The sequence below is a fragment of the Lissotriton vulgaris genome, chromosome 5 (assembly GCF_964263255.1).
Source record: "Lissotriton vulgaris chromosome 5, aLisVul1.2, whole genome shotgun sequence".
NCBI classification, from domain to species: Eukaryota; Metazoa; Chordata; class Amphibia; order Caudata; family Salamandridae; genus Lissotriton; species Lissotriton vulgaris.
In genome coordinates, this window is record NC_141693.1 from 127,370,764 (window position 1) to 127,947,479 (window position 576,716).

Genomic DNA, 576,716 nt, shown 5'->3' on the forward strand with positions numbered 1-576,716 from the left:
AGGCGGGGAGTGAGTTCCATGTTTTGGCAGCCAGGTATGAAAAGGATCTGCCTCCCATGGTGGTCTTGTTGATGCGAGGTACAGTGGCGAAGGCTTGGCTGGAAGAGCGGAGTTGGCGGGAGGGGGTGTAGAAGGACAGTCGAGACTTGAGGCAATCTGGTCCGATGTCGTAGAGTGATTTGTGTGCGTGGGTAAGCAGTCGAAAAGTGATCCTCTTATTGACGGGTAACCAGTGGAGGTCTTTAAGGTGACCAGAGATGTGTTCGTTGCGTGGGATGTCTAATATGAGCCTGGCTGAGGCGTTTTGGATTCGTTGTAGTTTCTTCTGGAGTTTAGCGGTGGTACCTGCGTAGAGGGTGTTTCCGTAGTCCAGTCGGCTCGTGACTAGAGCGTGGGTGACTGTTTTCCTTGTTTCGGTGGGGATCCAGCGAAATGTTTTTTGAGCATGCGAAGAATGTTAAAGCAGGAAGAGGATACGGCGCTGACTTGTCTGTTCATTGAGAGTGAAGAGTCCAGGATGACGCCAAGGTTCCGTGCGTGGTCTGTCGGGATGGGTGCTTTTCCGAGGGCTTCCGGCCACCAGGAGTCGTCCCATGCAGAGGGGGATGTACCTAAGATGAGCACTTCTGTTTTGTCTGAGTTCAGTTTCAGACGGCTTTGTTTCATCCATTCGGCGACTTCTTTCATTCCTTCATGTAAGTTAGTTTTGGCGGTGCTGGGGTCCTTGGTGAGAGAAAGGATTAGTTGAGTGTCATCCGCGTAAGAGATGATGTTGAGGTTGTGTTGGCGGGCGATGGCCGCGAGGGGGCTCATGTATACGTTGAAGAGGGTGGGACTGAGTGAGGATCCTTGAGGTACGCCGCAGATGATTTCAGAGGCCTCCGACTTGAATGGTGGGAGGCGGACTCTCTGGGTTCTTCCGGTGAGGAACGAGGTGATCCATTCCAGTGCTTTTCTTTGGATTCCGATGTTTCTGAGGCGTTGTAAAAGGGTGCTGTGGCAGACTGTGTCGAAGGCTGCAGAGAGGTCGAGGAGGATGAGGGCGACTGTGTCTCCATTGTCCAGTAGAGTTCGAATGTCATCAGTTGCTGCGATGAGGGCGGTCTCAGTGCTGTGTTTGGCTCGGAAGCCAGATTGTGAGGGGTCGAGTGATTTGTTGGCTTCGAGGAAGGTGGCGAGCTGGTTGTTGACGGCTTTCTCGATGACTTTGGCCGGGAATGGGAGAAGCGAGATGGGGCGGTAGTTTTTGAGTTCGGTGGGGTCTGCTGTTGGTTTTTTCAGGAGGGCGGTGAGTTCAGCGTGTTTCCAGTCTTCTGGGAAGGTAGCGGAGTTGAAGGAGTAGTTGATGAAGTCTCGGAGGTGCGGAGCTATGACGGAGTCTGCTTTGTTGAAGATGTGGTGAGGGCATGGGTCTGTGGGGGATCCAGAGTGGATGGAATTCATCAGGCGGATGGTATCCTCCGTGGAGATTGGGTTCCAGGCGTTAAGGGTGTTTACGGGGGGAAGATGGTCAGCAGATGGTAGGGTGGGTTGGCTTCCGGGTTGGTTGTCAAAGCTGTTGTGGATGTCAGCAATCTTGTTGTGGAAAAAAGAGGCTAGGGAGTCGCAGAGGGTTTGAGAGGGGGTGATGTCATTCGAGTTGGCCGAGGGGTTGGAAAATTCCTTTTATTTATTTATTTATTATTTATTTATGCATTTTTATATAGCGCGGACTTTACCCGAAGGCGTCAGAGCGCTTCACATTAGGAACAGAAATGAAACATAATGAGAAACATTACAAAAGAGCAGATTACAAAAGCATACGTTACTTACATAAGGTAATAGTGACAATTGTGAGCAAACAAAATAAATGAGGTAGTAAAAATTGTGAGCCACCAAAATTACATGAGGTAGTAAAGGTAAAAGTGACAATTGTGAGCAAACAAAATACTTGAGGTAGTAGTAAAAATTGTGAGCAACCAAAAATACATGAGGTAGTAAAGGTAATAGTGATAATTGTGAGCAAACAAAATACTTGAGGTAGTAGTAAAAATTGTGAGCAACCAAAAATACATGAGGTAGTAAAGGTAATAGTGATAATTGTGAGCAAACAAAATACTTGAGGTAGTAAAAATTGTGAGCAACCAAAAATACATGAGGTAGTTAAAAGTGCACAAGAGGAAAGTGACAGGTGTGTAGTTATAAGAGAAAACAGAGTATAATTTGAGGTATAATACTGCAATAAATGCTAGGCACACGAACAAGCGTTACGTAGGCAAGGTGGCACTTGTGCAAGTATTCAAAGGTAAAAACATGTGAGAGGTAGCAGCCGTGTGTTACAAGGGCAAAGTGGTGTGTGCATGTTACAAAAGGGCACCGAACACAAGAACATGGAGAATACTGCGAAAAGGCAGACACTCCAACCACAGGACAAACACGGGGAAGACACTTCCATGGTCATGGAAAGTAGAAAATATCAGTAGTGGGAAGTCTTCCTCCAAATAGCAAGAGGACGTGAATTACTTTTGGAGGTGTCTCTGGAGGAGGAGAGCTTTGAGGTCCCTTTTGAAGGCCTGGGAGGAGGCGGTGGTCCGGAGCTGAGGCGGAAACGAGTTCCAGATTCTCACTGCATTGCCTGAAAAGGATTGGGCCATTGTTCTTTCCTTCTTGAAAGTGGGAGGTTCAAGCAGTAGATTGTCCGCATTGCGTGAAGGTCTAGAGCCTTGACGATGTTGAAAAGTTCCTTGCTGTTGTGGGCATTGTTGTCAAGTCGATCCTTGAATGCTGTTTTCTTGGCTTTTCGGATCAGTTGGTGGTGTGTACGGGTGGCGCTTTTGAAGGCGTCCTTGTTGCTGGTGGATGGGTCTTTTTTCCAGGCCTTTTCAAGGGAGCGGCACAGTTTCTTGGACTTCTTGAGATCATCGTTGAACCATGAGGCCTTCTTGTTGCCGAGTTTGTGTTGACGTTTTTTCAATGGTGCTAAGGTGTCGGCGGTGTTGGATAGCCAAAGGGTGAGGTTGGAGGCGGCTTCGTTGGCGTTAGAAGAGAGGGCTGGGGAGGTTCGAAGGAGCGATGTGGAGATCTGGTCCGTGGTGATTTTGTTCCAGTTTCTTTGTAGAGTTGGTTGGAGGTGGATGATGGGTTTCGGCTTGTTGTAGGTGAAGTGAACGCAGCTGTGGTCAGTCCAGAGGAGATCCGTAGTGTGGCTGAAGGAGATGTGGTTGCTGGAGGTGAAGATGGGGTCGAGTGTGTGATCTGCGATGTGGGTAGGGGAAGTGACCAGTTGTTTTAGTCCGAGGTTGGCGAGGTTGTCTAAGAGGGTGGCGGTGTTGCGGTCGTTGATCTTTTCAAGGTGGAAGTTGAGGTCTCCCAGAAGGATGTAGTCTTTGGAGGGGAGCGCGTGTGGGGTGATGAAGTCCGTGATGTCTTCACTGAATTTTGCACGGGGTCCTGGTGGTCTGTAGAGGAGGTTGCCTCTAAGAGTTGTCTTGGGGTCGATGTGGATCTGGAAGTGAAGGTGTTCGGAGTTAGCGAGGTTGGCGTCGAAGACCTCAGTAAGAGATTTAGAGTATTATCTCAGCTGTCATTGAATAATTAAAGGCTATAGCCCACTTCTCAGCTAGCTGACTATTACAGGTTGGTAATTGCTGTTTCAAAAGTGTGTAAAGATTCTTACCTGTAGTGGCTTTTGGATTGCTTAGTATTTCTATTGTCTCAATTTTTTACAACAGTACCCTGCTTTTCGTAAGTAGTCTCTCATTTGTAAATATTTAAAAAGCCACCTTTATGAAGTTGAAATTCCTGCTTGAGATCATCATATGTGCCTATATATTGGCACCTATAGAGGATGCCTAATAGAGCTAATAGAGGAACCCCTCTCTCAGCCATTTCTCTGCCATGTCATCATAAAAGACCTAAACTGGGGTGGCATGGAGAGCAAAAGAATTATGGATTTATCCCAGATCTCTTGACTGGGGGTGAATGTTTTGATTTGTTCTGCATTCTGTCCATCAATTGTGTGTCTTTTGATTTCTCATCATAAAAGACCAGCAGCAAACCTGTGTGCACGTCAATTGGTGTGTATTGATTAAATGATGGAATACTTAGATTCTGAACCTACTGTAATCAAACATTTTTGGCATCCATAAGTACCTTAAACTAGACTTGCATGAAATAAATGGGATCAGAATGGGGAGTAGCTGACCACTTCTATTAATTTCTAGGCATGTTTAATATGCATTTGTAAGTGTTGTGATGTTGAAATATAGAATGAGTTTGAAATTCTCTTGCCAATAGCCGCCGAATGGTAAAATCGAATGTCACCCTCTTCATGAGAATTTTTGAGAAATTTAGCAGCACGAAGTATATTTTTGTACCCTCCTATGAAAAACTTGATATGGTTGCGACCTACTGTTTAAAGAAGGGTGACAGAATGTATATTGGAATAGACGAAATAATATATAAATATTTGGACATGATTGTCATTTTAATAATGTTCCATCTGCCAATTAGGAATATGGGGAGCTGGTGCGATCTTTCTATTAAAGCTTTAGTATTCTTTAAGTTCCATTTCTTCATTTAAGTAGAAAATCTCATGAATGTTGAGACCTGGCTCTTTGACTGATCCATTGCCGTCCCACTCCCACAGCGCCTTGAGACCCTTACAGCTGAATAGCGGGCTATATAAACCCCTAATTGATTGATTGAATGTTCATTGAAATGTGCACTTGCAAGTATTTTACAACTTTGGATGAGGTTAGCTCAGACCTGTAATTCATTAAAACCTCTGTTTTAGTGCTCTTAACTTATTAGTGGACAGTCTAAAGTATTCTCTGTCCATCTTTTCTATAGTGAGGATGGCTGTTTTCTACATTGCTTGAAAAAACTACAGCATCTTCCACATAAGTGGCTATCTTTCATTGATTATCATTAGGATTAACTGGGATTATATGAGGGTCCTCCCTTAATCTCCTTAGATAGGGACCTAACTACAAAGTTAACAGCAATGAGGAGAGTGGGTATCCCTTTCGTGTGCGTCTCTAATTTATTATGCTTGGGGATTCCCTCACCAGCACTACTATTTTAGCTTTATAATTTTGGTATTATTTTTATACAAATGTTATGAACCTTGGTTCAAAATTAATTTGGAGGGATATAACTCATAGATAGACCAAATCCACACCTGCATCGAGGGAGATCATACTTTCCCACTCCCCGGTGCACTAGTGTTATCGAACATGGTTATAGCTATGTTAATACGTTTGGTAATGTTTCTCCCAGGTATGAAACTATATTGCTCATCTGAGATCAGTTTTGGTATCACAGCAGATAATCATCTAGCTAATATTTTGTGATCTTTCTTGAACATCAGCTTTGAGTAAGATGTTCCACACTCCTCAGCAAACTGATCTTTTTTTTTTATCAAGACAGAGATTAGCTTGTACTCCCGGGTAACTAAAATCGAGCTACCATTATATATATTGATTACTACGCCGGGTCTAGCCAGCGCTATAAAAAACCCTTCAAAGAAATAAAATAAATAAAATAAAACTGTATCTTCAGCCGCCACTTTCCCATTTGTCAAATTTTGTATTGGGTGCTTCACCTCATCCTCAGTAAATGGTATCTCCAAATGATATGATTCCATGGTTTAGATTCCATGGTTTTGAGTGTCTATGTGTTTCAATACTATTTTCTGATGTTAATACTTGTTCCTGTGTATATAGTTTCTGACAAACTAGCTTAAAAAGCTCTGAGAATTTAGGCCTGATTACGGCTTTGGCGATGCAGGAGTTGGCCGCCATGCTGCTGCTCCACATCACCAAAGCTCACCACCGCCTGCCCGCCAGATTACAAGTATTTTTGTAGTCTAGCAGGCGGTCCTTTGGTGCTCCCATGGCGGTGGTTTTCAAAAAGGCACTGCCTTGGGAACATCAATGGCCGTCCCTGCGTGGCATGGACTGTTAACTCCATCCCTGTAGGGGCCCTTTTGTTTTCCTCGCTGCCTAACTTGTCACAGTGGGCTCACCGCCATGAAAAGTGAGGCAGTGAGGAAACTCTTAATATACTTGGTGGTAATGCAGCAGCAGCAACTAGCATATTGTGGCCTCAGGACCGCCACCCCTGGGGATCACAGATTCCCGGCAGTTACAGAGGTCCCCTCATGGTCTGACCACCGCACTCTTAATGCAGTGAATGGACCACTTGTGTGGTACTCCAAGACTGTCACCGCACCTCCACCATGAATTTGATAGTCAAGAACTCGTAATCAGACCCTGAGGGGCCAATTACAATCTCGTTCGGAAGGGCTCCGAATCGGATTTGGGCTTGCCAAATCCGATTCGGAGGCCTTGATTCCAAACAAATTGGTCACAGTTCCAAATGACCAATTACAATGTCCGGAAACCAGAAGGGATGTCGGAATCGGTTCCGAAAGGCATTCAAACAGGTTGCGCTTTTTGGAGCCAAATCGTACAGTGCTATGGACTTGTTTTTCCGAGGGAGCGAGTATGATCACTGATTTGTACAGCCGTTCCAAATCGGTTTTTCTGGAACAAATTGGCTGCCAGAATCAGTCTTTGGGGGCCCATAGCATGCACTCTTCACCTGAGGCCCTCCGAATCCTGCCTAATGGGGTACCCATGGGTCCCCCCTTTCTAGCCATGCACAGTGTGGCAGGCACCATGGGGTGCTCGCCACAGGGTGCACGATTTTTCACAGTCAGCCCTTTCTTCAATGGAAGCCTGTGTTCTCATTCGGAACACAGACTCCCATAGAAGTCATCCAGATACATCCAAATCACTTGGTCGGACTCCCCCGAGTCAAGTCGTTCGGAAAGTATTCCTGAACTGATTTGGTCATAATACTTGCTGAACGAGATCGTAATCAGCCCATAAGTCTGCTTCATAGCTATTGTCCAATTATCATACTTAATCTGCTTTATACCAGCTTTGTTTTGTTCTTATTCAGTCCTATACGCAGGTAAACAGACCACTTACTCGCTGTATTTGTTTTTTCTCTTGAAGAAGTTCAAGAGTATGCTTCTGCAATTATGTGCTTAAACCTTGACAACTTTAACATGCCTACCCCACAGCTAGATAATATTCTGCTCTATTATGTGACGCTGCCAGTCCTCCTTTTTCCCCTATTGTGTAGCCAGTGATAGCCCCCTTAACTGCTGCTTCAACAGTATCCCAAACAACTAGTAAAGAATTTCTAAATTATTGTGTAAACATTTAGATTTTTTGTTGCATGTATTTTTCAAATTCTTCATCCTGTAGCAGCCTCCTAGAAAAGCTCCATCTGTACTGTTTAGTTAGTGGATTAGCTGCTATTGACATTATTAATAGGCTATGATATGATCCAATGCTCGGCATCTTCCGTATACTATATACCCTTAATGGCTCACTTGAAGCTAAAACATAATCTAATCTGGAGTATTGGCCATGAGGATGAGAATAATATGCTCACCCACTGTCCAATGTATTAGCATCTATACATAATTCCACCATACATCTGAAATCTCCAAAATCCTAATTAAATTCTTAAATGCTAACTGGCATTTTGCACCCTTTCTGTTTTTGCAGGCAGGCGCAGCTCAAATCAGGGAAAAGAGGCAAAGCGTTCAGGGGTGGGAGGATAGAAAGAGAGAAGAGAAAGATAAATGTAAAAAATTAAAAAACTTACCTGCTGCCCTCCACCATCGCGTTGCGCTCATCTGTTCCTCTCGCCTTACAAAATCAAAGGCTCCCAGCCTGCCCTGCGGCTAATCCTAAAGCTACTCTCTTGCATGAGAGTAGCTTCAGGATTGGCCTGAGCACCCTCGATTTGCGCTCCTGGACAGACACAGATGCAAGTTTTTGCCTACTCTCTCCAACCCAGCAATGCAGCTGGGTTTCAATGTGCGTGATGATTTGGCCCACATGAGACAGCTAGCCAAACCATCATGCCTAGTGAAGTGAGGGTACCTACCACTCACCTCAGTGCCCCTAGTCACTGTGGCCCTACCCCCAAGACTTGGCACAAGGAAAATAAAATGATTTAAAAAAACAGGTTTTAAACTTGTTTACAAAAAAAAAATCATGTTTTGGAGGGTGCTGGCGGGGGAGAGGCTCCTATGCCTTAACAGAGTAGCCGCCCCTCCTTGCATGCTTGGTTACACCTCTAAAAAGGTCCAATTGGACATTAAGATCTCCATCTACCATATATGGGACAGCCCAGCTGTGTGAAGTTCTTATGTATCAAGAATGAAAGTACACAGTGTTTTGTTGAAGGAAAGTAGGGCTTATGTTAGAGATGAAGGTCCCTGCATGGCATGTCAAACTGTGCCACCCTGCGCCTGTTAACAATTTTGCCCATTCCACTGAATTTCCCCAGAGCTATTGACTCGCCATTTAGGAAGGCCTTTAAAAATTGTTTATTTAAGCAGGAGAATTAACCTTCTATGAGTGATCAATACAGGGTTGTTTGCTCAAATTTGGTTTGAGCTTTTTTTCGGGACCAATGTACCCCTGTTGAGAAGAATATCCGTGAATAACAAAATAAAATGTAAACATCATTACTGTATTATACTGGAGTGTTGTGCCCTAGGGATGAAAGTCTCTCCATGGCAAGGAAAGTGATGCTGTCTTTTTGGCTTTTTTTCTAGCCTGCCCAGTGAATTTAACACTCTCCTAAAAGAGATGATCCCTGCTTTGCAGATGTTTCCCAGCTTAATGATATATTCTGGCAGAGGTTGCATTCAAAGGGACATATTTATTAAAGAGGTGTTTTGCCCTTTCGCCATGAAATGTGGCACAAAAGCAACACAACTCTTAATTTGATTCATCCAGCCATTCAATGCCACCTAGATAAATCTAGAGCATCGCAACACAGCACAGATTGCACCATTGCCTTACTCTGCCCCAGGAAGTGTGGGTGTTCCCGCGTACCACTCATGATTTTTGGTGCATTCCCAGTGACACCTATACTGGTAGACCTGGGAGTGCATCAAAATGCTACGCATCTCCAGGGGATGTGTAACGAGGAGAAATATCTTTATTTCTCCTCACTGTTACCTCTTTTGATGAGTGCTGCAGGATGCAGAACACATAAAAAGAAGAAAATGCCTCAGGGGTCTTCTCTGAGCATGTTCAACGCTAAGCGTAACCATGAGCTCACTGTTGCTCCTTACACTACACATCCCAAACGTTAGGAGAAGTCCTTACATCCTTACCTGTTCGTTAGTGTGAGATGAACCCCACACTTAGGGGTCGATTATGACGGCGGACGGACCTGCGTCCATCTGCCACCCCGAGGTGGAGGGACCGTCCGCAAGGGCAGCAGCGTTCCCTCCATTGCAATTAGGATGTGACTGCCAGGGTGTCGGTCACATCCCGTATATTTAACATTGCGGCGGGTGCTGCTTGAAGCAGCACCCGCCGCAAAGTTAAAAGTGCATGCTGTGCATTTGCATGCACAAAGCGGCAGGCACAAAGCGGTGCCTGCCTCATTGTGCATGCAACTGCAGGGGCGTACCATAGGTACCCCCCATGTGCACCCCCATCCCCTAACACCCTGGGGGCCCGCAAGGGGCCCCAGATGCAAAGGTCCACATGCTTTTCCACGGCGGAAAAGCCACCGCAGAAAAGCATGTTTCCGCACCCATTGTAATGTGGCTGGCGGTGTCTTCCAGACACCGCCACCACATTGCGGTCCACACCCCGCGGATCAGCGGCGGACGGACCTGCTGTCCGCCGCGGATCCCACCACCATCATAATCTGGCGGTGGGTGTTTTCTTTGCCGCGGCGGTGAATCCGCATCCTCTGGGCCGGCGGTGGCTTCCAACGGCCCGGAAGATGCGGATTCACCGCCATGGTAATCGACCCCTTAATTGGGTGAGAGATTTGGGAAGAAATGGTGATTCTTGATTTTTAAAGACATTTATTGCATTTTAGCAATTTGTTTGTAATTTCTTCTCAAATCAACAGAATTTTCTGTCCTTGTACCCAAGGTCATTAAGAAACCATGGTAAATAGGAGACATGAGAGTCAGTCTAATATATTGAAGTATTATGTCTGACAGACCTGCCCCATTGAACAGGACGTTTAAACACTGGTGGTATAAAAGACTCGCGGCAATGGTTTTCAGAAATAGTGGATGCCTGTACTTTTCTTCAGTGGTTTACACTAGCCACAGTTATTTTGAGCTGTCATAATCAGTGAACACAGTAATTATGGAGGGTTCATATCTACGACTCGAAAGTGTACATTATTTATTTATATTTAGGTTTCAGCTCCACACAGATGTGGCTGTGTGTAGGCAGACCTATTGTTTCCTACGAATAATGTACTTAGTGTGGGTTTGGGTCACGAGTGGATGGCTTTGGTGTCTCTCAATTGTCTGTTCTTCATTCGTCAGCTTTCCTCCCTATTCTTGCGTTTGTCTGTACAGGAACACTTTGGTCTCACAATGTTCCGATTGGATTTGGATTCCGTCACTTCATAGATTAGGAGACATTTTTTATTGTTTATTGAGTGCATGTGTCTTTAACCTCTCCCTCTGCTTTTTGTACTGCACCTGCTGCTTTCATTCCAATCCTACTTCCCGATGCTTCAAGCCCACTTCTTTCTTTCTTTCTTTCTTTCTTTCTTTCTTTCTTTCTTTCTTTCTTTCTTTCTTTCTTTCTTTCTTTCTTTCTTTCTTTCTTTCTTTCTTTTTTCTTCTCCCTCTTTGCGCTCCTTTCATTCTCCCTTCCCCGCTTGCTGATGCTTCCCTCCTCTCTCCCCATCCCGCTGTTCATCATATTTTTTATTTATATTTATTCTTTAAGGACCTAGGGGCATATTATCAACAACTAGCGATATTTATCACTAAATGAGCTTAGCGATATTTTTTTTACCCCCGCGCATCGCAGGATTTTATCACAGAGATAACGTTATTTAGCAACGTTTATCTCAAATGCGATAAAATATCCCGCGATAGCAACTCAATGCGTGAATATAGCTGGAAATCCAGAGAAATTCAGGCATTAACGCCAATAGGGTCTTAACCTGAATATCCAACTCCCATTGGATATACAGGGAAAGAAGTGGTCTGAGCAGGCGTTAGATTTTGGCAATATTCTCGCTTAGCAAAAAAATGTTTATTGCTGTGCCTACGTTGATAGGCGATCGCAATGCTAGCGACTGCTTTCATTCGCTAACAGGTGGGTTACGCCCACTTTACATGTCATTAGCGATAAATATCGCTGACATGCAAAGCGGGCCCCAAACCGCTCGCTATTGCCTACAAACTGTCGCTAACTGCTGTTAGCGACAGCTTGCAAATAGGGCGATGAAATTATCCCCTACTTAGCGGGAAAAAGTCCTGCTAAAGCGGTGAAAAGGCCCTTGATAATAAATTAGTAACTAAGGAGTACTGCTGGGTCGCATGCCCTCTCTATTTGCTAGAGGGGTGTTCTTTTCTTCTTTCATACTTTTAATATATTTACCTTTCTAACATGGTTGTTCTGCAGTAACAGTAAATAAAATGGTTGCTGTGCATTACTCTACTTGTGACTCATTGACACATATTCATGAATTTCACTTGCTACATGGACTGGGTTCCAGTTAATGAAAGCCCATTGCAACCTTAGCACCATACAAGTGAATGCATCTTGACGCATGCTAAAGGCAAAAACACCAAGCCTTTTTTTAATGTTGAGGGCTCCTGGTGGAGCCCCAGGACCCTTGTGGCCCCTGCCAGCTCTCAAGCCAGTACCCATCCTGGGTGGTGTTGGGACCCGGCTAAATTCCTTTGTTCCTGCCCAAACTGAATCAGCTTTTTTTTCTGCTTCCACGCGGCCACAGCAAAGGTGTGTTCCCTGCTGGTGAGTGTGTGGGCAGGAAATACCAAACTCTCCTGGGTTGGGAAGATGAGTGTTCTGGGGATGATGTCCCTGGGACACTGGTTTAATTGGGCCCAGGGGGACGGGTTCCGAGGGCCGGTTTGCAGCTCAGGGAAGGGACCCCAAAGCTTCACCCCCCAAAAAAAACACTGACCATGGTGGATGGGCTTATTAAGAGTCTCCTATTATTAAGGGAGAGAGACCTGTTTGCCTCCCTCCCCCAAAAACCAAAGTTGGCCCTCAGTGATTTGTCCTCGAGCCTTTGGGGGACAACAAAGCCCCTTCCATAAATATGATTCAGCCTTGGGGGATAGAGTCCTCTGGGGCTATTAAAGTCTTAGAGAAGGGTGCTGCATACCTCCATCCCATAAATTAACCTAAAAGCCTCAGGGAAATGGAGATCCCGGGACCTCCTGAAGGTTCGGGGAGAGGGGCCGCATGTCAGCCTCTGCCATAAAAATATCAACCGCCTTCCGTTGTCTGGCCTATCCCTGTTGCCTATTTACAATTTTTTACTGGGAATCCTTCATGAATTTGCAGTACAATTTTTTTAATTACATTTGTGGCCATAGGAGGGTCTCTCTGGGGCTTCACCACCACGCTTAGGGGGAAGCAGATGATCTTATGTTTTCATGACTGAGTCCCGAAGTCCTAAAAAGGCTCCTGCCACAACTTTGCTGATTTTATCTTCTGATCTGTTGATTCCTAGGATCCTCCATGGTGTTAAATATGCTTACATTTTTTTTTAAATTTTACAGATTTACACAAAAAGAAATCACTTTCAGGACCATAATCTATCTTTCTACCAAATTTGGTGTAAATCTGTTAAGCAGTTTTTTATAAAAAACACTTCTGATAAAAATCTATGGAAAATGCATGGAGATTTTGCTTTTTAAGCTCCTTTTGTTCTTGGCTCCTAATTGATGGCTCACCCTGAAAATTTCCATGCATAAACTAGACAAAAATTAGCACTTTTTTTAGTTTAATGAAGGTTCGTCAAACTGAGTCAAAGTTACAAGCAAAACAAAAAAAGCATTTCTTATGGAAATTCTGAGCTAACTGATTTTTTATAAAACGAGAGGGGTAGCATGGCCCCCCTACCCGGGCTTTTGAAGGCCCTTCGGACCACATCCCCACAGCCCAAAAACAACAAAAAAGGGGAGGCAGGTAATGCAGACCCCTCCCTGAGCCTTTGTAGACCTCAGGGACCCCCATCTCCTGGGGACAGTTCTATTACTATGTCTCAGGGTGCTGACCCCTGGGACTGAGTTGTTTCCCTGCCTGCACAGATGCAGGCAGGGAAAACATGTTTGCTCCTGCCTGGCATGAGCATTTTTAAATCTCCCATCAGATGGGATCAAATATGCCTTCCCTGCCTGCAGGACTGTGGGCAGGAAACACAAGTCTGCCCCCACCGGACAGGAGATTTAAACATGATCCCGTAGGGTAGGAGCAGACTTTTGTTTCCCTGCCCACACTCGTGCGGGCAGGGAAATAGACATTACTCAAACCCAGAGGGAGCATGCAAAGAAAGCTAATCCCTCTGGGTGGAAGCAATGCCGTCCCCAACCCTTTGCGGGGACCTCTGGGGTCCCCTGTAGCCCAAATTTGAGGTTTGTGAGTGCCCTTGGTGGGCACTGGGGCACTCACATGTGGCCCTGGGGCCCAAGAAGGGTCAGTGAGGGTCTTTCCTTTTAAATTTGGTCCTGGGTATTGGGTCCCTGGGGCCTAATAAGACTCAGGGAGGGGTGTCACTTACCCCTCTCCACTTAGAATTCGGTCCCGGGGCCAACTAAGGCTTGGGGAGGGTACCACTTGTCCCCTCCCATAAGATACTTTATTTACCCTGGGGGATGGCGTCCCTGAGGCCATTAATGGCTTGGGGAGGGGTCCTGTGTGTGTGCTCCCTCCTCTTTTAAAAAACAAAGGGTCCAGGCATCCCGGTGGTCAATATTGGCTTAGGCAGGGGGCTACGCAACCCCCTCTCTGGGGAAGGTTTGTCCGCTTGTGGGGTTTGGATAGAGGGTTTCGGCTGTGTGCAGTGTGGGGTTTCTTGACTGCGAGGGGTTGGTTGCATGGTCTGACAGATGACCATGCCGCGCAACTGAGCCCACCACCTTTGGCCGTGCATGAGGGGGTTGTGTTTATCACATCTGGTAATAATATATTACTTTACATTAGATATGATTTTGTTTTATTTATAAAAACTCAGAAATTCACTGAAAAAGCCAAAGGTTAAAGTGATGTTAATGTAACATTGTGAAGTAAATAATTCACAAACTTTCACCCGTTCATATAAACAAACAAGCTTAAGAAAGAAGTGTAACTCCTACTGCACACAATAGGGTATACTGTTCCCATAATGGATTCTCTGTAATATATCAAGAATCTAGAACATCTTTTGTCACTAAAAGTGTCTGCTCTTAGAAGCAAGTGCCCTCAACCACCCGAAGGTGACATACTTCGTCATCTGGCCTGTGCCTAGTTGGGCTGGCGCTGCAATGCCCAACAGGACCCTTAAGTGCCCCTCAAGGGTGCACTTTGACTTGGACTGTGTTAACTCTGGTCCCATTGTATCCCTTCTCTACGCCGATGATGTGGTGCTTATGGCCCGTAGTCAAATCGGGTTACAGAGGGTCCTTTCTACTTATTTCTCTTTTATGGATAGGCTCGGTTTAACACTAAACACCAAGAAAATTTTTATTATGTTTTGTGGTTTAACTAAGAATGTTCAAAGGAAATTTTACGCAGGGGGAGCAAAGTGGGAAACACTAATTCCTTTAATTATCTTGGCGTTCTTTTTGAGAGGACGGGGTCTTGGGCACCAGGGGTCAAGGCAAGGAACCTTTTATACATGAAGTCTATAGCAGCTCTTTTTAACTTCTCTAAAAAGCTGGGAAAAAGGCCTTTGGCAATTATGCTTAGAATATACCATGCAAAATGCGTACGTATAGCCACTTACGGGGCAGGAATTTGGGGCTTTCAAGATTGTACCCCAATCCAGCGTACCAAAAATGCCTTTTTGAGGTCACTATTGAGCGTCCCAAATAGCGCATCTGTATTTAATTGTCATTCTGAGCTGGGAGTCACATACATCTGTGACATAATCAAGGCTCAGCCAGTTCTTCTATGGCACAGAATTTGGACCACGGAAAACGTTACGCCACCTTAAATAGGGAAATAATGAGGGATGCCATAAAACTAGATAATATCCGTAAAATCCCATGGCTAAAATATGTGGAAGGTTTCATGTATGATATCAGCCACCCTGATTATTTTTCTACTCCAGATTCCCTACAGGCTATTGCACGCAACGATTTTAAAGGGATCATCATGGCACACTTAGATGAAAATAGATTAGCCCTTGCCTTGAACAAACCAACTGTGATTAATCATCAGCAGATCATAATTACATGCAGTATCCAACCTTATCTGTAACATGTATTGAGTGGATATGAAAGATATTTGCTGACTAGATTCAGATTTGGAACACTTAATCACCTGGTCTCATATCCAAACATTAATGATTGGTCCAGACATTTATGCCACTGTCCGTGCGATAATGCCTCGCAACAAAGCCCGATTCATGTATTATTCTGTAAATATTATCACACAGAGCGACAAAGATCGTTAAAGCCATTATTAAAAAGGGGAGGATGGAGATAATGTCGGCCTGCCATCATCTATTTGCAGATGTTGGATAGTTTTTATTGAATCAGTTCTATGGCAGGGTTTCCAAAGAATGTGATGAAAAATAGGAAAGTAAATAACCATTAAATTTTGCGGGCTGGGTGTTTGTTAGCTTGATCCACATGATGAGAAGTAATGTTTGAAACTGTTCTTATTGTGATAAGTAGACCGATGTATATAGATGTATTTTAGATGAACCGTTTTTATATGTATGATTTTACTACCTAAAATCGAATAAAGCTTGTTTGATTGATTGATTGATTGACTTGGACTGTTGGTGAATCCCAGTCCTTGGGTAGGAACATTGGATGTGAATGTGGTTTAAAACTAACTACAGATGCTTTGTTTTCTACTTAATGGGATAAGGAATCTATGTCAAAGTTAAAACAGTGTGAGAAACTAAACAACACAATGGTCTTGTTTCTTCTCTAAATTATCTTATTTTGGTATAGGAGAAATGTGAGATAAAATTTCATAGAGTTCTTAGTCAACATGTTTCATGTCTTTGCTTCCATAAGTATCAATGAGCCTTTCATCAGGACTTAACCTTTGCTTAGAGGGAATGGGATTCTAATCTTTTTGCTGGAAAAAATTGAAGACAGATGATTATGACCATGAATGCCAGAGACTACTGGCAAAAACCAGATACTATGAGTAATTGGACACAGACCATACTAGCAGCCTCCTCGGATGAATCAAGATAATGGTTAACTCAGCAGAGAACCAAGGTTGGATCTCGAAGAGGGAAGCCTCCTTATTGGTGAATGAGGCACCCATTGCGCCATACTTCTACGTGTTACCAAAGATTCATAAGGAAACACGTCCACCTCCAGGAAGACCAATTGTCTCTCGAATTGGGTCAGTGTTGGAACCATTTAGCGAGTTCTGTGGCACTTAATGATGGTCCTTAAAAAGCTACTCTGACATGAGTATTGTGACCGGCACCCCGTACACCCAAGCTGTTAACTGTTACCCCATTTACTGATGAGACACATCTTCTCCTTTGCATTTCTATACTATTTCATGTGGGCTGCCAGACATACGTGAAGAGGGTGCTGCAAAATATTCACTATCTTTCATCTTCAATACTATCTTAAGATCCTGCCAGACACAATAATCTTTCTGCCTTTTTTTTTTTTTTTTAAAGCTTCTTTTTTGAATTCTAAAGGAATTGCGCTAAAAATAAAAGTGAATTTTGGCAAAATTGTCATTTTTACTATGTTAGATCTTCCTAGGAATGTAAGCGGGAGACTGCTCCAGACCTTCAGGAGTTTATTAACTTCTGTTTCTACTCTCTGTAGATTAGTTTGTGGAATCTTGTCAATATTAAGCATGGGCGAATTTTGCGAATCTCGCATTCGCGAATTTTGCGGATTTGCGAACTCGCAATCCGCAAAATCCGCGAATTCCCGCGAATTTGCGGATTTTTTTTTTTTGTGTTCGCCCGTGTTTCTGCCAGTTCGCGAGGGTTTTTACAATTTCGCAATTTGCGAACTTACCTGTTGGGTCGCAAGTTTTGCGAACTTGTTGTTTTTACGTGTCCAGCCTGTTTGGGACACTCTTCTTCATCACTGCCACTCTCTGTCACCACTGCCACTCTCTGACTACTCATGCCACCCTCTGGCCCACCCATGCCACCCTCTGTTTCATCACCACACCCTCTGGTTGTCCAGTGTACATTATTTTCGGCAAAGCAAAGCACACCTTCCCTGCCTCAAGTGACCTGAATTAATTTGGGGCTGATTAATGTGTCACAGAATATTTTTTTAGCTGGCACTGCTTCCTTAGTGCGCCCTGATTAGTGATCTTTTGCACTTGCTAAGTGCTTTCATTGTTGCAAAATTAGTTACAACACCTGCCCTGCCCCAACTGACAATAATGAATTAGGGGCTGATTAATGGATTTTAACTTCCAGCCTGGCTCCTGCTTGTCTCCCTTAGCTGTAATTCAGGACCTTTGTGGCATATGTGTAACTATTCTGAGGTTCAGAGCAGGGTCACATAATAGTTGCAACTGGCAACTGAACTCTGGAGGGGCCCCTCAGGAAGCACTACAGGAAATGGCTACTAATGATGAGCCTGAACTTTTGAACCTGGTAAGTAGTTTCAGTTTTGCTAAGATCGTATTTCTGCAATTTAGCACTTATTCGCGGGGCGCGAAGTTGTACTGGGAAGCCGCGAACTCACGCGAACAGTGCGAGCAGTGCGAGCAAAATCCGCTGCTCGCGGATTTGCGGATTTTGCGGGAGATTCGCGAATCTCGCGGATTGCGAATTTCCCGAAAATCCGCAAAATCCGCGAGCGAAACGGATTTTCCGCCCATGCTTAGTCAATATCCTTTACTAAGTCTATTCCTAGATATCTCATTTTCTCCTTGCAAAATGGGGAAGCAAATGCCTAATTCCAGCTCATAATTTCTGTTTTGGTCTGGTTCATCTGATAACCAGATATTTTACCGAAACTTAGCAAGGTCTCTGCTGCTATTTTTAACGCCTCCTTCACATCTGATGTAAAAATCATAAGGTCGTCGGCATAAAGGGCTATTTTTTTGCCATCCTTGATAGTAAAAAAGGCTGTAATGAGGGAAGATTCCTTAGACGTTCTGCCACAGGTTCAATATAAAAATTAAAAAGGAGGGGGGAGAGGGGGCACCCTTGACGAGTTCCTCTACCTATGTGAATATCGCTAGTTAATTTACCATTGATTAGGATTTTGGCCCTGGGGGAGTTGTACATGTTTTCTACCATTTTAACTATATTGTCTCCCAGATTAAACTGTTTTAGCACTTCACTAAGGTACTTCCAGCAGACTCTATCAAATGCTTTAGCCGCATCTATTGCAATTATTGATAAAGCACTTTTCTCTGTAATGGCAATGTCTATTGCCCCAATCAATTCTTGCGTGAGGTCCTGAAGGTGCCTTCCTGCCATGAAGCTCTTTTGGTTGGTATTTATTAGAGTTCCTGCGATTTTCCCTATTCTTTTGGCCATGATTTGAGTAAATATTTTATAATCACAGTTTAGTATGGAAATTGGGCGATAAGACTCACATTTTTTTGGGTTCTTGCCAGGTTTTAAAAGGAGTGTGATAGTTGCGTCGTTCCACGTTTCTGGGATTTTTTTGTTGTTTATAAAAATCTCATTAAAGAGTTCGGTCAGATGGGGGATTAAAACATCTTTCAAATGTAGATAAAACTCATAAGGTAATGCATCAGGGCCTGCCGCCTTGCCTCTTTTTAATTCTTTCATTGCTGCTTCTACCTCCCTTATTGTGATTGGCCTGTCTAGTCTCTCTTTATCCTCCGCTTGAAGAGTGGGGACATTTTGGGCAACCACAAACCTGTTAATCTCTTCAATGTCTGGGTTACAGTCCTCTAAGTATAAGTCGGAGAAGAAGGCCATAAATTCCTGTTTAATAACAGTATCTTCTAGGCCATTTTGCGAGGGATCTCTTGGATCTATGCAGTTGATCTTGTTTATTACCAAGTCCGTTTTGGTTTTCCAGGCCAACAGCTTCCCGCGACCTTCACCATATTCATAATGGGCAAGTTTACTGAAGTCCAATCTTTCTCTAATTTTACCCTCTAGTAGTTCTGTTAGACTTTCCTTTTTTTCCTGTCTTTCCTTACATAGCTTTTGAGTTCGTAAGTAAGACGGTGCCAGGGACAACTGCCGATCTATAGACTTAATATTTTCCTCTAGTTTTTTAATGTCTTTTTTCATTTCTCTAGCTTAATTAAGCCTCCCACACAATTTGAGGTACCGCGCTACCCTTATTCTCTTGGAAATATATTTCTGTGACTTGCTTGAGTAGATTTACTATGGCTGAATTTAGAAGAATGGACCGATCAAATGTCCATCTTGGTGGATCTGAGTCGTTATTTATTTTTGAGTTAATTTCCACAGCCGAATGATCAGACAAATGTGCGGGAAGGTGCTTTACAATCAGGGTGCTGTCTAGAAGACCCTGATCTATTAAAAAATAGTCTATTCTGGAATGGATACCCAACTTTTTGTTAGAAAAGGTGAACTTATCCTGTTTGATCCCCTTTATGTTCCATACATCCATAAGATTGAGGTCTCTCTTGTATACCCCCAACCACTCCCTCATTTTTGGTAAGCTGTTCTGGTTACCCCTGGGGGAGCGGTCTGTTCTTGGATCCAAGATGATATTAAAGTCCCCTCCCAAAATCAAAGGAGATGTAGTGGAGATCAAGTGGGAGTACAAAGATTGAAGTGGGGTTGGGTCATCTAAGTTGGGCCCATAATATCCGGCCACGGTAAAAGTATTCTTTAGGATGCTTATATTGGCTATTGCCCACCTTCCCTTAGGGTCAACTTCAGCAGAAATAATTCTTACATTCAAAGATTTTTTAAACAAGATTGCGACCCCTTTAATAACACACTCCTGATCTGTGAAGATGTAACAATCAACCCATTTAAGGGTACTAATTATTTCTTCCCACTCTTTTTTTTAACTAAGTGTGTTTCTTGTAATATTATAATTTCACTGTCCTGACACTTTAGATATTCGAAAATGTTATGGCGTCTACTCTTGGTTCTTAGACCATTAACATTCTATGTTATTATTTTTAAAGATCTTTGGTTTTTATCCATTATTGGTTATGACAATATTGACAAAGCTGGGCGAATTAAAGTTCCAGTTTAACTTTAGACACTGTTTCTCCTTTACTAAAAGCGTGATGAGGACTTTTTTTCATTTTTCCCCATTTTGCTCCCCACCCCCTTGTGCTCCCCGTCCTTCTCCCCTCGTGTACATTCATAAAGAAACTGTAGAATTATCAAAAAGATGAGAAGTTGAAAGGAAAAGGCACGGGGAAACACATTCCCTCCCTGGGAAAGCCTCCCTTTTCTTTGGGCTATACTTTAGCCCATTTTGAGCCCGTGCCAAAAAAGATAAGGAAACAAGGAAAAAATGCAGATGAGTGAGTTTACTCCTACCGCCCCCTATTAACAGTCATTTTCTATCCCCTTCTTTTTCTTATGTCTATAGAGTCTTTCATTTTTATGAGTGAGATTGCACTTGAATGTCATCGCGCATCTGTTCCAGCAAAGAATCTACTTCCAGCGGGTCTCTTATATTGAACATTTTGTTCCTCCACATAATTCTTAATACAGCAGGACATTTCATTTGGACTGTAGCCCCTAGTGATCTTAGCTCCGGCATTCTCTGGCCCAGCTCCCATTATCTATCCTGTGTTACCTTGGCAATATCCGAACGGATTTTGAAGGACCAGCCGGCTCCGGTGTACTCTCCATTTTTGTGTCCCTCACTTAGAATTTTTTCTTTAGTAGTGTATGACTTAAAGTTTACTAGGGTCTTCCTTGGGTTTTTCCTTTCGTTAGTTTTCCTAAAGGGATCCCTATGTACTCGCTGGATATCGTCTTCTAAGTTTAAGTCCTTACTCCAAGGGAAGCTTTAAAAAAAATTCAGGGGAAAATATCCACGTCTATCTGGTCAGCAAAAAGACCGAGGATAGCCTGGCATAAGCTAAGAAGGAAAAAAGAGCAGGGAGGTATAGCTAGCCCAGACATAGTAGAATACTGTCGGGCATTTCAATTTAAATATGTAAGGACATTGTTGGGCCACTTTGAAACTTACCCACAGCAATTCCAAAGCATAACAAACAATACAAGTCATTTCCTTTATAAATTTGGTCACCCAAAATTTTTGAAAAAAAAAATAAAACTGAAGACTTTAAAATCAGCATCTAAATTATGGTATGGTTTTAGGTGTACCCTGGGCATCCCCCTATATAGTGAGATGGCCCCAATCTGGGACTCGCCAACTACACCAGACTGTCTTAAGGACAGTCTTGCTGGTCCACTCAAACAGGCAGGCATAGTAGAATGGGGCCAACTTCTTTTTTTTTTTTTTTTTTTTTTTTTTTTTCGCTCACTTTTTTTTATTTTATTGAAAGTTCACAACTGCCAGATGTACATTAAGATCATAAATATACATATGTAGATCAGCATAAAATATAGACATATATAAGTACATTTGATAATATCATAAATACAATATTAGCAACATTATCCAAAATCAGAATAGACAGGTACAAATAGCCGGGTTAAAACCAGATATGCAGAAAAGCAAATGACCGAGACATCTCTTAATATTATCAAGTCTAAAGGGTCGCACATCTTGCCTTCCTCCAACTAGCCACTGGTGCCCATACACGTAAGCCCATTTCTCTGGCTTTGATTCCTTTAAGGGCATAGAGTTCCGATTCAATATTGTGAATCCCTAGCAGCCGGCACATCCACATTTGGAAAGTTGGAGGCTCCACATCCTTCCAAGCAGCAGCAATTAATATCCTAAGAACAGCTGTCGAGATAAAAACCAACGCCTCTGTCTCTATACTCAAACCTAGTTTTACATCACAGCCAAATATTAACAGTGTAGGGGATAGGTCAATTTTAACAGCTAGCAGCCCCTCTAAAAACCTTTCAATTTCATTTTTGATTGGACCCAAGTTTGAACAATTACAAAACATATGCAATACGTCTGCTGGCCCCTTGCCACACCTAGGACAATTATGATCCATTCTCTTACCCCATTTGAACAGTTTAGCTGGTGTGTAGTATAGGTTGAAAAGAGTCTTGAAGTGCTGTGCTCTTAAATTTGATGATCTAAGAAACCTTTTGTCCATTACCAGTACTGTGTCAAGATCGATTTCCGGATCCTGCAGTTTGTAAGCCCAGCTCTCCTCAACCTTGATCAAATCGTCAGAAAGACTCTCCATAAGTAACCTGTACAGATCTTTGATTCTATGTCCTCCACCTTTCAGATAATCCAATAAAGCACATTCATTAGATATATTCAAACCCGGTCTTTTTGCCTTGATGGTATTAACCAGCTGCATATACTTAAATACTTGGACCCCTTGGAGTGAAAACCGTGTCCTAAGCAATTCTAAAGGTCTGCAGACATCTTTAATCATTACTTGGCCTAATGAATTAATCCCTTGTCTTTCCCAATGCTTCCATGAGCCATCATCGCATAAATGCGGAAATAGATCTGACTTCCATAATAGGGTGTGCTGATTATACTTTGGGATGTCCTGATCTTTGCAGATTGATGACCATATCCCCCAGATATCTCCAATAGTCTTGTAACCAGAGGCTTTAAAGAAACGTTTGTCATGTTTCCTTGACAATATCCCATATACTTCCCCCCCCAGTGCCAGGTGGTAAATAGTGGGAATAGTTCCCTGGCTGTATCTAGCATCATCTGGAAAGAGAAGCACAGACATCCCTGCAAGGCAACAGGCCCAATTGTAATACCTAAGATTGGGCATTCCTAGCCCCCCCTTTTCTTGAGGAAGAGACATGAGCTTACTGGATCTCCTAACCTTACCATATTGCCATACAAAATTCATGAATATCGACTCCATTTCCTTTATCAATAAATCTTCAATTTTGAAAGGGATAGACCTAAATTTATACAAAATTTTTGGAAAAAAAGACATTTTAATAACATTTGCTCTTCCTATAACTGATAGATGAAGTTTGTCTATTCTCCTTAAATCCTGTTTAATTTTGATAAGTAATGGCTCAAAATTATCTTTGATAATATCCTTTGGCTGAGCATTAATTATAATTCCTAGATAGACCACTGAGTCCAGATATCTATTATCCGTTTTGTTTATATTACCGGTACATAATACCTGCGTCTTAGCTGCATTAAGACGGTATCCAGATAGTCTCCCAAATTCAGAGGTAATTTTAACAATTTCATTCAGGGCACTGTCAGGATCCGTGGTTAAAACAGCAATGTCATCCGCATAGGCGAGTACTTTAGTCTGAAATCCTTTGATAACCACTGGCTTAATTTTACTATCCATTAGCAGATTTATTAGAGGATCTATATACAAAGCAAAAAGAATGGGTGAGCAAGGGCACCCTTGTCGCGTTCCCCTTGAGATGTAAATCCTACCTGACTGCTCACCCATAAGATGTATCCTAGCCGTTGGATTGACATACATAGCACCAATTGCCTGTAGGAATTTAGGGCCAAAACCTCTATCTTTCATTACCCGCCACAAGAACCTCCACCTGACACGGTCGAAAGCTTTTTCTGCATCTAGAAGAGTCATAGCAGCCCTCCCTCCTTCGGCATCTTGTATGTCAAATATTGTAATGACCCTCCTTATATGATCGGTCGTATCTCTACCTGGAATAAAACCGTGCTGCCAGGGAGAAACCAGGGTCCCAATGATCTTGGCCAGCCGGGTCGCCATGATTTTGGCATATAGTTTATTGTCACTGTTTATCAATGATATAGGTCTGTATGACCCAGGGCTCTCTTTCGGTTTCCCCTTCTTATGGAAGACCACAATATTTGTTTCGGTCCAAGATTCCGGGATAACCCCGGTATTGATAACCCCGTTAAATAAATCCAATAATAAGGGCGTTATTTCTTCCCTTAAACATTTGTATACTTCCAAAGGAATGGCATCAGGTCCTGCCGCCTTGCCTGATGCTAGATCCTGTAGTGCCTCGGATAATTCATCCATAGTAATGCTACCTTCCAATTTTTCTCTTTGATTAGCAGTGAGTTTAGTACCCATTTCTGGCCAATTAATACCTGGATCATCATTTTCTAACTCTTCCTTATAAAGCACTTGGTAAAATCTCTTAAAAACATCAAGGATTTCGTCTGACTTTTTATAAGTTTGGTCTCCTTCCTTTATTTCGGTTATGATGTTCTTTGAAGCAACCTGCCTTATCCGCAGAGCCAAAGCCTTTCCGGCACTTTCACCCGTTTCGTACATTCCAGATCTATATGAATGATATCCGGCTGCAGCTTTTTTTGCCAATTGTAGCTGGAGTTCAGCCTTGATACTACTCAGTCGCTCTAAGCTTAAATTACCCTGGCACCCCTGACTTACATCTTTCCTATGCTGTTCCTCTGCATCTGCCAATTTACCCAATAACCGTTCCCTCTCTATCTTGCCTTTCTTCCACTTACGCCCAACATAGCTAATTGTCTCACCTCTCAGACCAGCTTTGAAACTATCCCAAACAATATTGCGGGGAGCACTATATCTATTTGCATCGAAAAATGACTGACACCAAGTTTTCAAATGCGAGATATAATTTGTATCCATTAAAAGCCTCCTATCGAAAGTCCAAGGTCTGCATTTTTTCCCTTGTTGACTGACAGCAATTGTTAGCACAAGGGGATTATGATCCGAGATTATCTTGGGCAGCCTTACTATTTCCACATGTGGAAGATAGTTAGCTGTTATCAAAAAATAGTCCAGTTTGGTATATTTGTTAAAAGGGTGTGAAAAATATGTAAACCCTGGATTATCTTGCTTTAAGCTTCCCCACACATCTATCAAGCCATGGGATTTAATAACAGAGGATAGCGCCTTATATACCCGTGGCTTCCGACCTGTATATACACACCTATATGTAAGATCTGCTGAAATATTTAGATCCCCACAGATTATTACCGGGGCTGACCAGTTTATTAACTCTTGCTCTAAATAATCCATTACTGCTGGGTCATCGAGATTAGACCCGTATATTGTACAGATCGTGAGACCAATGTTCATTTCACATATAGCCCAGCGTCCAGATATATCTGACTTACACCTTTTAACCCCCCCCAATCCTGTCTTTCCAATGATTGCTACCCCTTTTATCATAGATGTTTGTGAAGAACATGATAAAATATCGTATCCCCTGAATTTCAGCCAGTGTTTATTTTTCCATGGCAAGTGAGTTTCTTGAAGGCAGAGAATATCGGCCCCTATTATCTTGATATACTCCTCCAACCTCCTTCTTTTTTTCCAGTTGTTGAGGCCACCTATGTTAAGGCTTACTATATTAAGCTTAGACATAACCCTGCAGGAATCGTATCCATTGGTCTATCCGATCAAATATTCCCCTGAAAACTTTACATGAATAGAATACCCTTAGCATTGGTAAGCTAACATTTACGACAATATACATCTTAGCTATGAGAACCTATGATGGCGGCCGTGACTCACGGCTGAGCTGCAGCGTGTAGCAGTGATGGCTCTGCCGGGTCGAACCCTAGGAAACACCCCGACAATTTAAGCACACCATGCCGCTCCGCTTTGGGCTGAGAGAGGGGCTTTCTTTTCCCTTATGTGGCGGCTACTTTTAGAAACCGATGCCGTCCTTTTTTTCTTACCGGAAAACGTTGCCTTGTGAGCTGCTGAGAGCCGCCGCAGCACTTCTCTTCAGGATCGGGCTTGCCGACAGAGCCTGCAGAGCTCACGGACTCAGGGGGCGGGTCCACATTGACCAGGTGAGCGGCTCCAGCCACAGCAGCAGCGGTGGGGGCGGGAAGTGCAACGCAGAGCCCGCGAGGTACAGAGGTAAACATCGGAGGTACCAGCAGGCGCGTACGAGACAAGCGGTGCGGCAGCCTTCAACGTGTAGGATCACAAGCCTGAATACAAGCCTGAGTACGGGAGGTAAGCCGGTATCTAGCAGGCGAAACCCCGAAAACAGACCAACTTTAAAGGAATCGAGGGATACAGAGACTATTGGCCGCCCAGTAGTTGCCGCTGCAGAGGGGGCTATAGAATCTGAAACAAGTTTAAACCGAGAAGGAAAAAGTAAAACCGGGATATTTTTTAGGGCTACAGTGAGTCAACCGGCATCAGTGTTGCGCACTCCTAAAGGAATGAGGCCCCCAGCTGTTAGGACAAGACAAGCTGCTGCCTCAGCTGCCGCTACAGCATCAGTGAGTGTAGTGGAGCTTATGAATCGTAAGGAAAAAGAGAAAGACAAGAAAAAACTGAAAAATAAAAACACGGAGATGGCGTCTGTGGCCAGGTTAACACCACTATCACCATCCACTGGGACCATCGGGTTGGAGCAAGAATCAGGACAAGATGCAGCTGTTAGGTCCATAGTGGTCTCCGATGCTGATAACAGGGCTCCTGGAGGTGAAAGTTCTGGGACAGGTGAGGTTGTAGGCGAAGAGCTCGTCAATGACTCTATCACAGTTACAGTCACTGAGATGGCAACAGCACCCTCAGTTGAGGAAACGGACTGCTTAATCAAGCCTGTGCTTAATCAGGAAATTCCCTCTCAAACAGCCGACATCATAGTGAGGGTGTGTCAGGCGGACCCGGACCCGGACCTAGGTCAGCATCACTCTCAGGGCACAGGGGATACAGCTGGCGTACTAGTAGAGAATGCAGCCGTTAGTCCCATGGAGGGCCCTACTCTAGGCCAAACCTCAGGCCAAGACCAAGATCAGAGAGCTGAATCTGTCATCCGGAATGGCCAAACGGATAGGGGGAAAGAGAAAGAAAAAGAGAAAACCCCCAGCGAGTGTTTCTTTTCAGTGACTGAGGAGGCCGACTGGTCGGCTGATGATGAGGAAGAGGAGCTCAATAGCTCGGACATCGATGGTAGCAATCTAGAATCAGAAAGTGACCCAGAAGGGGATCCACCACAGACAGTCAAAGCATTGCAATCTCAGAAAGGTCAAGGTGATTTAACATGGGACCACTCCCCTACGATTCTGCTACAGGGTAATCTAAACCAGGCGGCAGATCCCTTGCAGGGCCAGGTGCCCTTATCAGCATCACAGGACACTACACAACCCTCAATGAACTCAATGATGTTAATGATGGAATCGATCCATCAGGGTATCACAGCACATCGCGAGGAGACTAGATCCGACAGCCTCAAGGCCCAGGCTACCATGAGGAAAATGAAAGGGGTGGTCAGGAAGCTTTCAAAAGCTTGCGAGAACATGGGAGATAGGGTTTTAAATCTGGAAGAGAGAATCGTCTCGACCGAAGCGGAGGTGGCAACCGCAACTAGAAAAGTGGAATCCCTAGATACACAGGCACAGGATGTCCAGTGGAAGCTGGAAGATTTGGAAAACAGACTAAGAAGAAACAACCTTAGAGTCTTAGGGATTCCGGAAGGTTGTGAAGGACAGGATGCCAAGGCATTTATTGTTAAAATATTCGAGAAAGCATTCCCAGATGTCGCAGGGTGGAACTGGACTACAGAAATCCAGCGAGCACATCGTATACCATTCAGGATGAGGCAGAATGCTAGAGCTGATGATAAGCCCAGAGCAATCCTGATATATATAGGAAATTTCTTGCTGCGCCAATCTATTGCAGAAAAAGCCAGACCAGATTCTAAGAGGGCTTTTGAGGGTGGTTCTTTCTTCGTGAGGCCGGATTTTTGCCATACTACGGTGGAACGGCGATGGAGATTAAGACAGTTAATCAAGCCATTTCAGGAAAAAAAAATACAGGTGTACCTCATCAATCCAGCTCAACTTAAAGTTATTCATCAGGGAAAGACTCTTTATTTTCCTTCAGAAATCAAAGCTCGGGACTTTTTAAACTCAGTATAGAGTGAGCTTGTGTTTAATTAAGCACTCCTAAATCAGACTAGCTTTAGGATGGCATAATAGCGGTAAGGTGTGCGGCTAAGGGCTAAGCATAAACTTCAAAGGTTCGAGTTTGAGTTTGAGACTGTGTGATGTCATGTTATGTCATTATATGTCTTCAGGAGCTAAAACAGTTTAAAGCTGTTTTAAAAAAAAAAAAAAAAAAAAAAAAAAAAAAAAAATAGGCAAAATAGGCAAATATGGTTTAAGGAAAAAAAAAAAAAGGGGGGAATCAGTTGGATTCTACTTTAGGGGTTTTGTAAAATCTTAGGGCAATGGTGTCTCCTAATTATATGTATTCTTTTTTTATTTTTGAATTCAGAGTCCACTGCACTGCACGCTGCATCCATCACACGCACAGACTCAGTCTGCGCGCTCCTTTTGGGAGGGGGTCAGGGTTAGGGGTGGGTTCAGGGGGGGCTGTGACTCGGGGTGGGAGGGTGGGACACGGGGGGGAGAAAGCAAAAAGAATGGGGCCAACTTCTTTTTCAAAATAAACTCCTCGAATGGGAAATTCTGTCGCAACGGACAAATTACACTCTCTCTAAATTTAAGTACTATCAGATGTTGAGATGGTCGAACTCTTTAAAGGAAACTAGAAAAGGAAACCTCGAACTGGAAGTCAAATTCCTGGAGGCAAATCAATTCAAGAAAGAAATATCCCACTGGTACTGGGCCTTATTGATAGCAGGAGAAGACGACTTTCGGATTCCGGAGAGCATCTGGGGTAAAGATCTGCCGACGCTGGATCTAAACAGTACATGGCAAGTATTAATGAGCAAATGCTGGTCTATTGTATCTTCTGCTGCTCTCAAAAGAAATAATTTATTCACCACACACAGAGCTTATTGGACCCCGAAGAGGCTTTCTAAACTGAGTGGAGATGCACTGAGAAGCTGTCCGAAATGTGGTATGAATAAAGCTGATGACCTGCACATGTTCTGGCAGTGCCCCAGCCTCGAAGGTTTCTGGAAAGACGTTGGTATGATATTAGAACGGGCCCTAGGAAAGCAACTAATTGTGAGTATGGATTTGGTTGTTTTTGGGGTCTCTTGTAGGCCGGTCATGAATGCTCTATCGAAAGCCGAGGAAAATGTTGTCTTTATTTTAATCCTGTTGGCTAGGAGGGAGCTTTGTATCAAATGGGTTAGCCCGGTAGCCCCCTCTCGAAATGAATGGCTAGCGTCAGTCTTAAGGGTGTACAAGTTAGACAGAAGAAAGAGTGGGAGTCCGAAAAAGTTTAAATTTTGGGATATATGGGAAGACTTTAATAAGGGGTGACTAGGGGTATGGGTTGAAGTGGGTTCGTGAGACTTTGTGTTTTTCCACACTAACATATGTCCAATGATTACGCTACCGCAACAAAATGGAACGGATGGTACTTCGAAGTAGCCATCATGGCTAGCTTATCTCAGATCCGGCGAACGAAGACCTCTTTTCTTAAATGTATGGAAGTAAGTGGTGCATTTTTTCCAAAACACCAGAAACACATGGCCTGGGTATCCGAAAAGACACATTCTGGGCGGAGTAAGGAGAAGCGACTCCGAGATTCTCCTACTTTTAAATCAGTTGCGTAATGAGGACAAAAAAAAAAAATAATAATAATCTTTCTGCCACATCCCCACTACCTATGACCTCAGCACCAAAAGTTGTTTATGCTGCCAGCATAGGAAACGTGCTGTTGAAGTATAATTGCCCACTGTAGGGCTTGAGTATTGACATACAATGAGAAATTGCATTTGAATTTGAAACAACCAATATAAGTATGATTAGGATGAAATAATAATGATTAACAAATTGTATGATGGCTCATCAAATAGTAAAATGCGGTTAGTACTCAGTGAATTGACAAATGGAATTCAATATATATTTGAATCATGTAAAAATTACGCAATTTTAGTTGAAATTTTATGTTTTTTGGTTACACTACATTAACCAGAATGCTCAGTTGCCCCCATCAGGACGTGATGTCATTCTTTGGTAAATGTGATTTAAGACACGAAAACAATGTGGTTCCTGTCAGACTTGTGAGCAAGGTATCTGTAGAGACCGAAACGCGTAGAGTTTGGTTACTGGCATGCTGTAATGAAATAGAGAAACTGAACTACATTATTCATGTGGAAACGCTGCTTTAAATCTGTGAGTGCGCGAGGAAGCCCTGCGGGGATAGGAATGTAAACAAATGCATATATATATTCACTGAAAAAAACCATAGTGATGTCATGTGAGATGTCATCAGTGATGTCATCAGTGATGTCACTGACCATGTCATGAATGATGTAATATGTGACATCATCAGCAGTGGATTGCAGGTGCGCGATATATAGTTAGTGCAACTAACTATATATGGAATTTCAATGGTTTTGTGTGAGTAAAATAAGGTTTTGTAAATGCGAATTCCTAACTATATATGGTCTATAACCTATGGTTTTTTCAGTGAATTTTCAAGGTTTTGTAAATGCTAATTCCTAACTATATATGGTCTATAACCTATGGTTTTTTCAGTGAATTTTCAAGGTTTTGTAAATGCTAATTCCTAACTATATATGGTCTATAACCTATGGTTTTTTCAGTGAATATATATATATACATACATATATAAACATATATCATCTGTATATCTATATAAATACAAACATAAATGCATGCATACATATACTTATATGCATACAGATGCATGTTATTTACATGAAAGTTGAAAAAACACTAATAAAAGCAAAGCTAAAAAGCCACCTCATTACAAACAGAATGGCTTTATCTTAAACGAGGGCGAGATCTATTGCATTTTCAATGCTTGTTTACTTTGGTTCCATCAAGAAGGCATTCAGATGTGTCACACATTTGCCATAAATTCTGAATGTTAGCACTCTAGTTGCACATTAGATCACTGTAGTAAAGCTACTGCTCACCAGGGACGTCTGCTGCTGGTATTCAAAGTGCATGTTTCAGTCTGCATGTCAGAATTTTTTTAATGAAATAGAAGAGGATTTGAGAAGTCACTCAAAATGATCCCTAATTTTTCTTTCTGAAGCACTAATCATACTTTCTATGGCAAAATTAACCCCCTCATGTTGTTCCTTTTTAAATTGAGTGTTTTCAGACTTACCACTTCATTCCAATCAAGATGGCTTCTGGTGTGCCATACTTTTGTCATAAGTAAGACTGTTAGCGCTCTAGTTGTTCTTTAGAACACTCTGGGACATTCTGTCATTGGGCTATACTTGGGGTACATCTGGGTGATATTTGGGCTACATTTAGGCTCTTTTGTCTCTGGTGGCCATCTTGGGAGACTGTATGTCAGAATTTTTTAATAAAATTGAAGAGGGTTTGAGAAGTCACTCAAAATGTGCCCTAATTTTTCTTTCTGCAGCACTAATCATAATTCATATGGCAAAATATACCCCCTCATTTTGTTCCTTTTTAAATTAAATGTTTTAAGAGTTTCCACTTTATTCCAATCAAGATGGCTTCAGGTGTGCCATACCTTTGTAATAAGTAGGACTGTTAGCGCTCTAGTTGTTCTTTAGAACACTCTGGGACATTCTGTCATTGGGCTATACTTGGGCTACATCTGGGTGATATTTGGGCTACATTTGGGCTCTTTTGTCTCTGGTGGCCATTTTGGGAGACTGCATGTCAGAATTTTTTAATGAAATAGAAGAGGATTTGAAAAGTCACTCAAAATGTGCCCTAATTTTTCTTTCTGCAGCACTAATAATACCTTCTATTGCATAATATACCCCCTCATTTTGTTCCTTTTTAAATTAAATGTTTTAAGAGTTACCACTTTATTCCCATCATGATGGCTCCAGGTGTGCTATACCTTTGTAATAAGTAGGACTGTTAGCGCTCTAGTTGTTCTTTAGAACACTCTGGGACATTCTGTCATTGGGCTATACTTGGGCTACATCTGGGTGATATTTGGGCTACATTTGGGCTCTTTTGTCTCTGGTGGCCATTTTGGGAGACTGCATGTCAGAATGTTTTAATGAAATAGAAAAGGATTTGAGAAGTCACTCAAAATGTGCCCTAATTTTTCATTCTGCAGCACTAATCATACTTTCTATGGCAAAATATACCCCCTCATGTTGTTTCTTTTTAAATTAAATGTTTTAGGAGTTACCACTTTATTCCAATCAAGATGGCTTCAGGTGTGCCATAACACTCTAGGAGGCTGCAGTAGAACACAAAGGAATCAACTGACAGTCTCTGTCCTTGTTGGATGTACATGTTTTACTGAGAATGTCAGACTTCATTTTCACATGACTGAGAAAGATAATGTGAATTTACAGAAAATATGCTTTCAGTTTAGCTTATAGATCCCCTTCCAAACCACTGTGGGAAAATCATGAGATATTAGTTTTCTTTCAAACAATATTCATGATATCACAGCAGAAGGTTTTTTCACATGGTAAAATCACCTTAGAACCCACCACAATTCCGAAAACGAGTATGGTACCATCAACAAATGATTTATAATGTAACTAAAGTCCTAAAACCCTCTATTAACTACAATGCTTTTTAATGAGGTGCTATCATGTATATTGGTCCCAAGATGGCTGCCAACACTTCTTGGATGAAGTGCTGACAGCCAATCAGATCAGATGTGTGGTTAGGCTCCGCCCAGATATATATCTTTTTTTGAACCTAAATTACTCAAAATCCACTGGAGCACATATATTGAGACCTAGCAAAGGCACATCGGGCTAACAGTCCCTAAAATTTTGCCAAGTTTCGTGCAAATCCATTCAGCCGTTCGAGCTAAAAGTGAGGCCAACCGCCCTATGGAAATTAACATGGGAAAAATGCGTTTTGGGACCCCCCTTTTTTCTTTCCCCCCCTTGATTAAACCCCCCCAAATTGTCAGGGGCTGCTCAGAAACAAAATGTTCCATTTTCCTGAAAATTTCAGCCAATTCCGTCCACAAACGCCAAAGTTATTAGACATAGAATTTTCAAAAATCCCATAGAGAAAAAATCCTAACTATATATACCTACTGGCGACCGCCAGTAGGTAATATATATCTGCATACAAGGTGATCCTTCAGCCCTCTGGACGCGCTCAGCAGTGTGTGCTCTGCCAAGGGGTCGGATCCTGACCCAAGCAATTTTAGAAAACAAAGGAGGCGGCACAATCAGGATATCTTTTTTAAGCCTTGTTTATTTTAAGACTTTCACCCCGCCAACGCGTTTCAGCCTAACACGGCCTTGCTCACCGTGAGCAAGGCCGTGTTAGGCTGAAACGCGTTGGTGGGGTGAAAGTCTTAAAATAAACAAGGCTTAAAAAAGATATACTGATTGTGCCGCCTCCTTTGTTTTCTAAAATATATATATATATATATATATATATATATATATATATATATATATAGAGAGAGAGAGAGAGAGAGAGAGAGAGAATGATTTAGTACCCAATCTAGAAAAATATACGGACCAATGTAAGGTAAAGGAGAGATAAAAGTCTCTGTTGTGACTCCAACACAGATTTAAAACAAACTATCCTGGTCTCAATATTTAATTACATACTGGCAGTCACAGTCAAGGGTGAGTTATCAATTCTTTTCTTCCTCAATCTGTTGGCCACATTTGACACATCAACCCTTTAAGTTCTTCGTAATAACCTGGTTGGGGCATATGTCTCTGTTCAGACCATTTCTGAGAAGCAGGATCCCCATTAATCAAACTGTGGCACTTGTGATCATCTGTAGTGAAGGTGCAAAATGGATTCTCACAAGGGATCACCACTATTGTTTCTGCTTTTCAATGTCTTCATTAAAACTCTCCGGAGTAAAGGCCTGCATTGGCCTTCATGTGCAGTTGATTTGCAAATATGTTTACCAGTCAAAGTCCATAAGGTGATTTTCTCAATTTAAAGCAAGATTGGAAAAGTAGGTATATTGGCTAAGCTACGGTATCCTAAGGTAAGTTTAAAAAAAAAACTGGGGTGTTACTAGTATGAGCAAATCATAAAACATAGGCTCAGGAAGATCTTCTACAGCCAGCACAATTGTTTGTATCTAAGATCACTTTTGTTAATCAAGAGCCTTGCATGTAATCTGGGATGATAAGCTGAATTTTAATGGACATATTGGTCCAATGGTTCAATCAGCTGTTTTCGGCAATAGATAGCTTAAACAAACTATTGCTTAAAGATCTTAATATGTCGGTAATATGTCGATTTAATCTCTTTGATGGGTGCTTTGCAGTATGTAAGTTCCCTCCTTTATACAGTATCTCCAAATGCAGACCATATGATTCTGAACATTAAGAATTCAGTTAGCGTTTCAGCAGAGCTAAAATACCTATGTTAGCTACCAGTTGACCTATGGGTGAAATCAATGGATCAGAAGAAGGGAAGTCAAGAGGAATCTCAATACCATGTCTGATGGGTAGTAGCGACAAAGGGCTGGAAATACATGATGATCCTTACTCCCTGCCAGTGTGAGCCTAGAATATTGAATAAGGAATATTGTTGTACCTTAATATCATAGACAAAATATCGAGGGCACAGATATATCAACAGGTAAGCTATACCTAACTCCACGTACCTTCACCTAGGCAATACACATATTCAGGGTACTTATAAGCAAAGTTAAGAAAAGTAAATCCATACTTCCATATATACACATAACTTTTCATATTTTGGTCCTCAATAGTTTGGCTACAATATGAAAGTATCATGATATTCTCTATTTGGTATTCTAGGCTACAACCCTCTCGGTTAAATTCATAGGGTCTAATGTAGAGTTTGGTTGTAGTGGAAAATGTGCTGATTTGTCGAAAAGTGCTAAAGCCTGCGTTGAATGATTTTACAAGGAAAAGAACCACCTGTAAATGTACCTTTCCCTTTTGATCTGTATGCCACAAATCAATGCACATGGTTACTCACGTAGACTAATTTACCAATTTCTTTCTTATTGGCACATGATATAGACTAGACAGCAAGTAGCCTTGTATACTATTTCTGTCTGTGATTATCTCAGTTTTCATTGCACTTTAAGAATCTCTCTCTCTCTATGGAGGTACTCGCACCAAAGAAGTTTGCCTTATATAAATGTTACCAGATATACAATATCTCCCTACATTTATTCCCCCCTACACTGCCGCCATTCCACCACCAAGGGGATTAGTGGTAATTCCACTTAACTACAGGAGCCGCACATTCATTGTTGGAGGATGGAGAGGCAGTAGCAGACATTGGTTCTAATTATGAGTTCGGAGGTCCCACAGCGAAGGTGGGTTGTACCAACCACTGTGGGACCGACAAACTTGTAATCAGTCCAAACCCATGGGGAGACCGCCCGCCAGTTCAGGAGTTTTTACTTGGTCTGGTGGGCGGTCTGAAAGCAGATGTCTGTCAGGCTCATACAAGAGCCTAACAGGCAGACTGCCGCTCTCTGTGCACCGCCTGCACTTCCCTGCACGGTGTGGCATACATGCCAATCTGTACAGGAACTGGGGGTGCATAGTTACAGGGGGACACAACAAGTGTCTCCCTGCATTCACCCCTAGACCGAGAGGCACAACCTTTGATGCCTTACTGTCACAATTTTCATGGTGGTGTCACCACCATGAAAAGGGAGGCATAGAGGCAACTTGTAACATGCTCGGCGGTGCGGTGGCGGCACCACCAGCTCTGTTTCTGACCACTGGGAGACTGCCACAGGATCCTGGATCACCGTTGGCTGCAGTAGTCCTGTGGTGGTCTGACCACCTCAGTTGTAATACTGTGGCCAGTCCCACAGGGCGGCGGTGGTCAGACCACCTCTGCGACCATGGCAGTTGTCATAAAATCAGCCCCATTGTCATGTTGGTTCAAGCATCACCATGCTCCTGTCTCTTCAGAACTCATATACCATTTCCAGTTCTTATATAGCAGGTGCCACAGTACTTGTGTGCTCAAGATGAGCTGAGCTCGTCACGGCCACACCCGTTTCCTTAGAACGCTCAGCACAGCAGGGGAATTATCCCCGCGTGTGAGCGTTCGAACGACCATGACAAGCTGAGCTCGTCATGAGCACCCGAGCACTGTGGCTCATGTCATCAGCATGGGAGGGGTTAAAAGAGCCACTGATGGCGATCTTCCCGTTCTGCCCCATCCTTGGTACAGGAAGCTATGAGGCAGAACCAGGACTTTAAGTGGGCCGGGTTTCACCGGGTCTGAGCACCGGCAGTTATTTTAAGGAAGCCTCGAAACGGGTCTCTATCGGGCTCTGTTTTGTGCCCTGGCACAGGCGGTCTGTTTTTTTCGAGCGTTATAGGGGAAGGGAAATCCTTTAAAGAAAGTCATTTTCTCTCTGGATTTCTCTTCTCTTTTCGGAACTCAGGAGCAGCAACATTGCCATGGTGTCACCCGGACTTTAACCGCATTGATGCTGCAGCGATTTTTGCGCTGTGCGGCTTTTTTTTAAAAGCCGCGTTACATGACGAGCTCAGCTCGTCATCAGCACACGCCACCCGTGGGTGATGACGAGCAGAGCTCGTCATCAGCATCGAAAGGGTTAAGTGGAAGCTTTTTCAATATTATATACAATCCAAGGTTGCTGCTTATTTATCTTATGCAACTAACAACCATTGACAAAGCCAATAGTCCTGACTTGTTGTAGGTATGATGTGACTTGTATCATATATCTGGATGCAATGACAGAAACAGCAAAATGCCTGTCGGGCAGCACACTATGCTAAGCACAAATTTTTAACTTACGTGTTTTAAGCCACGCCCTTAATTACATTGGCCACGCCTCTTGAGAGACCCCCCAGTTTTTTCATCCTACTTAAAGCCCTGGGCAGAACCTTCGTTGTTCTATTTCATTGCAATATCCATAACTTCTCCATCCATGGTGCCCTTTCGGTGTTTTAGGAAGAGTGATGCTCTGCTCCACGAGCATTCTAAACACGTTTTTAAAGTGTCGAATAAATCAGATTCTTTCACAGCCTGCCCCTGAGTTATTATTAATACACGTGCGTGTTCAGAGGCAAACAATGTCACCCGAAGACCTATGTTTCTCTTGTATTCGCAGTTTATGGCGCCCAGGGGCAGGAATATTGGACGACACTCAACACTTCAAAATGAGAAATATGCCTGCACTGCTGGGAGAGCTGTTTATCAGCCAAACGCTTTTGAGAAACACAATACCAGCGCTAATGTTGCCCAAAGCCACGCTCACATGTTTACACCACACGGCACCCTGGGAATGTGTTATCATCAAATGAATGCACATTATGTCGCCCACATATGCCGGTTCACAAATTCTTTTCTTTGTGACAGATGCTGTCTCCTGTAGGCCATTGAGCGTAGACCAAGCAGTAAGTACCTTATATATTATTTCCCACTGTGATTATCTCAGTGTTCAATTCACTTTAATTAGCTCCCTTTCCCCCCGCCGCGCAGCTTCTGGCACCGGCATTTATCACAGCTCTGAATGTGTCTAATCAGGCTGGGCTGCACCACCTTCTGCAGAACACAATCACACAACATCGCTCAGAGAAGAGTGTGTGTGCCGAGAATGGAGAATGGATGAATGCATCACGACAGAATGAACCACTGGCAGAGATAAATGGGGAAACTCTGCAGAGATAAATGAATGATTACATGTAATAGAATAGTGAATGACTGAACGGGTGCATGGATGCCTAAACTTACACATGAATGAAGAAATTAATTTTATAATAGAAGGATTGAATAAATAGATGAATACATTAATAGTTTAAATGAAAGAATTGATACTTAAACGTGTGATTGGGTAACTAGGTGCTTTACTAATTTACAAATTAACGTTCGCATTAATGAAAGAATGGATGACAGAATGAATATTTGGATGAAAGAATGCTTAATGCACGAAAAGAATAAAAGGATGAATGTTTGCATGAGCATATATGTGAAAGCACACAGTTAATCAAAAGCATTGATGTGTGGACGACCAGTGTATGGGTAGACAAATGTCTGTATGCATCGACGATCGGATAGATGGATCACCTCTATTTTCATCTTGAATCGAGAAGTTGCGCATCTAAGATGTACAATATTATGGGCAGATCTACGAGGAAGTGCCGCAGTGTGGCACTGTAAGCCCTTTGGCTGCGCCACACTTCGGCACTTCCAAAGCAAAGGGTGCCAGCACAGGCACCCTTGCACCATGGTGCAAGGATGCCTGCGTCGTGGGGAGATTGTTTTTGTGCAGGAAGGGGCACCTTCCTGCACAAAAACAATCCCTACAGGCATTTTCTTACTCCAATGCGTGCTGTAGAATGCAGCACCCTAGAGGTAGCGTAGCAAGGCGCAAAGAGGAAAAATGTTTGCATTTCTCCTCGTTGCGCCTTGCTACGCCACCTCTAGGTTGGGGTAGCATTCACCGCATCTCCAGATTTATGATTCCTCGTAAATCTGGAGACATGTCTTGTTCCATAGATGATGTGTGGGAACACCCATAGCAACACCCATGGAATGCCCCTTCAACAAAAAGTGCTGCTTGTAAAGGGGCCGTAATTACAAGGAGAGGAAAAGCCATGCAGGGTGGCTTTCCTCTCCTTGTAAATATGGAGGAGCCCCCTGCGCCACCAGTACATCACAGAAAGTGACGTACTGGTGGCGCAGGGGGCTTGTAAAATTTGCAACTTGGTGTTTTAGTTAAGGTCAAATCGTGGCTATTATCCCTAGTAAATGACTGAAGAGATGGTTTTAGAGTTGTGCAAAGTGGGCAAATGCCCAGAGCATCTATCTTCTAAGTGGCCCCACTCACAGGGTGAACCTTTTCTCTACTTGTGATCTTTGTCTATTCCATTTCTCTTTCTAAACCACTCCCCCTCTCTCTATCTAACTTTGAATCTGTGTATATCTACCAAGTGACATCTTAATGATTCTCGTGTAGTGGGTAATAGAGTGCAAAGTTGCTCTGAACAGAGGTACCCAAATATGACTTGGTAAGGGCCCTCAAAATCTTTAGGATTACATTAAATGGCTGCCTCTAAAACTGCTCTGCAGTGTCTTTATCTGAAAGAAGTGACCTGCCTGCCACGTACAAGTTCTTCTAAGGGGGTGTCGGACATTGAATCGAGGCGCACAAGGATTGTAATATTGGCGACTGAAGCGTTTTGACAATTCACCATATTAAAGGGTCTGTTACACAACACATCTCCCTTATTACAAAAATTGGGGTTGCTTGACAGAAGGGGCTTCTAAAGGTTGACATTGTTGCATGCAGTCTCAAGGTTTTTTCTCAACTCCTCACATGGTGTTATTGAATTTGGCTAGATACCTGTTATTCATGCCAGGTCTTTCTCACACCCTTCAAGCAAAGACCCACAAAGCAGCTTCATCAGTAAATTGAAGTTCCAAAAAGTGGATTAGCATCTTTCAGATGGAGAAAACAGACCTCAAAGGAAGTAATCCCAAATAAATTCTTAAATAATGAAAGTCCCAGGGCACAGGTTGGGGGTACACACAAGTAGACGGCGATCGTCCACTATTATCACAGGGTGGATGCAGTCCTGACTGCTAAGAAATTGAGCCCCATTGAAATAATTTCCTGACCCGGGACAGAATCAGCAGCACCTGCACATAATCTGTTTTACTTCCGAACAGCAAGTGCTATCTTAAATTCCAGCTGAGCCCGAAACAAAGAGGTTAAAGGCCTTCTTCGGTTGAAGCATCCTGGCTGGGGTGCTATCTCACACCTAGATGCAAATGCAATGGAGGGGAAGCAAAGGCACACAGCTGGTTATTACATCACTATAGCCTTATAGCCCGCAGTAGTGGGCTATACCGGCTATTAAAGGCCTGCTGAATCGTTAAAGGCCCGAGCCGAAGGCGAGGGACTTTAACGAGACAGCGAGGCTTTAATAGCCGGTATAGCCCTGCTACTAAGGGCTATAAGGTTATTAGAACATTCTGCCACTAGAGGGCAGAATGCTCTAACAAATTAAACAAAGGGTTCTCGAAGCTCGAGGAGATATAAATCCCCTCGAGCTTCGAGAAGCCTTTGTAGAACATTGGAATGCTGCTCTACGGGCCTTTACCGGAATGTAGAAGAAGGGAGCACTCTATTGTCTGCAATGGAGCTCCCAACATTCCAATGTTCTAAAAGTCCTTAAAAGAGGGATGTTTTTGACTTTTCTTCCGTTCTTGTATATAAGAGTTGTGCATGAACTGTAAGAATGTCAGGCGTGTTGGTCTGTCCCAGTATTTACACAAACCGCAATTTAAATACCACTATCTTGTTTTATTTCTTTAATAGAGCTACTCATCCCAATGCAGTGTGTCAGAGTGCTTACCATCTCACACACACACATTATACATCGGCAATAAATCATATAGGTGTGTAAATCAATGTCAGGATGCGTTATATGAGACAGCGAGGGTTAAAAGGTGCAAGAGTCATATGTATTTCATAGCTCACCTTGCTATATTAGAAGGATTACAATTTATAAACTGCAAGTAACAAAGGGATCTCTGGGTTAACAGCAGTAACCCACTTACCAAGCAACATAAAATAAAAATCTGTAATCGGCATATTAGATCATGTGCTTTGCAGGAGACACATTAACCCTCTATACTACTTTGATTCAAAACTGGGACTAGACAAAACACAGATTTCTCCAGCAAATGCACTCACCTCCAGTTATCTTACCATTATTCTTCTTTCCTGAGATTTACTGGCCACAGAAGGATCTCTGTAGCAGGTCCCTTAATCCCATATAATATTTTAAAAATGCTGTTTTTGCAACCAATTAAGCAAAACAGAGTTACTGCAATGTTTCTCTTTCTGCCAATTTCTTTGTGAAAGAGTTAAAAAAAAATACATTCACGTTTAGTTCCAGATTTTGGGTTGCGTTTGTGTCAGATTTTGGCACAGCCCCAACTCAAATCTCATTTGTTAAATCTCGTAATGTGCTGGAATGTACTCATGATAAACCTGCTAAACATATTTCACTTTCTGTGATGTCACTTCCTGTAAGGTCCTGGATTGCTATGCCACTTTCTGTGATTCGTCTCTATGATGTAAAGTATTGCGGGGAATGAGATTTTGATACCCTTTTTGATCACTTAGATACTAATCTCATTCATCAATTTGGATCGGTTGTTTTCTGTCATTGAGTAAAAGACAAACCCCGCATAGGTTAGATAAACCCCATGAACTGACGCAACTCTGAAGAACCACTTACGACTAATGAAGTTTTAAAAGTTTTTATATAAAATCAGGATTAGGTGCATATACAATCCTCTCAGGATAAATCTCAATAAGTATACAAAAGAATACAATCAAAGTCAATTCCAAATCTGTTCCAATTCTGTTCCAAATCTCCAGATTAAAGCATAGATACAATGTGGTCCTGTTGCGTCATCTACAAAAAGAATAGACAAGTTAATTCTATCCCTACTCTGTACTATGTGACATCCCTACTTCGCAAGTTCCTTACCTAAAAAGGTGTCAGCAGTTTGACTTCCAAAGAAGTTCAAACTCTCTTAACCCCTAATGGTAATTTCTATCGAGAAGCAGTACCCTCTCTGCCTACCCATCCGCTCTCTAAGGGTCCTCGGCCTACTGCTCTCTTGCGCTCTGCTCTTCACTGTTCTCGCTATCTTCTCCCCGGGGTACTGTCCCTAAAATACACAATCACAGTATGGGTGGAACGCCCCTTCGACGCCCACCACGTACTTTCTTAATGATGTCATTCTTCGCTCATTCCATAGCTTCATCTCTTCTCGTCGTTCGTTAAGTTGACCCTTCTCCTTAGGCGCCAACTTCGTCTTCTTGCTGGTGACTTCATTTGACATTACATTTGACACTTTCGGAGCAAAGTCTATCACCTCAACAGACCTTTAGTTCTTTACGGCTGTATTCGTAACCTTAGTTAGTCCTGTGAACAGTCGTTTCTAAAACAAAGCTCAAATTCCAAGCGTCTCTTATCACGTTTAGGCAATAAACTTCGTCTGGCATTGTCACCTTAAATCTAGCAAGACCTTTGACTCTTGTCTCGCACATTCAACTCAAGGCTATTCACGACTCCTGTGAGCCCACTAAATTACATACAGCGGACTACACTCCTGCGAACTCTCGGTCAGTTAGGTTAAAATCACACATGACCTAAACCTTTTCTAACATTCCTACAAAAAGCTTTCTACACAGTATAACCTTTAACACACATTTATATATAATCGTATTTAGCAAATCGTTTGCTTATAAGTGAATACATTCTACATAGAATATAAATTACATAGAATATAACTTTATACTTTCATTCGTTACACCGTTAAGTATGCTCTCTACACATTTCTCCATGTTACATTTCTCGCCGTTTCTCCATTTAAAGTTACACACGTACATGAATTCTACCTTGCACGTTCTTCAGTTCATAAGCATTTCTACACATTTCTACATTAGCCCACTATGTATACGGGCCTTCTAAATCTAATGCATTCAAGAGTAAAGACAGTTACATTTCCTATTATACTGGTTATATCGGATAACTCTATGCTACAAGTGTTAACTTCACGTTACAGTATACATTTCATTCCTACGTTTATACGATATGCTTGTGAATATGGTTTGGATATACGTTTTATTCAAATTGCGCTCTCTCAGTTCCCCCCTTTGATGACTTCTAGGAGTCATCACTAAATGCAATTTGAATAACACCCTACACAGAACTAGTTACAATATTCCCTCTTTTTATCGTTTCGAGAGCTCTTAAACTTTTGTACTGTTGATCTTGTAAAGCAGCTAATCTCCTCTCTTGCTCTCGCATGGATCTTTGTAACAGGTTCGACCTATACCATTTGTACAATTTCACTAACCCTAACAATGTGATTATGCAAATCAATACTATCAATACAGGTTTTAATATATACCACACAATGCCTTTACCAAGGTTGGCAAACCAACTTCCAACCTTTCCTACTCCATGACCTACTTTTTCCCAAACATTTGTTTTTGATAAATCTTTGATTTCTTTATGTATCTGTGTAATGTTTTGTATGACTTTCTCAAGTGGTTTTGAATTGTCAGGAATGTAAGTACAACATTCTTGGACCTTCAAAGCCTTGCAAACTCCGCCCTCTTTTGCTAGCAGTACATCTAAAGCAAGTCGGTTCTGAAGAACCATTGCTCTAATCGACTGCATCTCTCCTTCTACTAACATTAATGACCTTGCAGTACTTGCAGATAATCTATCTACAACTGTAGCTAGTCTCCTGATCTTAACATCGTTAAGTATCAAACCTAACATAGGAAACATCGCTCCAAATATGTCTCCAACTACTTCTGCATCTCCTACTTCCCTTTTCGTTCTTGTCGAAGCCTTTCCTTCTATTATCGCTAGATCCTTTGCATGATATATTTTGGGGAAGACAATTGCCAAGTAACACGAACCATACCAATTGTCAGGCAGTTTTACATAGGCATTTCTTCCACATACAAAATATACATTAGGAATCGCTTGCATCCCTTTCATAAAATCTTTCGTATAGTACTCTAGTCTAAAAGCATGTTCGCAATTTACTTCACCTACAAATACACTCTCATAATACGTCTTGCTTCGAGTTAAACATAACTTTCCTTTCTGCGTTCTATCCAAAGCTATTGGACCATTGCTACCTTTCTTCTTGTGTGCTTTTTCTTCTTCCGTCCAATCTGTTTTCCATTGTCCTGACATTTTCAGAATCTTCTGCCTTCTGTATCGGTCATCTACTTGTCCTATGAACTTTTTCTCAACTTCTGACACTTTGCAGGTCAGATTATTTCTGCGTGCGTATGATGTATCTAATGTATCCCAAGGAAGAAAGAACTTTGTCAATCTGTCTTCCTTTTTGTAATAGTCCCACTTATTCATTTCCTTATAATTCGGGACTTCAGGCAGTACCGAATCATAATTTGAAAAGTAGTACTCAAATCCTTCTCTACCATAAAATATACTGAGCAGTAAACTACATGTTATCCCATAAGTCAGTGGGAGATGATGATATCTGATGCCTTCATCTACGGAAGCCGGCAATTGCATACAAACGTAGCATTCTTTGGCCTCCATGGCATCGATATACTCATACAATAGCTTGGCATATGCATTTGACCTAAAATTTCCCTGTGACTCGTCTACGTGTAACCTACGAGCTTCATTTGCCAGTAACGCCTTTTCACGGATGGCATTGCTCTCCTCCTCCTTCCCAACAAGAGCGGGTTTCAAAGTCGTTACAGGCTTTACATCTGTTGTCTCTCTTTCACTTACATGTCCTACCATGTATGATGTGGTAACTACTGTAATAATAAGAAAAATTACTACTGCTATTAGTGTACCTATTATGCATTTGGCTTTTCGGTTTGGGTTGCCATTCTCCATGTTATCAAACAGCGTAGCTCCTTCTTTTGCGAAGAAAAGTTTCTTTTCAAGTCTTTGGTTTGCTTTATTTGCCTTCTCAGTCTGTAAAGTGCTCTTTATCAACAAAAAGTCTCTTTTCACAACAATGTCTTTTTCTCTTTAACAACAGACAACCCTAACCCTTCTCCGTCCTCTAAATGTAATCCCTAATTTTATTCTTCTTTCCACTCGGCGCTAGGTTATCTTCTTCTTTATAGCTTGAACAAAAAGTCTTTACGCATCTACAATTATTCTCGTACCTGCAGCTTTAACAACAAGTTTCAATAGTTCAAAACGAACAACTTTTTCTTCTTCTTCTGGAATTTGATGACCAAAAGTCGGAAACTGTAATCGATTTAGCACTAGATCTTTGATCCGACTTAGGTATGGGGGTATGGGAAGTGTGAAAGTCAGTAACCCCTCAGTCTCGAGTCCAGGCGTCAACATCCATATCTCCACTGCCACAAATGGATCGAGATCGATTACCTTCACTTCTTTCACTCTCCCAGATTTCTGTCCCCAAGACATCTGCTAGATAAGTCCACTCTGGGGTGGTGTACCTTCTGCAGGGCACACGTACCCTTCTCGATCTTCTCAGACTCTCAGAGCCTGAATCTGTAGTTTCTTCTTCCTGCTCCGACTCTTCGGAGATCGGGACAAGGGTTCTTTCTTGATCTGCTTTTAAGCTTGGCCTTCTCCTTCTCTCCGGCCAACTGGCTTCGTCACTCCTTGTCCTCCTGCTCCTTGTTCTTGGGCTTGTCTCTTGATCGCTCACAGCTTGTTCATTCTCTGATTCGAATTCCCATGTACTTTCTTCTTCTGAGACGACTTCGGTCTCACTGGTGTCCTGACCATCGTCGGCCTGGTCCGACACCGTCTCAGCCTCTTCGGTCACCTCTACAGCTTGGCTTTCCCCCTCTGTGGCTTCTCCGCTTTCCGCTGGATTCTCATCCGAGAGAGGAGCTGTATCTTCCAGAGGTGTTGGCACTCTTCGGGTGTGTGAGGCGTGTATCCAGTTGGGAAAACCTCCACACTTTACTGCAGTGTTCGTAACTAGTATGACTTGAAACGGTCCTCTCCAACGCACGTCTAGACAGTTCTTCCTAACGTGCTTCTTCACCAGGACCCAGTCCCCCGGACACAGGTCATGGCACAAGTCTTGTGCTGATGGAACCTCTGCAGCCTGGACCTGGAGGGACACAGAATTAATGGCATCAGATAGTCCCTTGCAGTAGTCCAAGATCAAATTGTCTGTGATGTTCAATAACGCTGCAGTCGGAACCGATGGCAATCTCATAGCTCTTCCCATTAGCACCTCGTGTGGAGACAGACCTGTTTTCCTATCTGGTGTGCTACGTATGCTCATAAGAACCAATGGAAGTGCATCAGGCCAATTCAGGGATGTCGATGAACAAACTTTGGCGAGTCTGGACTTGATTGTACTGTTGATTTGTTCTACAATCCCTGAAGCTTCTGGTCGATAGCTGCAGTGTAACTTCTGATCAATACTCAAAGCTGAACATAGCATCTTCACTATTTCGCTATTGAAATGAGTTCCTCTGTCCGATTCCAAAGAGGATGGCACCCCGAACCTCGGTATCAACTCCCTAAGCAACAATTTTGCTACTGTAAGTGTATCGCACCTACGTGTCGGGTAAGCTTCAACCCATCTAGAAAATATACAGACAATCACTAAAACGTATCTGAGTCTATTGCATTGAGGCATTTCAATAAAATCCAACTGCATTCTATTGAAAGGCCCCCCAGACCTCCCAATGTGACTCAGTGTGACTGGTGTTCTCTTTCCTACGTTTAGTTGCTGACAGATCGCACAACGCTGACATACTGCTTCTGCCGCTACTCTAAATTTCGGATTAAACCATGTTTGTCTGAATACTCTCACCATGGCATCTCTACCTATGTGTGCTGATCCATGCAATTTCCTTGCCATTGGACTAACAAGTTCATTTGGTAAAACTGCTCTCCCATCTGCAGAGATCCAAAAGTTCATTTCACTTTTTGTACATCCAGCTGTTTCCCAGCTCTTTTTCTCATCATCTGGTGCATTTTCCTGAACACATTTTAGCTCATCCCACGTATCTACAGTGTCCAACAACATTGTCAATTCAGTTCTTTCCTGTATTCCCCCCACTTCTACATTGGTGTGAGAATAACCTTGTTCTGCGCAGTAACGCGCTACCTCATCAGCATAACGGTTGCCTTGCGACACAAAGTCTACATTCTTCGTGTGCGCTGCACATTTGACAACTGCTATGGCTGACGGACCTTGCAATGCCTCTAACAATAATCTCACGAATTCTCCATTCCTAATTGGAGAACCCGAGGAGGTCATGTATCCTCTCTGAGACCATAACTGCCCATAGTCGTGAACTACCCCGAAACCATACTGGCTATCGGTGTATATGGTGACTCGAATTTTGTTACCTGCTAAACAGGCACGGGTCAAAGCAATAATTTCAGCTACCTGAGCGGAATGTACTCCTTCCAGGCAAGCGGCTTCCACAACTCTGGTAATAGTACAAACTGCATAAGCTGCTCTCAGCTGACCGATATCGTCCCTTACGCATGAACCATCAACAAAGAATATTTCATCGGGGTCAGTCAATGGCTCATCTACGATATCTGGTCTCGGTTTGGTGCATAGTTCAGTCACATCTAGGCAGTCATGATCTGTACAAATTTCATCATCAATCTCATTTGGAAGTGGCATCAACGTTGCAGGATTCAAGACGGAGCATCTTTTTAGGGTCACATTCTCGGCAGCCAAAATGACTTGCTCGTAGCGTGTGAGCCTACTATTCGTCAGATGCTGAGTCTTAGTCCTGGTCATTAACAATTCTACAGAATGCGGTACGTACACCACTAACTGATGTCCCATTACCACACTTTCACATCGTTCAATGCTGACACCCGTTGCAGCTACGGATTTGAGACATCCGGGCAACGCTGCGGCTACTGGATCTAATGTAGCCGAAAAATAAGCAACTGGCCTACGCGCATCGCCGTGTATCTGGGCCAAAACTGCTAAAGCGCATCCCTCTCTTTCGCAGCAGTAAAGCAAAAATGGTTTTGTGTAATCAGGCATTCCTAAAGCCGGGGCACGACATAAGTCCTCCCTCAGCTGCAAAAACGCCATCAGACACTCTTTGTCCCATGGTACCGGATCACTTACTCCTTTGTGCGTCAGTTGTAGTAAAGGTTTTGCCTTCAGTGAAAAGTTGGCTATCCACTGCCGACAATAACCGACCATGCCTAAAAACATCCTGACTTCTCTTTGTGTTGTAGGCGCGTTCATTTTCATGATCGCCTCTATTCTGTCTGGAGACACCTTCCGTTTACCCTTTTCAATCCTGTGGCCCAAGTATTGCACTTCGGTGAGACAATACTGCAATTTACTTGGAGACACCTTGTGTCCGTTCTCGGCCAAGTGATTTAACAAGGTGATGGTGTCTACCTTGCAAGCTTCCTCAGTTTCTGACGCAACTAGGAGGTCGTCTATGTACTGGACTAGAACCGAGTTCTTGGGCAGTACTAGATTTTCAAGATTCTTCTTCAGCAGCTGGTTAAAAATCAATGGGCTTTCTGTATACCCCTGAGGGATACGACACCATGTTAAAACGCGATTTTCCAGCTTAAAAGCGAAATGATACTGGCTCTCCTCATCTAAAGGAATCGAAAAGAAGGCCTGGCATAAATCTATCACGGTGAACCATTCAGCTTGGAACGGTATCTGAAACAATATCACTGATGGATTCGGTACCACTGGACAACATGAAACAACGATATTATTAATCTTTCGAAGGTCTTGCACTATTCTGTATTTTCCACTAGGCTTCTGCAAACCCATAATCGGGGAGTTACATGGACTTCCCACGATCTCCTTCAGTATTCCCTGTTTAATCATGGACTCGATCACAGGCTTTATTCCTGCAATCGTCTCCGGAGTCAACTTATATTGTGGTATTCTCGGATACTCGGCATTGGGTCTTACCATGATCTTCACTGGCTCAACCCCTTTGATCAATCCTATTTCTTCTCCAGTAAAATCCCACACCTCAGCTGACACTTTCTCCCTCAAATCCTGTGGAAGCTCCTCCACTGTCAAGGTAGGATATAGTTCCACGCATTCCTGCGAGTTTACAACCTTAAAATCAGCATCCTCATCGTTGGTCTGCACTTCTACTCCTTCAGGTGTGCAATGTATTGTGCAATTCAGTTTACACAACAAATCTCTTCCTAACAAACTGTTATGGCCGGATTTTCTGAGTAGGTGGGATCAGCCCCTATGGGCCCCTCCAACCCAGCCAGAACGTACTCACCTTCCCTCCTCAGGACCAACTATCCAGGCACCTGGTACCTACCTGAGGATGGGGAACTCGCAATATACAAGCTCATATTATTAAAAACACCACTAAATCTATAGGGATACTAAGAATACTCACTGATTACTAGGGATATCCATACCCTACACCACACTTATTCACATCAGTTGGTCTCGCGGCCACCCCGACCCAGACCGTTCTACCCTAGGGCAGATATGACACACAATCCGGTGCGTCTACACACGGGCCTGCAGAACCCAATGCTCTCTTCTCCAAATTGTTTGCAATCCTGCAAAACTACACACTAGTTCGACCTCCTAGTGTTCTCATTTACTCAAGCCACAATCCAGTGGGTATACACACTGATCTTCTACTCAGTGCTCTCATTAACGCCGCATATCAACGACGACCACATTCCTATGAACACCTATACATATATATAGTGGGAAGTCTCTTCACTAAGGGTCTGCTACTACAATATTAGGAGTTAGCCAATTAATCTCATATATCTCCTACTCTTGACATCATAGGTCCACTCACTCCCTATTTATGTGATCACCACTTACCTGATTGGGATTACTCATCCATTCACGTACCTAGTAACTACCTAGGAGATACATTTACCTTCAGTGAACAAGAATAGGAGATACACACCAGTTTGTTATAAACTGGGGGGTTATTTTATTACAACAATATAAACATTTACACAGAACTGACAAAGACTATAGGTAGAACACACCGCTGAAAGAGAAGGATTAAACATAACAGGAACACTCCGCTGAAAGGGAAAAGATTAGACATAAAGTGTAAGTGTAACTAATTCAGACTACCTCACCTATTAGAAGGAAGATTTCTCTCTCTGCCTCTGGTGGGATTAGGGCTCTCTCTGTCTCTCCCTCCTTCACCACATCACCACGCCTCTGGTTCAGTTGCTCCAGCTGACAGCCTTCTTTGATGCTCTCTGCACTGCTTTCTCTCTCCTCATCTTCAGCAATCGTCTGCCTTCTTTCTCCATTTAAGAACTGCACTCTATTCTGCAGCTCCATCAGACATTCTCTCTCTCTCTGCAAGCTGTTCTGAGCTCCAAGCTGTTCTGAGCTCCCAGCTGTTCTGTGCTCCAAGCTGTTCTGAGCACCACGCTGAACTGCACACCATGCTGAGCTGCACTCCAAACTGAACTGACCACTCCTCCTCTCCTGTAGCTCGCTAATATGGAAGCTTGTCCTTTCATGGAAAGTTACGGCCAGTAACCTGCCGCCCACCAAATTCTTGTACCTCCCCGTACCAAGGACACGTTCCCAGCTGGCCAGCCTGAAGTTGTGTCTTCGGAGTGGAGAAAAATACATTCCTTCGATAGGGGCCAGCCCGAGCCGGTTCTCTCCAAGCGAACAACAGCCTTAACTATAAACTTTGCCTTTGCCCTGAAAAGCCTCTCAGCTTCATCAAGATGGAGTCCCTCTAGCTCTAGGCCTGTAGGCCTGAAAGGGGTGAAATGCTCCTCAGCTCTGTCAGAATACCTACATAAACCATACCAATGTGTCTAATATGTCAAAGCCAATAGGCAATAGACAGGTTAAAGTCAAGAATAAAGGCATATTAAGCAGCTATCCTCTTCTAGGTCTGGAAAAAAGGGCTTAAAAGGGCCAACACAGGCTAAGAATACCTATACTAGATGCGAGCAAGATTAATGATCTATATCACTGCTAAATAAAGCCAAAAACTCTGCCATAACATTCCACCCTTATATCCTTATCTTGCGAGCATCAGTAAACAACAACAACCATCTAAACAAACATCAACATAATCTATCCAACATAGGCTAAGAATACCTATCCTAGATGTGAGCAAGATTAATGATCTATATCACTGCTAAATAGCGCCCAAAAACTCTGCCATCCACCCTTAGATCCTTATCTTGCGAACATCTTATAAACAATAACATCCAGATAAACAAACATCAACACAATCTATCAACAAATCAAAACCTAAAAAACTCCCTAAAAACAATGACAACTTAAGGAAATTCCACCTGAAACTCAATTGTAGGGAATAGAAACCTAACAGCCAACTGAAAACAAATCAAAGCACCCTTGACTTGAATGCTGAAACATATCTGAGATTGGATCTGATAACAACAGAAACTAACCAAAGCATCCTCAAACTAAATGTGCCTCAACTTCTAATGATAACTGGTGATCTAGTGATGTAGGGACTTATGTGTTGAATGAAAACAGCAAGGGGCCTAAATGGGGCCTACTTCGGACAACTTAAGCCTAAATGAGGCCTACCTACTATTGTCAACTTAAGAACTAAATGTGTTTCAACTCCTAATGAGAAAACAAGAAAGGGCCTAAATGAGCCTTACCTACTATAGGTAACTTAAGCTAATGATGACTCATGAAACTATTGGTGTAGGGGCTTGTTTGTGGGATGAAAATAACAATGGGCCTAAATGAGGCCTACCTACTGACATTTGTCAATTTAAAGTGAAATCTGAGAAGTACTGTTTCAAGGTCTGGGCAAACATTAATACATAATCATACTAAAAGACACACCACCCAGAACAATCCAAAGTTTAAGGTAACCACCCTTTGATCAATCAAGGTGAAAATGTAAGAACAGTAAAAAAAAAACAACCCCATTTCTACAAGATAGCTGGTGTAACATCAAGCTTAGAACAACAAAACAACCATTTTAAATCACACGGTGGAACACATGTGTGCACCACCATTCAAAAAAAAAGTCCTTCATTGGCAAAAACTGTTTTGAAGAAAACAGAAAAACTATAATAGGTGACATGTTTTTTGCTTTAAAAGTGGGGCCTGCTTGTCCAAGGGATTATGCAACGAAATACATGTATAATTCTGTCCCAAATAAAACATGTTTGTGGTTTTTTTTTTTTTTTAAAGTGGGGCCTGCTCGTAGTGATGTCAACAAAAAATGCAGGCCAAGGAATTATGTAACTCAGTCCAAATTCTTCAGTGTAGGCCACCACCCTGCATCTTCGGTATCCGGACACTTCCTCCGATGCGGCCATCCATCACCCTTCCGGTCTGGTCTGGTCTGGTCTGGTCTGGTTCCATCATCCAAAAATAATAAACTAAAATAAAAACATGAAAGTAAAAAACTAAAACAAGAAAGGAAGTGGGAGGGGAAATCGACCCACACACAACCACAACCACAGCCCAGCAATCCTAGGAACAAGAAAACAAGTATCATTAATCTTGCAAAATAAAATTTTCCATTTAAAAAGCACCCCGGGTGCCTTTCATTATTGAAAAGAAAATATCCTAATTAATTAAAAACATTCAAAATTTAACTTTTAATAACATTTTGCAGGGCCTAACATACCCTAATCCTCTCTAAGCCAGCCCCTCCCTTCAGAGCAGGAGCCAGGCTACAGTATGAAGAAATTTGGATTACCGCCAAATGATGAGCTCACAGCATCAGCAGGGCACTGCAAGCCTCCCATTTCCCTGGTCAGAGAAGCCCGCCCAGGCCCACTACGACAAACTAACTCCAAGGGAAGAGCCAGGTCACCCCGCCCTTAAATAAACAAGCCGTTCGCGGAAGAAAATTGGATTGTAGCCAATCATAACGAACAGGGACGTGATCGGAACCTGCAGAATGAAGGGAAAAAAAACTCGTCTGCACAAACCAGCTGGTCTGCCAAGGTCGACAAACAAATTCCTTTGCCTGTTCTCAGGCCTGATTGTGCTAACCAACGAAAGCTAGCATTTTAAAAAAAAAACAATTCTGTTACAGTGTACTGCTAATTAAAAGCTCCAGTTTCTAAAAAGACTTTTGTCTAACTAATTCAGCTAAAGGCAAGACATTTAAAATATGGGCACTTATTTAGAAAGGGGCAACTCAGTTTAGCACACAAAATTATACATTCTGCATTAGGAAAAAAAAACGAATTAACATGGCTGTTGAAAGAGAAATAATTTTAAAACAACATAAAATGCAGATACATTTCAACATTGTATTTAATTTAACCAGGGGCATTATATCATTTTACATTACAGTGTAATTTAACATGCAAGCCATTCAAGCCAGCCTAATAAAAGGGCCACATTCATAAACTAAGAAACAGCCAATTATTTTCTAACTGAGTTGGTTAATTTATTAAAAAAGGTTTTGCTGACACATTTATAAAAGAATACATTTTAATTTACATTTGGGAAAATAATAATGTTACATTTTAAAATTTTTTTTTTTCAAAGGCACATGGTTGCCTTCCACTAATTAAAAGCACATGTTACCATGCACTGTCGGGCAAGATTGATTATTCTCAACCTGTAATCATTGCAACCAGCACATTCCTATCTAGATGGAAACCCCTCAAAGAAATAATTAATGAAAACAGCCCGTAGCATGCATTCTAACGGGCCGTCTTTTTAACATTTCACTCATTTTAAAAGAACACAGCTCTCTCCGTAATTCGACTGGTTGATTTATAACCACATCAGTTCCAAGGCAAACCCACACAAAAATCCGTAGACGCATTTCAAAAAGAATGTGAAATGAACAGAACCCTTCGCAAAACACAAGATGGTACCTTTCCGTCAAGAAACTGACAAAGCACATAGGCAGACCAAGGAACCAAAACAAAAAAAAAAAGTCAAAATCAAACCATCAAATAATCCACTGACTTTTATAGTCAGGTCAGATAACCATGCATGTTGACAGCATGTTAAAAATAAAGACTGCCATCTCAACTCAAGATATTAACCCTTTGGCAGCTCAAGCAGAATCATTCCCCAACGTCTGCAGATACATGGGAAAGTCATGAGCACATTTCTTCACGTTTACAAATAACACGTACACATATTTTCAAAACGTTATCCCCAAGCACCCGAGAGAGATCCAGCTCTCTCCTGCCAAACGTAATGATAACATGCCCTGTCCAAGCCATGACCACATGGCGCTATTCACAAGCCATATTTACAAGACAAGCTTTTCACAAAAAACATTTCCAAGGCGCAATGCACAAGGAACACAGCAGATCAACATGAGAACATGCACCTCACAAGCCACAATAATATGGCGCTATTCACAAGCCATATTTACAAGACAAGCTTTTCACAAACAATGTATCCAAGGCGCAATGCACAAGGAACACAAGAGATCAACATGAGAACATGCACCTCACAAGCCACATTAATATGGCGCTATTCACAAGTCATATTTACAAGGAGCTATATTCAAAGAACTTCACAAATCATATTACAATGAACACATTTCACATTGCACAGCATAAGCAAATGCAGCAAGCAATTGAATGGGCAGTTTAAAAGCATTTTTTACACACATTTATACAATTGGACCATCACAAAGATGTAACTGGCTTCCTCATGTAATGCCATCCTTCAACTCTGACATTTTAAACACCAAGATGAAAACCATTCCTTCCACCCTGAATAAACCAAATGCCATGATGTAATGCAATCTCCTCACGCTGCAACTGTTCAAGCCCATAGGTCTAACAGGCTACATAAACTGCAACATTACGCCAGATGGAACCAGCGTTCAGGGCACTCCCTCAGAACACATGGGAAACTCTCTAAGCACATGGCAAGGTCACACAGGTTTCGTAAACTGTTCGTAGACGCCAGATGTTATGGCCGGATTTTCTGAGTAGGTGGGATCAGCCCCTAGGGGCCCCTCCAACCCAGCCAGAACGTACTCACCTTCCCTCCTCAGGACCAACTATCCAGGCACCTGGTACCTACCTGAGGATGGGGAACTCGCAATATACAAGCTCATATTATTAAAAACACCACTAAATCTATAGGGATACTAAGAATACTCACTGATTACTAGGGATATCCATACCCTACACCACACTTATTCACATCAGTTGGTCTCGCGGCCACCCCGACCCAGACCGTTTTACCCTAGGGCAGATATGACACACAATCCGGTGCGTCTACACACTGGCCTGCAGAACCCAATGCTCTCTTCTCCAAATTGTTTGCAATCCTGCAAAACTACACACTAGTTCGACCTCCTAGTGTTCTCATTTACTCAAGCCACAATCCAGTGGGTATACACACTGATCTTCTACTCAGTGCTCTCATTAACGCCGCATATCAACGACGACCACATTCCTATGAACACCTATACATATATATAGTGGGAAGTCTCTTCACTAAGGGTCTGCTACTACAATATTAGGAGTTAGCCAATTAATCTCATATATCTCCTACTCTTGACATCATAGGTCCACTCACTCCCTATTTATGTGATCACCACTTACCTGATTGGGATTACTCATCCATTCACGTACCTAGTAACTACCTAGGAGATACATTTACCTTCAGTGAACAAGAATAGGAGATACACACCAGTTTGTTATAAACTGGGGGGTTATTTTATTACAACAATATAAACATTTACACAGAACTGACAAAGACTATAGGTAGAACACACCGCTGAAAGAGAAGGATTAAACATAACAGGAACACTCCGCTGAAAGGGAAAAGATTAGACATAAAGTGTAAGTGTAACTAATTCAGACTACCTCACCTATTAGAAGGAATATTTCTCTCTCTGCCTCTGGTGGGATTCGGGCTCTCTCTGTCTCTCCCTCCTTCATCACATCACCACGCCTCTGGTTCAGTTGCTCCAGCTGACAGCCTTCTTTGATGCTCTCTGCACTGCTTTCTCTCTCCTCATCTTCAGCAATCGTCTGCCTTCTTTCTCCATTTAAGAACTGCACTCTATTCTGCAGCTCCAGCAGACATTCTCTCTCTCTCTGCAAGCTGTTCTGAGCTCCAAGCTGTTCTGAGCTCCCAGCTGTTCTGTGCTCCAAGCTGTTCTGAGCACCACGCTGAACTGCACACCATGCTGAGCTGCACTCCAAACTGAACTGACCACTCCTCCTCTCCTGTAGCTCGCTAATATGGAAGCTTGTCCTTTCATGGAAAGTTACGGCCAGTAACCTGCCGCCCACCAAATTCTTGTACCTCCCCGTACCAAGGACACATTCCCAGCTGGCCAGCCTGAAGTTGTGTCTTCGGAGTGGAGAAAAATACATTCCTTCGATAGGGGCCAGCCCGAGCCGGTTCTCTCCAAGCGAACAACAGCCTTAACTATAAACTTTGCCTTTGCCCTGAAAAGCCTCTCAGCTTCATCAAGATGGAGTCCCTCTAGCTCTAGGCCTGTAGGCCTGAAAGGGGTGAAATGCTCCTCAGCTCTGTCAGAATACCTACATAAACCATACCAATGTGTCTAATATGTCAAAGCCAATAGGCAATAGACAGGTTAAAGTCAAGAATAAAGGCATATTAAGCAGCTATCCTCTTCTAGGTCTGGAAAAAAGGGCTTAAAAGGGCCAACACAGGCTAAGAATACCTATACTAGATGCGAGCAAGATTAATGATCTATATCACTGCTAAATAAAGCCAAAAACTCTGCCATAACACAAACACACAGGGCTAGAATCACAGATTACAAACTGATGTTCATCACTGTAATTCCCTATCTTCACTGACACTGGTTCTGTCAGAGGATTCGTCATCCTCCTGTTTGCGACTCCTACCACCTGTATCGTCTCTCCCGACATTGGCAAACCTGGGACTACCGCTGATCTCAAAGTGGATCGAGTGGCCCCCGTGTCTACCAAAAAGGTCGTAGGACATCCAGCTACCTCAGCCTCTACGTATGGTCCTCTCTGATCTACCTCCAGGGCTGCTCCTAGAGTACAGTCTTCCTCTCTATTCACTCGTTGCCCTGTAAGAGGATCAACGTAGTAGCATTCTTCTCCTCCTACGAACAATGGCATTTGTCTATAGGTTTTTCCTCCATTTGTAATGCGAGGCGGTTGAGGGAATGGTGCTCGAGGAGTCTGATTCCCCCCTTTGATAAACTTTCCCTTCGGGACTGTTGTTCCCTTTACCATGCTGGGTTGAACCTCATCCTCCTCCTGTTCTAACTCCCCCGTCTCGACATTATAGGGACACTCGCGTCTCCAATGTCCCACCTCGTTACACTGATGGCATCTCGTTGTCCTTTTCAGTGTCGCGATATCCATTCTCGGTCTCGGTCTTTCTTCCTCATCTCTGCTCTGATTATTCTGTTTCTTTACTGGTGTTCCTGTTCCCTGTTGCCGCTGTCCACCCTTTCCAGCTGACTGCATCTGCACCAACATCAGCTTTTCTTTAAGTTTCTTTGCTTTTGAGTCTATTTCGTCGCTACAGTACCTCGCATACCTCAAGATCTCATCTAAAGGTTTATTCTGCCAACAAATCAAATGCTGTTGAATCATTAGGCTTATGTCTGGTCTCAATCCTAGAACAAACTTTGACACAAACTGTCCTATGTCTTTAGGATCCATGACATCCAACCCGCTATACTGCTTGAATGCTTTCAGCAATCTCTCGTAGAACTCGTGAACTGTCTCTTTAGGTTCCTGAGTTGTTCGATCTATCTTAACCCAGTCTATGTCTTGCACTGGCACTTTCTCTTTTAACCATGCTATTACTCTCTCGTACTTTTCCATGACTCTATCTGATGGACCATTCGTCCTGGCATCTCTCGGAGGCTCACAAGCGGGCCATTCGACACTAAGCTTGCATGCCGTCCACAAATCTCCGGGTACTACGATATCGAACAAGGTGTTCAAATCGATCCACAGCACCTTAGAGATCTTCACGAATCTCTCTACCTGCTTGTACCACTCTACGGGGTTCTCTCTAAGCTTGGGGAAAGAATTAGTGAATGCCGCTAAATCCCCCCTACTCCAGGGCACATGGACGTAGTTTCCGTTCGCGATTTCTCGCAAAGGGAAAGCTTCCATTCGCATTAGGTCTCCATCCTGGGACTTCACGAGTGTACTCCTTCTGACAGATCCCCTCTTGGACCATTTTTCCTCCCATCTATCTAGATCTCTCCATATCCTGATACACATGATCAGTTCCCTTATGTGTACTCTTAGCCCAATCATTCTACGCTCATCTAGATCTCGATCTGTGCAATTCAGCCTATGGTTGGCCTGTAAGGCTTTAGTCCGTGACATGTCTATCATATACTTGTCTGCTAGTTCAGATAATTTTTCATGAGCTGCCCTTGCTTTCCGAGTAACATCCTTAGATAAAAACAGTATTTCATCTGGTTCGTACAGCTCTAACCTTTCTATTGCCACTGTGCCGTCAATTATCTCATCCAAGTCTGATTTTAAGCTCATTACGTCAATCCGTCTCGCTTTAATTTCAGCTCTCAGTACGTCAGTCCTAGGTTGTTCTCTTACCTCCCTCTCACCTCCACTATGCGCCTTACGCCTAAGCACAGGTGAGTTATGAGGAGTTTTTCTTCCATCTCTTTGTTCCCACCTCTCTAGATCCCAAGCCTTTCCATCTTCCCTTGGGGTGTGGTGGAACATTGCTCCATTCCCCATCACTACATTCCGTCTCTTCGGCTCGGTTTCCTCCGATACGATATAGGATCCTCCGTGCTGTTCTAAACCATTGTAACTCGCTTGCTGTCTGGTGTCGCTCAACAACCGATAAGGTCCTTCATGGCCCTCCATGCTCCAGCGATCTCGTTCGTGATCACCGGATGCATGGCGAGACGTTTCACGACTCCCTATATTCTCATGACTTCGTTCGTGGTCACCGGATGCATGTCGAGACGTTTCACGACTCTCCATGTTCCCGTGATTCCAATGTCGCGCATTTTCATCTGGGGCATGGTGAGTGCATCTGAAACTATTTCGGTACTCCTGCGTCCTTCGTTCTCCCTCACTAAAGGTGACGCGAGGCACTTCCCCACACCCTGCACTTCTGTAGTCGCACATTTGCCTATTGCCACTGGCAGTATGGCAAGTATCTCCTCTGCTTCCTTGACTCCCTCCCTCCCACTCAGGGCTGCTTTCGCCAGCTCCGCAGTGAGAGAGGATCCTGTTATCCTGATCTCTCCATTCTGCTCCTGTTTCTAATTTCTTATTCTGAGTCTCTTCGGCAGCATCCCATTCTCTCAAATATTCCCTTAATTCTTTATAGGATTTCGGTTTCGGTCCCCTCAAATCCATCTGTCCTCTTTGGCCCCCCTGTTCTATCCAGGGACCCGTTGCGGAATCTAGTGGGGTACTCCGACTCATTGGTCCTAGCAACTGCCTCTGGGAATTGATCGTATTATTTCTTCCCTCTATCTCTGCCCTTTCTCTGTCCCATCGTGCCTGTTCCTCCTGCTGGACCCCTTCTGGGTTGTATATTGACACTATAGGCCCTATGGTAACAGGTACTTGTAGAGCATCTGGCATTTGATACGACCTTGCATGCTGTGTTTCTGGCACCTTCTGGACCACGAATCTTCCCACTACTCTCTGTTCGGAACTAGATTGAGGTACTTCCTCACCCTTCTTGGTATCCCACTCTGATACTGGGAGCGATTTATATTCCCCCCATCTAGCTCCGTCCCCTTGCTGTAATGCGGGACTTTCGTCTTCTCTGTTGTACGGAGGTGGTCTATCTGTTAATAGTCTCTCTATTAGATCCTCATCTGGCTCGCTATCCTCATCTTCTTCTAGAGGTTTCTTTTCTCCCGTAGCTTCTAACATTGTGAACAGTTTGTCTGCTTCTATCTTTTGCACCCTCCACTTTTTAGCTTCATCGTCCCATTTAGCATCCTGCACTGCTTTTACCGATCGTCTCACTCTTTCCTGGCGTCTCTTTAAGCTCTTTTCGTGTGCTGCTCTAAACCATGCACTAAGGGCTTCAAACTGTGTTGGCCTCGGTAGAGGTCTTGTTGCTAGCATTACCGCTTTCAGTTGGTTCAATACTTCCAGCTTAAACGTTCCGTATCTCGGAAACGTCAGTTCCTTATTCCCTTCTGTTAGCTTATTCCACTCAGAGATCCATAGTATCGAGTGTAAGCCTACATTCACTGCCATGTGATAAGCTGGTGTGCCTTCTGGTGGAGCTTCTTCTCCAGCATATAAGTTTCTTCTATCTCTCTTAAAGATCGCCCTTAAACTCTTAAAACACTTCATTTTCGATAATCTACAATTTTCCTCTATTCTCTTCCTTATTTACGTCCCGATGACAAACCAACCAATCCCTACGCGGCTTTCGCTGAACAGCCTATCCCAGTGCGACTCTACGCTGACCGACCAATCTCAGCGCGGCTCTATGCTGACGTATGACAAACTAACCAATCTCAGCGCGGCTCTATGCTGACGTCACTCGTTCCCTCTGCAGCAGTTCTCCTTCTTTCCCAAGTCGTCTCACGATCTTACATGCGTTTTCATTCATATGCTGAAAAATGACTACTTCCGTCCAAGCGATCACTTTTCTCTGACTGTACGGCCACAGTCTAACTGTAATTGTCACCTCAACTGACGAAACGTCTTTCCTCTCACGGTCAGACGATCGCCTTAACTGATAGGTTACTTACACACAGTAAACGTACGACCAGCGTGCGTTACTCATACACTCACTCTTACGCTCCCACTATCATCGGTCCGTCGGGCGATCAATGGTACCTCATGACCCCCTTTCAATGGTAGACAAATTACTCTGGGTGTTCGATACACCCGAACTACTCAAGCTCTCCTTGAACTTAAGATTTTATCCGGTTGCGCGCGCTCACAACCTTCCCTCAATCACACTACAGCCATTCAACTCCGCTTGACATTACAACACAAGTACAACATAAAATACCGCAATCTTACAACGCATGACCCTTATACTCACTCTCGACCGATTCTGCTGCTTTTCTCTCGACGCACCGTCAGCACCGTCTTCGGCAGGGATTCTTCTTCTGGTCATCAATGACTAGGGACCTTGGGGTAATCTAGACCTGACCTAGGTTGTCTTCCTCAAGAAGAAAACCATCTTTCTCTGCTACCAACTGCGGGGAATGAGATTTTGATACCCTTTTTGATCACTTAGATACTAATCTCATTCATCAATTTGGATCGGTTGTTTTCTGTCATTGAGTAAAAGACAAACCCCGCATAGGTTAGATAAACCCCATGAACTGACGCAACTCTGAAGAACCACTTACGACTAATGAAGTTTTAAAAGTTTTTATATAAAATCAGGATTAGGTGCATATACAATCCTCTCAGGATAAATCTCAATAAGTATACAAAAGAATACAATCAAAGTCAATTCCAAATCTGTTCCAATTCTGTTCCAAATCTCCAGATTAAAGCATAGATACAATGTGGTCCTGTTGCGTCATCTACAAAAAGAATAGACAAGTTAATTCTATCCCTACTCTGTACTATGTGACATCCCTACTTCGCAAGTTCCTTACCTAAAAAGGTGTCAGCAGTTTGACTTCCAAAGAAGTTCAAACTCTCTTAACCCCTAATGGTAATTTCTATCGAGAAGCAGTACCCTCTCTGCCTACCCATCCGCTCTCTAAGGGTCCTCGGCCTACTGCTCTCTCGCGCTCTGCTCTTCACTGTTCTCGCTATCTTCTCCCCGGGGTACTGTCCCTAAAATACACAATCACAGTATGGGTGGAACGCCCCTTCGACGCCCACCACGTACTTTCCTAATGATGTCATTCTTCGCTCATTCCATAGCTTCATCTCTTCTCGTCGTTCGTTAAGTTGACCCTTCTCCTTAGGCGCCAACTTCGTCTTCTTGCTGGTGACTTCATTTGACATTACATTTGACACTTTCGGAGCAAAGTCTATCACCTCAACAGACCTTTAGTTCTTTACGGCTGTATTCGTAACCTTAGTTAGTCCTGTGAACAGTTGTTTCTAAAACAAAGCTCAAATTCCAAGCGTCTCTTATCACGTTTAGGCAATAAACTTCGTCTGGCATTGTCACCTTAAATCTAGCAAGACCTTTGACTCTTGTCTCGCACATTCAACTCAAGGCTATTCACGACTCCTGTGAGCCCACTAAATTACATACAGCGGACTACACTCCTGCGAACTCTCGGTCAGTTAGGTTAAAATCACATATGACCTAAACCTTTTCTAACATTCCTACAAAAAGCTTTCTACACAGTATAACCTTTAACACACATTTATATATAATCGTATTTAGCAAATCGTTTGCTTATAAGTGAATACATTCTACATAGAATATAAATTACATAGAATATAACTTTATACTTTCATTCGTTACACCGTTAAGTATGCTCTCTACACATTTCTCCATGTTACATTTCTCGCCGTTTCTCCATTTAAAGTTACACACGTACATGAATTCTACCTTGCACGTTCTTCAGTTCATAAGCATTTCTACACATTTCTACATTAGCCCACTACGTATACGGGCCTTCTAAATCTAATGCATTCAAGAGTAAAGACAGTTATATTTCCTATTATACTGGTTATATCGGATAACTCTATGCTACAAGTGTTAACTTCACGTTACAGTATACATTTCATTCCTACGTTTATACGATATGCTTGTGAATATGGTTTGGATATACGTTTTATTCAAATTGCTCTCTCTCAGTATTGTGATGTCACAGGCCATAATGTCACACACCATGATGTTACTTGCATACAGCCTGACTTGGTTAGTCCCCCCTCTTCTTTCCTAAAACTTGTGCCCTGTAAAATCCACTCAATATTATTTATATTATATCCATGGTTGGCCAACATTCACCCTTCTGTCCTCCTGAGTTACCTATTTTCCTGCATATTACTTCACAAAATTTTCCACGATCCATTCCAGCACTGGTTCAAATCAACGAGGCGATCTTGTAATCCCCCACCATGTGAGAACCGTAGATTAGACAAATTAGAATACAAAGATTACATACAATGAATCACAGTGCATCTAGAATAATAACACATCAATGTGAAATCAGTAGACAAAGTTGGGCCTCATTTATGAAGCTTGCCACATAAATGAAACCAGCTGATTTATTTTTGAACTATTGTTGCCAATTTCAGCCACCCCCTGTTGTTTTCTTGTATGCCTCCTATGCTGTACAACTTTTAAACTTGCTGGCTCATTCCCGTAAAATAATATATAGCAACGTGTACGAACACCATTGTACATGAATGCATTGAATATTCACTCTCTCTGCTTCTTAGTTCTTTCCCACACAGAATAGTAGTGCTGAGGTAGTTAATATGGTGAACGTTGGGGTAAATTTACTAACCTTTTGGGTGGACGTGTATATGGCGCAATGTGATGCAAAATACATAGCCTCTTTCCTATGGGAAGCCGTTCACGTCAAAATGACAGATCCCCATATACGACACGTCCTGAAATGCATATCGTGATGCAAAATGATTATGACACACACCAGAATGAATATAATATATGTCAAGCTAAATATGAAACCTGGCAGAGTGAATATACTTCTTAGTGATTAATATGGATAACTCACACTCTGAATTGAATAAGAGACATATTGAAATATATATCAATGATACTTTTATGAATATGACCCTCACTATAAACAATATAGCAATCAGTGAAACAAAAACAATATGCATCAAAAAGAGTGGGACATTCCTACAAATGACTAACATATGCCAAGAGGAATATGACATACAATAAAATGAAAATGACAGATTGAAATGAATATAAGTTACTGAAATGAATATACTATATTCTGAAAAGAATATAAGGCATATTGAAATTATAATATACACTGAAATGAATGTAACACATGTTGCAATGAATATAAATTAAGTTGAAATGGATATTACCTACATTGCAATGAAAATGAGATATACAGAAATGAATAGGAGATGATTTCAAATGAATATGGCTTGTGTTGAAATGAATATAAGCCCCATTGAACTGAATTTAACATGCCTTAAAATGAGTTTGATCAAAGCTGAAATTCTCATGACCTTTGTCAAAATTAATATGACATGCATTGAAATTATTATGCTACATATTCAAATGAATATGATATATGTTAAAATGGATAAGTTGCATCTTAACATTTATATGACAAGTGGTAATATCAATATGACATCTATTGAAATAAATATAACATTGATTGAAAAAAAACTAACACATGTTAAAATTAATATGAAACAAGTTGAAATGAATATGAGGTCTATTGAAATGATTTGCCATGTTTTAAAAATGAATACGAGTAAAATCAAAATGAATACAGCTTGCTTTGAAAGTGATTTGATACACATGGACATGATTATGATACGTGTTGAAATGGATATAATTCATGTTAAAATTAATATAAGATGTGTTATTTTGAATGAGACATCCATTGAAAGCAATATGATAAATGCTAAGATGAATAGGACATGCATTGAAATGACTATGAGCCCCATTGAAATTGATTCAAAATGTCTTAAAATGAATATGACCAACAGCGAAAATAAAATTATACTTGTCAAAATGAATATGTTATGCTTTGAAATGAATAAGAGATACATCAAAATGGATATTTCATGTATTGGAATGAATATGACCTACATTGAAATGGATCTGAGACATGTTAAAATGATTATGACACCTTTTAGGGTGAATATGACATACATTGAAGTGAATATGACATTCATTGAAAGGAATATGACACATGCTAAGATGAATATGAACCACTTTGAAATGAATATGGCACCTGTTAAAATGAATATATCCACATCAAAAGGAATATGACATTTATTAAAATGAATATGGGATTTTTTAAATGAATATGAAACTATTTGAGATAAATGTAACATGCTTTGAAAATAATAACCACATATCGAAATGAACACAAGCCATGTTTAAATGAATATGACCCCTGTCCAAATGTATATGGCTTACAATGAACTTATGTTGATTTGCTTTAAAATTAATATTACATATTGAAATGAATATTACATAGTCTGAAATGATATGATGAGGACTACATTGAATCAACTACAATTAATAACATACATTTAACAGAATATAAAACAAGGAACCAGTCTTTATCATGCATCCATTACATGCATCTATTTGCAATGCAGGTAAGTAACAACAAGCGTCGTTTGGCGTCGTCGCAGGAAGGCTGAAATAGCCTTGAGGCCCACAGCAGCCATCATGTTGTTGAATGTTAGTAAGCGGCTTGCCTGAGCCGCGAAGTGAGCCCCAAGGCTGTTCCACCCTTCCTGTGAGGACTCCAAACGACGCCGCCACTAAGGGACAGGAGCATGTTGTTGGAGGAACAATCTGTGCTGCGGGGACCCGAGTCCTGCACCACGAGCCACTTGGTTGTAATTTTCTGCTACGGGGGCTAAGCGCTGCACCTCACTGAAGGAAAACTTAGCACCACAAGTCCCAGAAAGCCATGGGGTAGCCATGCCCACTGGGGCGGGCTCTCATCATAAAAATGGTGTCACAAACTGCTGTGCTTTTACCTCCCAAGTTTGGTTCATCTGAAGAAGTGCTCTGCATGAAACGAGTCAGGCTGGACTTCTCCCCTGTGTTGCAGTGCTCCCCCTCGCTGTGTTTTCTCCAATAAAGATGGTTGGCAATTGACTCACCTGTCGTTGGGCTTCCTTCACAGCAGGCATCATGTTGTGGGATATATGTATATATGGTTCAGATATGGTTTAATAAATCATGGTGCATCCATGTTTTTCAAGTGCCACGCTTCTATTTTAGAAACAGACATTACTGTGGACATAACATAAATGATAATATGTGTAACACTCTTAAGCGACACCCCGCATCAGAAAATAAAAAATAAAAAATAAAATAAAAAGCCAATAAACAGCGATGCAATAAAGTTTGTTGAAATGTGAAAAAACATATAAAAACGACTATTCCCATGATGCACTATGAGAGGCATTAATGTGTATGTATATAAAGGGAAGGAGAGAAAGGACCAATGTACCATACTACCCTGATCAGGAACTATGGTTAAAAACGTGTAGGAGAAAGACACGTTTGTGAAATAAAACTATCTTGAATTAACAAGAGGAGTGCCGTGAAATTACTCTTGTGAGACATGAAACAAAACGCGTCATGCAAAACGCCTAAATAAAAGGAACAGTACACTCACCTGGAGTCTCGAGTGTGTTCAATCCCTCTGCATGCTGGGGGGAAGAGGTGGCAATGTTTGGGGATGCAGCCACGAGCGTCCCAAAGAACACCAAACCCTTTAGGGTCCGGCGCAACTGGTGGTAACCTTTGGTCAAACTACATGTTCTGTGGTAGCGCCTGGACATGCCGCACACCTGGGATCAGCTCGCCACCATTGGTGGACCACGAATCCATGAAGGACTATGCTGCCTACTAAGGCGCCTAGCGCGAGCCCTCATCAGGAAGAAAAGCGGCGGGGTGAGAGACTGAGGAGAAGTGTAATACGGCCACTGTGTGAGAGCTTGGTGTGTATTTGGGAGAAGGGAGCAGACACCGCCCACTGGGGTTAGTACTGACGCTGGGTGTCTGCTCTGCGTGACTCCAGTCCTGGGTTTGCGCTTCACCCCATGCTCACGCACCTGGGATGCCCAACCAATCGGAGCGAGGCATCCTGTTGTTAAGCGGGCGGCGCAAGCACTTGCATTTTCCTGGGCGGCATCTGAGGAAGTTTTTAACCAAACGAAACGCATCATGCAAAACGCCTAAATAAAAGGAACTGTACACTCACCTGGAGTCTCAAGTGTGTTCAATCCCTCTGCATGCTGGGGGGAAGAGGTGGCAATATATATATATATATATATATATATATATATATATATATATATATATATATATATATGAAGCAGAAAACTCTGGGTAGTTCTCACGTTTAGGTGTAAAGCAGCTCCTGTATAGAGCACTCTCAACACCAGCAACGCTCACCTCTAATTTCTGTTTTTCTATCAAAGTCTTTAAGTGTAGGATTAGCACAGTGCCATTTACGCCATGATAGAAAGGGACAAAGGCGTTTGCCATTTCTACAGCAATGCTTTTAAACATAGGACTAGCACAGTATTATCCAAGCCGAGCTGTAAAATGACAAAAGCCTTTTACCACTCCAGGCGCAGTATTACAGCTCTGAATAGGTAAAATACCAACCGAGCCAACCTGAAATTAACAAAAGCAACCCCTGACATGTGTTTCGCTGTCATTACAGCTCTTCAGAGAGGTTTAGCTTTGTCCAGACACAAAGTAGCACCCTGTTTAAGTCAAAACAATACCCTTTCAGGCTTAGAGTGACACATAAATTGTGCAATAAAGAAGCAGAGAACTCTGAGTAGTTCTCAAGTTTAGGTGGAAAGTAGCTCCTGTATAGAGGCCCCTCAACACCAACGACACGCTAAATTTGCTCACCTCAAATGTCTGCTTTTCTATCAAAGACTTTTATAGAAAAGCAGACATCTGACACTTTAAATAAAACATCCGGGGTAAGAACACATGTAACAGGGGCAGTCCTCATTGGAGGAAAGGAGGTACTAAGGAGGGACTTAGAAACAAATTAACCAACGAACAAAAAACAATTAAAAAAGACACTCAAAGAAGCCATTAAGTACATAGGCAGAAAATGGACAGGGCGTCAAGCCCATATTCTGAATAAAGCATGTCTCATAGAGACAGCGCAAGCGTTAAGCGAGACCTAGAAATGTTAAAAGGAATACAGCACTCAATAATTCACCACAGAACCTATTTGCACAGTGTGGGGATGAAATGTTAGGGAAGAGTGGTGAAAGATAAATCAGGAATGATAGAGATCAGAAATGAAGGGGAGATGGATGGGGAGAAGGACTGAGACTAAGGCATGAAGAGTAAGTAGTGTGAGATGAGGAATACTGCATGAGGTATGAGGAGCAAGAGATGAGTAGTGAAAAATGGGAAGTGAGGGATGAGTGATTAGGAGTGAAGGCTGAGAAATGAAGACTGAAGAGTAAGAATACAAATCCAAGGATGAGGAATGAGGAGTAAGGGATGAGAGTTAAAGAGTGAGAAATTGTGAGTGAGAGATAAAGACAGAGGTGTGAAAGGGTATTGAGGGAAAAGGGGGAATGAGTGATGAGTAAAGGATGAAGAGTAAGAGAGAAGTGTAGGGAAAGCAGTGAGAGAAGAGAGCTTAGGAATGAGGTGCAAAGGTTGAGAGGTAAGAGGTGTCGGATGATGACTGAGGGTTGAGGCCCGAGCAGTGAAAAAAGTGAAGAGTGTGGGACAAGAAATCTAGCACAAGAAGAAAGGAGTAAGGCATAAGCGTTGAGGTATTAGGAAGAAAAGAAGAGAAGTGAAGGTCTCATAATGAAGAAAGAGAAGTGAAAAAAGAGAAATGAGGGGTTAGGGACAGGAATCAAGAAATGAAGAGCAATACGTTCAGACTGAGAATTGAGCAATGGAGGGATGAAAAATCTGAAGTAAGGCATAGACAATAAAGAGGTGAAAATGAAAATAATGTGCAGTGAGAGATGAGGAATGAGAGATGAAGAGTGAGGTATGAGGTGTGAAAGTAGAAGAGTGTTGAATGAGGTGAGGTACTAGAACTAATAAATAAGAATTGAATGGTGACAAGTGGAGAATGGGGTTTAAGGAGAGAGGTTTGATGAAAGAGGGGTGATCACTGAGTCATGGGGTCAAAGGAAATTGGATATATGGATGAGTGATAAGGAATGAGGAATGAGGAATAAGAGCAGAGGCATGTGGCGTGAGGTATTAGATTGCCTTAAAATAGACATGGTGGTGAATATTTTAGGACATCATTTGTCAATTGCACTTATCACGCAAAGCGTAAAGAAAAGGTAAAATCCAAGAGATCTAGAATGAGCGATTAGGGGTAAAAGGTGAGGAAGAATGAAGGGAGCAGGAGGGAAGAAGGATAAGGTTCCCGAGCTTCTGGAGCCTTGGATTGTTGTTGAGGACCCTCTGGACCCACAAAAGGATCTTCTTGGAAGAAGATTCAGAAGTTTGAGATCATTTGGAGCATTTTTGTCAAAAACCTCCATAACTTGACCGACCTGTCGTCGAGAGCCAAGCAGGCGACGTCAAACCGTGACTCGCCCTCGTCATCGTAGTGTGCCCTATCACCTTGAATAGTTCTCCTGCCCTTCCCTAATGGAGAGCATAATCAGGGACACCCGTTCCTGTCAGGGGCTAGTTACTCCATCACATCCATGGCACCAAAACAATTCGAGGTGGAAACTGTAAAACTAACAGGCCTTATCACATGCTCAATGGGAGTCTTTACAGGGCCAATGCGAAGACATGACCTTTTTTTGTGCAAAATTATCACATTCCCTAATACAAGATGGTTTATAAAAATACCCCAGCTGGAATACCTGAATCATAGACTCTCTTCTGAGTCAGGGAAGCAGGCCAAATAACCTCTGCACTACCTTGTGTGGATCTGAAGTTTACAATTATATAATCACTACAATGATCCTTGTATCCTGACCCCAACCGTGCCACTCTCCATGTGAGCAAAATCTCAGTAGCCATGTAATAGGGGAACTTCCCCTGTTGGGCCAGCCAATTTAAACATGTGTTAGTCCTGACCCTCCTTCTGATTCATTGATTCACATTCAACTCAGGAACTCCTACCAAAACAAGTACATATGGGCAAGATACTGTGGTGAAATCAGTCACTGTTTGCCTCTGCATGCATACTGGGGTATTTAGCATAGGTGGCTGTATCCTCGCAGCTCCAATGTTTTTTTTTTGTGTGCAGATTTATATAGCGCAAACTCGACCCAAAGGTATTGTACCGCTTTACATGAGCACCAGCTACATACACAGGACACTTTTATGTTTTTGGTAGGCACGGTGCGATTAATTGCTTTGCCCAGAACCACAGGATGTGGAGTTGACCCCGAGGCTCCAACCTTGGTCTCTCAGCTCCAAGGTTGGCAGTCTAGCCATGGATCAGAGACCATGTGGGAGAGGTAGCCAAAGTACACCGCCCAAAGCAGCTGCAGCCTTCAAACCCCTTTAGTTTGTCCTCAGGCAGGATAGGCCATCACCTGCACCACCGGAATTTGGAAACATCCGACCATTGTGTTTTACAGATTGTAAAAAGGGATCACTCCAGCCCCTTTATTACAACACCTACACCCATGTCAACCACTTACAACCAGCTGACATAGGACCACCACTCCTTGTTCCATCTGGAAGTGTTGACTCTCTTTGCCAAGGCAGCAATCAAGAGGGTGCCAGCATCAGAAGTAGGTCATGGTTTCTATATCACTACTTTCTGGTGCCTAAAAAGGACAGAGGCCTCCGTACTTGCCTAGACCTGCACCTTCCAATTTATTTCTGATAAAGGAGAAATTAAAATTGTTCATGCTTCCTCAAGTCCTGTGTGTCCTGCACCTGGGAGTCTGGATGGTAGCATATGACTTGCGTGACACATTTCTATCTTGGCGTGAAAGGCACTGTGCTAATTCTACGCTTAAAGACTTTGATAGAAAAACAGACATTTGAGGTGAGTGTTGCTGGTGTTGAGGGTTCCCTATACAGTAGCTGCTTTACACCTAAACGTGAGAACTACCCAGAGTTATCTGCTTCATATATATATATATTCACTGAAAAAAACATAGGTTTCACACCAGTTATAGTTAGGAATTAGCATTTAAAAAACCTATTAAATTCACTAAAAAAACCATAGGTTTCACACCAGTTATAGTTAGCTGGAAATTTTACTGACATAAAACCATTGAAATTCCACGTTATAGTTAGTTGGGCTCACTATAACTTGCGCGCCTGCAATGCACTGCTGATGATGTCACATATTACATCACTCATGACATGGTCAGTGACATCACTCATGACATCACTGATGACACCATCCTTGTGACAAAGTGACAGACCTCCTTTCACTGTAAAGTAACCCTTGAAACATATATTCAAAAATAGAAACTAACATTTTCAAAAAAGTGGAGATACCCATACCAGTTACAACAACCAATTCAGTAATACCACCATCTATATACACATCCACTCATTCACCAAAAGTTCTATATAGTCACTCATACATATATTCACTCATCATATGTAGTGAAACACCTATACATCCTGTTACACACCGACAGTCATCCAAAAGTTACTCACACACATATTCACACATGCAAATAAACTATTGAACATCCATTAATTTGCATATACAGCTATACACACACTACCACTTTACTTCTAAGGAAACTTACACATACTCACTCTCTTAAACAATCACATATAGAAACACATACTTATTTAAACAGGAACTCTTACAATCTCTCACTCTCACATATACTCACTTATATACATCAATACTCACATATACTAGATTAAAACATATGTCGTTACTGATAAAGACAATAGTGAGACAGTCATTCACTCACTAACACACACATATACACACTCATCCACCCATACAGTCCTGCACATATGCTGTCTTCAAAACACATACAAACAGTGAGTCAGTCACCAACCCATGCAGCCACTTATACACAAAGTGAAACACTGATACATACATTTCAATATTTAAAAGTTACTCGCTAATATATGTATTCACTAAAATACACTTAATAAGGCAGTTAACCAAACATTTATTTATAAAAAACATAATAAACATAAACATCCATTTAGACACATATTTTGCCATTTATTCTTCCATCAACCTTTACAAATACATATATAAAACATATTTATTTTTCAGAAAGACACACATTCACTGGATGGTGTCATCAGTGATGTCATGAGTGATGTCACTGACCATGTCATGAGTGATGTAATATGTGACGTCATCAGCAGTGCATTGCAGGCGCGCAAGTTATAGTGAGTCCAACTAACTATAACGTGAAATTTCAATGGTTTTATGTCAGTAAAATTTCCAGCTAACTATAACTGGTGTGAAACCTATGTTTTTTCAGTGAATTTATTAGGTTTTTTAAATGCTAATTCCTAACTATAACTGGTGTGAAACCTATGGTTTTTTCAGTGAATTTCAAAGGTTTTTTAAATGCTAATTCCTAACTATAACTGGTGTGAAACCTATGGTTTTTTCAGTGAATTTCTTAGGTTTTTTAAATGCTAATTCCTAACTATAACTGGTATGAAACCTATGTTTTTTTCAGTGAATTTCAAAGGTTTTTTTAATGCTAATTCCTAACTATATATAGGGCCTCAAACCTTTATTGTATACTTTTTTTTTTGCCCTGGAGCGCTCCCGGGGCGCGTACCAGGGAGCGCCGCGGTCAGCGCAATTTTCCTTCGCGCTCCGGGGCGCGTACCGGGGAGCGTCCCGTTAGCGCTATTGCCACAAACAAAAACATCGTCGTGACGTATCGCGTAGCCGTGTCCGCGTGATACGTACGGCATAAGCGCGCCCGGAAGCACCCACACGCATACGATCGCGCAATGTAATTATCTGACGCGCTTACGCGCGCGCCCCGGGGCTCGCCCGTGGGCGCGTAGCGTAAGCGCGTCGGGTCTTGTGACCTGAAAATAACACTTTTCATTGGTGCAGAACAGTTTTGGTTTCCAAATGACGAAGGCCTGAGTCATGTGACCTGGAAATAACACTTTTCATTGGTTCAGCTCAGTTTTTGTTTTCCAAATGATGAAAGACCCCACCTTTTTTCCTTATTCTGACTTTGTCCTTCGACTGAGGAAGACCTGTTTGGATATTTTTGTGTTATATTTTGTACTTTAAAATGGCTACAATAGCAGCAGCAATTGGAGCACCTGCACCACCACCACCACCACAACCACCAAGAGGACCACCACAAGATTACATTGGTGGTCAACAAGAGGAGGAGGAGGAGGAGGAGGGGAGGAGAAGGTGGCAGCAAGAAGACAATACCCCATACCAGCCACAACCAAACATTGTATGGGAATTTTTTTCTATCCCAGAGGGCAAGAAAAAAGTCAATGCGGCCCAGGTGACTTGCCTAATCTGTGGCATGGAACTTTCAAGGGGGAACCCTAACAAAAAATACTCTTTTGGAAACAACACCATGATTCGCCACATGCAGCGCAGGCATCCGATCAACTATTCTGCTGCAGAGATGAGGGAACTGGCCAGTAACCCTCCCTAATCTTTAAGCATCACCTCCAAAAGAAAGCAACCCACTCCATCGGGACCAGAGGCAAGTGAGACGATCCCTTGCATTCAACCACGGTTTGGGGATTTCCGAATAACATGTATTTATTGTGGTAAGACCATCTCCTATGGTGAACTGAGCATAAAGCTCATCGTCCTTGCTGGGGACAACCACAAATGCCCCCAAAAACCCTAATTTTTCCTTTTTTTGTTTTTGCTCCAGTTGAGCCATTTTCAATTCCCTGTTTTTTGTTTCTCCCCATAAAAATAACAAAAAAATTAAAAATTAGTTCATAAAAGCCAAAAAAAGTACAAAATGTTCAAAAACCACAAAAAAATATAAAACAATAAAAAGAAGAAAAAACTGTTCTTTTAGAACTACCTCCAATTTATAAATGAAGGCTAAATTTTTTAAAAACTCTGTCATTCTTTTTTCCCAATGGTACGCTCCCCGGTCCGCTTCCCGGTGCGCGTACCGGGCGCTCCCCCCGCGAAAATAAAAAAAAAAAAATCTTTTGCACCGCTTGCCCCTTTTATAGCCCCTACATCAAACCTAGGGGATCAGGGGGGTCTACCCTGCCCCCTTATGGTCATTAACCCCTTTGTTTTTGCCACCTCATGTGTCTCGATCCTACCGAGACACAAGATGGCGGCTGCTCCGGACTGTTTAGAATGTTGACAGACACCCGAGAGCCAATCAGCTTTCCGGGCGCGAACTCACGTAGCGCGCTCGGTACGCTCCCCGGTACGTGTACCGGGGTGCGCTTATAGATATATATATTTTTTTAACCTAAATTACTCAAAATCCACTAGAGCACATATCTTGAGACATAGCAAAGGCACATCGGGCTACCAGTCCCTACAATTTTGCCAAATTTGGTGGAAATCCATTCAGCCGTTCGAGCTAAAAGTGAGCCCAACCGCCCTATGGAAATGAACATGGGGAAAACACGTTTTGGGACCCCCCTTTTATCTCGGCCCCGCTTGTCGAATCCCCCCCAAACTTTCAGGGAAGGACCGGAGCGCCGCGAGGCAAATTTGAGGAACTTTTCAGGCAAATTCCTCAACCGGCGCCAAAGTTATTCCCAATAAAATGTTGCGGATTTCCTATGGAAAACAATCCTAACTATAACTACCAAAAGTACCCTCCGCCTCAATACCCACTCGGACGACCACTCGACCAACATGGAGCACCTTCACTTCCAGGTCCAGACCAACCCGAACACCACCCTCTGCAGCACCCTCATCTACAGACCCCCCGGGCCCGTCCACGCTTTGGCGACTCCATCATCGACTTCATCGCACCACACGCTCTGGCCTCCACAGAATACATCCTCCTCTGCAACTTCAACTTTCACCTGGACAACCTCAATGACAAGAACACATCGTCCCTGCTGGAGTACCTCCCCACCATCGGAATCAAACAATGGGTCTCTTCCCCCAACCCACACAGCAGGACACACGCTCAAACCCATCTTCTCTGCCAGCGGCATCATCACCTTAAGCCACACCTCTGAGGTCCTTTGGATCGACCACCCCTGCGTCCAAACCCACCATACACCACTGCGGCCAACGCTAACCTTGCAGAAGGTGGAACAAAGTAACTGAAGAACACCTCACCACCTCCCCCAGCAAAAGCCCACCTCCGACATCTGCAGACACTAATACCTCAGCATGCAACCACCATTGATGGATCTCTAACTGCGCCAACACACTGCCCCCCCCCCAAACAAAAAAACAGGCAAACGACATTCCAAAAAAGGCAGCTGGTTTTCTCCTGTCCTTCATGAGTCCAGACGCATCTGTAGATGGCTCGAGAAGAGATGGAGGAGCGGAAAGACCCCAGAGGACCACTGAGCCTTCAAAAACCACTGTCATCGCACACCACTACCTCATTAGAACAAATAATGCGTCCCTACAAGAAAGGATCAACACCAACGTATTCAATAGCAAAGAACTTTTCGCCAAACCCAGCACAGAGACAGGAGACAACCCACCCTCCCAAGACCTCTACAGCAACCGCAGCACCTTCTTCCACTACTAGATTAAGGAGATATATGACAGCTTCAATACCCAATACCCTCTCTTCCCCCGCACCACCACACCCAATGACACTGGACCCCAGCAGACCCTGCTCAGTTGGACTTCCCTCATTGCTGACAACACCCTCAAGACCATGAAGAGCATTCTTTCTGGAGCCCCCTCAGGCCCCTGCCCGAACCACATTTTCAACAGAGCCGCCACCTCCATTGCTCCAAACTCTGCTGCACCATCAACTGCTCCATCAACTCCGCCACCTTCCTGAAAGACTGGAAACACGCAGAGATCAACTCCTTGCTGAGGAAACCCTCTGCCAACCCGAAGGACCTCAAAAACTTCAGACCCATCTCTCTGCTCCGTTTCCCAGCTAATGTCATCGAGAAGACAATCAAAATCCATCTTTTGCGTTCATTGAAGCGAACCACATCCTGGACCTCTCCCAGTACTGCTTCTGAAGCAACCACAGCACGAGCCTGCCCTACTTGCAGCCACAGATGGCATCTGCACCCTCCTCGACCAAGGTGAAACTGCAGCCCTCATCCTCCTGGACCTCTCTGCTTCCTTCAACACCATCTCTGACCGCACCCTATGCACAAGACTCCACAAAGCTGACATCCGCGACAAAGCCCTGGAATGGATCCGCTCCTTCGTCACTGGCCAAACACAGACAATCAGACTACTACAGTTGCACTCTGAACCCACAGAGATCACAGAGCTCCTCCCTGAGCCCCACTCTCCCTGAGCCCCACTCAACACATTCAACATCTTCGCCTATACCAATGACACCCAGCTGATCCTCTTCCTCACCAACAAACCCACTCTGCCAAGGACTACTCCTGGTGGCCCACAGACCTTGGATCCCCCATACCTACAGCCCTTGAATCCCCCCACGCCCACAAACCATGGATCCCCCCACACCCACAGACCACGCATGAAACCTCTGCATCATTCTGGACTCCAGATCAACGTAGTCTCATCATCCTGCTTCCACATGCTACATTTTCTCCGAAAGATCTTCAAGCGGATCCCCACCGTGACCAGAAAGATGGTCACTCACACACTCATCAGCAACAAACTCAACTACGGCAACACACTCTACGCCGGTATCAATCAGAAACTCCTCTGCAGAACATTCAGAATGCCTCCGCCACACTCACCCTCAATATACCCCGCCACGGCCACATCACTGGGCACCTGAGACCTCCACTGGCTCCCAGTCAACAAAAGAATCTGCTTCAAGCTCCTCCTACAAAGCCCTACACGACATGGGACCTGCGTACCTCAACCACCGCCTCGCATTACACTCACCCACCAGACTCCTCCGCTCTGCCCAACTGGCCCTGGCCACGTTTCCGCAAGACCACGGCCGGAGGACGATCCTTCTACTACCTTGCAGCAAAGACTTGGAACACACTGCATTTCCACCTCAGGTAATCATCATCACTGCCTCAATTCAGAAAGGACCTCAAGACTTGGGTCTTTGACTGAACCACAGTGCCTTCTAAGGATCAGCAGTCCCCCTACCAGCGCCTTGAGACCCTTATGGGTGAGTAGTCACGCTGTACAAGTCACATGATTGATTGAATGACTCATGTGTCAAGGGTTGCTTTTATTCAATTCAAAGCTGTGATACAGTGCCTGGAATGGTATAACACTTTGGTTATTTTATTTCTTGGCATGGATGGCACTAGCTAATCCTGTGTTTAAAGACTTTGCTGTAAAAATGAAAAAAGACTTAGGGCCTGATTACAAATTTGGCAGTCCAATGGACTGCCAAACCCATGTGGCAGTGCGGCTACCGGCAGTCCTCCTGCCATATTATGAGTTTGATGGTCGGACCACCGTAGGACCGCTGTTACTACAGGGTTACAAAATCGCTGTCAGTTTTGCAGCGTCTGAGGCCGCAATATGCTGGTGGTGCTGCTGCGGCACCGCCAAGCATATTACGAGTTTCCCGACCGCTACAGTTTTCATGGCGGTAAGCCCACCATCAAAAGTGTGGTGGTGAGCAAACTAAGGGGGCCCTATGTGACCCTCTGTTGCCTCTGGGCCAAGAGACACATGCAGGGGGGCACATGGTTTGCACCCCTGTCTGTATGCACATCATGTTCCAGCACGGCATGGACTTCACAGTCCATGCCATGCTGGAAAATGCTGTGGCGGCTGCATGCTGCCTCCTTTCTAAGGCTCACATATGACTCTTTGATAGGCACTGCCATGGGCCGGCAGGACTGCCTGACATGTATTTTAATCAGAATATGGCGGGCAGCTAGACTACGAGTTTGGTGGTCTTGGAGTATGGTGCTGGTGTGGCAGCCCACTCGAAGACTCCCAATCTTGTAAGAGGCCCTTAGTTACTTTACAGCTTGGAGTGGATGGAACTGTACAAATCCTATACTTATAAATGGACATTTGAGGTGAGCAGATTTGTGGGTGTTGTAGAGTGCTCCATAGAAAGGAACTGCACTCCATGTAAACTTGGGAACTACCCAGAGTTCCCTACTTACTCTTTTATATAATTTAGACATCCTGAAACGATAAAGATATATACATATGTGTGCACGCCCATGTATATGGATTTATATGTGTGTGTGTGTTTCTTTTTATTTTGTACATGAGAACCTTTTTTTTTTAGTCCTTCCTTCCCTTTACGTCATCTACCCCCTTCCTAAACCCTGAAAGCACCATTACCTCCCTTTATCTCTACCCACCTCGAAATCCAAAAATAATTCTTACCTCCCTTTACCTCCAACCACCTTTAAACCCTAAAATCATCCTTTCCTCCTTTTATCTCTACGCACACATAAAAAATTATGTTATTTACAAAAATACTCACCTATGTGATAAGTACGGTGTGACAAATGTAGAAATACTTACCTGCATTGCAAATAGATGCATGTAATGGATGCATAATAAAGACTTGTTCCTTGTTTTATATTCTGTTAAATCTCTGTTATTAATTGTAGTTAATTCAATGTAGTCCTCATTATATCATTTCAGGCTATGTAAAATTCATTTCAATATGTAATATTAATTTTAAAGCAAATCAACATAAGTTAATTGCAAGCCATATTCATTGGGACAGGTGTCATATTCATTTAAATATGGCTTGTGTTCATTTCAATATGTGGTTATTAATTTCAAAGCATGTTACCTTTATCTTAAATAGTTTCATATTCATTTAAAAAATGCCATATTCATTTTAATAAATGTCATATTCCTTTTGATGTGGACATATTCATTTTAACAGGTGCCATATTCATTTCAAAGTGGTTCATATTCATCTTAACATATGTCATATTCCTTTCAATGAATGTCATATTCATTTCAATGGATGTCAGATTCACCTCAACACTTGTCATAATCATTTTAACATGGCCCACATCCATTTCAACATAGGTCATATTCATTTCAATACATGGAATATCCATTTTGATGTATATCATATTCATTTCAAAGCATAACAAATTGATTTTGACAAGTTTAATTTTATTTTCACTGTTGGTCATATTCATTTTAAGACATTTTAAATCAATTTCAATGGGGCTAATAGTCATTTCAATGCATGTCCTATTCATCTTAGCATATATCATATTGCTTTCAATGGATGTCTCATTCAAAATGACAAATCGTATATTCATTTTAACATACATTATATCCATTTCAACACGTATCATAATCATGTCAATGTGTATCAAATTACTTTCAAAGCAAGCTGTATTCATTTTGATTTTACTCGTATTCATTTTAAAACATGGCAAATTCAGTTCAATAGACCTCATATTCATTTCAACTTATTTCATATTCATTTTAACATGTATCATATTCATTTGAATATGTAGCATATTAATTTCAATGCATGCCATATTAATTTTGACAAAAGCCATGAGAATTTCAGCTTTGTTCATACTCATTTTAAGGCATGTTCAATTCACTCCAATGGGGCTTATATTCATTTCAACACAAGCCATGTTCATTTGAAGAACATCTCCTTTTCATTTCAGTATATCTCATTCATTTCAATCTAGGTAATATTCATTTCAACTTCATTTATATTTATTACACTAGGTGTTACATTCATTTCAGTGTATGTTATTACAATTTCAATATGCATTATATACTTTTCAGAATATAATATATTCATTTCAGTAACTTACATTCATTTAAATCTGTCATTTTCATTTTATTATATGTCATATTCCTCTTGGCATATGTTAGTCATTTCAAGGAATGTCCCATTGTTTTTGATGCATATTGCATTTGTTTCACTGATTGCTATATTCTTTATAGCGAGGGCCATATTGATTAAAGTATCATTGATGTATATTTCAATATATCTCTTATTCATTTCAGAGTGTGTGTTATCCATATTAATCACTAAGAAGTACATTCACTCTGCCAGGTTTCATATTTGTTTTGGTTCAAGTCAGATTCCCTCTGCCAGGTGTCATATTTACCTTCACATATATTATATTAATTCTGGTGTGTGTCATAATCATTTTGCATCACGATATGCATTTCAGGAGGTGTCGTATATGGGGATCTGTAATTTTGACGTGAACGGCTTCCCATACTTTCCTATATATCATAAAGACATTAGACCTGCCAACGTGGAAACATTTTGGGAGGGGTTTTGAACTGTCACATCTTGAACTGACTTGGAGTAACACTGGAGAGGGAGGATTCTAGAAGGGACGGGTACCCTAAATGTTTGTAAAGCCCGCTTCAAGGGGTGTCATGGGGAGGGTGTAAAATCAAATGTGCAGAGGCTCCCTGCATGAGCTGGAAGCTCCCTCCATGAATGTGGTTCAAACTCATTGGTGTTCACCACGTGATAGCGGGTCTTCACTGTGTGTCCGTGTGAAGAGAGCCGATAAAATGTGACATACAATGGCACATGTGAGTTAACAGTCTGTGCATGCTAGCACAGTGCAAAGTTGTATTCCACTGCACAAGCACCCACACAATTGTTAGTAAATCTACCCTGTTGTATTTTGTATAGCGTGATTTTCTTTTGAGCGTTGACTTTTTCTTTTTGAAAAAATCAACCATACATTCGTAAGATTTACCATACAAATGCTACCATTATTTCTTGGCATACAAAGACTGCACCTATGCTCACCCTCTTTCTCTTTGTCTCATTTGCTCTCCGTCTTTGAAATATTCTTTCTCCGTCTCTCTCCCACTTTCTCACTCACACATTTCTCCCTCTCTTTTCTCCCCTCCCTCGGTGGTCACTGAACATTCAAACAAGTAAGGCATAAACAATTACTTTAAATTGTTTAATGCAAGGAAGAGGATCAAAGAAACCTTCTCTCTCTTTTTTTAAAAATCTTTTTTTATTAGAAATCAGGTGTATTCAAAAAAGACTAAAACATTAAGAACAGATATAGCACTAAAGCACAAACAATTTATCATAAGAGAGAAAGCACGATTATCTCAATTCATCATAAATACCAATAGATACATCACTACAACAGGTAAGCAGCAAGATAATTAATATTTCAGAGCCTACATTCTAGCCGCCCTCCACCTTTTTAGAGGGGCCCAAATATTTTGATCCAATTCCCTCATCTTCCTACCCCGTCGGGAATATAGAGAAGCTTCCATATTATGTATACCAAGCAATCTTGATAGCCACATCTGTAATGTAGGCGCCATCGAATCCTTCCAACGTGCAGCTAAAAGAATTTTAAAAACTGATATGCCAATAAATATGAATGGTTTTCCTCCTTTTTTAAACTAAGTTTAAAATCAATCCCAAATATAATCAGGGCAGGGGATAGTGTGAATCTAATCCCAAGCAGCTCCTCCCAAAATTTTACAATCTCTGAGCCCAGGTCATTCAAAGCATTACATTCGGCAAACATATGAACTAGATTTGCTGGCCCGCAAGAGCATCTAGGGCACTTATCATCCTGTCTCTTCTCCCACTCAAATAACTTAGCAGGGATAAAGTAAAGCTTATATAATGTTTTGTAGTGCTGTGCCCAGAGATTTGAGGATCAAAATAGGTTGTTTGCCATCTGCAATGCTCTATCAAGATCCACATCCGGATCCCCCAGAGTATGAGCCCAGGAGGTTTCTATCTTTTCCATATCTTCTTGGGGTGTATAAGAGAGAGTGCCATAGACCCTGCCAATCCTAGTCCACCCCCCAAAAAGATAGTCAAAAATGTTAACTCTGCCTCCTGGAATAATCTGGGGTCTAATAAACATTAGGGTTTGAAAAATTTGCATATATTTAAATCCGTGCTTTGCCTCTAATCCATATTTCTGTTGGAGCTCGACAAACCCCAATGGTGCCGCATCTATTCATAGATCCCCAATCCTACTAATACCTGTTCATCCCAGTCTAACCAACCTCCGTCAGAGCTCAGCTGCGGGAAAAGTCTTGAGTTCCAGAGGGGCGTATACCAGTTAATTTTTTAAATGCCTAATGCCTTTTTCACCACTTTCCAACCCCCCCAGGCACTATCCAAAACCTTGTATCTTTTTTTATTATAATACCGTCGGTCTGTATTGCGACGGAGGTGGCCGACTGCTTCTTTCCCCAATAGTAATTCATAAATAGACGGGGGATAGGTGCTCACAGGATGGCTATTGGATGAGCTAGGGGTATTGCCCAACAGTATCGCCATTTGGCTAAATAAAGATGCTACAAAGTAGAACTTGATATTAGGGGCCCCTAAGCCTCCTCTATCTTGAGGCAAAGCCAGAAATTTCAGAGATCTTCTTATCTTGCCGTACTCCCAGATAAAGTTGCTAAATGCCACTTCAATAGATTTCAACACCCTCTCCCCAGTATGAGTGGGATTGAGCGAAACAGGTACAGCAGTTTCGGTAGCATGGCCATTTTTAACACATTAATTCTCCCTATTAGGGATAAATGGATAACATCAATCCTCTTTAACTCCAATACAATTGATTCAACCAGTGGTTCATAATTTTCTTTAATTATGTGTAGAAAAAGGTAGGGCCGATGTTGACCAAGAACCTTTTTAAGTATTGCCCGGCGCTAACCGCCTCTCATACCACTCGAATCTATCAAACAAAGAGGCAGGCGCTGGAGACTGGAAGGCAGGAAACAGAAGTTTTATTCCGACGGAGCAGAACACGTCAACTCAGACAACAGGGTATCTTCTCAAGGTGCTCTAACCGCATCTCTGAGGCCTGGCCTCGTATACACAGGTTTATGGCTTTATTGCATGAAACACATCTTTGTCAACACTTTGATGTACGGAAAGACATCCTCGGAATCCCCACTTCAAGCCCGTTCCCACACATACTTACAGTAGAAGTCCCCACCCCGGTCACAACAGGTGATGGTTGTCACGCAGCTGGGCATTCCGCCGATTCCCGGAATGCATGTGGTTGATCGGATCTCATGAGGTGGGGGCTTTGATCAGATGTGGATCCTTTGATGGGGGAAGCTTCCTACTGTATGGGGGCGATAAACAGCATCCGCAGGGCCAGGTGGCGGCCTGGGAACGAGCAGGGCAATCGGGCACAGAGAAAAGGGGGTTTATCAAAGGATACAGGATCATGAAAGGAATGGAGGGAGGTGTTGAGCTGGGAACAGGATGGGGTTCCGAGGCAGGGTTGCGCTGAAGAGGGGTTTATAGCCCAAGCATGTGAGAGCGGGGGCTGTCAGCATGCGGGGGGGATGCTTGCGAGGTTAGGAGAGAGAGAGAGAGACGCGCTGGCTATCAGCAGTGGGCAGAGAGGCCATGGCATTCAAAATGGCTGCCACTTACGCGCACAAATGAGCCTAAAAAGGGACAAGATGGCGCCGATAATGTTGATGTCGCAAACTAGATTTTAACAGTCCTCCCTTTTCAACATATCTAGCCAGCTTGTTTAATCAATATCTATCTTCATCAAGTTCTTAACCTCGACATCGAAGTCCAGAGTCTTAGGGCAGATACAATTTACACATAGTGAACACAAAGGCGGCAGGCATTGAATTCCTAGGCAGAACCCACATATTACAACAACGGGTATCAGTATGATCGTAAATAACCTCCACCCCCAGTTCTTCACAGTACTCCAGAACCAACCACCAAGCGACCATTCTTCTTGTTCCTGGTGAACCTCTGAGGAAAGTCTGTGGAGGTGTTCAATGGCTTTGTACACTGAGGGTGAATTGTCCAGTATATAGGTGCAGCAGCTGGACCCAATGATACGGCATGCCCCTCCACGATCCGCTAGAACCACATCTAGAACAAGGCGGTTCTGGAGAGCCACCAGGGGGACCGCTTGAAGCTCGGCTGTATTGTTCGCGAGGATACCAGCTGTAATGTTCATTGTCGTTTCAACTGCCTGGGTCAAATGTCGGATGGCACGGCTGTTCGCCATCGGACCCCAGAGTGGAACAAGTCCCTTCATTGCATCGAGGAACTGTGCTCCGGTGGAGTCGGCTTGCTCAATGTCCTTTGCTCGTTTTTGTCTGTGATGATTCGCTGGAGCTACATAGGTCGGAGGAAGGATGAAGGCAATGTAACAGGTGCCCCCACAGCCTTTGAGGAGCCAGGTGTAAGCCTTTGTACCACAAACAAAGTACATATTCGGAGAAGTGACAAAAGAGGGTGGATCAGTGGAGTCCAAAGTTCTGGTGATGCGGCAAGCGCTGCGGCCGACCAGCTGTGTCCCAAGCCCTTCGAAACACATAAGGCCTGTGACGTTGATGACGGATAGGGCCACAGTCAGAGTGGCAGCTGTTCGTTTCCGGAGGTAGGAGAAGGTGGGTCTGGTTGGATTGTTGAACACCTGCATTTCAATCCGTTCTTTGGCAGGGATGTCCATGTGGATAGAGTCGTTGGATATCAGGGGGCAAAAGTCTGCAGCAGTTTTCTTCGTTTTGTTCTGCCAGACCTCATGAAAGAAATGTGCCATAGCTCTGCTGAAGGTGGCATTATCCCTATAGCTTTCTTGCAAGAGGATCAGCCAAGCAAGGCAGTAGCCGTGAACTGAGAAGGGTGAAGGGATGAAGGGTATAGAATGTCCAGTGGTGTGGGGTAGCAACCCACAGATCCAGCAGTTGGTGGCATTGGTGGCATGATTGTGCTGGTGCAGCAGTTGTACGAAGGAGTTGTTCCAAAACTCCTTACGCCTTTCTCGGAGTTGGGGTGAAAGAGAAATCAGATAATGTTCTTTCATTGTGGTAGGCTGTGCAGTGGTCAGGAATGTCTCATGAGCTGGTGAGCTCTCTTCCACAATCCAGAGGGTGGTCATGAGGAGGAGGCAAAAGAGAAGGGCGATGAAAAGTGCAATAGTCTTTGAATTGTGGATTTTGTCAGCCTTTGGGTTTCTGTAGCGAATCTTCGGATGTCCGGTTGCTTCCCTCATCTTCGTGCCGGGGGCTTCCATCATCTTCTTGTCGGGCGCTTCCATCATCTTCAAGGGGGCTCGGTAGCGGGCAGAACCACAAACTTCGTCTGGCTTCTCTCCTGACAGCCTTAGTAGTGGTAGGCCACCGCTCTGAGAATTATGACTTAGTCAGTGGTCTGCTTAGCCGAAGCTCCCTCCTTTCGTCGCAGGTTATACCCTTCTCTGGATGGCACAGTGGGATCCGGAAATTTTGCCGATTCGAGTGTCTCTGTATCAGGATAACAGTTCAAGGATGGTCGGTCTTTGTTCAGGAGCTCTTCTTGGGTGGCCACGTCTTCGGTTATCGTCAGAGTCGAGGATATCTTCTTACAGTGGTGTGCATGCACCCAATTGCGCTTCCCCTCCACTCAAAGAGATGTTCGGGTGGTGATCAAGACTTGCCAGGGGCCCGTCCACCGGGGTTCCAGACTCTTTGCACGCTGGAAGTTTCGAATCAACACGTAGTCCCCGGGTTGTATGTCGTGTCCGGGACCCCTGGAAGTATCAGGAATGGCATGCAGCACCTGTTGGTGGATAACAGACAGTGTCTTAGTCAACTTGTACAAGTAATCAGACATTAGGACGTCCGGGACGTCATGAATGGAAGTCGGTTTCGGTGCAGACCAGATGCTCATGGGCCGGCCAAAAACGACCTCGTAAGGTGTCAAGTGGTGTTTGGTGGGGGTGGAACGCATTGATAGCAATGCCAGTGGGAGAGCGTCTGGCCATTTCAGTCCTGTGGTAGCCACTATCTTAGCTAGCTTGAGCTTCAATGTGGCGTTATGTCTTTCAACTAGTCCAGCAGATTGGGGGTGGAAGACTGCGTGGAACTTCTGTTTTACACCCAACCCCTTCAAGATGAGTTGGATAACTTCGGCTACGAAGTGGGGGTCATTGTTGCTCCACATAATTCGACAAAGGCCATAACATGGGAAGAATTCTTTCAGTAGTACTTTTGCAGTGGCAATGGCAGTGTTGTCACGGGTTGGATAGGCTTCCACCCATTTGCTAAATGCGCACACGACAACAAGTACATACTTCAGACCTTGGCATCTTCCTAGCTGGATGTAGTCCATCTGCAGGACTTCAAACGGATGATTGGGAACCCCAAACCCTCCCCGGGGTACTACAGTTCCTTTCCCGGGGTTGTGTTGCAGGCATATCAGACATTGTTGGACCAGTCGTTTGGCGGAGTCTGCGATCTTGTCATTGTGCCAAACTTTGGAGACAAGCTCGGTCATAGGGGCAGATCCTATGTGTGCAGGGGAGTGTGCCATAGTCAGTATGGGGATCAGGTATGAATCGGGTAGCAACCATTTGTTCGTGTCTTTTGTCCGCCAGCAGCCTTCATCCTCTTTCAGTCCCACCCGTGCCCATTCAGTCAATTCGTGTTGTGAGCTGGCCATTTGAATGTCCCTAATAGTTTCCCTAGCGTCTGTCCATTTCTTTGTTTGTGACCTGGTCACATACATGATTGTCATTGTCCTATTCTCAGCTGTGGTTCGGGCAGTGATGTCGGCCAGTGCATTCCCCTGTCCAATGATGTCTGTCACCTTTTTGTGTGCTTGGCATTTTATTACTGCAAGTTGTTTGGGAAGAAGGACTGCTTCTGTTAGGGTGGAGACTAGATCTCCGTGTAAGATGGGGGTGCCATGTGAGGTCAAGAATCCCCTCTCCTTCCATAGGAGCCCAAAATGATGAACCACCCCGAAGGCGTACTGGCTGTCGGTGTAAATGTTTGCTGTGGTCCCTCCTGCCAGGATGCAGGCTCGTGTGAGGGCAATCAGTTCTGCTGCCTGTGCAGATCGTTGTGTGATGCGAGCTGTATCGACTACAGTTCGGGCTGTGGTAACCAGATAAGCAGCTGAGGTGGTGCCTTCGGGGATTTTGATGCAAGAACCGTCCACCCACAGCTCTCCGTCAGGGCCAGGGAAAGCTGTATCTCTGAGGTTGACCCTACTCCTAGTCTGTTCGTCCGTGAGGGTCACACAGTACGGCTATAACATAACATAACATAAGAGGGGACACATTGGGATCGTTCTCTGGTAGGGGTAACAAAGTCGCCGGGTTCAGTGTGGTGCATATTTTCAGGGTGATGTGGGGTGCAAGCAGAGTCAATTCGTACCCAGTCAGTCGTGCACTAGTCAGGTGTTGCGTCTTAGTCTGGTTCAGGAGGGTGTCAACCGCATGGGGCACTAACACCGTGAGGGAGTTCGAGAGCACGATCCCCTCACTTTGTCGGATAGAGATAGCAGTGGCAGCTACGGCTCAAAGACAGGCAGGCAAAGCTCTGGCTACAGGGTCAAGAGTGGCAGAGAAGTAAGCGCATGGACGTTGCTTTGGGCCAATGGACTGGGTCAAGACAGACAGAGCGCATCCCTCCCTTTCGTGAGTGTAGAGGGAGAAGGGCTTCGTGTAATTGGGGGTTCCTAGGACAGGGGCCAAGCAGAGGGCATCTCTTAGTTCTATGAAGGAGGATTGGCATTCAGGGGTCCAAGGGAGTGGGAAGGGGACATCTTTAGTCAGCAGAGAAAGCAATGGTTTCACAATGAGGCTGAAATTGGGCAACCACTGTTGGCAGAAGGAAGTGAGGCCTAGCAGGGAGCGGACTTGTTTCTGGATCTTAGGGACAGGGGTCTCTAGAATGGTCTGGATTCGGTCGGGAGTAAGTTTCCTTCCGTCTTTGGACAAGAGGTGGCCTAGGTAAGTGACCTGGGGTTGGCAGAATTGCAACTTCTTTTTGGAGACCTTGTGGCCATTTTACGCAAGGAAGTGCAGGAGTTGGATGGTGGCTGTGACTGCAAGTGGTGTGGTGTCGGCCGCCAAAAGGATGTCATCAACGTATTGTATCAACACCACTCCATCTGGTAACTGGACTGGGTCCAGTTGTCTTTTGAGGGCCTGACTGTAGATGCTGGGACTTTCAGTGTAGCCTTGGGGTGCTCGACAGAATCTATACGAGCGGGCTTTTAGGGTGAAGCCAAAGAGGTATCGGCTGTCTGGGTGAATGGGGATAGAGAAGAAGGCGTTCTTTAGATCAATGACAGTGAAGGTGGTGGCGGTGGAAGGAATCAGAGTCAGAATAGTGGTGATGTCAGAGACCACAGGGTACTGAGGTACAACTACCTTGTTGACCTCTCGTAGGTTGATGATGAAGCGGTACACCTTCTCATCTCCCTCTCCTTGCTTCTATATGATAGGCAGGATGGGGCTGTTGCAAACATTGCTAACTACTTCCTCTACCACTCCTGCATCTATCAGGGACTGAATAATCTTTACCAATGTCTTCTCGCCCTCGGGCGATATCCGATATTGTGGAAGTTTTGGGAGTATTGCGTCCTGTCGGACAGTTATGTGCTCTGGGTCAATCATCATGCGTCCTACATCCGAGTCAGTCTTGGCCCACAGATATGGAGGCAGAGTGTCAAGTAGGGACGAGTCAGCGTCAGAAATGGAAAACATGCGTCGGGAAGGACAAAATCTGAGCAGAGCCGGGTTGTCATACAGAAAGACCCGAACTCCATCTTGCGAACACCTAATAGTAGCTCGGAAATGTTTCAGCAAGTCAAGTCCCATAATGGCATCAGGGGTATTGGAGGAAAGCAAAAACGTCGTGTCAGTGATGTTATTTTCTGAGTCAAAGGAGATCGGTGTGGACAAGGGGTTAGTGGAGGGCGTCCCATCGAAACCTATCGATGTTACAAGTGAGCCAGACAAGGGTGCCCTTGGAATCAGTCGTTTAGATAACGCACTACGTGTCGTGCCAGTGTCTACCTGAAATGGAGACTTCGTACCCAGGACCTTAGCGGTGACATAAGGACCTTGCTGGTCAACATAGAGCTCGACTGGATCCCTCCCTTGCCCTTGGCAGTCCTATGCGAAGTCGTGGGCGTTGTCGCAGTCAGACTGTTGAGACTGGTTCTATCGGGGACGGTCAAATGTGTTTGGTCTGCCTGATCTGTCGTTATTTGTGTCATTTGTGGACCCTCGTCCCTGTCCTCTACTTCTTGGTCCACCGCTACATCTCTGGGGTCCCTATTCTTATTCATCTCCAACAGAACCGGACACTGAGATTTCCAATGGCCGAATCCCTTGCAAAATGCACACTGGTCCTCACCAATATCCTTACGTCCAACATGGGGTGTGGGTGTACGGTCTTTAGGGGGTGGGTTTCTAGGAGCATTTGACTGGTAATTCCCCTTGTACTGCTCTCGTCCTATAGTCACCCCCTGCAACTGCACAATCATCACCCTCTCCTTCAAGTCCTTTTTCTTTTTCTCAGTCGCCCTATCATTTTCGTTTTTCTGATGCTCATAATACTGGGCCATCTGGAGGATAGACGCGGGTTTGGAGGCTGCCCACCTACTCTCGCTAGCCTGCAGTTTCTGAGAGACCTCCTGCGACAGACCTTTGACGTAATTCTGGACAAACAGATGGTGTCCGGTTGCAGTGGTCATGTCCTGGCCGCTGTAATCTGAGAACACCGTTTCAAACCGGGAGAAGTATTCTGATACGTCTTCTTGGGGTTTCTGGCGACAGGCCATTACTATCGACCAGTCCACCTTCTTTTCTGGGATCAGGGTTTTCAGTTTCTGCACAATTTTGTCTGGGAGTTCTAAAATGGATTTCAAAGGTTTCTGTCCAGGCTCTCGTTGTCTATCTATGCCATCGAGTTGTGATCAGGTATGTCCGAACAGCTCAAGGTGGTCGACTTTCCGGATTTGCTTCCACACATCAGCTGGCAGACATAACCTGAAAAACAAGTCGATGTCAGCTAGGGTCATAACCGTCGAACCTAAGGCTGTACCTAGTTCAGTATAGAAGGCAGTGGGGTTTTCCGTAAATCGGGCAGAGATTTTCAGAACGTCAGAATATCTTGCCGATCCCATGGCTGGTAGACCCAGTTGTACACTACCCTCCCTCTTGCATCTTGGTGGTTAACGTCATCATGTGTTCCCTGACCTCGTGGGGGAACCCAGTAGGGAGCAGCCTCTCTTATTGGCATCATGGCGCCAGCTTGCTCTATTCGTGGTTCGGTCGCTACAGGAGTCGTAGGTTTAGCTTCCAACCCTTGTTCAGTGAGGTGGCGGAAAACCTCAAGCGTACGTGCAAGGAGGTCCATCACGTCATACTCGCCCTCATCCCCGATATCGACCTTTCTATATAGAGTCGTTAGGCTCTCCGGACCTTTGTCTTGGTATCGGTCCTCATACACATTTAGGGCATGGTAACATAATCGTACAACAAAGTGCCGTCTGTGGCTCCCAGCATATGAGTTGAACATATCCATGATGTGCTCCTCACTCTCCTTCTGTTCTACTAGTGTTTTTACTACCTTGTCGATCCCTGCTCGCTCATCCTTGCTCAACCTGTTCATTCTCGTGGAATCTGTCTTTCGGGCCTCAGGGTCATCTAACATTGTTGCTTGTGCTGTATCGAGTACAAGGGGTTCAGCCGGCTCGGAGGCCATGGGGACCGAGGCCCTGGTACTACTCTCGCCTGTGTTTGGGGGTGGCGGGTGCTGTGCTAAAGGTTGGGAAGGGGCATATGGAGGGGGCATGTAGATGATTGGAGGGCCTAATAAAAGATCATCCTTGGCTCGCTGTTTCGAGGGTAATTCAGGGTAGAGCATAGAGGGTGTTCTAACAGGACACTGACTCGATGTTTCAGACTCTTGCTTCCGTTTGGCTTCCTCTCTCTCCTTTATCTCTTCTTCCAACTTTCTGGCAGCTAGGTGAGCTGCTTTTCGTAGCTCTTTCTCTAATATAATTTTGTTTCTCTTTTTACGTTGTTCTGTTTCTTTGCGCCACATGCCGAGACTATCAAGCATAGTGGGCGTTGTCTTATTGTTACAAAGGGCTGTTTCCAGCACGTTTATTTTATCTTCATCGAAGGATCCTATCATTGGCCACTGACTTTCCTGATCCTTTCTCGTATATTTATGCCATAGTTTGCTGTAGGCTATGGCGATTAATCCATGCTTCATGAACATGTCCTTATTAGGGGTGCCTTCCAGTGCAGCTGGATGGTTCATCTCTAATAAGCGGTCCGGGCTGAACCAACTACCAATCAGTGGGGAGAAGATAGGCATGACAGATTACAACGGGGGACAAAGGTCCGCACTACCTATCCTTTCACTACTTGCAAAGACTAGACAGAATATTTCTATTCTACGTTATTTGCAAACAGAGAATATCTCAAAGAACCAATTTCGAACAGTCAATGTTCGGACAATCAAACAATCAGTGGGGAGAAAGAATAGGCACGACAGGTTACAACGGGGGACAAAAGTCCGCGTTACCTACCCCTCACTATCTGCAAAGGAAGAGAGAATATTTCTATTCTTCCTCGTTTGTAGACAGAGAGAATCTCAAAAGAACAATCCTCGAACAAACAATGTTCGGGCAAACAATCAATCAGTGGGGGAGAGAAATAGGCACGACGGGTTACAACGGGGGACAAAAGTCAGCGTTACCTACCCTTCACTATCTGCAAAGGAAGAGAGAATCTTCTTATTCTTCCTCGTTTGCAAACAGAGAATATCTCCAAAAAGAACCAACAAGCGAAGAGTAATACTAGTATTTTCCAAACAATCAAACAATCATTTCGCAATTTATCGTGTTACACGACCTTACTCGGACCGCATGGACAGTTTCTTGTCTTCTGAATCCAGCGCCCGATCGTCCTCTATTCTCCGTGACTGTCGCGGCACTCCTGATGGTTCCCAGTCAGGACCGTAGATCACTCGAGAGAGGTCTGTTCGGAACCAGTGAAGTTCGGATGATCGGCTGTCAGACGAGGGTCTATCGGACAGGAGCTCTCCCGATCGTTGAAGTCGTTCACTCTTTCGTCAGGACCTCTCCCACTGGATCCACATGTCACTGATGGGCCCCACGTTTGGGACGCCTATTGTAGAAAAAGGTAGGGCCGATGTTGAACAAGAAACTTTTTAAGTATTGCCCGGCGCTAACCGCCTCTCATACCACTCGAATCTATCAAACAAAGAGGCAGGCGCTGGAGACTGGAAGGCAGGAAACAGAAGTTTTATTCCGACGGAGCAGAGCACGTCAACTCAGACAACAGGGTATCTTCTCGAGGTGCTCTAACTGCATCTCTGAGGCCTGGCCTCTTATACACAGGTTTATGGCTTTATTGCATGAAACACATCTTTGTCAACACTTTGATGTACGGAAAGACATCCTCGGAATCTCCGCTTCAAGCCCGTTCCCACACATATTTACAATAGAAGTCCCCACCCCAAAACTGAGGTTTGTGGAAGTCTAGCCCAGACTCTTCTTGATACAGTTTCATGGTGATCCGGCCCCCGAGGCAGCAAGAGCATCAAAGAGCGTGATAGCACGTCTTACATGGTCCGTTGTTCCGCGACCCGGGATAAACCCATTCTGCCAAGTGGAGACCAGACCGCAAATGACCATCCCGAGCCTATTAGCCAGGACCTTTGCATAGATTTTTGTGTGTGCATTTATGAGGGATATTGGGCGGTACGACTCAGGGGCATCTTTTGGTTTACCCTTTTTATGAAAGACTATAATATTTGTCTCCTTCCAAGAATTTGGAATTATTCCTGACCAAATTACCCCACTAAAGAGATCAAGTAATATTGGGGCCAGAATTTCAGAAAGACATTTATATACTTCAGTTGTAATATTATCGAGCCCAACGGCCTTCCCAGCTGGTGAATTCTGAAGAGCCGATATTATTTCGTTCAGTTCTAAATCCCTATCCAAAACAGTCCTCTCCTGCGAGGTCAGAGTTTAACAGAGATCTTCAAACTGAGGTTTGTGGAAGTCTAGCCCAGACTCTTCTTGATACAGTTTCTGGTAAAACTCCTTGAAGACCCTTCTGATATCCCCTGGATCTGTAAACTCTTGATTATTCACCTTGATTTTGTCTACCTGATTATTACTGATCCCTTGCCTGATCTTCAAAGCAAGCAACTTTCCAGCCTGTTCCCCTGTCTCATACATTCTTCCCCTGTATATCTGAAAATTATCCGCAGTTTTCTGAGCCTCTGCCTTATAGATTTCAGCCTTGAGGTCTATAATCCTACATGAACTCTCATTTGAATCTTTCCCCTCAATAATATCCTTCAGGTGTTGTTCCTCTCCCTGTACCAGCTGAGTGAGAAGAGTATCATGTGCCTCTCAAGCTCTATTCCTAAGAGTAGCAGAAAAGCTAATTGTCTCCCCTCTTAGAGCCCCATTGAACGCATCCCAGACTGTGTTATGAGGGGGGTTATATCTATTCGTATCAAAATACCACTGTGCCCAGTTTTTAAGATGACTAACAAATTCTGAATCAAGTAATAATTTCCTTTCGAATGTCCACCTATAAATAGGGCTAGTAACATTATCTATCTCGTATTCTAAAATTAAGGGGCTGTGATCAGATAAAACTTTTGGCAGCTTGTGAATCCGAACTTTGCCTGTTTCAGATCGGGAAATAAAAACATAGTCTAGTTTGGTATACTTTTTATAGGGGCAGGAGAAACAAGTATAACCTGGATTCGCTGGTTTCTTATAGCCCCAAACATCCAGCAGATTGTGTGTGTTAGCTCAGGCTGATATAGCTCTAAACACTTTAGGTTTTCATCCAGCATAGCTAACCTTGTTGGTAAAGTATGCTGAGATATTAAGGTCCCCACCGACAATTAATGGGCATGGCCAAGATAGGAGTTCTACCTCCAGCTTATCAAATATGTCAGGTTCATCCTGGTTGGATCCATAAACTCTACAAAGAGTGACCCCAATCTTTAGTTCGACTATTGCCCATCTTCCCCAGGGATCGGATATTGCACGGGCAAAGCTTCCCAAATTATTTTTAACCAATATAGCCACACCCCGGACCATAGATGTTTGTGTAGAGCAGCCAGCTAGTTCAATCAATCAATCAATCAGTGACACTTGTAAAGCGCGCTACATACCCGTAGGGTCTCAAGGCGCTTGGGGGGGGGGGTGCCGCTACTGCTCGAACAGCCAGGTCTTCAGCTTCTTCCTGAAGGAGAGGTGGTCTTGGGTCAGGCGCAGGTCGGGCGGGAGGGAGTTCCAGGTCTTGGCGGCCAGGTAGGAGAAGGACCTTCCTCCTGTAGTCGCTCTTCGGATGCGGGGGACGGCGGCGAGGGCGTGGTTGGCTGATCGGAGGTGGCGTTTGGGAGCGTAGAAGTTGACTCGGCTGTTGAGGTAGCTCGGGCCTTGGTCGTGTAGGGCTTTGTGTGCGTGGGTGAGGAGGCGGAAGGTGATTCTCTTGTTGATGGGGAGCCAGTGGAGGTCTCTCAGATGTCCGGAGATGTGGCTGGATCGTGGGATGTCGAGGATGAGTCTGGCTGAGGCGTTTTGGATCCGCTGGAGCCTCTTCTGGAGCTTGGCGGTGGTCCCGGCGTAGAGGGCGTTGCCGTAGTCCAGTCGGCTGGTGACGAGGGCCTGGGTGACGGTCTTCCTGGTCTCTGTGGGGATCCACCAGAAGATCTTCCGTAGCATGCGTAGGATGTTGAAGCACGCCGAGGAGACGCTGTTGACTTGCCTGGTCATGGAGAGGGAGGAGTCCAGGATGAAGCCCAGGTTTCGTGCATGGTCTGTCGGTTTGGGTGCGGTGCCCAGGGCGGGAGGCCACCAGGAGTCGTCCCAGGCGGAGGGTGAGGAGCCCAGGATGAGGACCTCCGTCTTGTCCGAGTTCAGTTTCAGGCGGCTGGTCGTCATCCACTCGGCAACCTCTCTCATCCCTTCGTGTAGGTTGGCTCTGGCGGCGGCGGGGTCGTTGGTCAGGGAGAGGATCAGCTGGGTGTCGTCGGCGTAGGAGATGATGCTGAGGTGGTGTTTGCGTACGATGGCCGCGAGGGGGCTCATGTAGACGTTGAAGAGGGTGGGGCTCAGGGATGAACCTTGGGGGACGCCGCAGATGACTTCGGAGGCCTCTGACTTGTGCGGTGGTAGGCGGACTCGCTGTGTTCTTCCGTCGAGGAAGGAGCTGATCCATTCCAGCGCCTTGTCCTGGATTCCGATGTTGCTGAGGCGCTGTATTAGGGTGCGGTGGCAGACCGTGTCGAATGCCGCGGAGAGGTCTAGGAGGATGAGGGCCGCTGTTTCTCCGTTGTCCATCAGGGCTCGGATGTCCTCGGTGGCGGCGATGAGGGCGGTCTCGGTGCTGTGTTTGGCTCGGAAGCCGGACTGTGAGGGGTCGAGGGATCCATTCGTCTCGAGGAAGGCGGCCATCTGCTTGTTGACGGTCTTCTCGATGACTTTGGCTGGAAACGGGAGAAGCGAGATGGGGCGGTAGTTCTTGACCCTCAAACCCTTAATACTTAATAAGTGTTTCTTAACCCAGGGGAGATGCGTTTCCTGAACACAAACAATATCCAAATGATTCATTCCCACAAAATGCCCAAGTTTCTGCCTCTTTAACCCATCATTCAAGCCCCTATATTTAAAGAGCAAATCCTAAGCTTCCTCATCATTACTTAGTTTAGTTGTTAAATCAGCGTGCTTTAAAACAATACCAAAAACTGCAGAACACCTGAATCTAAAGCATTTTTCTTTTTTCTCCCCCCACCCACCCAACCCTCACCATAAAGTGCCCAAAACCCCCTTCCACCCCACTACCCCAATGTGACCCCCCTCCTGACAGCAGCCAACCCCTCCCTGAGAGCGCTCAGACCTAAGTCTGTGCATGTGATGTGTGCGTACCTAGAAAGCAGCTAGTCCTATAAGTAGCCTTAACTTCTCAACATTGTGGCCTAAAACAGGGAAAAGGGTATTTCACCAGGCGATCCTATTTCATAGAGACGAGGCTCGCCAAGACAGCAGGAAAGCACAGGCTGGAATGCGGAAAATGCAAGGAGTAATAAGAAAGCTATCAAAAGCATTCTCCAACATGGGAGATAGGGTGACAAACCTGGAGGAAAGGGTGAAGGGGGCCGAAGGCGACGTGTCTAAAGCTGTGACAATGGTGGATGCACATGATGCACCAATCAGGGACATGCAATGGAAGCTGGAAGAGACTGAAAATAGACAGAGAAGAAATAATCTAAGAATTCTGGGGGTACAAGAAGGTTTGGAGGGGTCCGACACTAGGAATTTCGTGATTAGTCTTTTCTCAAAAGTCTTTCCAGAACTTTCAGAGTGGAATTGGACATCTGAAATTCAAAGAGCACACCGCATTCTCTTCAAGAAGCGAACACCAGCAAAAAAAGGCGAGAAACCTCGAGCCATTCTGGTCTTTATTGGGAACTATCTTTTGAGACAGTAAATATCTGGCAAGGCTAGACCAGACGCTATGAGATCAAGCGGAGAAATCTCCTTCTTTGCCACGTAACGGTGGAAAGACGCTGGCGATTAAGACAGATTCTGAAACCGTTCCACGACAAAAAGATGCAAGCTTACCTAGTTAATCCTGCACAATTGAAAATCATGAATCATTAATCAAGGGTCCACTAGATACTTCTCGTCACAGATTAAGGCAAAGGAATATCTGGACTCGCTGGGAAAGTAGTGTCAGGGTATTGAGTGGATATAGGCTCGAGGGGGGGTGGTCTGGGGGTGGAGTGGGGGAGCCACATTTAAAGGGCGGGATTAGGTGAGAGGTGGAAATAAGGGGAGGGGAAATGACAACCTATACTGGGTAGCAATTGATTGTCCACTACTTTCTCTCGAAATTCACTTTTCCCTGTTTTAGGAAACCTTCTCTCTCAAGGAAGTTTTGGATGGTTCACTCCTTAGGAAACGCAAAAAAAAATATTTTGTGTAGAAATTAAGAAAAAAAACACGAAAAAATTATAGATAATTATTAGTGATGCAGCAGAAGCGTTGTACATTTTTTATAATCATGTATAATAAACTTTAATCTTACTTAATAGGATCTTTTATAACCAGTAGTTCGGGCCCATAAGAACTCAATATTCACTTACAATACCAGGTCCTCTGATGAACCTTTTTGTAGAGTTGATAGGGACCCTGTAATGAAAAAACTGATGAAATTCCCTTCGTGAGGACCCTAAATGGAGGAAATGCCTAACTAACAAACAGTGTCATAATGTCACAATTTTGTTGATAACTCATCAATAATGACACACTCTGAATACTTATCAAGTCACTTTTATCTAATATTTTAGAAAATGAATGGTCTATACACGAATACAATAGAAAACATCATACATTTCTTCATTAGTTGAATTTCAATGTTACTGGTAAAATCACAAATATGAGAAACAATGTGTAATCATAATACATCAAATCAATAACAAATGAGATGTAAGAGAGAAAGAGACAAAAGATACAATTAATTGCAATATAATATCCAATTCAGATTTCATACAAACGTAGATCAATGAAAACGAATGCACAGCGTGCAAAAGTCAGAGAAAATAGCCAACCCTTCGGCTGAATGTGTATAGCTAGAGCAACATCACCAGCCGATGAAGTGCAAAATAATCACGACAGCTTCAGTCAGGTATTGCAAAATCAATAGCCAGCCAGATTAGCACAGAGAAAAATAGCTGCAAGGCTCTTCTCTCACAGAAACAGCTACTACCAAAATCTTTTTTGCAGAAACAGTTATACCCCAAATATCAAATGTCCAGCCCCTCAATGTTACATTTCACAGGTATTTCACGATTCTATTGGTTTTCAAATTGAGGTGATCATCATCCCTTCCACTTCATCTAGGTCCTCTTGAACAGTCCGTTGTTAATTTTAAAAGATGGCATCCTTTCTCGGACGCAGGAAAAGAATCTTGCAACTTTATCCATGTCCTTGTGCACACTCCACATCAGCTTGCAACATTTGTATGAAGGTACCCATTTGCGAATCTGAATTTGTGATTTTTACCGAATCGCAAACTCAGAATCGCAAATCGGTATGTATGAAATAATTTGCAATGAAATAGCAATTCGGCAAAAATCGCTATTTAATTGCGATATTCCCAATAGCGATTCCTTAACCATAAGAAATCGCAATTTACGGTTACAAAATCGCAATTTTGCGATTCGTTAATGGAAAAATTTGCAATTTTGCGAATTTCTCAAATCTGCTAATCGGAAACTTAGGTGCAGCTTGATGACATCACAACCAGGAAGTGTGACTACCCATGCTGCACCTGAGTTTCTGATTCAGTCAGAGAGAGGAGTGTTGGAGAGTGCTCTCAGCAATTTTGAACATAATGGCAGAACGTGGGGACATGGCCAGCCAGGAAACACAGCAGCAACAGCAGGCTGTAGTGCAGAGGAAGAGAAAGCAGAAATTCTCAGAGGCAGAGTTGGAGGTATTAATACAGGAAATGGTGCTCAGCCATGAGCTACTATTTGGTAAAAAATCATTGAAGGTGCCGGAGACTCGCAAGAGGCACATTTGGGCTGAAATCCAGCAGAAATGAAATGCAGTGGGGGTGACACACAAGAGTGTCGATGAACTCAGAAAGCGATGGTATGATCTGCACCAGCGCTCGAAGGAGAAGTTGGCTACCAGGCTGGAGCAGTCCAGGACAACCGGTGGAGGAACCTCAACAGTCTCTGACTCTACACCTCTGGAGAAACTGGTGGAGGGGACCCTGCAACCAGAAAGTGTAATGGGCATGGCTGGTTTTGACAGCTCTGAGCACCAAGTACCAGGACCAGGTAAGAAGCATGCCATCCCACCCCTGACACCCCCCAAACACTCCCCAGCAGCGACCTAGGGGCAGGAGTAAATTTGTAGTCCAGAAGAGCAGGCACACAGGCAGACACAGCAATGCATTATGGGAGATGTAGTAACATGAACGGTGAAGTGGTGCCTTGTCACCCAGCCAGTCCCCAATTGCATGGGCACATCCGGAAAGGAAAGTACATGACACATGTAACCCCAAACAGTTACATTTATTAATTGCCAAGTGCAAGTGAGAACAGTTAATAAATGTGTGCATTTACGTTCACAGCACCATCTGGAACCCAGCCTACAGGCAGTGGGACACTGGCCGAAAGTCCAAACTTAGGAGACGCAGGGCATGAGCAGAACACAGATGGGGAGGACAGTCCCGTCATCCCTCCGAAGCAACGCAGAAGTCATGTAGTCAGACCACCACCCCCATTGGAGGGAGAGGCAGAGGACAGCGATGACAATGTGCACCCTGAGCCACAGCCAACGCAACAAGTCCGTAAGTCCGTGCAAGTGATGACCAACTCCCACAAGGCACAACCAGGTGCAGGCCTCGCACACCCAGCACTGATGCAGATCCGGGGAGGGAACAGTCTTTGCCGGCCTGGAGATGCATATGTTGCAGGTGCAGCACCTGCAAGCAAAAAATATAAAATCATTGCAGAGAGAAGTGAGCTAAGGCTTCAGGGGCATGACGGCTGAACAGATGGGTACCCTGCAGGCACTCTGTGATGAACTAAGAGCAGACCGTGCTGCAAGGCACCGGGAAATGCAGCGCATGGACCTCTAAACACGGGCCATGAACCGCCTGGCCTCTGCCACCAATGTCCTCTCCAGGCGCAGCATACAGATGCAGCGCGAGGTGGCACACAGTAGCTAGGACGTAGCTAGGGCACTGGTGCAGGTTACAGCTGCTTTAGATGAGCTGCGTGCTGTGGGTACTACTGGGCCAGGAGTCCTAACACCCACTGAAGAGGACGCACTGTCAGGGCGGAGCAGCACCACCCCCCACCCATCATGGAGATGCGCCGTAGTGGCCGATACAGTCGGCCTACCATGGCTAAGGAGGAGGACACTGTGCAAGCACCAACAGGGGTTTCATCTCGCCAGTGCCGCAGGTGAGGTGCAAAGTTTGTGACCACTGGAAGGGGGCAGGTAGCTACTTGACTTGTACACTACCTCATGTTTACAGACTTGCACTGTGACGTTACCATGTGCAGGAATTGGGTGGCATTCAGGCTGTGTGAAAAAATTGATCCTGCAGTTAAGGAATTAAACACAGTCCACACATGGGATCTGTCATTGTGTGATTTTTTCTTATCTAGAAATTGTTGCGCGTAATCTCTTCTCGCCTCTGGCGCTCAGCTGCTGCACCAGCTCCACCAGCTGGCATACGTCCTGGGCCAGTCCCCTCCATGTCATAAATCAGATTCAGAGAGCTCCACCGGTGTGCCTTTCCTGGTGGCGATGTTGTGCAGCATGACACATGCTACAACTATCTTGCAGCTGGTCTGGGGGCTGTATTGCAGTGCCCCTCTGCTTTTGTGGAGGCATCTGAATCTGCTCTTCAGAATCCAAAATGTGCGTTCAATGGTGCCTTGGTGGCTATGTGTGCTCTGTTTTATCTGCGCTCCGCTGCGTTGGCAGGATTAAGGTAGGGCATCAGTATGAAGTCCTGGACCGCATACGCACTGTCACCTGTGAGGTGGAATGGATATTGTTACACACAGTTCTGCACATGCTAGTGTTACAAAATGTGGTCTCTGTTCAATTGCATTTACCTAGTAAATATCCCTCGCCATACTCTCCCCTTGTGAGTTTACGGTGTATCCCACTGTGGCGGAAGATGAAAGCATTGTGCATGCTACCTGGATATTTTGCAACAATGTCTGTGATTATGTGTTTGGCATCACACACCACCTGTATGTTGAAGGAATGGTAGCTTTTGCGATTCCTGTACACGTACTCGGTCTGGGAGGGAGGGGAGATTGCCACATGTGTCCCATCTATACATCCTATGACGTGGGGGAAATGGGCAATCTGATAGAAGTACTCCTTGGTCTGGGCTAGTGCCTGTTGGGTGCTTGGGAAGTGAATGTGGTGGGGCAGCCTCTGTACCATGGCATCAAGGAATGCATGGAAAAAGTGCGAAAGTGCACTTTGTGACACCTCTCCTGCTGAGGCTTTAACCCCCTGGAAAGTGCCTGATGCCAAGAGGTGCAGGGAGCACAGGACCTGGATGTGGGTGGGGATGGATTTTGTCCTGCGTGTGTGGTGTTCAAGGAAGGGTTTGAGTTCCTCAATTAAATCAAGGATACTCTCCTCATCCAGTCTGTAGTGTGAGTAGATGGCCTCCTCTGTGCGCTGGAAGATGGAAATGTGCGCACGGAATATCCTCTCCTGGCGTCTCCTCCTCTGTGCAACAGCTCTGAGTCACATCCTCCTGGATATCACGTATAGCCCAGCCATTGTTGAGAGAAGTCTGTTACATATTGGGACTCATTAAATAGTTTGCACCTGGTTACCACCTGCTCCCACTTGGTGGTAATTGCGATTCTCTAAATAGAGATTTTCGTGAATTCGTAATTAGCAAATTTTTCATACATACCATTGCGATTTCTTACTTTGCGATTTCCCGTTTGCGAATTTTGCTAACTGAGAAATTGCTAAATTAGGAATCGCAGGGAAATTAGCAGATTTTTGGCTCTCGCAATGTAAGGAATCGCAATTTTTGTGAATTCTCATTTTGCGAGGCTCTTTGGCTTCATACATTGGAAATAGCGAATTTTCATTCGCAAACGCTGTTTTTTGCGAATTACAGCGTTTGCGAATGAAAATTGGCTTTATCCATATGGTCCAAAATCATTCATAGGCGGATAAATATTTAGCACAGAGAGGACATTCTTAAAGATTACTTTGTGCACATCTAAACCAATGAAACAGCATTTCAAAACTAGTGAAGGATAAAATAAATGTATTTTGTGGCATACATCTTAAGAAAGAAGACAAATCACTCCAGCAGAGTTTTGAGGCTTTCATAAGAAAACCATAAACTGCAAATCAACAGTTTTCCTAAGAAAAAAACACACTTTATTATAAAGAAAGCATAAAGAAAATACAGAAGGAATTCATCATGGCAAAGGATTAATTATTCCGATTTGAATCATAAGCATAATCAAACTAAGCTCATTAATAATTATTATATCTCTCTCATAAGCATTTCACTTAAAAGTTTTTCACAAACATTCTTTTTATTACTATTTCATAATTCTATGTAAAAGCTTTATGATGTATCATTTTATTTCAAGTCTCTCTTTGTAATGCTTTTAGTCCATATTCTTGAGGTCTTGAGCTCAAAGATGTCCACGGACTCGATAATTCTCGCCTCGGTGCCTACTCGAATCATGGGTTCACACTCTTCAACTCTGGGCAATAGCTTGCTTAATCTCCACTACGGCCCCACCGTGATGGGATGCCTGGTCTTCACCTTGGGGATGCCCAGTAGGGGTTATCTCGCAGGGAAAGCCAGGACGGGTTCCCAAAGCAAGCGCTAAGAGACCTGTCGGTGATTTGGCGCTATATAAATCGAAATTAACATAACATAACATATAAAAAGAATACTTTAAATTATTCATGTTTTCTGCATGTCAAATGCTACATTTATTACTAAACGTGTTGTGCTTTGTCTTGGACTTTTTCATCTAAACTTAGAAAAAGAATCACCCATGTTAGTCGTTTTTCACACCATTAGTCATTTGTTTTCGTTAATAACAAGAATATAGGCAGATTTGATCAAGTGGGACTTATTTAGTAAAAATCATCCTTCTTCAATGCCCCATTTGATGGCGACTCAAGCCATCACACTATCTATAAAATCTGATTAAGATCTAATTTGTTTCAGAATGAGTTTGTTTTCATCTGTTTCAGCTTAACACCCTCTACATCTCTCATTACTTCATAATAAGCTCCTTTCCTGTATTCCAACTCTATTTCTTCTCTTTTCCTCTCTGTCTCTGTTGATTTGCACTTACAGCATTTACAGCATTTATGTATCAAGATTATAATTAGTATGCTAGCAGCAATAGCAATTATTGGTGTTAGTATTCTCCCAAACATGCTATCACTTAGTGTTAAAAACCAATTACGAACGGAGGAAAAGCTCTCACCAAGAGGCATATTATCAAGGGATTTATCTCTGCTTCTTTTTGCTTTAAAAGCCAAGAAAGCGGAGATACAATTCAGCAACAGGGTGCTAACACGCAAATTCACATGTTAGCACCCTTTTGCTCTACGCTTCCCCTTGCATCTCTAATGAGATGCAATGGGGGCGTTCCAGAGAAAAATAATAGGAGAAATGTTGTTAGGCGATATTTCTCCTATTAACAAGGATATCGCTAACCCTGTTAGTGATAAAAAAAGCAGCACTAACCGCGGATAGCGCTGCTTTTTTTAACTTGATATTTTCCTGACTTAGCCATGATATCCTATGGAAGGGGGATATCATGGCTAAGTTTGTGAGCCGCTATCATCAAGCTAACGCCAAACTTCGAGAGATTATCGTTGGTTTTCCAGCGATAATCTCTCATTTGGCAGTGAGCGCGAGGATTTTTATCACTTCTGAGATAATCGTTGCTAATAGCACGCTATCTCAGTGAGGAAAATCCACGCTACCTGGCTATAATTATCCTAGCGCTAAGTGCGCTTAGCGATAATTATCGCTGGGGCTTGATAATATGGCCCCAAGTTTTTCCCATGCACCATCAACCTTCAGTTCAGATACATCATTACGCAAATGTGTAATGTTACTGATATATATCTCCAAATCTTTACTTTTGTCAGGGATATAAGTACAACATTGTTGAATTCTCAGCATACTTCAGACTCTGCCCTCTTTTGCCAATAATACATCCAAAGCAAGTCCATTTTGCTAAACCATGGATCTCATTGTAATCTTTTCAGTGTCTATCATCAAGAACTCACCAGCAGTATCCGGTGATAAACTATCAACTTCTGTAGACAATTATCTAATATGTGAGTTCAAAATTACTCCCACTGAATGACTCAATGCACCCAAAAAATCTCCCACTATTTCTGCAACACTAATTGCTCTCTTACTCTGTGTTAATTTCTTTTAATTGGTTCCATGATTTTCATTCACATGATAAACCTTTGGAAAAACTATACCCAGATAACAACACCGATGTTATATCAGTCTATAATAAGCATTTCTACCACACACATAACAAACTACCAGATAAGTACCACATTTTAGTCCCCAACCCCCTGTATTTAGGAAGGTATGTTCACATTCACTAGTACCAATGAAATCATTTTTATATTCAGTCTTTTGTATTTGTAAGCAACATTTCTGGTTATTACCCGCCCTGTGAGCCCAAGTAAGTTTTATTCGTTAATTTATTTTTAGAATTTTCTATAGCGCGAACCAGACCCAAGATAGGGTATCAGAGCGGTTTACATAAAGAGCAGGGTGTACACATTTAACCCGTTCGCTGCTTCTGTCGTCTAATGGCCATCGCGAGCACTACCCTGGTAGCACTGCGAGGGTCTATTGGACGACGCGGCCCTGCCCACCCTTTAAAACCGCCGCACCACAGCACAATTTTGGCCGCAGTAAAGGGTTTAATGGAGAACATTGCATACAAACAACATAATATAAAACTAACAGAGAATAACAGCATTGAGAATTGTTCTGAACAAGACAGTAAATTCAAGTTCATGCAGGTCTTATCTTCACGGTCTCAGTGACCCTAGAGTAGAGGTAATTTGGAGGTTGTAGAGCTGGTGTCTTGATTGTGCAGATTTAAGGAAGGAATTTGCTCATCAAGAACAATGTTGCTTCCTTTTTAAATAGAGGAGATTTTTCTGATGTATGGTGGAAGCGAGTTCCATATTCTTGGCGCTTCTCCGGACAATGCTCTGTTGGAAGTTTTAGTGTTCTTGAATAGTGAGAGTTTCAGAAGTAGATTGTCTGCGCTCCTTGAATGTCTGTTTCCTACAGATAAGGTACATTTTTGGGCTAGGTACTGGGGGGTGTTGTGGTGTAGCGCCTTGTGAGTGATGAAAGCCATTTTTAGGTGGATTCGAGCTTCGTGGGGTAGCCAGTTTGGTGCTTTCAGGTGTGGCGATATGTGGTCATATTTCCTAGATCCTGTTAAGAGTCTTGCTGCTGCATTGAGACAGGCTTTTAGAGGGGCAGTTGAGATTTTGGGAAGCTCTGAGAGGGTGGTACATCCCTAGTCCAGCCTCGAGATAACTAAGGACTGAACTGCAGCTTTGAGGTCCGAGTTCTCGAGGAATGGTTTAATTTTTCTGAGATAGCTGAGGTGGAAGTGTGCATTTTTACCCAACAGGTTGATGTGAGTTTTCATGTTAAGGTTCTTATCCAGAATGATTCCAAGTGATATGGAGGAGTCCACCAAAATTGGCGTGCAGTTTAGAGCAGTGATCATTTCGATCCACTCTTTGTCTCAGTCAAGTTATTAGAGGAGGAGATTAAAAGAAGCTCTGTTTTTCAAGAGTTTAGCTTGAGGAAGTTGGTCGATAGCCATTGGACAGTCTTTTTGCGAGCTAGATTCATTGTTCTTATCTCTTCGATAGAGGAGATCTTGATGTACAGATGGATGTCATCCGCGTACATGTGGAAGGAGATGTTTGCTTGCTGTAGTAGATCGGTAAGTGGTTCGACGTATAGGTTGAATAGCATGGGAGACAGGGTGGAACCTTGTGGAACTCCTAGTAGGTTAGGCGAGGAAACGGAGAGATTTTTGTTGATTATGTACGACTGCGTTCTGTTTTCCAGGATGGATTTGAAGTATTGAAGGACTTTACCAGATAAACCCATCCTGTTTTCTAGTCTTCTGAGTAGTTTGTCGTGATTGACCGTATCGAAGGCTGAGGAGAGGTCGAATAAGACTATTAGGCAGGTTTTGATGCGGTCAAGGGCTTGAAGGGCGTCACCTACTATGTGCGGGCAAGCAAAACTGCGCCCCCTGCTACTTTGGTCCCGGGTATGGAATGTCCCAGAATTGTGTAGTTACGCTGACGCCCTGAAAGATCTGTTGTCTCTCCCAGGTTGTAATAAGATACCCTGGTTTAGGGAGGTAAAACGATTGCTCTATGAGCTGGGATTGGGAGATGCTTGGGCCAACAAAACAGCACCACCCAAGCTGCTTCTAAAGAATGCCTACTGGCTATGGGTAAAAAATAACAGAATGCGTAACTCCAATCTTTGCAAATCTGTTGCCCAATTTTTACTAGTTAAAGATCTCAGGGAACCTTATTTGGACCTAATCCACAGCTCTGGAGACAGATCACTCTACTTCAAATTTAGGGTGGGTGTTCTCCCCTTAGGATTGTTTACTTCCTCCTGGAATCCTCCCTTTCAAACGGTCCCATTTTGTCCATTTTGCGACTCAAGGGTTGAATCTGACGCCCACCTTCTGTTTGAGTGCAGTGTTTATGCAGCTCCTAGATTGAAATGGTTAAAGCCCTTGTGCAGAAGTCTGGGAACAAGATCACATCTAGAAGCCCTACGTATATTGCGCTCTGATGCCCGCCCATTCTTTGCATGCTGCATGGCAAAATTTCTTGGCTGGGCATGGCGTATACGATCTGCAAGAAAGCTATTGATTCAATAATGTCCTATTCTCTTTGACCTGTTTTTAGCCACTAGTGCAAATATATGTAAGGATAGCTTAAATGTGTATTTTATGTATTAATGTCTATTATGATTCTCTACGGTATTTTATATTATGCACCTTTGTAATGATTTTACTTTTTGTACTGCTTTTATGATATGTACCGTATCGAAATAAAGCTATACTACTACTACTACTATGTGCAGGATGGCTGTTTCTGTGCTATGCCCAGGCCTGAAACCCGAATGATGGATGTTCAGTAGATTGAAGTTTGAGTTGAAGTATATTCCTCTTTTGTTCTGCAGCTTTTATTTTAAATTCTTGTTGCCTATCTTTCTACTGTATTTCTAAATTCTATTTCTACACAATGTAAACTACAGGTTAGATTATTTTGATGCGCATATACAGTATCTATTGTTCTAGTGGTATGGAAGAAATCTTCCATATAATCTGCATTCCTCACACTACTCACTATATTCATCTCCTTCTTAATAGGAATTTCTGAAAATACTAAATCTTAGTTGGAATACAAGTACTGAAACTGTTCCTTACTATAGAATAAACTAGTTAGTACACTTCATGAAATACAATATGTTAAAGGAAGGTGGTGATAAGTCACTCCTTAAGATCCGACAACACAGACAAGGGTAGTTGCATGCATACATAGCAATCTCTTGCATCCATAGTGTCTACATATTTATGCAATAATAATATTTTAAAAACATTTAACGAAAAATCCCTAATGGACTTATCTTGAAGTAAGTGAGTCCCTGTTAGTTTTTCAATATTAGTCTCTGGATCTTCTTCATGATCTTCCTTTTCGTACATTTTTGTATTAACATGATTATTAGTAATATTAAGTTTAGTAGGATATAAAATAAGGCACTATTAAATTAGTATTAACCAAACGAACAACATTAAAAGGACACATATAAAGCAAGCATTAAGACATCTTTTCCTAGTCAAACCCTGATTTTGATTACCAGTGTAATTTCTAGCCATTTTGTAAGTGAATCTATACAAATTTAAAACTAACCAAAAACTTGTCAAAACTTTTCAAGCCTCAGGTCACAATCCGATTTATTCTCAAATATGTGTATCCCACACTTTTTGAGCCTCAAGTCACAATTTGATTTATTCTCAATTCTCCTCTCTCTCTTTCTGCACCCATTTTCTTTAGGACAGTTTGTTTATGGTTAGTCATATGATCAGTTGCTTCTGGAACATGATTCTGTAAGAAATGGGGTTACCAATTCTACAGGGGGGTAGCATGGAGCAGAGCGGGCAGGCCAAACCTCGGAGGACATGCAGTACCCACAGACGACACACCAGGCACACCACAAAAGAGACAGGACACCGCCTCTGGTTGGAAAAAGAAGTCGTTTAGTATATCTCCAACCTGCAAGGCAAAAATGCAAAACAGTGGTAATCACAACAGGGCGCCAACTGGCGCCAGAGCCAAGTATATCAGGGGGGATTATTTACAAGGGGACAATGGGAAAACTGGTTGAGTCCATGAGTCCGTGGCTGAAATGACAAGAATGTGATTAAATTGACATTAAACCTTGGGTCAATATGGCGGGGCCAACTCAGGCTCTAATCTTTAGTGGTAGGCTGTAATTGCAAACTACAACATTACCCCTAAATACACCTCATGCCTTTTAACTTCAACACGACCCCTGTAAGGGAAAAACTTCATGGCATCACAGCACATGATCACAGACAGGAGCACCTGTAATAAAACAGCAAGGCTTGCTCATTAACATGGGATGTAACCAGGGGCCTGAAATGATACGTCAGGCCAGCATAGGGGCAGGACACTTGTAGTAGAAGGGAACATCAAGGTTTACTCCACCCTCAACCTGCGGGCATAAAACATCAGGTAAGTAGGCACCTTGCATTCAACAACATCTTAGGTATACACCCTAGGAATTAAAGGAAACCTGGGAACCCCAGGCAGGACACCACTAATCATGGGCAGGGATAATCAGCCCTCCCCTATAACCCGGTCACTGTGCAGGAATCAACATTTCATTAGGGAATCATACCCATTCCATCAAAGGGAAAAAGGTTCCTTAGTCAGCAACAACATTTCATTTGGCCAGAATAACCAGGGCATCAGGCAGGAATGACTTCATCACTGGGTAGGAATAAGCCTCTCATTAGGGCAAGAATAACCAGTGCCTACGGTAGGATGCACCTTTCGTTAAGTAAACACAATCACCAGGCTTCAGGCAACATTTATTTTCGCAAGGATAAACATCCCATTGGGTAAAGCAACCAGTTCATTAGGCCGCCATAAACAAGAATAACCTTCCCCCTAGTAAGGGGTTAACTCTTCCATGCCTCAGTCATGGGGCCTACCGGGGTCCGGGCCCACTTCGGGGGACTTCCAGTCACTCTGGACCCAGTGGCAGGCTCTCCCCAGGCTAATCTGGGCAAACGGGCCCCACTACAGTCCTCCCGGTATCCAAAAAGAGAGGTGGGGGCGGGCACCGACCCTGTGCCCAGTTGCCCTCTGACCCTCCACACAGTCTGACAAAGGCCCCACTCACCGGCTGCACTTGGTTCTCCCTGCGGGGCTCAGCAGGTGCTGCAGGCGTCTTCCGGGCTCTGGCTTCCCTATGAAGCGGCTCTCCTCGGGTGATGCTCCTTGCAGGGACATAGACCGGTGGGGGAGTCTTGTTGCCAGCTTCCTGCTTGACCCGGGACTCCCCGGCAGCCGTCACCTTTCCTGCGGGGCTCTCCTCCTCCCGAGGGACCCACCTTCACCGGAGCTCTTCAGCCTTCACCCGGGCCCCCTCCTGGGACCCGGGGCTCCTCAGGTCCGGATGGCGGCGCTTCTCCTGTGGCGGCGGGGCTGGCACCGACAGTGTGCCCCGGCCCGCCTCTTCCGCCAGCCCCTGTCCTCGGGAGCAGACCGGCAGGGTGGGCTCCCGCTCTAGTCTTCTAAGGTCTACCGGGGCTCCCTCTTCCACACGGGACCCCCCCAAAATGCTCAACGCTGCAACGGATTTCTCCCGGCCTCCAGCGGGGGCGCGGCCTCTGACGTGGTGCTCCCGTCACGTGACGAGGGTGACGGCAGCCTCAGGGCCTAACGTGGCCCTCTCTTCACTTCAGCGGCCTTCTCCTGGGACCGGGGGCCGCCGCGCCGATGACCACAACAATGGGGGTCCCTCCAAGGCGGCGCCGGGCCACGGCGGTGATTTTCGGCGGCAGTAAGGGGTAGGCTCCCTTTTATTCAATTATTTATTTTGCGGGGTGACACCCGCCCAGTTCACGGGGCAAAAGAGCGCCAAACACGGGGTAGGCTCCTGTGGCGCTATCCCCTTCAGCAAAAGGCGCTATTCACAGCTCACCGCTCCTCCCCCTGCCCACACAGCTCTCAGCTCCTTTCTCTGGCCATGCAGCGGGGGCAGGAATTTAGCACTTCTCCAGCGCTTCCAAATTATAGCGCTTCACAGGCTGTACAGATCAGATCAGCGCTCAACTTCACACCACGTGGGGCACACTCTTCACCTCCTGGGCGCTTCTTTCGCGCAGCTCTGGTGTGGTTGAAGGTCCCCACGGCGTCAGGGACCTATGGGGGGCCCCTCCTTCATCAGGGGCCCTGGGGACATCAGTTGGGACATCAGTTGGGAGACCTCAACTTTCACCTTGAAAAGATCGACGACCGCAACACCACCACCCTCCTGGACAACCTCGCCAACCTCGGACTTAAACAATTGGTCACTTCCCCCACCCACATCGCAGGTCACACACTCGACCCCATCTTCACCTCCAGCAATCATGTCTCCTTCAGCCACACTACGGATCTCCTCTGGACTGACCACAGCTGCGTTCACTTCACCTACAACAAGCCAAAACCCACCAACCACCTCCAACCAACTCTGCAAAGAAACTGGAACAAAATCACCACCGACCAGATCTCCTCATCGCTCCTTCTAAACACCCCAGCCCACTCCTCGGACCCAAACCTAGCCGCCGCCAACTTCACCATATGGTTATCCGACACCGCCGACACCTTAGCACCACTGAAAAAACGTCAAAGCAAACCTGGCAACAAGAAGGCATCATGGTTCAACGATGATCTTAAGAAGTCCAAGAAACTCTGCCGCACCCTTGAAAAAGCTTGGAAAAAAGATCCAACCACCAGCACCAAGGACGCCTTCAAAAACGCCACCCGCACTCACCACCAACTAATCCGAAAGGCCAAGAAAACAGCATTCAAGGATCGACTTGACAACAACGCCCACAACAGCAAGGAACTTTTCAACATCGTCAAGGAGTTTTCCAATCCCTCGGCCAACTCCAACGACATCACCCCCTCTCAAGCCCTCTGCGACTCCCTAGCCTCATTCTTCCACAACAAGATTGCAGACATCCACAACAGCTTCGACAACCAACCCGGAGTCCAACCCACCCAACCACATGCTGAACACTCTCCCCCCTTGAACACCCTTAACGACTGGAACCCAATCTCCACTGAGGACACCATCCGCCTGATGAACTCCATCCACTCAGGATCCCCCACAGACCCATGCCCTCACCACATCTTCAACAAAGCAGACTCCGTCATAGCACCGCACCTCCGAGACGTCATCAACTGCTCCTTCAACTCCGCCACCTTCCCGGAAAGCTGGAAACACGCTGAACTCACCGCCCTTCTGAAAAAACCCACAGCGGACCCCACCAAACTCAAAAATTACCGCCCCATTTCGCTCCTTCCATTCCCGGCCAAAGTAATCGAGAAAGCTGTCAACAACCAGCTCGCCGCTTTCCTCGAAGCCAACAAATCCCTCGACTCCTCACAATCTGGCTTCCGAGCAAAACACAGCACTGAGACCGCCCTCATCGCAGCAACAGACGACATTCGAACCCTACTGGACAATGGAGACACAGTCACCCTCATCCTCCTCGACCTCTCTGCAGCATTCGACACAGTCTGCCACAGCACCCTTTTACAACGCCTCAGCAACATCGGAATACAAGGAAAAGCACTGGAATGGATCACCTCGTTCCTCACCGGAAGAACCCAGAGAGTCCGCCTTCCACCATTCAAGTCCGAGGCCACCGAAGTCATCTGTGGCGTACCACAAGGATCCTCACTCAGCCCCACCCTCTTCAACGTATACATGAGCCCCCTCGCGGCCATCGCCCGCCAACACAACCTCAACATCATCTCTTACGCGGATGACACTCAACTAATCCTTTCTCTCACCAAGGACCCCAGCACCGCCAAAACTAACCTACACGAAGGAATGAAAGAAGTTGCTGTATGGATGAAACACAGCCGTCTGAAACTGAACTCAGATAAAACAGAAGTCCTCATCCTAGGTACATCCCCCTCTGCATGGGACGACTCCTGGTGGCCGGAAGCCCTTGGAAAAGCACCCATCCCGACAGACCACGCACGGAACCTAGGCGTTATCCTGGATTCTTCACTTTCAATGAACAGACAAGTCAGCGCCGTATCCTCATCCTGCTTCAACATTCTTCGCATGCTCAAAAAAACATTTCGCTGGATCCCCACCGAAACCAGGAAAACAGTCACCCATGCTCTGGTCACGAGCCGTCTGGACTACGGAAACACCCTCTACGCAGGTACTACCGCTAAACTCCAGAAGAAACTCCAACGAATCCAAAACGCCTCAGCCAGATTCATATTAGACATCCCACGCAACGAACACATCTCTGGTCACCTGAAAGACCTCCACTGGCTACCCGTCAACAAGAGAATCACTTTCCGACTGCTAACCCACGCACACAAATCACTCTACGACATCGGACCAGAATGCCTCAACTCACGACTGTCCTTCTACACCCCCTCCCGCCAACTACGTTCTTCCAGCCAAGCCCTCGCCACTGTACCTCGCATCAACAAGACCACCATGGGAGGCAGATCCTTCTCATACCTGGCTGCTAAAACATGGAACTCACTCCCCACTTACCTTTGCCTTACCCAGAACCACCTAGCATTCAGAAAGCAACTTAAAACGTGGATATTTGACAAGTAATCCTCCTCCCCTTCCTTAGCGCCTTGAGACCCTCTGGGTATGTAGTGCGCTATATAAATTCTCTGACTTGACTTGACTTGACAGGGGGGTTGGAGGGGTGCCAGGCCCAGCACACAGGCCCAAGTGGCGGTGACACCTTGCGGCAGGTCCCCTCATGTCCCTGTCCCAGCTCTGTCTCTCTGCATGGTGGCACATCCCCCTTACTTATACCCTCCTCCCAGGCAGTGCCAGAACCTTCTAAAATGTTGGGGAAAACTGGTTTACACTGGCTCACGGAGAGGGGTATAGCACCCTGGGTGCCAGGCTTCCCTCCAAAAGCAGGGGTGGCTGGGTACCTAACGTCGAGACTGCTAACCCACCACAGTCAGATGGCACACACATAGCCTGAGTGTCCATTTTAAAAACACAGCATTTCACCACGGTACATTTCACAATGGGGGAAAGTGACAAGTGCTCACACCATTGTAGGACATTACATATTAACAAGGCGTCTCACACCACACATGGCCTATACAGGGTTATTACCATGGGGGAGACATTTCAAATTAGGGGGGCAAAAAGCAAAAATATTTTGGGGGAAAAGGGCCAAGTCCAACAGATTCGATGAATTATTTTCTCCAAAAGTTTGTTGCAGCAGCCAAATATGTCCACTCAAGTGCTGTATACTTTTTGTTTGGTATTTTTGCTGTTTTTGTTATGCGTACTGTATTTTATTCTCCTTCCGTATCACTTTGTTTGGATTGGCTAGCGATTTCAATTATTGTTCTTTGAACACTTTCTCATTTAAGGTGAATTTCACTTTCTTGAACTCCTTTTGACCATTTATCACCCTTTCTTGTTCTTTTCCCAGAAACATTGTCTATTTCATCTGATTCATGACTTCTCTTAACTAATTCCCTTTTTTTTCTTGTTATCTTTCAGGGACCAACTCTCTTCCAGCTTCAGCAATGACAGTGTTACAAGACCCAGTAGCTTGTGCCCACTTTACTTGATTCTCAGTCTGTTTAGAGTTCTTTCTTTCTCCTTGTTCACCTTCAACCGACTCTGTGCTTTCAAGTTGTCATGAGACTCGACGTGTATTACTTACATTGATACAAATGGGCAAGCCTCCACATTTAACTGCTGTTTTTGTCACAAGAATCACTTGATATGGCTGTAGTGATTGAGGTACCCTTGTGGACTGCCACCCTGTGATGCCCTTTGACTACCATTATTTTAATTGATTTTGGTGCGTTATTTTACCCTAGCCTGAATGTACAACGTCCTGCATATGCCTTGCTTCTCTTAAAAGATTCTGTCTTGTAATCCTGCAGTCTTTCAGTGGGATGTGTTATGGATTAGAACTGCCTTGCCAAGAACAGAATGTGAGAGAGAGAGAGAGAGAGAGAGAGAGGTGTGGAATGTACTTTTTGGTCTCAGTGTGCAGTCAAAGTCAAGTCAAAGGATCTTTATTCGGATAGGTAAAAAACATCCATAAAAGTACAAAATCATCACAACAAGCCTCATAATAAGCAGTTAAAACAGTCTAAAACAATTTAAAAATACACAATCGGTCTGTGTGATGGTTGCCTAACAGTTTATATTAGGAGGGAGCCATCTAATTATATCAATAAAAGTACATTACTTTATAATCTAGGCTGGCACTCAATAAATGTAAACATTGTATAGACTAATTGGCTGTGTGCCAAACATTAAAAAACGTTATGCAAAGTGTCAACAATGTACAGTGGGGACTACTGTAAAGTGCAAGTGTGCAATAAATAAATATTCAGTCTCTTGTAAAAACCGCAATAATATGTAAGTGATTCAATTTATCAGGGCATATTCATAGTTGCTCAGGAACGTATTGCTGATTGGAGGAAGCAGCTTACTCTGAAAATTACTTCATCACAGCTCAACATTAATAATTCCTTGAATGCTAGATTAAAATCCACCACGGCATGCTCTTTAAAGTAGGGAATTAAATAAAATGTTGTGTATCTAGCATAAAAACCACTGAAAAACAAAAAGTGTAACAAAGTTTGTTTACACCCTAGGTTACAGGGACATTGCAAAGTCTCCAGATTTTTATTGAAGCCTAGTGGAAATGATAAGGAATATTTAATGCTTCCAACCCTGAGACAAAAAAGCAAACGTCTATTCCACCTCCCCAAATTGTTTCTAAGGTATCCCTGCGGCATGTTGTTAAGCCTGCAACCCTGTGCCAGGAGGGGGATATATCTTGTAATGGCAGGTTTGTGTAGCTCAGATGTTTCTCTCTCTTTCTGATAGAAATTGTACAATGCCCCTCTTACTAGCTTATGTTTTGCTTGTTCAGTGGCTCGGTGGGAGGAGAATAGGTGCACCTTACCCACACTTGCTAAGCTTCATTTTACTGCCCCCAACCAAGGTATGTGATTTGCCCTGTCACACGTTAGGCAGTCCATAATTATTTCTTGGGTCGAAGAAGCATCAGGGTTCCGCCATCTTTTTCACCAAAATAGTGCTGGTGACCTTATGAAGTCCTCCACATAGGAAAAATTCAGCTCCCTATGACAAACATAGGTGGTTGCTGAGATAGACGCCCCCAGAACCTTTCTACAGAATCTGTTCTCCTCGATCTGTATACTAGCGCTGTTAGTGTACCCCCACACCTCTGCACCATAGGTTGATGTAGGTAGGCATTGGGTTCTGTAGATTTGTAGTAACGGGATTACTATCTCAGCACGTTTGGGTTGTCGAAGGCTGATTATAGAATTTATTGCCTTACCCAGTTTGTTCCTCCCATGGGCCACATGGGGCTGCCAGGAACATGTGTTAGAGAACATCAGGCCTAGGTAGGGAAAAGTGCTAGTGCTTTTTAGTGCATTGCTCCCAGACATAATATGCTGGATGCTATATTTTGTGGGCCCACATGACATTATGTACGATTTATTAAAGTTAGTACATAGGCCAAGATCCGCCATGTAGGAGACAAAGCCCGTTATTAAAGTGCTCAGTGCTTTGGGAGTGCGGCCCATAAGGACTGCATCGTCCGCGTATAACTTTACTACTACTAAATTGAGAAAAATCCTAATTTTAAGACTTCCGGTATTCACAGAAGGAATTTAGGAGTCTTAAAGTTAGGAGTCCTAACTTCTGTGAATACCGAAATGAGTAAGTTCATTCTGTGAATACCAAAAGTAGTGAGTGCATTCTGTGAATGCCAAAAGTAGTAAGTTCATTCTGTGAATACCAAAAGTATTAAGTGCAATCTGTGAATACCAAAACAGTAGTAAGTTTAGGATTGAAATCGCATGAACTATGGGACCCCCTGTATGTTTAAGTTAATGACCAGGGAAAAGAGAGGACAACATCAAGGTAAACATACTAAGATTCCCCTGTGGTCAATTCGTACTTTCTTATGTGGCAAAGCTCATCAGATTATTCAGTTAACCTTCTTAGTAACATAGGTTCAACAAAATAAGTACTTCCATTTTACATATTTCATTTCTTTTTTTTTTCTGTAGTATGTCAAAAATATTTTTTTCTTTTTTAGATCATTTCTTGTGTATACATCAAGTTCATAGATATTAATTCTAATTCAATAAATTTAAAATGCAATGAGAAATACCATGATCTTTACAGTGTATTAAAAAATCCAATTATTTTTACAATACAGAACAATAGAACCCTGTCTGTCACACACCAACCATCAAACACACTTACTCATTCATACATCTTCACATTTATTCCAATCCCAACAAAAGCTATTTCTAAGGTTGAGGTAACACAGATGTTGTTTGTGTATTTTCCACGCCAGCTGGCGTGGGAAATACACAAAAAACAGGGCTGCCGGCGCCGGTCTGCCCCCAGACCGCAGTCCCACCAGTTCTTCATGGCGTCACAGCGAGGGTCCACATCAACGCACTTCTGTGCGGCAGGAAAATGGCGCGTCCCAAAGGCGGCGGTGTCAGGATTTCACCCCGATTCACGGCTCCCAGCTGTGCACCGCATCTTCAGCGGTACATCCGGATCCCGCCACCTCTCCTACAGGCTTGGAGTCGAGTTTGAGCTCAAGTAAGTGATATTGGCAGGATTACTGTAGGATAAATGCAGCCCAGGGCCGGAGCTCGTCGATCAGACGACCGCCATGTTCAGCGCGTAGCCACGCCCTCCGGCAAGGAGGCATTTCGATGAAATCTACCTGCATGCGTGTAAATGGACCTGCTGCTTTTCCAATTCGTCCCAACTGGACAACTGTTTTCCTCCCTGCATTTTGTTGCTGACAAGTTACACACCATTGACAGAGACATTCTGCAATACCTCTAAACTTGGGATTAAACCAACTTTGTTTAAACAGTCTAATCATAGCATTTATACCCATACGTGTAGGACCATGACAGACTTGTGCCATCTACGACAATAGACTATCTGGTAATATTGGTCTTTCGTCAGTGTAAATCCACACTTCATCATCTGTCCTGCATGTACATCCTGCTTTGATCCAAATTTCGCTTTCTTCATCACTAGCTACATCTTGTAGTTGACTCATTTCATCCCATGTTTCAACAGATGAATACATTAGTATACATTCTGCTTGATCGAATCATTCTTTCATTTGTTCCCCATTGATTGTAATTGAATTTTGAGCACAATAACGTGCAATTTCATCAGCATATATATTGTCAACAGTAATATAATCACATCCAGATTTATGTGCTGAACATTTCACCACCCCAATTTGTGCCAGCAATTGTAGTGCCCTTAGTAAATTTTTTACATACTCTCTATTTCGTATTGGTGAACCCGAAGAGGTTAAAAATCCAAGTTGGGACCACAACTGCCCACAGTCATGCACAACTCTGAAACATAATTGACTATATGTAAATATGGTTATTCTAATGTGCTTTCCAAGACAGCATGCCCTTGTTAGCTTGATCAATTCCGCCACCTGTGCTGAACTCACTGCTTTCAACCATGATGCTTCAATGACACTTGACACTGTACAAATCACATATGCAGCTCTCAAGGTACCTTCTTGATCTCTCATGATCCACCCGCAAACAGTACAAGATCTGATTCAGGCAAAGGAGTGTCTTGTATGTCAGGTCTCGGTTTTGTACGCAGCTCAGTAACAGCCAAACAATCATGATCTGCCTCATCCACCACCACTTCACAACTCAGATTTGGCAACCAGGTAAATGAATTCAAATTTGTACATCTTGTCACTCTTACATTTTCAGCTCCCAAAATCACTCTTTCATATTTTGTAATCCGACTGCTTGTAAGATACTGTGTGCGAGTTTGTGTTAACAAAATCTCAACTGAATGTGGCACATACACTACAATTGTTTCACTATGCTCCAAATCCATGCAAGTAGCAGGAACTGCAACCAGGTAAAGCTGCATCCAAAGGATCCAATGTGGCAGAGAAATATGCCACTGGACGGTGTGCTGTTCCATGCATTTGCGTTAGAACTGAAAGTGCACATCCAACACGTTCATTGTAAAATAATGCAAAATCCGTATTGAAATCTGGCATTCCCAGTGCGGGTGCTCAACAAGTATTAGTGGAAAATTCGTTGCGCTTGCGGGATTTGTGAATTTTTGTTTATTTCCCGATCCGTGAATCGCGCGAAATTGCCCAAAAATCCACAATTCGCGAGTTGGCGGATATTATTTTCTTGTTTGCACTTCAAAAATACAATCTTGCGTGCGCGGCATTGACTTACCATGGTTCTGCGTTCGCTGATAAGTTTTCCTCCCTGTTTGCATGAGCTGCGAGATTTTGGTAGCTGGCCGAGCAACGCCGCGATCGAGAACACGTCCTTGCGACCCGAAATAGGAAATTGCAAATGCGAACACGTCATTACGACCCAAAACAGGAAATTGCGAACGCAAACACGTCATTGCGACCCGAAACAGGAAAAAGGCATCGCGAGCAGGCTGGTTAAGTGGAAACAACATGTTCGCAACCGTTGCGACCGCATGCGCAAGTTATCGTTCCCGAACTGGTAAAAAAATCTCGCGAACTAGCAAAAAAAAAAAATCGCAAGCTCGCGGAATTTGGTAGATTTTTGTGAATCGCGATTACGAATTCGCGCGACTTTGCGTAGAGGGCATTCGCAAATTCCGCCCATGCTTAGTGTTCAACACAAACTGTTTCGCAGCTCAACAAATGCTTTCATGCATTTGTCATCAAGATGTATTGGAAGTGACACATCAGACTTTGTAATGGCTTGGCTATCAGGGAAAAACTGGAAAGGGGAGACCACTCGGTCACCCCGAACGTATGGATGGGTGCCCCGATCCCCCGGGAAACCATTGTGGGCGGGGGGCGTGTCCTGGCCGGTATGCCCAAAGCGGCGTGGCCGGAGCACGCCCCTACCGCCCAAAAAGGGTTGGCCTAAACACCCGCCCGGAAGTCCCTGTACCGATGGGCGTGCTGGGGGCGCGACCCCACACTCCTGCTGCTGGATAAAAGGCGCGGGAATCCAAGGAAGCGTCCTCTTATTCCTGCGCTCTGAAGGCTGCACCACTCGTGAGCCCTCAAGGGAACAAGCTGCAATTTTTTGAACTTGTAATCTTTGTTTTTCTGTTTCAGTCATCAAGGCGTAGCTGGAGTTCGAGTCACTTCCGAAGGACAGGCCGAGCTAACGTTTGAACGCGGACATGCCTGGCAAGAAGTCTGGAAAGAGCTCCGAGATGGAACGAATGCTGCGTACATTGGTGAACCAGGTTGCGGCGATGGACCGAAAGTTCGGTAAATTAGACCAGCTGGATCGCGGCTTGGCGGCCCTCAGAAAACAGGTGGAGGCTCAAGCTGCCCCCTCAGGGCGACCTACGAGAGTCATAGGGCCGGCTTTGCCAAACGTTACCCCAGGGGATAAGGGGAAAAAGAGGAGGGTGAAAGCGGGTCCCAGCGAGGCCCCAGTCCCGGTGGAGATACCACCAATCCCAGTAGCGCCAGCGGCCAGCCCGGTACCCATACCGGACGGGGGGCTGCCTATACCTGTGGTCATCACACCGCTGGAGAACGATCAGATGCCTCCGGAATTAGCGCTTCAGTTACCAGCTGTGCTACCATGGTTGAAAAAAAGAGCGGGGGATCCACGGCTGCTGGAGACCCGGCCGAAGAAGCTAGACTAGTGCCTTCTATTTCCCCACAGGTGGCGAAGGTGGTCCCGGCAGACAACCAAGATAAAGTGATGGACACGGCTGGAAGTGCGGCGGAAGCCGGTAAGAGATCGTTACCGATGATGGGGGAGGGGGCGGTACCCTCAAGGCGGGAAAGCTTGGCGCAACATGTTCCCATGGTTACTAAAGAGATGGTGTGGGCCAACAAGTATGTTAATATGTTTTCACTGTTGACTGATCATCGAGAGCTAGAATATGCAAAGACCCAGAAGGATTTATGGCACCCCAGTGTATGTCGGGCAAAGATGGCTGAATTCAGGGTCGAGGAGTCAATGATGAACTGGATCAGGGCCTTTTCTATCTTTGTGGCTATTATCGCTGAACGTACACCAGAACTGTTGAGTGACTTGGCTTGTTATCAGAGCAGGATCACAAACTTCCATGAGAAGTATGGAGGTCAGGAGTGGAAAGGGTATGATGTGGCTTTTTGAAAAGCAAAAGAGTTGAACGAGGCTTTGACCTGGGATTGTCTGGATACGGTGTCATGGCATGCGCAGCTCTTGCCAGGATCAGCAGGTGGTTCGGGGGCGAGCACGAATGGCTCCAGGGCATTTCCACAGAGGCAGTCACAGCCCTTTCGTCCGATCTACGGGGGGGGGAGTCTCAGCCTAGATCGGGCGGGAACGGAAGTAAGTGAGGGGTGTGTTGGGGTTTCAATAAGGGAACATGTAACAGGCCGCAGGGAACGTGTAGGTTCCGGCACGCGTGCTCTGGCTGTGGTAACACCTCACACCCTGAAACTAGCTGCCGATCCAGGGCCAATGGCACAGGAGGCAAAGGGGGTACCAAGCAGGATTGATACCGTGCCCCGGAAGCACTCATCTTCGCCCGTAGATATCTTTGCTTTGACCCCTTGGCTGAACAGATACCCTGATCATGCGTCCACCGGGATTCTGCGAGATGGCTTCTCATATGGCTTCAGGATCCCGGCGGGCAATTTTCGTGGGACCACTTCTTGTAAGAACCAATTGTCCGTTCAGCACAACCCGACAGTGGCCGCCAAAAAGATCGCCAAGGAGGTTAGCTTGGGGCGAGTGGCAGGACCTTTTGGTGACCCACCATGGGTGATTTTGTCTGCTCCCCATTAGGGGTAGTGCCAAAAAGGGACCCGGGGGAGTACAGGCTCATTCACAATTTGTCGGCGCCAAAGGGGCTTCTGTCAATGAGGCGATTGATCCTGAGGTTTGCAGTGTAAAGTATGCATCTTTCGATGACGCAGTGGTGCTGTTGAATCGCCTGGGTCCCGGCGCATTGTTAGCAAAATCAGACATGAATCTGCATTCAGGTTGCTTCCGGTACATCCTCAAGATCAGCGCTTGTTGGGTTTTACGTTTCAGGGGAAATACTAAATAGATATGTGCATGCCAATGGGTTGTTCAATCTTGTGTGCCTATTTTGAAATGTTTAGCTCATTTCTGGAATGGGTGTTCACAAAGGCCACAGGGCACCAACATGTGATTCATTATCTTGATGATTTCCTCTTTCTCGGCCCATCGGGCACTCGGGGCTGTGCACGGGCATTGCAGGACTTCTGCGTGCTCATGCGGGGTTTCGGGGTTCCATTAGCGCCAGGTAAGACAGTGGGGCCAACTACCTCCCTGGAGTTTCTGGGCATTTTATTATTTATTTATTTATTTTATAGCACTTGTAAGGCGCACAGCTACCCACAAAGGGTTTCCCAGCGCCGGACTCGCAAGAACACAATACCACTGGAGAGAGAGCAGTCAAAGCATTTATTTATTGAATAGCCAAGTTTTTACACTTTTCCTGAAATTCATATAGCTTTCCTCCTTGCGTATATGAATAGGCAGTGAGTTCCACAGCGTTGGGCCCAGGTAGGAAAAAGATCTCCCGCCTATTCTGGCCCGTTTGAACCTTGGTACCACAAAGTTTGCAGCTGTGCCTGAACGAAGACTGCGATTTGGGAGGTAGGGTTTAGCAAGAGCCTGTAGATATTTAGGGGCAGTGCCAGCTTTGATTTTAAATAAATAACTCAGGGCCTTAAAACGAATCCGATTTTCAACCCTAAGCCAATGCAGCTCCCTAAGATGTTTAGTGATCCTTGCGGATCTAGGGATTTTGCAGAGCAGTCTGGCCGCAGCGTTCTGCACTAATTGCAGACGCTTTATCACTGCCTTGTTTGAGCCCAGATATAAGATGTTACCGTAATCAGGCAGAGATGTCACTAAGGCATTGACCACGGACTTCTGGGTAGTGGGCGGCAACATCCATACTATTTTTCTTAACCATTTAAGAATGGTAAGGCATATACCTGCCACTTTGTTTGCTTGTTGAGTCATAGATAGACTGTCATCAATGATGACTCCAAGGTTTCTAACCTGAGAGGCTGAAGGTGGAAGTTTGCCTAATGACGATGGCCAATGTGAGTCGTTCCAGAGGTCTTTACTATTTCCTAGCAGAAGGACCTCTGTCTTATCTCCATTTAATTTGAGTTGGTTGGCTGACATCCAACTAAATATTTCTTGGAGGCCCACTTTTAATGCAGAGGGGACAAACAAGTCGGATTTGGAGAGTGAAAACAGGACTTGCGAGTCATCTGCATAGGTCATTAAACTAAGACCAAAGTGTTCTACAAGATTGGCCAGTGGTCGTAGATACAAGTTGAAAAACAGAGGGCTCAGAATTGATCCCTGTGGCACCCCATGAGGAGAGTGGAATACTTCAGAGCATGCCTCCGAAGAGGAGATCTGCAATGTGCGGAGGGATAAGTAGGATCTAATCCATTCAAGAGCTTTGCCCCCGACACCATTCTCCCCCAGCCTGTCAAGCAGTATGGAGTGAGAGATGGTGTAGAAAGCCGCACTCAGATCTAGCAAGACCAGTGCTACTGTTTGGCCGTCATCCATAAGCTCTCTGATCTTTTCTGTGACCCCGAGCAGAGCCGTCTCAGTAGAAAAGCCACTCCTGAAACCAGATTGGGACAAATGCAGGAGCTCATTGTTTTCCACATAGGTTGAAAGTGCCTTATGAATATGCCTCTCTAAGATTTTAGAAAAAGCAGGCAGTAATGAGATTGGCCGATAATTGGCCAGTATCATGGAGTCTGCGCCTGGTTTTTTGAGTAGAGGGCTGACCATAGCGTGTTTCCATAGAGCAGGAACTGTGGCCCGCTCTATGGAGACATTCAATATCTCTGCTATGGAAGTCAAAGCAGGGTCCTCTAAATTTTTTATGATACTGATAGGAATAGGGTCACGTGGGGAACCCGATTTAATCGATTTTAATAGTTCCTTCAGTGTGTCCAATTTAATGGGAGGCCAGGCTTCGAGATGACATTTTACTCTAGGGACTAGGGCAGTGGTTCCTTCCTTGTCTGTGGTCCTGCTGTCATTTTTAATATTAGAGACAATATTCTCAATCTTATTCGTGAAGAAAGAAGCCAAGTCCTGGCATTGTTGGGTATTGAGAGGGGTAGGTTCTGCTCTAGAGTTCTCACCAGCTAACTCTTTTACCATCTTAAAGAGAGTCTGGGATTTATTTTCGGCCATGTTAATAGTGTTGGTAACATAGCATGCTTCAGCTTTCATGCATGCTGAATGGTAACAATTTCTGGCTTTTCGGTAGACTTCTTTTTGGTAGAGGTCATAGTTTTTTCGCCACTGCCTCTCTAGAGTTTTGCAGGTAGATTTTTCTTTCTTCAGGGCTTCTGTGAACCAGGGAGCGTGAGGGCGATGTACTTTCCCTTTGCAACGGGCTTAAGGCAGACAGGTGTCAACAGCACCAGTTAACCACGTTTGTGCTGACTCTCCGATGCTATCCATATCTCCATCTAAACATGGATGATCTTCCTTCAAAGCATTATTAAGATCCTCTAAATTAAGGGATTTCCAGTTTCTTCTAAAAGATTCTGAAGGGGTCATATTTGGACCTTTTTTGGGTTTAAGTGAGATAGCGAAACTTTGTAGAAAATGATCTGACCAGAGAACAGGCGTGGTGTTAAGCCATGTAAATTCTTTCAGATTTGATATTATGGGGTCTAACAAGTGTCCAGCTTTGTGAGTTGGACCACTGTTTCGTAACGTCATATCTAACACCATAAGGTCATCTATTAGGTTTTTGCAGGTCTTGTTGTTATCATCATCTAGATGAAGATTCAAATCTCCTAATAAAGTGAAATTTTGGGCTTTCAGCTGGAGAGGTAAGATATAGTCAGCCAAATTTGCTGACCAGGAGGGATTATTTCCTGGCGGTCGATATAACAATAAGCCGGAAAAGGTAAAATTGGGACTGAGGGTAATTTTGAAAGATGATGCTGGGCATAGAACTAGACTCCGTGGAGGGGTGCTTCCGCTTGCCGGCGGAGAAGATCGCCAAATTTAGGGCTTCCCTGTTGCAGTGTCTCCGGACTGAGAAGGTGACATTGCAGCAATTACAACAGACAGTGGGTCAGCTTAATTTTGCATTAAGAGTGATACTGATGGCTCGCCCTTTCTCTCGATCCATTGCCCAGTCCATGGTAGGCCTCAGGGAAGGGCACCACCGCAAGAGACTGTCGGCGGAGGTTCGCCAGGAATGCTCATTTGGCTGGCATTCCTGGCGAACTTCAACGGCCGAGTGGTCTGGAGCAAACCCCCAGCCTCGTCGGCGGAACTCGGCTTATGGACCGACTCGGCGGGCAGCATGGGGTTTGGTGCGATCTTCGGAAACCGCTGGTTGGCACAAAGATGGCCGGCGTGGTGGCAAACAAACGGCCTGACGAGTAACATTGGTTTTCTAGAACTCTTCCCCATCTGGGTGGCTCTGTTGGCATGGCCGGAGGATTTCAGAGGCCGCTCGGTGGTATTTTGGTCCGATAACATGACTGTGGTTGAGTGCATTAGTCAGCAGGCAGCACGCTGCAAATGGATCTTACGATTGTTGAAAGAGATTGTGTTGCGATGCATGAGATTAAACGAACAGTTGAGGGCAAAACATGTGCCGGGTGTACTGAATAATGCAGCTGATGCGCTTTCCCGAAGCACTATGGCAAATCGGTGCCCCGGACTACAAAACCTCGTGGCAGCCAGTTTAGCGCCCAGGACAAGGAAGGCTTATGAAGGGACGTTCCGCTCGTACTGCGCCTTTTTGGGGCCGGCAGGGGAGCATAGATGGGGGCAGGAGGAGTCCTTTGTCCAATTTTTAGTGGCACTTCATAAGGAAGGCCGGTCGGCGGCAACCGCAAGTCGGTATAAGGCCGCCATATCATTTATGGCACAGCTCCATAGGATGAGGGACCCGACTGACTCCTTTCTAGTCAGGAAGGATCTGCGCGGCTGGCGGTGCTTAGAGGGTTGCAGAAAGGATAACAGGCACCCGATAGGTTTTGATAAGTTGACCACCTTGCTGGCTAAACTAGAAGAGACATGCTCCTCGCCTAGCGAGGTAATACTATTCCGAGCAGCGTTCACATTGGCGTTCTATGGGGCCCTGCGGGTGAGCGAACTAGTGGCGGCAAATAAGAAAGATACGGAAGGAGGTCTGCGCAGGGATCACATCCAAGTAAGGGGGAATTCTCTGCTGATCTCGATAGCCAGGTCAAAAACGGACCAGGAGGCCCAGGGGAATAGTGTTGTGTTGCAGCGCGCTCCAGGTAGTCCCGGTTGTCCAGTGAGGCATGTTGAGGCCTACCTAAAACAAAGTGTGAGGTGGCATCCCCGCGGGCCCCCCAGGAGGGCTGCTCTACCCCGCACCTACCTCGGTCTTTTCCACCACCGGGACTACAAACGCGCACACCTTACCATATGGTGAAGACAGGAATCGGCAATCCAGCCATAACCCACGAGGCTCCGCCCTTCTCTCTTCCCCAGGGACCAACCAGAACCACGAGCCCGGAGGAAGCATATTCCTCCGACCCCGGAAGTCCCGCCTTAGGGGCAGAGTCAGCACAGGATAAAACCGGGATCCGAGTAGAGCACCCGGTCGGAGTATCGTGGCAGGATATTCGGACTGGAGCTGGAGAAGGAGAGCAGACGTGTGAGGAAGAGGTGTGGACCGAAGAGTGGTGGAGCCCACAGGAGGTGGCTGAAGAGCGGCCGTAACTCACTTGGAGAGTTACGGCGGACCGGGTGAGTGTCTTAAGCCTTCCTTACCCCTACTCATTAGGAGTCCTGGTAAAGCCCTGTAAATAAACCCTTCTCTTTAGCATCACGGCCCCTGCACTGTAGTATACTTGTATAGCACTCGCACTGTTTGAAGTGACCCCCGTGTCCCCATCCCCGCACATCCATTCCCGACACCCTTTCTAAATAAAACCCCCCCTTGTGTTCCTGCCTCCCTGTACCTTCCTTTCCTCACGATCCCTTTTCTCTTCCCCCCCCTTCACTGCCCGGGTGACGGTGTTCGGTATAGCGTCGGATCACCAGGATAAGACTAACGGTCCTTTGTTTCTTTCTCTTACTGCCCTCCGTGGAACTCCCCTGCATCGGAGCTGTCGTTGGAGAATCCTAGACCCAGGACTACACCCAAGACCCGGAGCGGACTGCGAACCTGGAACCCTCCTTGCATTCCCTTTTGTTGTGACATTGATTCTGCCTCCTTGTAAAATAAACCTACAGTATAGCCCACTACATACGGCCTCCTCGCCTGCTTTTCCGGCCCGCAGATCGCCCACCATAACATCTGGTGTCAGAAGTGGGATCTGCTGGAAGCATGGAGGCCGTGGTGAAACAGATGGCGGAATCCCAGGAGCAATTCGGGAAACTTATGGAACAATTTCTAAAGACCGCTGAGACCGACAGGGGACAGCTCCATGACGTCCTTAAGGGTCAGGGGGTCGCCCACGAACAAACCATGGAAAAGCTAACTACCGCCCTGGGACAACCTAGGCCGGTCACCTCTTTCCCGTCAGTCGTCTTGCAGAAGTATGTCCCGGGAGAGGATCCGGACTACTTCTTCACTAACTTTGAAAGGCTAGCCCAAGCGGCCAATTGGCCTGTGGACCGTTGGGGTCAATACCTGGGTCCCCTTTTGACCGGCGACTTACAGGCCGCCTACCAGTAGGCCAACATACAAGGCACCACCCCGTATGCAGATATAAAACGGTGCATATTAGAACGTCTTGGTATTGATGATGACACCTACAGGGTTAAACTGCGACAAGCAAAGGAGAGACCCCAGGAGAATCCAAGGGCCCTCTCCTTTCGGATCAGGGATCTCGCCAACAGATGGCTCCGACCCGAGACATCCACCAAAGACAATATCCTTGAAAAAATATATCTGGAACAATTTCTGAACTCCTTGCACCCGGCCTCCCAGCGATGGGTGAGGCAACACTCCAGGCTCACTCTTGAAACCGCCATAGAGATAGCCTCCGCCTATAGCCGGGCTCAAGAGCTCCAGCGGGGAAAGGAGGAACATTCAAACAGGAATTCAAACACTATGGTCACACGTCCCCCACGCCCACAACCAGCACGAAGACCGGAGCCTTCTCCCCTTCTACCCTCTCCGGTCCTGTTCCGACCCCCCAACCCCGGACCCCAGTGTTACTCATGTGGTGGGTTTGGACACATCGCCCGGATGTGCCCGCAGAAGGAGGAGCCAATGGAGATCGGCCTGGTACGGAACTACCTGTGTCACCCTCCTGGGGCCGCTCCCCCGCCGTTCCACTGTCCTGTTTCTGTAGATGGACAACGACTTATGGCCCTGGCTGACACTGGGTGCCGTCAGAGTGTAATAAGACCCCAAGATCTGGCCCATCCTGTCCAGCACCCTACGGGAGTAGTAGCCATCCAATGCGTCCATGGAGACACCAAGCACTACCCTACTACTCAAGTGCGGATCCAACATCAGAAGGATCCAGGAACCAACCTCACCGTAGGTCTCGTGCCTGCTCTCCCTGAACAAGCCATTCTGGGGAGTGATTATCCGGGATTACCCACACTACTTCAGGAGACCTCTGACTCTCTAGCCCAATGGTGGAAGGACGCTCCTTATCAGGGACAGTCTCCCCCGGAGTCAACACCTAAACCGCATAAACCCAAAAGCCAGAAGAGAAAGGAAAAGAAAGAGTATGTCAGCGCATATCCCGCGTTAACCGAAGAACACCCCTGGCAGACCGATAGAGAGTTCAGGACGGCACAACAGGAGGATCCCCTCCAACAGGAAGCCTGGGGAAGGGCCCTTGACCACGAAGACCCCTTGCAAGTAGGTCCTTACTTTTTCAAGAGAAACGGGTTGCTGTACCGGGGAGGGGGGAAACAACAGAACGCACAGTTGCTAATCCCAGGCCCCTTCCAGGACAAAGTCCTCTTCCTCGCTCATAGCCACCTTCTAGGGGGTCATTTTGGGGATGAGAAAACCAGCCAAGCAGTTCTAGAGAAATTCTATTGGCCGGGGGTATACCAAATGATCAAAACCTACTGTCGGGAGTGCGTGGTCTGTCAGAAAAACAGCCGTTACCGGCCTCCCAGAGTCCCTTTACAACCCCTTCCTCTCATAGACATCCCGTTCAGTAGGATAGGAATGGACATCATAGGCCCCCTCCTGCCTTCCCGCAGCGGGTGTCGCTATGCGTTGGTCATAGTCGACTACGCCACCCGCTTCCCGGAAGCCATACCCCTGCGCCAACCCACTACCCAGGCTATAGCAAAAGCCCTGATCACCCTGTTCTCTCGGGTAGGGTTTCCCAGAGAGATCCTGACTGATCAGGGTACCCCTTTTGTGTGAGCCCTTATGAAACGGGTCTGTGCAGAGCTGGGGATTAAGCAAATCCGTACCTCGGCCTACCATCCGCAAACAGATGGTTTGGTTGAACGGTACAACGCCACCCTCAAACAGACTCTCAAGAAGCTTTTGGGCCTGGAAGCTAAAAGGTGGGAAGATATGCTGCCACTGGCCCTGTTCGCCATACTCTGTAAAACGCAGAGCAGCACAGGCTACTCCCCTTATGAGCTGCTATATGGACGGCCTCCCCGCACCCTGTTAGACATGGCACAGGAGGCCTGGGAAGCAGAGCCGGATCGCACGCGGCCACTCCCGGAATATTTGGATAACCTTAAAACCCACCTAGCCATGATACGGGACATAGTCCGACAGAACCTCGAAAGTGCCCAAACCAGCCAGAAGAAGCAATATGACAAGGGCACTCGTCCCAGGGTATTTGCTGTCAACGATTTGGTCCTTCTCATGATGCCCTCGTCCGACCAGAAACTCCTGGGTCGGTGGCAAGGCCCTTACACAATCCTCCAGCAGGTGACGCCGGTTACCTATGAGGTAGAACTGGACGCCACACGCGGTACCTCCCAGATATTTCACGTGAATCTGCTTAAGAAATGGGAAGGACCCCGTCCGGTGTTAACAGGAACTAGCCAACCCCTGTCCTTTACTTTTGACCCTTGTGTCGACCCTGAACTACCTCCTACTCTAGTCCAGGAACTCCGCAAAGCCCTAGGGCCCCTTCAGAGAGTCTTCTCCTCTTCTCCAGGTCGAACCAGTATTACTGAGCATGCCATCGAAACCGAACCAGGAATGGTTGTCCGTTTGCGACCCTATAGAGTACCCGAGGCCCGTCGGACGGTTATAAGGCAGGAGATAGAAGACATGCAAAAGATGGGAATAATAGACCCTTCAGTTAGCGACTGGAATTCCCCTATCATCCTTGTCCCAAAACCAGACGGGTCCGTCCGCTTCTGCATTGACTTTCGGGAGGTCAACAAAATATCCACATTTGACACCTATCCCTTGCCCCGGGTTGACGAAATGATAGAGAGGATAGGGAAGGCGAAGTATATTTCCACCCTGGATCTCTGTAAAGGGTACTGGCAGATACGTCTCAGGGAACAAGACAAGAAAAAGACAGCCTTCTCCACCCCTGAGGGGTTATACCAGTTCCTAGTCATGCCCTTTGGTCTTCACGGCGCACCCGCCACCTTTCAGCGTGCAATGAACCATGTTCTGAGACCCCATGCACAGTACGCAGGCGCTTATCTAGACGACATTGTCATATTCAGCGATAACTGGCCACAACATGTGAGACATCTATGTAGTGTTGTCTCTTCCCTGGGCTCTTTTGGATTCGCCATTAACCCCGCCAAAACCACTCTGGCGGCGAAGACTGTCAAATACCTGGGGTATCTTCTGGGGGATGGACTAATAAGACCTCAGGAAAGCAAAACCGTGGCTATCAGGTCCCTGTCCTTTCCCCAAACAAAGAAAGACCTTCGAGCTTTTTTAGGGCTTCTCGGATATTATCGACGGTTCGTGCCCAATTTCTCCCAGAGAGCCGCCGCCCTAACGGATCTTCTGAAGAAGACGAACCGCTCTGATGAGTTGTTACGAAACCCCTCTCCCGAAGCCTGGCACGCGTTCACAGATCTAAAAGACGCCTTGACCTCAAGCCCTGTTTTGATACCCCCTGACTACTCCTTGCCCTTTATCCTACAAACAGATGCTTCCGAACATGGGCTGGGGGCGGTGCTGTCCCAGAAAGATTCCTTAGGTAACGAAAGACCCATTCTCTATGTAAGTCGAAAACTGTTTCCGAGGGAAAAACATTACGCTGTGGTGGAAAAAGAAGCCCTGGCCATAAAATGGGCAATTGACAACCTACGATACTACTTGGAGGGCAGAGACTTTGTCCTCTATACTGATCACGACCCCTTGGAGTGGATGGCCCGGAACAAAGGTCAGAACGACCGGGTCCTCCGTTGGTTTCTCTCCCTTCAGCCGTTTCACTTCAAAACACTACACCGAAAAGGGTCAGACCAGGGCAATGCCGATTATCTGTCACGCTACCCTCATACTCCATCCAGTACAAGAAGGACAGCTAGGGGAGGGGTATGTGAGGTGGCGTCCCCGCGGGACACCCAGGAGGGCCGCTCTACCCCGCACCTACCTCGGTCTTTTCCACCACCGGGACTACAAACGTGCACACCATACCATATGGTGAAGACAGGAATCGGCAATCCAGCCATAACCCACGAGGCTCCGCCCTTCTCTCTTCCCCAGGGACCAACCAGAACCACGAGCCCGGAGGAAGCATATCCCTCGGACCCCGGAAGTCCCGCCTTAGGGGCAGAGTCAGCACAGGATTAAACCGGGACCCGAGTAGAGCACCCGCTCGGAGTATCGTGGCAGGAGATTCGGACTGGAGCTGGAGAAGGAGAGCAGACGTGTGACGAAGAGGTGTGGACCGAAGAGTGGTGTAGCCCACAGGAGGTGGCTGAAGAGCGGCCGTAACTCACTTGGAGAGTTACGGCGGACCGGGTGAGTGTCTTAAGCCTTCCTTACCCCTACTCATTAGGAGTCCTGGTAAAGCCCTGTAAATAAATCCTTCTCTTTAGCATCACGGCCCCTGCACTGTAGTATACTTGTATAGCACTCGCACTGTTTGAAGTGACCCCCGTGTCCCCATCCCCGCACATCCATTCCCGACACCCTTTCTAAATAAAACCCCCCCTTGTGTTCCTGCCTCCCTGTACCTTCCTTTCCTCACGATCCCTTTTCTCTCCCCCCCCCCTTCACTGCCCGGGTGATGGTGTTCGGTATAGCGTCGGATCACCAGGATAAGACTAACGGTCCTTTGTTTCTTTCTCTTACTGCCCTCCGTGGAACTCCCCTGCATCGGAGCTGTCGTTGGAGAATCCTAGACCCAGGACTACACCCAAGACCCGGAGCGGACTGCGAACCTGGAACCCTCCTTGCATTCCCTTTTGTTGTGACATTGATTCTGCCTCCTTGTAAAATAAACCTACAGTGTAGCCCACTACATACGGCCTCCTCGCCTGCTTTTCCGGCCCGCAGATCGCCCACCATAACACAAAGGTTGACAACGTGGGGGGGGGGACCCTGCTGCGACATACGGACGGCACCCCATTGACAAGATTTCAGTTTCAGAGGGTGCTGGCAATTACGATTGCAGCAGCGGGCTTGAACCCGAGTGATTTTGGGACTCATTAATTCAGAATAGGGGCCGCTACAGAAGCTACGGCTCTAGGTCTGCAGGCAGACGAGGTGAAACAGTGAGGCCGTTGGTCTTCGAATTGTTTCAAGAGGTACGTGCGACTGCACATGTTGTAAATGACTGATGAAGTGCACTCACACTTGTTGTCTTTTGTTTGGATTACAGTTTCACGAGCCTGTGACGCAGGGCGGAAATTGGGATTGGCCCAGTATCAACTAACCACCGCAACAGGATTATGGAATGGAAATCGAGTGGTCTGGGTCGTGGGCCACTCATACGTGAGGCGTGCCTGGGACATATTCAAGGCAGGTGATGCGATTCACACATCGGAGGAATATGGGTTCAGGGTGTCCTTCCATGGGAAGGGCGGCCTCTGTATTGACCAACTGCAAAGTTTTGTGGAGGAACTATTAGGGCGGCACAGGTCACCGCCATCTGTAGTCATAGTGCACATAGGGGGCAATGACTTGTTAAGACTGGGCACACGCGCTTTAGTTGAGCACATACTTTCTGTAGTTAGCTTGTTAGCAAAAAAGCTCCCGGGATGAACGATTGCCTGGTCTCACATGATTCCCAGGAGGGTATGGCGGGGTGGCTTGTCTACGACGGCGTTGAACCATTCGGTGAAGAGGGTCAATAATAAAATGGAGAAATTGTTTCACTCTGCTCATCTCCAAAGCATTTCTCATGGGTGCATCTGGGGCGATCACTGTTATTCTGATGATGGGGTACACCTGTCCAGGGTGGGTAATGAGTTGCTGATAGGAGACATGTTAGCTTGGCTAGTGGGTTTGAGGAGACATGACCTATAGGAGGTGTGGGGGGGCCAGATAGTCGCTCAACTATCTGGCCTGTGGCGGTAAGGTCATGATCGGTGAGCAGTGATTTCAAGGTCCCTAGGGGGCGCACTGTCATGATTCTTGCCTAGGTCCTTCGTAGAACCATTGTCTAAAAAATCCCACCCCATTCCTGTGCACCTGCACAACCTAAAAGTGTGAAGTGTTTTATTGTACAGTAAAGATACTTGTGATGCTTTTGATGGTAAAAACATGTAGTGGCACTTATTTCATTTCGTTTAGGTGAACACGTAACCCTGCAGTATTTCGAAAGTTTGCTTGGTAACTGGTAGATCTGGCAGCATGAGCATTTGGTAAATTGCTTTCGAAGGCTGCGCGAGTTTAGCTAAAAGCATGTTTCATGAAGGTTGCAGAAAGCGCATTGGCACGTTTGGCTTTACGCGAACGTGCGCACTATTTTCTCTGGGTGCGGTCAGCTATTTAAACCGCACCCAGAGTTCCAGTACTCGCTTTGCCTTCTGGAATCCGTCGAGCAAGGATCGCGCTGGAAGGGTTTTGTTGCAGATTTACCCCAAGGCTTGGATAAGGCGGTGAGACTGTTTCAGCTTGGCAATCCCTGCAATTTGAAACCTGAAAGACCAACAAGCGACAAGAGACAGAAAGATAAGTACATTTTGGAAATCTGATCTGGCGCCCAACGCAAGCAAGGGAGTTTGGAACTAGTAATTCTTTTCAGGTTGAAAGAAAACTTCGGACTTTCTTTTAGAACTCCTAGAAGACATTTTTGACACATGTTATTGGAAAATGTATCCTGATTATTTAAGTGAATTTGTATACATTGCAAGAGGTTATTGTGATGTTATTTGAGGACTTGTTTAGAATTGTCTAGCCTTCACCTTTGAAAAAGGCATAGGTAGTCTTGTATCCTTTTCCTCTTTTGTGTTGACAACAGGTTTGAACACAAGAGAAGTTTGAGAGAACTATTTTCGGTTGAAATGAAAATCATTTCCAAGTAAGTCACGTAGGGAAGGGGTTGAGTAAGAGTTGTTGGAGGAAGGTTATTTATATACTTTTTTCATTGTTTCTCAGCTATTTATAACCAAGTACCTCAAGCCACGGAACCCTTCTCAAGGATTTAGACGACTCTCACCCTCAAGATAAAGAAATACTGGATAAGGATAGAGCAACGCTGAATCGCAGGTAGGAGTCTTGGTAGAATACAGTGCTTAGAAGGTCTCTTAGCTGGTTTTCTTATGAATCACAAGGGGAAGGACCAGTTAATCATTAAAGTCCTTGTTGCTTGTTGTTTCGCAGGTCGACAGCAAGTTAACTTCACGCCTACGTCCAGTACCAGCCCTCCTCCCATATTTCTAGTTTTAATCTAGCTGTTAATTTAGATCAGCAAGTTTATGGTTAGATTTTTGGGAAGTTGGTCCCTTGCGTCTCTGCGAAATCCTCTACGTCCTCTAAGAGAAGATTGCTCAGACAAGGTAAGGGACGAGGTAGCTTGGTCTTGACAGAAGGCAAAGCTCACGAAGATTATTTTGCCCAGACGCAATGTACCAAGTAACCTTGCAGGATTTAGCGGTAGTGCTTCAAGAATTAAAGGAAGAAAATGCATCTTTAAAAAGAGATATGTCCATTTTACAGTCCACATTTCAACAGAAACCGATAGTAAAACCAGCCACTTTCCTGGGTGAAGCCTCAGGGGGAGATCCTCAGACTAGGATTCAGGTAGTGACTCCCACCCCTACTCCTTTAGCTCAGCCAGAACGATTCTATGGGGATTGTAATACATTTTCCATATTCTTACAGCAGTGTCATTTACACTTTTTGGCAAAGAAAACCGCCTTCCCAGATGATTCTTCTAAGGTAGCATTTATGCTGTCTTATTTAGGAGGGGACACTACTTTATGGTCAGTTCCTTTAGTAGAAAATGATGATCCTATTCTATACAACTTTCAAAATTTTGAACGTGCATTAAGGAAGTTATTTGCAAAACATGTTTTTGTACAGTCTGCAGATACTGAGTTACTAAATTTGAAACTGGGTTCTTCAGACCTTCTTCATTATATTTCCCAGTTTAATCGATTGGTTCTTGAAGCTGGCTGGCCTTATAACAAGAGAGTGTCAATCTTCTACAGAGGATTGAGGGATGACTTAAAGGACATGGTGACTCAGATTTTAGAACCCCCAGAAGATATCAATGAGTTCATTGATTTGGTTGTTAAGTTAAACCATCGCCTTAGTGAAAGAAAGGGAGAGAGAGGAAGGGGAGATCACAAACTTTTGTTTTCTAAAGATAAAAACCCAACTTCTCGAGATTCAGGTCCAAAACTAGATCCAGTTGAACCAATGCAGATAGGTTCAATCAGGGGTCCTTTGTCAAAAGAGGAGAAGGATAAGAGGAGGAAGTTGAATCAATGCCTCTACTGTGGCAAGACTGGCCATTTCGTCCGAGACTGTCCCACTAAACCAATAAAGGGAAAGACTAAATCTTCTGAAATTGCCCTGATTCATCAGGAATCGGAAAACTAACAAACTCAATAAAGGAAGAGGTCAGTTTATCGAGTGTAGTTTCTAGTTTGGCCTCAACTGTTCCGCCTATAGGATGCAAACATTTTTGTATAATAGTTGAGTTACGAAGCCTCCTCCAATCATCTTCCTCAAAGAAAGTAGAGGCAATCATAGACTCAGGAGCTACTGTAAACTTTATTGACACACAGTTTTTCTCCTCTTTAGGGTTTAAGTCTATTTTAAAAACTCATTCAGAAATTGTCAGAGCTGTTGACGGAAAGGAATTAACTTCAGGACCCATCAAAAAACAAATTGAAGTTCTAGAAATGGACAGTTCTCCCATACATAGGGAAAAGATTCAATTTGATATAATTGATGCTCCACAGTTCAAATTTATTTTAGGGATTCCCTGGTTGATTAATCACAATCCAAAGATTGACTGGGTTAGGAAAACCATTACCTTTGCTTCAGATCATTGTACTAACCATTGTTTCCTTTTAGACAAAAGTAAAGATGTGATACAAGGATTTGATTTTGATACCGAGTCTACAAGTGTTCTGGCCCTGGAAGGTGTTCCTTCTGTTTACTCAGATCTATTAGATGTGTTTGATAAGAAAAAAGCTAATACTCTCCCTCCTCATAGAGACTTTGATTGCAGGATAGATCTGGTTCCAGGAGCAACCCTACCATGTAGTAGAATTTATGCCCTGACCGAAAAGGAAAATGTACATCTTAGGGAATATTTGGATGAATTTCTTGCAAACGGTTTCATTCGTCATTCCAAGTCACCTGTGTCTTCTTCTCTTTTCTTCATTCCAAAGAAGGGAGGAGAATTACTCACTTGTAAAGACTACAGAGCGTTGAACAATGTTACTATAAAGAATAGATATCCCCTGCCTTTGATACCAACTTTATTAGATCAAGTAAAGAAGGCTACCATTTATACAAAGTTGGATCTTTGTGGAGCATACCATTTGGTAAGAGTTCGAAAAGGCGACAAATGGAAAACTGCTTTTTGCACAAAATTTGGTTTATTTGAGTATCAAGTTATGCCTTTCGGACTCTGTAATGCTCCAGCTGCCTTTCAATTTTTTTTATAAATGAGGTACTTCATGAGTTCATTGATGTTTGTTGTGTAGTCTATATAGAGGACATTTTAATTTTTTCCAACTCTGAAGAAGAACATGTACAGCAAGTTCGTGCCATTCTGAAAAAACTACTTCTAAATTCTCTATTTGTGAAATTAGAAAAGAGCCTGTTTCATGTTCCTAGAGTAGAGTTCTTAGGTTATGTCATCAGCCCCAAGGGAATTGAGATGGACCCAAAAAAGGTAGAGGCGGTAGATTCTTGGCCCAGTCCTACTACAGTAAAACAAGTTCAAAGCTTCTTAGGCTTTGCAAATTTTTATCGCCGATTTATCCAAAACTTTTCTCAGATCATTACACCAATAACCAAACTACTTAGAAAGGGAGCTAAATTTATTTGGTCTGAAAAGGCTGAAAAAGCATTTCAGGACCTAAAGAAAAGATTTGTTTCAGCCCCTATTTTAAGCCATCCGGATCCAAGTCAGCCTTTCATTGTAGAAGCAGATGCTTCACAGTTTGCTTTAGGAGGCATACTTTCTCAAAGGAACTTAAATACTGGGCAAATGCATCCCATCGCCTATTATTCTAGGAAATTGTCCGAAGCTGAATTGAATTATGCAATAGCAGACAAAGAACTTTTGGCCATAAAAGTAGTTTTTGAGGAATGGCGCCACTATTTGCTAGGAGCTCGTCATCCTGTAACAATTTATACTGACCATAGAAATTTGCAAGCTTTAAGATCTGTGAAAGCTCTTTCGGCAAGACAATTAAGATGGTCAATGTTTTTTAATGACTACAATTTTGTAATCACATACCGTCCAGGGAAAGAGAATCTTAAAGCTGATGCTTTATCCAGAATTGGAGAAAGTAAGTTAGATTCGTCTTTAGAAACACATCCAGTGCTTCCAATGTCATGTTTTCAGGCCAGTTTATCTGTCTGTGATGTAGTAACTGAAATAAAGGACGCTCATAGGACAAAGAGTATAGACAAATGGAAAAAAGATCTTCCTTATCTTCAAGAAAGAGAGGATTTAGTTTTTGTACATGATTTGATCTATGTACCTACAGACACCTTGAAGAAAAAGGTTCTTCACTTTCATCATGACACTTCTTTAACTGCTCGTCCAAGTGTAATTAAAACCTACGAGATGATTAAGAGGACCTTTTGGTGGCCATCTATGTTTAAAGATGTACAAGATTTCGTGGAAACGTGTAGTGTATGTATTCAAAACAAATCATCTCATCAGGCTCCATGTGGTTTGTTAACCCCCCTTCCAATTCCGCCCCATCCGTGGCATACTATCTCACTAGACTTCATTGTAGAATTACCAGTTACTCAGAAAGGCTTTACTACCATCTTAACTATTGGAGATCAATTCTCTCGTATGGCCCATTTCGTACCTTTAAAGAAATTACCAACTGCCCTGGAATTAGCACATATTGTAATGACTAATGTAATTTGTTTGCATGGAATTCCTTCGGTAGTAATATCTGACAGGGAGTCTCAATTTATATCTCGTGTTTGGCGAAATTTGGGTTCCCTTTTAAAGATGGAAGTTCGGTTATCATCCAGTTACCATCCTCAAACGGACGGTTTAACTGAACGTACAAATCAAACTATTGAACAGTTTATGCGTTTTTATGTTAAAAAATGTAGATGAAGACTGGTCTGATTTACTTAGTCAATTGGAATTTGCTTACAATAATGTTGATCATTCATCTATTGGTATGTCGCCTTTCTTTTGCAATTTCGGTTTTCATCCCAAGAATTTTCCTAAGAATTTCGATGGAATAAATACTGTACCTGCTATTTCAGACTACATTTCTAAATTATCTACCATCCAAGAACAGGCCAAATTCCATGTAGCTCAAGCAAAAGAAAGTCAGAAAAAATTTGCAGACAAACATAGATCCAAACAACCTGAATACACTCCTGGAGAAAGAGTTTGGTTAAGTACCAAAAATCTAAAGATAAAAGGACATCGTAAATTCAACCCACGCTTTCTAGGTCCTTTCACTATAGAGAAGGTAATCAATCCAGTTAGTGTTAAATTGAAACTTCCCTCAAGATATCAAATTCATCCAGTGTTTCATGAGTCTTTAATAAAACCTTTCCATCCTCAAACTCGTTTTGTGCAACCTCCTTCTCCAACAACTATAGAAGGCCATCCTGAGTATGAAGTTAAAAGCATTTTGGACTCCAAAAGAGTTCGAGGAAAACTTTTCTATCTAGTGGACTGGAAGGGTTATGGTCCTGAAGAAAGGTCATGGGAACCTTTGGAACATCTAAAGCACGCTCCAAAACCAGTGAGAACTTTTCATGTAAAATATCCTAAGAAACCTAAACCTATCTCACCAGTTTTACGGGGGATCTTGAGAAGGGAGTACAGTCACGATTCTTGCCTAGGTCCTCCGTAGAACCATTGTCTAAAAAATCCCACCCCATTCCCGTGCACCTGCACCTGCACGACCTAAAAGTGTGAAGTGTTTTAATGTACAGTAAAGATACTTGTGATGCTTTTGATGGTAAAAACATGTAGTGGCACTTATTTCATTTCGTTTAGGTGAACACGTAACCCTGCAGTATTTCGAAAGTTTGCTTGGTAACTGGTAGATCTGGCAGCATGAGCATTTGGTAAATTGCTTTCGAAGGCTGCGCGAGTTTAGCTAAAAGCATGTTTCATGAAGGTTGCAGAAAGCGCATTGGCACGTTTGGCTTTACGCGAACGTGCGCACTATTTTCTCTGGGTGCGGTCAGCTATTTAAACCGCACCCAGAGTTCCAGAACTCGCTTTGCCTTCTGGAATCCGTCGAGCAAGGATCGCGCTGGAAGGGTTTCGTTGCAGATTTACCCCAAGGCTTGGATAAGGCGGCGAGACTGTTTCAGCTTGGCAATCCCGGCAATTTGAAACCTGAAAGACCAACAAGCGACAAGAGACAGAAAGATAAGTACATTTTGGAAATCTGATCTGGCGCCCAACGCAAGCAAGGGAGTTTGGAACTAGTAATTCTTTTCAGGTTGAAAGAAAACTTCTGACTTCTTTTAGAACTCCTAGAAGACATTTTTGACACATGTTATTGGAAAATGTATCCTGATTATTTAAGTGAATTTGTATACATTGCAAGAGGTTATTGTGATGTTATTTGAGGACTTGTTTAGAATTGTCTAGCCTTCACCTTTGAAAAAGGCATAGGTAGTCTTGTGTCCTTTTCCTCTTTTGTGTTGACAACAGGTTTGAACACAAGAGAAGTTTGAGAGAACTATTTTTGGTTGAAATGAAAATCATTTCCAAGTAAGTCACGTAGGGAAGGGGTTGAGTAAGAGTTGTTGGAGGAAGGTTATTTATATACTTGTTTTCATTGTTTCTCAGCTATTTATAACCAAGTACCTCAAGCCACGGAACCCCTCTCAAGGATTTAGACGACTCTCACCCTCAAGATAAAGAAATACTGGACAAGGATAGAGCAACGCTGAATCGCAGGTAGGAGTCTAGGTAGAATACAGTGCTTAGAAGGTCTCTTAGCTGGTTTTCTTAGGAATCACAAGGGGAAGGACCAGTTAATCATTAAAGTCCTTGTTGCTTGTTGTTTCGCAGGTCGACAGCAAGTTAACTTCACGCCTACATCCAGTACCGGCCCTCCTCCCATATTTCTAGTTTTAATCTAGCTGTTAATTTAGATCAGCAAGTATATGGTTAGATTTTTAGGAAGTTGGTCCCTTGCGTCTCTGCGAAATCCTCTCCGTCCTCCAAGAGGAGATTGCTCAGACAAGGTAAGGGACGACGTAGCTTGGTCTTGACAGCGCCACCCATTATGGATGGGAGCGCCCGGGGGGAGGCGGCCATTGGCCCCTCCCACGGGGGGGGCGGCACCCACTACGGATGGGTCGCCCAGGGGGAGACGGCCATAGGCCCCTCCCAGGGGGAGACGGCTATATGCCCCTCCCCAGAATTTCCCGGGGGCCGGATATCCGCTCCGGCGGAAGAGAGTGCGGGGAAAGGGGGGGAGTCCACGCTGTCCTTCTTATGGATACCTCGCACGGGAACTCGGACGACCTTAAGATGGCGTCGAGTGAAAGGGGGCCCCCACGACAAGGGAAGTTACAGTTGGCTGCGAGGGTAAAGTCCTCTGCGCATGCGCCACTCACACGTGAGGGTGGGAAGTTGGTGATAGGGATCTGACACCGGTTAAGACCTTGCCGTTGGCCCTTAATGTTAGGTTGTACAAATTCGAATGTAATGCATTTGTCATGATGTTAGACTCGGCTAGGAAATCTTTGTATTAGAGATTTGTTAAGGTTAGCCTGAATACCTGTCTTCATCAAAATGTAATTGAAGTTGAATTTGTACATGATACATGAAACGTTTTAATTTAAAGTTTTAAATTTTGTTTCATATTTTAATAAATACGGCCGGGGCGGTCATGAGGCCACCACCCCTTCCAAAAGTTCAAAGCTTTGTCTGTCTCCTCCCATGGGGATTGGTGGTGGAAGGGGTGGCGGGCATCCCGGCCCATATGCTATAGGTAAATCTTGAAAAGCTTTAGTCGTACCATAGAATTGACAAATCAAAAAAGCATTGTGATATAATCTGAAAGCCGGAAATCGAACACCACCTTCCGATTTAGGGTTAATCAATGTAGAGAAAGCTATATGAGCACATTTATTATTCAATAGAAATTTAGTACATCTAGAATTAATTTGTGTAAAATAATAATTATGGATTTTAAAAGGTAACATTGAAAGTGTGAAGAGTACTTGGGGGACAATCATCATTTTAATCGTATCCAATCTACCCCACCGGGATAAAAATAATGGAGAGCAAGAGGTTAACAAATTAGTATATTTGAGTTTTAAAGCATTAACATTATGAGGTAAACCATGTACCTAAATACTTAATTTTTTGATGACACCAAGAAAATTTAGTTGAATCAAACGTATAACAATAGCATATTGAATTTAAAGGTAAGATTTCAGTCTTGGAGAAATGTAATTTGTAATCTGAAACCTTAGAGAAAAGAGTAATCTCTTGTAAAAAGGGAGGGAGTGAGGTAATAGGGTTGGACATATAAATAAAGATATCATCTGCGTATGCAGATAATTTAACGTGATGGGAGTTAAATGTAAACCCAGTAATTTTAGGATTATGTCTAATCCGTTCAAGAAATGGCTGTAAGCATAGGAGAAAAAGTAATGGGGAATACGGACAACCCTGACGTGTGCCTCTTTGAAGTTGAAAATATAGGGAGAAAAGGCGTTAACAATACACATGCATGTGGGGCAGTATAAAGTAGTTTGCTATATGAAATAAACTTTGGACCAAAACCAAACCAATGTAAAGTGTGGAACATGAAATCCCAATTAATTCGGACGAAAGCCTTTTCAGCATCAAGTGATAGGGCAGCTAGGGGAGAAGAGCATTTCCTACCAAGGGTTAGAATATTGGAGAACATTCTAGCATTATTGGAGGCCAGCTGACCTTTGACAAAACCAGCCTGGGCTGGTTTAACAAGAAAGGGATAATCTTCTCCAATCGGGAGGCCAACATTTTTGCAAACATTTTACAATCATAATTGATTAGGGATATGGGGTGAAAATTTTTGCAAAAGGAATAATCTGTGTCTGGTTTAAGAATTACAATAATAAGGGCTTCTAAAAAAGAGGCACATGCTTTAGAATTAGAAAGGAATGAATTGAACAGATCTAATAATTTTGGGGCAAAAATTGAGGGAAAAGCTAAAAATAATTCAATCTGGGCCTGGTGCTTTGGTTTTTACAATTATTTAACGGCATTGGTTATCTCCTGAAGAGATATATCATTTTCAAGCAGTAGAAAGGTATCAGGAAGGGATTTAGGTTTGGAAGTATCTTGGAAAAATGAGTCAAAATCCCCTTTAGAAGGCTTGGTATCCTCTGTGTATAATAGAATGTAGTAGGCCTGAAATGTGTCTACAATGTCAGAGTCAGATAAAAGTAGTTTTTTAGTCATTTCCGAATGGATAGGTCCAATATGTTTACGTTCAGATTTGACTTTAAAATAATTTGCTAAAATTTTCCCTGCTTTTTTTGACCCCCATGACATTTTGATATGATCCTAAGGAGGATATTACACGCATCTACAGTAGCAATTTTATTCAAAGTAGATTTGGCTGTAATTAATTCTTTTAACATGGAGGGAGATTTAGATGAAAAATAACTATGTTCCGGATTTTTAATTTGTTGCACAGTTTTTTTATATTTAGCCTTTCAACAACTTTTTCTTCTTCGAAGAGTCGGCCATATCGAAGGCTCTAAATGATGCTTTAAAAGCATCCCGGTTGTTATGTGTGGAGGTGTCTAAAGGATTGAAAGAAGAAAAAATTCATTGATGAAAGAGGTTGCTTCTTTTATAAATGTTTGATCTGAGAGAAGGTGATTCTTAAAACGCCAACGACCTTTTCTCACAGGTAATGAGAGAAATCAATAGAGGCAGAAACTGGAGCATGAGCGGAAATGAAAATAGACCCAATTTCAGAGGAATGAAGACAGGGGAGTAATGATTTAGATACCAAAATGTAATCAATACGGGACATAGTGTGGTGAACAGGTGCAAAAAAAGTAAATTCGGAGGTGTCTGGGTTATAAGTTTTACATACATCGAACAAAGGATAAGATGAAATGGCAGACTGAAGTGATTTATGGGTCTTATCAGGTTTAAATTTACAACTAGGTTTCCTATCAGAGAAGGGGTCCAGCCAGTTATTAAAATCACCGCCAACAACAATTTTGGGATTAGAGATAGAGGATAATTTCAATTTAATACAGTTCCAAAATTGTGGATCCAGTTTGACAGGACAATAAATGTTAAAAAAGATTACAAGGGATTTATGTATGACAACCAACACCCAACGACCATTGGAATCACATTCTGTTGATATTATTTGGGTGTTAATTGACTTATGAAATAAAATTAAAACACCTCCATGAGGATCAATAGCAGGAGAGGAAACATATTGATTGACCCATTTTCGTTTAAGTTTAAGAGATTTCATATCATTGCAATGAGTTTCCTGTAAAAAAGCAACATGGGTATTAAGTTTAGCGAGATGGGACAATACCTTTTGACATTTAACAGGATGTTCTAGACCACGTGCATTCCACAAAACAAAGTTAAACATGATGATGGATTGGGGGGAATTAAGGAAACAGGAACAATAAGATGCAAGACCAACAAAAAAGGAAAAAGAAAGACAACATTTAAAATGTGATAAATTTTTTTTACAAAAGATAATACATATGCAATCGTTAAGAACCAGGAAAGAGAAGCAACAGGTAGAGAAAATAAAGAAAAAAAAGAAAATTGGAGGGACAGAAAAGTGAAAGAAGTGAACAGATCAAGGAGTAGAAAAAGAAAACCTCCTAGGAAGAAAAAAAAAAATACTCAAATAACATCGAATGTAAGATCTTTTGAAACAACAATAGCAATCCTGTAATTAAAAGATAGTTAAATATTGGTATCCACGCCACGCGAGGAGATGTTGTTAAGAAAGAGTTTAAGTTTATCAGGATCATCGAAAGAACGAGAGTGTCCTTCATGCGTGATTTTGCAAAGGCACGGATGAAGAATGCCATATTGGATGTTTAGATGTCTCATTTGTGGACGGAGAGCGAAAAATTATTTATGTCTGGCATTTGTGGCACAGGAGACATCCTGCGAGATGTAAATATTATGGCTTGACCAAACAAGACGAAGTTTGAGCTTTGCTGCTTTCAGAACCTGAATAAGTTTGGCGAATTCCAGGAAAAGCAATATAATTCCACATGGTTTGTTTGAGTTAGGATGCAGACGCCCTAAAAAATGTGCTCTTTGTAAGTTAAATGTATGTGAAATGGAGAAGCTGACGGAAGTTCTAAAAGTTCTGGAAGGAGCTTCTGAAGAAATTATACCATGTCAGGACCTTCAATATTTTCCGGAAGACCGTACAGGCGCAGGATATTTCTTCGATAACGATTTCTCAAGGTCTTCAATGTGTAATTTTAATTTGTGGATCTCTTGTTGCAACATCAGAATTTTTGTAGTAGCATCTGGAAGATCGCTCACCCGTTGCTCAAGCTCCAGGACCTTTCTCTCCATAACAATCCATCTTTCTTCTATCTGTTTTATCTTTTCGTTGGTGGGTGACATAAAGGGTTGAAGACCACGTACCTCATCTAATATAGAGTCTAGAATTGGATTTTGTGAGGAGAGAATAGGAGAGGGTGGGTCATTTGTATGCCTTTTAGGTTTTGCACCCGAAGAAATTGATTTAGTAATGTGAGAATCGCTTGCCATCTTTGTTTGTTGATAAAAACGATGAGACACAGATAGCATTGGTCGAATGAGTCCCATAAAATTATTGGAGGGAGATTATTGCAGCTGTGTATAGGCAACAAAAAAGGAGGTTTGAAAAAAGAAAAGGTGAGAGATATTATTCAGTAAAAAAATAAATATAATAAACACTTCAGTAAAACACCTCCATAGTAGTCAATTATCACTTGATAACGAAGAAAGTTAATTTGTTGCACCCTCCAAAGACATAGCAAGTATTACAGCTCTTTTAGCATGTAGTGGCATTTCCGAGACTCTTAAGCTTCATATCAGGCAGCCATAATAACGTTCAGTGAGGAAAAGGTGAAATGACACATCTTCAAAGCAAACACGCCATTGAAAGAGCTCAAAAATATCCCATTCTGAGTTAATTGTGGTGGAAAGAAATTTTAAGGTTGTGTTGGCATCAATAAGAGGAGCCCATTTGAGGAGCACATTTGAGAAGAAAAAAACGGGAGATAAACCGTGCGCTCGCACGACAATTCAAAATGGCGGGCGCTCACGTCGCTCTGAAGAAAAAATCACCACCACGGTTCCCGTGCTTAAAAACAATGCTAGGGAAGTCAGGATGGAGCCCCGAGACTTATATTGCCGGGACAGCTCCTTAAGCACAGCAACAGCTATTCAGTGTGGTTTTTACAGATAACGTAACTCCATATCCGAACGGAGCTCACATCATGTCCGCTATGTTCTGTCGGTGTCGAAGCCACGCCCCCTCCACTGTACTGTTTAAACACCTGTAGGAGTCTTTCATTATAGGCATGCGCTGATTCTTTCAATTCTTGAATAGTTCTGTCTATTGTCACCCAATTTGTTTCTTTGGGTGAAATCTTCTCTTTTAAATAGGTAATAACCTGACCATACTTTTTCATAACCTCCTCAGATGGTGCTCCTGTTTTGGGATCTCTTGTATATTCTTCTTTTGGCCAATCTATAGCAATTGTACACTCAACCCACAAATCTGCTGGAACTACAATATCAAACAAGCCATCCAAATCCTTCCACAAGACTTTCAAAACTTTCACAAACCGTTCTACTTGTTTGTACCATTCCACTGGTTTTTCTCTCAACCTTGGGAAATCATTCATAAATGATAATATATCCTGCCTTGGCTATGGGACATGAACATACCCACCTCCTGGTACTTCTCTCATAGGATACACCATCAGATGCTTCTGCTCCTGACTCTCTCACAGGATACAATGGTAAAGCCACTGAAGTCACAGTTGTTTCTTCCTTCTTTGTAGCCCCTCTTCATTTCGAACGATCTGGCTCTCCCCATTGTTTTAGTTTGCTAATTAACTCTTTAATTTGTAAATGTTTTCCTGAAGCATTCAAACTCCCTAAATCTGTATTACCGAAATCTAATCTAAATGTCTTTTGTAGGGATTTAGACTTCTCTATATCAATTCCATGGGTTTGTGCAATTTCAGCAAATTTTTCATGTAGATTCCTAGCTTGCATTGTAATATTTTTACACAAAAATAGTAATTCTTCATCCTGAAATGTACTTACTCTATCTGGGCTAATTGTACCAAGAATCATTTCTTCCAAATCTGCTTTTAATGTACCAACATCTACACCTGAATTATTATGTACGCTACAACCAGGTGCTATTTCTCTTATCCATGCATCTAATTCTTCCAGCGAAGGACCTAATGATTTCTCAGTATTTTCACTTGCTCCACTTCTTGTTCCTGATCTAGGCATTATTTTTCCCTCATTCTGTAATAGTCTTCTTGGATTAATATTTATACCTCGGTTTGGAGTTTCAACAATCCTTTCTGAAATGTTAATAAACTGCTCAGATTCTCCTGACCCTGTACTCACATTTGTTCCAGTATTTTCAATTATTGCTTGATTATTCTCATTATTTTCCTGTATACTGTAGGAATTCCATTCATGCTCATATTCGGTATTGTTAAAGCATGCACGTGAGAAATACCTTGTCCAGCATTGTATATTGGAACTATGGGACCAATAGTTACTGGAACTGAAAAAACATCTGGATTCAGATTCATTTGAGTTATTGTCCATACCAAATCTTCTGTAACTGGATTTTGATTCTGACTCAAATTTACAGAATTTTTCTCTTGAGAGGCTTCTATCTGAATTAATGGAGGATTTGTCCAAGAATGTATGTCTATGCAGTCCTGTTCTTTTTGATAAGGAGAAGGTTTATTCATTAACAATTTGTTAAAGAATGTGTCATCTATGTCATCAATACCTTCAACCAAATCAGTATTTTTACATTTGTGTTCTTCAACATTCTTCCTTTTCTCCTTACATTTTTCTTATTCTTTAATCTCCGCTACCATAACTGGAAACATTCCTGCTCCTACTGCTACGTCTCTTCTCCACATTTTCTTTTGAGATTCCCATTTTGCTTATGAATCTCTGCTCATAGTTTTCTTGATTTTAGTCTGACATTTGTCTCTTTCTCTCTTGTATGCTTCATGTTTCCATTCTTCAAAATATTCATACTGCATAGGTCTAGGATTAGGTCTGAAATCATTATTTGTCTCCTTAGATTCTCTAAATTTCTAATATTAAAGGTACCATTCTCTGGAAATGCTAAAATACGATCGTGTTTAGTGTAATTCATCCAATTTTCTATGCAAGTAACATATGATAACCTCTTTCTAATGACATAAAAGAAGCAGGTGTTCTTTCAGGAGCTACAGGAATTCCATCTCTAATAGGTATAGGTTTGCCTTTACTAAATAAAGTCTTCAACAATTTTAATAACTTCTTGATTCTCTAAACTATTACTAAACTATGAAAGTATAATCTGACAATACTCCTTTTGTGTGATGATTCTCTGCTACCAATTAAAACTAACTACGCTGTCCTGTCCAATCTCAGCATGTCTCGCACCAACCAACCAATACCAGTGTGGCACATTCTGTGCCAATTTCACATGAACTGACCAATACCAACGCAGTACTTTTGTGATGCCATTATAACTCCCCTCCTTTACAAAATCAGCTGCAGCATCTTCTTAAAGTCTTTTTGATCAAAACAGACTACATAAAAAACAGCTTCTCAGCTCCACTAAAAGAAATACATTGATAGAAACATATGCTCAGAGATTTCCTTTTGCTTCTAGCAAAATCTCGACCAGGGCGATTTTACCCTCACTCGAGTGAAAACTCTTGGGACTTCTCCAGATGCTCTTTCTGAAGGCACCCAAATAAATCTCCACTATTTTTACTTCAAGATTTCCTGTGCAATACCGACAACACGGCCATTGCTCATTACTGCATCAACAGCAGACAATGCACTTCACTTAGTGTATGCCACACTAAGACTGCCCTTGGGCTTATCCCGAGATCTTAGGCCAACAACGGTCCTGTTACTTCCATTAAGGTCAAAGATGGCCCACAACATATAACATAAAGGTGCGTAGTCAATAAACGTCTTAACGTCTTGTCACTACAAATTCCGTTTTATTCATTACCCAGTATGATAAGTCTAAACTAAACGTCTGATGCAACTACCAGAAACTGATGCAGTGGAAGCATATAATAAACTCTAATCTTACTTCATAGGATATTTTATAACCAGCAGTTTGGGCCCATAAGAATTCATTAATCACTTACAATACCAGGTCCTCCGCTTAACCGTTTTGTAGAGTTACTAGGGACTCTGTAATAAAAAATTGATGAAATTCCCTTCATGAGGACCCTAAATGGAGGAAATGCCTATCTTACAAAGAATGTCGTAATGTCACATTTTTTTCAATAACTCATCAAAAAGACAAACGCTGAATACTTTTTAGTCACTTTTATATAATATGTCAGATTATGAATGGTCAATACACGAATACAATAGAAAACATCATACACTTTTTCATTAGTTCAATGTTACAGATAAAATCACAAATATGACAAACAATGCTTAATCATAATACATCAAATTAATAATAAATGAGAGGGAAGAGAGAGAGAGAGACAAAATAGAAAATACATTGCAATATAATATGCATTTCAGATTTCATACAAACCTAGATCAATGAAAACTAACACACAGCGTGCAAAAGTCAGAGAAAATAGCCCACCCTTCAGCCGAGTGGGTTAGCTAGAGCAACATCACCAGCCGATGAAGTGCAAAGTAATCAGGACAGCTTCAGCCAGGTATTGCAAAATCAGTATATAGCCAGAGAAGCACAGAGAAAAATATCTGAACAGCGCTCCTCTCATAGAAACAGCTACTACCAAAAACTTTTTAGCAGAAACAATTATACCCCAAAAATCAAAAGTCCAGCCCCTTATTGTTACATTTCAAATTTCAAATTTTCATCCAGTTCATCGAGGTCCTCTTGAATAGTCTGTTGTTAATTTTGAAAGTTATCCTTCCATGGAAGCAGGAAAAGAATTGTGCAACTTTATTCACATCCTAGTGCACAATCCACATCAGCTTGCAACATTTATCAACAAAATCATTCACAGGAGGATAAATATTTTGCAAAGAGAGGAAATTCCTAAAGATTACTATGTGCACATCTAAAAACGAAACAGCATTTTAAAACTAGTGAAGGACAAAATACATTTCTTTTGAGGCCTACATTTTAAGAAAGAAGAAAAATCACTGCATCAGAGTTTTGAGGCCTTCATAAGAAAACCATAAACTGCAAACCGACAGGTTTCCTAAGAAATAACAGACACTTTATTATAAAGAAAGCATAAAGAAAATAATTAAGGAATTCATTATGGCAAAGGATTTATTATTCCGATTAGACTCATAAGCATAATCAAATTAAGCTCATTAATAATTATTATGTGTCTCTCATGTTATAATGAAAGGAAATAAGCATTTCACGTAACATTTCCCATAAACGTTCTGGTTATTATTATTTCATAATTCTACGTAAAAGCTTTAAAATGTATCATTTTATTTCAAGTCTCTCTTTGTAATGCTTTTAGTCCATACAAAAGGAATACTTTATATTATTCATGTTTTCTGCATGTCCAAGGCTACATTTATTACTAAACGTATTGTGCTTTGTCTTGCACTTTTTCATTAAAGTTAGAAAAAGAATCACTCATGTCAGTAGTTTTTTATGCCATTAGTCATTTGTTTTCGTTAATAACATGAATATGAGCTGATTTGAACAAGCAGGCCTTATTTCGTAAAAATCATGCTTCATCATTAGCATGGAGATTTGAAATACTTTGGTTTGATTCACAAACCAAATTTACATGTGAAGATCTACTCCTAGACCTGAGTGTAACTTTTAATTATACAATGAACAAAAAGTAGGAGCAAGAACACACCCCTGTTGGACACCCTTCCTAACAGGGATTGAGGTGCATATTAGCAAGAACCTTATTAAAATTATCTCTGTTTTAGCGTCTGGAAACTGCCGCTAAAACGGCGATAATGGGCTTGCTATTATGCGTTATGGAATTCCAATAGAAGCCCAGGTTGGATGTGCAGGACATCTAACCTGCGCTTCTATAGGAATTCTATAACGCATATTAGCAAGCCTATTATCGCCGTTTTAGCGGCAGTTTCATGCCCCTAAAACAGTGATAATTTTAACAAGGTTCTTGCTAATATGCCCCCGTGTTTGTGAGCTGGCCTTGCTCTCCACATTGGACTCTAGCAAAATTGCTCTCATGGAGGCGAACTATAATTGATAGAAGGTTCGAGGGCATCACCATCTACATCAACACTTGCCACAGCTTCTGCCAGGGTACAAAATCAAATGCAGACTTCAAATCGACAAAGGTCAAATGTAAGTGACCCTTGCCGATTAGCATGGTTTTCCAATAGAGGAGCAGGAAGTCGAAATCCTGATCTACTGTGCTAGTTTTCTTCCTGAACCCTACTTGATATGGGGGTAAGTATTTGTCTTCACAAATCCATCCATGAATTTTTCCAAATACCACCAAACAGAAAACCTTCTGGATGTAGGGCCAGATGTACGACGAGATTTAGCATGTGCAACGGGTTTACACATGCTAAATCTGTTAAGCACATGTACAAACACTATTTTGCGACTTGCAAAAAATTGTGACTCACAAAATAGGGTTAGGAAGGGCGTTCCAAGGGCCTCCCTTCCTATTTGTGACTCGCAACCCTATGTATGAATGTTTTGCAACCGTAATTGTGATTGCAAAACAATCACAATTGGGAAGGGTTCCCAAGGGGACCCCTTCCCCTTTCTAAATGCCCGGAGGAAATATTTTTAGGGGCAGGCAATGGTCCCAGGGTCCACTACCTGCCCTGAAAAAACGAAACAAAAACGTTTTGTTTTTTAAATGCATTCTCTTTTCCTTTAAGGAAAAAGGGCTGCCTTTGAAAAAAAAACTGCTTTACTTAAAAGCTGTCCCAGACATCCAGAGGTCTGCTGAGCCCAGCAGGCCACCATCCCTGGGAAGGGCAGCCATTCCCAATGGGGTCGCAAATTGCGAGCGCCTCAATAATATTCATGAGGCTCCCATTTTGCGACCCCATTGAGAATCGCAATCAGTGTCTCAGACACTATTGTACATTTGAAACTGTGAGCACAATTTGTGTGAGTTTCAATTTCAAATGGTCGTAAATCTGGCCCAAAGTCTTTTAAGCGTATTGGTCTACCATTTAAGACCTTGCTCTTTTCCCAGGCGTATTGCTGAGCTGTCCCATTTCTGTCTCCAACCGGTGTGCTGTGTCTCCTCTATAGCGCCATGAAGCCCCTGGGCGTGCGTGCGCTTTATAAATTTATATTAACATTAACATTATAAATTTATATTAACATTTATTTGCAGGCTTCAGTCTCCTTTTCATAAATAGTTACCACCTCCGCACCTTTCGAGGAGTGGGGAATGGGTGCTCCCTTAGCAGTAGCATTGCTCAGCCAGTGAAATATAACTAGACCATTTCTGTTTAGCATAAATGAAAATGTCACTTGGTATACCATCTGGACCAGGTTTCTCATGGACATTGGCACCTATTGCGACTTCTACATCACTTAGGTCAAACACCAGTCCACTCTCTGTGGATACTTTAAGAGTATACTAGGCATCGTTAGCCAAGTAATGTGTTTCGTCGCTATACAGTGCCTTAAAATAATTGGCCCAGTTTACTTTCCCTCAGTTTTTGTTGCAGTTTATGTACAAAGCTGTTAACAGGTTTGATGCACTTCTAAGCATGATTCTTAGACATAAAAGGTGATGGAGATTGATTCCACAGTCTGTCTGCAATGCTTTTATGTGCAAGTCACACATTTCTGACCTATCATTTGAAACAAGGAGGTGGGAAAAGAGAAATTGTGTCAATCACGGATCTTTTGCCTAATCATCTTACGTCGAGGTTGATCTTCTTCTTTACACACTTGAAGACCAAAGCTTTAAAATCAACCTGCTCCATCATGTCTGGCTCTATTAAAGAGCTGAGCACACTGGCTCCTAAAAACGAAAGTGCCCTGCTTCTCAGCCAATACAAACACTGCTCTCATGCTGTTTATAATAGTAAATAGCATAGGAGCAGTGTGAAGATTGGCTAGGACAGGCGAACACAGTGGTCCGTAAGAGACCGCGTGAAATTGTGTCTCAACTCCCCAGCTCGAAGACAGCAATGACTGAGGAAGCCTGAACTGCACATGATGGGCTGACCACAAGCAAAAGACCAGTCAGTCTGATGTGCAGGTCAGTTACACAGCCCCCGGTGGTCACCAACATAAATCTCGCCTATGAGTATGCCTACCTTCTTCCGGGAGAGACAGCTCTGTGGTGCCATCACCCCATAAAAGACAAACACACCATACAGTAATGGGCTTCAGATAAATAAAGGGTGTATATATGGGATGTAATGGCTCACAGGCAAGGGGGCAATGCCTGTGGAGAAACTGTCTATGGTAGACAGGGACCCAGGATGTGAGATAGGTAATACACAGTAGTGTGTTGCATAAATGGAGATGTCCCACACCTTATCTGTTTGAACAAAGAACTTAAAAAAACATTGAAATTTAGAAAAAGTACCATCAGCCTAAAAGCGAAAGTGTTTACTTCAAATATCATTGCGTAGCTGACTGCCTTTACTTTTCAGTGGTACTACCTACACCTACCCTTCCTGATTTCTGACAGCCATGAGCACAGTTATGTACATCAATCACGCAAAAGGTGATAGGAGAATGTTTTCAATTGGCAATCGCTCAAGATCGCATGCCAACCCATTGTCCCTCCCCCGATGTGCCACTCTGTTCTCACCTTCTGCAAATCAGTACTGACCCTGCTCCTGATGGAAACAGACCATCTAGAACTTCTGAGTAGGACTCGTCCGGAAGGAATCTCAAACAACCCCAGACCGGTTTCAGCCTTTTAGGCCTTGGCAGTGAGGTATAGTTTGGAAAACATGGCACAGCGAGCAATGGACCCATGTTTGGGTATACCCATGGGCACATGGGGAACTATATCAGTCATACAAAAAGTGGTACTAGGAATGCTTGCAAATAGTCTAATCCCTGGCATTCACTAAGGATAGCATTCCAACCCTTTTATTTCACCCACTGTGTCACTCTGGTTCAGAGAGGACCAGGTCTAATAGTTTGGGCTGGACTGTTCCTGCTGGAGCAGGACCAACACTGATTTGCTTATTGCTGTGTCTAACCTGTGGTGCCATGGTGGGCAAAAGAACGATGGGTTGGAATGCTACCCCAAACAATTACCAAGGGTTTAGACATTGCAAGCATTTCTCTTGTCACCTTTTTAGTGTTTGATGTAACACCCTAAGTGGCCATGGGAATGCTCAGATGTGCGTCCTGTGCTCACTGTGCCACTGAACCAAGATACTCCAAACTGAAGAGGCCCAATCAGGGCAAAACCAGGCTTGGGTTGCTTGTGTTCCTGTTCAGAGAGGACCTGGCTTGGCAGTTTGGGGTGGACTGTTCCTATTGAAGAAGGACCAAGACTAAGAAGCATATGGCTGGGTCTAAATTTGAGTGGCATGGTGTTCAAAAGAATGATTGATTGGAATGCTACCCCCAATTGATTGCTAGTTGCTAGAATACATGCAAGTATTTGTTATGGACAAACATGCACATTTATTTTTGCTCATTTTCCTTGCTGAATCTCCTCAATTTTTGCTTTTCCTGCCAGGTGCCAATGAATTTTGCCCTGGACGCTTTGCAGTAAGAAAGGGTTTAAGGATATTGCTATTTACTGTTTGGTTTTATTGATTGTTAAATCGGAGAGGCTGGTGTGTCTTTAAGGTTGGTATGTTCACACTTTTCATCATACAAAAAAAGGAACTTCTACTTAACAACTGAAACCAATGGCCACCATTATACACTAATCACCAGTTTCAAGATGAAACTTCAATGACCTGCAATTCTCTTAACAGCATTTATCACATGCCCATATGTTAACATAACACTAACAGAATCCTGTAAAAATTGCAATACTTAAAAGCAACAATATGGTTGCACACCCATTGCTAGGACACCAAAAGACTGTAGCCTAAGAAGTGTAAAAGTGAAAAAACAATGCAACAGGCTTTTGCCGTCTATGCACCCAGGATCTAAAACAACATTCCTGTGTCTATGAGGATAGCCCCAATGTTGCTCCAATTTAGAAAACAGGTGAATACTCACCCCTTTAAAAAAACACTACATAATGCATTAACCATCCGCTTGTCTTTGACCATATAAAGCGCTCTGCTACCTATGGCTTATTTACCACTATAGAAATAAATTGTACATCATACCAACATACATACATACATGTCAGAAACCTGAGAACTGCTGAACAAGTCTGCAAGTCCCTCTACTGCCAATATTATTTTTAAAAAGTTGTAAAACAAATATGTGTAATGTTAGACCTGGCACCTTGGCGTGGGTCTCTCTTCCATTTTTGCTATTGCCTCGTGTGTTTTTGCCGGTGTTAGATACTTTGGGCGCTCTGCTACTGCTGTCCAGTGCCACAGTGCAAGTGGTCCCTATTGTAAATTAATGTATGGATTAGTGATTCCATGATTGGCTGGTTTGGTTCACCTGTCAGACCCTAGTACAGGGCACCAGGAGTGCCCAGGGCTTGTAAACCAAATGCTGCTGGTGGGCTTGCAGCACTGGTTGTGCCACACACAGAAGCAGCCTGTAAAAGTGTTTCTCAGGTCTGCCATTGCAGAGCCTGTGTGCAGTATGGTACTGCCATGTTGACTGGGCACGTGCACCCACTTGCCAGTCCCTAACTCTTCCCTTTTCTTCATATCAGACACCCCTATGGTAGGCCCAAGGGCAGGGTGCATTGCTAGTATAAGGTAGGACATGCCCTGGTGTGTGTGGCATGTCCTAATAGGGAATTACAGCCATTTTCGTTTTTCACTATTCCAAGGCTACCTGTTCTCCATAGGCCAGAATAGGCAGTTAGATTATTACATTTTATAATCCTAACAGACACAGGGAACATGGTAGAAATTCGAGTTTAGTATGCCTTAGTGAAGTTGATTTTAACATTCTGTGTTTGAAAATACCACTTTTAGAAAGTGGGTATTTTCTTGTCTAACTACCCAAGCCTGCTTCTGCTAGGTTGTGTATTCCTTGTCTGGAGTTTGAGTGACAGGGGCTGGGGGATTCCAAGAGACAGGGTGAGTCAACCCAGTGGTGAATAGAGAGATCTGCATCTAGATGGGAGGGAGGAGTTGCAACTGGGACCTGAATAGGGCTGTGCCTGCGCTCCACAATGCTGGCTCCACCTCCTGTGGTGCGTCTGATGTCTCTGCCCTGCACTGCGAAAGGAGAGAAGGAGTCATGCCAACAGAGTGCTCCAGGGCTGTGCCTTCCCTCCACAATGCCGGCTCCACCTCCTGTGGGGCGTGTGATATTTCTGCCCTGCACTGTGAAAGGTAGGAAGTAGTCATGTCAACAGAGTGCTCCAGGACTGACCAGAACTGGGTGGACTAGGCAAAGGCCCCTCTGCCCTCAGAGGACAAAGGATTTTGGGGTATATGAATTGGGACCCTGATCCCAAGAATTTAGAGCGCTTTTGGACAAACAAGAAGAAACCTTTGCTGAGCAGTGGAACCAGGGAGACTGAGGAGAGACTATCCCTAAGCTGAAGTGCTCCTTGGGGGATTGGCCTGCAGTGGTTGCCTGACTGCCAAAGGAAGGAGAAAGGAACTTTGTGTACTTTATTTCAACTTGTGAAGGATCTCCAAGGGCTTGGAACGGAGCTTGCCTCCTGCTGAAGTCACAGGGACAACAGCCTTCACCCACCAGCTCCCCAAGAGTTCTCCTGAAGTGCCTGCAGCTGTGCGGGAATTTTTGAGCAAGGAGCTGGAAGCGTGACTCAAGATCAAGAAGCGTGTCACCGAACTGCCGCTGCCGCTTCACAACATGAAGCGCCTCGCATCGTCGGAGAAGAAGATCTATGTCACAGCAGACGCCGCCACATTGCCTGGGAAGCGTGTCGCAGGAGAAGAGGATCGACATTGCATCAGACGCTGGTGCATGTCCGAGAAGCATGTCCCAGGGTCTGTCGCGGCTCATCGCTGGAGAAGAGGATCGATGTCGCAGCAGACACCGCTGCATCGCCAGGAAAAGTGTTGTAGGGCCTGTCATGGCTCGCATCGTTGTGGAAGCAACTCGCATCGCCAGGGGAGAGGATTTACGTTACAGCAGATGCCGGCGCATCACTGGGAAGCACATCGCAGGGCCTGTCGCGGCTCACATCGTGTAAAGCATCTCGGATTGCCGGAGAAGAGCGTCGACGTCGCAGCAGATGCCGCTGCATCACCGGGAAGGGTGTTTTATCAAGGAGAAAGCGCCATCTTTATTTCTTTGCACCAGATCTTCAACGCATCACCGCCCTTGCGTGTAAGGGACTACCACATCACCTTTCCTGCAACACTGTCGTTGCCCTGCATGTCGCATCTTAAGGTATATTGTCTCAAAGTCTCGCATTTTAAGATCTAAAGAGAACTAAGCTAATTCTACCATTTTAACTACAGTATTGTGGATTTTTGTTGTTTGTGATCTTGTGATAAGTCTATATAAAGAATACTTATTTTTGATATAAAACCTGTGTGGTGTCCATCTGTAGTGTTGTCACTTGATTACTGTATGTGTTCACAAATGCTTTAAACACAGCGTCTGAGCTAAGCCTGTGTGCTCGTGCCAAGCTACCAAGGGGGTGAGCAGGGGTTATTTTAGGAGTGTACCCCCTTACCCTGACTAGAGGCAAGGACCCCTATTTGTCACAAGTACCTGCCTGTGCCAACTAGAGACTCCCAAATCTAACATGTAATATGAAATAGCACAACATAACGTACCACAGAATAAATATGATGTCCAGGCCTGCGTCTGGCGGGTGGATTCCTTAACCCGAGAAGCCAAGAAGGTGTGACTGGCTCCTTGCGTTTCGGACAGTACTGAAAGACACCTATTTTACAGGTGCCACTATCTCAGCAAGTAGTGCTATGTTGCTGATGATGTTTGTGTTTGTCATTATATAAATTGTGATGATGCGAGTTTTGTGTTATACTGGATTGTATTCACATTATATAGCACTTAAAACCCCAGAGGAGACATTGAAGCACTTTACACTAGGCTGCTGTGGTACCCAAGTTTAGACATTTGTCCAGTGTTATTGATTATATTTGGTTATTGGGCATAGTCTTGTAAACTTGAACAAAGCATTCCATGCATGCACTCCAGTTGTTTTGTGGTACATCAAATTAATAGGAGTGTGGTGTGATCATTAGTTTGGAGGTAGGATTATGTGAGTTCATGTAGATGTTTGGTGAGGTTGATTGATGAGGTATAGGAGATTAGGTATTTTTAAGTTATAGAGATATGACTCACAAAAGGAAAGATTGTGATCTTTGTAATTAGTTGTGCTCAGACAGATGTGGCATAAACTGGATGGAATGAAAGGAAAGGACAATTTGAAAGAAAAAAAGGAAGGTGACAATTGGACATTTTAAGTAAAGTTTAGTTTTTCATGCCGGATTTTAGGAATGTAGAGGACACTTTAGATAGCATGCACTTTGAGGATGGAAGACAGTTGAAAGAAACAACATTATTCGCATTAGCAATATTAGGCATGCTTGATAGATTCTAGAATCAGGTGAACTGTCTGTCCACTTCTATGCTACCACTAGAACACTGCTTCAGCAAGGAGTGCTGATCAGATCAGGGGTTGAAAGTGTAAATTATTTGCTGGATGCAAACACCGAAAGTAGACTCTTACTGCTAATGCATCTGCTCTTACTGTTTGAAATCTGGGGGCAACTGTGGGCACTTTTGGGCACATGAGGACGTAAGTAGGAGTCAATGAACTTAGACAGTGGTTCCGTATTGGTTCCAATTGTGGACACAATGGGTCTATAGGGCGGATCAATTTGGTCTTTGTGAATCTTCGGCATGCCGTAAATGCATGCAGTTTTATGTTGGTGATTGTTAAGGTAGTCGAATTCTTTTTGATTGATCTCTCCCGAAGAGAGTGCTGTAGTTGTTAGATTATGTATCTTTTTGGAAATGGCGTTAATCGGGTTTATTCTTATCTTCGAATAGGTGGCACTATCTGACAGCATGTTTAGCATTTTATGTTCATATTGTACACTGTCCAACAAAACGATACCGCCACCCTTATCGCAGCTCTTGATTATTAATTTGTTATCCTTTTTCAGGTTTTGCAGAGCTTCTGATTCGTCTCTACTAAGATTATATATGGGTTTTGGAATGAATCTAAGGGATCTTTCTAGTTGTTGGAGGACAACCAGTTCAAAGCTAGCAACTTCTGGTCCTAATTGATCCAGAGAAGGGTTAAAAGTGGAAGGTAGTGATAGCTGACTAGTTGTCTGGGTTATCTCATTAGTATCTAGACTAGAGGCTGCAAAAAACTTTTTGAGTCTGATTTTTCGAAAAAAAGAAATAATGTCTTTTTGTAATTCGAATATATTTACTTGTGCATGAGGGACATATGAAAGACCTTTCGAGAGTAATGACTCAGTATGGATGTCTAGATGTTTAGAGGACAGATTAAAAATGGGGATCACACCCCCTGGCCCCAATACTGTCTGTTGCTGTGCTGTCTGTATTCCAGCTGTTCTGTTTGGAAAGGAAGGTTTCACTGCTACTTCTAGTGACTGTAGGTGGTAGATGGGAGAAGGAAGCTTGCATAGAGGAGAATGTCACTGTATTGTTCTCTGTGACAAAGACGGATGCCCTGTGCATGTCTAGGCTCTACTCTAGCTCCTCCTTATGTGAAAATGGTGCATGCACCCCTGCAGGGTGTTAAGGTGTTATGTCAAAGGAGCTAACTAGCTGTCTCCTTTGTTGTATTTTGATTTTGTGGAGCCCTGTTAATTTACAATACTATTGCTGGTGCTCACTTTGTGCTGCCTGCTTTTCCTACTTTTGCCTGTGTGATGGCTGCTCTGTTACATGCTTGCGCCAATGCCAGCATTGTGTTGCAGCACCTGCTCAGGGAAAAAATGGCCGATCTCCGTCTTCAGGGCTGTTCATCTGCTGCCCCTCTCGAACGCTCCACACAAGCGGGAAATTATTTTCAGAAAAGAAACGCAGAGTGGGTCGCCTCTCTGAAAAGGCAGGCTGCTGCTGATGAGGGAAAAGCGAGAGATTTCACAAAGGGCGTTAATGGAAAGTGCCATTGTTCGCAACATCTGGAAGCAGACATCAGCAAGGCTTCGGATGTCGCTCTGCGAGGAGACAAAGCCTGCTTTATGCTAATGAGCTGTTGCTTTGAGTGCAGACAATTTCAGTTATTTGTCTTACGTTCAGTACAGAGTGCTATTCCACGCTAGATTACATCAGTCGCACACCACTATTGTTTTCTTCTCTCCAGCTCCCACTTCTGCCAACTTCCCCTCTCATTTCTTCCTCTCTTCTTGTCTCTTACCTTCTCTCTGCGTCCCCTCTCCCTAATCTCTTCATAGTTTGCCTTCATGTTGAAAAATGCCTTCATGAATAGAGAAAAAAGATGCAAAATGGCCGTCTTCAATAGCGCCTCGTCTGACCTGAAGCACGTGTGTGATCTAATCAAAGTCCTGCAGCAGGTATTCGGGTCTTTAAATCATTCTTGCTTGCTACGCATTAACAATATTGTGCTCATATATCACCCCGAGAAATACCTACATTTATCAGGAAATATCCCCTACTAATTATGAGATAACTAAAGAAGGTTCAATAATGATTCTCCAGGTGATGTACATAATTCAGAAACACCCTGACATCTAGGTTAAGAACATATAAACAAAACCTGTAGTGCATTTTTTAGGTATACAGAAATGACTCAGTTACTTTCCGGTAACCTGAGTCACTTTCCGGTAACCTTCATTATTTCGTGTCATAGCCTTCCTCTTCACAGTGACCCAGAAGCATTATGTGTTTGGGACACTAAATTCACTCATAGACAAAATTCCCCACCCATCATGGCGGCCTGACAGGAAGTACCTGTCATCCTAACCTGCAAGGGGGTGGCAACCACAGACCATATCCTGTGATACCCACAGAGTAGCAACCAGAAGGAGCAGTTTCTATTTTCTTTTTGCCCCAACTCCCAAGGATAGGAAGGAGGGAACATGACTTTGACGAGGAAGACTATGACTCGGAGTAATGAATATTACTGGTAAGTAACCGAGTCATTATCTTCCTCTTCTGTTTTCCTCGTCACAGTCACCCAGGAGTATATACCCAAGCACACGATGAAGCAAAAACAAAACCGACAAACACAAGGATGCTAAAAAAAATGCATTCACAGAGAAGCATAATCAATGAACATCAGCAAGAACAGCAGTCAAAATCCCCAGAAAACACCTCCCTCATCCGCAAATTATCATGGGAGATGAATGTATGAGGGGAGGAACAAGTCATAGCCCCACAGAGATCCTTCAAGGAGGCGCCCTTAAAGAAGCCCAGGAAGAAGCCACACCCTTGGTAAAAGGCAAAAGAAATAGCGGACCGAACTCAGCGCAAAACGGTAGCCACCGTATGGCGATGACCCAGCCGAATAACACCAAAAATGACAAACAGCAAATCCACCTGGTGAAAAGAGGTGATACACTCATGGTAAATAATTTGTTAAATGTAGTGAATGAAGCAGAATATCCTCCGCTGTAGAAGGGTTAGGAAAAAAGGCAGGAAGAACAATAACCTGGGTCAAATGGAAAGGAGAGGACACCTTGGGAAGAAAGGCCGGGTAGGGCAAAGGACCACCTTGTCAGGAAAAAACTGCAAGAAGGGAGGGTGACAAAGCCAGGCTCCAATCTCCCCCAAATTTCTCCTTGAGGTAATAGTCAGCAGAAAACACGCCTTCAGGGTCAGAAAATCCAGAGACACAGAAGTCAGGGGCTCAAACAGGGAGTGTTGCAGGGCATGAAGGATCAGAGGGAGATCCCATGGGGGCACAGGTGAAGCAACTGCCAGCCAAAGAAAGAAACTGCATGGAAGGCCAGAAGCCAAGGACTCAATAGAGAGGAGAGAGGTCCCCTGACAGCCTTAATGGCGGCCCACTGGCTACTACATGTAGAAACCGACAGCCCCATTAAGAAACCATCCTGTAAGAACTCAAGAACAGAGAATCCCTCATAAGAGTCAGGAACAAACCCTCACGAAGAACACCAACCAGAGAAATTCTTTCAGTGCCGTTCATAAACCCCCAGGGTAGTGAGTAGTGACCTTCCTAGAATTTAGAATAGAAAGTGCCACCTCCGAGGAACAACTCAAAGCGATTAGCCTTCGCCTTTCAATTTCCAAACCCCCAACGCTACCTGCTTGAGTGCCTGGTGAGACAGGTGAGGAAAGTGGAATGGAGAAGGGGACAGCAGGAGCCTGCAAGAAGGAGCAATGGCCAAACTGAGCAGGAGGGGATACCAAGGCTGTCACGGCCAAAATAGGACCACCAATAGCACCACCATCCTTTCCTTCTTGATCTTCGCCAACACCCTGCTCAGAAGGGGAAAGGCAAAGAGAAGGCCCCGAGGTCAATGGTCAACCCCCCATGCCTCACTGCAAGAGAGAAGGGTGCAAAATCTTGGCAGAAGAGCATCCTGAGGGGAAGCAAAGAGATCTAACCAAGGTCTCCCAAACCTCTTCGAAATCTCCCAAAAAACCTGAGGAGACAGGGACCGAGAAACGAGGAAGGGAGAAACAAATACAGGTAAATAGGTAGATTGCCAACAGACCCAACAGATTGGCTTCTGCCCGGGCCCTACTAGGATTGGCTAAGAGAGCTAAAAGCGGAGAAGGATCCCCCAAATGATTCTATAGGCTTGTGCCTCCCGATTGTCCGTCTGGATCTGATGCCACTTGTCCTTGAGAAGAGGGGCAAAGTGCGGAAGATCTTTAAACACCACTGACAGTTCCTTCGAATTTGAAGACATCCAGCTCTCTGTGAGAGTCCAAGGACCATGAGTCAACTGGGCTGACATTAGGAAGAAAAGACGAAACCTGAGCCGAAGGTGGTGAGCCGGCATAAGAAACACAATCCCCAACCGTGTATTGAAGAGAGCACCATGGAACTGTAGCTCCTGAAATAGGATGAGGTGGGACTTGCTGAGATTTATAAGGAACCCATGGGCCTCCAGGCAATTTCGCACCAATGCCACATCCTCCTGGGCCTTAAGCAAAGACAACGAAGAAATTACCCAGTCATCCAGGAAGGAAAACAAAAGCACCCCATGCATGCAACAGACCCACCAGGGGATCAAGGACCTTTGGGAACACCCTTGGGACGGAGGCCAAACCAAAGGGGAGGACACAAAATTGGAAATGTTACCCCATAGCAAAGAACCGCAAATACCTCTGAAACAGAGGATGCACAGGGATATGGACATAAGCATCCAAAATGTCCAAGGATGTCAGAAAGGCCCCAGGAGAAATAAGGGGCAGAATCTTCTGCAAACTCGTCATCTTGAAATTCTGGTAAGGCACATAGGTATTCAGGGTCTTGAGATCCAGGACAGGGCGCAACCACCCCACCCCACATGCTTTCTGAAGCAGGCACATCAGTGAGTAACAATCCTGACCCAACTAGTTGTCTGGGAACAGGAATGATGGCTCCCTTCATGAGTAGCTCCTAAACTCCCTGCTTCAGACCCCATTGCTTCAGAGGATACAGAGGAGTAGGGTCGGGATGAAAAGATCTGGAGGCAGATAACAGAAGTCAATAGAATAACCTTCTAACACCAAGTGAAGAGGTTGCTTGCCCAAGCAGAAGAAAATGTTCTAATTCGGCCACCCACTCCCAGATAGTCATGATTTTAGAGTGGGATTGGCAAGGGTGGCTCCTGCAGCTGGTGCAGGGATTTATCTGAGGTGGGGGTGCCATGGCCACAGCCCCTCCGACAAAAGGGATGGGAGTGCTTCTTACCAGCTGAGGGGGATTCTCAAATACCTGCCGATAACCAAACCCCAACCTCTCACAGCAGGCCACTGACTTGTTCAATAGTTCCTAGAGTTTAGGGCCAAACAATGTTGTTCCATCAAAGGGCAAAAAAGAAAGGAGGGCCTTCTGGGAAGCCACCTTCCACAATCTCATCCAGATGTGCTTCCGGGCCGAAACAATGAAACCTGGAATGGCTGCAGCAGCGGACAGAAAGTCAAAAGTAATGTCAGAAAATAAGCGTACTTGCAACTCCATAAGAGAGAGATGCAAATTGACATCATCCCTTTGCTAAAGTTCTTCCGACAAGGCCTGAAAATCATGCAGGAGTGACTGAACCACATACAAGGCATACACACCAACCCTGATGGGAAAGTCAGTGGCGGAGTAAGCCCACTTTGCAGCACTGTCCACCTTTTTATCAACCAGGTCACCAGGCGAGGCATCCTCCAAGATGATGGAACCACCAGAAGCCAGACCTGTCATCAAAGAGTCCACATTCATCTGAGGGGGAAACTCAGCCACAAAATTAAGGAGAGGGTACTGCTTTGCAAGGAACAGAGGAGACCCAACCTTCTTGACATCAGACCATTCCCTGGATAAAAGACGCCTGGTGGCCTTATGGATGGAAGGAACATCAGGCTCCTTCCGGTGGTACTGAGAGAAAAATCCTCCTCCTCATCCAGAGCAACCACAGATAGAAATGCCAAATTGTCCTTCAAGTGGGTCATCACCACCTTCAATTGTGCGCCCTTAAAAAAGAGACTTCACTGTTCCTCATATGAACCATCAGAGTCTGGGTCAGGCTGGAATTAAACCCTTGGAACTTTAGGCCCCAGCTCTCCCCTGCCGCAAAAGCAGAATCTACCGCCTAATTGATCATGGCCTGAAGGACATCAAGATCGATGCTAAAGGCTGATGGGAGGAAGAAAGCTCTGACTTAGAGACAGAATAATTTCTAGGAGTGTTTAGCCTCCATGGCTGCACACAAAAAAATATCTGCTGACATGGAGGAACAACTGCTTTCTCGAATACCGGCGAGAGACACAGTTGCCAAACAACCAGCAACGACCCCATGACGCTGCACATTGTAGACAGAAATCCCATGTCTATAACTTCTGAGCGCAGGAGCGGCGCAAGGAAGACAAATCACACTACCGCCACTCCCAGTCACTCAGCATAGGAGCGGCGGCGTAAAAGAATAGAACACACTGGCACTCCAAATAGCTCAGCACAGAAGCACCATCAAAGGAAAACGGACACCCCGTGTCAATCGTACAGTGCGGAGTTGGCGGTGCATAAACAAAAATACAAAAAACAAGCATTGGCATAGCCAAAAGGACTCACCTTTGGGACCTTATAAGTGTTTAGTTATGCAGCACATTATAAACAGGCTATGCGCCATGGGTGGTACAAAGAGATGCTAGATGCTGGATAGCCTAAAATAAATGAAGCCAGCAAACAGAAAGCAAGCAACTGTGAATTACAAAACTATAAGTAATGGGCTGAATGCATTCCCAAGGAGGTTTTTACAATTAACCTAAGAAGTCCTTGGCAAATCAGACAACCCAGCTTTTCCATCCCACTTAAAGCCCTATGTATATGTTTGTGTGCATGTGTATATACTGTATGTGTGTTGTAAAAAAAATAGACAATTGATAATACAACCCGGGAGGAACAGTATGAAGAGCACAACAACCAATTAAAAAGTACCAGATTAGATTTATTTCTAAATGTACATATTCATATTAAAAACATTTAATGCAAAACCATGAAGACCAAGTAATTATAAAAACAATCAATCATATATAAATAATATATTTATAACACAATTACACAAAAAATAGTAAAACAGTGGCGAACAATATAAGTCATCGACGCGCGTTTCGGCGTTATCACAAGAACGCCTTCATCAGGAGCCACAATCAAATCTGTAAGACATATATAAAATAAATTAAAAACATGAAGGAGTCGTATAAAACTCCCACTATACAAATAACAATACATGTACATGTCGCTGTGCTTACATATCAGAAACTCCCTACAAATGCAGCTAAACAATGTAACCACATAAGATACAAACTAATCATTTTATATTTGAGCAGTGGTATTGGAATTAAATGAAAGAAGTCCTGATGGGGTATTACAAAAATGAGACTCTGGGAGTACAACATTTTTTTATCTATTCCCATCTGAACCTAGGCCAGTGATTTGATGTTACTGGCAACAGAGAATGGACAGTGCATGAGTATAGGGGCTGAAACCATTTATTATTGCCTTACCCAGAAAGAACACAAGATGAGTGTTCACTGTTTGATCCTTGTATGTATTGCAAGACCTATCGTCTGGGTGGAATTACACCTCACCCGACTGTGAGTATGATCTAGAATGGTAAGAACATAGCAGTTATACATACATGACAATTTGCTAAACTTCCGATTCTTGGACCTATAGATCAACTTCACATATGTTAAAATCAATTGTAATCCCAATAGTTTAGAACTTGTTGTGAAGATACTATCACTAGAAATGGGCATCACATGAATATCGGGAAATAAGGGTGTCACTTCTGTTTTTTGTTTGCCTTACCCAGAAAGAACACGAGATGAGTGTTCACTGCACTACACTCTCCCAATTCATGCAGTGGTGGAGTAACTCGTGTGCCTATCTTTATATTGAATGCGCTGATGTGCATTCCCTCAGCAGTAATACTCTAATAAATGAAACTAGCAACGAAACTCTAACTCGCCCTGCTGTGTACGGCTACTTAATATTAAAACATGCAATGTTATAATGTAGATCACAGGATCTTACCGGATATATCAAGGGACGAAAGGTTACGTCAGGGTACACGAAGAAATAAGCCGTCGGTCTTTAGTACTAAAAATAAAGATAAGACCAACCTCTAATTTGAAGGAAGATTGATTTAAATCGCTAATATGATTTAGGATGTAAAGGCAACTTACCAAATATAATTAAAGGTGACAAGTGACATAATCAGAGGGAAGCCGCATTCAGGATATCTGTTGGCGTTCCGCAATATTGTCCTCGGTACTAAAGGTGGGAATGCAAAAACCACCAGCTCCGAACAAATTCATAGGTGAGAAAATAGCGGGTACACTTTCGACGGTGGAGGCAGCTTAGTACCACGCACAAAGATAGCCAGCTTACCGTATATGTTAAAAACTAAACGGTATCACAAACACGAGGGAGCCGCACATGGGATTTCTACTGGCGTCCCGCAAATGTTCTTTCGGTGCTAGAGGTGGAAAACATGATAAACCACCAATTACAAATAATTCCATACGAGATTAAACTCCCGATGCAAAATTGCAAAAAGCAGAGCAGCTTGCTTACCTAGAGGTGATAAAAGACGAACCGTTCCGTCAACCTGTGGGAGCCACGTTCAGAATATTTGATGGCGTCTCACAGCCGTTGGAAAATATGTTTTCTATACTGAAAAAATGGATAAAATACCACCCATTACTAACGATTATATGGTAATTTGATAATTGGATGTAACTGCACAGGAGGAGCGGGGGCGTGGGGGGTAGCGAGGGAAAGAGGAAAAAGGGCAGGGGTAGGGGCCGGGGGGGCCCGTTCGCTTACCGAAAATGATAGCAGTTAAGCCGTATCATCAACCCGCGGGCGCCGCGTTCAGGATATCAGATGGCGTCCCGCAGCCGTTGGAAGTGGTGAGTGACCCGGCCGGTTGGTGTGCCACGCCTTAAATGCCGGAAACTGAATTGCCTTTACCGACGTGTCGGCCCTCAGTGTCACGTCTTAAAGGAAAAGTGACTCGGATTCCAAAGTGGAATAAGGAGAATTAAGTAAAGCATGTGTCCGTTCTGGTACACAGTTCGAAGAACATGTTTTGTACCCGCAAGCATGATTATCTTATTATTTATCAGATGGGTAAAGTATTAAAGCGGTATATATAAAAAATAAAGTTATACGTATGCACCAAAGTTCTGCATTGAATCGCTATAAGAGAACCTTTCTAAATTTAGAAAGTATTCTCATGATGGAAAGTTTCTATATCATAATGCCTAATTAAGGGTTGAATTCCCAGGTATTCTACATGTATATAAGGAGTGGAAGAATGTAGGGGATTTTCTAACTTGTTTAATGTATAAGGATAAAGAAGGGATGTTACAAAGAAGCCCAAAACGGCGGCACAGTTTACAAATACATATTGATATTTAACAGAATTCTTGTCTATTCCTGGACCCATTCGTGCAAGAACCAGGGAACATGAGGAATGCCAATAAACGTAATGGTATTTCTAATCGAAACAGATGGCATTCTCCCAGGGAATTTCGTTGTTTAATCCCCTTTTATGCGTATCCAGAACAAAAATCCAAAAAACTTCACGTTTTTTGCGAATGGCGCATCCTCCTTTGCTGTCTGCAGTTTTGATTTTTTCCAGGACGCGCCAATGTATATCTTCCGGTTTGTGTTGTGAATCAAGAAAGTGTTTCACTAGGGGCGCATTCAGTTTCTGGGTTTTAATGGCTGATCTGTGCTCTGTCAGTCGTGTTTGGACCGATCTGCACGTTTCGCCGACGTAACCCATGCCACATGGGCAGCTGATAAAATAAACCACATTGGTGGTTTTGCAGTTCCACAGGTCAGTTGCTTTGAAGGTGGAGCCATTGTGGGTAAACGTCTCTCCAACTATAATATTCTTACAAGATTTGCAAGAAGAACAAGGAACTGTACCTCGTATTGGCAGGTTCGTCAATAATGATCTCTGAGTCTGATTGCCATTAGGCAGCTTGGAGTTAAATTTAGAATGAACTATTTTGTCTTTCAAATTTCGGTTTCTCCTGTGGGCAAATAAAGGTTTAGCGAGGGCGGACGTGGAGGACGGATTGCAATTCAAAATATGCCAATTAGCATTGACAATCTGCCTTATACGTTCATTCATAGTTGAATGAGTAGTTACACATACGATGCGATCATTAGCCTGTTTCTCCTTGGGAGTTAGTAACGCGTCTCGATCAAAAAATCGAGCACGTTTATATGAGTTCCTTATCAATCTGTGAGGATATCCGCGATCACGAAACTTTTTGCGCATAATTGCTGCTTGTTTGTCGTAATCCGACAGGTTCGAACAATTACTGCGGACCCTCAGAAATTGGGAGAAGGGAATACTTTCTAGTTGACATTTGGGGTGGAAACTACTGAAATGTAGAAGGGTATTTCGAGCTGTTTCCTTCACAAATAAATCAACTGTATGTGTGAGCATACCAGTGTGATATGTGGGTGTTTGTGTCTATATGTGTGCATGTGTACATATGTTACATAAGTGTTTGAGTGCGTGCATGTATTTGTGTCTCTATGTATCTGAATGTAGGGGTATATGCTTTGTACGAGTACGAAGGCTGCTCGTGCATTTGTGCAACCATATCTGCGTGTGCGTGTACAGGTCTACATGGGTGTGTGCATGCGTCAGTGTGTGTATATCTATGTAAGCGTATATGGCCGACTGGGATCTAAGTGGGTATGTTTGTGCATGTGTATATGGCAAGACTGGGGATGTAAGTGGGTATGCTGGGAATGGGGCGAAATGTCGCCCCATACCCAGTACAGTATTGTATCTCCTATTATGACACCTGGGATCCGAAGATCGGTCCATAGCAACATGTTCTCATGGAATGGCGATCTGTCCTTTACAGCTTGTCCTGAGGGCGCTGGGCCAATATCCAATACCTCTAGTCCAACAACATTGGTCTTTAAACCTGAGTATTTAGCAACCCTGGTATTCATGCTTATCAGATGCAAACATGTTATCCTAAATCCAGGTGTGGCTTATGGGGTTTGGACATTTCACTGCTTCACCCAGCAAAAAAAGCAATGGAAATCTCACAGGTTGAATGGTACTGAATAAAACCAAGAGGTGTTGATTACTAGTTATATGATACAACTAGAATGACACAAATAATTTTCCCATAGCAATAATTATGTCAAAAAAAAGTATACAGCTCGAATAGAATATGCAGTACAACCCTAGCTCCAAATAATTCTTTATAAGATAGCTTTTAGTGGAGGCGGCAGGGTATAGTATGGATTTAGCTCCAAAGAACAAACCACTTTACAGAGAAAACTGTGCTGTCCACAAAGAAAATTTAATACGTGGGGACATGTTGAAACAAGACTCCTGGAATCACCTAGGATGATACAAGATCGCATAAAGTAAGGTTCAAGTTATTTTGTCTTACAGTCACACATGTATCTTCAAATAGTTTCGTTCAAAATCACTATATTTTGGTCAAGTCAAGAGGTCTCAATTTGAATCAAACTATCCTGGTTAAAAAGCAAGCAATTTAGCACCCAGGTAAAAATGTCAAATCCTCGATGATACGCCCCGGATTTCTATCACAATAGTGTAGGGTCCAATCATAATACTATAATTTCCTAGCCTGACAGTCCTGACAACCATCATATGGGTACTGGTTCACTCCCAAGACCAGTGTTATGACTATGAGTTGCAAGTCTCATGTATTTCCCTCACCTTATAGTTGCTGGAGTTAACCCAGCCGATGAGCTTGTCAGCTATCTTGTCCAGGCGCTACTTGTCCTGTTCTAGATCCGGTGACTGACGGGGATCGCACACATACTCCAATAGCTCCGGCCCCACCTGCAAACGGCGGCCCACGTCCTTCTGCTGCACCTGCTCCTGGAAGTGATCCATGTCAGGGGACCAGCCGCGGCAAACGTTAAGTGGTAGGTGTGCTGCGGGTCCCTCTTTCTGCTGCTGTGTTGAAGGCGGGGCTACGGCGGGGGCAAGTTCAGGTTCAAGTTCAGGCATTTATATAGCGCACTACTCACCCAGAGGGTTTCAAGGCGCTTGGGGAAGGGGTTCATTATTTGTCGAATAGCCAGGTTTTGAGTTCTTTTCTGAAGGAGATATGGTTTTGAGTAAGGCGGAGGTGAGTGGGGAGTGAGTTCCAGGTCTTGGCAGCAAGGAAGGAGAAGGATCTACCACCCATGGTGGATTTTCGGATGCGCGGGACTGCGGCGAGGGCTTGATTGGACGATCTTAGTTGGCGGGTGGGTTTGTAAAAGGACAGTCGAGTGTTGAGGCATTCGGGTCCTAGATTGTAGAGGGCCTTGTGAGCGTGGGTGAGAAGGCGGAAAGTAATTCTTTTGTTGACGGGAAGACAGTGGAGGTCTTTTAGGTGTCCGGTGATGTGATCTTGGCGAGGGATGTCTAAAGTGAGTCTCGCTGATGCGTTTTGGATGCGTTGGAGTTTTTTCTGTAATTTTGCTGTGATTCCGGTGTATAGTGTGTTACCATAATCCAGTCGACTCGTGACCAGTGCGTGGGTGACAGTCTTTCTTGTCTCGAGGGGGATCCAGCGGAAGATCTTTTTGAGAATGCGAAGTAGGTTGAAGCAGGAGGATGAGACTGCGTTGACTTATCTGGACATCGAGAGAGAGGAGTCTAGGATGAAGCCAAGGTTACGTGCATGGTCTGTGGGTGTGGGTGCTGCGCCCAGAGCGGAAGGCCACCAAGAGTCGTCCCAGGCAGAGGGGGAGGATCCTAGGATGAGCACCTCCGTTTTGTCTGAGTTGAGTTTTAGGTGGCTATGTTTCATCCATGCAGCTACTTCTTTCATGCCTTCGTGAAGATTGGTTTTGGCGGTGTTGGGGTCTTTGGTGAGGGAGAGGATTAACTGGGTGTCGTCGGCGTAAGAGATGATGTTGAGGTTGTGTTGACGCGCGATGGAAGCGAGTGGACTCATGTAAACGTTGAAGAGAGTGGGACTTAGTGAAGATCCTTGTGGTACGCCACAGATGACTTCAGTGGCCTCTGAGTTGAATGGGGGAAGTCGGACTCTTTGAGTTCTCCCAGCGAGGAAAGAGATGATCCAGTCCAAGGCTTTTCCTTGTATGCCGGTGTTGCTGAGGCGTTGTATAAGGGTGCTGTGGCAGACTGTGTCGAAAGCGGCGGAGAGGTCGAGTAGAATGAGGGCCACTGTTTCTCCGTTTTCCAGTAGTGTTCGGATGTCGTCAGTCGCTGCAATGAGGGCGGACACGGGGCCACCGCTCGTCCCAAGCAAACTTGTCTAGAATGCCTGAGGACCCTACGACTGCTCACCACTTACTGCGCATGGGATGGGCAGCGCCACTGCCGCTGCCATGCTAGGATCAGGCATATTAACATAAATTACTAACGTATGGGGAGAGGCCCTCCGCAAGGAGGAGGGCACAGGGGGTGTGCATTAACACTCACAAACACTGCCAGGCACTGGACAGAGTGTGTCAGAGGCAGGGATCGGGGAGAGGAGGGACGGAGGGTTAGGGGGAGGGTCCGGGGGCGTGCACTCACACGCTGCACAGGAAAAAGCGGGCACTTGACAAAGAGTGTTTGAGGCATGGATCGGGGAGAGGAGGGACGGAGGGTCAGGGGGAGGGTCCGGGGGCGTGCCCTCACACGCCATACAGGAAAAAGCATTTCCGTTGCTAGGACACCAAAATGCAAAATGGCGTCGGGCTGTCCACTGTCACCACTGACACGCGCATGCTGTCTGCTATGGAAAAATAGCAAGAGCAGCCATGTTTGTCCATGCAGACGAATGCACCCAAGCCCTTCACAGAATCGATTCCAAAAGGTGCTCGCAATAGTGAGAGCAGCGCATGCAGTGCTTTAACGCTAGGCGAGACCTAAAAAGAAAAACTGGAGACGCTAAAGCAGCCCAACAAAACAAAGCAAACAAAACACACTCACCACCGAATCCAAATGCCTCTAGTGCACGTCTATGGGTGTTACGGCTGATACGCAGAGAAAAAAAACAGGATATGGTCTAGAGTTGGCGCCCCCTTATAGGTCAGGTGACAGGTACTTTCTGTCAGACCGCCATTTTGGGTGGGGAATTTTTTCTATGGGTGACTGTGACGAAGAGGAGGAAGGTGGTATATTTGGTTAAAAATGTCAGCCAGTAGGGTAGAGGAAAAAAGAGAAGAAAATAAGTGGTACCTGAATTACTGATGCCCGCATTACAAGTTATGTGTTAATCCTGGTTCGGGCGCAAGCAGGAGTCCGTGCCCGACTCAACATTCAAAGTGGTTCAGTAATTGCCTTATCCTGCGCCTTTATTTCTGCACAAATTCCAGGAGCTGAAGCCTGGAAAGCTTTGTGCATGTAACAGTTTAGCACCTTGGGAATTGAGGAAACTGTGGGGCATATTACCAAGGGCCTTATCGCCGCTTTAGCGGGAATTTTTCCCGCTAAAGCGGCGATAATTTTATCGCCCTATTACCTAGCTGTCGCTAACACCAGTTAGCGACAGCTGGTAGGAGATAGCGATCATCTTGGGGCCCACATTGCATGTCAGCGATAATTATCGCTAATGACATGCAAAGTGGGCGTGCCAAGATGTTAGCGACTGGAAACAGTCGCTAACATCGCTATCTCTTATTACCTACTTTTGGAAATATTCGTGCTAAGCGCGAATATCTCCAAAAGCTAAAGCCTGCCCAGAGCAGTACTTAGCCATGTTATCCAATGGTAGGAGGATAACATGGCTAAGAGCATTAGCTCTGTAATGCATGAATATCGCTGACTTTTCAGCGATATTCATGCATTTCGGACGATTTTTATGGCTTAGGAGATAAACCTTGATAATAGTAAGGTTTCTAAGCGATAAAAATAGGTGAAGCACGGCGATAAAATTATAGCCGCTAACCAAGCTTAGCGATAATTATCGCTCATTCTTGGTAATATGCCCCAGTGTGTTGCTGTGTTTTCCACAAGGTGCGAAAATCAGGAAAGCGCATGAATACCTCAACCGAAAAATACCACCACAGACCCCTGTATCAGTGTTCACAAAAGGCGGTACCAATACTGCAAACAATGCAAACAATGGGGAAACTGTAGATTGGCCCTTAATAAGAGTCATTCTTACCGTCTGTAGTCTTCCTATGTATGTCACATAACGTGGATATTTAAGGAGTGCAGGTGTTTAATTGGCCAACAGAGGTTTAAATCGATTTTTTCTGTGTAGCAAACACATAAATCCCAAACATGTCTCTTGCACTTCCTGCAGAATGTAATATTCTAGAGACAACTGTACCAACTGCACCAATTGAAAGTTATGCAGACCTAATGCAAATTCCGGCACAAATTAGAAGCGTATAAGGTGCAACGCATTGATAAAGCTTTCACCAATATTGTAGAAATACAAAGGATAAGGGAAAGAACAGAACACGATCAACAAAGCTCCAATATAAGGATTAGCCGGTCAGCCAGGAGTCTCCTGTCTTCTGACGTCCCCCTTTACCAGCATTAGAGATTGAATGACGATTTCTTGCCATCACACATATCCCAGCTTAACTCTTCTCACAACCGTACATGTTTGTGGATGTTCAGATACTCTTCATTGCCAGTTACCACCTTGAACAGTATTAAACATTTACTCCTGTCAAGAGCAGGAGTAAATCTGAATCCATTGTGGGATTGAGGAAAAAAACAACCGCAAAAATGGTGGGGCCGCAGGCAAATCAATATTTAATTACTGTTGTATTTTGTGGTATGGTGTGTTTGAATTTTGGGGTTTCATTATTTGCTATGGTGATGCAATACATTAAAAACGTACGCAAAATCAGAAATATTGAAGTTTCACCTAAATATTTACACTTCAGCACATAATCATTACATAATGAAAAACACCATTTTGACACATAGGGGCAGATTTACAAGGAACTGGCACATATGTATAGATGCGTCAGTTTCCTTGCGTCACCTCCAAATGTCCTTGCGCCACCATGGATGCTCTGTATTTACAACACAGTGCACCATGGCGCAAGGAATTACAGATGAGTCAGAAATTCTGACGCTTCTGTTGCAGTTTGTCAAAATAGTGATGCAACTCCATCAATGCGCCAGAAAACATAGGTAGGTCCCATGTAAAATGAACTGCGTCAATCCTTATGCCTGGTCTGAGCAGGCGTAGGGATTTTGATGCAGTGAAGGCGTAGAGTGACACTGGGAAATCTTGTAAATTTCACTACGCCAGTCCTAAGTGGCTTTTTGCATGGAAACGCCTACCCTTCATACATTATACCTGGCGCAGGTATAATGTGACGCAGGGCTTTACAATGTGAAGCATCTCCCTAGATGCGTCACGCTGTAAATGGGCTGCAACTTTTACACCACTGCTGCATCACAAAAGTGACGCAACAGCGGCGCAAAAGTGACGCATGTGGCTTATAAATCTGCCCCATAGGGCCTCAGGTACTGTATTCTGACGCATGGCAGCGCAGAAGGATGGCTTGCTGCAGGAATGTGCCTTATCTAAAAAAAAAAATGCATTTCTGTTTTTCTTCCTTGCGTCGTGTGCTAGCAGCAGCCATGCGTCATGGTGTAAGGGTGCCTGCTTTGCAGGGATGATTGTTTATGTGTAGTACGGGACATCTTCTGGCACAAAAACAATCATTAAAGTGGTTTGCTCCTACTATGTGTGCTATTCTGCAGCACACATAGAAAGAGCAAAAAACAAGGAGAAATAAAAGTATTTTCCCTCGTTGCGCCACTCCTATGCCTCGTCTGGGGGGCAGAGGATTCTGATGCAATCCCAAGTTTACAACACTTTGTAAATCGGGGAATGTGTCAGGTTCCATGGATGTTGCTTGGGAACACTGACAGCAACACCCATGGAGTGCCCCTTTCATGCTGGCAGAGTTTTGCATGAAAAGGGCCCATATTTAAAAGGCCCAAAAAGTCACACAGGGTGATTTTACGTGGCTTTGAAAATATGGGCAAGCACGCTGCACCGCCAGTGCGTCTTAAAAAGTGATGCGCTGGCGATGCAATGGGCTTGTAAATGAGGCCCGTAGTATATAATATAGGTTGTTATGTGTGAGGAGGAAAACATCAGTGGGAAGACATGCATTGAGTGGGGGGGGGGGTATATAATATATTAAAGGATAGCACTGAAACACTATGAAGAAATATTCTGAGCAGCAGGTTACAAATAACAGACGATGATAAGAGCTACACATTTTAATTTATGAGAAAAGATATTGTGCATTTGTCTGGAATTCAGAGATCTCTGTAAGATGTCAGCCAGGCTCATCCACAAGTCTGCTGTTCATGCCGAAAAAAAAGATTAAAAAAAACGAAGCACCTTGTAACCGCCTGATAGCCATACACATTAGGGTTTGGCCACATGGTGGGTTGCTCACACAAAGGTTGAACTGCTAGGTCTATTGGGGAGGTATAGATTTACTATTGATAACACCACATCTATGTACCTTGAAGACATAGGGCAACATTAGGAGTCTGCCCACCCGCCATGCTCACGGGAAAAGGGTCCGCCCCCCATAAAGGCGGTGATCGTGGGTTCAATTAGGATGCGCCCGCCACAGTGACGGGGGCATCCTGCATTTCTGGCATGGCCAGGAAGGCATGTTGTGCACTTCCATGTACAACATAGCAGGCACCGCGGGGTGCCATGTTTTGCATGGAACTGCAGCGGGGTACATAGGTACACCCCATGTGCACCCCCCACCCCCCAGAGTACCTGGGGGCCTGCAACGGGCCCTCGCAGTCAATTCCTGCATGCCTTCCGTGGCGACAATGCCGCCACGGAAAGGCATCTTTCCACACCCATGTTAATATGGATGGAGGAGTCTAACAGACACCACCCATCATATTAAACCCTTTTCCACCTGGTCAACTCGTTGACCGGGCAAAAAAGCGGCGGAAGGTCTTTCCGTCCACCGCGGTAGTAATCTGGCAGGGGGTAAATGGGTGGCGGGCGGGGTCGGATCACGGTAGTAATATGGCGGGGGGTAAATGGGTGGCGGGCGGGGTCGGATCACGGGCGGATCGCCACTGCAATGCGGGCGGTGGCGATCCGCCCCTGATCCTAATGGGCCCCATAGTTCTCATCAAGGTACATGGATGTGGAGTTAAATATGGAAAATCTATTTGTAGTGTTGTGGGCCCTAGGCCCTGTGTCACTACTAAATTAGTAACACAGACACTTGGAGAATAGTTACTAAACTGGCAACGAGCACGTGCACCCAGGCCCTTTAATTAGCAGGGTCATATCACTTGTGATGCTTTTGGTCGATGGGTGTGGGGTGCATGTGTGTCCACCACCACGAGGGAGTGGCTGACCAACTGAGTGTCTGCCGAGACACTAGAACGTGTCCAGCACAACACTACAATATGCATACTTGCCCTTTTGCATTTTGTCCTTCGATATTTTGTCCTCGATATTAGTGCCCCGTGAAATTCAGCATTCAATATTCATTATCCACACCATCTCTGCAGAGGTTGGCTGCACAGCATATTTTGCACATTGCCAAGCCAGGCCAGGCTTTTTGGACAAACGCAGTGCATTGAGGTTGGCTACATGGAGGCTGGCAACGTGCACTGTGGCCACCTCCCAGTGCACATTGCAAATGTTTGTACCCAAAGTGAATTGGCTACACTGCAGGATCAGCTCATAGCCTGGCCAGCAATTGCAGCATACACCCGAAGGAGATGAATGCCAGAGGTTGTCAACTTGATTGGTTGGGCACATGGCCTGGGTTCATTGCCCAACCACAGGCCAGGCCATTCAGCGAAGCCTGTTGTGCAATCTGAAGGGTCTGTGGCCAACCCCCTACAATCTACCTAAAGTCTGACTGAGCAAATTAAAAGGGCAACAAGTCTCAATGTGTCAAAAAGACTTACTGAATTTAAAAGGCATAGCAATGTGGTGTAAGAGCTCTTTTCAGGTGGCCACTGTTTATAATCTTGCCACATCTGATCCCAATATTTTAAACATGCTACTGCAGGTAAAACCTGATAGCATTAAATAGCAAATAATAATAGAAATACTACACCCAATGGAGCAATAATTTTGTACATTTTTACAAAACTACAAAATATGTACAAAGTTAGGAGTGATGACCCTTATTATGTCAGGCAATATTTTTGTAATCAATGTTCTGATAATAAACCCGCTAAAGACAAGGAAGCATGAATGGACATTAGAATACAGAATGATTAATGTATATACAATGAACTCAACTATTTTGATAAACTCCAGTCCATGAGGCTATAGGATACAGACTCATGGACTGGATAAGATGAGACAGCTATCTCTCCCTCATCCAGGTGATTTTCTAGAAGCTCAGTTACACCCAAGAGGGTGGATTATAGAAGGGTATCCAGCCTTAAAGCCAGACTGAGATGGTTGGAGAAAGTTCTAAGCTTCCACAAATGAGGTCAGCTGGACATTGACATGTTTCTCCAGAATCTTGGAGAAAATAGGTAAGAAGGAGATAGGGTGGAAATTTGACCAATGGACCAGGTCCAAATTAACTTTTTTCAGGAGAGGAAGGAACATAATGAGGCATTTAGAAGATCCATAATCAATAATAACAAGCTAGAACACAATTGACGGAGCATTTGAGGTGGTAAGGGATCCACCAGGGAGTCAGACTTGGTACACTAAAGAATAGATTTGAAAGACGCAATGTCCAAAGTGGACTATGTACTAAGTTTAGATGACCACCAAGCAGTGGTCTGGAAGCCTTGACAAGCGAGAGGTTCTGAGTATCAGTATTTACAGCATCATTGCTCTCTGTGTGCTGTCACTAGCCAATTGGTAGTGGATATTGTCCACTTTTTGAGCTAAAAAAAGGGCAAGCTCTTTGCAACGAGTCTGAGAAAGTAAAGAAGAGGGAAACAAATTACAGGTGTCAGATAGTTCCTTAACCACCTTGGAAAGTGCCTTGGAGCAGTTTTGAGCGCTTACAATTCTATTTGAATAAAAAGCTGCTCGGGCAGATGTACAGAGCCCATGGTATTTTTCTGCTACTATGCAATTGATTTTGGTGTCCTCCATATAGGACTTGCTCCAAAGCCTTTCTAGGACCTTGTGTTGTTTCTGCTCATGTCTAAGCATTTCATTAAACCAAGGAGCTGGTGGCAGAGAGCAGCCTAAACGTTTTACAGTAGCCGGTAGGATTTATCCACAGCCTCCATAAGCCAGCATTGAATCTGATCATGAACCCTGATCAACACTTGTTTTATATCAGGCTTGGTACATGGAGTAGTTTGTTGAAAACAGAAACATTTTTTGATATTTTGCCTTTACACTTGGTCTTTAGCACTCAGCACTTTATAAAATGTATTTCTGTGTTATTTAAAAAAAACTTGAAACTTGTATTTTATATTGACACAATGGATGTTTGTATTTTAATCCTTTTTAAGTGACCAAGGTTAAAAAAATGTTTAATCCATGTTGATGAAATGATTGCCTTTTTAATATGTTGACTTTTACGGCTTTCAGTTGCCGAATAAAGCATGCTTCGACTTGGCTTGACTTCAACAGAAACATTCAACTTGGACCAGTTCCTTCTTTTAGCAGGGCGAGTGGAATGTATGGATGCATAGTCAGATGCAACTCTGACAGTAAAAGGCACAGTTAAATGTTCGAACCAAAGTAGTCGGCAGGGAGGAGCAGTGACCAAGTCCAACAAATCTGAAATAATTGGGTCCAAAAGATTGCTTGCTACATGGGTGGGAGTAAAATTACACAAATTCAGATTGAGGACCCCACAATCCCAGACGAAAGTTGAACTCTGGGTGCATTTGGGGTCATCGAGGTGAAGATTAAAATCACCCTGTAACATGAAGATGCCGATTTTAGAATGTGTGGGCTGCTAAATCTGGAAAGGAGGTACACCAGTTTTGTTGAAAAAGGTACAGGCAGAAGACCTTTTCCGAAGTTGCCCGGTGTTAGCCGCCTCTATACCCACTCAAGTTTACCAAACACAGAGGCAGGCGCTGGAGACTGGAAGGCAGGAAACAGAAGTTTTATTCTCTCCGGAGGAGAAACACATCAGTTCGGACAGCAAGTATCGTCACGAGGTGCTCTAACCGCATCTCTGAGGCCTGGCCTCTTATACACAAGTTTATGATCTTTATTGCATGTAACACATTCTTGCAATGCTTTGAAGTATGAAAGGACATCCTCGGAATCTCCCCTTCAGGCCCGTTCCCACACACATTTACAGTTGAAGTCCCCACCCCGGTCACAACAGGTGATGATTATCGCGCAGCTGGACATTCCGCCGATTCACGGAATGTGTGGGGTTGATCGGATCTCATAGGGTGGGAGCTTTGATCAATTCGAGGGTCCTTTAATGGGGGGGAAGCTTCCTACTGTACCGGGGGGGGCAACAAACAGTATCCGCAGGGCCAGGTGGTGGTCTGGGAACGAGGAAGACAAACGGGCACACAGGAAAAGGGGTTTGTATCAAAGAACCTGGGACCATGAAAGGGATGAAGGGAGGTGTCGCGCTGGGAACAGGATAGGATTCCGAGGCAGAACCGCGCAGATGGGGAGGGTTTATGGCCCATGCATGAGAGAGCGGGGGTGACCAGTGCGTGGGGGGTGCTTGTGAGGGCGAAGAGCCGTGCAGAGGGTGGTTCTGACCAAGGTACCTAAAATGGCGGGTGTGCACGACAAAGAGTGTGGCATCGGGAGAGAAGGCAAGATGGCGCAGATAATGTTTACCAAACCGTATTAATTTTCCACAGTCCTCCCTTTAACATTCCTAAGACATCTTGCTGGCCTATTTCCTATCCATGTCTACTGTGGCAGTCATAAGTAAAGAAGTAGGAACCCAGGTGCAGGAGCTGTGCATAAACATTACATTTAAAATCTTTCATCTTAGGAGGTGGGCCCATCGTTAAGCTCGTTGCAGGAAAGTCATAGTAATGCAATATCGGACAGAAAGGATTCTGCAGTGAGAGCGTTGGGTACATTTCATTAGATGCTTATAGTCATTCGGAATATGAACTGATAGGTTATTACATATGTAAGTTCATTTTGTACTTGGTTGGAGCGTAATCAATACAATGGTGGCTGGGAGAGAAATGAGACGTAGTAAAAACGATAACCAGGGGTGTCATTGTTCGAAGAGGAGGGGTGTTGCTTTTTCCAGTGTCTTATTGTCGTGGACCATTATTAGTGAGTTCTCAGCATTCTTTGTCGTTTTCTGTTGGTACTGTTGAGCACCGGCGGTGGAGCTATGCGTCCAGCTCTATTCCAGGTCCTGCGTTGCAGGGCATGACCTTTTCTTCGTGTTTCCGGTCACAAAGGTCCTTTTTTTCGCCCTGTGTCCTAACTATTCTTTCACGGGTACCTTAGACAGGGCACCCAAGTTTCATTTTAGTTCGCAACAAAAACCCTATTCTATCTGATTGCAGTTTTTCTTTCTCGAGTCGATTGTCAAAGAGTTCAGGTGGAAGAAGAGCGGTCCTTAGGGTAGGTCGGAGGAAGAGGGGATGGAGCAGGGCCAGATCGGGGACAGACCAGGGGGACGAAAAATTTCAGGTAGGTGGGCCCATGATCGGGCTCAGAGGGCGGGGACTTTCGGCATTTTGTTGATCATCGAACAGGGGCATCGGGTCAGCCCTTTCCTTTCATTTGGTCGGAAACAATGCCTCGTCTTGCGACTCCTTACTGTTGCGGTCCCTCCTTGGTCAAAGTCGCAGATGTTCCACAATCAGCAGTCAGGCCGCGTGCTCCCATATCCGGTCTCTCTCTCCTCCGACGGTGGTACCCTTGAATGAGTTTGAAAAGACAATCTTTAGAGAATTGGCAGAGGAAGGTAATCACATAAGTCTATTTCTCTCCCAACTCCAAGACACTGGGGAAACATCCGTTACATTGGGGTTTACAACCAACGTATAAATAATTGATGATAGGTTTGCTGGATTCCCTACAACTTTCCTTCGTATCTTATTTCTTTGGCGTTTGTTGGTATTACATTCATTGTCGTGGTACGAGGTCTGATACCTATTCATTGCATTTGTTTATTACAGTCACATTAGTTCTTCTGGCAGAGACCTACTTTTCTAGTACGAGTCTTACAAAGCTATAACGTTCTTCAGGGCTTTGTATTTTACGAATGCAACGTGCTATCACCATGGTCAGATGGGTATCTTTCTGAGGAATGAACATAGGCTAAACAATTTTCCATTTTAACAATGCATCTTATCTTTCAGCTAAACATTTTACTTTCAACAGGGCTTACTGCAACAATTTCTTCATTTCGATCTAACCTTAACTTCGCAAACATCATTCTAATTTCTGCATAGTTTCTTACAACCTGGCTACTTCAAAAAACGGGGGGCTTGCGATAACTATTCGACTCATCCTTGGGGTGACCAGGGTCTTATGGAAAACAACTAGGAACATAGCAAACTGGGGTGAGGGGCTATCGTCTTGCTTCGAGTCGCAAGGGCGTTATCTAGCAGGAGGCTACAGTTCAGTTGGTAAGCGTTCAGGGACATTTCTCAAATTCTAAACTTTGTAGCTTGTTCATCAACGAATCATTTCTAGGAACAACGGCTGGCCTGGGTCAGCCGTAAGTCGACCCATCTCTTACAACCAGGGGTGAGCCACATTTTTCAAACTCTCGTTCGGGGCGGCTGATACAAAACTGGGGGCGTTCTGGGAAGACGGGGATGCTTCGATCACCTTTACTGTTTGGGTATTGAGACAATTCGGGACGGGGAAGGTCGCGTTACCTGAGGCATTTTACCATAGAAGCCACTGACATGTAGTTCCCTGATTACGGGTCAGATTAGGGAACCTCAGTCGTCTTACCTGTCCTTTCCCTTTTGGCCAATTTAGGTTTCATCAATTTTTAGCAGAAAGGAGAGGTAGTATCATGGTATCAATGTGATTTTATTTTGGACAAATTTGTTCAAATACTTGCGGTATTTGGAGCCAATTGGGTGGTGCACCAGGGATGAGGGTTCGCCAATTAGGTGCCGGTCGTTAGGAAGAGTGGGAGTGTGGAAGAGAGAGAGAGAGAGAGAGAGAGAGAGAGAGAGAGAGAGAGAGAGATAGAGAGAGAGAGAGAGAGAGAGAGATGTGCAACAATAGGCTAAACAGCACACGTGCAACATGGGGAGTGGCCGTGTACCAAGATAGGCTATTCAGCGCATTACACAACATGAGACATTACAGGTCTGTGTTAGAATTTAGAAAGCATGCAGTCTGGGACGGACGAGCATTAGGCCGGGTACAGAGGGACATGCATTGAGTAAAAAGCACCATTGTGTCGCACTTCTCGCACTCTCGGTCCTTTGCCTAGTTAAGTCAATGCTTCAGTCACACAGAAAACATTTTCTCATAGTTTCAGACATACATGACATGTGCTCATTCACGCAACACGGGTTAGGGGTGATCGCGTCTCATCATATCATACAACTATTGGCTCTTTCGTTACAAGAGTAGTTTGTGGGTGTCTTTAGGTGCCACCTTGCAGCGTGAGTCCACTTCATGCATCAGACATAGCGTGGCTTCAGATCTTCACTATACCTCAGTCGGGTTTCCAATGTAACCTGTAGAGGGAGGAAAAGAGGGGAAGGGAGGGGGACAACATTCGAGCATATCACATGTACGGGCACGAAAGTCCTTTACTTACCACCTACTCGTCTTATCCCCTCGGGATATAATCCCTGAGATCTTGGTTTCCGAAGCCAGGGGGCGGGCAGTGTGGTAAGGATGGCAAGCGATAGGTTGTCCATGAGGGAGACGGTCCGAGTGTGGCATTATATGTCGTGTGTAGGGAAACGTTAAAAAAAACCTGAGGCGCTTAGTGCAAGGTATCTGGTTGGTAGATGTATCTGGCTATCGGGATCCTTAAATCATTCCCAATGCTGTGATGTCCTTTAGGCCTATTGGCTCTTCGGCCAACCCTGTTCCCCAGTACCTTTGAGTATCATACCTTTATAACATTTTATCATTTACACCGCTTCACTTTACCCGTTCTCAGAAGTCGAGGTCCTTCTTCATGCGTTTGTTCCTGGGTCAGTCGCACATTTGGGGGCAACGTATCGTGCCTTAGATTTGATCATTAATCCGGGGCTGAGCAACCATCTTCTAATAACCTTAAAAAGAGAACAAAACAGGTCGTACAGAAAAAAACCCTCTCGCTGATCCCACATTTACAAAAGTATGCGATACCTGTTCATAGTTTGAAAAACCTTTATTTACACGATTTGATCAGCATGTAAATATGAGAGAGCAATCGTATTTGGTCGAACACGGCGTTGGTTGAAGCACGTACAGTAGGGGGGCTATTTTGCAGCATTAAAAAACATTTAAAAAGGGTTTGTTTTGTTATTTGCAGGAAGCTAAAAACGTCTTATCAATAGTTGAGGGATCAGGGGGCATTAGTTTCATAATTGGAAGCATAGTTAGACTAGCTGCAATCAAATTTCCTAGATGCATACCATGGGCGTGTGTCATAAGCGACGTTATGGATCAGTTACAATAATATCATAATAAATCGTACATTGAAACCAACATTTTAACGGGATCCTTTTACATGTTCGCCAAGTGAACCCTCCCCCTTTTTCGTCAAGTGTACAAAGGATCATATACATATCTCAGAACATCAAGTCTTATTAGCAAAAGAAACACCACGAGGTGTTCGTTAGTTCCTATTGCCACCGGCGCCATTTTTGGGCGAGGCCGGGTTAGTCCGGAAGTAGCATCAGGGGCAAAATGTTTCCAACAACCGGCAGTTGGACCAGAGTCCTTTTCGGCAGTTCAAAACTTGTGCTAACAGAAGGGGCAGGCAATGTGGACCGTCCATCAAAAAGGGGAGGGAGGTAAAATCTCCCCTACCGGGTCAAGTTGAGGTTCGGCCAGAACTTGTTCGAGTGATCAAGGCAGTTGTTCCCCACCGGAGACCTGTAGGGGTCGAGGGCTCCTGGGACTTTTGTAGAATCTTCAAAGCTGTGGCGATGTTGTCGGAGGCGGGGGCTCGTGCCCAGGTGGGCAAGCGTCCAAGTTACGTTGCTGGTCAAAGTTATTCTAGCGGCCTAGACTCGGCTTCCAGGGGGCCCAGACGCCATTTTGAGGCTCCGCAGCAGTCGCCCTTCGTCGTGTCTGCAAGAGTGGATGAGACTTCTTGGGGCGAAAAATGGAACACCGTGCCGTAGGAGCAGGACCTTCGGCTCGGGGCGCTAGGGTGTAGCTGTGGCGCCTCCACCTGGGGAGGCGAGGGAGGCTCGTTCGCGCCGCCTCCCTCTCCCAGTGCACCCCACGCCGTCCCTTTGCGCGGGTCTACATGATGGCCATCATATGTCTCGTGCTGCGCAAGTAGGGCTGCTGGCCATTGTATGTCCTGTGCTGCGCAAGTATGTCCGTCGCCCGGCTGGAGGATGTCGGCGCCGGGCCGGGGCTGGGAAACCTCCACCTGGGGAGGCGAGGGAGGCTCGTTCGCGCCACCTCCCTCTCCCAGCCCACCCTGCACCAATTTTCAGCGGAGGTATTTGTGATGGCCGGACCAGGAGATACGAGGGAGGGGGTCATCTGCATTCGCCCCCTCCCCACTCGTGGCCCGGGGACGCCGCCCCAGGAAGAAGAGGATGGGGAAGGCCATTTCATGCCGGGTCCGTGGTGCCTCTTGGACATCCCACCGGCGACCTCTTTGATCGACGGCTGTCAGCAGGACCCCGCCCCACACGTGCTACGTGTTTCACCTTCCGGATGGGCGTGACCGGTGACCTGCTGCATTTCGGGAATTTCCGGAGTGGGTGTAATATGTATTGTATTGCTCCTATTAATAAGGTGTTACTTTACTGGAATTAAATCTTAAATTATATAACAGAGACTTGGTTTCCTTGAATCCTTTTACTACGAGAACCTCGCTACAGTGGGGGTAGGTATTTATGCCTGGGTAATGGGGGGGTGGGGTGTCCACAAGAACAGTCTTCCTGAACGGGGGGTTGTCTATGCAGGCCTGTAATTGCTTTTGTTCACAGAGTGGGGGGGCAACAGAGAGTAATCAGTCCCATTGCACTCGAAGTTTGAGTTCGTTAATGGAATGTATACTAATCTGTCCGAAACTACTCTGTGTGTTGTTCCTGTATGTTATCCGAATGGGTGGTTTTTGTGTTCGGGAACAGTAGCGGTAGTACGGGGTTCGTCACCTGGTAACCTAGAGCTTGCCTGGGTTTCCTGTCTTAGCGTTGTTCGACCTATGAGAAGTCAATCATGTCGCTGAAATCTGTCTGGCGAAATCTGTGCCATCGGGCGTAATCAAACGTGATGGTTCTATCTGGCCTGTCCGTGTCAGCCTGATTCATCTTTGTCTCCCGCCTTTTCCTTTTCTGCCGGTCTGTTATTTCTGTCGGCCCTCTGCTCTTACCCGTGTTCAGTAGAGTCGGGCATTGGGCTTTCCAGTGCCCGGAATATTTACAAAAAGCACATTGATTTTGTCCTAAGTCTGTTCGTCCTGCGCGTAATGTCGGGGGATTACGTTCGGGTCGTCGTGTCTTGGGGTTGTCCTGTCGGTACATCCCTTTACACCGTTCCCTTCCTGTGTTTACTCCTTGGAACCGTGTCGCCGCTATCCCTTCCTTTGGCCTATCGGGTGCTTGGAAAGCTGTCTGTCGCGTTTCTTTACCTACTCTGACTTCGTCTCTTTCTTTTCGTTGCATTGCTTCTTTTCGCCACATACCGAGACTGTCGAACATAATAGGCGTTGTCTTACTACTACAAAGGGCTATTTCTAACGTTTCTATTTTATCAAGGTCGAAGGATCCTATCAGTGGCCACTGTTTCTCTTGATTTTCTTTGGTATACTTGTGCCATAGCTTACTATAAGCTATGGTAACTAATCCATACTTTGTGAACATGTCTTTATTAGGGGTGCCTTCCAGCGGAGCTAGATGGTCCACCTCTAATAAACGGTCCGGGTTGAACCAGCTACCAAACAGTGAGGAGAAGATAGACATGACGGATCACAATGGGGACAAAAGTCAGCACTACCTATCTTATCACTGCGTGCAAAGACTAGACAGAATATTTCTATTCTACGTTGTTTGCAGGCAGTGAATACCTCATGAACCAATATCAAACAGTCAATGTTCGGTCAATCAAACAATCAGTGGGGAGAATAAGTAGGCCCGCAAAGGTCTGCGTCACCTACCCTTTCACTATCTGCAAAGAGGGAATCTGTTCTTTCCTGTTTGCAGACAGAGAATCTCCAGAAAACAATCCGCGAACAGTAGTTCGGGTTCAATCAATTAATCAGTGTGGGAGAGGGAAATCTCCCGAAAACAATCCACAAACCGTAGTTCGGGTTCAAACAATCAATCAGTGGGGGAGGAAGATAGGCACGACGGCTGCGTTACCTATCCTTCACTGCTTGCAAAGAGGGAGCCGGTTGTTTCTCCGTTTGCAGACAGCGAATCTCCAAACAAATCAACAAAGAGTAATACTAGTATTTTCCAAACAATCAAACAATCATTTCGCAATTTGTCGTGTTTACACGACCTTACCCGGACCGCATGGTCAGTTTCTTGTCTTCCAAATCCAGCGCCCGATCGTCCTCTTTTCTCCGTATTCCTCGCAGCACTCCTGATGGTTCCCAGTCAGGACCGTAGATCACTCGAGAGAGGTCTGTTCGGAACCAGTGAAGTTCGGATGATCGGCTGCCAGACGAGGGTCTATTGGGCAGGAGCTCTCCCGATCGTTGCAGTCGTTCACTCTGTCGTCAGGACCTCTCCCACTGGATCCACGTGTCGCTGATGGGCCCCACGTTTGGGACGCCAATTGTTGAAAAAGGTACAGGCAGAAGACCTTTTCCGAAGTTGCCCGGCGTTAGCCGCCTCTATACCCACTCAAGTTTACCAAACACAGAGGCAGGCGCTGGAGACTGGAAGGCAGGAAACAGAAGTTGTATTCTCTCCGGAGGAGAAACACATCAGTTCGGACAGCAAGTATCGTCACGAGGTGCTCTAACCGCATCTCTGAGGCCTGGCCTCTTATACACAAGTTTATGATCTTTATTGCATGTAACACATTCTTGCAATGCTTTGAAGTATGAAAGGACATCCTCGGAATCTCCCCTTCAGGCCCGTTCCCACACACATTTACAGTTGAAGTCCCCACCCCGGTCACAACAGGTGATGATTATCGCGCAGCTGGACATTCCGCCGATTCACGGAATGTGTGGGGTTGATCGGATCTCATAGGGTGGGGGCTTTGATCAATTCGAGGGTCCTTTAATGGGGGGGAAGCTTCCTACTGTACGGGGGGGGCAATAAACAGTATCCGCAGGGCCAGGTGGTGGTCTGGGAACGAGGAAGACAAACGGGCACACAGGAAAAGGGGTTTGTATCAAAGGACCTGGGACCATGAAAGGGATGAAGGGAGGTGTCGCGCTGGGAACAGGATAGGATTCCGAGGCAGAGCCGCGCAGATGGGGAGGGTTTATGGCCCATGCATGAGAGAGCGGGGGTGACCAGTGCGTGGGGGGTGCTTGTGAGGGCGAAGAGCCGTGCAGAGGGTGGTTCTGACCAAGGTACCTAAAATGGCGGGTGTGCACGACAAAGAGTGTGGCATCGGGAGAGAAGGCAAGATGGCGCAGATAATGTTTACCAAACCGTATTAATTTTCCACAGTTTCCCCAATAACTAGAGGGATGGTACCTTCAGGGCATCTTACAGCATAAATGTGTGTGTAAGTGAAAGTGCGAAAAGCATCGCTTCACAGGCAGGAAGAGGCAAGTCTTCAATTCTACACAAGAAATCATTTCTAAAGATGATGGCAATCCCTCCAGCTGTCCTGTCTTGGCACTCTCTTCTGACTATTGTCTAATTGGGAGTTAGAGCCGCAATTATATCAGGTGAGGATCCCTCGTGTAGCCAGGTCTCTGTAAGTAACAAAGCATCTGGTTTAAAGTCCCATAAGACTTTAAATAGATCTTGATGATGTTTAGGCAGGGTCTGGTAATTCATGCTAAAGAATTAAAATTCTCTACGTGACTTAAATTCACCCCATGGTATAGGGATAGGAACTGACATTCTAGGTGAAATGCCAGGGCCGCTGGCAGAGGATGAAAGCATAACATTGTATGTTAAGCTTTCATCCTCTGCCAACAGAACAAAGTTAAATAAGAGATATTGCATCCACTGAAAGTTAAAGGGTTCACCCCTGGGACAAGAGTTTGACAGCTAGGAGGATAATCCAGTCTTAATTCTTTAAATTGGTCTGCGGAATAGAGCTGCCTCTCCAGTAAAGTTAGACATGCCCAACAGGCCAGTGGACAGCTCTTTCATTTACGTGAACTGCAGTTGTGGCAGTTCCTGTAAAAGCATTGTAGGTTTGATGGATGGCCATCATGACCGATCCATCCATCAAACTTTCAAAACTTTTTTTATTTTCAAAAAGAAAATCCCAAAGTGGGATTTTTTTTTTGAAAATTATAAAAAACAATGACCCTCCCCCCCACTATGAGAGATTTCATCCATGGCATAGGGATCATTTGGCAGTTTTCTTTGCCTGTTACTGCCAGGTATTACCTGATGATGACAGACAGTAAAAACTGACCTTTGTGTTCACCAACTCTAAATAGGGTAGGCAAACACTTGGCAAAAACTTTGACGCCCCCGACTCTTTTGTTACGTTGGAAGTGGAGATGGAGTAGTCTCCAACTTCTACGTACTGAAGTTCTGTCCAACTTTAAACGAGGTGGAAGGAATTTAGCTTTGGCTGAGAGGGTACTAAGTCCCTGTTGCAACAGAGTGCCCAATCCACTGAAGGCTAAGTAAGGCCCTTAATCTCTCAAATGGAAGTAAAAAAACCTCACTGGGGCAAGGCAGCAGGCTGCAGCCAAGAAGGCCTCTATGAGGCCGGATAGCCACTGAATGTAGTCCAAGGGAAGCTGTTGACAATTGGTGGGAGAGCTCAGAGCAGAAGAAATTCAAAATTCATGGCCAAGGAAGGACCCCTCAGTATCTGAATACTTTTGGTACCTTTGCCGGCTGAAGATTTCCACTTTCGAACTAATGCCTCATATATAACAGCAGAGATTGGACCGCAGCTGTAAACTATAGATTGGTTGCCTCATTGGATATTGAGGCAAAAGTGTACACCAAAATTTTACTAGACCAATTAGAATCTTGGGTGGCAGGGGTGGGAATATTGCAACGGTTTCAAACAGGGTTTAGGGCTGGTGCTTCCACAGTAGACAATATTCAAGCTCCCCCTGTCCTTAGGCATAATGCTATCCTCTCCTGTGTTGCTTTATAGATTATAGTGCTGCTTTTGATAGGGTAGATAGGTAAATTTTATGGAGGAAGCTCGCGGGCTGGGGAATACCATCAAATTTGTTAAGAGCCATCCTTTTACTATACACAGGATATGGGTTCGAGTAAACACTAGTGCAACAACAGTAAATCAGAAAGTAAAAACGACATGTGGGTTAAAACAGGGTTGGTTGCGGGCACACAGGTTGTTTAATTTGTATACGGCAGATCTAGGGAAGGCTCTGGAGAGCTGTTGCTTGGTCCCCCCTATGCTAAGCTCAGTTTGATTACAAATACTCCAATAAATCGATGATATTGTGGTCATGGATCATACCAAGTCAGGGTTGCAAACAGCTTTAAATGCTTTGCGAAGGTATAACAAGAACAACATTTATTGGTTAATCAGTCAAAAAACAAAGTCCTGATATTCAGGAGTTATTGTAGGAAGAAGTTGGCAACCTGGACATTGAGAGGTCAGACCATCACCACTGCAAGGTATTATAAATATCTGGGCATGTGGTTTAATGAATCTGGTTCTGCAGCAGCCCTAGTTAAAGATATTAATAAGAAAGCAAAAGCCATTACTTACGGAATTGGCCAGCTGAATCATATATTAAGTAGCGCTTCCGCTTCACCTATTTTAAGAGTTATAAAGGCTACCTCAGTCCCAGCTTTGCAGTACAGGCATCTTGCTGTTTGGCGATCGCTCATCTTGCTATGCTCGTGTGTTAACTACGTGATATTTTAAAAATTTCCCGTTTTTTCTTTGAGTTCATATTTCTTTTAGCAGTGTTTTACCTTGGTTTTAAATCCCCTGTGCTCATACTTGCATTTTAAATTGGTCCCCTCACCGCTACTTTGGCGGCCCGGTCCCTCGCGCTTTCGATTTTCGGAGCACCATCTTGGGTAGGTGCAGGAAACGCTGGACACTCCCGCGCTCTAGCAGTCAGGAGGACTGGCTAGAGACTGATGCCGGGAAGTGTTTAAAAGGAGGTAGGGCGAAGGATCTTCCTGTTTGGCGAGCGCTCATCTTGCTATGCTCGTGTGTTAACTACGTGATATTTTAAAAATTTCCCGTTTTTTCTTTGAGTTCATATTTCTTTTAGCAGCGTTTTACCTTGGTTTTAAATCCCCTGTGCTCATACTTGCATTTTAAATTGGTCCCCTCACCGCTACTTTGGCGGCCCGGTCCCTCGCGCTTTCGATTTTCGGAGCGCCATCTTGGGTAGGTGCAGGAAACGCTGGACACTCCCGCGCTCTAGCAGTCAGGAGGACTGGCTAGAGACTTATGCCGGGAAGTGTTTAAAAGGAGGTAGGGCGAAGGATCTTCCTGTTTGGCGAGCGCTCATCTTGCTATGCTCGTGTGTTAACTACGTGATATTTTAAAAATTTCCCGTTTTTTCTTTGAGTTCATATTTCTTTTAGCAGCGTTTTACCTTGGTTTTAAATCCCCTTTGCTCATACTTGAATTTTAAATTGGTCCCCTCAACGCTACTTTGGCGGCCCGGTCCCTCGCGCTTTCGATTTTCGGAGCGCCATCTTGGGTAGGTGCAGGAAACGCTGGACACTCCTGCGCTCTAGCAGTCAGGAGGACTGGCTAGAGACTGATGCCGGGAAGTGTTTAAAAGGAGGTAAGGCGAAGGATCTTCCTGTTTGGCGAGCGCTCATCTTGCTATGCTCGTGTGTTAACTACGTGATATTTTAAAAATTTCCCGTTTTTTCTTTGAGTTCATATTGCTTTTAGCAGCAATTTACCTTGGTTTTAAATCCCCTGTGCTCATACTTGCTTTTTAAATTGGTCCCCTCACCGCTACTTTGGCGGCCCGGTCCCTCGCGCTTTCGATTTTCGGAGCGCCATCTTGGGTAGGTGCAGGAAACGCTGGACACTCCCGCGCTCTAGCAGTCAGGAGGACTGGCTAGAGCTCTACTTAAACCGAGTGCGATGACGCGCAGCGTGTGCGCGCAGCGTGATTGCCGCAGCCACGCCGGAGTCACGCCAGAGTCCAGCCCGTCTGCGCCCGTCCGCGCTGAGGCCGGGCTGGACGGCTGGACCTCTGGTCAGAATAAGGTAGGCGCCCATGCATTGAAATATTCTTTACAGGATGTACTGCGGCTCAAACCCATACCTGCCCCATGCTTTCATCGGTACAGACCTGAGGATTTTTCTGCTCGTCTTGGCTGTGCTTGCTTTCAGAGAGCTGCGGATGAGCCTAAACTCTCTCTCCCTCCTGCTCCTCCGGAGCCTTGTCCTTCCTCAGCACTTAAAAGTCAGAGCGAAACCTGTCTTCTCCTCAATGCTCGCTCGCTTATCAAGAATAACATTGTTTTTAAGGAGCTTGTTTTAGACAAGATACCATCCTGGGTTTTTATCACGGAGACCTGGGTGAAAGACTCATCAGGCCCTGATCTTGTCGAAGCGGTCCCTGAGGGTTACTGCCTTACTCGACATGACAGAATAGGCCGTGTTGGCGGTGGCCTGGCTATTTTGTATCAGGACAGATTCCACTGCCATACTATACCTCTCTCTGACCCTAAGGATGTGTTTCAAGTTTTATATTTTTCCCTATCCGACTCTGCCAACCCTGCATTTAATGGGATCTTGGTCTATCGCCCCCCCGGCCCAAGAGCAGGTTTTGGGCTGAAACTAATGCAGATTTTGGAACCCTATTTTGGCCGACAAAATCTCACTATTCTAGGTGACTTTAATTTTCACCTAGAGTTATTGGAGGCTCATGACACTATTTCCTTGGTGGAAATAATGTCAGCCTGTGGACTCACCCAACTGGTGAATGGTCCCACCCATCGAGCGGGGCACACGCTCGATGGAATCTTTTCTAATGATCAAAGGCTGACAGTTACCAACCCTTTCCATCTTTCTTGGTCGGACCATCTGGCCGTTCCCTTCAATGTGACCTATCTGACACGGGACTCTGCTAGAAGGGTCTCGAGCACTATGGAAGTGCGAAGGAACTTTAAAAAGATCAGGGAAGATTCTTTCCTTCCATGGACATCCAGTCTGTCCATCACTCGGGAGATGGACGCTTCCACAGCGGTCTCTATATATGAAAATACCATCTCGGAGGCCCTAGAGGAGCTGGCTCCAGCTAGGTCTTGTTACTCAGCTAGGAAAAGACCTTCAGCTCCCTGGTTCTCAGAACAATTAAGGCTTCGTAGACAGGAAGTAAGGAGGCAGGAACGCCTATGGCACTCTAGCTGGGCCCCTAAGGATAGAGAAGCCCATAAGGTCCTGCTTAAAAACTACAAACTGGAAGTGATTAAGACCACGCAAGATTATTTTACGGCCCTCACTTCCTCACTTTCATCTCCTAGAGAACTTTTTAGGATCGTTGACTCCCTTACCTCCCTCCAGACCCCTGACCCTGTGGTTGCCTCACAGGAACTGTGCAACAAGATAGCTGCCTTCTTTCAGTCTAAGATCGCGGACATCTACACTGCCCTGGAGGTTCAAAGACCCCTGACCGCCGTGCCCTTGGTGCCTGCTCTTTCTGAGCCTGATGATGTTGAACCATCTTGACATCAGGATCTGGAATCCTTTCCTCCTCTCTCCTGTCAGGATCTTGAGATCCTGCTCAACAAAACCAAATCTGGCTCTCCGCTAGATGTCTGTCCGCTAAAGATCCTCAAGCAGTGCAGAGAATCCCTCCTTCCCCCTCTGGTTGACATCATGAACAGGGTGATGAAGGAAGGCATTTTTCCCCAGCAGTGGAAGAATGCTGTAGTAAAACCTCTGCTTAAGAAGCCCTCTCTGGATCCGGGGGTGTTAAAAAACTTTCGCCCCATCTCACTGCTCCCGGCTCCCGCGAAGATGCTAGAAGCCCATCTGAACAAACATCTGGCTGCATTCGTGGAGAGCTCGGGCTGTTTGGATCTTTCCCAGCATGGATTCAGGAGGGAACATAGCACCGAGTCTGCCCTCACCATAGTGCTGGATAATATCCGCACCAGGGTTGATGAGGGACAGACCTCCCTCCTGATCCTTCTAGACCTCACAGCTGCCTTCGACACCCTATCCCCCTCGGTGTTAACATCTCGACTGAGGGAGATTGGGGTTCGCGGGTCAGCCCTGGGACTCCTTTCCTCTTTTCTCAATCATAGAGAGCAAAGGGTCATGCTGGGATCGTTTCTATCTCCATCCTGTCTGTGCAATGTGGGGTCCCTCAAGGGTCAGCGCTTAGTCCTACCCTTTTTAATATCTATGTGACCCCCCTTGCCAGACTTATTAGATCTTTTGGGATGGAGGTAGTTTCCTATGCGGACGACACCCAGATCCTAGTCTCTCTCTCCCAGTCAGTTGCGTCGACTGCCGCCAATTTTAGATCTTGCATGGAGGCAGTCGGCCAGTGGATGATTCACAACTCACTAAAACTGAATGGGGAGAAGACGGAGGTGATGGTATTCGAAGGAAAGGAAAAGATCTGGTCTGCTGAGTGGTGGCCGAACTCGCTGGGCGTTTGTCCCGATCCTACCTCCTCAGCAAAAAATCTGGGGGTCATGATCGACCCCACCCTTAGTATGTGCCAACAGGTCAACAGGACTGTATCGACCTGTTGGGGGATTATCCACATTCTAAGGAAAATCCGGCACTATTTGTCACTCCAGGCAAGAAAGCAACTTGCCGTCGCACTTCTGAGCTCGCGGCTGGACTATTGCAATGCGCTGTATGCAGGACTGAATAAGAGTCAGGTACAGCGCTTGCAGGTGGTCAAGAACGTGGCAGCGAGATTTGTTCTTGACCTACCTAAACGTGCCTCTGCCACCGAAGCCCGGAAGCAGCTCCACTGGCTCCCCATTGGGGACCGTATCCTTTTTAAATCCATGTGTATGGTGTATAAAGCCTTAGCTAAAACTAGCCCTACAGGCATTGGATCGATCCTGTCTCAGTATAACCCTGGCAGGAATCTCCGTTCCACTCATAAGCTTCTTCTTTCTGTACCTCGTGTTAGGAAAACAAGATGGGGAGGCAAGGCCTTTTCTAACCTGGCCCCTAAATGGTGGAATGCCCTCCCTTTGGAAGTAAGGTCCCGCCCCACTCTACAAGCTTTTAGATCTGCTCTAAAGACCCACCTTTTTACACGTGCATACCTTTAGTGGTGCTCTGCTAACTTTCTGATCTGCTTCGATAGGCGCCTTGACACCTTCGGGTTTAGTTTGCGCGATACAAGTTGCTTAAATAAATAAATAAATAAAATTGCCTATCAAGGTGTGTTGGACAAAGCATTAGAGCTATGCCGTATTAGAACATATAAAAATATATTCCATCAATCGTGACACGTCCAACGCTCAAGGCTAAGACTTGAGATGGGGTTAATAATTCAATCACTAGATTATAAGGCTTCCTTGTTAAAATATCATATCAGGTGTATAAGGGCCCCGAGTATTCCTTAAAAAATTACTTCCAATCGATATATGAAAAATTGGGTAATCCTTGGTCCGCCAACTTAAAGAGGCGATTGTGTTACTCAAGATCGAGGAGCCCGCTTTGGGGGTCGGTGCCATCCCTTATCGGACATTGAAAACAGGTCTCAATAAGCAAATGAAGGAGTCCTCCTGGGAACAGGATATACTGTCTGTTGAGAGTCAAGGATGGTCTCAGTCCCTGCCAGAGTCCTATCGCATTAGGAAGCCACAAAACTATTTCTCGGATCTCATTAACACAAATAATCTGGACCAAATCCTATATATAAGAGTGCTTGCATTACCAATTACAGATTTTAACCCGTGTTGAGCTGGTGGCAGGGGTGGTGGTAGGCTATGCAACAATTATCTGGAATCATGGTTTAATTTGTTATGCTGGTGCCCTGCCTTAGATCAACAAAGGAGACTACTGCTAAAACCAATTTTTCTGGCAGAGGGCATTCGCTCTTGCGCACAGGCATCTGACTTTTGTTTCAGCTGCAGTTCTCCTGGTCGGCTGGGGAGATGTGTTAAATTTGTGAATATTTTAAACAAATTATTGTTGAATATTAGGGCAAGAGCAGTGCCTCTGAAATAACATCTGTGTCGCTTTGTAGATGTGTATGTTCGAGCTGAGCTTGGTGACAGTGGGCATTTAGGACGGATGGGGCCTGGTATTGAGGTCAATACTTTCTAGATTGAATTTTGGGAGTCACTGCTTGCAGAAGAACTATAGGTAGCTCTAAGTAAGGCAAGTTTTGGAGGCTACACACATCTCGTCCTTTGGATTGAATTGCCTCATCGGCCCTCAAGTAAAGGCTATGGCATGTTTTTAATTGAGCCCAAGATATTATAATCTAGCCTGGTGTACACCACTGGTTCTGTTTTAGGATTACATTATATGGTACATGTATTTTAGTGTTAATAAGATAGGTTAATCTGACTGATGGAGCTGATGTCGGACTGGGTTAGAACGAGGCAAATATTATTTTAATAAGGGTACTGCATAGGTAATTTAAAGAATGGAATAATGCGAATACAGTATTTATTGAGTCTTAGATGATGAGGTGATTCATATTGCTTTATTTTAAAGATGTTATGCCTATTTGTTATGGTTTTAATTAACTGTACAATAAACATTCTTACTTACTTACTCACTTTCTAACGAAGTCACATTTTTTAAACCTCGGAAAAGGCTGCAAGCTGTAACCAATCAGGGCTGCATCAGGCCGTGTACACTCTCCTCGATGTCCTGCTGAAACAGATTTGCTGCTATGGAAAAGCTCTGAGCAGGAGCAACCAGAATCTTTGACCCAGGCACAACACTTTGTCGGACTGACTTGGCAGGTATTTCTCGGTCCTCTGGATTTCTTTGGAGCCAAACATTTTCTACGTCTCAGGTTTTTCAGAACATTAGAAGGAATAAACTTTGACACAGCCAAGGGTCCTAGAACCTCAGGAATCAAGAATCTGTCCAGCAGAAACCAATAGCAGTGTCCAGGGCAGGGAGAGTGGAAACTGGTCAGCGGGGCTCTTCAGGACAAGGGCTTCTAGCAACTTGGCGTGTCCCAGCAGCCTAACAGGAGTTCAGCCACCTGAACCTTGGAGTACACTCCTTTGTGCTTGTACAGTTGGGAGCAGGTCCCGTCTTTCAGGACTACTTGCAGGTTTCATTAGACAATGAATTCCTTCTTCTGTCTCCCACAGGTCCAATAGTGTTCTAAAAATGGTGCTCCTGAGTGCCACATTTATGTTTGGCACTAGCCTGTGGGGGGTGGTGCCTCTTCGCTCCTCCCAAAACAATAGAACAAAAGTTCTCAGCAGTAACCATACCCACTTTTACAGCAGTTCCTGTGTGCTGTACTGCAAACAATCCCACTGTGCCCCTTTATGCCCAAATCCAAGATAGTGAATCACTCCTTCCCTTGTGCATAGCCAGGCCCGGACTGGTTGTTGCGGGCACCGGGCAATCCCCCGGTGGGCCGCAAGTGTGGGGTCCGGTTTTGGGCCCAGGGGGCCGATTTTTGTTACAGGGCCGTATTTGCAGCATAGCTGCAAAAGCGGCCCTGTAACAAAATCGGCCAAAAACCGGCCCGACAAAGAGCTAGGTTGCACCCCCAGGGGTCCGGCCAAGCCCTTTGCCAGGGCCGGTTTTGGTTCTCAGTCCGGCCCTGTGCATAGCCTCTGTGCCTCTGCCCCCTCTGGCCAGCACAATGAGCAATCCCTCTTCTGTGGTCACTTCAAACCAGTTCTGAGGGCATCTTTTCTCCCACTGAGATCCGTGCCTGCCTGACTGGGGTAACAAGAAGTGTCCTGCCCAGGTTTCAGCTAACATTTGCCTGTGACTGGGTGCAGTGCAGATGGTCATTATGCCAGAAAACAGAACCCTCATCAAGCCAAAAGCCTTTTTCTCAGCTCTAAGAGCAAATTCACACCTAATCAAGGGGGCTATTCATCTACCAGGTTATAGTTGAAGCTCATACAAATTGGCTTCTAAAGGCTTTGTTATTAAAACCGGACTTCACCATGAAATTGGCCTTGTGATAAAAATGCGAACCATGCTACAGTGTAAATTGCTTTTGAGGCATTTTCAATGTACTGAAATCTTTAACATTAAACTTTTAGATGTCTTACTTTTAAATACCATGCATCCTACCCTAAACTTAGGGGGTGACATTAATATTTAAAAGGAGGGTTTAGGCCTGTCATAAAGGGTTATTGTAACAGGTGGAATTAGTCATTTTAAAACTACACAGGCAGGTTACAGTGGTAGGCCTGCACTCTAGTGGGTGACATAATGGGTGCTGCAGTCTACTAATGGCATTTAACATACAATCTCTGGCAATACATTGGGTAAGTTAAATATGGAAATGAGGAGTATAGACAATTTCAGCATGTTTTAGGTGTCTGAGGACATGCATTAAATCCTGGTCGGCAGAGTCTCGGTGTACAGATCCACAAACCAGCAGCATCAGTCTAAAAATGTGGGTGATCTTGCAAAATGAGGCATGTTCTTACATTACCACACTCCAAGTCAAAAAGTGGTTTCAGTGTAAAGTACAGTGCATGGCACTCAATTGTCTAAAGAATCATGGCACTCTTACACTTGAATACGTAGTTCAGACTTCACACATTTAGGCGTGTATTACAATCATACACACACCCTAATCCAAATGCAAATGTTTCAGTGATTAAGCACTGTCAGACCGAACCCTGCAGCTTTGGGAAAGGTGGAATGGCTTTTTCATTTGTAGTAATTCAAACTTACAGACAGGTGTCTCTCTGATCAAACATTACATTAACTTTAACTCCTCCACCTCTTTACACAAATAAACCAACCAGGTTTGGTCCTAACAAAACATCAAATTGTCCCATTTTCCCCATCTTTCTTATTAACTGACTTTTAATTGTTCCGGTCAGCGGTCCTGTACCAAGGCAACTCCATTTAAAGTGCTACTAAATCACTGAACACAGACAACTTCCCCTACACCCAGCTAACAGGGAGAATGTGAGCTTTTTGTGTTCCAGAAAAGTAGGGATTCCCTCTGCAAGCACCTCATAATTGGAACCTTTTTTGGAACAGTTTTGCAGCTATTTCTTCACTAGTCGCTCGAAATGGGTGCTTTCTGTTACTCTTCAAAATCTCAGGCAAAGAGGGATGACCCTAGCCATCTCCCCCATCAAGGGTCTTCTTTAAAAAAATTGCCCTTGTGAAATTAGGAAAATCCCAATTCTGATGCATTTTAGAAAAGCTTCCACTAAATAACTATTCACTGTCTCATTGACTTTGCTTAACCCACTCGTTGAGTTTGTTCATCCAAGCCTGTATATTTGTATAAGTTCCATAGATCTATAATGAAACTGCATTCATTGAGGGCCCCAATGAAAAAAAGAATTGGTAAGTTAATATATTTTGTGCATCTGTATAGTTATAGAATGGAGAACGTTGTTTTAATTACCCTTTCCAGTCAGATTTGGGAAAGGAACATGAGTCCTTGTGTGGGGGCATATCCGTTGTGGATCATTTGCATGGGTTAGCACAAATGAATTTAGACTACAGCCCAACACCAGACGAGAATGAGAACCAACCCCACGAGAGCATGAGACCCAACACCCAGGGGAGCATTAGACCCAACACCCAGGGTAACATGAAACACAACTGGTGGGGACCATCAACACCAATCCCATGGGGGCATGAGAACCAACGCAGGGGAGCTTGACCCCAGCGCCAGGGCATAGTGAGAAAAACCCCAGGGGGGCATGAGTCAAAAGCAGGGGGACCTTGAGACTCAAACCCAGGGGAGCATGAGAACAAATGAACTGAAGGGAACATGAGAACCAACCACAGAGGAACTTGAGACCCAATTGAATGGGAGCTTGAGACCCAACCCAAGGAGATCATAAGACCCAACCACAGGAAAGCATGAGACCCAACCCCAAAGGAGCATGAGAACCAACCCCATAGGAGTATGAGAACCAACACCAGGAGAGTATGAGACCCAACCCCAGGGGAGCATGAGTATGAACCGAAGGGGAGCTTAAGACTCAGCTACTTGGGAACTTGGAACCCAGCTCTATAGAAATCATAAGAAACAATCCCAGAGGAGTATGAGCCCCAATTCTAGGGGTGCATGAGAACCAACCTCAGGAGAGCATGAGTATCAACTCATGGGGAGCTTAAGACCCAGCCACTTGAGAGCTTCAAACTCAACCCTGGGGGAATAATGAGAAACAATCCGAGAGGAACATGAGTCCCAACCCAAGAGGAGCTATGTGCGCGACACCAGGAGAGTATGATAACAAACTCTCGGAAACCTAGAGACCCAACCCCATAGGACCTTGAGACCCAACCCCTTGGATCACAAGAACCAATCTGAAAGGAAAAGAATTCCCAACTCCAGGGAAGCATGGATCCAACCCCAGGGCAGCATGAGAACCAACCCTAGGAAAGCTGTAGACCCAACCTCAGAGGAGCATGAAATGGAAACTGTGTTGAAAAATTGGGCTTATGGTTTCATTTTGAGAACAGTAAAGGTACAAAAACAGATGCTGAAGTCTTCATTCCCCTGCCCCATTTAGGGGCTTATTTATGAGAGCCCTGCATCACTTTTACACTACGTAAAGTGGTACATGCATGACGCAGGGCTCTCATAAAGATTTATGAAGCCACGCAAAGCCACCCTGTGTGGCTTTGAGTGTCCTCATAAATCATGAGTACGGCGATGTAGGCCAAATCGCAAAGTTGCCTTACTTGCCGGACCTGACAATTCTCGCCTCGGTGCCTATTCCAATCATGGAGTCCCACTCTGTAACTCTGGGCAATAGCTTGCTTAATCTCCACAACGGCCCCTCGCAGTGGGATGCCTGGCTTTCACCTTGGGGATGCCCAATAATGGGTTATCTCGCAGGGGAATACCAGGACGGGTTCCCTAAGCAAGCGCTGGGACGCTTTCGGGCAGCCATGCGCTCTACAAATCAAATTTCATTAATTCATTCATTCATTCTGTGCCCGAGAGGCGTTCCGTGGGTGTTGCAGTGGGTTTTTCCATGCGATTTACAATGCGATGTAAACCTGGGCAAGAGTCAAATCTGTACACCTCCCTAGGTGTGGAGAAATATGTTAATGTTTCCTTGTTTTTCCTCTTACAATATGTGCTGCATTCTACAGCACACTTAGAAAGAGGAAAGTGCCTCCATAGGGGCCCATTCCTGCATAATAACAATCCTGCCTGCAACAGAGGTCCTAACACCATGGTGCAAGGGTGCCTACGCTGGCGCTCGGCTGCCGAAACGGCTGCAGCGCAGGCAGAAAGGACAGGAAAGCACCATATTGCTTCATTCCTGCCCTTTCACTGTGGCGTAGGGCAGCACAGCAAGGTGCTGTGCTGGGCTCTCCTATGCTTAAATGCCATACTGAGGCTCTTAGACTATGTGAGAAGATGGAGCCCCCGATGACAGAACTTTCCCTGGGTCTGCCATTTGACGTCATCTTACAATGGGCCCATGCAGGTGGAAATAATATTCTCTCCTACGATTGTCATGTAAGCACGTGTGGTCACACACGAAATATCCTTGAAATGTCCCTCATGTGCTGGAAGAAAACTGATTATGCAATCCCTGCTTTGGGGGTGTGCCGGGGAATCAAATATGTGACAGCATGACGCACCTGTTGTGTTAACCATTTTGTACAGATTTCCCCAGAAACGGCTCGTACCATGTAAGCAGGGGACGTTGCAAAGTCAGAAATGTCCACTGCTGCAGCACAATGTATGCAGGGCGGCCATCACCCTTCAAATAACATAACGTGACATATGTATTTGTAATGCCGTGTGTTCACCCAGGGGTATCTTGGCGCTGAATAACAGATGTTTATTGTTACCCATCTCAATGGTAGTCATTTCATCGACCTCAGAAGGATGAAAGGCTGAGTGGTCTCCCAGAGATTTAAGCCTTACAGTCGACGCATTAGTACACTAGGGGCCCGATGTAGGTAGGGCTTTACCGATCGGTATCGGCCGAAAATACCGATTTTTGGCCCTTACCGATCGGTAAACAGCCATCGAGATGTAGGGAACCAAAAACAGAACGAATCGGATAGAAAACCGATTCGGAATGAGTACCGAATGGGAAAGAATCCGATACGTACATACCGAAAATCGGATATGTAACGAATCGGAAAAACACCGAATCGGTTACAAAGACCGAATCGGTCCATGTACCGAATCGTTAGTGACACCGAATCGGAAAATCACCGAATCGGTCCAAGTACCGAATCGTTAGTGACACCGAATCGGAAAATCACCGATTCGGTCCAAGTACCGAATCGTTAGTGACACCGAATCGGAAAATCACCGATTCGGTCCATGTACCGAATCGGAAAAAATACCGAATCGGACATGAGCCGAATCGGAAAACATGCCGATTCGTATGAATCTCCGATCAGGAAATTCCCCGATTCCGACAGTTGGGGAGATGTAGGGAGGCACAGAAACACCGAAATCGGCTCAAAATCGGTAGAATTCACTCGGTATTTACCATGGATTGCAATCAGGTGGTAACCAACTCCAACCCATATAAACAGTCCCAAAATGCATTGCAACGTGCAGGATGGCAGCTTTCTATGTCATTGCGAGGCGGCTACGGCTACAGCAGGAAGGACAGAGGGAATGGCTAAGAAATGAACAGGTCTACAGACAGAGGATAACCCTGTTCATGCTCACTGAGGCTGAGATCCTACAGAGATACAGGCTGGACTCTGACACCATACTTGAGCTCATCAGGGACCTTAAGCCATACTTGGACCACCACACCCCAAGGGCACACGCCATCCCTGCGCACGTCCAGGTGCTATGCAGCCTACACCTGGTAGCGTCTGGCTGCTATCAAAGTGGAGTAGCAGCAGCAGGAGGGGTGAGCCAGAGCAGCCTGTCAAGGTTCTTCCACATATTCCTTGACGCCATGATAGACAGGATGGACCAATACATCTCATTCCCTGCAACCCACGCAGAACTGCTACAAACCAAAGCTGACTTCTACCAGATGGCACAATTTCCCCAAATCATCGGTTGCATAGATGGCACGCATATTCCGATTTGCCCACCAGCGGACACCGAATACATATACCGCAATCGGAAATCTACACACACCATCAACGTGCAGGTGATCTGCAATGCCAAGTGCACCATCACAGACCTGGTAGCAAAATTTCCAGGAAGTACCCATGACTCCTATATATTCCAACAGAGCGGCATATATGCACGGCTGATGGCTGGCGATTTTGGAGAAGGATACCTCCTAGGTGAGCCACATCATCAGACCCCCATAACACATAGTAGGTAGGTGTAATACATGTATGCATGTGTCTAATGTGACCCCTTTCTCTTCCAGGCGACAGTGCATATGCCCTCCGCTCATTCATACTCACCCCCTACCTCAACCCCTCCACACCCAGCCAAAGGAGGTATAACCGGGCCCACATACGCACCAGGAATGTTGTTGAACGGACCTTTGGCATCTGGAAAAGTAGATTCAGATGCCTGCACAAGAGTGGAGGTGCAAGGCAGTATACCCCCATCACCTGCTGCAAGATCATAGCTGTATGTGCAATGTTACACAACCTTGCGGTCAAGAAGGGCACTGAGGTGGAGTTGTCTGACTACGAGGACTATGACGACGACGAAGCTGTGCCACTGACACAGCCAGCTGGGGTGTGTACGCCAAGTGATGGCAGATACAGACGTGAGGAGATCACTGAGAACTATTTCTGACTGAGTACAGATGCAAAGACAGCTAAATGTTGCTTGGAAAAAACAAATTTTTAATAGTGATGCACCACAGTTACAGCACTGATGTGCATCAAAAAATGGAGATTGTAAACTCAAATAAAGTCCAGGGTTCTGGTTTGCTCATCCCCCCTTGCCAGGCTATTTTTTGGCCCGCTTGCCAGACCCACTGGGGTGTCCCTCGGCCCCCTCCGAATGCCCAGCAGCATCAGCGGATCGCCTGGTGCTCCTCCGTGGCTCTGATGCAGCGCTGGCCGGGCTGCTGCGGCTGCTGCTGTCTCCAGCATCACCCAGGTCCAGGGCAGGATTGGAGGCGGTGTTTGATATTATCATGGCCTCCATGGCCGTGGTGATCCTGGCCATCCCCCTAGTCAGCTCAGCTGTATGCTGACTGAGCACAGATTCTTGATTGGAGCTGCGATGGCACAGTTGTGCGGTCGCCGCTGCAAGGCGGGCCATGGCCCGGTTGAGCACCCGGGCATCCCTCCTGCGCGCAACCTCATGCTCCTCCTGTCTGGCCGATGAGTGGGTGATGGCAGTGGTCAGCCTGCCTAACCCTGCTGCCACCTCCTTGTTGCTGTCCACAACAGCCTGGAAACCCTTCACCAACTCCCCCATCTGCATGTTGTGCTGCAGGAGCTGGCGTTGGCAGGCCATGGTGGATCTGGCCTGTTGGCGCTGGATTTTAACCATCTGTCCCTCCAGGCCCAGGAACACACTGCCCTCCCGTGCTGGTGCAGCAGTGGTGGTGGTGGTGGCACGGCGTCGGGCACTGCTGCTTCCGGCCTGCTGAGTGGGCTGGGGTGCCACTGGTGGGGGTGTGGTGCTGGCCGGTCCCTGAGCCCCTGCTCCCAGGACTGGTTGGACAGGTGGCAAGGCCACGATTGTGGCAGGAGCTGGTGTAGGCGGAATGGTCTGCCTTGTAGGGGAGTTGTCTGGTGAGAATTGCAAGGGGGGTGTGCTGGGCAGTACTGGGGAGTGCACTGCTTGGAAGTCAATGACCAGGACTCCCTCCATTCCTAGCCCTGGGGTGTCTCCTTCCTCATCCTCCTCCTCCTCCTGGCCAGCCTGGCTGGTGCTCGGCCCTGCGACTGCAGTGTTGGACGTTGCTGCTCCCTCTGCTGTCACAGTTGTGCCGCCTGATGGTGCCCCTAGGTACAAAGAAGCATTTGTAAACTGAGTGCCGATGTATTACAGTCAGTACAATTATGGCATTCCACATGTCCTTGCATCTCCTTACACCGTGTCACACTGTTTCCTGTCTTGTGATTCTGCACTGACATATTTGGCTAACTTCTGCTGACTACATGTACCATGATGCTTGTCTCTTGTATGTTGGTGACAGTACAGTGCTGGTGTTTGCCTATGCATTGTGTCTAATGGGGAGGTGTCTGGTAGGGTGTGTCATGATGCGCATGCTTCTTACCTGTAGCTGTGGCTCTGGCAGAGCTGTCCAGGGTCCCGATTCCTACGATGCTCTCCCTCTCGATGGTGCTGGAGACAATCTCCTCCAGCTCGGTGAGGGGTGGCGCCGGGTTGTTGCCTCCTCCAGTGAGTCCAGCCTGCCTTTGAATGTCAGCCAGCTTCCTCTTCGTGAGGCTGCGGAGGTCGTAAAACCTTTTCTTCAGTTCCTCAATGGACCTGGGGGTGACACCAGCAGCATTGACCTTCTGGGCGATGTCGGCCCACATTCTCCTCTTGGTGCTGTCTGGCACGTTGAGGGACAGCTTGCCAAACAGCTGGCGGTGCACCCTCACCACCTCCTCAACCAGCACCTGAAGTTCGGTGGTGGTGAACTTGGGCTTCCTCTTTTGGGAGGACTTCTGGCTTCCTGCCTGATCTGCCATTTTCTCCTGTTCAGTTTGCAACCTCCTTCTCCCACTGCTGCTAACTGTGTGTGTTGGGCTCAGGCAGGCTTTCCAGATATTTCCAGAAACTTCTTAATTAGCTGCACCTGCCAGGGTTGCCACTCCCTGTTTGGGTGGGGGAGGGGGAGCCACCTCATTGGCTGAATCGCCTATTGCCGATTCGGCTTTTACCGATTCGGTAATATCCGAATCGGTAAAATCCGATTCGGTATTATCCGATTCGGTAAAAGCCGAATCGGTTCTTTCAATGCATTCCTATGGGCTTTTTCGCCATGGGTCTATGATTGCCGAATCGGATTTTACCGAATCGGCTTTTACCGAATCGGTATTCGCCGAATCGGGAATATCCGATTCGGTGGTAGCCGATTCGGTGATTTCCGAATCGTTGTTGGCCGATTCGGTACTTTCCGATTCGGACCGAGCAGAATCGGAACGTACCGAATCTCATTACCGATGCCGACCGAATCGGTATTCATTCGGTTTTTTTCCCCTACATCTCGTTTTCCGATTTCAGAATACCGATTCGGCCCGCCTCGGTATTTTGAAATCGGAAAATCGCGTTTACCTACATCGGGCCCTAGGTCATGAGAGCCGGCCAAATGAGACCCTTTGTCTAAACCACGTGCCACGCATTTGGCATTGGCGACCATGCTTTAGCATCATGGTTGATGCACTGTAGGACAGATGTCACAGACAAGCCGGAGTGAAAGATCTGCCCTGCAATAGCCTGTCTGTGCCAGGTTATGCCGCATGCAGATGCGCTGGGATATAAGGGTGAAATCTGTTTTAGTGCCCATTTTCATAAGTGCTTCCATGATATGACCATCCCAAAAACAAACCAAAAAACACATATTTGAAAAACAATCCTTACTGAAGAACAGTGGCAGCTGGATTGCTGGCACCACAATGCTGCTCACATAGAAAGAACCATTTTAGGGTGGTAATTGTGTTCACTTTTTTTGCCTGAATTTAATAACATGAAAACAGTCTGTGTTGCTCCTGCTTTCTGTCAATATTTTGGGCGCCACCTTTAATGAGATCAGCTACTCGTCTTTAGGAGTGCGTGCCGGCCATATTGCAATCACAGGCGTGCGGAGCGCCAACCCCGTCCTCACTCTGGGCACCATGCCACCACTGCAGATGGGGCTGAGCCAATGCTGCCAACGCTGGAGGAAGGATAACAGATTTAACAATCGTAAACCAGAACATTGCAAGCATGGCTGTGCAGAGGATGCTGTGCCGCTGCGTACTGACAGCACGGGGTGGTTCCGACTGCGCCCGAGAGGGAACGGAGAAAAGCGGGAATGAATGGGATTGGGGGGGCGATAGGGAGGGTGCAACTGAGAACAGAACGCATCACATGGCAGGCGTGGTCATGCAGTGATGGTTAAGAGCGGCTTGTGGTTGACATTCTACATGAGTGCTGCCTTTGAGCAAATTTTCTCAATTGTATTTATTATTTTTTATTATATATTTGTGATATGCTACATGTCACTTTCCTGATGATTCACTAGGGGTTCCATCTCGCCTGTATTCTCTAAGTCTTCGTATTTTCAGTTGAAAGTGTGTTCTGGTAACAAAATATTGTCTTTCCAAGTCCCTCTTCTGGTCTAGTTTGTGCACAACTGGAACAGAAGCAGTAAAAGTTTTGCAGCATAGTTCAGTTTGTATGGGCAACAGATAGGGTCCCAAGCAGCTGAGTGTATAGGCAGTGCAGAATCTCAGGGACCACATCCAGCGGCGGCAGGCTCAGGTAAGTGGGGAAAAGCTGACAGAATAGGTATTATTTATTTATTTAATTATACCTTTTTCGTTGTCTGTCGGCTTCAAACCCTGCCACGCCCTGCCCACCCCACCGTGCTTACCTGACCGCCGCTGACCACATCGCCCCAAACCTAATGGAACTTCACTGGCTCCCATTACTAGTCCACACCATCTTCGAAACTAGATGGAATCATTGCTTAATTTGTAAAAAAAAAAATAATGATAAGCGCCAGGACCCTCATCAAGAGCCCATGCAACTTGCACTACCAATTGCCCCTGCCGTCTCTGCCAATGCCAGTAAAAACAAACCTACTAAGCATCACATTCCAACAAGTGTGATACTTCAGACTATTCCAGGCCCCCAAAGCTATAAGAATGGCTTGGGCAGCAGGTATTAGCCATTTTAATGCATATTGAGTCAATAAACAACTGTTGTTGTTCTCATTTGTAAATTAGACAGACAGCACCACCAAGGGACAGACTGTCATAAGCACCGGTGTTGACAATTAAGTGCTGGTGCTGAGCAAAGGAAAGCACTGGCGCAAATTAAGCACTGAGCTGGATAATATAGGAAACCATCACAATTGGCACCTCGGCTAATTTTGCTGACAAGCTTACTACCTCTGGTGGTTCTCTACACACCTGCAGCTGCGACAATATCAGAAGATGAGTGAAGACAGGAAAATACAAGTCTTCTCCATTTATGCACCAAGGTGCTGGAACAACATCCCTGTATATATAAGGACTGGCTAACTCCTGCTGTAATTTAGGAAATATGATGCCTTCAAAGTTATAGTGGGGATATACTCATGTTTACTGATAATTTTTTATGAGTACCTAAGTTGCTTTATAACCGTTGTTGACTCTGATCTCAGTGCAGACCTTAGCTTTGCCATTGTTTTTTGCTTTTCCAGACGTCTGCCATACATGCACATGAATAGCAGCCATGTTTGAGAACTTATTTCTTATAGTACAAGAAAAAAAACATATTGGCTACTGTGCATGTGCTCACATGGTGGTGATGCACAACGGCAATCTTCATTCAAATGTTGTTTTCTTTAAGAAAAAACCTTTCTAAGGTGACTGCCATGCCTCCCCTAGCACAGTAGTCACCTTGGAATGGGTTTCATAAAGTAAAAGCATTTCAAAATGGCTGCTGGGTGTGAATGCTAGCTTGGGAATAGTTTCAAATCATTCAGAGATGAGCGCATCTCTGTGACTCAAGCGTTGTATAGTCTGATTAAACCACTTAAAAGAGTCTTGAGAGCATTTATTACTTGCCAGAAGATTCTGAAAAGTTGTTAAGTCCAGGACAGATTTTAGGTGTAACTTCAGACTAATTCAAGATGGTGACTTCCTGTAAAACTGCTGTAAGAATCCAAGCTCTTTATTGTGATGGCTAGCCCTTTCCTCTTTCAAGTTATATAAGACCATCTCAAGATGAAGCTCCTTGTGGCACAATGCATTTGACGTTCGTTGTTTCATTGACCTAGCTCCAATCTCCTGGCATGTGAGCCATGTGTTGAATGTGGTGCTGTTTTTTGGGCCAGTGATCTTCTGCTTCATACTCCATCAAGCAGGTGTTTATGCCTCTGGTTTTTTTTCTTCCCATTTGTGGCCTCACCATATACACACAATTCCTTACATGTTCTGATTAGTTAGAAAATAATGTGACTACTGAAAATCACCAGCCATATCTTGTATCCTATAAATAAAGGTTTTCTACAAAGAAACAACATCCAGCCCCTGATTCAAGGTCTTCGTGTCATCACTGGAAGGATGCAACTCATCCAGTCAAAGCACATTAGGAACAAAATGCTCCACTGTTCCTTGGCACAAACAAAAGAATAAGAAGGAAAGCCACTGAATCCGTAGCACGCATCTGAGATAGACCAGAAAGCCATTGAATCATGAGCTACGCCCAGAGCCAAAGCCCACTCTACACTCGATAGAATAGGTCTGTAACCGACAGACAGCTAAAACTTTCAGTCTTTCTTGTTTAGGCAAGACTTAATAATAGGCACGCAGAATGAATGAGCAAATATATGGGTTTGCGCCTGTGGTACTCCCTTTATCTGCTCACTGAGTGACCCAGTTGGCGGACAGGACTGGTGCATGCTCAGGCCTAGGTGGCATGCCCACTGACGATGGAGTGCAGGGGCTGGATGGAGGCAGCAACTGCAGCAGATGATTGCATGAATGTAAGTGGTATGTGTGTAGCCCAAACATAGCCAAAAGTCAGCAGAGCACTCTACAAGGTCAAAGACAAACAATGCCAATGAGTGATAGAAGAGTATCTGGGCCCACAATACTTCCACCCGTAGGCAAGGGGGATTACTGAAGTTAAAAGAACTCCACTCCCCAGGAGCTGACCAATACCCTTCCATCAGTACTACAATATTCAGAGAACTCTGGGCGCGCCCAGTTTTTTGGTGCACTTTATATGATTGTCTTCAAGCAGACTGGGATATCGAGTGATTGATAGGTCAAACGTTTGATTCTCGGTAAAGACAAGTTAGTCTATCATTCCAACAAGTTTGCTCCAATTGATTGCTGTCAATATGAGTAATAGTAGAACCAGTGCTTAAGTTGAGCCGGCAGTTTCCGGTGCTCAGCGCCAGCTCTTAATCATCAACACCAGTGCTTTTCATGAGCAACACTTAAGGGCACATTCATTTATGGGAAGATTAAGTGATCTGCCCAGATTCACAAGAAGTTGAGCCGACGCAGAGGCGCAAACTGGTTCCCGAAGTCTGAAGTCAGCTGCTCTGGTCATTACGCCACATCCTCTCCCCACTTTCATGGTTGGTAGTTGGTTCTGTTTTAGGCGGCTCTCACAGGGGAAATTGGCTGGTGCAAGCTGCCTCCTGATGCTGTGGCATAACACAGGCCCCCACAGCCCATCTGTGCGAGGGGGGGTGGGGGGGGCAAGCTCCAGAGGGCCCCCTCAGCACAGTACTCTGGACAGCGAGCTCCCGATTGAGTCCAGAGAGGGCCCCGCCAAGGACCTTGCAGGGGGGCCCCCTCAAGTTTTGTTACACCAGTGTCCTGACGAGAGCCCCGGCACTTAGGGGCAGATTCACAAGGACTGGCGCATCCCTGCGTATCAGCAGGGATGCGCTAGATAAGATGCGTCACGCAAGTTTACCCTTGCGTCACCACAGATGCGCAGCATTTATAATGCGGCACATCGTGGCACAAGAATAAACAGATGCGTGACGCATTTAATGGCGTAAGTGCGGCGCATTGTTGGAATTGTGTCGCAAACGCAATGCAACTCCAGCAATGCTCAGAGGCTGCCCATACCTAACATGTTGCGTCACGCTTTAAGCCTGCTTCAAGCAGGGGCAGTGTTTTGACGCAGCGGTGTCGGAAAAGTGACTCCGTGAAATCTTGTAGATTTCACTTTTCTGAGGCTTTTTCCGACGGAGCACCCACCCTGCATACATTAAACCTGACGCAGGTTTCATGTGGCGCAGGGCTTTACAACATGACGCATCTCCCTAGATGTGTCACGTTGTAAATGAGGTGCAACATGGCGCATGGTTTACGCCACCACTGCGTCACAAAAGTGACGCAACGGCGGGGTAAAAGTGTTGCAAGGGGCTTGTAAATCTGCCCTTTATTGTTTTAGAAATTAATCTCTCAGTAGCAGCTGTTTTTTGCAATGCCTAGAAATGGCACACGAGTGGCATGAATTATTAAGAAAACTAATTATTATCATTATTGTTATTAGTGCTTTTGATTTTCATATTAGTAGTAGTCGTAATAATAATACCAGCAGCGGTAGCCTAACAGCAACAACAGTGTGGATTTTCCGCCAGTGAGCAGCCGATATAATTTCCGTTCATTAATAATATGCCTTTCATTGCTTTCTCATCTGAATAAGCGAGCTCAGCTCCACATGAGACGGGCACGCGTCCGGAGGCAGGGCAGGAAATGCGCCATATGTTCTGCTACCAGCTTCCTGTACACCCGTGCCCATTTAAGTCCCAGCTGAAGCCCTTCAAGCATACCAGCCGCCCGCGCCGCCTCTCTGTTATCGTGGCAGCAGAACAGCGCATGAAAGACACGATGCTTTGCCTTGCATCACCCTTGATTCCTCTCCTCCGGACGCCATGGTTACAACATTCTGAGGGGAAATCGCATTCAAGCTTTCCTGGAAATTGCATTATGAGTTAGGCAAACAGGTACACTGGAGCCGCAGGCCGCATCCCTCGCTTCATCTTGCCCAGGATGCTCTTCTCCCACCTATAGAGATGAAGCGGGGCTCTCAGGAGGCTTTCAGGGATTCACTCGAGGCACTCTCCTGGAAAGAAAAATAAAACCAAGATTAAATTAAGTCACATTCGCTTGATGTAGATACCGTACAGGAATTCTCGCAAACCAATAAAATAAATGAGGATGGTTAGAAAATCTGCTCTGCGTTTATATGAAGTTACAAACAGGAATGATGTTTTTTATATAATTCAAATTTTATGTGAAATTATCCTAATGTATTGTATGTGAAAATGTCTTTTGTAAACTAAATAATTCAAAATATATATATAAAAAAGATAAAACAAGGAGATAAAAAAAGAAACATAAAGAGAAAAGAATATCAAAGATACTCAAAAAATAAATAACATCAAATAGATCTCTATGAGTGGAAAATGAGTTATTATATACATGTCTAAGATACTCAGATATAATTAGTACACATAACCCGGTGTGTTCTTTCCTTTCCCAAAAATAGAAAATCTGCTCTGTCCTGCCTACTACATTTTACTGGCACATGCACAATGCAGCACACATGAAAACAGCAAAAACAAGGAGAATTAAACATTTCTCCTCGATTCTCCAGGGGAAGACCAGATTTACCCTGTTCTTAATTTTGGTGCTGTCCCATATTTGCACCACCCTTGTAATTATAGGGTAGCGTCAACATTAATGGGTGTTGTGATGGAGTTCCCACAGCAACACCCATTGCCCTCCCCTTTCACACTAAGTATAGCGTATTGGTTAGAATATTTTATGGTGCACATTTGACTAGTGGTGTCCATTGAAGATCCAGGAGGGCCAGATTGATGCAAGAGCCTCAGGATATCCATATAAAATACATTTCCATAGAGTGAATCTAGATGGCCCTCATTTCTTTAAACTCCAGAATGGATCCAGCCATCCAGGATCCCCAATAAGATGATTGCTTATTTAAATTCTAAGGAATGTGTATTTCTTGCACAAGGTTCATCTAATTATCTTGAGCGAAAACATCAAAGTGGCATTTGTGCATATTTTAACCCAAAAAAGAAAATATTTGCTTTGGGGCCTATATATTTGCACCATTTTCCAGTGCCGAGGGCGTAAATGCTATTGGTTCATCCTAGCATGTATTGTCCAGATATGATAGACCAACTGTATAATTTGTCCACCTTATGCTTCCAGTTCCTAGTCTTTATTGTCCTCATGTGGGTGTATAGTTCTCTTACATCAGAGATCTTCAAACTTTTTTGCTCTGAGCTCCACCACCCAAAATATTTTGAAGTTGGGCCCCACTCCAGAACTATATGGAAAGTCTTGGGTAAGTATAGGAGAGAAAGAGCTGAGCGCAGGGAGTATGGTTTATGAGATGGTATTTGGGGCATTTTTTCAGTAGCTCATACTCCACACTTAGGGGTCGATTCTGAACTCGGTCGGATGGGCTCTGAATCAAATTCGTATTTGCCTAAACCGATCCGGAGCCCTCGTTTTCTACCGAATCGTTCATAGTTCTGAACGCCCAAGTACGATGCCTGGAAACCCTTAGCGCTGACCAAATCTGTTCCACAAGGCATTTGGAGGGATAGAGCCTGTGAGAAGGTGGCCCGATATGCAGCGTTCGCTATTCTAGCGACCACTATGTATCGTTCCAACGACCCTTATGGTGATTGGTTGTAAGTCAACCTTAGACCAGCTATCCTAGTAGCGTGGATACGAGCAGTCTTCGGGCTAAACTCTAGAGGGCGTGTTAAGCCAGCTGTAATACCATCACATACCCCTTGAACACCAAGTGAAAGGACACCACACAAGTGTTATGAAAATAAACAGTATATTTATTAAGAATCACAACAGCCCTGTACTCTTTATGAGGACAGGGTACTAAGCACAGAACCAAAGCTCTTAGAAAATACTTCAAGTGCACAATTAAAAACAAGTGCCCGAGGGCACGGAAAGTTTAGTGGTCTCGGGCGGACCCGATAAGGCAAGTCGGAAGCGAGGGACTCGGGACCCTAGAGTAAGGAGGCTATGCAGGCACCGAAATGCCAAAGTTACCTAGCCACGAGGGCTGCGGCTGCACAAGTCTTACAGGCGTCGGGGGTCTTCGCTGACGAGCCAGGAGCCAGAAGAAAAGGAGTTGCTGGCCGGCGACCAGTGATGAATAGTTCGTAGAGAACCAAGCCTGGATCAGAGATCGATGATACCTGAAAGCAGAGGGGACCAAGTTCGTACTACTAGCCAGTAGTCAGAGGGTACCAGGAAGGCACCGGATGGCCGTCACCTCGACTAGGTGAGTGGGCGACGCTAGGCTCTGCAGTCTCACGGACCAGGAGGCGTTGTCGGCGACCCAGATGGAGTTGCGAGCTGTCCCACGAAGATTGATGCTGTCGGCGTCGCTGGGCCCAGGATTGGGGCAACAAGCCTTGGCAGATCTCAGGGCCACGTGGTGGGCCTAAGATGGTGTCTGGAGTGGACCAGGAGGGTCCGGGGAGCTCCTCTCGAAAAAGGGAGCAAGGGTCGGTCTGGAGCAACCAGACCAGCGGCGTTGGTTGTCGGATGTCGTCAAAGAAGGACACAAGCCAGCGGCTAGTGACCAGACAACGTGTTGAGCAGCGAGCAGAAGGGCCCCACGCAGATCGTGGAGATGCTGGGAGACTGCACTTCGGTGCTGGAGCTGCTCAGGGTTGGGGCTTCTCGGACCCCAGAGCACTCACCAGAGAATTGCTTTGATGGTCGTGCTGGTTAAGAAAGCGTGCAGGTTTTGATGATGGCCGGTCCCTCGAGGTCTCGTCGCACCCACAGATCTCAGCTGAGCTGACGACGTGGGTAGAGGTCAGAGGTGCCAGGGAAGCCGGTTCTCGTCGAGCTGGGCCGTCGGATCCTAGAGGAAGGACTTGTAGCAAACCGCAGAGTTCTTAGATGGTGCCTGCGGATGCAGGGTGATTACTCCTTAGTCACAAGGGAGAAATCTTGAGAAGAGTCTCGAAGTCCTTTCGTAGAAAGTATTCTTGATTCAAAGATGATCTAATTTGGAAGGGTCCCCGCTCCGGCCTTTATCCTAAAGAAAGGGGCGGGTACATGACTAGGTCCTGCCCCAAGGGTGGGACCAGGAAGGGGGGTAGTTACACCCCTCTCCCCCTGCTGGACTTTCCCCAGGTCAGGGGCTGCGTGCCCCTGGAACTGGTTCTAGCCGGCAGATGCGTAGTGAGCACCGGGGTGCCACTCCGCAGTCACCTTCTTGCAAAGCCCTACCTACCCAGAATACAAAAACCCTGTCTGGGACGGTGCGAACACCGCCCTTGACAGGAAACCCTTTGTCCAAGCTCTCCTCGCTGGAAGGACTCCCAGCAGCAGGAGGTCAGACTTGTGTCTGTGGTGGCAGCGTCCATTTTGTGGAGCTGAGGCTTCAGTTAACTTTAACCGGGGTTCACAGTTACGTACATGTCGTGTCCCTCTAGAAGGGCAGAATGCCAACCTCGTCGCCAGGAATGGTGAGAGGGCAGCACCCCGATTCGTATGACACCTTACTCGACATGTCTTGATAACGCGAGACCGAAGTTACCGATATGGGTCGCGTTATCATGGAACAGCCATTGGGTCTTGGTTCCGCAAGCTGCAACCGGGCTCGGCTTGTGCCGGAGTCCAATTCACACAGTTCCATGCACTCTGCCTTCAGGATTGTCAAGGCCTGCCATAGGAGTGACTGATAGGGACTCGGGTGTCCATTTTAAGGTTAGGCATAGGGATACTATACCTACAGCAACGGGCGAGTACGCCACGTTGCCCCAGCTGTCGCGCAGCCAGTTGTGTCAGATTTAGATGGCCATCCAGGGGTGGCATAATACATGCTTCAGCCCCTGGTAGGCCCTGGGTACACCGATGCCCTGAGTTACAGGGTCTGACAAGGTGGCCCAGTCCCAATTGGAAATGTACCTAAGGTACATGGAATCCATTTTAGAGAGAGAGCAGTAGGCCTGGGGTCCTGATTGGCAGGGCCCCAGGGCAACTAAGTCGGAAAACCAGCAAAACACCAGGCAAAAAGTCGGGGGTAACCATAGTCAGGTATCTACCTTCCTACAGAGCCTTCCCGGAGCTGATTGGTACAGCTCTATGGACTTGGTTTCTGAGCGAGCAAGTACGATGAACGATTCGGACAGCCTTTCTGATTCAGTTTGCCCGGAACAAAAAGGCTACCAGAATCAGTCTATGGGGGTCCGTAGCAGGCCCCCCTTCACCCAGGGCACTCTGAATCGTGCCTGTGGGGGTACCCATGGGTCCCCTCTTCCACACCATTGGTGCCTGCCACACTGTGCACAATTATCCCCAACCGATCCTTTTTTCAACGCAAGCCTGTGTTCGCGTTCTGGACATAGGCTCCCATTGAAGTCAATGGGAGCCCGACCAAGTCATATTCTGATGCATTCAAATGCATCGTACTCGTTCGGTCAGACTCCCCCGATCCGAGTCGTATGGAAAGAATTCCGGACCCGAGTCTTTCGGTATGCTTTCTGAAGGAGATTGGAATCTGGTCCTAAATGTGAGACATATAAAAGAGCAAACACATAAAACACTGAAATAGACAAAAACGCTACGCCCATTAATTGAAGGCCTGATGCTCTTGGGTTCCGAAGTAACTTTGCCTTCTGCACTAAATGATAGCTGCGGCACAGCACAGTAAGCTATCCCTTCTGCCTGTTTCATCTCTTCCCCAAAAAATATGGCCATCACTCCATTCTTGAAATAAATTGTCTGTCACTTTCAGTAAAAATGAGCACCCACGTGTGGCCAACCTCATCCCTAATACTCTCCCCATGTCTTATTGTAAAGTATAAGCGTAGTATCTTCTTGAAAAAGATGGTCAGGGTTAGAACCATGAGAACCTCAGGGTGGAGTCAGAAGTTGTAATGTGCTGAGGGTTCTGCAAAGAGCAGTTGAAGGAGACATCGGCATAGTTGGATGTATAAGGCGTCTGTTACCTACTTACAAATAAAGATATACAGAAGAGCCACAGTGGAGCATCTTTATTACAGTGGCGATGAGTTGGAAGAACTGTGTGTGAGAAGAAAACCTGACACCTCAACACCAAAAGCCTGCATCGGAAGGCTACTGGATCAAGCCAGGACAACGGCTTAACAAATTTCCAAGGACCAATCAATCAAACAATCAATCAAAACACTTGTATAGCGCGCTACTCACCCGGAAGGGTCTCAAGGCGCTTGGGGGAAGGGGGCCGCTACTGCTCGAACAGCCAGGTCTTGAGTTGTCTCCTGAAGGCGAGGTGGTCCTGGGTCAGCCGAAGGTGGATGGGGAGGGAGTTCCATGTCTTGGCCGCCAGGTAGGAGAAGGATCTGCCTCCGGTGGTGGCTCTTCGGATGCGTGGTACGGCGGCGAGGGCGAGGCTGGCGGACCGTAGCTGGCGGGTGGGCGTGTGGAAGGTCAGGCGGTCGTTGAGGTACTTGGGGCCTAGGTTGTGGAGAGACTTGTGTGTGTGGGTGAGGAACCTGAAGGTGATCCTCTTTTTGACGGGGAGCCAGTGCAGGTTCCTCAGGTGGCTGGAGATGTGGCTGCGTCGAGGGATGTTCAGGATGAGTCGGGCTGAGGCGTTCTGGATGCGTTGTAGTCTTTTCTGTAGATTGGCTGTGGTTCCGGCGTAGAGGGTGTTTCCGTAGTCCAGCCGGCTGGTGACGAGGGCCTGGGTGACCGTCTTCCTGGTTTCGATCGGGATCCATCGGAAGATCTTGCGGAGCATGCGGAGGGTGTGAAAGCAAGAAGAGGAGACGGCGTGGACTTGTCTGGTCATCGAGAGGGAGGAGTCCAGGATGAAGCCTGGGTTGTGTGCGTGGTCTGTCGGCTTGGGGGCAGTGCCCAGGGCTGGGGGCCACCAGGAGTCGTCCCAGGCGGAATGTGATGGTCCAAGGATGAGGACTTCCATCTTGTCTGAGTTCAGTTTCAAGTGGCTGTTCTTCATCCACTCGGCGACGTCTTTCATCCCTTCGTGGAGGCTGGTTCTGGCGGTGGTTGTCGGATGTCGTCAAAGAAGGACACAAGCCAGCGGCTAGTGACCAGACAACGTGTTGAGCAATGAGCAGAAGGGCCCCACGCAGATCGTGGAGATGCTGGGAGACTGCACTTCGGTGCTGGAGCTGCTCAGGGTCGGGGCTTCTCGGACCCCAGAGCACTCACCAGAGAATTGCTTTGATGGTCGTGCTGGTTAAGAAAGCGTGCAGGTTTTGATGATGGCCGGTCCCTCGAGGTCTCGTCGCACCCACAGATCTCAGCTGAGCTGACGACGTGGGTAGAGGTCAGAGGTGCCAGGGAAGCCGGTTCTCGTCGAGCTGGGCCGTCGGATCCTAGAGGAAGGACTTGTAGCAAACCGCAGAGTTCTTAGATCGTGCCTGCGGATGCAGGGTGACTACTCCCTAGTCACAAGGGAGAAATCTTGAGAAGAGTCTCGAAGTCCTTTCGTAGAAAGTATTCTTGATTCAAAGATGATCTAATTTGGAAGGGTCCCCGCTCCGGCCTTTATCCTAAAGAAAGGGGCGGGTACATGACTAGGTCCTGCCCTAAGGGTGGGACCAGGAAGGGGGGTAGTTACACCCCTCTCCCCCTGCTGGACTTTCCCCAGGTCAGGGGCTGCGCGCCCCTGGAACTGGTTCTAGCTTGCAGATGCGTAGTGAGCACCGGGGTGCCACTCCGCAGTCACCTTCTTGCAAAGCCCTACCTACCCAGAATACACAAACCCTGTCTGGGACGGTGCGAACACCGCCCTTGACAGGAAACCCTTTGTCCAAGCTCTCCTCGCTGGAAGGACTCCCAGCAGCAGGAGGTCAGAGTTGTGTCTGTGGTGGCAGCGTCCATTTTGTGGAGCTGAGGCTTCAGTTAACTTTAACCGGGGTTCACAGTTACGTACATGTCGTGTCCCTCTAGAAGGGCGGAATGCCAACCTCGTCGCCAGGAATGGTGAGAGGGCAGCACCCCGATTCGTATGACACCTTACTCGACATGTCTTGATAACGCGAGACCGAAGTTACCGATATGGGTCGCGTTATCATGGAACAGCCATTGGGTCTTGGTTCCGCAAGCTGCAACCGAGCTCGGCTCGTGCCGGAGTCCAATTCACACAGTTCCATGCACTCTGCCTTCAGGATTTTCAAGGCCTGCCATAGGAGTGACTGATAGGGACTTGGGTGTCCATTTTAAGGTTAGGCATAGGGATACTATACCTACAGCAACGGGCGAGTACGCCACGTTGCCCCAGCTGTCGCGCAGCCAGTTGTGTCAGATTTAGATGGCCATCCAGGGGTGGCATAATACATGTTTCAGCCCCTGGTAGGCCCTGAGTACACCGATGCCCTGAGTTACAGGGTCTGACAAGGTGGCCGAGTCCCAATTGGAAATGTACCTAAGGTACATGGAATCCATTTTAGAGAGAGAGCAGTAGGCCTGGGGTCCTGATTGGCAGGGCCCCAGGTCAACTAAGTCGTAAAACCAGCAAAACACCAGGCAAAAAGTCGGGGGTAACCATAGTCAGGTATCTACCTTCCTACAGAGCCTTCCCGGAGCTGATTGGTACAGCTCTATGGACTTGGTTTCTGAGCGAGCAAGTACGATGAACGATTCGGACAGCCTTTCTGATTCAGTTTGCCCGGAACAAAAAGGCTACCAGAATCAGTCTATGGGGGTCCGTAGCAGGCCCCCCTTCACCCAGGGCACTCTGAATCATGCCTGTGGGGGTACCCATGGGTCCCCTCTTCCACACCATTGGTGCCTGCCACACTGTGCACAATTATCCCCAACCGATCCTTTTTTCAACGCAAGCCTGTGTTCGCGTTCTGGACATAGGCTCCCATTGAAGTCAATGGGAGCCCGACCAAGTCATATTCTGATGCATTCAAATGCATCGTACTCGTTCGGTCAGACTCCCCCGATCCGAGTCCTATGGAAAGAATTCCGGACCCGAGTCTTTCGGTATGCTTTCTGAAGGAGATTGGAATCTGGTCCTAAATGTGAGACATATAAAAGAGCAAACACATAAAACACTGAAATAGACAAAAACGCTACGCCCATTAATTGAAGGCCTGATGCTCATGGGTTCCGAAGTAACTTTGCCTTCTGCACTAAATGATAGCTGCGGCACAGCACAGTAAGCTATCCCTTCTGCCTGTTTCATCTCTTCCCCAAAACATATGGCCATCACTCCATTCTTGAAATAAATTGTCTGTCACTTTCAGTAAAAATGAGCACCCACGTGTGGCCAACCTCATCCCTAATACTCTCCCCATGTCTTATTGTAAAGTATAAGCGTAGTATCTTCTTGAAAAAGATGGTCAGGGTTAGAACCATGAGAACCTCAGGGTGGAGTCAGAAGTTGTAATGTGCTGAGGGTTCTGCAAAGAGCAGTTGAAGGAGACATCGGCATAGTTGGATGTATAAGGCGTCTGTTACCTACTTACAAATAAAGATATACAGAAGAGCCACAGTGGAGCATCTTTATTACAGTGGCGATGAGTTGGAAGAACTGTGTGTGAGAAGAAAACCTGACACCTCAACACCAAAAGCCTGCATCGGAAGGCTACTGGATCAAGCCAGGACAACGGCTTAACAAATTTCCAAGGACCAATCAATCAATCAATCAATCAAAACACTTGTATAGCGCGCTACTCACCCGGAAGGGTCTCAAGGCGCTTGGGGGAAGGGGGCCGCTACTGCTCGAACAGCCAGGTCTTGAGTTGTCTCCTGAAGGCGAGGTGGTCCTGGGTCAGCCGAAGGTGGATGGGGAGGGAGTTCCATGTCTTGGCCGCCAGGTAGGAGAAGGATCTGCCTCCGGTGGTGGCTCTTCGGATGCGTGGTACGGCGGCGAGGGCGAGGCTGGCGGACCGTAGCTGGCGGGTGGGCGTGTGGAAGGTCAGGCGGTCGTTGAGGTACTTGGGGCCTAGGTTGTGGAGAGACTTGTGTGTGTGGGTGAGGAGCCTGAAGGTGATCCTCTTTTTGACGGGGAGCCAGTGCAGGTTCCTCAGGTGGCTGGAGATGTGGCTGCGTCGAGGGATGTTCAGGATGAGTCGGGCTGAGGCGTTCTGGATGCGTTGTAGTCTTTTCTGTAGCTTGGCTGTGGTTCCGGCGTAGAGGGTGTTTCCGTAGTCCAGCCGGCTAGTGACGAAGGCCTGGGTGACCGTCTTCCTGGTTTCGATCGGGATCCATCGGAAGATCTTGCGGAGCATGCGGAGGGTGTGAAAGCAAGAAGAGGAGACGGCGTTGACTTGTCTGGTCATCGAGAGGGAGGAGTCCAGGATGAAGCCTGGGTTGTGTGCGTGGTCTGTCGGCTTGGGGGCGGTGCCCAGGGCTGGGGGCCACCAGGAGTCGTCCCAGGCGGAGGGTGATGGTCCAAGGATGAGGACTTCCATCTTGTCTGAGTTCAGTTTCAAGTGGCTGTTCTTCATCCACTCGGCGACGTCTTTCATCCCTTCGTGGAGGCTGGTTCTGGCGGTGTTGGGGTCTCTGGTGAGGGAGAGGATCAGCTGGGTGTCGTCGGCGTAGGAGATGATGTTGAGGTTGTGTTGGCGTGCGATGGCTGCGAGAGGTCTCATGTAGACGTTGAAGAGGTTGGGGCTGAGTGATGATCCTTGCGGGACGCCGCAGATGACTTCGGTGGCCTCGGATCGAAACGGGGGGAGGCGGACTCTCTGTGTTCTTCCAGCGAGGAGCGAGATGATCCACTTCAATGCCTTCTCTTGGATGCCGGTGTTGCTGAGGCGTTGGACTAGGGTGCGGTGGCAGACAGTGTCGAACGTGGCGGACAGGTCCAGGAGGATGAGTGCCGCTGTTTCCCCGTTGTCCAGAAGGGCTCAGATGTCGTCGGTGGCTGCGATGAGGGCGGTCTCGGTGCTGTGGTTGGCTCTGAAACCGGACTGCGAGGGGTCGAGGGATCCATTCGTCTCAAGGAAGGCGGCAAGCTGTCTGTTGGCGATCTTCTCGATGACTTTGGCAGGAAACGGGAGGAGTGAGATGGGGCGGAAGGTTTTGAGGTCGGTGGGGTTCGCTGTTGGTTTCTTCAGTAGGGCGCTGAGCTCGGCGTGCTTCCAGCTCTCCGGGAAGGTGGCGGTGTCGAAGGAGGTGTTGATGACGTCTCGGAGTCGGGGTGCGATGGTGAAGTCGGCCTTGTTGAAGACGTGGTGGGGGCACGGGTCAGTCGGAGATCCGGAGTGGACTGTTCATCGTGCGGGCTGTTTCTTGGGTGGTCACTGCGGTCCAGGTGCGGAGGGTCGTGGCGGGGTGCGTTGGTTCGACGGTAGGGTGCGAGGATGGTGTGCCGAAGCTGTTGTGGATGTCGGCAATCTTGCGGTGGAAGAACGAGGCGACCTCATGTTAGACTGGTACTGTTGCTAAGAAGTGGTACATTTTACTGGTTGGAGTAAAATTATCCTCATATGGTTGTGTTTTGAGACTGGCGGGCATGTGACACAGCAAATTAACGTATCTTTTTGGAGTTGGTGAGTGTGAGGTAATCAGGGTTCTGTTGCAGCTCGAGACGCTCTAAAGCAATCTGGTTCCGTGGGACGCTCTCTCACCGACGTCTTAAGAGCTGACAGTGGAGTCTTGGCATGCAGATTATGACAGAGTCTCTTTGTCAATAGCATGTTGCGTGATGTGAACAGCTAGTCTGCTCACAAACATCGGAAGAGTCTCGGCGTATCTGCTGTGACGCGTACATCCCAGGTAATCGCGGCAGCATGTCACCATCTTAGCTTGTTTGCGGTGACACAGTGACTCGTGACACATGTGATTACAGTGGAGTGCCACCATCTTGATTTGGGCTTAACAGCATTATTCAGATAAGCCTCTCTGTGCCAGCATAGCAGCGGTGACACACACCGGAACAACAAATATTTTGCTTGCGTAATCAAGCCTCGGCATGTATGCGTGGAGCGCATCAGTGCACACTGGTATATGGGCACGTAGGTATTATATGCGTGTCAGCAGTGATACGCACACCTCCTATCTTGAGTTTTAGTGGTGCCGGAAATTGGATACACCAACCTATTTGGATGTGTCAGTGGTGACATGCACACCTGTATATGAAGGAGGATGACTGTGGCCATTATTTTTAAAGTCTTAGGAGTCATCAGATGACAAGTGCTTACTTCATTAACTGGTTTTGTGGGGTATTGTTGAATTGGTCAGTCTGTGAATCTTGCAACAAGCCTGAGTGGGTGAGGATGTGTTAAGACGTTTTTCATTGGACTGTCCTCTCCATTTGGCCTTGTGCAAGAAATGATGAGTCAAGTTCTTCTTGGTAGTGGTGGTAAAATAGAATAATGCAAAATATTATACCTCCACCATTTTTCCTAACGTAAACAGGGGAACCAGTGTTAAAATGGTCGAAGCAGAAGAAGGTTTTTCACACTATGCAAAGGTGTGTGGCACTTCATTATGTGCGTAAAGAAAAACCTCTCTTCTGCTGCATTGTTTAGGTTCAGAGGGTCAAGAGTTTTTCGAACATCTACCTGAATTGTTGGAGGAGGAGTCAGAAGGTCTGAATGAATACAAGGTGTCTATAAAAAAAACTGGATAAGCATTACTTACCTAAAGTAAGGTTAGTGTTAGAGAGATACCACTTTGGAAGGAAGTCACAAGAATCTGTGGAGAACTATGGGGCATATTACCAAGCAATAGCGATAATTATCGCTATTGCTTGGTTAGCGTGAAAAATTTACAGCTGAGCTGCGGCGATTTTTACCGCAAATAAACCTTGGTATTACCAAGGTTTATCGCAAATGCGATAAAAATCGCCGCAATGCATGAATATTGCCGAAAAGTCCGCGATATTCATGCATTACCGAGCTAATGCTCTTAGCCATGTTATCCACCTCCCATTGGATAACATGGCTAAGAACTGCTCAGGGCAGGTGTTAGCTTTTGGAGATATTCGCGCTTAGCGCGAATATCTCCAAAAGTTGGTAATAGGAGATAGCGATGTTAGCGACTGTTTTCAGTCGCTAACATCTTGGCAAGCCCACTTTGCATGTCATTAGTGATAAATATCACTGACATGCAAAGTGGGGTCCAAGATGGTCGCTATCTCCTACTAGCTGTCGCTAACTGGTGTTAGCGAGAGCTAGGTAATAGGGAGATAATTTCATCTCCGCTTTCTTGGCTTTTAAAGCCAAAAAAGCGGAGATAAACCCCCTTGATAATATGCCCCTATGTATCTCAGTTGAGAAAACTTGCCTCTACGTGCAAGTTTGGTGGAAATTTGGAAGAAAGAAAAGATGATCCCCAACTGGAGGAAGTTATACTTATTGCAAAACAAATTAGAACATTCATTGGAATTTGTTGATGTCAATAAAAAGTCAAAAGCCAGGGTGGAAATGATCTGGGGATAACAATTAACAAGTTAAAATGGGAGGAGGCCCAAGGTGTGAATGTACAAAGACAGAAGTTTACAGGAAAATGAGGTGCCTAGCCTGGAGTGTGGTTTGTAAAACCTGTGGAATTAGAGGTCATTATGCTAAGAATTGTAGATTAAAAAAAAGAGTAGTAAAGTAAAAACTAGATTTAGATGATGAAAAATATAACAATTGTTACTATGAGTTACAATGCCGACAAATTGTATTGCAGGTTCATGATTCTGGGAGACCGGGACCTGTGGATGACATATTTGTGAATGGCCTTAAACTGCATATGTTTTTTGATTTAGGTGCTAAAATTACGTTGCCACCAAAAACTTTCTTTGACAAAAAGTTGCTGGCAATGTGAAATTGTGTAAGCCAGACATAAGGCCGTTGGCATATGATGGCCAACAAATAAAATTTGCCGGATATTGACCCTTTTGGCCTCCTCCGTTCCACCTCTCAACTCACCTGAAATTACATCTTCTTGGAAACAGAGCACAAAGTTGGCAGGGTGTATGAGGACTAAGGTGCCCATGTGCTTTTAAATTTACAAAAGCTGTTCCTATACTGTTTTCTCGAAACAACCATCCCAGATTTGTTAATGGAGCCTGGAGGTACCTCGGTTTGAGAGTTTAAGGAGGGGTCTAACGTGATTTAAAGTATGGAGTCACTGGAAGCATCAAGATTACAAACATTTTTTTTAGAGGTAATATAAGGATGCTGGGCTTTGGACAGTGTCCTTAAAAAGGATTTATTAAAAAAGGTACTGCACTAGGTGCAGTGTGGTAAGCTATTTCTAATATGTATTCTTTGAAAGCACTTGTTTTATCTTATACAGGGATTGGAATTATGTGTTTCTGTAGCTGCAGCATTTTTTGCATAAATATAGATTTGCTGCAGCTGCCATAAAATCCAAGACATGCAGTATAATCTGCGGTTTTTAATAAAAACAATTTAGCTCAAACAGATCAAAAGTTATGAAAAAGTGGTGACGTGCTTGCACACATTGGATGCCCTTCGCAAAGGGTAACTGGTCATCTTTCAGTTGCTTATTTCTGTAGTTGGTTGTTAAATTGGTACTAATGAGGGGAAATCTTTGGCCAGATAGTACTACCATGTGAAACAATGGCAAGATAATGCAGTAATACTAGCAAAAAATGTGATGCCTTATACCGCATAATTTGCCTTTTCTTATGGCATAATTTAGTAAACATTGCCGCATAATTTGGAGCTTGTCTGCCCCATAATTCCAGTGGCCCTGATCACATATACAGAATCATTTTGTGGCAGCCTATCTTATACAGTGTTTAATGCAATTTCAGAATAATGCCTTCCATATTCACATTGCTTTCTGTTACATGCTGGGACCATACAGCACTATAAATACACAAGTCACTATTATGCATTGCACCAACCAGGATTCAGTTCTGTGACTCTCTGGTCTCACATACAGACATCTTCAGTGATCACAATAACCAATTTTCATAATATGAACAAGTGCATTTCCCATCAATCAGTTTAATGTGCATTACTTTTATACCTTATTTTACACTTTTAGATGTGTGCATTATTATAAATGCAGTTGCTATAAACGTACAATCAAATACTTGTAGAATATTTTTCTTTTCAGCCAAACCATTGACCTCGCAACCACAGGGCTTAGGATCACAGCTGCCTCTTTTATACACTTCAACTGTCATGTAAATGAAGAGGGCCTGAAAAAATGAAAAATAATCAAAGCCAGTCTTCTAGGCCATCTTCATTCACAAGTATTTGCTGAGGTATTTGCACTCCCCTGGGAACACCGCCACCGACTCCCAGGGGGGTGAACATCCCAGTTTGAAGACCTCTGTCTTACATAATATTGGTACATTTTATGAAACATATGTCTTTGAACAGTAGCCAGAGATTGACAAGTCCTCTAATCATCTACAGTGAAAGTAACAGATGCTGCTCTGCAATCCCTTAGATAAATATTATTCCCTCTAACTGTCACCCACAAAATATAAGCTGATATTTTTTAATATGTTTGCTGTGTTCGGCAAACGTTTGCTTGAAAAGTTAGAATTCCTTCTAACTACCTCACCTAAAATCTTATATCATTAATTAAGCATATGTCTGTACAGAATGCCCAGGTCCCTTGACAGGGGGAAACCATTACCATAGGCTCATCACCGGAAGTTCACAGTAGAACAAATGCAGCACACATCCTACTGAGCTGTCACATCTGACCCCATGTGAAATCGCTTCCAAACCTGATAGGTTTTAGACTTCTGGATGGAGTAGCGATGTGATCCTTCCCTCAATCGTGGACCAAGAAGCTTACTGCTTACACTGCACCTCACAAGCAGCTAGACTGTAGCTATAACACTTGTTTGCAAATTTACCACTCGTCACTTACCCACTCCCTGAGGACTCCCTTCAACCTTGAGGGTAGTCAAATTAAGAAGAGTTTCTACCTCCTGGAATGGTGCTCTCTGCAGTGTCACCCCCAAACTTTTTGCCTTCCTCCTCCCCTTTTTGCTGAATATGTTTATGTTGGATTTAGGACTCTGTGCACTTTAACACTACTAAAGTGTTCTTTCGCCTTAAAACATGATAACATTGGTTTAAACACAATTGGCAACATTGAATTGTTTATAAGTCCCTAGTAAAGTGCACTATAGGTGCTCACTGCCTGTAAATACAATTCTACTTGTGGGCTTGCAGCACTGATTGTGCCACCCACTCAGGTAGACCTTAAAACATGTCTCAAGCCTACCAATGCAGTTTTAAACTGCCATGTCGACCTGGCAAGATAACCATCTTGCCAGGCCCAAATCTTCCTTTTTAATACATATGTCACCCTTAGGGTAGGCCCTAGACAGCCAAAGGACAGGGTGCAGTGTATCTAAAAAGGTATACATGTATTTGTAAGTTTTTCATGTCCTGGTCGTGATAAACTCTTAAAGTCATTTTTCGCTACTGCATGGCCTATATCTCTCACAGGTTAACACTTGGATTACCTTATTACATTTTATAACCATAATTCCCAAGTGGGAAAATATAATTGGTCCAAGTTTGGTGTCTCTGAAATCCCATTTAAAATTACAACTCATGGTAAAGTCAGATTTTAAATTGCAGTTCTAAAAATATCACATTAAGAAAGTTGGCATTTTCTTACTTTAGAAAACATGAGGAGATGATGGACGGAGCACTGAAACTTTTCAGACACTCACCCCAAGTCACAGATCTGGGTTAATCCATCATTATTTGCTAGCTCACTTTGCCACCTCACTTTAGACCCAGCTATATGCAAATCATTCTTGACCCTGTGCCTCATGGGAACAGTCCAGCCTGAAAGCCAAGCCAGGTCTTCCCTGAACCGGAAACAAGCATCCTGGGACCAGTTTCGGGGTAACACCCTTCATCGGCCAGGCTAGCTTGAATCCAGTGGCAAAGTGAGCAAGGCACCCACATCTGGGAATACCCTGCCAACTTAGGGTGAACAAAGCAAACACAATGAGATCATGGACACAGGGCTGAAACCTTTCAGACACTTACCCCAAGTCACAGATCTGGTTTGAATCCATCATCATTCTTTAGCTCACTTCGCCACCTCAGTTCAGACCCAGCTATATGCAAATCAGTCTTGACCCTGTGCCTCATGGGAACAGTCCAGCCTGAAAGCCAAGCCAGGTCATCCCTGAACTGGAAACAAGCATTCTGGGACCGGTTTTTGGGTCACACCCTTCATCAGCCAGGCTAGCTTGAATCCATTGGCAAAGTGAGCAAGGGACCCACGTCTGGCATTCCCTGCCAATGTAGAGCAAACAAAGCAAACACAAGGAGATGATGGACAGAGCCCTGAAACTTTTCAGACACTTACCCCCAGTCACAGATCTGAGTTGAATCCATCATCGTTCTTTAGCTCACTTCGCCACCCCAGTTCAGACCCAGATATATGTAAATCAGTTTTGACCCTGTTCCCCATGGGAACAGTCCGTCCCGAACTGCAAAGCCAGGTCTTCCCTGAACCAGAAACAAGCATCCTCAGAACGGTTTCAGGGTTACCCCCCTCATCAGTTAGGCTAACTTGAATCCAGTGGCAAAGTGAGAAAGGGACCCACATTTGGGCACACCCTGCCAACTTAGGACAAACAAAGCAGACACAAGGAGATGATGGATGGAATGCTGTAACATTTCAGACACTTACCCCCAGTCACAAATCTGAGTTGAATCCATCATCCTTCTTCAGCTCACTTCACCAACCCAGTTCAGACCCAGCTAAATGCAAATCAGTCTTGACCCTGTGCCTCATGGGAACAGTCCAGCCAAACTGCCATCAGCCTCACAATAAAGCATATCCAAATTCTCCCTCAGGTTCTCTTCCATTGCCCAGGAACTAGGTGAAGGAAGAAGAGCCACAGTCTGAGAGAAAAGCACATCCAAGGGTATGTTGCACTACCCCCACAAATGCCCTGAAACCGCTGTGCCCCAGGGTCCAGCAATTTGGCATTCCAGAGTCACAGACCATTTAGTCTCATGGATGGTATCCTCTAAATTCTGCACTGTGAGAAAGTGGACAATTGGTTGAAGTGGATGGTAGTCCTCCTGTAGTAATAATGGCACTATTCCTTTTTGAGTACAACTCTTGCTACATGTAGCACAGAGCCACCAGGCTCAATTTAGGAAACATGTAAAGCATTTATTAGAACTAAAACTGTTTATTAGTAGAAAACACAACACAATAAAAACAAAATCACACACCAATTTATAAAAATAGAAAAAACTGTAAAGAACAACAAAAACTTTAATGTAGGGAACAGGCTAAATAATTGTTCTAAGCTTTAGGCTTTTCAAGTGCCAAAAAGCATAAAGCACCAACCGCAGGTATCTGGTTGTGCTAAACCATGTCAAAGTCAATATCTAAGGCCAGTTGTGGTGGGGCACAGGTCGGATACAGGAACCAGGTTCTGTCTGTGGACAGATGACCTTCTGACTTAGGGCCTGGTTACAAGTTTGGCACAGTTGCACCTGCTCTTCGCCAGCACAGATGCACTAATCACGCTCAAGGACCACCTGCCATATTACGAGTTGAACTCGTATACAGTGGATGATCCTTCCCCTTTCCCATGGTGGTGTCTGCAAAAACAGGCAATGCGAACTGCAAAACAGTTCCAGCATGGCATGGACTTCACTGTCTATGCCATGCTGGAACTTTGGGGAAATACAGACAGGGGGGCACATGTTGTGTCCCCCTGAATGTATCCCCATGGTGGGGGGCATGGGGACCCTGTAAAGCTCCCTTTGTTCCTGCACCGACAGCCTTTTCATGGCAGTTCTCCTTCCATGAAATGGCTGGCTGTGCAGGAACTCATAATATGCTCAGCGGGACTGCGCCAGTCTCACTGAGCATGTTACATTGTTGCACACCTCCACCACCGCCAAGGAACAACTGTTCCCTGGCACAGCCGGTTGTCGTCTGCCGCAATTACTTTTCAAGTCGTAATGGGGCGGATGGACCACCGTGAGTCTGGCAGTTGCAAGACCGCAAGACTTGTAATCTGGCCTTAAGTTTTTTTCTAGGAGAAAATACTGATAGACAAGGTTGTTGGTGGTTGTGGTGCCAGCTGGATACAAAGAGGGACTCGTCGACGGAGGCCGGCTATTGTGCAGGACCGCAGTGGGAGCCTTGACTCTGGTAAAAAGTTTGTGGCTTTAAATGACGGCGGGAAAACTCAGTCTGCTCAGCATTTGTCCTGGTGAAGTTCTGTACGTTTGTACTTAGAATTTTTTCTGGAAGTCAGGATCCTTCAATGGGGCAAACCAGCAAGTTGAGACTTACCAGCAGTTTGACGTCAGTGGTTGTGGCTTGCGGCGCTCTGGTGTTATCTTATGAATCTTTTTGTGAAAAGTCAGAAAAAGTTTCTAAGTGTCCAGTCTCGCAGTTTTTTGATGGGGAAAGAGTATACTCTAACACCAGTCAAGGGTCTAAGACCTTTTGGGCACCACTCAGTGGTTAGGGCTCAATCTCCCATATGCCACCAACAGGGCCTATGTCATATCCAGTTAAAACTGGTCAGCTGGGCCTTAACTGAGTTCTGGGATTACTGTAGCTTTTGTGTTACTGGAGCTGAACAGGAGGCTACCCAGCTTGCGCTTGATCTATACTCTTTTGTACTGGATACAAGGGTAGAGTTGATCCAGCTCTTGGAGTTTCTCTCCACAGGTTCAACAGCTGGTGCAGTCCTTCTTTTGTTTACCACAGGTCCAGAGGTGTTCTGAAGAGGGCACTGTAGGTGTCACTTTTACGACCAGTGCCAGCTTGTGGATAGGTGAGACTCCTAGCCACTCCCTAGCCAATGGTACACCTATCTATGTTTGTAGCACTTCCTGCATGTTTTACTGTAAACTATCCTGCAGTTCCCCTCTCTACCTAAAGCTAATATGGCAGTGCACTGAGCATACCTCTGAGGCGGGCCTAGAAAAATAAGATAACTCTCCCTGCAACAGGTTTCCCCCCACTGGCATTAGTGCCTCTCTGGATCCTTGGACAATGACAGGGGCAGGTCTAGGCGTGAGTTACATCTGCCTGTGACAGGGGGTACCCCATTGAAGCTTTTGCATTTGGTGGCCACATCCCCCAGGCCATTCTGTCAGAAGGAGGTCTCACGTCCACGCCGCAAAGCCCCTTTTGTTTCCTTTCCTGTGAGCTATTCCCATCTCCCAGAAGGCTGCCAGGTAACAGTTGGGATTGACCCTGAAAAGGCTACTAGAGGTTTTACAAATATAACAACAGGGGGAAGGAGAGAAATGAGTGGATTTGTTCTCCCTTTTCAGATTTACATAAACAAAGAGAATCCACGTAAAGATTTTGTCAGGGCGGTCCCTACAACGGTGGGGAGCACACAGTGTTTTTTAAATACCCCTCACACACCAAAAGGACCCTTGGTGTCATGCTTCATCATTGGGGTCTTCGCACCCCTCTACGGGATGCGGCGTGCTGCTAACCTGCAAGTACGCGGGAGCACTTTATATTGGCTATGCGTGGTGCATGTGAGGTTTTTTGTGCATAGGTGAGTGGTGGGATCCGAAGTGATAGAGTGGTGTTTAAAAAGTACCTGGCACCTGAGGTTTACAAAAAAACTTTAATAGACCCCCGTGCTGGTGCTGTTAAAAGGGTGATTATGAAGAATTGTGTATTATTCATTTACATTACCTCGTGTGTGCGTCGACATGTTTCGAAGCTGGGCTTCTTCTTCAAGTCGGGGAGCACAGATCCCTACCTTACTCACGTCATTTGGAAAAATACTCATTACTTAGAGAAAAGTGAATTTTTAAACTAAAAAGGCTAATATGTGCCTACCTATTTCCTCAAAGGTTTCTGCATTTGAGAACCTGCAAAAAAGACACAGAATAAAGAAAATAAAGAAAAAGGCGTATTGGTATTTCTAATAAAAATATCCAATGATGCAGGTTCAGTGACCTAAAAAAATGTGAGGGCAGCAGCTGCTAAACATACTTTGTCATCCTACTAGTGATGATGTGCCCTGTAAAAAGAACAAAGACAAGACATGCACAACACTTAACAAAAACCACACGCTCTAGTTGATTAACCTGTAAAGTTATTAGGACAGGAATCTATTCTTGTTAACAATTATGGGGAAGAAAACTATTATGTATACCTGCTGCCAAAATGTTGTTGGCACCATGAGCCTCCAAAACGCTGGGGTTGTAGTGCTAATTAGCACCCTGTAAAAGAAGGTAACATACTTAGTTCCAATGGACATAGTACTCACTTACTTCAAAAGGTTCTAATGCCCCGTTCTTACTCACTGCTACGAGGGATTTCCTACGCCTGACTGCCCCACATGCGCTACGATAAGTGAGGAGAGCATAGTTCCTTCACTTTAAATACCCCTTACAATGGTTAATTAGTTCTGACTGGGAAAAATTAGAGGGCCATATAAGGCTTTTCCGGGCTGTGAACTACACCCGCAGTACCCTCCATCTTGGTGTGGCCAACCTGACTGATGCGGATGGCGTGGCGCGGCCATCGCGCATGTGCGCAAAAAGAGACACAGTGTCTCAAGCCCTGCACATGTACCCCAGTGGTTGCCGCCAGGCCCAAGGGTTATGTCAATGCGCCTGTGTGCGAGACAAGGTGTCTCTGGTAATTGCACACATGCGTGCGGTCTCAGTGAAAAATGCCAGTAAAGAGTGTCTTTGCAAAGACAAAGTGTCTCAAGTGCCATATCTATGTGTGCGGTCACAATTAAAAGCCCCAGTTAAGAGTTGTGGCAGGAGTTTGCATATAAAAATACCATGGAGGTTGGCCCTTCCATATTTAAATCGGGACATTCATGTAGGCATATTTCCCCAACTAACTAGTTGGAGCTGTTCATTATGAAAGAGCTTGATGTTTTTATTATGTGCAATGGGGAGACTGGGAGGTCTTTTGAGAGGGTGGGGAAGCATAAACCCTTGCATATATAGATAAGGACATTCCTGTAGGCAAATTTCCTGAACCAAATAGTAGAAGCTGTTTATTATGAAAAAGGCTAGCTGTAGGAAGGTGGATACCTGACTATGGTTGCCCCCAACTTTTTGCCTGGTGTTTTGCTGGTTTTTCGACTTAGTTGACCTGGGACCCTGCTATTCAGGGCCCCAGGCCTACTGCTCTCTCTCTAAAATGGATTCCATGTACCTTAGGTGCATTTACCAATTGGTACTGGGCCACCTTATCAGACCCTGTAACTCAGGGCATAGGTGTACCCAGGGCATACCAGGGGCTGCAGCATGTATTATGCCACCCCTGGCTGGCCATCTAAATCTGACACAACTGGCTGCACGACAGCTGGGGCAAGGTGGTGTAATCACCCTTTGCTTTAGAGATAGTATACCTATATCTAACCCTAAAATGGACACCCGTATTCCTATCAGTCACTCCAATGGCAGGCCTTGACAATCCTGAAGGCAGAGTGCTTGGAATCGTGTGAGATGGTGCTCTGGCATGAGCTGAGCCCGTTTGCAGCTTGCGGAACCAAGTCCTAATAGCTGTTCCATGATAACGCATACCATATACTCTTAAGTGCATTATAATCCTCGCGGTTATATGCCAACTCTGGTATCGCTTTATCAAAACATGTCGAGTAAGGTGTCATACGAATTGGAATACTAACCCCTCGCCAATTCTGGCGACGGGGTTAGCATTCCACCCTTCTAGAGGGACACGACATGTATGTAACTGTGAACCCCGTTTAAAGTTAACTCGAGCCTCAGCATCACAAAATGGATGCTGCCACCACAGACACAAGTCTGACCTCCTGCTGCTGGGAGTCCTTCCAGCGAGGAGAGCTTGGATAAAGGGTTTCCTGTCAGGGGCGGTGCTAGCACCGACCCAGACAGGGTTTTGTGTATCCTAGGTAGGCAGGGCTGAATAGGAAGGTGACTGCAAGTGGCACCCCGGTGCTCACTATGCATCTGCCAGTCTAAACCGGTTCCAGGGGCACACCAGCCCCTGAGCTGGGGAAAGTCCAGCATGGGAGAGGGGTGTAACCACCCCCCTTCCTGGTCCCACCCATGGGCAGGACCTAGTCCCGTACCAGCCCCTTTCTTTAGTATAAAGGTGGGAGCGGGGACCCCTTCCCAATTGGATAATTCCGAATCTTGATGACTTTCCACGAAAGAACTCTTGAACCTTTCAGAAGACTCTCCCTTGTGGCTAAGGAGTAGCCACCCTGTACCTGCAGGCACCATCCAAGCATCGCGGTTTGCTGTAAGTCTCTCCTCCGGATCAAGACTGCCCAGCTCGACGAGAACCGGCTTCCCTGGTACCTCTGACCTCTACCTGCATCATCAGCCCAGCTGAGATTCGTGGGTGTAACGAGACCTCGAGGGACTGGCCATCTTCAGGACTGCACGACGCTTGCCCAGCACGACCGCCGAGGGATCCTAGAGTGAATGCTTTGGGGTTTGAGAAGCCCCAACCCTGAGCAGCTCCAGCACCGAAGTTCAGCCTCCCAGCATCCACGAGATCTGCATGGGGCCCTTCTAGCTACTAGCCTGCTGGCTTGTGGCCTTCCCGACGACGAACAACGACATTTCCAATGCTGGTCTGGGTGCTCCAGACTGGCCCTTGCTCCCCTCCAACAGAGGAGCACCCCGGACCCTCCTGGTCCACTCCAGACGCCCTTTTAAGTCCACCACGTGGGCTTGCATTTGCCAAGACTTGTTGCCCCAATCCTGGGTCCAGCGACGTCGACAGCAGATACCTTCGTGGGACAGCTCGCACCTCCATCCTGGTTGCCGACAACGCCTCCTGGTCCGTGAGACTGCCGAGCCCAGCGTCGCCCACTCACCTGGTCGAGGTGACTCCATCCGGTGCCATCCTGGTGCCCATCTAATCACTGGCTAGGGGTTCAGAACTTGGTCCCCTCTGCTTACAGGTGTCTTCCATCTTCGATCCAGGCTTGGATCACTTCAAACTTCTTCACTGGTCGCCTGCCAGCAACTTCTTCTTTCAGGCTCCATAGACTGCAACGAGGATTCCCGACGTCTTTCCAGACCTATGCATCCGCAGCCCCTGGGCTAGGTAAACTTAGCATTTCGGTGCTCCAGCATAGCTTTGCTATCCAAAGGTCCAGATCCTTTTTTGTTTCAGCTCTACCTAGTCGGATTCGTCCGATAACACTAACTTTATGAAATCTAGCATCCATAGACTTTGTCCCGCATCCCGCGTGAGAGTGCACACTCTGCACCCGATCTCCCTAGGCCTCCTGCTAGTAATCTGAAGGTTCAGTAGTCAAGTCCTAGCGATCCCAAAGCCTATTAGAGTATTACTTACCTGCTAGTAATTTCGCATTCCACTTTTAGAGTATATGGTTTTTCGTGCCCCTCGGGCATTTGTGTAAATTGTGCGACTTTGCGTATTTTCCTAAGAGCTTTGTATTGTGCTTAGCGCCCTGTCCTCATAAAGAGTCCAGGGTTGTGTTCTAAATAAATATACTTTTATTTTCATAACAACTTGTGTGGTGTCCTTTCACTTGGTGTTCAAGGGGTATATGTTTGTTTGTACAAGCTTTATTCGAGATAAATTCTCATAAAAGCACATAATAAAATTAAACATAACAATAAAAAGCATATCAATTGGCAAATACAAGTTCATATAAACATATGCGCAAGCTCATACAATACCTCTATAAAAAATTTACATATATATCACAATAAATTGAATGTTATAAAACAGTCTAAAAAACATACTTAAGAGGACCCACACAGAAATTGCCGCCGGATTGCCCAGGCCCACCCTAGATATTTGGCCACCCCAATAACTATAGACTCTTGGGTTGAAGTGCACAAAATTCTCAGTGCCACAGCACTATCACGTGTCCCGAGGTTCTTGCATACAGGTGTAAGCCATGCCCTCCTGGGAGAAGAATAGGCTTTACAGGCAAAAAGAAAGTGGCCTAGACTTTCCTCAGCTGTTTTACAAGCAGGGCATAGCGTGTTGGTCGACCTTTGCCACCCAGCGGTTAGTTTTTTTAGGGGGATAGAGCCAGATCTGACCTGAAAGACCAGCTTCCTTGACAGTAGGACCGTAATGGTGTCCCAGTAGTCTTCCAGGATGGGATGAATTTTAGTCTCCAAGAGGCGACCCGCCATGGAGTCAGACCTAACACCTCTCATCAGATTACTGTCCACCCAGTCCCAATATTGTAATTTGAGGGCTTCCTTGCTAGGGAAGACCTCCCCAAGAGGATTGGTCCACAGATTGGAAAACCCAAGATTAAATAGCATGGACCTTAAGTTTTTTAACCACTTTATCTTGTGGAAGTTGTCTTCCCTAATTATTGAGAGGAATCCCTCCGCATATTGCCTAATCTCCGGAGTAGTCCACAGATGTCTCCAGTAGAGAACAGGGCGCAACCTCACTCTATCACCAATGGGACGTCTACCCAACTCGAGGAACAGTGGCAATAAGGGGGTACTTTGTGGGAGTCCTGTAATCCCTCTGAGAAACTTGTTCTCAGATATCTGTAAAGTCGAGAGATTGTCCCAAGCCCATAATTCTGCACCATATAAGGTCGCGCCTAAGACCTTTGCGTCATATACCATAAGAGCGGGTTTGATCGGTTTCGTCTTGGATTTACGGTGTTCCCCCCGCAATGCTCCTGATAGTTGTTGGTGTTTCAGGGCCGCTTTTTCCAAGTGACGTGACCAACCAGAGCCCTCTGCTATCTGTACCCCTAAATATACAAACTCTTTAACAATCTCTAGCTTGCTATTGTTCAGGGATACCTTAGGATGGATTTTTCGGCGAGGGGTAAAAGCCATTAGTTTCGTTTTCCCCACGTTTACTTCCAGGCCATGCTCTTTACAGAAAGCATCAAATATATTTAATGCACGTTGTAACCCCGCGGGAGTTTTTGACATGATCAGGGTGTCGTCTGCGAACATCAGGATGGGGACCCTGGTGTCCGCTAACGATGGTGCGTCTACGCATGCTTTCAACATTTGCTCAACAATCCCATTGATAAATAATGAAAACAGTAAGGGTGCCATGGCACAGCCTTGCCGGACCCCCCTTTCCACTGGGAAGTCCATAGTTGACTCACCATTCCCACCCCACTGTACTCTTGCAAAGTTAGATTCATGCAGGCGCATGATCAGGGTAAGAAGTTCAGGTGGAATCCCCATTTTTTGCAAGACCAGCCATAACTTAAACCTGGGGACCAAATCAAACGCCGCCCGTAGGTCGACAAATGCGACGTACAGGCAGCCCTTACTAAGCAAGACCGTCTTCCACCGTAATATAGTAAAGCGGAAGACCTGGTCTATAGTGCTGGTCGCTCGCCTGAATCCTGCCTGAAATGGTGAGAGAGCATTGTTGTCTTCCACCCAGTCCATGAGTTGATTCGTAACCATCCTCCCCATTACTTTTTGCACGGTTGCTATCAAACTTATGGGCCTGTAGTTCGCGGGGAGTGAACGGTCCCCCTTTTTATGGATAGGAATAATAATTGCTCCCTTCCATAACTCTGGAACCACCCCCCCCCCCCCCTTGGCTAGGGCATTTCCTAACAAAAGGATATATTTTGCCCACCTCTTCATGTCATGTTTAAAAATATCCGAGGGAATCCCATCTAACCCTGGCGCTCTCCCACACTTTACCGAACTGATAGCATTCTCAACTTCTTTGCGAGTGAACAAATTGTGAGTCGCAAAAACTGGCACTATGCCCTCCCCTACCCCGGGTTGCATAACTTCAGAATATTGTGGTCTGAAGTACTCAACCCATGCTTCTTCGGCTACGTTGTTATCAGGTCTTGCGGGGCAACCTCCTCTGCCCCACTTGATAATTTTCCAGAACAGCCTGGAATCCTTGCTATTAGAAGCCCCTTTTAACTCAGCCCAGTGGTCTTCGTCCCATTTCCTCTTAGCCCGAAAAATAGCTAATTTGTACGCTTTCCTTGCCGCTCTGATTGCAACATTATCCCTATTTCTAATGGCTTGGCCTAAATGCAGTCGTGCGGATCTACACTGGCAGTTATACCATCTACCAACGTCCAAATTTTTCCTCCCTTTGTTGGTCTTGGTCAGAAAACATGGTTTTAGGAGGGAAAATAGTTTATTGTGGATGTCTGTGATGTCCCTAGCCCCTGGGATTATTGGGTCTACCACCTCCATGTCAGAAATTGCATTATCCACCGCTAGGTTAATGTAGGTCATTGTTTCATTGTTTGCCAGTACCCTTGGCCATTTTAGCCTACGTCCATCATTAGTCATAACTGGGGTCTGGACGTTCCTTGAGTGCAAATTTTCAGGTCCAGCATTCCACCACCTATGGGTCACACAGAGGGGATTGTGGTCGCTTTCAATTCTAGGATTAATTGCCATGTCAATAACCCCCTGCCACAATTGGAGACTACATATTACGTAATCAATCCTGCTCCTACTAGTGCCATTGTCAAAAGTACAGCCACCCTCTTTGTCCCCTGGGGTTCTCCCATTCAGGGCCCTTAAACCATGCTCCATACAAATAGCATTTATTAACAGGACATCCTTTGTCCACCTTGTGATAGAATTTAGAGTTAAAGGCGGTACTCCCCAAAGATTATCCTCTTCCCTCCCTAGGGGGTCATTTGTACAGTCAAGGGGTTCAAAGGTCCTATTAAGATCCCCGGCTACTATTACCCTGTTATCTTGCGACTTGGTTTCTAAGGCAGCTGACAACGCCTCTAGAGTGGAGGAGTTGCTTGAGTTGCTCCCTCTTGCATAAACATTATACAAGTCAATTAAAACCCCCTTTACTGGTGAAATTCTTAACAGTTGCAGGTCACCAATTCCCAAATCCAGTGTTTTAACAGAGATGCACAGGTTCTGCCTTATCCAGACAGTAAGACCTCCCATGGGTCGACCTCTTCCGCCTTTGGTGGCTGGTATAGAAAAGTTTAAATAGCCACAAAAAAAGACGGGTTCACAAGCCCAGGTTTCTTGAAAACAACATACATCGAACCCATTGAGGAATTCTACCCAGGATGGTGAGGCTAGCTTACTACCCAACCCAGCAATATTCCAGGATAAAAACATACCAGAACTACCCACAATCCCACCAGAGTTGCTAGTTTTGGAGATTGATTGGGGAGCCATTAGGTTTACAACAGTATTGGCAACGTTCACACAAAAGGCATTTGCTGTTGGTATAGTTAATTCCCCAGCACTGGCATTTGTATTCGCCATCCCGTCACCTCCTGCCACATTGGAACTCCCATTTCCAGTTTTCTCAACAAATGTGTTTGTACCCGCAATATCATCGTAATCATCACAACTCCCTATGGATTCGTTGGTACATCCTCCAGTACAACTGTACGAGTCATACACAGTTTGTCAACAGCCCCGGCTCTGATCCTGCCATCCGACAGGAGGGTTATAATTCGTACATGCAGTATAGTTATGGAACAGTGGAGGGGGAGCTGTTGTAGGGATGGTATGCAAAGGTAGAATGGGAGGATTTATAGGTTCATTGAGCAGGCTAGTCAATACACTGGTAGGGCGAGGGTAGAAAAAGGTCAAATCGACGATTCCAATGCCTCCCTTGGATGTGCCCCATCCCTGTCTAGTTATCCATCCAGCCACCCTTGGGTCTTGAAAATTCACCACAATGCAATCCCCTCCCAGACTTTTAGTTGTGTACCCTAACCAATCTATTCTTCTAACCCCTATGATTAGCCCATCAACGTCTCCGGGAAGAGGGCGATTCTCCCTTAACCAGTGCATGATCTTATTTTTAAGCATCTGGAAGGTTTCTCTCTGTCCCGGAGGTAAAGGTGGAACATTTATGAGAACAGCTACATAGGGGAAAGAGTCTGGAGTAAGGTTCACTGGGGGTTTCCTGTGCGGTGGCTTTGTCAAGGGTGGAGGGATCAGTTTGGGAACTGAAAAAACAGGGCGGGGTACAGGTTTGTTTAATATCAACTGGTTGTTGGTAGGTTGGGCGGGTGCTATAACTTTGCCCGCTGATGAACATGCATTAACCCCTGGCCCTACTACTGCGTTACTTGGAACCACCTGGGTGTTTGTTGATTGTGTAGGTACAATAGTTTTACCCACTGAGGAACATGCATTGGCCCCTGACCCAGCTGTAGGAGGAGGGACTGGTATTGTTGTTGGTTGGAGCACCACAGACTGGGCAGAGTTCACAGTAGTTTGGGTAATCCCTTGGTGTACCAATTCAATAGGATTGGGGGTTCTATTTACAGGTGCACTACCTGACTTAGATGGTAATTGGGGGTTTGTTTGTGGCTTTTTTCCCTTGTCTTGTGTTATAAGGTTGGTATTGCCCTGATGCTTGGCACTTACGTCCATCCTAGCGGTCGTTTTTATCAATGATTTTGTGGAAAAAAAGTTGTCTAGCGTTGCCTGCTCGAAATGGTCTAGGCGATCTGAAAGCTTAGCAATTCTTTCCTCTATTGGGGAGAGAATTGTTCTCAGCAACTTTTCCAACTCAGGGATCAGATTTGAAAGCGGTGAAAGCTTATCCTCAGTTGTGGGGCCTGGCTCAGAAACAATGTCCCTAGCAGGTACAGAACTATCCAATAAAACAGCATTCCCATTCGATACGCTTTCTGTGCTATAACTTGCTTCAATGTTAACCTCTCTAGAACACATAGATTTATGTAATTTCCTATGCTTTGGAAGGGGTTTCACAACAAGTTTACATTTTCTCGGTGCAGTAGGTCTTTTCCGCTTAGAACCATGCTTGGATTGACCCAGGACGACCTGGGCACCTGAACCTAGGAGCAGCGTAGTGTTAATATCACTCCTACCGGGTAAGACCAATTCAGTAACATTATCTTTCTCCACAACATTTGCGGGTACCTCGAATTGCTCATTTACAGATGGGAGGTTTACCGAGGATAATGGTGTTACCAAAGTTGGATACATTTGGGTTGAATGCTTGTCTGGAATGTTTTTCAGTAGTTCAATCGAAAGTCTGCGCTCTGCGCGCTTCTCAGCCAGTGTTATTTCTTTGTCTATGGATAAAGATGAACGATTGAAGAAAAACTTATCCAATGGTCCAATTGCCAAAGGGCCAGACTCAACAGGAGGAATTGGCGGACTGATGCTACTAGTGGAGGCAGACATTGCGCTGATATACACCAACAGAAGTACAGTGATTGAATATCACTTACATAGGGGTATACCGTCAAACAAATATCAGGGGAGTGGCCCAGCCCAGCCTCCTTTGGCCCCTGACGGCCACAGACGGTCCCGCCCTTGTCCCGGGCTTCTCCCGGTCGCTCCCGCGCGCTCCCGCGCAGCGGTGATGCAAGCGTTCTTTTAAGAGAGTGTAATTGGTGAAGGGGCGGGGCTTGCAGGGAGAGCGGCCCAGGTGTTTGCTGACGGGCTATCAGGGACTCCTGGGATAGCGAGTCCCTGACTACACTGCTCGCAGCCCTGCAAGACTTACCAGCGCCCTTAGCTCCTGCACAGTCTATCCTCGATGCTCCTCTGGGCCAAACAGCGCAGCGGGACCCGCGGAGCGGGTCCAGCAAGAAGTTAACACAATCCGCAAGGAAAAGGCTGCCACACCACAACGGACAGCAGGTAAAGCACTGGTGGGTCCCACGGAGGCGGTGAAAGGAAGGGCTTTTGACTTCGTGAGTGAGGGGGCGGGGCTTGCAGGGAGAGCGGCCCAGGTGTTTGCTGACGGGCTATCAGGGACTCCTGGGATAGCGAGTCCCTGACTACACTGCTCGCAGCCCTGCAAGACTTACCAGCGCCCTTAGCTCCTGCACAGTCTATCCTCGATGCTCCTCTGGGCCAAACAGCGCAGCGGGACCCGCGGAGCGGGTCCAGCAAGAAGTTAACACAATCCGCAAGGAAAAGGCTGCCACACCACAACGGACAGCAGGTAAAGCACTGGTGGGTCCCACGGAGGCGGTGAAAGGAAGGGCTTTTGACTTCGTGAGTGAGGGGGCGGGGCTTGCAGGGAGAGCGGCCCAGGTGTTTGCTGACGGGCTATCAGGGACTCCTGGGATAGCGAGTCCCTGACTACACTGCTCGCAGCCCTGCAAGACTTACCAGCGCCCTTAGCTCCTGCACAGTCTATCCTCGATGCTCCTCTGGGCCAAACAGCGTAGCGGGACCCGCGGAGCGGGTCCGTCAAGAAGTTAACACAATCCGCAAGGAAAAGGCTGCCACACCACAACGGACAGCAGGTAAAGCACTGGTGGGGTATATGTGATGGTATAACAGCTGGCTTAACACGCCCTCTAGAGTTTAGCCTAAAGACTGCTCTTGTCCATGCTACTAGGATAGCTGGTCTAAAGGTTGACTTACAACCCATCATCAATAAGGGTCGTTTGGAATGATACACAGTGATCACTAGAATAGTGAGCACTACATATCAGGCCAACTTCTCACATTGGTGAGCAGCGGTTGGGATTTGAGCTTGCTGTTGTTTTACCACACGTATCCAAAGAATATCATTGTGAAAGATCACGTAAGTACCCAGGTACATATAACTTAGCTTAGAATACTCTGAGTTCTACTGAACCAGCTGTCGTAGTTCAACAGGGCCTAGCACACCCTGACTACAACTCTTAGCAAGGGATCAGTAGGCAAACAAACAGTGTAGGTAGGTGCATCACTTACACCACACTAGAAGCATGTCGGACAAAGGAGGGAACTCAGAAGCCCCCCTTGTGTCAGTGGACCCTCCACAGGTCACTTCACGATATGCTGCTCTTAGCTTCCAGGAGATGAGACAAATCTGTACATCCAGGAAGCTAAAACAGGGTTCTAACCCTACCATTCCCTTTCTGATTGGTCTCTTAGAGACTTATGATGCCAGGAGGACTGCCAACACAGATCCTTCTCATCCAGATGGGAATATGCCCCCTTAGAGGGAACCCTTGGGGACCCTGACCTCCAAAACAATGGAACAGTGAGTGAAGGTGAGGAGGACGATCAGGAGTTGTCAGAGGATGAGGCAGACAAGGGTCAGGGAGAAGTCAGTAGACTAACCAGGACCAACTTAAGTAGGCATGAGAATGGATTTGGGGGACCCCCAGGGCCACTCTCAGGCGGACTTAACATTGGGAATGGACGAGTTAGGTCTCTATCCAGAGGCTCTAACAGATCGATTCGAACCAACGGCTCTCAGACCTCTTCTCATAGAGGGATGTCATCCCCTAAGAGGAGAGAGCATGAAGCAAAGATGAGGGAAGCCAATCTGAGGATTGAAAGGGAAGAACTTGCCCTGGCCAAAGAAAGGCTTGCCTTTGCTAGAGAGCAAAAGTTAAGTGGGCTAGATCCCACTGGTGGCAGCATTTTACCTAGAGAAAAGGACAGGAGTTTAGACACTAGACACCTGAGTAAGATAGTGCCCCCCTTTAAACAAGGGGATGACATCCACAAATGGATGACTGCTTTGGAGAGGGCCTGCACTGTACAGTGTGTCCCCCAGAGTCAGTGGGCAGCTATCTTGTGGCTCTCCTTTGAAGGCAAAGGTAGAGATAAGCTCCTCACTACTAGAGCTGAGGATGCTAACAATTACCAAGTCCTGAAGAATACACTGTATGATGGGTTTGGCTTAACAACTGAACAGTACAGGTTAATGTTCAGAGACACCCAGAAAACTCAGTCTCAGGATTGGGCTGACTTTGTTGATTGTGCCACTAAGGCTTTTGAAGGCTGGCTACTGGGAAGTAAGGTTACTGATTTCAAAGGATTGTACAATCTAATTATGAGAGAGCAAATCTTAAGTAATTGTCAGAACCAGTTATTACACCAGCACCTGGTAGACTCTGATCTGACCTCTCCACAAGAATTGGGTAAGAGGGCAGACAAATGGGTTAGAACCAGGGTCAGGCCTAAGAACCAGGGTGGTGACCAAAAGAAGGAATCAACCAAGCCTCAAGAGAAGGGTGGGAATAAATCTACTGATCAAACCACATCAGGGCCCCAAAACTCCTCTGAAAAGGGCGGGTCCCAGACTTCTCCCAAAACCCAAAAGAAACCTTATTGTCATACCTGCAAACAGGTAGGCCATTACAAAATTGACAGTAGTTGCCCAAAGGCCAACAACAATAAGGAGAACATACCCCCAAATAAAGCTTCCCAGCCTCCTGTTACTACTAGTAGTAATCCCCCAGGTGGTAGGAGTGCCCCCAAGAATCTGGGTGTATTTTCTTTGGGAGTGCCTGGGGACTCTGGCCTAACCAGGTCCCCTGACTTAGATACTCTTGTCTGTGAGACTGGCATGGGGTTTGCCAACTTCACAGCTTGTCCCAACACTTTGGGCAAGTACAGACAGGAGCCCCTCATCAATGGTTCAAAAGTTGAGGCCTACAGAGACACAGGGGCTAGCATCACCATGGTGACTGAGAGCCTAGTCCCCTCAAGGTAACTTATACCTGGAGCCACATACCAGGTAATGAACATTGATGGAGTGCAGAGAGATCATCCCATAGCAGTGGTAAATCTCAGCTGGGGAGGTGTCACTGGTCACAAGAGAGTGGCAGTGTCACCAAACTTGCCTGTAGATTGCCTACTGGGGAATGATTTAGAGATCTCAGCCTGGGCTGAGGTAGAGCAAGAAACCCATTTTAAAATGGTAAACCTCCATGGTAAGGTTAGTGGGGCAGTGATAGCCACAGCCCCAGTCCAAGATGTCCTCCCTGAACAGGTCAGGAGGGCTGTGCCAGTCACAGCCCTATCCCAGAAAGATGCCTTTCCTGAACAGGTTGGCAAGGCTGTGATGGTCACAGCCCATACCCAAACTGAGTCCCTTCCTGAAAAGGTTGGTGGAGTTGTGATGGCCACAGCTCAAACTCAGACAGATGATAGTGTAGTGAAGCCTGAAACTATGGATCACTCCACTCAGACAGAGAGCATTGAGGAGGAAGAGAAATCTCCCTCCCACCAGACTTTAGGAAAGGATCAGCCTCCTCAGGGAACTGATCTGACCACTTGTGAAGGAACTGCCCCAGAGGTAGTCAGGCCTAGCCTGGCAGAGCCTCTGATGTCAGTGGACCCTTCCAAGGTGGGACCCAGTCTGGAGCAGGTAACCTGCCCCTCTCTACCCTGCCTCAGTCAGCCCAGGGCTGTAGAGGTCAGGGAGGCCAGTGGTGGACCCCAAAGGGCCCCCTGTCCAAAAGAACTCCCCAATCAGCAGATTAAGGGCACTGAAGCTAGTAATCCTAGCCCAGTGAAAATAAAACAAACTCCTGAGGGATCCCCCTTAAAATTAGCTAGGGACCTCCCACAGATGGACACTGTTGGGCACAGCCAAACCCGGGGCCTAAAAACCCCAAACCTGACCTGTCCCTCCAGTAAGCCAAACAGAGGGACTCAGCCTCCAGCTTTAGGTAGCCAGAGGTTGACCCTGAGAGCTCATAGCAACTCAGTACTGGAAAGAAAGGCACATATGGTGGATAGTGATTGGAGGAAGTTGAGCCCAACAGTAGTGGAGTCTCACTTCAGTACTCCATTCCCACACCAGCCTTTTACTTTGCCAAAACACACCACAGGTAGTGATTCCCTATGGTGGAGACCCTCAGATACCCTTAGGGTGAGGGGTTGCTTAGTGGACCATGATATAGGGGGTAACCATGCCTGTGCAGGTACCACCTCATATGGCCACTCAGGCAATATAGGCTTACCTGGCCAAGGATAGCCTTATCTCCTTTCGTTTGGGGGGGGGGGGGGGGGGGGGTTGTGTAGGAAGGTGGATACCTGACTATGGTTGCCCCCAACTTTTTGCCTGGTGCTTTGCTGGTTTTTCGACTTAGTTGACCTGGGACCCTGCTATTCAGGGCCCCAGGCCTACTGCTCTCTCTCTAAAATGGATTCCATGTACCTTAGGTGCATTTACCAATTGGTAATGGGCCACCTTATCAGACCCTGTAACTCAGGGCATAGGTGTACCCAGGGCCTACCAGGGGCTGCAGCATGTATTATGCCACCCCTGGCTGGCCATCTAAATCTGACACAACTGGCTGCACGACAGCTGGGGCAAGGTGGTGTAATCACCCTTTGCTTTAGAGATAGTATACCTATATCTAACCCTAAAATGGACACCCGAATTCCTATCAGTCACTCCTATGGCAGGCCTTGACAATCCTGAAGGCAGAGTGCTTGGAGTCGTGTGAGATGGTGCTCTGGCATGAGCTGAGCCCGTTTGCAGCTTGCGGAACCAAGTCCTAATAGCTGTTCCATGATAACGCATACCATATACTCTTAAGTGCATTATAATCCTCGCGGTTATATGCCAACTCTGGTATCGCTTTATCAAAACATGTCGAGTAAGGTGTCATACGAATTGGAATACTAACCCCTCGCCAATTCTGGCGGTGGGGTTAGCATTCCACCCTTCTAGAGGGACACGACATGTATGTAACTGTGAACCCCGGTTAAAGTTAACTCGAGCCTCAGCATCACAAAATGGATGCTGCCACCACAGACACAAGTCTGACCTCCTGCTGCTGGGAGTCCTTCCAGCGAGGAGAGGTTGGACAAAGGGTTTCCTGTCAGGGGCGGTGCTAGCACCGACCCAGACAGGGTTTTGTGTATCCTAGGTAGGCAGGGCTGAATAGGAAGGTGACTGCAAGTGGCACCCCGGTGCTCACTATGCATCTGCCAGTCTAAACCGGTTCCAGGGGCCCACCAGCCCCTGAGCTGGGGAAAGTCTGGCATGGGAGAGGGGTGTAACCACCCCCCTTCCTGGTCCCACCCATGGGCAGGACCTAGTCCCGTACCAGCCCCTTTCTTTAGTATAAAGGTGGGAGCGGGGACCTCTTCCCAATTAGATAATTCTGAATCTTGATGACTTTCCACGAAAGAACTCTTGAACCTTTCAGAAGACTCTCCCTTGTGGCTAAGGAGTAGCCACCCTGCACCTGCAGGCACCATCCAAGCATCGCGGTTTGCTGTAAGTCTCTCCTCCGGATCAAGACTGCCCAGCTCGACGAGAACCGGCTTCCCTGGCACCTCTGACCTCTACCTGCATCATCAGCCCAGCTGAGATTCGTGGGTGTGACGAGACCTCGAGGGACCGGCCATCTTCAGGACTGCACGACGCTTGCCCAGCACGACCGCCGAGGGATCCTCGAGTGAATGCTTTGCGGTTTGAGAAGCACCAACCCTGAGCAGCTCCAGCACCGAAGTTCAGCCTCCCAGCATCCACGAGATCTGCGTGGGGCCCTTCTGCTCTTTGCTGCTCACCGAGTTGTCTGGCTACTAGCATGCTGGCTTGTGGCCTTCCCGACGATGAACGACGACTTTTCCGATGCTAGTCTGATTGCTCCAGACTGGCCCTTGCTCCCCTCCAACAGAGGAGCACCCGGACCCTCCTGGTCCACTCCAGATGCCATTTTAAGTCCACCGCGTGGGCTTGCATTTGCCAAGACTTGTTGCCCCAATCCTGGGTCCAGCGACGTCGACAGCAGATACCTTTGTGGGACAGCTCGCACCTCCATCCTGGTCGCCGACAACGCCTCCTGGTCCGTGAGACTGCCGAGCCCAGCGTCGCCCACTCACCTGGTCGAGGTGACTCCATCCGGTGCCATCTTGGTGCCCATCTAATCACTGGCTAGGGATTCAGAACTTGGTCCCCTCTGCTTACAGGTGTCTTCCATCTTCGATCCAGGCTTGGATCACTTCGAACTTCTTCACTGGTCGCCTGCCAGCAACTTCTTCTTTCAGGCTCCATAGACTGCAATGAGGATTCCCGACGTCTTTCCAGACCTATGCATCCGCAGCCCCTGGGCTAGGTAAACTCAGCATTTCGGTGCTCCAGCATAGCTTTGCTATCCAAAGGTCCAGATCCTTTTTTGTTTCAGCTTTACCCAGTAGGATTCGTCCGATAACACTAACTTTACGAAATCTAGCATCCATAGACTTTGTCCCGCATCCCGCGTGAGAGTGCACACTCTGCACCCGATCTCCCTAGGCCTCCTGCTAGTAATCTGAAGGTTCAGTAGTCAAGTCCTAGCGATCCCAAAGCCTATTAGAGTATTACTTGCCTGCTAGTAATTTCGCATTCCACTTTTAGAGTATATGGTTTTTGTGCCCCTCGGGCATTTGTGTAAATTGTGTGTGTAAAAGAGCTTTGTATTGTGCTTAGCGCCCTGTCCTCATAAAGAGTCCAGGGTTGTGTTCTAAATAAATATACTTTTATTTTCATAACAACTTGTGTGGTGTCCTTTCACTTGGTGTTCAATGGGTATATGTGATGGTATAACCGCTGGCTTAACACGCCCTCTAGAGTTTAGCCTAAAGACTGCTCTTGTCCATGCTACTAGGATAGCTGGTCTAAAGGTTAACTTACAACCAATCATCAATAAGGGTCGTTTGGAATGATACACAGGGAACACTAGAATAGTGAGCACTACATATCAGGCCAACTTCTCACACTAGGCTCTTTTTTTAATGTTATTTTTATGTACATTGGTGAGCCTGGGAGGTTTTAGAGAGGGTGGAGAAACATAACCCCAGGATATCACGGTGTGGTATAAACACCTCTCAAGGTACCTCCAGTGGTGGTGCCTGTGGCATTTGGACCCAATCAATGGGATATTCCCCACCCACTCAAAATACCTCCCAGTCTCACCATTGCACATAATAAAAACATCAAGCTCTTTCATAATGAACAGCTCCAACTAGCTAGTTGGGGAAATATGTCTACATGAATGTCCAGATTTAAATATGGAAGGGCCAACCTCCACTGTATTTTTATATGCAAACTCTTGCCACAACTCTTGACTGGGGCTTTTAATCTTGATCGCACACATAGATACAGCACTTGAGACACTTTGTCTCTGCAAAGACACTGGCATTTTTCACTGAGACTGCGCGCGCGTGTGCAATTACCAGAGACACCTTTGTCTCACACATGCGCGAATGGACATAACCCTTGGGCCCGGCCGCGACCACTGGGGCGCATGTGCGGGTTTTGAGACACTGTGTCTCTTTTTGCGCACATGCGCAAGGGCCGCGCCATGCCCCCTGCATCAGTCAGGTCGGCCGCACCAAGATGGAGGGTGCTGCAGGCGTACTTCAAAGCCCGGAAAAGCCTTATATGACCCTCTAATTTTTCCCGGTCAGAACTAATTAACCATTGTAAGGGGTATTTAAAGTGAAGGAATTATGCTCATCTCACTTTCATCGTAGCCGCGTGTAGGGCAGTCAGGCGTAGGAAATCCCTCGTAGCAGTGAGTAAGAATTGGGCATTAGAACCTTTTAAAGTAAGTGAGTACTAAGTCTATGGGAACTAAGTATGTTACCTTCTTTTACAGGGTGCTAATTAGCACTACAACCCCAGCGTTTTGGAGGCTGATGATGCCAACAACATTTTGGCAGCAGCTATGCATAATAGTTTTCTTCAGTAACTACCAACTACAAAGTAGCAAAGGGTCATAAAGAAAAAGCTTCTGTCTGTGTCTGTCAGTGGGTGATCTCGAGTGTAAAAGGTGAACAGCGAAATCATTCCTAGGGTACTTTCTTAAAGCAAAAAATATTCCCATCAGATAACCAACCTGTACCGCCCTGCATCATTTGGGAGCCTTCAAGTTGCTGGTAGATGATCGTACCTTTCGAAAGATTTGGCCAGGCTCAACCAGATCTTACCATTATGTCCCAGTGAGGATGTGATTTTCACTCGATATCAGGAGGTAGCTGAATAGCAGTGCTAACTAGTGTGTGCTCCACCTCCCTCACGTGGTGTAAATTTGATTACTGACACCTGTAACATACTCGCTGTCCTACAATTCCTGTGATACAAATTTACACCACGTGAGGGAGGTGGAGCACACGAGAGTTTAATACTGAAGTTACACAGAGAGAGGATCACATGGAAGGAAGAAGGCTGAGACTAAGGTTGATCAGAGAATGAAAGTTAAAGGCAGCAGGTACGCCTTACGTGCAATAGTAGATCGTAATATGTAAATGCGGGGGAATAAGAAAGCGCAATGCGCACGTTAAAAGTGAGGCAGTCTGAGGCGGTTAATGAATAAAGGTTGAAGGGTGGTCTGCATAATCGCTCAGTATAACGATGCATTTAAGTGTGTATTTTTGATATTTCACCATTGTAACGGAAGGGAGTGATTTGAGCTCTTGGTTCATGGGGGTTGAACAGCAAATGACACTCAGAAGGGCTTCATAAATTGTAAGTTACGTATTGATATGCGTGAAGTTTTGATAAGAATGTTTTTATCTTTACTTGTAAATAGGCAACATTAGCATGTAAACATGAGACCTAAAGTACTGTTTTGTATTACTGTTTTATAGACTCCCCTGACGAAGGGCAATAGAATGCCCGAAATGCATTGGGTTTCGAATAAACAACTGCTGCTCTGAACCATCTGTTGTACTGAAATCGTATTTGCAAAAAGGTGGCCTGGATGAGCACACACTTATGCAAGAAGTTTTTCTGCTACAAATTGTTGAAATGTGGACAAGTCAAAGGAGAGGAAGCAATAATCATTAGCGACACGGTCAAGATTGAAATAATGTTAAAATTGGATTAATGAAAGATGAACGAATGGAATTAGTATCTACAAACACGCAGTGCAGCTAGGGAGTGGAGGGTTAACCATACTCTCCCCACATGTTTGCATGTAAAGTCAGTGCATTTGGGCATTGCACTACCCCGGCTGGCACGCACATAGGACAACCGAGATTAAACTTTTGTAAAGTATGATGTTAAAACTGAAGAAAAGGTGTGCACACCACCCCTTGTGATTGTTTTAAACGTAAATATGCCCTCTGTTGGAGTTGCACCCAGGACTAAACAATCATGAATTAAAAAACCATTGTTTTTGACGGATAAACCACATAAGATTTTACAGCAGGTTCGCAGTAGCTCTGGACATGGGTGATAACATTGGAATGTTTTTTATATGTAATCATGTTGTTTTTACACGGATACAAAGGATTTGTAGTTATAATATGAAGTTACCTAGCGCTGTCTATTTATGTGAACAAGGTGTATCACTGGAATTGTAGGACAGCGAGTACGTTACAGGTGTCAGTAATCAAATTTACACCACGTGAGGGAGGTGTAGCACACGAGAGTTTAATACTGAGGTTACACAGAGAGAGGATCACATGGAAGGAAGAAGGCTGAGACTAACGTTGATCAGAGAATGAAAGTTAAAGGCAGCAGGTACGCGTTACGTGCAATAGTAGATCGTAATATGTAAATGCGGGGGAATAAGAAAGCGCTATGCGCACGTTAAAAGTGAGGCAGTCTGAGGAACCGTTTGATATCGAAAATTAAAGAGATGGTAGGCGTACTGCAAGGTGGTAATGTTATGAAGATTGGGCGTTTAAAAATGCAAATGTTATTAGGTTAATGAATAAAGGTTGAAGGGTAGTCTGCATAATCGCTCAGTATAACGATGCATTTAAGTGTGTCTTTTGATATTTCACCATTGTAACGGAAGGGAGTGATTTGAGCTCTTGGTTCATGGGGGTTGAACAGCAAATGACACTCATAATGGCTTGATAAATTGTAAGTTACGTATTGATATGCGTGAAGTTTTGATAAGAATGTTTTTATCTTTACTTGTAAATAGGCAACATTAGCCTAAAGTACTGTTTTGTATTACTGTTTTATAGACTCCCCTGACGAAGGGCAATAGAATGCCCGAAATGCATTGGGTTTCGAATAAACAACTGCTGCTCTGAACCATCTGTTGTACTGAAATCGTATTTGCAAAAAGGAGGCCTGGATGGGCACACGCTTATGCAAGAAGTTTTTCTGCTACAAATTGTTGAAATGTGGACAAGTCAAAGGAGAGGAAGCAATAATCATTATCGACACGGTCAAGATTGAAATAATGTTAAAATTGGATTAATGAAAGATGAACGAATGGAATTAGTATCTACAAACACGCAGTGCAGCTAGGGAGTGGAGGGTTAACCATACTCTCCCCACATGTTTGCACATAAAGTCAGTGCATTTGGGCCATGCACTACCCCGGCCGGCACGCACATAGGACAACCGAGATTAAACTTTTGTAAAGTATGATGTTAAAACTGAAGAAAAGGTGTGCACACCACCCCTTGTGATTGTTTTACAACAATGAAAAACATATTTGAATATTTTTCACTGCCAGGATATGTAAAACTTAAGCACACACGTCCAACTTCTGAAATACCATGCACATTGTCCCAAAGGCACCTAAGGCCTGCCTTAGGGGTGACTTATAAGCATTAACAAATAATGATTAGACCTGCAAAATAGTTATTTCGTCAGTACTAGTTGGCAGTTTTAAAGCTGGCAGACTAGGCTGCTGTGACATGCCTAAAGTCATATTTTACATGGTCACTTTAGTGGCACTACAATAAGTGCTGCATCCCACTAGTGAGGTTACGAAGTACCATATACTAGGGATTTATAGGTAAGTGAAACATGCCAACCCGAGATTAGCCAGTTCTAAAGGTTTTTTGGGGTCAGAGCACATAAACTGTGCACTGAATGGCTGCACCTCATTTTAAAGAGTCCATATTTATTTATTTGGACATTTATTAAGCGCCTGGTTACGCCACTGGATGTCCCCGCGCTGTGATAAGTGAAATGGCTGTCCCCCCTCCTCCCACAGAAGGCTATCTGCTGAAAAGGTATGTTTTAAGTTTCTTCCTGAACAGGACTTCGGAGGGTTCTAGTCGCAGTTCCATCGGAAGAGCATTCCAGCGCTTGGGAGCGAGGTATCTAAAAGATCTGCCTCCCATGCGCACCTTAGAAACTCTGGGGACTTTTAACAACCCAATCTGGGAGGACCGAAGACTGCGTGTGGGCTCGTAGTGGGTTACCAGGCTCTGGAGCGGTACAGGTGCTTTACCGCTCAGGATGCGGTGACATGTAGCAAGGGCCTTGAACTCCACTCTCCTCTCAATGGGAAGCCAATGGAGGGCCCGCAGAGCTGGTTTGGCGGATGACCTCCTAGGGAGCCTGAGTACAAGCCGCGCTGCCGCATTTTGAAGGACCTGCAGGCGGCCCATGACCCTGCCTGTGGCCCCCAGATAAAGCAGGTTCCCATAGTCAAGTCGGTGGTGACGAGGGCGTGCACCAGCGTCTTTCGAGCAGAGATAGGGAGCAGATCTAACACTTTACTAAGGGCTCTCAGGACACCGAAGCACACCCCCGCCACCCGACCGACCTGAGGACCAAAGGCAAGGTCCTTGTCCAGCCACACGCCAAGGTTCCTGGTCTCACGGCAGGGAACAGGGACCTCACCCAGACATGGCGGCCACCACGCAGATGACCAAGCAGACGGCCCACCCCCTACCACGAGCACCTCGGTCTTGCTGCCGTTCAGTTTTAAACAGTTTGCGGACATCCAGGCAGCGAGATCTTGCATGCAGTTCCTGAAGATGTCCGCTGCAAGGCCGGGTGTACGCGACAGGGAGATGACCAACTGCGTATCATCGGCGTAGGACACCAAACGAAGACCATATCCCTCCACGATGGCTACCAGGGGGGAGACGTAGATATTAAATAGGGTTGGGCTCAGAGACAAGCCCTGAGGCACGCCCTGGCCCAACTCAATCTCCCTTGAGTAGCATTCACCCAGTCTGACTTGAAAACACCTGTCAGACAGGAAGGACTTGATCCAACCAAGCGCCGCTCCTGTCACCCCGCCTTCATTCAGACACTGTAGCAAGGTGGAGTGTGCTACAGTGTCGAACGCTGCGCTTAGGTCGAGTAGGACCAATGCCATAGTTTGGCCCTCGTCCACGCCCTGTCTTAGTGCTTCAACCGCCACGAGAAGAGCAGATTCCGTCGAATGACGGGGGCGGAAGCCAAATTGCGAGTCGTGGAGTAGCGAAGCCGTCTCCTCGAACTGCATAAGCTGTACATTGGCTATTTTTTCTGCCACTTTTGCCATGTAGGGCAGGAGGGAGATAGGACGGAGGTTGTCCAGTTTTTCAAAACTGACGTTGGCCTTCTTCTGCAGAGGAAGTACCACTGCTTGCTTCCAGGCGTTCGGGACAGCCTGGGACTCAAAGGAGGTGTCCAGTAGGTGACGGACATAGGGCTCAAGTACTGACAAGCTGCCCTTCAGCCGACTAGGGGTGGTCGGGTCTCTTGGGGAACCGGATTTTATCGATCCACAAATACGGAGAAGTTCCGCAGTGGGGGGAGTGACGAAAGTGGTTAGTCGTTGTTCCTCTTTAATTCTAGTGGCTTCCGGGTGATTAGGGCCGCTATCTGTCCTCTGGGGGAAGGAATTGTAAATGTTAGTAACCTTGTTAGCAAAAAACTCAGCAATTCGGTTACAGCCCTCCGTCGTGCAGAGTTTCTTAGGCACTGCGGCGGGTTTCCCTATCGCAATAGACTTATAAATAGAAAAAAGCTCCTTGGTGGACTGCTCAGCTTCTTCTATCTTATTGCAATAGTACAATGATTTAGCCTTCCTGATCAATTTATGGTAGTTGCGCCTACAGTCTATATATTCTGTTTTGCCATGGGTCGAGTAGGCAATCCTCCATTGCCTTTCAGCACGTTTACATGCTGCTTTGGCCATCCGCATGTCCTCGTTGTACCAAGGAGCCGATCTTTGCACTCGGCCCCCCATTTTCGCCACACCCAGTGGTGCCACCAGATCCAGGGCTTCCGTAATTCGTTGGTCTAGATTAGAATTAATTTCATCTACCCCATCACCCCCAGGATGACCCTTCTCGGTTAGCGCCAGATTGAATTTGGCTTGGGAGAACGCTGCCCATCTCCGCCTAGGGTGTTTGTCAGCGGGGGGGTCACTGGGGCGAGGTCCCTGCATTTCGATGGTGAAAGGGACGAGGAGATGATCAGACCATGGAATGGGGATCGGAGTTTGGGCGTCCACTTGGTTCCAGTTTGCGAAAACTGGGTCCAGAAGGTGGCCCAGCTTGTGGGTAGGGTGCAGTACCCTCTGTTCAAACTGTAAACTTGCCATTGTATGACAGAAATCACTCGCCACCCTATCCATAGGGGTATCTAAATGCAAATTAAGGTCACCTAAGACAAGGTATTTATCCGTGCGTAATGCGGCCTCTGTGACGCCTTCCACTAACTTCTCAATGAAGGCTGCAGTGGAGCCCGGAGGGCGGTAAATTAAAAGGCCTTTCAGGGTGAAATAGCCATTAATTGAGATGGAAAAAGCACCAGTTTCGCTATCATCAATCATGGTGCGTTCTAGCTGACATTGATAGTCTTGTCTAGCAACTATGGCTATGCCGCCCCCTCTCCCCCGTATTCTGTCTAGTCTTTGCAGACAGTAACCCTCTGGGATGGCTTCAATGATCTCCGGCATGGAGTCTTGGTCAAGCCAAGTCTCCGTGAGGAAAAACAGGTCCCATTGTTTTCCACTGAGGAGGTCACAAATATCCAGAGAGTGTTTGCATCGGGAGCGTACGTTCAGCAGGCCACATACCAAGGCATGTTGACCTCTGATTTGAGCCTTACCTATATTGAAGGTAAAGTTACAGTGGTAGCAGCCCACGTTGTTTCCTGCCTCAATACTATGTGAGCAAGGTCCACAAAGCTCACTGCGGAGGAGAAGAAGTTCATCTCGACTCCAACTAGTACGATGGGAAAAAGGGGCAGGGGGACTGGCCCTGGGCCGCAGTCGGCCGCGGACGGGCGCAGACGGGCTTAACTCAGGCGCAACTCCGGCGCGCCTTCGTCGCGCCCGCTGCGCTCGTCCGCTGCGCTGTCTACAACACATCCGCCTTATATCCCCCCCAGCGTCCCAACAACTAGAGCGCTGCTGTTTCCTGCCGGAAGTGTCTGGCTCGGACCCTCCACGCCCTCTGCTCAAACGGTGCTAGTCACCGGCGTCAGACCGAGGCGGGAGGGAGGGGCGAGTCCAGCACTCCGTTGCCAGGCAGCAGCACCTGCTTGTCCGCTTAGAGAGGCTCTGCCGAGCAGAATGCGGAAGTCACAGAAATCTCGCTGTGCGAAGCAGCTTACACGAAGCCAGGTGAGGAGAAGAAGGTTGTGAATGTTAAAAGTTTTAGAAACGCTCACGCGCTATAACAGCATGCGAGTAACACGCAAATGCGCTTCAGTAAAAAGCGGTAGGGACACTGCCACTGTCCATACACCATACATAAAAATAAAAAGTTGGGGTGACCACGCTGAAGCGCATTTTCTTAAATGCACATTATGTAATTCCTGAACTGTTATGCACAGAATTATAAAATGACAGAACTATGACCACCTTGCTTCGAAAGAGCAAGGTTTGCAAAGTAATGTGTTCATTCAACTGAAGTGGGAAAAAAATGCATAAACCCATTCCAATTCTTACCATAAATGTCATCTATCTCTACCTGTCACATTTATCTGGTGCATTAATTAACCACCTTCTTAGTTACAATTGACTACTTCGTGTTTAGTGTCATTTTTACAGTGATAATAAATGCTATTTATGTTGCAGTGAGTGGATACGAGAATTTTCAAATCCCAGTGATCTCTGAAATTAAACAGTACCAGAGCATGACACCTTCACGAAAAGTATTCATTATCTCCATTGGCTAATCATCTTCATGTAAATAGATGAATGGGAGGGCTGAGAATCAGGTTAAATATCCGTGCTGGGAACTATATATAAAACTAACAAACTAGGGTTGTGCAGAGACTTGGTTTATGATCTACTTATGTTTCTTTTTTCAAACCAACTTTGATTAGCTTCGTGAAGTTGGCATCATATTTTGTTTAAAGAATTTTGAAGGAATTACATTAAAAGTCTTGCAAAAGTAGCTTTGGCTGGAGTAAAAAATATGCAGAACTACATTCTGCATGAAAACGTCCCCCTCGATACAACTTTCTGGGTGAATTGTCCTGGTAAATCTGTTTGCTTACATTTCCCTTCATCGACAAAGTTGTGACTAATTCACACATTTTTCAGCTACCACAAAATTTAAAAGTTGATTTATTTGAACAAATCCTTCAATGTAAAAGAGATCTCCACAGCCATAAGAAATTCAGGCTTCCTTTCGAATCAGGCCCACCTAACACAGTTCCATAAATTAAAGTCAGGTAGAAGATGAAATCAGGATATGTAACAAATCACTAAATTGTTTAATTGTGCAATCAAACACTCTCCTCACTTTGCAAGTTCCGCCTATGATTGCATAACAGTTTTAAAAATCCATATTATCTCCATTAAAGCTCCTTTCAAGGAAACCAAAATGAAGGTTATTTGTATCCTGCACCAACTACAACATTTCTAAATCTCTACACAAGACTTCTAACAACATAATCTTACTAACCAAGGAAAATGCACCATGCATACATTTATGCTGGCATAACCAATGGCTGAGTCCGGTACAAGAACATTGTATATTCATTCAGCTCCTCAATCAATCACATTGAGGAGAACAACATTTGAGCTCTCTATCAATCCGGTTTTGTCAGCGGTTGTAATGCAGAGTCTGCTACACTCAAGATGCCGGGTGATGTTGCTTCTTGTCTCCTTATCCTGAAAGGTTTCTCTGCGATCATCAAAGATTGCATGAGTTCCTTGAGTCAAGCACGGGCATCAGCAGTTTGGCATTTAGCTGAATGTTGTCCTTCCTAATCAACTGCAAATAGGCGCTCCAGTGGATATAGCATATTGCAATGCAATGTATTACATCACGTGCTTTTACAACGCGGTTGTTACAACGACTGCGCTGTTAGTGCGTGATACATTTACATTGCATGTCATTACAACGACTTGCAGTAGGGGGCACGCTAGACTTAGGAATAATATTATTTACTATTTCCTACTCCAGTTTGCGCAACAGAAGAGAAGGTGCTGGAATTAATTTCCAATACCTCAGCGCCCCCCACAGCAAGCTGTTGTAATGATTTGTGATGTAAATGCATTGTGTACTAACAACACAGTCGTTTTAACGACTGCGTTGTAATACTACTGCGATGTAATGGTTCCCTAGGCAACGCAAGCTCGGATTCATTTCCACGCAGAGACCTCGCCGCTCAGAGATTCACTCCCCGCTCGCCGATCACCTCCTGGATCGGTTGCACAGATCCACCTCCGGATCACTTGACCGGTGGCCTTCCCTGCCGACTGGACACCCCAACAGCTCTGGCTTCCTATCATTGGATTCTGACGAACCTACGGACTGGGCACTAGACTCACGCTGCCATTGCACTGCACCTTACCCAAGTCCTGATGATGATCCTGATTTGAAAAGGATCGAAACGCCGTCGACCGTCCAGCGCGAACATAGGCGCTCCAGACTAAATGGTTCTGAAGGACTGGGCTATTCTAAGGCCCAGCGGTGCCAGGGGACAACACCTGAAACCTTCGTGGGTTACCTGTTCCGGCGTACAAATCACAGAGACACGGGACACTTCCTTCGGCGTCAAAGATCAAGGTTTATTTACTGCAGGGAACACAGAAGTCACAAGAAGTACAACACGTGTAGGTTCTAGGAGACTGCTTCCAATTGCAACAGTGGATCGCTCCTTTTATACAGATTTTAGTCATAGCACAACATGGCGAACAAAAGGTTACAACTCAGTTTCCACAGTAAACTTCAAAAGGGTTGCTTTCATGTATTCAGGGTCCCGGAACATAATTACAGTAGCATCGCCGGTTCCCAACTGTAAAAGTACGTTATCCCATCATTAAGTACATTCCATTCCGGCTGTAAACGAGTTTAAGGAAGAGACAGAAACAGGTGCAAGGAAGACAACAGATTGAAAAGAGTGCAGGGGGCGATATCGGAAACACGATTGCAGGATCAAAGGATTCGTGCCTTATGCATGCACGGCTAAAACAATAGACCGACACGGCAAGATGAGCCTTGAGCGGGGCCATCTGCCTTTGCAGTGTCATCCCCTAGTCATAAAGACACCCTCAAAGGAACACGTGTCTTCCGCAAGAGTTTGGGAATCCCAGGGTCACGAAGCGGACAGTGTCCGTTCGCTGGCTACTTGAGGGCAAGAGACAAAATGGATGCCGTATCTAAAATGGAACCCGTGGGTTCAGATGAAGAAACCCACGAATAAGACGAACGGTTCAGGCCAGTGTAGCGAAAATGCGTACACCCACTAAACTCGTCATTTGCGGTTCATAGATACCAAACTCGTCCATATTCGAACGAGTAGAAAACGCCACTATAATTGTCACAGAACCTCAGACGCTCCTTTTGCCCTCATGTAGGCAAGCACTAGTCGATATCAGAATCGATCTCGATATTCATCAGATCATTCAGATGTTGCTGCAACATCATTCTATCCATCAATGCTTCCTTGGTAACAGATGGCCGTCTTATACACGTTGTAGCACAGAGGCCACATAAGGTAGGACCACACTGCACGCAAAGACAACACGTGAACAGAAATGCTACAACAACCCCAATGATCATCAGAATCTTCCAAACCCACATCGACATCAGGCCCCAAAACCATCCTAGTAGCGTCCAATCACCTACGTCCACGTGTATGGACTCGGAGATCTTATGCAACTTTGCGATGGCTTGATAGACAGTTGGAGCGTTATCAGGGATGAAAATGCAGCAACTCGAATGGATCACCTTACATACACTACCTCTATCTGCAAGAACAACGTCTAAAACCATACGGTTTTGCAACGTCATAAGCCTATCCGCCTGAAGCTCTGCTGTCAAATTACCAAGAGCACTTGCAGTTATATTAGCAGTCGATTCGACCACACGAGTCAACTGTCTCAGGTTCCTACTATTGATCATAGGTCCCCAAAACGGCAGGAAACCCTTAAAGAAGTCTCCTGCTTCTTGACCGGCAGTGTCCTCTTCGCTAATAACGCCTCTCACAACTCTAGTCTTGTGATAGTCCGAGGCAACTGTGAAGGTCGGTGGCAACAAATTCACAATATAACAGGTGCCCGAGAAGTCACGAGGCAACCATGTATATGCGCGGTCGTAACACACAAAGTATGTACCCTTGGCAGTCAACAGAACAGGGGAAGAGAGCGTTGGTAAAACATACGTTTCAGTGCAAGCACTCCTCCCAAGCTGAGCTCGCGGGCTTCGACCAAGGCCTTTCAAGAAGAAATTACCGAGATGGGGTACGATCCAGATCGGAGACGAGCTTTTAAGCTGTCTATCACCCACTGACATACTATACTCAGCCTCACTCAGATCTTTGTATGCTCGCACCTCTTCCTCTGGAATAAGCGATGCGTAAAAAATATCTCTATCTAAGTCAGCAATCGCTCTTGCCAAAGGCTTGTGGTACGGGCCGGGACCATGATCTGCAGTGCGTGGCTCTCGATGGGGGTAGGAATCTAGTGCGCTACGAAACATAGTTTGGAATGCTCGAGCTGACCCCTGGGAGCTGTAAGGAAGAACCAGATACGGAATACCCCTATCCATGGTATGTGGCATTAACCCACACACCCAACAATTAGTAGTATTCATCACCAACTGATGTTGATGAAGAAGCTGGACAAAGGAGTTATTCATGAATTCCGCACGTCTAACCTGTTTGTGTTGGGGCAGAGGATGAAAGGAATGTGGAGAAACAGTAGGAATAGATTTTGGTTCAGAAGAAGAAATAGGTAAAGCAGAAGGCAATAACGACTGTAGTCCGAAATACACTCCACCCACCAATAACATGGAAACAGTCAGAAACAGCAGGAATACCTGAAACAGAAAGCATTTTGTTCGTACAACCCTGTGCAATGTCGATCTTTGAGCTAGCATCCTCTCCACTTCCGACAACTTAGAGAATTCCATCCTCTAAAAACCGTCCGCAACGTTCTTGACGCACTTCGTTCTGAGTAGCGATTAACAATTCCCAGGAGTTCCCGGGAATCGACAAAAGTACCGACCTAGTGTCAGGAACCTGCTAAACAGAAGGAAGTACCCGCACAGCCCTACGGTTAACCCGGATGTAAGGTTTTCTTTAATGAAACACTCAATTTTAATGCAAATCTCCTAGCTGTGGAAAAACATACGTGGAAAAGAACTCAATAATAAATAGAAGATGCAATTGTTCATAATGTTCAAAGTAAGGGGGTAATATGAATTCAAAAAGGGGAAAAAAACAAAAAGGGGTTTTTATTTATTAGTCTTTGTTATGAGAACAAAGAAAATATCTGCTTCTTCCAGGACGAGTCTGCTCTTCAAATAATTGTTCAGATTGTGAAACAGCGTCCTGTCGGTCAGATGACAGTTCAAGTCCCGAGTTCTCCAATGCTGGAGGTTCAACAAATGTATCTGACTGCAATGAAGTATCTCCTACAGGTCGAGCATCACTGAACGGCACAAATTTTGTTGGGGTCTCCGTTTCCGTTGCGACAATACCAGTCCTCACCCAAGAATCTGCTGGCAAAGGGATAGGCACTTTTTTGGTGTGGGTGGCATGCACCCAATTCTTCCGGCCTTCCAGACGAACTGCAGTCCCTGTGGCTAGGTTCTGAAACTGGGATGGTGCAGTGAGCTAAAAAACGGTGTTGGATCCAGCCCTGATCTCTTGACTGGGTGAGAGCTTTCTGCTTAATTCAGAGACTCTGTCCCTCACCACCCCTTGTTGTAAATATTTTTGTCCACCCTAAGCGTGGAAGGGTATTCTCAGATGTGAGACCCTTGCTCATTGCACCATCAGAATTCAAGCAAACCGGGCCGAAGACGGCTGTAATGCCAGAAACCGGTCCCTGGGAGCTTGTTTCCTTCCCAGTGTAAGAATTGGCTTCTGTAGTTTGGTTTGCCCTGTTCCCATCATGCACTGGGACAGGAACAGACTAATTTGCATACAGCCAGGTTCTGAAACTGGGATGGTGCAGTGAGCTAAAAAACAGTGTTGGATCCAGCCCTGATCTCTTGACTGGGTGAGAGCTTTCTGCTTAATTCAGAGACTCTGTCCCTCACCACCCCTTGTTGTAAATACCTGTGGCTAGGAGGACTTGGAACGGGCCCACAAATCTCGGCTCCAAATTGCGCTTACTGCCGAAGTTGCGGGTGACTACCCAGTCACCCGGTTGGAGCCGATGTCCAGGACCCTCTGTCTGTGCCGGTAGAGCTTCAAAGACCTGTTGATGAATTAACCTCAGTTTAGCAGTCAGATCATGAAGATAATCAATTAACATTGGGTACTCAAGACTATCAAAGGCCTTAGGCCTCGGGACTCCCCAAATGTTCGCAGGACGGCCGAACACAATCTCATATGGGCTAAGCCCTACTCAAGAGTGTACAGTCGCCCTGGTCGACAAGAGAGCCAGCGGCAAGGCATCAGGCCATGACAGACCAGTCGTAGCTTGAATCTTAGCAAGTTTCAGTTTCAGAGTACCATTGTACCCTTCAACTAAACCCGCTGACTGGGGATGATTGGCACTATGGAATTTTTGTCGAATTCCAAGGCCCTTACACACACTCTGCATCACACTCCCCACAAACTCACTTCCGTTATCTGACCATACAATCCGTGGCATTCCGTACAGAGGAAAGTATTCCTTCAGTAGGACTTTCGCTGTGGAGAGGGCAGTATTATCTTTGAGAGGATAGGCCTCGATCCATCTGGAGAACGCGCAAACCACAACTAAAACGTACATCAGGTTATTACATCTCTCCATATGGATGAAGTCCAGTTGGATAACCTCAAAGGGACATGTAGGAGGAGCAAAATGGCCTGGTGGAGTGGGGGTGCCCTTGCCGGGATTGTACATCATACATACCATACAATTCTTAACCACTCTCTCAGCACACTTAGCGATACCATCATTCTTCCATACAGGGGACAGCAACTTGCATATACCTTTCGCGCTAATATGTGACAAGCCGTAAGCCATAGTCACAACGGCCAGCACATATGCATCCGGTAACATCCACCTCTGACATTCTGACAAATCAATCCAACATCCATGCGCATCTAACTTTCCCGTGCTTTCTTTCCACTTAGTCTTTTCAGTTTCGGTGGCCTCATTCTGAATCGCTTTCACGCTCTCAACAGTGTCCTCACACATACCAGTCTCTGCCGGCCACCTTACTGAACTCGTAACGTACATTCGGGTTGCAAGGTTCTTAGCTGTCTCTTTAGCAATGTCATCCACAAACGCGTTACCACGACCAACATCATCCGTAACCTTTCGGTGCGCGCTGCATTTAATAATTGCCACCTGCTTAGGCAATGTAAGTGCGTCCAAAAGATCGTTCACGAGCTGCCCGTGTTGGATCTTCGTGCCATGCGATGTCATAAATCCTCTTTCTCTCCACAGACGACCAAAGCTATGTGCAACACCAAATGCATACTGACTATCCGTAAACACATTCACTCGCTTTCCCTTAGACAAAACACACGCTCTCGTCAACGCAATCAACTCTGCCGCCTGCGCGGTATTCTGGCTCAATCTCGCAGTTTCCACAACCGTACTCAACGTCACTACAGCATAAGCAGTCGTCACATCACCATTTGGCAACTTAAAACACGAAGGATCAACATACAAGGTACCATCGGGATCTGCCAATGGAGTGTGTTTTAGGTCAACACGACCCTTCGTTTCTTCCTCAGTTCGCAAATAGCAATCATGTGGTGGTACATCATCTGATTCCATATTAGTCGGCAACAACGTCGCTGGGTTCAGTACATTACAGCGCTTTATTTGTATGTGACTCGCCAAAAGCGTCAACTCGTAACCGGACAACCTTGCGCTCGTCAAGTGTTGAGTTTTTGTACGATTTAAGAGAGTGTCAACTGCATGCGGAACCATCACTGTAAGCATATTATCCATGACCAATCCTGCAGATTGTCGAATGGACACCGCAGCTGCCTCTGTCGCTCTTAGACAACTCGGCAATGCTCTAGCTACTGGGTCCAAGGTCGAGGAAAAATATGCACATGGACGCTGCTTACCACCAAATTGTTGCATCAAGACACTCAACGCACAACCCTCTCTCTCGTGAACGTATAGTGTAAACGGCTTACTGTAGTCAGGAGTACCTAACACAGGGGCCGAACACAACGCATCACGCAATTCAGAAAAACTTTTCTGACACTCTTCAGTCCATGGCAAAGGAGTAGGAATATCCTTGCACGTGAGGGCTACCAATGGCTTCGCTAGCAATGAAAAATTTGGAATCCATTGCCTGCAGTATGATGTGATACCTAGAAAGGCACGCACATCTCTCTGAGTTGTTGGCACAGTCTTTCGAGCGATCGCTGCAATTCTCTCTGGGGTCAACCTTCTTCCCTCCCTTGACAATAAGTGACCTAGATAGGTTACTTCTTGACAACAATATTGCAGTTTAGAAGGTGACACCTTGTGATGTAAGTCACAGAGATGCTGTAACAGCGATACTGTAGCACTTTTGCAGATCTCTTTAGTGTCAGCAGCCACTAACAAATCATCAATGTACTGGATCAAGGCTGCACCTGCTGGTAACACAAACGCATCAAGTTGACTCTTCAGGGCTTGGCTGTAGATCGATGGACTCTCACAGTAGCCCGGAGGAGCGCGTTTAAACCGGAAGCTGCGACCACCCAATGAGAAGCCGAATAGATCTCTGCTTTCCTCAGCAATCGGAATGCTAAAGAAAGCATTCTTCAGATCGATCACTGAGAACCAAGAGGCAGAGGCTGGATCTGAGTCATTAAAGCCGTGATCTCAGGCACCTCAGGAAATTGTGGAATCACAATTTTATTCACCGATGTCATGGCTGCATTTTCTGATTAGATGGGATCAGCCCCTAGGGGCCCCTCCAACCCAGCCAGAACGTAATCACATCCCTCCTCAGGACCATCTATCCAGGCACCTGGGTACCTACCTGAGGATGGGGAACTCGCAATATACAGGCTCATATTATTAAAAACACCACTAAATCTATAGGGATACTAAGAATACTCACTGATTACTAAGGATATCCATACCCTACACCACACTCATACATCAGTTAGTCTCGCGGACACTCAGACCCAGACTAATCTACCCCAGGGCAGATATGACACACAATCCGGTGCGTCTACACATGGGCCTGCAGAACCCAATGCTCTCTTTTCCAAACGGTTCGCAATCCGGCAAACCTCCACGCCAGTATCCCCCCTGACGCTCTCACTTACACAAGCCACAATCCTGTGGGTATACACGCTGGTCATCCTCCCCAACGTTCTCACTAACGCCGCATATCAACAACGACCACATTCCTATGAACACCTTCAGATATATATATATATTGGGAAGTCTCTTCACTAAGGGTCTGCTACTACAATATTAGGAGTTAGCCAATTAATATAATGTACCTCTTATTCTTGGCATCATAGGTCCACTCACTCCCTATTTATGTGATCACCACTTACCTGATTGGGATTACTCATCCATTCATATAACTAGTAAACACCTAGGAGATACATTTACCTAGATTGAACAAGGATACAAGGCGCATTTTAGTTTACTACAAACTGGGGGTTTTATTAGAACAATATTAAAGTACACAGATCTGTAACTGACAAAGACTATAGATAGAACACACCGCTGAAAGAGAAAAGATTAGCAATACAATAGCTTAGGGAATAAGGACAAGATTAAGATGCAAGTGTAAAGTAAACTAATGTGATGGAAACAATATCACCTGATTAGTGTGAAGTCTTGTTCTAGCTGTCATCTGGGTTCCTCTCTCGTCTGTGCCTTGGCTCATCTCAGACTCTCTCTCCTGCACTCTTGGGTACACCTCTGCGCTGATCACTTTGCACTGGACTCCTCTTCCCCACGAACTGTCTCCACCTTCCAGCTTCAATCTAATGGTTCCTGCCGCTCTAATGCTTTTCATTCCACTAGCTTGTTCACTCTGTCTCTGCGCCAATGTCCAATTAACTCCCTCTGCTCCCACAGGTTAGTCCACGATCTCTCCTCCGTCTCTTCTAAAAGGCATTACCTCAGACTCCAGCTATTCACACCTCCTCCTGATAAGTAACTGCTTCTGACTGCTTCCTTCAGTTCCAGCTCACTGACTGTCTGTTTGTCTTCTCTCTGTTCCAAGCATGTCCTGTCTCTTCTCCTCTTGCAATTCCACTCCTCCAACTCTACCAACACTCTCTGCTCCTTCAATTCAAGTCAGCTCTCTCTCTCTAGCTTGAACCCTCTCTGCTCTGCCAACTCTACTCGACTGCTTGGTTCCGCCACCTCCACACGACTCACTGACTCCGCCTCTACACTTCACTGATATAGAATGCTGTTTCCTCATGGAAAGTTCCAGCCATCAGCCTGCCGCCCACCAGGTCTCTGCATCACCCCGCATCAAGGACACACACCCAGCCGGCCGGCCTTTTGTTGTGTCTTCCACACAGAGAATAATACAGCCTACCGATAAGGGCTGGCCCAGACCGGTTCTCTCCAAGTGAAAAACAGCTTTAACTATAAACTTTACCTTTACCCTGAAAAGCCTCTCAGCTTCATCAAGATGGAGTCCCTCTAGCTCTAGGCCTGTAGGCCTGAAAGGGATGAAATGCCCCTTAGCTCTGCCAGAATACCTACATAAACCATACCAATGTGTCAAGTATGTCAAAGCCAATAGGCAATAGACAGGTTAGAGTCAAGGATAAGTGATCTATCATCATATTAAGCAGCTATCCTCTTCTAGGTCTGGAAGAAAGGGCTTAAAAGGGCCAACACAAGCTAAAAATACCTATACTAGATGTGAGCAAGACTAAGATCTATATCACTGCTAAATAGAGCCAAAAACTCTGCCATTACATTCCACCCTTAGATCCTTATCTTGCGAACATCGATAAACAACAACATCCATACAAACAAACATCAACACAATCTATCAACAAATCAAAAACCAAGAAAACTCTCTAAAATGAATGACAACTTAAGGAAATTCCACCTGAAACTCAATTGTAGGGAATACAAATCTAACAACCAACTGAAAACAAATCAAAGCACCCTTGATTCGAATGCTGAAACATATCTGAGATTGGATCTGATAACAACAGAAACTAACCAAAGCATCCTCAAACTAAATGTGCCTCAACTTCTAGTGACAACTGGTGAAGCCTAGTGATGTAGGGACTTATGTGTTGAATGAAAACAGCAAGGGGCCTAAATGGGGCCTACCTACTTCGGACAACTTAAGAACTAGATGTGTTTCAACTTCTAATGAGAAAACAACAAAGGGCCTAAATGAGGCCTACCTACAAAGGTCAACTTAAGCTAATGATGACTCATGAAATCTATTGGTGTAGGGGCTTGTTTGTGGGATGAAAATAACAATGGGCCTAAATGAGGCCTACCTACTATGGTCAACTTAAGGTAATGATGACTCATGAAATCTAATGGTGTAGGGGCTTGTTTGTGGGATGAAAATAACAATGGGCCTAAATGAGGCCTACCTACTATGGTCAATTTAAGGAAACATTTTGGTGAAATCTGAGAAATAGACATGACAAATTATTTTCAAGGTCTGGGCAAACAGTAATACATAATCATACTAAAAGACACACCTCCCAGGACAACCTAAAGTCTAGGGTAATCACCCTTTGATCAATCAAGGTGAAAATGTAAGAACAGTAAAAGACAACCCCATTTCTACAAGATAGCTGGTGTATATATATAACACCTAGTTTCTTCACACTGTGGAACACATGTGTGCACCACCATTCAAAAAAAAAAAAAAGGTCCTTCATTGGCAAAAACTGTTTTGAAGAAAACAGGAAAACTATAATAGGTGACATGTTTGTTTTTGGTTTTTTTTTAAAGTGGGGCCTGCTCATAGTGATTGCAAAGAAAAAACATGGGAATAATGCAGGCCAAGGAATTATATAACCAAATCCATTTTTGGGAAATTTATGATGATGGAGTCTGTCACAAATTAAAAAAAAAGTGTAATTGTTTTTCATCCCAAAAAAAAAAGACCAATGTCAATTTTGGGACATCAGTGTAGGTCACCACCCGGCAACTTCGGTATCCAGACACTTCCTCCGATGCGGCCATCCACCACCCTTCCGGATTGGTCTGGTCTGGTTCCATCTTCCAAAAATAATAAACTAACATAAAAACATGAAAGAAAAAAACTAAAATAATAAAGGAAGTGGGGGGGGGGGGGGGGCGACCCACGCACCAACACCACAACCCAGCAATCCTAGGACGAGAAAACAAGTATCATTATTCTTGCAAAATAATTTTTTTTATTTAAAAAGCACCCCGGGTGCCTTTCATTATTGAAAAGAAAATATCCTAATTAATTAAAAACATCATCAAAATCTAATTTTTAAGTAAATTCAGAAGGGCCTAACATACCCTAATCCTCTCTGAGACAGCCCCTCCCTTCAGAGCAGGAGCCAGGCTACAGTATGAAGTAATTTGAATCACTGCCAAATGATGATCTCACAGCAGGAGCAGGGGCTGCAAGCCTCCCATTCCCTGATCAGAGAAGCCCGCCTAAGCCTACTGTATCTAACTAACTCCAAGGGCCAAGAGTCTGCAAGAATCCCTTATCAGCAGACAATGAAGCTGCCCGCGCTGACAGCCAGGAAGAGCGAGTTCACCCCACCCTTACATAAACACTCCGTCCGCAGAACAAAATTGTATTATAGCCAATCATAACAGGACAGGCTGCAGTCGAAGCCTGCAGAGGAAAAAACCTGTCTTCACAAACCAGCTGGTCTGCCAAGGTCGACAAACAAATTCCTTTGGAAACTTGTTCCCAGGCCTGATTGCTCTAACTAACGAAAGCTAGCATTTTAAAAAAAAACAATTCTGTTACAATGTACTGCTACTTAAAAGCTCCACTTTCTAAAAAGACTTTTGTCTAACTAATGATTTAGTAAGGGGCAACTCAGTTCTGCACACAAGATTATACAGTCTGCATTTTAAAAAAAAAACCGAATTAACATGGACTATTGGGTTGAACATTTCTCTGCAGATATATCCATCAGGCAGCACGTTTATCGTGCAAGGTATTAAAAATATATATTATCAGCTGTTGAAAGAGAAATAATTTTAAAACAACATAAAATGCAGACACATTTCACCATTGTATTTTGTTCAACCAGGGGCATCATGTAATTCTGCATTACAATGTAATTTATAGCGCAAACTTTTAAATTGAACCTAATAAAAGGGCCACATTCATATATTAATAAACAGCCATTTATTTTCTAACTGAGTTGGTTAACTTACCAATGCCGGTTTTGCTGCATACAGTCACATTTAAAAAAAAGTTCAGTTTGCATTTGGGAAAATAACAATGAGAATACATTTTATTGTAAAAGCACACGGTTGCCTTTCACTAATTAAAAGCACATGTTACCATGCACTGTCGGGCAAGATTGATTATTCTCAACCTGTGATCACTGCCAAAGCATCGGCCAGCACATTCCTTTCTAGATGGAAAACCCTCAAAGAAATAATTAATGAAAACAGCCCGTAGCATGCATTCTAACGGGCCACCTCCTTAACATTTCACTCATTTTAAATCATGCATTCAAAAATAATTCTCCACACGTCTGTGGGTGCATATTAAGAAGCGTATTTAAAAGAACACAGCTCTCTCCGTGCAAACCCTTATCTCAATTCGACTGGTAGATTTATAACCTAGCGACCCCTAAAAGTCAGACACATGAAGTCATCAGTTCCAAGGCAAACCCACACAAATTCGTAGACGTATTTCAAAAAGAATGTGAAATGAACAGAACCCTTCGCAAAGCACAAGATGTTACCTCTCCGTCAAGAAGCTGACAAAGCACGTAGGCAGACCCAGGAATCAATAAAAGTCAAAATCAAACCACCAATCCTTAAAATAATACACTGACTTTTATAGTCAGTTCAGATAACCATGCAAGGTAAAACAGCATGTTTAAAAATAAAGACTGCCATCTCAATTCAAGATATTAACCCTTTGGCAGTTCAAGCACAATCATTCCCCAATGTCCATGGATACATGGGAAAGTCATGAGCACATCTCTTCACGTTTACAGATAACACGTACACACATTTTCAAAACGTTATCCCCAAGCACCCGAGAGAGATCCAGCTCTCTCCTGCCTAACGTAATGATAACATGCCCTGTCCAAGCCATGACCACATGGCGCTATTCACAAGCCATATTTACAAGGAGCTATATGCAAAGAACTCCAAAGATCATATAACAATGAACACATTTCACATTGCACAGCATAAGCAGATGCAGCAAGCAATTTAATGGGCAATTTAAAAGCATTTTTTACACACATTTATACAATTGGACCATTACAAAGATGTAACTGGCTCCCTCACGTAATGCCATCCTTCAACCCTGACAGTTTAAACACCAAGATGAAAACCATTCCTTCCACCCTGAATAAGCCAAATGCCATGATGTAATGCAATCTCCTCACGCTGCAACTGTTCAAGCCCATAGGTCACACAGGCTACATAAACTGCAACATTACGCCAGATGGAACCGGCGTTCAGGGCACTCCCTCACAACACATGGGAAACTCTCTAAGCACATGGCCAGATCACACAGGTTTCGTAAACTGTTCGTAGACGCCAGATGTCATGTCTGGCGCTCAGGGCACTTCCTCCACAACACATGGGAAACTATCTAAGCACATGGCCAGATCACACAGGTTTCGTAAACTGTTCGTAGACGCCAGATGTCATGGCTGGATTTTCTGATTAGATGGGATCAGCCCCTAGGGGCCCCTCCAACCCAGCCAGAACGTAATCACATTTCTCCTCAGGACCATCTATCCAGGCACCTGGGTACCTACCTGAGGATGGGGAACTCGCAATATACAGGCTCATATTATTAAAAATACCACTAAATCTATAGGGATACTAAGAATACTCACTGATTACTAAGGATATCCATACCCTACACCACACTCATACATCAGTTAGTCTTGCGGCCACTCAGACCCAGACTAATCTACCCCAGGGCAGATATGACACACAATCCGGTGCGTCTACACATGGGCCTGCAGAACCCAATGCTCTCTTTTCCAAACGGTTCGCAATCCGGCAAACCTCCACGCCAGTATCCCCCCTGACGCTCTCACTTACACAAGCCACAATCCTGTGGGTATACACGCTGGTCATCCTCCCCAACGTTCTCACTAACACCGCATATCAACGACGACCACATTCCTATGAACACCTTCAGATATATATATATATTGGGAAGTCTCTTCACTAAGGGTCTGCTACTACAATATTAGGAGTTAGCCAATTAATATAATGTACCTCTTATTCTTGGCATCATAGGTCCACTCACTCCCTATTTATGTGATCACCACTTACCTGATTGGGATTACTCATCCATTCATATAACTAGTAAACACCTAGGAGATACATTTACCTAGATTGAACAAGGATACAAGGCGCATTTTAGTTTACTACAAACTGGGGGTTTTATTAGAACAATATTAAAGTACACAGATCTGTAACTGACAAAGACTATAGATAGAACACACCGCTGAAAGAGAAAAGATTAGCAATACAATAGCTTAGGGAATAAGGACAAGATTAAGATGCAAGTGTAAAGTAAACTAATGTGATGGAAACAATATCACCTGATTAGTGTGAAGTCTTGTTCTAGCTGTCATCTGGGTTCCTCTCTCGTCTGTGCCTTGGCTCATCTCAGACTCTCTCTCTCTCCTGCACTCTTGGGTACACCTCTGCGCTGATCACTTTGCACTGGACTCCTCTTCCCCACGAACTGTCTCCACCTTCCAGCTTCAATCTAATGGTTCCTGCCGCTCTAATGCTTTTCATTCCACTAGCTTGTTCACTCTGTCTCTGCGCCAATGTCCAATTAACTCCCTCTGCTCCCACAGGTTAGTCCACGATCTCTCCTCCGTCTCTTCTAAAAGGCATTACCTCAGACTCCAGCTATTCACACCTCCTCCTGATAAGTAACTGCTTCTGACTGCTTCCTTCAGTTCCAGCTCACTGACTGTCTGTTTGTCTTCTCTCTGTTCCAAGCATGTCCTGTCTCTTCTCCTCTTGCAATTCCACTCCTCCAACTCTACCAACACTCTCTGCTCCTTCAATTCAAGTCAGCTCTCTCTCTAGCTTGAACCCTCTCTGCTCTGCCAACTCCACTCGACTGCTTGGTTCCGCCACCTCCACACGACTCACTGACTCCGCCTCTACACTTCACTGATATAGAATGCTGTTTCCTCATGGAAAGTTCCAGCCATCAGCCTGCCGCCCACCAGGTCTCTGCATCACCCCGCATCAAGGACACACACCCAGCCGGCCGGCCTTTTGTTGTGTCTTCCACACAGAGAATAATACAGCCTACCGATAAGGGCTGGCCCAGACCGGTTCTCTCCAAGTGAAAAACAGCTTTAACTATAAACTTTACCTTTACCCTGAAAAGCCTCTCAGCTTCATCAAGATGGAGTCCCTCTAGCTCTAGGCCTGTAGGCCTGAAAGGGATGAAATGCCCCTTAGCTCTGCCAGAATACCTACATAAACCATACCAATGTGTCAAGTATGTCAAAGCCAATAGGCAATAGACAGGTTAGAGTCAAGGATAAGGGATCTATCATCATATTAAGCAGCTATCCTCTTCTAGGTCTGGAAGAAAGGGCTTAAAAGGGCCAACACAAGCTAAGAATACCTATACTAGATGTGAGCAAGAATACGATCTATATCACTGCTAAATAGAGCCAAAAACTCTGCCATTACAACCTCCCGTAAATCAATAACAAAACGGTACAGAGGAGGCTTGGATGGATCAGTTCGTTTCAGAATAGATAACACAGGACTATTACACACGTTTCCCCGAGTTTCCTCGATAACATCCTTCTTGATCAAGTCATAGATGATCGCTAACAGCGCTCGTTCACCATCGAGAGAGATACGATACTGGGGAATACGTGGTAATCGCACATTCGATTTCAATTGAACAACATAGGGTGAGATGTCCAGCAGGCCCACATCATTGGGACCTGTTGCCCACAACGACTCAGGAAGAGAACTCAATTCCGGTGGGAGCTTATTAGTTGACAAGTACATAGGAGAGATCACTCTCTGACCCAATGTAAGCTCCCCTCCCGCAGGAGAACAGAACAGGGTCGCATATAACCGTTTCAGCAAATCCAGGCCCAAAAGATTCTCACCACAACCAGTAGTCAAAATCAAAGGAGCTTCCAGCTCACGAGGCCCAATTGTGAGGGGCAAAGGGCTAGAAACCGGATTGCTAACGGGGGCGCCAGAGAATCCAACGGAAACATTCGCTAAGCCAGACAAAGGTGCGCCAGGGAGTTTCGAATGCATGATGGAACCTTTCGCTGCACCAGTGTCCAACAGAAAAGGCTCAACTATGCCCGATGTGGCAACTGCGACGTAAGGCCCTCTCTGATCAACCGGAACTGAAACTACTCCCTCTCTTTGTCTATGGCTGTCCTAGTAATTACCGTCATCAATATCATGCTCGACGTAACAGTCATCCACATGATACTGTGCAGATCTACCTGACGACGAACCACGCTGATCAAAGCAATTGTTTGAATCTGATGAAGTGTTAGAACGCTTATTCTGATTTTGAGTAACACCACGACCTCTACCACGTGAAGCCTGTTGAGGACCACTACGACCTCCTCGAGCCGAAACACCATTATTTCAGTCACGCAAAACCGGACAATTAAACTTAAAATGGCCCTCACCTCTACAGTATGCACATTGATTATATCCGAGCATAGATCTCGGTGTGGAAGAGTCGTTACGCGACTGCGACCTAGAAGACTGTGATTGCGATCTATTTTGCTGCTGAGAGTCATTTTGATTCGAGCGCGGAGGATACGCTTGCTATAACAGAACTTTTGTTTTAAGATCCTTTGTTTTCTTATCCGCACGATCATTTTCCTCCTTCTCCCTATTTTCGTAATATTGAGCCGTGGCTAATATCTGAGCAGAGGTAGAAACAGCCCATGAACTTTCGGAATTTTTCAATTTGTTGCTAAGTTCAGGCAACAAATTTGATACAAATTTATCTAGAAATAATCGCTGACCTCCCTCAGTGCTCATATCCTGACCACTGTGATCGATGAATGCCTCCTCAAATCTCGTAAAGAAATCGGAAAAACTCTCGTCCTTCTTTTGCTTGCACGCAGACAATTTATCCCAGTTTACTCTCATTGCTGGCATAAGTGTCTTCATAAGTGTAATTATCCTCTGGGGCAGATTCTCAATAAGCTGTTCAGGCTTAGCCCCACCAACTTGTCGTCCGTCGGCTGCTGCAAGAGCAGCCCAATCACCGCCCAACTCGGATATGTGATTTTCTTGACGGATTTTTGCTCAAATTGGTTGAGGTACTACGTTACCGAACAACATGTCGATATCGGCAAGATTCATAATAGTAGCATCCACTAATTGGGATAACTCTTTATAATAACCAGCCGGATTTTTACGGGGGTCTGGCAAAGTTTGTTTCACCTGCAAAACTTCCGACCGCTTCCATGGGAGGTGTATCCAAACTCTCTGGAAGTGTGGCGGAATAGCAGAAACGGCAGCAGCATCACCCGGCATCCACACTGGGGGGACTTCTCGCATGGGATACTGACCAGGTGTTGCCATCCACTCCTCAGTTTCGTCCTTAAACAATGCTCGAGGTAGTACAGTAGATCGAAAAGATAGAAGACGCTCTACAGCACGTCAAACATTACTACCCACAATCATACCGTTCGAAAACTGATTCTGAAGTTCAGTCATTTCGGCAGGCACATTGTCTACCTCATCAGTATCCCATACCTCCCGTAAGGATTTACACATTTCCTCAAACACGAATCTCTGCGTGGGCTCATTAAATTGAGAGAACGTCTCAAAAACCATGCGCGGGGTGTTTTTAATGGGATACCTAATCCAATTACGCGCCATTTTTATTAACGTATCACTCTCCTACCACCAGGAATTTGACTCCGTCGTTGAGGGACATCAGAAACATCGGACCCAAGGATCGGTCCAAATGGAGAGTAAAGATTAGCAACAGCATTAGGTATGCGACTACAGACAGACGGAGAAGAGGAGAGAAGTACAGGGGCAACAACATGGGGACTAAACACAGGAGCAGTAGGAGCAGTAGGAGTAGCCATGAGAGCAGAAGTAGCGGGAATAGTAGACTGAGAAGGTATAGGCAGTAGGAAGAGGGGCAGGTAAAGGAATAGGGACGACTTGAGGAACAAGAGGATTCGGAAGGACAGGACCAGCGACAGGCTGACCAGCAGCTGCCGGAACGACAGGTTGAGGAACAGGAGGAATCACAGGGGCTGTAGTATCCTGTGCGTATGGAGGTGGTGATTTCAGTAGATAGGACAACAAAGGGTCCTCTACCGCTTCCTCTCCCTTCTTATCGGTACTCGACGGTAAAACGGGATAACACTTATCCACCGCCATATGTTGCAGTCTAGCAAAAACTTCCTTTTCCTTCTCTTCTTTGTCTCGCTGGAACTGCTCTGCATTTCTCATTACCGTAACAATACCTTCCCTCTTATTTTTCTTAAGCTGTTTAATTTCTTTCTGCCTGGCCTCTTTTCGCCATAGCCGAAAGGAATCAAACATGGCCGGCCTAGATTTCTTTTTGAACAATTTTGCTTCGAGATTATCCAGAATTGCTGTTTCGAAACTACCATGAGGTGGCCAACTAAGGACACCATCGTCTTTAGTATAGCGGATCCAATAATCATTATACACGATAGGACACACTCCGTGGCGACTATAGAGCTCATAGATCGGAGTTCCAACTGGAGGTATCGGACATGAGTCCTCCAATCGGGAATCCGCACCGCAACGTTTAAAGCAACTAAACAAAGTACTACGGCCAGGCATCGTGCACACTAACCGAGTTTACAAACTGCAAGGGTTATCGATTTACGATGTCCTCGCAAAAATGCAAGACCCTCGAGTTTTGGCAATTGCAATCGTCAAATAAAACCCAACAACTAAGAACCAATAACTAAGAACCACAAATGCAATGGAACCATGCAAACAACCAAGTTACAACAACAACCAAGGACTCTGGGAGCGACCCACAAATACTTAACTGAAAGAGCAATGGCGTCACCAGGAAGGCCCGTCTATCGTCTCGCTGTACAAAGGACTACGCCAGGCGCCAAAACAGGTCGACAGTCAGGGCATCAGTCCGTCGCAGCCGTCAGGAGGCGGGGATCTTCGCGGGAAAAGTCTTCGGACCACTTATTTCGACAACAGGATCGATGAAGCGGGGTGGACCTTCCCTCGGAGATTTCACACGAAGTTCCTCACGATCGTCGGGCTTTGGACCGGTACCACTGATGTCGCCCAACGTTGGGCGCCAACTGAAGGACTGGGCTATTCTAAGGCCCAGCGGTGCCAGGGGACAACACCTGAAACCTTCGTGGGTTACCTGTTCCGGGGTACAAATCACAGAGACACGGGACACTTCCTTCGGCGTCAAAGATCGAGGTTTATTTACTGCAGGGAACACAGAAGTCACAAGAAGTACAACACGTGTAGGTTCTAGGAGACTGCTTCAAATTGCAACAGTGGATCGCTCCTTTCATACAGATTTTAGTCATAGCACAACATGGCGAACAAAAGGTTACAACTCAGTTCCCACAGTAAACTTCAAAAGGGTTGCTTTCATGTATTCAGGGTCCCGGAACATAATTACAGTAGCATCGCCGGTTCCCAACTGTAAAAGTACGTTATCCCATCATTAAGTACATTCCATTCCGGCTGTAAACGAGTTTAAGGAAGAGACAGAAACAGGTGCAAGGAAGACAACAGATTGAAAAGAGTGCAGGGGGTGATATCGGAAACACAATTGCAGGATCAAAGGATTCGTGCCTTATGCATGCACGGCTAAAACAATAGACCGACACGGCAAGATGAGCCTTGAGCGGGGCCATCTGCCTTTGCAGTGTCATCCCCCTTGTCATAAAGATACCCTCAAAGGAACACGTGTCTTCCGCAAGAGTTTGGGAATCCCAGGGTCATGAAGCGGACAGTGTCCGTTCGCTGGCTACTTGAGGGCAAGAGACAAAATGGATGCCGTATCTAAAATGGAACCTGTGGGTTCAGATGAAGAAACCCACGAATAAGACGAACGGTTCAGGCCAGTGTAGCGAAAATGCGTACACCCACTAAACTCGTAATTTGCGGTTCATAGTTACCAAACTCGTCCATATTCGAACGAGTCGAAAACGCCACTATAATTGTCACGGAACCTCAGTTCCTAAAACAATACCTGCATTATCATATCGAAGTCAATTTCAACCAAATGTGTAACCATTCTGTGTGTCTTTTTCTCACTGTATATATTGATCACCAGTCACCTGCGCCGCCGTCGCTGATTATTGTCACTTGTATTGCTACCGTGCAGCTCACTCACTCGCACTGAGCACCAAGTACAATTTGGGTTATCCACAATTGTGTTACATTGCCCTTTGCAGTGCTGTAATAACTGCAAAATTATTTCTTTTGATTTGGGTTTCTTTCCCTTTTACTCCTACAATAAATATGATGCCACGCGCACATAAGTGAAAAACCAAAAGAGGCTCCTTATCTCCTTTTGATAATGTTTTATACATATCTTAACTAATTGCCTCCAAATTATACCAGTTGGGATACCATATGTTATTTGCGATGTAATGACAGTGCTGTAAATGCTGTTTCCTGGAATATTTACTTTGAAAACTAACATTGTCACATCTGGTGGCCCTCAAGACTCGATACCTGCATACTTGCTCCCCTGCTGTGCAATCTCTACTTGGAGCATTTCTGAGTCTTGGCGAAAGGTGAAGGTGTCACCATTTATTAATATGCTGCTGACACCCAGATACACCTAAAGATTTCTTCTTTGATACTCTGAAAACACTGTCCCCCTACCCTCTGCTATAGGCTCTTGCGCTTGTGCCTGTGTCAGGCAGCCCCCAACACTTTAAACCTTTCTTTTGCCATCTGCTTCCACCTCACTTTAAACATTTTTTTTTTGTTTAAGAGACTTTTATTGAAATTTTACATTAAATAATACAAAATCAATATATATGCAAGAAGAAATTGTAAAATATAAAATATACATATACTAGTTCAGCAAATTTAAGTGAGAAAATAACACAATGATATGATATTAATTAAAGAAAGAAAGAAAGGAGAAAGAGAAAAAGAAAAACGTGGACCCTTTTGATACAGTATAAAATGCAAATAATGCCTGATGAATGTTTTTGAGTTATTTTGTTGTATTTTGGTTTTGCAGTGTTGAATAAATGGCTGGATACCTGGGCAAAATATGGCTCTCATTGTTATACATATCAATTAAACTTATTTGCCGATATGAAACTGTTTGCCTTGTAAACACACCATATTTCCGCTTTAAAACTGCAGTCTATTTGATCTATCTTAATTAGCAAAATAACAAAATTGGTGATATGTGATGATGTGAACGGTCTAGTAGTTGGGATGGGAGGAGTTACTGGGTTGGAGGAAGAGGAGGGGCCGAGACAGGAAAGGGTCAGTTAGAGTAGGGACAGGGACATAGCAAGAAGCAAAGAATAAAGCTCCTTGTTACACATGATTAGTGTTTGTCGTTATTGAGCCCAAGACACGAAAGTGATAGAGCATTAAATGAATCCTGAAAGACAAGTCAACAGTGGATAGAAGATTATTTGAAAAGATGGTCATTCTCCTGCTTTTCTCTGCCAATCACAGTTAACACTTTTCCAATCTGTAAGTCTCACTTTTCCTCTGCAATGGGATGTGATCTTCTACCACAGCAGTCCCATAGTTCAGACAGTCTTCGGCTGTTCCAACAGAATTGGTACAGAAACAGAGGCTCTCATTGACAGTCTAGAGCTTTCAGGACATAATTGCCTGACTTGCAGGAATGAGCGAGGACCCTGTTGGCACCAAGTAGATGGCTTGTTCGATACAGACAAGGCAAAGGCAAGAGGAATCCAGAATTTAATGAATGAATATATACATGTAACATTTATGTTGTGAACACTACACCTACTGTGGCTTCAAGGTGCTTGACTGCCAAAATGGCCACTGAGCAGCTTCTGGCGAGATGAGCAGTGACTCTAAAGGCATGAACCTAAGTTTGGAATGATAATAGCTCTGGATGTTGCTCTGATGGTACCACTTGTGCCAGAACTTTCTTTTTCCAGGCTTCTGGCCCCAGTGGGAGTGTCTGGGACAAGTGGGAGTGACTGTGGACTCCATAAACTGGGGCCTCTCTGAAAGAGAAGTATCAGTTTTCGTGTACCTTCTAGAGGCATACCACAAACCTATGCATTTCTAGATGTAGTCTGGCATTCGCTGCACAATTATAGCATGGGAACAATGCAAACGACCATAACGCAAGCACTGACGTTCGAAATGATTGTTTTTTGTGTGATATCTTCATAGCGTGAAAAGCATCCTCAGACCTACTATGGACAGGAGCCTGTATTTCATGCAAAGATATACAGTTAAATGCTGGATTTGCAATTCGCTTAATTGCAGATGAATTGTCTATAGAAATTAGTAAATTCCACAAATTTTTGTTCTTCTTTCACATACTTTGGTGGGAGCCAATCCCTGATGGCTTTCACTTTAGGTTGGTCGATCTAGATTAATCTTTCCGAAATTACAAATCCAAAGATGCAGACTCCAGATCTTTCAAATTCGCATTTTTAAGATTTGCATATAGCATTTTTTTGGCGTAGAGACACGACTTCTGCCATGTGCATGCTGTGTTCACCCAGAGAGCCTGAGAACAACAAGACATCATCCAAGTAATGACCATGTACTGATCCAAAATATCTTTCAATTAATAGAGGGACGTGGAATGTCAGCCAGGAAGTTCCAAGAACAATCAGAAAGGATGGTGCTTTGATCAGATCAAATATAAGGGATTACACAAGTGAGGAAGCAGCCCCTAAAAAAACAAGTAATGAGTTCTTGATGGTACAAACTCCTATTTAATTGAAAAGACCATCTGGGGTTCACAGATCAAGGATAGGTTTGAAAGTTTTCCTGTAGTTGATGGCATCTACAATTGAAATGTTCACTTTTCCCGAAATAGACAGTGCACTTCCTTGTGGCATCGATCCCTATCTTCTTTAGATAAAGGTCCTCTTAAATTTCCAATCTGAATGGATTTTTCTAGACAGGTTTCTCTCACACCTGTATCTCTCATTTGCTTTAGCTGGGGAAGATGAATCTAACCCCAATGTGCATCATTAGTGGAGGGTCTATTAATGACTATGAACAAACCATCCTTCACTTATCTTGTAGAAGGCTGCAGCTGCTTCTTAATCAGTCCAACCAGCTTCAGTTTTTATTTTGTAAAACTGGCTCACATAATTCGCTAGAGGTTTGTTTTTAACTATTTTTATTGTGAATTATGTCAGCAGTACTATAATGTGTTCAGAAAACCAGAAATCCAAAGATCACAGTACAGCATTGCAGGACAATACACAATGCATAAGGTAGAGGATAGGGAAATAGAAAAGGGAGAAAGTAGAAAATCAATCTCATGGTAGAAACAGACCATGCACCACTGTCCAGAGGGTCAGTGGACAAGAGGCAGCACAACAAATTAACAGCAAAAGGGATAACAAGAGCAAACAACAAGACATAATCAAAGGCAAAAGGTAAACTGTAACAACTCACTGGGCGCAGGAGGTCAGGGCATCCAGCGTGCAATACCCAAGCAGAATCTAATATCCAACAGAGATGCATCTCACATGATGTACATCACAAGGGTGCAGGCTGATAGAATGAGGGCAGGCCATGGGGACCCATGCGTCCCATTGGAGGTCTCTGGGGGGGCATGCAGAGTATAATGGAGACAAGGGAGGATTATGGATCGTGAAATGGAGAGTCAAATAAAGGCTGTGCGGCATGGTGCCTCAATTTCTTGGTCATCCAGGAATAAGGGGTAGAAACTGAAGCTGCTCATCGTCACATGGTCACGCGGGTGAAGGGCAACTCTATCACATGACAGTGTTGTGTGCCCTCTCCCAGGTTCAAGAAGGGGGACCAGAGGCTCCAGGACTTCCTTGTCCTGGAGCCTGGAAACTACCCTCTCATAGGGTGCCACTTTATATATCACAGACAGCCAGTCATCATGGGTGGGCAGAGGGATTGTGCGCCACTAGCGCAGTAAACAGAGCTTTGCTGTGGTCAAGACCATCAAAATTAACCATCTGATATGTGTTGTGAGGGCAGGGAATTCCGCAAAATCATACAACATAATTAGGGTTTTCAAAAGGGGAAGGGAAGGTCAATCCCAATCATAGTTGCACCAGTACGCGACCAGAGGTGGGAGCTGCCTGGACAATCACAGAGGATAGGCGTGAAGACGCAGTCTAGCTGTGCACATCTCCAGCAGCACATATGGTGGAGCAGGCCTCGGCTGCCAATTTTTGAGCGGTCCTATCCCATTGTTGAACCGTTTTAAAGAGACAGTATTTCATTTGCGCTTCTTGTGTACCACTGCCCTGCTCTGTAGAGTTTTGTTTAAAGAACAGCAAAATCATGGGAGAGGATTGAAATGTTTCTTTGCTTAAGGAAGTCTGGGTGCAGTCTTAACAGACACCATTAAATACAGGAGTGATAGCCAATGCTTCTTTGCTTAAATGAGATGATATAAAAACAACTTTACCAGGTCATGAGGAAATAGTTGCGGCCAATCAAAAAAATGCAATTCGCATGACACCAAAAGAACTGAAACTATGAGGATCACCCAATGAGGGTTGCTCACTGTGGTAGTTATTATTGCAGCACTACTACCATTTGATTTAGGATTTATAAAGCGACTGAATCACCCCCCAAGGGGTGTAATTGGCCATTGTGCTAGCTTGTCATATTGGTCGACGAAAGTAATTCCCAGGACAGCTGCAGAACTAGCTCTCCTCTTGGGCTGAATGCAGAGTATTCCACCAAGGACTGGTGTGTTTTACCCTGGGACATCACTGCAAGGCCCAGCAGCATGGATCAGACTTTTTTTACTCAGCCCATAATGTCACCTTAATAAACCAAAGCCAATGATAGACTTTTAGCCAGCCATTGAAGGATGAAGAGTTGAGACAGCATTGAGAGTTCTGAACCTGTTATCTGCAGGTTGCACATAGATCTCTGCACCTAAGAGATTCATCTACTGAACTATCTCTGAAGCTGAAAAATAATATGTGAATGGACACGATCCCTAAACCTTTACAACGCATGATAGTTGATAAATTGCAACTTTGATCAGTTTTCCAAAAATGCTGACATGCTTTGTGTAAAGTTGCTTTTCAGACTGCTCTGGTACAAGTCTGCCAATCTCCACCTATGTGTGCAAAACAAATTACATAAATATTCCATTGTACAGAGGAAGTCAACTCTGAACAGGCAACCTTTAGGAGGCCTCAGAGGTGGCTTGATGACTTTGGTCTATTTTCTCATTTCAATTTCAACGCATCACCGCTTTCCCGCTTCCTTTCTTGACAACTCCCACAAAGTAATCTCCCTGATCTTCAAGAAACAGCAGGCGAAACAAACATCAAATTTGTTCAAGGGAGCACATCGAGAAGTCTCCTGCCGCACACCGTCTCCCAAGTTAAAAAAACATTACTCACCCAGCTCCGCGGAGTCTGCCCGCTCAGGCGCAGGGATGCTGAGCCTCGCCCCAGCCATGGCGGCCATAAACAGCACTTAGCGATGCATAATATATGAAAATGGCTTCGCAAAGTTGGCAGGCACAGTGGGGCTCTATTATTTTTATAAACGTACACGATCCTCCTGCAAGCACTGGAATCTGTGCTCATAAATATTTAAGAGCCCGTTTAAGGCTTGAGATGCGTGTGGGCTGTGCAGTCATACCCACCAATGAGTGGCCTTTGGTGGCTGAGCGTTTTACGATTGCAATGGATGCCAGAAGCACCATGACAAAGGTCATTCTAGCAATGTATTGAAATCTAATGTTTGTGCAGAACTTCTTGGATTCATTTGGCTGTATTTAGAATTTTGTGGAAAGAGTACTATCTGTGGTATATTTAGAGCGCCAATGACTGTAATGCACTTGTAATAAATTAAACTGGACATCTGCCACATTCTTCGACAAATCTTGGATGAGTACCCTGTCCGTATCACATTCATTTTTAATAAGACATATATATGTTTATGATCATTTGCATATTATTGGGGAAATGTGTAAAAGTAGTCCTGTATCGCAACTTATTGCAGTCACTCAATGCATCCTTCACTGTGTAAGATGATACTTTTTTACAACTTTACAACAATTTGATGTGTCTAATAGGGAAATCAAAATTACGGGAAGAGTTACCATAAGCCCATGGGCAGAATTCCCTCTCTGGGCAGTAGAGATCCCAGGAGGCTGCTATGATACAGAAATTGCTTTATTTGCGGCTGCTGCAATGTGTCCTGATTTCTCATTATTCTTAGCCTCCTCCAGGGCCATGGACAGGGAGCCTTTGCCCGATGGGATCTTGGTAAATGCACCTCTAATTGAAAATGCTGCACTACCCAGTCGAACACATCTTCCATAGCTTCAACTGTCAGGAACAATTTCTCATTTCCATTATTTGTTTACATTTTATTTAGAGCAAAAAGAATACTTCGAGAGTGTGTACTTTTCATTTAATGGAAAAACAGGGAGTAATTCCACACCACACGTCAAAAAAAAAGTCTGCAGTCAAAGAAGAATACGACAAAAACGCAAGCCCAAAACGAAAAGTTCCCAAATATGTTTTTGAAGTTGCAATCACAATGTAAACATTTTGTTAACCTCTGTTTCATTCAATCACAGCTAAGCCATTTTGAGTGCATGAATTGTGCTGGAGGTAGCACTGGCCCCTGGGGTCTCCAGTTTTTCCCGCCAGACATGCAGAGGTCCTCAGAAAAGCAGCATTGTGTGGAATCGACGTCACCTTAATTTAGACCCTTCCCTTAAGAGACAGTTCCTGAGTATATGTGTAAGGATGCAAGTGGATGTACCTCCAGAGAGCACCTGTCTAGTTTCAAAGAAAATAAGCATTATGCAAGATTAGAAGCAGCACAGACGCACAGGGACCAAGTGTCCATATGAAAATCAGTGCTTAATTTGAGCCGGAGGTTTCCGGAGCTCAGCACCGGTACTTAATAGTCATCACCACACTTACGACACTCTGCCACATGGTGGCACTGCTCCTCTAACTTAGAGATGGGCAGAACAACTGTTGTTAATGAATACAATATATATTAAAATGCTAATACCTTCCTCCCCAGCCATTCCTTTAGCTTTGGGGACCTGAAATTATCTGAACTGTCGCACTTGCAGGTGAGAGAGATGGTTAGTAGCTGTTTTAGTACTGTTGACGGGGCAAAGGGTGGTGAAAGCTGCAGTGGCCTCCTGGTAGGGGCCCTGGCACGTATTATTTTACAAATGAAGCACTGATGGAGCTGCCGCATGAACTGCATTCAGGAGCTCACAAGTAGTGTCTAAAAGACCTGCCTCAACCATGTGCTCGCTATTGCCCCTGGGCAGAACTAGTCACAGGACCTGACAGAATTAAAAACATATGTTATAGGAAAATCCTTGTGGAGTTCATTCCTGGCCCTGGATTTGAGCATCATGGCATAGTCTTGCCTTACGGCACGTTCCCTTCTTGTTAAATATATTTTATTAAGCTCACTATAAGCTGCATAACAACAGTACAATAAGATCAACAAAGAAAATCAAAAATACATATGCAGTTTAAGCACTATAAAAAAAAAGTATTTATATTTTAAGAGAGGGGGGGGGGAAGAGAAGGAGAGGAACAAGGGGGAGGGAGGGTGAAGGTGTCTTGCTTACGATTGACAGTAGGGTACTCTAGGCTCTTTCGTATCCTTACTCAGGTTTTACTTACTTTTCTCTGAAATGTGCCTATTTTTTAAATTCTTTTAAACGTCTAAACTATTTAGAACATTCTGCCATTTTATCCTGTAAGTCATAAATTATTTTGTCTTTCATCTCTAACACGGCAATGGGTCATGTTGCATTTTTGTAAACTCTTCCTCAAGCTTTCACAACTCAATTCAATTACATTTTTTATTCAGCCATAAAGTGGCCATGAAAGACATATTATAGTAAAAAATATAATAAATACATTCCACAGTATAAAAAAAGCTGTAATAGCAATGCACTAAACAAAACGAATCCTATATTTTTTAATAACACTTTATTGGTGAATAAAAATCTGAGTGAAATTGGAGGAACTGTTAAAATCATTGTGACTACTTCTCATAAAAATGTAAAGTGTATTTAGTCCGGCTATCTAATTGACAGAAATGGTCTCCAATGTTTTCCTCCAGTTGATTGCACGCCGAATATAATTCGCCCCCGTCATGCAGCTATTAATGGAAGACAGAGACTGTAGGTTATTGTACCCTGTCTGCATTGTCTAAAATGAGCCTCCCTCAAAAGAGATCATAAAAAACGTTTCCTTAGGTCAATGCAATACCTACAAAAAAGCATAAAGTGAAACGGGCCATAACATGGGCAATTTGCCAGACTTGTATCAAATCAAACCGGTTCTAGGAATGCAACCCTAAAGTGCAGTGTGCTTAATCTCAATCTAGTGAGCAGGGTCCTTTGATAGATGTTACAACTCAAATGAGATCAAATTCCATGCCCGACGTGCACAACAGAAAGCTATGCTGTACCACCGTGCAGAAATCCATGCTGCACCACCGTGCAGAAGTCTATGCTGTACCACCGTGCAGAAGTCTATGCTGTACCACTGTGCAGAAGTCTATGCTGTACCACCGTGCAGAAGTCTATGCTGTACCACCGTGCAGAAGTCTATGCTGTACCACCGTGCAGGAGTCTATGCTGTACCACCGTGCAGAAGTCTATGCTGTACCACCGTGCAGAAGTCTATGCTGTACCACCGTGCAGATATCTATGCTGTACCATAGTGCAGAAGTCTATGCTGTACCACCGTACAGATATCTATGCTGTACCATAGTGCAAAAATGTATGCTGCACCACTGTGCAGAAATCTATGCCATACTACAGTGCAGAAATCTATGCTGTACCACCGTGCAGAAATCTATGCTGTACCACCGTGCAGAAGTCTATGCTGTACCACCGTGCAGAAGTCTATGCTGTACCACCGTGCAGAAGTCTATGCTGTACCACCGTGCAGAAGTCTATGCTGTACCACCGTGCAGAAGTCTATGCTGTACCACCGTACAGATATCTATGCTGTACCATAGTGCAAAAATGTATGCTGCACCACTATGCAGAAATCTATGCCATACTACAGTGCAGAAAGCTATGCTGTACCACCGTGCAGAAATCTATGCTGTACCACCGTGCAGAAGTCTATGCTGTACCACCGTGCAGAAGTCTATGCTGTACCACCGTGCAGAAGTCTATGCTGTACCTCCGTGCAGAAGTCTATGCTGTACCACCGTGCAGAAGTCTATGCTGTACCACCGTGCAGAAGTCTATGCTGTACCACCGTGCAGGAGTCTATGCTGTACCACCGTGCAGAAGTCTATGCTGTACCACCGTGCAGGAGTCTATGCTGTGCCACCGTGCAGAAGTCTATGCTGTACCACCGTGCAGGAGTCTATGCTGTACCACCGTGCAGAAGTCTATGCTGTACCACCGTGCAGATATCTATGCTGTACCATAGTGCAGAAGTCTATGCTGTACCACCGTACAGATATCTATGCTGTACCATAGTGCAAAAATGTATGCTGCACCACTGTGCAGAAATCTATGCCATACTACAGTGCAGAAATCTATGCTGTACCACCGTGCAGAAATCTATGATGTACCACCGTGCATAAATCTATGCTATTCCACTGTGCAGAATACTATGCCTTACCACCGTGCAGAAATACATACTGTACCACCATGCAGAAATCTATACCATACTACCATGCAGAGATCTCTGCTGTACCACCGTACAGAAATCTATGATGTATTACTATACAGAAATCTATGCTGTACCACTGTGAAAAAATCTATTCTGCACAATGGTGCTGAAATCTATGCCGCACCACTGTGCAGAAATCTATGCCGTACCGCTGTGCAGAAATCTATGCCGTTCCAACGTGCAGAAATCTATGACGCACCACTGTGCAGAAATCCATGCCGTTCCACTGTGCAGAAATCTATGCCTTCCACCATACAGAAATCTATGCTGTACCACTGTACAGAAATTTATGATGTATCACCGTACAGAAATCTATGCTGTACCACCGTGCAAAAATCAATGCTGAACCATGGTGCTGAAATCTATGCCGTACCACTGTGCAGAAATCTATGCAGTACCACAGTACAGATATCTATGCTGTACCACTGTGAAATCTATGATGTACCACCATGCAGAAATCTATGCTGTACCACTATGAAAAAATCTATGCTGCACAATGGTGCTGAAATCTATGCTATACCACCGTGCAGAAATCTATGCCGCACCACCGTGCAGAAATCTATGCCGTACCACTGTGCAGAAATCTATGCCGCACCACCGTGCAGAAATCTATGCCGTTTCACCGTGCAGAAATCTATGCCTTCCACCATACAGAAATCTATGCTGTACCACTGTACAGAAATTTATGATGTATCACCGTACAGAAATCTATGCTGTACCACCGTGCAAAAATCAATGCTGAACCATGGTGCTGAAATCTATGCCGTACCACTGTGCAGAAATCTATGCAGTACCACAGTACAGATATCTATGCTGTACCACTGTGAAATCTATGATGTACCACCATGCAGAAATCTATGCTGTACCAGAGTGCAGAAGTGTATGCTGTACCAAAGTACAGATATCTATGCTATACCACGTGCAGATATCTATGCTGTACCCCAGGGCAGAAATCTATGCCATATTGCCGTGCAGAAATCTATGCTGTACCACCGTGCATAAATCTATGCTGTACCACCGTGCAGGAGTCTATGCTGTACCACCGTGCAGAAGTCTATGCTGTACCACCGTGCAGGAGTCTATGCTGTACCACCGTGCAGAAGTCTATGCTGTACCACCGTGCAGATATCTATGCTGTACCATAGTGCAGAAGTCTATGCTGTACCACCGTACAGATATCTATGCTGTACCATAGTGCAAAAATGTATGCTGCACCACTGTGCAGAAATCTATGCCATACTACAGTGCAGAAATCTATGCTGTACCACCGTGCAGAAATCTATGATGTACCACCGTGCATAAATCTATGCTATTCCACTGTGCAGAATACTATGCCGTACCACCGTGCAGAAATACATACTGTACCACCATGCAGAAATCTATACCATACTACCATGCAGAGATCTCTGCTGTACCACCGTACAGAAATCTATGATGTATTACTATACAGAAATCTATGCTGTACCACTGTGAAAAAATCTATTCTGCACAATGGTGCTGAAATCTATGCCGCACCACCGTGCAGAAATCTATGCCGTACCGCTGTGCAGAAATCTATGCCGTTCCAACGTGCAGAAATCTATGCCGCACCACTGTGCAGAAATCCATGCCGTTCCACTGTGCAGAAATCTATGCCTTCCACCATACAGAAATCTATGCTGTACCACTGTACAGAAATTTATGATGTATCACCGTACAGAAATCTATGCTGTACCACCGTGCAAAAATCAATGCTGAACCATGGTGCTGAAATCTATGCCGTACCACTGTGCAGAAATCTATGCAGTACCACAGTACAGATATCTATGCTGTACCACTGTGAAATCTATGATGTACCACCATGCAGAAATCTATGCTGTACCACTATGAAAAAATCTATGCTGCACAATGGTGCTGAAATCTATGCTATACCACCGTGCAGAAATCTATGCCGCACCACCGTGCAGAAATCTATGCCGTACCACTGTGCAGAAATCTATGCCGCACCACCGTGCAGAAATCTATGCCGTTTCACCGTGCAGAAATCTATGCCTTCCACCATACAGAAATCTATGCTGTACCACTGTACAGAAATTTATGATGTATCACCGTACAGAAATCTATGCTGTACCACCGTGCAAAAATCAATGCTGAACCATGGTGCTGAAATCTATGCCGTACCACTGTGCAGAAATCTATGCAGTACCACAGTACAGATATCTATGCTGTACCACTGTGAAATCTATGATGTACCACCATGCAGAAATCTATGCTGTACCAGAGTGCAGAAGTGTATGCTGTACCAAAGTACAGATATCTATGCTATACCACGTGCAGATATCTATGCTGTACCCCAGGGCAGAAATCTATGCCATATTGCCGTGCAGAAATCTATGCTGTACCACCGTGCATAAATCTATGCTGTAACACTGTGCAGAAATATATGCCTTACCACAGTGCTGAAATACATAATGTACCACCATGCAGAAATCTATACCATATCACCGTGCAGAAATTTCGGCTGTACCACCATCCAGAAATCTGTCACGTATCACCGTACAGAAATCTATGCTGTACCCCTATGCACAAATCTATGCTGTACCACTATGTACAAATCTATGCTGTACCATGGTGCAGAAATCGATGCCGCACCACTGTGTAGAAATCTAGGTCGTACCACCGTGCAGAAATGTATGCCTTCCACATACAGAAATATATGCTCTACCACGGTGCAGAAATCTATGCCGTACCATGGTGCAGAAATCTATGCCGTACTACTATGCATAAATCTATGCTGTACTACTGTGCAGAAATCTATGCCATACCACAGTGCATAAATCTATGCTAAACCACAGTGCATAAATCTATTCCGTACCATTGTGCAGAAATCTATGCTATACCACCGTGCAGAAATCTATGCTGGACCACTGTACAAAAAGCTACGCTGGAGCACCATACAGAGATCTATGCTGTGCCATCCTGCAGAAATCTATGCCGTACCACAGTGCAGAAATACATACTGTACCACCATGCAGAGATCTCTGCTGTACCACCATGCAGAAATCTATACCATACCACCATGCAGAGATCTCTGCTGTACCACCATGCAGAAATCTATACTGTACCACTGTGCACAAATCTATGCTGTACCACTGTACAGAAATCTTTGATGTATCACCGTAGAGACCATGAAAAGTAACGCAAAGGAGCTCTGTGTGGCCTCGCAAATATGGGTCTGCATTCTGTGCTGCAGTAGCATCATAAAAAGTGATGCAGCAGCAGTTCAAGGGGCTAGCAAATAAACTACAATGTCTGATACAAATGTCAATATCTTGTCCCAATAAGCACTGATAGCCGGGCAGCTCCATACCTGGGAATAAAATCTGCTGTGTCTTCAGTGCAGTGTGGGCAAGTATCTCTTGCCCCTGGAAACACACAACTTACCCACTCAGGGGTCGAATAGGTGTGATGCAGATAATTGAATTGCACATGCTTGAGTCATGAGTTGATGGAGATGTGTTTGACCATGCTCAAGCACTGATCCGATTGAGTGTCTGAGAGAGCCTGCCCATGTGTAGCCTCCCAGTGTGTTTTTAATGACGTGAGTGGCTGCCACCCATCCTGGTGCATGGTATTGTACAAGCTGTTCACTGCTTGTCTAGTCCGTCCATTAGTAAGTAGGACCTAGAGTGGGGAAGGTCTCAGAGGCATTGTGTGTTCTATTTCAGGCCAGGTGAAGTTGGCGGATGAGGGCAGAATAAAGAAAGAAAGTCCAGCAGATCTCAAAAGAGGTGATGAATCTTGTCTTGTGAATAAGTCCCCCACTGTGTGAAGGCCCTTCTCTGTCCAGGGCCACTCATATTGTGATGAACGTATGGCAGTGCAGCCCATTAGTGTTCAATGCAGGAATTCAGGTGTATATACTTTTCGTGAGGTCATATTGGTTCCCCAACATCTCTGTGCCACCTTCAAAAGGGTGTTCCTCCCCTATTGATATTCCAACCCAACAACAATTTCAGGACACTGGACAGCCCAGAGCCCTCAAACTATTTCCCCAGATCCTGGAAGTAGACACCACCCAACCAGCGTATCGCCTAATAAAGGTGGGTGCCTGCTTAGTAATTATCGTAATTCGGGGTTCACAGGCTGCCTTCTGAGAGTGGAGCATATCATTTGGGGATCACTGTTCTGTGTTTACCTGAGCCCCAAACCAGTGCTATCAATTATGATCTGGGTTCTACTTCCCTGAAGAAGCCTTTGCTCAGCGCCACTGGAATCATAGAGAAGTATAGCAGCCATGTGAGAATGGCTATCTTCAAGATAGCAAAATGTACCATGGGTGATAGTGGTAAGCCGGACCAAAAAGGAAGAGACACTCTCATCATGAGAAATGCCTTTCTATAACACCATCTATTAGGTCTTTCTCATTGTGGTACACAGGGACATCTAGGTATTAAATGGTGTGAAATTGACACTGCAAACAGCTAGAAAGAAAATGGAGAGCCAGACATAAAACCACAAATAGAACCAACTACAAGTCTGCACTCAGACTCTACCACTAGCAACTGAGAGACACCAAGAAAGGAACGCTAGCTGAGCACATCGAAGCGAGCTCCAATAGCTGCAAGGAAATCTTTTCAAAAATCAAGGGCTTCACCACACCCTCATTCTCTGTCAAAATCATCACCCCATCCCAAAAACTCTGCGATTACCTATTAAACTTCTTACACAGCAAAATTGCAAATATCTACAGCAACTTTGCACACCAACGAGAATCCTGCAATCTCATCACAAACCTGCCCACCACCAAACAAGAAAGACATATGACTAAATGGAACACTCTCAGCAGAGAAGGTACAGCAACAGTCATATCGACCATCCACTCAAGAGCCCCAAAAGATGCATGCCACCACCACGTCTACAACCTTAGAGCATCCCCAATCAGCAGCACCCTCACCCACATCATTAACACCTCCATCACATTCTCACGAGACTGAAAGCATGCAGGGGTCAACGCCATCCTCAAGAAGCAGTTGGCCGACCCAAGCCAACGCAGCAACTTCTGTCCATTCCTGCTCCCCGACTCAGCCAAAGTGATAGAGAAGGCCAACAGTGAGCAACTCACAACCCACCTCGAAGAACACCACCATTGGACAATATTCGATCAGGATTCTGAAAAGAATCACATCACTGAGGTAGCACTCATCTCAGCCACTGACAACCTAAAGAACATCCTGGACTGAGGAGAAACAGCAGCCTTCATCCTGCTCGACTTCTCCATGACATTTGCCACAGTCACACTCATCAGAGGGCTCCACATGGTCAGAACCTAAGAACCCACACTAAACTGGATCAACCCCTTCCTCAAAAGAAGAACACAAAAATGTAGACTGCCACCTTTCACACCAGAGACCAAGAGCCTGATCTGCAGAATTCCCCAGGGATTGTCTCTCTGCCCTATCCTGCTGAACGTCTACATGACTCCACTCACCTATATCATCCAATCCCAAGGCAGCACCCTCATCTTTTATGCCAACAACACCAGCTCATCCTCTCCCCGAAGGACTAGACAACGACCACCAGAGCCAACTTCACCAATTGCGTGACTACGATAGCAAAACGGATGAGAACCAACTGCTTAAAACTCAACTCCAACAAGGCGGAAGTAGTGTTCTTTGGAAACAGGATCTCCCTTTGGGATGCCATCTGGTGGCCGACTGAGCTAGGACCAAGACCCACAAACTATACCAGAAATCTGGGGTTCATGATGGATGACAAGCTCAACATGACAAACCAAGTCGACACAGTGAACGCTGCCTGCTTCCACATCCTATGTATTCTAAGAAAGATCTTCAAGTGGGTGCCACACCAGACGCACCGTCACACAAGCACTGATCACAAGCAGACTTGAATGCAGAAACACACTTTATGATGAAATCTTCATGTAGTTTCTACACAGACATCAGACCATCCAGAGCATCATCACAAGACACATACTCAACCTCCCATGACGCACCCACATCTCACCCCACTTCAGCTGCTCATTCACAAGCCCACCAATTCAAACTTCTCATGCACACATAAAAAGCCTTGCACAACACTGGGCCAGCATTCCAGAACAGCTGCAGACACTTTCACGAGTCTGCCAGACCCCTACGCTCAGCCTCACTCTCACTCACAAATTTCCCACATTCACAAAAACAGAGCCAAAGGTTGCTCGTTCTACTACATTGCGCTCAAAACATGGACGACCTGCATACAACACATCAGAGCCTCCTCCTCATTTCTGAAGTTCTGCAAGAAACTGAAGACCTGGCTCTTCAAACAACTCTGCAGGGACCACATGCCTACCCACCTGCTTAAGCGCCTGGATACTCTCATGGGTAATTAGTGCACTATAGAAATTGACATAACATATAACATAACATCAAATCGACAGGAGAGGGGGTGCTTGGTAGTGTCATTCTTTGTACGCTGGACAACGTTGTTAGGGATTGAACTGCCTGCAGTTTCTGGAGGTGCAATTTATTCAGGAACTCTCTCTATAGCGTGCATATCCACATCTTCCAGAGTGGAATAGAGCTTGACATAATATATCTGAAGCGTGCAGTTTACTGGCTCTTGGGTATTAACTATATCCCACTGGGAAGTCCATATCGCCAAGATCAGCACCCAAGGGTCTTCAAGTGGAGCAGCCAGGTGAGTATTCTCCTCACCTTGTCCCCCTCAAAATACTTGCGGCCATGTATTCCCTGTAGTCTAAGGTGCCTAGTTTTGTGGAGGTAGTTCTATAGGCAAGTGTTGCCTGTGCTGGGGGGGGGCACAGCAGTGGGATCACCAAGCACCTGCAGTTCCAGGGTGCACATGTTAGTGGATGCTAGGTTTTCTGGCTAATTTGCTGATTTGCAATACCCTTCTCAATGCAGCCCTGCTGTTTGGATGGGGTGGGGTGGAGGGAATAGAGAAGAGGAAGTGACACATAAAGCTACATGGAATTAATTTGTCCCCAAGTAAGATAGGCTGGGCTTGGAATCAAAATCAGACATGGTGAAAGTGTTTACACCAGCACCACGTTGCACGGAGGGAAAAAGACCAATGTGTTTAGAAAGATTCCATGAAGAGGAGCTCTCAACAAATAATTTTTGGAACCTTTGAGTCCAAGTAAAGCAATCTGTAGCACAAGTTTTCGAATTTATTGGCTAAAACTATAGGTTTTATGGCCAGTTTTGAGCTAATGAAAGATTCCAACACTCCAGAATCTACCTACTATCAATTATGCACTATTGTTTGAGAGAAGTTAAATATCAAGTTGTGCCTCAGTAAATTTTAGGCCCAATACACAAAGAGGAATCTTCTGGTGGAGATCGCTGTGCATGTAAATGTATGCCTACATCAGGGAGTAACTCACTTCCTAGAATTAAAAGAAACCCTAAAGCCTGGAATACCACCAGATTCTGATCAGGCCTGGGTGTAGTTTGTGGAGTATTGCTACGCAGAACTCCGCAAAAAGACAAAAAACTCAGTGGAGTTCTGCAAGTGGCGGAGTGTAGTGTGAACTGCTGTTCGCGCTGCTCTTACTGCCGCTCGAGTAGAAAGTCTACCCAATCTGCAGCTCGTGCTCTCCAACTTACTATTGGTGAGCACGAGCGGGAAAAAACTACACTGCACAAGGCAGAGTGGAGTTTTCTGCACTCCGATTGCTTTGTGGTAAGCGGAGTGCAGAAAATTCCGCAAACGGAGCGGAGTTCACCGCCCAGACCTAATTCTGATTTGGATTTAAATAGGTATTACTTCACCTTCATTCCAACCAGTGTCATAAATCAATATGAAAAAGAGTGTGCCAAATGGACTATCACTTTAATGTTCAGTGTATTATATATGAGAAGAGGAAAAATAAACATTATATAACGTCATAAATATCCTTTTCAGAAATCACCAAAATTGTAGAAAAACAAATACATTTTTCTGCCAACTTGATATCTGGAAATTAATGCATGTAAAGAAACTAACATAACATGTATTTGTTTCACCAATTATGATACTAGCTTCTACTGGCAGAAAAAATAAATAAATAAATGTTTGTGAGCAAGAAGAAATTCTGATGGTGTAATTGAACCAAATGAAAAAGGCAATGGCTTTTTGCAGAATTATTGGCTTTGCACAATTGAGAAGCTGGGATTAAAAGTCTATGCTTTTTGACTGAATCAAAATCAACATTCTTTTTGCTTACCTTTAGGAGGTTTTTTTCCAGGGGTTGTTTTCATAAAATCTTGGTTACCCAAACTCCTTTTTAAACTCAAGTAAAAATACTTTAAGTATAACATACTATCATCCATCAAATAGTCACGCTACTATGCAATTATGCAAGGTCGGTGTTCCGTATGTCAGAGACAGTCGTTAATGAGAAGAACCAGGGTGGAGAGGGTAATGGAATGTAGACCCGTGTCATTGCCTTCTGTCAGTCATCACTCTAATGAGACAAGAATAGTGACAGGTTCTGGTACAGTGCGAAGCGAAGACCCTACCACTGTGAAGCATGTGTACCTGTTAATGCACACTTCACTGTGATCTTGCCTTACTGAGTTGACAGTAACACTGAAATCGTAGCGCTATTTTAAAACAAGCATTTGCAAAAACAATAGGACTAGGCTTCATATGTGAATGCCTGCACACACAGGCATGCAAAAATGATGTTTCCCCGGGGTAGAACATTAAAGCAAGGTATACTGTTTTTGACAAAATGTTTTAGTAGCGGCTATGGTAGTAGTGTTGGTAGAGTGTTATTGTTGGTGGTGGTATGAGTGATGGTGTTTATCGTACTGGTAATGGTGCTGGTATTAGTTGGGGTTTCAGTGGTGGTTGTGACGTTTTGTTGGTGGGATTGGTATTTTGGATTATATTGCTGGGGATGTTGGTAGTGGTGGTATGATATCATACCACCACTACCAACATCCCCAGCAATATTGGTGTAAAATGTAAAAAATGTAAATTGATACTTGTATAGCGCACTACTCACCCACAATGGTCTCAAGGCGCTTGTACGAATACCGCTGTGGAACCCTTCCTGGCTTTCCCTGTGAGGTGTCCACTCCTGGGCACCCCCAAGGTGGAGGCCAGGCATCCTTAGTGTTGTGGGGCCGTTGTGGAGATTAAGCAAGCTATTGCCCAGAGTTGCAGAGTGGGACTCCATGATTGGAATAGGCACCAAGGCGAGAATTATCAGGTCCGTGGAATTTTGAGCCCAAGACCCGCTGAGGCGGGGAATTGAACCCTGGTCCCGGGCCAGACCTCTGCATCAGGGTCTGCCGCTCTAACCATTGAGCCACACTTCTCCACTGTTGGTAATATTGATAGTGCTGGTGGTATTAGTGATACTGGTGATGAAGGTATTGGTTGTTATGTTATTGGTGCTGATACATTTGATGGTAATATTGGTAGTATCAGTGATGTTTGCTGGTGGTATTGGTGTGGTGGTGGTGGTATTTATTGGTGGTGAATTGTTATTATTGGTGATGGTGGTTGTGAGATTGGTGGATTCCGTATTGGTGGCCATAATGTGGCATAACACATGCCCTTGCAGCCCAAAACCCCAAGTAGAGGCCCCAACTCTTCACGGGCACCCATTCAGCTCAGGGCCAATTAATATCTGTACAATATGGGAGCATTGGTGGCCCCTCATCACATTTGGCAGGGGGACCCATAATTTTGCATTATGCCACTGGTGATGCTTTTAATGCTGGTGGAGGTTTGGGTCGAGGATAGGCTTGCACTTGTTTAGTTTTCTGCATGTATGTAGTTAAATGATCAAATGTGCCAAAAAGTGTGATGGCAGAGTGCACTTTTGAGATCCAAATTAGTCATGCATGCTTTGTGACACAAGTACTACATAGGAGGCAGAGTGATACACTCAGACAACAAATTGCATGATAATGAGATTGCCAATCTCCCCTGGGCTGATCTAAAACATGATTGAAAATGAACACAATGGGGGAGTCAGGGAATTCGTCAGACAAGACGCAACACAAAAATATTACAACATTGTTATATTAGTGCAGTGCTATTTAGAGAAGGGATGTCATCCCTGCATCCCTTGATATATAGGTAAATTGATTGAGACAAGTCTCTAAGCACACACACTCATATATACACATGAATGAGAGTCCTCCAGTCTTCCATATAGTCTCCAATTCTTTTCTTTAGTTGGATTCAGATTCCTCTGCCAGCCAACATGTGTTTCGTCAATGGGTAAGTCACCCTTGGACTTCCTAAGGGCATTTCGCCAGTGGGCTGGTGTCCTTAGAGGACAGTTTTAAAAGTCCCAGGCCACCCCTGGTTCCTCTGTCGCTTTCCCTAGCGCCCCGAGATTAGATTCAGTAGGCACTGCGACGCTTCAAGAGAGAGAAAGAGAGGGAGAAAGAAGGTAGAGAGAAAGCGATTGGAGAGGGAGAAGAGCAAGAGGAGATGAGAGAGATAGAATGGATGGAAAGAGAGAGAAAGAAGGAGCCAAGCCAAGAGAGCAGATCAGTTTGAGCATTATTTTCCAGGGTTTCTGGGACATTAAGCACTTTAATGTTGTTACCTGTACATTTAGGTACAACAAAACAGCAAATCCGCTATCTTAGCATCCAAATTACTCATGATATCACTAAGACGGCCTTGGTAAATCTAGACCTTAAACAGAATGTTATGTTATGTTATGTTATTAGGGTTCTTCTACAGCGCAACGGCTACTCCAGTAGGAGTGTCCCGGCGCTTTAGCGAAGAGGTCCTTGAGAAGAGGAAACATAACTGCAGAATAAAAGGAACAGCGAAGTTAACTGGTAAACAGCCAGGTTTTTAATGCCTTTCTGAACGACATCAGACTAGGGGCCTGTCTGAGAGAAATGGGAAGCTCATTCCAGGCGCGCGGGGCCAGGTAATGAAAAGAGCGCCCCCCTTGTCTGGTTCGCTTGATGGTCGGAACAACCATTTTAGACAAGGAGGCAGATCGCAAAGTTCTGCTCGGCTTGTAAAGAGCAAGGCGCTTCCTAATGTACCTAGGGCCTGAGTCATGAAGGGCCTTGTAGGTCAGCGTCAGGCTTTTAAAGAGAGCCCTCTTGGCTATAGGAAGCCAGTGCAGTTCCTTCAACAAGTCAGAAGCACTAGCTCGTCTAGGGAGTCCATAAATAGCCCTGGCAGCTGAATTTTGGACTACTTGAAGTCTCCTCACGAGATATTTAGGGAGTCCTAGATAGAGGGCATTTGCATAGTCCAAACGCGACCCGACAAGTGCTTGGACAATGACCCTTCGATGGTTCATAGAAATCAAGGGGAGGAGTTTCCTGAGCATCCGCAGGATCCCGAAACATTTCCCCGAAAGACAGGATATTTGAGGCCCAAAGGTTAACTCATTGTCAACAATGATACCTAGATTTTTAGCCTTGGTACTTGCATTAACCGGTGGTGTGAACAAGAGCTGGGTGTCGTCAGCGTAAGACACGATCTGAGCGCCGAACGACTCCGCAACCTCTGCAAGGGGGGCCAGAAAGATGTTAAAGAGCAGGGGGCTAAGAATAGACCCCTGAGGGACCCCCACTTCCAGAGTTGCCATAGCTGCGGAGTGAGGTGGCGCCCAGATCGTTTGTCGACGGCTAGCTAGAAATGATTTGAGCCAGTTCCACACCGTCCCCCGGAGACCACAATCCCAGAGTCGAATTAGGAGGGTATCATGGGGAACGGTGTCGAACGCCGCCGACAAGTCCAACATGACCAACATGGCCTTTCCTCCAGTATCCAGGACCTCTCTGATGGCAGTGGTGACTTCAAGTAGCGCGGTCTCTGTGCTGTAATTCGCACGAAACCCAGATTGAGTGGGGTGCAACAGATTGTTATTCTCGATGAAGTCAGAGATAGATCTGTGCACATGTCTTTCCGCCACCTTTGCCAGAGCAGGGAGGAGAGAAATAGGCCTGTAGTTGGCATGTATGATGGGATCCAGAGCTGGTTTTTTTATGAGTGGAAGGATGAGAGCACTCTTCCAAGCCTGAGGGACTACGTCAGAAGACAATGAGGAATTAAGAATGGAATTGATGGGGCCATTTAGCACAGGGGCTATTTTGTTAAGGCAAGAGACCGGGCAAGGATCTAGAGGAGAGCCCGACTTCAAGCTTGTCAGATGGTCTAATGAAGCAGCAAGGCTCAGCTGCGGGAATTCCCAGAGGGTGGGTTGTGAAGAGGAGAGGGCACCAAGAGCAGCATCCTGAGGCTGTTTTGAGTAAATGGCAAGAGAGGCTTGAATAGATGTTATTTTATCTACAAAATAATGTGCCAGTTCAGTCAGCCAAGGTTCTGAGTGAGACTGAGCAGAGATGCCTAGGGACGGAGAAGTAAAATCCTTGACAATTTTAAAGAGTTCCTTACAGGAGTTTCAGATTTGTCTATCCGACGTTCAAGATAGGATTTTTTTCCACTCCAAATCATCTTGTGGTAAGATCTAGTTAAGTTTTTAAATTTTTCTTTCTCCAGAGGATTGTAGTCTTTCCTCCAGGCTCTTTCTGCTCTCTTGCAGTTTTGACGGGCTTCTCTAAGCTGAGATGTGAACCAAGGAGCAGAAGGACGTTTGTTTCCGGGTTTAGCGGCTTTCTCAGGCACGAGATCCGCCAGTATAGTCGTGAGCCAGTCAGTGTAATGAGCTAGATCGATTTCCACATTACCTGACAAGGTGCAGGGTGAACATGACATGGCCTGTAGTAGCATCTCATTAGAGAGCAGATGAAAAGGCCTGGAAAGTCGTTTGAAAGAAATGGTTTTGTTATTAAATTCTTGGAACAGTCTTGTATTATCTATTTTAGGTCCTTCCAATCTAATTACGATGTCAATCTTGCCAAAGGTTACTTTTATTTTTAACACAATCCCTTTATCTTTCAATCAGTCTTGTTCGAAAAAAGTACCAGGGTTAATAAATAGTTTTCTTTGGACTAATAAGGGGGTGAGGATTGCATGGCGGAAGCTGAGATGTTTAAAGGTTGGGGGGGTATTGCTAGTCCGGCTCTCCGCTTTGACTTTTTTGCCTTTCAACTAAAGAATGTAAGACCTCTCCTATTCAACTCTTTCTGTTTTCCTCCCCTGTTGCTAGCCATGTCTAAAAATACCCCACAAGGGGATGTCTTTTTAAGTTTGGACACCCAAAATTCTATAAAAATATTAAACTCAAGATTCTAAATTCGACCTGTGAAGTTTGCTCTCAAATCAGGAAGATCCTGAAGATTTCGTATGATAGTGCAGGACCCCCATTTGGAATTCCATAGGTACGCCAGTCTGTTAAAAGACAGTCTCTCCACCGTAATTGCTGGAGGAAGGTATTTTGAGTTGGGGCCAACTGCTTCACAGGAATAAACTCCTCCCGTGGGACATGCTGTACAATTCTACGCACCAAAGACTTGCAAGATTTAAGTGTTATCAGTTATCTAGCTTGGCCTCACATTTTGACAAAGAAGAAGAAGCTAATGTAGAATATGAACTCTCTCTCCGCGGCCCCCTATTTCAACAAAAGGAGGTCTCTAAATGGTATTGGCTTCCGATCAAGAGTGAACCCCCTTTAGTACCTATGGAGGGGTCCTGGAAAAGAGACCTGCCTTCGACCAACGTAACACACCTATGGAAAGTATCAATGCGCACTTTATGGAATGTGGTCAAAGCTGCCTATCTTAAGAGCAACCATTTGTTCACACTCCGTAGGGCATACTGGTCCCCGAAGAAGTTGGCGAAACTGGGGGGTGCTCATCGAAAGGTTTGTCCGAAGTGCGATTCTGATGATGCAGATGATTTGCACGTTTGGCAGTGTCTTTCTATCCTGGGCTTCTGGCAAGACATAGGTAAGACTGTATCTGAGGTTCTGAGGCAAGAGATTAAGGTAAGCTTAAGTTTGGTTAATTTTGGGGTCCTACAGGAGGAGGGTATTAGTTATAATTTGTCTCATTCACAGGCTTCTCTTTTATTTGTTTTGGTCCTCATTGCCAGGCGTGAAATTTGCCTAAAATGGATTACACCACAACCACCAGTAGTATTAGATTGGGTTGCCTCAGTTAGGCACCTTCATAATTGAGATCTGGCTAGTTCAGCAAGGAAAAGATGCAAAATATGGAGGAATTGGGTTGACTGGGAGAATATGGTTTGATATAATTTATTTTGCTATTTGACTTCACATACATAAAAGTCCAATGATTATTAAATAAGTGAGTATGGAGTTAGTGCACATATTTTGTGGTGGTGAAAGGTATCCACCCTCTATACTTATCTACATCAGAATCTTGGCAACTGGTTTCGTTGGATCCCCGGGGGCCTAGCAACCTGAAGGTTTCATCATATATATAAGTGGACCCTTAAATAAGTCCTTGGTTTGTGTAGGAAGGGGGAGTCTCTAGTTGGCGCAGTGTAGCACTAGCGACAAGCAGGGACTCTCTCTTCCTCGTCAGGGCTGAGGGTTACCTTCCAGACAACCTCTGCTTACCCTCTAGGTAGTGTGGCTTAAGCAGTCGTAGGCTAATCTTTGGGGCACATAGGGTTAAACACTTGCAATATTACACCATCACAACCAACCCACCACACAATGACACCAAACTGTATTCTGTAAAAATAGATATCTTTATATAGATTTCAAGCAGGCTTGTGAATACAGTTATCAAACTTTCAAATAGCGGTTCCAAGTTACTTAAGTTTGGGTTGCCACAGGTCTTTCCAGCAATAAGCGTTCTTTAGGGCCTTTTGCCCAATTCAACAAAGTTCTTGTGGAGCAGGCGGCTTTCAGGGGAACTGTCCCACGTCGCGTTGCCTTCCCGGGGTCGCTGTTCGTTGCGGCTCTCAGCCGAGCAGTTCACGGGTCATCCGGGGCAGCGGTGTTCGGTGGCGGCAGGGTCCTTCCTTCGGCATTCTCTCCAACCCGGGAGGCGGCGGCTGTTGTGGTGGCGGCCAGTGGCAGTACGGTCCCCAAGTGCAGGACGTACCCAGCCAAGGGCCGGTTGCAGCTGCGCGCTCACAGCTGGGCTGTCGGGCAGGATACCGACCAGAGGGGGGTTCTCACAGGGTGGTTGTCCGTCTTTGCAGATGGGCTGACGGCTCGAAGCACAGTCAGCTCGGGAGCTTGGACCGGACGGGTCCTCCTTCGCTTTGCTCTCGGTTCCCGGTGCAGGTGCGGTCACGGTGTTCGGGCCAGCGCCGGCTGGACCTCACTTTGCTCTCGCTGTTGCCTTGGGTCCCGGTCACGGTGTTCGGGAGGATATCGATGCCTTGGATTACGGGGAGCGTGGCAGGCTTGCCCAGCGCTCCCAGACCCCTCTGTCAGTACTGCAGCGATAGCAGCACACACAGTCGCTTTCTTCAGGGTGTAGCGCCCACTGGTCCTGGGGCGCTGGTCAGGGGGCAAGTTCAGTAGCAAGCCCTTGGAGATCTTTTAGCAGAGTTTGGCACAAAGTCTTGTAAAGCAAAAGTCTTCTCGCAGTCTTTCCTTTTTCCTCTCCTTCGGCAGCAAGGCACCAGACACAGGCAAGAGACAGCACTCTTCCTTGTCCTTCCCGGTCCTTCTCGTCGGGCAGAGTTCCTTCTGTAGCCCAAACAGGATCTAACTTTCAAGGAGCAGGGCTCCTTCTTTTATATGGTATTTCTTTTGTTCTCGCAGGCCAGGGGGGCCTTTGCATAGCCACTTTCAGTCCTTGAGTACTCCGGTAGGTGTACTCCGGCTTCTGCTTTCAGTGTGAGGGGCAGGCGCATCAGACGCCCCACAGGAGGTGGAGCCAGCATTGTGCGGACAGGGGCAGCCAGAGTACCTTGTTGATGGGGCTTCGCCCTTCCTGGGCCAGGTGTCGGCCGAGTCATCAGTCGCTCCCCAGGAGGGTGGAGCCAGCATTGTGGTGGCAGAGCACAGCAAGATCCCGAGTCAAGAGCCACTCCTACCTCCCACTAAGGTGTAATCTGCGCATTCACCACCTGTCCTCCCCCAGCCCTGTCACTCACACATCCCAGACAGTCAGATACACATACCAGCAGAGGCGGGCTGAAATGGTTAGGCAAGCAAATGCTAACTTTCTAAAAGTAGCATTTGCAAACACAGGATACTAAAATAAACTTTACTAAAAGAAATATTTTATCATCCTGAGTTCAGGCATACTAAACACGACTCGCTACCATGCTCCTTGAGCCTGCTGGGATTATAGGGTGTAATAATTCCAGCAGCTCAGTCTGGCCTAACGGAAGCAGGTAGCCTTCAATAGTGAAATACGATTTTGGTTGTAAGTCACTACTAGGACATGCCACACACATCAGGGCTTGTCCTACCTTACACCTACAATGCACCCTGCCCGCAGGCCTACCAGAGGGGTGACTAATATGCAGTCAAGGGAAGGTTCAGGGGCTGGCAAGTGGTTGCACTTGCCCAGCCGGCATGACAGTACGAGACTGCACGCGGGTTCTGCGGTGGCAGTCCCCAGACACATCTTACGGCTGCTTCTGTGGGTGGCGCAACCAGCGCTGCAGGCCCACTAGCAGTATTGGCATCTACAAGCCCCGGCACTCCTAGTGCACTTTACAAGGGACTAACAGTAAATCCAATGAACCAATCATGGATACCAATCGCATGTATATTTTACAGTAGGGAGCACTTGCACTGCGGCACGGGTCAGCCGTGGCGCAGTGCCCTGAGTATCGGAAAACCAGCAAAACATCGGAGGCACATCAGCAAAAAGTGGAAGGGAAACTCACGCCAAGGTGCCAGGTCTAACATGTGTCCCCTCCAGCTGAAATGTGGGAGGAACTACCCTTCCCCAGGGAGTTCCACATCACTAAGGCGGAAAAATCTGGACAGACCGTCAGCGTTGGCGTGATCGGTGCCAGGGCGGTGTTCCACCGTAAAGTCCATACTCTGTAGAGAAATGGACCACCTCAACAGTTTCGGGTTCTCACCCCTCATTTGCATCAACCATCTGAGGGGCCTGTGGTCCGTCTGAACTCGGAAGTGAGACCCAAACAAGTAGGGTCTTAGCTTCTTCAGCGCCCAGACCACAGCAAATGCTTCACGCTCTATTGCACTCCACCTACTTTCCCGTGGAAGTAACCTCCTACTTATGAAGGCTACGGGTTGGTCAAAGCCCTCCTCAGTCATCTGTGAAAGAACAGCCCCTACACCATGCTCTGAAGCGTCTGTTTGCACTATGAATTCCTTGGAGAAATCAGGAGCCAGGAGCACGGGCGCCGTGCACATGGCAGTCTTCAGGGTGTCAAAAGCCTTCTGACAGGTGTCAGTCCAAATCACATTCCTGGGCTGCTTCTTCGAAGTCAGCTCTGTCAAGGGGGTCACGATCGTGCCATAGCCCTTGACAAACCTCCTGTAATACCCAGTGAGCCCCAGGAAGGCTCTCACTGCAGTCTGGGTCTTGGGGGGTTCCCAAGCCAGGATGGTCTCAATTTTGGGTTGCAAGGGTGCTACCTTGCCACTCCCCACTTGGTGTCCCAAGTACACCACTGAACCCTGCCCAATCTGGCACTTGCTTGCCTTGATTGTGAGGCCTGCTCGGCGCAGGGCCATCAACACTTCCCAGAGGTGTCGCAGGTGTTCTGGCCAGGTGCCACTGAACACCGCGATGTCATCCAGGTAGGCGGCACTGAACTCATCCAGCCCAGCCAACACCTGGTTGACCAATCTCTGAAAGGTGGCAGGGGCATTCTTCATTCCAAATGGCATAACCCGGAACTGGAAATGCCCATCTGGTGTCGAGAATGCCGACCTCTCCTTTGCCCCATCGGTCAAGGCGATCTGCCAGTACCCAGACGTTAAATCAAACGTGCTGAGGAACCGGGCAGCCCCTAGCCGATCAATGAGCTCATCAGCTCTGGGGATGGGGTGCGCGTCAGTCTTCGTGACTGAATTGAGTCCTCTGTAGTCCCAACAGAACCGGAGTTCGGGTGTGGCTCCCGGCGCAGCAGCCTTCGGGACCAAGAACACGGGGCTGGACCAAGGACTGCTGGAAGACTCAACCACCCCAAGGGCAAGCATCTTGGAGACCTCCTCCTTGATGCAGGCCCGGACCCTGTCAGTTACTCTGTAAGCCTTATGCTTCACAGGTAAGCTGTCTCCAGTGTCCACATCATGGACGCACCAATCTGTGACACTCGGAACCAGGGAGAACAGATCTGGAAACTGCCCCAGCAACTGGCGGCAGTCTTCCTGTTGTTCGGGGGTCAGGGTGGGTGAGAGGTTAACTCCATCCACTGACCCATCTTTTTCACAGGCCACCAAGAGGTCAGGAAGAGGCTCCGACTCCTCCTCCATTCCGTCATCGGTTGCCAACAACATGCCCACTTCGGACCTTCGTAAGTGGGGCTTGAGGCGGTTGACATGTAGGACCCTCAAAGGGTTCCTGGGCGTCTTCATGTCCACCAAGTATGTCACTGGGCTCTTGCGCTCCACAACCTCAAATGGGCCTGTCCACTTATCCTGAAGGGCACAGGGCTCCACTGGGGCCAGGACATACACCTCTTGTCCAGGCTGAAGCTCGACCAGAGTGGCATTCTGGTCGTACCACCGCTTCATCTCCTCCTGGCTTGCTTCCAGATTTGCCTCGGCAAGTTGTCTGAAGCACCTGGTTTGGTTTCTGAAGGCCAGCATGTAGCTATATACATTCTGGGGAGGTTTCCTGGGAGATTGCTCCCAGCCTTCCTTTACCAAATTCAGTGGTCCTCTCACGGGGTGACCGTACAGTAGCTCAAAGGGGCTGAACCCTAGGGACTTCTGTGGTACCTCGCGATATGCAAAGAGCAGGCATGGTAAGAGGACGTCCCACTTACGCCTCATCGGACCTTCTAGGCCCATGATCATGCCTTTCAGGGTTCGGTTGAATCTCTCAACCAACCCGTTACCTTGGGGATGGTAAGGCGTGGTGAACTTGTAAGTTACACCACACTCTTGCCAAAGGGACTTCATATACTTGGATATGAAGTTGGTCCCCCTGTCGCTCACCACCTCTAGAGGGAATCCTACTCGTGAGAAAATTCCCATCAGTGCACGTCCCACCACGGGGGCCGTCACTGTCCTCAGAGGGATGGCTTCAGGGTACCGGGTGGCATGATCCACCAAGACCAGGATGAACCTGTTGCCCATGGCTGTCTTGGGGTCCAGAGGCCCAACGATGTCAATACCCACTCGCTGGAATGGCGTACCAACTACAGGGAAGGGTTGGAGGGGAGCCTTGTTCTTCCCTCCGGTCTTCCCACTTGCCTGGCAAGTCGGACAGGTTCTACAATGAGCGTCTGAGCTCTTGTGCATTTGGGGCCAGTAAAAGTGGGTGACAAGCCTGTCATAGGTCTTGTCCATCCCCAAATGTCCTGCTAAAGGCACATCGTGAGCCAGACCCAGTAGGAAGGCCCTGAACTTCTGGGGTACCACCAGCACATGGGCTGACCCAGGTTCAGCAGCCTTAGGCTCTGAATACAGGAGGTCGTTCTCCCAGTACACATAATGTGTTTTGGCCTGAACACCATTGGCCTGGTCTGCAGCCTGCTGCCGCATACCCACGAGAGAAGGGCATTCTTTCTGCTCCTTGCAGAATTCCTCCCTGGAGGGTCCTCCTTCTTGCTGCCAATGGGTCAGCTCAGGCAGGTCCCCCAGTTCAGCAATCTGTTCCCCTGTAGGCTCCAGGGCATCCCCCTCAGGGTCTGCTTCCTCCTGGACCGTGGGAACTTCAGGGGCCGGTTTCCCGCGCCCCCTGCGCCTTCTCCCTAAGGCCGGTTCCTGGGCCTCTCCTTCAGGCCCCAGGACCTCTTGATCACCCCTACTGGCTGCCATTGACCGGGTGGTCACGCACGCCCAGTCAGGCAGACCCACCATCCGCAGGTGAGTCGTCTTCTCCACCTTTTCCCAAGGGGAGTGCTCCAAGTCATTCCCTAGCAAACAGTCAACAGGCATGGTTTTCCTTACACAGACCTGTAGAGTACCAGAGACCCCCCCCCCCACTCGAAGGGAACTTGAGCCATCGGACACTGACTCTCTGAATTATCAGCGTTGATAACCCTACAGTAGGCATGGGGTACAACCTGCTCTTGAGACACCAGGTGCTGCCTCACTGCAGTCACACTGGCTCCTGTGTCTCTAAGAGCCTCAGCTTCCTTACCATTGATGATCACCACCTGCCCATATTTCTTAGTGTTAGAGGGCAGGTAGTTCGTAGGGATCATCTCACTGTCTCCTAGCGAGACTAGGGTCATGTGAACGGGATCTCCACCCCCCGGGACCATCACTTCTTCTCCTAAGTGAACACTAGTCACTTGACGGGGCGGAGCACCAGTGGGTGCGGGTTTTCCAAACAGGCGACACTTGGGGTCACTGGATATGTGCCCAGGCTCGCCACATTTGTAACAATTGAAGGGCCCCTTTGGAACAGGTTTACCTGTCGGGGCCCCATTCTGCTTTGGGGGTGGGGGAGGCTGAGAACCTTGCTGCTGGTTCCCCTGGGAACTACTTTGGGGGCCTTTTTGGAACCCTTTCTGTTTTCCCTTGTCCCCCCACTCTTCTGCTGGGGACCCTGCCCACTCTTGGCGGAGTCTCCCACGGGACCCTTGTGGACCCTGGTGCTGAGCCAGCGGTCCGCCTCCTCAGCAAGCTTCCTCGGGTTGGACAGCTTGCTATCGATCAGGTGTTGGCGTAACTCAGGAAAACAGTGATCAGACAAGTGCTCCCATGCAAACAAATCAAAGAGACCTTGAAAATCATTCACCTTGCTACCCTTCACCCAACCATCCAGTGCTCTGCAAAAATAAGTCACATATTCCACATACGTATTCCCAGGCCGCTTAGTACATCCCCTAAACTTCTGTCTATACATTTCCGGGGTAAGCCCGTACATGTTCATTAAAGCTTCTTTCATGTGGGAATAGGATCTCTGATTTTCAACGGGCAAATCTAGCAAGGTATCTCGCCCTTCGCTAAGGAACCTTCCCCACAACCCCGCTCCCCAATCCTTGTCAGGGACCCGGTGGGAGGACATGGCTACCTCGTATGCCCTAAACCATTGTCCTATGTCATCCACCTTAAAGAACTCTTTAACTACGTCCTTAGGGATGTGCACTCTTGACTCTACCTGCACTGGCGATGTGCTGCCACCAGAGGGAGGATGATCCAAGTTTCTCTCCTTTAGACTCATCTCCCTCATTTTCAATTCGTAATCCATTTGGTGCTTTCGCTCTTCCAGCGCTATTCTTTTGGTTTCAAGCTCCAGTTGGATTTTTAATTCTGCCAGCTTTCTTTCGTGATTCCTTGTTTCTTTCCTGTCTGCCAGCTCCTCTGGTGACAGGCCTTTACCAAAGCTGTGCACGCTGTCTTGCCTTTCGAGATCCACCAGATCCACAGGTGCATTCTGCTCCTCCGTTGTGTCTTGCTCCGCGAGGGCATCTTGATCCTCCGGGGCCTTTCTGGACTCTATCCAGGCTTTCAGGGCCTTGTAGAGCTGTGGTTTGTTCTTGCAACCGGTGTGTGGAACCTTGAGTTTCTTGCAAAAAAACTTCAGTTCCGTTCTGGAGTATTTATCCAGCTTTGTGGCGTCCCACTCCACCTCCAACATCTCAGAGGTCGTGGACTCCGCTCCATCCAGGCTCTTCGTGCCCGGCATGGTTTCCACACTCGGAATCTTCTTTCGGCAAGATTTCAAAAGCAAAGTCTGTGGCTAAGTAACTGGACTGTAATCACTGTGCAATGGTCAGAAGTTAAGGTATAGATACTGCAAGTGTAAATTCGAAAATCCTCACCGCTGCGTCCAATATAGGAAGGGGGAGTCTCTAGTTGGCGCAGTGTAGCACTAGCGACAAGCAGGGACTCTCTCTTCCTCGTCAGGGCTGAGGGTTACCTTCCAGACAACCTCTGCTTACCCTCTAGGTAGTGTGGCTTAAGCAGTCGTAGGCTAATCTTTGGGGCACATAGGGTTAAACACTTGCAATATTACACCATCACAACCAACCCACCACACAATGACACCAAACTGTATTCTGTAAAAATAGATATCTTTATATAGATTTCAAGCAGGCTTGTGAATACAGTTATCAAACTTTCAAATAGCGGTTCCAAGTTACTTAAGTTTGGTTTGCCACAGGTCTTTACAGCAATAAGCGTTCTTTAGGGCCTTTTGCCCAATTCAACAAAGTTCTTGTGGAGCAGGTGGCTTTCAGGGGAACTGTCCCACGTCGCGTTGCCTTCCCGGGGTCACTGTTCGTTGCGGCTCTCAGCCGAGCAGTTCACGGGTCATCCGGGGCAGCGGGGTTCGGTGGCGGCAGGGTCCTTCCTTCGGCGTTCTCTCCAACCCGGGAGGCGGCGGCTGTTGTGGTGGCGGCCAGTGGCAGTACGGTCCCCAAGTGCAGGACGTACCCAGCCAAGGGCCGGTTGCAGCTGCGCGCTCACAGCTGGGCTGTCGGGCGGGATACCGACCAGAGGGGGGTTCTCACAGGGCGGTTGTCCGTCTTTGCAGATGGGCTGACGGCTCGAAGCACAGTCAGCTCGGGAGCTTGGACCGGACGGGTCCTCCTTCGCTTTGCTCTCGGTTCCCGGTGCAGGTGCGGTCACGGTGTTCGGGCCAGCGGCGGCTGGACCTCACTTTGCTCTCGCTGTTGCCTTGGGTCCCGGTCACGGTGTTCGGGAGGATATCGATGCCTTGGATTACGGGGAGCGTGGCAGGCTTGCCCAGCGCTCCCAGACCCCTCTGTCAGTACTGCAGCGATAGCAGCACACACAGTCGCTTTCTTCAGGGTGTAGCGCCCACTGGTCCTGGGGCGCTGGTCAGGGGGCAAGTTCAGTAGCAAGCCCTTGGAGATCTTTTAGCAGAGTTTGGCACAAAGTCTTGTAAAGCAAAAGTCTTCTTGCAGTCTTTCCTTTTTCCTCTCCTTCGGCAGCAAGGCACCAGACACAGGCAAGAGACAGCACTCTTCCTTGTCCTTCCCGGTCCTTCTCTTTCCTTCTGTAGCCCAAACAGGATCTAACTTTCAAGGAGCAGGGCTCCTTCTTTTATATGGTATTTCTTTAGTTCTCGCAGGCCAGGGGGGCCTTTGCATAGCCACTTTCAGTCCTTGAGTACTCCGGTGGGTGTACTCCGGCTTCTGCTTTCAGTGTGAGGGGCAGGCGCATCAGACGCCCCACAGGAGGTGGAGCCAGCATTGTGCGGACAGGGGCAGCCAGAGTACCTTGTTGATGGGGCTTCGCCCTTCCTGGGCCAGGTGTCGGCCGAGTCATCAGTCGCTCCCCAGGAGGGTGGAGCCAGCATTGTGGTGGAAGAGCACAGCAAGATCCCGAGTCAAGAGCCACTCCTACCTCCCACTAAGGTGTAATCTGCGCATTCACCACCTGTCCTCCCCCAGCCCTGTCACTCACACATCCCAGACAGTCAGATACACATACCAGCAGAGGCGGGCTGAAATGGTTAGGCAAGCAAATGCTAACTTTCTAAAAGTAGCATTTGCAAACACAGGATACTAAAATAAACTTTACTAAAATAAATATTTTATCATCCTGAGTTCAGCCATACTAAACACGACTCGCTACCATGCTCCTTGAGCCTGCTGGGATTATAGGGTGTAATAATTCCAGCAGCTCAGTCTGGCCTAACGGAAGCAGGTAGCCTTCAATAGTGAAATACGATTTTGGTTGTAAGTCACTACTAGGACATGCCACACACATCAGGGCTTGTCCTACCTTACACCTACAATGCACCCTGCCCGCAGGCCTACCAGAGGGGTGACTAATATGCAGTCAAGGGAAGGTTCAGGGGCTGGCAAGTGGTTGCACTTGCCCAGCCGGCATGACAGTACGAGACTGCACGCGGGTTCTGCGGTGGCAGTCCCCAGACACATCTTACAGCTGCTTCTGTGGGTGGCGCAACCAGCGCTGCAGGCCCACTAGCAGTATTGGCATCTACAAGCCCCGGCACTCCTAGTGCACTTTCCAAGGGACTAACAGTAAATCCAATGAACCAATCATGGATACCAATCGCATGTATATTTTACAGTAGGGAGCACTTGCACTGCGGCACGGGTCAGCCGTGGCGCAGTGCCCTGAGTATCGGAAAACCAGCAAAACATCGGAGGCACATCAGCAAAAAGTGGAAGGGAAACTCACGCCAAGGTGCCAGGTCTAACAGTTTGCTAAAAGATTTCTCACTTATTTATGTTAAATGAGGACAAAACAAAAAAAACAAAAAAAATAATTCCGGGGCTGCTTTTGTTTCCCCAGCACACCCCTACCTGTTTTTGCAACCCCCAGGATAGTGGAAGGGACAGGATATCTGCACAAATGGGCTTCCAAGCTTCCAGTCTGATGGGGCTTTACCAGTGTTCCTTGCCAGGAGGAATGCCTGCAGCCCTCCACAGCCCTTTGAAAGGTGAACTGACACCACTCCATTCCTGAACCCCGATGAACGATGCATCCTGAGGTCCATGGAGAGGAAAGGTTAGGGGAATGAATGGCACATGCTGAGCATGTTCCCTTGCTATTCCCAACAAGCAGCAACATGCTGAAAATGTGTGAAACTCCCAGCTGGATCAGCAGAGCTGCAGGCGACTCGGGAGCCCAAAGCCACGTGCCTCCCACCCAAGACGTGCCTTCCACCTAAAGCCATGTGCCTCTCACCCAAAGCCATGTCCCTCCCACCTAAGACATGTGCCTCCCACTCAAATCCATGTGCCTCCCACCAAAAGCAATGTGCCTCTGACTCAAAGCCATGTGTCTCCCACCCGAAGCCATGTGCCTCCCACCCAAAGACATGTGCTTCTCACCCAAAGCCATGTGCCTCCCGCCCCAACCTATGTGCCTCTCACCCAAAGCGATCTGCCTCCCACCTAAAGCCTTGTGCCTCCCACCCACAGCCACGTGCCTCCCACCCAAAGCGATGTCCCTCTCACCAAAAGCCAAGTACCTCCCATCCAAAGCCACGTGCCTCTCATCCAAAGCCACGTGCCTCTCACCCAAAGCCATGTGCCTCCTACCCAAAACCATGTTCCTCCCACCCAAAGCCACGTGCCTCCCACCCAAAGCCACGTGCCCCTCACCCAAAGCAATGTGCCTCCCACCCAAAGCCATGTGCCTCCCACCCAAAGCCATGTGCCTCCCACCCAATGCCATGTGCCTCCCACCTAGAGCTATATGCCTGTCACCCACAGCTATGTGCCTCCCACCTAATGCCATGTGTCTCCCAACCAAAGCCATGTGCCTTCCACCCAAAGCCACGTGCCTCCCACCTAAAGCCATGTGTCTTCCACCCAAAGCCATGTGCCTAAAGCCATGTGCCTCTCACCTAGAGCCATGTGCCTCCCATCTAAAACCATGTGCCTCCCACTCAAAGCCATGCACCTCAAAGCCATGCGCCTCCCACCTAGAGCTATGTGCCAGTCACCCACAGTTATGTGCCTCCCACCTAATGCCATGTGTCTCCCACCCAAAGCGATGTCCCTCTCACCAATAGCCAAGTACCTCCCATCCAAAGCCACGTGCCTCTCATCCAAAGCCACGTGCCTCTCACCCAAAGCCATGTGCCTCCTACCCAAAACCATGTTCCTCCCACCCAAAGCCACGTGCCTCCCACCCAAAGCCACGTGCCCCTCACCCAAAGCAATGTGCCTCCCACCCAAAGCCATGTGCCTCCCACCCAAAGCCATGTGCCTCCCACCCAAAGCCATGTGCCTCTCACCCAAAGCAATGTGTCTCCCACCCAAAGCCATGTGGCTCCCACCCAAAGCCATATGCCTCTCACCCAAAGCCATGTGCCTCCCACCCAAAGCCGTGTGCCTCTCACCCAAAGCAATGTGTCTCCCACCCAAAGCAATGTGTCTCCCACCCAAAGCCATGTGGCTCCCACCCAAATCTATGTGCCTCTCACCCAAAGCCACATGTCTCCCACCCAAAGCCATGTACCTCCCACCCAACACCAGGTGCCTCCCACCCAAAGCCATGTGCCTCCCACCCAAAGCCATGTGCCTCCCACCCAAAGCCATGTGCCTCAAAGCCATGTGCCTGCCAACACAGCTATGCGCCTCCCATAAAGCCATAGGCCTCCCATCCAAAGCCACGTGCCACCCACCCAAAGCCATGTGCCTGTCACCCACAGCCACGTGCCTCCCATAAAGCCATGGGCCTCCCATCCAAAGCCACGTGCCTCCCACCCAAAGCCATGTGTCTCTCGCCCAAAGCCATGTGACTCCCACCCAAAGCCATGTGTCTCTCACCCAAAGCCATGTGACTCCCACCCAAAGCCATGTGCCTCCCAACCAAAGTCATGTGCCTCCTAGAAAACACTGCTGAGTGTCCTTATGCTTCGCAAGGCCGAGCCAAGGAAAAAGACAGCAGAAAAAAAAGAATTGCAATGTCAGCAACAAGTCTACGACAGCAACACCTCACGTGCAGCACATCACCTAAACAGAATTGGTTTTTGCAAAGAAAAGAATAATGAAAAGAAAACTTACCCTAGTGTTCTGTTATGGGAGCCTAAAGTTGGCAATGAAGGTGGATATGGCTGAGGGGATGCACACATGGAGGCGGATCAAGTGGAAAGACACCATGTGGCAGAAGGAAAGTCAGAATCATAGCCCAAGGTCCAGGTAGATCTGAAAAGGCATGGTGTTATCCAATGAGCCCCACCTGTGATATTGGCATCGCCGTCCACCGCCACAGTCTCCACATTGCCAAATGCTCCTTGGTGGAAGCTGAGATCCTGAAGTTGGGCATCATGGTACTTGTTAAAGAGGATCATCATCACACTTCCCAACCATCACCAGAATACATGTTAGGGAGCCCGTACTGTGGAACTGACCAATGCACACTTCCCTCCATAGGCCAATCCTGACTATGTGCTGTTCTGATTATCCATAGCGCCAAGAAGCAGTGAATCAATGATTATTTTCATGTGTGCTTGATGAAGTTGGTACGCATGTGCTCGGCTGTTGATACAGCAGAATAAAATCAAGTGTGAATATGAGTTGCAGGTCTTTGGCGTTATCAGAATCATTTCTGACCTTGGGATCAATCTTCCAGCAATACCGACCATAGGATACGGCGCTGAATGCTGTAAATACGCCATTGGCACCGAAGCCACTTTCTTGGCCTTAGTGAACAAGGGGGAAATGCCAAAGAGAAAAAACAAGCTGACACATAGTAAGAGCCGAGCCTTTCCAAGACCTAATAGCCTTATGAATCACCTGCTGTGTGACTCTTGCAGTGACATTGTTCCATCCTGAAGACTGCCCATCAAAAGGCCAAAATGTAGGAGCGAAAAGCACAGCGTGCCATTCGAAGATAGGCGAAGTTGCAGAAAAACCTCTGGATTAAGGGAAGTAGGGGTGAGTTCAATGTCACATTTTTCGCTCATGAAATTTCACAACATTTTCTGAAAATGTCACAAAAAATTAGGGGACATATTAATCAAAAAATCACATAGCGCAGCAAGTCACCTTTCTGCACTGCGTGACAGGAAAGGGCAGGAATGTGTTGTATAAATAACAATGTTTCTCCTCCTTACACTTCACCTGGGAACATGCAACATTATGACGCATTCCCAGCAAGCAGTGATAAAAAGAATGTGTCAGAGAGAGGTAAACAGGCAGGGAGTGTCAGGTGATGAATTAAAGAGGCAAGAGGTGGAATCAAGACCATGCACTTTTAGTATTCTGCAACGTTGACATTCAATAGCCCCGGCCACTGGTTTCTGAACAAAAGTTGGGTCCTGGCACTTAATCTTCTACAAATTAAGCACTGACAATGGCTGTAATAAGGCTGAATATATGTACTATTTGATATTGTTCATCACCCACCATATTCAACCCACACGTCTATGTACCCATACAAAACTTCTAAGATATCCTTTCTAACGAGCCCTTTTGCTGTCTACATCATTTCTTGTCAAAATGCTCTGTTGCGTGCAAAGAAATAAGAAAGTAAACAAATAAATGAAGGATGAAGGCTTAATGAGAGATGACCTTCTCACAGGCCCTTTGTTTCATCATACTATAGAGAATAATTTTACATTTAACTAAAGAGACAACCATTGTCTTTGTTTTTAATGCAAGCTTGTAGTGCTGAAGGGGACTGGAAGCACTGCAGCACACTTCATCAGATGCAATCTGATTCCCAATCAGTTAGCAGTGCCCCTGGTTGCACCGAGGCAACAGCATGTGACATCACATCCTTTCTACCTCTTTCTTCGGCCAGACCACACGTGAATTAGGTAATTGCTAGAGTCAATTAGACAGTATCTACAGGGACCGTGGCTCGTTTAATAATGCATCCACCAGCATTGTTTCAGGTGGTAAAGGAGCAAGATTATTTTAGAAGCCCCTGAAGGACTGCAAGAAGATTTATATGCTTGCTTTCTAATTAGCATTCCTAATATGTCCTCACTCCTTATACCAGCATTGGTAAAATTGGAATAAAAACTAACACAATCAAACGCTGCAATGCTTCCACTGCCATGTTTTGTTTCTTATTAGCTTCTTCCTGGAACCTTAAATTCAACTATTGGAGAAAAGAGGGACACATTTGACAGTCAGAGATCTAGTCTAGAATACCTCCATAGACTAAACGAAGGGGCTGAACATTTACATTTATTGTATGATTAAAGTCCAATCCAGTATCATAGTATGCATTTCAGTGTGCGTTGGCAGCCAATGTTTCCATTTCATGAATTAGAGGGTGGTGTCTATATCAACTGCAAAACAAACGTTACAGCATTGCCTTCAGACAAGGATATCACTAGGTAAAGACTGGCATATCTCATTCCGGAAGTGATCTGGAATTAGGACTGGAGCATTTTCTTACGTGGCCGACTACTCATAAAATTCACCTGAAGTAACTTCCATGGACTTTCTTATCATGTACCGGGCACCAAGTGACATGTAATTTCTATCCAAGGGAGGCTGGTTCGAGCAGAAAAATGTCTTATGTAACCAGCAAAACCACAGCCAATATTTGCACTGTGACCAATGCTCATTAAAGATACATTTCACACAACATTGCAATTCTGTTCAAGTACCTACAGTGGCCTAAATGCACCCACATTCTCTGGGTAATCCCAGAAGAAAACTGCAAGAAATGTGCATGCACGTGTGCATGAGCAGTTTTCTCAAGGATTACTCAGACGGCGAGGAAGAGGAGGGGAGCAGCCCCGGGACGCAGCAGTACAGTTAATTGTTTTTTAATTTACTTTTAATTAATGTACAATTACTTGTTAATAGGGGGGGTGGAGGCGGGAGTCGTAGCATAGCAGAGTTTCACTGAGTTTGGTTGCAACTCCGTGGACCTCAGCCTAGCCCCGCTATGCCCACTATGCCCAGGGTTACTAAACACAAGAAGGTAGGAACAAACAAAAATGATAAAGAAACCCCGGATTGGATCAGTCAACTCCTATTGTATACAGCACAGGACCGCTTAGAGCGGAAGGCCATCATTAATGGAAGAGGATGCCTCACACAGTGAAGCAGTGTGGCTCACTGGTTAGAGGCGGCAGACCCGAGAGCAGAGGACGGCCCGGCGCGGCAGGTTTCTGGACCAGGGTCAGCGGACTCGATAATTCTCTCACCTCGGTGCCCACTCCGATCAGCGATCACACTCGGCAACTCTGGGCATTAGCTTGCCTCATCTTCACTAACGGCCCCACCAGACCGCCGGGGATGCCTGGTCTCACCCTGGAGATACCCATTAAGGGACCATCTCTCAGGGAAGCCAGGAAGGGTTTCGCAGCGGTCGAAGCGCCTTGGGACCCTACGGGTAAGTAGTGCGCTATATAAATGCCTATACATTTACATTTACATTTACACACGTGATAGTGTCATGCTTCATCATCATCATCCTCTCCCCGTCCTCGTATGGTGGTATTACCAGGGCAGACTCAACCTCCCTGAAGGCTTGGCGGTAGGATGGAGTTCTTACTTAAAACTCCTGGACAGGAGCTTGATCCAGACAATCTAAAAATACCTTAGAGTTCCTCGGTTATCACCTTTATTCGTGAGGACTCGAAGTATATTAAAAACCCTACTCTTGGAAAGGGGCGACCAATCGGTCCCCCCGAACGTATGGTGGAGTACCCCGATCCCCCCGGGAAGCCATCTTGGGCGGGAGGCGAGTCCCGGCTGGTATGCCCGAAGCGGCGTAGCCGGGGCGCGCGTTTTTCCCGCCCTGGAGTGGGTTGTCCTAGACACCGAAGCCGCCAGCCACGCCCCCGGAGGCGGGCGGAGGCGGGTTTACGCCCGCCCGAAGAGGGATAAAAGGAGCGACAAGCCAAGGTAGCATCCTCTTGTTCCTGTGCTCTGAAGCTGCACCTCCCCGCTGCACGTGAGCTCGAGACGGAACGAAGAGCCAATTTTGAGCGTTGTAATTTTGTCTTTGTTCTTTCAGAGAATCATCGTTCGAGAATGCCGGGCAAGAAGGTCGGAAAGCGGGTCGGTACCGATCAGATGCTCCGCATGCTCGTAAAAGACATGGCCGAGATGAAGAAACAGATGGCGGCAATGAACGGTGTAGGGGGCCCAAAGCGAGTCGTCGGACCAGCATTGCCGGGAGTAGTCCCTAGCGGGAGAGGTAGAAGGTCCAAGAGGGGGACAACTGGGGGAGAGACCCCGGTTCCCGAGGCGCCGCCGGCGCTCCCCGATACACCGACTGAGGCGCCGATCCCGGCACCGAAGGAGGGGCAACCAATTCCCGTTGTAGTCACCCCTGTGAACGGGGAGGATATGCCTCCCGAGTTGGCTGCACAGCTGGCAGCGTGGTTGGGGAAAGATAGCGAGGGCACCACGGCGGATGACGCCAGGGCAGTAATGAGGCAATTGCGGCAATCAAGAGAGGCTGCAAAGGCACCATGTCCTTTTGTTCCCCCGCAGGCTCCAGTGGGTGAAACCGCGGCGGGCACGAGTTCGGCAGCGACTACGGTTACAGCTTCTAGTTCAGGTAAGCGGCTACTGCCAATTGCGGGGGAGGGGTCCGTACCCTCGAGAAGGGAGAAAGTGGCTCAGCATATTCCGATTGAAATCAAGGAGAGGGTATGGGCTGAGAAGTATGTAAACATGTTTTCTTTGCTAACTGATCATTATGAGATCGAGCATGTGAAGGGTCACAAAGAGTTTTTGCACCCGAGTGTTTGGCGCGCCAAGATGGCCGCTTTTAAGGTCGATGAGAACATAGGTAATTGGGGCAGAGCGTTTGGCATATTCACTTCAATTATGGGGGAACGAAGGCCTGAACTGTTGGCCGAGTTACCCGTGTACCAGACACGTATTATGGAGTTTTCTCAGTCATATGAGGGCAATCAGTGGTTTTGTTATGATAATGTTTTTCGGAAGGCCAAGGAGTTCGACACATCTCTGACGTGGGATTGTTACGACTCCATTTCATGGCAAAAGATGGAGAAATCAGGCATGTTAAAGGCACCATTGGTGGGGGGAAACGGGGGAGAGTCTTCCCGCCATTCATCTGGGGCGCCCTTTCGGGCAGGTTCAAGTAATGAGCATCACTCAAGGTCAAGTGGCAATACAGGCAAAAAAGGGATCTGCTGGAATTTTAACAGGGGAAAGTGTACAAGGCCCCAGGGGTCATGCAAGTTTAGGCACGACTGTGGGGGGTGTGGGCAATCCTCGCATCCTGAGACCATGTGCAGAGCCAAAACGGGTGATAACGGAGGTAGGGGAAGCGCCAAACAGGTCTGAAATAGTCCGAGGGGCGCCTTTACCTACCCGGGTTGATACCATGGCAATGATTCCTTGGCTCAATGAATACCCGGATCATGTCTCCGCTGGGGTGTTGCGAGATGGGTTTTCGTATGGTTTCCGCATCCCAGTGGGGAATTTTCAGGGTAAGGCACATTGTAGGAACCAACTGTCGGTCCTGCAAAATACGGCGGTGGTACAGGCGAAGATTGTGAAGGAGGTGACCCGGGGTCGGGTTGCCGGACCATTCGACATGCCACCAGTTGCTAATTTTGTTTGTTCCCCCTTGGGAGTGGTCCCTAAGAAGGACCCGGGTGAGTTTCGATTAATACATAACTTGTCAGCCCCGAGAGGTCTTTCGGTGAATGATGCGATAGACCCGGAGGTGTGTTCGGTGCGGTACGCATCTTTCGATGAGGCCGTCGCCATGTTGAATCGCCTGGGGCCCGGAGCGCTGATGGCCAAATCAGACATCGAGTCAGCGTTCCGGTTGCTCCCGGTGCACCCAGACGATCAGCGTCTCCTTGGTTTTATGTTTCAGGGTCGCTATTACATGGATAAATGTATGCCAATGGGTTGCTCCATATCTTGTGCTTATTTTGAGAAATTCAGTTGTTTTCTGCAATGGGTATTCACAAGAAAGACGGGGTTTCAACATGTTATGCATTATCTTGACGATTTTCTGTTCCTGGGGGCAGCTGGGGATCCAGAATGTGCACAAGCTTTAAAAGAATTTTGTGGTCTGATGAATCAGTTTGGTGTGCCATTGGCACCAGGTAAGACGGTGGGGCCATCAACTTCGCTCGAATTTCTCGGAATAGAGCTCGATTCACTGGAAGGTTGCTTCCGGTTGCCCAAAGAAAAGGTGGTGAAATTCAGGGCCTCCCTTGAAGCATGTATTCGGGAAACCAAGGTGAACCTGCATCAATTGCAGCAAACTGTGGGTCAGTTGAATTTTGCCCTTAGAGTAATGCCAATGGCCCGCCCTTTCTCTCGCTCGATTGCACAAGCCATGGTCGGTCTTAAAGAAGGGCACCACCGCACGAGGCTCTCGGCCGAGATTCGCCAGGACATGCGCATTTGGTTGGCATTTCTGGCGGATTTCAATGGTCGGGTTGTCTGGAGCAAGCCGGCGGTGTCCTCCGAGGAGTTGGGGCTGTGGACAGATTCGGCGGGGAGTATAGGCTTTGGCGCCATATTCGGTAATCACTGGTCGGCTCAAAAGTGGCCGTCATGGTGGCACGAGTGTGGGCTGACGAGTAACATTGCTTTTCTCGAACTGTTCCCTATTCTGGTGGCCCTACAAACATGGCCTGAGGGGTTTCGGGATCACTCTGTGGTGTTCTGGTCGGATAACATGACCGTGGTTGAGTGTATCAATAGTCAGGCAGCACGATGCAAATGGATTCTGAGATTGCTCAAGGAAATTGTTTTACTATGTATGCAATTGAACGTGCTCTTTAGGGCGAGACATGTGCCAGGAGTACTGAATCAGGCTGCTGATGCGCTTTCTCGTTTCCGTATGCAGGCCTTCTGGGGTTTTCTGCCCACAGCAGACCCGGTGTCGGCACCATTCCCCGAAGCTCTCTGGTCTCTCGGTGCCCCGAACTACAAAACCTCGTGGGAGAGAGTTTAGCGCCCAGGACAAGGAAGGCATATGAAGGGGCGTTCCGTTCCTATGGGTCATTTTTGGGTTCTGCTAGGGGGGAGCTTTGGGGCCAGGAAGAGTCTGTCGTAAAGTTTTTGCTGTCGTTACATCAGGCAGGCAAATCGGTAGCCACGGCCCAGAGGCATCGGGCCGCCATTTCCTTCATGGCGCGGGCTCATGGGATCCAGGACCCTACTGCATCTTTCGTAGTACAGAAAGCGCTGCGTGGGTGGCAACGCCTTGAGGGTCGCAGGGTAGATGAGAGGCACCCGATAGGTCTGGAGAGGTTGGCCCTGTTATTTTCTGTTCTCCCTGCGACTTGTTCATCCCAGTCTGAAACAGTGTTATTCCGGGCCGCTTTTGCATTAGCATTCCATGGGGCTATGCGGGTAAGCGAACTGGTGGCAAGGAACAAGCAGGATACGGGGGGGGGGGGACTGTGCCGAGAGCACGTTCAAGTTAAAGGGGACACAATGATTGTCTCGTTTCCCAGGTCCAAAACCGATCAGGGTGCGATCGGGGACAGCGTAGTAGTCCATCGGAGTCCCGGATCTCCCATGTGCCCCGTCGTATGCGTTGAGGAATATTTGGCGCAGAGGGCGGCATCGTGGGGGGGGACCCTGTTGAGACACACTGATGCCACCCCACTGACGAGGTTTCAGTTCCAGCGGGTGCTTGCAATGGCAATTTCGGCCGCGGGCTTGAACCCGGGCGATTTTGGGACCCATTCCTTTCGGATAGGGGCTGCTACGGAGGCTACAGCCAGGGGTCTGAGTGTGGAAAAAGTGAAACAATTGGGGCGTTGGTCCTCGAATTGTTACAAAAGGTATGTGCGGTTGCACATGTTGTGAAGCTGTAATCATGTACTCACGCTTCTTGTTTTTTGTTTGGTTTACAGTTTCGCAAGCTTACGAGGCGGGGCGGACTGTGCAGTCGACCCGACACCTGGGAACCAGCGGTCAAAGATCACCGGCTGCGGAAAAAGTGGTGTGGGTCGTGGGCCACTCATACATGAGGCGTGCCGCGGACGTATTCAAAGCAGGTGACATGATTCACATGGCTGGGGAATACGGGTACAGGGTGACCTTCTACGGAAGGGGCGGGCTCTGTATTGACCAGTTTCAACCTTTTGTCGAGGGTTTGTTAGGGCGGACAAGGTCACCGCCATCTATAATCATAGTGCATCTTGGGGGCAATGATTTGGTGACCACTGGTAGACGACTACTTCTCGAGGCGATACTATCCACAGTAAGTTGGTTGGCGAGAAGGGTTCCAGGGTGCACAATTGCATGGTCCCATATGATTCCACGAAAAGGGTGGCGGGGGGCGAATTCTGTGTCTGCTATAAATCATTCGGTGAAGAAGGTAAATAACAAGTTGGCTAGACTGTTTCGGACAAGTGCATTGCATTCGATTCCTCATGGTTGTATCAGGGGGGACAGTATGTATCTGGAGGATGGGGTCCATTTGTCCCGGGTGGGGAATTCTTTACTCATAGGAGACCTCGTAGCCTGGCTAAAGAGTTTACAGCATGACCTTTAGGTAGGAGTTGTGGGGGGGTCCGGATAGCCGGTCAACTATCCGGCCTGTGGCTGTAAGGTCATGATCAGTGAGCAGTAATTGGAAGATCCCTATGGGGGGGGCGTCACCCATTACGGATGGGAGCGCCCGGGGGGAGGTGGCCATTGGCCCCTCAACGGGGAGGCGGTCCCTTCTAAGGATGGGACGCCGAAAGGAAAGGGAAGGCGGTCAAGGCCCCTCCCTGGATAGGAGGGGCTACGGGCCCCTCCTGGGAATTTCCCGGGGCCAGGACATCTGCGACGGCAGATGTGGTAAGTTGTGTGGGGTGGGGAGGGGGGTCCACGCTACCTTCTAGACACCTCACACGAGTCCTCGGACGACCATAAAATGGCGTCGAGTTAATTGGGGCCCCCGTCAAGACAAGGGAAATTGGTATGTGCACATGAGGTACAGTCCTCTGTGTGGCCGCCCCTCACAAGTGAGGGGGTAGTTCTGGTTTGGGGATCTGACACCGGTTACGACCTTGCCGTTGGCCCTTAACGTTAGGATGTACAATTTCAATTTAAGAATGTATTTGTAGGATGTTAGTATCGGCTAGGAGAACCTTTGTATTAGAAATATGTTACGGTCAGCCAAAACATCGTAATATGGAAATGAAATTGTACATGATATGAAACTGTTATTTTAATGTTTTAATTTTGTTTCATATTTTAATAAATACGGCCGGGAGGGTAACTCCCTCCCGCCTTCCAAAAGTTCAGAAATGTTTCCGTATTCCCATTCTTGGGGATTGTGTTGAGAGGGGGTGGCGGGTATCTCAGCCATATGGAAAGGGGCGACCAATCGGTCCCCCCGAACGTATGGTGGAGTACCCCGATCCCCCCGGGAAGCCATCTTGGGCGGGAGGCGAGTCCCGGCTGGTATGCCCGAAGCGGCGTAGCCGGGGCGCGCGTTTTTCCCGCCCTGGAGTGGGTTGTCCTAGACACCGAAGCCGCCAGCCACGCCCCCGGAGGCGGGCGGAGGCGGGTTTACGCCCGCCCGAAGAGGGATAAAAGGAGCGACAAGCCAAGGTAGCATCCTCTTGTTCCTGTGCTCTGAAGCTGCACCTCCCCGCTGCACGTGAGCTCGAGACGGAACGAAGAGCCAATTTTGACCCGCCCACCAGCCCCTGGAGACAGCAAGTGGTTTGAAGTAAAGTTTTGATGTGGTAACTCAATTTTCTTTCAGGTTACTTGGATTAAAAGTTGTGATTCATTATGCAATAAAGTGGTAACTCAATTTTCTTACAGGTTGCTTTGATTAAAAGCTGCGATTCATTATGCAATAAAGTGGATAATTTCTTACAGTATGTTTTATCGAATAAAGTATTTGCACCAGTGTTGATCAGTGATGTTTCGACAGTTCATATATTGAGCATCTTTTGTCTATTAGTGATTAGTCCTTTTAGTTTAATGTCGTATTTATTTTCGGTCGGGCGGTAAGGTCATGATCGGTGAGCAGTAATTGGAAGATCCCTATGGGGGGGGTGTCACCCATTACAGATGGGAGCGCCCGGGGGGAGGTGGCCATTGGCCCCTCAACGGGGAGGCGGTCCCTTCTAAGGATGGGACGCCGAAAGGAAAGGGAAGGCGGTCAAGGCCCCTCCCTGGATAGGAGGGGCTACGGGCCCCTCCTGGGAATTTCCCGGGGCCAGGACATCTGCGACGGCAGATGTGGTAAGTTGTGTGGGGTGGGGAGGGGGGTCCACGCTACCTTCTAGACACCTCACACGAGTCCTCGGACGACCATAAAATGGCGTCGAGTTAATTGGGGCCCCCGTCAAGACAAGGGAAATTGGTATGTGCACATGAGGTACAGTCCTCTGTGTGGCCGCCCCTCACAAGTGAGGGGGTAGTTCTGGTTTAGGGATCTGACACCGGTTACGACCTTGCCGTTGGCCCTTAACGTTAGGATGTACAATTTCTATTTAAGAATGTATTTGTAGGATGTTAGTATCGGCTAGGAGAACCTTTGTATTAGAAATATGTTAAGGTCAGCCAAAACATCGTAATATGGAAATGAAATTGTACATGATATGAAACTGTTATTTTAATGTTTTAATTTTGTTTCATATTTTAATAAATACGGCCGGGAGGGTAACTCCCTCCCGCCTTCCAAAAGTTCAGAAATGTTTCCGTATTCCCATTCTTGGGGATTGTGTTGAGAGGGGGTGGCGGGTATCTCAGCCATATGACAGGTATCACAGAGTACAATGACTCAGGCCTGTCTCTAAATTGTCAAAATGTTTCAGCCCTCAATAATTAGCATAATAAGTCTTGGGCATTCTTCAGGGCTAGTGGATCCCTATAGTATTAGCCTAATTGTCAAGAGGACCGTAGGTGGTGATGCAAGTGCAATACCGACTCAGTACAACCAGGTGATTCCTACCCTGGCTTCTAATTTCCCGGATTCCGTTGATCACCTATTAAGGGAGGATCAAAAGGCAAGACAGTATGTGCACATGTGTGTTCCAAAACGGGATGCAGTATAGAAACCTCTCATGCAAATATTGTCGGTGAGGGAGGGAGTCTTCCTGATGCATTCTCAAGGGCCATCTAGCCCAAGAAGATGCTACACAACACGTGCAAGCACCGAAGGTGACATTGACTAATGCATCAGGCCAGTTATTGAAGTGGGTACCCACAGGGGTGAGAGGAGAAGCAGGCTCTTCATGCACACATCAAAGGAGTCATTACACTTAATATGTGTTTCCAAAAAGAATCATTAGTCTATAAATATTTGTGACACCTCCATTTTTTATATACAGGTAATGAACAATGGGGCATATTACCAAGCAATAGCGATAATTATCGCTATTGCTTGGTTAGAGACAAAAATGTTAGAGACCTGCTGCGATTTTTATCGCAGATAAACCTTGGTATTACCAAGGTTTATCGCAAATGCGATAAAAATCGGCAGCAATGCATGAATATCGCTGAAAAGTCAGCGATATTCAGGCATTACCGAGCTAATGCTCTTAGCCATGTTATCCACCTCCCATTGGATAACATGGCCAAGAACTGCTCAGGGCAGGTGTTAGCTTTTGGAGATATTCACGCTTAGCGCAAATATCTCCAAAAGTTGGCAATAGGAGATAGCGATGTTAGCGACTGTTTCCAGTCGCTATCATCTTGGCACGCCCACTTTGCATTTCATTAGTGATACATTTCTCTGACATGCAAAGTGGGGCCCAAGATGGTCGCTATCTCCTACTAGCTGTCGCTAACTGGTGTTAGCGACAGCTTGGTAATAGGGAGATAATTTTATCTCTGCTTTCTTGGCTTTTAAAGCCAAAAAAGCGGAGATAAACCCCCTTGATAATATGCCCCAACATTTTTTGATCCTACACCATGCCTTAGTTTTAGGGGTTACCAGTAGGTTGGTCAGGGAAAAGTGGTAAACTTTATATTCAGACTCTGAGGATTTTTAAGAGGGGGAAACACAAGGCGCCCCAGAAAAAGCACATAATTACAATGTAATAAAAAGAAAATATGCCCAACGATAAATTTCAGGGTGTCATATCTGCTCATAAAATAATTTCTCACAACAAGGCCGTATCTGCCATGATCGGTTGGCTATTTTATTAAAAAACTCACTTGTGCATCACGTCAAAATCTTCAATTAGGATGTGCCAGATTCAGTGGCATCTTGATCTGAGTGTTTTACGTCCCAAAAAATCTAAATGCCCAACAGTCGGCGGCTGAATGCTAAGAGAACAAACCCATCATTCCTAGCATTGGCTTTATATTATTAGACCTTGTGTGAGGGAGGCGATATGGAAGCCATTCAATACACAGGTGTATTACGTTTGTACCATAAAGACCACTCATACCTCAACAGTTATTAAGCGTTAGTCACCCTCTTGATACATTGAGGATCTTCTAGGCACTAGGGAATAGCTACAGTGGTTTCTCAAGCATGTAGCATGTGCTGAGACAAAACCAATCACAGTGCTTTCAAGTAAGAGTAGATGCAGCAGAGGTCCAATCAGGGGCTCATGAACACTAGGAGGCTGGGCCATTAACCACTTGGATGCTATGCTTCTTCTGGAACTTCAATGTAATTTCCATTGAAATCAATGGAAACTCCATGACGAGTTACCCTTGTCATTAGCGCTGAAGGGGTTAATACATTTAATCAGGAAAAAAAGTAAAAGCTTCTCTGTCTGCAATCAAAGAGTTAGAAACTCGCTATCAGCTCAATCAGCTGATTTGTGTGTGGATTCTGGGACCTTGAGGTAATGCGAAGAATAGTCTAACCCTTGATGAGTGACTCTTCTCAGGACTGCAGGCTAGGGGCCTCGCAGGGGCTTCTAGGGCTATTGGTACACCACTGGCACCCACACATACTAAGGGGGTAATTCTGATCTCACTCGGAAGGTCCCCGAATGCGATCCGGCCATAAAAATTACAAGCTGTACGCATGTTCTCCACCTGACTCATACAGCTGTATGAGCGAGCAAGTACAATGCGAGAAAGCAAAATCGCTGACCGAGTCATGTCCTGGTCTGAACCGCTCCATACGCCTAATCCGTAAGCAAACCGTGCCTTGCAATGGAGGCGAATCCCAACCGAGCCACTATGTTGCACGCGTCGGACAGCCGGATCGAGCCAAAGTTTCTGGCTCGCAAAACTTCTGGGAAGCTGCCTTTGGGGGTCCATGTCAGACCCCCCGTCACCCGCAGCCTTACGACTCGGACTCAGGGGGAGACCCAAGGTTCTCCCCAACAGAGGCATTTATTATGCGGATCTCACCGATGCGTACCCACTGTAGGGGGCGCCCTTGTGTGAGACCCATTCAGTCAATGGGAGCCCATGTACGACCGGCTCCCATTGACTTCTATGGGACTCTGACCGAACCGAGTCGGCAGCATGCGGCCGCACCGTATTTGCTCGGTCGGACTGCAGGAGTCCGGCTTGGTCCGAAAACTCCCCGGATCCGGCTCGGTCAGAGAGCTTTCCGACCCAGATCAGAATCTGCCCCTAGATGTTATGATTTTCAACACATTCAGGGATATCTGCTGGTACATAAAATGCTGCTGGATGATATAACAAAACACGTGGAGTTATTTTCACATTTCTATTTACAAATTTTCCAGAATGGACACACATGAATCCTGGGAAGCTAAAAATAAAATGTTGCCTTGAATGTCTGTAGCCCAGCACTACCAAACATATGTGCACTTTTCTATGGAATGTATTTGGAGCAATCAATTATATAACATTAGATTACTAAATTGGCAGACTCAGTCTCTATGGTACACTGTTTGTTTGATAAATTATATCAAACAAGGGTTGTATGAAAATTATTAAAACAAGATATTTTTCATTCTCTATGACAAAGGGAATTTATTGGTGCAAGTCCGGCTCCCTTTGTCTCAGCTAGCGGGCTGGGTGACTATGCTGACTCAGATTGACACAATTATTTTTCCCCAAAACATAATAATTTACTTCAGTCTCCCTCATACAGAAAACAATCCCTGCCTAGGATTGGCCATAGACCTGTTTCGCGAGGTCACCTGAGTGTGGGGGTAAAAGAAGAGTTTACTAAGTGTTCAGGATGACCAAATGTGATAAAAGGAGAGCAGTACTTCTTGAAAAATCTATAAAGTTATTGCAGGCAAAATGCTGATTTGGCTCCTTGTCTTTTGGTCACAGGTTTCACTCCTATGCTTTATAGAAACGTGTTGCAGCCATATATTTTTAAAATCTTCACATCTTAGGGTTTCCATGGTGGGGTGCCAGACCTCTCCCACTCTGAGAAGCTGGCCTGGTGATGACTCTGTCCAAAACGGTTTAAATGAACTGGATGCCACTTTCTCCCAAATGGCTTTGATCAGTTGATATGGACCTAACATATGAGATCATACAGTAATGCACAACCAACACTACCTATATGTCTTTATAATGTTGCTTCAGGCGATACTTGTGCCACTGGTACAGATGTGTGAATATACTGAAAATGTTCCCTACCAACCTGTCTCTGTCCTTGTTAAAGATACGTGATGTGTTATACAACTTGATACAACATTCTCACATGTATTGACGCGTAATTGAGGGATGTATTTTTCTATATGTATACTAAATTGCCCTGGGCGGGGCCTTTGACCGCCTCAGTTATGTTTAAATTGTTTGTTAATCATGTGATATTATATAAGCATTTTGGACTATTTGTCTTGCCTCATGCAACCAACAATCTGAGACATTCCTCCATCCTTAATTAAGTGCCAACGATCGGCTGCTTCAATGCCGCACACTTGCAAGTATAACATTAAAATTGTAGGCAACCTAGATCGTTACGCCACAGTCCGACCTGCCCCCAGTCATTCACATCAAAGCGTTGTGTAATCATCCTCTCCAGTACCCTATACCGCCACAGCACGGTTAGAGGGTTTTCACACGCTCCCTTAGCCACAGTTCCACCTGATTGGCTAAGAGACGGCGAGCCTCCAGGAAGTATCAAGCGGCTGCACCTCGCGGCCGATCATTCACGGCTTGCCATGCGAGGATGCAGTAACACGCCTCGGAGCAATACTTAACGGTAAGCGACTGGAAACTTTAGATCTGGCACGGAAGTGCCCACGCTATACTAGAGAGCACGTAGATACTGATAGATTTACGTAAATCACGGCAACAGGAACGCGATTTCCCCGCGTTTCTTTAATTTAAGCCATATGTGATCAGTGCCGACCATTGGCATTCACCAATATATATATGAAACCTGACTCAATATAACTTCTTAATTAATAATTGGGGTTTCCTTTTTTCCCCCCTGTCGATCGGCATTTCCCTTGCTAGATTAAATAATTGAGAAGTCTAATCACTGTACTCTATAGAACTATAGACAATTGTGAAACTAATAACCCTACTTAGTAATGCACCCGCCTCTAACATCAGGCCACTTTCCATTTGTCCTCCAGAACCCTGAGGGTTACGTGATTCTTTCCTGCACCTACGTCGGTTCTTGTGGGACTAATGACTAACCGGAACTACCAATGATCGGATTGGAAAGCCCTTTGTCCTAGTAAGTACCCCTTTAGGATGCTTTGACAATATAAGCGTTTGTAAGGTGCCCATGGTACCCGACAGTAATACAAACTCCTTTTTGATGAATGCAGGGATTATCTCTTGAAAACAAGGAACCAACGACGGTCCAACCACAATGGCCACTGAACGGCCTTCCACAAAGTAAGAATTTTCTAACTCCCATGTCCCATCCATGTGCAACTTTGAGCGTGTTTAAAACCTGATACACTAATTTTTAATTATTATTCATAGGCTTCCTGTCTCCCCTTGTCCTGAAGAAGACCCCAGCATGAGGATTCAACCAACCCTTTAACCAGGGGGTCGAAACGTAGACCAGAACACACCCATTCTCTAAACATAGGACTAATTAATGGAGTAAAACAGATCCTATGCAAAAGAGTGTATTGGAACTATTGATCAAAATACAGACTGTAAAGGGCGTATCTTATATCACTGTGATTGTTTCATGGTCACAACAACCTTTACCCAGTCCGCACTTCCTTCCCATCACACCTATCCCACCTAACTACTTCCTCTTTCCATCACTTTGAGCGCGTTTAAATGTTATTATACGGATATTATTTGTGATGTTTTTTGCATATGAAGTCTCACACTTAGGTACCCAAATGAGACCTGTGTCCTCAGGCACTGATGTGATTCAATGAAGTAATTGAGTTACGTATCTTTTTTGTTTGAATGATTGGTAAATTTAGCAACCTTGGTACTTATGGATTAATATTGAGTACCTAACAAACAATGTGCTAGAGTAATGAATAAAAACAGATGCACAATAAGGAAGAATATTGTTGATTTATACCCAACTAAACACATGTATTACATTGGATGTTGTAGTGAACCAATAGACTCTGACCATTGTTTATGTATCTACCTGGTGATCACATGGAGCATGACATTGGTTGGATTTTAATATTTTATTCAAAGCATGGTAATTCCCTTCAATTCTCGTCAACACGAATATATGTCTGCCAAGACTTGAACCCCAGCTTTATGCTGCTGGCACACCTGGCCAGACATGTTTAGGTTGTTGTGGCTTCGGGATGCCCACATGGGATAAAATAGGTGGAGTTCAGTCTGTAAATTTAGAAAGCTAATGCTAGTCTACCTGTATTTCATTGACGGATAACGTGCCTGGGGCAGGAGTAGGAAAACATATCATATCCATATATTTTTACCTTCTTCACACACCTAGGATTTTATTGCTGGGTTTCAAACCTCCTGTGTCCTGATTGGCTAACCAGAAGGCCACAAAGAATATACAAGTTCTGTGTATTTGCCATGAACTTCCATGAACAGTCTTTCTCTTTGGCTTCATTCTCCCAGGTTAAGGTATGCTAGTCTGGGGTATTCATATAATTTTCTACCCTGGGCTCTTTTGTATTGGAATGCCAGACATGGAAACGGGGAGGAATTTGCGCATCGGCTATTAACCATTATACTTATATGACACTTGAGAAATCATGGCTTCTACATGTGAAAAGTAACTGGAATGTACGCTATTTTCCCAATTACATGAACAAAGATTTCAAAAATATATATCATGTACTGATGCGAATTTCTAAATTCACCTTCTGCAGTAAAGGTTACTTTTCCTTGCAGAACTCCAGTTCTGTGAATTATACATCAAAAATTCCATCAAAGCAGAGTCCAGGGTCTGAAAGGCAATGGTAACAATAGAATCAAGAGTATCTTCTAACACCTTTTTCTAGAACACACCAACACACCTTTTATCAGTTTGGTCCTCTTATCTTTGCTGTAAATTGCACCCTACTGGCATAATATCACTATCAGAGGAACATTACATTCTCACACCTTTCTGTTTCCAGGACAATAAGCTGGCCATAAATCAAGTTGGAGAATATAGTAATGTGGAACTTGAAAATGTTGTCTTGTAGCTCCGTGATGCACTCTTGAAGAGGACAAGTGAATGATGCAGACTCATTCCTACAACGTAGATGAACAGTTTTTTTATACGATGACGTTGATTTTCTTCTGGCATTTTATGTCTGTCATTTGACATGTACTTTGAACACCATCCACGTCGTGGTTGTAATCCAGGGCAGACACAGGTTTTCTGACAGGCATGTCCTTAATTTGCACAGTAACTTCCATTGCTGACTCCTCATGGCTGATTGTCAACAGATGCGTATACATATTATCTGTATACTTCACATCTAGGTGTTCTGCACATCTCATTATTTTTTAATTTATTTAATGCGATTTTATATAGCGCGAACATTACCCGAAGGTGTCAGAGCACCATTTTATTTATTTTTGTGCTATCAACTCAATTGGAAACATCCTTCAACTGTTTGATACTGCCCTACGTGTCAGAGTGCCGTTGGCATATGGCGCTTTGAATAGGAGCAGGCCAGTGTAAAAATGAGGTGCCTCCAAGGGAATTAGTTCCAGATGTCTTTTTGAATGATTAGAACAATTCTCAACAGGACAAATCAATGGTCCTCTAATAGAGTCAATCAGTAATTATAAAATTTTAGTCAGTGGTAAAAAATCAATTTGTAGATGTAGATTGTGGTCTGAATAAAACAACTATGTATATTGTCGCCTCATCTACTGCCTATTTCAAATCAAAAGCTCGAATGTAGTTAGTACAATTAATATCACATATCGTTTTCACCAGAGAATCAGAAAGGATTCACATTTTCATTATAGAGCCAAAGCTTATTAAAATATTACAGCATATGTTCACATAATAGATGATGTAATTATAAACAACATGACTAGTATATTCAGTAACCCTGGGCGTAGCACTTCGCTACGCCCACGGAGTGGACGTAGTGTTGCCTACTTCGCCATTTGCGTAGTAGGCGTAGCAGGCAACACTACGCCTACCCCGCGGGTGTAGCGAAGTTGCCCGCCAGTTGCCCGCCACCCACCTCCCTCCCGCCCTCCCTAAATATTTAAATTGCATTTTATAAAATAATTAAAAATCACTTACCTTGTCTGATGCGTCCCCGGGGCTCCCTCTTGTCATCGCGCGATTCGCGCCGCCGTCTTTGATAGTAATGCGCATGCGCGGGCGACCGCGCATGCGCATTACTATTCAAGACGGCGGCGCGAATCGCGCAATGACGAGAGGGAGCCCCGGGGACGCGGCGGACACGGTAAGTGGTTTTTAATCATTTTATAAAATGTAATTTAAGTATTTAGGGAGGGCGGGAGGGAGGCAGGTGGCGCGTAGTGGGGCTACGTGAAGTGCGTAGGTGGACGTAGTGTCTCGCCCACTTCGCGTAGCTTCGCGAAGCCCCACTACGCCCACTACGCCCACCCTTAATATTAAGCATAGCTAACTCACTCAAGCAAATATAATTCCTTTTTAAACCTCATTGCAAATATGCTATTTCTTCTTATAACAGGAGCGATGTGGCAACTTTGAGAAAAGCAATACATAAGTAATACATTTCCTTTCTAAACCTCTTTTTCATAACAGGATTGATGTGACAACTTTGAGAAAAGCAATACATAAATAATATATTTCATTTCTAAACCTCATTACAAATATCATAATTCTTTCTATAACAGGTGCGATGTAGCAACATTAAGAAAAGTCAGTGAGAGAGTGTTACAAAATTCACATTCTTGTATATTCATTGGACAATTTCAGAAGAAGTAGACATATATAGGTCATCCTAGGCAATTCTTTTGATAAAATGTAAGATTTTCATATACACCGTTTGTGTCTCTTGTTTCTTGTCATATGTGTTTCATGTTCAAAAATTGATTTTTTACCACTGACTAAAATGTTATCATTACTGATTGACTCAATTAGAGGACCATTGATTTGTCCTGTTGAGAATTTTTCTAATCATTCAAAAAGACTTCTGGAACTAATTCCCTTGGAGGCACCTCCTACCCTCTCATACATTTACCCAAGCCCTTAAGGGTATATCGGGATGCTCACTGTTGTATACTCAGTGTAAAAAAGATCAGCACACAAGTGATAGTCACAATGTAATATAGAGTGGACGAGGTCGCAAACAGTTTTCTCTAGGAAATTCAGTGATGGGGACATTGTGTTGGGACCAACTGCCTATCCTAGCCAGCATATACTCTAAAGTACTGTGTAAAACCAGATGAACTTTCACAAAGTTTATATACTGTCATGCTACACCAAGAGAATGTCAGAGGAATTATAGGGCCATATTATCAAGAAAGGGCGATACATTATCGCCGCTTTTATCGGCAGGAAATTGCAGCTAAAGCGATGATAATGGGCCTGATAATATGCCCTTGTGAATTCCCATAGAAGCCCAAGTTAACACCAGAACCTTGGTTTCTATGGGAATTCACAAGGGCCTATTATCAAGCCATTATCCCCACTTTAGCGGCAGTTTCCTGCAGATAAAAGCAGCGACAATGTATCGCCCTTTCTTGATAATATGGCCCATAGGGCTCGAATGGAAGCCTGCCCTTGTAGCATATGAGTGGCACATACCACTCGGCCTCAACAAGAATATACACTTCAGGGAAATTCGCAAATAGATGACAACTAGAGGTCAAATATTGTGTAGCTAATCATTTTTTGAGCTACATTTTCAGGAGGATGATGGTGTTGCCATTAAAATTCAGAAATTACAGGAGAATGTAAAAATGACTCCTACTCATTGTAGAGGAACAATGGAGTGCCAACAATAGGGTATCTTGACCAGTATGCGTCTGTAGACATCCACCTTTTGCTGGACCTCGTATATTTGCTGGCTTTAAAACTCTGCACTTTAGCTCTGTTAACCAGTAGCAAATTGCCTGGACTCCCCATTTAAACATGAGTGAATTCTCCTTGTTTGTATATTTAATTTTCCTATAAGTCCCTGGTACATAGAACCAACTGTGCTCAGGGTCTTGACGTTAAATACTGCACCTATTGCGCCATCCACTACAGTGACCATGCAAACATGACTTGAGTCCTACCATCGTAGCCTGACTTTAGCAGTGTAAAAACAGCAATGTAAACTTTCAAAATAAACCCTTTGACAGGTTAAAACCACCCTTTTGAATAATAATAAGCCACCATTGTATAGGCCTTGTAGCCCACAAAGTAGGGTGCATTGTATTTAAAAATGGGACATGTAGACAAAAGTAACAAATACTTTTGAGTATGATTACACTTTAGTTATTCATAAACTCCAAGTGTAAATTACTCCTAAAAAAAGTCGTAAAACAAGCACTACACATGTCCCACCAATAGTCATCACTGTTATATTCTTCCATATACTTTACCACGTGGAGATCTTCCACCCAACTGTGGAGTCTCTCTATGGTGAAATGTAGGAAAGCATCAAAAAATATATTTAACACAAAAATAAAGACTTAAAATATTTTATGTTAAATATCTATATAAATTAATTGTAAATATTTCCTTTAATGTAGAACTGAATGAAAACAATTCTAGAGCATTGTTAAATTATGTTTTGTTAAAACGTTAATGAATGGAAACATATTAATTTAAATAAAAATTATTTTTCAAAAGTTTATATTGAAAAATACATTCCCACCTAAAGAAAAAAATAGTTAAAGCACATTATAAAGCATTAAACATGATGTATAGAATTAATTAAATAAATGTACTTATGCGTTAATAAAACGAATTCCTATGGTATTTTTAAAAATAAAGATAAGCTTTTAATACATTTTAATATTTAACTAATGGATTTGTACTATTTGTTTACAAATTATTGTTAACAGTAATTTAAATGTATTTAAATTTCATCTATTTAAAATAATTTAAAGTAATTCAACATTATTTCCTAAAGGGTTTTATGTTAAATCTACACCTCCGTTATTTTGTATGGCCAGTTGTTATAGTACCAGTAGTTCCCCATGTGTATTGCTCAATTTACCACTGTTCTTTTTTTTGTGTTGAAGTAGTATTTTACACTCCAAATTTGTGAATACCAAACAGTAGGACATTTAATAACAAAATGTACACTTACTAAAAAGTATGTTATGTTTGTGAATCATGGCCTTAATGTGAACATGTCCTTACATTGACTGCTCCCATAAGCTATTTTCAACGTAGGAAGCCAGGCTGACCCAGGGAGAAACAGTGAGAAGCGATATTAAATACTAATACAGTGTCTGGGGAATGGGACCAGCTAGAAAAATAATGAAACAACTATTTTTAATAGTTAAACAAAATCCAATCAATGGTGGAATTTAATTTTTAATAAATATTAAAGAAAAGTAACTTTTAAAAAGTTACCTTTTGTCTGCCTGAACTACCATAAGGCTCATTTGCATTGGCTCTCTAGCTTCTCCCGGCCAATTATTTGCCTTAAATAGATGTGAAAAAGGTATGAAATGCCTCCAAAGAGCAGACATTCGGCTGAGCTGAAATAGCAGAGATGACTATACTGAGTTCAGCAGAATATGCAGGGTATGGTCTATGGACCTCCTTTTGACAACACAACACTTGTTCGGTCTGTCGGGCCACATGTAACATCTGAGTGGCACTTGAAAGGACGAGAACAGGATGCCAATACAATTCTTGTGCATTCACTGTGTAGTTGCTCAAAGTCCCTGTTTTTTCCTACCAGACATCGATCTCTGGGTTTGTTGTGTGTACAGTGACTGCCTCAAATTGTATGTTATTGTTAGATGTGGGAGGGCACGCAATTCGCCATAGCACACTACAACTCACACCCCAGCCCTCAGATTGCAAGTTTACTGTGGCCAAAGACTTTCACCATTTGAAACTGCCTTGACACATTGGACCTGTTTGCAGAAAGGTAAACATGAACTGAAGTAGGTAGGGTTACCACTGGAACTAAACATGAGCGTGAAATCCGTTACGCTCGCGGATTTTGCGGATTTTCGGGAAATCCGCAATCCGCGAATTTTGCGGATTTCCAGCAAAATCCGCAAAAAAAATCCGCGAACGTAACGGGTTCAAAAGTTGAACCCACACTCATTTAACTATTTTACAATGGGGCCAGCAAGCTGCCAGCGCCGTTGTAAAATAGTTACAAAGTTAGCTTGCACAGGGACCACTAGATAAAACGAAGCAGGTGCTTCCTGTGCAAGCTAACTTTGTAACTATTTTACAACGGCGCTGGCAGCTTGCTGGCGCCATTGTAAAATAGTTACAGGGCAGCACAGCCTTACAGGTCACTCAAGGGACCCCTGCGCCCTTCAGGGCGATTGCATAGTAACACACACATGGTCGCTCAAACTAGTTAATGCTCAAATTCAGTGACTCATTCATTAGCCCAAAAACAATCATGTGCCTCTTCCCAAATGTACCGCGGAAAATCAGCTGTGATGCTGGATAGAGGCCTTTGCATCCTTGACTTTCACGAGCGCAATACCCGTGCTGTTCCTGTGACCAGGAGCTTCTTTTTCTTCATCTGCTGAACCGATCTTTCTCTGACCTTTTATACATACAAGAGGCATGTGAACTCGCATGGAAGCACCCCACCCCCACCACAAAATCCGCAAATCATGGTCGCTCGAACTAGTTAATGCTCAAATTCAGTGACTCATTCATTAGCCCAAAAACAATCATGAGCGTCTTCGAGGCTGGACAGGTGTGCCTCTTCCCAAATCTACCGTGGAAAATCAGCTGTGATGCTGGGTAGAGGCCTTTGCATCCTTGACTTTCATGAGCGCAATCCCCGTGCTGTTCCTGTGACCAGGAGCTTCTTTCTCTTCGTGTTCGCACTTGTTGCTGCAAGTTCGCACGCGTTTTGTACAATTTCGCAATTTGCGAAATTGTACAAAACTCTCGCGAACTTGCAGAAACCCGTGCGAACATAAAAAAAAAATCCGCAAATTTGTGAGAATTCGCGGATTTTGCGGATTGTGAGTTCGCAAATCCGCAAAATCCGCGAACGCGAGATCCGCAAAATTCGCCCATGCTTAACTGGAACCTTTTACCTCAATGTTTAGGGCATGCTCAGGAGTCATTCCCAGCCAGTGGCCATTTGCCAGTCATAAGTGTGGCACCTCCAGGCACCCACTTAAGAATACCTTCTGGACCTGCAGAAGATCGTAAGAGGACTGAACCTGCTGTGTGTGACTGAGAGTAGCTCTCAGGGACTGGTCCTGCTCCTTTTGTACCAAGGACAAAGAGGTGGACTACACGGCTCAGTTGGCTGAGCTTATGTGTTGCTACAGGGAGACAACAAGCTGCAAGAAGACTTTTCCTAGTAGTATACAACTGAACAGTAGAAACTGGACCTGGTCTGGATCTTGCTGTTGACCTTTGCCTGGTGACCTTTGTATCTTGAAGTGTCTCCACTGAAGAAGGGTACTCAATTGGATGATTGGGTCTTAAAAGTCTAAAGGCCTGATTTAGATCTCGGCGGACTTGTTACTCCGTCACAGCGGCGATGGATATCTCGTCTACTGAAATATAAATCCCACTATATTCTATGGGATTTATATTTCAGCAGATGAGATAGCCATCGCCATTGTGAAATCGTAACACATCCGCCGATATCTAAAGCAGGGCCTAAGTCAGAAGCTAAATTCTTCAAACACAGCGATGTTTTTTAACAAAGCACAAACACATAGACACATAAACATAAACATAAACACAGTTGATGTACTCCATTCTTGCTCCATTATGGCCAGCCGCAAATTGTTCTCAGGCCCCGGTCTACCATGACCATTGGCTCTCATTGGTGTTTCATAGTTTTGGTGCTATTTTTATTTACAATTCTAAATTCATATTCTCTTATGGAAGTATTGTAATTTTGGTGTGATTTTGTTACTCTATTTGTTTTTTTATTCAGTTTGGGATTTTCATTGTTTGGCATGTTGACTTTATTAAAGTTTTGGTACTGAAGGAATACTTTACACATTGCCCTAAGTTAAACTTGTCTGTTCTGTTCCATAGCTACCAGGGGATTGAGCTCAGGTTAATTTAAGTTACTTTGAGGGCACACCTCGTGACAAGGTTTGTGATTATTCATTGAGGTGGGTAGCCAATCCAGCCCAAACAATAATAGAAATTCTTACAGACTCACTATTGGGTTTTCTGAGAAGGCCCTATCCAAGACTATGCATTTGCATGTAAAGGAAAAATAAGGATGTTGCTGGAAAAATTGTTCTGCATACTGATTTGTCTGATTTACTACTTGGAAATATATTTAGAGAATTTCATTGGTGAGAATTGCTATAATTTGAGTAACAATCCAGCAGCTTCAGGGAACTGAGAACTGATGGGCTTATGAAAGTTTGGACAGCTCACTGGTATGCTGGTAAGGGGTCTGGACATGCACTGACATTGGAAAATGAGCAAGGCTCAGTCTTTCATTTCTGTGAGTCCACAGGCTAACTGGACGCATTGTAAGACGTGTTAAGACCAGACTGGCTGTCCTGGGGCATACTGTAAATCTGCTTCTGTTCATTTAGTATAACTTGTTCACTGTTTTTACCACAATCAACCCCACTAGGCACATACTCTGAGAATAGTCTGATTTACTACTTGGAAATATATTTAGAGAATTTCATTGGTGAGAATTGCTATATTTGAGTAACAATCCAGCAGTTTCAGGGAACTGAGAACTGATGAGCTTATGAAAGTTTGGACCGCTCACGGGTATGCCGGTAAGGGGTCTGGAAATGCACTGACATTGGAAAATGAGCAAGGCTCCGGCTTTCATTTCTGTGGGTCCACAGGCTAACTGAACAAATTGCAAGACGTGTTAAGACCAGACTGGCTGTCCTGGGGCACACTGTAAATCTGCTTCTGTTCATTTGGTATATCATGTTCACTGATTTTACCACAATCAACCCCACTAGGCACATACTCTGAGAATAAGTCCTCACCAGTACTAGCAATTGCTCAGCACCTAGCTAGGCCCTCGGCCAACACAGCCAAGGGTGCAAACTCTGTGCTTCTCATGGCCTTTGGCCATATGCAGCGGGGTATTGACCGCAGGGCCTGGCCTCAAGCCAGGCCCTGTGCTCAGCCCCCTCCACACTGTGTAAGGCCTTCAGTTGTGTGCAGTGGAATGTTGGAGGCAGGGCCTGGCCCAATCCCCTGAGTACACCCATCATCAAGTGGATACCTGAGTCACAATTTGTTTTTATTTTTTTTTGTTTTTCTGCTGCCACCATGGACTCTCAAGGCACCACCACTCAAACTCCATCCCCAAGAAAAAACAAGACTGTCCAAACTTGCCTTTGTTAGCCTAAACTGTACCACTGAACCATGAGAGTGTGACGCTTTAGCGGTGGCTCTAATGGGAGTGCCAACGTCCCTCAGAGTAGGGACACACTGAGACCTGTGGAGTAATGCTGTACCCACAGCATGAAAAAATGAGTTTCAGGCAGTCAGATCATTTCTACCATGCCTTCCTTTATCCTATTTGTTTTACTTTTGTTGTACATTTAAAGGAGACAGGTACTGAGTCCCCGAGTTCTGTAATGGTAGCCAGAGCATTTTTCTCTTGATTGCAGCCGGACTATTAGATCATTTGATACTGCAGGACAAGAACTAAAATAGCCAATGGAAGAAAATGCTCCTTTGAACAATCTGAGGGCCCTACCTTTTTAACTTAAGGTCCTGTTGGACTCAAGTGAGAGTACCAACTGTCCATAGAGATCTAATCTGTCTCCTTAAACAGGAATTCCTCAAAACGTCTGAAGAGATTTACACCAAATCACAAAAAGAATGCTGATTAAAGATCAATGTTTTTGTCATATTCAGTATAATTCTGTTCAGCCATTTTTTCTCCATAGGAGAGCAAGGTTTCCTATTGGAATTAACATTGAAAATCAAAGTTTTGCAACCCTCCCTTTTTCTTGGTCCCCTGTTGACAGATCAGACGTTCCAAGAAGGAGCTGAGGTGGATGGACGTTTTGGGAAGGTTTTGAACAAAAAAGGTCTTCCCATGGAAACTCTGACCTAACTATAACTACAGAATGGCAAATCTCCAGTGTGTGTGTGTACATATGTATATATATATATATATATATATATATATATATATATATATATATATATATATATTCACTTAAAAAAACATAGGTTTCAGGCTTTATATAGTTAGGAATTAGCATTTAAAAAAACCATTGAAATTGCTCCTATATAGTTAGTTGTACTAACTATATTTCGTGCACCCGCAATCCACTGCTTATGATGTCACATATTACATCATTCATGACATGGTCAGTGACATCACTGATGACATCACTGATGACATCATCCGGTGATTGTGTGTTTCTGTAAAGTTTAAATATGTTTTACATATTGAAGAATGAGTGGATGTATAAGTGTCTGGATGAAGGATTTAGTAGGTGCGTGACTGACTGTATGAGTGAGTGATTAAATGTGTCTTACTAAATGCATGGGTTAGTGACTAAACTGTCTGAATGTGTGCATCAGTTTGTCTGTTGTGTGTAAGCTGCTGCATGTGTTGATCAGTAGCTATATGAGTGGCTACATGGGTTATTAATTGGTTGCCCAAGTATTTGAATGGGAGACTGAGTGTGTGTGTGTGTGTGTGGCTGGGAGGTGTGTGACTGTGCATTGATGTGTGAGCAGTTGATTCACTAGGTGTATGAGTTCAAGAGTGCATGTGGAAACAGCTATATGGGCGGTTGACTGTGTGCATGGGTGTGTTGGTGAGTGAATGGATATCTCAGTGCTACATGTGCAAGTAAGTACATATGTAAAACACAGTGCATGTGAGAGTTGGCATATATAAATGACTATACATGAGAGCCAGTGAATGTGCGAGTGGCTATATGGATCATTGTGTACTTGTATCAGTGATTTTATAAGAGAGTAAGTATGTGTTAGTATATGTTTGAATAAGTAAGGTGTTGTGTGCATAACTGTATAGTTGAGGAAATGGAAGTGTGATTGATTCTTTGCATGACTGACTAGGTGTGTGAGTAACTCCATGGATGAGTGGCAGTGTGTGAGTGTCTGTATAGGCGCATGAGTGCATATGATAGTGTTGTATTGATGAGTGACTGTATGTATGAGGGATTCTATGGGTGAATGAGTGAATGTGTGTGTAGACCTAGGAATCAGTGAGTGCGTATGTAGTAACTGGTATTGGTGTGTCAATGGTTTCAAGAATGGTAGTCTGTATTTACCACTGGGTGTATCAAAGGTTATATTAGAGTGTGAGGAGGTGCATCGTTTTATCACATGAATGATATCATCAGTGATGTGATCAGTGATGTCAAATGAGATGTCATCAGTGATGTCATCAGTGATGTCATTTGAGATGTCATCAGTGATGTCATCATTGATGTCACTGACCATGTCATGAATGATGTAATATGTGACATCAACAGCAGTGGATTGCGGGTGCGCGAAATATAGTTAGTACAACTAACTATATAGGAGCAATTTCAATGGTTTTTTAAATGCTAATTCCTAACTATATAAGGCCTGACACCTATCTTTTAAAGTGAATTTGCAAGGTTTTTAAAATGCTAATTCCTAGCTATATAAGGCCTGAAACCTATGGTTTTTAAGTGAATTTGCATGTTTTTTTAAATGCTAATTCCTAACATATAAGTCCTGAAACCTATGATTTTTTAAGTGAATTTGCAAGGTTTTTTAAGTGCTAATTCCTAACTATATAAGGCTTGAAACCTATGGTTTTTTCAGTGAATTTGCAAGGATTTTTAAATGCTAATTCCTAACTGTATCAGGTGTGAAACCTATATTTTTTTTCAATAAATTTCAAAGGTTTTGTAAATGCTAATTCTATTAGCGGATAACTTTTATACATGTTATTATCCTTCTGGGACCACCTGAGCAGCCATCTTGTTTCTCAGGAGAAGTGAGGCACAAGAGAGCACAAAACAAGAGTGGAAAACGTGAAAAGGGGGCAGGGTTGAGACCCCCTGACCCCTTAGCCCTTCTCAGGGGGTTCCAGAAGGACCACCAAGTGCAAATTTTGTAATTCTTTTTTAAATCGCAGGATACGCGCACAGTACGCGTACCCTACGCGTACGGTGCGCGTACCCCGTGTTTTTAAAAGAAGGGCTAGCGGGTTGGAGGGTCTCTACCCTGTCCCCTTTTCGTAGTTTCCACTCTTGTTTTGGGCTCTCTTGTGCCTCAGTTCTGCTGAAAAACAAGATGGTGGCCAACACTTCCTGGTTTGGACAGTTTGGAATGTTGAGAGTCGACTGCCAGCCAATCAGAAACTCGCTCGCTCACGTAAGGGTACCCGAACGTATGCGTACGGTACGCGTACGGTACGCGTACGGTGAGCGCGTATAGATATATAATTTGATCAAATTCAATTTTCTCAACAACTACAGGAGGGATTTTCACCAAATATAGAAAAGGCACTACTGCATACCTGTCCTTACCATTTTGCCAAGTTTGGTGTAATTCCGTTCAGCCGTTCGGGCTGTAGCCGTGTCTAAAGGTCCCATAGAAAATGCCATTTGAAAATTTTCAAATTCAATTTTCTCAAGAACTACTGGAGGGATTTACACCAAACATACAAAAGGCACTGCTGCATACCAATCCCTACCATTTTGCCAAATCTGGTATAATTCCGTTCAGTCGTTCGAGCTGTAGCCTTGTCAGAATGTCCCTATGGAAATTAAAATGGGGAAAACACGTTTTGGGACCCCCCTTTTATCTCAGCCCCCGCTTGACGAATCCCCCCGAAACTTTCAGGGAAGAAGCGGAGCTCAGCGAGGCAAATTTAAGGAAAATACAGGCAGATTCCTCAATCGGCGCCAAAGTTATTCCCAATAGAATGTCTGAATTTCCTATGGTAACTAGGTCCTAACTATATATACCTACCGCCAGTAGGTAATATATATAAATATAGTGTATAGATGTAGATATATAGCTTATCTATATGTATATATATATATCTATACTACTATTATAAAGAGAGAACTGTGTCCTTTGAGCCAGGTAAACTTGAAAAGTACACCACCATTCCAAACACCCAAAGCATCTTTGGAAACCTCGGGGCAAGCAAAGGACATAGGCTATATAAAAATAAAAAATCTACGTTCTTTAAAAAATTTAGGAATACAAAAAAAGTAGTCCCTGCAAGTAGCGCCGGCCGCGACGTGCGTGATGACATCGGGAGCGTGGGGAGGAGCGGCGTTCAGGAGCAAGAGGAGCTGCGGGGAGGTACAACAGTTAAATAATTTGGAGGACGGATTATGAGCTTCTAGAATGACTAGCAGCTGAAATTTAATGATCAACCTCTTGTTTACCGACATTCTTCACCCAAGTCTATGTGCATAAAAAGTTTGGACTCTAAAAGCAGAGCCTGGTCAGACGAGGAGCATTCCTCAAATGTTTCTCATTCAACATTGGTTTAAAACCACATCACCTGGGCCTCTGGACAGCTTAATCTGGCAAGAACTAGGCGCTTCCCGAAGGGTTCACCATGCAGGGATAACATGGGCTTCTCCATATCACTACTAAAACAGCTATCCCTCCTTTGGCCCACAATCTTACCTGTTTGCTTGTTTCTAAATTTTCTAAAAACCAGGTTCATGAAGCTCCATTACAGTGCCCTGCGAAAACTGGATGTCATACCTCTATGGTCAAAAATACCAGAGTCTGTGGTTTGTAGGCTGTGCAGCAAGGCAGAAGGAACACTCATGCACATAATATGTACTTACCCACCCTTTTGCCTCTTATGGAAGCTCCTCATCAGCCTGAGGGTCCGGACCTGCAAGCATGCTTTTATTGAGTTCATGAACCCTACCAATGTAACGCTCACTGTGGGTTTTGTTACAGTGTGATTCAGGTTGAGTTCAGGTGGTGGTCAGAGCCCTTTGGAATACCATTACAATTGTTGGATAGTCGGTGTGGTAAATCTCGGGCTGAAATTACATTTCGACCACCACATGTTGTAGATGTGTAGACCCTGGTGGCCTTAGAAAGTCCCAAATAGGATCCTGCTGATCCTGTGAATTTGCACATGACTTTTTCAAGTCTGCAGTGTATTCAAAGAATTTTATTTTCTACATGCACTAGAAGCATGGATTAAAAAAAAAAAAAGTTGCGTGATCGGCAATGATGTTCAAAGTTTGCACAGTGCTCAATGCACTTTTCCACTATATAAGCAAAGAAAGTACTGCCTGTTGAGATATTGCCACTGCCCAAAAAATGATCCAGGCCTCTCACTCAACAGGCCTCTAGTTTGCCCAGCTTCTTATGTACTTCAACCTTGGTGATTATAGGATTCAATTTCAAACAAGGCTGATTGTGATGTGAAAGAAACAAAATCATACATTTGATACATTTTATTGTGCATTTCTTCATTGAATCAAGGATGCAATAGGTGCTTACAACTACGTGCTATTTTACAAGAATTATGGGGCCTTATTTATGAAGGCCTTGCGCCGCCGGTGCGTCACTTTTAACATGGGAAAAAGTGATGCACCGGTGACGCAAGGCCTTCATAAATAAGGCCCATGGTTTTCTTATATAGAATGATGTTTTTTCAGTCATGCAATGGCTATAATTATCTAATGCATAGTAAATAATAAACTACTACTAGATAACTATGCAGTAACCTTCTGGAAGGACCATCGCAATTCCAGGTGTGGAATGCTCATTTAACCAAGTTTCCTTTAGGAGACGAGCATCAGGTTTAAAATAGAGGTAAGAGATATATAGTCCGCTCCACCGGTGGAATTGGCAGGATTTTGGCTACTCCACATTTTGCTTGTAAAGTGGAGCTCTGGCCAAATTCTGCCACCCGCTGATTGGCAGAATCTTTTCTTTCATGCGGCTTCAAAACAGTAAGTTGGCAAGTGAGATTTTTAGTTGTTAGGAGGGCACTAGGTGAGATTTCTCCAATGTGAGCTTCCCTTACTGTTCACAGTTAAAATCAACTAGAGAAGCTGTTTCCCCTGGAGCACTGCGTGGTGCCGTTCACACTGATTTTCAGAGCTGATTGAGCTCCCAGTGGTCAATCGCACCGCAAGCAGCACGATGTGCCTATTTCCACCTGTCCACGCAATTCCACAGAATCTCACGGAGTTCCGCCCAGGCCTATTTTAAAATTAATTATAAAATTAAAAACACCTAAATTATGTTTTATAAGGGAGCTGTAATTCAGAGATGACATTTTACTTGCCCAGACAACGTGAATCGAGCATTGACTGGATGACAATGATTCTCAACTTCAGGTGTAAAAGTTTAATTGCATTGGCGACAGAACTGCGAACTTTGCAGTAGATAAAAACTTATGCTTCCAGTCTCTGAAAGCTGTAGAGAGGTAAGTCAGCTGTAGAGATGCAGAATACATATACCGAATTATAAGATTTGAACCAGAATCCCTGGCCCCTGAGCACATACAGTTGTGGATGGGCGCACATGGGCTTGCCTTTGGTGCCCCTTCGGTCCTATTGGCTGCCTCTATTTTTATAGGCTCTGAGTGGGTCTTGTGTGAAAAAGGCATAGAAGGACACTATAACATAGTGCAATATTAAATTGTTAAAATGGCACTGTCAAAATGGCTGAGTCTCCACCCACCACTGCAAAAGAATGCAGAACAAAGAGGCAGGACATCACCCATGGTGCAAAAATACAAGAAACACAAGTAAAATTGTAATTCAAACCAAATATCCCCCCGGGTGAAAACACAGAATATTTCCTAAAAAATGCATGCCAGTCTAGAACAAGCAATTTAAGTGCAGCATGAGCTGTTATGCACATATGTTTCAGAAACTCCTTTTTCATTCGATGAGCACTGTTCATCCAAATTCACAAGACCGAATGCCGACCAGGTGCAGCCATGCTAGGACATCAACAGATGTTCTCCATTCATCTAATCCCCTCAGAAACTGGGTAGTTTGAAAACTTTCAGTTTACTTTTACCCCTTCTGCTCATCGAACTAACTATGACACAGAATACTCTGTACTTCTAACAGTTACACATACTTACATTAAACCCATATACTAGGTTACCTAACAGTATGTACCCCTTCTGAGCCACATTTGCTCCCTCTATGCTGTACTGTTATGAGACTATGTGCGCTAGGACCCTTGTGGTTCTGGGTGGACTCAACAGAGGAATTGCGCAACTTGTTGGGAGGTATTAAGGTGTGGTTGTTAATGGTTATGATGTCAAGAGAAGCCTTGTGGGATTGTATGCTGAGGAATAACGATAACTGTTATACAGTTCAGTGTGTGGTGTAATAATTTGCATGCTCCCAGGCTGGGGAGGACGCAACATCTGGAGACGAGTAGGGGATGTGCACCCTAAAGAATAAAGACTGCTTGTGCATGTCACATGCACCCAAATTGATGAAAAGATGTTCAAAGTTGGCGTGCATGGAGTCAAATTCCTGCTCCAGCCCAGGCATGGTCCTCAAAGAAGTGATTCCCTTGCAGAGGGGCATCATCAGAACCCTCACCAGAATCCAATGCTAAGGCTGAAAGAGGAGATACTGAGCTGCGTCATGACACAGAGCCATCATCAATGTAAAGCAAACCCTAGAGGAAGCAATAACCAGACATAAAGGTATAACCGTACTGACCAGCTTGAGCAAAGGAAGTGCCAAACAACTTTGAATCGGGTGTGATAACCCAGGCCCGGGTGAGGGATTGATGCGTGATAGCAGTAAGTGGCATCCAGTGCAGTGAAAGCCATTGGAATAGTGAGCGTTTTTAATGACTGCAGAAGGTAGCGCAAAGTACAATGAGGCTGGTTTCTTGAAACCACCACCGCCATTTGACATCACCAAGAAATAGAATACCGGCGCCAGATGGACTGCATGGATCGAGATGTGTGATGACTTCATAGATGCCCTAGAAGAAGTAGATGATGAGAAAATCATTAAATACTTAAAGTACCTTGCCGGTGGTGGAGTAAAAGAGGTGCTGAAGAAAATCTTGCAGACTGATGTGATGTTGCATCATCAAACCACAAAAACATTTGGAAAAAATGTCAATTCAATGCCAAATGTCGACATTGAAAGGTAGATTTTCCATCTAGCGAAACAGTACAATGGTGAAACGATTGTACTGCATTCACCATTTTACACGTGCTAAATTGCATGTTGACCTCGATTCCATGCAATGCTCTGATCCTCCATTTTGTTGCATCACACTTCCATTTTGTGCTGCTTTGCCCTGTAGTTACACTTCAGCAGTAACATAAACATGTTTTTCACGTAAACCGGTACAAGCTAGTGCGAGACATATCTTGTGAGGTTGTTTTGCACCTTGCGTTTGTTTGTTTTTGTGCATTCTATGCTTATCCCTAGGACAGAGGGAGGATGTGCTCTGTAAGGCTCTCCAAGGCCGGAGATAGGGAAAGGAATGTCTTTTGCCTCAGCACACCCAAACAGAATCTGGCCAGGTCTGTATGGGCGGATCTGACACAGAGGAATGTCTGACTAAATATCGAAATCAAAAATATCGACATACAAAAATATCGGGACAAAAATATCGAAGTCAAAAATATCGGAATCCTATCCCTAACAAGGTAAGTACAAAAATATCGAAAAAATAATATCGTAGTACAAAAATATCGGAATTAAAAATATCGTTTTTTTAAATGTATTAATAATAATGTTAAAATAATTATAAAATACATATATTGTTACAAATATTAAATAAAAATATTAAAACATAATTAAAAAATTATAACTAATACATATACATTTAAAATAAATTAAAAACGTAATAATTTAATGTAATTTTATATTTTGTAATTTCATTTAATTGATTTAATTTAAATTTATTTAATTTTTACCCTGTACGACTGTACCCCAAAAACCCAAAACTGACCCAGAACCCTAAAAATACCCCTTTACCCATGAACTGAAAACTGACCCAGAACCCTAAAAATAGCCCTTTACCCATGAACTGAAAACTGACCCTGAACCCTAAAAATACCCCTTTACCCACAAACTGAAAACTGACCCTGAACCCTAAAAATACCCCTTTACCCACAAACTGAAAACTGACCCTGAACCCTAAAAATACCCCTTTACCCATGAACTGAAAACTGACCCAGAACCCTAAAAATACCCCTTTACCCAAAAACTGAAAACTGACCCTGAACCCTAAAAATACCCCTTTACCCATGAACTGATAACTGACCCTGAACCCTAAAAATACTCCTTTACCCATGAACTGAAAACTGACCCTGAACCCTAAAAATACCCCTGTACCCATGAACTGAAAACTGACCCTGAACCCTAAAAATACCCCTTTACCCATGAACTGAAAACTGACCCTGAACCCTAAAAATAACCCTTTACCCAAAAACTGAAAACTGACCCTGAACCCTAAAAATACCCCTTTACCCATGAACTGAAAACTGACCCTGAACCCTTAAAATACCCCTTTACCCATGAACTGAAAACTGACCCTGAACCCTAAAAATACCCCTGTACCCATGAACTGAAAACTGACCCTGAACCCTAAAAATACCCCTGTACCCAAAATTAATTAATATTATTTAATTACCAATTAATTATTAATTAACAATAACAATAAAGTAAATATATTAGCACATTTGCTGTAATTAATTTAATTTAATAATTAATATTATTTTGCACAATTAATTAATTAATAACAATAAATAATATATATAAAAATTACTTTAATTAATTTAATTAAATAATTAATAATAATTAATTACCAACTAATTAATAATTATAAATATGATAAAAAATTATAATAATTAATTAACTAATTCATAGAAATTAATTACCAATTAATTATTTAAAATATGTACAAACATATATCAATTAATTAATTATTATTAAATTACTTCCCACCCTATTCCCCTATAAACCCATAACCCGCTACAGAACATATTTATCAATTAATAAAATAATTAAAAATTATTTAAAATTAATTCTCAATTAATTAATTAATAATTCCTACTAATTAATAATTAATTTAACATAATTAAATTACTTCCCACCCTATTCCCCTATAAACCCACAACCCGCTACAGTAGTAAAAGACAATATTTAATAAAATAACATTAAAAATAAATAATAAAACATAATAAATACAATATAATATACACTAAATGTATTTAAAAATTGATATTAGTAACATCAAAGTTATTAATTTCGATATTATTAACATTGATATTTACAACTTCGATATTACTGATATCATACCAATATCGATATTTAGACTGTCGATATTACTTACCTTCGATATTTTTGTATATCGATATTTAAACTTCGATATTTTTGCATATCGATATTTAAAAATCGATATTTTGTCTGTGTACCGACACAGAGATGCGGACAGTACCTATGATGGATAGATGGGCGAGAACGCCTACTAGAGGCTACTCAAACGTGTTGATTTAACTATAAAAAGCGGTGACTGTGGGGTGGAGCTCAGGAACTCAGTCTTGGAGTGGACACACTTGCGGGACAAATTTGGTGCCCGGAGAGATTACTCCCTGTGCCCCAGTCTCTACAGGGTTCCCGACTTGGTGTTTTCGGTGCTTGGCCAGGGATGTTGAAGACTCATCTCGTGAGGTGATTTCTAAATTAACTGGTTTTATATCCATATTCACTGTTTCATATTTGTATGTATTACAATATATATAGTGTGGTGTATTCATTGTTTATTGCCTTTTATCAGTGCCTAAGAATTTATTAGCTTCAGTGACTTATTGCCCTTGTCTACGATATTAATAAAGCTCATTTTACCTCCAGAGGAGTGTTGGAGTTTCTGTGTAAGTAAGTGGTGTGTGTAAGTTCAGATTACACAAGTGGGCAAGGCAATACAACGATGGATGCGTTTGTTGAGAGACTTGGTGTGCTTATCGAACACTGTAAGTTTAATAAGTGTAATGACCAAGAAGCCATATGCCTCAGATTCATTGATGGCTGTTTTTCAGACTCATTCAGAAGATGCATGCTAAGAGAGATGCTCGGTTTGGAGAAAGTACTAATGGCTGCAAGGCCCTATCAAAGAGCAGGTTGGGAAGTTGCTGATATAAAAGCAGGAAAAGTAAAAAGTGAATCAGCATTGGTCATGAAAAGCAAGCACAAGTACAAGGTAGAGGCACGCAACTCGATGTCCACAAAGAACAAAACGTGTTTCCGATGTGGGGTTTTGTTTCCCAGGTAGGTAAATGTCCAGCCATGCAAAGGTTGCGGGAAAGAAAAACACTTCATAACAGTTTGCAAAGCAAAAGAGAAATCATCTCCATCACAGCGAGACAGTAAACTGAAAGCCAGAAGGTTCCAGAAGCATTCTAGCTATGCTCACAAGACCAAAAAGCAACATCAGTAACTACAAGTAGAAACCAGACAAAGTCAACAATGATCCAGTTCATCCTACAAATGCTCTTCAATGTCATTATCAAGCACCAGTGAAGAAGATGGATGTGCGATGATGGTATCGACCAAAGAACGACATGCACATGTAGGTTTGGCTGATTGCAGAGAAGAACAAAGAACAAAGACAACCAACGAACAAAACAACAGAATTCATTTGGACAGTACCCCAACATTACACTTAAGGTCAATGGTTACCCCATAACCTTTGTAATAGACAGCAGTGCATCAATTAACAATAGAAAAGTTGAACAGCCTATCTCCTGCAACCACACCTCAATCCGTCATACACAAAGGTATACATGTGGTCTGCTGCCAAACTGTTGCAGAGTCAAGGGTCATTCAAAGTAACCATCCTACATAAAGAAACGCCAGTGGAAGCGCCAAGTCATGTGCTTCAAGGAACATTATTCAGGGCATGCCTCCTCAGTTTTGTCACTGTTGCCACCATGGGACTAATATTCCTCAACTATAACCTCCATACTCAAACTGAAAATATGAGTCAGTTCCCATCATTGTTTCATGGCCCGGGAAAGGCTTAAGAACATGACAGTGGAACTTCACATTAATGAGGACATTCGCCCTATTGTCCAGCAGCACCACAGAGTCACTTTTCACTTGATTTGATTTGATTGTGGAATTTATATAGTGCACTATTGCTCGGGAGCATCTAGGCGCTTTGCGGAGGAGATGATGCATTAATTTTAAAAAAGCCATGTCTTTAGCAATTTTCTGAAACCGAGCAGTGTTGTGCAGCTTTTGATATTTAACGGAAGTGAGTTCCACAGCCTAACAGTACCAAGGACAAAGCTTCTTCCTCCCCAGGTTACTTTCTTGAATTTTGGTATTTGGAGGAGTTTGTTCTGTTCTGAGCGTAGGTGCCCTAATGGATAGTTCCAGATAAGTGTCGCTTCAAGAACATTGGTCCATTTCCATGGACAGCTTTGTGTGCTAGACATAGGGCTTTGAAGTCTATCCTTTTCTTGATAGGAACCCAATGCAGTTTTTTCAAACCTTCGGATATGGATTGGAATTTGGGAATCTCTATCAGCGTTCTGTGCTCGCTGAAGTATAATCATACGTTGTTTCTGAAGGCCTAAGCATAGTGCATTTCCATATTCCAGTTTAGCCAAGGCCAGGACTGTCACGTCTATATGGATTACAAAACAATTGAAGAGAAAGACATCCTGCTCCACACATAGTGGATATGATCATGCAGTGAAGCCTAAGACTTCTTCCGTCTTGACCTGAACAGAGGACACCATCAACTCAAGCTGGAACAGAACTGTAGGTACATTACTACTTTTTTGACTCATGTTGGTTTGTTCATATACAAAAAGTTTGAGTTTTTGTCGTCAGCAACAGAAATATTTCAGGATGTTATACGTCAAATAAATCAACTTAGTAGACTTGCTTTTAACTACAGTGATGACAGTGATGACATACTGGTATTTGGGACAACGCAAAAGAAGATGACTAGCTTCTTACACAATTGTGCCAGCTACTTGCAGATGCAGGAAAGTGTGAGTTTCACAAGATCAATCTTAAGCTCTTTTGTTGTATGGCGTTTTAGGATCCGAGCGCAAATTTCCGGATTCATGCCCTTATATAGGTACAAATCACATTACCCTAATATAGGCATAGAAATCATACCCATATTTAGACATAGCCCATGTAGTCCAAATACAGGCATTGCTACTTCCACCTGTATCAAAACATCACAACGATTTTTTGGAAAATCGGCTTAAGCAGTGAGGGACATCCCATTGCTTGAATATTGATTTTTTCAAAAACTCATGGAGTTTACAAAGAACTACCATTCCCTTGGGGTTCTTTACTGATTTTATTATGCCCAACTTTACGTCAAACTAGGCACCTTCAAGGTATAAATATGCCTTCACTTGCTCTGGCAGACACACAGTGGTTTGGAGCAGCTCGACTATCTAATTGCCCGACGCAGCTCGCTACAGCAATTGCCGAAGGAAGCCGACCCTCCAGCTGATGCACTGATCAAGAAGCTGTCTTTTCTCTCGCTGAGAATCCAGCTCCAGTGTTTCCAAGCTCCACTTGCGGGGTGTTGGGAAATTGAGTTTGAGACAGACCTCCTCCATTCTACACTAAGGTATGGAGCTGATTAGACCCTAAGAGAAATCTTGGATAGATTCTTGGCAAAGAAACTAAACCTACACTACACAATACTTACTTCTTCCCACGTACTAGACTTAGGTTAAGTACATTGGGGTAGGCGTCTTTTAGAAGCACCAGTTGAGTACTTTTAGCCATTGTTATTTATGTATGTATTCTTATGGCTTAGAAACCATACAATGCTTTTACAGTATTATTTTATAATACTCTTCACGCTGTACGCATTATACTTTACAGCCTGTATTATGATTGTAGCAGTTCATTTCCTCTGCATGAGTAAGAAGACTGTTCAATAAATCCTTTTATTGAAAACGCCTGTCTCTCTATTTTCTCTGCACCTCTGATGAAACGAAGCATGCACGATTGATTGAGTAAAATATCTATTGTTTCCACGACTCTGATGATATGTGTATTATTGGGGAAACAAAGTTGTCATGTCTATAGAGCTGTGACAGGAAAAATCCTCTTGTAAACAACTAGAGAGACACTGGTGAGCCTCAAAGTGTTCTCAAAGCAGGCATAAATTTAAATTAGCCCTAACTAATTATCATTGAAGTTTAAAAACTGCCAGGCGCCTATACATCCTGAACCAAATCAAGAATGCTAGTAATACTCCCAGAACCCTCTTTAGTATTGTCAGAGATTTCACATCGCCGGAAGTCTGTAAACAATCCCCGGTGGAATCCCAGGAACTCTGTGATTCCTTATCTACTTTTTTTCAGGAAAAAATCTCAATAATCTATTCCAATTTTCCTTTCCTGACACCCCCACTCAGTTCAGTCCTAAAGCCCACACAAATAGGTTAACCTGCTATTTGGACAACTTCTCTTCATCCACACTAGAAGATGTGACCCATGCACTAAACTCGGAAAAATCAGGATCCCCTGCTGATCCATGTCCCCCTAAAATTATGACTCTACTATCACAATGCTGCGCCCCTAGCATTCAAAAAATATTTAACCTTTCCATTCAATCAGGCTATATTCCTACCTCCTGGAAGGAATCGTTTGTCGGACCTATTCTGAAAAAAACCCCAGCTAACCCACAGGAGCTCAGCAATTATCGACCCATCTCACTGCTCCCCCTGCTAGCTAAAATACTCGAAAGTATCATCAACAAACAACTGAGTAGCTATCTGGAGGCAAATGACATCTTAGCACCCTCGCAGTCCGGGTTCCGCTCGGGTTTCAGCACAGAAACTGCCCTCTTAGCAGTTACTGACTCCCTGAGACGGACCGTGGACGCAAGGGGTTCGGCCATCCTGATTCTTCTTGACCTCTCTGCGGCGTTTGATACTGTTTCCCATTCGCGGCTCGCGGAGAGGTTAAGAGCTTACGGCATCCAGGGCCAAGACTTAAAATGGCTAAAAAACTTCCTAACAGACAGTTATCCTAGGCCCCTTTCACTCTGCGAAAACAGCCTTGGACAAGGGTGTCCCACAAGGCTCCTGCCTCAGCCCGACCCTTTTTAATATTTATCTGGCTCCATTGGCTGAGGCAGTAGAGGCATTGGGTTTTGAAACAGTTTCCCATGCTGATGACACCCAGCTGTTGTTCACCATCGGCCCGAACCCAGAGGCAGACAGACTCCGTTTTACAAAAGGAATGCTTGCTATATCTAATGGGATGACTGACAACTTTCTCCAGCTAAACCCGGGTAAAACGGAGGTAATACTGATGGGGAAAGCCGCAAACATCTGGAACAATGAGTGGTGGCCGCCACAACTGAGTGCCCCCCGGTCCCAAAACAGAATGTGAAGAATTTGGGGGTGAAGTTAGATCACTTACTTACCATGCGGGATCATATAGCAGCCACTGTTGGCTCCTGCTATTACAACCTCCGCCTTCTCCGGAAAATGTTCCCTTACATCCCCACTGATCACCGAAGAACACTGACTCAAGCGATGGTGACCAGTCGCTGGATTATGGAAATGCCCTTCTTGCGGAGGTTGGGACCACTCTCTTAAACAAGCTCCAAGTTATCCAAAACACCGCAGCAAGAATGATCCTAAACATGCCGGCTGGTTCACCGTCATTGCCTCTGTTAAAATCCTTACATTGGCTACCGGTAAAAAAACGTTCTTTCTTTAAAATTTGCTGTCTGTCATTTAACGAGCTAAATGGCCAAGGCCCAAAGTATCTACAAAAAAAGCTGAAAAGATATAACCGTGGTCGCCTGCTGACATCAGCTACGGCAGGATTGCTTCAGATCCCACGCATTCGTCTTAAGCGAGCGGGTGGGATGGCCTTCTCCTACCTTGCCCCGAAATATTGGAACAGTCTACCCAAATTTCTCAGGGAACTCCCACTATACACCTCTTTCAGAAAGCACCTAAAAGCCTTTCTGTTTTAAACGCCTATCCAGCTCCCCGAACATGTCAGAAATGTTGTGTCTTAAGACAGCGCCGAGATGCCCTCGGGTGATTCGAGCGCTATACAAGAGCAATTAACATAACATAACATAACATGTTTATGCGGTTGTCAGAAACTAACCCCTTCTTGTGTATTCGAGAACATTTCTAGTGACCTATGAGCTAGCTGGCACTCACTAATAAGTATAATGTACTCGATAGAGACCTTGTCGACCTCAGTCCTACGTCTAATCTATAGGATATATTATTCCAATGCGCAGAGCCTATTGGGATTATATGAACTACACTACACTTTTGGGCACATATTCTCTGATGTGGGAATGACCCCTGACCCAGGTGAAGTGCAATCCCTATCAGATACTTGACCCCCACAAGATGTCACCATGCTCTTAGGTATGGCCAGTTATTGCTCAATGTACTTTCGTGACTTTGCTACTGTGAGTGCCCCATTGAGAGACTTGACAAAATGAAATGTCCCTTTCTAGTGGTCTCCTGAATGTGATCAAAGTTTCAAGAGAATAAAACATGCAATTGAGAATGCAACCAAGATGGCCTATTTTGACTAGGCCTGGGCGGTAAATTCCGTTCCGCTCCTGAAAATTGCGGAATTTGGGTAATTTCGCATTCCGTGGAGAAAGCAAAATTGCCCAAAATTCTGCGTTCCGCGACTTCGCGAAATTTTTTGCTTGTTCGTGTTCTCAAAATGCGTGTTTCTCAAAGACATCATTTCAACTCAGTCGTGGAAGAAGAGCACTTGAACTTTTGTTGACGATGTTGAATTTTAAATATTCTAAATGTACCTTATGAACTGTTCATTACCAAGGAAGGTGTTGTATTGAAAGGTTCAAGAATTGTCATACCTGAGACCCTAAGATAGCAAATCACTGAACTAACCCTTGAAGGACATTGTGACATTGTAAATGTAGTTCAACTAGCATCAATGGAGAGAACTGAGTTAAACCAGACCCTGTGTCAAGCCCTCTGTGCTTATCATTCAACTCCTCATTCCACAGTTGGTGAGAGTCCTGCCACCTAGCTATTTGGGGGAACCATTGGAACCAAACTGCCACAGTGGACAGTAGACCGATCCTTGAGTGCTGATAAGGTTCACGTCAAAGACACTTCTCGAAATTACAAAATGAAAACATATCCTGACTGTCGCCGATGAGCTCAGCCAACAATGTTCAATGAAGGTGACTGGGTCCTGGTCAAACAGAAACTAAAGTAGAAAACAGACACTCCTTTTGCTGTCGAACCTCTGAGGGTTGTGACGAGCAAAGGACACATGGTGATGGCGCAGTGTCCTGGGAAGTCCATCGCGCAGGACTCATCACGTTTTAGGCACCTACCTCGAAGTTCATAAGGTCCTACAATCCTGAATGAGGCGACCTTGCCTAATACTGGATAAAACATGTGCCATTGGTGCACAATCCGAGTGCATCTCAACTGCTTCATACCACTCGTTCTGGCCAACTAGTGAGAGTGACTCAACAGTTTATTCAAGAACTATGATGTGACTGGTGTCTATACCTTTCATTAAATAATTGGGGATATGTAATGTTGTGAGACTATGTGCGCTAGCACCCTTGAATGTCTGGGTGGACTCAGCAGAGGAATTATTGAACTTGCTGGGAGGTGTTAAGGTGTGGTTATTAACTATTATGTTGTATGCTGAGGAATAAAGATATCTGTTACAGAGCTCTGTGTGTGGTGTATTCACTTACATGCTCACGGGATCGCAAGGATGCTACATACACCACCTGATCAGAGGGGAGTTCTAACATGAAGACTGAGACTGAAGTCCATATGAGGGGTTTAAATTATTCAGGAACATTACCAGAGGACCATGTTGCTCTGGGATGCAAAACATGGCTGTGCACATAATGCATTTACTCAGCTAACACTTTATTTTTTGGGGGGGTATTGTAATTTATACTGTTTGCTTGTTTTTTCCTTTGCACTTATTACTCTGTATTATTCATTACATTGTTTTTATAACCTACTTGTTGGTTGGTGCATCGTCCCCATTCTTGTTCTCTGCCTTGCTGCTCAGCCAATGGTGATGTCATTTGGAATGTTGAGCGTGTTTGTGCTTGAGGAGATGTCAGTTGGAGTGGATGGGCTGAGCAGCAAGGAGGCTGAGCCTGGTGGGGCATTACATGGATCTCACCTTCATCTTGTAACTTATATTTGATCCTGTAACCTGACAAATAAACCTACAACTTGTTTTCTACACAACCTGTCTACCAGACATTCTTCATTTTAACACTGGCGACGATTTGGAAGAACCTACGTGTGTGCTACTTCAATAGATGATTGTTTATGAAGCTTAAACGATCTTCAAGTAAATGGAACTTCAAAGAGAACTTACAAGCTGGTATCTGAGGAAGCTGGCACCCCTTAGTCCCACCAGTGACCAGTCGCCCTACCATGTAAGTGCCAGTTCCTGCTGGACATTGCTTTTCTCTACCTTACTCCATTGGAACAAGAACAGTTACTGTGGGGTCTGATGCCATCTTTCTGCCTTTCAAGTGTTGCTCCTGTCCTTCTGTCTGGCATCTCCAACAACAAATGTTTGCACCAGAGCATCAGCAGATCAGAGAGCTGGTTAACGCTGCACGCTGCACATTTGCATTTGGACTACATGTGTCCTTGCTATAGTCATTGGGGTAGCTGCTGGGCTGCTTGCAGAGGGCACAGAATTTATAACACCCCGACCTCCCAGAGGATTGGTAATCGGGACTTGTGCTGAAGAATTGGCAGCAGTAACGTTTGTCTTTGGAAAACTGGTGAGCTGTTACGCTGATTTAAAGATGTGGAGGCTGGTGATGTCTCTGAACCTACGGCCTTTGTGAAGTTCGAAGTGTCTCAAGATTGAGGATTTGGGTGACTTGTAGGAGGTGGCTTTCTCCCATTTCTTATGCCAAGCAGACCTTTATGTAACCATTCAATTTTTGTGCACTCTGTGATACTTAGGGCCAGATGTAAGTAATCCCAATTTACCTATTCTTAAATACCGAATTTTACAGATTCGGTACTTAAGAATAGGTAAATGGGATGTAGATAAATTTTTGGTAAAAATGACAGAATCGGTAAGATTCGATATTTACCGGATCTGTATTTACTGATTCGGTAAAATGGGGGAAACATTCAAGCGTGCCTGGGTGTCACTTTGACACCCTGTTGCACCCCTGAATCGTGCTTGTGTGCAGATGTGGCACACATACATGCCCTAAGGGCATGTATGTCTGCCACATGGCACAGTTGAAAATGCACAGATTTGCATTTTCACAGGTATTCCTTATTTACCACCAACTTATAGTTGGTGGTAAATAACGAATCCTAAAATGGGAAAAGCACTCACTTGAGTGCTCCCTACATTGCAAATTTGATAATTTACCGATTCGGTATTTTAAGGAATCAGTAATTTACCGATTCCTTAAAATACCAAATCGGTAAATGCCCAATACCGGTCGGTAACAGCCGAAATTCGGTAATTTCGTCCGTTACCGACCGGTATTGGGCCACCTACATCTGGCCCTTAATGTCCTTAAGAGACTCATGTGTTATATGAACATGGAACTGTCCCAGTGCTATTTGTGAGGCGTTTTTGGTCCTTGATTAAGTTCTAAAAGTAAAGTCTGGTTGAAAGTTTGAGCTGTTAGCAGTGCGCGTGTTTTCACATTTTCAAACTTGCGCGAGCAACCTTACCTATCACTGTAAATGTCAGCACTTTCTGGAGCCTTTATGACGCTGCACCCTTTGTGCTCATCAACACTGCTTACTAATACCTACATGCATAGACGTGCCGAGAGCGACCCGTCTCTCCATCGTGCTATGTGCTGCCATCTTGAAGTTGCCTGCGTATGCTGTTTGTAGTATACACTCCATTTCATTTTTCCAACCACGTTTGGAAAGGGGCGACAACTCGGTCCCCCCAAACGTATGGTTGGGTGCCCCGATCCTCCCGGGAAGCCATTTTGGGCGGGGGGCGTGGCTCGGCTGGTATGCCCGAAGCGGCGTAGCCGGGGTGCGCCTTTTCCCGCCCAAGAGGGGTTGTCCTAGACACCTACACCGATGACCACGCCCAGTAGGCGTCCCGGAGGAGGGTACACGCCCTCCCGCAGAAGAATAAATTGAGCAGGAATCCGAAGAAGCGTCCTCTTGTTCCTGTGCTCTGAAGGCTGCACCCACTCGTCGCTCGTGAGCCCTCGACGGAACAAGCAGCAATTTTGACCCACCCGCCAGCCCCTTATGGCAATGTTTGTTTTGTAATAAAGATTTGCTGAGTTAACCCCCTTTTTTTTTCCTTTGTAGAAAAGTAAAGGAATGTTTTAGTTGAGGATATGACTTCTGTCTGTAGAATACTGTTTTTTCTTTTAGGAGTAAACAGTCTTGATCCAATTGAGTATGCGGAATGTCTTCCTTCCTTAGTAGGTAAACAACTGTCGTATTTATTTTTGGTCGGGCGGTAAGGTCATGATCGGTGAGCAGTAATTTCAAGGTCCCTAGAGGGGGGCGCCACCCACTATGGATGGGAGCGCCCGGGGGGAAGCGGCCATTGGCCCCTCCCACTGGGAGGCGGCACCCACTAAGGATGGGTCGCCTAAGGGGAGACGGCCATAGGCCCCTTCCAGGGGAGGAGGCGGCTATATGCCCCCCCTACGAATTTCCCGGGGCCCGGTTTTCCGCGATGGCGGATATGATAGAGAGTGTGGAGATGGGGGGGAGTCCACGCTGTCCTTCCTACAGGTACCTCACACGGGATCTCGGACGACCTTTAAGATGGCATCGAGCGGAAAGGGGGGCCCCCAACAAGACAAGGGAAATTAGAGTTGGCAACGAGGGTACAGTCCTCTGCGCGGCCGCCACTCACACCGTGAGGGCGAGAGTTTTTGGTAGTAGGGATCTGACACCGGTTAAGACCTTGCCGTTGGCCCTTAATGCTAGGATGTACAATTTTAATTTAGAATGTATGCATTTGCAGGATGTTAGACTCGGCTAGGAAACCTTTGTATTAGAGATATGTTAAGCAATTTTGAGAACTTGTAATTCTTGTGTTTCTCTTTCAGTGACTTTAAAGCGAGGGATCTAGGACCGTGTTGATCGACTCGGGCGGATAATCGAAACCATGTCTGGCAAGAAGGCAGGAAAGGGTTCCGAGACAGACAAAGTGCTACGCATGTTGGTGAACAGAATTGCGAGAATGGAACGGAACATCGGACAAGTCCCAGCGCTTGGTCGTGATTTGGCGGGCGTCAAGAAGCAACTGGCCGCAATGAATAAGCCTGGTAACCCGAAGAAGGTAATAGGCCCGGCATTGCCGGGAGTCGTCCCCGAGGGTAGAGGGAAACGGGTCAAGAGGAGGGCGGTTGCAGGGGAGGTTCCGGTCCCTGAGGTGCCCCCGGTCATCCCTGCCATACCAGCTGATGCCCCAGTACCAATCCTGGACGCGGGTCAACCGATTCCGGTTGTGATTACGCCCGCTAACGGTGATGATATGCCTCCTGAATTGGCCACCCAGTTGGCCGCATGGCTAAATAAGAAGGCAGGGGGTGCTACGCGCCCGGAGACACGGCCGAAGAGGCCAAATTACTAATCCAGCAGTTGCGGCAGTCGCGAGATGCCGCGAAGGCGAATCTCCCTCTTGTTTCCCCACAGGTGACACCGGAAGGACCGGCAGCTGGTCTCGAGAAAACGGCGGGAACAACGACCGTACCGGGTAAGCTCGCTTTGCCAGTGGCGGGGGAGGGCTCATTACCCTCAAGGCGGGAGAGGGTGGTTCAACATATCCCGTTCGCCACGAAAGAATTGATATGGGCAGACAAGTATGTCAATATGTTTTCGTTGTTGACTGACCATCGCGAGATGGAATATGCTAAAACACAGAAAGATTTGTGGCACCCGAGCGTGTGGCGCGCCAAGATGGCGGAGTTCAGGGTAGAGGAGACAATAACAAATTGGGCGAAGGCCTTTGCAATGTTTTCTGCGATTATTGGTGAACGTAAGCCCGAGGTATTGACCGAACTGTCTTGTTATCAGGCACGTATAATGGATTTTTATGAAATGTATGAGGGGGACGAATGGAAAGGTTACGACATGAAATTTCGTAAAGCGAAAGAGTATGATTCCTCTCTGACATGGGATTGCCTCGACTCAATTTCTTGGCATAAGCAGCTCCTGCCTGGGACAGCGGGGACATCCTCGCCGGGTGGGAATGGGTCGGGAGTTTCCCGCCAAAAGCCCACGGTGCCCTTTCGAGCGGGCACCGGTGGGGATCGCCAGCCGAAAACCGGCGGGAATGGTGGAAAGCGGGGGGTCTGTTGGGGCTTCAATAGAGGCAACTGTAACAGACCGCAAGGTACATGTAGGTTCAAGCATGTGTGTGCGGGATGTGGGAATTCCTCACACCCGGAGAGTTCATGCAGATCGAAAAACAGCGGTTCGGGAGGTAACGGGGGGTCCAAGCAAGACTGAGGTGGATCTTTGTGTACAATTGCCTACTCCCGTTGATCTTATGGCTATGACTCCTTGGTTAAACAAATACCCTGATTATGTCTCTGCTGGGGTGTTGAGGAAGGGATTCTTATATGGCTTCCACATCCCGGCGGGGGATTTTCGTGGGGAACCTTTTTGTAAAAACCAGCTTTCGGCACAGCATAATCCAGGTGTGGTGGAGAGAAAAATTGCTAAAGAAGTGAGCCTATGCCGAGTGGCTGGGCCTTTTCAGCGCCCGCCAGTGGCGGGTTTCATCTGTTCCCCATTAGGGGTGGTCCCCAAGAAGGACCCGGGTGAGTTTAGGCTGATCCATAATCTGTCTGCTCCTAGGGGTTTCTCTGTAAATGATGCTATTGACCCAGAAGTTTGTTCGGTGCGGTACGCATCATTCGATGATGCCGTCACCATGTTAAATCGCCTGGGCCCCGGGGCGCTGATGGCGAAATCAGATATCGAATCAGCGTTCCGGTTGCTCCCGGTACACCCACAGGATCAGCGCTTGCTAGGTTTTGCGTTCCAAGGGAGTTATTACATGGACAAATGCATGCCGATGGGTTGCTCCATTTCTTGTGCCTATTTTGAAAACTTCAGCAGTTTTTTAGAGTGGGCATTCATCGAGGCCACAGGGCATAGGCATGTTATACATTATCTAGATGACTTTCTGTTTTTGGGGGCAGCCGGCGACACAAAATGTGCGCTGGCGCTACAGGACTTTTGCATCCTCATGAGGGAGTTTGGAGTGCCATTGGCACCAGGTAAGACGGTTGGACCATCTACTTCACTGGAGTTTCTGGGAATTGAGCTCGATTCTGTGGAAGGATGTTTCCGTTTGCCAGTGGGAAAGGTAGCTAAATGTAGGGCTTCCCTGGAACTTTGCCTTAGTAAGAAGAAAGTGACCCTGCACCAATTGCAGCAAACAGTGGGTCAGCTTAACTTTGCCCTAAGGGTGATACCAATGGCCCGCCCCTTTTCACGCTCTATTGCACAAGCTATGGTTGGTCTCAAGGAAGGACACCACCGCACGAGACTGTCTGCAGAGGTTCGCCAGGATATGCGCATTTGGTTGGCATTTCTGGCGGACTTCAACGGTCGAGTAATGTGGAACAAGCCTCCATCGTCTTCGGACGAGCTGGGTTTGTGGACTGACTCAGCGGGGAGCGTGGGATTTGGCGCCATCTTTGGTAACCGATGGTTGGCGCAAGCATGGCCGGCGTGGTGGCATTCCTGCGGTCTCACAGGTAACATAGGGTTCCTTGAGCTATTCCCTATTTTGGTGGCTCTGATGGCATGGCCGGACGAGTTCAGAGACCGCTCTGTGGTATTTTGGTCTGATAACATGACTGTTGTCGAATGCATTAACAAACAGGCAGCACGCTGCAAGTGGATCTTGAGATTGTTGAAGGAAGTTGTGCTGCTTTGCATGAGACTGAATGTACAGTTCAGGGCGAAACACGTGCCGGGTGTACTGAATCATGCGGCTGATGCACTCTCTCGTTCACATATGCAGGCGTTCAGGGGTTATCTACCTACAGCAGACCTAGCGGCGGCACCATTCCCCGAAGCACTCTGGCTAATCGGTGCCCCGGATTACGAGACCTCGTGGCAGCAAGCTTAGCCCCCAGGACGAGGAAGGCATACGAAGGAGCGTTTCGTTCCTATTGTGCATTTTTGGGTCCGACAGGGATTCAGAACTGGGGTCAGGAGGATTTCTTCTTAGGGTTCCTGGTAGCACTGCACAGAGAAGGCCGATCAGCGGCAACGGCCAATAGACACAGGGCGGCCATCTCATTCATGGCGCAAGTGCATGGCATCAAAGACCCAACTGGTTCCTTTTTGGTGAAAAAAGCCCTTCGCGGCTGGCAGCGCCTCGAGGGTCGCAAGCAAGACGAGAGGCGCCCGATTGGCTTAGAAAGGTTGTCCCTAATCATGGAGAAACTAGTCACGACATACTCCTCCCAATTCGAGGCAGTTCTGTTCCGGGCAGCTTTCGCATTAGCGTTCCATGGGGCTATGCGGGTGAGCGAACTGGTCGCAAGGAATAAGAAAGATGTGAAGGGAGGCTTGTGCAGGGATCACATCCTAATTAGGGGTGATTCGATGGTAGTCACGATAGCTAGGTCCAAGACTGACCAGGGAGCTATGGGAAACAGTGTTGTTGTCCAACGCGTGCGAGGGTCCCCCACGTGCCCGATAATGTGTATAGAGCAATACTTGGCACTGAGGGCGGATACATGGGGGGGGAGTTTGCTGAGACACATCGATGGCACCCCACTGACGAGGTTTCAGTTCCAGAGGGTGCTAGCACTGACAATCGCTGCGGCGGGCATGGACCCGTGTGATTTTGGAACCCACTCCTTTAGGATAGGGGCTGCTACTGAGGCTACAGCCAGGGGTCAGAGTGCAGAGGAAGTGAAACAGTTAGGACGATGGTCCTCAAATTGCTTCAAGAGGTATGTGCGATTGCACATGTTGTGAAGTCAAGTGACAGGCACTCACGCTTCTTGTCTTCTGTTTGATTTACAGTTTCGCGAGCATGTCATGCGGGGCGGAATTTGCAGTCGACCCAGTACCAGGGGACCAGCGGTCATGGATCACCGTCTGAGGAGAGAGTGGTTTGGGTCGTGGGCCACTCATACGTGAGGCGGGCCGGGGACGTATTCAAAGCAGGTGACGCGACTCGCGCAGCTGGGGAGTACGGGTACAGAGTGGCCTTCCACGGAAGGGGCGGGCTCTGTATTGACCAATTCGAATCTTTTGTTGAGGGTCTCTTAGGGCGGCAGAGGTCACCGCCATCTGTAGTCATAGTACACCTGGGGGGCAATGACTTGGTGACACTGGGTAGACGAGTATTGCTCGAGCAAGTTTTGTCTTCCGTTAGCTGGTTGGCAAAAAGAATCCCGGGGTGCACGATTGCCTGGTCCCACATGATTCCCAGGAAGGTATGGCGGGGGGCCTTTCAGTGTCAGCACTGAACCATTCGGTGAAGAAGGTTAATAACAGAATTGGTAGATTGTTTCGCTCTGCGCAGTTGCATAGCATTCCTCATGGATGTATTCGGGGTGATCACATGTATCTGAATGATGGGGTTCACCTGTCCCGGGAGGGGAATGTTTTACTCATAGGAGACTTCATAGCATGGCTGAGGGGTTTGAGGAAGCATGACCTTTAGGAGGAGTTTTGGGGGGGCCGGATAGCCGGTCAACTATCCGGCCTGTGCTGGTAAGGTCATGATCGATGAGCAGTAGTTTCAAGGTCCCTAGAGGGGGCGCCGCCCACTATGGATGGGAGCGCCCGGGGGGAGGCGGCCATTGGCCCCTCCCACTGGGAGGCGGCACCCACTAAGGATGGGTCGCCTAAGGGGAGACGGCCATAGGCCCCTTCCAGGGGAGGAGGCGGCTATATGCCCCCCCCTACGAATTTCCCGGGGCCCGGTTATCCGCGACGGCGGATATGATAGAGAGTGTGGGGATGGGGGGGGGAGTCCACGCTGTCCTTCCTACAGGTACCTCACACGGGAGCTCGGACGACCTTTAAGATGGCGTCGAGCGGAAAGGGGGGCCCCCAACAAGACAAGGGAAATTAGAGTTGGCAACGAGGGTACAGTCCTCTGCGCGGCCGCCACTCACACCGTGAGGGCGAGAGTTTTTGGTAGTAGGGATCTGACACCGGTTAAGACCTTGCCGTTGGCCCCTAATGCTAGGAGGTACAATTTTAATTTAGAATGTATGCATTTGCAGGATGTTAGACTCGGCTAGGAAACCTTTGTATTAGAGATATGTTAAGGTTAGCCAAAGAACATGTCTTCATCGAAATGTAATAAATGAAAATTGTACATGATTATGAAACTTTTATTTAATGTTTTAAATTTTGTTTCATATTTTAATAAATACGGCCGGGAGGGTGACTCCCTCCCGCCTTCCAAAAGTTCAGAACTGTGTCCGACTTCCCATCCTTGGGGATTGTGTTGGGAGGGGGTGACGGGCATCCCGGCCATATGGAAAGGGGCGACCACTCGGTCCCCCCGAACGTATGGTTGGGTGCCCCGATCCTCCCTGGAAGCCATTTTGGGCGGGGGGCGTGGCTCGGCTGGTATGCCCGAAGCGGCGTAGCCGGGGCGCGCCTTTTCCCGCCCAAGAGGGGTTGTCCTAGACACCTACACCGATGACCACGCCCAGTAGGCGTCCCGGAGGAGGGTACACGCCCTCCCGCAGAAGAATAAATTGAGCAGGAATCCGAAGAAGCATCCTCTTGTTCCTGTGCTCTGAAGGCTGCACCCACTCGTCGCTCGTGAGCCCTCGACGGAACAAGCAGCAATTTTGACCCACCCGCCAGCCCCTTATGGCAATGTTTGTTTTGTAATAAAGATTTGCTGAGTTAACCCCCTTTTTTTTCCTTTGTAGAAAAGTAAAGGAATGTTTTAGTTGAGGATATGACTTCTGTCTGTAGAATACTGTTTTTTCTTTTAGGAGTAAACAGTCTTGATCCAATTGAGTATGCGGAATGTCTTCCTTCCTTAGTAGGTAAACAACTGTCGTATTTAGTTTTGGTCGGGCGGTAAGGTCATGATCGGTGAGCAGTAATTTCAAGGTCCCTAGTGGGGGGCGCCACCCACTATGGATGGGAGCGCCCGGGGGGAGGCGGCCATTGGCCCCTCCCACTGGGAGGCGGCACCCACTAGGGATGGGTCGCCTAAGGGGAGACGGCCATAGGCCCCTTCCAGGGGAGGAGGCGGCTATATGCCCCCCCTACGAATTTCCCGGGGCCCGGTTATCCGCGACGGCGGATATGATAGAGAGTGTGGGGATGGGGGGGAGTCCACGCTGTCCTTCCTACAGGTACCTCACACGGGAGCTCGGACGACCTTTAAGATGGCGTCGAGCGGAAAGGGGGGCCCCCAACAAGACAAGGGAAATTAGAGTTGGCAACGAGGGTACAGTCCTCTGCGCGGCCGCCACTCACACCTTGAAGGCGAGAGTTTTTGGTAGTAGGGATCTGACACCGGTTAAGACCTTGCCGTTGGCCCTTAATGCTAGGATGTACAATTTTAATTTAGAATGTATGCATTTGCAGGATTTCAGACTCGGCTAGGAAACCTTTGTATTAGAGATATGTTAAGGTTAGCCAAAGAACATGTCTTCATCGAAATGTATTAAATGAAAATTGTACATGATTATGAAACTTTTATTTAATGTTTTAAATTTTGTTTCATATTTTAATAAATACGGCCGGGAGGGTGACTCCCTCCCGCCTTCCAAAAGTTCAGAACTGTGTCCGACTTCCCATCCTTGGGGATTGTGTTGGGAGGGGGTGACGGGCATCCCGGCCATATTCTTTTTGAGTTGTCAATGACAATAAAGTTTTGGGAACATCGTTGTTACAGAGCTGCAAGGCTTTATTCCACTGTTTAGACTGCACCGGACTCCTGCAACGTTGAAAGCTTACTGGTACTTTTGTTCAAACCTCATTCACCCTGTGACATCTGACAATTTTCACGTTGTTAATACTGCGGTCACACAGTTTTATTTCAGATAAGTGGTTCTTCACCTACACAGGTTACTCATTGTTGTGCAGTTTTACAGCACATGGCAATTTTTTTTACTTTGCCTCATTTTGTGACTTTAAAATTCAAACGCGCACTGTGCACTACCCAGCAAGATAAGATGAATTAACTTGTATAATTTAGTAATAGACCTTTATTAACTTTTACTTCCTAACAGGTGGACTCTCGGGTACTAGTATCGAGTTCCAGTGATGTTATCTCCAGATTTATGTTATTTGATATTTGAAATTTAAATTTATGTATATTCACCTTGCTCTATCTGTTTTTTCATACCTTTGTCATGGTGAAATAGTACCTTGTATTCTGGTTTTGTATGTACGCAATACCTTCAGTTTTAGGTAGTTGTGAAGTTTCTGGAAGGTGGTGCATTCCTCTACAACGAGGTGTGTTTCCCTATTACTGTGTGTTAGTGAGTGGTGAGTACCCTTATACTGTTGTGTGGGGTTGTGAGTGTCTTTTTACTGTTTACTGGAGTAGGGAGTGCCCCAATCTTGGATTATAGGGAAGTGAGTTTTCCTATTATGCCGTTATTGATTTTCAGTGAGGAGTGTTCCCCTATAGGGAGGTAGTTCCCCCTATTATGTTTTATTTGGTTTCTTAGGGAGGTGTATTCCCCTATGGGGAGGTGTGTTCCCTCATTACAGTGTTCAGGTTCATAGGGAGGAGTATTCCCTGATAGGGATGTGTGTTCCCCTATTACAGTGTGGATGTTGATGTTCTGTTTCTAAGGGAGGTGTATTGCCCTATAGGGAGGTATGTTCCCCTATTACTGTGAGGTCCTGTTTTATGGTCTTATTCTGTTTCTCAGGGAGGAGTGTTCCCCTATGGGGAGGTAGTTTCCCCTATTACATTTAGTTCAGATCCAAGGGAGGTGTGTTCCCTTATAGGAAGGTGTGGTCCTCTATCACTGTGAATTGTGGGTGGCGATTACCCAACTATTAGTTTCTCTAGGGGATGGGTATGGAGCTCTACTGCTTTAAGTTGTGGAAGTGCAGTAGGGCGGTTTTTGAATCCCTAAACATTCCATAAGTTGTGTGAGTACAGTAGGGGCGTGGGGTTTGGAATCCCTAGTCCTGCCATGATTGTTTCAGATTTTTCCTAGTTTGGAAGGTTATGTAATTTTTCATGAATTTATGGGACATGACATATGTGTGTTTTATCTCATTTACATTTGATTTTCTTTAATCATTATGAGGGGAAGATGTTTTTATAACCTACTTGTTGGTTGGTGCATCGTCCCCATTCTTGTTCTCTGCCTTGCTGCTCAGCCAATGGTGATGTCATTTGGAATGTTGAGTGTGTTTGTGCTTGAGGAGATGTCAGTTGTAGCAGTGGGGCTGAGCAGTAAGGAGGCTGCTCCTGGTGGGGCATACCATTGATCTTACCATCATCTTGTTACTTATATTTGATCCTGTAACCTGACAAATAAACCTACAAATTGTTTTCTACACAACCTGTCTACAAGATATTCTTAATTTAACAATTGTTTCTTTTGCGTTCTTTCCTTTGCTGGTGATTTTATTTTTTTGCACTTTTGAATTGGCACTATTTTGTTCTGAGGCATGGTGAGATGTCTTGATTCTTAAAAGTACCCTTTGCTCTCTTTGCTGGTCTACGTCCATTCTTGTTAAAAAACCCTGCCTTATGGCCTTTGCCACCTTCCTTCAAAGATGCGGCACATAGACCTCGCTTTCACAGCTTGGGGCTAAGGTCTCTATAACAACGTTGCTTGTGACACTATCATTCCTTGCATCCCTGTGTCAGCTGAATAAAACTCTCTGAACCCTTTAGCCCCTGAGAATGTGGAAACTGGGACTCCTATGTACATTCTCCTCCCCGAACATAGGCACCAAGCAACTGCTACTAGGAACATGTTAAGTTTGAGTAAAAGTGCAAAGGGAGAAGCTCAAGGGTGACTCTAGCAAGCATTTGTAACAAGGCACCTTTACACAACAAACAGCATAGAAAGTTCTATGCCCAACGCACTGTTGTAAATGCTCGTATAAAAAAACCGTGCTACTCAAGAGAATAATTTGCCAACGTCCTAGGGCAGTGTAGCCTCCCTCTTGCAATAGTTAAGGCACATCCCTCCTTGGTGGACCATTTTTAGCATTCTGGACCATCTCGTTTCTCAATAAGCAAGTGTTAAAGACGATAAAACAGGGCTCTGTAAAATTCATAACGCAGCCCTAACATGGAAAAACGTAGGAAAATAGAACTCAAAGAGAGGCAGAGAAGCTTTTCCCGGGAAAACGAAACTAAAAAAAGATTTCACCTCATTTGCATAGTTGAATGTGTTTTCCTAACAGTGGTATCAGGTGTGGGTAGCTGAGAGCTCAAAAGCTGATTTAGCAACACTGTGAGAATCTAGCTAGAGCAAAGGTGTGAAAACAATCAACACACACTGAACACACTTTCATATGAGGTGATGAAGGAAGGTTCAGGCTGGAAAAAATAACCCCTGTTTGTAACAACTGTTTTAAATTCACTCTTCAAAAGTTTACGAAGATATGAGTTCCCACGTCAGGCAACATGTTGGCGGGCAGGGATTGGCGTGCAAAGGAGACAGATTGGTGGTGTCACTGGCTGCATTCTGGGTGGAGACAGAGATTGAGTTGCATTTGCGAAAGTGCATTATCAGGCAAATGCAGTCGTGGCCGGTGCAGGTAAGAGTGGTGAGGCGAGGGCGGGAGTGTGGGGGCCTGCCGACAGAAGAGCGGAAAAAAAAATGCAAAAAATAAATACGCTTATCTTGCGCTTGCCGCATCGCCGAGTCCGCGATGCGGTCAGCGCAAGGTGAGTGTTTTTTTTTTAACATTTATTTTCCCCAGTCGTCGTTTGTCGACTACCCCCACCTCACCGATGCTCTGCCCCATCGCTCTCATCTGCACCAACCACAACTGGTTGCATTGTGCAGCACACATAGAAGTTGCAAATTGTAATTTTTTATTGATTGTTTATGTGCAGGAAGGGAGACCTTTCTACACATACACAATCATTCATGACGATTTACTGTTTCGAGGAGAAAGAATGCATATTTCCTCGTTTTTCAATGCTAAGGCCAAGTTTTCCTTGGTCTTAATTTTGGCACATACTCCTATTTACGCCACCCTTGTAAATAGGGGGCAGTGTCAAAATCAATGGGTGATGCAGAGGAACACCCACCCTCCCCATTGCCTACCCCTTTCACGCTAATTATTCATGAAAGGGTGCCAGGAACATTATCAAAAGTGACATTCCTGTGACAATAGGGGCTTGTAAATATGCCCCCACAATTCTATAACTTTTTTTGTGTGACACCAATACTCCTTATTGGTGGCTTTGGGGTGCTTCAAGAAGTAGGAAGTAGTGTCAAGAGTCTAAAGGCTTTGTTTAGAATTTTGAGTATGGGGCCCTCTATCACAAAACATGGTAGATGTCCCATTGAGCATTACAAAAGCAATGTATCCTACGGCATTTGTAATACAGTGGATGGAGTGTCCCATCCGCCAAATTCTAAATAAAAATTGCATAGTTTGTATTCCTTGTTATAAGGTGGATCTTGGTTCTTTAAAAGAGGTGACGCCATTGGCGGATGAGTAGATGTGTGATGAAATATAAAACCTTTAATACTAAGCAGAACAAATGATGTGTAGGTTTTGGGCCACCTCTACTAGATGTCTTTGATCACCTTTTAGGGTACTTTTATCTTTCTGAGGAAGGCAGGGCCTAGTTCATGCTGTCCCTTGACTACCATGCACAATATATTGACAATTAATTGACTGTGCTAATTCCCTCACACCAGGCCTGTATAAGGCTCTCAGGGTGGAAGTGCACCTGAAGACCGAAACCATCTGATATGTTGTGTGCACTCCTCTGTGCAATCAAAATACTGCCCACTACTGAGCAACCACCTTCCTGCAACTTGCAACAGCATTAAGCATTCTGCGCCCAGATACCCTCGAAGTGATTAGCCGTGCTATACAAATACTACTTGATTGATTGAATAAAGGATTCTTGAACTCTCCTGGAAAATAGGGGCACCCTGTGCACTATACACAAATGTATATTGCTGTTAGAAAGCATGAGCATTGCAAAACCACTCAGTCTGTGACTTCAAAATTATTTTTGAAATGTAGTCATATCCTTTTGCAAGTCTGGAAAATCATTCCAATTCGCAAAAAAGTTCTATGACCATTAACAAATCACAAATAGGAGTGGACGTGGAAGTGGCACCCAGTGGGTTGCATCAATGCTTTGGGACAGCAATTGTAGTCTCATATTATAGATCAGTTGCTCATCCTCCAAGCAGGGCTGGATCTGATTTGAAAGGAAAAACTCCCAATGAGACAGCTTTGCATTTGGGTATTGTATCAGGTACACTTACTGGGACCAGACGGTGCTCCATGAGGCTCTGAGGTTTACCCAACATGTCAATATTTTTGTCAAAAGCAGCCCCAGCTCTTATAAGGGTTATGAGATGCATTTAAAAAATACGTAGATGCTTGAATGTGGACACAGGAAAGATGGTTTATGTCCTTTGCATGCCACCGTCTTGTGTTCACAGTCTTTCAGAAATGGTCCCAAAAACCATCCTGCCTCATTGATAGTGAATACACTTTATGAAGATCCGTTTTGCAATGTGGCTGAATAGAGCTTCAGAAGCATCACAAAATGAAGGTCAGTTTGCAAACCAGTTGTTGTGCAATGTATATATCCTGGTTAGCAGGTCTCTGAGTATAGTAGAATGGTAATTTAATGGTACTTGTCTGGAAGAATTGGACCAGCAGGAATTACACACATTTGATTTAAAGTCACTGATCACAATACTGTTTATACAACCTACATTGTTTGTTATGGTCTTACCTTTTTGCTCATGGGGTGGTCCGTAGGTTTGGCATGAGATCAAGGATGGCTACCATGGTCCTCGAATGTGCAGTTTAAAAGTATTTCGTAGTCTAAACACTTCCCATGATCCGAGTGCCTGAGGCTTGAGGGGAAGGGGCATTGCAGGACAGTGTCCCTTTTTTACATGTTAACCTCTACTTTTTGCCTGGTACCTGATGCAACTTTGACTGAAAGTGTACTGAGTTCAGGGGGCGCTAGAGGGCGCACTGCAGAATGGCCGCACTGTCGTGAGGCTCCTGCTGCCCGGAGCTATCATCCGCCTAGGGATCCTGATTACCATCGCTGCGCCCTGATCTGACCCTATAGATCTACTGGGACATCGACTGACCACCCACGGTCCAACTCCTGGTCCATTCGGAGGTTGCTGGCCGAAGTTACGAGGGTTCCAAGTTTCCCCGACTTGCGCTCTGGAGGTCGGGTGTTCCTCAGCCCGGCGTCATCATTCACGCCAGCCCGTGGCTCTACACGTGGGGTGTAGGCCCTGCTCTGCCCCTCTCCACCGGGCACGCTTTCTGGCCGGGCAAGCTGTTGGATTCTCCTCTCCATTGGACTGATTTCTCGGTTCCTACGTCTGCCTGCCCAGGTACCATTGCTTATGGAGACACGGCGGATCTCCTTCTGGTCGTCTGGGGGATAACCCCTTTGGTCTGGGAGCGGAGACGGCCATTTTTTCGCCGTTGGGAGTGGCGGGGCGCGCTGGCCTGCTCGTGCCCCCACGGTTCGGTTTTTGTCCGTGCCCTTTGTCCGGCCTACATCCTAACTCCTATTTGCTTCGTTCTCCCGCTGCACTACTAGCACATTATTATGGGGAAGCCGGACGCTAAACAAATCAAGTTGTCCTTTGACTCTGGAGTGGCTAGGAGGGGAACGCGATTGCTCCAGGATGCTGGGACTTCGCGGTCACCCCCCCCCGCCTGTCGCTGATAGTGTGCCGCAGCCACCACCACCGGACTTTCCCCAGATGATGCAGGAGATGAGGCAGGGGTTTGCCACGATAGTGGACAAGGTGGACAAGATATCGTCGCGCATGGATGCGGTGGTCCAGAAGCTGGACATGCATGAGGAGCGCCTGACAACGGCGGAACGGCGCATTTCGGACCACGACGACACGGCAGCTACCCATACCACTCAACTGGCGAGAATGGACAATATACTGCGTGTCATTGCCGCTAAGAATGAGGAGTTGGAGGCGAGGAGTAGGCGCAATAACGTTCGCATTGTAGGTGTGCCGGAGTCCACAAATGTGGGCAAGATGGAAACTTATGTGGAGAGACTGCTGGTGGGCGCCATTGGGGCGGAAGCATTCTCATCCCAGTTCATCGTCGAGAGAGCGCATCGGACACTGGGACCTCGGCCGGCCTCTGGGGCCGCTCCACGCCCCATCATTGCGCGTCTTTTAAACTATCGTGACCGGGACGCTGCCCTCCAGGCTGCCCGCACTAATCGGGCCCTCTCCTTCGATGGGGTGTCTTTCACCATGTACCCCGACTTCACGCCGATGGTGCAGGACCAGCGTCGTAAGTTCCTGGGGGTGAAAAAGAAACTTCGAGATCTACAAGTAGACTACGCTTTGCTTTACCCTGCCAAACTTAGAGTGACGCCCCAGGCTAAGCAACATTTTTTCACCAACCCACAGCATGCTGAGGATTTTGCAAAGCGCCTCCAGCGCGAACGAGCGGCTGCAGATCGAAGAGGCGATCGAGACCCTGAGGATGAACATTCGGCGGCTGAGGAGGAGGTCGCCTGATTATGGGGACTTTGTTCTTTGTTTTTCCCTTTTTTTGTTTTTGGTGTTGGAACATTCTGGACGTATGCCTTTTGCACTGACTTCTAATGACTTCCTTGCCCACATTGGTGGCCTAACTGCTAGCCGCCTTTTTTTTGTTGTTGCGGGGGTCATGTCTTGCCTGAGGTGAGAGTGTATGTATGGATTCTTGTGGTCGGTGTGGAACCGCAGGATGGTGCTATCTGGTTTCGCGCTCTGGGCACCCACCCCCCCGCGCTGCGCCTGGGGCCGTTCGATACTGGTTGGCTCGGACACTGGCGTGGTGTGAGGGAGTGGTGTCGTGCACCTCTAGAAGGTTCCCCGGAGGGTGTACCCCACTTGTACCTTTGGTTTGGATTCTAGTCCTTAGTTGGTTGACTGGATGTTTGTTGGGGACCTGGGGGGGGCGTGGGGGTGCGCATGGCCTGATAGTTGGGGTGTCATCAGGTGGGTGGGTGGGGTGGGGACGAGGCTGACCACGCTTGCTTGCCCAGGCCTAATGGGTCAGTGTAGGGATCGCTGCTACTGTCTGTGTGCACAGGCGCGGCTCCGTGCCCGCTACTTCGGCTGGTCCATCTATCCTTTCGGCGGTGTTGGTCCTGGGGCCCTTGCCCCCGTCCGCCATGGGCCCGGATGGAACGGCTGCCATCTTTGGCGGCCACGTGGCGCTGAGCGCTTGGCACGAGGAACGCGTGTGCGAGTTGTGGGCCGTATGAGCTGGATTGGCTGCGTGCTGCGCGCAATGTTTTCTGAGTGCTTGCTGCATGGATGGTTCAGCTGGGGGGGGTTGTTGTGGTTCTGGTTACTTGGTTTGGAGATGGCTGGGATGTGTGTGGAGTGTATGCGGGGGGACGACTGCTCCCTGGGGTGGGGTCCTGTCGCCGGCTGTTGCTGGGAGTCGGATGTTACGTATTTGCTTGTTGGGTCCTGTGGGGTCCGGAAACTGGCTAATGTCGACTGCTGTTATGGATCAGATATCGATTTTGTCCTGGAATGTACGGGGACTTAATGATGCCAGGAAATGTCGTAGTGTGATCCAGTATTTGGACAGGCATGCTATTCATGTTGCCCTCCTCCAGGAGACGCATCTGCGTCCCGCTCATTCCCCCAGCTTTGGTGGGAGGTGGGCTGCGGCCAGGATGTTTGCTTCATACTCTTCATATGCACGCGGGGTTGTCATCCTTGTTAAAAGATCGCTCGCATTTCAAGAACTGGGATCTATGGGGGATCCTGAGGGGCGCTATGTGCTACTGTGGGGGCGGCTTGGGCAGAACACTGTGCTGTTTGTTAATTGCTATGCTCCCAATGTCGATACGCCAACCTTTTTCGTTACATTGTGGGGTCATGTGCTTGCTGTTGATGCCACTTACATTGTTCGGGGGGGGGATTTCAACTTTGCATTTCATGCCCAGTTGGATAGATCGGAAGGGAGTCCTCAGTATAATGTGCAAGCTAGAGAAGTTCTGCGTGGGGTTGTGGAGGAGGCTGGTTTGATCGACAGCTGGAGGTACACCCACCCTGCTACTAAGGAGGGTACTCATTACACTACACATGCGCGTTCATGGGCGAGGCTGGACTATGTGTTTCTCTCTAGAGGGTTGGTGGCTGGCCTGCGGGAGGCTGCACATCTGGCTCGTACATATTCTGATCACTGTCCGGTGAAGGTCGTTTTATCTGTCCCCGGGCTGCACAGGCCGCGCCCGCCTTGGCGCCTTTTTCCGACTGCTTTGCTTGACCCGGTGTTCAAGGAGGAGCTTGGCGAGGAGGTGGAGGCGTTCTTCCCTAGAAACAAGGGCTCTGTTGACAGTGTCGAGGTTATATGGGAGGCGTTCAAGGTTACGATCCGGGAAGTCACAATTTCTAAAAGTTGTGGTATGCTTAAACTGATTGTACGGACCCTCGGGGGCTTGGAAGCTGACTTGCGAGACTTAGAACGCAGGATGCAGGTTGACTCTGATCCCGATCTTCTGGCCCAGTTCCGTACTAAACTCTCCGAGTATGAAGAGGAGGCCGCCAGAGAGGCTAAACATAGGGGAAAGTACTGGACGGCGAGACGATACTGTGAGGGGGAGCGGCCCGGTAAGGTCCTCGCTGCCCTTACTAGACATCCGAGGCATGGGTCGGACGTGCTAGAATTGGTGTTGCCGGATGGCACTCGCTGTCGGGACACTGCGGAGATTCAGCGTACTTTTATTGACCATTACGCACACCTTTACACGACACAGCAGACTGGGGAGACACGATATGGCGGATTTCTTGATGAACTGGCACTTTGTTGGTTATCGGATGATCACCGAGCGTTCTTAGGTAGGCCCCTAGAGGTGGAGGAGGTCAGGAATGCCATCATGTCTTTGAATAATGGGAAGGCCGCCGGTCTGGATGGCCTTCCTGCTGAATTTTATAAGTGCTACGTGGACATCATGGCCCCTGTTCTCCGCGAGGTTTTTGAGGAGTCCCTGGAGGAGGGGCGTCTGCCGAGCTCCATGCGGGAGGTCGCTATTACGACGCTGCTCAAGCCGGGGAAGGACCCGTTGGATGTGGGTTCCTATAGGCCCCTCTCATTGCTCAACTGCGATGTTAAAATTCTCGCGAAGGTCCTGGCGGTGAGACTTGCCGAGCTCATGCCCGTCATTGTACTACCTGATCAGTCGGGGTTTGTGCCCGGCCGTGCTACCTCCCACAATCTTCGCACCTTGTTTTCGCTTGTGTCGACCATTGCTCCTGATATTCCGGTTGCCGCCATCTTTCTTGATGCCACTAAGGCGTTTGACTCCGTTGAGTGGGGCTATCTTATTGATGTTCTCTGTCGTATGGGCTTCCCCCGGATCTTCATCTCATGGGTTAAGCTCTTATATACTGATCCGATGGCGAGGGTGGTGGTGAATGGGGTGCTATCCCCCTCGTTCCCTCTCACAAGGGGGACCCGACAGGGATGCCCCCTCTCGCCCATCCTATTTGCCATTGCCGTTGAGCCTCTGGCCTGCAGAATTCGTCAGCTTCACCAGCAGAGCGCCTTTAATTGTCTTCAGCGGCAGGTCGGAATTTCTTTATACGCTGACGATGTCACGCTTTATGTTAAAGACCCTGAGAACAATCTTAATTCGCTCTTGCGGGAGTTGGTCGCTTTTGGGGGTGTCTCCGGCGTCCATATTAACTGACGTAAGTCTCAACTTTTCCCCCTTACTGCGGCTGTAGCTAGGTTTCCCCTCGATTACCCTCTGGAATGGTGTGATTCGGAGCTGCGGTATCTCGGCATTGTCGTGTCATTGGATAGAGAAGAAACGGTTTGGCTTAATTATGGTGTGGCTATTACTAAACTTGCAGACGACGTCACTAGATGGATGTCCTTGCCTCTCTCCATGGCCGGTAGGGCGTCACTTATCAAGATGGTAGTTTTGCCCCGCTTTTTGTTCCTCTTTCAAAACCTTCCATACCATCCTGGTGCTTATTTCTTTCGCAGACTTCGCTCTGAGCTCATACGATTGTTCTGGGGGGGCAAGCAGCCGCGGGTGGCTTGGGCTACCCTTACATTACCCTATCCTGATGGCGGATTCGACGTCCCTGACTTTGAGCTTTATTACCTTAGCGCTCAGACGCATTACGCATATCACTGGATGCGCCCCACGCCGTTTATGCCCCAAATTGCTGCTGAACATTGGGTTGCCCACCCGCTCCCATTGGAGGGGTTAGTATTGGGCAAGGTGTCAGATGTGGAAACGCCTCGTACGACGGTGACGTGCACGGTAGATGCTTGGAAACGGGTGGCTCAATTGCTGGGCGTCTCCTTTCTTTATTCGCCGGTCATGCCTCTGGCTTATCACCCTGATTTGTCTCTGTTGCTGGAAACGGGGTTTCAACGGATGTGTAGGCGGCTTGGTATTCTCACGTGGGGTGACTTGTTTCATGAAGGTGCCTTCCGTACGCAGGCTCATTTCTTCGGAGTAGCTGCCTGCTCCCCTTTGGAGCTGTTTTACTTTGTCCGCTTGCGGCAGGGCATGCGTGCATTGTTACCAGATTTCCCTTCGGAGCCGGAGGTTACCCTCCCCCTCCACGTGCTGTTGGTTTCAGATGGGCGACACCTGGTGTCGAAATTATACGGTGCTATTCGCCGACAGCGTTCGGTGCCGGCCAATCGGGTGCGCGAGCAGTGGGTTGCTGAGTTGTGTGCCCCTATTACTGACGAGCAATGGAAGTACTGCTGTGGACTCACGGCCAATGTTTCCTCCAGTTGTCGCCTTAAGATTATCCACTACAAATTTGTCCAGAGGTACTATTACACCCGGCGAGGAAACTTCGGTTTAACTTAGCGGAGGATGACAGATGCGCTAGGTGTCGAGCAGAAGGCGCTGACTTTCTGCACTTGGCTTGGAGTTGTGCGGGGGTGCTGGAATATTGGACTCAGGTCCATGAGGCCCTGCAAATTATGGCGGAGGATGGGGTGACATTTGACCCCTTGGTGATGTTGCTGGGTTATTCTAAGGATGTGCCTGCCTCTCATCACAGATTTGTTGACGTGGCCCTGCTGCTGGCTAAGCGTAGGGTGCTTGTTGCTGGGGTCGTGGCAGGGTACCGCGCTTCCAGGATTGGTTGAATGACCTCATATACTATCAGGACCAATATAACATCTACTCTGAATTGATGCCTGTCAGATGCAGACCGAAGGACTTTTGGAGCCCGCTCCAGGTGTACCTCCTAACTAGAGCTGTGCAGGATTCTGATTCTGAACATGGGGACCGTGTAGGGGTTGGTTGACAGCAGTAGGGTGTGCTGGGATTTCATTTTACATCTGCTGATCCTTAAGTATCGGGGGAGGGACTGGGCTGCTGCCACTTTCTGCGAGTTTCCGGGGGCTGTGGTTCCTCTTATGACAATTGGATGGTAGAAATTGCGATAGGACCCCTGTCAGGTTTTCTCTTGGCCCTTCTATCTGAGTCTCCTTTGTTTTATTTTTTATGAGCTAATAGAGTATGTCCGTAATGTATTGTCTTATTAGCTTGCCTGTGCATCCTGGATCATTTCGTTCTCATATGCATTGTACATTTCGCTATGGCTATATGTGTTGACTGATATGCTACCCTGTACTTGAAACTTTTATTTTTCGAGTCTGACGTACCATTGTAATGGCCATCTATGACTGTATGAATTGTGTATGCACTTCCTTTGTCCTTGCTTATCTCCAAATAAAGGTTTAAAAAAAAAAAAAAGTGTACTGAGTTCAGGCTAACCATAGCCCCAGTACTATAGTTCTTTCCCTAAGTTGTACCATTGTTCCACAATCAGAACGACTTTAGGCTCCATGTAAGTCCCTAGTAAGTGGTACCCCTGGTGCCAACGGCATTGAACTAAAGATGGTCCCAAAGGGCAGCAGCATGAATTGTTCCACCCTAAGTGACTCCTCATGAAGCTCATGCAAAACGAAGAGTCAACATGGCACACATCACTGTGTGTCATGCCTACCCAGCATTGCATGTGGTATAGTTAGATCAATCCTACAGCAGGCCTAACAGCCCTAAGGCAAGGTGTACCACACCCACGTGTGGGCATATCTGCATGAGTGGATGTGTCCCTGTGATATCTAAGTTCATCCTTGGATACCACAAATGCACAGGTGTGACATTGTCATATTTTCAGTGCAATTATGAGTGGCATTTAATGGCTATGGGTGATATTTCCTCACCTGCAAATCAAGCAATGAAGATGAGGGAAACATATAAATATCAGAAATTGCACACATTTGAGCAACAAGAAACTATAAAATCTCTGATGCAAAGTACCAGAAATAGAAGGGCACTGTGGGACCCAACTGTACCAAACAGGATGTGAGAGGCCCCAAAACGACTGTCAAGTTCACCCACCAGGTGGTCACCAACGAAGTTAAAAAAAATTCATCTCCCTCCCCCACTTACCCATGTTGAACCTAGAATACGTGGGTACAGGACCTGCTGGGAAGCTCCTGAACTTGTTATGTCTCTCTCTTTCCCCTGCTTCTGCCTGTTCATCAGTGTACCTGTCCATTTCTTTATTTTGAGGTAAGCAGGAATCTTGGAGGGCAAGGTGGTTAAAAGCAAGGTTTCGTAAGGGATGTTTCCCTCCCCCCCACAGAGACACAAGAGGGTTCAGGAGTGATGCATCTGATCGTGATTAGGGATTATGGGGCATATACTGTGCTTTTGTAATGCCAGCTTTTGCTGATTGAGTATATGCTTTACTGTAGTGTAATGTTCTTTTCCCAAATGTATACATATTGTTGCGGTGCATTGCAGTCCCGGGACATGGTGAATGTTATTTTGTGTGGTGGGGTCGAGTGATGGAGGTGACCTGGCTCCATTCTCTTTAGGAGTTATGCTATGATTAGTGCTCAGATAAAGATGTCGGCGGGGTTCATTGAGGGCCACGGGCCTGCTGACCAGGCTGAGTGCCACAGCTTTGCCAGCCTTGTAGGATAGTGGGTCCTCTGCAAGTTTCGTGCACAATAGAGGAATCTGTTGCCTCCATGCGGGGGCTTAGGGCAGTAGGACCTGAGTACTGTCCTACTTGGGGGAAGGCTTTCAAGTTTACACTCACAGCCTGAGAGAGGGGGGAGTTGCAGAGGTTTGGGCTTAAGTTCTGTTTTTTGGGGTTAAGAGAGGCTCAGACTACACATCGTGCAAGGCAGGATAGTGAGGGGTAGGTGGGGCAGCAGTGTATTAGACTTGCGTGTTGGACACTGTAGATACAGATGGCCTATCATTGGAAATTAATAACCTGCAACGTTAGGGTACTGGGTCAACACAGTAAAAGGCAGAGTATGCACTCTTATCTATGTTGAGTTGGGGTTTTAGTGGCCCTCCTGCAAGGAACCCACACTTGGGGGACCTGCATGCCCAACTTAAGATGCTGATGTCAGGGACAAATATTTTCTACATTGTATTCTAGCTATGCTAGAGCGGCTTTGTTTTGGGGGCTCCCAGAGTTCCATTTGTTTAAAAAAAGGTAGAGCTATACCCTGAGGGTCGCTACGTGATAGTCTCTTGGACACTGGATTCCAGGGATGTATGTCTGGTAAATGTGCATGCTCTGAATGTAGACAATCCCGGATTTTTGGAACAGTGTCGCGTGCAACTTTAGAACGTATGTGCACAATGATAGTTGAGGCTGGAGATCTGGTTTGTGTACTATTTAGCGAGATTGATCGCCTATCTCCGAAGGTAGATACTAAACCTGTGATTACAGGTGCTCTACTGGAGTTGATGAAGAGTCTACAGGATGCATGGAGGATACACTTCACACAGGGTAAAGCATACTCATGTTATGTGCCTGCTGCTGGGTTGTACAGCTGCCAGTTATTTGCGAGTGAGGTGACAAAAATGTTGGATCATTATTTTGCGAAGAACTGTCGAATTGCGTCCACAAGAGCCTTGGAATGAGATGCTATGAAGGTCGTGTTGAGAGGGGAATGCATGAAAATCATGTATGGGGTTAAACAACAGCTAATTAAATCTCTAGATGGACTTGAGAAGGAACTGGGTGACCATGAAAAGGAGAGGGTTGGGCAGCCGCCACTCAGATAATCTGCATGGCAGGAATGTAAGAAGGAACTACTAGATACTGAGGACAGACTGGATACATTTGAACAAAGGAATTATAGAAAAAGGTTCCATAGTGAGGAAGACCCTGCAGGATGAGCCTTCCCAGGGCAGGAGACTTCAAAGGCCCTGCCACCTTTGTTATTCGATCCAGGCCTCATCAGACAGTGAAGACCCCCCAACACCCATCTTGACCCCACTTTTGGTGGCAAGACATGCTGGAAAAGTAATAAGATTGGGAGGTGTGCCCACCTTCAGCGGGCACCACCCCTTAGGTGGACCAGCTGATGTGGAACCCACTTTTAGATTCCCCCATCTTGATTTGAGCAGGATCAGTATTCTAGGGGCAGGGTTATGTCCACTTTCTGTATATTTCATGTAGAGGGTTACTAACTCAGCCAGTTCATATAGAAGGTAGGTAGCTCATTGGTTACTACCTGGCACTCCCCTATAATGCCCCTAAATATGGTATTTAGGTGGCATCCCCAAATGCAAGAACTCAGATTTGACAGATTAAGAGAAGGACAAACAAAGAGTCACTGCCCAGCAAGAACTGCAGACGAGCTGTGAACTTTTGAAGCAAAAACCTGCCTGTCCTGAAACTCTCTTGACTTTCACAACAGAGTGACTAGTCCTGCAAGCTGGAGAACTACCAAAGCCTTGGATAGCCTGCCAGAACTTAGAAAAGTGGCTACAGTCTCCCTTGGAGTAAAGGAGCTACTGCCCTCTAGCACAGAGGCACCGACAAGCAGAGTCCGGCCCACCGCCCTACAGCTCCCAGGCTTGAGCCACATCATGGACAACCAGGAGATGGTACTTGTGTTCTGGAAGGTCTGATCTGTCTTCCCATCAAGTGTGAAGACACCAGTACCAACCTGGAGTGTAGTTCCTATTTCCCTTATAGGCTCTGCACATTGGAATAATATACACTCTAGTTTTTGCATAGGACTGAGGTCAGTATGCCTCTATCGAGTATATTAAACCTAATTACTTTGTGTGCCAGCTAACTCAGAGGTCACTAGAAACTTCTCGAACAAACAAGAAGGGAGTAGTTTCTGACAACCGCATAAACATGACAACTTTGTTTCCCTTAGAATCGGAACAGTTCTCAGAAACGTGGAAACATAGATAATAGTTTCACTCAGTCAATCGTGCATGCTTAGTCACAGAAATAGATAGACGGGCATTTCAATAAAAGGATTTATTGAACAGTCTTGTTTCTTGTGTAAGAGATATGAGCTGTTACAATTGTAAGACAGTATGCTAAATATAATACGTACAGCGTAAGCAGTAAGAAGAAATAATACTGCAATAGCATGGTCTTTTAGCCATTACATATATTCATATAAACATACATAAATAACACAGGCTAAAATGTGAATACTCGTCTGGTGCTTCTAAATAGTTCTACCCCAGTTTATCTAACCTAAGTGTAGTATGAGGTAAGAAGTAGGTGCTGTTTTCTATAGTATGGAAACAGCCGCGGTCGGTAGTGGGAGTACCTGCCGGGTGGTGATGTGGGGAGAGGGAGGGGCAGGGTAGGGTGGTAGTAAACTATGGATTAAGGAGGTTTACAGGTAAGTAAACATATACAATAATAAAACAAATTTAGTTGCGCGCATTGCATTGCATTTGGAGATGCAGTGCACGCAACAAAATTTGTTTTATTTATATCTTTACTTACCTGTAAACCTCCGTAATCCATAGTTTACTCTAGATTATAGTCTGCTCCATACCTTAGAATGAGAGAGGTGGGAATCTCTTTCCAGATCTCAATCCCTAGCACCCCGCGAGTCAGCACACTGGAAGCTGGATTCTCTGCAAGGAGGATGACAGAGTCTGGTCAGGGGACTCGAATTCTTTCTGAACTTGCTGTGGCGAGCCGTATCGAGCTGTGTACTCAAGCCATGGTTTGCCATGGTAAGGGAAGGTATATTTATACCTGGAAGGTATCTCGGAATGCTAGCATTGATGTAAAGTCAGGCAGAGGAAGACGTCATGAATGAACCCCTAAGGAGTAGTTGTTTATGCATAACAAATGAGTTCTTGGAGAAATCAATAATCCAAGCAGGGAAAGTTCCATTGGCCTAAGGGACTGGTTTCTAAGAACTCGTTGTGACTTGGGATGGACGGATGTAGGTGACCATGCCTGTATTTGGATAGCATGGCAGATGCTTAAATAAGGACTGGGATACTATACCTAAATAAGGGCAATGTGAGTTGTGCCTATATAAGGGCATGTTTCAGAAAACCTATGTACAGGTATTTAAATCGAAACACAACAAACCAGTGTTGTGCAACACCAATACCCGGGGTACCAGACGCCCTGCATCCAACATCAACAGTGTCCAGCCCGGATTCACATTGCACCACAAGCAAGCAGCCATCTTAGAGGGTTGGCATCACTGAGACCCACTCCATGAGTGGCCCTGCTGTCTTGATTTTTGCCCCTGTCAGCCTCTTTGTGCATCAGCCCAGAGGCCCTAAAGACTCTGCACCCGAGCAATCTGGCCCGGGTACCGAAGAACTGGCTTTGCCCCCTTGCTCCAAGACCCCTTGTGACCCAAACCCCCGTTTGGGAGCTCTAGGACTTGTCCCAAAGTCCCCCTGTACAGCCTGTTTCCAGGTGTCCCACCTTTACCGTAGCACGCCCAGCTACAACCTCACCAGCACCCTATCCCAGTTGAAACCCTGGCAGATCCCAAAGTACTGCTGGTAGTACTTTAGACCTTGGCTCTCTACAACTCTAACCCCAGGAGGTGAACACCTGAAACTGTTTATACTTGCATTTATTGCATTTAAGACTGTTCCTTCCAAGAATTGCATGTGGGTGAAGTCGCACAACTTTGAAAGCATTACTCATTTGTAAAAAATGTATACAAAAGTACTTTTGAAGGAAGTTCTTGGTTTTGAAACATATATTAAAAGAAGTGTCATTTTTCTATATTGATCTCTGATTTATTGTTTGAGTGTGTGTGTCATTTATTGCCTCTGTGAGTACAAAAAATGTTTAGCACTACCCTCTGATAAGCCTAACTGCTCGCCCATACTACCACAAAAGAGAGCATTAGTATTATCTAATTTAGCCTCTGTAACCCAATTGGAGGCCACTGGATTATCTGCGCAGTGTAGTTCTTCTTAGTCCACTGTTAGAAATTGGGTCTCTAGTTGGCAGAGGTCTGCACCCTGACCAAGTAGGGATCGCAATCCTAGTCAGGGTAAGTCACAACACAATCCCAAATTATCCTGTGTTCAACCCCTGGTAGCTTGGCACAAAGCAGGCAGGCTTAATTTAGAAGGCAACGTGTAAAGTATATGTGAAATAACCCATACAACAACACAGTAAATAAACTACAAAAAGACTCCACAACATTTTAGAAGAATAGATAATATTTATCTGAGAAAAACAAGTTCAAAACTATTAGAATCCATCAAGTAGAAGTTGAGTTACTGAATGTTGAAGAAATAAATGCAATAATGCGCTTAGAAGCAGGAAGCGCTAAAAATGTTACTTCAGGTCACGAGGGGCCGGTGCAAATCCAAAGATCGGGCTGACTGCGATGGAGCTCAGGCTGGCTAAGGGGACCCACTTGGGCCCGCTTAACACTGTGCCTTGGATCGAGGAGCACAGTTTGCATCGTGAGGCTTTGCGTTGTCCGGTTTCAGTTCCTAGAGGCTGTGTGATGAGGTTTTGTGAGGCGTTGCGCCATCTAGCGTTGGCTCTGAGTGCTGTCAGCTATGCAGAAAGGCATTGCAGGGCTTTGTGCTGCTTGGCATCCTATTTCTCAGAAATAGGATGCAAGCTAACAAGCCCTTGGAGATCACTTTGGAGGGAAGGTAGATTCTAACTCTCCTTCCAGCCGAGTCAGAGAGCAGCAGGCAGCAGTGAAACAAGCAGGAAAGTAGTCCTATTAAAAAAAAAGTCCAGTTGAGTCATTTAGCAGTTCTTCTGACAGAGATTCAGTGTGGGTCCAGAAGTGTCTGATTTGGGAGGGTCAGTGAACCAGTAGTTTTACCCAAATGGGCCTTTGATGTGGGGGGAAACTTCAAAGAGTAGTTTTGAAGTACATGAGTACCCCTTTCAAAACAGTCCTGTCTGCCAGGTTATCTACGGGGATCACCAGCCATTTGTGTGGGGTCAGGTCATTATTCTTTGATGTCCCAGTTTGAGCCCCCTTTCCTCCCGTTTGTCTGGGTCAGCCATTGGAATGCAAATTGATGCTGATGGGTGCAGCCACCCCTGGCCTTTTTGTGTTTATGTCTGTCTGGTAGGAATGCATGAATAGTAACTGTCATTCCTGTACAGATGTGTATTAGAGAAAGGCTGGGGCACAGAGAGCAAAGTTGAAAGAAGAAAAATGCCCACTCTATACCGATTGCAGAACAATGTCATACATTCACCCCAGTACATAGATCCAGTGGCAAAGTGAGCAAGGGACTCACCTCTGAGCATAATCTGCCAAATTAGGGCGAACAAAGAAAAACCAAAGGGGGTGATGGACGGAGCGTTGGCAATACAAACACTCACCCCCAGTCAACTGATCTGGGTTTAATCCATCACCGTTCTTTAGCTCACTCTGCCACCCCAGTTCAGACATGGCCATATGCAAATCAGTCTGACCCTGTGCCTCATGGAAACAGTCCAGCCTGAACTGGCAAGCCATGTCTTCCCTGGACCGGAATGAAGCTTCCCAGAACCGGTTTCTGGCATTCCAGCCGTCTTCAGCCGGGCTTGCTTGAATCCAGTGGCAAAGTGAGCAAGGGACTCACGTCTGAGCATACCCTGCCGACTTAGGGCGAGCAAAGAAAAACTAAAGGGGGGGATGGATGGAGCGTTGACAATACAAACACTCACTCCCAGTCAACTGATCTGGGTTTAATCCATCACCGTTCTTTAGCTCACTCTGCCACCCCAGTTCAGACATGGCCTGGCCATATGCAAATCAGTCTGACCCTGTGCCTCATGGGAACAGTCCAGCCCGAACTGCCAAGCCATGTCTTCCCTGGACTGGAATCAAGCTTCCCAGGACCGGTTTCGGGCATTCCAGCCGTCTTCAGCCGGGCTTGCTTGAATCCAGTGGCAAAGTGAGCAAGGGACTCACGTCTGAGCATACCCTGTCAACTTAGGGCGAACAAAGAAAAACCAAAGGAGGTGATGGACGGAGCATTGACAATACAAACACTCACCCCCAGTCAACTGATCTGGGTTTAATCCATCACCGTTCTTTAGCTCACTCTGCCACCTCAGTTCAGACCTGGCCATATGCAAATCAGTCTGACCCTGTGCCTCATGGGAACAGTCCAGCCCGAACTGCCAAGCCATGTCTTCCCTGGACCAAATCAAGCTTCTCAGGACTGGTTTCTGGCATTCCAGCCGTCTTCAGCGGGGCTTGCTTGAATCCAGTGGCAAAGTGAGCAAGGGACTCACGTCTGAGCATACCCTGCCAACTTAGGGCGAACAAAGAAAAACCAAAGGGGGTGATGGACGGAGCGTTGACAATAAAAACACTCACCCCCAGTCAACTGATCTGTGTTTAACCCATCACCGTTCTTTAGCTCACTCTGCCACCCCAGTTCAGAAATGGCCATATGCAAATCAGCCTTGACCCTGTGCCTCATGGGAACAGTCCAGCCCGAACTGCCAAGCCATGTCTTTCTGGACCGGAATCAAGCATCCTAGGACCGGTTTCTGGCTATCAGCTGTCTTCAGACAGGATAGCTTCAATCCAGTGGTGTGGAGAGCATAGGACTCACGTCTGAGCAAACCCATCCCACTCGGGGTGACAAATGCAAAAATACCAGTGGATGAACAGAAAGCAGAACAATGTCATACATTCACCCCAGTACAGAGATCTGGGCCTAAATCCATTTGCACTAATTTTAAACATGACAGCCAATGTTAAACTAATTATTTTATCATTGCACAATAGCGGCATATTTATAACAAATTTTCTTGGATCAGCAAAACAGCGGTACACCATCTACATTATCAATCCAAGATGGCCATCACATTTAGAATCAACGGGGTGTCCATCTTTGAATGGTATTAAACATCCTGTCATTGTCTTACTATCTCAAGATGGTCACCATGTTAAGAATTATTGCGGTGGCAACAGGAGGTTTGGATAATCAGACTTCACTCGAAGCATGTGATTGAGTAGAGCATTTACATCAGAACTCTGAGTGACTTCACTCTGTGCAGGGCCAAAGCAATGCCATGGCACAGTCATGACTATCTGGAGTCGGTAAAAAAACTTCTTTTAATAATTAGAAACGTGCCTGCAGTGTTCTGTGTTCACCTTCCTGATACAAAGTTATTCCTGAAATGTTTATGTTTTTAATGTTTTTATCTTGGGGGCTTTTCAGTGTCTTCAAACTCACATGCATTGAGGAGTGTATTCAATGTGATACTGTACTTAAATGTAAATGTAAAGAACGCAGCGGGAACATACCAACAGTTGTTAGTATGTCTAATCTGATGTTCAAACTCAGTACATTTATGGTATTCTGAGTTAAGCAATTTAAGAGGCAATGTAGAGGGGAGGGAGGGAGGGACAGAGGGAGCGAGGGAGGGAAGGAAGGAAGGAAGGAAGGAAGGAAGGAAGGAAGGAAGGAAGGAAGGAAGGAAGGAAGGAAGGAAGGAAGGAAGGAAGGAAGGAAGGAAGGAAGGAAGGAAGGAAGGAAGGAGGAAGGAAGGAAGGAAGGAAGGGAGGGAGGGAGGGAGGGAGGGAGGGAGGGAGGGAGGGAGGGAGGGAGGGAGGGAGGGGGGGGGAGGGAGGGAGGGAGGGAAGGGAGTGAGGGAGGGAGGGAGGGAGGGAGGGTGGAAGGGAGGGGAGGGAGGGAGGGAGGGAGGGCAGAAGCGAGGGGAAGGAAGGAGGGAGGGAGGGAGGGAAGGAGGGAGCAACAAAGAAATAATAGCTAGACCATGAGTGGAGTGAGTACTTGGAGCAGCTGACTCAACAGAGATCTCCGTATGAACCTTCAGAGTGACAAGGAGCAGGGATGCGCAGTGGCAGCCTCAACAAAGGAGACCGTGACTCCTACCGACACAATCAACATCAAGAAGAGAGATTCTGTGGAACAGCCTGGTTAGCACAGCTGCAGAGGAGCAGTGAAAAGCAAGCAACATTAAAAAGCAACATTTAAAAGCTATAGATTGAGAGTTGCTACCAGCACACAGACCAGAGATATTAGGAACTGGACAGAAACAGGTTCATACCAATGAAGCAACATTAGAGCAGCTGTAGGAAGATGGCTGTTTATGTAGCGTACCAAATTTAGGGGTACACCATGCAAATAGTCCAGACAACTCATATTGGTTTACAGGGGCTTACTTTAATAATTCCAAATGGCCTTCTAGTGGTAATGAGGGCGAGCAGCTTAGGTTTATTAGAAGGGAGTGTTGAGCATTTGTTTTACACACATAGTCAATAAATGAGACACCCACTGAAAAAAAAATCCAAGACCAATTTAGAAAAATAACACATTTTTATTTAATTTCAGACACCAAGATCATCGGGATCAGGTAAGCACTTTAGGAGGTAGGAATTTTTGTAGAAATGTAAAATGCACTCAAATAACAGTCTGTGAGGTTCAGCCTCAAACACAGTAATGTTATCCAATTGGAGAAACATTCACTGCATAGAAAACTTGCAAATGGTTTTCAGAGTTGTTCTACCGGATTTAAGGTGGCTAGGGGCCAAGGTCCAAGAAACCACCAGCAGTGCGGGTTTACCTGCCATGGTGTTCCTGGGTGCAGAGGAGCCTCTAGCACAAATGTGTTAAAGTTAACAGAGAAGTATCTGCAAAAATAAAGGCTGAAAGTAGGGACTAGGGGACCAGTCCGGCAGTATCCAAAGGGATGCTTGGCTCTTGAGGGTATCTGGAACACTAAGACACAGTTCGTTTACAAAGACCTGGGCTCGGGTGCAGAGGTATTTTGTCCAGTGAGTCACTCGATTTAGAGGCTCTCACTTGGTTTCAGTGACTTGGAAAGGGGAGAAAACAAGACTGCAAGGCCACTCTTGGGATTGATCTTGGTGATCCTGATGTCCCTCGTCGGCAGGTCAGTGCTAGCATCAGTGGGGTCCAGTCTGGACACACAACTGGCCTTGGTGCTTGCAATGGTTGCAGTACCATGGGTATTGGTTCAGGGTTGATCTGGGAAGTCTCAGCATCTCAAGAATTGGTGAAGCAACGGGGCTGACCTCCTGGACTCTTAATGACCTCCTCCTGGTAAGATGCTCCCTCGGTGGACCCGTTGGTCAGCAAAACAGTGAACTGAGCAGATGCAATTGGTGCCTGCAGATGCTGCGAGATGGCTACTCCACCTCAAGGGAGATGCTGCTTGGTTGGCGCAATTCTGGAAAGTCCTCCAAGGGTTTTGGAGACTGCTCAGTAGAAGGACAAGTTGTTTCTTGCAATTTACGAGAGAGCAGTAGCCAGGTAGAGTTTGGCGCGGTCGGGGGTAAATTCACAGATTCAATGTCCTGATGGGTAGGCCGGATGGGGGAAAGGTCAATGACAAGTTTAATATCCCATAGTAGGAGCACAACATGGAAGGGACCACTGTGGTAGCCATCTTGGGCTCAGGCAAGGGGTTCTGACCTTGGTGTTAACATACAGCTGGTCCCCATTTTTATGCTTTGCTCAACAAGGGTGGGGGAGTTGTTGTGCAGAGGAGCAGAGGTGACTGACAAAAAATACTGAATTTAGGGGCATTAAGGATAGTGTTATGGGCAGTGTAGGGTAGTAGCAAATGGGCGATCTACCCCTGGTGGGATGCACCTCCTATATGACCACTTCCTGGGGAGAGTGGGCATAAGCCTTGTCCAGAGCTCTTAGTGTCACCAAAAACAAGATGGTGAAACCCTTCTTTGAGTGTCCACTTCAGATGGCCCACCCTAGGGGTGGGCCTAGCCTGAAAGTGAGACATGCTTACCGACTAGCTAATTTTCCCACCTGCTCTGGTGCCAAATTGGTCCCAAAATCTTTGAAGCCTCTGGCCTTGGTATGCTAATTCACCAGCCATCCTTCTGGAGGAGGTGTGCACACCTTCCTCCAGGGCAGACATTGTTCCTGACCACCGTGCATTTCATATTAAATCCAAAATGGCATCAGTGTGGATTTATTAAGACAACATGTTTGATACCTAACACCATTAGTTTCAGTGCAGCTGTCATGTAGCTGGGTAACTCGTAATGACCAGTGCCAAGTACATGTCCTTAAGATGACCTCCTGATCACTCGGAATATCTAGGAACGAAATTGGACATCACAGTTGCCTATCTGCTCATTCAGATGGGCCCTCACATATAGTATAATGCATCCTGCTTTAGGACTCTAAGACCTGCTGTAGGGGTGACATACATATAGTATATGCACTGTACTAAGGCATGGCACACAGGGAATGTGCCATGGAGTGTTTTCAGAATGGTTTGCACCATTTCATGCATCCTGCAATTGCAGCCTTCAGGCAGGTTTTGTGTGGGTCCTTTGGGTGGCATAATACATACAGCAGCCAGCAGGGATCCTCTTTAGTACCCAGGCCCTGGGTACCAGGGGTTCCATTTGCTAGGGTCTTACAGGGGTACTAAAGTCCTCGCCAATTGTTTTACAATTAAACATTTTCCTTGTTTTAACGGAAAGAGTCCTGACACTGGAGACCTGGTTAGCAGTCGAAAAGCATCTAAACTAGGGCAAAAAGTGGCAGTAACCATGTAAAAAACGGGCATTTTCCTACAGCGGCTCATCGGAAAGGACCATCTATCCCACACCAACTTCGGGGGAGATGAAATACATATAGGGGTGGAGGAAACACACAACCGCAAATCTTTACTTCCATCTCCATAATCGATACATTTAGTGGTGAAATGAATGACAGATGGTGTGGGGAGTCAAATCTGGCTATGAATGAAGACTCACTGACCTAGAGTGTTTGGAATCCGAGCGGCTTGCAGGTACACTAAAGCACAGGACTGAATATGCCTGAAGGAGTGTGTCCAGAAGAGAGCCAAAGGACCTCAGATGTGTGGAGCCTTGGCAGGTAATAGTACTAGGGGTCTGATGCACAGAGTCAGCTTGGTCAAGTAAAATGGAATTGGCACAGCAACCACTGCACACGAGCATCTTAGTGACAAGTAAAATGTAATCAGTTAAAGGATATAGGGGAGTAGCAGCACAGCACATTCAGTTGGAGGGGAAACAGAGCATGGACTAGGAGGCAACAACAATCAATGGAAAGTATATAGTGTGCAACCTCGAGGAATGAAACCAGTTAAACAGATGAATTTGTGTATCCTTTGTCTGCATCATAATTGGATGGTATATCAACAGGTTTTATAAAGAAAATCTTAGACTGAAGGTATCAGGAGGGAGGAGAATAGCTACCTAGGAGCCTGCCTCATTTTTGTTCTTTGTTCTGTGTGAATTAGTGGGAAAATACTAATGCCGTTTGGGTGTCTCAAATGGAGAAGCAACACTATTTTTATAGCTATCCTCCCTCCCCTCAAGTTCTGTGAATCATCTGTGTTCTAGGGGGCAGACACAGACATGTGTATTTAAATATACATGTTGTATGTCCATGCTCAGTTTGGAAGATTTCCCTTGAGACATTTGTGGAAATCATGTACAGCTGCATGGTTCTTGTGGATCAGAAGGTCTTGCACTGCAGTGATGTTTCCCTTGATGAATAAACAATCTACCTACAGGTCTCTGGGGCGCCCTGCAACTAAGACCCTAACTCTACTGGACAGGCATTGCTGTTAAGCTCCCTACTCATGTCTTCGTTGAGAGCATCATGACAACTGCTCTCTTCTCCCCTGTAGTAAACTGGCACCAAAAAAACAATCCAATAAGATACTTGGAGGTTATGTTAGATGCAATTATGAAGTATATCTCTACTACAAATGCACCAATGGGCACATCTGACTCCAAGATGAACAAAGTAGCCACAAAAATAATCTTTGAAGTCAGACTTTGGTTTGGTTCAAGATGTTGACTTACAACTGGACACTTAGGGCCTCATTACGATGTCAGGTAGACTCATGTCCACCTGACACCATTGCGGTCTCGGACCGACTGACCTCGGGTTGGCGGGCCCGACACCGCTATTACAATGTGACCACACATGGTGCGGTTGCATACTCCCATTTCTCTATGAGAGATTGTGCTGCAGCCGTAAACCAGCCGCAGCAGAAGCTTCCATCGTAATCCTGATGGCAGAAACGCCGTCTGGAAAGGATTACATGCCGGTTTCGACTAACCGAGGGGTTCCTTGAGTCAGTCGGAAGCCAGCCGGAATGACCGGCCGGTTTCACCTCCGACCGCCACCATTGTAATGCGGCTGTCGAAAGTGAAACCTATGATGTAGGAGTCAAAGAGCTTCTGACCACAGGTCAGAGGCTTTCCAACTGACATCATAATAGGACCCTATATTGGACTGGGTTACTGAATAATAAAATAAACATGTAATGTGACAGACTAAGAAGATTGCTCATGAAGGAATAACATCCATACCTATGGTATGCTTTAGCGGCTTGAAAGAGGTGGCATGATTACTTTTCTGAAGAGCTCTATCATTTGTCTGCTAGGGAAAAGAAAACCAATCCAGATATCCTAAGACCAGTAATAATCCATCTACTCTGAGACACACTATCCTTGAATCATCTATACAAAAGGAAGGACTTTTATGCAGAAAGACATATGAATTTAATTAAGTCTACTCACACAAAACCTCCTTCAAAAGACAGAAACTGTTAGCTATGATGCCCAGGCTCCAGCAAGTTAACATTAACTGCGGCCTACTGGATTCTGTTACAATGATAGTTATTATTACTATTACAGGATATACATGCAATCAATCAATCAATCAATCATAACACTTGTATAGCGCGCTACTCACCCGGCAGGGTCTCAAGGGGCTTGGGGGAAGGGGTCTGCTATTGCTCGAACAGCCAGGTCTTGAGTTGTCTCCTGAAGGCGAGATGGTCCTGGGTCAGTCGAAGATGGATGGGGAGGGAGTTCCATGTCTTGGCCGCCAGGTAGGAGAAGGATCTGTTGCCAGCGGTGGCTCTTCGGATGCGTGGTATGGCGGCGAGGGCGAGGCTTGTCGAACGTAGCTGGCGGGTGGGCGTGTAGAAGGTCAGGCGGTCGTTGAGGTACTTGGGTCCCAGGTTGTGGAGAGATTTGTGTGCGTGGGTGAGGAGCCGGAACATGATCCTCTTTCTGACGGGGAGCCAGTGCAGGTCCTTCAGGTGGCCGGAGATGTGGCTGCGTCGGGGGATGTTCAGGATGAGTCGTGCGGAGGCGTTCTGGATGCGTTGGAGTCTTTTCTGTATCTTGGCTGTGGTTCCGGCGTAGAGGGCGTTTCCGTAGTCCAGTCGGCTGGTGACGAGTGCCTGGGTGACCGTCTTCCTGGTCTCGGTCGGGATCCATCGGAAGATCTTGCGGAGCATGCATAGGGTGTTGAAGCACGATGAGGAGACGGCGTTGACTTGTCTGGTCATCGAGAGGGAGGAGTCCAGGATGAAGCCCAGGTTGCGTGCGTGGTCCGTTGGTTTGGGTGCGCTGCCCAGGGCCGGGGGCCACCAGGAGTTGTCCCAGGCAGAGGGTGATGATCCAAGGATGAGGACTTCCGTCTTGTCTGAGTTCAGTTTCAGGCGGCTGTTCTTCATCCACTCTGCTACTTCTTTCATCCCTTCGTGTAGGTTGGTTCTGGCGGTGGCAGGGTCGTTGGTGAGGGAGAGGATCAGCTGGGTGTCATCGGCGTAGGAGATGACGTTGAGGTTGTGCTGGCGTGCAATGGCTGCGAGAGGTCTCATGTAGATGTTGAAGAGGGTGGGGCTGAGTGATGATCCTTGCGGTACGCCGCAGATGACTTCGGTGGCCTCGGTTCGGAACGGGGGAGGTGCACTCTCTGAGTTCTGCCGGTGAGGAATGAGATGATCCACTCCAGTGCCTTCTCTTGGATACCGATGTTGCTGAGGCATTGAACTAGGGTGCGGTGGCAGACGGTGTCGAACGCTGCAGAGAGGTCCAGGAGGATGAGGGCCGCTGTTTCCCCGTTGTCCAGCAGGGTTCTGATGTCGTCGGTGGCTGCGATGAGGGCGGTCTCGGTGCTGTGGTTGGCACGAAAACCAGACTGCGAGGGGTCGAGTGATCCGTTTGTCTCGAAGAAGGTTGCAAGCTGTCTGTTGACGGTCTTCTCGATGACTTTGGCAGGGAATGGGAGGAGGGAGATGGGGCGAAAGTTCTTGAGGTCGGTGGGGTCCGCTGTAGGTTTCTCCAGTAGGGCACTGAGCTCGGCGTGCTTCCAGCTCTCCGGGAAGGTGGCGGTGTTGAAGGAGGCGTTGATGATGTCCCGCAGTCGCGGTGCGATAATGGAGTCGGCCTTGTTGAAGACGTGGTGGGGGCAGGGGTCGGTCGGAGATCCAGAGTGGATGGTGTTCATCATGCGGGCTGTGTCTTCGGTGGTCACCGTGGTCCAGGTGCGGAGGGTGGTGGTGGAGGGCATTGGTTCGATGGTTGGGTGAGTTGGTGGTGCGCCAAAGCTGTTGTGGATGTTGGTGATCTTGCGGTGGAAGAACGAGGCGAGAGAGTCGCAGAGGTCTTGTGAAGGAGTGATGTCATTGTTGCCGGTGCTGGGGTTGGAGAACTCCTTGACGATGTTGAAGAGTTCCTTGCTGTCGTGTGTGTTGTTGTCCAGTCGTTCCTTCAGTGATTTTTTCTTGGTACTGCGGATAAGCTGGTGGTGCTTGCGGGTGGCGTGTTTGAGGGCGGTCATGTTGTCTGTGGTCTGGTCAAGGAGCCAGGCTTTCTCGAGGGTGCGCAGTTCTTCTTGGAGTCCTTGAGTTAGTCGGTGAACCAGGAGGCTGTCTTGCTTCTGGGTCTGCTGGTAGGGTTCTTAAGTGGCGCGAGGTCGTCAGCGCAGTCGGACAGACACTTCGTAAGGTTGCGTGCTGCTTCTGTGGGGTCCATTGTGCTGGCGGGTGGGTTCTGACTGAGGGAGGTGGTGAGCTGTTCGGCGGTGATCTTGTTCCAGCTCCTGTGGGGAACCTGTTGTGGGTGGTGGTGGGTCGTGGTTCTTCTGAAGCTGAAGTGGACGCAGCTGTGGTCGGTCCAGTGAAGTCCTGTGGAGTGGCTGAAGGTGGTGTGCTTGCTGGATGAGAAGACTGGATCAAGCGTGTGGCCGGCGTAGTGGGTGGGGCTGTTGACCAGTTGCTTGAGTCCGAGGTTGGCGAGGTTGTCCAGCAGGGTGGTGGTGTTGTTGTTGTTCACCAGGTGGAAGTTGAGGTCCCCGAGGAGGATTTAGTCGGCGGAGGGGAGGGCGTGTGGGCTGATGAAGTCGGCGATGTCTTCGCATAATTGTGTGCGGGGTCCTGGGGGTCTGTAGATGAGGGTGCCTCTGAGGGTGGTCTTGGGGTCGGTGTGGATCTGGAAGTGAAGGTGTTCGGCCGGCGAAAGGGTGTCGTCGGAGTTGGTCGTGAAGCGGATGGTGTTTTTGTGGACGATGGCGATGCCTCCTCCAGTCTGGTTGCCGCGGTCCTTCCGGGTGATCTTGTATCCGTCCGGGATGGGGATGGTGATGTCTGGCGCTGAGGAGGCATTCATCCAGGTTTCTGTCAGGAAGGCGACATCTGGAGATGTGCTGTTGAGGAGGTTCCAGAGTTCCACGGCGTGTCTGTGGACAGAGCGGGTGTTGAGCAGGATGCACTTCAGGTGGTTACTGCTGGTGCTCGTCTTGGTCGGTGCGGTGCAGGTCTGGATGCAGGAGAAATTGCAGGCTCGGCAGCAGAAGGGTCCGTGGGAGCGTCTCGGGGTGGCTCGGTAGCATCCGGAGGTTCGGCTGGGATTGAGTGCGTTGAGTGTAGCTGTGTCGTAGGTCCGGCGGGTAGGATGGCTTCTGCGGGAGCCAGGGGTTCTGGCACTGGGCGCGGTCCAGGCGCGGACGGGCGCAGACGGGCTTGCCTTTGGCGCACAATCGGCGCGCCTGCTGCGCGTGACCGCTGCGCGTGCGAGGAGGCGTCATAAGAAGGGAGCCGGGAGGGAGGGTCCGCTGGGTGGCGGGAGCGGGGTGCCCAATCGGCTGGCGGGGGGCGGGGCCGCAGGGAGGCAGCGGCGGGAAAAGCGGGGACACGAGTGCGGGCGGCTCAGCGGCAGCTGGGTCGCCTGCAGCGGCAGAAAAACACAGGAGGCAGCGGTGGAAATCAGGAGGCAGGTACTGGTACGAGCAGCAGGAGGAGCGTGGGGGCGGCCTGGCCTAGGAAGGCACAATGGTCGCTCCTGAACGCGGAGCAGAGTCCCCTTAAGAAGGGAGCCGGGAGGAAGGGTCCGCTGGGTGGCGGGAGCGGGGTGCCCAATCGGCTGGCGGGGGGGCGGGGCCGCAGGGAGGCAGCGGCAGGAAAAGCGGGGACACAAGTGCGGGCAGATCAGCGGCGGCTGGGTCGCCTGCAGTGGCAGAAAAAAACAAGAGGAAGCGGTGGAAATCAGGAGACAGGTACTGGCACGAGCAGCAGGAGGAGCGTGGGGGCGGCCTGGCCTAGGAAGGCACAATGGTCCCCAGTTGAGACAAAGTGAAATGCAAGTTGGTCGGCAAGGTAATGGGCAGTAGAAACACATGCATGAATGACCACTTATCAAGTACACAGCAAAAATATATCTAGGAAATGTGTTGTACTGATATTAATCTGAAAGACCATTCCACACACAATCCCTTCCGCTTGGTTGGACACAGAAGGCAGACATATGCTTGTGAAAATGAACAGCAGGTCAAACACTGATATTAGGCTCTGTCAATGCTGGATGCCTTTTCCAGCATGACCAGAATTCTAGCACAATCATACAGACTGTTAACTGAATTCCATCTGATTTATACAGTGGTTGGCGGTGGCTGCAACCTGGCCATTAGTCCAATAGTGAATAGGAATGGGGCATCAGATCTATTGACTCAAACAAGGTTATACTGCAAGACATAACTTAGGATCATATCTGGCTTGATGGGTGGTGGATCAGTCATCCATTTGAAAATGACTATATCTTTCTCTGACCGGTTCACTGGACTTTGCACTGTACTGACTACTTCCTGATACAGAGAGGGCCCTTTAAATAACAACCCATGTAGACAATCTATCCTGCGGAAGCACTGGCTACTTTGCGGTTCCACTGGACATGTAACTGATGCATGCAATACCTTCCAGGCAATTTGTGATATGCATGTGTCCGAATACAGGCTTTCTGAATGCACTCATACACCCCTATAAAGAAGAGGCATACATTTAGTATCCTCAGTCCAGATTTTATTGGCAGCATGCAAATCGACATGGAGAGTCCAGCACCTGTGCCACTGCTAGGAAAAACAGATTGAGAATAAAATAAAAAATAAAGCAAAACATTGCTTCACTGACCTTTGAATGCAAAATGAAACCTACCCCACTACTTAGATGCCTCCTTGACACAGAGAGATTTGCAACTAATCCCCTCTACAACTCTGCAGTGGAAACAGGATTAGTTAGATATAAACAAAGACATTATGAGTGAGAAGCAGAAATAACAGCAACATGTTAGCTTTTCAAATACAATGAGAGGAGCAAGCAACTATACAGATGCTCAGGATAAATTCTAAAACATAAGTTAGAAATAACACAGATGTGAGCGTGGAAGTCGTATATAACTTTCTCAAGTAAGATCACCTTAAGACCAACCTGGAAATTTCCATGTCATCCTAAGTCGATGAATCTTTGCCACTGTGTTAGACTGGAGCATAACGTAAAATAGTCATCATTATTTGCAATTGATGATCAGCCAATAAAGAGTGGTTTGGTGAAGTTCTAAAAGTGTATTTTCTCTTTATGAGATTATTCAATATTTTTGTTCTTTTTATTCATATTAGTCAAATAGATCCAATTACAGAAATTGTCAAACATAAGTTTGGTTAGAACAAGCATAGAAAATAACAGAGTGGTCTATTCAGAATTGAGTCCCAATTCTGAACTAAATGACCTATCCTATCAAGAACCCAGAAAGAGTTCCCCATGGGAAAGAGCAAGTAAATTTTGGAGCAAAGTCCGATACCTAAGAAAGATAGAACTCTCCATAAAGGGTAGTTCAGAGACTCAGATGAGATCTTCTAATAGTTGCATAAGCAACCGTTAAGACAGGTAGAAGGAAAGTATCATAGCAGTAAGTATGATTGTCATTGGGATAGAAAGTCTCTTACTTAAAGCAAGGATAATTGAAGAAAATCACTCCTAGCAATAGTGTTATAGAGATGAATCTCTGAGGTAAAGGTAAGTATAAGTAAGCTTTATTCTGTCACCCACTCTCCAAGACTGCCAGAGGGATGCCAACATTCTAAGGCAAGCTCTGGCAGAACATACTAAAAGGGGAAGGGGGGGAACATGGAGGAACGTACCAAATCAGGAGGAGGGAAAGGAAGGAAAGATTACAACACATCTCCCTTCGGCCAGCATAAGGAGATAATGAAATAATATCAAGTGTGTGAGCTTACAACGGCCAACATAAAGAGAATTTAACAGTTTACACAATGCGAGTGTAGTATCCCTATAGGAACTAAGGGGAAGGGAAAAGGAAAGACATCCCCACCAGTAGATAAAACATGAAAAGGATGATGAACATCATGCAAAACGTATATAACATTCCCTATAGCTAAAAGAAAACATTAGCAACACATCTGCCACAGAATATTGACCGGAAACTAACAAGAGTGGTACTATGTGGCTTGTTGTAAACCCATGGATCTCTCCCTCTGATGGAGGACAAAGGGAATATTCTCCTTCCTTCAATGGGAGACGTGTGATAGGTCCAAATATCATCTCTTATAGTTTTGTCCACATCCAGATTGTTGTCAAGAGCAAATTGAATGTGTTTGAAAATTATCTGAACAGAATTGGGAAATAGCTCATTGGTTATAGAAACACAAATGTTGGTTCCTTCGTGTTTGATTCCTAAATTTTCTATGAACTTTTTCATTTCGATAGAAGAGAAAATTACATTTTTTTCCAGTGACTAAGGTTTCTGGTACACCTTCACTAGTGAATGAATCTTTTAAAAAATTCAATGAGGGCGCTTATTGTTGCATCTGATACAAACTCGTGCTTGATCGACTTTGGCTTCTAACTGGCCTAAAGGACCAATTACTTTTAAGCCAAATTTAGTCCACGGTATACTTGGTACTATATCTGGATTCCTGAACATGCTTACATTTTTCTCCCTCCAAAGTACACTTTCTCAGTTCATTCTCTGTTAAGGCAGATACTTGATCTTGAGTATTTTTTCCCAGGCAGACTCGATCTTTATTATTAGGGTCAAGTATGATCCCTAACTGTCTTTGATGGTGCCAACCTAACAGGTTTGACCCTTCTTTTTCAATATAGACATTACCACTAGTGGATCTTCCCCTGAAATCAATACACATCTCTACCATGCCCACCAGGTGTATCGGTTCTTTAGCATAGCTTATAGGAGATATCTCAGGTTCTAACACATTAAGATTAGGAATACCAAATAGGTCATTCATATCATCTTGATTAATCAAAGTAAATAGAGAACATGAGTCAGCATATACAACCAAGGGTTTTTTTGTTCAAGAAAATGGTACATTCAGGATACTTATGTTGTATGGGATAGTTCATTGATGTATTTCTAATAACATTCTTCACTTGAAATATGTACTTAGGAGAATGTTCCTCTCCGCTGCAAACCAATTTTACCTGATTATTCTCCCCCTCTCTCTGTACACTCTTGGGAAGTGACCCTTCCTATTACACTTCATACCTGTTGCATTGCGGGCAGTGCAATGATCATTGTTCTCAAGATGGTTGCTGCTGTCTCACCTGAAACATTTTAAACCTTCAGTTACGCTAACAGGTTTTTCAGCCTTAACTTCTCTGGGTCTGATCTTAAAAATCCCATCATTATTGTTGTCATCAAGAGCGCTTTTGGTATTGATTACACTACAGACTGTTTTTTGGGGTGGGTTCATTTCCAAAATGCACTTAGCAGTGTGTTCAATAGATTGTACTATACTGATAGCTTCTTTTAAAGAAGGGATTTTGGACAGAAGTTTCTCTTTAATACTTGGATTATGGGTACACATTACTAACTGATCCCTAATGAGGGAGTCATTCAGGTCACCAAACTCACATAATTGAGTTAGGCCTCTGAGTGCAGCTATATAATTGGTGACCGACTCTTGTTTGCCCTGAACTCGAGTAAAAAACTTGTGCCGCTCTAGGACAACATTTACCTTGTCACCAAAGTGAGTTTCTAACTTCAAAAGAGTGATTTTAAATACATCCATATCAACCTCATCATCTTCTTACTCAGGATCGGGTAGGGTATCGTAAATTTTCCTACCTTGAACACCTAGTTTGTGTAAAAGGAAATGTTGTTTCGGACAGCTGAAAAATTTCCCCTCCCAATGGCAATAAGGTATGAGTCAAACAAATTAATCCAATCCTTCCAATGGATTTCTCCATCTCCAATTTCATTTAAAAAAGAGGGTGGTTGGCTCATGGACGAAGCAGCCATGGAGAAGAGAAAACGACAAAACAGGTACTTTCCACTGAATGTGATAGATGATGAGGAGGAGGTACACTAAAGATGTTCACTGAATAAGATAATTCTCACTGACCATAAGGTAGCACTATTCCACAAAAGCTCACAGAAGAAGTTAATTTGCCATCACAAAGATAAATTGTAGGTAGAAGTTCCACACAGAGGAGGTGGACATAGGTACCCAATAACATGAAGGAATGCCCAACTAAGTAACAGATCACTGGAAAACCATTACAATGCACAAATAGTCAACAAAGTACAGGGTGTACTGGAAGTACCGAGGATCTTGCTTGAGTACCAAAAATTCAATCAATGGCTCCTAGGAGTAAGATGGAGGTAAAGTCACCTGTAAAACTTGATGAGGGTGTGACTGTAACACACCACTAAATAACGTGACCTGAAGTTGAGTGGTATGCGTGTCACCGAAGAGAACTCAAGGATACACAGGGAATTTATCACCGTAGGATGAGGAATGAAAATAATAAGTGTGTGTATCACCGAGTAGGATGCAGTGACACACAGGTGAGTACAGGGGTTCAAATGCAACTGGTGAAAAACAGAGATAGTCAGAGATGCTAAAATTGGTAGATGGAACTTGTAATGCAATGATGGCTTTAATAAAGATTATAGGAGAGGTGTGCGTATCACCGTGGATGACACACAAGGCACACGTGTGGTAATTGAATTTCCTTGTACAATTCCAAAAGTTTGCTGTGCCACCGTGGAGTACACCAAAAGGGGAAAACCACAGGAGCTGAAGTATGAAAATCCTGATGCCGTAGGACGGCAGAGATAAATAACTGAAACGTCTTACTTGAGGTGTGTGTAGAAATGTGTGAAGAGTCGAAGACTCTACGCAGACAGCTGCTAGGTGAACGATGCTGTCAACTGCAACACAGCTTGACAGATCCCTGATGAGGAGAAGGCTAAAAGGCGGCCCTATGGTAGCTGGTGCACCGGGAGCATCTCACAGGGAGTCACTGTAAATGCTGCTAGGGCGTAGGCACGTCGTCTGACAGGATACACAACTTTAGAGGAGGGCAAAAAAAAAGCTGGTGACAGGGAATCTAACTTGAGGTGAAGAGCCTCTGCCCGAAACTTGTGAGGAAAACAATGGGGCTGACGAACTGAAGGCGGCTGCTCGTTGTCCAGTGGATCGCGAAGCGGCTGACAGGAACTGCCGAAGCTGCAACCATGCTCACACACCATGGACCATACGGGCAGCTGATAAGGTCGTCAACCTAGAATCCCAACAGGAACCTGAACCGTCGGTATCCCAAACAGCAGCCGGGCAACTCAGAAACCAAGCACAGGCAGCAATGTCGACTACTTAGAGGAATCTTCACAAGAACTGGCACCGTAACACCAGCTGGTGGCATTTCAGCAAGGCAGCTAGGCAAATCTTTCGCAAAGCTCTCCCAAAACAGCAGCAGCAGAGATCATCGACAGTGCAGCATGGATGAACAACCAGACTCCTCCACAACCATGAACAGCAACTGTTAACCTTGAATTTGAAGAGAATGGAGAGAGCACTGAAAGGGGAGGTGACAGAAGGGCCCCCTGCGCTGCTCTCATCACCGGCGTTATAAAGATTAATCTCTGAGGCAAAGGTAAGTAGAAGTAAGCTTTATCCAGTCCCCCACTCTCCAAGACTGTCAGAGGGATGCCAACATTCTAAGGCAAGCTCTGGCAGAACATACCAAAAGGGTAGGGGGGGAAACATGGAGGAACGTACCAAATCAGGAGGAGGGAAAGGAAGGAAAGATTACAACAAATAGCTTATGGTAGTTCGAGTTAGCACCATAAAGTGCTAAGGGATATGGCAGCGTTGCAGTACTAGTATGCCCTGACTCTTTAGCTAGGAACACATACTATATAGAAGAACCACTAAACATGTTGCATAAACTGGTGAATATATCATCAATATCCACTGGAGGAAGATCTTCCGATGATCTGTTGTCTTTGTCCTCGATTTCCACAGTATACATCCATGTTGTCATGAAGTCACTCACATGTGGCTCCAGCTTATTACAATTAGATACATCTATATAGGTTCTCATGAGAACCTTTTTTGCCGGCCTACTCTATTACACTTGTCCATTGTGAATATGTGGCAGAGGAAACAATCTAAATACAGGGAAATTATATGGTATGAAGAAAAAGAAAATACAGTTTTCAGGAAACAGTTAATTTCACAAAGAAGTCAAGTTCTATAGTTCAGTTCTAACGTTAGATGATCTTTTGCCAAAAACATCTATATTCTTAAAGCGATAGGGAAGAATAAAAGAATAGTAAGACCTAGATAGTCTCACGATAACGCCTCAAATGTCTGTGATAAAGTCACCGGGACGGCGATAAAAATGTAAACCTCAACGCGAAGAAAGTTACGATGGGCCCAACCGCGATTAAAAATCAACGTTAATCTGTGCCAGGCCTGCAATTCACACACACCAGGCAGGAAAAATCATTATATAGTAGAAAAAAAATACAAACAAAAGCCAAACAACAGCGAAGCACAATGGAGGACAACCATAACCCCACAAGTGCCCCGGAGGACCAGCCTGGGACCTCAGGGTCAGGGAAGGGCAAGGACAAGAAGAGTAGGAAGAAGCGGTTCAGTCCGCAGGAAAACAGGACCCTGATAACGGAGGTGGTAGATAACCATCAACTACTGTTTGTCACCTCCACTGTCTCATTGGCAACCAAAAATGGACTATGCCAGTCCATTGTGGACAAGGTGAATGCAGTCAGAGTGCTGAGGAGGACAATGGAAGACGTCAAGAGGCGCTGCAATGATGTGAAGCGCAAAACCAAGCAGAAAATCGCCAACAACCGAAAGGAAGCAATGCAGACTGGAGGTGGGAGTTCAGCGCCACAGGAGGAGCTGGACGAGATGGAGGAAATGGTGGCCACAGTCATCAGTGGGGAGACGGTGGCAGGAGTTGGGGGACCGGTCACTGCTCAACATGACCTGACACAACAGCACCAGGGTGAGTAACAACCAGGGACTGCGGAGACGGGGGGAGCATATCTGCAGACAAACCATGCCCCAGACCCCCAACTCCCACCAAGAGACCAATGTACCCAAGCATTCAACATCTCAGCACTGTATGAGCACAGAAGTCAAAGGCACACCATATGAAAGGGAGTAGGGGCAGCAAAATCAGAGCTGCAGGGGTGACTCCCCCAAAATGCAGCACACACACATAACATGCAGAGCATATCAACATTGACAACCATGTGGTACAAACCGCAAAACGTCCACAACAGAACAGAGGACACAACTGGTGCCGCTTGTATGTAGAAACTGGCCAATCTCATTTTGGAATTGCAGGGAAATGTGAGTTAGCAACGTACCAGTACAAATACACATCCGTGATGTTGTTGAAATGCCCACTGTCCTGCATCAAAAAGGCAGCTCCTCCCAAACAGTCACAATATACACAGTCATACAGTCTGTATGTAAAAATGTACAATGTGTCAACATACATGTGAACACAATGTAAAACTGCATCTCCCCTTCACATTGCAGAGGGAAAGTCAACACCTCCAGCAGAGCAGACCGAACTTCTCTTCTCTGATGACAAAGAGGACCAACACACCTACGACACTGACGCCCTCTAAGAGTTCCTTGACAGACTATGCACCCCACCTCCAGGAGCAGGGCAGCCCAGCTGCATCGATGAGACCCCACCCCGTACACAGACCACACAGCAGGCAGCACCCACCACCACGGCTGCATTCCAGGAGCACCATGAAGAACACATGGCCTTCCAACGCTGTGTGTTGGGGTGCCAGGAGAAGCTGGCTGAACAGGTGCAGGTGGGGTTCGACTGCATGGCAGCCAAACAAGATGCCATACATGGGTGTCTACCCACACATGAGGCACATGAAACAGCAGACGACGAAGGTGCGGATGAACGTGCCTTTGTGGTAAGAAGGACGCAGTAGCATTCATCTCCGCAATATTGCCGGTTACTGCTTGGTTCTGCCCTCTGCATCATCACCTTCCACAGTCCCTCGATACACTCTGCGTCACTCACCTTGGACCTCGACATGGACTGCCATATTCTGTTTGGTCACCAATGACAAAGCATTAAGATTGTGGACTGAACTCTTCCTCTTCCTTTGGACTTGTCATTCCCTGAAGGACTCTGGCTGGGCCTCCATGGGCCAACAAGGTAAAGTGGGTTTGCATGGCCCTGTACTGGTCCAGCAGCAATACTGCACTGAATGTGCCTTAAACATTAATATTCACACAGATGTGTAATGCCTATGATCTTTCAAGTGTGGAAGTATGAATGAATGTAGGATTAGTGATTCCCCTTTATGTCCATGATGCTCATGTTGTTGGACTTGGGTAACAGGGTGACTCATCGCCGATTGATGTCCGGGTGGTTCCGACACTACAACAGTGACACCCACATTAGTTACTTCCTTGTCCAGCCCAGTATGGAACCACGCCCAGAGCTCCGGAGTCATTGTTACAACCCTTACGCTGGACTGGAATGCGCCAGGCCAGCCCACTACCCTACGCTCACAGGGGACGATGACAATGCTACATGTCCCAGGTCTTCCCTCTAGTGATCTTCTGATCACAAGTCTAGTTGTCAGCATGCCACAGCCACTCCCTCACGACTGGTTAACCGACACACCACACACATCCAGCACAGGCATCACAGGACATGTGACCGTGCCAATAAAAAGGGCCGGGCGCACGTGCTCGACGCCATTTCCACTGTCTATCTGGGTGTATCTGTGTGGTTAATATTTATGCAAGAGGGCCTAAGGCCCTGCAACATCACATTCCCCAGGGCCGGAGGTGACATGATGGTGCCTGCGCCATGATACTCAATCATAGAGGGTCCATGACTTGCGGGGTACAGACTTGGTGGCACCGGATACACTGCGTCCGGCACAGGCACACCGCCACGTGACGGTGACTTTCAGTGTACTGAGGTAGGGGCACCGCAAGTGCTGAGCGGGTGTGCAGCCTGCGATAATGCCCCGCCCTTGCTTTCCAGACTGGTGAGGATTAGTGTGAGCCCTGCTGGACCGCAGTGTAGGCCTGAGCCAGCGGGCAGTGCTCGCCTACCGCTACGTGGCATGCACGGGCACCCGCACATACGCATTTACATTTCTCGCAAGAAATGCGCATGCGCGGGCATGCGCGCATGCGCAATTATCTGGAAGAAGTCAGCGCAACACCAGGAAGAGGGAGCCCCGGGACGCGGCATGTCAGGTAAGTCCTTTTTAATTACTTTTACAATGTTTAACATTATATTTGGGAATTTAGAAGAGGGCGGGAGGGAGGCGGGTGGCAGGCAACTTCGCTCCGCCATGGAGTGTGCGTAGTGTTGCCTACTATGCCTACTGTTGCGAATCGCAAAGTAGGCAACACTACGCACACTCCGTGGACGGAGCGGAGCACTGAGCCCACGCTTCGTTTAAATACTGGTCTTGGCCGTAGACACAATGTTTTGTGTGATTCTGGGCAACCCACTTATGGCCTAATTCATGGTTTGGTGGAAAGAGTACTCAATCCAAATTGTGACAGAGCACCCTTTCCACCAAAGTGAAGATCCACCCACCTCATTTAGAGCAGGGCAGACATTCAGTAGGTTGACAGCGAAGACTACTCCATCTCCGCCATCAACATACACCTCCGACAGCCTCAAAAAGTATTGGCCATTGGAGATTCTGCCAATTGACTGTCTGCCCTATTTTGAGTGGGATTGCAAAGGGCAGGTTTTCACCATCTGTCACCTCCAGGTAAAACCTGATGATAAATGGCAGCGTAAATTGCAAAATGACCACCATGCCATGGGAGAAAAATTCAATGGTGTGGGGCCATTGCTTTTTATATGTTCAAAAACAAAATCCTGTTGAAAGTTTGGTGTATGACTCCATCATGTTGACTGACTGTCTGTCAAACTTTCAAAGCTTTTACAGGATCCGCCGGGCCAACATTTCCTGTAAATATAACAGATGGCTGCTGCAGGGCCTCTCTAAATTTGGCAGCGAAATACCCTTACTATGGCAGGAGTAATGTTTTCGTATGGCGAAAGTACTTAACCCCTTCGCTGCTCATGACGAGCTCAGCTCGTCATGAGGCACGGTTGAGCTGTGCTTATGACGAGCTGAGCTCATCATGAACAATGGGAAACAGTGGCCTGCAGCACAGGAGGGGAATTGCCTAGCAGCGATGAGGTTAATCTGTCTGACAAAATTTAAATCAGGCCCTTAATCTTCGTTTAGTGTTGTATGTTGTCATGAATCTATGTATACTCACTCCCTGTTTCTGTTTTTTCCTTTTCGGCTGTTTTGGAGGGTTCAAATAACACTTTCTCTCTAGTTAACACTTTTGCTTTCTTCAAGGCTACTGCTATAGTTTTAACGGGATAGCCTCTCTCTAAAAAACCAACTCCTCGTCTCCTTTTCCACAGCTTCATAATCTTCCACTGTACTGCACGTTCTTCTTGCCCTATAAAATTCTCCAAAGGGAATGCTGTTAATAAGAGGTGTTGGATGCGAGCTGCCCACATGGAGTATCGTGTTTCCTGCCGTCAGTTTCCTGAAAACCGTGGTTTCCAACCTATCTCCTCTCAATAATACTCTTACATCTAAAAAGTCAATAGAGACTCTACTGTAGTGCCCTACAAAATTCAAATTTAACTCATTCCTGTTTAGCTCATCGATAAAAAGATCTACATGCATTTTTTTGCCCTGTCACAGCATGAAAACATCATCAATAAACCTTAGCCAAATTAGAGCATTCTCTGACCGATGTTCCAGCTCTGGTCCTCGGAGCACCCGCTCTTCCCACCAGCCAAGATGTAAATTAGCATAACTGTGGGTGAAACAGGTGCCCATGGCCTTCCTTGGTCTTGCTGGAACATTTCATTACCAAGCATAAATATATTCTTGGTGGGGCACCATTCCATCTTCTCAAGTAACATGGTATTGCGTCTCAAAAATCTCATTGGTTTTGTTTAAAAAAAATATTCTGTAGCTTTCAAGCCATCTGTATATGTATAAGGTTTGAGATATCTAAAGTTACCAATACCATACTGTAAACCCATTTCACATCATAGATGTGTCTGAGGAAATCTGTAGAATCTCTTATGTAAGAGGGGAGTGTTTTCACAAAAGGACTTAAAAAGAAATCAGTATATTTGGAAACATTTTCGAATAAACTGTTACATGATGAGATTATCAGTCTCCCTGGAGGGTTAAAAATGTCTGTATGGACCTTTGGTATCATATAAAACACCCAAGTCACTGGATTTTCTTGTTTGACAAATCTATATTCGTCCCATCTAAGAAGATCTTGTTCTTTCCATTCTTACGTTTGTCAAAAAAAAGATCTTTCACTTCCTCATTATCTGTTAGTGTAATTCTCTTATAACAATGTCTATTATTTAATTGCTTTAATGCTTTCTATTTATACAGATCTCTTCCCCGGAGGACAACGTTTCCTCCTTTATCTGAAGGTTTCACCAGACTCACTTGCTCCTTTTTGATCTTTTCCAAAACTTTATGAATTCGTATTTCTTTGGGGTCAGTTTCTATTCTTCGATTCCCCATGTTTTGGTATAGATTTCACAGGCCTCCTATTACATTTTCAGAGAATATGTCTAGATTGTCTCTCACCATTTGTGGTATGAATCTGGACCTTGGACAGAAGGGGGTACGATCATTGCTGTTTAGGGTCTCTGTCATTACTCCCCTTGTTGCTTCTGCTGCTGAGTGCTCATCATTTTGTTGGAGATCATTTTCATTCCCATTTAATAGAGACCACATGTCTTCTAGGATAGGTATATTCAATACGGTTAAGATACTTTGGTTCAGTGGGGAATTGGCCAGTTCTGATGTTAGCCTAGGTTCACTGGAACTTTTTGTTTTGTGTAGCTTCATCAATTTTAACTTCCAAATGAATTTATAAAAGTCCATCCTACTATTAGCATAATTAAATTAATTTTTATGACAATAGGACAGTCCTAATTCCAGAATAGCTCTATCTTCATCTGTTAATTCAATGGAGCTTAAATTGATGATCGTATTGCTTTGTTTATTGCTTCCGCTTCTGTTTCACATTGGAGCGCATTGATGTCTCTGTTGTTCCTCCTTGTGCTCCTCCGATATCCTTGTCCTCCTCACCTCTGTTCCTTTTCCTCTTCCTCTTGGTCTCCCCCAACCCCTTGTTGTCTGATATTCTGGTCTCTGGTCCAGTTGTAAAAAACGAAGCTCATCCGTCACTGTAAGTTTCATGCTTACTGTTCCTTTTCTAGTGGGGTCCTCTTGCTCAATCTCTGAGCCGGTATCCCAGCTGATTTCACTCTGTGAGGTTTCCTGGCTCTTGGTATTGCTATTTTGGACTTTTCACTTCCTCACTGTATCAAAGCATTTCGCGAATGTATAAATGGGTCCATTTTCATAATCCAATCGGTCTCTTAAAAATGTAGTTGCCTTTCTATCTTTGATTAGTTTTTCATATTTCTCCAAACTACCCTTCAGATTGCTCTTAAATTTATTTGCTTAATGCAGCACACATAGAAGTTGCAAAACGTCATTTTTTTAATGATTGTTTATGTGCAGAAAGGGACACCTTCCTGCACATAAACAATGAAAGGTGTTTTGCTGTTTCCATGTGTACTGCACAACGCAGCACACATGGAAACAGCAAAAGAGAAGAGGAGAAATGAAAAAATGTGTCCTCGTTTTGCTAGGATAAGACCAGGGTTTCCCTGGTCTTAATTTCGGCACTGGCCCATATGTACCACCCATGTAAATATGGGGCAGCGTCAAAAACAATGGGTGTTGCGGTGGAATGCACAGAGCAACACCCATTGCCCTCCCCTTTCATGCTAAGTATAGCATTAAAGAGTGCCTTATTTACAAGGTGGTGTTAAGCCACATTGTGACTTAACACTCCCTTGTAAATAAGGTGAAGACCATATTGCCACCACAACGTCTTTAAAAGTTATGTTGTGGTGGTGATTGGGGCTTGTAAATATGCCCCTTTGTTTCTATGTTTTTCCCTGTCTGAGAGTGCAGGTAGGAAAACGTTTTGTTCTATCTCCTGCACATCACCCTCCAATTTATTAAAATGTCAGTCAAGGCTGATGGGGTCCCCAGGGCCTTTAAGGGGAACCCCTTCCCCTAAATACTTAAATGCACCACACCATGGCCCATCCCAGGAGAGGGGGTATTTTACAGTGCTTTGTTGTGTCATTTTAACTCAGATTTGCAGGTACACTGCAAATTTCGGCAAACGTTTAAAAAAGAAAGGTTGTTGGCCCTGGTAGGGGACCCTCTCAGACTCCTCACTAGACCTAGGGGGGCAGGGAATCCCTAAGATCTATTTTTAACCTTTTTTCAAGGACTCAGGAGTGAGCTCACAGTTCTTAGATGGCTGCCAACACACAACGTTGCTGATGTGGCGGTAGCCAATCAGATCTCATATTGAGATCTGTCGGCTCTGTGGATCCTCTGCAGAGTGAAATATACACGTTTTTGTAGCTAATTACTCAAAATCTACGCCACGGATTTACACCATAGCAACAAAAAAAACACGTTTTCTGAACTATGATCTAGCTTTCTGCCAAACTTGAAGAAAATCCATTCAGCCATTTGGGCTGCAGTTGTGTCCTAATTTCGTACAGAAAAAATACATGGATAAAATGCATTTTGGGAACCCCTTTTTCTCTGCCCCTGCTTGACAGATCACCCCAAAACTTTCCTGTTTGGAGCTAAGGTGGAAAAACATTTTTGAGGAATTTTTTGGGAAGATGTGTCAATCTATGCCAAAGTTATTAACGAATGTTAACATGATTTTGCTTGGGAATCACTTGGTTATGTATGTGTGATTGTGTGTGTATGTGTGTGTGCGCGTGCGTGCGTGTGTGTGTGTGTGTCTGTGTGTAGGAATGCCTCTGGTTTCTCTGTTTGCATGCTTCCCTTCTGCTGTCAGCCTTCTGCTTTTAATTATATGCTGATGTCCTTGGATGCATTTCAATTTAAACAGCTCATAAATGCCAAATTGAAATTATGCTTTCCAGTGTCATAAGCAAATTATTAACAAATATTGGGATAAAAGCATTAAATAACAATTGGCAGGTGTGAGAAGATGTGGCTTCTTTGACAGGATGTATACAAAACCAGCAGGGACACACATCCTAATCTTTGAAGTCAATGCATCTTACTTGCATTGTGATTATCTGTTATTTATTCTGTTCTATAACGACATCTGTTAAAGTTACTGCCAACTTATCTCAAGGCTTCTGACAACCCAATGAAATAATGCACTCTATTAAGACAGTGGATATCAGCTTTAAAATATTCATTGTTCCATTTTTGTTGGTTCCCTTCGTTTTTAAAAACAAAATGACGTGTCAAACCTGAAATCTATCTTTGATGCATAGTTTGCTTCTCTTAGATTGAAATTGCCTTCCATTGTATCACATTACATATTTAGATATTTTATTGAACTAAAAGCACTGGTTTCAAAACAAACAATTCATTGGAATCTGACAAATAGATGTGGCCTTTTCCTATGTCTAGTCTGACTCAATCATAACTACAGTAATGCTATGTATATGCTTTTCCAGAAAGTTGATTATAACTGCACTCAGCCTCATTTCTAATGCCAGTCTAATGGATTTAACCCGCTGCATCCCACTGAAACCTGGATACTGTTCTAACACCTTTATCCTGGGATTAGTTCAGCAGCAGGGTCCTCACCAGACATGGACTCTCCCAAAACTGTGGACCCTGTTCAGGAGAAAATCATATACTACAATCAGAGATTGACATCTCTGCTTGAATGATATTTTACTTTTATTCTAAATACAAACATTCTCACTATGTCTCGACAACTGCCCCAGACAGATGTTTCCGAGCATGCCACTGGAAATGCTATATGACAATCTCCGCGGTGTCATTTCCACACAAAGATATTGCTCCATTGGTTGTAAATGTTCTCTTGTTAAATCCAATGAAGCAATATAAACGACATTTAGGATACAATACTATTGTCGTACAGTTTTAGGTGTTGTTATTCTAGTACCATCCTAAAGTCATGCCCCTCTTCTGAGGATGAGTTCCATGTTGCCCTCCCTGGGATGTTGTGCCATAGCTATCATAGACAGATGTAGTAAACATTGATCTTCGCACTCATGTTGCTCATCAATGTGATTTGTAATTGGGTAATTGAAATATTTGTTTGTGATCGTTTTCATGTACTGGAGAAACCTCTCTTCAAAATGTGCAGTTATTGTTTCTTAAATATTTTATCAGGTATGGATATTGTTAAACCTAAGAAACAGTTGTTTGCGATTGTGCATTTTTTACTACTTTATGGGCCATAGGTATCATCATCACCAATTGCGATTTCTGAATAGCGAATTTTAAGGAATCGCTATTTATAAATCGCTAAATGGTATGTATGTACAAAATCAGTATTGTTTAGCGATTTCCAATTATTCCTTATTTGCGAATTCGCAATTTGCGAATTCGCAAATAAGGAATAATTTCCTATTCATTTCTATGGGCCAGGAGGCCCATAGCAATGACTGTGAAATAATTCTCAATTTGCGAATTCGCAATTTGCTAATCGCAATTTGAGAATTATTTCAAGGGTGCAGGGGTGTCTCAGGACACCCTGCTGCCACCCTGTAAATTACATGTGTGTGCATATGGCGCAAATACATGCCCAATGGGCATGAATGTGCGTTATATACCACCCTCACAAATGCACAATTGTGCATATTTACAAGAAATCGCAAATTACCACCAACTACAAGTTGGTGATAGAGCACACATAGAAACAGCAAATCACCGTTAGTGATTGTTCATATGCAGGAATGTTTACCTTCTTGCACATAAAGAATCATTTAAAAATGACAAATTGCAACTTCAATATGTGCTGCACAAAGCAGCACACATAAAAGTTACAAATCACCATTATGGATGGACCTTCCTGCACATGAACAATCATTTCCTGCAACGCAGACACCCTTGCACTAAAGTGCAAGGGTGCCTAAATTGGCGCTAGGCAGCTAGATTTAGTGCCTGCACTAGGGAAAATGCAGGGGTGTGAATATGGCACATCCCTGTATTTTTAAACATATTTAGCGTGGCATTAGCAATTTTGGAGTTACACCAACAAAAGACTAGGGAACACAACACAGCTCTCCAGCAGAGTTACCCCTCAAACAATATACAAAAATACTTATGCTTATTTACAAACATTAGGAAATTTTCAACAGGGCCAAAATATCTCCAAAATTATATAAAGCGTCTAAACAGTATTCCAAATCAACCCATGTTTAAACACTCAACCTGTGATGTTGTATGACAAATTTTCATGAACCACAAAACTGACAATTACTGTAATGCTTCCTTCACCAAAAAGTCCAAAATGCAGCCAAAATTTGTGGGGATAACGGGATGACTGAAGAATTACCTTCAGTATGGGACCCAGAAGTCCTCCATATAATTCTTCATTACTCAAGGGGTTCTCAGCATTCAGCTTGGATACCCATTAATCCAGCAACCTCGGTATTGTTAACTCCAGGGGAGCAGAGTTAATTAGTCATGAGGCCTATGCCATGCATAGGACCTTTTTCTCTGCTGGCATGTGACGATTGTCTTCCTGGGTGTGACAAAGAGTAGGTGTTTCTTGATTGTGTCCTTCTTAACTCTAAACCTCTGCATATATTCCTGGACATTTTAATACTGCAGCAATATCTTTTGACTGAACTTCCTTTTCCTGTATGCTCTTTCCCTTCTCATGTCAGTAAGACCTGCTGTATATGTGCATTATATTTAGGATTTCTCACACTTTGCCTCCGTCTATGTAATAAGTGGCATACAACTTTGCCCATCCATGGTCTTGTAGTTAAAAATGCTAATGATGGCACCTGTTCCAATTTGTTATCTGTAGGTAGCTGTCCCAATAAGCACAGCATCCAATGGCCAATGTTGCATTGATTGGAATGTCTTGGAAGTGCCTTTTATGCAGTTGTAATACCTGTGATTTGTGTTGTTCCTTGCTCATTCTGTACTTATTTTCCTCCTAAATATTTTGACTAATAAAGCCCACCATTATACAGGTGTGATGGTTTGATTTGTATTCTTCCTTATTTGCAATGTTTATTCTTTTTATGTTTTGCTCTTAAAGATTCACATGTTAGTTAGTGCCTATGCAAAAGCCATCACTAATATACATATAAATATATATATACACGAAAACTCCACACACCACTTCCGAGTCAGACCAGGGGTCAGATCGGCGCAGGAACAGAGGAGACGGACCAACAGATGCGCTTCACAGGTTCTTTTATTGCATAATAGACGGTAGCAAGAGGGCACTACGCGTTTCGGGCTTAAAAAGCCCTTGTTCACATGTCATCACTAATATACATAATAATATATACATATATTCTTTTACATGCAGATCTAGGGTTCTGAAGGTATATTTTAAAATAGAAGACTTTTATAAATGAGTCCTCACATCATACTTTTAATAAGAAACTTAGTATTGCACTAACCCAGTCCTGTTGCACGATAACACTTTTGAAATTTTGGACTTCTGCACATTTGAAGCTTTTCCTAAAGAATCTGACCCCAAGAATAATTTATGATCTGGACGTAAAACATTGTTCTCAGCTAAAATACTTTGCACAACTTGTAGATAGTCTGGAATACAAAATCCCCCATCGATTTATACGCTTTTCTTTAGAACAGAGGGGTCCGGCGCACTATAGTTATAATGAAGTTGGGGATTCTTCCACTAAAGACATACACCTTTACATGGAACAATTCAGAAATCACCACAGGAATCTGTGATTTATGTAATGGAGGAGTGCATGACTTTTTACATGTGTTGCTAGTCTGTCCAAATTCAATTTTGGTAGTGGCTCGACACCAGTATATAAAGCTTGTTTGTTTTAGTCAAATACTGGAAAGGAGCATACAGTTAAAAATAATTCATTCATCAATTATTAAAAGTTTGACTGAAGAGACGCAACGGGGACCACCAGCATATGCCTACTATGAAATATAATAGAAGAATGCTTCAGCTATCTATTAGAGATATTTCTAGCCCTGATGAAGTCCATGTTGGACGAAACACGTTGGCTGGGCTGATGTATTTGACTGGAAATAAAGAATAATTGAAAAAAGAGATTTCAAGACTCCTGGCATAATATTTTGTTTGGATTTCGTGGATCCGGAGAGATTTGGTATAACTGATAAATGAATTATGTTTAACTGTATGCTCCTTTTCAGTATTTGATTATTTGGGGAGAAGTTCTTTCTCTTATATTTGTGACTTCTAAGCGGTGGGGTCACGAGAAGTTGAGCATTCTATTTATATATATATATATATATATATATATATATATATATGAGAACTAATATACTGGTGCAGCCTTCATTGCCTGTATTGCTGTCAACTAATGAATTTCTGTGCTACAATCTGTATAAATTATTTCAAAGTTTTATTTATTTGTTTTAATGCTGAAATTTCATCATTGTTTTATCAGTTTTAACTATGCATTTGTAGACCTCAGTTGATGTCTAAATCAAATCAAATCAAATCTTTTGAAATCTTGACTCACGTGTCGAAGCACTTTTCCTGATTGTCATTGCCAATCTGAAAGTGTGTTTTTGGTGTTTGGGTAAATGTGTTAAACATGGTTTGAAGTCTTAGGACTTCCCATTATGGAGGAGTGTGGTGCTTTACTGTATGTTCATCTTTGTTTGAAATGTTCATTCTGTTTTATATTTGCTCTTGAAGATACACGTTGACTCATCTGTCTTTGTAAGGTTTCTGTTTATCATTTTGACTCAAAAGATGCGCCTCGGTTGTTTGGCGGGAGGATGCGTGAACAGGTTTGTTGAACATGCTTTGATGGAGGTGGGAACCTTTGATTTATGTCCATCCTTCTTTGCATTGCGTATCCTGTGTTTGCTCTTAAAGTTACAAAATATATAGAAAACGGGAATCAAAGCATAATTGCCTACACCAGTCTTAAAATCCCTTATCAGTGTTGAAGAAACAAAAGGTGCGCTTTCCAGATCTACTTGAGACGGACACTGTTGAGGACTTTTTTGGGACCGGAATCACTTTCAGCCACATTCATGAAAAACGAAATCTGCGAATTTTAAATTGCGATTAATACCAAATCGCAATTTAGAATTCGCAGAACGGGATTCATCAAAATCTGCGATTAAATAAAGCGAATCACAAGCGGCCGCAAAAGGCGATAGCGATTTTTCAAAATCGCCGAAAAATCGCTAAATCCGTCCAATTCTGTGTAGGAATAGCGATCTCGCAATTAGCGAGATCGCAAATTGCGATCTCGCTAATAGCGAGATCGCATAAACGGGAAGTCGCATTTCGAGCACAGTGATGACATCACAACCAGGAAGCAGGCAGTTCCCTCCCCCATTGAGAACACTGAGGCAGAGATCGAAGCAGCACCACACAGAGCACCTCTCAGAACACCTCCAGACTATGAAATCTTGGATATTGGAGACTGCAGCAATGGCAGAGGATGCAGCAGCAGGGCCCAGTGACACCGGGCGCAAGCGCAAGCTAAAATTCTCAGAGCAGGAGCTGGAGCACCTAATAGATGGAGTTTGTCAAGACCACACCAAACTATTCGGCAAGGACTCCAGGAGGGTGCCAGAGGCTGAGAAACGGCGACTGTGGCTGCGGATCTGCGCCTGAGTTAACGCAGTGGGAGTGACACAGAGGTCGATAGACGACCTCAAAAAGAGGTGTTACGACCTCCGAGGTCGTGCCAAGGAGAGGGTGGCAGAGAGGCTGGGTGAGAGCCATGCAACTGGAGGTGGAGATCCAACAGTCCCTCCCAACACCCCCATGGAGGATCGTGTGGAGGACACACTGCAGCGTGAGGCATGTGTTGGGGTCATCCCTCTGGACTCATCCCGACTCACCCAAAACAGCCAAGGTAAGTACCCTGTCCCCTAACAATGGCCATGACCCTATAGCCTCCCATAATCAACCCCAGTCATGCAACCCATGCACATCAGGACATGCCCAATTGCATTGTGGGACATGTAGTCTGCCCACAATGTACAAAAACTCCAATGCAGTCAGACATGTCCCAAAGTAGGCAATGCTACAGCCAGTCAAGGAATGTTAGCCAGCATGCATGTAGCAACTGCACATGTGAAAGATACATGCAATTAATCTACGTCCACTTTCCATCACAGGTGGCGCAGACAACAACAGCAGTGATAGCGATAGGCTGCAGATAGATGAAGCACCAGAGGAGTCTGAGGAGGTGCTAACATCCACACAACCAGCTCCATCAGGCACAGCACCATTGCCAGCTGCAAGACCACCACCAGCAGCGCCAGCTCCAACAGGCACATCACCATTGCCAGCTGTAAGACCACCACCAGCAGCGCCAGCTCTAACAGGCACAGCACAATTGCCAGCTGCAACACCACCACCAGCGGCACCATCAACATCAGGTGCTGCTAGACCTGCGACACAGCGCGCACCCACTGTGGCCAGCCAGCACAGCAGGCATGTCATGGAGCGGCAGCAGAGCACAGCACGCACCGGCAGGAGGGGGATGGCTGTGCGTGTGCCAGGGCTCAGTATTGAGCGCCGCATGCTGCGCATTCACCAATTGCAGGCACGACGCCAAGGTGCTATCCAACTTCAGCTGCACAACATAGGCAGAAATGTTGCCAATGTGTCGGATCGAATTGATCGGATGACAACTGCCATGGAGGCAAACACAGCGGCCATCATCAGCCAGCGCAACATCACCCGCCGCCGCCACAGCCAGCTACTCACGCTCCTCTCTGCCTACACGCGTTCCAACTACGTGATAGGAAATGCCACCTCCCAGCTGTCACGTCGGTCCCTGGCAATGCAGCTGAAGATGGTGCAATGCTGCGAGGATGTGGCGCGTGTACTTGAGCAGGTGACCAGTGCTGTACTGGCACTACAACCAAGTGGCCCAGCCAATGGTGGTGGCGATGACACTAGCGAGGGGACCTCGAGTGTCAGCTGCCTGTCTGCCACACAGGTTGGTGTCCTATGCCACAGCAGCAGGCCCAGTGCGGGTTCACTTGCCCTGCCTGAGGATGAGCCTGAGAGGCGACTGGGTGCCTCGTGCCGGAGGCGCACATGACATTACAATCCATGGGAAGGGACATGCTGATGACAAAAGCATGTCGTGTTTATAACATTGAGCAGTATGGCGCAATACTACTCACATGTAATTCATTACAATTATTCCTTATTATTGTGCCATCAACAATAATATTTATTCAAGCATTGTATATCAGCCTCCTGTCATTATTTCCATTGTCATGCATTTGTGAATTGTTGGGTGAGGGGAGTGGGTGCACTAGAAACGGTTCATTGTGATGTGGTTGCGCCGTCTGTGTCTTTCAGCAGGATGTTCCCCGCGAGCATGACTCACATGTGCAGGTGGCCAGTCATCCCCTTCTGACTCACTGCCAGAGATCTCTACAGGAATCCGGTGCTTGGTAGCAATGTTGTGTAGTATTGCACACACAGCCACGATGCAGCCGCAGACATCAGGACTGTAGTACATGGCCCCACCAGTCTTGTGCAGTATGTGGAATCTGCTCTTCAGTTGCCCAAATGTCCTCTCAATGCAATTCCATGTGCGTATGTGTGCTACATTGTAACGCCGTTGCTGTGGTGTAGCAGGGTTGAGGTATGTGGTGAGGAGGTATTCACGGAGAGCGTATCCACTGTCACCTGAATGAGAGGAGCAGAGGCTGAGTGCCTGTCCCGCTCAGCTACTTCATCACAGTGTAACATTGTGCGGCAAGTGTGCTTACCAAGTAGGTGTCCTTCACCAAAGTCTCCCCTGGCCAGTCGTGTGTGGAGGCCGCAGTGCCAGAATATGAAGGATCATGTGTGCTCCCCGGGTACTGTGCCACTATGTCCGTGATGTATGTCTTAGCATTGCACACCATCTGGATGTTGAGGGAGTGGTAGGGCTTGCGGTTGCGGTACATGTACTCCGTTTCTGCTGGTGGGCAGATGTGGATGTGGGTACAGTCAATGCATCCTATCACATGTGGAAATTGCGCAACATTGAAGAATTGATGCTTGGTCTCATCCAAGTCCTGTTGGCTGGTGGGAAATTTTATGTGGTCGTGTAGCTGGGTCAGCATTGCATCTAGGAAACTCCTTAGGCAGCAGGACATGGTGGGCTGGGATATCCCCCCAGCAGCGGCAACTATCCCCTGGAAGCTTCCGGAGGCCAGAAGGTGCAGGCTGCACAATACCTGGACATGTGTGGGCACGGCATTGGTCCGCCTTGTTGGGTGCTGCATCAGGGGGTCAAAGTCCTGAATTAGCTTGATGATCATTGGCCCATTCAGGCGGTACTTTGCGTATATTTGCTCTCTGGTTTGGCCCAGCAGGGTGATCCGCTGGCGGAATATCCTCTCCTGGATCCTACATCTGCTGCTGCATCTCCTTAAGTGTGTTTGGTCAGGCCAGCACCTGTTACTGATTGGGAAACGGTTTTTCAAAAAAAAAATCTTTTACTCGGATGGCTACCACCTGCTTTGTGTTGTCCTTAAATTGCGCCTTGCAAAAAGCGATTTACGGGTTTTTCGCAAATTGCGATTTTTCTTGAATAGCGATTGCGATTGTATTGCGATTTTGCATTTTTATTCGCAGAATCCGTGGTTTCTCGCAATTTCAGATTCGCTATTGGGCTACTACCGGGATTCTGCAAATTCTAATGCGATTTCGCAATTCTGTCTTAGCGAATTCGCATTTTTTTTCAAGAATACCGTTTTAGACGATTATGATCGCAATAGCTTTTTCGCAGCTCTTGCGATCGCAATTTAACTTCATAAATCTGGCTGTTTATCCGGGATACTGTTTCTTATCAGAGTTTCTTTAGCTGCTAAAATTACATCTAACGTATGAAGAAGTGCACTAACTAAAATTTAAAAAATCATCAATTATGAATATTTGAGAGATTATCAATCAGAATATTTTGTATTTACATTACAAGCCCTGAAGAAGTTCCTGGATGGGACAAAACGCATTGGCGATTTCAAAATGTTTTAAAGACTGAAAAATAAAGAATGAACTGAAATCGAACATCCACTCGTCTTTGGAACAATTTCCTTTGAACTGATTGTGTATCTGTAACATTTGTGCATAGAGTGTGCCGGGCTATTATGCATGTGTATATTTGCTCTTAAAGTTGCATTTTGACTCATATGGGTATGCTAAAAGTGATTTTGATGTGATTTGATGTTTCCTTTCGGACCAGGTCCGACATTTGTCTTCGTCCTGTTTCTTTTCGGGGTACAATCACATGGCCACGGGAAGCACACAGAAGTAGCCGTATTTCCGGTTGCATTAGCTACTTAGCTACGAGGCTCTAGGGGATTCTCTTAACTCCTTGCACTTAGATAAATGCTGCTGTAATTGTGTAGGTCGTGCAGTGCTAATCTCAAAGCAATGTCCCTCATTAGTTATGGTGATAAAAGTATATTAGCCAACACATGGCATTTGCTTCAGTTTATATCTGTCTAAACCATCATTGCAATTTTTGTCACTTTGACCTTTGCTCGAGGAAGTGTTTTTTTCAAAACGTTTATTGGCAGCCTCCTTCTGAGATATTATTTTCTAGTGTGCATAGGTAGCCATGCAAACAATACATTTGCATATATATTGATCTACAGCATCCTGAAGACTCTTAAAAGGATGTGTCGATAGATAGCAGGGTTTGCAGTTCCATTTCCGAACAGGTGATTAAGTCGACTGGCTGCTCGTGCACGCGGTTGGCAATTGTTTTGACTGACTTGTTGCCTTGGGAACACGTGAAAGGTGCTCTGTGGCTCTGGCCCAGGAAGAGAGAGAGACGACAATTTAGACCTGTTCCCATGGCATCAGGGGCTGTGGGTACGGATCGCTCTCGGTGGAAATAGAAAGTCAATTAACACATTTCTGAAATGGCATGTTCGGCATTGCCTTCAGCAAAACCTCCATCACAGAGGAGCAGACGGAGCACAGGACCCAGGTTCACAAAATGATTGCTGCGACCACAGCCACAGACAGGAAAGCTCCATCAAGGCCTGATGCATTGCCTGGCTAGCTGGGTACCACAGTCCTTGGGATGCATGGTGCAAGGGAATGATGGTAGAGGGACTACACACCCAATGAAGCAGTCAGTCCTGACCAAACCAGTCAACACGTTAAATCCCTCTGAAGGGAGTCTATCTGTCCTAACTCTTTTCTTTCTCCTTCTAAATCTCAATCTCATGTATTCCTCTTCTTGCTCTGTTTCTCACTCTAGTTTCCTCTTTTATGTTTTCCATCTCCTGCCCCTTTCACTTTCGCCGCTTTCTTCACTCTTACTCTTCTTCTATTCTGTATTCACACCATCTCTTGCCCTGTATTCTTCAAATTATCTCTGTATCTCTTCCTCGTATCACTCTTTTCTCTATCTCTTACAATTTATATCATCCTTGCTCAGTCCTGCCCCATGTGATATCTAGTGCTTGATCCTTGTACTTCTCTCTATGTTTTAATATCCTCACTCGACTCTCTTGCTGTTCCATTTACTCCAGGATTTAATTCCAATCGTCCTCTAAATTTCTCTCTTTGCCTTCCTGTTGCTGAAAATAATTCACTCCTAAGTTCTTCCCCGCAGCCCCAGTCTCCTCTTTCACTTTTCCTTCGCTCGCCTCTTTTACACATCAATATAGCTCTTTCTCTCCATCCTTTCTGTCTCACCGGGGACAGATAATGCTACTTTGCCATTTTTGCGGTTTTGTTTATTTAGAGAATGTGGGTGGGTGAAGAGAAGAGTTTCCTTGAACTCCCCTCTTAGTTCCCAGCAGGAGGTAGTTAGCATGTTTATGTGATGGTGCTAGTAAGATACTTACAGGTAGATTCATCAAGCATTTTTGCGAGTGCAAACGGTGCGAATCGCAAAATTCGGCCGTTTGCGCCCACAAAAATGGCATTTGAGATTCATCAATGGATCTCGCAATTTGCAAAATCACAAATAATTGCGATTTCTCAAATTGCGATTGCATTTAAGGAATCGCAATTAGCGATTCCTTATATGCAATGCATGAACCATTTCAAAATTGCGAATTCGCAATCCAGGGCCGCTATTTACCGCGAAGTCTAACTACGTGGTAAATAGCGAAAACTTTTGGACATGTGTGTGCGCAACATCAGTGTACATTTCCATTTCAGGGGTGCTCCTTTGGACACCCTGGCACCCTTGAAATCGCATCCTTATTTGCGATTCGCTAATTGCTAATCGCAACTAAGGATTGACTCCCCATTCATTCCTATGGGCCTTTAGGCCCATAGGAATGAATGGGAAATTGCATCCTTATTTGTTATGTTAAGTGCAATTTATAGAGCGTGCTAACACCAAAGGCTTCTTGGCGCTTTAAGACAGAGTGAGTGAGGGGGAAGCGTGAGTGATGATGTTTTTAACCAAGGGGTGGGAAGAGGTGAGTTTTGAGTGATTTTCTGAAATTCAGGAGGGAAGGGCTGGATTTGATGGAAAGAGGGAGGAGATTCCAAAATCCGGGAGCTAGGTGGGAGAAGCGACGACCACCGAATTTTTTGGTTTTAGCTTTGGGGGTGACTAGCAGATGAAGGTGGGCTGATCGGAGGTTGCGCGTTGGTCGATGAGGAGTGATTAGGGATTTGAGAAATGCGGGGTCGGTGCAGTGGAGGGCCTTGAATGTGAGGCAGGCCACCTTGAAAGCTGCCCTTTGGCCTATTGGTAGCCAGTGCAGGCTGTAAAGTAGAGGTTTTTCCGATTGCCATCTGGGAGTTTTGTGAATGAGGCGGGCCGCTTGGTTCTGGACAACCTGAAGGCGGTGCAGCAGAGATTGTGGGAGACCGTGGTAGAGGGAGTTGGAGAAGTCCAGACGGGAAAGTACCACCGAGATGACGACCTGGGTGAGTGCGGTGGGCGGAAGTAGGTTGCGAACATTGCGGTTCTTCCGGAGCTGGTACATACAAGATGAGATGACCGCACCCACTTGAGCTTTGAGAGACAGTTCGGTGTTGATAATCACACCCAGGCTCTTCACTGATTTGACCGGGACTGGGGGGGGGGGCTAGCTCAGGGGGCCAGAACTGCGAACCCCAGTGAGCATGGCTGAGTCCGGGTAGAAGGAGCTCGGTTTTCCCGGGGTTTAGTTTTAGTTGATTCAGGTTCATCCAATGTTGGATATGGATCATGTCAGTGTGAAACGTATTGATGTCATGAGGTGAGTTTAGAGGGAGGACAATCTGTAAATCATCGGCATAGTTGTAAACAGTAATGTCCCATTTCTGAAGTGAGTGGATCAAGGGCCGGAGGTATAGGTTGAACAGGAGTGGTGAAAGGGAGGAGCCCTGAGGGACTCCACAGGTCATGGGGGTTTTTGTTGCGGTACAGGGGCCCAGGCGGACAGCCTGTGTTCTTCCGGTCAGGAAGGACTCGACCCACTTAAGGGCAGTACCCTGGATGCCTGCCTGTCCGACACGGTGGAGAAGGATGTTATGGTCCACCGTGTCGAACGCGGCCGACAGGTCCAGGAGTACAAGGGCTTGGGGGATCCCTGTGTCCGCATTACTCCTAAGCGTGTCCAGGACTGCCAGAATGACGGCCTCAGTAGAGTGGGCAGGTCTGAAGCCAGCTTGGTTGGGCTCAAGGTGGCAAGAAGATTCAATAAATTTAGACAGGCATTGGGTGACGTGGGTAAGTGTGAGCGCAAAATCTGTTACGCTCGCAGATTTTGCGGATTTTCGGTAAATCTGCAATCCGCGAACGCTCGCGAATTTACCGAAAATCCGCAAATTCGCATGCAGCGGATTTTTTTTCCTTGGTGATACAATTTTGCCGCGCGCGGTGTTTACTTACCGTCATTCAGCGTTTACCGAGTTGTTTTTCTCGATATTTTGCGAGTGCTGCGCCATTTTGGATCTTGCTGCGGGATCCCGCGGGAATTTGGCGAGCGCGATTACGTCATTGCGGCTTGCCAACTTGCACAGCGAGAGTTTGTCAACGCGAGTACGCCGTGATCACGTATCGCGGGACTTCGCAATTGCGAGCTTGTAGATGCGGCGAGCAGCAACAATCTCGCACTCGCGAAAATACAAAATTTGCAATTCTGCACAAGAAATCCACCAGCAAGCAGCATAAACCTTCTGGAAATGATGATTTTTATCTGAATAACTCCTCAGGTTAACATTTGCCTGCACTTTTTTTGCAAGGAGTCCATTTTGGGGAGGGGGAGGGGTGGGAGGAAGGAAGTGCCCCACAGTCTTCAACTTCCTGTTCCTGTCCAGCAGGCTCCTCCCAGTGCTTTGTCCATCTCCTGGTCACTTTTCATTTGGATCTGGAGCTGAAAGGATTACTTTTTGTGGATGCTGCTGGACATTTGGATTTGAGGCCTTTTTGACTTTCTTTGGATTACTTTTGGATTAGAAATTTCACAAGTAAGTTTGTTGGGGGCATTACAGTTCCTGCAAGTACAATTTTGGAATTTTCGATTTTTGGGCTGTTTTGGGGCCTTTTGCCCAGGGGTACTCAGTGGTGGGTGCACTGAGTCTTTCTGTGGGGTGTTTTGAATTTAAACATCATGGAGGGGCTGGATGGCTTGGGATTGTGCTGATTTTTCTGTGTTTTTCGATTTTTTGGGGTGTTCATGGGGACAGGACATGTGGTTGGGGGCCATTTTGAGTGCTGCTACAGGCCCTGGCCTTGTGCTGGGAGGGAGGGGGCCATTTTGAATGCAGGCAGTGTTGTTAGGCCTGCAACCATTTTGCCTAGTTTTCAACCTTTATGCCCAGGGGTAGTGAGTGATGCATGGGCCTAGTCTTTCTGTGGGGTGTCTTGAATTTAAACATCATGGAGGGCCTGGATGGTTTGGGATTGTGCTGATTTTTCTGTGATTTTCGTTTTTTGGGCCTGTTGTTGTGGCCTTTTCACCAGGGGTAGTGAGTGTTGCATGGGCCTAGTCTTTCTGTGGGTTGTCTTGAATTTAAACATCATGGAGCGGCTGGATGGCTTGGGATTGTGCTGATTTTTCTGTGATTTTCGTTTCTTTGGGGTGTTCATGGGGACAGGCCATGTGGGTGGGGGCCATTTTGAGTGCTGCTCCAGGCCCTTGCCATGTGCTGGGAGGGAGGGGGCATTTTGAATACAGGCAGTGTTGTTAGGCCTGCATCCATTTTGCCTAGTTTTCAACCTTTATGCCCAGGGGTAGTGAGTGTTGCATGGGCCTAGTCTTTCTGTGGGTTGTCTTGAATTTAAACATCATGGAGGGGCTGGATGGCTTGGGATTGTACTGATTTTTCTGTGATTTTTGTTTTTTTGGGGTGTTCATGGGGACACGCCATGTGGGTGGGGGCCATTTTGAGTGCTGCTACAGGCCCTGGCCATGTGCTGGGAGGGAGGGGGCCATTTTGAATGCAGGCAGTGTTGTTAGGCCTGCAACCATTTTGCCTAGTTAACAACCTTTATGCCCAGGGGTAGTGAGTGTTGCATGGGCCTAGTCTTTCTGTGGGGTGCTTTGAATTTAAACATCATGGAGGGCCTGGATGGTTTGGGATTGTGCTGATTTTTCTGTGATTTTCGTTTTTTGGGCCTGTTGTTGGGGCCTTTTCACCAGGGGTAGTGAGTGTTACATGGGCCTAGTCTTTCTGTGGGTTGTTTCGAATTTAAACATCATGGAGGGGCTGGATGGCGCGGGATTGTGCTGATTTTTCTGTGATTTTGTTTTTTTGGGGTGTTCATGGGGACAGGCCATGTGGGTGGGGGCCATTTTGAGTGCTGCTACAGGCCCTGGCCATGTGCTGGGAGGGAGGGGGCCATCTTGAATACAGGCAGTGTTGTTAGGCCTGCAACCATTTTGCCTAGTTTTCAACCTTTATGCCCAGGGGTAGTGAGTGTTGCATGGGCCTAGTCTTTCTGTGGGGTGTCTTGAATTTAAACACCATGGAGGGCCTGGATGGTTTGGGATTGTGCTGATTTTTCTGTGTTTTTCGATTTTTTGGGGTGTTCATGGGGACAGGCCATGGGGGTGGGGGCCATTTTGAGTGCTGCTACAGGCCCTGGCCATGTGCTGGGAGGGAGGGGGCCATTTTGAATGCAGGCAGTGTTGTTAGGCCTGCAACCATTTTGCCTAGTTTTCAACCTTTATGCCCAGGGGTAGTGAGTGTTGCATGGGGCTATTCTTTCTGTGGGGTGTCTTGAATTTAAACATCATGGCGGGCCTGGATGGTTTAGGATTGTGCTGATTTTTCTGTGATTTTCGTTTTTTGGGCCTGTTGTTGTGGCCTTTTCACCAGGGGTAGTGAGTGTTGCATGGGCCTAGTCTTTCTGTGGGTTGTCTTGAATTTAAACATCATGGAGGGGCTGGATGGCTTGGGATTGTGCTGATTTTTCTGTGATTTTCGTTTTTTTGGGGTGTTCATGGGGACAGGCCATGTGGGTGGGGGCCATTTTGAGTGCTGCTACAGGCCCTGGCCATGTGCTGGGAGGGAGGGGCCATTTTGAATGCAGGCAGTGTTGTTAGGCCTGCAACCATTTTGGCTAGTTTTCAACCTTTATGCCCAGGGGTAGTGAGTGTTGCATGGGCCTAGTCTTTCTGTGGGTTGTCTTGAATTTAAACATCATGGAGGGGCTGGATGGCTTGGGATTGTGCTGATTTTTCTGTGATTTTCTTTTTTTTGGCCTGTTGTTGTGGCCTTTTCACCAGGGGTAGTGACTAGTGAGTGTTGCATGGGCCTAGTCTTTCTGTGGGGTGTCTTGAATTTAAACATCATGGAGGGCATGGGATTGTGCTGATTTTTCTGTTTTTTTTATCGATTTTTTTGGGGTGTATAACTGAACTGATGTTCCTCTGTCTTCCATTGCTTTTAGGTGCACAAGACTCAAGAGAACCACCAGTGCCAGGAAGAAGTCCTGCAGCGGTGTGTGTGTGCAGCATAACGTCACGCGACGCACGTCTGGCCACAGACAACTCTGCAACTCGTGCAACTGCGCCCTGCTGTTCTGACCTGCTCTGAAGAAGATGGCCCCAAAAAAAGTTCTCCGTAGCTCCTCTAGCAAGAAAGTTGCCAGTAGGGAGCAGAAGAAGCAAGTTACCAAGGAGGCTGGTGTGCCGGCCGCCGCGTTTTTTGGGAGTAAAAAAAAAAGTACGCCTGCAGCAGCAGCGGGATCTGCTGGGGACCAAGCTGGGAGCAGCATCCCCGCTCCATTGGGCTCAGTGCCTCCACCACCACCACCACGCCAACTTAAGTCCAAGCCCTTGAGTGCTGCAGAGGCAGTCAGTGTACTTCTTCATCACCATCGACCAGTGATGTTGGCTCATCGCAAGAAAGTAGCAGCAATGTCCCTGAATCAACACAGGTTGTTGTAACTCATCTGACAAGCGTTGAACAACCACAGCCGCAACAACAACCACATGTGCAAGTAGTAGTACAAGCCCAAGTACATGTGGAAGGAGAGGCAGCGCAAGGAGATGCGCAAGCAGAGGTGCATGGAGGGTCACAAGTGCCCACAATAGTTGTTCCTCCCGAAGTAGGGGCACATCAGGAAATCGACAATCAAGCCGAGGTATCATTTGAGGAAGCCACTCCTCCTGATGATCATTCATTGTCTTCCACATCCCTAGCAAGGAAAAGATCAAGGTTGGTGTCTACATCTTCTTCAAGCCCACCTCCTTCTGATGATACAGATCCCAATTGGGAACCAGCACCACTGCCGTCTGAGAGTGAGGCACACCATGATCTGACAAAGGTACTTAAGCGTAAAAGGAAGGTCGCCGAAAAACTCATAGTTATGGAGTGTGATGAGGCTCAACAAGAAGTGGCGGATACTCCTGCTGATGAAGACTCTCATGACGACGACGCAGTCATCATAAAGGTCACTGCAGCCCCAGCGGGCATGCAGCAAAAAGATATTTTGACCTTAGCCTGAGAAGCTGCTGAGCGTGATGATGTTGTCGACGAGGAGGCAATGGAAGAAACACCACAATCATTGGAGTTAACTAGTACACCAACACCTACCGCTTCCATATTTCTTAGTCGCCAGAAGGGACCTCCATCCACCTCAACCTCAATTAGTGGTGGTGAAAGTGCAAAACGTACTGAAGTTCGGCAATCCACATCCTCCACTTCATCTGGCATTAGCAGCAGGACCACCACCACCACCACCAGTATCGCCGCCTCCTCCGGCCCCCAAAGACATTTCAAGTCAGCAGTTTGGGACTTCTTTAGTGTTTGCCCAAAAAAGGAAAACTTTGCCATTTGTAGCATTTGTAAGTTGGCAGTTAGTCGTGGTAAGTTTGGTTCCAACTATGATACCGGAGGCCTGAGAGGTCATCTTGAAAGAAAGTCAAATGGTTTGCGCACCTACAGGCGATCAAGGAAACCCGAATTGCACGTAATGCTGTTTCATCTGATGATGACGAGGAGGAAGAAGACGTGTCAAACACTTCACTTACACCCAGTACCCCTGTCAGCAGCACACCCCATGTGAGCCACACTAAGAGTGTGGGAGAGAGTGAGACACCAATGCGAAAAAGTTCATCAGCGAGTGTTAGACCTGACATCATTGGCCTGAGTCTCTCCTCCATTTTTTTCTGTTTGCCTCCACTGTTTACGATGTTTTTGCTGGTATACTGCTTTGAGCACTGTGCCACTGCTGATCAGTGCCACAGTGCAAGTGCTCCCTATGTTAAATTACTGTATTGATTGAATTCCATGTTTGGCTTATTTGGTTTACTGTCAGTCCCTAGTCTAGTGCACCAGAAGTGCCAGGCCTTGTAAATACAAATGCTGCTCGTGGACCTGCAGCGCGTGTTGTGCCACCCACAAGAGCGGCCGAGTAAAAGTATGTCTGAGGGTCTGCCATTGCCAGACCCACGTCTAGAACTGTCACGCTGACTGCGCAAGTACACCTACTTGCCAGTCCCTAAACCTTCCCTTAACTTCATGTTAGTCACCCCTATGGTAGGCCCACGGGCAGGGTGCGTTGAAGTATAAGGTAGGACAGGCCTGACCAAGATGGCATGTCCTAATAGTGAATTACAGCCATATTCGTTCTTCACTATTGCGAGGTAACCTGCTCTCCATTAGATAGAATGGGCTGCCAGGATTATTAATGCTATAATCCTAGCTGGCTCGGGGAGCATGGTGCAATGTCGAGTTTGGTATCCCTGAACTCGGGGTTTAATCACGAATCCATTTGTGTGGATGGTTTTTGGACTCTGGGTTTGAAAATAGCACTTTTAGAAAGTGGCTATTTTCTTGTCTAATTATTTCTGGTTTCTGCTGGTTTGGTGTGTGTGTGACAGGAGCTGGGTGGCTCCCGAGATCTGATGAGTCAGTGTGGGATGAGTGGGACATTTGCGTTGAGAGTAGGGGGAGAGTAGCTTCTGATAGCCTGCCCTGCCTGATACAATGCTGGCTCCACCTCCTGCCAGGCGACTGATGGCTCTGTGCCTGCCATGGACGATCCTGGCCCCACCTCCTATCAGGAGGCCGATAGCTCTGCTCCTGCCAGTGACAATGTTGGCTCCACCTCCTGCTGGGCGTCTGAGGACCCAGCCCTGCTCAGTGAATAGGCCAGGTGCCTCTGCCTGGCTACACCCACAACAGACCCAGGATGTTGGGAAATTCCCCTACATGGACAAAGGGATCAAAGCCAAAAAGGGGTATAAGAGAAGGACCCCTGAACCAAGAATTTAGATCACTTCTGACAAGGAACCCTAAAACCACAGACAAGAAGCCTGCTGATCCAAGGACTTGCCTATCCCTTCTGCCAGTGTGCTGTTTGCTTGGGGGAATCCTGCATTGCTTCTTTATTTTTGCCAAGGAACCAGGAGAGAGGAACTGTGTGTGTACTCTCAACCTTTGCTAAGAAAATCTCCACGGGCTGGAAGAGTGCCAACCTCCTGTGCAAGTCACAGGGCTAAAGGACTTCATCTGCTTAAAGTGCTTATTGCTGGAACTTGCAAATCCAGCACCTCTGAAAGAAACCAGCAATCTCGACACCGACGGACGTCGCCGAATCCAGCTCGACATCGTGAGTAACGGCTCCAGTGTCCCGCTTCCTCAACGCCGGCCGCTTGGCCCGATCGACGCCAGCAGCAACTCCAGTGAGTAGTGAGTTTGGCTCCAGCTCAAGGGACCTCGTGTCTGCACCGCTGCTGATCGCATCGACTTTGTGCCCTCTCGACGCCGTGAGCGCTGCTCACTCTTGCAAACATCATCATGGACGACGACGCCGTATCCTGCTTCACCTCGTGAGCGCTGCTCCTGCCTGACATCTGTCGACGCCGCCTCAGGTTGCCCAGACTCCGAGGCCGGATCGATGCCGGAGACGCGAAGTCGGACATCTTGACTCCGATGATCATCGTGTGCTTCGCTTTTCCACGGTACTGTGTTGTGGGGGTCCGTGTGACTCCGGGCTCGACGTAGCGCTCCTCGCGGTCGACGCCGAACCCTTTGGATTAACTTTGCCTCGACGTCGTGTGACTCCCGTGTGGGTTACATTGTTGCCAAGAACTGTGTTTTAAAGAAGAAGAGTTGCTTTTGATACTAAAGACTTTTGTGCTAAGAAGAAAATCACATTTGAACTATTATTTTCCCTTCCAAGAGTATTTATTAAGATTGTGCATATTTTTGTCGTTATTTGGTCTTGTGCTAAGCCTTATATAAAAATCCTTATTTTTATAATACTACTGTGTCGTGTCCATCTGTAGTGTATTCACTTTTGTATGTGGTCATAAATGCTTAACACACAGCCTCGGAGATAAGCCTGTCTTCTCTGCCAAGCTACCAAGGGGGTGAGCAGGGGTTATCAAAGGGTGTGATCCCCTTGCCCTGACTAGAAAAGGTGTGTCCCTATTTGTCAGAATTGTATACCTCTGCCAACTAGAGACAGCCGGTTCTAACATTGGACGCAGCGGTGGGATTTGAACCTTGCATTTATGACCCATGTGCAGTGATTAGTATGCGCTACATAGTGAAAGCAGACCATAGCGCAGACACAATCTAATTTGGAAGGATCCTATTTTTGTTCTCCGCTTTTCTGAAGCTTGATTTTTTTTTAACACTGCCAGTTTTGACCATGAGTGATACCGGAAGCAATACCCCTGTTGTTGTGGAGGAATTTGATAGAGCAAAGATAAATGTCTACAAATTGAAGGAGCTGAAATCCTTCTGCAGGAAGTTTGAAGTTCCTACCACAGGCATCTCAAGGAAGGAGGAATATCTGAAAGCATTGGAAGCCTGGTTAGAGGCCAGGAATCCCACTGATCCGGTGGTGGTACCGCCAGTGGAAGGGGATGAGGAGGCGCCAGTGAATGGGCCTGTGTCCTCTCCCGGTAGCAGTGTTTCCTCCAAAGGTCTTTCCCCTGAAGAAAGAGAAGAAAGGGCGAAAGAGCGAGCATACAACATGGAAATGGCAAGGCTTAAGATAAATGGGCAGTTGGAGTTAGAAAAAGCAAGAGGTAGGAGAGAAGCTGATTTGGAGACCAAAAGGTTGGATTTTGAAAGAGAAAAGTTAGCTTTGGAGCGTGATACCAAGTTGAGGGAGTTGGAGATCCAAGCTAAGAAGTTAGAATTGAATCCCTCTGGTGGCAGCATCCTATCTGTGCCTGCAGAAAGTAGGTTTTATTTCCCTAAAGATGTGATAAAAGATTATCATAAGAATGAAGATATTGGTCAATGGTTTAAAGCATATGAGTTTGCATTGTTGGCCCACCAGGTCCCTGAGAAGGATTGAGGAGCGGGGTTGTGGGGTCGCTTTGTGAATGAGGGGAGAGATACCCTGTTGGACATGCCTGTTGAGGATAGGATGTCTTATGCTCATATGAAAGATGCTTTAATGTTGAGGTATGGCCTAACCCCAGAAAAATACAGACAAGCTTTTAGAGAATGTAAGAAGTTGCCTGGTACGACGTTGGTTGAATATGTGTCTTTTGTTTGCAGAGCCATGGATCTTTGGGTGAAGGGCAGCAAAGTGGAAAGTTATGAAGCTCTTTATGATTTGTTTGCTTGGGAGCATTTGTCTAATAACTGTTTTCCAGAGCTGCGCCAGCACCGTATTGATAGCAAGATATCTAACCCTAGAAAACTTGCTGAGGAGGCGGACCGCTGGGTCAGTACCAGGGTCCACAAGGGGCCAGTGGTAGACTCAGCCAAAGGTGGGCAGGGTCCCCAGCAGAAGAGTGGGGGGGGACAAGGGAAAACAGAATGAGTTCCAGAAATGGCCCCAAAGTAATCCCCAAGGGAACCAAGGGAAAGGTTCCCAGCCTCCCCCTGAGAAGAAGCCAGGGGCCCGACAGCTAAACCTGTTCATAGGGGCCCACTGACCTACTACGTTTGTGGGCAGGTGGGACACCGGTATTATGACCCCCAGTGTCCCATGAAGAATTCTACTGCACCCCCGCGTGCACCCCCCGTCAGTTGGCGAGTGTAGCCTTGGGAGGGGAGGAGATGGTTGCCCCTGGTGGGAGGGGTGCCGCAGAAATGTCTCTGGTCTCTTTAGGAGACATGCAAATGGTCCCTCCACCCCCTCTGCCTAGTAACACTAATAAATATAGGCAGTGGGTGACCATTAATGGCCATAGAGTGGAAGCTCTGAGCGACACCTGAGCGAGTGTGACAGCTGTTAAGTGTCACTTGGTGTCCAGAGAGCAGGTGGTTCCCCACGCATTCTACCCTGTGATGGCTGCTGACAACTCCCAGAAAGAGTGTGAGGTAGCTCAGGTTTCCTTTGAATGGGGGGAGTTTCAGGTACTCCTCAAGTTGCTGTAAGGCCCGCCATGCCTGTTGATTGTCTCCTGGGCAATGATTTAGAAGACTCCCCTTGGGCTAAGGTGGAGAGGGAGACACATTTGAAAATGTTGGGTGTGCCAGAGTGGGCGTGTGCAACCACTCGATCCATGACAGCAAGTAAGGGTGTTGATGGGGTCCCGGAGCCTGAAAGTATGGCCCAGGACCCAGCTGTGAAGAGAAGAGGTAGGAGGCGCCGGAAACCAGCCTCCATAGTTCCCGTGGTCCAGGAGGAGGTAGACCCTGAGGGGGATGCCCTGGAGCCCACAGGGGAACAAGTGTCCGAACTGGGAGACCTGCCCGAGCTGACCCACTGGCAGCAGGATGGTGGTCCCTCCAGGGAGGAATTTTGTGCAGAACAGAAAGTGTGCCTTTCTCTTGTGGGTATGAGGCAGCAAGCCTCAGCCCAAACCTCAGGTGATCAGTCAGGGTCACATTTTGTTTACTGGGAGAACGACCTCCTGTATAGCGAGCCTACGGCTGCTGAGCCTGGGTCAGCCCGTGTGCTGGTGGTACCCCAGCGCTTCAGAGCCTTCCTACTGGGTTTGGCTCATGATGTTCCGTTAGCTGGACGTCTGGGGCAGGACAAGACCTATGACAGGCTTGTCACCCATTTGTATTGGCCTCAGATGCGAAGGGATGTAGACATCCACTGTAAAACTTGTCACACTTGCCAGGCAAGTGGGAAAAGCGGAAGGAAGCAGAAGGCTCCCCTCCAACCTTTTCCAGTGGTCAGTACCCCCTTTGACCGGGTGGGGATTGACATTGTTGGGCCCCTGGACCCCAAGACAGCCCTGGGCAACAGGTTCATCCTGGTCTTGGTGGACCATGCTACACGGTACCCGGAAGCCATCCCTCTCCAAAACAGTGACGGCCCCCGTGGTGGGACGGGCACTGATGGGTGTTTTCTCCCGAATGGGGTTCCCCCGAGAGGTGGTGTCAGACCGGGGCACCAACTTAATTTCCAATTACATGAAGTCTCTGTGGAAGGAGTGTGGGGTAACCTACAAGTTCACCACTCCTTACCATTCTCAAGGTAATGGGCTGGTTGAGAGATTCAACCGGACCCTTAAAGGCATGATCATGGGTCTTGAAGAACCAATGAGGCGGAAATGGGACGTCCTCTTGCCATGCCTGTTGTTTGCTTACCAAGAGGTGCCGCAGAAGTCTCTAGGGTTCAGCCCCTTTGAGCTTTTGTATGGTCACCCGGTAAGAGGACCTTTGAGTCTGGTCAAAGAAGGCTGGGAGCAATCTCCCAGGAAACCTCCCCAGGATGTATACAGTTACATGCTGGCCTTTAGGAACCAGACTCGGCGCTTCAGAGATCTTGCTCAGGCAAATCTGGAGGCCAGCCAGGAAGAGATGAAGCGGTGGTACGACCGGAATGCCACTCTGGTTGAGCTTCAGCCTGGTCAGGAAGTTTGTGTCATGTCCCCTGTGGAACCTTGTGCGCTCAAGGACAGGTGGACTGGACCGTTTAAGGTTGTGGAGAAGAAGAGCGATGTCACCTACTTGGTGGACTTGAAATCTCCCAGAAACCCCTTGAGGGTCCTGCATGTCAACCGTTTGAAGCCCCACTTAGAAAGGTCCGAAGTGGGCATGCTCCTAGCTACAGATGCTGGAATGGAGGAGGAGAGTGAGCCTCTTCCTGACCTCCTGTCTGCAAAAGAGCAAGATGGGTCAGTGGATGGTGTGGTCCTCTCTGACACACTGACCCTTGAGCAGCAGCAAGATTGTCGCCACCTGTTGGGGCAATTTCCTGATCTGTTTTCCTTGGTTCCTGGTGTCACTCATTGGTGTGTCTATGATGTGGACACTGGAGACAGCACTCCTGTCAAGCACAAGGCTTACAGGGTGACTGACAAGGTCAGAGCATACATTAAGGAGGAGGTCTCCAAAATGTTTGCCTTAGGGGTGGTTGAGTCCTCTAGCAGTCCTTGGGCCAGCCCAGTGGTCTTGGTCCCGAAGGCTGCAGCGCCTGGTGCTTCACCAGAACTTCGGTTCTGTGTGGATTACCGAGGACTCAATTCAGTCACCAAGACTGACGCGCACCCCATCCCCAGAGCTGATGAGCTCATAGATCGGTTGGGGGCTGCAGGGTACCTTAGCACGTTTGATCTAACGTCTGGGTACTGGCAGATCGCCTTAACTGATGGGGCAAAAGAGAGGTCAGCATTCTCCACACCAGATGGGCTATACCAGTTCCGGGTGATGCCCTTTGGGATGAAGAATGCCCCTGCCACCTTCCAGAGGTTGGTCAACCAGGTCTTGGCTGGACTGGAGGATTTCAGTGCCGCCTACCTGGACGACATCGCAGTGTTCAGCGCCAGCTGGGAGGAACACTTGCGCCACCTCCAGGAAGTGTTGTTGGCCCTGCGCAGAGCAGGCCTCACAATCAAAGGCAGTAAGTGCCAGATTGGGCAGGGTTCTGTGGTGTACTTGGGGCACCAAGTAGGGAGCGGCAAGGTGGCCCCCCTGCAACCCAAGATTGATACCATCCTGGCTTGGGCACTGCCCAAAACCCAAACTCAGGTGAGAGCCTTCTTAGGTCTCACGGGTTACTACAGGAGGTTTGTCAAGGATTATGGTAACATTGTGCACCCCTTGACTTCGCTGACTTCCAGGAAGCAGCCACGAAATGTGATCTGGACTGACGCCTGTCAAACGGCCTTTGACACCCTGAAAGCTGCAATGTGCACAGCACCTATACTCCAGGCACCCGACTTTCCTAAGAATTTATTGTCCAGACGGACGCTTCAGAGCATGGCGTGGGGGCTGTTCTAGCTCAGGTGAATGAAGAGTGCCGAGACTTACCTGTAGCCTTCATCAACAGGAGGTTACTTCCCAGGGAAACCAGGTGGAGTGCGATAGAGCGAGAAGCATTTGCTGTGGTCTGGGCGCTGAAGAAGCTAAGACCCTACCTGTTTGGGACTCACTTCTGGGTTCAGACAGACCACAGGCCCCTCAGATGGTTGATGCAGATGAGGGGTGAGAATCCAAAACTGTTGAGGTGGTCCATTTCCCCACAGGGGATGGACTTTACGGTGGAACACCGCCCTGGTACAGATCACGCCAATGCTGATGGTCTGTCCAGATTTTTCCTCCTTAGTGATGAGGACTCCCTAGGTCAAGGGTAGTTCTCCCCTCATTTCAGCTGGAGGGGACACGTGTTAGACCTGACATCATTGGCTTGAGTCTCTCCTCCATTTTTTTCTGTTTGCCTCCACTGTTTACGATGTTTTTGCTGGTATACTGCTTTGGGCACTGTGCCACTGCTGATCAGTGCCACAGTGCAAGTGCTCCCTATGTTAAATTACTGTATTGATTGAATTCCATGTTTGGCTTATTTGGTTTACTGTCAGTTCCTAGTCTAGTGCACCAGGAGTGCCAGGGCTTGTAAATACAAATGCTGCTCGTGGGCCTGCAGCGCGTGTTGTGCCACCCACAAGAGCGGCCGAGTAAAAGTATGTCTGAGGGTCTGCCATTGCCAGACCCACGTCTAGAACTGTCACGCTGACTGCGCAAGTACACCTACTTGCCAGTCCCTAAACCTTCCCTTAACTTCATGTTAGTCACCCCTATGGTAGGCCCACGGGCAGGGTGCGTTGTAAGTATAAGGTAGGACAGGCCTGACCAAGTTGGCATGTCCTAATAGTGAATTACAGCCATATTCGTTCTTCACTATTGCGAGGTAACCTGCTCTCCATTAGTTAGAATGGGCTGCCAGGATTATTAATGCTATAATCCTAGCTGGCTCGGGGAGCATGGTGCAATGTCGAGTTTGGTATCCCTGAACTGGGGGTTTAATTACGCATCCGTTGGTATGGATGGTTTTTGGACTCTGGGTTTGAAAATAGCACTTTTAGAAAGTGGCTATTTTCTTGTCTAACTATTTCTGGTTTCTGCTGGTTTCGTGTGTGTGTGACAGGAGCTGGGTGGCTCCCGAGATCTGATGAGTCAGTGTGGGATGAGTGGGACATTTGCGTTGAGAGTAGGGGAAGAGTAGCTTCTGATAGCCTGCCCTGCCTGATACAATGCTGGCTCCACCTCCTGCCAGGCGACTGATGGTTCTGTGCCTGCCATGGACGATCCTGGCCCCACCTCCTACCAGGAGGCCGATAGCTCTGCTCCTGCCAGTGACAATGCTGGCTCCACCTCCTGCTGGGCGTCTGAGGACCCAGCCCTGCTCAGTGAATAGGCCAGGTGCCTCTGCCTGGCTACACCCACAACAGACCCAGGATGTTGGGAAATTCCCCTACATGGACAAAGGGATCAAAGCCAAAAAGGGGTATAAGGGAAGGACCCCTGAACCAAGAATTTAGATCACTTCTGACAAGGAACCCTGAAACCAAGGACAAGAAGCCTGCTGATCCAAGGACTTGCCTACCCCTTCTGCCAGTGTGGTGTTTGCTGGGGGGAATCCTGCATTGCTTCTTTATTTTTGCCAAGGAACCAGGAGAGAGGAACTGTGTGTGTACTCTCAACCTTTGCTAAGAAAATCTCCAAGGGCTGGAAGAGTGCCAGCCTCCTGTTGAAGTCACAGGGCTAAAGGACTTCATTTGCTTAAAGTGCTTATTGCTGGAACTTGAGAATCCAGCACCTCTGAAAGAAACCAGCAATCTCGACACCGACGGACGTCGCCAAATCCAGCTCGACATCGTGAGTAACGGCTCCAGTGTCCCGCTTCCTCGACGCCGGCCGCCGGGCCCGATCGACGCCAGCAGCAACGCCAGTGAGTAGTGAGTTCGGCTCCAGCTCCAAGGGACCTCGTGTCTGCACCGCTGCTGATCGCATCGACTTCGTGCCCTCTCGACGCCGTGAGCGCTGCTCACTCTTGCAAACATCATCATCGACGACGACGCCGTATCCTGCTTCACCTCGTGAGCGCTGCTCCTGCCTGACATCTGTCGACGCCGATGCAAGTCGCCCAGACTCCGAGGCCGGATCGACGCCGGAGACGCGAAGCCGGACATCTTGACGCCGCTGATCATCGTGTGCTTCGCTTTTCCAAGGTACTGTGTTGTGGGGGTCCGTGTGACTCCGGGCTCGACGTAGCGCTCCTCTCGGTCGACGCCGAACCCTTTGGATTAACTTTGCCTCGACGTCGTGTGACTTCCGTGTGGGTTACATTGTTGCCAAGAACTGTGTTTTAAAGAAGAAGAGTTGCTTTTGATACTAAAGACTTTTGTGCTAAGAAGAAAACTACATTTGAAATATTATTTTTCCTTCCAAGAGTATTTATTAAGATTGTGCATATTTTTGTCGTTATTTGGTCTTGTGCTAAGCCTTATATAAAAATCCTTATTTTTATAATACTACTGTGTCGTGTCCATCTTTAGTGTATTCACTTTATTACTGTATGTGGTAATAAATGCTTAACACACAGCCTCAGAGATAAGCCTGTCTGCTCTGCCAAGCTACCAAAGGGGTGAACAGGGGTTATCAAAGGGTGTGATCCCCTTGCCCTGACTAGAAAAGGTGTGTCCCTATTTGTCAGAAGTGTATACCTCTGCCAACTAGAAACAGCCGGTTCTAACAGCGAGCGTAACTGGGTCGAAGATATCATCATCATCATCATCCCGTAAATGCTTGGTCCAGGGCAACATTAAAAAGATGCTGTTTACAGAAGCGCAATATGAACGCAACCACCCACTGACGCGTCTGTATAACACTAAGCTGGCTAAAATGCTAGCTCTGGACCTTCTCCCTTTTTCTTTTGTAGAAGGTGTTGGTTTTCTAGAATTAGTGGCAGCGCTCTGCCCTAAATGGAAGGTTCCTAGCCGGTTCTATTTTGCAAGAGTTGCGGTTCCAGCACTACATGAAGATGTGCTGGAGGTGATTGGGGCAGTTTTGCAGAGGAGTGCTGTTCACACTATACATCTGACAACAGACATGTGGACCAGTGGCGCAGGCGCTGATTATATGTGCATCACTGCACACTGGGTCTCTTTTTCAGGGGTTAAAGCAAAGCTAAACGCAGGTGTTGACCCGGACCAAGTTTTTAAAGCTGCTCAGAAACATGCAACACTAGCCATGTTTGGTTTGGAGAAACGTCACACAGCACAAAACATTTTGGATGAGTTTAACACAAAGGTCCTTGACTGGCTGTCCCCATAAAAACGCCAGATTGGTTATGTTTCCACGGATAATGGCTCCAATGTAGTTAAGGCCACGGAGCTGGGTCAGTATTTCAGAGTGCCGTGTTTGGCGCACTGTATAAACCAGGTTGTCAAAAAATTCTTGAGTGAGAAAGAAAGTCCAGCGTACGAGGTAGTGGACACCTGCCGAAAAATGTGCAACCATTTCAGCCATTCTTTTAAGGCCCGGAAGCATCTGAGGAGCCTGCTACATGAACGTCGAATGCCAGTGAAAGCACTCATCCAGGAGGTGGCAACACGTTGGAACTCAACCTTCTACATGCTTGAGCATCTGTATGAGCAGTACACGGTACTCGATCACTATTTCTTAAAACAGGGTACAGCTCATAAGGACCTGAGGATGGGTGCGGCGCAATGGGACATAGTTAAAAGCCTGACACGCATGCTTCATCCTTTTGAGGTCTTCACGCGTGCAGTCAGCAAGGAGGACTGTCATTTGGGAAAAGCTATCCCATTGTTGTACATGCTGGAGCACCAACTGAAGGAGGTGTCTTCTGTGTTTCAAAAAGATGAAAAAAACAAAGACCCTTTTGCTTTGGCGGAGAAATTATTAGAGCGCCTACAAGGTGATGAACGTCTTCCAATGATCCACTCACACCAGCATTACATTTGTGCTACTATTCTGGATCCATGCTACAAAAAGGCGCTGGCAGGCCGAGCATTCTTTCCTTTTGCTGATGAAGATGTTACAAAGTACAAACGTTGGCTAGCTATGTCAGCCAAGAGGTTTGAAAGAGAACGGCAGAAAATTGATGTAAAAGGCAGTACATCAGCATCAGCATCAGCAGGCCACCCCCAGTCAAAACAATCCACTTCTGCACCTGTGGCTGTGGCACAAGTGACCTCTCAGCCATTAAAGACACCGGCAACCGGATCATCTGCACCAGATACAACAGTAACATTGGATACTGAAGAGGATTGGCTAAATCGGCTTGGGTTTGGTTCTCAAAAGGTCACAGCAAAAGCTAAGCAAAGTGGAGGAACCTTGGAGGACCTTGAGTCGATGGTGCAGGACTATCTGAATGACTCAACAGAGGTCTATGTTAATGCTGAACCATTGGCGTATTGGCATGGGAAAAATGAATTGTGGCCACAGCTCTCCAACCTGGCTTTAAACTACTTGTGTTGCCCACTCGCAAGTGTGTCTTCTGAACGTGTTTTCAGTGCTGCTGGTGGCATTGTAACTCCCAAACGGAGCCGCCTCTCGCCCAAAAATGTGGAGAGGTTAACAATGATCAAGATGAATCAGCACCTCATACCACCAGATTACAAAGTACGAGAAAGCACGCCGCATGAAGACGAGGAGGACAGCAACGTAGATGAGGGAATTTGTTCTCTGTTCGGAGACACTGACCTCACCCTGCCTGAATTCCCAGAGTATGATGACGAACTCTTATTCTTATTCCCTGACACCGAGCCCTGAAAATGAGACAATGAATCAATACATTTCTTTTTCGTCCTTATTCACTTTTATTCCTGTGTGTCTGTCTTTCTTTGTTGTGCACAGTTAATATAATTCAAACTTTAATCACCTAATCACAAAAACAAGCCCATCAGCAGAACTGTCTTCACTTGTTTGCTTATTGATTTGAAGGTGCCGCAGTCTGCATTCCTCAGGTTCACAAGTTCAGAAGAACATGCTCCTCTATCCTCCTCCTCCAGACTCCTATTTCCTTCAAAGCAGAGGGCTGGATTATGCCCAATGAAGAAATACTCAGCACTTGTGGGGGTGTTCTACTTCTTTGCGGGTGAGTTGACGGCTCTGGGGCCATTGCTGGGAAGCTCCAATATCGGATAAAAGTGGTTTGGACCAAATCGGAGGCGGAATTATTTTTGTGTTTTTGCTGACTTGCTTGCCTTTGAGGTGCTTTTTGGGGGGGTTCCGGGTGTTTGTGGGTGAGTTTTGGGGTCTGGGAGCACAGCTGGGACAGTCTAATCTTGATTGCATTTGCTTTTCAGGAAATCCGTGGTGGAAAACTGGAGTTATGGCCTAGCTGCACAGCGCGTTTGGACCAAAGGCCGAGAAATATTGTAAGTATGAGATTTTGCTTTTGGGCTGTTTGGGGGTGTTGTGCTTTTAGGCGGGTGGGTTGGCGGGTCTTGGGGCATTCCTGGGAAGGTCTAATACCGGATAGAAGTAGTTGGGACAAAATCCACGCTGATTTTTTTTGTTGCTATTTCTGACATTTTGCTCAATGTAGCGTTTTCGGGGGCCGGTTTGGGGGGCTTCCTGGTGTTTGTGGGTGGGTTTCGGGGTCTGGGAGCACTGCTGGCTATGGATACTTTAGTTTGCAAGAGGTTTGAAGCAAATCCATGGTGGCAGAGGGGAGTTAGGGCCTAGCTGCAGAGCGCGCGCGGAGTGATTTGGGAAATTGGCAAACAAATGACTAAGTCCCCATTTTTGTACTTTTGCTCTTTGGCTGTTTGGGCGTCTTCTACTCATTTTCTCCTGGGTTGACGGCTCTGGGGCCATTGCTGGGAAGCTCTAATACCGGATAAAAGTGATTTGGACCAAATCGGAGGGGGACATTTTTTTGTGCTTTTACTGACTTGCTTGCCTTTGAGGTGCTCTTTGGGGGGGTTCCGGGTGTTTGTGGGTGAGTTTTGGTGCCTGGGAGCACTGATGGGACAGTCTAATCTTGATTGCATTTGCTTTTCAGGAAATCCGTGGTGGAAAACTGGAGTTATGGCCTAGCTGCACAGTGCGTTTGGACCGAAGGCCAAGAAATATTGTAAGTATGAGATTTTGCTTTTGGACTGTTTGGGGGTGTTGTGCTTTTTGGCGGGTGGGTATTGGCGGGTCTTGGGGCATTCCTGGGAAGGTCTAATACCGGATAGAAGTGGTTGGGACAAAATCCACGCTGATTTTTTGTTGTTGCTATTTCTGACATTTTGCTCAATGTAGCGTTTTCGGGGGCCTGTTTGGGGGGCTTCCTGGTGTTTGTGGGTGGGTTTCAGGGTCTGGGAGCACTGCTGGCTATGGATACTTTAGTTTGCAAGAGGTTTGAAGCAAATCCATGGTGGCAGAGGGGAGGTAGGACCTAGCTGCAGAGCGGGCGCGGAGTGATTTGGGAAATTGGCAAAAAAATTGACTAAGTCCCCATTTTTGTACTTTTGCTCTTTGGCTGTTTGGGGGTCTTCTACTCGTTTTCTCCTGGGTTGACGGCTCTGGGGCCATTGCTGGGAAGCTCTAATACCGGATAAAAGTGGTTTGGACCAAATCGGAGGTGGAAATTTTTGTGTGTTTTTGCTGACTTGCTTGCCTTTGAGGTGCTCTTTGGGGGGGTTCTGGGTGTTTGTGGGTGAGTTTTGGGGTCTGGGAGCACTGCTGGGACAGTCTAATCTTGATTGCATTTGCTTTTCAGGAAATCCGTGGTGGAAAACTGGAGTTATGGCCTAGCTGCACAGCGCGTTTGGACCGAAGGCCGAGAAATATTGTAAGTATGAGATTTTGCTTTTGGGCTGTTTGGGGGTGTTGTGCTTTTTAGCGGGTGGGTTGGTGGGTCTTGGGGCATTCCTGGGAAGGTCTAATACCGGATAGAACTGGTTGGGACAAAATCCACTCTGATTTTTTTTTGCTATTTCTGACATTTTGCTCAATGTAGCGTTTTCGGGGGCCTGTTTGGGACGCTTCCTGGTGTTTGTGGGTGGGTTTCGGGGTCTGGGAGCACTGCTGGCTACGGATACTTTAGTTTGCAAGAGGCTTGAAGCAAATCCATGGTGGCAGAGGGGAGTTAGGGCCTAGCTGCAGAGCGCGCGCGGAGTGATTTTGGAAATTGGCAAAAAAAATGACTGTCCCCATTTTTGTACTTTTGCTCTTTGGCTGTTTGGGGGTCTTCTACTCGTTTTCTCCTGGGTTGACGGCTCTGGGGCCATTGCTGGGAAGCTCTAATACCGGATAAAAGTGGTTTGGACCAAATGGGAGGCGGAAATTTTTGTGTGTTTTTGCTGACTTGCTTGCCTTTGAGGTGCTCTTTGGGGGGGTTCTGGGTGTTTGTGGGTGAGTTTTGGGGTCTGGGAGCACTGCTGGGACAGTCTAATCTTGATTGCACTTGCTTTTCAGGAAATCCGTGGTGGAAAACTGGAGTTATGGCCTAGCTGCACAGCGCGTTTGGACTGAAGGCCGAGAAATATTGTAAGTATGAGATTTTGCTTTTGGGCTGTTTGGGGGTGTTGTGCTTTTTGGCGGGTGGGTTGGCGGGTCTTGGAGCATTCCTGGGAAGGTCTAATACCGGATAGAAGTGGTTGGGACAAAATCCACGCTGATTTTGTTTTTGCTATTTCTGACATTTTGCTCAATGTAGCGTTTTCGGGGGCCTGTTTGGGGGGCTTCCTGGTGTTTGTGGGTGGGTTTCGGGGTCTGGGAGCACTGCTGGCTACGGATACTTTAGTTTGCAAGAGGCTTGAAGCAAATCCATGGTGGCAGAGGGGAGTTAGGGCCTAGCTGCAGAGCGCGCGCGGAGTGATTTTGGAAATTGGCAAAAAAAATGACTGTCCCCATTTTTGTACTTTTGCTCTTTGGCTGTTTGGGGGTCTTCTACTCGTTTTCTCCTGGGTTGACGGCTCTGGGGCCATTGCTGGGAAGCTCTAATACCGGATAAAAGTGGTTTGGACCAAATGGGAGGCGGAAATTTTTGTGTGTTTTTGCTGACTTGCTTGCCTTTGAGGTGCTCTTTGGGGGGGTTCTGGGTGTTTGTGGGTGAGTTTTGGGGTCTGGGAGCACTGCTGGGACAGTCTAATCTTGATTGCACTTGCTTTTCAGGAAATCCGTGGTGGAAAACTGGAGTTATGGCCTAGCTGCACAGCGCGTTTGGACTGAAGGCCGAGAAATATTGTAAGTATGAGATTTTGCTTTTGGGCTGCTTGGGGGTGTTGTGCTTTTTGGCGGGTGGGTTGGCGGGTCTTGGAGCATTCCTGGGAAGGTCTAATACCGGATAGAAGTGGTTGGGACAAAATCCACGCTGATTTTGTTTTTGCTATTTCTGACATTTTGCTCAATGTAGCGTTTTCGGGGGCCTGTTTGGGGGGCTTCCTGGTGTTTGTGGGTGGGTTTCGGGGTCTGGGAGCACTGCTGGCTATGGATACTTTAGTTTGCAAGAGGTTTGAAGCAAATCCATGGTGGCAGGGGGGAGTTAGGGCCTAGCTGCAGAGCACGCGCGGAGTGATTTAGGAAATTGGCAAAAAAATGACTAAGTCCCCATTTTTTTACTTTTGCTCTTTGGCTGTTTGGGGGTCTTCTACTCGTTTTCTCCTTGGTTGACGGCTCTGGGGCCATTGCTGGGAAGCTCTAATACCGGATAAAAGTGGTTTGGACCAAATCGGAGGCGGAAATTTTTGTGTGTTTTTGCTGACTTGCTTGCCTTTGAGGTGCTCTTTGGGGGGTTCTGGGTGTTTGTGGGTGAGTTTTGGGGTCTGAGAGCACTGCTGGGACAGTCTAATCTTGATTGCATTTGCTTTTCAGGAAATCCGTGGTGGAAAACTGGAGTTATGGCCTAGCTGCACAGCGCGTTTGGACCGAAGGCCGAGAAATATTGTAAGTATGAGATTTTGCTTTTGGGCTGTTTGGGGGTGTTGTGCTTTTTGGCGGGTGGGTTGGCGGGTCTTGGGGCATTCCTGGGAAGGTCTAATACCGGATAGAACTGGTTGGGACAAAATCCACTCTGATTTTTTTTTGCTATTTCTGACATTTTGCTCAATGTAGCATTTTTGGGGGCCTGTTTGGGGGGCTTCCTGGTGTTTGTGGGTGGGTTTCGGGGTGTGGGAGCACTGCTGGCTACGGATACTTTAGTTTGCAAGAGGTTTGAAGCAAATCCATGGTGGCAGAGGGGAGTTAGGGCCTAGCTGCAGAGCGCGCGCGGAGTGATTTTGGAAATTGGCAAAAAAATGACTGTCCCCATTTTTGTACTTTTGCTCTTTGGCTGTTTGGGGGTCTTCTACTCATTTTCTCCTGGGTTGACGGCTCTGGGGCCATTGCTGGGAAGCTCTAATACTGGATAAAAGTGGTTTGGACCAAATGGGAGGCGGAAATTTTTGTGTGTTTTTGCTGACTTGCTTGCCTTTGAGGTGCTCTTTGGGGGGGTTCTGGGTGTTTGTGGGTGAGTTTTGGGGTCTGGGAGCACTGCTGGGACAGTCTAATCTTGATTGCACTTGCTTTTCAGGAAATCCGTGGTGGAAAACTGGAGTTATGGCCTAGCTGCACAGCGCGTTTGGACTGAAGGCCGAGAAATATTGTAAGTATGAGATTTTGCTTTTGGGCTGCTTGGGGGTGTTGTGCTTTTTGGCAGGTGGGTTGGCGGGTCTTGGAGCATTCCTGGGAAGGTCTAATACCGGATAGAAGTGGTTGGGACAAAATCCACGCTGATTTTGTTTTTGCTATTTCTGACATTTTGCTCAATGTAGCGTTTTCGGGGGCCTGTTTGGGGGGCTTCCTGGTGTTTGTGGGTGGGTTTCGGGGTCTGGGAGCACTGCTGGCTATGGATACTTTAGTTTGCAAGAGGTTTGAAGCAAATCCATGGTGGCAGAGGGGAGTTAGGGCCTAGCTGCAGAGCACGCGCGGAGTGATTTAGGAAATTGGCAAAAAAATGACTAAGTCCCCATTTTTTTACTTTTGCTCTTTGGCTGTTTGGGGGTCTTCTACTCGTTTTCTCCTTGGTTGACGGCTCTGGGGCCATTGCTGGGAAGCTCTAATACCGGATAAAAGTGGTTTGGACCAAATCGGAGGTGGAAATTTTTGTGTGTTTTTGCTGACTTGCTTGCCTTTGAGGTGCTCTTTGGGGGGGTTCTGGGTGTTTGTGGGTGAGTTTTGGGGTCTGGGAGCACTGCTGGGACAGTCTAATCTTGATTGCATTTGCTTTTCAGGAAATCCGTGGTGGAAAACTGGAGTTATGGCCTAGCTGCACAGCGCGTTTGGACCGAAGGCCGAGAAATATTGTAAGTATGAGATTTTGCTTTTGGGCTGTTTGGGGGTGTTGTGCTTTTTGGCGGGTGGGTTGGCGGGTCTTGGGGCATTCCTGGGAAGGTCTAATACCGGATAGAACTGGTTGGGACAAAATCCACTCTGATTTTTTTTTGCTATTTCTGACATTTTGCTCAATGTAGCGTTTTCGGGGGCCTGTTTGGGGGGCTTCCTGGTGTTTGTGGGTGGGTTTCGGGGTCTGGGAGCACTGCTGGCTACGGATACTTTAGTTTGCAAGAGGTTTGAAGCAAATCCATGGTGGCAGAGGGGAGTTAGGGCCTAGCTGCAGAGCGCGCGCGGAGTGATTTTGGAAATTGGCAAAAAAATGACTGTCCCCATTTTTGTACTTTTGCTCTTTGGCTGTTTGGGGGTCTTCCTCTCATTTTCTCCTGGGTTGACGGCTCTGGGGCCATTGCTGGGAAGCTCTAATACCGGATAAAAGTGGTTTGGACCAAATGTGAGGCGGAAATTTTTGTGTGTTTTTGCTGACTTGCTTGCCTTTGAGGTGCTCTTTGGGGGGTTCCGGGTGTTTGTGGGTGAGTTTTGGGGTCTGGGAGCACTGCTGGGACAGTCTAATCTTGATTGCACTTGCTTTTCAGGAAATCCGTGGTGGAAAACTGGAGTTATGGCCTAGCTGCACAGCGCGTTTGGACTGAAGGCCGAGAAATATTGTAAGTATGAGATTTTGCTTTTGGGCTGTTTGGGGGTGTTGTGCTTTTTGGCGGGTGGGTTGGCGGGTCTTGGGGCATTCCTGGGAAGGTCTAATACCGGATAGAAGTGGTTGGGACAAAATCCACGCTGATTTTGTTTTTGCTATTTCTGACATTTTGCTCAATGTAGCGTTTTCGGGGGCCTGTTTGGGGGGCTTCCTGGTGTTTGTGGGTGGGTTTCGGGGTCTGGGAGCACTGCTGGCTATGGATACTTTAGTTTGCAAGAGGTTTGAAGCAAATCCATGGTGGCAGAGGGGAGTTAGGGCCTAGCTGCAGAGCGCGCGCGGAGTGATTTGGGAAATTGGCAAACAAATGACTAAGTCCCCATTTTTGTACTTTTGCTCTTTGGCTGTTTGGGGGTCTTCTACTCGTTTTCTCCTTGGTTGACGGCTCTGGGGCCATTGCTGGGAAGCTCTAATACCGGATAAAAGTGGTTTGGACCAAATCGGAGGCGGAAATATTTTTATGTTATTGCTGACTTGCTTGCCTTTGAGGTGCTCTTTGGGGGGGTTCCGGGTGTTTGTGGGTGAGTTTTGGGGTCTGGGAGCACTGCTGGGACAGTCTTATCTTGATTGCATTTGCTTTTCAGGAAATCCGTGGTGGAAAACTGGAGTTATGGCCTAGCTGCACAGCGCGTTTGGAGCAAAGGCCGAGAAATATTGTAAGTATGAGATTTTGCTTTTGGGCTGTTTGGGGGTGTTGTGCTTTTTGGCGGGTGGGTTGGCGGGTCTTGGGGCATTCCTGGGAAGATCTAATACCGGATAGAAGTGGTTGGGACAAAATCCATAAGGAAAATCCTGTTGGCACTTTTTGTAACTTAGGGTTCGTTAGGGTTAGCCCTAACAGCAGGATTGCATGTGTTTTGGGGTGTTCTAGATTTTTGCAACTGAGTTCTGGGGTCTTAGAGCACTTGTGAGAATTTGTAATTGTGGTTGCAAGTCATTTGAAAAAAATCTATGGTCGGAAAGCGGGGATTTGGCATAGTTAAAGAAAGCCTCCGCCACTATTCTTAACTTAGGGCTCGTTAGGGTTAGCAATATTTCTATTGCATGTGTTTGGGTGGGGGGTTTTCGAGTCTTGGAGCGATGCTGGCTATGGATACTTTTGCTTGCTTGCAAGTGGGTTGAATACAACCCACGGTGGGTAAGGGGGTATTTTGCCTACTTTTACTTTCGAAGTACGTTTTGTCACCAGTTTTCTGCTAGGCCTCGTTTTTTGCGATCTGATTGGGGGTCTTCTACATTTTTGCAACTGGCTTTAGTAAGGGTCTGGGTGGAAGCACTGCTGGGAAGGTCTAATTTTGTTATAAAACACAGTTTACAGTACAGCTAGCTTGAGGGGAAAGATCCGCTAAATTAATTTGCCCATACTTATTTATCCTTGAAAAGGTGACTCAGACAGAGTACGCACTTTCAAAAATGTTGTAATGTCTATTAGGAAAATCAAAGTGTGACTTTTTGCACTACACAGAGTACATACCTTATATTTATTTATCAGTGCTGTTTTTCGTTCAATAATTACAGGCCGGGTTTCAGTCTGTGCAATTGGGAAAAAAGGATGGAGTCAGGCTTCACATTAGCGAGCCGCAATTCAGCATCCGCCAGGCAGGCAGTGGACAGGGTGTCTTCTGGTCACAGACATTGATGGACGAAGCGTCAGCTGGAATGGAGGAGTGCCGCTAATAAGAGGAATTGTTTGCTGTATGCAACTTACTTACCAAATTCAACAGGACAACTACAACAATACAGATACAGTATCCATTCTTTTATTCAATGAGTGTGTGTGACTGCATTTCTTGGATCTCTCCCTGCTTCTAAATTGATCCCTTCAGCCATTCTATAGGTTTTACTTCGGCTATTTTTTAAACCTAATTTAATGTAGCCCTGTACTGTTGCATTCTGTCATTCATGGTTGTCGAAAGTACTACTTACTTTTCTGTAACAATGCATTCAGTAGTGCATGCACTTCCTTTATGTCACGTAAAAGATTTATGGTTAGCTTTGTACCCAAAAATTTCTTTATGTTCAATTATTGTTTGTCCATGCTGTGCTTTTTTTTTCTCTCAACAAAACCTACCCAAAAAGAACCCCCCATTCCCATCCATTTTACAAACCCTAACCCTCTTCCCCCGGGTTGTGTGGTTTTTGATTGATGTGTGACTAAATGACATCAATAATTCCACACACTTGCTGGGGAGGATAAGGTCATAGCAACAGGCTGGTGAAGGAATCCGAGGATATATTCTAGACTTACTCAGCTTCAGTACTATTTCTTGTAGTAGTAGCCAATGTCAAAGAAATCCTACACAAGTACAAGTTATACTATCAATACTTTACCATTTGTTAGGCTACATTGTGGCACTGTTGTAGTCTAGTGTACTGTCACCTGCTATATTCTCTATCATACCATTGTAATGCTACAGTAAGGACAAACCAGGTTTCATTTTCTTTTTTTCCATAGCCATGCAACTGCCACTGTGTCACACCACTAGTACCACCGCAATGAGGAGGAAATTTCAGCCGCCCTGGATTGCAACCTTAATCGCCATTTCCCGTGGAGCCAGCCCTGGGCCTAGCCCTACTTTCAAACAGAAATTACAGGTAAGATAAGCGTTTGGTTGGAGGTAGTATAATGGAGTATTAGGAGAGACAAGAGATTGACGGTAGTACTACCAAAGTCCTAGGACTATTCAGGAAAACAAACTTACTGTTAAACCCCCACCCACCAGACTCAAAAGCAGTAAAAAACAGGTATGGTCAGATAAAGTTTCAAAAAGTATATTTTTATAGCCCTAACAAAATAATCTCCCGCAAGACCCTCCCTAACCCCAACGATTGTCCTTCAAAAGTCCCCAAAAAACCCAACTCCCAATTCCCACACCCCAAAAGTCTCTAAAAAAGGGGCAAGGGACACTACGACAGGGTGCTGTTGACTTTAGCAGCCAGGGCATCATGCTCCTTGCGGAGGGTGGCATGTTCGAAGCGGAGGCCCTCCACCAAGTTCTTATAGTTCAGGACCTCCTGCTCCAGGTAGGACAGTCTGAGGGATAAGCGGCGCCGGCGTGCCTTGCAAATCCTGTGGGGGGCAGCTGCTGTCTTTGCTGCTCGGCGGTGGCGTTTGGCTTTCGTAGCCCGGCTCCGTACCGCTGGAGCACTGCGCTGGCTGGCAGCCTGCACGGAGGAGGATGCAGCTGTCCCAGTGGACGTTGTTGTAGTACCAGACTGCGTCTCCTCCTCCTCCAGGGCCACCAGCCGCCGATATTCAGCGACAGTGGCATCCAGCCTCCGTTGCCGGGCCATTCGAGCCAGCTCCCTCCTCCTTGATGGTCTCTTGGATTTAAAAGGAGCAACTATATGAAGAAAGAAAGACATAGTATGTAACCAATGCTCCTTAAGATTAACACAAAATGATTGAGCAGAAAGTTGTCACAGTACATGTAGCAAATTGAAAGCACAGTACATAACTATTGAGGACAGTATCTATGTAACCTCCGACTTCTTCATCCTTGCTCTAACATTAGTGGGAGTTTAAGGAACAAATTCTACGAGCACTATGGACTTCCATTACAGTCGACTATGGCAGTACACCAGTCTTATTCTTCTTCTTCTCTCTTGTTTAGGAAAATTGGTACGTTATCTTATGCAAGCCGGCATAATGCCAGCGCAGTGAACTTGCACCCGAGAAAAACAGACGCACACCATGGTGAGTGAGACAGACTTGCGTTACTGTACCGGTCCAGTACATGCAGGTGGTGAAGCTCTTACTTTTCTATTACGAGTGGCACTGAGAATACTCTGTTAAAAGGGCTACTGCTTAATTAATTTAGCTTTCACCCTACAGTGCAAATGAGTATTAGAAAAGGAAAATGAAGAAGCTAAATAATCTGATTATCTATCACTTCACATGGGATGTATTTGATGACATATGGGATGACTTTAGGTGCTTTGCTTATTATTGAGTGAACAGTGATACACCCACACATGAATGACGTACTACTACTAAACTAAAGTTATTAAGAGAGGTAGGGAGTGTCCACCGTAATAACCGGATATATGCTGTGCTTGCAGTTGCAATACAAACTACTGCTACTATTCATGGTAGTATTTGGACAAAATTACAACTTCTTTTCCTTGCCTTTCCTACACTGGAACGGACGTGCGGGTGCGGTGTTACATGCTCTTCAAAGTAACACTTAGTTCATCCAGTGACCGTCTACTCTCTCTAGATACACATATGCTATCTAGGAGTCAGATAGTACCATGAATGATCCAGGCATCCATCCATTCAAAGTATATGTACACATACAGTTTCTTTTTCACCCACCCAGGCTGTTCTCCTTTCACCCAGCCATGCACCATACCATATTCTTTCCTTCCCAGCCACCTCGGGGACCAAGCAAACACATATCATTCTTCTTTGCCAGTCATCATTACATTTCTCGTCCTTCCACACTTACTTACACCCTTCTTTTGCTTTTCGTTCATCCCATCCATCAAGTTCATCTCAGATCTGATTGGGATTCTTCTCGGCAAAAACTTCACCGCTAAGTCTAAGTACATTTAGAGGAGGCTACTACCTGGTTTATTTATAATACACCCGTGCAGAAAGCACACTCTGCAGTCTTCAATCTCAATAAGTAAGGAGTATATAGCTTACCTCTGCCCGCCACCACCGTGTCATCCCCCACAGAATTGTCCGGCACTTCCACCGCCTCCTCCCCAGAGTTGTCCTCGTCCAATGCCACCACCACCTCCGCGCTGGCCCCGCCTCCAGATGTTCCACCTACAAAGTACATTTAATAATGTTAGAATACACCACTCACTACTATATAATATTTGGTCTAGGAGGAAGAAAGAAATGTGAAAAAAACAGTATACAATTTAATAATTTGTGACTGTCTACTCTAAAGTAAAAATGTCCCTTTTTCCAGGGAAGGCTGTTGTCTTGCTGCACTTTTTGGCACAACTGTTGAATGCTTGCTTTTTATTTTTAACACGCACCACTTTTTCTCCTAACAGACAGAAGCTTGACTTCTAAGAACACGAGCAGGATCAACTTCAAACCAGGTGAGAGCTCGGCTCGACCACAAGAAATGTGTCCAATTAATCGTCAGCAGTAAGCACTTTTCCATTTTCAGTTAAACGTTTACTTTTATGACAAACTTGATTTTAATAACTGTGTTTACTTTTAATAAAGCTTTTAAACTTAAATAGACTCTGTGGTTTTTGGTCCTCCAGACTAGAGTGGATGAGCTAAAGGTTTTGAAATTTTTGCAAACATGAGTCCGTGCCTCTGACATCATTGGGGAATAATCATCGGTGACTTTGGGAGCTAAATGACTCTGCCACACTATCTAGTCAGTAAGGAGATTGGGGGTTCAACTACAAAGTCTGTTATCACTGAGGTATGTGGAAAGTCTAACAGCACCTATTATAATTGATAAGCTAAGCAATGCATTATTTAGTGTCCATAGTTCTGTTTGTGCAGATTTGTCCCTGCAACAGTAGTAGAATGGATTGTCCTCCTATCCAAGCCAAAAGAAAGTAGTATCTTATTCTTTCTTGGTGGTCATTCACCTTTTTATTGTTGGCAATTGTCAAAGCATAAACATTTAGAAGACTTGAAAAGACATTATGGACAATCCCAGAGGACTGCACTCAGTGCATAGAGCTATTGCTGACTAGAATGGGAGTCCAATGGAATTGCCAAATGTGCAATCTTAGTTAGCTACACAGACAGACTAATAAGAATAATCTAGTAATGCCACACGGAGTCATAGTCGAGGCAGGATAAGAATTTAGATCCAGTCTACAAGAAGATCAAAGACGATTTAGAAAAAAATCGAATGAGGAAATCTGGGAAAAAATAAGTACTCTATATTAAAATTAAAACTTACTGGGGCCAGAAAAGGAGCTCTCGCCTGCCCGATCCTGGCCTGCATCCTGAACAGCACCCTCCTCCTCCTCCTCCTCCTGTGTCCTCCTCTTGCCCCTGGGGGAAGCTGATGTACAACATGAAATAAAGAAAAACAGAAAACATGGATGATATTTGTCAACCAAATGAAACATTTCAAAAGAACTAACAAAATATTTTAGCGAAATAGCAAATAGACAACTATTCCACGGGATATATTATTGACCAATCTCATGTGGTCTACTACGTTATTAGTATTGCTTGATTTGCGGACCGTCGAATTGGAAAATTCTTATGTAACTCACTAAACAAAGTACTAAAAAGGTTTGCCTAGGATTGGCAGGCAGCAGTCCGCAGCACGCGAAGTGACAGCCAAAGTCCATCGTGATTGCAGATCAGAGACAACACTAAAGTTTCCTACTACATTAACCAGTCATTAAAATACTCTAACTATCAATCCACCACCACTATTTCTTCTTATCGCCATGTGTACAAAGGAAGGACTGGACTTGAGTCTGTAGGGGCTGATTTAGAAGCCCCTTGCCGCTCTTTTGGTCCATTGTTGCGTGACTTTTGATACGCAGCGGCGGCACAAAAGAGGCGCAATGGTGCGGTGTATATTAACAAAGTGACGCATATGGGAGATGCATCACGTTGTAAAGCCCTGCGCCATCAGGGGGCGTTCCGGCGCAAGGGAGGGCTTTCCTGCGCAGGAACGCATCCTAAAAGTGGCTGAGGGAAATCTACAAGATTTCAGTCACTCACTTTAACGACAATGATGCATGACTCAAACCCTGCGCCTGCTTGAAGCAGACCTACGGCTTGACGCAGCATTGGGGAGATAGGGCACCCCAGAGCATTGATGGAGCTGCGCCATCGTTGCGACACAACTCCAGCAATGCGCCGCCCTTACGGCACGGTAAACAGACATAATATCGATTCCAAAATATCGTGTGGACAAAATATCGAGTAAAAAATATAGACTAGCCAAAATATCGAGCAGACATAATATAGACTACAAAAATATCGAGTAATATCGATATTAATAGCCAAAATATCGAATCAAAAATATAGACTAGACATAATATCGACTAGATAGAATATAGACAAAAAAATATCGAAAATAAGGTAGTTTTTAATATTTTTGAATAATTGTGAAATATAAATCTGTAGCGGGTTGTGGGTTTATAGGGGAATAGGGTGGGAAGTAATTTAATTATGATTAATTAATTATGTAAATTAATAATCATTGGTAATTAATGATTACTTGGTAAATAATTAAAATATAATTGGTAAATAATAATAATTGATTAATAATAAATTTTTAGTAAATTATTTTCTGTAGCGGGTTGTGGGTTTATAGGGGAATAGGGTGGGAAGTAATTTTATCATAATTAATTAATTATGTAAATTAATAATAATTGTTAATTCATTATTAATTGGTAATTAATCAAAATATAATTGGTAATTAATTATAAATATTTAATTGATAAATAATTAATATTTAGTAAATTATTTTCTGTAATGGGTTGTGAGTTTATAGGGGGATAGGGTGGGAAGTAATTAAATAATAATTAATTAATTATGTAAATTAATTAAAATTGTTAATTGTTAATTAATTAATAGTCATTTTAACCCCTACGCTATCCAGCACTTTCCCTACTGTTGCACCCACTGGAGTGGGAATAGTAATTTTAACCCCTACGCTATCCAACGCTTTCCCTACTGTTGCACACACTGGAGTGGGAATAGTAATTTTTACCCCTACGCTATCCAGAGCTTTCCCTACTGTTACACTCTTTGGAGTGGGAATAGTACTTTTTACCTCTACGCTATCCAGCGCTTTCCCTACTGTTGCACCCACTGGAGTGGGAATAGTAATTTTTACCCCTACGCTATCCAGCGCTTTCCCTACTGTTGCACCCACTGGAGTGGGAATAGTAATTTTAACCCCTACGCTATCCTACGCTTTCCCTACTGTTGCACCCAATGGAGTGGGAATAGTAATTTTTACCCCTACGCTATCCAACGCTTTCCCTACTGTTGCACCCACTGGAGTGGGAATAGTAATTTTAATCCCTCCGCTATCCAATGTTTTCCCTACTGTTGCACTCTTTGGAGTGGGAATAGTATTTTTTACCTCTACGCTATCCAGCGCTTTCCCTACTGTTACACTCACAGGAGTGGGAATAGTAATTTTTACCCCTAAGCTATCCAAAGTTTTCCCTACTGTGGCACCCACTGGAGTGGGAATAGTAATTTTTACCCCTACGCTATCCAACGCTTTCCCTACTGTTGCACCCACTGGAGTGGGAATAGTAATTTTTACCCCTACGCTATCCAACGCTTTCCCTACTGTCGCACCTACTGGAGTGGGAATAGTAATTTTAACCCCTACGCTATCCATCGCTTTCCCTACTGTTGCACCCACAGGAGTGGGAATAGTCATTTTTACCTCTACGCTATCCAGCGCTTTCCCCTACTGTTGCACCCACTGGAGTGGGAATAGTAATTTTTACCCCTACGCTATCCAACGTTTTCCCTACTGTTGCACCCACTGGAGTGGGAATAGTAATTTTAACCCCTACGCTATCCATCGCTTTCCCTACTGTTGCACCCACAGGAGTGGGAATAGTAATTTTTACCTCTACGCTATCCAGCGCTTTCCCTACTGTTGCACCCACTGGAGTGGGAATAGTAATTTTTACCCCTACGCTATCCAACGTTTTTCCTACTGTTGCTCCCACTGGAGTGGGAATAGTAATTTTTACCCCTACGCTATCCAGCGTTTTTCTACTGTTGAATTCACTATAGTTGTTACAATAAATTTTAACCATTTTGCTATGCTACGGTAAAAATATTATATATGTTTAGTTAATAATATGTATTTATATATATATATATATATATTTATTATTTTTGTTATATATTTTTGTAATTTACATTAATTATTTATTAATATTACATTCATTTAATCATTTTAACTAAGTTTATATTAAATATATTTATTATTATATTAGTTTTAACTTAATTTAAAGACATATAAAAAACGATATTTTGACAGTCTATATTATTTACAGTCGATATTTTAGAGTCAATATTTTTGTACTTACCTGTATGAAGATAGAAACTCGATATTTTGTCCCTCGATATTTTGTCATCGATATTTTTGTAACTCGATATTAATGTGCTCGATATTATGTCAGTGATCCTACCGCACAGATGCGTAACGCTTTGGTGACGTTTTGGGCCCATGGTGCGCCGCATTGTAAATACGGCGCACCATGGGTGATAGTGGCGTGGCGCACAATTACTGGCGCATCCCTGCTACTTTGCAGGGATGCGCCGGTAATTAAAAATCTGAACCTTAGTGTGTAGCATTACGCAGTTCTTTAAACTACACTCATACATAATTTCACAGGCCAATGAAATGAACACAAAATCGAAAACAAATAAGCATAGTAGCAACACTACTGAGAAGGAGAGCAGTGCACCTGAAATGCACAGAAGATTTTGAAATATAATTTACCTACAATGTAATGAGCAGCATTATTGCTCTTGGTAAAAAACAAAAATTTGCAATATAATAACACAGCAGGAGAAAACAGAGTAGTAAAGAAATAGCTACTACTACTCACCAAGCCCGGGGATCTCGAGGCCAAGCAGGTCGAGCAGATCTCGTTCACGGGTCAGGACATCCGTCCAGCGGTGGGTGGCCTGGTTGTAGGTGCGCCGGACCCGAGAGTGGTGGTACATGGCCCGGCACACCTTCTCCCACTGCTTCCGGCGCTCCCGCATCCCGTACCCGCCTCCGATCTTGCCGCCTGCCATTATGGTCCTGGGGAGGTGGCGCTGTACATAGAACACTAGTGCGGCCACCTCCTCCGCGCTAAAGATCTCCCGTGGCATCACTAGCTCCCCCCTCAAACGCCCGCACGGGAGCCGGGCACGGGGTGCGGGACCCTTCCCCTTCTCGGGATGCTTCCCGGCTCCCTTCACCATGGTCTGGGCGGAAAGGAATAAAGAAAATAGAATAGGGAAGAGAAGAAAAGAAAAGAGTTTAAAAAAGTAGTTTAAAATTAACCGAAAGTAGCAGTAAACACAAAAATATAGGGCTAGAAAAATAGAGGGATAGATAATAAGTAAAATAGATCAAAAAAAACTTCAAACAAGCAAAGGATGGCAGAGATTTAGAGAAGGTACAAAAAGCATGCCCAGAACCATAGCAATGAATGAGAAACAAGATGGCCGCGCCCGTTCACAACCGCGCGGGTAAGTTCGCGCAAGATGTTCCTCGCGAACACTCGCGAAATTGTACTGGCGAGCCACACACTTTGCGAGATTTCACTTCGCGCCCGGAAACGGAAATAGGTCATGCAAACAAGATGGCCATGCCCTTTAACGACCGCGAGGGTAACTTTGCGCCTTGCGCTACAAGCGGCTCGTGAAAACGCACAAAACCTTGCGAAGTAACACGCCGCAAAAAAAGAAATCGCATATTCGCACTAATTTGCGGCTTCCGAATCCGATCTCGCTTTTGTTCGCGCCCCACGAATCCCGCGAAATTGCAGAAAAACGAGTTTTGCAAAACTGAAAGCACTCGGCAGGTGCAAGAGTTCAAACTCATCATTAGTAACCATTCCCTGTAGTGCTTCCTGACTGGGGCCCCTCCAGAGTTCAGTTGCTAGTTGCAACAATTGTATGACCCTGCTCTGACCCTCACAGCAGGCTCATAGAACAGCTAGACGTAGGCCACAAAGGTCCTGGAAAAAAAAATTGCACTGCAACAGAAAGCAAATTACTGATAAGGAAGCAGGTGCCAGACCTTGAATTTTAAAACAGTGACACATTATTAAACTAACCCCAAATTAATTCATGCCAGTTGAAGCAGGGCAGGTGTGCTTGCTTTCCCCCCCCATAATCTACAGTGATGATGAACCAGAGGGTGGGATTGATGTAACAGAGGGTGGCATGGGTGAAACAGAGGGTGGCAGTGGTGAAACAGAGGGTGCTGGGAGGCTGTGATGATGAATCAGACGTAGAAACAACATAGTCGCGACCGTTGCGAGCCGACAAGTAAGTTCGCAATTGCGAACTAGTACCAAACCCTCGCGAACTGGCAGAAACCCTTGCGAACACAAATTAAAAAAAAATCCGCAAATTCGCGAGAATTCGCGGATTTTGCGGATTGTGAGTTCGCAAATTCGCAAAATTCGCAAACGCCAGATTCGCAAAATTCGCCCATGCTTAGACGTGGGCCTCCATTAATTTGGAAAAGTAGGGAAGGAGGGAGATGGGACGATAATGGGATGGTTCCGCAGGGTCGGCCCCAGGTTTTTTGAGGAGGGGCACTAGGATGGCCTCCTTGAGAGAGCTAGGAACGATGCCGCTGCTGAGTGAACCATTCAGCAGGGTTAGGATACAATCAGGTAGATTGAGGCAGATATTCTGTAAGACAGATGGCGGACAGCAGTCGTTAGGGGAGCCAGATTTGACACGAGTAGCGAATTCCGCTAATGAGATAGGGTTGAGAGCCGGGAAGGTGATAAGAGTCAGGGGGTTGTTAGAGGAGGTGTCCGAAGAGTGTGGCTGGGGTGGGGGAGGGATAGAGTTTTTGATTTTTATGATTTTTTCCACAAAGAAGAGGTTGAGAGTGTCACATGTTTCTTGAGTGGGGGTCTGGGCTGGGAGGGTTCTGTCGTCTGTGGTGAGTTCATTCATGACTTTGAACACCTCCTTTGATTTATTAACCGCACACGAGATCCTATTGGAAAAATGTTCCGATTTAGCTAGGGTAATGGCAGTTTTGTATTCTTTGCGTGCAGCCATGTAAGACAACCTGGCTGAGTTAGAATAATCGCGTCTCCAGATTCATTCCAGCTGGCGCGTTTTTAATTTGTGATTCTTGAGGTCGTCAGAGAACCACCTATGGGAGTTATGATGCCTAGTGCGGGGAAATTTGGTAAGGGGGGCAAACTGGTCGCTGGCTGACCTCAGCCAGGAACCAATGTCATTTTCTATAACGTCGATGTTGTCAGTGGGATTAAAGACTGGGCGGGTGTCTTGCCAGGGTTGTGAGAAAGCCCTGGGAATCATATGTGCTCCATTTCCGTGAGGAACCACCAGCCTTCAGAGGAGCAGGAATCCGGCCGACGACAGTGATGGAAGTGTCAACTAAATGATGATCTGACCAGACACAAGGGGATATTGCTGGCTGGGACAGAGCCAGATTGCAGGTCCAGATCTGGTCCAGGATATGTCCCTTGACATGAGTGGGTCGGGTGACATGTTGGGTAAGGTTTAAGCTGTTGAGAGACTCAAAGAGCTCAATAGCATGGGGGCCAGCGTTGGTATCGTTGAACCAGTAGTTCAGGTCGCCGAAGAGGGCGAAAGTGGAGTGTTGCGTTAGTAGATTGGACAGCCGTTCGCTCATGATGGTAGAGAAGGATGGCATAGGATGTGGAGGCCGGTATAAGAGGAGGAAGGTGAAGGCACTGGCGTCAGTTTCCAAGCTAACAAGCAAGTTGTCCACCTCTGGAAGGGGGAGGGAGTAAGAGGAAGTAGAGTTCAGGCGCTTAGATATGATGGCAGCCACCCCACCCCCGGGCCGGTCACCGGGGCGATCGGCGTGGAGGATGTAGTAGTCGGGGGGGAGGGCCGCCAGAATATCTGGGAGGGATTCTGACGTTAACCGAGTTTCCGTTAGCAGGAGTATGTCAGGGTTGTTATTAGACAACAGGATGTAAATGTCCTCGCGGTGTTTTACTAAAGAGCAGGTGTTCAGATATGACACCCTGATGGAAGTGGCGTTCCTGGTCGGTTTAACTGTAGGAGTGCGTCTACATGGAGAGAGTAGAGCAGGGCGCATAAGGCCGGCTGTGTGTATATGGCTGTGGGAATTAGGAGACTCCGGGGGGGCAAGATGCTGTAGGTGTTTGAGAGCTTGTGCGGAGTATGAGATGGGACGGCCAGCATGGCTTGCCCTAGGGCCCGGCCTGGCGCAAACGGCTGTGCGTCCGAAAGATGCACATGATTTATAGGTCTGGAAGGGCGGCGTCTGGGCGCGTGGCCTCTGAAGGGGGCGTGGCCTGCGGCCTCACCGAGATGGCGGCAGGAAGAGATTGTTTGCTCTGGGGGCCTCAGCAGCGCTAGATCCACTGCGCGGAGCACAACCGGAGCAGAGTAAGTGACTTGTGCAACAAGTTAAAGTGACAATCAAATTATTCGTAAATTTTTAAAAACAGGTAAAAACGCTCTCGGTTTCCGCCTCAAGAGCTCAGTTCAGTCTTAATGACAGGCGCTTGTGTTCAGCGTCTCTTTATAGGGCGGCGGCTGGAGGCATGGCCTCTGAAGGGGGCGTGGCCTGCAGCCTCGCCGAGATGGCGGCAGGAAGAGATTGTTTGGTCTGGGGGCCTCGGCAGCGCTAGATCCACTGCGCGGAGCACAACCGGAGCAGAGTAAGTGACTCGTGCAACAAGTTAAAGTGACAATCAAATTGTTCGTAAATTTTTAAAAACAGGTAAAAACGCTCTCGGCTTCCGCCTCAGGGGCGCAGTTCAGTCTTACTGACAGGCGCTTGTGTTCAGCGTCTCTTTATAGGGCGGCGGCTGGGGGCGTGGCCTCTGAAGGGGGTGTGGCCTGAGGCCTCGCCGAGATGGCGGCAGGAAGAAATTATTTACTCTGGGGGCCTCGGCAGCGCTAGATCCACTGGGCGGAGCACAACCGGAGCAGAGTAAGTGACTCGTGCAACAAGTTAAAGTGACAATGAAATTATTCGTAAACTTTTAAATTTTAAATTTTTTGCGATTAGCAATTTGCGAATCGCAAATAAGGAAGCAGTAGAAATCGCAAAAAATATTGCGATTTCCACATGCATCCAGTTTTGCGAGTTTGTAATAGCGATTCCTTAATAATCGCTAATACAGACTCGCAAAAGGGGACTTTGATGAATATATAGGTTAAACACATGCAGTGAGTTCAGGCACATGTCTGGCTCTCAGTGCGTACTGGTTTCACTCCTGGCTACTGTATTTAATGTAACCCACGGTTTGTAGAGTTGGCAGACTGGCAGCTAGTGAGTCACTGTGAGAGAAGGATCAGGTCAGGATCAGTAAGGAGCTCCTTCTTTCTCTAATGTGAATGACTTCATTTACATGCACTGTACAGCAAACTATTCCACAGATCCATAAAGTGATTTGCCAAAGATCACACCGTTAGACTAACTTGGGAATAATGAATCCAAACCTGGAGTTTAATGTCTGAGGGTCTCACTGAAAGGTTGGTGGATCCGGGAAACTTGTCAAAAAATACAAATGTCAGTTGTGCCAAATTCACCATAAAGAAGCCATTGAGTTGCGGGGTTTTCAAGAGCAAAGCTTCTTGGCCGGTGGAAACTCTTAACATGACGGTCCATCTTCTTATGGGCTACCAAGTCAAAGTGATTATTCGGCCCATCCTTATTTATAGTGGGATGACTGTCAATTGATTTCCCAGGGAAAACAAACAATGGTTCTCATGCACAAGGTGTAAATGCCATCTAGTCACCAGGGCCTTTCATTTTGTGCTTTACTGAAACAAACTCCCACCCTGAGAGTTTGTTTCAACAAAATTAAAAAGTCTCCCAAAAAACACGTCGGCCGCTCAGCAATGGGTTGTGCCTCAGAGCCTTCATCACACTGGAGCATGCACTAAAATCCTACAGATCCTGCCAGGTGTCAGGATTAGGGCCTCCCTACCTCGAGGACACACCCCATTCCACCCAACTGAGCCTCTGGAAACATATAGTCAGAGTACACCCACTGGTGTGCAGGAAAAGAAGTGCGGGAAACTATGGAGAACAGGAAAATGGTGTCTTACATCACACAGAGAGACACAGAAAGAGATGCATATGCAGGTCCACTTCTGGTTTAGAAGGTCTGGTTACTTCCGGGTCATCAGGAATAGAGCCAGTACAAGAAGCTCACAGACCCAACAGAGGAAGCTCAGAGGCCGAGGTAAAGATGCCTGACAGCATCTCAAGTAGTTGTTGTCACTTGCCCTCACTTCACTCCAGCATGTCTCTGCCCTTTTTTCATTCCTGCATCCCTTTCTATTGTTCCTTCTTTGGTTCTCTTGGATTCTAGTAATTGCTAGTGTAGAATTGTTGCACTTAACCCACTTCATGTTCAGCGGATACGCAGAACCACCGCCGGAGGAAGATCATTCTCCTACCTGGCGGCCAAGACGTGGAACTTCCTCCCCGCCCACCTACGTCTGACCCAGGACCACCTCACATTCAAGAAACACCTCAAGACCTGGCTTTTCGAGCAGTAGCCAAGCGCCTTGAGACCCTCACGGGTGAGTAGCGCGCTCTATAAGTGTATTAATTGATTGATTGATTGATTGATTGTTGCGTTGCTTATTTCCTCCTGTTGTGGTGGATGCTGATTCAGTATCCATGTTTTCTCAATGTTCGTCAGAGCTATTACCTTCAGTAGGACTGTTGATCTGTGGTAGTGATGTGTCAATAATAATGTTTAGAACATATATTTGCACTAGCAGTAGTGTTGTTTCTTCAGTAATACGCCAGAGATTCTGGCTTTCAAAAGGTTACTCCGGTCAATGCTGCCTGCTGACCGAAGCCATAGAGGCCTGTGTTTGTTTCACTACTCCCAGCCTCACATCCAGTCATGGGCTTGTAATACTCTAAGGATGTAAAGTAGAGGTTTAGGAAAGGTGCAGGTATTTCAGCAGGCTCCACGATCTAGCACTGGCTCGGCTGCCCATATGTAAGAAGAAGGGATCTCTATAGAAGGTCCGCCGTCAGGGAAGCCGGCCAGCGGGCTGGCCGGTCAATGACCAAAGCTCAAATAGACTCTCTGAATCTCCAGTTTAGCCGCCAGATCACAACTTCCCCAAAGGAATCATTAATTCTAATCCACATTCTAATCCACTCCCTGTGAATGTCAATGCACCAGGTGGAAACTCTGAACATTTACAGAAATAGCACGAAAGACTTCGAAATGCTTCCCTTTTGAGAGTCGACTTCAATAATGCGCCAGAACAGAGTATCAATATTTCATTAAATAGTTTATGTATCAAGGGTAAGCAGAACTCTTGAGTGGTGGGCCCAGTGACCATATTTTTGGTAGCCTATGGGCATTACTGTTGAGCAAGACCACGCCTCCAGATTATTTGTTGGTGGCTCTTTCCCAGCCTCAAAGAAAATAGGTAAAAAACTGTCGCCAAATTGTGAGCTTCCAGTCCCAGTTGTCAGTAAATGAGCAACAAGTTTTACTTTTTTAGATGCATTTATGAAGGGACACTTTACAATGTATGATAAAGGTTCTTGGTGATAGCTCAGTCACCTATCTGTCTGCGGACATCAGGGTCCTGATTTATCAAGGTTTTATGGCGCACTTGTGCCACACAAGGCGACGCAGTGTAACACAAAACCTAGGATAAGATTTACCAAGCCACGCTGAGGCACCCTTCATGGCCCTGCGCTGTTTCTGCACAAAATGGACTGCATCAGTCCATGCCCTGCCGGAGCTTGCTTTGGGAGTCACACAGGGATGCTGTGATAAGGCTCACATATGAGCCTTAGCACGGCACCATTTTAGGACCGCCAAAGCACTGTTCCCCAGACCAGGAGAAAACTTCTATTCTGACAGGCATTCCAGTTTGGCAATGTGAAAAAGGGGTGCTGGCATGGCGGCCCACTCCCACACCGCAAACTTGTAATCAGGCTCTGCTTCGTAAGTCTGCATAACACAAGGCATCTCAAGTTGCTGCCTTGTGTTACACTGCTCTGGTAAGTTGTTACGTGGCTTGAGCATGGGTGTTGCCACACATCTACCCATGTATCTTGAAGTATTCTCAGATGTATCAACACTAGTACACCTTGGATTGTGTCAGAATTATACGCCTTCCCAAGAGAGATGCGTTGAGGAGAAATATCCTTCTTTCTCATCGTTATTTTCTCGTTCCACACATAAGGCATTCTGCAGCACACTTTGAAAGAGGAAAATGTCTCTAAGGCATGTCTTCATTCAGGAAAGTGTCCCTTCCTGCACGTAAACAATACTGAATGTTATGCAGGCACCCTTGCTTCATGGCACAAGGGTGCCTGCATTGGTGCTAGGCGGCACTGTGTGCACCAGCACAAGGAGAGGACAGGAATGCGCCATATCTTGAGGGATATGGTTTATTCCTGCCTTCACAGATCACAAATCTGGGCCTAGTTTTCTATATACTGTTCCCTGCCCTCACAGATTGTAACTTCCTACAGAGCTTCTGACTTCCTGTCCTGTGTCCAGCGTCCCCGCCCATGGAAACTCCAGAAGTGCATTCACTTCTTCAGTGACTGCAGATGCACTGTTTTTTTACTTGTAATCTGAGTTATGCAGCTTTGCAGCCATGTTCATAATGCGCCTCCTGCAACTCACAGGATCAGATACTAGAGAGATAGTTCAATTGGTTCCTGCAGCTATAGTAGAGATCCTTCTGTAACCTGCAAGTCAGCCATGCCCCATGCTGGTAAGCGCGGTGGGCCGGGTGGAGGGGGGATTATACAGACAGCAATGAGGGAAAATTAAATAAAAAATTAATTTTCCTCATCTGTCCAAATTCACCCACCCCACCCAGCCTCACCGCTCTTACCTGCACGGGCCGCAGTTGCTGCAAGTCACATGCTCTAATCCTGGGACATAGTTTAGTGGGTTATGTACCTGATGAAAACATATTCATGCTAACTATTCGGCAGGACTTAGCATCCTTGCATGGTTTTGTTCCTTATAGTACCATGAAAAGAATTCCATTGAGTTTGGCCATACCATTATTAAATGCCAGATATAAATTATTGTGAATCATTGCTGTCTGTCAGCTCTTCCAGCTCCAGACGACTCGATTGAGGAAGTTCACTTTTTTTAAACGTTGCACAACCTACCTTCTCCAAAAACGTAGGCAGCGCTCTCTTAGTCAACCAATCAATCAATCATTTGTAAAGCGCACTACATACCCTCAAGGGTCTCAAGGCGCTGGGGGGGGGGCCATTACTGATTGAACAGCTAGGTCTTCAGTATCCTCCTGAAGGTCAGCAAGTCTTGGGTCTGGGTCTTGGGTGAGGTCTCCGCGGGTGTTCTTGTAGCCGTCTGGGATGGCTATGGCAATGTCGGGTGCGGAAGAGTCATTCAACCAGGTCTCTGTCAGGAAGGCAATGTCCAGGGATGTTGTGTCGAGCAGGTCCCAGAGCTCGAGGGTGTGTTTGCGTGTGGAGCGGGTGTTCTCTAGTATGCATTGGAGGTGGTTGGGGTCTTTCTTGGCGGGTGGTAGGTTGGCTCTGAGGCTGGTGTAGCTGCAGTTCTGGTAGGGGAAGGGACCATGTGTGCGTTTCAGGGCGGCCTTGAAGCAGGTGTGGGTCCGTCCAGAGTTGAGAGCGTGCAGAGTGCTGGCGTCGTAGTGGTGGCGGTCGTCGTGTTGGGTGCGGGAGCCAGGAGTTCTGGCGCTGGGCGCGGTCCAGGTGTGGACGGGCACCGACGGGCTTGCCAAAGGTGCCCCTTCTGCATGCCAGCGGCTCGGCCACACAGCAGCCGGTATATATGGGGAGGTGGGATGGAGGAGCAGCTGGGAGGAGGGAGGCGGGGGCAGCGAGTGGGCAGTCAGGGAGGCGGGGCCGCAGGGGACACAGCGGCAGGAACGGTGAGGGACGATGAAGTGAACAGAAGGCAAAAGGGCACAAAAAACTAGGGAAAACGAGTGTCACAGAAAGCAAGTGGGCACAGAAATACAGGGAAAAAAACGAGTGGCACAGAAGGCAAAAAGGGCACGGAAATACAGGAAAAACGAGTGTCACAGAAGGCAGGAGGGCACCGAAATACAAGGAAAAAACGAGTGGCACAGAAGGCAAAAAGGGCACAAGAATACAGGGGCACATGAGAAACAGAGGCAAAACGGGCAGAGAGGCATGGGGGCAGCGAGGGGAACAGAAGGGAAAACCGGGCGGAGAGACACGGGGCAGCGAGGGGTACAAAAGGAAAAACAGGGCAGAGGCACAGAGGCAGCGAGGGTAAAGTAGGAAAAACCGGGCTGAGAGACACGGGGACAGCGAGTGGAACAGAGGGAGGAAAATGGGCACAGACCACGAACAGGCAGTGGGGTAATACAGAACAACAGCAGTCAACAGACACAACAATGAAATACAGGTAATACAATAAAACAATAATGCGGAAGATGAACAAACCTACGGCCTACCACTGGCCACCAGGGATGAGGCGCAGGTGGTAGCCTGCGGGTGGTGGAGGGCCTCGAACTTCCTCAGCAGCGGTAACTGGGGCAGGGACACACAGGCGGTGCTGCGCGGAGGGGGAGCGACCTACCGGTGGGGTCAAGGGTCGCTCTTCTCAGCGCGCAGCGTCCGGCCTATATGGGGATGTGGGAGGGAGGAGCAGCTGGGAGGTGGGAGGCGGGGACAGCGAATGGGCAGTCAGGGGGGTGGGGCCACAGGGGACGCAGCGGCGGGGGCAGTAAGGGACGATAAAGGGAATTGAAGGCAAAAGGTGACAAATAACAAGGAAAAACGAGTGGCACAGAGGCAGAAAGGGCACATAAACGAGGGAAAATGAGTGTCACAGAAGGCAAGAGGGCACAGAAATACAGGGTAAAAACGAGTGGCACAGAAGGCAAAAAGGGCTCAGAAATACAGGAAAAACGAGTGGCACAGAAGGCAAGAGGGCACAGAAATACAGGGAAAAAATGAGTGGCACAGAAGGCAAAAGGGCACAGAAATACAGGAAAAAAGAGTGTCACAGTAGGCAAGAGGGCACAGAAATACAGGGAAAAAATGAGTGGCGCAGAAGGCAAAAAGTGCACAGAAATACAGGGGAAAAACTATTGGCACAGAAGGCAAAAAGGGCACAGAAATACAGGAAAAACGAGTGTCACCGAAGGCAAGAGAGCATGGAAATACAGGGATAAAACGAGTGGCACAGAAGGCAAGAGGGCACAGAAATACAGGGGAAAAGGAGTGGCCACAGAAGGCAAAAGGGGCACAGAAATACAGGAAAAACGAGTGTCACAGAAGGCAAGAGGGCACATAAATACAGGGAAAAAATGAGTGGCAGAGAAGGCAAAAAGGGCACAGAAGTACAGGAAAACGAGTGTCACTGAAGGCAAAAGGGCACAGAAATACAGGGAAAAAATGAGTGTCACAGAAGGCAAAAAGGGCATAGAAATACAGGAAAAAACGAGTGTCACAGAAGGCAAGAGGGCACAGAAATACAGGGAAAAAACGAGTGGCACAGAAGGCAAAAAGGGCAAAGAAATACAGGAAAATAAGTGTCACACAAGGCAAGAGGGCACAGGAATACAGGGAAAAAACGAGTGTCACTGAAGGAAAAAAGGGCACAGAAATACAGGAAAAACAAGTGTCAAAGAAGGAAGGAGGGCATAGAAATACAGGGAAAAAACGAGTGGCACAGAAGGCAAAAAGGGCACAAGAATGCAGGGGCAGCTGAGAAACAGGCAAAAATGTGGAGAGAGGCACGGGGGCAGCATGGGGAACAGAAGTGGTTGCAGGGTGTGGCCACCAGCATTCCCTTTTGTGGGCCGGGGCTTCTTTTACATCTTCATCCAACTGTGACCTGGAGCAAAAGGGAGGAAGGTAAATAGAGACAAATGAAGAAATCAGGCAAGAGAAAGAACCGGCACGTGCAAGATGCACGAAGTCAAGGATTGTTTAGGATGGATGTTGGAAAAGGCACCTTCATATTAATTGATTTTCAAATATCATGTGGCACTGTGTGTTGACCTTTGTTTAATATTGTAGTTTATTTCAGCAGAAAACGTTCACCTCACAAAATGGCAGGGGCGGCCCCTCCATGTGGGGGGAGGAACGTCACCCTACTGCTTTCTCGCAGTGCGAGAAGCAGAAACATAAAATGGTATAAATATCATTTTATGTTTCTGCTTCTCGCGAGGCGAGAAAACAGAAGAAGGGTTTGGTAGGGAGCGGACGGGTGACCGGGTCAGGGAGGAGTGGCTTGCCCAATGTTGTGGGCGCTGACTATTGGATTGGCCCCAAGCCCTACCAAACCAGTCATGCACACTCTCCTTTTTCTCCATGTAGGCTGCATGCAGCCTACATGGAGAAAATGGCCTCCCCATGGCAGCCTGTGCCGATTGCGTCCCAGCCAATGCTGGCATTGCAGCCTGTGGCTGCTTCCTGCAAAGACAACGCAACGCAGGACCGGACCGCCCATTTATTTATTATTTAAATGAACCCCCCCTTCCTGCGCGACCCCCACCCGCTCGTCATACTGGCCGCGACTGCCTAATGGGATTCTTGAAAGAACTTCTGACTGGTCACTGTCATTTAAATTCAATGTAAAGTGATATTTGATGCTAACAGCACATCATTTTGTCACTTCACATTTTCTTGGGAGGATAGCTGCTTATATCAAAACAAATAAAAAGAGCCAACTTCAGTTCCTCTTTAGAGGCAGGACAAGTCAGGAATAGCAAAAGGCCATTGTAACTATGTTAAGCCAAGCCTGCTCTATTGCTGGGGCCCAGACTTAAGGGCCCATGCAAGTTGCCACTTAAGATCATGAGGTCTGTTGTTTAGGCCTCAGATCTTCACATGCATGTTAGACCTGTCAGCCTTAGGGTAGACTTTCTCCAAACTTTTTGCCTTACTCCTCTGGTTTGTTGCTGGATTCATTTTTGTTGGCCTTAGGACTCAGCATATTTTACCACTACTAACCAGTGCTACAATGCTCTCTCCTTTAGACATGGTAGAATTGGCTTACACCCTTTTGGCATGTTTAATTTACTTATAAGTCCCTAGCATAGTGGCACTACATGTACCCGGGCCTGTAAATTAAATGCTACTAGTGAGCCTGCGGCACTGATTGTGTCATCCCCTCAAGTAGCCCTTTAAAACTGTCTCAGTACTGCTTTTACAGCACGTGTGTGCAGTTGAAAACTGCCATTTAGACCTGGCAAAATAAACATTTTGCCAGACCTAAAGTTTCTTTTTTAATACAAACAAATCACCTCTGGGGTAGGCCCTAAGCAGCCCACAGTTTAGGATGTACTGTATTTTAAAAGTTGGACATGTACCTTTAACTTTTACATGTACTGGTAGTGAAAAAGTATGAAATGTGTTTCTCACTACTGCAAGGCCAGCCTCTCCCATAGGATAACATTGGGTTAGTTAATTTAATAAGGGACAACTTTCAATTGGGAGCAGGTAGGAATATCGAGTTTGGTCATTAAAGAATTGTAATTTAAAATCCTCTTTGATGGTAAAGTTGTATTTAAGTCATAAATCTGAAAATGCCACATTTAGAAAGCTAACACAAGGAGATGATGGACGGAGTGCTGAAACTTTTCAGTTAATCACCCCCAGTCACAGATCTGGGTTGAATCCATCATTGTTTTTTAGCTCACTTTGCCACCCCAGTTCAGACCCAGCCATATGAGCTTGAATCCAGTGGCAAAGTGAGCGCGGGACCCGTGTCTAGGAATACCCTGCCAACTTAAGGCAAACCAAGCAAACACAAGAAAATGATGGACGGAGCGCTGAAACTTCTCAGACACTCACCCCAGTCACTTTTAGAAAGTTGCCATTTTCTTGTCCTAACCATCTGGGGGCAGATTTACAATTACTGGCGCATCCCTTCATATCAGCAGGGATGCGCCAGAAATTGTGCGCCGCAGCTCCACCTTCCTGGATGCGCCGCATTTACAATGCGGCGCACTATGGGGCAAAACTGGCACATATGCGTCACGCATCTGTGCCGTAAAAGCGGCGCATTGCTGGAGTTGCATCGCAAGCGCGACGCAGCTCCGGCAAGGCTTGTGGGGCTCTATCTCCACAATGCTGTGTCAATCCTTATGCCTGCTCCAAGCAGGCGCAGGGTTTTGACGCAGCATGGGCCCAAAAGTGACTGAGTGAAATCTTGTAGATTTTACTCAGCCCCTTTTGGGAGGCGTTCCTGCACCGGAACGCCCCCCCCCCCCCCCTGGGATGGAAAGCTTCCTTCTGGCGCAGGGCTTTACAACGTGACGCATCTGGGAGATGTGTCACTTTGGAAATACCCCACACCATGGTGCATCTTTTGCACCGCCGCTGCGTCACTAAAGTGACGCAACGGTGGCGTAAAAGAGGCGCAAGGGGCTTGTAAATCTGCTCCTTTGTGCCTAGCCTGGATCATGGTTTTATCCAAAAAACAATGGTTCCTGTGGCATATCACTTTATCAATTACTTACTAGACTAAGGCTTGATAACAATCCAAGTATTGGAGAGAGGGTGGCAACAAAAAGAGAGAAACACAATCATACCAGTTTCAAACCATTTTTTAAATATTTTTTGTATTTCAAATAACAAATGAATAAAATTGATTTGACTGCGACATACAATATAATATACAAAGTGCAATGTGTCCCAAGTGATTTGTGAACTAACCAAAAATAAGTGAGCTATACAGGTTTCAATAATGGCTATTAACAAAAAGGAGACATGACTCAAAGCAATTATTTAAATCAATTGTAGGACAGCAGCTATACAATCATAGGCACTGTGTGAGTCTTGCTCGCCTCCTAGTGCGTCATGGGACACCTGACTAAGGGTCTCTGGCAGTTGGTCTTTGTGTATTACTAATTAGACCGTGAGACAAAGGGGGAATAGGTGTTGGCAGAATGGGCCATCTCTGACATGATAGGGGGGAGTAGCCGTCACTTACCACACTTGCACATCACAAAGACTCTGCCTCAGCACATTCACAAAGGATTTCGCCCACCAGAGAAGCTGGGGCCAGGGAGGCAGGAAATTCGAGACAGCTCTGAAGGGGGAGGACTCGAGAAGCTTCTCCTACTTCAAAGAGGGAACCAGGTATAAATAGTGGACCCTCAGATCCAATTATTTAGTACACTTCTGGACTTGTGGAAGATTCAGAAGAAGGACTGCCGTGCTGCAGAAAGGCCTGCTCTGCTGTCCCACTAACCGCTGCCCTGCTGCCTGAATGAGAAGGACTGGTCCTGCATCTTGAACCCTGGACCTCCAGAGTAGGGTTAAAGTGCTCTACCAGGTCAGTTGTGGTCTTATCAGAACAGACACCAAACGAAAACCAACGCATCTCTTTGCAGCACCTCAGTGACGCAGTGCAATGTAGTTTTGCAGCAAGCCCACATCGCAGCCCTCGTAGCTCATCGGAACTGACACTGCGACACATCCTTGACACATCCTCAATACGGACAACGCCTTGCTCCTCGGGACCGCCACTGCATGGTGCAATGCTCCACAACCAGGATTTAAGGTACATTTCTCAGCGAGTCCAAGTTGGTCTTTATTTCCTTGCCCACGAGCTATCACAGTCAGCCTGAACTTGTGACTTTGTTCCGTTCCGGCGCGTCCAGACGACCACAGTTGACACTTTGTGCTTTTAAGCAAAATTGTTACCTAAATCTTTAAAATTCCATATCTCTGGTTCCACTGATTGGATGTTTGTCATTTTGGTGTCACATTATTTCACTTTATTGGTGTTTAAGTGCTTCATAAATACTTTAAACATTGCCTCTAAGTTAAGCCTGACGCTTTGTGCCGAGCTACCAGAGGATTAAGCACAGGTTAATTTGGGGTTTGTTTATGTTTCACGCTGACAAGAATTGTGGTTGGTGCTTGAGTAGGGTGTCATTCCCCTTAACCAGTTACTCAATTTCTCACAATGCTTGACCACGATTGGTGCCTTCAGGAAATTTACTTTAGTGAGTGACTGAGCAAGTTTGATCAGTTGTACAGCCCGCACTGCAGATCAACCACAAGTGTTTGACCTAATAGTCGATTGGGTTGAGTGAAGTTTAATAGTCGAACTTCACCCATTGTTTATAAACTTTGCAAGCTTCATGAAGTGTGAAGCGCCAATGAGAAGCTGTTCCTTCTACTCCAAGGGGCCACCAAGGCAATGGGTAGAATGGTTCTACTTGACCGCCACCCCTTCCTCTGTTCTAAACTTTCCCTCCAAGCAAAAACCCAATTAGCCCCATCAAGCACTGTCCCCTTCCTTTGCAATAGTTCCCAGTAACCTCATTATCGGAGTTTTCCCGACAAAAACCCTCCACTCTTACCTTGCAAACTCTCGACTATGACTGACTGATTGACTGACTGAGGGCATTTATAGAGCGCACTACTGCCGAGGCGTCTTGGCGCTAAGTAAAGTGGCTAAGCATAAACGCTGACATGTTTAGGGTTGGAAAAAGAGCCATGTTTTAATTTCCTTCTTGACTCTCTCCTCCCTTCCCCTCACATGGTACCTGCATAGTAAAGATTGCGGGCTGCTACATGATTCCCAGCTGTTGAATGTCTGCTTGGTCACAGGAAATCCTGACTTGCAGTGATATGAGGTGTTAAACTTTCACTCAGGTGAAATTGAGAGTCTTCACCTGCTGTTGCTATAGCCAAATCTATCCAACTTCACCTAGTGTCAGGGGTGAAGGATTAATTTTAGCTCACTCTAAGTGATCAGTCAAAGACTACTTTTTGGAATTAAATGACCTGAAATCTTTTATAATCAAAGAGGTGGTGAGAAAGAGGTTTTTATTTTTAGCTCCCACATTTTTGGGGTTTACCAAGAACTTACCATGGACTTGCAGCTCGCCTATTCCTTACTATTGGTTGTTTTGTTTGACCCTCTCAATTCCTTGCTTTTTATTCAATGGCTTTCTTTTTCAATCTTGTGATTACTCCTGCCCTGGAGCATTACCTCGTTGCCATTCTTTGATTTGTTGTGTCACTGCTCACTGCTAAGAAACTACTTTCTTCTTTTTAGTTAATCACTTCATGAGTGTGCATAGGTTTTGCAGCTATCTCCTCAGTGTGCTTCTTCCAGCAAAGTCAAACATTTACACATGCTCTGCGTTGTTGTCTCCCTCATGTTGCAAGCTGTCTCTTGTATGCATCCCCCACAATCTGTGGTGCTGTCTTGCTTTTGTGTTTCGCCCCCTAATCACTGTGTTGCTCACCATCACATGCTGCTTTTCCTATCCCCCAGCTCACTTCCTCTTGCTTCCCCCACCTGCTTTTTCATTGTACTCAAGCTGGTGGTCTTTGAAGGAAAGTAGGATCTGCTTCTTATGGTTACCCCAACTTTTTTGCTGATGTATCACTGTTTGTGACTAGTCTGACTGGGATCCTGCTAATCAGGACCCCATTCTATCTGCTTTAGGTACACTCCAGATTGGATACCCTTATCAGTCCCTAGTAAATGATACACCATGTACCCAGGGCATAGGTACCCCAGAGGCCTCCCAGGGGCTGCAGCCTGTATTATGCCATCCCTGAGAGGCCATTCAAAATGACACGACAGTCCAGCTACAGCAGACTGTGTAAGACGGTGCTTGCACCACTTCCTGAGCTATAGGTTCACTATACCTATCTAAATCACTACACTTAAAAACCTATCAGTCACCGCTATGGCTGGCCTTATCAATCCTGAAGGCAGGGTGCTGGGTTTTACATGAGAGGGGGCCCTGCATGAGCAGAGCCCCTCTGCAGCCTTCAGAGACCATTCTCCGGTGTTGTCCGTGATGCAGCCAGACATATGTATTTAAGTGCATTATAACCTCGCAGTAAATGCTAAATTTAAAACGACATCTTGGAATCATACCTCCACACCAGTAACTGGTGTGGGAGATATGATTCCACCCTTCTAGAACCACTACTGTGGGTCAACGGTCTGCCCGGTGCCAGCTTTCTTGACCGGAGCAGCACAAAATGGATGCTGCCAGCCACAGACACAATTCTGCTCTCCTGCTGCTGAGCCAAGCTATAGCAGAGGAAGGCATGAAAATAGGCATCCTGTCACAGGGAGGTGTGACCACCTCCCAGACAGGATTTAGTGTTTAGGGGCTGGGTGGGTGCACTCGGAGAGTGCCAGAAAGTCTGCAGTGTGCGCACATTTGGTGTCACTGTGCTTAGTCCATCTCAAACCAGTTCCAGGATCCATTGGGTCATGTGCTGATGTGAAACTGGACAAAGGACATGGGTGTAGCCAACCCTCTGTCCTGCCCCTCCTCTAGGAGGGTCCACAGAATCTGTCCAACCCCTTCCCATGGGTATGAAGTGGGTTACCTGACTACAGGACTTTAGATTTTACCTGGACAAGATTCTGCTAAGAAGAAACCAAGTACTTCGACTGCCTGCACTATGATTGCACGACTGAAGAATCTCCTTTGGAGTAAAGGAGTTACTCCCCCGCACCAGCAGGCACCAAAACACATTTTACCGGTTTGCTTCTCCAGAGCTCCTGCGGATTCTGAAGATTTCAGCAACACAGGAGGTGGGTTTCCAAAGGTGCCTGAGGTAGATCTGACCTTTCAGTGATTCTGAGACCAATATCCCTCGTGGGGGCAGGTCAACTCGAACCCCTGTGCACCGCATACATTTGCAGTTGCATATGCTTTTTGGAAATCCCTGAGCTTGTGCATTTGACTCCGTGTAGTCTTAATCCCAAGCAGTATTTGCATCGAAGATATTTGGCCTACACTCATCAAGTGCTCTGTGGGCTGGTATTTTGCACACTTGCTTGAGGTCTCCTCACGATCCCTGGTCCATTGACCTGTGGGTCCTGGCAAGGGTCACCTTGTTTGTTCTTGGGAATTCCTGGTTGCTCCAGATGTGCCCTGACTCTCCATTGCTTGCAGAGTCGCCTGGACCTTGCTGGTCCACACCGTAACCTGTTTCCTCTAACAGTGTGGGTTGCATTTGCCAAGGTTTGTTGGTGCTCCAGCTGGACATCAACCCCTCAACATTCGACATCCTTTGTGGGACAGATCACCTCCAGATCCTGGTCATCCTTGACATCTCCTGGTTCCCGTGGGTGCAGAGTCAAGCATCCCTTCTCCGCACCTGAAGCACCCAAGATTGGTGGGCATTCAACTGCCGAGCCTCTGGTCACTTGCTGTGGCCCAGACTCTGAACTCTCTGCTTTCAGGTTCCTCTCACCTTGAATCCAGGCTTGGATTCCAGCGGACACTGTTCACCTTCCTGGCAGCAGTACTTCTTTGCAGCTCTCCATTGAAAACGACAAAGGTTTCCGACACCACTTGACACCTATGCACCGGGCTCCTCTGGGATAGGTAACACGGGTACCTCAGTGCTCACTGGTGGGTTGGCTCCAGGATCTCCTAAGTTCCAAAGGGTTTGCTTGAAGTCCTCGTAGAAGTGTCCTTAAACTCTAACTTTCCGACTGCGACTTTCCTATAGAGTTGTACGGAGTATGCAGTCATGTTTCCTCACTGCACCCGTCCTCCTTGGGCTCTCTGTGTCACTTCTCAGGGTGGTTCCTTGGGGTCCCAGCGATTCTATGTGCTCTAGGCACTGTGTCTATTGAAGTCGTGATTGTTATATAATTTTTTTATTATATGGTTCGGTCTCCCCCTGGAGCCCGCTGTGTATTTTGCTACTTACGAATGTTCTATCGTTACAGTATTGGGTGCTTTATGTTCTACTCTCGTGTAGAGGTTAGTAGCAATAGTTACATTAATAAATACATATTTTTATATAACTACTGTGTGGTTCTCCTTTCATTTAGTCATTCAGGAGGTGATATTCTGGTAAAACAAACTGCTTTACATTCCTTCAAGATCAAGCCTGCTCTCCATAGCTTCCCCTGGGATAGCTTTCAATAAGGTTATCTTTGACCTCATACATCATAAGGGTTGTGTGGCCTGGCACAAGGTGCCCACTTTAACTAGTGGACAGCATATACCAATCCACCTTTTCACATTGGTGTGAAGCGGTTGGGATACAAGCCTGCATTGTTTTACCAGATAAATCTCATTGATTAATTAACTACAAACCACTAAGTATTATGTACATATAATACTAAGATTAGAATAAGTAAGTTCTACTGAACTTAGAGTTGGGTAAGTCAAGGGTCTAGCACACCCTTTATCCAACTCAAGAGAGTTTATTCTCCACTAGGTTGGGTAGGTGCCTACACCACATAACACTAGTATGTCTTCTAGAGAAGATCCAATTGGTTCTTTGCCCACTAGGAACAATGGCCTTTCTTTTTTAGAATTGAAAGCCATGTGTGTATCTAGGGAGGCGAGGACACGGAGAAGTGCCAACACCCAACGCCTCATAGAAATATTACTTCTAGATGACCTCAGAAATACCCCAGGGTCTGATGAGGTAGGTAGAGTGGTTGGGGCAGGGAATGAGGATAGGCTAGGAGCTCTCACCTAGAATCAAACCCTGACCAGGAAAATAAAGATGATTCTAACCTGGCAAATCAGGACCAGGATGAGAATGGAGAAGACCTTGAGGGCCCTCTCTTTAATGCTTCTGGTAGAATTCCGAGTTTACCTTGGAGACCTAGATCTCCCTCTGAAGAATCTAGACACTCAGGGACTTCTGTAGGAACTTCCATATCTAATAAGAGAGAAAACTCTTATGACAGACAGTGCCAATTCCTAGAGCTTGAGAAAGTCAAGCTTAGGCTCAAAAGAGAGCAATTGGCATTGGAAAAGGAACCTTTAGAGCTCCAGAGAGTTAGTAAAAGGTCAGGACTAGAGTCCCATGGTTATCGTCAGAAACAGTGGTTCATGTGGAATAATAACATTAATATAGATAATAAGGTGCACAATCGCAATGGAAGGGTTAAAATGATGTCAGAGGGCGAAGAAATCACATACACCTCTGGTTTTATTTTGATACAATCATATTTTATATTTTACAAACAAAATTCTATATACAATGAAAAAGAAAATGTGCGTAGTGTCCCCAGTGAGAAACAGGAACCTAAAATATTGGTGACATAATTGTGACAGTATTTTACAAAGTTTCCAAGGTATTCAAAAAAATCGATCATTTAGCAACTCAATACATAATGTACAGCAGATATATACAATAATACGCACTGGTAATGGTTTGCTTTTTTTTGTTGTTGACAACGTTTTGACCCTATATGTGATCTAAGGTCTCATCAGGACCTATGGATTTAGAGTCATCTGACGGGTAAAATGCACAGCCGCGCGAGGTGTACATGCCAACAGTGGGTGAAGGAGGAAAAGGAAAATGAGATATTCACAAGGACACCCAGCCAGGTACCCAAGTGAGAGTGAAGGCTGGCACTCTATGGGTAGCTGAGCACTATTACTGTGTTGATGATACACAGAGACATGTATGAAGACAGTGATGAAGAACTCTGGAGTTGGTGTTAATCACAAGCGGTCCTGTCCCGTTGACCTATGAATCATGAATGTTCAATATGGTGGTTTGTACCTACGTACGGTATGAAGCACACCTATCGAAGCGAGTATAGGTGTGCTTCATACACACACGTATATAAACTCCACTGGCTCCCAGTCATCTCCAGGGCAGCCTTTAAGATTGGCTGCCTTATTTTTAAGTCGCTAGCTGGCCCTTGCCCTACCTTCATCAAATCCCTCATCAGACCCTATTGCTCATCCCGCAATCTGAGATCCTCCCACCTCCATCTCTTGACTGTTCCTCCCTATAAGCTTTGTAGATCTGGTGGCCGGAGATTTGCTTACCTGGACCCCAAGCTTTGGAACTCTTTCCCCCTCTCTCTTAAAACTTCTAACTCTTTAACTCTTTTTCGTAAGTCTTTAAAAACTTGGCTCTTCCCCCAATCTGGCTAGTCTTTCTGTCCCCTCTACTTCCAACCAGCGCCAGGAAACCCATGGTGTCAGTGCGCTCTATAGTTCAAAACATAAGGTGCTACAAGGGACTTATTTCAAAAATATATTCTCTTAGTCAATGAGTGGTACCACAATTTCACACTCTTTAGTATCAAAAGGATATCAGATTTGTTTTAAACACAGCATAAATGCATGGAAGGTGAAGATAAAACAGAGCAAAAGAAGGGATGTTTGTTTTGAATCAAATCTTTACTTTGTAAAAGTGACAAGGGATGTGAAAACACAAATTAATTAAAGCAAGAAAAGTCATGAACGAAGAAAAACAATGTTTTTTCTATGGTTCATAACATTGAGTATCAGCTCCAGTTAGTTAGTTCAGTTAGCCAGCGCGATTGAACTCCGAAAAACGTTGGGTCACATCCCTTCATTGTGAGACCTCTCCATTGACCTTTTTTCATCTGACACGGTCCCCTTTAAACACCATAAGGGAGTTGTTCACAGCATTGAAATTAAACACCGTCCTGATGATGGTCTTATCGGTGGATACAACAAAGACCGAAACGTCGACATCCTGCTATCATCTCCTTTAATGCTGTCATTTGACGCCAACCTACAACCACTTGTTATTGTTTAATTTGGGTTGTTTGTTTGAACTAACTGGAGCTGATACTCAATGTTATGAACCATAGAAAAAACATTGTTTTTCTTCGTTCATGACTTTTCTTGCTTTAATTAATTTGTGTTTTCACATCCCTTGTCACTTTTACAAAGTAAAGATTTGATTCAAAACAAACATCCCTTCTTTTGCTCTGTTTTATCTTCACCTTCCATGCATTTATGCTGTGTTTAAAACAAATCTGATATCCTTTTGATACTAAAGAGTGTGAAATTGTGGTACCACTCATTGACTAAGAGAATATATTTTTGAAATAAGTCCCTTGTAGCACCTTATGTTTTGAACCATAAACTGCCCAAGCCTACAAGGGTTTATTGGATTTTCCCCTGAGAAAAATCCAGTGCGCTCTATAAGCACCCCTTACGATACGATACGATATAGACGAATCCTTCAAAAATAACAGTCCTCAAAGTGCGTACGATCTACTACATCATGCTGCCCGCATAGTGGATCGTCACGCACTTTGAGGACTGCTATAATGGTGAGCAGAAGCATAGGGTCATATATGTACATTTAGGGTTTAATGGTGGGTAAGCGTGTTGGACAATAAGGGGGTTTTTAGGGTTTGGAGTGGGTAGGTGTGCTGGCTGATGTTAGAAGTAGGGGTCTCTAGTTCGCAATGGTTTGCACCCTTGTCCAAATAGGGACCCTTCCTTCTAGTGAGGATAAGGGGGATACACTACTGAAAGTAACCCCTGTTGAACTCTTTGGTAGTTTGACACGAGCAGTCAGGCTTTTGTTTTGTTATGTTGAGATTACTTATAGAGCGCGCAGCTACCCCAGCAATGGGGCGTCCCGGCGCTGAGAAAAATAGAGACTAAATAGTGAGTATCCCTCCAGAGAGAAGACAGGAAGGGCCAGGGAAGACATGTGCATCAAAAGAAGGAGACAGATGGGTCTTTAACGCTTTTTGGAAGGTCAGGTAGTTGTCCATACTCCGGATGTGAGATGGAAGATCCTTCCAGAGCTTGGCAGCCAAAAAGCGGAACGAGCGACCACCAGCACAGGCCCTCTTCGAACATGGTATAAAGACAAAATCTTTGCCTGCAGAGCGCAGATGACGCAAGGGAGTGTAGATTGAGAGCAGGCCAGATATTATACCAGAGGTGGGGGATTTCAAGATGTTAAAAAGTAAAGCAGAGAGATTTAAACTCCACCCGCCTCTTCATTGGCAGCCAGTGTGGCCGCTGAATGGTGCTAGAGGTGGAGCAGCAACTGGGCATGGCAAGAGGTGTCCTGGCAATGACATTCTGGACCCTCTGAAGTCTTAAGATCTCGTCTTATTGACCCCAAGATAGAGCACGCTGGCGTAGTCCAGTCTAGATAGAACAGATGCTTGCACAATAGTCTGCTGGATGGAAGGGTCAAAGAAACCCAGCATGGGCCTAATACTGCACAGAATGCCAAGACATGTCGCCGCCACCCTCTTAGTTTGAGCTTGGAAGCTCAGAGCCAAGTCAACCCATACGCCCAGATTTTTCACCACCTTTTTTGGAGTGGGGGTCCCAGGGAGGAGGGCCACCAATGCCCGCTCCACAGCTCATGATCATTCCCGACCAGCAGGACCTCAGTCTTGCTGACTTTGAGCTATAGGCAATTGGCAGTCAGCCACTCAGCTACATCCGCCAAGCCACTTTGAAACTTGGCCGCATCATTTTGGCAGTCATTGGAGAGAGCGACTACAAGTTGGGTGTCATCTGCATATGACACAATCATCAACCCTCCCCTTTTGGATAGTGTGGCCAGCGGCTAGACAGACAAGTAAAGAAGTGTAGGACTTAGCGCAGAACCCTATGGGACCCCCTGTTTGATGGAATACATCCTAGATGAAAAAGGGGGAGCCGAAACTTGGAAAGACCTGTCTGAGAGAAAAGAGGTGAGCCAGGTCAGGACAGCTCCCACAATGCTGGCCTCCTTCAGTCTTTGAATCAGGATCTGGTGAAAGACAGTATCAAAAGCGGCACTGAGGTCCAATAGGATCAATGCCGAGGTCCGTCCCTCATCCAGAGCTGCTCTCAGATGTTCAGATACAGCTAGGAGGGCTGATTCAGTACTAGGGGCGCGACAGAAGCCACACTGAGAGGAGTCCAGAATGTGATTTTCCTCCAGATAGTTAGACAGGATCGAATTGACATGTGCTTCTGTGATTTTATAAATCCAAGGCAACAAGGAGATAGTGCGGAAGTTCTCCAGTTTAGTCGGGTCTAACGTGGGCTTCTTTAGAAGTGGCATAATAACATCCTGCTTCCATGACCTAGGGACAACGGCCCTGCCAGAGACAGGTTATGGACCTGGCTCAGCGGTGTAAGTAGAACAGATAGTAATCTCCTCAGATGGGTGGGAAGGTGGCTAATATATGAGCTGAGGGGGATGGATCCTCGGAATCACCACCCAGAACCATTGAAGGGAAGGTTTTGTAGATGTTTTCCACCTTGTTTATGAAAAAGGTGGCTAGGTCCTCACAATGCTCGTTAGACTTCACTGTGGGTGCCTTAGGTGCCCCAGCGTTTTATAGGTTAGTAATGATGGAGAAGATCTTCTTGATGGGATTCTGACTATTTCTTTTCTCAGAGGAAGTGTGTGAAACATTTGCACATAAGACACAGTTATAGAGTGAAATCACTACAAAAGGACACCACAGCAGTTTTAGAAAAATAACCAATATTAATCTGACAAAAACGATAAAAGAAAACATGTAGGGCTAGATGTAGGTAATGAAAATTTACCGATTTTAAAGTACCGAATTTTACTGATTCAGTATTTTAGAATCTGTAAATGTTATGTAGATAAAAATTCGGTAAGTATTACCGAATCGGTACGGTTCGATATTTACCGAATCGGTATTTACCGATTCGGTAATTCCCATTCATTCCTATGGGCCTATAAGGATACAGTAAAATAGGGAAACATTCAAGGGTGGCAGGGTGTCACATTGACACCCTGTTGCACCCCTGAATAGGGCTTGTGGGCACATGTGGTACACATACATGCCCTAAGGGATTGTATGTATGCCACATGGCACTGTTGAAAATGCACAGATTTGCATTTTCAAAGGTATTCAGTATTTACCACCAACTAATAGTTGGTGGTATATAATGAATCCTTATAGTACATAAGCACTCTTAAAAGTGCTTCCTACATGCCATTTACTGATTCGGTAAATACCGAATCGGTAAATAATGATTTGATAAATACCGAATCGGTAAATACCCATTCGGTATTTACCGTATCATCCCCTACATCAGAAATGGCTCAATACCGGTCGGTGTAACCTGAAATTTACAGAATTTCGGGTTTAACGACCGGTAATGGGCCACCTACATCGGGCCCATAGTAATCACAAGCATTTGCAATGCAATAGGTCTCGCATTTGCTAGAGTTTAAGCTATTGGCATTCTAAATGACAATGCCTTTTATTTATTGGTTTTCAAAACCACCACATAAAAGGCATTGTCATTTACAATGCAAATAGCTCCAAGTGTCTCAAATGCAAATGCTTGTTTAAAACAGGGGCTATGCAGCAGGACCCTGTAAGCAGTGTGTACAAGGGGTGCCACTTGCAGGGATCCAGAGATAGCTAGCCAGGTGGTGGCCTCCTTTACAGCTAGCAAAAAGAAAAAGGCAATTTTCAGGGACTCAAAGGGTGCCTCGGCAGAGGGATTCACCCTGTTCAGGGTTCCAGAGACTGCTAGCTAGAGGGAAGGTCTCCTTTACTGGGCCCGTATGGTGGCTTGAGCAAGGGTTCCCACATCGAAGGAGGAAAGGTGCTTCCAGCTGTGGCCAATGGAAGAAACGCAGAGCTCATGGTGGTCCAATCCAGATACTTACGGTCGCTCTTCGGAACTTACTGCAATCATCAACGCAGCTGTTGTGGGATGGAAAGAGAGCTGCCAAAGCCCAATCTGCTCAAAAGCACATGTGAGCAGCCAACGACTCAGCAGCTTCTTTTGGGGAAGCTTTGTGTGGTGTGGGACAGACACTCACCTCGGACAGCCCCCCCGAGCAACTCAGCCTGAGCCCAGTCACACACCTCTGACACACAGACCCAATAAACCTCAGGCGGAGGTTCTGGACCCCGAATTATATAGGTGACTGCCTAGGATCAGGCAGGGCCCATGTATTCACCTTACACAGAGACCCCCTAGACCCGATCCCAAACACACCTCTGACACCGAGACGCCAGCATTTCAGTCTCAGTAGGTACTCACATCTGAAACAGAGACCCTTGTAACTCAGACTGAGCCCAAGCACTCACCTGGCACAGGGCCCCCCTGAACCAGAGTCTGACCCAACGCTCCAAGGGTGCGGTAAGAAGGCTCTGCTCTTGCTTCACCCCCTGGGGTGGGCACAATGAAGTATCTCAGGCCTTGGTGGAGCAGCAGGGCGTCACTCAGTCAGAACCCACTTATCTTTTTACGAGGGAGCTTAAGCACGCTTTATAATGAGCTGGTGGATGAAGGAGATAAGGATAGAAGAGAAGGAGTTCAACAGCGGCCAAGCGAGTGTAAGCGGAATCCCAAATTACTGCAGCCACCAGCCTGGAAATGAAGAATGCTAGGCGCTCACAGGGACAGAGAAAACAGACAGGCAGACCTGTCTGGGGGATGGTAGCCAAGTAATGTTTGCCACTGTTCCTGCACGCCAACACTTGGCAAGAGTGGCCGTTACTAGCAGCGTTTGTCAATATACTTTAGACATGTCACCAAGTCACTCTAGCTTCCAAGAAAGACTGAGTAACATTAATTGTTCTTCCAGAACTGAACCTTCTAGAAATACTGGTTAAGTACACATCAACAAAAATGATCATATAAATGTTCCAAGAGGAAAGACATAAGTTTCTCAAGCACCAGGGAAGCGGCTGTGCTCACCCTGCTCCATAACTAGGTAAAAATGTGATTCACTCTTCACTCGTTTATCAAGTGTTGACCTGAACAATGAACACAAATTTCATACACAACAGCCAGGTCCCATGACCATGCCCACAAACCTGCCTTTTTACTTACTCTTGAGGACACACTAGAGCGTGCACGGCAGCACGTGAAGTGAACTCATGATGCACACAGTGAATACTGTTCATTTACTGCTTTTAACAAAGCACCAAAGTAAAGACTCCCCAGGAACCCCCACAAACGCTAGAAGAAAAATAATGAAACGCCGCAGCCCGGCTTCAACAGGAAGCCAGGCAATCTGTGTTGGGACGGGGCGGGGCCAGAGAAATACAGGAAGCAGACGGGAGTCTACCCCGCGCTCCAGTGCCCGCCGGAAGATTTGCGTGACTGCGTCTCAGCGCGGCACCCGCCTGTTGCCCAGAATGACCGGATGGCTGCCGAGGGACACGAACAAAGAACCTGGTGAGTGGGGCGGCGGGGGTCTTGGTGCGCATGCGTGTATGCGACGGCGGGGGTGTGTTCTCTGTATGTATGGGTGCGTGCGTGCTTGTGTGTGTGTCTCTGTGTATGCGTGTGTGTATGCAGTATGTTTGTGTGCGACGGCGGGGATGTGTTCTCTGTATGTATGGGTGCGTGCATGGGCGCTTGTGTGTCTCTGTGAATGCGCATGCGTGTGTGGTGCTTGCGAGGCAGGAGATGGGCACAGCGCCGTGAAGGGAGGGGGAGCGTGTGTGTATAGCAGTGTGTGTATGCAGTGTGTGTGTGTGTTTGCGCGCGTGTGTGTCTGCGCGCGTGTGTGTATGCGACGGCGGGGGTGGGTTCTCTGTATGTATGGGTGCCTGCATGGGCGCTTGTGAGTCTCTGTGTATGCGCATGCGTGTGTGGTGCTGTGCGCGGCCCCGAGGAGGAATCTGAGACAGCGACGCTCGTGCGTGAGCTCCGTCTCAGATTCCTTCTAACACGCCAACAACAGTTGTCTTCGCAGACAAAGCAGGCTCCGCCTGCTTTTAGGTCTGCTCGCCCTAAAAAATGAGCACTTTGTAAGAATAACTTTAAAATGCAGTTCCTTGAAGCCGATAGATCTGTCTGGGTCTACCACAAGGCTGAAAACAACAGAATCCAACAGTTCCAGCCTACCGCGTCAGTGCAGACTTTTTTCAGTGTCAGCAGACTTGTAAACAGCACTTTGGTTCCAGCTGACCGCATCGGTGTGGGCCGTGGCAACCATCACAGTTTGGATGTGAAGCGTAGCGGTGCAATGCCCTCAAGTCGTGGTGCAGGCAATGGCTCTTTGCTGGTTGTCCAGCGTCGTCGGTGACACCCGGGTTGCTGAACGAAGTGAGGCGATGCTCGTTGTGGGGCAGACAGGTCAAAGTTCAAGTGGCAGTGCCGGTAGATGAGAGTTGGCGTCGGTCAGCCCAGGCTACTCAGTGGGACGGGGCGTGAGTGGTGTGACTTACGAGCGGTACTCCCAGACCATGGTGCAGACATGGTTGTTGAGGTCAGAGTGCAGCAACATCGTCGGTAGGACCAGGGCAGCAGAATGAAGTGAGGTGGTGCAGAGTGCAGTGCCCACAGGTCGCTGTGCAAGTAGCAGCTCGGTGGCAGCAGTGGCAGCCGTCGTTGTTGAGACCAGGGTTGTGGTGCGAAGTGTGGCGGTGCCTTCAGGACACGGAGCCAGCAGCGGTGTCAGTGACCGTGTTAGCTGCTCTCCCCCTCTGTGGTAACTGAAACCCATGGTTCCAGAGGCGCTACCCAGAGATAACTGAAGTCGTTGCTGTCCCTCAGACTTCGTGAACAGGAGGCAAGCTCTATCCCAAGCCCTTGGAGATACTCAGCAGCAAGTGAAGAACTTTCAGTCCAATCCTTTCACTGCCCAAGCCAGAAGCAGCAACTGCTGGCCAACCCAGCAAAGCAACAACACAGTAAAGGGGCAGTACACCTCCTGGCAGTTCTTCCAGCGCTTCTTCTTGGCAGGTTCATTGATCCAAGCAATTTCTAAAGTTCTAGGGTCTGGCCTCAATATTCATGCTCAGTTTCTCTTTGTTCTCTTGGGCAGAGAGTGCCAGTTAGGTCTTCTCTTGCCCACCTTCCTGGCAGGAGGTGGAGACACCATTGTCCAAGGCAGACCAGGCCCATTCAGGTGCAAGGAAATCTCCTCAAGCTACTCTGTGCAGCCCAGGTCAATTCAGCCTATCCCTGACTCATCCAGGAAAAGGCAGGACACACCTCAACACCCCCCCCCCCCCAGTGGCTATGTGAATAGAGTGCACATCCTGACATCCTGAGCCCCTGTCATGTCAAAGCCAGACAGTCAATCCAAAATTCAGCATAGGCACACAGGCTGGCTAAGCAAGACAATACCTCCTTTCTAAAAGTGGTATTTTCAAACACAGAACATACATAAAAAACATCATTTCTAGAAGATGAATTTCTACATTCTGAGTTCAGGCATACTAAACTCCATTTCTCCATTTTGACTCAATGGGAAGATATACTCGTAAAATGTTTACAAAGTATTCCCCATTATATCCTAAGGGACAGATAGTCTTTCAAAAAGTGAAAAACGAATTAAACTGTATTTCACTAGGACTAGTTAAACACTCCAGTAGATATCCTACCTTTCACCTACACTGCGCCCTGCCCCTTGGGCCTGACTTACATGTAGTGAAAAGTAAGGGTAGGGCTTGGCAAGTGGCTGCACTTGCCAAGTCGACATGGCAGTAAACACTGTGCACAGACACTGCAGTGGCAGGTCTAAGAACCCCTTGAAAGGCTGCTCGTGTGGGTGGAACAATCATTGCTGCAGTTCCACTAGCAGCATTTGATTTACAGACCTTGGCACTCTTAGTGTACGTTACTAGAGATCTACCAGTAAATAAAATATGCCAATCATGGAAACACCTATCCATAATCCAATTTACAATAGGAGCACTTGCACTTTAACACTGGACAGCAGTGAGAAAGTGCGCAGAGACACTAAACCAGCAAACACAAAGTCAAAACCAGGAGGTCAGAAACCAAAAAGACTGGGGATACATGCCAAAAGATGCCAGGTCTAACAGGTGATAAGGGTTTTTAAGGGTTTAAGTATAGGTAGGGATATGAGGTGTTTTAAGGGGTTGGAGTGGGCAGAGGAATAGGGTGGCAAGGATGGTAATTGTGTTTTTAGGGTGTAGGGGTGATTAAGGGTATTGGGTTGTAAGGTTACAAAAGAAGGGGGTGGGGGATTTTCCCCCAAAAAGCAAATATTACTTTTCTATTAAGTAAAAGAAGAAACAGGGGCATGGGGTATTCCCCAATAAAAAAAAACCATATAAATTACATATTTTAAAGTAAAATGATTGTGTATGTGTGTGTGTGTGTATGTTAAAGATTGTCCAGTTGCTGCTCCTGTTGTGAATCAAGACTGGTGTTGTATCGCACATAATTGTCTTTCCTTATTATTCTTTTATTCAGCGTATGTTTTGTAACATTATCACATCACAAAGTTGTTTACAGTGCCTTTTTATATTTTTGTCAAATTTTTTGTTATAACAAGCACTAATTGTAACGTATCCGTACTTATCTGACCCATGAAATAATATGGATCACAGGACCTTTAACTAAAAGAACGATTTAGCAAATAAATGCTTTAAGTCCATATCAATTGAATTTATGGTCTGTAGTCTGTTAAATTACTTTAATAGCATATGGATGTGATGGTTAGGACAATTTATTTCCTTGTTCGAAGGTATATGCATGGCAAAGGCATTTGCGTGGTAAAGCAGACCCTCCAGGATATCGCGGTTTCGTGATTCATGAAATTCCAGCAATTTTTATGAAGTCCCGTTATGGCTGCGGAATGAAACTAACTCGCCGCGAAAAACGGAAGCAGCAGGCATTTGCTCCTGTAGTATTGGTATTGTTGTTACCTTCATTTGTATTATGAAGAAATGTCTTGTCACTGGCTTTCATAAACGGCACATTCATTGCCTGCCTCTGCGTGTCTTCAGCAAGGCCTTATAATGCTGACATGAGGGCGGTCTTTTTTTTTTAATTGCAGCATTTGGCTTCCTGCCCGGGGAGTCGGAGGACAGGCAGTAATATTTACCAATTTGCCAATTTATTTTCATTTGCATAAGTTAATTAAAACTATTAAAATAATAAAAACCATGATACTAAACCACAGAAGCTCCAATTACCTTCATGACCGGTTAAAAGTGTTTTTACATAAAATTACAGCAGACCCTTCCGTCAAAGTTCAGGAAAGGTAGGATAGTTTCAGGTAATGCCCAAGAAGACACGTTCCCCAGAGGCCGACGCATGTGAACAATATCCCAGAGGTCTATCCCTTTGGTTATCCAGCTCTGTAGCCCTCACATTTCAACAGCTTGTATTTTGCCCGAGGGCCAACTCACTAGTAATGTGCATGTGCTCTGGGCGGTAGTCTAATGCTTATAGTTTGTGTTAGTAACGTCCATTTCCAGGAGGTCAGACCCCCAATAAATAGATCTCCTCGGAGTACTGTGAGCTCCGTCCATGACATGGCTTAGCGGGTATAAGGACGTGGTCTCATTATTTCGTTTTAATTCAGCAAAAGGACCAGGGCCAGATTTTAATTTCAAGTAGTCCAGTATCAGTTTTTGCACTTTGTGTGGGCGTTGAAGAGTACCAAGACAAGGCTGAAAAGCGTCTCTGAGGGTATGTACAAATCTAGCACAGCGGGCCTGAGTTGAGGGGTCTTTTAAGTAAGGCATAAGGCCGAGGCTTCTGGGCAGGTACTTACTTTTTCTCTTAAGTATATTTCACTGAGGGGAGTTCTCCTTGTGTGGACTATGGCGAAACAGCAGCATAAGAAATGAAACCAAGATTCATGATGGTAATTACAGAGATTACATTCTCCTCCATGTGTATAGTGGTCCCACGTCCGGTTAAAATCTGTGGGCCTCATTAATGAGGCTGTGCGTCACTTTTACGCCGCCGGTGCGTCACTTTTTGTGATGCACCAGTGGTGTAAAAAATGCGCCATATTTACAAAGTGACGCATCTAGGTAGATAAGTCACTTTGTAAACCCCTGCACCACATTATACCTGCGCCAGGCATAATGTATGCAAGGGGGGCGTATTGACGCAAGGAAGGGTCGTAGAAGTGACGCAGTGAAATCTATGAGATTTCACTGCGTCACTTGAGGACGCAGTTGCGTCAAAATCTTGCGCCTGCCTCACAGCAGGCGTAAGACTGACACAGGCCCTTTCACAAGGGGCTCGCCCCATATGAAAGGACGCATTGCTGGAGTTGCGTCACTTTTGTGACACACTCCAGCAATGCGTAACTTTTGCGCTTACAGATACGTCAGAAATACTGGCCTATCTGTAACTCCTTGCAGCATGATGTGTCATACATTAAATATGACGCATCAGGAATGTCGCAAGGAGTGCGCACTAAGAAGTGACGCATCGCTGCTTTCACGCAGCAATGCGTCATTTCTTATAAATGAGTCCCCAGGAACGGTAGAGTAAACGGTCGCATGTACATTATCTCTCTTCTGACTTTAGGGTTGAGAGTGGCTGAGAAGTAAGGTTGCGGTTTGGATGCAAATATGAGGCATTTATTGGTGCCAGGAACGGAGAAGTTTTTAATGAGGCCTGATCTTGTTGAAAGGAGGCTGATTGAACTTGTCTATTAATGATATTTTTCCAGGTTGCATAGGGGATACAGGGCAAGACAAGTTCAGATTGATTAATCTCCAGAGTGACAAGTGCATTCTTGAGCTGTGTATTCCACGGGAGTCAGTTTTTTCAAATATGACTCTGAGGTGGCTCTTTAAAGATTTCCCAGGTGACCTCAAAATTCGGATGCAATATTTAAGGAAGTCAGCCTCGATGGTTAGGGCTTGTTTGGCCAGCCTAAGTCTGGCCCTACGCAAATGTTTTGGTAGTCAGAAAATCTTTTTTTATTCCATACACTGAGCCTGCTCCAGACAGTTAGTGCAGGCACCCGGGAATGTTTGATGTCTGTAAGAGAGTGCCGGGAGAAGGGATGCTTGGATAACTTTCCTTTGGCTGACGGACTTTGTAGGTTGTTGTTCAGTTTGATTAAACCACAGGTGATGGCCATAGTTTCTTCTCTAAGGTGTTTTTATGGGCAGAGGCTTTACCAGATTCTGTGAACCAGATCACCAGGTATTTATACTCCGAGGCACATCAGATGAACGAGGGGCCCATGAAGCATTCATCTTGTTTTTTATGCTTGTGCCTGCCCAATACAACAATTTTGGTATTGTCTGGCTTGGTGGTAAAATAATTATTTACACTATAGTTGTGTAGGCTGTTGAAGGCACGTTGGACTCCCACTTTAGTGTGGTCCATGATAAGTATGACAAAAGAGAGTATGGGGGGTGCACAACTAGGCTGAAGAGTATGTAGGCGAGGGGTTGTTAGGGTTCTGGGTGCTCTCCGAGGGTGGTGTTATCCGTCTAAACACCGCTGAGTAATACTATAGAGTTGTGTTTGCGGGGACCGCAGGTACATCCCCAAAGAGGCACACCAATACTGATCATCAAACGTGATTCAAAAGTTCATTTGAAAGGTAACATTTATTTTCTTCAATGTTTTTTTGTGTTCCTTTTTTGAATTGTTTTACTGATATTCAAAGCATATCAGAGGACAACATGGTTAAACATATGAACAGTTGTTTCCAATGCATTTCGGGCTGTTCAGCCCTTGATCACGGAAGAGCTGAGGAGGAAGAATACGAAAAAAGGTGTCAGAGGTAACGTGACTATGCAGCATGAGAGTTATATCCAAGTGCTCGTGGTGTTAGAATCTAGTTGAAGAAACGGGTGCCAAATGATAAAGTGAAAGGTGAAGGGGTTGTTCCAGAATTTATCAATGGTGATTACGCAGAAAGATAGAAGTGTGTAACCGACGTGTAGAAAAACGGGTAGTGACATTAATATCAACGAAGTGCTCGATATTAGCGCAAGCGGGTGTGGGGGTGCTTCGGCAATTACCGATTGCGTGCTGTCAAAACAAGACAAACGGTGGGTGGAAACGCGGGTTCGGCAAGCACACCAATGTGCAAAACTTACTTCATAGTGAGTAACGTGGTAGCGCAGAATCGCGCTCTCGGGCAGGTTACCGCCGGTTGTCTGGCGTGTTGGGAAACGCGGAAGTATAAATAAACAAACAGTGTGGATGGACTTGAAAAGGCAGAGAAGGTGACGAAGGAAAGTGCAGCGGCCATATTGAAAGGGTGAAGTGATAGACAAGAACGTTACAAAGCCAAGGGGAAAAGTTTAATTAAAGAGTAAATGATGCAGGAGCAAGGTGAAACTATGACATTAATGCAGTTGTATAAACAGTAGAATGTCATAAAAAGCAACTAAATTCAGTGCGGTCATTAAGCCCATTCGGCTTCAGAGTCTGTAGCAAGTAGATCCATTCAAGTTCTCTCTTGAGTAGAAACTTGGTGTTATCAGTCCCTTCTCTCTTAGAGATGGTTTCTAGAATAATGAATTTCATTTGGGCGATGGTATGGCGAGCATCAATGAAATGCATGGCGATGTTAGATTTTTCTGATTTCAATCTGATATTTGACTTATGCTCGTTAAGGCGTGTTTTCATTTTCCGTTCTGTCTTGCCGATGTACAATTTGCCACATGGGCATTTTAACGCGTAGATTACATTGGCAGTGTCACAAGTTGCATCAACACGAAGTTTAACATTGTGTCCTTTCATGGGGTGCTGTATAGTATTCCCTTTTATTACATTGTTGCAATGGTTGCAGTTTAGACAAGGTTGAGTCCCACGGTGGTGTTTGGGTGTGTCAGTGGGTTTTGCAAGAATTTCCTTTATATTGCTACTCCTGGTATGTGCAAATATCGGAGGTTTAGCAAAAATACCCTGAAAGTCAGGTTCACTCTGTAGAATGGGCCAATGTTTCCATATGATCTTTTTGTATGTTGGACTTGCAGTGGAAAATTTGGAAACAAGAACCATGCGTTGATCCGGATTTTTATGAGTTTTTGTCAGGCTGTCTGATCTCGATATGTTGAGAGAGATGCTACGTGTCAAGCGCATAGTGTCTGATGAATCTATGGTTGAAGAACGTATCACAGAAATGCAAAACAGGTTCCTTGAACGAGGTTACCCCAACAACGTCCTACAACAAGCACGATCTCGTGTAACCAACATATCGAGATCAGACAGCCTGACAAAAACTCATAAAAATCCGGATCAACGCATGGTTCTTGTTTCCAAATTTTCCACTGCAAGTCCAACATACAAAAAGATCATATGGAAACATTGGCCCATTCTACAGAGTGAACCTGACTTTCAGGGTATTTTTGCTAAACCTCCGATATTTGCACATACCAGGAGTAGCAATATAAAGGAAATTCTTGCAAAACCCACTGACACACCCAAACACCACCGTGGGACTCAACCTTGTCTAAACTGCAACCATTGCAACAATGTAATAAAAGGGAATACTATACAGCACCCCATGAAAGGACACAATGTTAAACTTCGTGTTGATGCAACTTGTGACACTGCCAATGTAATCTACGCGTTAAAATGCCCATGTGGCAAATTGTACATCGGCAAGACAGAACGGAAAATGAAAACACGCCTTAACGAGCATAAGTCAAATATCAGATTGAAATCAGAAAAATCTAACATCGCCATGCATTTCATTGATGCTCGCCATACCATCGCCCAAATGAAATTCATTATTCTAGAAACCATCTCTAAGAGAGAAGGGACTGATAACACCAAGTTTCTACTCAAGAGAGAACTTGAATGGATCTACTTGCTACAGACTCTGAAGCCGAATGGGCTTAATGACCGCACTGAATTTAGTTGCTTTTTATGACATTCTACTGTTTATACAACTGCATTAATGTCATAGTTTCACCTTGCTCCTGCATCATTTACTCTTTAATTAAACGTTTCCCCTTGGCTTTGTAACGTTCTTGTCTATCACTTCACCCTTTCAATATGGCCGCTGCACTTTCCTTCGTCACCTTCTCTGCCTTTTCAAGTCCATCCACACTGTTTGTTTATTTATACTTCCGCGTTTCCCAACACGCCAGACAACCGGCGGTAACCTGCCCGAGAGCGCGATTCTGCGCTACCACGTTACTCACTATGAAGTAAGTGTTGCACATTGGTGTGCTTGCCGAACCCGCGTTTCCACCCACCGTTTGACTTGTTTTGACAGCACGCAATCGGTAATTGCCGAAGCACCCCCACACCCGCTTGCGCTAATATCGAGCACTTCGTTGATATTAATGTCACTACCCGTTTTTCTACACGTCGGTTACACACTTCTATCTTTCTGCGTAATCACCATTGATAAATTCTGGAACAACCCCTTCACCTTTCACTTTATCATTTGGCACCCGTTTCTTCAACTAGATTCTAACACCACGAGCACTTGGATATAACTCTCATGCTGCATAGTCACGTTACCTCTGACACCTTTTTTCGTATTCTTCCTCCTCAGCTCTTCCGTGATCAAGGGCTGAACAGCCCGAAATGCATTGGAAACAACTGTTCATATGTTTAACCATGTTGTCCTCTGATATGCTTTGAATATCAGTAAAACAATTCAAAAAAGGAACACAAAAAAACATTGAAGAAAATAAATGTTACCTTTCAAATGAACTTTTGAATCACGTTTGATGATCAGTATTGGTGTGCCTCTTTGGGGATGTACCTGCGGTCCCCGCAAACACAACTCTATAGTCCATGATAAGTATGTCATCTGCATATTGAAGAATGTACAGAAGGCTATGGCCCAAGCGGGGTGAAACCAGGCAGCTGTTCGCCAGAGCCTTCCCCAAATCTGCTGTATACAAATTAAAAAGAAGAGGTTCCAACATGCAGCCTTGTTTCAGACCCTCGTTGGTGCGAATTTTAGCAGATAGAGATGTAGGGCCTGTTTTCACTCGCATCCAGGTGTCGGAGTAGAGAGAAGCAATGGCCGTCAGGCGAGATGAGGCGATTTCCCTGCTTGCCTCTTTCTTCCAGAGGGTGTGTCTGTTGACCTTGCCGAATGCTGCGGTAAAATCAATAAAACAACGTGAGTTGATTCTGGTGGGTTGTTTGATGGCATAGCACAGATAATGCAGTTATATTGTCAGTGGTGGCAGCTCCTGTGTGGAAACCAGTTTGAAAAAAGGGGAGCAACTTGTGTTATTCTGCCCAACTTTCTAGTTTTTTCAGTAATGTTTGGGCAAATGCTTTGGCTTCCCGATCTAATAATTCTATTAGATGGTAGTTGCTCGGCTTTAGGTGGTCTCCCTTCTAAAAAATCGGGCATAATATTGATCCTCGCCAGGCTTCCAGAGCTTTGCCCAAAATGTCATTGCTTTTAGAAATTGAAGTTAGTAACCCTGCCCGATGCTCTGGGGCACATTGGAAGATCACGGCTGGGAGGCCGTTTGGGCCTCGAGATCTGCTGGCCTTCATTGCCTTTATTAGCTTTGCAATTTCTGAAGGTGAGGCAGTAATAAATCTCAGGGGTATACTGCAATCAGAAAGACACATGGTTTCCCTCCCTCCACCACGTTCCACACTTCTGGAGCCAGTGGTGTAACAAAACATGAGGGGGCCCCTGTTGTAAAGAGACTCCGTAGAAAGAATGAGAGGTTTGAAGTCTTCTTTATTGTATAATAGATGACACCCACAGGTAAGTGCTGCCGCTCGACTCCAGGACTCGGGGCAACTGACTTTCGTTGACCAGAGTACTAGAACAGAACGGAGCCATAGAATCAGAACATCACTCATAACATAAGAAATGTGCCCTCGTGCTGAGTACAGCACGAGGACACAAGAGCAATATACTACAGCCCCCAGCAAGACATGCTGAAGGGTCCCCTCACACTCACTGTGAGGGGGCCTCCTCCAGTATGGGTAAATCTGCCCCCGCATCGTGGGAGTGCGGGGGACTTTGTTACGCTCTTGATTGGAGCTGCTTTAAAGAGAGTTTGTGGGTACCTGCCCTTACTCACTACTTATCAGTTTTCTTTTTATTTGTTGTTAACCGGGATAAGCAAAGCATATAAAACTAAGGGGCATATTACCAAGCAATAGTGATAATTATCACTATTGCTTGGTTAGAGATAAAAATTTACCGCTGAGCTGCGGCGATTTTTACCGCAAATAAACCTTGGTATTACCAAGGTTTATCGCAAATGCGATAAAAATCGCCGCAATGCATGAATATCGCAGAAAATTCAGCGATATTCATGCATTACCGAGCTAATGCTCTTAGCCATGTTATCCACCTCCCATTGGATAACATGGCTAAGAACTGCTCAGGGCAGGTGTTAGTTTTTGGAGATATTCCCGCTTAGCGCGAATATCTCCAAAAGTTGGTAATAGGAGATAGCGATGTTAGCGACTGTTTTCAGTCTCTAACATCTTGGCACGCCCACTTTGCATATCATTAGTGATAAATATCACTGACATGCAAAGTGGGGCCCAAGATGGTCGCTATCTCCTACTAGCTGTCGCTAACTGGTGTTAGCGACAGCTAGGTAATAGGGAGATCATTTTATCTCCGCTTTCTTGGCTTTTAAAGCCAAAAAAGCGGAGATAAACCCCCTTGATAATATGCCCCTAAATATTTTGCAACCCATGGCCACTTTTTCCCTAGTTAGGACTAATCAGTCGGATATAGCTTGGTTCCAGTGGTCCTGGGTTGCTTGTGCTCTGGTTCAGGGAGGACCTGGCCTGGCAGTTCGGGCTGAGGTGACATGATGCGCAAAATAACAATGAACTGGTGCTGGGTGAAAAGTGTTAAGTGGATTAACTGTATCCTCAGTGTGTCTGGGGGGACAGGAAAACCAGATATGGGTCGACAGTGTCACAAAAAAACTGCGAAAAACACATTGTACGCAGCACAATTTCCACTTTTGATGCCGCAAATGTTGCCAATCCATGCCGCAATATCCTGGGGAGTCTGAATATGACATACTTTTCTTTCCCATTCTCTGGAGAGGCCAAACAAGAACAGATGCAAAGAAACTACAACAAGTACGTGCACAACATACTAAAAACTGCAAAGCTGAAAATGTATAAGATAGAAAAACTTTATTAGGTCTGCGCATTGTTCGCCATCATGATCCCTGCAATCACAGCTTCTTCTCTTCTTACATTCCGCTTTGAGCGCCGTACCCACATGTGGTGTTGCGCGCTGCCAGTAATAAGAAGTAGCTCCCCAAGGCCCAAGTAAGGAGGCTCCTGTGCTGATTCAAAGCTTTTCCTCAGTACTAGCTGCTGTGAGGAATTTGAAAGTAGGCACAAGCTGTAAACATGCTGACATACTGTTACCTGGAAAACAAACTAGCTCGACACAAACACTCATTTAAGAAGAGCAGAATGTAATGGTTGGTGTTCTTAAATGCTACAGAGGTTCGTTGACAAGATTATTTGTTATTGTCTGCAGTATCAGCTGGGCCCATCCAATTAAAGATTGGCCATTCACCTTGATGTACATTTATCTTCTACCCATTTAATTTGTGGGTGTTGCCCACAGCAACATCCATTGCCCACCTCTTTCATGCTAAATTTTGCGTGAAAGGGGTCTTTATTCACAGTGCGGCGTTAAGCCACGTTAAGTAGATTTATGCCTCCTCGTAAATAAGATGAATGGCTTATCGCCACCAGAACATCACAAAAAGGGAATTTCTGGTGGTGATAACCTCTTGTAAATATGCCCCTGAGTTTCTTCGCAACTTTGGTTTCACAAAGTTTTTTGTGCTGTCACATCAAATATTCACTGAGTCACAAACACCTTTAAAATTCCTCAGACTAGTGCAGGCTAGTTATTCAAAGTCACAGGGCAATCCATGGAAAAGGTGGGATTAGTAGTTGGGAGTAGATCGCGATCTTATCAATACATTTGGGGCCATTAGGATGCAGGGCTGATCGCCAACGCCCGCATGGCGGTGGCGATCCCCCCTACATCATACCCCGCCATATTAGTATAGGGGGGGGGCCCCGGCGGATGGTCTTTCCGTCCGTCGGTTTTCCGCCGGTCAACCAGTTGACCGGGCGGAGAAGGTGCTAGATATAGTGGCGGTGTCTGCTAGACACATCCATCCATATTAGCATGGGCAGCGGTGCATGCCTTTCCATGGCGGAGACCCCGACATGGAAAGCCATGCAGAGTCTGCTTTCAGGGGCCCGTTGTGGTCCCCAGGGAATTGGGGAGTGGGGGATGCACATGGGGGGTACCTATGGTACCCCCCTACAATGTCATGACCAAGGTGGCAGGCACCACGTGGTGCCTGTCACCTTGTGCATGACAATGCACACAGTGCATTCCCGGCATTGTGGTGGGGAGTGCAGTGAGCACCGCCTGCCACATACTGGGAATAGAGGATGCCACCGCCACAGTGGCATCCTAATCGCCAGTGCGGGACTGCCGCACCACTGGCGGCCGGTCCCAGCAGCGCAAGGGTGGCGGGCGGACAAAAGTCTGCCCGCCATCCTAATTGGCCCCTTTGTCTTTCGATATTGTTAACACATGTTATGATTGCATTAGTAATTGTGGCAGTGCCACCTAGCACATGAAAAAGCTGCAATCTTACTATATTGGTTATATATTTGCAGGTTACTGAATAGAGTCCAAGAGATGCCAAAGACTTCATGCCTAGTTGTGTTGTTGGGGATGATATTGACAAGTGGATTGATGCTTATCAGGTTGTCTTGGTAAATGCTGAGATTTCATGAGGAGGATTGGGGGCAAGAAGTCTGTTAAAGCATTTGCTCACTTTGGGGAGGGATTCCATTCTGATACTAGGAAAGGATGACAGGGTGAATTATAACCTCCTGAATTAAGCCTTTGCCGTCAAGTTTGGTCTTACCTCAGAGAAATACTGTTTAAAGTTAAGGGACAGTCAGAAGCTGTCTAACCAGCCTTGGTTTGATGTCCTGGATTACTCCAGTAATATGCTAAATGTTTGGGTGAAGTGCAGCAAGCGAGTGACTATGATGGGCTGTGCATTTTCAATAATTGCTTTGCAGAGCTTCACTAACACCTGATTGATTCAATGCTCACTGTACCTGGAGAGCTTGCGATGGAGGCTGATCTCTGGATTAGTACCAAAGTGTCCATGAAGGTACCTTGGAGGACCACAAGAAGGGTGTTCATGGCCCCCACCAGAAGCAAGAGGGGAAACAAAGAAAAGCAAGGGAGTTCTCCAAGGGCCAAAACCAGGTTTCAGCAGAAGGAATCCCAGTTCAATCCTGAACAGAAGAAGGGTGGTTCTAATGGGAAGAATTTCCCAATCACTACTGGCCCAAGTGACCATGAGTGTTACCAGTATGGGCACTTTAAGGGGGATGTCATTTTCCTCCTTAGGAAGCTACCCTCCACTGGTGGGTGTACCCCCAGAATGGCCAGCGACATGCAGATGGTGCCACAGACTCACATGCTGAAAAACCTAAAAAGTATAGTCAGTGGTTCATCATCAGTGGCCAGAGGGTGGAGGCCCTGAGAGGCACAGGAGCCAATATGACTGCTGTTAGGTGCATTCTGATTTCCTCAGAGCAGGTGGTCCTTGAAGTAGTACACCAGGTTGTGACTGCAGAAAGCTACATAAGCCACTATCCAGTGGCAATAGCTTCTTTTGAATTGAAGGGGTCTTAAATTCCTTAAAGGTAGCAGTGAGTCTGGCCATACCTGTTGACTGTCTGTTGGGAAATTATTTTGCAGTACAAAAGGGGGTGGTGATGGACGGAGCATCTGAATCAATCAAACACTCACACCCAGTCAAAAGATCTGGGTTTCATCCATCACCGTTCTTTAGCCCACTCTGCCTCCCCAGTTCAGACATGGCTATATGCAAATCAGTCTGACCCTGTGCCTCATGGGAACAGTCCAGTCCCAGGATGCAATTGGTGTATATTGACTCACCTGAGTATGATTGTATGCAACAATAAAAATGGAAGAAGCACTGGAGTCTTATGGTTGGCAGACGCTCAGTATGCAGAGTAGCCTCAGAAGAAGGGAGGAGTCCCGAAACGCGTCAGGCTCTACTGGCGTTGGGTGCTGTGTGCTTCTTGCCCAATTTGGAATGTGCTGATTAGGAGTGTGCCCCGCTCTTGTGGGTAACTGTGAACCTTGATATATATATATATATATATATATATATATATATATATATATATATATATATATATATATATATATATATATATACACATCTTTAAACTAAAATTCCCCTTACCTCTTCACGTCATCTCCTCTCCTTTATCTTCCTTCGTGACGTCGTATGTCGTAAAGAGAAAGCAGAAGTTTCTTTCTGTTTCCTCTCAAATGCGCTGATTGCCCCCACTTCGCGACGTGACATCAGGTGCGGTTTTTTTGGGTGGGGAGACCCCCCAATTCCCCTTTTTTTGCAACACTTTTTTTTGGGGGGGTCCCCCCAAGCCTCCTTTTTCTAATTTGAGCCTTTACCACACATGCCTTTACTACCTATCTTGTAGTAAAGGTATGCGTGGTAAAGGCTTTAGTGGTAACCACGCATGCGTTGTAATGCATGCGTGGTTAAGGTTTGCATGGAAACAGCGCTTTGTAGTGGGCGTTTCCCTTTCGAGACCAGTGCACATACTCCATCTTTTGAATCCATCCAAATCACATATTGCACAACCCACAAGGCACCCCACAGTTCCCGGATGTTTTAATTTTCATCAGAATAATATCTAACATCATCAAATGCTGCACCACCGGCTCCTCACGCCTCCTCTACCCTGTAGTGTTCCGATTAAGGAGGTAAGAAATTATAATTCGACGGTTTGGCAGAATCTATCATGCAAATTTTGGAAATGGAAACATCTTTATAAATGTTTCAAATATGTTCAGCCAAATTTGCTGGAACATTTGTTGTAGTGAAGTCTTCCAATCTCGGATAACTCTAATTTGTATCTCTCGTTTCCTCATTTCATTCCCACCCAAGTATTATTTGTATATAATATTGTAGAAATGCCCAAAAATTTTAACTTATTGGTGTCAGTCAAAATCATGGAACAAAATCTGTGGTCACGCAACATGGTGAGTGACAGAGCAGCTGCCACACTAATCCCATGCAAAATGTTTATTTAAAGGGCTAATTATTGTAACTGACTAATCATGGGCTCCATGACACAAGGCCCCCATGATGTTATTGCAATGATATGCAACCTGAAATGTTTGCTGAGTGGAAACATGGCACCAGTGGCCATTCTCAACCAAGAATCGAAGATGATTGTTGGATACCAACGATTGGGCCGGTGGGACAAGGTACATTTCACTTGTTATGCAAGATTGAATTGAGTTGGGAAATTAATCAGTGACTGCTTGGTTATATCAGTTGAGTGCTTGAGTTAATTGTAGGTAATCATTAGACCTGCAGTCTCCACTGTGTAGCCTGCAAGTAACATGTTGTTTCCCAGACAAAAAGTTTTTGCTCACCAGCTTCATTCATATTGAAAGCATCTCTTGCCACCCTCATTAGTTGTCTCTCCCTCGATCTGCGCTATGATAACCTTCAGGGAGAGAACCTATAATTCTCCTTGTGCCCACACACAATGATAGGAACTGGCTGTTTTGTTGGAATGTTCCTCCTTCATGTTGTGCTGTTTCAGACAAGCTCTTGTTCTCTGACCCAGCCCAGTAGGAGAGTTGACATTCTTTATGAGCTGTCCTGCAGTGTTGATGTTTGTTTGATGGCCCTATTTAGAATTCAGTTTTCCTGTTCGGGGAACTCTGCAGAATCTCATGGAGTTTTCATGTAACTCAGCTGAATTCCACCGAGTGAAACTCTGGAAGTTACACCCACCCCTAGTAATAGTATCAGGAGGAAAGCCCTGAGGATTTTCATGGAGGTAGATGAGCTCCCTGGTTCGAGCGAGCCAAGGCTCACTTGTCAGGTCTCTCACTCCACTGGTTTGCAGATTTATTCATGAAAATCTGTGGTTTATTATATTTGTCTTCATGATGCCGCTATCTGAATTTTTCTGGGCAGGTCATGCTACCTTTTAGCAAGCATTTCACTCGGATGTTTTATAAGTCCCTGCCACTCCCATTTGAAAAAGTATTGATTGGTTAATTAAATGGGTCAAATAAATACTGACATGATTGACTCTCAGGTTACAGGAGTCAGCTTTTTCCTTTCACTACTTCTTTGTCTGTTGGAAACTATTTGCATCAGTAGCTCAGTCTCTGTTTGCTCAAATGAGCACTGAAATACCAACAATAGGTTTGATCTCCTCCTGGGACCAGTCCCAGGAGGAGTCCCGAAACGCGTCAGGCTCTGCTGGCGTTAGGTGCTGTGTGCTTCTTGCCCAATTTGGAATGTGCTGATTAGGAGTGTGCCCCGCTCTTGTGGGTAACCTTGAACCTTGATTTATTTCCGGCCGACCCGGTCGGAGGGGCTGCACCGCCGCGGACTTTAGCGGTTCCACTGCTGGTATGGTTATCGGCATGAGGATTAATCTGGCACAAATTTGAACGGGTGAGAACTCAAGCGACACACCCGTGAATTTTGGAATATTTTACTGTTTGTCTGCTTCCAGCCCACTGGGGTATCATGTTAAAGACTACCGGTTCCAGGATGCAATTGGTGTATATTGACTCACCTGAGTATGATTGTATGCAACAATAAAAATGGAAGAAGCACTGGAGTCTTATGGTTGGCAGACGCTCAGTATGCAGAGTAGCCTCAGAAGAAGGGAGGAGTCCCGAAACGCGTCAGGCTCAGCTGGCGTTGTGTGCTGTGTGCTTCTTGCCTAATTTGGAATGTGCTGATTAGGAGTGTGCCCCGCTCTTGTGGGTAACTGTGAACCTTGATATATATATATATATATATATATATATATATATATATATATATATATATATATATATATATATATATATATATATATATATATATATATATATAAATATATATATATATATAAATATATATATATATATATATATATATATGAAAGGATTGAGGGTTCAGGGCAGGGGTAATTTTACAGAAGTATTGGGAGCTTGGGAGTCACGTTAGGGTAAAGGGGAGGTGTATAACCTTTACCAAGAGTATGCCCTTACCATGCATAAATTTACAACAATAATTGTTGTAAAGGTATGCATGGTAAAGGAATGTTTGTGGTAAAGGTTAGGCGTGGTAATAGCATTCCATTGTAACGCATGCATGGTAAAGGCATGTGTTCCAATGGAATGCGTTGTAACGACATACAACCATCTAGAATATTTATTTTGATTATATTGCAGAAAGATTACCTACATGAATAAGAGGCTGAAAATTAAAGTCTGAATGTATTATTGCCGAAATCAATACATCTACAGCTATAAATCTGGTGGGATGGATAAGGCAAGTGATCTCTTTGTCCATGAAGTGTTTATAGTTGATCTTCTAGACCTATCCATTGCTTTAGCTGTAGAGGTAGTGCCCACTGACACTGGAGTGACACCCAGCAGATGTGCCATGGGAAAGGAAGGGTTCAAGGTGAAAAGTGTGTTGTGGGATTAATTCTGTCTTCTCATCATCCAGATCGAGTTTGTATTAGACCATCTAATCATGCACTTTGAGACCAGAGGAAATATGCTCTAATAATGGGTTCTGAGTCTGAATTATTGTTATTAGTTCATTAGATGATGTTATGTTATGTTATTGGAGCTTGTAACGTGCACAACTACTCCAAGGAGTGTCCCGGCACGAGCCTTGAAAGGGTAAAGAAGGGCCGATTTAGATGAAAAGAAACGTTTTCAGTCTTTTTTTTTTAAGAGAATGAGGTCCTGGTTGCTGCGAAGGGCGAATGGAGGTGGCACAACACCATATTAAGGTTAATACAGATGTATGGTGCATGAGGACAGCTGTACATTCAGGCTTATGAGACTGATAAAATTAGCCAGGGGACCTAAGTAGAAGCTAAAAACAGTGGGATAGCGAAGAGCCATAGGAACTCCACACAACAGCAATTGGCTTGGTGAACACTATTGGTTTGTCTACAAAATTTGAGTGTGATTAACCCCTTTGCTGCGGCGGCTATTCCGCCGTAGCGCTAAGGGGAGGCGGGCCGCGCGGCGCTCCCGTACTCGTGACGGAACCGCTCCGTCACGGCCCGCGGGTGAGCTCTGCTTGTGATGGAACGGTTCTGTCACGGCCCCGCCCGCTCTTTAGAACGTCAGCGCAGGCGCAGAATTTGCACCGCGCGGGCCGTGACGGAACCGTTCCGTCACCAGCACAGCCCACCCGAGACTCGTGACGGAACGGTTCAGTCACGAGCATGGGAGGGGTTAAAAAGATTGAAATGCAGACACCATTTCCGAGTTGTTCTAAAGTTCATGCATCAATTCAATAAAATTCTGAATTAGCTGTATGAGCTTTGGGCACCTCAGAAACAAAAAATAACAGGTGCTTAGCTACCTGCTGAGACAACGCAGCCCATCGTGATATGACTCCAAAGTGAAGGCTGTATGTTGATTTAGACATGAAATTAGTCTCAAAACTCTGAAAGCATGAGAGATCGTGCTCACTACTGTCTCAACCCGTGATCAGGACTGTATTGAATACAAATAAGATTCAATAGCAGTGTGGGCCATGTGATAGTAGTATTCATATATAGCTAATCTATTCTCAACTTGACTGACCATCTTGGTTCGGACATGGAACTTTGACTGGAATGACTGAGATTGAACAGGGAGTACTATACCACCCAACGCACGACCTGGAACTTTCACCAGATGTGCAATTGTTATAATTAATAAAACTTCAATAAAGTGGATTGAAACTGATGCACAAGACTCCTGAGGAAATTGATTGGTTATTTAATCGCTAATGTTTGGGAACAGAACATCACATGAAATTTGCTGTAATGCTGCTAATTGATCGAAACTGATGATACAATTTTATGATTCTTTTAATTTTTGTTGATGTATTGAATCCAATGGTTTTTTTTTTGCCAAAACACATAATGAAAGCAGGTCTTTGTTTACGAGCAGAGGTTGCTTGTTAAAATAAAACTTTTAAGAAAGAATAGAAAGTATACCCAAATGCATGCCAGGCAGATTTACTCTGTTAGGATGGCAGAAAACATTACCTCCACCATCCAAGTGGACCTCTGTCCACTAAATGTAAAGATGTCTGCAGACCCCAAGGACATCTCCCTACATTGACAGGAATCACTGGCGGTTCCTGTCAATGTAGGAAATGTTTTTTTCAAATATAATCCCCAAAGTAGGAGTTTATATTTAAAAAACTAAAAAATATATTGACCCCCACATCCTGGGAGTTTTTTCCTAACCCTTATTGCTAGTTTCTTCCTGATAGTGATGAACAGGAAAAGAAAAGCATTGTCAAAGCCATCATAAATATGGTCATAAATGGCCTCTCTCCCACAGCCCCTACTTGGTAGGATAGTCAGAAGGAGTATTCAGTCAATGGAACCAACTAGGCTCCATCAATGGAATACTTAAGTCTAATCGTCTTTAAAAAAGATAAGCGTACAGAGTGTTTGGCGGGCAGAGTGCTCTGTTGCATATGCGATGGAGCACCCAATCCTCCATTCTCTAAATCTGATCCTTACGGTCCCATTTACAAAGGCATTTTTGAGCACATAAAGTAGTGCTTCAGTAGTAATCGTTAATGTACTCTTCATGTCTTTGTGAATTGGCCCCAACAACACCTAGAAACTAATAAAATGTATTGTTCATGGAATATTTATATATAATGAATAAAAAGAGAACAGTGTCCTCTTACTCCTGGAGAGTTGGACATGTTTCAGCTGATTCACAAAGGCATATAAGAGTACATAAAAGAGTATTTCTGTAGTACTTCCTCCAATACTCATAAATACTGTGGGTGTAAAAGGAAAAAGATAGAAAAATGTTAAAAATGGAAACAGTATAAGGTCGAATGAAACTAATCAATAATAATACATCGACAGAATCATGACATTGACATGGTTATTAAATCCACATGCTGCTGATCTGGTACTGCCCTTATCTAGACCAGACAGCGTATTTCTGTAGTACTACTTATGGTACTCTTAAATACTTTGTGCATAGATGGAAAAAAAGTAAAATGATAAAATGGAAGCAATATAGGGTCGAATGACACTAATGAACAATAACACATTGATAGTTGCATGCCACACGGTGCAGGGATTTTTTTTAACTTACATTTTTTCAATGTGAGCTTGTGCTGCAGGCGGTTTCAACCCGCCACACAAGCTCCCATTGAAAAATTGAAGTTTGCGACTGCACCATGTGCGGTCGCATCCTAATTGCAGTGATGGAACTGCCGACCGGAGGTCGGTCATTCTCAATCGACAGAGATGTCGGACGGGCGCAACTCCGACATACATCTTAATCAGGGCCTGTGTGTTGAAATGGAAAAAGAAAAGAAAATGTTAAAGTTTGAAACCGTATCGGGTCGAATGACATGAATTAACAATAACACATTGGCTGGATCACATTGACATGTCATGGCATGTTGAACCAATGATCATGTTGATGTAATGGCTCTCTTGATTGAATGGCTGTAGATGTGATGGTTGTCCATGTGATAAAAATGCAACAGATATAGGAAATTAAAATGGAAAATAGACGCAGCACGCACCACCTGCACCCTTTCACTCAGTGGAGGGTGGAAGGTAAGGTCAATAGTTGCTCGAACATAATGAAAAATGTACATTTTATTAATAAAAAATAAGCTTGTTATAGTTTCACGGTTTGACTCATATTTATCAATACTTATGCAAATTACAATGCTGTTTTAGGTCTTGCCTGCAAAATAGCCATGCTTTCTGGATATGGTGACGCATTTAAGTGCTCTAGGTGTACTTTAGGTGCAGTGTTTTTCTTTTATAAACAATAAGCACATTGAAGGAATGGGGAATAAGAGACTGTAAGTACAGACCCTCTAGTAATGCTGGAACATCTGTGCTGTACATGTACAATAGAACCTGTCAGCAGTGGTGGCAGAAGGCATTAATACAGACATTTTTGAAGCCATAAATGTTCACTATACCATTAGAGACAATTAATAAATAAGGCAATGTTAGATCTATTTAATATTTAAGAGGAGGAAAGATTAAATCGGGCGCTCTATGGTATATGAGCTGGAGTGTGTCATCAAACAGAAGTGTTCTTGCTCATAGGCATGCCAGTTTAACTGCCCCTCCCTTTCTTTTTAATTGTTTGTATGCACACATGCATGACAAACATCTGCTTATATATTCCAACTCGCTGCCTGCATGCCGGAGCTAAATAATCCTATTTTGACATCAATTTCTCAAGCTGTGCTGCCTGCCTCCTGGAAAGTATCGATCGGGGACGCGGTCTGTTGCCTAATTACATCCCTAGGTGTAGGTAAAGCTATCACGTGACCACCGTGCGAGAATCCGCCAATAGCATCCCTCGGGGGCATTTCCTGGGGCAGCCTGCAGCCTTTCATTAGGTACAGGGAGGGATTTTATCTCACAGTCTGCCAATCTCGCAGCAATCGCTACGCTGGAAATATATTATTAAGTTGCAAAAGCAACCAACCCTTCAAAAAGAGGGAGAAGGGGCGCTCTTGATGTCAGGCAGAAATGTTAGCCCAACCGACAACAGGAAGTTATTTTCCAAGAACACGATTTAACAGCTTGTTTTGAGAACAGAATATCCACAGACGTGCTTGTCATTTCCCATCAGAGCAGGGACGTGTCGACTGCTGCTAAAGCCCAAGACATGGAAAACAAATCCTAGCATTTGCAAGTGCATAGGCAGACAGGGCCGGTCCTTGGATTTTTGGGGCCCCGGGCAGAAAGGGAATGTGTGGGGCCCCTCTAATTTGCATACATCACGAACTCACATGAAAGGACATCACAGGAAATGCCACCAATTGACTACTGTGGATCTGCTTTGCAAGAAGCAACTTTCTTGGTGCAGATATCAATAAAACAAAAAAAACCTCAATATTAAAACAAATAAAATAAGTATATTTATTATAAAGTTCTAATACATAGAAATATATTATACTGGTGCTGTAATGATTAGCATGTTTGCCTTCATCAGTCCCTTGGCAACCAACAAAAGTAGAACATTTGGCACCAACAGGAGCTGTCTGCTGGATGCAGGACAGATATCTAAAATGAAGAACAATCCTGAACCCTGCCTCCCTACTATGGGAGGCCTCAGAGCACTGGACCATGGTCATAAGGTCCAAGGGAGAGAATGCCGCTTGGACCACGCAGAACAGGATCGTGGCTGCAAGGTGTAGGAGAGCAAGCCAGCCATGGTGCAAGCAAGTTAAATTGTGACTCCCCACTACCCTCTGGTCACTGACTTGACAGTACAATACAGCCATAATTTGGGTGCATTGGACGCATAACCCCACAATACCATGGTAGCATTGCACTTCCTACACTATTGATAGCTCTGCCTTCAGATGTCGCCTCTTACCCTGAGAATGGAATCCTTGAATCTGTGCTGCAAAGCCCAGGCCGGCAGACTCCCTCACTTGGGCCTCTCAGCATTGGATGATGACAGTGAGGCCTGGGGGAGGGTGGGCCATGCATGAGCTGTACAGCAGCTCTGGATCATGGCTGTGCAGTGCATGGGAGAAGGAACCAGTGGCACAGTAAGGTTCCCTTGGACCCTGATGCAAGAAAATTATGCCAGACAGTAAAACGCAGCCATAATTTGGGTGCATTGGGTCCCTAACAGACTTGAGCCCTGGTGCCACTGCGCCTGCTGCGCTATAGTTAGCTACAACCCCTGAGAAAGGATCCATGGGCCTCACAGCCATGTTCCAGTGCTGCTAAGCTCATAGGTGGGTGCCTCCTCCTGTGTGTGTCCAACCATGGCTGTGATGCCCAGGGGATGGAGGGCCTCTCACCAGCCTCACAGCTCTGGAACATGGCCGTGAGGCCCATGAAAGAGAGTGACATAGCACAGCAATGGTGCTATGCTGCAAAGTGAAAGCATCCCTCACCCTTATCCACTGGCCGCACAATACAGTAAAGCAATAATATGGGAACATTGGACTCTTAATATGCCTGAGCCTGGTGCCACGGCACCTGCTGCACTACTGATTGATATTCCCATGTTAGAGACACATGCACAGGGCCTGGGTCCAGCACTGTGAGAAACATTTAATTGCACCCAGGGGTGGGGGCCCACAGAAAACGCTCCCCTCTCCTGTGCCTCTCAGTCATGGTATAGCATTGAGAGGATTAGGATAGACCCATGGGCCTACCAGCACTGAACCATTGTTATGAGGCCCAGGGGAGTTGAGCCCTCTGCAAGGCCTTTCAGTGCTACACCATGGCTTCAAGATGTGGATCACCCCACCATGAGCCCGAGCTGCAAGGCCGAGTGGAGGGTGGTTTCATCCCCCTGACCTTTCAGCTATGATCTAGTGCTTCAAGGCCCATGGGATTTGGTCAACTGCCCCTGACATCAAATCTATGGTTTGGTGCTGCAAGGCCCAGAAGAAGAGAGTCCCCTTCCCGGGGCCTCGCAGTCTTAGTGCCCAGCCATCGCTGTGAGGGCCAAGTACGGTGGTCAATTTTCCATTATCACTTCACAGTTCAGTTTTTGCCTTTGGAGACACAATGCAGGTGTGGAGGCATATTGCGTTTGTAGAGGCATCAGAAGATGTGCATTGTAAAATAGGGGCACTATGAGTCACATAGTGGATTCTTTTTTTTTTTACATCCCTACCTCTAAAGCAGGCCCTCTTAAAAGACAACTCTGCTGGAGATTGAGTTCATCAAGCTTGATTATCTTCATACTTTACTTGAGTTCTAATCCCTTTACCACCTCCTGGAGTAAGCCTTGACTTTTCGCTGTTGCAAATTTTGAGTTTAGAAAATAAACTCTGGTATACAATTAGAATAAAATAGTCTCTAGGTTTGAAAGACCAGTGGTAAATAGCTACCCCAGCATAAAGTCCAGTAAGTACCCTCTGCCACAGGACCTGGCCCAATGGTTACACTGGACCAGAATATTAGCCATGTATATTGATAACTAATCTCTGATTCATGATAGAAATAAACACTGTGTTCTAAAGTGGGTAGGGCCCATAACAAAGTAACAATTCCCTCGGAGGGGCAGCCGTTCGTCTTGCCATCAGAATCACTGACACCCCAGTTGTGGTCTGGTCGACTAGTTGGAAAAGTGAGACCAGCAGGGGAAGTTTTAATCCGGGCCTCAAATTGTGTGCTTTTGAGCGATCACTTTTCTGAATGTATTGCTCTGCTGCTCCCTTTTTGGGAAGATTGAGAGTATTTTGAGTCTGTGTAAAAACTACTAGTCAGTGTGATTTAATAAATGGACTGGATATTACCTTGGAGAACTGAGGTTCCAAGTCACATGGTATAGTCACCTAAATGCAGGTAAATATACAGCCTTTGCCCCAAGTAGGAGTGCACTGAAGTCCTGGCTCCATTGATTTACCCAACTGTTTGATTCTGGGCAAATAGTTTTCTCTCTGTACCCAGTCCACTGATTTGACAGCATGGCAGCACTTTGAAACAGCTTTCATGTAAGAAATATACATTAAAAGATTACTCCCCGTAGAGGTAGCATGGGTAGAGGAGGGGAGAAGATGTGGAGTTACTTCAGAGCTGCTGACTTTGGAACTGAGGAATCAGGCTCAAGTCTTGACCTTGTCTCATCTTGTGATTCTCGCAAATCACTTAATCTCATTGTACCTTAAAAAAAGAATATGTCCATGTGTGACATAACTGGTCCTCTCGTAAAGCACGGCAATACCTTACGGTCGAGGATGAGCTATATAAAATGTGCAGAAGAAAATGGGTTTCATTTACACATTCAAAGCTATCTGCATCTAAATTACCGAAGGTACTCCTGACACTGCATGGTGCATGACCCCCTCCTGTGCTGCAACACCTTCCTTTCTGCCACTGACAAGCATCTCTTTCACAGCTCGTCAGCATCTGAAAGAGTGAGAGGTGCTTGTCTTTTTAAATCGTTAAAAACGTCAGGCCCCAAAATGCGGGCTAATTGGCATTGGAGAGGAAAGTGGACGGCATCCCCAATCACGGATCATACCTGGCAAATGCATATGGGCCTCATGCTACATGTAGGGCTGCAAGGCCCAGGGGAAATGGGGCCCCCTCCCTGGGGCTTAGCAGCCATGGTTCAGTGCTGCGAGGCACAGGGGAGGTGGGCTTCTTCCCCTATTCCTCACAGCGCTACACGTGTCTGCGAAGCCCAGGTGAGAGGCATCCCTTGCCTAGGCCTCGCAGTGCTGCACCATAGGTGCGAGGCCTAAGATGTGGTGGGGGAAACACTTTTGAGAGGCCCCATGTTAATTGACTGAGCACGGGGTCCTGGGCAGCCGCCCATGCTGCACATGCATAGCGCCGGCCCGGTAGGCAGACCCAATTTTTGGCTGTCCGGCTGGTGGGGTAAAATGAAGCAAAGAAGAGCGGGATCAAATTAAATTTGAATACATTTAATACATTTCTTCTTTGAAATTTGAAAAAGCGAAGTAATACTATGACACCCGGTGGCTACTGGATAGCTTATTACGTGTGTGACTAGTGGTAACTGAATGACAGGGATTATGCTGATGTAATCCCATTTTTACAAAGATGCTTCAGGCTGCATTTCTTTCACTAATCCATGGATTGAGCTGTCATGTCTTGTGAAAGCTGCATTTGAAACAGCCTCCAACTAACCTATAAAATTCTCTCATACATACCAAAGAACTATTCGCAAGTCTTTTTTTCATAAAAATGTTTGAACATGAAAGAACTGTGTTATCTGTGACAGAATTCAACAGCCCGAGCTCTCCTATGCTTTCCTTACTGCTTAATACAGTATCTAATTTAGGAAGCCATTTTCTTTTTTTATTTTTTATTTATTCATACAGAAACACATGAGTCGGTTGAGACAGAAACACAGAGAGAGAAAAAACAAAAAAAACAACAGTGACAGAGGAAAACAATTTGTTCGATCCAGTACATCTCCAACAGTTGACATTTTGCAGCAAAACAAAAGAAAACGACATTATAAATGAACAAAATTATATACGTGACACACTTAAATAAATCCACCAGGAAATTATACAAAATCAAGATAAGTCCCCCCCATTTACATCTAGAGATAGTTTGTAACCAACCCCCAAATCTGTTCCCCAATCTTCTAATCTTCTTTCTACGGGAGCTCTTTAAGGCATAGAGACTATGGGCCAGATGTAGGTAGGCATTTACCGGTCGGTAACGGCCGAATTCGGCCGTTACCGACCGGTAAATGCAATTTGAGATGTAGGGCCCTGTATTTTACAGAATCGGTAAATTTACCGATCGGTAAATTTACCGATTCTGTAAAATACCGAATCAGTATTTTTTCCGATTCGGTAAAATTGATATGTAGGTGGGACTCTTCTGAGTCCCACAAGCATTACAGAATCGGTATTTTACCATCAAATACTATTTGATGGTAAAACACCGATTCTGGTGTGCATGCACATGTGTGCATGCACACCTGTGCCATATGACAGGCAGACCTGCCCTTAGGGCAGGTATGCCTGCCACATGGCCCCCGAACCTTTTTTGGGGGTGCTAGAGGGTGTCAAAGTGACACCCCCTGCACCCTTGTCAGAATCGGTATTTACCGATTCGGTAAATACCGACCGGTAATGCCCCATTCATTCCTATGGGCTTTAAAGCCCATAGGAATGAATGGGGCATTACCGGTCGGTATTTACCGAATCGGTAAATACCGATATTTACCGATTCGGTAAAAGGAACATCTGGATGTTCCTACATATCCACCCCTCAGATTTACCGATTTTTAATTACCAAATCGGTAAAATTCGGTAATTAAAAATCGGTAAATCTCATTTACCTACATCTGGCCCTATGTTCCATATTGTGTATTGAAAAAAAGCGAGCCCGCCAGGCTTCAAAAGCGGGCGGTTCTTGTTGCAACCATGCAGATGCAATACATAGCCTGTACACTGCAGTTACTAAAAAAAATAAGTTAGCATGTTTGTTCGAGATACTAGTATTCTCTATGCCCATTTCAACACCCAGTAATATCTGTGTTACTGTTAATTGTATCGGGCTACCGACTATTGCCGAGACATATTTTTCTATCTGAGACAACACGGGAGCTAACACAGTGCATGTACAAAATATATGGACATCATCCGCTGAGATAAACCCACACCGAAAGCATTTACCTATAGCATCCCCCGACCATTTAGCCACCTTATCGGGGGTATAATATAAATTATAAATTGATTTAAAATGTTGAGCCACCAACTTTGCTGACAAGAATAAATCTTTAGCCATAACTAATGAAGTTTCTATTTGGATGTCCTGTCTGCCTAGTTTTGCACACCATTTAATATTCTGTTGCTCAAGATCATTTTCTTTAGTATCTAACAAATGTTTATATAGTACTCCAATTCTTACCCCTTTCATAATGTCTTCAATTAAAGAATCCGGTTTGAAGTTACCTCCCAAATCCGTTAAATAATTACGAATCTGTAAGTATTTAGCGAAATGGTCTCTAGGGAGAGAATATTGTTCTCGTAATTGTTCAAAAGATTTACAATAACTAGCATCATACAAGTCCCCCACCACTCTAATACCTTTCTCCCTCCAATTAAGTACAATTCTATCCCAGATATCTAAGGGTAGGAAAAACGACGAAAGAAATGGGGTATACCAAGTTATTTTCCCAAGGCCCAGTAGCCTCCGAACTATATGCCAGACCTTATATACAGCTGTCATTGTCTTAAAACGTGTACGTTTGTAGTAGCTTTGTTCAAGATACTTAAATAAACAATTCTTGACTTTTACCCCCAGCAGCATTTGATAGATCGATGGAGAATCTGCAGGTCTTGCAGGATCTTTGCCAGTTAGTAAAATCCTCATTCCTTGCAACATACACTCATAATAATAAAGTGTGAAATCTGGAACCGACCAACCTGCCACCTTTCTTGGGAGAATCATGAAGCGCCTAGCCCTTCTAGCCTTCCCTCCAGACCATATAAAGCGCATACAAACTGTCTGCAGTTGTTCCAAACTGGTCTTCGGGACTTCTAGTGGTATTCCATCGGAAAAAATATAGAATTTGATGCAGAATCAGCATTTTTAATAAATTGCAATGACCTACTAATGAAAGATGTAAACATTCTGCCTGATCTAGTTTTTTCTTAGCACTAACTAGGAGCTGATCCCAATTAGTTTTAACTAAGGCAGTTGTACTAGCCCGCAGCGTGACTCCCAAATATACCACCTCCTGACATAGTCTAGCATCAGTGTAGTTTGATATATTTATACTGAGTAACTGGGTTTTTGCTGCATTTAATTTGTATCCGGATGATTTACCACATTCTAGGGCCAGATGTTCTATAGCCTGCATTGCCATGATAGGTTTGGACGTGACCACTGCTACATCGTCAGCATATGCTAGCACCTTAGCGTTATATATATGTACTTTTAATGGAGTAATGTTAGCATTGGAGTCCAGCATTCTTAAGAAAGGCTCAATGTATAGAGCAAATAGTAAGGGGGAGCAGGGACACCTCTGTCTGGTCCCCCTACCTATTTGCACTGCTGCTGATTCCAGGCCCATGGCTTTAATCCAGGCTACCGGTTGCTGATACAGAACCTGTATTGATTTGATGAATTCAGGACCAAAACCACGACTCTTCAAGTTATCCCACAGAAAAGACCAAGCCACACGGTCGAAAGCCTTTTCGGCATCCAATAAAATTAAGCAAAAGGGTCGTCTAGTTACCTTAGCATAATCAAGTAGTGTTATCACTCTTCTAACATGATTAGTTGTACCACGTTGTGGAATAAATCCATGTTGTATTTTGGAAACAAGACCCGAAATAACCCCAGAAAGCCTGTTTGCTAAAATCTTCGAATAAGGGGGGCGTGGCTAACAGCCGATCATGGCGGCAGCATAAGGGACGAGCTCTGCAGCTGAAGCGGCCTCTTTGTCAATCCGATACATAATCCGATACACTTTCTAAGCCCTGCAGGAGGGTACCGGAGCCCAGGACCGGGTGGAGTAAGCGGCGATAAGCGGCAACACAATCCGACGTCTGGGGACCAAGATACGTCGAGGTTACGGTTTGGCCTACTCCGTCCCTCTAAGACGGGGCCTCCCCTGATCGAGTGGCCCAGCAGGAAGTGAAGGCGGACCTGGGTGTCTGGACCGGAAGTGCCCGCGGGGCGCGGGGGAAGGCGGAACGAGCGCCTCCCGGACAGTCAGAAGCAGCGTCACAGCAGACCACGAGAGTGTGGTGAGCGATAGCACTATTGCCGGAGCCCCAACCGTCCCAGCGGTCGACACAGGCGGCTTTGAGTGTAATGGAACCAGTGACGGAGGGGACGTCCGCCATTTTATAGATCGAGGAAGGTGCTGCGCATTTGGCGATTGCCGGAGCTCTTCGCCCTACGACACACCCTACTGAGGCTCGAACACTTTCTAATTGGATCGGGTGGTGTGCCCACACCGCTCCATACATCCTGGAGCGTAGGGGCACGAGAAGCACAGCATCCAGTGGTATGGCGGGGAAAGGTCCCAAGCACGGGGCCACACAGACCCGCATCGAACGGTAAACCTCCGACAAGCCAACCGCCTTCCTGGAGGGGAAAGATCTAGGAGGCAAGACGGCCGACACTCCAGGGGGCAAGAAGGCGACGCTGGACGATGTCATGCAGGCTCTGGCCCAACTACAAACGACTGTGGGTACGATTTCCACGGATGTCACCTTGCTCAGAGCGGACCTCCACAAAATGTCGGAAAAAGTTAAAAGCATGGAGGTGGTCACGAAATCGCTAGTGGAGGACGTCTCCGAACTCCAACGGGAGATGGGGAAGATGGCGCAGGACAATAAAATGCTCCGGGAGAAACTGGATGAACAGGAAGGACGTTCAAGGCGGAACAACATCCATATTATTGGGGTACCAGAGTCGGAAGGAGTTAAGGCTATGGACTTCTTTGTGGAGAACCTGATCACGGCTGAACTTTTTCTCCGTTGAAAGGGCCCATCGGGTACCAGGAGGCCAGCCAAAGCCGGGGGCAGCTCCGCGGCCCATAGTAGCCCGATTGTTTAATTTCCATGACCGGGACGCTATCTTGCAGGCGGCCAGAACTTCTCCTCCTCTTAAGATCCAGAATGCTACCGTCGCCATTTTCCCCGACTACACGGCGGAGGTTGCCCGTCGGCGTCGAACGTTCTTTGAAGTGAAGAAGGAACTGAGGTCAAGGGAACTACCGTACTCCATGCTCTTTCCTGCAAGACTGAGGGTGGTAGCAGAAAACAAAACGTGGTTCTTCGACAACCCGGAAAATATGCAAGAATGGCTGGAAGGTTGGCGACCGGGTCAGAATCTGAGACGAACAAATCGACCCAAGAAAGATCGAAATGGAGGTCAACGCCAGGACTCCCAGGCTTCAGGAGGTGGACCAGAAAATAATGACTCATTGGGGGCAGAAGGCGGCCATGAGGAGTTCGAGGAACAATGAGCGTCAGACTCTATTTTTGTTACAGAAATTTCAGGCCGCGTAAGCGCTTCCCACCATTGGACACTGGGTGAAGGGCCTCCGAGGGTGTTATGAGAGACTGCCGGCAGCGGAGAGTCCCTCACCCCAACGCGCAAGTACTCTGTTTTGGGGATGGGGTATGCACTCTGCTCAGTTGGGGGGGGCGGGCAGTTTTGAGTCCGTGCAGCAGGGGGGCAGGGAGGGGGGGGAGAGGGGTTTGGGTAAGTTTGCACTACGGGACCCTTTGGTCCTGCGAGTTTTTGTTCTATGCACATGTTAGAACCGGCTGTCTCTAGTTGGCAGATGTAGGTACTTCTGACAAATAGGGACATACATTTTCTAGTCAGGGCAAGGGGATCACACCCTTTGATAACCCCTGCTCACCCCCTTGGTAGCTTGGCAGAGCAGACAGGCTTATCTCAGAGGCTGTGTGTTAAGCATTTACGACCACATACAGTAATAAAGTGAATACACTACAAATGGACACGACACAGTAGTATTATAAAAATAAGTATTTTTATATAAGGCTTAGCACAAAACCAAATAACGAAAAAACTGTACACAATCGGAATAAATACTCTGGGAAGGGAAAAAGGATAGTTCAAGGTAGTTTCTTCTTTAGCACAAAGTCTTTCGTATCAAAGCAAATCTTCTTCTTGGAAACACAGTTCTTAGCAACAGGGTAACCCACACGGGGGCTACACGACGTCGAGGCAAAGTTAATCCAAAGGTTCGGCGTCGACCGCGAGGAGCGCTACGTCGAGCCCGGAGTTACACGGACCCCCAACAACACAGTACCTTTGGTAAATGAAGCACACGATGATCAGCGGCGTCGAGCAATCCAGCGTCGCGTCTTCGGTGTCGATCAGGCCTCAGCAGGCGTCGTCGTCGATGATGCGGTTGCACAGAGTGAGCAGCGCTCACGGCGTCGAGAGGGCACACGGTTGATGCGATCAGCAGCGGTGCAGACACAAGGTCCCTTGGAGCTAGAGCCGTACTCCCACTCACTGGCGATGCTGCTGGCGTCGGTCGGGCCCGGCGGCCGGTCGTCGAGGAAGCGGGACACTGGGGCCGTTACCCACTATGTCGAGCTGGATTCGGCGACGTCCGTCGGCGTCGAGATTGCTGGTTCTTTCAGAGGTGCTGGATACACAGTTCCAGCAAATAGCACTTTAAGCAGATGAAGTCCTTTAGCCCTGTGACTTCAGCAGGAGACTGGCACTCTTCCAGTCCTTGGAGATTTTCTTAGCAAGCGTGAGAGTACACACCCAGTTCCTCTCTCCTGGTTCCTCGGCAAAAATAAAGAAGCACTGCAGGATTCCCCCCAGCAAACAGCACTCTGGCAGAAGGGGTAGGCAAGTCCTCAGATCAGCAGGCCTCTTGTCCTTGGTTACCGGGTTCCTTGTCAGAAGGGATCTAAATTCTTGGTTCAGGGGTCCTTCTCTTATACCCCTTTTTGGCTTTGATCCCTTTGTCCATGCAGGGGAATTTCCCAACATCCTGGGTCTGTTGTGGGTGGAGCCAGGCAAAAGCACCTGGCCTATTCATTGCGCAGGGCTGGGTCCTCTGACGCCCAGCAGGAGGTGGAGCCAGCATTGACACTGGCAGGAGCAGAGCTATCGGCCTCCAGGCAGGAGGTGGGGCTAGGATCGTCCATGGCAGGCACAGAGCCATCAGCCGCTTGGCAGGAGGTGGAGCCAGCATTGTACCAGGCAGGGCAGGCTATCAACAACTACTCTCCCCCTACTCTCAACGCAAATGTCCCACTCATCCCACACTGACTCATCCAGACCTGTGGAGCCACCCAGCTCCTGTCACACACACGCAAGACCAGCAGAAACCAGATATGGTTAGACAAGAAAATAGACACTTTCTAAAAGTGCTATTTTCGAACCCAGAGTCCAAAAACCATCCACACCAACGGATGCGTAATTAAACCCCGAGTTCAGGGATACCAAACTCGACATTGCACCATGCTCCCCGAGCCAGCTAGGATCATCGCATTAATAATCCCAGCGGCCCATTCTACCCAACGGAGAGCAGGCTACCTCGTAATAGTGAAGAAAGAAGATGGCTGTGGTTCACTATTAGGACATGCCAACTTGGTCAGGCGTGTCCTACCTTATACTTACAATGCACCCTGCCCGTGGGCCTACCATAGGGGTGACTAACATGAAGTCAAGGGAAGGTTTGAGGGGCTGGCAAGTAGGTATACTTGCGCAGCCTGCGTGACAGCACTAGGCTGCACGTGGGTCTCACAATGACCGACCCTTAGACATTCTTTTACGAGGCCACTCCTGTGGGTGGCACAACACGTGCTGCAAGCCCGCGAGCGGCATTTGTATTTACAAGCCCCGGCACTCCTGGTGCACTAGACTAGGGACTGACAGTAAACCAAATAAGCCAAACATGGATACAATAGATACATCAATTTAACCTAGGGAGCACTTGCGCTATGGCACTGATCAGCAGTGGCACGGCGCCCAAAGCATATACCAGCAAAACATCGTAAAACAGTGGAGGCAAAACAGAAAACATGGAGGAGAGACTCAAGCCAATGATGTCAGGTCTAACACGTGTCCCCTCCAGCTGAAATGTGGGGAGAACTACCCTTGACCTAGGGAGTCCTCCTCACTAAGGCGGAAAAATCTGGACAGACCATCAGCATTGGCGTGATCTGTACCAGGGCGGTGTTCCACCGTAAAGTCCATCCCCTGTAGGGAAATGGACCACCTCAACAGTTTCGGATTCTCACCCCTCATTTGCATCAACCATCTGAGGGGCCTGTGGTCTGTCTGAACCCGGAAGTGAGTCCCAAACAGGTAGGGTCTTAGCTTCTTCAGCGCCCAGACCACAGCAAATGCTTCTCTCTCTATCGCACTCCACCTCGTTTCCCTGGGAAGTAACCTCCTACTGATGAAGGCTACAGGCAAGTCTCGGCCCTCTTCATTCACCTGAGCTAGAACAGCCCCCACGCCATGCTCTGAAGCGTCCGTCTGGACAATAAATTCTTTCGAGAAGTCGGGTGCCTGGAGTATAGGTGCTGTGCACATTGCAGTTTTCAGGGTGTCAAAGGCCGTTTGACAGGCATCAGTCCAGATCACATTTCGCGGCTGCTTCCTGGAAGTCAGCGAAGTCAAGGGGTGCACAATGTTACCGTAATCCTTGACAAACCTCCTGTAATAACCAGTGAGTCCTAAGAAGGCTCTCACCTGAGTTTGGGTTTTGGGCGGCGCCCAAGCCAGGATGGTATCAATCTTGGGTTGCAGGGGGGCAACCTTGCCGCTCCCTACTTGGTGCCCCAAGTACACCACCGAACCCGGCCCAATCTGGCACTTACTGGCTTTTAGTGTGAGGCCTGCTCCGCGCAGGGCCAACAACACTTCCTGGAGGTGGCGCAAGTGTTCCTCCCAGCTGGCGCTGAACACTGCGATGTCGTCCAGGTAGGCGGCACTGAAATCCTCCAGTCCAGCCAAGACCTGGTTGACCAACCTCTGGAAGGTGGCAGGGGCATTCTTCATCCCAAAGGGCATTACCCGGAACTGGTACAGCCCATCTGGTGTGGAAAATGCGGACCTCTCCTTTGCCCCATCAGTTAAAGCGATCTGCCAGTACCCAGACGTTAGATCAAACGTACTAAGGTACCGGGCAGCCCCCAACCGATCAATGAGCTCATCAGCTCTGGGGATGGGGTGCGCGTCAGTCTTCGTGACCGAATTGAGTCCTCGGTAATCCACGCAGAACCGGAGTTCCGGTGAAGCACCAGGCGCTGCAGCCTTCGGGACCAAGACCACTGGGCTGGCCCAAGGACTGCTAGAGGACTCAATCACCCCTAACGCGAACATTTTGGAGACCTCCTCCTTAATGTACGCTCTGACCTTGTCAGTCACCCTGTAAGCCTTGTGCTTCACAGGAGGGCTGTCTCCGGTGTCAACGTCATGGACACACCAATGAGTGACACCCGGAACCAAGGAAAACAGATCCGGGAATTGTCCCAACAGTTGGCGACAATCCTGTTTCTGTTCAAGGGTCAGTGTGTCAGAGAGGACCACACCATCCACTGACCCATCTTGCTCTTTAGCACACAGGAGGTCAGGAAGAGGCTCACTCTCCTCCTCCATTCCAGCATCTGTAGCTAGGAGCATGCCCACTTCGGACCTTTCTAAGTGGGGCTTCAAACGGTTGACATGCAGGACCCGCAAGGGGTTCCTGGGAGATTTCAAGTCCACCAAGTAGGTGACATCGCTCTTCTTCTCCACAACCTTAAACGGTCCAGTCCACCTGTCCTTGAGCGCACAAGGTTCCACGGGGGACATGACCCACACTTCCTGACCAGTCTGAAGCTCTACCAGAGTGGCATTCCGGTCGTACCAACGCTTCATCTCCTCCTGGCTGGCCTCCAGATTTGCCTGAGCAAGTTCTCTGAAGCGCCGAGTCTGGTTCCGAAAGGCCAGCATGTAGCTGTATACATCCTGGGGAGGTTTCCTGGGAGATTGCTCCCAGCCTTCCTTGACCAGACTCAAAGGTCCTCTTACCGGGTGACCGTATAAGAGCTCAAAGGGGCTGAACCCTAGAGACTTTTGCGGCACCTCGCGGTAAGCAAACAACAGGCATGGCAAGAGGACGTCCCATTTCCGCCTCATTGGTTCTTCAAGACCCATAATCATGCCTTTAAGGGTGCGGTTGAATCTCTCAACCAGCCCGTTTCCTTGAGGGTGGTAAGGAGTGGTGAACTTGTAGGTTACCCCACACTCCTTCCACAGAGACTTCATATAGTTCGAAATGAAGTTGGTGCCCCGGTCTGACACCACCTCTCTGGGGAACCCCATCCGGGAGAAAACACCCATCAGTGCCCGTCCCACCACCGGGGCCGTCACTGTTCTGAGAGGGATGGCTTCCGGGTACAGTGTGGCATGGTCCACCAAGACCAGGATGAACCTGTTGCCCAGGGCTGTCTTGGGGTCCAGGGGCCCAACAATGTCAATACCCACCCGGTCAAAGGGGGTACTGACCACTGGAAAAGGTTGGAGGGGAGCCTTCTGCTTCCTTCCGCTTTTCCTACTTGCCTGGCAAGTGTGACAAGTCTTGCAATGGATGTCTACATCCCTTCGCATCTGAGGCCAATAAAAATGGGTGACAAGCCTGTCATAGGTCTTGTCCTGCCCCAGATGTCCAGCTAACGGAACGTCATGAGCCAAACCCAGTAGGAAGGCTCTGAAGCGCTGGGGTACCACCAGCACACGGGCTGACCCAGGCTCAGCAGCCTTAGGCTCGCTATACAGGAGGCCGTTCTCCCAGTACACAAAATGTGACCCTGACTGATCACCTGAGGATTGGGCTGAGGCCTGCTGCCTCATACCCACAAGAGAAGGGCACACTTTCTGTTCCGCACAGAATTCCTCCCTGGATGGACCACCATCCTGCTGCCAATGCGTCAGCTCGGGCAGGTCTCCCAGTTCGGCAATTTGTTCCCCTGTGGGCTCCAGGGCATCCCCCTCAGGGTCTACCTCCTCCTGGACCACGGGAACTACGGGGGACGGTTTCCCGCTCCCCCTGCCCCTTCTCTTCACAGCTGGGTCCTGGGCCATATTTTCAGGCTCCGGGACCCCATCAACACCCTTACTCGCTGTCATCGATCGAGTGGTTGCACACACCCACTCTGGCACACCCAACATTTTCAAGTGCGCCTCTCTCTCCACCTTAGCCCAAGGGGAGTCTTCTAAATCATTGCCCAGGAGACAATCGACAGGCATGGCGGGCCTCACAGAATCCTGAAGAGTACCTGAAACTCCCCCCCATTCAAAGGAAACCTGAGCTACCTCACACTCTTTCTGGGAGTTGTCGGCAGCTATCACGGGGTAGAATGCGTGGGGAACCACCTGCTCTCTGGACACCAAGTGACACTTGACAGCTGTCACACTCGCTCCGGTGTCTCTGAGAGCTTCCACTCTATGGCCATTAATGGTCACCCACTGCCTATATTTACTAGTGTTACTAGGCAGAGGGGGTGGAGGGACCATTTGCATGTTTCCTAGCGAGACCAGGGACATCTCTGCGGGACCCCTCCCACCATGGACAACCATCTCCTCCCCTCCCAGGGCTACACTCGCCAACTGACGGGGGGTGCACTCGGCGGTGCATTCGATTCCTTCATGGGACACTGGGGATCGTAATACCGGTGTCCCACCTGCCCACAAGTGTAGCAGGTTAGGGGGCCCCTATGAACAGGTTTACCCGTCGGGGCCCCTGGCTTCTTCTCAGGGGGAGGCTGGGAACCTTTCCTTTGGTTCCCTTGGGGATTACTTTGGGGCCCTTTCTGAGACTCCTTCTGTTTACCCTTGTCCCCCCCACTCTTCTGCTGGGGACCCTGCCCACCTTTGGCTGAGTCTCCCACTGGACCCTTGTGGACCCTGGTACTGACTCAGCGGTCCGCCTCCTCAGCAAGTTTTCTAGGGTTAGATATCTTGCTATCAATAAGGTGCTGGCGCAGCTCTGGAAAACAGTTATTAGACAAATGCTCCCAAGCAAACAAATCATAAAGAGCTTCATAACTTTCCACTTTGCTGCCCTTTACCCAACCATCCATGGCTCTGCAAAAATAAGACACATATTCAACCCACGTCGTACCAGGCAACTTCTTACATTCTCTAATAGCTTGTCTATACTTCTCGGGGGTTAGGCCATACCGCAACATTAAAGCATCCTTCATATGAGCATACGACATCCTATCCGCAACAGGCATGTCTAACAGGGTATCTCTCCCCTCATTCACAAAGCGACCCCACAACCCCGCTCCCCAATTCTTCTCAGGGACCTGGTGGGCCAACAATGCTAGCTCATACGCTTTAAACCACTGACCAATATCTTCGTTCCTATGATAATCCTTTATCACATCTTTGGGAAAGTAAAACTTACTTTCTGCAGGCCCAGATGGGATGCTGCCACCGGAGGGATTCAATTCTAACTTCTTAGCTTGGATGTCCAACTCCCTCAACTTGGTATCACGCTCCAAAGCTAACTTCTCTCTTTCAAAATGTAACCTTTTGGTCTCCAAATCAGCTTCCCTACTACCTCTTGCATTTTCTAACTCCAACTGCCCATTTATCTTTAGCCTTGCCATTTCCATGTTGTATGCTCGCTCTTTCGCCCTTTCTTCTCGTTCTTCAGGGGAAAGACCCTTGGAGGAAACACTGCTACCGGGAGAGGACACAGGCCCATTCACTGGCGCCTCCTCATCCCCTTCCACTGGCGGTACCACCACCGGATCAGTGGGATCTCTGGCTTCCAACCAGGCCTGCAATGCTTTGAGATAGGTTTCCTTAGCCTTGAGACCTTTGGTAGGAACTTTAAACTTCTTGCAAAAGGATTTCAACTCCTCCAATCTGTAGTCGTTTAATTTCGCTCTGTCGAATTCCTCCTCCTCAACAACAACAACAGGGGCAGTGACTCCATTGTCACTCATGGTCAAAACTGGCAGTGTTCAAAAAATCGAGCTTCAGAAAAGCGGAGAACAAAAATAGGATCCTTCCCAATTAGATTGCGACTGCGCTATGGTCTGCTTTCACTATGTAGCGCACACTAATCACAGCACATGCGTCGTAAATGCAAGGTCCAAATCCTCACCGCTGCATCCAATGTTAGAACCGGCTGTCTCTAGTTGGCAGAGGTAGGTACTTCTGACAAATAGGGACACACCTTTTCTAGTCAGGGCAAGGGGATCACACCCTTTGATAACCCCTGCTCACCCCCTTGGTAGCTTGGCAGAGCAGACAGGCTTATCTCAGAGGCTGTGTGTTAAGCATTTACGACCACATACAGTAATAAAGTGAATACACTACAAATGGACACGACACAGTAGTATTATAAAAATAAGTATTTTTATATAAGGCTTAGCACAAGACCAAATAACGACAAAACTGTACACAATTGGAATAAATACTCTGGGAAGGAAAAAGGATAGTTCAAGGTAGTTTCTTCTGTAGCACAAAGTCTTTCGTATCAAAGCAAATCTTCTTCTTGGAAACACAGTTCTTAGCAACAGGGTAACCCACACGGGGGCTACACGACGTTGAGGCAAAGTTAATCCAAAGGTTCGGCGTCGACCGCGAGGAGCGCTACGTCGAGCCCGGAGTCACACGGACCCCCAACAACACAGTACCTTTGGAAAATGAAGCACACAATGATCAGCGGCGTCGAGCAATCCGGCGTCGCGTCTTCGGTGTCGATCAGGCCTCAGCAGGCGTCGTCGTCGATGATGCGGTTGCACAGAGTGAGCAGCGCTCACGGCGTCGAGAGGGCACACGGTTGATGCGATCAGCAGCGGTGAAGACACGAGGTCCCTTGGAGCTAGAGCCGTACTCCCACTCACTGGCGATGCTGCTGGCTTCGGTCGGGCCCGGTGGCCGGTCGTCGAGGAAGCGGGACACTGGGGCCGTTACGCACTATGTCGAGCTGGATTCGGCGACGTCCGTCGGCGTCGAGATTGCTGGTTCTTTCAGAGGTGCTGGATTCACGGTTCCAGCAAATAGCACTTTAAGCAGATGAAGTCCTTTAGCCCTGTGACTTCAGCAGGAGACTGGCACTCTTCCAGTCCTTGGAGATTTTCTTAGCAAGCGTGAGAGTACACACCCAGTTCCTCTCTCCTGGTTCCTCGGCAAAAATAAAGAAGCACTGCAGGATTCCCCCCAGCAAACAGCACTCTGGCAGAAGGGGTAGGCAAGTCCTCAGATCAGCAGGCCTCTTGTCCTTGGTTACAGAGTTCCTTGTCAGAAGTGATCTAAATTCTTGGTTCAGGGGTCCTTCTCTTATACCCCTTTTCGGCTTTGATCCCTTTGTCCATGCAGGGGAATTTCCCAACATCCTGGGTCTGTTGTGGGTGGAGCCAGGCAGAAGCACCTGGCCTATTCATTGCGCAGGGCTGGGTCCTCAGACGCCCAGCAGGAGGTGGAGCCAGCATTGACACTGGCAGGAGCAGAGCTATCGGCCTCCTGGCAGGAGGTGGGGCTAGGATCGTCCATGGCAGGTACAGAGCCATCAGCCGCTTGGCAGGAGGTGGAGCCAGCATTGTACCAGGCAGGGCAGGCTATCAACAACTACTCTCCCCCTACTCTCAACGCAAATGTCCCACTCATCCCACACTGACTCATCCAGACCTGTGGAGCCACCCAGCTCCTGTCACACACACGCAAGACCAGCAGAAACCAGATATGGTTAGACAAGAAAATAGACACTTTCTAAAAGTGCTATTTTCGAACCCAGAGTCCAAAAACCATCCACACCAACGGATGCGTAATTAAACCCCGAGTTCAGGGATACCAAACTCGACATTGCACCATGCTCCCCGAGCCAGCTAGGATCATCGCGTTAATAATCCCGGCGGCCCATTCTACCCAACGGAGAGCAGGCTACCTCGTAATAGTGAAGAACGAAGATGGCTGTAGTTCACTATTAGGACATGCCAACTTGGTCAGGCGTGTCCTACCTTATACTTACAATGCACCCTGCCCGTGGGCCTACCATAGGGGTGACTAACATGAAGTCAAGGGAAGGTTTGAGGGGCTGGCAAGTAGGTATACTTGCGCAGCCTGCGTGACAGCACTAGGCTGCACGTGGGTCTCGCAATGACCGACCCTTAGACATTCTTTTACGAGGCCGCTCCTGTGGGTGGCACAACACGTGCTGCAAGCCCACGAGCGGCATTTGTATTTACAAGCCCCGGCACTCCTGGTGCACTAGACTAGGGACTGACAGTAAACCAAATAAGCCAAACATGGATACAATAGATACATCAATTTAACCTAGGGAGCACTTGCGCTATGGCACTGATCAGCAGTGGCACGGCGCCCAAAGCATATACCAGCAAAACATCGTAAAACAGTGGAGGCAAAACAGAAAAAATGGAGGAGAGACTCAAGCCAATGATGTCAGGTCTAACAGCACACATATGTTTACTGGCATGTTTCATTCTACTGAGAGCATCTGGTCTATTTGGGACGATGAGGAATTGGAATGCCGAAGTGAGACTCCTCTACCCTACACCTGTCCCCACACGCCACCTCGCACATGGCGAGGGGGCCTCTTGATGGCTCACCATCTTTCTCATGGCTGGAACAGATAACCGCACTACGCCGAACCCATTACTCATCATGTCATGGAATGTTAGAGGTCTGGGGGATAAGATTAAGAGGGGACTGGTGCTACAGGGAATTAGAAGACAGGGGCCTGCTCTTATTCTCTTACAAGAAACACACTTGACGGGAGTGGCCACGAAGGCCCTAGACAGGAGAGGTTATCAAATGATAGTGCATGCGGAATTCACTTCAGGGTCCCGCGGTACGGGTATTTTGCAGAAGAAATCCTCCCAATTTATTGTGAAGTCGACAGCAGTCGATGCCCATGGCCAATTTGCGGCAGTCCATGGTCAGTGGGAGGGGAAATTCTTAAATATAGTTTCCGTATATATACCGCCAGCGCTGCACTCTGTAGCCCTGCCGGACCTTGGCAGATTCTTGTTGGACCTCCCTGATGGGGACCTGCTCATAGGTGGGGACTTCAGCATGACGCACACAGACACCCTCGACCGGTTCCCCTCCCGAACACACACAGACGGTCCCAGCAGGCTCCAGACCTTTCTAGATGCACAAGGGTCGGTGGACATATGGCGCAAACTACACCCTGGCCAGCAACAATATTCATACTATTCAGCCACCCACAATAGTCTCTCCAGGATCGACTACTTTTTCATATTGGGCAACGGGCATCTTACTGTGGCCGAGACAAGTATACAGCCTAGGGGCATATCGGACCACTCTCTACTCACTCTGACGATCACTACCACAAACACTAAACGACAACGGTTGTTCCCGATCTTCCCTGGATATCTAAAAGTCCCTCAGATAAGCAAAGACCTGAAGAAAGCTACCCGGCTTTACTTTGAGGAGAATCGGTCCTCGGTGAATTCCCCCTCCACATTATGGGAAGCATATAAGACCGTGTTTAGGGGACAGGCCATTGCCGTTGTCGCGAACCACAAAAAAGCACACAGGACGGAGGCATTAGATTTAGAGTTGGGCCTCGAGAGGGCCAACACCACCCATATGGCAAATCCTTCGGATGATACACTCCACGACCTACAGGTTCACCAACGTCGCCTCACCGACCACTTAAGGAGGGTCACTGTGGCGGATATTGCTGCGACACAACACAGGGTCTACGACATCGGGGATAAGGCTAGCAAACTCTTGGCGTGGTTAGACAGGAAACAGGGGGGAGGGAGGAATATCCTACAACTCACTGACTAATGTGGTGTTGTCCACACCCGCCCCGATGAGATAGTGGAGGTCCTAGCTGATTATTTTAGCGAGGTATACACCCCTACGGCAATGGTGGCAGAGGATGAGGCTCAAACTGCCCTCGAACATGTGCTCCTGCCGAAATTGACGGACGAAGCGTCGAAGGACATCGACGCACCCTTGACGATGGATGAGATTCAACTAGCCATTGGTTCCCTTCATTCGGGTAAGGCCCTGGGCCCCAATGGAATACCCATCGAGTGGTTAAAAACCATGTCGGAATCCCTGGGCATGCCCCTTATTCAGATGTACGAGGAATGTAGGTTGCAGGGGATGTTGCCTCCGGACCAACGGATGGCGACTATTGTAGCCATCCCGAAACCGGGTCTACCCCCCAGTGAATGCTCATCATATAGACCCATCTCCCTTCTGAATCCAGAGGCCAAAATCATAGCTAAAGTGTTGGCGAATAGGCTTTTGCATGCTTAACTCAATTGATTCACCCAGATCAATCCGGCTTCATGCCGCATCGAAGTACGGCCCTAAACCTTCGCAGGGTGCATGGCGTTGTGGCGAGACTCTCGCTGCTGCGAGAGCCAGCTGCGATCCTCTCGTTAGACGCCAAGATGGCGTTCGACATGGTGGAGTGGAACTATCTCTTTGCAGTGCTCGCGCGTATGGGCTTAGGTCCGGTGTTTATCTCCTGGATACGTATGCTCTACAAAGACCCCGTAGCCAGAGTGGTAGCTAATGGCCATATTTCTAGAACCATACATCTAGGACGTGGCACGCGGCAGGGATGCCCGCTTTCGCCCCTCCTTTTTGCTCTGGTTTTGGAACCGTTGGCGGTTACTATTCGTACTACACAGCTCCTGAAGGGTATCCAATGGACTCCGCAATGGGAAGATAGAGTATCCCTATATGCGGACGACATGTTGATATACCTCACTGACCTGGAGGACAGCCTTCCTAACCTCCTGGCTCTCTGTACTGCACATGGGCGAGTCTCGGGCTACACCATCAACTGGGCGAAGTCGACAATTTTCGAACTCAAAGGGCCACTTCCGCCACTCCCGGACTCCTGTCCGCTAGAGATAGCGCCAACTTCTTTTAAATATTTGGGGATCCATATTACCCGAGACGAGGCAGAGTTCACGCGGCTTAATTTGCGGCCTCCCTTGCTCCGACTCCGTAATGATGTGCAACATTGGAAGGAACTCCCTTTGACACTACTGGGAAGGGCAGCGCTCTTTAAAATGATGGCCCTGCCGCGCTTCTTGTATATTCTTGAGAATTCTCCACGTTTGATACCGGATAGCTTCCTCCAAAAAATAACGGCGCAGATCACGGGCCTGCTCTGGGGGAACCGGCCAGCCTGAATCTCGCACATAAAGTTGAACAGGGGATGGTACGATGGGGGCATCGCATTGCCTAACATACGACTGTACTACTGGGCGGCCCAGCTTAAGATCCTCAATCAGTGGATACACGCCCCGCAAGAGGATCCAGCGTTCAAAGCAGATAGGGCACAACTGGGTACGAACAGTCTGTTGGCCCCACTGTACCACCGCGGTATTGCGGCGAAGCTCATTGGGCCCACGCACCACACTGTTCGTCTATGGTATAAGGCGCAAGCAAAATTGAAATGGGATGGGACCATTACAAGACTTACACCTCTATGGGACACAAAAGCATTGGGACATTTACGACGCACTAAGGGCTTCACCCAGTGGGACAACATCGGGATCTCCACGGTGGGGGACCTGTGGACGAGGGAAGGGGTGATTCCTTTTGCAACTCTCCAAGAGCAGTATGACCTGGGGGATACTGAGCTATACAGATATATACAGGTTAGACACGCCCTACAAGCGGCAATTCCACCAGACACGTCCCCGCCAGAATCCTCACCACTAGAGGACCGCCTGCTTACAGACTTCCTACAGGAAGGGGCGACCTCGATGACCTATCGCAAATTGATTAATAACATGCCTGACCCATTGGAGAAGCTGAAAGACAGATGGACGACGGATGTCGGAGACTTAGATGAAACCGACTGGAACGCAGCCATGGCGTCCCCTCGTGAGGCAGGCATATCCTCCAAATTCCGCTTGGTACAGTTGAAGATTGTGCATAGGATTTACTACACACGCACGACACTACATAGACTGCACAGGGCGGATCATCCACATTGTCTCAGGGGTTGCGGGGCAGAGGGCACGTTTATTCATACAGTATGGGAATGTCCGTTGATTGTAGGCTATTGGCAAAGGGTTCTACGTACCATAGCACAGGCACTGAACACCTCACTCACCTTGGACCCACGAATGTGCTTACTAAATGTCTGGGGGCCTACTGACCTTACCTTCTATGCAAGGGCGTGGACCACAATAGGGCTTGTCACGGCCAAAAGAGACATAGCACAGAAATGGGGATCGGCTGATCTCCCCACACTGGCTCAATGGATCCGAAACATGGACATGCTCATGCTGTCTGAAAGAGTAGTATACAAATTGCGGGATAATCCACGTAAATGGAACGGGGTCTGGCAGCCTTGGAATTCTTATAGGGGGGACATATGTGAGCCACTGGACGAGGAGGATCTTGAGGGTTCTGAGAGCGAAGAGGAACACTGATTGGGACTGGGGTTGGTTGATAAGTAACATACGAGGGAATGGGATGGTTTTGTGCTGGGGGATTGCTGGTAGGGGATGGGTGGGATATGGGACATGGGAATGTATGATTGCTCCCTTTAGGCGAATGTGATGCTAGCTGCTATCGATACTACCTCAACGACATGCCGATTTACGTGTGCAGTTTTTCTAGTTTATGTTCACTGTTATCTTCAACAAAAAACACAAAACGCAAATTGTAATTTTTACGGTATACATATGCTTTTTGTTCGTCAGATCACCTTGAATAATGACTTCGCTTCACGATTAGTGGGAGCTATCACAAAACATATCGTTTCACATTCACCTTGTGTTGTAGATAGCCAATACGAATGTAAACTTTTATGTGACTGACGATGATGATACTATTTGACTTTTGCAACAAAAATTAAAATTTTCAAAAAAAATCTTCGAATAAATTTTACCGTCTACATTTAGTAGCGATATAGGGCGATATGACCCCGGTAAGTTAGGAGGCTTTTTTGATTGAGAGTATTTTGAGTCTGTGTAAAAACTACTAGTCAGTGTGATTTAATAAATGGACTGGATATTACCTTGGAGAACAGAGGTTCCCAGTCACATGGTATAGTCACCTAAATGCAGGTAAATATACAGCCTTTGCCCCAAGTAGGAAGTCCTGGCTCCATTGATTTACCCAACTGTTTGATTCTAAGCAAATAATTTTCTCTCTGTGTCCAGTCCACTGATTTGACAGCATGGCAGCACTTTGAAACAGATTTCATGTAAGAAATATACATTAAAAGATTACTCCCCAGGGAGGTAGCATGGGTAGAGGAGGGGAGAAGATGTGGCGTTACTTCAGAGCTGCTGACTTTGGAACTGAGAAATCAGGCTCGAGTCTTGACCTTATCTCATCCTGTGATTCTTGCAAATCACTTAATCTCATTGTACCTTAAAAAAAGAATATGTCCATGTGTGACATAACTGGTCCTCACGTAGTGCACGGCAATACCTTACGGTCGAGGATGAGCTATATAAAATGTGCAGAAGAAAATGGGTTTCATTTACACATTCAAAGCTATCTGCATCTAAATTACCGAAGGTACTCCTGACCCTGCGTGGTGCATGACCCCCTCCTGTGCTGCAACACCTTCCTTTCTGCCACTGACAAGCATCTCTTTCACAGCTCATCAGCATCTGAAAGAGTGAGAGGTGCTTGTCTTTTTAAATCGTTAAAAACGTCAGGCCCCAAAATGCGGGCTAATTGGCATTGGAGAGGAAAGTGGACGGCATCCCCAATCACAGGTCATACCTGGCAAATGCAAATGGGCCTCATGCTACATGTGGGGCTGCAAGACCGAGGGGAAATGGGGCCCCCTCCCTGGGGCTTAGCAGCCATGGTTCAGTGCTGCGAGGCACAGGGGAGGTGGGCTTCTTCCCCTATTCCTCACTGCGCTACACATGTCTGCGAATCCCAGGTGAGAGGCATCCCTTGCCTAGGCCTTGCAGTGCTGCACCATAGGTGCGAGGCCTAAGATGTGGTGGGGGAAACTCTTTTGAGAGGCCCCATGTTAATTGGCTGAGCGCGGGGCCCTGGGCGGCCGCCCATGCTGCCCATGCATAGCGCCGGCCCTGTATGCAGACCCAATTTTTTGCTGTTCAGCGGGTGAGGTAAAATGAAGCAAATAAAGCGGGAACAAATTAAATTTGAATACATTTAATACATTTCTTCTTTGAAATGTGAAAAAGCGAAGTAATCCTGTGGCACCCGGTGGCTACTGGATAGCTTATTACGTGTGTGACTAGTGGTAACTGAATGACAGGGATTATGCTGATGTAATCCCATTTTTACAAAGATGCTTCAGGCTGCATTTCTTTCACTAATCCATGGATTGAGCTGTCATGTCTTGAGAAAGCTGCATTTGAAACAGCCTCCAACTAACCTAGAAAATTCTCTCATACATACCAAAGAGCTATTCGCAAATCTTTTTTTCATAAAAACGTTTGAACATGAAAGAACTGTGTTATCTGTGACAGAATTCAACAGCCCGAGCTCTCCTATGCTTTCCTTACAGCTTAATACAGCATTTAATTTAGGAAGCCATTTTCTATGGTTGTGTAAAGTTGCAAAGTCACTCGACTTGCAGCTTCCCATTTTATTTTTTGAAAAGCAATGCTCCTGTGCCGACCCCCGTGTCTCCCTGCAGCCCATGCCGTCCCTTAGGTCTTCTCTGGCAGCTCCTGTCTGGTCGCCACATGCTGCAACAGTCTCCTCCTCCAGGATGTCCTGTAGGTGTGGAATTCCCAGGTGGAAATCACCGGGGGTAGTTTGGGAGTTTCCACTACATCTCAGTTCATTGGCAAAGTCAGGAAACTTTGGCCACGTTTTCTAAAGCTCAGTTTTACCACCTTTGGCCAACTACGTGCATGTCACATAAATTCCGCTGCCACTAAAATCTTCACTTCACATTAATGTAATTTTTTGGAGACCTCTGGCCAAGTCTATGTTGTTATTGTACAAGTGGCACCTGAGCACCACTGTGCATTCGGATGAGCTGTTGCTGTGTTGACATTTCTCACCATTAGCCATCTTGTTTGTGAATTTATCTTCATGCACCTTGAGGCTCCAGCGATTAGTCAGGTCTTACAAATTCCCCAAGATAAATAAAAAAATATTGCACTACACAATTAAAACAGGACTTGGCTCGGCATATAAATACATAAACTGCCATGAACTACGACTACCAGGACCAGTCAGCCTAACCACTACCAACTTATTAAAGTAATGCCAATATTTTCCGCTCCATTTTTGTAGAGAAAAACCTCTTTACATTTCTCCTCTGTCTACCCTCTTGCAGTTTCATTCTATTGACCACTTTTCAGAACTACAATTGATCTGAATACCCTTGTGTTATATGAATGCTGACCTCCCTTCCCAAAAGGTGTATACTTTGCAGTTCATCAAGAAGATCTTTCAAACCATCCTTTGCTGGAAGTTAGTCTTTTTACTCTCATTGGCTTGGCTAAAGCAGTCAGATTTTTGCATCATTTGTTCCCGTTTATACATTTGGAGGAGAGGCAGATGGGAGGATGCTGAATGCCAGCTAAGGGGAGAGATATACCAGCACAATTAAGTTGTTTGCATTGCATTATGAAACAACTCTATTCTCCATCCAAGATCCTGTGCACATCAGACATTACATTCACACAGTACAGTGCTAGCCTAACACCTAACACAGAGCATCTTTTCTTGAGGGAAAAGAGGCCTGTGACTCAGGTGCCCTTGAAGGACTTGTGCATGTACGTTTATCACAGCAAGACAGAGGCTGTAGCAAGAGGACAGAGCATTGGCCGGCTAAAATTGATGGAAAACATTGATGACAGATAGGAGCTGACGCAGTTGCTACAAGAGTGCTCACAGGAGACAAGAAAAGCACTTTGAAGGAGGAATGAAAAAGTGCAGCAGAATGGGATTCATCTGAAGTAGATGTACAAGAGAATGACAGACCCATTCGTAGCACAAAACCTTGTTCGAAGGGCTTTAATCTGCATTGGAATACCCAACAATCCCTTCATTGTCGGCAATGGTCCACATCAGAATGTAGTTTGCCCTGCTTGGCAGAAGAGCATCAGAGTGGCAGTCAATGTTATAGGAAGCTCTGGTTACACACTTTTGTGATACAAGGCCATATAAACAAATAAATAAGAGGCAACAAAGGTAGGAGGCGTTTGGCAATTTCATCTGGGCATGTTGAGCGTTTCCAGTGGCAGAATATGAAAACGAGCTGAGGACCACCTCACCTCTGCGCAGATATGCAACACGAATGACCTGAGCAATGACGTAGCATGAGCAGATATAGACCCCGCCCATCAGCTTCTCACACCACATTGTTGGTCAGCTGAACAGAGGTTGTTGCCATGCTGTCCACAGAACTGAACGCAAACTGTTATATTTGTAACAGCCAAAACAATCAATCTATATTTGTAAAGTAATACACTTTTCCAATTATTTTGAAATGGGAGGACAAAAAACTGATCAGTCAAAGAGGTTTGAGTATATTTTTTGTCCACAGAATGGAGGATACATATGCCATTTTGGTCAGCAACAAATTAATATTGTTAATTAATGAAAATAGTGGTTCGAAATCTTGGTAGTAATAGGTTTTCTAGATAACCTGTCAGCTTACATGATGATACAAAATTTTAAAAAACAGGCAGAGAAACCAAATAAAAATAATTGCTAACTGGTTGAAAGAAACTGGAAAGGACAATGTGGAAAACTCGAATTTCCTTTTCTGTTAAAAATGACTTGGAAGAAACTGATTTGATGTTGGACTAAATGAACGATTGGTGAGTAACTGGAGAATTGTCGGGATTCAGGTGACATGATAGATCCACTGGGTTGAAAAATGAGTCATTGGAGGCCGCGAAAGCAACACTAGACTGTTGGTAGCGACTCTCATTCACATACCTCCTGGGTTGGGGTCATTTCTGGATCATTAAAGGTAGAGACCTATTTAGTAATTTTGAAAACTCATTCCTGTAACTGTCTATGTGTTGCATGGTTGGACTGGCTTTCCAAATATCACTTTAGTTTGTATCCATAATGGCGTACCTTCACTGATTGTCGTTTTTACATTTGCGGTGCCCAGTCCCTCAACGACTTTGTATTTTTAGTTGTGTTGTCTCTTCTGCCATTTTTTGCAAAGTTTTACTTATGTCTGTTCAGTAGTAGGCCTTGGCGGAGTTCGCAGAGTCCAGCTACGTGGAACTCCATGAAATAACCATAAAACTCCACCACGCTACACATTGTTCGCAACCATCCGTAACTGCCAGGTTGAGAAATCTCGCTGGGAAATGGCCTAGCATTGGATTTTCCTCTCTCTCGCTCACCAACTTAACCTTGGTGAGCGAGGAAAGCACTCCGCTTCACTTCGTTGAGTGCAGAAAACTCCAGCCAAACCGTGAACAGAGTGGAGTTCACCGCCCACTCCTACTCAGCAGTGTGCAGCGGCGTGGACACGTGTCCAGGTCAGCTCTTGGGTCACATAGCACCTTCTGCTGCTGAAACCAGTAAGCATTGTTTCAACTGTTATCTGTTCTTGCTTTCCAGCTGGTATTTTATACCTAACATGATTTAATACATTTATACTTAATCTACCCAGATCAGTTCTTGGTGGCCATCCGAACAGCCCCTGCCCTGGTGGTTGTGGTAAAAAATCATGGCATAAAACTTGCCAAAGATCTCTCATCTACCTTCAGGTGATGGAAGTGATTTAGTCTTGTTTTGTGTTTCTTTAAACAGTTCTTTATTAGAATTTTTACAGTTCTATCCCACCCACCCCACCCACAAATAAAATCAAATGCTCCCCCCCCATACAGGCAACATTAGAAACTAGGCTCGTATATCTTTCTGAAAGATATCTTAAGCAAATAATAGATTTCCATAAGGCTATACATAGTCAATAACAAAAAACAAACAATAAGCAAGAAACCAGATGTAAGGGCAAACATGAATAAAAAGAAAAACACAAATGGTATAGTAATTATTTAGCATTATATATCAGGGTTCCCTATCCACTGTGTGATAGGATACCATATTGCTAATCCTTTTCTTTTCTTTTTTAAACCCTTATATTTGTATATGGCTATTTCCAGACTATGGGTGGCTAAAAGTCATGCCCCCCATTGTTGGAATGTATGTGGATACAGGTCCAACCATGCAGATGTCAAGCAAATTCTAAGTACCGCCATTGATATAAACAGCAACCCCTGCATGTTAGCGGGTCTAACATTCAGCTGAAGTAATCTCGATGTTGCTCTCAAAGACTCCGGATAAAAACGTAGAGATATCACTTCTGATAGTACTTAGGGTTTGACATATGGCCAGCATATGTATCAGATCTACTTCGGGCATCGCACATCGAGGACATAGTGTGCCTTTGCCGGTACTCCATTTAGATATTCTATCTGGGGTGTAGTATAGTTGGAAGAATGTCTTATAGAATTGAGCTTGTAGTTTTGTTGACATTAATGGGGAGTTTGAACTTTCTAGTGCTTTTTGTATTTGTGTCTCTGTTATGTCTAATTTGTTTTGCCAGTTAAAAGAATGTTTATCTTAGTCATCTGGAAGATTTACAACTAGATCTTTATAAATTTCGCCAATTTTGGCCCTATCCATGCACACCAATGTTTCAATTGCTGGAATTTTCTTCATAGCCACACTGCCACCCCTCTTCTTCAAACTAAAATCCCTAACTTGTAGATATTTATAAAAATCATGTGATTCTATCCCAAATTTAGTTTTTAAGGAATCGAAAGAGCAAAAGTCCTTCCCGTCATACAGCGAGCCAAATTGTGAGATTCCCGATCTGACCCATCTCATGATACATTGATCGATAAAGATCTCCGGAAGATTAGTGTTTCTATCTAGGGTAGTATAATAGGAGAACCTACCGAGTGTTTGCACGTTGTTCCAGATGATATAAATACCTTTAAGTGTTTTAAAGCGCACTTTTTTAAAATGGCAGTTGTATGTTAGCCTCCACAAATGATCACCTGTCTCATTGCCAAGAATGAGTTCCTGTGGGGTTGGGACTGACCAGTCTGGTTTAGACTCTTGCCTGGGGATCAAAAGCGCTCTTCTGTACTTAGGAATAGCAACCCACCAATACATTTTAAAGTTGGGCAATGCCAGACCACCTCTTTCCCTTGGTAGGGTAATGAATCTTTGAGCTCTACGCGTTTTTCCATATCCCCAGATGAATCAAGTAAAAATATTATCTATAGCTTTAAATATTGATGGGTTAAAATTTAGACAGATGGTACGAAAAAAGTACAGGAGTTTAGGAAAAAAAATTATTTTGATAAGGTTGCATCTTCCTATAATCGTTAAATGTAGATTATGCAGGCTAATTAGACTTTTTTCAGTTTTTTTTAAGAGTGGATTCAAGTTAAGGCTTACTAGAATATTTAAGTTTGAGGTAATATTGACACCAAGATATAATGCATTATCGACAACCCTATCGTCCGAACATTTGATTTGACTATTGATTATGATCTGGGGTTTGGTTTGGTTCAATTTGTACCCTGAAATAGCTCTGAACTTTTCCGCTTCTTCTTCCATTTTTTAACTGCCTCCTTTGGATCGGCTGTAACTATTGCAATATCATCGGCGAAAGCCAATGTCGTTGTTTCACCATTAATGGTTTTCCTGGGTTGTATAAATTGATTTGTTTCTAGTCTTAAAATAAATGGGTCAATAAAAATAGCAAACAGTAGAGGGGAGCAGGGGCAGCCCTGCCTTGTGCCTCTAGTTACTTTAATAGTATCTGTTATGTCCCTATTGACCATAACCACGGCTTCAGGGGAGGTGTACATCGCCCAAACTGCTTTGATAAAATTATCCCCAATCCCACTTTTTGCCATGGCTGTCCAAAGATATTGCCAGAAGACCCTATGGAATGCTTTTTCTGCATCTAGCAGTATCAGGGCCATAGGGTCTCCTGCTACTTCTGCCATGTCAAATAGTGTGATCACCCTCTGAATATGATCTGTGGTAGATCTGCCTGGGACAAATCTGTGTTGTCTAACAGATATGATTTTGTAGATTATTGTTGATAGTCTAGTGGCTAATAATTTAGAGTAAATTTTGGAGTCGTTGTTTATTAATGTAGTTGGTCGATATGTCTCAAGTTCTGTGGGGTCTTTATTTTTTGGGGAGAAAACAATAATTTTTGCCCGGGCCCAAGATGCCAGAGGGTGGCCACCTTGAAAAATGTGGATCATAAGATTAGTTAGAATATCTTTCAGTGTACTGCTAAATTTGGCTTAAAATTTTGTTTTGTGTTTCTAAAAAGCTTGCTCAAGCATTTCAAATTAGTGCTGGAGCACACTAGAAGGAATATTGTCCATGACGTGATCACCTCGCGCCTGTGCCAGCATTCTCTATCTTGGCCTGCCTGAACTGTTTGATCTGCCAACTTGAAGTTGTGCAGAATGTAGCCTCCAGATGTCTTCCCAATCTTCCTAGGCAGGAACCTATAACCTCTCATCTGAGAACTTTACACTGTCTTCTTCTGCATTAGCACATCTTGTTTAAAAGTCAGTTGATGACATTTAGAGTGTACCATAAGATAGGCCTGAAATATCTGAGGGATATATCATCAGTGATGTCACCTGAAGATCATAGACCTGCAAATCCCTGAATCTAGGGATCAAGAACCTAGCTCTTGGATGACTGGTATTCACAACATTCCCTGGAGTTGGAATAGTTAGGTGTCAGAAAGAAAAAGTTTTCTTTCTTGAGTCCCCTCACTCACCAGGGCTTTCTCACGGTGACATGCTTCACCATTGGGACCATCCCAGTGCTCTACGGACTGAGGCGTGCTACGACTTGTGGAATTACATAGGAGCACTGAAGTGATGGACTATGTGTAATGCAGTCAGTGTAGTGAAGTGGAGTGGGTTTAGAAGTGAGTTAAAACTAGCTATCTAGTGGGGGACAATGATTTATTCTTGCTCCTAAAAGGTGTGATTAAAAATGGCGTAGAACACTAGGGGTCCTAATTACAATCAGTTAAATGTACCTAGTAATTCGAGTCAACATGTTTCGAGCATTCCCCAAGCTCTTCGTCAGGACTACACAGGGACAAGCCCTGTGTTCGCCACTCCTAGTTGTGCTCAGGTGAGGTAAATTCTTCATAATTAAATGCTGCAACAGTAAAGCATGCGTTAGTGCATACGTATATTGATAGACACGTAGTATCTGTAGGGTAGAAAACACACACAATATGGTTAAGGGGTTGCAAGGGCCCCTTCGCATTTACATTGTAATTTCTGTAATCTTAATCTCTGCACTTTATTGGGGACCTAGTTTTGCCCCATGGTCGCGGAGAGTTGTTGGTATCTCTTGAATCTAGTTGTGAGGGAGAAAATGCGGGGTAAATATTGCCGTGTTAGTAGCTATTTGGGTAGAAACTCAAATCCGATTTTTGCCGGTTCTGCCTGCAATTTACAAGACCCTTTTCTGAAATTCACAGTAACGATAAGCCGGTCCCACCTCGTTTTTTTAGACCTCAACATACAAGCACATGAGGATACACTTATCACAACCACCCATTTCAAACCTACGGCAAGAAACTGTCTTTTGAGGTACAATAGTTTATGTCCCAGACAATTGAGGGATAACCTTCCCCTTGGGCAATTTGTTGCGTCTCAGACGAAACTGCTCAGAGAAAAGGGATTACAACATACAAGCAAAGGATCTGAGCACCAAACTGCTTCAGAGAAACTACTCCAAAGTAGCACATCTGACTACTTTAATAGTCACTAAGGGATATAAACCTATAAAGTATTAAAGAAGACACTAGCAAATGTTTTGCAATGCTACCTAGAAGACTAAAATGCAAGTGGATGTGTAAGTGACTGTATGGGTGTCTCAGTTCATGTGTCTGTGCCAGTTATGGGTGTATCTGTGCTTGTTTAAGTGACTCTCTGTGTGTTTGAGAAACTGTCACTTATGTAGATTTTCCAATCGATCAGCAGCCACCTCAATGGGAACTGAAGGTTTCTCTATGCGAGCGTTCGCAACCATCCGCAACTGCCGGGTTGAGAAATCTGAGAGAGCGCAATTTGAATAAAAAAATATGTATGGACCATATTCATAAGCATATCGCATAAACGTAGAATCTATAACGTGAAGTCAACACTTGTAGCGTAAAGTTAGCCGATGTAACCAATGTAATAGGAAATGTATTTGTATTCACTTTAGAATATGCATTAGAAGGCCCGTATACATAGTGGGCTAATATAGAAATGTATAGTAATGCTTACGAACAGTAGAATGTGCAAAACTGAATATACGTATGTAATCTTTGAACGGAGAAAGAAGATGAATGTAAAGCGAAGAAATGTGCAGACTATATAAAACGATGTAAGCACGAGAATATAAATGTTGTATTCTATGTAGAATGCATTCGCATAATCATTGCTTTGCTAAATTCGATATATATAAATGTGTGTTAAAGGTTATACTGACTAGAAGGGTTTTTGTAGGAATGTTAGAAGGGTTTAGTCATATATGATTTTAACCTGACTGACCAAGAGTTCGCAGGAGTGTAGTCCGCTGTATGTAATTTAGTGGTCTCACAGGAACAGTGGATAGCCTTGAACTGAAATGTGCGAGACAAGAGTTAAAGGTCTTGCTAGATTTAAGGTGACAATGCTGGACGAAGTTTATGGCCTAAGTGAGATAAGAGACGCTTGGAATTTGAGTCTTGTTTAGAAATGACCATTCACAGGACCAACTAAGGTTACGAATACAGTCGTAAAGAATGAAGGTCTGTTAAGGTGATAGACTTTGCTCTGAAAGTGTCAACTGGAATGTCAAATGAAGTCACCAGTAAGAAGACGAAGATGGTGCCTAAGAAGCAAGGTCAACTTAACGGACGACGCAAAGAGATGAAGATATGGAAAGAGCTAGAAATGACATCATGAGAAGAGTACGTGGTGGGCGTCGAAGAGGCGTTCCATCCATACTGTGATTGTGTATTTAGGGACAGCACCCAGAGGAGAAGTTAGGAGCGAGCGCTGAGAGAAGATCAGAGCGCAGAGCAAGAGAGCAGTAGGCCGAGGACCCTTAGAGAGCGGATGGGTAGGCAGAGAGGGTACTGCTTCTCGACATAAGTTACCATTAAGGGTTAAGAGAGTTTGAACTTCTTTGAAAGTCAAACTGCTGACACCTTTTTTAGGTAAGGAACTTGCAAGTAGGGATTTCACCTAGTACAGAGTAGGGACAGAATTAACTTGTTTATTCTTTTTGTAGATGACGCAACGAGACTACATTGTTTGATGCTTTAATCTGCAGATTTGGAATTGACTTTAATTGTATTCTTTTGTATACTTGTTGAATCTTATCCTGAGAGGATTGTATATGCAACTGATATTAATTTTATATTAAACTTTAAAAACTTCATCAGTCGTAAGTGGTCCTTCAGAGTTGCGTCAGTTTATGGGGTTAATTTAACCTATGCGGGGTTTGTCTTTTACTCAATGACAGAAAACAACCGATCCAAAAAGAAGAATGAGATTAGTATCTAAGTGATCAAAAAGGGTATCAAAATCTCATTCCCCGCAGTTGGTAGCAGAGAAAGATGGTTTTCTTCTTGAGGAAGACAACCTAGGTTAGGATTACCCCAAGGTCCCTAGTCATCGACGACCAGAAGAAGAATCCCTGCCGAAGAAGGTGCTGACGGTGCAAGAGAGAAAAGCAGCAGAATCGGTCGAGAGTGATTATAAGGGTCATGCGTTGTAAGATTGCGGTATTTTATGTTGTACCTGTGTTGTAATGTCAAGCGGAGTTGAATGCCTGTAGTGTGATTGAGGGAAGGTTGTGAGCGCGCGCAACCGGATAAAATCTTAAGTTCAAGGAGAGCTTAAGTGGTTCGGGTGTATCGAACACCCAGAGTAATTGTTCACCATCGAAAGGGGGTCATGAGGTACCATTGATCGCCCGCAGGACCGATGATAGGGGGAGTGTCTGAGTGAGTGTATGAGTAACGGACGCTGGTCGGACGTTTACTGTGTGTAAGTAACCTATCAGTTAAGGCGATCGTCTGACCGTGAGAGGAAAGACGTCTCGTCAGTTGAGGTGACAATTACAGTTAGACTGTGGACGTACAGTCAAGAAAAGTGATCGCTTGGACGGAAGTAGTCATTTTTCGGCGTATGAATGAAAACGCATGCAAGATCGTGAGACGAGCTGAGAAAGGAGGGGAACTGCTGCAGAGGGGACGAGTGACGTCAGCGTAGAGTCGCGCTGAGATTGGTCGGTCAGCGTAGAGTCGCGCTGGGATAGGCTGATCAGCGAGAGCCGCGTAGGGATTGGTGGTTGTCATCGGGAAGTAAATAAGGAAGAGAAAAGGAAAATCGTAGATATCGAAAATGAAGTGTTTTAAACGTTTAAGAGCAATCTTTAAGAGGAAAAATAGAAACTTGTATGCAGGAGAAGGAGCTCCACCAGAAGGCACACCAGCTTATCATATGGCAGTAAATGTAGGCTTACACTCGATATTATGGATCTCCGAGTGGAATAAGCTAACAGAAGGAAATAAGGAATTGACGTTTCCGAGATACGGGACGTTTAAGCTAGAAGTATTGAACCAACTGAAAGCGGTAATGCTAGCAACGAGACCTCTACCGAGGCCAACACAGTTCGAAGCCCTTAGTGCATGGTTTAGAACGGCACACGAAAAGAGCTCGAATAGGCGCCAAGAAAGAGTGAGAAGATCGGTAAAAGCAGTGCAGGATGCTAAATGGGATGATGAAGCTAAAAAGTGGAGGGTGCAAAAAATAGAAGCAGACAAATTGTACCCAATGCTAGAGGTTACGGGAGAAAAGAAACCTCTAGAGGAAGATGAGGATAGCGAGCCAGACGAGGATCTGATAGAAAGACTGTTAACAGATAGACCACCTCCGTACAACAGAGAAGCCGAAAGTCCCGAACTACAGCAAGGGGACGGAGCTAGATGGGGGGAATATAAATCGCTCCCAGTAACAGAATGGGATCCCAAGAAAGGTGAGGAAGTACCTCAAACTAGTCCCGTACAGAGAGTAGTAGGAAGACTAGTGGTCCAGAAGGTGACAGAAACACAGCATGCAAGGTCGTATCAATTGCCGGATGCTCTACAAGTACCTGTTACCATAGGTCCTATAGTGTCCATCTACAACCCAGAGGGAGTCCAGCAGGAGGAACAGGCACGATGGGACAGGGAAAGGGCAGAGATGGAGAGTAGGAATAATACGATCAATTCCCAAAGGCAGTTGCTAGGACCAAGGAGTCGGAGTACCCCATTGGATTCAGCAACGGGTCCCTGGACAGAACAGAGGGAGAGAGGACAGATGGATCTGAGGGGACCGAAACCAAAAACCTTTAAGGAATTAAGGGAGTATTTGAAAGAATGGGATACTGCCGAAGAGACTCAGAATAAAAAGTTAGAAGCAGAAGCAGAGTGGAGTGATCAGGATAACAGGATCCTCTCTCACTGCGGAGCTGGCGAAAGCAGCCCTGAGTGGGAGGGAGGGAGTCAAGGAAGCCGAGGAGATACTTGCCATACCATCAGTGGCAATAGGCAAATGTGTGACGAAAGAATGCAGGGTGTGGGGGAGTGCCTCGCGTCATCCTTAGTGAGGGGGAACGAAAGACGCAGGAGTACCGAAATAGTTTCAGGTGCACTCACCATGCCCCGGACAAAAATGTGCGACATTGGAATCACGGGAACATGGAGAGTCGCGAAACGTCTCGCCATGCATCCGGTGATCACGAACGAGATCGCGGGAGCATGGAGGACCGTGGAGGACCCTTCATTTTATTGAGCGACACCAGACAGCAAGGGATTTGCAGTGATACAGAACAGCACGGAGGATCCTATATTGTATCTAGAGAGACAGAGCCGAAAAGACGGAATGTAGTAATGGGGAATAGATCAATGTTCCACCATACCCCAAGGGAAGATGGAAAAGCTTGGGATCTAGAGAGGTGGGAACAAAGAGAAACAAGAAGAACTCCTCATAACTCACCTGTGCTTAGACGGAAGGCACATAGTGGAGGTGAGAAGGGGGTGAGTGAACAACCTAGGACTGATGTACTGAGAGCTGAAATAAAAGCAAAACGGCTCGACGTAATGAGTTTAAAATCAGACTTGGATGAGATAATTGACGGCACAGTGGCAATAGAAAGGTTAGAGCTGTACGAACCGGATGAAATACTGTTTTTATCTAAGGATGTTACTCGGAAAGCAAGGGCAGCTCATGAAAAATTATCTGAATTGGCAGACAGGTATATGGTAGACATGTCACGGACTAAAGCTTTGCAGGCCAACCATAGACTAAATTGCACGGATCAGGATCTAGATGAGCGTAGGACGATTGGGCTGAGAGTACACATAAGGGAACTAATCATGTGTATCAGAATATGGAGAGATCTGGATAGATGGGAGGAAAGATGGTCCAAGAGAGGGTCCGTCAGAAGGAGTACACTTGCGAAGTCCCAAGATGGAGAGCTAATGCGAATGGAAGCTTTCCCTTTGCGAGAAATCGCGAACGGAAACTACGTGCATGTACCCTGGAGTAGGGGGGATTTAGCGTCATTTACTAACTCTTTCCCCAAGTTAAGAGAGAACCCCGTGGAGTGGTACAAGCAGGTAGAGAGGTTCGTGAAGATCTCTAAGGTACTGTGGATCGATTTGAACACCTTGTTTGATATTGTAGTACCCGGATATTTGTGGACGGCATGCAAGCTTAGTGTCGAATGGCCCGCTTGTGAGCCTCCGAGAGATGCCAGGACGAATGGTCCATCAGATAGAGTCATGGAAAAGTACGAGAGAGTAATAGCATGGCTAAAAGAGAAAGTGCCAGTGCAGGACATAGACTGGGTTAAGATAGATCGAACAACTCAGGAACCTAAAGAGACAGTTCACGAGTTTTATGAAAGATTGCTGAAAGCATTCAAACAGTATAGCGGGTTGGATGTCATGGATCCCAAAGACATAGGACAGTTTGTGTCGAAGTTTGTTCTAGGATTGCGACCAGACATAAGCTTAATGATTCAACAGCATTTGATTTGTTGGCAAAACAAGCCTTTAGAAGAGATTCTGAGGTATGCGAGGTACTGTAGCGATGAAATAGACTCAAAAGCAAAGAAACTTAAGGAAAAGCTGATGTTGGTACAGATGCAATCAGCTGGAAAGGGTGGACAGCGGCAACAGGGAACAGGAACCCTAGGAAAGAAACAGAATAATCAGAGCAGAGATGAGGAAGAAAGACCGAGACCGAGGGTAGATATCGCGACACTGAAAAAGACAACGAGGTGCCATCAGTGTAACGAGGTGGGACATTGGAGACGCGAGTGTCCCTATAATGTCGAGACGGGAGAATTAGAACAGCAGGAGGATGAGGTTCAACCCAGCATGGTAAAGGGAACAGCAGTCCCGAAGGGAAAGTTTATCAAAGGGGGGAATCAGACTCCTCGAGCCCCGTTCCCTCAACCGCCTCGCATTACAAATGGAGGGAAAACCTATGGACAAATGCCATTGTTCGTAGGAGGAGAAGAATGCTACTACGTTGATCCTCTTACGGGGCAACGAGTGAATCGGGAAGAAGACTGTACTCTAGGAGCAGCCCTGGAGGTAGATCAGAGAGGACCATACGTAGAGGCTGAAGTGGCTGGATGTCCTACGACCTTTTTGGTAGATACGGGGGCCACTCGATCCACTTTGAGATCAGCGGTAGTCCCAGGTTTGCCAATGTCGGGAGAGACAATTCAGGTGGTAGGAGTCGCAAACAGGAGGATGACGAATCCTCTGACTGAACCAGTGTCAGTGAAGATAGGGAATTACAGTGATGAACATCAGTTTGTAATCTGTGATTCTAGCCCTGTGTGTCTGTTAGGAAGAGATCTGTTGTGTAAACTGAATTGCACCATACATTGCACACCTGAAGGAGTAGAAGTGCAGACGAACGATGAGGATGCCGATTTTAAGGTTGTAAACTCGCAGGAATGCGTGGAACTATATCCTACCTTGACAGTGGAGGAGCTTCCACAGGATTTGAGGGAGACAGTGTCAGCTGAGGTGTGGGATTTTACTGGAGAAGAAATAGGATTGATCAAAGGGGTAGAGCCAGTAAAGATCATGGTAAGACCCAATGCCGAGTATCCAAGAATACCACAATATAAGTTGACACCGGAGACAATTGCAGGAATAAAGCCTGTGATCGAATCCATGATTAAACAAGGAATACTGAAGGAGATCGTGGGAAGTCCATGTAACTCTCCGATTATGGGTTTGCAGAAGCCTAGTGGGAAATACAGAATAGTGCAGGACCTTCGAAAGATTAATAACATCGTTGTGTCATGTTGTCCAGTGGTACCGAATCCATCAGTGATATTGTTTCAGATACCGTTCCAAGCTGAATGGTTCACAGTGATAGACTTGTGCCAGGCTTTCTTTTCGATTCCTTTAGATGAGGAGAGCCAGTATCTGTTCGCTTTTAAGCTGGAAAATCGCGTTTTAACATGGTGTCGTATCCCCCAGGGGTATACAGAAAGCCCATCGATTTTTAACCAGCTGCTGAAGAAAAATCTTGAAAGTCTAGTACTGCCCAAGAACTCGGTTCTAGTCCAGTACATAGACGATCTCCTAGTTGCGTCAGAAACTGAGGAAGCTTGCAAGGTAGGCACCATCACCTTGTTAAATCACTTGGCCGAGAACGGACACAAGGTGTCTCCAAGTAAATTGCAGTATTGTCTGACCGAAGTGCAATACTTGGGCCACAGGATTGAAAAGGGAAAACGGAAGGTGTCTCCAGACAGAATAGAGGCGATCATGAAAATGAACGCGCCTAAAACACAAAGAGAAGTCAGGATGTTTCTAGGCATGGTCGGTTATTGTCGGCAGTGGATAGCCAACTTTTCACTGAAGGCAAAACCTTTACTACAACTGACGCACAAAGGAGTGAGTGATCCGGTACCATGGGACAAAGATTGTTTGATGGCATTTTTGCAGCTGAGGGAGGACTTGTGTCGTGCCCCGGCTTTGAGAATGCCTGATTACGAAAAACCATTTTTGCTTTACTGCTGCGAAAGAGAAGGTTGCGCTTTAGCAGTTTTGGCCCAGATACACGGCGATGCGCGTAGGCCAGTTGCTTACTTTTCGGCTACATTAGACCCAGTAGCCGCAGCGTTGCCCGGATGTCTCAAATCCGTAGCCGCAACGGGTGTCAGCATTGAAAGATGTGAAAGTGTGGTAATGGGACATCAGTTAGTGGTGTACGTACCGCATTCTGTAGAATTGTTAATGACCAGGACTAAGACTCAGCATCTGACGAATAGCAGGCTCACACGCTACGAGCAAGTCATATTGGCTGCCGAGAATGTGACCCTAAAAAGATGCTCCGTCTTGAATCCTGCTACGTTGATGCCACTTCCAAATGATATTGATGATGAAATTTGTACAGATCATGACTGCCTTGATGTGACTGAACTATGCACCAAATCGAGACCAGATATCGTAGATGAACCATTGACTGACCCCGATGAAATATTCTTTGTTGATGGTTCATGCGTAAGAGACGATATCGGTCAGCTGAGAGCAGCATATGCAGTTTGTACAATCACCGGAGTGGTGGAAGCCGCCTGCCTGGAAGGAGTACATTCCGCTCAGGTAGCTGAAATCATTGCTTTGACCCGTGCCTGTATAGCAGGTAACAAAATTCGAGTCACCATATACACCGATAGCCAGTATGGTTTCGGGGTGGTTCACGATTACGGGCAGTTATGGTCTCAAAGAGGTTACATGACCTCCTCGGGTTCTCCTATTAGGAATGGAGAATTCGTGAGAATATTGTTAGAAGCGTTACAAGGTCCAGAAGCCATAGCGGTCGTCAAATGCGCCGCGCACACGAAGAACGTAGACTTTGTGTCGCAAGGCAACCGTTATGCTGATGAGGTAGCACGTTACTGTGCAGAACAAGGCTACTCTCACACCAATGTAGAAGTGGGAGGAATACAGGAAAGAACTGAATTGACAATGTTGTTAGACACTGTAGATACGTGGGACGAGTTAAAATGTGTTCAGGAAAATGCACCAGATGATGAGAAAAAGAGCTGGGAAACAGCTGGATGTACTAAAAGTGAAATGAATTTTTGGATTTCTACAGATGGGAGAGCAGTTTTACCAAACGAACTTGTTAGTCCAATGGCAAGGAAACTGCATGGATCAGCACACATAGGTAGAGATGCTATGGTGAGAGTATTCAGACAAACGTGGTTTAATCCTAAGTTTAGAGTAGCGGCAGAAGCAGTATGTCAGCGTTGTGCGATCTGTCAGCAACTAAACGTAGGAAAGAGAACACCAGTCACACTGAGTCACATTGGGAGGTCTGGGGGGCCTTTCAATAGAATGCAGCTTGATTTCATCGAAATGCCTCAATGCAATAGACTCAGATATGTCTTAGTGATTGTCTGTATATTTTCTAGATGGGTTGAAGCTTACCCTACACGTAGGTGCGATACACTTACAGTGGCAAAATTGTTGCTTAGAGAGTTGATACCGAGGTTCGGGGTGCCATCCTCTTTGGAATCGGACAGAGGAACTCATTTCAATAGCGAAATAGTGAAGATGCTATGTTCAGCTTTGAGTATTGACCAGAAGCTCCATTGCAGTTATCGACCAGAAGCTTCAGGGATCGTAGAGCAAATCAACAGTACGATAAAATCCAGACTTGCCAAAGTTTGTTCATCAACATCTCTGAGTTGGCCTGATGCACTTCCATTGGTCCTGATGAGCATACGTAGCACACCCGATAGAAGAACAGGTCTCTCTCCACACGAAGTGCTAATGGGAAGAGCTATGAGATTGCCATCGGTTCCGACTGCAGCGTTGTTGAACATCACAGACGATTTGATCTTGGACTACTGCAAGGGACTATCTGATGCCATTAATTCTGTGTCCCTCCAGGTCCAGGCTGCAGAGGTTCCATCAGCACAAGACTTGTGCCATGACTTGTGTCCGGGGGACTGGGTCCTGGTGAAGAAGCATGTCAGGAAGAACTGTCTAGACGTGCGCTGGCGAGGACCGTTCCAAGTCATACTAGTTACGAACACTGCAGTAAAGTGTGGAGGCTTGCCCAACTGGATACACGCCTCACACACCCGAAGAGTGCCAACACCTCTGGAAGAAACAGCTCCTCTCTCGGATGAGAATCCAGCGGAAAGTGGAGAAGCCACAGAGAGGGAAAGCCAAGCTGTAGAGGTGATCGAAGAAGCTGAGCTTGTGTCGGAACAAGCCGACGACGGTCAGGACACCAGTGAGACCGAAGTCGCCTCAGAAGAAGAAAACAGCTGGGAGTTCGAGTCAGATAACGAACAAGCTGTAAGCGATCAAGAGACAAGTCCAAAGACGAGGAGCAGGAGGATAAGGAGTGACGAAGCTAGTTGGCCGGAGAGAAGGAGAAGGCCAAGCTTGAAAGCAACTCAAGAGAGAACCCTTGTCCCGGTTTCTGAAGAGTCGGATCAAGAAGAAGAAACCACGAATTCAGGATCTGAGAGTCCAAGAAGATCGAGAAGGGTACGTGTGCCCTGCAGAAGGTACGCCACCCCTGAATGGACTTATCTAGCAGATGTCTTGGGGACAGAGGACTGGGAGAGTGAGAGAAGTGCAAGTGATCAATCTCGATCCATTTGTGGCAGTGGAGATATGGATGTTGACGCCTGGAATCGAGACTGAGGGGTTACTGACTTTCACACTTACCATACCCCCATACTTGAGTCGGATCAAAGATCTAGTGCTAAATCGATTACAGTTTCCGACTTTTGGTCATCAAATACCAGAACAAGAAGAAAAAGTCATTCGTTTAGAATTATTGGAACATGTTATTAGAGCTGGAGGTACGAGAATTATTGTAGATGCATAAAGACTTTTGTGTTTAAGCTATAAAGAAGAAGATAACCTAGAGCCGAGTGGAAAGAAGAATAAAATTAGGGATTACATTTAGAGGACGGAGAAGGTTTAGGGTTGTCTATTGTTGAAGGCAAAAAGACATTGTTGTGAAAAAGAGACTTTTGTTGCTTAAAAGTGCTTCACAGATTGAGAAATCAAATAAAGCAGATAAAGACTTGAAAAAGAACACTTTTCCTCGAAAAGAAGGAGTTGCATTGTTTGATAACATGGAGAATGACAACCCAAACCGAAAAGCCAAATGCATAATAGGTACACTAATAGCGGTAGTAATTTTTCTTATTATTACAGTAGTTACCACATCATACATGGTAGGACATGCAAGTGAAAAGGAGACAACAGATGTAAAGCCTGTAACGACTTTGAAACCTGCTCTAGTTGGGAAGAAGGAGGAGAGCAATGTCATACGTGAAAAGGCGTTACTGGCAGATGAAGCTCGTAGGTTACACGTAGACGAGTCACAGGGAAATTTTAGGTCAAATGCATATGCCAAGTTATTGTATGAGTATATTGATGCCATGGAGGCCAAGGATTGTTATGTGTGTATGCAATTGCCGGCTTCCGTAGATGAAGGCATCAGATATCATCATCTCCCACTGACTTATGGGATAACATGTAGTTTATTGCTTAGTATATTTTATGGTAGAGAAGGGTTCGAGTACTACTTTTCAAATTATGATTCGGTACTGCCTGAAGTCCCGAATTATAAACAAATGAATAAGTGGGACTATCACAAAAAGGAGGATAGATTAGCCAAATTCTTTCTTCCTTGGGATACATTAGATACTTCATATGCACGCAGAAATAATCTGACTTGCAAAGTGTCAGAGGTAGAGAAAAAGTTTATTGGACAAGTAGATGACCGTTACAGAAGGCAAAAGATTCTAAAAATGTCAGGTCAGTGGAAAACAGATTGGACCGAAGAAGAAAAAGCACACAAAAGGAAGGGTAGCAATGGTCCAATAGCTTTGGATAGAACGCAGAAAGGAAAGTTATGTTTAACTCGAAGCAAGACATATTATGAGAGTGTATTTGTAGGTGAAGTTAATTGCGAACATTCCTTTAGGTTAGAGTACTATATGAAAGATTTTATGAAAGGGATGCAAACGATTCCTAATGTATATTTTGTATGTGGAAGAAATGCCTATGTAAAACTGCCTGACAATTGGTATGGTTCGTGTTACTTGGCAATTGTCTTCCCCAAAATATATCATGCAAAGGATTTAGCGATCATAGAAGGAAAGGCTTCGAGAAGAGCGAAAAGGGAAGTAGGAGATGCTGAAGTAGTTGGAGACATTTTTGGAGCAATGTTTCCTATGTTAGGTTTAATACTTAACGATGTTAAGATCAGGAGACTAGCTACAGTTGTAGATAGATTATCTGCAAGTACTGCAAGGCCATTAATGCTAGTAGAAGGAGAGATGCAGTCGATTAGGGCAATGGTTCTTCAGAACCGACTTGCTTTAGATGTACTGCTAGCAAAAGAGGGCGGAGTTTGTAAGGCTTTGAAGGTTCAAGAATGTTGTACTTACATTCCAGACAATTCAAAACCACTTGAGAAAGTCATACAAAACATTACAGAGATACATAAAGAAATCGAAGATTTAACAAAAGTAAATGTTTGGGAAAAAGTAGGACATGGAGTGGGAAAGGTTGGAAATTGGTTTGCCAATCTTGGTAAAAGTGTTGTGTGGTATATATTAAAACCTGTTTTAATAATATTGATTTGCATAATCACATTGTTAGGGTTAGTGAAATTGTACAAATGGTATAGGTCGAACCGGTTACAAAGATCTATGAGAGAGCAAGAAAGGAGATTAGCTGTTTTACAAGATCAACAGTATAAAAGTTTAAGAGCTCTAGAAACGATAAAAAGGGGGAATCTTGTAACTAGTTCTGTGTAAGGTGTTATTCAAATTGCATTTAGTGATGACTCCTAAAAGTCATCAAAGGGGGGAACTGAGAGAGCGCAATTTGAATAAAAAAATATGTATGGACCATATTCATAAGCATATCGCATAAACGTAGAATCTATAACGTGAAGTCAACACTTGTAGCGTAAAGTTAGCCGATGTAACCAATGTAATAGGAAATGTATTTGTATTCACTTTAGAATATGCATTAGAAGGCCTGTATACATAGTGGGCTAATATAGAAATGTATAATAATGCTTACGAACAGTAGAATGTGCAAAACTGAATATACGTATGTAATCTTTGAACGGAGAAAGAAGATGAATGTAAAGCGAAGAAATGTGCAGACTATATAAAACGATGTAAGCACGAGAATATAAATGTTGTATTCTATGTAGAATGCATTCGCATAATCATTGCTTTGCTAAATTCGATATATATAAATGTGTGTTAAAGGTTATACTGAGTAGAAGGGTTTTTGTAGGAATGTTAGAAGGGTTTAGTCATATATGATTTTAACCTGACTGACCAAGAGTTCGCAGGAGTGTAGTCCGCTGTATGTAATTTAGTGGTCTCACAGGAACAGTGGATAGCCTTGAACTGAAATGTGCGAGACAAGAGTTAAAGGTCTTGCTAGATTTAAGGTGACAATGCTGGACGAAGTTTATGGCCTAAGTGAGATAAGAGACGCTTGGAATTTGAGTCTTGTTTAGAAATGACCATTCACAGGACCAACTAAGGTTACGAATACAGTCGTAAAGAATGAAGGTCTGTTAAGGTGATAGACTTTGCTCTGAAAGTGTCAACTGGAATGTCAAATGAAGTCACCAGTAAGAAGACGAAGATGGTGCCTAAGAAGCAAGGTCAACTTAACGGACGACGCGAAGAGATGAAGATATGGAAAGAGCTAGAAATGACATCATGAGAAGAGTACGTGGTGGGCGTCGAAGAGGCGTTCCATCCATACTGTGATTGTGTATTTAGGGACAGCACCCAGAGGAGAAGTTAGGAGCGAGCGCTGAGAGAAGATCAGAGCGCAGAGCAAGAGAGCAGTAGGCCGAGGACCCTTAGAGAGCGGATGGGTAGGCAGAGAGGGTACTGCTTCTCGACATAAGTTACCATTAAGGGTTAAGAGAGTTTGAACTTCTTTGAAAGTCAAACTGCTGACACCTTTTTTAGGTAAGGAACTTGCAAGTAGGGATTTCACCTAGTACAGAGTAGGGACAGAATTAACTTGTTTATTCTTTTTGTAGATGACGCAACGAGACTACATTGTTTGATGCTTTAATCTGCAGATTTGGAATTGACTTTAATTGTATTCTTTTGTATACTTGTTGAATCTTATCCTGAGAGGATTGTATATGCAACTGATATTAATTTTATATTAAACTTTTAAAACTTCATCAGTCGTAAGTGGTCCTTCAGAGTTGCGTCAGTTTATGGGGTTAATTTAACCTATGCGGGGTTTGTCTTTTACTCAATGACAGAAAACAACCGATCCAAAAAGAAGAATGAGATTAGTATCTAAGTGATCAAAAAGGGTATCAAAATCTCATTCCCCGCAAATCTCACTGGGAAATGGCCTAGCATTGGATTTTCCTCTCTCTCGCTCAACAACTTAACCTTGGTGAGCAAGGAAAGCACTCCTCTTCACTTCATTGAGTGCAGAAAACTCCACCTAAACCGCGAACAGAGTGGAATTCACCGCCCACTCCTACTCAGCAGTGTGCAGCGGCCTGGACACGTGTCCAGGTCAGCTCTTGGGTCACATAGCACCATCTGCTGCTGAAACCAGTAAGCATTGTTTCCATTGTTATCTGTTCTTGCCTTCTAGTTGGTATTTTATACCTAACATGAATTAATACATTTATACTTAATCTACCCGGATCAGTTCTTGGTGGCCATCCAAACAGCCCCTGCCCTGGTGGTTGTGGTAAAAAATCGTGGCATAAAACTTGTCAAAGATCTCTCATCCACCTTCAGGTGATGGAAGTGATTTAGTCTTGTTTTGTGTTTCTAAAAAGCTTGCTCAAGCGTTTCAAATTAGTGCTGGAGCACACTAGAAGGAATATTGCCCAGGACGTGATCACCTCACGCCTGGGCTATGCCAGCATTCTCTATCTTGGCCCGCCTCGACTGTTTGATCTGCCAACTTGAAGTTGTGCAGAATGTAGCCTCCAGATGTCTTCCAAATCTTCCTAGGCAGGAACCTCTAACCTCTCATCTGAGAACGCTACACTGTCTTCTGCTGCATAAGCACTTCTTGTTTAAAAGTCAGTTGATCACATTTAGAGTGTACCATAAGAGAGGCCTGAAATATCTGAGGGATAGAATCATTCCCAATCACATCTCAAGATCTTTGAGATCTTCGAGCCAACTCATGCTGCAAGTTCCCAGATTGGACGCTCTTTCTGTGCCCGGTCTCCAAAAATGTGGATTAAGCTTCTTCTTTCCATCCGAAAATGTGTTTATTCTACTCCAACCAGCCTATATATATAGCATTTAAGATGTCATCAGTCATATCATAAATGTTGTCATAGAGCATGTCATCAGTGATGTCATATGAAGATCATAGACCTGCAAATCCCTGAATATAGGGATCAAGAACCTAGCCCTTGGATGACTGGTATTCACAACATTCGCTGGAGTTGGAATAGTTAAGTGTCAGAAAGAAAAAGTTTTCTTTCTTGAGTCCCCTCACTCACCAGGGTTTTCCCAGCACAGTGACATGCTTCATCATTGGGGCCATCCCAGTCCTCTACGGACTGAGGCATACTACGACTTGTGGAATTACGTAGGAGCACTGAAGTGATGGACTATGTGTATTGCAGTCGGTGTAGTGAAGCGGAGTGGGTTTAGAAGTGAGTTAAACCTACCTATCTAGTGGGCGACAATGATTTATTCTTGCTCCTAGAAGGTATAATTAAAAATGGGGTAGAACACTAGGGGTCCTATTTACAATCAGTTAAGTGTACCTAGTAATTTGAGTCAACATGTTTCGAGCATTCCCCAAGCTCTTCGTCAGGACTACACAAGGACCAGCCCTGTGTACGCCACTCCTAGTTGTGCTCAAGTGAGGTAAATTCTTAATGATTAAATGCTGCAACAGTAATGCATGGGTTAGTACATACGTATATTGATAGTCACGTAGTATCTGTAGGGTAGAAAACACACACAATATGGTTAAGGGGTTCCAAGGGCCCCTTCTCATTTACATTGTAATTTCTGTAATCTTAATCTCTGCACATTAATGGGGACCTAGCTTTGCCTCATGGTCGCGGAGAGTTGTTAGTATCTCTTGAATCTAGTTGTGAGGGAGAAAATGTGGGGTAAATATTTTGCAGTGTTAGTGGCTATTTAGGTAGAAACTCAAATCCGATTTTTGCCGGTTCTGCCTGCAATTTACAAGACCCTTTTCTGAAATTCACAGTGACAATGAGCCGGTCCCACCTCATTTTTTTAGACCTAAACATGCAAGTACATGAGGATACACTTATCACAACCACGCATTTCAAACTTACGGCAAGAAACTGTCTTTTGAGGTACAATAGTTTCCGTCCCAGACAATTGAGGGATAACCTTCTCTTTGGGCAGTTTTTGGGTCTCAGACGAAACTGCTCAGAGAAAAGGGATTACAACACACAAGCAAAGGATCTGAGCAACAAACTGCTTCTGAGAAACTACCCAAAAGTAGCACATCTGACTACTTTAATAGTCACTAAGGGATATAAACCTATGACGTATTAAAGAAGACACTAGCAAATGTTTTGCAATGGTACCTAGAATACTAAAATGCAAGTGGATGTGTAAGTGGCTGTATGGGTGTCTCAGTTCATGTGTGTGTGCCTGTTATGGGTGTATCTGTGCTTGTTTAAGTGAACTCTCTGTGTGTGTGAGAAACTGTGTGGGTCAATGATTGGTTGTGTTAGTGGCTGCGTGGGTGTGTGAATGAGTGTGTGAGTGTCTGTATGGGTGTATGAGTCTATCTAAGTATGAGTGTGCATGTATAAATGGGTATGTGAGTGATTGTATGGGAGTGTGTGTGGGTGTGTGAGTGATTGTGTGGGTGTGTGAGTACTTGTATAAGTGACTGTATGTATGTATTAGTAGGGATATAAATGTCTATGTGAGTGGGTAAGTGGGTGTGTGAGTGGGTAAGTGTGTGAGTTCCTGTGGAGGTCTGTGAGTGGATGTGTGAGTGGCTCCCTGGGTCTACGCAGTCCTCGCAAGAAGTACAACGTAAGGGTTTGCTAAATTACCACAGACGGATGGCGAGGAGACCACAGCGAGGGGTTGAGGGCTGCCTGGGCATGGCAGAGAAATGCAGATCTGGTAAGTACTGGTCCCTTAGTCCAGTCTTCACCCCTTGGGTGGAAGCCGCAGGGGCAAACTCCGCTATGCCACGGAGTTGGAATTTTTGCCCGAACTCCACGTTCCCAGTGGAGCGTGGAGTTGGCAAAACTTCACTGGTGGAGTGGAGCCACATTTACCTATAACCTGTGCTCACCCGTGGGTAGTTTGGCACAGAGCAGGCTTCTCCTCTGGGTCCCAGTATTGGCACAACACCACCCTCGCAACACACTGTATATGCTACAAAATGACTCCACACTGTATGTATAAAACATGGTCCTTGTATTACACACACATTGAAATCAAAATGATATACACATTGAACATATACTTTATAGTTATATGCAACGGTCTAACTTTCCCATTAGCAGCAGAACGGCATGAAAATATATACCCTATTCAGAGGTACTCCTCAAATCCACATTATCGCATACCTCCAACTGTTTCAATTGTCAAGAAATCACAGATCTATGACTACACCTTGTGCCCCAACCCCTCAGTCACTCAACTATACCAGCCAATGATACACATTGACCCTGCTGGCGACACATTGATTAGGTTGTTGGAACCACCTAAAGCGGAAAGAAACAGTTACTTAATTTCATCTACCTGAATTAGGCACTGAGTGGCACCTGCATAAGGGCTGAATCCCTATACCCACAGGCAAAAGGTTGTGACACAGGAAGCTGGTGGCTTCCAGGTTTGAAAATGTTTCCCCTCAAGTGGAGGTGTGAGCTGCTGTAGCTCTCAGCAACCAACCACATGTGCCCACAAGGCACAATGAGACCCCTTAGGTCTAGTCACAATGCTCACTCCAACAGAGTAGCTTACGGCATGGGTCTGTAGAGAAGGAACCAGCGATCTCATATGGAGAAGGAATGCCAGGCACTGTCGTCCTGCCAACCTGGAGGTCGAAGACAGTATAGGTTTCCAGCAGGAGGTTCCCCAAAATCCCTCAGACACCATACGCTATTGAGCGCAAGCTAGCACAAGTTTTTGTTTACAAGCATGGGTCCCTCTGACTCTGCAAGCTTCCCCGCACTCCTCAAACTCATCACATCCCAGCACCTCAGGTGGGCTGGTAATCTTTACGAGCACACACCCTGTACAGTGTGATGACAGTGTACATCAGGTCTGTCCTTATCTCAACCGATGATCACTCCCACCTGTTTCTGCCACACCGTGCGCGGTCTTTAAGATCTCATGGAAATGGGGAGATTCTTTTTGCCCCAGGGATCTTGTGGACAGGACACCAGCTAACCAACCTGTGGAGAGTACTTGGGGAAACCGGCCATGAAAATTGCACTTAGCTGCAGGCCAGCAACGTCCGAGCAAAAACCACCACAGCAAGCCCCAGGCCACCACAAGTCGGTGGATAATCAAATTGCAATCCCTTCTGGCCTAACAGTTCCTCTGGTCGATGTCCCAGCATCAAACAAACATAGTATGGTTCCATTCCCAAAAGCCTCTCTAACTTCTGAGGCCAGAGCTCCAGTAGGTATACACATAATGCCCTTTGAAGATACAATCAGTTCAAAAGGCCACCTTTGAAATGCACAGGCCCCCTCTAAATTCTGTTCTGTCTGCCATCCTACCCCAGGAGGTTTGATTACTATCTTTAATGAGGCCAAGACCCTGCCCCTTGGATTGCAGGTGCCAATTCTATCTCCATGTATCCGTCCCAGAGAGGTCCCTCAGAGTCAGAGGTCTGCAGTTTCCCTTGAGCCTCTAGCTGATGGCCTCTATTAGGAATGCATCGATGTAGCTGTCCCCCCAGCACCCAGATGTGAATTGGAGACAGACTGAGAGGCACACAAAGCCATGAGCATCAAAATGCCCACTTTCCCAAAGTGACATTTTCACGTTAGTAATGTTGAATCCACTCGCACTACCGGAGAGGATTCGCCATTATAAACCTGTTGATCAAACACTATACTGCTACTATTCTGCAGATAGGAAATACTGATCAAAAGTCTTTCCGTAGATTCCCCAATGCTAATCCAATGCAAGAAGCAAGTCCCATTGTACAGAACACACCATCTGGTGCTAATCATGGCCCTTGCATGTAACACACTAACACACAAAAGCCCTACCCGAACCCTGTCCCCAGGGAGAACTCCAATATAGCGAGAGACATGTAGCTTTTTAAATGCCGATCCAAGTAACCTGTTTACACAGGCCTCACAAGGGCAAACTTATGGCACGTTCAATGAGCTCCCTCTGTGGATGAAACAACCAGTTCTGCAGGCCCACGGAGGAGCGTTTGAGTTGCATGCCCTGGGTATATGTCTTACCCCTAGACAAGGGAGTTACAGATAACTCAAATCCGCCAATCATGGATACATCAATCACCAGTATGTATATGACAAGCACAGTGCTTTGGCACAGAATGCCTGTGTCAAATGCACCCAAAGTCCTGAGGCTAATACCTAGATCCGCAGAACACAAGGCAGGATAAAAGCAAAAATTTAAGGGAAAGCACCATAGAAAGGGTCATTTTCAACATTGGCTGTGTGGGTCTGTGATTGGATCTGTAAGTGGCTTTATGGGCGTGTACGTGGTTGTGTGAAGGACTGTGAGTGGTTGTGTGAGTGGTTCTCTAATTCTCTGAGTGGATGAATCAATGACTATTGGTATGAGAGAGGGTATATGAGTGGGTGTATTGATTTGTGAGTGGGTGTGTGAGTGGTTGTGTGGGTGTGTGAGTGAGTCTGTGAGTTTGTGTATGTGTTCTTTTAATTTGGGTCTGGATCCGTAGATTCTTTGCAGATTCACATTGGAGATGGAGTGTGAGTGTCTGTATGAGTATGTGAGTGGATGTGTGAGTGTGTTTTGGGTCTCTGAGTGGGTGTGTGAGTGTGTAAGTTGATGTGTAAGTGTATTATGACTAGGTATATGCGTGGGTGTGTAAGTGACAGTGTTGGTCTCTGAGTGGTGTGTGAGCGGTTGTATGGGTTTGTGAGTGGGTGTGTCAGTGGTTTTGCTGGATAGATGTAGGAGTGGGTAGGTACATGGCTGTGAGTGGGTGTGCAAGTGGCTGTATGGGTGTGTATGATTTTGTGTGAGTGGGTGTGTGAGTGCCTGTGTAGGTCTGTGAGAGAGTGTGTGCAGTGTTCTCTGAGTAGATGTATTAGTGACAGTATGGCTGTATGAGTGACAATGGGTGCATGAGTGTGTGTGTGAATGGGTGTATGGATGTGTGAGTGGTGGTGTGGCTGTGTGAGACAGTGTATGAGGGGGTCTGTGATTGGGTTTCTGTGTATTTTTTAATTGGGGTCTGGATCTGCAGATCACTGTGGATTCACAAGGGGCCTCGCTGAGCACTGCAGTGGATCCACAGATCCTTGTGTGCACCTAAAACATTTTCTCTTAATTTCTTCCCCATGAAGGGTTCCTCAAGGAAGACTCCATCAGTCCACGGGGTCAAGATACCTCACATTCTGAAATTTATATTATATATATCTAATATATATCTATATATATATATATATCAAAGAAAGACTCGTCCCAAACTCCAACACTGCCAGATTTCGCGCAGTCCTGAACAAACGAAGAGAGGAACCCAGAGATGGTGCCAAACAAGTGTGTTTATTGAAGCTCAATCTCGCTCAGCATGCCCGCCATTACGCGTTTCGACAGTATCCACTGTCTTGATCACATGATGTGATCGCAAAGTCACATGGGAATTTATCCTCCTTTACAATGACACAAAAGGTGGACTAAGTTTTGACCACCGTATTCAAAACGTGCTTTCAAAAGGGTACATTGAAACAAACAAAGGACTATAACATTAATGTATAGCCCCACTCTGTCTTAAATACAACCCAAAGTGGGTGAATGAACTGAAGTATATACATATATGTGCAAATGCGCAAATAAATAAACATGTACAAAAACTTCATGAATATATACATATAAATATAAAAATATATAGATCATAAAAACCAGATGTTAATTTCAAGATTAATAGAGGACTTTGTTTCCTGACCCTTTTAAAAAGAACATTTAGAAAATATATCCCAAGTGGGAATTTCCAATAAAGTGTCAAGTGCTATATGTAAACAGAATCCTATGTAAACATACACAATTCATAACATTAGATTCCCAAAATGCAACAAGGAGCAGCCATCATCGCAAAAGTGCAAAAGAATATTCAAAGTGTTGAGTGCAAATAAATTATAACAAAATGTTTAAAAAGGGAAGAGCCCCTCCCTTTTAGGTTCATTAGACTGACAGATGTTAACACACAGCTCTAACCGGAAATGCAAAACAATTCTATTGACTTATTATCTTTCCTTCTAATTTTCCAAACAGTGCTATGCAATTACTAAACAGTATATTCAATTAAGAGTCGGGTACAGCCACAGATCATATGAACTATAGACAGGTGTATAAGTCCTCACTGGCGTTAAGACCTCCAGGAGTGCGACTATTAAGTTCCAAAATGTACCGAGTCTCAAGGACCCTGAGTAGCCCATCCCTATTTCCATCTCTTTTGAGAGGTGGCACACAGTCTATAACAAAATAGGTGAGGTGCTTGGGGTCACTCCCATGCACCGCCTGAAAATGACGTGCCACCGGGTAGGATTGTTCGTTGTTAGAGATTGCCCTCAAGTGCTGCAGTATTCTCCTGTGAACCGGAAGCCGGGTACTCCCTACATACCTAAGTTCACAGGGGCACTGCAGCACGTAAACGGCAAACTCCGTTTTGCAGGATAACTGTTTAGTTATTAATACAGGTTCTTCCTTGAAAGGAGTGCTATAGCGTGTTTTATTGCATCCATTCTTGCAGGCCTTACAACTGGAACATTTCAAAAAACCTTTTTTCAAATTCATGAAGGTTTTTGATATTGGAAGTTCCAAGTGATTCTTCACCAGCCTATCTGACACAGAGGTGGATTTCCTAAAAGAAAATTCTGGCCTTCTGCCCACTGAACCCCCAATGACGGGATCCCCCGTCACCAGGTTCCAATTACGGCTGAAAATCCGCCTGATCTCATTGTGTTGCTGGTTATATGTAATCACTACCCTAGAGCTTTCTTTGGAAGTTTCATTTTGGACAGCATCACATTTTGGTTTGGGCGCCAGAACCTGTGCCCTTGTCATGTTATTGGCACGCTCCATGGCCCTAGTGATAGTTCTTACTGAATATCCACGCTCCAAAAACCACAATCTGCTTTCATCCATAGCTCTTAAGCATTCTCTGTCATCACTGCAAATTCTTTTAATACGAAGCATCTCCCCGAAGGGGATGCTTTGTATCAAGTGATATATATATACATATTTTTTTTTATATATATATATATATATATATATATATATATATATATATATATATATATATATATATATATATATATATATATATATATATACATTTTACTCCTCCTTTACCTGTGTAGCAGCCGCCACACACAAGTACAGAGGGCGCGTTGTTCCAACGAACCACCCAAGCTCGGTTGAAACAATTGCGAACACTTCCTTGACCAACAAGGAATAGCAACGCCTTGTTTTGACAAATTCAGGTCTTATTTTTCAGCTGATTTGGGAGCGTTTCGCATGAACCCGCAGGCTTGCTCACCAACAAAGTTTTTGTCAAATTACCACCATTTAAAATTAATCATGCATGTTACATGATCACGTGTTGAACTACAAACATAATACAATGAAAGACAGACTTGTAGTTTTTCATCCGCTCCTTACAAAGTACTACAAATATGCTGTTTCGTACCCCGTTAATTTACAGTGAAGATTATTTAACATTTATTACTGATTTTTGATTAATTGTCAAATAATTTAATCATCAAAAATACAATCATTCCTGTGGTCGACATCTTATTTCAGATATATTATGAAATCGAAAAATTAATTAAACTCTTCACATATATAATACATCAGAGTAAGAATAGCCTTTCAGGATATCTCACCTCATAATATCTATTTGACCACTTGCCTATTTCATTGAGATTGTGCCCCAGTGGGTCTTGAAACACATCAATTATACCAATCTTCAATTATGCCCAAGTGGGCCCACACACATTTAAGTTCTCATTATTATCTTATGTTATGCTGTAAAAGGTGCTCCAAAAAGTGCTGTAAAGAAAAACTAATGTTAGAACAGAGAATTTGAAAGGGATATATTACACAATAATATTTCAATTATTCAAATTTTTTGACTTCAACACTTTTTCTCTTATCCTATCTCACAGCCTTGTTACAAATGTGTATACATATCTTCTTCCATATTGAGCCTGAACGGGATTCTTGTATCGAGCTCTAATATGTAACAAGATTCCATTCTTCTTACCTTTTTTTCTCTATCGCCTCCTCTAGTATTGGGTGTGATGGCATCTATAACAAAATATGACAGACCCTACACATTTTTGTTGTGAAATTTTTCAAAGTGGCGAGCCACTGGATATGACTTGTCGCCATTTTTTATAGTTCTTAGATGCTGCAGTATTAGTTTATGTACTGGTAAAATAGTGCTTCCTACGTATTGCAGATTGCAAGGGCATCTCAACACATAAATAGAATATAAAACTTATGTTTGTGGTTCAACACGTGATTATCTCACATGCACGATTAATTTAAAATGGTAGTGATTTGAAAAAAACTTTGTTGGTGAGCAAGCCTGCGGGTTCAGGCGAAACGTGTCCAAATCAGCAGACAAATATAGATTGATAGAATGATATATAGATATATATGTGTTTGCTTTTTTCACTGAAAAAAACAAAGGTTAGAGTAACGTTAGGGCTAGGTGAATTTGTCACTACACTTTAATGTTCTGAAGTAAAAAAAGTCACAAAAATCCAACAGTTATAGTTAGCAGAGCTAACTATAACTTGCACCCCGCCATGCACTGCACATGACCTCACCTATAAAATCCCTCATTACATTTTCTGTGAGATAATTTACAACATCACTGTTATCATTTCAAATTACATAATTGATGACATCTATGATGACGTCATTGAATTAATGTGCTAGTTTGTTTTATACTTACATAGTGGTGGGAAACTATCATATTACTTTTCTACCTAGTTTTGTACAGCCTGTGTTCAGCTAATGGGTGTAACTGCTTACAGAAGCATGTGCATCTAATACATCAGAACTGTATAGAGGTATTGAACATGTTTGTAATGCAGAAAAAGTTTCCAGCGGAGAAAAACTATACGTATTACATGCTAAATATCGTAAGCAGTCTTGAGTTATTAGACAGAATCGTCTGAGCATTACAATTTTTACTTAACTGAAGACTGTGTCCACCAGGTATTAAGCTATGTACATGTGCTTTTTTTGCTTCAGAAGATGACTATCTGTAAATTGTTCACCACAGTGTGAAGGCTGCATGTAGTATAAGCTTTAGAACCTTCAGACATTGCTTTCTTTAAGCAAATTGTGTCTGTTTGAGAATAGTGTCTGTTTGCATTTAGTGTACACTGTTCTTAGAAGATGCATTTTAATACTATAGTTTTTTTCATGAGAGTTTCATTGTTTAGGTGTGGTACAGGTAACCTCACATATTACATCATGAGTGATGTGATGTGTGAGGTCATAAGCAGTAAATGGCGGGGGGCAAGTTATAGTTAGCTTAGCTAACTATAAGTTGTGAATTGTTGTGTCATTTTTAGTTCAAAACGTAAATGTTGTCACTGACATATTCACCTTACTATAACATTACTTTAACCTTTGTTTTTTTCAGTAAACTTCTAAGTTAATTTTTTTTAGCAAAAAACTGATCTTTTTCTCGTACCTAACTATAACGTTACTTTAGCTATCATTTTCTCAGTGAATTTCTAGTTTTAACATAAAGTAATATTTTATTACCATTTGTATAGCTAAGGCCCTACTTCAGCCGTGCATGGTGGGGGTTAGCACAAGGCACTATGGGGCACCTGCATCAAGAATTTTACCAGTTGCAAATAGGCCGATTCTGTGAATTGGCCCATTTGCTACTGGAAAAATGCCTTTTCTGTTGCATGAACCTTTTTGCATCCGTAAAATAGTTAATCTCATTTTTTAATGATTACCTAAATTGTGAATGCTTTTGAGTTGCATGTAGCATTTCCTAAATGCGACTGCATTTAAGAAACACTAATTACCACCAACTTCAAGTTGATGGTAATTTGTGCAATTGGAAAATGAAAAAAAAAGCATTTTTTCAATATGCTCTGTATCACAGACATGCCCTTAGGACATATGTGTGCTGCACAAGTGCATACTTAACTTTTTTGAGAGGTGCCTCAGGCACCCTTGGATTTGCATTCGCAAATTGCGATTACCAATTTGCGATTCCTCAAAATTCTCTATTTGGTAATCGCATATGATTACCTTGATGCATGTGCCCCTATGTTTTTAAAATGGGAGGGGGCACATGGCTCAACCTTCCCAAGTCTAATTGAGGTCATTAGGCTCTGAGGACCCCAGTGCCTTAAGTTGTTTTAAATGGGAGAACAGCCAAGTAGGCCCCTCTCCCTAAGTCTTATCCCCCAGAGATTTTTTTTTTAATTAACTGGGAGAGGGGCTGTGTGGCCCCCATCCCCAAGACCTATTAGGCCCTGGGGACCCCACCTCCCGTAACCTTTTGTTTATGAATGGGTAAAGGGGTGCGCATTTTTAGGTCCTCAGAACCTCATCCCCACAGGGCCATCGCCCAGGGCCATACATATAAGATAAAAAGGGAGGGGCTGTGCAGCACCTCTCCCTCACCCACTTTTGTCTCTGGGGATCGCATCCCTCTGGGCCTTTTTTTTCTTCATCAGAGCGGAGGTGACAAGGCATTCTCCTTCCCCAAGTCTCTTTAAGCCCTGGAGAATTAATCTCCCAGGGCTATACATATAAGTTAAACAGGGAGGCTCCTGTTGTTTCACCGCCCTCCATATCCCCTTGTGTCTGGTCTGATCACTTTATTATTTATTTCTCCATTCACTTGGGTGCGGTTGATAAGCCCCTTCTTCCGAAAAACATTCTAGCTCGCAATTGGAATCAGACCGACCTTGATTCCCTTTCGCTTTCCTTGGCTTCCTCTGCCCCAGACCTTACTGATCTTCCTCTCGAATCCCAGATCAACGCCATTGGCACATGGCTATCTTCTTCGTGTGATCTAGTTGCCCCGCTTAGAAAGATCAAGGCGGTCCGCCCCTACGATGCGCACAAATGGTTTTCCCCAGAGCTTTAAAAGATTAAACTCGACCTCAGGCGGTCGGAACGCCACTGGAGACGGAACTACTGTCCCTCTTTGCGCGCCAAATATAAATCACTCCTCACCGAATACAAAAAAGCGATCCTAGTGGCCAAAACCGTATACTTCACTGAGAGAGTAGCTCTTTCTGCTAATAAACCTCGCGAAATCTTCTCTCTGGTCCACAATCTTGCTATCTCTGATCGCTCTTCCCCCAGTCTGGTTCCTTCACAGTCCCTCTGCTCCTCTCTTAATGATTTCTTCATTGACAAGATTGTGAAGATCAAAGCCAACATCCCCACTGTGCCTCAACCCCGTCTCACCTGCTTTCTTCCTCCTCCCCCTTCCTCTTTCGCTCTCTTCCCCCCTATCTCCCCTGATTTATTCCTAAAACTCCTGATCAAAGTTAAATCTGGCTCTCCCGCGAACTGCGCGCCGGCACGCATTTTTAAAACTCTCTTCACCAACTGCCCCGCCCCTCCCCTTGCTCTTCTTAATTCCTCTCTGGCTCTTGGTTCCGTCCCCTCTTCTTTTAAATCCGCTATAGTCCTCCCTATCCTAAAAAAAAACGGTTTGGATCCTTCTCTTCCTTCTAATTTTTGACCCATTTCTCTCCTTCCCTACCTTGGCAAGATCCTTGAAGCTCATGTCACTTCCTGCCTCTCTACTTACATCGAGGAGAACGGCCTCCTGGCATCCCATCAGGCGGGTTTCCGCCCGGACCACTCCACGGAGGCGGTGGTCCTTGCAGTCTTGGACGAACTCAAGGGGAAGGCCGACTCTAACCTCCCCCAAGCCCTGGTCCTTCTCGATTTGTCCGCTGCGTTTGACACGGTTGACCACTCCATCCTTCTCGACCGTATCAGCGCAGCGGGCAGTCGGGGCGCGGCCTTTTCTTGACTCGCGTCATTCCTTCGGGACAGGTCCCAGGCGGTTCACCTCTCCGGCTTTTCTGCCCCTCCCCGCCCGGTCACTTGTGGCGTTCCCCAAGGTTCCTCTCTTTCCCCCCTTCTCTTCAATCTTTATATCCATCCCCTCATCACTTCCCTTCTTGAGCTGGGGGTCTCTGTGTACAATTACGCAGATGACCTCCAGCTCGTTTTCGACCTTTCTTCTTCCCCTGATTCTCTCCCTAAGTTCTGTTCTACCTTAGTTTTCATTTCTGAGTGGATGAGTGCTAACCATCTGAAGCTCAATCCAGACAAGATGGAACTTGTCCTCACTGGTGGTCCCTCGAACCCTTGGTCTCCTGCGCATTGGCCCCCCTCTTTTGGTCCCCCCCCCTCTGCCCGCTTCCTCTGTCCGTACCCTTGGCATCAAAGTCAGCCATGACTTATCCATGCATAGTCAAATCAGCTCTGTCGTGTCTTCTTGTTTTCTCTCCCTCCGTCTTATCCGGAAAATTTCGCGGATTTTCTCCATCGACGCACTCAAAACCATGGTCATGGCCATTGTCACCTCCCGCCTCGACTATGGGAACGGCCTGTACGTGGGAATACCCGCCTACGAATCCCGCCGTCTCCAGGCCATTCAAAACCAAGCTGCCCGCCTCATCCTCTCCCTCCCTAAATATTCTCATATCACCCTGGAACAATCTCCCTCTTTCCATTCGCTCTATCCCTATTTTTTCCCACTTTCGTAAAGCCCTCAAAACTTTTCTTTTTCTTCAGGCATTCCCCGGCTAATCTCCTTGGGACCCTCTGTAGATACTGATGTGCCCCTTAGCGCCAGGAAGCCGCTTGGCCGCAGTGCGCTTTAGAAATTTCTTTTTCATTTCATTTCATTTCATTTCACCCCTGTTCTTAAGTCCCTTCATTGGCTTCCTGTTCGTTTCAGATCTTTCTTTAAATTGGCCTGTCTAGCCTTTCGGGCTCATTCCCGCTCTGCTACCCTGTTCATCACTTCTCTCATCTCCTCTCATGCCCCCAGCCGCACTCTTCGTTCTTCTTCCCTTTCTCTTCTGCACATTCACCGCTTCCGTAAATCCAGAACGGGGGGAAACCGGTTCTCAGTCATAGCCCCCCAGTTCTGGAATAGTCTTCCACTCTCCATTCGCTCTATCCCTATCTACACTCACTTCCGCAAAGCCCTCAAAACCTTCCTTTTCTCTCAGGCATTCCCTTCTTAGTCTCCCTGGGTTCCCTCTGTGAGCTTTGATCAGGTCCCCAGCGCCAGGAAGCCGCTTGGCCGCAGTGCGCTTTACCAAATATTTTTTTCATTTCATTTAATTTCATTTCATTTCTCTTTTAGTCCTGGAGTCCCCATCCCTTAGGGCGTTTTCTTTAAATTTAAAGGTGAGGGGGATGCACAGCCCTCTCCCCGATCCTCTTCAGGACCTGGGGACCTCATCCCACAGGGCTGTACAATTAAGTTCAATGGGGAAGGGCCCACGGCACCCCTCCTTAAGACTTGTAAGGCCCTGGGGACCCTATCCCCCAGGGCTGTTTGTTTTTTCATTAAGTAAGAGGGGGCTGAGTGCCCCCCTTACCTCAAGCCATGTAAGGCTATGGGGACCTCATCCTGCCGGGACCACTTACTTAAGTAATTGGCGGGCCCATTCTCTCTGTCCCTGAACACTTAATTGTGGAAGCCCTGGTGCCCAGCCAGGGTACCCACCATATAGTTTTTAGGGGCTCAGGGGAGCACCAAGGCCACTGAATCCCAGGGCTACTCCCCGAATGCAACGGGAGTTGGCATTGCTTCCGACCAGAGGGAGCAACTCATAATGCCCCTTCCTATGGGTGGGAGCAATATTTTGATCTGTTTCCCTGCCTGCTTAAGAGCGAGCAGGGAAACAGATCAAAAGTCCGCTCCCAACCGGTAGGAGCATTTAAAACCTCCCACCCGACTAGGAGCTTGCTCCCGCTTTGTGGGAAATAGGAAAATGCTCCCACCAAGCAAAAGCAAACAGATGTTTCCTTGCCCATGCTGTTGCGGGCAGGTACACTGCTAATTCCTGGGGTGGGTTCCCAGGTCATATCTACTGAGCTAGGTTCATTATTGACTCAGTGAGGTGGAGCATGCAGCAGCACTCCCTATTTACAGTAGTTTTGGCCCCATGAGTAGGCTCCCCAGGGCCTTTAGAGGGTTGGGAAAGGGGCCGCAGTGCACCCATCCCATTTTTAAAAAATGTCAGCCCTAGGAATCGGATCCCCAGGGCCTTTATGGCTCCCCCTCCCTTTTATTAAGAAAACGAGGCCCGGGATGGGGTCCTGGGCCGCTAGTGGCTCAGGGAGGGAGGCTGCACTGCCCCTTCTCCTTTTTTATAAGTTTTTCCATGGGGATAGGCTCCCTGGGGCCGATAACTAATGAATGTGGTGGCCCACCAATTTTCTTTTTTCAATCCAGTGCAATTGCCAGTGGTTAGATTTAATACAAGCAGACTCCCATCACATATTGTGTTTCATGCACCATCCTAAGTGGCATGGGTATTCCCATAAGGGGGTCCCATGCTCATTGTGTCAAAGGAACCAAGATGTACCCGGCTGATGAGCCCATAACTAGGGCAAAACCAGTCCTGAGTTGCTTGTGATTCGGTGAGCATAAGTGTTACATGGTGCCCATATTGAGCCTGTCTATTCTCAGGATTTGCAGCCTTACTCTGTCAATCCTGGTGCTCATTCTTTGAGGTCATTGATTGGTGGCCTAGTATCCATCCTAGTGTAGCATGGTTTATGTAGCAGAACATGAATGTGGCACAGGATGATCTTGTGTCCTAGCAGTGCTGCATCCACGGTAGTGCAGTGCAGCATGGAAGAAAGAGCTACTACAATCAGCATGTGAGCGCTTCACCTGTTTATGGTTGCTTATGGAGCTTGGCCCTGTGCATGGGTGTGTGTGTAATTTATTTTTGCCGGCTCTGTGGATATACTGTGCATTGTACCATTGTTGTGTTGATCTTGTGTCTGGAGATATTTTAGGTGGTACATACCACTCGTTTTCAATAACCTCCCATGGTTTTATTTACCACATGCGATAAGTGGGTCAATACTTTTTGGTGATCATATGATTTGTTCCCTCACAGATCAGATAGATCTGTTCTCTGCACTTCAACCGTGCGATGGGACCTAGGTGAAGTTATTTTCTAGCATTATATTGCAACATACTCTATTTCACATGTACTGTGTTATATTTATTTAATTAGAAATATGTGCTTGAGTGCACCAGAAACTGACATTTCTATTCATGCTTAGAGAAAGTTGGCTCTGTGAAAACCAGAAATGCAGTAAGGATATTGCTGCAGATTTGCATCCATTTTGCTGTTTAAATCGATGTTTTATTATTCCATTACAGCGTGATAATGCTATAATTATAATCCGTAAAACCACACTATGGCACGGATGAGCTGAGATAGTTATTTTCAGCTAAATTTGCAATATCAGTCTCAACATTAACAAAATGCAAAAAAATGAAATTAATACTTTTTCCTACAAGCTTCACAGGTAAATATAAACTTGCAGTACAGCTATATTTGCTGAAGAGGGTAAGGCAATTACCAAAGAAGTGTATGAATTTATAAAAACAGCCAGTACGATCTACAAAGACATTCACCCCAATAAACAAAGATTCTTGGAAAAATACCTCATCATCCCAAGCGCTCTCAGAAAATAGTAAAAGACATATTTACAACAAAGACATCTTGTGCCTCAAAATTCAAGACTCAGTGCTTGTCCGATTGTGCTTCCAGAATCTGGAACCCATTTCCCTTCATTCAAATTGACTACCTATGCTATATTTTAGAAAATGGCACCAGACTCACATTTTCAGGGAATACATGACCCAAGAGTGACATGTACTTGCCCCCCTAGGCTGCTAAAACAAACCGTCATCAACTTAAGTGTCGATCACAACAGAATATATTATTGCGCCTACTCATGTTCACGTGAGAAACAGAACCATCCATTATTAATGTTAAAATATGGTGCCTGATCACCACAGATAATGATCAAAAGGGATGCAGATATCCATATAGCTGGTGTTGACGCACACACCTACACTCATGTTCGCCTGTCACTGCCTGAATAAAGTTGTGTACCTGATAGAATTAAAATGTTTTACTCCAATATTAGTCGTATTTTACTTGACATGTTAGCATTCATGTAGCTATTTTGAAATAGGTCCTTGCTGCATCCATACATTATTAGTAAGTGCAGATGTTATGTAAGTTAGGTTGACATCTGTGCCACCATTTTAGTTCTCGAAGACGCCATTTTGTATTATAAACTAAACTGTTACTTGCTCATTTACGAGAAATGGTCCTTGGTAAGTTTTGTTGAAACTTGCTCATCAACACATGCTTTTTCTGTTACATAGAGGCTTTCTCCCACCTGTCTAGAGGGGAGGATAGTAGTAATGATCAAAAGGGGAGAGAGAGGTATAAAGTGGACCTGGCCTCTTGTACGATACGAGTTAATCAAAGAAAATCCCCTAGAGTGTAAGAGATAGGGGTAGTTCCAGATAATCCCTAAGGGAAAAGACTTACTTTCTTAAAATACCCCTCACCCACCAAAAGGCCCCTTGGTGGCATGCTTCATCATCTGGTTCTTCCCGTCCAGCTGCAGAATGGGGCGTGCTGCAATCGACAAAGCCGTGGGAGCACTTTTGGGAGGTGGGGACTATGATAAAAACTAGAAAAGGAGTGAAGAGGGTCAGTATTTAGTAAAGAGTAAATGTTAAAAATACCTGGCTGCTAGAGAAATATACTTTAATGGATCTATTGGCTGATATGGTCAAAAAGGGGTAGTTGGGAGATACACAAGTTAATGTGTAGGCTCTTGATCTACATGTTTCAAAGCCTGTTCCTACGGCTTCTTTGTCAGGACCAGATAGAGTTGATCCCTTCTAATTTCTCCTAAGAACAGGTGAGCGTGATCACTGCCTAAACAGTGATTTTTAATTTATTTTATACAATGCCCATTAGGTATGTTGCTTCAGGAACCACCTAATATGATGGTCTTGTTTAAGATAATATTTTTTATGCGATTTTAAGATGCCTCATGAGTACATAACGGGAGGGGAGGGACACTTCTAGCCACACTTTTTCCAAAGCTACTCCCCCTCTCAGCATTCGCTGCCTGCCAGTGGTGCCTACACATACATTAACTTGTGCATCTCCCAACTACCCCTTTTTAACCACCTCCCAAAAGTGCTCCCACGTCTACGTCGGTTGCAGCACGCCACGTCCCGCAGGGGGACCAGAAGAACCCGATGATGAAGTGTAAAGTTGATTCAAATGAAGATGTGGAGTTGATTGTAGAAAATATATACGTTTATTACAGAGAGGATAGAGATCCCATCCATCCAGTATCAGCAGTCAGGTGCAAATGACTCTTTCCACTTCTGAGTATTTCATCACCATGGAGCTACTCAAAGAACAACCAGTGAATGTATTGGGATGCTATGAAGTAACCAACATTAATATATACAATAAATGCAAAATGCAAGCACATTGTTACACACCTTCCTCACATATAACACAAAAACAAATAACAAGAAAAATAAGAAATGCATATTTTAACATTTACTCTCTGACATAATCTCTGAACCTTGAAGGAGGTTTTACAATACTTCAACTCTTATGATTTAAAGAATTTGAAGGATACCTGCTGGCACCAAAGGTGGAATTAGAAACAGCACTAGATGGAGAAACATTATTAGATGGAGATATGACATTTCTTCCATCCACACAACCTTTTTTTATTACAACCACCCTATTGAGATTCCATATCCTTGAATCTTCTGTTTTAATTGCATTAGTTAACATTTTTACTACCTTACGGGTCTTTTTAAACAACTCAGAAGATTTGCGTCCAAACAGAGCTCTAATCATGACCAAATCACCTATCTTAACTTGAGTGTCCTTGACCACTTTACTAGCATGAAATCTTACCATACGTTTTACAATCTTATCAGCCTCTTTTTTTCTCCAAGAGGTTAGAGAAGGTTTATTGTTTCCTCTCTTATTTAACATATCATTCACCCAAAATGGTGTTTTAAGAGTGTTTGGATGTCTACTTTTAAGTAATACAAACAGTATGCAACCAGTAGTTGCATGAGGGGTGATCCTATACATTTCAACAATTTTTTCAACTCCCTCTTTCCAATCTACATGGTTCTGTTCCTTAAGAACCCAAACAAAGCGTTCCACCATTCTGTTGCATTCTGGGTGATAAAACGAACAACGTTTATGTTTCATACAACATTTGTCCAAGAATTCTTCCATTTCCCTAGAAACAAATTGCACGCCATTATCTGTTAACAGGTACCCATGAAGACCCTCTCTAGTGAAAATATCCATCAAGAAATTCATAACATGTTTAGTATTAATAGATTTTGTGATCTTTATCTCCGGCCATCTTGAGAACAAATCTATAAGAACGAAAATATATGCGTCACCATCCTTGCATTTCACAGGTCCTAAAATATCAAGTGCCGATTCTGCCATTGGCCCTTTCGGTTGTTTTCTGATGACCATGCGTTAGACTCTAGGCTTGAAACATTTTTACCTAATGTACAAGGAATACATTCTCTTACCAGCCTTTCTATTTCCAAATCCATTTCAGGCTACCAATAATTGAGTCTGACTCTTTCTTTAGTTTTAGAAATGCTGTGATGAGCCTGATGGACCAGCTCAATTAATTCTTTATGGAAACACCTGGGGGGAATTAATCTTGTGCCACGAAAGATCAAACCACCAGACTTTGATAACTCATGTCTCACATTCCAATATTTTTCAGAATTACATTGACCCTTCTTATGCCACCCGTTTTCTATAAGGAAAGACAGCTCTATGAGTTCTTCATCAGTTTCACATTCTTCATGCCATTTCTTCTCTTTAATTCCATCCTTCTCAATGGTGAAAACCCATTCTAACTTCTCTTGTTCTTCCTGACTAACACATTCATCAATAGGTGTCACTAACCTTGACAACGAATCAGCAGTACAATTTTGAGCTCCAGTAAGTATTCTACACTAAAGTCATACCTTGAAGATCAATGACCCACCTTGAAATTTTGCTAGAGATGGGGTCAATACAATTCCTGTTAAAAATCTCAACTAAAGGTTTATGATCTGTGCGAACAACAAATGTTATGCCACATAAAAGGTTCTTTAGCTTTTTTGTGGTCCAATGAACGGCTAGAGCCTCCCTTTCAATTACAGAATAACAAAATTCTGCTCCTCTAAGACTCCTAGAAAGAAAAAGTATCACTTTGGTTGAGTTCCCAGACTCTTGTTGTAGCACTGCACCCAACCCTGTCATACTTGCAACAGTAATTAGGAACAACTTAGCTGTAGGGTCGAAGCTTCTCAACTTTGGTGTTTCTTTAAGTACTGCTTTTATCTCAACAAATTCTGCCTCGCATTGTGCACTCCAATTAAATTCAACACCTTTGCATAAGAGTGTTCACATTTTAAGACACTTCTTAGCAAAAATTTGATGAATTTGCTATAATATTCAGCCATCCCTAGGAATTTTATAAGATCTTCTTTATTGTTGGGTGAGGCCAAACTTTCTATTGATTCAATGAGATCATGTTTGGGTTCAATACCCTTACTAGAGAATGTGTGTAAACGATAGTCAATCGATGATTTTTTAAACTTGCATTTATCAATCCTGACTGTGAGATTATGTTGATTACATTTTTCTAACACTTGTCTTAAATCATGTTCTTTGTCATCCTTACCATAAATTAATACATCATACTGGTAAATGCTAACTCCTTTCTGACCTTTTAACACCTTTTCCAGGGCCCTCTGAAAAACAGAGGCTGCTGATACCAGCCCAAACAGTAGATGTATGAATCTAAAAGTTCCAAAAGGTGTAATAAAGGAAGTGTAATCCCTTGAGTCATCATCTAATTTGATTTGGTGGTACGCTGATTTGAGATCAACTGTAGAGAAAACTTCAGTTCCCTTAAGCAGCATGAGCATATCAGATATTTTAGGGAGAGGTTACCTATCCACAACTGCTTGCTTATTTAACTCTCTTAGGTCGATGCATAGATGGAGTCTGCCGTCTGATTTCCATGCAGTGATGACCGGAGCCAACCATTGTGTCCTCTCAACCTTCTCAATTATCCCTTCTGATTTAAGTTTTTCTATTTGTTCCTTTATTTCTTCTCTCACCGACAAAGGAACTCCACGTACCTTACTGGCAAATGGACCAGCCCCAGATATTAATTTGATCCTATGCGTGTAATCCCTTAGACATCCTAACTCATTTCTGAAAACCTTTGGGAAGGAATTTCTTAAATCAAAAGTGAAGGCATCAGTGCACTTTTGGGAAACAATCTCATTCACTTGAAAATTATCTTTTAATAAAATGGGCAGATCAATATTCGGATCTAACATGACCCCTAAATCTCTCTGACGCAGCCAGCTCAAGATGCTGTCACATTTGTGAGATACATGCATTTTTCCAGAGATATATTTTCCTTTATACTCTATGAGATCATTAAAATATCCCTTGAGTTTTATAGGTTCTCCACCATATGCGTAAGGATTTATGTCTGCTTTCCACAATTTGATTTTATCCTTCAAATGATGTAGAAAAAGTTGTTTGGACACAATAGTTATCTTGACACCCGAGTCAAACAGGACACAAGTAACACAATGCTCTACCATTACTTCATCAATGGGACCTTTCTTCTTGTCACAAGAAACTTGAGACACTATCTGTCCACAGTCAAAATATGAGTCAGAACCACTTTCATTTTCTTCATTTCTGCATACCATCTTCAATCAATCAATCAATCAGTCATTTGTTAAGTGCAATACATACCCGTGAGGGTCTGAAGGCGCTGGGTGGGGAGGTGGGGGCCGCTAATGATCGAACAGCCAGGTCTTTAGTATCCTCCTGAAGGTCAGTAGGTCTTGAATCTGTGAGCCCTATCTATCTTAACGGGGAAATCTGCAGGTTCGCCAAGGATGGAGCGGAACAGTTCCTGGAGATAGGCCACTATGCCGGAGTTCTCTTCTGTGGGCGGCACTCCCCGGACCCTTATGTTGTTTCGCCTTGATCTGTTTTCCAAATCTTCATTATGCAGCTGAAGATCTATGTGTTGGTCTCTGAGACGGAGTACCTCCTGTTGTAAGTGCGTAATCTCCTCCTCCTGTCTTTGCGTGGAGTTCTCAACTGTGTCCACCCTCTCCCCGAGTCCATCCACCTCTCTGCGTAGTTCCCGCACCTCGCCGGCCACTTCCTTTTTTAACTCTTGAAAGTCTTCCCTCAATGTCCCGAAAAGTGATTCCAAAAAGGATCTGGTGACTGGGGGCTCTCCGCCGCTCCCTCCTTGAGATCCGCTAGCGCCTCCCGACGGTGTTGAGGTCTTGTCTCCTTTACCAGGCGGTTTATTGAGCATTTCCGTGAGCGTGCGGTTACTTCCCTTGCCGCCCTTCTGCCCGGCCATCTTCCCTACCGCCCCGCAGCTCGTGTGTTATCTGCAGGAGGCCCCAGCCAATTTGTCACTAGACCAGGTCGGTATCTCCGGCGTGAGTCTTCAGGAGCCACCGTCACGTCGTCCTGCCCCAGGCGGTTACTGTGACACAAGGCCGAATCCACGAGAGGCCCAGACTGGCTACGTGCAGGTGTGATTCAGTTCCAGCATTACGTGCTCTGATTGCTCCCGATGTGAGTAGCAGTCAGGCCCGGGCCTACAGACCGCCCGGCCCGACCGTCGTGTGGGAACACCGCCGAACCAGCAGCCGCCGCTGCTATATCCTGCTCCGCAAGCGTTTCCACTCCTCAGATTAGGCACAAGGCCTCAGCTGCTCAAGACCGGACTGCTACTGCCTGAACGTGCGCTACGCCATTCGAGGGATCCCCCCTCACCTCCAATGTCCGTTCTCTCAAGGGGAGCTCTACGCCACTCCGTTCCCGTTCCCAGGCCACGTCTCCTTCCTGGCCGTGTGCTGGTTGCTAGGTGCCGCGTCACCTTCCAATCCACCCCGGTGCAATATGTCGCAAACTTTCGCTCTACTCAGGCAATTAGTTACTCCTCCGGGGGCTCCGCACCTCAATACACTCCCCCAGCCCGCACCTCACCTCCTCTGCCGAAGTCGTGGGGGAAGGGGGCAGCCGTGTCCAGGGCCCAGCACCAAGCAGTCTGCCTCCGACGTTCCGGCCTGCTCCACTCCGGTCCTCAGGTGCGATCCGCAGGGCGCTAAGGGTCCTCCACTTCGGCAACCGACCACTCAAGGGGAGCCTTTCCCAGCGTCGTCTCTGCTCTCCGGGGCAGCGTTCCTGGTCTGGCAGTGCGTCCCAGGCCCGGCGCCACCGCGGTGCCAGTTCCACCCTGGGGTTGCGCTCCGCGAACTCTGGCTCTTCCGCAGGTCAATCCGCAACGTTCCTGGGCGCTCTGTCCCTTCTCCGTCACCCCGAGGCGCCTCTCACCGTTTCCGCCGGTTCGGGGGGGGAAATCATGCCCCGGGCTCGGCTCCGTCGCAGGCCGGCCTCGATTCCCCAGATCAGTACCGCTTCAGCTTCTAGGTGTAGTCCGCTGATCGTCGGTGGGTTCCCCGTCAGAATGCGCCACTCCTCCGGCGCCGTCTCACTGGCACCCTCAGCCTCCGGCCAACTCCGCGTAGGCCGCAGCCGCGGCCTCGCGTAGTCCCTGGTGCGGGACCAGATCTCATCCGCCACCTGGAAGCCGGTCAGCGGTCTTTGTGCCCAGGCTCACCGTGCCGGCGGGCCTCCAGTGTTCCTCCGCTCCTCTCGGGACCGTCTGCCAATGCCCGCCACTGCACCAGCGCTGCCTCGCCAGCGCTCCAGGCCTGCGTCCTTTCCCGGCCCGGCCGCAGCCGCGGCCTCGAGCAGTCTCGGGGGCGGGCCCGGGGCTCACCGCACCGCCCAAGGTTCGATCAGCGCACCTCGGTCCCAGGCCGCCGGCACTGCTGGTTCGTCCACGGGTGCCCTAGCCTCAGCAGATCTTCCTCCGCGGCCCACGGGGTCTGTGCCACTGCCGGCTGGAACTCCAGTCGGCCTCGCTCCACCACCGCTGCCAAGGGTTCCAGCGGCTCGGCTCACCTCTTCTGACGCTGCGGTCGGCGGGGAAACCGGAGCTCAGCTCAGCTATGTCCTGAGGCTCTCCTGACCACACTCGGTGTCTCGGTCCTCCGGGCCGATTGGGGGGGAGAAAAGCGAGAATACAGGGCTCAGGGCCTTGGCGGGCGCGGGAGCTCGGGAGGAACACGTCCGTTCACTCCGCCATCTTGGCCACGCCCCCTTGTGGTACATTTAAACAGGAATTGTTTTATTTGTCTTGGCTTTGATATCAGTTAATAGCTCCCAAGATAAGGTCCCTCATACTAAATAAACAGATAGAAACCCCCCCAACCCCTTCATCAGCTGTCTGGGCATGTTGGTATCCCTTAAATAGTCCACCCATACACTCGGATTCCCCCCTAACCTAGTTCTGCCAGGAAAAGTGTAAATTACATCTTCACCCTTGAAATTAGATGAGGAAAATTGTATAGATGCAAAGTTAGGAACTGTATTGAATGATTGTTTCAACTATAGAATGAATGAATTACTGCATATCGAGAGATGAGTTTTTTGTCTTCGCCTAGGCCACCCTCTGGATCTGGTTTCAAGTCCCCCGATTATGGGGGACCTTATCTTGGGAGCTATTAACTGATATCAAATCCAAGACAAATAAAAAAAATCCTGTTTAAATGTACCACAATAGTCAATGGTGTATATAGAATAATTATGTGAATAATAATGTGAACAAATATGTATAAGACTATGTGAGCAATTTAATACAAGAAAATATGTTTCAATTTCAGCTTGTGTGTTCCCCTCCCTGACTATATCTGCCAGCCCTGACGAAGGTACCTTATAACCGAAACGCGCGATGGCGCTACCACCAAGAACGGCAATATTATACCACCTATTTTGCCCTCTCATATTTGCAACCCCGTCCATGCAACCATAAGTCCCACTTCTTGTTGCAGGCCATGCGAGATCTACCCATTTGAATTGGTTGAATGTGCATGAGTGTGAATGACCCCCAGAAGGTGTGAGTGTCTGTTGAGCCCCCTGAAATGTCCCGGAGTGAGTGGAACACTTAACATGATGAAGAATTTCCTTTCCCTATATGAAATGATAAACTGTATAGATTGTTTTTATTAATCCCTGAATCTGCAAGCTTTGAATGCTTTTTAGAAATGACTAATTGCATAAAAACCAATAAAAATATATATTTTCTATAAAAAGTATGATCTGAATCCTTTTTATTTGTTGTCTTGGGTCCTGATACACAGTTAATACTGCTCCTACTCTAACTGGATCGGATCCTGTAGCGGACCTCTTATTATCTATTTTGGCAGGGTGCTCTTTTCTATTTGTACTCTTTGATCCCCTCCCTTCCTGCCTACATCCATTATTGCCTTGGGGAACCCCCTTCTATTGTATATGTGGTGCTGGAATAGGTCTGATGGAGAGCCGGAGTGGACTGTGCTCATGGTCTTGATGGTGTCATCGATGCTCACGCTGGTCCAGTCTAGCAAGGGGACGTGGTCGATGGTGTGCAGAGGGTCTGTTGTGTTGCTTTCAGTTGGGGCTGTCTGGGTGTTGAAGCTGTCGTGGATGTCTGCTATCTTGCGGTGGAAGAAGGTGGCGAGGGAGTCGCACAGGGCTTTTCGTCGGTGGGATGTCGTTGGTGTTGGTGCTGGGGTTGGAGAGTTCCTTCACAATGTTGAAGAGCTCCTTGCTGTCATGTGCTTTTTTGTTGAGGCGGTCTTTGAAGGAGGTCTTCTTGGCAGCCCTGATGAGGTGGTGGTGGTTGCTGATGGCGCCCTTGTGTGCTGCGTGGCTGTCCGGAGTTTGTTCACTGTGCCATTTCTTCTCTAGTTTCCGGCAGGCTTGCTTGGAATCTAGGAGTTCTGGGGTGAACCAGCTAGCCCTCTGCTGGTGTCTCTGTGGGGTTTCTTCAGTGGGCGAGGGTGTTGGCGCAGTCCTCGATCCTGCGTCTGAGGTTGTGGGCAGCGAGGTCAGTGTTGGAGGGTTCGGTGGGTGGGCTGAGAGCGAGGTTTGCATGTAGTTGGTCTTCGGTGATTTTGCTCTAACTGTTGGGTGCGGTGGTGTGTAGTGGGTTTCTGGAAGGTGAAGTGGATGCAGCAGTGGTCGGTCCAGAGGAGTTCTGTGGTGTGGCTGACGGAGACGTGCGGGCTTGAGGAGATGACGGGATCAAGCGTGTGGCTGGCGGAGTGGGTGGGCATTGTGACGAGTTGTCTCAGTCCGAGGTTGGCAAGGTTATCGATCAGGGTTGTGGAGTTGTTGTTGTTGTTGTTCTCAAGGTGAAAGTTCAGGTCTCTGAGGAGGATGTAGTTGTGGAGTTCAGGGCGTGCGTGCTGATGAAGTCGGCGATGGAGTCGCTGAACTGGGGTTGGGGTCCGGCGGGGTCGGTAGATGAGGGTGCCTCTGAGGGTGGAGCTGGGGTCTGTGTGGATCTGGAAATGCATGTGTTGGGCAGCACTAAGCGTGTCATCGGTGTTAGTCGAGACCTTGATGCTGTTCTTGTGGACAATGGGGATTCCTCCTCCGACTCCGTTGGTGCGGTCTCTGTGGGTGATCTTGTAGCCGTCCGGGATGTCTATGGTATGTAATGTAATGTAATTTGTACTTGTAAAGCGCACTAATACCCCAACTGGGGTGTCCTGGCGCTGTAACGCATACCGCTGTGGAACCCTTCCTGGCTTTTCCCTGTGAAATGCCCATTCCTGTCCTGGGCACCCCCAAGGTGAAGCCAGGCATTCCAGCGCTATTGGGGCCGTTGTGGAGATTAAGCAAGCTATTGCCCAGAGTTGCAGAGTGGGACCCATGATTAGAATAGGCACCGAGGCGAGAATTATCAGGTCCGAGGAAATTGAGTCCAAGACCCGCTGACGCGGGAATTGAACCCTGGTCCCGGGCCAGACCTCTGCATCAGGGTCTGCTGATCTAACCATTCAGCCACACTTCTCCACATGGCAATGTCGGTTGCAGAGGAGTTGTTCAACCAGGTCTCTGTCAGGAAGGCAACGTCTGGGGAGGTTGTGTTGAGCAGGTCCCAGAGCTCGACAGCGTGTTTGCGTGCAGAGCGGGTGTTCAGTAGTATGCATCGGAGATGGTTGAGGTCTTTCTTGGCGGGTGGTTCGTTGTCGGCTCTGTGGCTGGTGTAGCTGCAGTTCCGGCAGGTGAAGGGACCATGTGTGCGTTTTGGGGCGGTCTTGAAGCAGTTGTGGGTCCGTCCGGGGTTGAGAGCGTGCAGAGTGCTGGTGTTGTAGTGGCGGCGGTATTCGTGGCGGGTGCGGGGGCCAAGGGTTCTGGCGCTGGGCGTGGTCCAGGCACAGGCGGGTGCAGACGGGCTTGCCAGTCACCAGCGGCGGACCACACAGCGGCCAGCATGTGTGGGGAGGTGGGAGTGAGGAGCAGCTAGGAGGCGGGAGGCAGGGGCAGCGAATGGGCAGTCAGGGGGCCGGAGCCGCAGGGGACGCAGCAGTGGGGGTGGTGAGGAGCGACGAAGGAAACAGAAGGCAAAAGGGCACAACAATTGAGGGGGAAACGAGTGGCACAGAAGGCAGAAAGGTCACAAAAAGGGCAAAAAGGTCACAAGAATACAGGGGAGAGCAAGTGGCACAGAAGGCAAAAAGGTCACAAGAAGGGCAACAAGGTCACAGAAAACGGAGGGAAACGAGTGGCGCAGAGGGAAAAAAGGTAACAAGAAAGGGCAGAAAGGTCACAAAAAACGAAGGTCACAGAAATGCAAGGGCAGTTAAGCAACAGAAGGAAAAAACGGGCAGAGAGACACAGGGGCCTCGAGGGGAGCAGAAGGAAAAACCGGGCAGAGAGACACAGGGCGAGTGAGGGGAGCAAAAGGAAAACCGGGCAGAGAGACACGGGGGCAGCGAGGGAGAGAACTGCGCAGGTGGTTCTGTGCAGAGGAGGAGCGACCTACCTGGAAGGGTCAAGGGTCGCTCTCCTAACCGCACAGCGGCCGGCCTATATGGGGAGGTGGGAGGGAGGAGCAGCTGGGAGGCGGGAGGTGTGGGCAGAGAATGGGCAGTCAGGGGGGCGGGGACGCAGCAGCGAGGAGAGACTAAGGAAACAGAAGGCAAAAGGGCACAATTGAGGGGGAAACGAGTAACGAGTAGCACAGAGGCAGAAAGGTCCCAGGAAAGGGCAGTTAAGGACACAAAAAACGTGGTGAAACGAGTGGAACAGAGGCAGAAAGGTCATAAGAAAGGGCAGAAAAACTCACAAAAAACGGGGGAAAACGGGTGGCACAGAGGCTGAATGATCCCAAGAAAGGCCAGAAAAGGTCCCAAAAAAATTAGGGGGAAACGAGTGGCACAGCGGCAGAAAGGTCCCAAGAAAGGGCAGAAAAGGTCACAAAAAGTGGGAGGAAACGAGTGGCACAGATGCACAAAGATCCCAAGAAAGGTCAGAAAAGGTCACACAAAAAAAAAACGGGGGGAAACGAGTGGCACAGAGGCTGAAAGGTCCCAAGAAAGGGCAGAAAGGTCATGGAAAAAATGGGGAAAACAAGTGGCACCGAGGCACAAAGGTCCCAAGAAAGGGCAGAAAAGTCACAAAAAACGGGGGAAACGAGTGGCAGAGAGGCACAAAGGTCACAAGAAAGGGCAGAAGGGTCACAAAAAACGGGGGAAATGAGTGGCACATAGGTACAAAGGTCCCAAGAAAGGGCAGAAAGGTCACAAAAATGGGGAAAACGATTGGCACAGAGGCAGAAAGGTCCCAAGAAAGGGCAGAAAGAACACAAAAAACGGGGGGAAACGAGTGGCACAGAAGGCAGAAAGGTCACAGAAATGCAGGGGCAGCTAAGCAACAGAAGGCAAAAAATGGGCAGAGACACATGGGGGCCGCGAGGGAAGCAAAAAAAAAAAATGGTCAGAGAGACACAGGGGCATCAAGGGGAGCAGAAGGGAAACCGGGCAGAGAGACCCGGGGCAGCGAGGGAGAGAACGGGCACAGGCGGTGCTGTGCGGAAGGGGAGCGACCTACCTGGTCTTGTCTTTCCTTGCTTTGCAAGAGGATGTGAAATGCCCAATTTGTTTACAAATACCACATTTTGCTTTCAAAGCAGGGCATTTTTTATCATTGGCCAAATGGTTAGGATTCCCACACCTATAGCATCTAATTTCAAATCAAAACTCTTAGAAGATCGAGAAAATATTTTATCAGTACCAACCTTAAAATCCTTTTTTTCAATTTTATCTTTCAGCACCATTCTTTCTTTAGGATGTACCTTTACTTCCTGAACACACTCACTCTTACTATCATGT